This window comes from Siphateles boraxobius, unplaced genomic scaffold, assembly GCF_051911475.1.
Source record: "Siphateles boraxobius isolate OS27281-9 unplaced genomic scaffold, OSU_SipBor_1 66, whole genome shotgun sequence".
NCBI classification, from domain to species: Eukaryota; Metazoa; Chordata; class Actinopteri; order Cypriniformes; family Leuciscidae; genus Siphateles; species Siphateles boraxobius.
The window spans coordinates 20,268,260-20,844,975 of NW_027509193.1; the positions used below are offsets into that span (position 1 = coordinate 20,268,260).

At 40.5% G+C, this 576,716-nt stretch overlaps 14 protein-coding genes and 4 long non-coding RNA genes across 41 annotated transcripts; 7 read left to right on the plus strand and 11 right to left on the minus strand.

The window, feature by feature from the left end:
• Positions 1 to 259: 259 nt before the first annotated feature.
• On the minus strand, positions 260 to 3,350 carry rpl23 (ribosomal protein L23). The gene is made up of 5 exons (XM_077212902.1): positions 3,228 to 3,350; positions 2,021 to 2,104; positions 1,565 to 1,693; positions 642 to 755; positions 260 to 385 (listed from the first exon to the last, which is right to left on the minus strand). The coding sequence occupies exons 1-5, from the start codon at positions 3,238 to 3,240 to the stop codon at positions 303 to 305; spliced, it is 423 nt and encodes a 140-aa protein (XP_077069017.1). The 5' UTR covers positions 3,241 to 3,350; the 3' UTR covers positions 260 to 302.
• A 4,950-nt stretch (positions 3,351 to 8,300) lies between these two features.
• Positions 8,301 to 10,689, plus strand: LOC143722426 (uncharacterized). Its single transcript, XM_077213833.1, has 5 exons — positions 8,301 to 8,463; positions 8,764 to 8,849; positions 9,051 to 9,248; positions 9,382 to 9,478; positions 9,670 to 10,689. Exons 1-5 carry the CDS (start codon positions 8,301 to 8,303, stop codon positions 10,611 to 10,613), a joined length of 1,488 nt encoding a protein of 495 aa, XP_077069948.1. The 3' UTR covers positions 10,614 to 10,689.
• Positions 10,690 to 10,849: 160 nt separating this feature from the next.
• On the minus strand, positions 10,850 to 15,963 carry LOC143721946 (uncharacterized). The gene is made up of 2 exons (XM_077212903.1): positions 12,775 to 15,963; positions 10,850 to 12,018 (listed from the first exon to the last, which is right to left on the minus strand). Exons 1-2 carry the CDS (start codon positions 13,196 to 13,198, stop codon positions 11,033 to 11,035), a joined length of 1,410 nt encoding a protein of 469 aa, XP_077069018.1. The 5' UTR covers positions 13,199 to 15,963; the 3' UTR covers positions 10,850 to 11,032.
• Positions 12,497 to 20,866, minus strand: LOC143721947 (brorin). 2 transcript variants are annotated; one of them, XR_013196796.1, is made up of 4 exons: positions 20,142 to 20,866; positions 19,475 to 19,604; positions 15,433 to 18,616; positions 12,497 to 14,270 (listed from the first exon to the last, which is right to left on the minus strand). XR_013196796.1 is itself a non-coding variant. In XM_077212905.1 (3 exons), exons 1-3 carry the CDS (start codon positions 20,493 to 20,495, stop codon positions 18,378 to 18,380), a joined length of 723 nt encoding a protein of 240 aa, XP_077069020.1. In that variant the 5' UTR covers positions 20,496 to 20,866; the 3' UTR covers positions 12,497 to 18,377. The 2 variants fall into 2 exon arrangements, 1 of the variants encoding a protein (XP_077069020.1); XM_077212905.1 differs by having other exon boundaries at positions 12,497 to 18,616.
• Positions 20,867 to 28,899: 8,033 nt separating this feature from the next.
• gtpbp1 (GTP binding protein 1) lies at positions 28,900 to 40,144 on the plus strand. Of its 2 annotated transcripts, XM_077212910.1 has the most exons (13): positions 28,928 to 29,432; positions 31,390 to 31,501; positions 31,582 to 31,762; positions 33,381 to 33,729; positions 34,630 to 34,753; positions 34,859 to 34,973; positions 35,059 to 35,203; positions 35,278 to 35,460; positions 36,492 to 36,627; positions 36,713 to 36,891; positions 37,077 to 37,241; positions 37,508 to 37,546; positions 38,978 to 40,144. In XM_077212910.1, the coding sequence occupies exons 1-13, from the start codon at positions 29,244 to 29,246 to the stop codon at positions 39,074 to 39,076; spliced, it is 2,016 nt and encodes a 671-aa protein (XP_077069025.1). In that variant the 5' UTR covers positions 28,928 to 29,243; the 3' UTR covers positions 39,077 to 40,144. The 2 variants fall into 2 exon arrangements, with proteins under 2 accessions (XP_077069026.1, XP_077069025.1); XM_077212911.1 differs by lacking the exon at positions 37,508 to 37,546 and having other exon boundaries at positions 28,900 to 29,432.
• Positions 40,145 to 40,647: 503 nt separating this feature from the next.
• Positions 40,648 to 70,421, minus strand: sgsm3 (small G protein signaling modulator 3). Of its 4 annotated transcripts, none has more exons than XM_077212909.1 (22): positions 69,896 to 70,421; positions 54,463 to 54,536; positions 54,275 to 54,360; positions 54,052 to 54,115; positions 52,946 to 53,157; positions 52,488 to 52,595; positions 51,432 to 51,575; positions 51,150 to 51,345; positions 48,594 to 48,739; positions 48,208 to 48,441; positions 47,908 to 48,090; positions 47,283 to 47,438; positions 47,140 to 47,194; positions 45,765 to 45,814; positions 45,526 to 45,678; positions 44,916 to 44,986; positions 44,776 to 44,824; positions 44,599 to 44,684; positions 44,385 to 44,507; positions 43,872 to 43,932; positions 43,036 to 43,107; positions 40,648 to 41,529 (listed from the first exon to the last, which is right to left on the minus strand). In XM_077212909.1, the coding sequence occupies exons 2-21, from the start codon at positions 54,467 to 54,469 to the stop codon at positions 43,036 to 43,038; spliced, it is 2,256 nt and encodes a 751-aa protein (XP_077069024.1). In that variant the 5' UTR covers positions 54,470 to 54,536; positions 69,896 to 70,421; the 3' UTR covers positions 40,648 to 41,529. The 4 variants fall into 4 exon arrangements, with proteins under 4 accessions (XP_077069024.1, XP_077069023.1, XP_077069021.1 ...); XM_077212908.1 differs by having other exon boundaries at positions 54,275 to 54,363; positions 69,896 to 70,091; XM_077212906.1 differs by lacking the exon at positions 43,036 to 43,107 and having other exon boundaries at positions 54,275 to 54,363; positions 69,896 to 70,387.
• Positions 70,422 to 121,330: 50,909 nt separating this feature from the next.
• Positions 121,331 to 252,103, minus strand: elfn2b (extracellular leucine-rich repeat and fibronectin type III domain containing 2b). 4 transcript variants are annotated; one of them, XM_077212913.1, is made up of 4 exons: positions 251,957 to 252,103; positions 219,653 to 219,857; positions 157,639 to 157,720; positions 121,331 to 132,050 (listed from the first exon to the last, which is right to left on the minus strand). In XM_077212913.1, exon 4 carries the CDS (start codon positions 131,782 to 131,784, stop codon positions 129,079 to 129,081), a length of 2,706 nt encoding a protein of 901 aa, XP_077069028.1. In that variant the 5' UTR covers positions 131,785 to 132,050; positions 157,639 to 157,720; positions 219,653 to 219,857; positions 251,957 to 252,103; the 3' UTR covers positions 121,331 to 129,078. The 4 variants fall into 4 exon arrangements, with proteins under 4 accessions (XP_077069028.1, XP_077069027.1, XP_077069029.1 ...); XM_077212912.1 differs by lacking the exon at positions 157,639 to 157,720; XM_077212914.1 differs by lacking the exons at positions 157,639 to 157,720; positions 251,957 to 252,103 and adding an exon at positions 244,156 to 244,202.
• Positions 252,104 to 258,459: 6,356 nt separating this feature from the next.
• On the plus strand, positions 258,460 to 275,516 carry nacc1a (nucleus accumbens associated 1, BEN and BTB (POZ) domain containing a). Of its 7 annotated transcripts, none has more exons than XM_077212919.1 (6): positions 258,460 to 258,663; positions 262,775 to 263,791; positions 266,281 to 266,451; positions 268,389 to 268,494; positions 268,579 to 268,676; positions 270,794 to 275,516. In XM_077212919.1, the coding sequence occupies exons 2-6, from the start codon at positions 262,804 to 262,806 to the stop codon at positions 271,099 to 271,101; spliced, it is 1,671 nt and encodes a 556-aa protein (XP_077069034.1). In that variant the 5' UTR covers positions 258,460 to 258,663; positions 262,775 to 262,803; the 3' UTR covers positions 271,102 to 275,516. The 7 variants fall into 7 exon arrangements, with proteins under 7 accessions (XP_077069034.1, XP_077069038.1, XP_077069033.1 ...); XM_077212923.1 differs by having other exon boundaries at positions 258,488 to 258,663; positions 266,284 to 266,451; XM_077212918.1 differs by lacking the exon at positions 258,460 to 258,663 and adding an exon at positions 258,789 to 260,433.
• A 1,463-nt stretch (positions 275,517 to 276,979) lies between these two features.
• Positions 276,980 to 278,267, plus strand: ier2a (immediate early response 2a). Its single transcript, XM_077212924.1, has one exon. The coding sequence runs from the start codon at positions 277,105 to 277,107 to the stop codon at positions 277,663 to 277,665; it is 561 nt and encodes a 186-aa protein (XP_077069039.1). The 5' UTR covers positions 276,980 to 277,104; the 3' UTR covers positions 277,666 to 278,267.
• A 7,468-nt stretch (positions 278,268 to 285,735) lies between these two features.
• On the minus strand, positions 285,736 to 403,583 carry cacna1aa (calcium channel, voltage-dependent, P/Q type, alpha 1A subunit, a). Of its 6 annotated transcripts, none has more exons than XM_077212926.1 (48): positions 401,759 to 403,583; positions 376,158 to 376,263; positions 375,827 to 375,966; positions 362,869 to 362,960; positions 361,134 to 361,286; positions 360,826 to 361,013; positions 355,487 to 355,590; positions 353,997 to 354,112; positions 353,705 to 353,761; positions 353,201 to 353,275; positions 352,591 to 352,797; positions 351,818 to 351,930; positions 350,863 to 350,975; positions 350,615 to 350,746; positions 350,401 to 350,473; positions 350,200 to 350,317; positions 350,035 to 350,102; positions 349,423 to 349,529; positions 340,520 to 340,570; positions 339,818 to 339,950; positions 338,559 to 339,058; positions 337,259 to 337,602; positions 337,019 to 337,166; positions 336,449 to 336,578; positions 336,146 to 336,205; positions 334,070 to 334,176; positions 324,114 to 324,213; positions 320,988 to 321,148; positions 320,772 to 320,912; positions 320,333 to 320,534; positions 320,015 to 320,179; positions 319,735 to 319,845; positions 318,367 to 318,450; positions 315,286 to 315,402; positions 314,612 to 314,677; positions 314,406 to 314,503; positions 314,164 to 314,314; positions 313,407 to 313,534; positions 310,169 to 310,265; positions 306,856 to 306,970; positions 306,345 to 306,452; positions 304,680 to 304,783; positions 301,525 to 301,634; positions 300,705 to 300,840; positions 298,658 to 298,771; positions 287,960 to 288,161; positions 287,623 to 287,867; positions 285,736 to 287,060 (listed from the first exon to the last, which is right to left on the minus strand). In XM_077212926.1, exons 1-48 carry the CDS (start codon positions 402,022 to 402,024, stop codon positions 286,446 to 286,448), a joined length of 7,071 nt encoding a protein of 2,356 aa, XP_077069041.1. In that variant the 5' UTR covers positions 402,025 to 403,583; the 3' UTR covers positions 285,736 to 286,445. The 6 variants fall into 6 exon arrangements, with proteins under 6 accessions (XP_077069041.1, XP_077069040.1, XP_077069045.1 ...); XM_077212925.1 differs by lacking the exon at positions 310,169 to 310,265 and adding an exon at positions 311,005 to 311,101; XM_077212930.1 differs by lacking the exons at positions 310,169 to 310,265; positions 340,520 to 340,570 and adding an exon at positions 311,005 to 311,101 and having other exon boundaries at positions 287,960 to 288,158; positions 304,680 to 304,780; positions 360,826 to 360,872; positions 360,949 to 361,013; positions 401,759 to 403,249.
• Positions 403,584 to 410,347: 6,764 nt separating this feature from the next.
• Positions 410,348 to 412,547, plus strand: alkbh7 (alkB homolog 7). 2 transcript variants are annotated; one of them, XM_077212935.1, is made up of 4 exons: positions 410,348 to 410,725; positions 411,694 to 411,867; positions 411,961 to 412,085; positions 412,223 to 412,547. In XM_077212935.1, the coding sequence occupies exons 1-4, from the start codon at positions 410,444 to 410,446 to the stop codon at positions 412,341 to 412,343; spliced, it is 702 nt and encodes a 233-aa protein (XP_077069050.1). In that variant the 5' UTR covers positions 410,348 to 410,443; the 3' UTR covers positions 412,344 to 412,547. The 2 variants fall into 2 exon arrangements, with proteins under 2 accessions (XP_077069050.1, XP_077069049.1); XM_077212934.1 differs by having other exon boundaries at positions 411,694 to 412,085; positions 412,223 to 412,420.
• Positions 412,548 to 412,619: 72 nt separating this feature from the next.
• gtf2f1 (general transcription factor IIF, polypeptide 1) lies at positions 412,620 to 423,709 on the minus strand. Of its 2 annotated transcripts, XM_077212933.1 has the most exons (15): positions 423,669 to 423,692; positions 423,491 to 423,580; positions 422,817 to 422,857; positions 422,577 to 422,623; positions 422,391 to 422,463; positions 422,087 to 422,280; positions 419,079 to 419,249; positions 418,748 to 418,953; positions 418,516 to 418,672; positions 418,343 to 418,401; positions 418,103 to 418,234; positions 416,910 to 416,980; positions 416,620 to 416,761; positions 415,601 to 415,733; positions 412,620 to 413,384 (listed from the first exon to the last, which is right to left on the minus strand). In XM_077212933.1, exons 3-15 carry the CDS (start codon positions 422,826 to 422,828, stop codon positions 413,180 to 413,182), a joined length of 1,602 nt encoding a protein of 533 aa, XP_077069048.1. In that variant the 5' UTR covers positions 422,829 to 422,857; positions 423,491 to 423,580; positions 423,669 to 423,692; the 3' UTR covers positions 412,620 to 413,179. The 2 variants fall into 2 exon arrangements, with proteins under 2 accessions (XP_077069048.1, XP_077069046.1); XM_077212931.1 differs by having other exon boundaries at positions 416,907 to 416,980; positions 423,491 to 423,709.
• A 4,893-nt stretch (positions 423,710 to 428,602) lies between these two features.
• LOC143721971 (uncharacterized) lies at positions 428,603 to 440,689 on the minus strand. The gene is made up of 13 exons (XM_077212969.1): positions 440,434 to 440,689; positions 438,238 to 438,540; positions 433,698 to 433,994; positions 433,302 to 433,589; positions 432,906 to 433,214; positions 432,167 to 432,460; positions 431,557 to 431,844; positions 431,159 to 431,467; positions 430,329 to 430,622; positions 429,891 to 430,214; positions 429,507 to 429,818; positions 429,063 to 429,350; positions 428,603 to 428,937 (listed from the first exon to the last, which is right to left on the minus strand). The coding sequence occupies exons 1-13, from the start codon at positions 440,450 to 440,452 to the stop codon at positions 428,774 to 428,776; spliced, it is 3,489 nt and encodes a 1,162-aa protein (XP_077069084.1). The 5' UTR covers positions 440,453 to 440,689; the 3' UTR covers positions 428,603 to 428,773.
• Positions 440,690 to 443,803: 3,114 nt separating this feature from the next.
• On the plus strand, positions 443,804 to 444,378 carry LOC143721992 (uncharacterized). The gene is made up of 2 exons (XR_013196817.1): positions 443,804 to 443,925; positions 444,139 to 444,378. It is a non-coding gene; the product is annotated as an uncharacterized LOC143721992 (long non-coding RNA).
• A 21,276-nt stretch (positions 444,379 to 465,654) lies between these two features.
• Positions 465,655 to 467,394, minus strand: LOC143721994 (uncharacterized). Of its 2 annotated transcripts, none has more exons than XR_013196819.1 (3): positions 467,303 to 467,394; positions 467,047 to 467,146; positions 465,655 to 466,103 (listed from the first exon to the last, which is right to left on the minus strand). It is a non-coding gene; the product is annotated as an uncharacterized LOC143721994 (long non-coding RNA). The 2 variants fall into 2 exon arrangements; XR_013196820.1 differs by having other exon boundaries at positions 467,047 to 467,143; positions 467,303 to 467,391.
• A 74,091-nt stretch (positions 467,395 to 541,485) lies between these two features.
• On the plus strand, positions 541,486 to 542,313 carry LOC143721993 (uncharacterized). Its single transcript, XR_013196818.1, has 4 exons — positions 541,486 to 541,700; positions 541,888 to 541,917; positions 542,022 to 542,041; positions 542,189 to 542,313. It is a non-coding gene; the product is annotated as an uncharacterized LOC143721993 (long non-coding RNA).
• Positions 542,314 to 555,109: 12,796 nt separating this feature from the next.
• Positions 555,110 to 555,943, minus strand: LOC143721983 (uncharacterized). 2 transcript variants are annotated; one of them, XR_013196809.1, is made up of 4 exons: positions 555,766 to 555,943; positions 555,525 to 555,614; positions 555,279 to 555,364; positions 555,110 to 555,170 (listed from the first exon to the last, which is right to left on the minus strand). XR_013196809.1 is itself a non-coding variant. In XM_077212994.1 (4 exons), the coding sequence occupies exons 1-4, from the start codon at positions 555,890 to 555,892 to the stop codon at positions 555,158 to 555,160; spliced, it is 303 nt and encodes a 100-aa protein (XP_077069109.1). In that variant the 5' UTR covers positions 555,893 to 555,943; the 3' UTR covers positions 555,110 to 555,157. The 2 variants fall into 2 exon arrangements, 1 of the variants encoding a protein (XP_077069109.1); XM_077212994.1 differs by having other exon boundaries at positions 555,292 to 555,364.
• Positions 555,944 to 556,225: 282 nt separating this feature from the next.
• LOC143721985 (uncharacterized) lies at positions 556,226 to 569,237 on the minus strand. The gene is made up of 5 exons (XR_013196810.1): positions 569,036 to 569,237; positions 557,157 to 557,288; positions 556,768 to 556,938; positions 556,534 to 556,670; positions 556,226 to 556,407 (listed from the first exon to the last, which is right to left on the minus strand). It is a non-coding gene; the product is annotated as an uncharacterized LOC143721985 (long non-coding RNA).
• Between the last annotated feature and the right edge of the window lie 7,479 nt (positions 569,238 to 576,716).

Genomic DNA, 576,716 nt, shown 5'->3' on the forward strand with positions numbered 1-576,716 from the left:
TTAGGACTGGATTCAAGCCTTGTCTGTGAAACAAGCTATTAATGTACTTGGATGTCAATCCTCAAGATTCAATATTTCCCATGCAACTGCATGTACCACATGTAGTGGTCAAAACTTAATATGCCCAACAAAGTCTGTAAAACCTTAAATTTTGTATTAAAAGGCATATAATTTTTTTTATCACAAATTCAATCAAAACATTGCAGTTTTAATTGTATAGTCTCAATGCAATTTCCTGCAATCAACAGTGACACGTGTGTAAACTTTGAGTATTTATTGAAAACGACAAGCCACATTTGAGCTCAGGCAATGCTACCGGCATTGGAAGCAATTCTGGGCCACAGGTCTGCACATTCCTTGGCTACGGGTCCTGTGATAGCTGAGCCTAAAAAAAGATAAAGAAACAATTTAGCACTGCATCTGAGCTAAATTCAGAAATTGAAAGCTAAAAATGACATGCATCAAGAAGAGAAGTGAAATGTTCCATCACGGATTGAGATTTAACAGCACATGGCGACTGCCATCTCACCCATTAGCAATGGGATTTACTATTTCCTTCTACGACGACTCACCCAGCCACTGATCAGACAAAGCAAGTGCTTTAAGAAGGATACTGAAATGATCTGAAATTCATCACTTACCTTTCATTTCTCCTTTGTTATTCACTATGACCCCTGCATTGTCTTCAAAGTATAGAAACACGCCATCTTTTCGCCGATACGACTTCCGCTGTCGTATCACCACCGCAGGATGCACTAGATTAAAAGGGGACATCTGTATAAGAATAATATGCTTCTTTAAGGCCCCATCCACACTGCTACATTTTAGTTTAGAAACGGAGACCTTTTGCTACGTTTCCACCTCCCATCCAGACTAAAACAGCAAAAACGAAGAAGTTTAGAAACACTGCCAACCCCCTTTTGCATTTTGAATCTCCAGAGGGCGTTTTAGTGAAGACAGGTCAAAACAGAGGACTTTAGAAACGATGACGCAGAGGCTCATGCTCGGCTATCTGATTGGGTGTCATACAACGGAAGAAAACATAGAGCAGCCTGGACTACCAGTTACGTTAGTGCAAGAAAATTGTTTTTTTTACAATGCTATAACTGCCTACATGCACCAGAGGCAAGCTATTATTTGAGCGATCTGTGACAATTCCCGGCTGCACCGGCGGTTATCAACCGTACATGTAGCGTCGGTTTTGGGTTAAGCCGGGAAGAACCAGGATAATTTTATCAATTAAGTTGTAGTTCCTGAGGAATGGTGCATAAAAAAACTTTCAAATGTCCAGATTGGCAATTATCAACCTCAGCGAAATCTGAGGAATAGTCAATCTGTTTCCTGTTTACACCGGCACGCGCATGCCTGGTGTAGGTGAATGGTCACGTGATCCGCGTTTTCAGCCGTTTTAATCTGGACGGAGATCAATTCTAATACGCAGCTAAACCGCTGGTGTGGACGGAGATCGTATTCGTTTTAATTCTCCGTTTCTAAACTAAAACGCAGCAGTGTGGATGGGGCCAAAGCCAGCAGAGTGCAGTTGCAACAGTCTCTGAAAACTCACCCTTTTTCCTGAGCTCTGGCTTGCCTTTCTTCACTGTGGCCATAACCATGTCTCCCACACCAGCAGCAGGGAGCCTGTTCAGACGACCCTTGATGCCTTTGACGGATATGATGTACAGGTTCTTGGCACCTAAACAAGAGAAAAGCCACAGATCAGTGGGGTTAAAAAATAGTAAAGACCAACAGCTGTAAAGACCAACAAGTTATATTTTCATGCTGCAAGTTAGTTTAATAGACACAAGTCTGCTAACCTTCAGCTAAGAAAAAGCCTGCAACAAACCGCAAACATTTGTTCCATCACGGATTGAGACTGAACAGCACATAGCAACTGCCATCTCACCCAACAGCAATGGGATTTAATATTTCCTTCTACGACAACTCACCCAGCCACTGATCAGTCAAAGCAAGTGCTTTAAGAAGGACACACACATATAACCAATGTAGAACAATCTCATACCTGTGTTGTCAGCGCAGTTGATGACCGCTCCCACCGGGAGACCCAGTGAAATACGGAACTTGGCTCCCGATGACCCACCACGTCCTGAAGAAAAAAACATTATAATTTTACAACTGCCAAAATAAACCAAATCACATTTGGTTTACAAACAAAAACAACTTTGACCAAGAACATTTTAGTGATTTAAATTAAAACTATCCCGACCTCATAAGGGAAGGAAGGATCTGGGGCCAGTTGCACAAACATAGCCATTATATTAGTATGACCAACTAGCAGTTAGTCAAGGGGCAATCAGTCTTACTTTTTAGTCTATGTTTTTATGTAATTTACTTAACACAGTTATTGACAGGATTAAAGAAAAAACAAAAAAAACAATGTGATGACTAACCTTTAAAACTAGTCTAAGCAGTTTATGCAACCGGCCCATGGTGCAATTTTTTTTTGAAGTGATAAAGGCTTCAGTCACCATTCACTTTTGGTGCATAAAAAAACTAATGAAAATGAATGGTGACAGGATGTTCATTCCACCTAAAATCCAGTGTTTTCGACAAAAGAAATTAAGTTATACAGTTTTGTAACAGTGTAAAAAATTAAAGAAGTTTGTTTAAAGGTTAACTATTTAAGTCTGCAAAATGTCTAGGTTGTTACCGACACTCCAGCAGGTTTATAGTAGTGAACTAATGTTTGCTGCCTGATACCAGTCTGATTTCATTCAAATACGAAGACAATATCTAAGAACGAAATAAATTAGCAATTCGGTTGCCCTGTCCTGTAAATCTCCAAATATGCATTTCTCAAACACGCTAACGTGCTATTCAACTCGCCACCATTCAGTCGAGTGTCTACCCGTTTCGCTGCATGTTTAAAGTATTGCACATTTAGTGTCTTTACAGTCAGTTAATTTTACATGGTAGTTATCATGGAGCAATGTTCCAGAACTTGCTTTAACACCACAAAGTTTGCGTAAGAAGTGTTCAATCAACACACTATTGGCTCCACGAGCTTGGGTCTACGTACTTAGCAAACATGGCTCCTACCGCTAGCGGAAAAGGTACATCATTATTTTATCAAAGATATGATTGAGCATTTACATCAATATATCGAAAATATAATTCCTATATGACCAGTTAAACCCATGTATTGAGTTAGGGAGCTTTAGCGTACCTCATTTCAAGGATGATTTTAGATTTCCATGTGTGTTTCTTACCTCTCTTAGACATTGTCGCCGAAAGGGAAAGAGGAAGAGAGAGAAAGGAATGATGGGATATATGCGTGCGCGCATCACAGATTTCACAGCATCCGGCGCAAACTTCATCGTCATTCTCTGTGCATCGCCACCTAGCGTGGCGTATGTCTCCTACTGTATATCGCGCCATAATGCATTTCAGTAATCGAATTATAGTTTAAGAGATCCAAATTGACCAAATACATTATTATTAACGTGAAAATATAAAGTGACGTGTAAGATATTGATCATGAAACTTCAGTGCGGCTCACATCAGGCTACTAACACATTCTGAAATCCACATTAGTTTTTCAATTAAACTTTTTACTCATATTTTTAAGTTATATGCATAATATAATATGTTAATAAACACACACACACACACACACACACACACACACACACACACACACACACACACACACACACACACACACACACACACACACACACACACACACACACACACACACACACACACGTCACACAATAGGCTATATATTAAGGCTAACTATTAAGGCTAATTTATTAAGGCTAACTTTTGGACCTCACTGTATATTAGCTGAAAAAATTACTTTTACAAACTTTTTAAAAATGACAAATTTCACTCAGATATTGCTAGTAAATTTCACCAGGAATTGCAAAGAAATGGCAAGAAACACATTGAATTAAACGTGAAATTTGAAAGCTGAAAGACTAAAATTGTATTTTCTTGTAAAATGTACTCCAATAATCTTTTTTTATTTACAACTTTTAAAAATATTTTTACAGTAGCCTATATATGAATTATTTGGGATGGAAATTATGGCCTATAAGAAACCTGACTCACAGTTGGAATTACACTGTCACAATTTAAAAAGAAAGAAATCTATTAGGCCTATGTCTAGGCTACATGCATTAAGTTAGCTTCGTTTTATAAAGTATCAAATGAAATGGGTAAAATCAACAAAACATCTTAGATGCAATGAGATGTTCCAACAAGGAGAAAATCCTCAAACCTGAGGTTTTTTAATACATAAAGTTTCCATTTGACCAGCCCTTTGAAAATGGGTGTTTTCGTTGCATGCTCCACTTCTCATCTAAACAAATACATTTATCGTCTTTATGGAGAACAAAATTTTACTGGTTAATCTAATACAGTATTACATTTTTAAAAATCTTTTGGAATTAACATTGAAATTATTATTTAAATGCATCATATTGGCCATAGAATAAAACATTTAAAATTCAACAACATGCTAAAAGAATGAGATGGAAAAATGGGAGATAATGGTTTACAATGCTCCATATTTAAATATGATGTACAACTGCATCTTAATAAGTAGACAAAATGATATACAATATACACACATTTACACTAGCGTTCAAAAGATTGGGGTCGATTGCCCTTCTTAATATTTTTGAACGTCTCCTTAGTTATTGCAATTTATAATTAGTTTTCTATTCTGATGGCTCCCGTCTTCAGTGTTACATGATTGATTTCCTTCAGAAAGCCGCGTTTCCACTGTCGGGCCAGTGCGAGCCAGGGCTTAAAACGGGCCGTGCCGGGCTAAAAGCAGTAGCAACGAGCCCAAAACCACGCTGCGTTTCCACTGTCTAGCCAGAAGCTTCTCAGCGCTTCACTAAAACACGACCGTACCACGCCTCTCTGGAACAACGCCACACAAACCCATCATTTCATCAACAAATGGAAGTATTATCAGAATAACTAATCAGAAAGAAAGCACTGGAAACAGCCAGATCGCACAACGATCATGATAAAAGCGACAGATTGCTGGCATTTTTGTTGTTTAGGCTACTTGAAGATTTAAAACCCAAGCATCGATGTTTTATGCCTGCCACAGGTTTACAATAAAAATACATTGATCATAATGAATTAATTTGTGTCAAAATTGCACATTAGTCACACAGAAATAAAAAGGGAGTAGGCTACCGTTATTTCACAAAAGCAGGACTTTTTCAGTCGCGTCTGTTTCTGTTTATTTGTAAAACCCCTTGCCTGTGGCGTTACGATCGGCTCTTTAACATGACTTTGTTTGCAACATGCAGTCATCTCAATGGACGTCTCACTCAACGTGTTATTTTTTCCCCTTTTTTCGGCTATTTATTTAATTAAATTTAAGGCGCAGACGAGGTGTAATCATTCACGTGTGGCAGTGCAATTATTAAAGGGGTGATATAATGCCCTTTTCACAAGATGTAAAATAAATCTCCGATGTCCCCAGAATGTGTATGTGAAGTTTTAGTTCAAAATTCCCCACAGATATCTTTATATAACATGTTAAAGTTGTCACTTTTTTGAGGGTGAGCACAAATGCACCGTTTTTGTGTCTGTCCCTTTAAATATAAAATGAGCTGCTGCTCTCCGCACAGAGGGCGGGGCTTCAAGAGCTTGTGTCCTTTCATAGATATATACACTAGGGCAGGGATGGGCAACTCCGGTCTTCGAGGGCCACTGTCCTGCAGAGTTTAGCTCCAACCCTAATTAAACACACCTGAACAAGCTAATCAATGTTTTCAGGATTACTAAAAAATAATTTTTGTCAGGGTTGGAGCTAAACTCAGCAGGAGAGTGGCCCTCGTGGCCCTCGAGGACCGGAGTTGCCCATCCCTGCACTAGGGGGTGCTTCTCATTTCTTACAGGTCCTTCTAAAAAAATTAGCATATTGTGATAAAGTTCATTATTTTCCATAATGTAATGATAAAAATTTAACTTTCATCTATTTTAGATTCATTGCACACCAACTGAAATATTTCATGTCTTTTATTGTTTTAATACTGATGATTTTGGCATACAGCTCATGAAAACCCAAAATTCCTATCTCAAAAAATTTGCATATTTCATCCGACCAATAAAAGAAGTGTTTTTAATACAAAAAAGTCAACCTTCAAATAATTATGTTCAGTTATGCACTCAATACTTGGTCAGGACTCCTTTTGCAGAAATGACTGATTCAATGCGGCTTGGCATGGAGGCAATCAGCCTGTGGCACTGCTGAGGTGTTATGGAGGCCCAGGATGCTACAATAGTGGCCTTAAGCTCATCCAGAGTGTTGGGTCTTGCGTCTCTCAACTTTCTCTTCACAATATCCCACAGATTCTCTATGGGGTTCAGGTCAGGAGAGTTGGCAGGCCAATTGAGCACAGTAATACCATGGTCAGTAAACCATTTACCAGTGGTTTTGGCACTGTGAGCAGGTGCCAGGTCGTGCTGAAAAATGAAATCTTCATCTCCATAAAGCTTTTCAGCAGATGGAAGCATGAAGTGCTCCAAAATCTCCTGATAGCTAGCTGCATTGACCCTGCCCTTGATAAAACACAGTGGACCAACACCAGCAGCTGACATGGCACCCCAGACCATCACTGACTGTAGGTACTTGACACTGGACTTCAGGCATTTTGGCATTTCCTTCTCCCCAGTCTTCCTCCAGACTCTGGCACCTTGATTTCCGAATGACATGCAAAATTTGCTTTCATCCGAAAAAAGTACTTTGGACCACTGAGCAACAGTCCAGTGCTGCTTCTCTGTAGCCCAGGTCAGGCGCTTCTGCCGCTGTTTCTGGTTCAAAAGTGGCTTGACCTGGGGAATGCGGCACCTGTAGCCCATTTCCTGCACACGCCTGTGCACGGTGGCTCTGGATGTTTCTACTCCAGACTCAGTCCACTGCTTCCGCAGGTCCCCAAGGTCTGGAATCGGTCCTTCTCCACAATCTTCCTCAGGGTCCGGTCACCTCTTCTCGTTGTGCAGCGTTTTTTGCCACACTTTTTCCTTCCCACAGACTTCCCACCGAGGTGCCTTGATACAACACTCTGGGAACAGCCTATTTGTTTAGAAATTTCTTTCTGTGTCTTTCCCTCTTGCTTGAGGGTGTCAATGATGGCCTTCTGGACAGCAGTCAGGTCGGCAGTCTTACCCATGATTGCGGTTTTGAGTAATGAAACAGGCTGGGAGTTTTTAAAAGCCTCAGGAATCTTTTGCAGGTGTTTAGAGTTAATTAAACACCTGCATTAGAGTTAATTAAACACCTTTACTGCATCAAGTTAGTTGATTCAGATGATTAGGTTAATAGCTCGTTTAGAGACCCTTTAAATGATATGCTAATTTTTGAGATAGGAATTTTGGGTTTTCATGAGCTGTATGCCAAAATCATCAGTATTAAAACAATAAAAGTTGGTGTGCAATGAATCTAAAATATATGAAAGTTTAATTTTTATCATTACATTATGGAAAATAATGAACTTTATCACAATATGCTAATTTTTTGAGAAGGACCTGTATTTGTGCATCCTCGTTTCCTTTCCTCGCTTCCTTTCCTTGCGTCTTAGCTCCTCCCCCAGTAGGATGCGAGGGAAGGCTGCAAGGAAAGAAAATGAGGATGGAGGAATCGAATGACAGCTTTTTTATACATTGGAATACTTGATCACTCAAGCGTCACTTAACAGCGTTATCAGCAGCGCTCAAATGATCTGCCCTTATGTTGTTAAAGTTTGGTTATTTAAGAAATTCATAATAAATAATAATAAAGCAAGATACCCTGTTGAAATATGTGTGATTTATATAAACTGCAAAGGTAAAGTATAAATTAAAGTAACAGTATGTAGTTTTTCAACCTTCATTATATATTTCCAAGACCCTTGTGATGGTACATCGACTTACAATAGGTTGAATGACACGTCTGCCACAGCCTGACAGTGTCTGTATCGCTTTTACTGGCACTATGTAACTTCGGGTTTCGGGTAGGAAGTTGGAACCCGAGCACAAAAAAACTACAAAATTCGACTGCTTTACGGCATACGTCACTTCCCCCACTTCCTCAGATTCTGACGTGAGAGCCCAACTAGCGTTTGATACCCGTCTGTATGTTGTTGTCATGACCGAAGCAACAACTAAAAGGAAGAAGGCAAAGGTTTTGTCAGAGGAGACTAAAAGAAGAAAAAGGGAGAGTGACACATTAAAAGATCGGACGAGGATTACTATAGACCTTTTACGCAAAAACCGGAAATACGTCAAGGAAGCGTAAACCCATTTCCGGTGTAAGCTTTGTTGACGGAGAAATGGCAGCTAACGTTAGAGTGTTTTCGACTAGCCTGACTAGTCTTCCGAAGTTCACCAGCGCCGATGTGGTGAAGAGTGTGGAGATACATTCGTCCACTAAAGGGAACAAGTTGGACAAGGGATATAAATTCTTCCATGAAGAGTTTATCCACAATTACCAAGGTAAGAAACGAAGAAATTGCTGTTGCTAGCTTTAACCATATCACCGGTTATATCTCTGTTAACGTTAACTGTAAAGTAAGTAATGGTGTTGTGAATTTGTAATATAAGGTATAACACATCGCAGTGAATATGTTGTGTGTATGTTTAAGTGAGATGGCATGAGATAACATAACAAGAAGTAATTTGGTGAAGTTGTAACTTACTAGGTAAATGTGAAATGTTACTGACTTAACGTTAAGAAGTAAAGTTGTGTATTTCTATGTGAGATAACATGTAATATTTTCTTGTTGCATGCGGTAGTATCAAATATACTCCAGGGACAGGTTATAGTGAGAGGTAGATGCTTCAGGTCAATGAGGAAGAGCGAGGAGCCTCACAAACTGGAGGTTTGACTATAGACAGAATGCCGGTTGGCAAAAGTTCAGAAAGTTGCCCGTTCTTGCGTTCACTCTTCTTGCTGCGGTTGCGGCACTTTCTTCACTTACTATTTCTTTACTGAAAGTTATAGTGTCATGTTATTGTGAACATTGATGTGACTGCGTAAGTATGACTTCAGTGTAACCTATTTCATTTGTTATTGTGTCTAGATCTCACTGGAGGCAGAAAGTGCTACTGCCAACCTGAAAGCTTTCTCCTGCAGTTGTGCGGCTGGTAAAGGATTCTGCAATCACGTAGTTGCTATCCTGTACCAGACCGCACATTATTCACAGCTGGGTCTGCAGGCTGTTCCACCCCCCTTGGCCTGCACTAGTGGCTTGCAGAGATGGCACAGACCAAGAACACAGGTGGGTTTGTGATAAACATGTCATATGATTTAAGAACTGATGCGTATCTATAACAACTGGAAATTATTATAAAAACACCACCAGAAGTGACTACAGTACAGACTGTAACTGTTTTTTGTCTTTTACTTTTAAGGGAATCCATCCTGAACCTGTTAGTGAGCTGGTGGTGCAAAAGCCCAAAACAGTGGGTCAGAACGGTCTGAGGTCCACATTGTACAAGGCATATACAGGTGATTTAACTTGTTAACTGGTTGATTGTTGCTTTGTGAGAGTAAGTTATTTTTTTTTTAAATGTTATGACTAACATCATTATGGTTACCGCAGATACAATAAATAAAATGTAAATGTAGTTAAGCACTCATGTCTAAATTTTCTTTTGTGTGACCAATAATCTTGTGTATCTCTTTGCTCTTTTGTCTAGGACCACTGCCAGATCCATATATGATGGCATCTGGAAGTAAATTAAGCCAGGTGCAGCCCCAGTCTCTCATGGCTGTTGTATTGGATGGGGTTTCTGAGATGGAGCTGACGCCATCTAGATTTGGGTCTGTCCCTCGTGGATCTCCCATGTCCTATCACTGTCCACCCAAGAAGTCCAGTGACCTCATCCTACACCACATGGCTCCAGAATTTCCGTCCCTTCCTCTGATGCAGCACACTTTTCCCAGGTTGCATTTCGTCCCGACCTTACATCAGTTGATGCATCTCCAGTCTCTAGAAGTGTCACCGCAGCTGTCCAGCGAGATAGCCAAAGAAACTCAGCAGCAGTCCAAATGTCCTGCGTGGACACAGCTACGGCGACCAAGGCTGACTGCCAGTCGTTTTTGGGAAGCTTGTTGTAGTAGGGCGTGTCGTGCAGAGGAGGAGTCTGCAGCTATTCAAATGATCAGAGGCTCCACAAAGCAAACAGCTGCAATGAAGCGTGGTCTACTGGTGGAGCATGAAGTGCTGGCAAACTACGCTGAAACTATGCGAGTTAATGTGCTACCAGCAGGATTTGTCATTCACCCTGACGCACCACATCTCGGGGCCAGTCCAGACGGTCGGGTGTATGACCCTTCAGAGTCGCCTCCTTTTGGCCTGGTTGAGGTGAAGAGCAGCACAAAAAATGATCCATCTCAGGTTGCTCACCTCAAGGTGCAGGAAGGCCACGCCACTTTGAGGCGTTCACATAAATACTACTGGCAGGTTCAGGGCCAACTGGCAATCACAGGACTGACATGGTGTGACTTTGTTACCGATACCCTATCAAATTTAACTGTGGAAAGAATTTGGCGTGATGACTCCTTCATAGCGGAAATGAAAGAGAAATTAGATGTATATTATTATGGCACATACATGAATGCATACCTTGAATTCCACTAATCTTGTCTTTACCAATCAGTTTTGCCTTCTGTCTTACTGTTGATGAACTGTTATTTTTTTTATTGTAAATATTTGATGTTATTTCCACTAATCTTGTTCTTTACCAATCAGTTTTGCCTTCTGTCTTACTGTTGATGAACTAATGTCTTTTTTTATTGTAAATGTTTGATGTTATTTATTAAATAAGTTATTAATCAGTTGATGTTACACATACCAAAAAATTAAAGGATGCATCATTTTGACCAAAATTGTTTTAATTGTTCATCTAATGTTTTAGTGAAATCAGTCACATTTCAACAGAAAAATATTACGAATATAACAATTATATTTAATTTGATGTTTAAGAATGTGGGAACACTAAATTATTTACACATTATACATTTACATATAAAACATTAATTCATTCACTCTTCAAAACATTAAGGTCCTTGATAGTTTGCTAAAACACAGCAGTTAAGCCAGATCTGATTCACACTGCCAATCAGTGTGAGCGGCACAGGAGAGTCCCAGATGTGAAAGGACTTTACCCTACCGATCACTCTCTCCACTATAATTCTGAGGCGGGCAATGGCTTGGGTTTGTTCTGTTTCCTCTTTGCTGAATTGAGCTGAACGCTTAAAAGGTGGAATGATGAGCTTAGCTCCAACGTCAGCAAGGAGGTCTTGAATGAGGAACCCTTTGTCTGCCATGATGTCGTCTCCTGGCTCCAGCAAGGGAAGGACTCCACTGATCCTGGTGATCTCCTTATCAGAGATGCACCCGGTGTACAGGGGTGAGACAAATGTCACCAAGCCATTGGGAGCAACTCCAATCAGGCCTTTCAATGTCGTCCTGTTTTTGTAGCTCGAAAAGGTTTCTGACTGTAAGGTCAGGGATGAGGCTGTCTCCAGGGCAATTTCTGTGCAGTCCAGTATCACTCTGACATTAGGACAGTACCTCTGGAATTTAAGGGGCATAGTGGACTTAACCTTTTCCCTGCTTATCCAGATGGGAAGTGAGCTCAGCATCATAAAAAGATAATTGGCCCAGGTGATGGTAACCCTGCTGACCCTGGCAATGCTCACATTAAACATGTCAGCAATGAGCTGCTCCTTCATGCCAACAGCAACCCGCATGGAATACATCAAGAACTCATCTATTAATGGCATGATGCGTGGTGGGCTGGGATCTTGGCAGCCTTCCTCCCCTGCCCTCTTTGCTTTGGTCCAGTACACCAGTCTATGGGCAGATGGTGCAATCGACTCCCAAAAAATTGTAAAAACCCTCTCGGATGGAAATTTGGTGTAGAAACGAATTTGGTCGTCTGATGAACAGTATCGGCTGAAGAGAGTAGGAGGTGGTAGGTCAATGTTTTGCAACATGGCTTCTAAGTCATGGATGTAATCCAAAGCCTCGTCCAGAGCACCTATAAAGATAAATAAATTAAAAAACAGTCTTAACATATTTATGCTACCTTTCAACACAACACAGAACAGTAATTATGTCATGTCAACTCTTAAATGACATCACTGCAGAAATAATGTCATTCAGAGCATGCCCCCTACAGCTAGACAGCATGAGACTATGTTACAGTTACAGATGTAGACTAACATTAGTTAAATAAAAATACGTGTTTGTAATGTTAAGAGAGAAAAACTCAACTGCAAATAACAAATCCAATTACTGTGTGCACCAGTGGAGTTTTGCTGGCATCCAATGGGGAAAATCTGTTACTGCACCCAAACAAAATACTACCACTCATTTTTTGAGATACCAATCTCACATTTGGAACACAACTTATTTAGATTTATGGCTTTGATTTTCTAGCCGTTTTAGGGTTATACTCGTTTCATTAAATATATATTTTATATAAAATAATGTGCATAAACTTAAACCTATATAACTTTTTTTTTTAATTTACTTATTTTTTTTTTTTACTTTAGCAATAATCTGCCACGGGTCTTCTTTAAAATGAGACCAAACATAAGTCTGTGCTCCCAAGTAGTTTTTTGACACGGACATTTTTGTCCTCTATGTACCCATGTGTAACTTTTTTTAAATTGATACACAAGGGTTAAGTTGTTCAGTTAGAAAGGCATTTATCACACGAATGCATTTATCCATTAACGGTATACATAGTTGACTAGCGTTAACTTACTAAACACATTATGAACAATCTTACCTGCAGGTGGGTGTGTCACGTAGTCGTGATCCATCCTTACTGCCTTAGCCACCATGGTGCTATCTTCACCTTCACAGCATAGCTGGACAGACTGACGTTTGAAGGTTCTGTCATATACTGACTCCCTTCTCAAAGGAGCAGTAAAATTGTTCCAAGGGAATAGGCTCGGGACAACACCACTCTTCAGGCGACGAACGACGCAGCCACCAACGTAATCATCCGGAGCGAAGTGCCGGCTGCAGACATAGGTGCTACCTCTTTTTATATCAAAACTGTTCCCTTCCTCTCTTCGGATCGCCTGTATCCATTTGGGTTTCAGGTTTGGATCCACGGGAAAAGAATGAAATGAAAGGTAGGGCTGTTTTTGGGTGGAAGACGAACAGCCTGGAACACAACAGAAACTGCGACTCTTCGACTCTGCCATTTTTCGTATCTGCCGCTACGATAACAGGAAGTTCTAATACACTTCATTGACGTATTTCCGGTCAAAAAATGCGGAAGTGCGTAAAAGGTCTATTGGAGGGATAGCAAGACAGTTTGAAGACGGTTAGAGTGTCCGCGCGCGACCGGCTCTCTCTCTCTCTCTGCTCGTTCTTTCAGTAACATGCACCCTGTCACAAGCGCAGCAGTAAGTCATCTATAAAGTGTTTATACATTAATAAATAAATCAGGGAGTCAGGGAGCTGACTATCGCGCGAAATGTAAAAGGCTGAATAACATGGCCTGGCCACGTTACGGAATCTATCTGGTCCTCCATTTATCTTCATGAATCAAGTAATGCTAGTAGAGTAGCGAATTATCTGGTAGCTACACTAACATGCTAGTTTACGATGGTTATAATAAATAATCTTTCAGGATAACTATCCTAATGTCTGCAGGCTGATATGTTTGTGTATTTATTTTTCTGGTGAAAGTGTCTTGCCTCAGGCTATAATGCAAATCGATTTTCAAATTTGCAGATTCATCTATGGTAGCTTGATATTATAATATTTACGATATATGGCTATTACTTACCACACAAACATTGAATTGAATTAGCATATCCGTTATGTAAAACAGTAGACAAAAGGCTACTATATTGACGCTGTCTTGTAAACGTGAGCTATGCGATCTTTTGATGTTTGAAAAAAATAAAACCCATGAAATTATATTCATATGACATGCTGAAATATATGCCAATGTACCTGGGATGAAGACATTTCACACGCAACACTGGCGGTCTGCCCGCGAGAACTCAAGACAGTATCGATGCACACGTGTATCGCCTTGTGTAACCATGACAGATTTTACAGCAGTAGAAGACAATACTGTTTCCCAACTGTAGGGGGACCCCGAGAGCAAAAACCGCAAAAACGACATAGTGTTGCTTTAAAACGATTGTGATCGATGTGAAGGGGGAGGAGAATTGATACGTGCGTCACGTTTTGTCGATAAAACACTTCCGCATAGGATGCACCTGTGTATCCTCGCTCATGACTCCTCTGGAAGCCTCCTCACTCCTCGATCCTCACCTCCTCGCGGTGCAATTAGAGAATTGAGATGTCCTTCAAGATGGCTGAGCTAGATCGATTTCCGGGTCATAGGATGGAGGACGGAGGAGTGAGGAGACGAGGAGGGATATTGAGAAGCACCCTAGATGTCGCCTTGGGGTTCTAAGCATGGACAAAACCTCCGCCATCTTGGAACAGGGGTCTTGTCATAGTAAGTAGCTAGGTAACGCAGCTATCTCCGCCTGTACTCTGAATTCATGGATGATGCCGGACTTTTGTGCTACGTATGGATGTTCACACGAACGGAATCTAAAAACCAGACAGCAAGGGATTACATTTCACAAGAATGTGAAATTTTGGAAATTTTTAGAAATTTCTCTGGACTCAATGATAAATACATGTCTGACCGTTGGAACGAACCAAAAAAAAAAAAACTAGAAAATCGCATTCATGACAATTTATGGTGATTTTATTTCCGTTAGACCTTTTCCTGACACTGATGCTTAAAGAGGAGGAGCTCCCCTGTTCCATGATGGCGGCTCTATTGACGCATTCGTTCCAATGAACTGCCGTAGCCAAGGCGACTAGTGTATATATCTATGGTGTCCTTTTACCTCACAGACATGCACTGGAAATTTCAAAAAACTTTAGCCTTTTATGTTCAAACTGGAGTCAGAAAGATGGAGAGACTCAAGAAGAAGTAACAACATGTAGACAACATTTCTGAATGGTCAGTTGATTAATTTATGTAGCTTATGTGTAGTTATTTTCTAGTCATTGATTAGCATTCTGTCATGATAATCTATAAATTGTGTTCCCGGGGGAGGGGTTTATGTAAATTTTAGGGTTAGTGATGTCACCAACCCGGGAGGAAAGTCGTTGTGTTCCCTACAAGCCGTTTGTTGTAGTCCTCAAAAAGCAATTTCTGTAAAAGAAAATATCTCCCTTTGCTTTGAACTTTGAGCGTCATGACTTTGCACATGTTGTTTATGCTCAAACAGCAACATTACACACTAAGTAAGAAACGTGAAATCATAATCAACCACCAAATTTCTTTCACTTTAAGTATTTTTTCCTCTACCACGTATTGCAACACGTTACTCAACACGGCTCAGTGCAGTGTGTCAGTTCTAGCACATTTAACTTTCCCTTCACTCATTCCTCTCACTGAACGTGACATCTGCATCTGTTATATTTACGTGTGTGTTCTTGTTTAACACACATTTTGAGGGCCAAATGCCCCCACAAATATCGAAGACACTTGATATAGGTTATTGCATTTGTATAGCTTATTGTTGGGTTTGTTATGTTTTTATCTTTTATAATATTAATAGTCCTATAGGCTACAGCACTTTGGTATAGGCTACTATCAGTGGTTGCTAACTCCATCTCTACAATCTGCAAACACAATAACTATTAGGCTATAAACACAAAACAGTTGATGTCCTATATAGGTCTACTTTACTGTAGTTCATCGTTTGTTTATTTATTTGTTTCATTTTTGTGACAGCAGCATAATAAACCAATTTATTATTTCAGGCTTTTCTGTGTTGATTTAAAGCTATTCTATGACTCTCTTTATTAATCAGCTAACAAGAAAGTCGCTAAAACCGCTCTTTTGTAAAAAAAAAAAAGTTTCATTAGCCTATATTACCTCCTGATTTCCTGAAGATGACAACAAATATTTTTTCATTGTTTCATGTTATTTATTTCTATTTATTTTTAATCATGTATTATATGTTTAATTTCTATTGCTTTAAATGTTTTATGAATTCTTTTTTTTAGTAGACTGTCTCTTACTGTATCTTGTTTGAAAATGTACTTTATTGCCTTGCTCTACCTCGAGTTCCTTATCCTATTTTTGTATGTGTGATACATGTGATGTGTCCCCTGTGATCTTTCTTCAATTTAAAAATAATAATGATAATAAAACAAAGTTTATTGGCAGATGTAGACGTCATGTTCATTGAGACGAGTGCATGTTGCAAAGTCATATTAAATATTTTCTAACTTTAGCTAGTGTGTAATGTTGCTGTTTGAGTATAAACAACATCTGCAAAGTTACAGCGCTCAAAGTTCAAAGCAAATGGAGATATTTGCTTTTAAAGAAATCAATTTCTAAGGAATACAGCAAACAGCCGGTAGGGACTATACGACATTCCTCCAGGGTTGCTGACGTCAGTAACCCCAATATTTACATAACCCCTCCTCCGAGAATACTAAATAAGGGGGGCGAGGCCATTTTATATTGCGTTGGAGAAGAGTTATTGTGGTATAGGAGTGTTGTTGCTGCCGCAATGTCGTCGAAACGCTGTTATTTTCATCAGTGCCGAGATTGCAGGTCCACTTTGTTCAGCCTTCCTAGGGACGGGGAGTTAGGGATCAATGGTTAATGATTACCCAAATCTCGCTCTCTGTGCTGCACATTTTACGGAGGAAAGCTTCCACAATCTTGGCGATCGAGTTCAATGCAGGATTCGCACAGCGGCTTGTGCTGAAAGATGGAGCAGTTCCAATTTTAAGAACAGAAGCTGTTGTTTACGGGCCACAATCTTTAAGTATGATTTATTTTTTGTCTATGTGTTTTCCTGTAATAGTTCGTATTGTTAATTGTACGTTGTAGCAAGGAAGTAAACAAACGACAACGCTGTTTGGCTCTGCAAACCAGCTTGTTAAAAGCTCATTCATACTTAACGTTATCCGACAAACACCTAACGTTACAAACTTTTTTAAAATCTCAACAGCGAACTTGGAATTAGAGTAAATTATTCTTTGATTAGAGTTTTTATGTATTGTTTATCGCTTGTTTATCTACAGGCATGCTAAACATGGTTCTGTGTTTGATTTGGCAGCCGATGTTTAGTGTTAGTATTGGGTTAATAGTTCTGGCGACAGATATTTGTCTACAATCATTCTAAAAATACAACAGTAACCGTGCCATAAAGTCAGTAGCGATCACTATAGATCCGCCGTCTTTAATCAAAAAAATCCCTTTGAGGACTGTAGTATAATTTGTTAGAACGGTTATATGAAATTCTTGTTTATGAAGCTTATTTTTTTGTAATACTATAATAATCAGTACAATTAAATAACACCGTATCTAGAAGGTAATGAGACATCAAAAAACAAACCTTTCTGAAACGTTGTTTAACAGCCGTTCTTGAACAGGTTCTGCTCGATCATCTTCACTAATATTCTCTGGGTCTGATTCTGGCTCAAATTGTTATGGTTTTATTGACACCATCGTTTATAATACACCAAAGCACAAACTCGCTACCGGTAAAGGTACGGGGCGTGACGTTTCCGGAAAACGTGCACTAGTCGGTAAGCAAATCACAACACACTGGGCCAGCTAACCAATCTGAGCCCATTGCTTATTTCTGAGGGACAGGCTTCATAGAACCCGGAAACAATCAGACCGTTTTTACAAGGAGGGACAGAGCAGTGTAGAATAAAGGTAAAATATATGAAAAATAATGAATTTTTTTTTAAAAGAAGCATGAACACATGTTAGAGTGCACCCCACAAACACAATCAAGCCTTTGAAAAAATGTGTTTTACCACCCCTTTAAAGAGCTGATCGGAACGCCAAACCTCTTTCTGTAACCACTCCTCAAGCCCGAGTTGGCCCGCTTTGGACCAAGGTTGCGGTGGGCCAGAAAACCCTGGCCGCTGGCCCCGAGGAAGCCTTCACGAGGCCCGATCAAGCCCCGGAACTGACAGTGGAAACGCGACTGGCCCTGGCGTGCACTAGCACGCCCGCTTTTGGCCCGACAGTGGAAACGTGGCTATTCTAACATCCTGATTTGGTGCTCATGAAACATTTCTTATTATCATCAGAGTTGAAAACTGCCTAAAATATTTGTGTGGAAACCCAAACTTCGGAATGTTATTGTGCATAGAGTAATGAAACATTGTGATACTGCTATTGCATGTTGCTTCTCAGAGGGTTGCTGATCTGGGTCAGGGTGGGCGGGGGTGGTGAGGCTGGCTAAAGAGGTCAGCATTGGCAGATATCCCAGCACAGGTTGTGTTCACCCTGGGCACAGACACTGCATGTGCTCTGCATCTCCTCCTGCCTGTCAGGAGAGTTGGTGCCAGGCACACTTCCCTTCATGGGATGGCATCCAGCCTGGGTGAGAACACTCTCTCTCTCTCCTTCTCCTCCTCCATCTGTTTGGATGTGTTGTCGGAGTCAGTGGCTTCATTGTCTCGCTGGCGCTCCTCACAGGTTGCGTGAGGGTGCGCCTGCCACGTTCCATCCTGGTATGTGCAGAAACACACCGTCTGCTCATCAATATCGACACGCTCTCCAGCTGAGATCACGCGATTTCCAGCAAAGCAGTTTGGCCCTTTGAAGAGGAGACAGGAGCATCAAGCTCAGTATTTGGGGGGAATTATAGCTAGTTCACCCTAAAAATTAAAATTCCGTCAGCATTTACTCATGTCGTTCCAAACCTGGATGACTTTCTTCTGGAACAAAAAATTAACTGTTTCTGTCCATTTAACCACTTTTGACTGAAACATTTTACGTTTCGAAATTGTCAAAGTTTATTGGAATGGTACGCAACTTGGTGACTTTTGTAGCACTTCTTAAGTGAACAGAATTTTTTTTCCCTAAATTTATTTTGTATGTTCCACAGAAGAAAGAAAGTCATGCAGGTTTGGAACGACATGATGGTGAGTAAATGATGACAGAGTTTTCATTATTGGGTGAACTATCCCACTATTGCCCTCAAACTGAAATTACCAGGTAGACGCCCACAAATGCATTACGTTTATACAGAATGTCTATTATACGTTTTAAAATTGATACACATTACATACTCATTTCTACATAAACATTACACACACACAATCTGTCCATCTCTTGCCTTCTGTTGTCAGGGATGGCCTAATGCCCCATAGTGCCTGTGCCATCCCAGCATGCAGTGAACTAGTTTCTATTTATAGAAGGCATGTTGGTAGTAAGCAATCTATCGAACAATTCCATTGCATCATTCTTTTTCCATGACATCACTGCGAACAATGGAGTAACAAATCAATAAAAAAAAGAGGTGTGGAGTCCACATCACCAATGAAACTTCCTCATTGATCCTTGTGTTGCACAACCCAACCTACATGCCTCTCAAAACACTAGATGCATGTAAAGGAGTTTGTGAAAAAATTATTGGATGCACGTGTATTGTTGCATGTGTAAGGACTCTCACCGCTTTTGCACACAGGACAGCAATGGTTGGGTTCGTATACAGGATTTACACAATGTAAAGCAGGACAGCCGGATATGGTGCAGTAAACTTCTCTGTTGACTTCACACCGGCAACGCTCACAGGGTGACAACTATTTTACACGGGATCAAATGCCAAATGCATTAATGTAAATATAAGTAAATTATGAGTAATTAAAAGAGTAAACAAGCCATTAAAAGAGTATTGAATCAGTCTTATATACTGTTTAATCATTTACCCTTATTTTTCTTTATCCCACACAAAAATAATAGAACATTGACTAGAGTCAAACAAAACGCAGATATTATACAATTATCATGCAATTAATATTATGTCCCAACTTGAAACTCTTAGTTAATAGGTTAGCACATATCCTGAAAAGTGTGTGTGTGTGTGTGTGTGTGTGTGTGTGTGTGTGTGTGTGTGTGTGTGTGTGGGTGGTGTGGTGTGGTGTGGTGTGTGTGTGTGTGGGGGGGGGGGGATGTTTAAATATCTACGCTGTATTACTTTTTACATTGTTGTGATAAACATCAGTAAAGAAAAACAAAAAAAGGTAATTTATTATAATAACTGGTCATTATTATAAAATCCGGTTAGACCAATATAGTGAAATGTATTTTCCAGCCTAAGAACTTATACACTGACTCACCCTAAATTCCTCCAGCATTCTGTAAGTTTTGCCTCCATACACACAAACTTTACTGACAGCTTCACACACGGGACAGCACGACTTGTATTTGATGCGCGTGCATCTCGGGTGTATACGCGGGCACTTGGGTCTGACACACACGGGTCCATCCTCTGTGCAGGTGCAGGGACACGCTGTGGAGCTCGGATAATAAACCTCTCCAATGCCATACACAAAACCTTGATCGTCGATACAGAACTTGCCACGATAGTCGCCAAATTCGTATTCCAGCTCGGATTTGGAAGAGTATTCTGATGCGCTTTGGAGAACGAAGCACTGGAGTGCAAACGAGAAGCACAGGACGAGAGATCGCATCGTTACTGGCAGTAAGTTGTGGACTGGGTTGTCTTCATGCGCGTGGGTCAGTGCATGAACATTTGCCCAATGACATACACAAGAGAAATGACCCACCTCTAAATGCCACTATCGCTACTGTACAGGCTTGCAGGCAACTGCATTTTTTAATGTTCGATGACTATCAGTAAAAAACAAACTTTTACGTTACTTTTTACAATAATAATAGCAAGACTTTGTTATAAATTTTGAATCATTCTAATATTTTTACTTAAAGACTTTTGCCTTAAAATAATATTGAACCGATGGATGGATAGACAACTTAGGATACAAATATCTCACGTGAAGAGCTTCACAGAAACGTACCGATCCAAGTGGTGCTCACTCGCTGCAGAGCTAAAAATGACATCCAGCTCTCCCTCTCTGGACGTCTGGCTCCACCTCTGGATCTGATGGGTGGAGAGATAGAGTTATGGGTAGGTTTAGGGTGTGGTTAGACCTTCTAGCTCCTCCCATTACGGCCAAATAAGATGCCCATACTCATAAGTTTATATAGGCTACTTCAAATTCATTTTATGATGTATTTAAGTAAAGTTCAAGTATATTTTTAAGTATAGGCTACTTTATGTAGTAAGTATACTATATCCATGTAGTAGTAAAGTTGTAAGTGTACTGTTTCAATACTGCTTGGGACTAAATTGAGTGGTGCAGGTATGATGTAACTTTGTAGGCCAAAACGCGGAAGAATCTTAGCACTTCCGGTTCCATCATCCTGAAGTCAATTGTTTTTTATTAATGGGGTTTTGGTTAAATGTCTGAAAGGTCTGTGGTGAACACAATTTTTCACGTTTTATTCTACGACATAAAATACATCAATATTATCGCTCTCGTGAATTTTTTAAGCTGTTGTGTCTTGAAAAAGGCGGTTGGTTACAGGTCTTCAGAGGCTGTTGGGGAGATTAAACATTATCATGCTGGACAGGTAAACCCAGTCACTTTTACAGCCTCATTATGTTTATAATTGAGCTCTTTCAAACTATTCTGACTCAAACGATTTGGGAAAATGTTTTTTAAGATAAGAACTGAAAGAGTTGTCGGAAGTTTAGTGTGGTGGTGACGTTGAATTCGTGGGACCGTGGTGTAGTTCGTTTATAGCCTACACTGTAAAAATAAAGATGCCTGGAGAAACCTTTTTTGGGTTCTTCACTTTGCCACACTGGCGGAACCATCTGTAGATCCTCTAGGCACCCTTTAAAAAGGGGCGGTTCTCTGAGGAACCACCCAGGTTTCCTGAGGAATTCTTATAAAAGGCACTGTGTGGAACCATTTTGGGTGCCTCCAGGAACCAAATTTCAATTTTTTTAAATTTAATTTCATGTTGTTTCTATGGTTACCATTAACATCTATTATAATAAACAAACTGAACCAAATACAAAATAAGAATTGTTTATTACATATTTTAGATCCATTTTAATACATACACTTCCATGCACTTGGGGAAAAAAAGCTAGTAATAGATTAATTTCAATGAATACACAAAAACACAGTATAATACATAAGCAACATGAATAATCAACCCTGTATATACAATAGGCTATACAAGAAAAGACATCTCAAGAAAATGCATGGAAACACATATGTTCCATGTAATAAATCAATGTAAAACATTAACATTTTAACTAATTAAAAATGTCCATCTTCACTTTACTTTAAAACATTTGTGTTTCAGTCTGCTTGTTAAGTCTGAAGACACTGTTTCAAAGTCCAAAAGTTCTATCAGATACCAAAAACAAACAACAAACGGTGCTAATCGGGCCATCTCAAGTGATAAATACAGTTACAGCTGTCAACGAGCCGCCGTTCCCGATAAACCTCCGGTTCAGTTTCCCGAGACCGCAAAGTGCGGCGATCGGAACCCGTAGTCCATTTTGCCCCTAGCTGTACATGTCGAAGCATGGAAGGCTATTCCTGGTGTGTCAGAATGGGTGCTGAGCACAATAAGACAGGGCTATTCGCTTCAGTTCGCTCGCTGTCCCCCTCGCTTTCGAGCACGGACCGAGACGAAAGTGAAAGCGGATGTAGCGCCAAACTGCTGTGCAAAGGGGCCATAGAACCAGTGCGTCCTTCTCTGAGCGAGTCAGGTTTTTACAGTCGTTATTTTCTCGTACCCAAGAAGGACGGAGCTCTAAGAACTATCTTAGATCTGAAGTATTTGAACAAAGCTCTCATGAGACGGCCGTCCAACATGCTCACAACCAGACAAATCCTCGCGCAAATTCGCCCGAGGGACTGGTTTATCTCTCTCGATGTGAAAGATGCATACTTTCAGATCCCGATAGTCCCCCGTCACAGGCCATTCTTGAGATTCGCCTTCGACGGTCGGGCATATCAATACACCGTCCTCCCGTTCGGGCTGTCCTTGGCACCCCGTACATTTACGAAGTGCATGGATGTGGCTCTCACCCCCTTGAGAGTGAAGGGGCTGCGAATTCTGAACTATTTGGACGATTGGCTGATTTTAGCACAGTCAGAGATGGAACTGTTATCTCACAGAGCTGTGCTTCTCAGCCATCTGGAAAGCTTGGGTCTCACGGTCAACTGGACCAAGAGCTCATTACTGCCCAGTCAGTCAGTTTCCTTCCTAGGAATAGAACTGGACTCTGTGGCTATTACGGCCCGCTTATCAACACAGTGCGCAACTAGCCAAATGTTAGACAACTAGCCGCGTCTTTCCAGGAGGGCAGCATTACACCTCTGAAGACATTCCAGAGGATGCTAGGCTGTATGGCATCAGCTGCGGCTGTGCTTCAGCTGGGCCTGCTGTGCATGCGCCCGCTACAACGCTGGCTGAATACCCAAGTGCCTCACCGGGCTTGGGTTTGGGTTTCAGGCCACAGACGAATCAGAGTGAATCAGAGCTGCGTTTCAGCTCTGCAGCCCTGGTTAGCGGCCGACTGGTACCAGCGGGGAGTGAAAATGGGGGCTGTTTCACACCAATTGGTCATCTCGACGGATGCCTCCAACCTGGGTTGGGGCGCCGTTTTCGAGGGCAGACCGGCCTTTGGGCTGTGGTCAGACCAAGAGAAACACTTCCATATAAACTGTCTGGAAATGATAGCGGTCGAGAACGCGCTCAAACGCTTCCTCCCGTTCATACAGGATCACCATGTACTGGTCCGCTCTGACAACATGTGTCCTACATAAACCGTCAGGGCGGCGTCAGATCTAGAAACCTCTGCCATCTGACGGAACGCCTTCTTATATGGTCTCAGGGTCGCCTACACTCGCTGAGAGCCGCGCATGTGCCAGGCCACTTGAACGACGGTCCAGACAAACTGTCAAGGAACTACGTTCCCCCATGGGAATGGTCCCTACACCCCCAAACAGTCCAGTTACTGTGGCGCCTCTTCGGCAAAGCAAAAGTCGACCTGTTTGCGTCAAAAGACAATGCTCATTGCCCGCTGTTCTTTTCAAAGAAAGAGGATGCACTGGCCAAATCTAATTTGGGACCTTCTTGGCCGATAAAAGGCAGAAAATGACTTTTTAGTGCTTGTGGATTGTAGACAACAATCCCCATAGTGCATTGCAATGCTCAGCTCCGCAGACCACTCCCACTACAGTAGCTAGTTTAACTGCAAGATATTTGTGCAATGAACCTGCCACGTTAGCGTGTTAACAAAATGAAAATAAACTTACTTTACAGAAAGATGACCATTTGACCCTGTAGGCTTTGGCTGACGTTGCCAGTTGAACTTAGGTATTCTAAAGTAGGTCTCCAGGACGCCGCTATCCATATGGGGTGTGAAACTCGGGTGAGCAACAACACACACGTCCGTGTCATCCTCCGATTCCGTAGCACCGCTGGAATTTTCGGCAGCACACAGACTCTTGTTCTGTGTCCATTGGCGCACAGTGAGAGCACAGGCACCACCAATCTGCCCCAGCTCGAGCCTTTGCGGGCTCCTCGTCCGCGGCAGGCAGATTGTCTGCATCGGCTGTGGTGGCAGCAGCTTCAGCCGCCTCCGGTTCCTCCATAGCCCTCAGCTGCTCGTCGCTATACTGTGGCTCATAAAGGTAGCCACGAACATCCGTTTCTACCAAAACTTCGTCAAAATCCAGATCCTCCATAATGCATCCGCCTGTGTATTCAGTACCTTCGTCCATATTTTCAAAAAGTTTATCCCGGTGAAATCAAACGCACTGGCACTGATCTGATAGGTCTGTTAGCGCATTAGGTCCAACCCCCCCCCCCCCCCCCCTATGGGCGGGTTAGAAAGGGTGGGAACTAGTGCTTGTACTCTTCACAGAAATCCCCCCATTTTACACTTCCTCCTACAATGACTTAAAATGACGATTTTTGCGTCATTGTAGGAGGAAGTGAAAAAGGTAAATAGAGGGTTTCTCTCGTCTCAGGGGGAAATGAAAGAGTGTTGCACGACCATTCAATAGTATGAATGGATTCCTAACAATGGAAATCTTAATGCAAATGGGTGGAGTGACACAAAGGTCCCTCTACGAGGCGGCTTTACGCGTCTAAATGGTCGGTGTTCTCCAAATGGTGTGCTGATAGAGATCTAGACCCACGAATGTGTGGGGTCCCGGGGTTGCTTAGCTTCCTTCAAGAGCTGTTGAATATGGGCAGGTCCCCATCCACGCTTAAAGTCTATGTGGCGGCCGTCGCAGCGTTCGCTCAGTCAATAGGAAGGAACAAGCTTGTCATTCGCTTCCTTAGAGGAGCTAGACGGTTGAATCCCCCGCGACCCCCTCGGTTCCCATGTGGGATCTTTCACTGGTCCTAGAGGCCCTGAAAGCTTTCCCCTTTGAACCATTAGACTCCGTGGACCTAAAGTACCTCTCGCTCAAAACCGTTTTTCTGACAGCTCTGTCATCAGTTAAACGTGTGGGGGATTTACACGCGCTATCTGTTAGCACAGCGTGTCTTGAGTTCGGGCCAAATGACTCTAAAGTCATCCTCAAGCCAAGACATGGTTATGTCCCTAAAGTGTTGGGCACCCCCTTCAGAGCGCAGGTCATTCCTCTTTCGGCTCTGGCAGCATCCGAGAGTGAGGGGGATGTGAATCTCCTCTGCCCCGTCAGGGCGCTGAGGGTTTACATTACGCGCTCTGTCTCTTTCAGGCGTTCGGAACAGCTCTTTGTCTCGTTCGGTGGGCGCACCAAGGGTCTCGCCGCCGCTGAACAGAGCCTGTCCAGATGGATAGTGGAAGCTATCACATCTGCTTATAAGTCGAAAGGTCTGCAATGCCCCTTGGGCATCAGGGAGCATTCCACCAGAGGCGTGGCCTCGGGGTTGAGCTGCACTATATGGTGAATAGTTATATGGACCGGCGACGCCGCTCTGTATAACCTGTATGTGCTAATAACATGTGCTGGCCCGCTTTGCCGGCCACCTGTTCCCACTTATCTATGTTCCCCGGGAATCCCTGGGACTCATAAAGTGGAGGCTAGGCGCGCACGGCGTTGACAATGGGTTCCCGTAGCGTAAGCTAGCTTACGCAATACGAGAGAACCTCTCGTAAGAGAACGATACTCGGTTACTAACGTAACCTCGGTTCTCTCTAGAAGAGGGAACGAGTATTGCGTAACCTGACCGTGCAGACGCCACGTTTTTCGCTTCAGCTGATGAAACCAGTGACGCAGGCTACAAGCCTGGCTTTTATATGCTAAGCCACCCCCATTTTGGCCGGCTATGACGCGTAAGGGCGCGAAGTGCCCTCATTGGACGTGACGTCACGCACGAGGCTGCAGCAGTTGCCGCATGGCAGCCAATGAGCACGCAAGATGGCCTGCTCTACGTCTGCTGGCTGCTGCACTGCGTTGACAATAAAGGATAATTTTTGGCTTCAATATCTCGAGCAAAGATGACTTTACCCTGTAGCGTAAGCTAGCTTACGCAATACTTGTTCCCTCTTCTAGAGAGAACCGAGGTTACGTTAGTAACCGAGTATCGTTTTTCCGTTTTTCTCAAGATAGCCAGTGTGATGTTAACTGCTGTTTGGCCTACAAAGTGACGTCAAAACTGCACCACCTTATTGGCCCACTTTTTAGTGTATAAAAGTATATGTTTAAGTGTACTATAAGTGTAACAGTAGTAAACTTTTAAGTGCAAAGCTAGTTTATCATTTGTACTGCATCTGTACTACAAGTGAACTTAAGTATACTAGTAGTTTACTATTTGAATATTTGTAGTACATTTTTTAGTTTATGAAAGTAAACTTTGAAATATAGGCCTACTCTCAGTAAAATACTAGTTTAGTAGTTTTATTGGATGTATACTGTAAGTTTTTTTAAGTGAACATAACATTTTACTTATAGTTTGCTATATTATTTTTGCACTTAGAGTATACTACTATGTTCCTATTTAGTATTTTTTATATATATTGAAGGCCTACTCCTTCCATTTTAAAAATATTTTATTCTAGCTTCATGCATTCTTTTTCTATTTTTTTTTCAACACTTGAATGTGAGAAAGTTTCATTAAAAAAAAAAAACTACATTTTAAACAAAAAGCTGAGAAAATGCATTTTTGTCAAAGACTACGTCCGGATCAGATTCAGAGCGATTATTAAAACTCAGATGGAGTAGATCAAGTCCCCAAAGCTTCACAATCATTTCCTCTTCATGGGTTCGACATTTCATTTAGTAACAAGCAGTTTTGATTTATATGCTGTTTAATGTTTGATGATCGCTTTGTTTTACATTTCTAAGCAATCTTCTTCACCTGTGTTTTGATACGGAGAGTCTCCTCTTTCAGAAGAGGCGTAATTCCCTTCGGTGTAAGATTGAAAAAATGAATAGCAGGAAAATTCAGTCAGTGGCGGGGAAAGAGTTAAGCAGATTTGAAGTAGCCTAAATCCCTATACACTACAAGTGGACTAGGATACTCGGAATTAGCATCATATCTGTTTTCTTTATAAATCAATATGTTCAAACAATGTATAAGTAAACAACAGTATAAGTCAAGTATACTTAAGTGCAATTTTAATTTAATTTAATCTTAAGTAGCCTACATAAAAAGTAGACTGAAAGTTTAAAAAAGTATACTAATAGCACACTTGAATAAACTTTTTTTTTCGTAAGGATGTGTTCGTCTTAAAGCAGCACTGCGCATAGCGACCGGTGTATGAAATCAAACGGCTCCATATACCTTCAAATTTCTCTTGCGGTACTTAGATGTTATAATGGTTGGTCTGCGCAGCACCGCTTCAAGTCGAACACACCCAGAGAAGCCAGGGTCTGGACATCCAGAGAGGGGGAGCTGGACTTCACACTCCACCCATGGCTCTGCAGTGAGCAGCCTCTACCAATCTACCATTTTAGATTGAATCAGCCCAATTAGACTACTTTTACTCCTTTTCTGCCATCTGCTGGTCAATTTCAAATAGCAGTGGCATGCTTATTGTGTGAAATAAACAAACTGTCTCAGACTTGGAACTACAAAATTTAGTGATCTCTACCTGACACTGCATTGATTCTGGTCTATGGACTTCGTAAATTTAAATAAATCGTTTAAATTTAGTTTAAGAACTATCTAACAAACATTTCTTGCTTGGTTGATCACAGTCCTTTTAAGAACCATCTCACACATTTCACATGTTCTAAAACGTTTCCTTTTACACGACATAACAGGGAAAAGCTAAATAAGTTCAGGACAGGCCACACTCTAACAATATGCTTACAGAGCACTTTTTACTATCTGTGTCAGACATATTGTTCTGTCCATTGTTCCAGGTGGTTGGTTGCTTTTTTTAATTTTTATTTATTTATAAATAAGCCCATTAACTCTGATGGGAGGAATACGGAACAGCCAGTGTCTGTTTGCTTCTGGTTGATATCGAGAGCTGGATACCTATTAAAGACACTGACAGTTATTTAAAAAGCTAATTTTTTTTATTACATTTTATTTTACGGTATCCTTATTACAGTGTAATTATACATTTAAGTACTTCGTAATATCCATTAACTATGTACTTACTATAGGGTTAGGATTAGGTTTGGTTTAGGGTTAGTTGCATAGTTATGCAAATTGACAGTTATTACTAACAAGTCTAACAGTGACGTGAGCATGTGAATGTGTTGTTAAATTATTGAAATGTTAACATTAAAATCTCAGGGTGTAGGCCTACTTCAAGTTTTAAATACGATTACACATAACACGATAATTTGGTGACACTTTTTATTTTTGATATTCTCGATACACGTTTTGTTGGAGCACGTGGTTTGATTAGTCTCTTCTTTTTTGTAATTGGTTGTTTTTTTCTGTCAACCTAAGCTTGTACCGAAACAAACCTTGCTACTTTATAAATAAATGTTGCATCATATCATTTGCAGTATAATTAGTGTATTAGTAAAGATATGCACCGCCCACGAATTTTCATTGGATAATACCACACGTGATGTAGGTTCTAAAGAAAGCGATTGGCCTCAACTCTGTTGAATAAATCATGAGGATGAGAAAAACACACATGACTAATTTTCTTAACATTTTAAACGAACACCTAACGTGCACAGTGACTGAATTGTAAAATTTGAGTGTGCTCTATTATCAGTTTAGCATGTTATTGTGATACCAGTAATATGTAGCGACACTTGTGTATCCCGACGCAGCAGGTTTTAGCCTAGTGGCAAGAGTAGTGGTGAGCGGCGTTACAGGCTGAATGTGTTTGTGCTGCATCAGCTTACAATTGTTCCCCCAAAAGCCTTATCGTTTTAAAGTTTTTTAGCTTGATTTTAAAAACTGCTGCCAGAGAGATGGCATCGTTAACGACGACGGATCCGGTTTTTAATCCCGGGGTCATAGGGTTGTCAGAGTCTGTAGTCCCCGCTAGCATGTTTGCTCCTGGCCTTGGATGTGGCGATGATGACGGGGCAGAGTGCTTCGAGGACGAGGAGATGTTCAACGGCGAGGCCGTGGATCTCGGCATAGACTTCTCTAGCAAGGTAACGTTAGGCCTCAAACAGAGTTACCTGAGTGAATTAGCGCGTTTGCAAAAAAACGCATCAGTAATAACATGACTACATGTTGAAATTTTAAAGTGACTTTTAATTACGCGATTTGATTTGCATCACTTTTTTTATATTTTCACGGTTTTTCTAGCTGACCGCTGTGTGCTTGTAACTGCAAACCTAAGTTAAGCTAACCCGGCGTCTGGTTAACGATGTTTTTTTTAAACATATCTCGTCTGTATCATATGCACCCATCGTAGTGCAGTATTAGAATATAGCTTTCTGATTTATCCATCTTTGTGGGGGTTTCGGTGTAAAGCAAGCTGATTATGTGCTGTAAATCATTATTAAACCAAATGAATGAAGAGATGACAACCTGACAACACAAAACCTGATGAAATACCAACGCAACACAGAGGGTTTTCCCTTTAGTAGGAGTCACTGAGGAGATAAACTGATCACATAATGAGGAAGTGCATTTTACACCAATTGATAACTTTTATTTATGGTCCTAAAGTTTTAACACGATTGTAGAAACAGAGCTATGATCAGGGTTATTGTAGTCAACTTATACCATTGAAAAGATCTTCTTACTTGAAATAAAATACGTCAGCAGAAATGCAATTCAATCTTATTTAATTTCAGCTAGTTACCAAGGTATAATTTCTCATTTTCACCTGGTTTTACTGGATGTAATAAAATTTATAACATCCATGCAAACGATATTGTTACATTAAGTGAACCTAATACAAATAACAAAATATACAACAAAAATACTACATGTTTAAGTACAATGGAAAATATAAACATGAAAAACCCTTAATAAAATAACCAACCTCTTGAATATGAACAATCTGTAATAATTTGCAGCCAGTGCCTAATTTAATGTTTCCAGTTAGTAAGTAATCCAACAGTGACTAGCCATCATTTGATACAAATAGTTACTATTTTGTTACAGGTAGTACATGCATTTTTGCCATTAAGTTCTATAACTTAAGCACATAACCTATCAACCATTTATTCCAAATAGTATTTGATTGTTTTTAACCTCATTCCAGTTTTACTAGTAACTATTCAATAGTTTTAGTAGTTGTTTATTAGTTTCTAGCAGATATATATATATATATATATATATATATATATATATATATATATATATATATATATATATATATATTACAGTTCCCCCTGTTTTAGACACTAGTGTACATTCCAGTTGATACTAGTAAAAATTTTAATCTTTATAGCAATATCTTTAATTTAACTATTATGTACCTGTTCTGACTAATGATGTCACATGGCAAATGACTAATGAGCATGAACTGGAATAGATATATTAATGTCTCATAAATGGGTAAAAGTAGAAACACACACATGCCAACTAGAACTAGTACCTAATGAGAAGTACAAATAGTTCATGCACTCTCTCAATTACTTTGATGTATTAAAATGACATGCATTATAATCATCCAAGAATTTGACAAATGTTGTCTAAGATAGTTTTAGACGATGAAAATCATGTCACAACACGGCACAGCTCGACACGTCAGTTTCTAATTTAGGTCTACATAGCCACCAGTGCTTAACCTTGATGTATGTGGGAACCAGTGCAGATGAGAGTTTGTGTTTTCTGCTGTGACAGCGGCCTCCTTAACATTCATCAGACCATTTCAGGGAGGATCTGTTTTCATATGGCTGGAGCCAAGCTCAGTTTCTGCTAAACAGTGTTTTGCATGGAGCTTCGTCACTCCCCCTTCTGCAACATTACTCCTCATGACATCTGATATAACAAGCAGTAAAGTCAGACAACTGTTCTCAAAGTCCATTGATGACTTTGGTGTTACTTTTTTACACTGACGTTGAGTCAGATGGTGATAACAAAACAAAGAGGAGAAATTTCTTTTCCACAACCATTCTGTTTAATAAGACTCTTTTCCTTTATGCATCATAGCTAGCCCTGGTCAGTCCCAATGGAGAACAGTATGACTTGTTACTACGGCAGCTGCGTGAGAGGATGGACGAGGGCTGCGGGGAGACCATCTATGTCTTGGGTGTGGGTTCAGGTGAGACACTGAAATGAACCCAACGAGACTCAATTTAGATTTTTCATGAATACTCACATGCTTGTGTCTCGCTATTTAAGATGGTGGAGACTATGGTTTGGATGAGAGTGATATGCAGGCGTCTGTGGCCACAGTAAGGTCCATGTGTGAGCAGATCGAGGCAGACCTCATCCTGTTGAGGGAACGTACTGAGGCTGGTGGCCAGGTCAGAGATTACCTTATTCGCCGCCAGGTGGGCGAAGCCGACTTCTTGGAGGTTAGGTGAGTGATGGCAATGGAGTGGCCTTTTCTAGCAATTTAAGGGACAGTTCAACTCAACCAAAAATAAATACTTGGACTCATCTACTCATTGTTGTTCGAACATCTTTTTTTTTTTTTTTGTGGAACACAAAATGAGATGTTTATTAGAATGTAGAGGCTGCTATTTTCCAAACAACAAACATTGACCATGAACAAATGCAAAGAGCGAGAAAAGTTAATCCAAAAGATCAAGAATGTACACTACCATTCAAAAGTTTGCAGGTTGGTATGACTTTTTTGTTGTTGAAAGAAATTAATACTTTTATTCACATTAAATTGATCAAAAGTGACCGTAAAGGCATTTATAATGTTAGAAGATATTTATATTTCAAATATATGCTATCCTTTTGAACTTTCTATTAATCAAAGAATCCTAAAAAACACTGCATCAGAGTACACACAAATATGTTAAGCAACTGTTTTCAACATTGATGATACAAATATTTCATGATTATTGGGGTGGGTGCTATGAAAAGATATCACATCACAAGTCACCATTTTATCATGATTCTTTTATCACTATTCTTTTTCGTAATGGTTTTATTATAAGTCACTGAGCAGTACAGCAAAATTAATTTGCTTATTTACTTTTTTTAGCCTTACAAGGTAATAAAATATAAAAGAAAAATAATGACTTCACTGTATAAATTATACATTGGTTCTTATTAAAGCTACTTAAGTTATTCAGCAAAGAGCAGTAAGTGTTTTTTTTTTGGATTAACAATAATACAGTAATTACAAATAGCAGCAGGTATATTAGGATGCTGTCACCTTTAGATCTCATGCACTGATCTAATAAACAGACACGCAGCCGATTTTCTCCCAACTTTTACTTAAGACATAACTGACTGTTTATGTAAACCTTGTGTGTATTTGACAGAGAACTTAGTTCAGTACACACACGCTGTGTTAGCGCTCAGAAAAGCATATGTCAGAACAGCGTGCAAATAAAATCTTTAACTGGTAAGGCAAACAATAAACTTTCATTATTGCAAAGAACTGCAATTACACATGAGCATAACCCTACGGCTGTTGCTAAACATATGATGTGAATGTACGTCACGTACAGTATGTTGGGACGGGGCGCCGCGCCAGAACCACAATAGATAGAATGTGCATTAATATATTTCTCCGAAAGCAGATCGTGGAGATATTTTAATCGTTGATGATCTAAAATCGTGATATCGCAAACCCCTACTTTAGCATCAAATCATCATATTAGATTGATTTCTAAAGGATCATGTGACACTGAAGACTGGAATAATGATGCTGAATATTCACCTTTGCCTTCAGAGGAATGCATTACATTTTAATATTTCACAATATTACAGTTTGTAGTGTACTTTTTTTATCAAATAAATGCATTCTTGTTTACCATAAGAGACTTCTTTCAAAAACATGAAAAAATTGTACTGACCCAAAACTTTTTATTGGTAATGTATCATATCAATGACCCATATGACTTGTGCTCTGTTAAAAGGGCATCTTTAATGTGTCTTCCAAGATCTATAAGACACTTTTACTTTGAGTGTAGCCATTTCGGATTACTAACTCAAAGTCATGATGGTGTTTACCTCAGGGTGGCTGTAGTGGGGAATGTGGATGCCGGTAAAAGCACTCTGCTAGGTGTGCTGACTCATGGAGAGTTGGATAATGGTCGTGGCTTTGCGCGACAGAAGCTCTTCAGGCACAAGCACGAAATGGAGAGTGGGCGCACCAGCAGCGTGGGCAACGACATCCTGGGATTTGATCAAGAGGGCCAGGTAGTCAACAAACCCGACAGTCACGGAGGCAGCCTGGATTGGACCAAGATCTGTGAGAAGTCTTCTAAAGTTATTACCTTTATTGACCTTGCTGGCCATGAGAAGTACCTGAAGACGACTGTGTTTGGAATGACAGGTCATCTGCCTGATTTCTGCATGCTTATGGTAAGGAGGGAAGACAAAGCTCTGTTTCAAAACCTATTGAGCCTTGATGTTTTGATAGGCAGCTATAATTTCTCCAATGGCAGCATCCTATTTGAAATGTTCTTCATGGGCAGCAACACTGTCAACAGTCACTCATGTGGATTACATAAATAATATGAGTGAGCCACATAAGAACTGGCTCAACTCACTATTGCTCACAATTGATTTTGTAGTAGTCTGATATTGGCACGTTTCTAAGCTAAGGACTTGATACTACCTCAAGCACTGCAAATACATGGTGAAAACAAATATAGGTACACATCATTTTAATTTGTTCTTCTATTATCTTTTTTCAATTATAAAACATTTTAGTGCTGATTGAAATATATTTATATAAGACAATTTTCTTAACTGTGTAGGCTATCTTGAATTTTGGCTAAAATGAAATATAAAGGCGTGGTCGCATTAACAAAAAGGTCCATTTGTTTATTTTCAATAGTGTAGCAATGTATTAATCACAGATCACACAGAATTCATTCTCAAATCGAGCAGCTGTTTGTTGGTCAATGCGGCAAATTGTGTGACCAGTTTGAACCTGTTGCAAAATCTGTGTGGGGAAATCTTTCACCCTAATTTTAGCGGTCGAAATCCAGTCATTGCAATAGGAATATACACGACTAGTTATATTCCTATTTCAATGCCTGGATTTCGACCACTAAAATTAGCTGAATAATGGTAAGTGTGACTGCACCTTAAGGCAACATGATTTAGTAAGGAACTATTTAGATCAAACTTCATGTTGGAAGTACAATTGCTAGGCCTAAAAGTGCTGCCAAATTGGGCAGCTCATATTGTTTGGGACAAAGTGAACTGATGACCGTTGACATATTTAAATTGACCCCTTTTCACTCTCTTTCACAGATTGGAAGTAATGCAGGAATTGTTGGCATGACCAAAGAGCACCTGGGTTTAGCATTAGCTCTCAATGTTCCTGTTTTTGTGGTGGTTACTAAGATTGACATGTGTCCAGCTAATATTCTTCAAGGTGAACCATTAGTCCACAAATAATGCCGTTGTTTCATTGATTGTAAATTATGGATAGCTGTGGGTATTGCCATACTAGTGAATTTAACACTGTCTGTCTTTTCAGAGACCTTGAAGCTCCTGCAGAAGATATTAAAGTCTCCAGGCTGCAGAAAGATCCCTGTCCTAGTCCAGAACAAAGATGATGTCATCGTCACAGCATCCAACTTTAGTTCTGAGAGGTAGGTCCCCGCAATACACATTGCTTACCTGCCAACTTTTAACCCAGATATTCTCCAGACTTATCTATATTTGTGTGTTTTGTAGAATATGTCCCATCTTCCAGATCTCTAACGTCACAGGAGAGAACATGGACCTACTGAAGATGTTCCTGAACCTGCTCTCCTCCAGAAGCTCATTCAAAGACCACGAGCCTGCCGAGTTCCAGATAGATGACACCTATTCAGTACCAGTAAGCATGCTTTCTGTCTTTGTTTATATATTTATGTTTCCCCTCTCTCAACGGTCTGATTTTTTGGGGGGAAGGGTGTAGGAACGGTAGTGTCTGGGACCACTTTACGAGGGCTGATTCGACTCAATGACACTTTGCTTCTTGGACCAGACCCTTTGGGCGCTTTCCTTTCCATCACCGTCAAATCCATTCACCGCAAGAGGATGCCTGTGAAAGAAGTCCGTGGTGGACAGACGGCCTCTTTTGCTCTGAAAAAGGTATGTGGCGTGGGTTCCAGACTAAATAAATTGCTAAAATAAAACATTTTGTCCAAATTATTTTAGTTGGCAAATTACAGAATCACTCAAAGATGGTTGCTCAGAAGCGGTTTAGTTCCTAATTTTCGCTGTCTCTCTAGTGACGCTGATAGACCCTTTTCACACACTGCAATGAAGCATTTCCACAGTTATCACAATTCTAGTAAAGTTTTTTCAAATTTATATAAAAAGAAATACATTTACAACACTAGACTTTGTTTTATTACCTTGGTAGTAAATTACAAAACACAAATTAATGCTTCTGTGAGGGAGTTTCTAATACAACAGCTGAGGGAGCAAATTTCCCATTATTCTCTCTTCTGACTGCTGTAATCAATCTCTTGATATTTTCCCCTCTTTTGGAAAGTTGTGGAAATGCTGTAATGTTTTTTTCTTTTGCTGTTGGAGCAAATAGGAATACAAAAATTATATTTGCCGACATCTCCCATTCACCGCTATAGAAGTTTACCCAACTATGTCGACTTCCGTTTCTGTAAATGTGAAAAGGTTTTTTCGTAGTATTTGTGACATGGCAGTTTTGTGAGTATTTCTGCCTTTTTGGAAAAAAAAAATTCAAATACTGTTGTGATTTATGGTTCCATCATGTCACCCACCTTACCGTTTTAGATTCAGCATTACAATTTGACCTCACTGCTAAAAGTTGACCAATAATTTCCGAATATGTTTTTGTATACTATTCATTACACAAAAATTATGTTGAGAATATGTATTATTGATTACAAATAATGATTCCCGGTTCATTTTGAATTAGATATAAATCAGTTCAGTAAGAGAATCCGTTGCAAATGTTTTACTCTGAATAGGACTCGCTCACAATCCTTAAACCTCTAATTCACAAGTGAGTTTGAGACCGTTTTGTGAATCTTTTTGACTGATGTATTAAAAGAACTTGTTCATAAGAGTAATTTGTTCATGAACCTCATATCATAACTATCCCCTCCTTATTTCCTTGTCATTTCTGTCTCCTTCAGATCAAGCGCTCCTCAATAAGGAAGGGGATGGTCATGGTGTCACCAAGATTAAACCCACAGGCATACTGGGAGTTTGAAGCCGAGATACTAGTTTTACATCACCCGACGACCATCTCGCCTAGATATCAAGCCATGGGTGAGATACATGCACTTTTACGCTCTTGAATGCAAGTATGTGAGATTTTCCTCTTACCATTTTTCTCGTACTTCCCTTCCCACAGTGCACTGTGGTAGCATCAGGCAGACAGCTACTATCCTGTCTATGACCAGTGACTGTTTGCGCACAGGAGACAAAGCTACCGTCCACTTCCGCTTCATTAAAACCCCAGAGTACCTGCACATAGACCAGAGGCTTGTCTTCAGAGAAGGAAGAACCAAAGCTGTGGGCACCATCACCAAGGTCAGCTTCATGGGGCATTATAAGATTGTGTAGGTCAGAACCGAATACATGCAAGTTTTTCAGTATTTTTAAAGACACCGCTAGTAGATGAGGATAAATTGGAAGTTGGCATTATTATCGTTCAGAATTATATTATAAACTTCATGTTTATGAGTGTTCATTTTTCAAATTCTCTTGACTTGTAGTTGCTCCTGTCAACAAATAATCAGCCGTCAAACTCCAAACCTCCGCAAATCAAGATGCAGTCAACGAAGAAAGCCCCGGCTAGAAGAGAGGATGGAGCGGCTCCACCCTGTGAGGAGACTGCTTGCACAGGATCGCCAGCCGCTCAGCAAAACATACCACAACAGGTAATAACACAAATGGTGTTTTGCCCAGATTTAGAAGTATTGTCAGTTTCTCTTCCTGCTCTGGTTTGTCAGATCTGTCCAGCTTTCTAATAGTTTTCTATCACTCTTTCACTTTTTTTCATTTCCCTTTTGATAATTATTTACCTTTCTTTACCTACATCATGCTGTTGCTTTTCTTCACCTGTTATTCTATTTCATCCCTTCCTATTTCCCATAAACTGCTTTGTTTCCTTTACCTTATTGTTTCACACTTATTACTGCTTCAGACAGAAATGGAGGAAGACCCTCAAAACAAAGAGAACAAGGTAAAACGAGGGAACCAAGTGACTCACTCATTCCCGAGACTGCTAATTATCCCCTCACAGGAACTGTGCTGTTTATAGGTTCTCGATGTACTGAAAAGGACATTGCATTATGCATCTTTTAAGCCGGGCTCAGACTACAAGAGTTTCATGCTGATTTATGTCCGATTTACCCCTCCCGACATTTGAGGAAAAATCACATCCAGGGCATCGGACGGTTCCGATGTTCGGCCCAGATTATCTGCTAATGTGAGGTGTTTACAGATCAAATCTTAAACCTCCCGATCTGCTCACGGACACATCAGGGCCGCCCAGACAATATCAAACATGCTTGATGTTTAGTATTTTAAATCGGGATGATTACATTAGTACTTCCACTGTAGCCAGTGAGTGACAAGTCTACAAGGAGACAGAAGTGATGAAACTTTTGAAATGGTGACCGTGAAACAACAAGCTGCTGTACGAGTCAGGTAAACGCAGAGATGGGGGAACAGCTGGTCGAAATGTGGCAACAACACGACTGCCTTTTTATAATGTCTCACCTTATATAACATCTACAGCAAGTTGCTGTGACACAGTGTCCATTTAGTTTACATCCGCTTCCCCGTGAGACCATGTGAGGTGCTAAATCTGGCATAATAATCTTAATATTTTATAGTGTGTGATGCACCAAGATTTTTAAAATCTTGTAGTGTGTGCAGGTTTGAGATTTGAAAGAAGAAAATCTGAAGATTTTCCTTATTGGTGTGATGCAATGCAACCAGATTTCACGATCGGTTATGATTTAACTCCTGGAGTCTGATCCCGGCTTTACCCAAATTATACTGTGGCATGGAAATGAGTGAGGCTTGTGACCACCTGATTTCATTTTGAAAAGATGTTTTTTAATACTTGCTGGTTTGTGAGTCCATAGTGTTCCTGTTACTGTATATTTAGGAACAACTTGCTAGTATTTTGGGTGAATGTTATTTTATATATATATATATATATATATATATATTTTTTTTTTTTTTTTTTTTTTTAGTATGATCTGTTTGGCTGACAAAGAAATTACGAAATTAAATATTCCAATCATAATTTTTTTTATCTGAATGATTTTAAATGTATTTCTAAATTCCATCTTTAAATGATGTCTAGAATTCATATTGACAATTTTTTTTTTATTTTATTTTTAGTTTCATAGAAAATGGAAACGTTTTCAGTTGCGTTTGCAAATCAAATACTGATTAATACTAATGAACCACATGTACTTATTGTGTAATCATTTTTGGAGTTGTGTATTATTATATGCTTCATACTTTTAGGTATTATACCAAGTATAAAACAAGTGATACAAAGTGTTACCAAAAATGTTCGTTACCATATCAGGATCAAGTGTAAAGTTTAGAAGTCAACAATCATCTTACAACTTCCTTCCTCTTTTTTTTCTTGAAGCCAAAGTCTGGAGGCAGAAGACGAGGAGGTCAGCGGCATAAAGGCAAACCTCAAAACAACTCCACAGTGACCCTCGCTGGTGCAGTCGGGGGCTGTTAAACTCGCCCCTTTCCAAGTGTCCAGTACAGCCTCCATGTTTTACTCATGCCTTTTACCTTCCCACATGGGCCATACAACTTTGATGACAAAGCTTAAGGAGTTCACAGAACCAACATGCACATTGTTTTGTGAATTTTAACTTATTATAAGACGTGCGTGTTTGTAGACTGTATATACCGTAGATATTGAGACTATAGGACAGGCATACTGCATGGTGGTTCTGTTTTGGCTGTAAATGTCAACTTTAGAAGGATAAACTTTAGTCCGTTTCTTCTTGCTGAACATGACATCATGTACTTTCTCAATGACTCATTTCTATCCCATTTTTAAGATAATCCCATTGGAAATGGACTCTTCATTATGTAGCAAACTGTTTTAATGGGACTATTAACAAGCCTCGTCACAAAACCGCATTTAATTTGAATTAGCATTATTGTTATTGTGGACCATAATGATAAGAGATGCTTTTGGAAAGTGTTTTGAGCTGAATTCACTGGTGGCTTTAAGGCCGTGACTTGCAAAGTTTTTTGGCAGCTAGTTAAGTGTGAAATGCAAATTGGCATTTAAACAGACTTCAAAATCCAATAACATTCATTGTTAATTATTACCTCATATTTTAGTCTATTCAGTTTCCCACATCCTTGGTCAAACTAGTGTTATCAGGCCTAATAGACTGTGCTCAGGTTCTAGGAGCATATTCAAATTGTCAAATAAGATATTTTTTAGGCTACCCAGTGAAATGTATGCAGAGTAAGGGATGAAGAACAGATTGTAGATCTTAAGTTTTAAAGATTTGTGTAATAGTTCCTCATGGGGAAACTTTACAAAACAGTGCCAGTTCTTGGATAAGAAAAAAATGATTTTTTATTAATTAACCTGTGTTTTTTTTCTGCTGTGTGTTGACAGGCCTCCTGAACACTTGCTGTAAATTCTTTCAGATTGCTATACTGTTTACTGAGCTTTAGTATTCACACCCTTGAGGCAATATGACACCTGGACCATTCTCTGCGTTTACATGTTGTGAAACTTTCCACAACCAATATACAAATAAACTGATGTTGACCAAAAGCAGGGTGTGATTTTTTGCTACTTCGTCTCAGAGTTTATCTATCTAGTCCAGGGACCCCTCTCATGTATCATTATTGATTTTATTTTTTTGGTAAAAAATATAAACTTTTATTGATGTGTAGCCTTTTTATTTGAAACATTTTAATGTATTTATCATTATTGATGTGTAGCATTTTAACAAAACATTTGAATTTAACTCGAGACAATGAAACATTTAGCTGAACTTTAAATTAAACTTTTTTTTAAAGTCAGCATTACTCTTTTCTAAATGCATTACTTTTATTTCTAAAAGCTTAACCTAGTAACGGTGTGCGGAACTTCTATCATTTAATCCGCTTAAACATCGTCCCTTTTCACAATCACCTGCAAGCTCATGTTCAGATTTGCCTCCATCCAATGGCTTGAACCAAGTCTCTGCCCTGCATCTTTTCTTTTCAAGACAAAGCAAATGATTGAAGACCATTAAAGCAAGTAGATGCTGCACAAATAAAAGACAAGAATTCTAACAGATATAGATTTTTATTAACGTACACCTTTTCGGTTATCGTGGATATGATCTACAGCCCTGCGAATTGGTCATGCTAAACCAATACAGATCTAGACTAATGCAGCACTGGACTTCACCAATTCTATATCTCAAAAAAAGCTAAATACCACTTTCTCTGAGAGCGAGAGAGAGAGAGAGAGAGAGAGAGAGAGAGAGAGAGAGAGAACCGTATCTGACCACAGTAAACGAGTCTCCATCACCGGCCATCATTAGTTTGCTGTAGATGTAATTTGATTTTACAGATGTGGGGTGGTAACCAAAGTTCTTTTGGAAACAATCTTTCTTGATTTGACAATCCTCTGAAGATCGTTTGACATTGCAAAGCGTAATCATGAAAATGTGTTTGGCTAAATGTGGTTTAATTTCTGCTTGTACATTCCCAATATACACAAATGTGAAACGTGATCATTCAGACACTGATTTAGCTCTTCAAAACAATCCTTCAGGAGCCAAAATTCATTTATGAGTCATAACCAATATAATTGTGTAAGTGCTTGCAGGCAGACCCCACTGGCCCTTTCTGTAGTTTGATTCTGTGTGAACTCTTGGCAAAGGATGACTCCTTTGTACAGACAGACTCTAAAAAGAGTCACAAAAAGTGAAACTATTGTGCCAAGACACACAAACACTCACCATTTCAGCCATGTGACATAAAGCTGTACATGAAATGAACATGAATATCACGTGACCCGTTTTTCTGCATATCGAGAGTGATTTGGCCTATGTTTGCAGCTCACGGGATGTGTGTGATGTTTTAGCCATCGATGTCCCAGCTGAAGAGGTGATGTTTCACCAACATGTCCTGAACTCCCTCCTTCAAAGGCCTCTGCTCCTTCTCCTGGAAAAAGAGTGGGGTAAAGTGAACCGTTTGGTAATGTGTCTTCACAATTGCACTGCACTGATTAAACAGCTCTCCATTGTCTTAAATGGCTGAATTAATTAAAAACAAATGGCTTCGCTCAGCACTCCCGCTGATTTTCCCGACTATCTTGCTGTAATTAAAGATGGCACTCTATCAGTGCTTGAGAGCTTGAGTCAAGAAGGTCACTGGTGACATAAGAACCACGGTGCACTAACAACAACTCAGCTTGTAGAGAATTTCCGCTCTGTCCTTTAGCTAACAAGCTTTTAAGTGAATTCTGAACTCCAGGAAATGCCTCTCACTGCTACTTACTGACAACAGCGAAGACAGACAACCATTAGCATCAAACCTAAATCTAGACTGAAGAGAGGATTTTCACGAGCATGCATGTTTAATAATAACAATGCCTTTGCAACACCAGCCAATTCCGACAATGAATTCTGTCAGAACACCAAGACAATCCTCCCTTAAAGCCTGTTCACACAAAGTTGAATGTCTGCATGAAGTTTTAAATATTTCAAATGGATTTTTCAGTTGTTCAGATGCAAACATAAATAAATATATTCATCCAATGAGTTTGCATTAATCATGTTATAATATGATATATTAAACATTAGTACCATTCAAAATTTTGGGATCAGTACAATTTTTTAAAAAGAAATTACATTTTTTCAGCAAGCACATTAAATTGATCAAATGTGACAGTAAAGACATTTATAATGTAAGAAAAGGTTTATATTTCAAATAAATACTGTTCTTTTGAACTTTTTATTCACAAATTTGTCACAAAAATTTGTCACAAAAACTTTTAATCACATTTTCCACTGATTATAATCAGACATGTTTCTTGAGCATCAAATCATCATATTATAATGATTTATGAAGGATCATGTGACACTGAAGACTGGAGTAATGATGCTGAAAATTTAGCTTTGTCATCACAGGAATAAATTACATTTAAAAAAAAGACTTAAATAGAAAATAGTTATTTTAACTGTAATAGTTCCATAATTTTACTATTTTTTGATCAAATAAATGCAGCCTTGGTGAGAGACTAAAGAAAAAAGCTTTAATTTCCCTTTCATTTAGATGGAGCACTGGCAAAACTGATCAAATAAACCAGCATTAGATTAATTGTGAATAGTTCTGGTGCTAAATGTTTGCCGTTTAGCTGCATATGACTTGGTGTGAGCAGGGCAGGCTTTATCTTTACAAGCACACTGGGATACAGGGGTCAGTCTGAAATGAAATGTAGTGGAGAGTAATATTTGCTTTAGAGTTTAATTAGCATTCAACACAAAAGCGGCTAAACTGGTTTTCAGAGGTTTAGTTCACATTATCTGGAGCCTCTATGTAAACAGCATTGAACAAGAGAGCAGGACACACCAAGCGCTACAGCGACTAAGCTACGGTATTACCACCACTTCTTGCTCTGGCACCTAGTTATCAAGCAGCAGGCTAGTAACTAGTTGCCAGCATTACCTAGATGTCCCAACTAAAGAGGTGATGTTGGACCAAGACATCCACCACTTCTGATTTGAGAACGGGAGTCTTCTGGAATGGCAGACAATCACGTTACCCTGGGTGTCTTTTAGGGGTGTTGAAATTAATCGTTACTAAGATGTATCGCGATGCTGACGTGGACGATTCAGTAATAGACCATAATCGATTATAACCGTTATAGCCTTCTGACATTTCTCTGACGTCATTCGGCGCATATGCACTTGCAAAATGCAAAAAGAGTAAAATGGCGGAGCGGGAGGGAGGTGAAACACACCCTCACCCTCAAGTTGTTTCAAATCTGTATGAATTTCTATGTTATGTGGAACACAAAAGACGATATTTTGAGGAATGTTTGTAACCAAGCAGTTGTGGGACACCATTGACTTCCATAGTATTTTTTTTCCCATACTATGGCCCCACAACTGTTTGGTTACCGACATTCTACAAAATATCTTCCTTTGTGTTCAACAGAAGGAACTCATACAGGTTTTTGGAACAACATGAAGGTGAGTAAATTATGAAAGAATTAAAATTTTTGGGTGAACCTTTAAATTTTGTTTGACTACAGGAAGCGTACTTTTAAAAAGGGAGTTCATATATCTTACTGCTTGTATTCATTGACGAAAATGTAGCTATGTGCTGTAATTCATTGCAATGCATCATGATAGCGAATCAATTTGAACCGTTGATATTATAATCAGAATCGGACTGAATCATGAGACCAGTGACGATTCACACCCCTAGTGTCCTTGTGCGTACGGGAGGACATGTGAGACGTTGAGTGAATGTGAGTGAAAGAAGTGTTGATCTCGCACCTCTTTTTTGGTAGGCAGCTCACAGTCTTGGGAGAGACTGAAGGCAAACTTTGAGAGAACTCTGAAAGCAGCACATACAAACTCATGTCAGTAATATACTCAAAATAACAGTTATGGCAGTCATTTCTAATACACAGACAAGCTTAAACACTTCTTGACCAATGAATTTTAATGACCCTTCCAGTTATGATTACAGATCATTCAGCAATGAATCTTTCAGACCAATCTGTGAAAGATTTCCTAAAAAATTAAACAAATTAATTACTATGGCTTATGATAAAATGTAATGTTTAATTAAAACAATAATTATTTAGAGCCAAAATAAAAATGTAGAGTAACAAGATAATACATTAACACATTTTAAAATGTTATTTCTATTACTTGTCTTGAGAATTAAATAAAAACTACATTAACACATTTTTAAATTTCTAATTTAAATTGTATGTTTCAGTTTCCTTTGTTTGAATGGTTTGTAACCTCAATTTCAGCCCATCAACAGAGGCTCAGTCTTACCTGAGTTCACACTTTATCTGAACCCAGCCAGGACTACGCAGGAAAGACCAGGGATGGTACCATTTCTCCACGGCACTCATACTGGAACATAACACCTCCAGCCACAGGTGCAGCACCTGCTCACTGACACAACACACACCGATGAAGAGAGTATATGCTGCACGCTTGCATTATGGGAAAAGTAAAGAGATACTAAAACAGCAGGGGGACTTACTTTAAGCCCACACAGATGAGCGAGCGGAACTTGACGTCCATCTGAACATGTGCAGTGTCGTGGCTCATGTTGACAGACTGCACTGCCTAAGATGACAGGCAGAGAGCGCTTAATACACAAGCAAATAAACAGTACTCAACTGCTGATCACTGACAAGATTTCTATTGTAAAACTCACCCTGTACAGTAGCTCTTCAGGAGTGAGCACCTTCCCATCTTCATCTAACCTAAAGAGACAAGAATCCGACCGGCCATCACATCAACAAAGTACTTTTATGAGAATTTAAAGAAGGTTAGATATGTTATTACATGTCTCACCTGTAGGTCTTGCACAGCACCAGTCTGGAGTAGACAGAGTTGAAATCTCTCTCCACTTCTCTGCTGGCTGCCTGTGATCAACACACACACACACACACACACACACACACACACACACACACACACACAACCAAAACTCTTTCACTCACTACTGGCATATATACTGTATATTTATATAGGTAGCACAACCTGTTATAAAAGCACTATAAAAAAGGAGAGTAACAGGGCGGTCACACTACACTTTTCGTTGCATTGACTTCCATTCATATGCATGCGAATGCATCAGACCACAGACACATGCTCATGTTGGTGAATGCCTGTCACCAACATTTGGTGTTTGGTGAACTCTGACCTGCGAATTCATCACGTGAAGACATGTGACCAGCAGAAAATAGATGTGTCACGGCGTGAGATATTTCTGTAGTTAAGTCAATGAGATTGTATATTTTTTACATCTTTTACATGTATTACTATTTGTTATATGTTGAATTCATGTTTATAAAAAAAGACTGCAGAGCGTAACGTTATATCAAGACGGTTGCAGTGTCCAAGGAAATTTTGCATGCTCAAAGACTAGTGTGACCGCGGCTTAAGACAACATTTCATGTACCTCCTCAATGAAGAGCCATGGGTGACAGGGTCCCCCAAGTATGGAGGGCTTCTTCAGGCCGTGCTGAAAGATGGCCTTGAGAGCAGGACACAACGAGCCTCTGACCAAGTCATTGACTGCCTCAGTTACGGTGTCATCTCCAGCCAGAGAGTACTGAACAACACCACAGATGTGCATGAGAAAATAAACCTCTTAACAACCCATTATCTGAAGCAAAGACATTCATTATTAATAATCACCTCTTTACTTCGTTCATCCAAGACTTCCACAAATTTTGCAGGAAACCAGCCTAAAAAGACAAAATGGTTATGGGAAATACTAATTGACTTCTAAGTGTAGTTGGGATCATATCAGAAAATCAGATTTAAAGTAGGGATGCAGCGATACCATTTTTTTACAACTTCATTATAAAGAAAAACAACAAATCAAAAAAATATATGATCATAATCTATGACAAAAATGCTATTATAAACTATATTAGTGGATAATACAGCAGTAAAAGTGCACAATAATTGTATAAAATCCGAACATTTAGTGAAAAAAAAAAACATTATTTAGTGGGAAACAAATAAGAGACAATAAGTATAGCACTAAATCTGGTAAAACGTTACACATTGGTAAACAACTAACATATATATATACATATATATATATATATATATATATATATATATATAAATTAAGACATCTTTTAAATGTATAGTGGAGCAGTATAATGAGGGAGCAACATATGATAGATAGGACAGAACAAAAAAGGCTATTAATAATCTTTCATTGCGCAAATATGAAAGGCTCCAATACAGTGCGGCACAAAGTGCTTTATGCACATCCCGAGCGCAGAATGATGCTCTTTAAGCAACATGGAGTCTCAGCGCGCAGCGTTTCGAGTCTGCCATGTTTATTTCCTCGCCAGAGCATTTCACAACAGCATTCAAGATAGATATGTATTCTTAAATTTCCTTTTGTTTTTCGATTCATATTAACAGCATATATAGCAGTAGGTACTGTATATTACACTGCTTTCACTTTAATACACAGATCTAATATACACACGTGATTTCTTTTCTTGCTGTTCACGATAACAGACATAAACGACAGTGTTTATGTGAACTTTGTCAAATTACGTAAAAGGTTATGTCAAAAACACAGAGTTTAAGCGCAATATCACATGAAAGAGAACTTAGTTACTCATGGGACGTGCCGCCCGACAGCCAGCTTTCTATGAGTAGTGTACTTTTTACGAGCTCAGAAAACCATATATCAGAAGTTTAGACTGGTATGGCTTTAAAACGCATGCAGATAATACACTTTCATGATGATGAAGAACTGCAATGTCACGTAAGCGTGACCGCGATAGAGATGATAATCAAAACCAAACAAATGTTCTCGTTTTTGGCAGAGTATCCGAGGCACGAGATATACAGGCTCCGCCCTCTTCTGGGAAGTAGGGAGGGGAGCAGCAGCTCATTTTCATTTAAAGATATGAAAACAGGCATGAAAACAGCATGTTATTCCTTCCACTATAAAAATGGGGACACATACTGGGGACATCTGAGACTTGTAGAACATTGGTAGAAAGGGGCATAAGCTTATTGTAAGGTCATCTCAGCTCACCTCTCAGACCGTTCAGCTCTCCCACCCAGCAGTGCTCGTCTTTCTGTGAGATGATCTAAGAATAAACACAGAAATACACAGTTAAGGATGAAAGGCAAAGCATCAGTTAAAATTTTTAGATGACAGAAACAGTAGTTTCTCACTGTGATGATGTCATTCTTCCGAAAACCCAGTTCATCATCGTCGTGCCGTTCAAAGTCCAGTAAGGCTTTGGCTCGTCTCCGACGATTCCGAGACACGACCAGGAAGTTCTCGTGATCCCTTTGATGACTCTCCATAGAATAGTCTGGAGTCAAATCCTAGAGAGAAAGAGGGAGGAATGAACACAAGGAATGTACAAAATTACAATACTGTAAATATCATTATTACAATTGTTACCATTAGTATAATTATTAATAAACAATGATATAATCATAATAATAAATTATTAATGGCTACAAGTAAGATGGACAGAAAGAGAGGAATTCCGTAATATCAAATGAAATATCTGGCTTGATATCTGACTAAATAATTATAATTGATTAATAACTCGAGACTCTCCATGACTCACAGTGGTCTGTTTACAGGGAATGCAAGTGTGCTGCTAATTTCTTGTTGCATAGGCCTAATTTATGCAATTCAACAAAAAAACTCAGTGAGTCATCCGGTCAGCTCAGTGCAATGATACATGAGTCACAGTGTGGCTGTTTCAGTGCAAATCTTCTGTTTCTAATTGAATTCTTCCTGGCAGATTTATAAATGTGATGCATTTGATTGAGTGGCTCTTACAGTGCTGCAGTTGCGGGGGTCCAGGCAGTGAAAGTGTTCTGCTGTGCGACTGATGGCTTCTCTCAGCGCTGCCACCAGCTCTGTCTGTTTAATGTTTTTGGCCTTTAGCGCCTCCACCTCGTCCTCGCCCCAAAGCAGCGAGCTCAGGGTGGATTTCCTGTGCAGGCTTTGTCTGCGGACCACCTGCACAATGACGACAATTATGAGCGAGCCTTTGATCACATTTTGTATATTGTTAATGGAGGGTGTTAAAATGTGTGCATCACAGATGATGGTTAAAGATGCTTTTCATGATCTCACCTTGTTGAGGTTGGTGTGGAGAGCATGGGAGTTGTTGGAGTTATGCTGGGCCTGCTCTGCCAGGATGTAGGCCAAATGCTTGTGTCTTTGTGTATCTAGGTTATCCTGAGACAGAGATCCTGCCAGACGCACAGCCTCTCCCAGCACTGCGGCCCCGTCCTCTAGTTGACTGGGCAGATCTGACAGCGTGTTGAAGATAGATGCCGAGTTCTCAGACGATACCAGCTCTTCCTCCTTTAAAACACAGGAAGAAACGATTATTATTGACTGAGTGCCAAATCAAACACTCATGATTGCCCTGTTTAACATATGAAGTCTTAGTAAATATAATGTTTTTTAGTTTGTTTTCCATACAATAAAGCAAAACAACCAAAAACATGTGCTACCTTGATCTTCAGCATGCCCAGTGTAACCTGGAAGAGCACCACTGAGCTCTCGTAGAAGAGCAGGTCCCAGATTCGCAGCAGGATGCGTATGTCCACCACACTGGCAAATGCAGTGAGGAACCAGTGTAGAGTGATTAAAGACAGTTCTGAGAGGGAAAACAAACAATAGACGTTTATTTTTATTCAGTGTAATGTTAAGGAGAAATACATCTTTGGAGCTCTTGCAAAACGTATTTAATAAATGTTGCTGTTTTTTTTTTAAAATCAATTTTGCAAAGTAAATCAGGGTATCTGCAGTTTTTTTAAAAACAAAATTAAGGCTTTTTAAGACAAATACAATTAATACCATATGTCCCTGCAGAAAAAATCCATACAATTTTATTATGCATCTCAGATTATTTTACTTAATTAAACAAGCAGTTGTACATTCAATTGCAAAACAGGGTAACTGCAAGTTTAAAATACTTAAACAATTTTTAATACGTCAGTGTATATTAAATAAAACTAGTCGTATGTACTAATATATCAATACATACAAATTATAGGATGAAATTGGATTTTGTTGATATGATAATATGTGTAAAGAAAGGTAATAAAAAGATTATTGTGCCGATGCTCATAAAAATGTATAAACTGAATGTGTTAAATAATGTGCTTAGGCTGCGGCTTTCTTTAGGGTGCGATAGCAAACATTTGAGTATATTTGCGATGTACTTTGCACTCGACTATCGCAAAACCACACAGCTACGTGCAGCAATTCCTGGAGAGAGGAGGGGGAATAATGACAGTGGGCAGGGTTTTGTGTGACGTCCACCAGTGAATGCAGACACGTTGGCTGGATTGCGTTTACATTACACAGAGTCCTCGACTACCTCCGAACCTGGACACGCTGATCGGATAACATTCCAATCAGAAGCGCATTTACACTTGTCTTACAGCTTGAATCAGTCGGCCCATTATCCTCTGACCTCTAGCGTCAACAAGACATTTTCGCCCACAGGACTGCCGCTTACTGGATGTTTTTCCCTTTTCACAACATTCTTTGTAAACCCTAGAAATGGTTGTGCGTGAAAATCCCAGTAACTGAGCAGATTGTGAAATACTCAGACCGGCCCGTCTGGCACCAACAACAATGCCACGCTCAAAATTGCTTAAATCACCTTTCTTTCCCATTCTGACATTCAGTTTGGAGTTCAGGACATTGTCTTGACCAGGACCACACCCCTAAATGCATTGAAGCAACTGCCATGTGATTGGTTGATTAGATAATTGCATTAATGAGAAATTGAACAGGTGTTCCTAATAATCCTTTAGGTGAGTGTAAATGCTAAATACAGCTTATCTGTAATTGGACTAGAACTAATATCCAGAAAAAAAATCTTTTATGCATAATACTTTATGCGTTAAATACTTTTAATTATAGACAAGCCCAAAATGCACTGGGACTCTTATTTTAAAATGTCTCTGCTGCTCATTCAAAAAGTGACAAGGAGGCTGATAAATATGCACTTCTACAAACATCTACAAGATAAAAACAAAGTAAACATTGCCATATTTCATCAACCGTAAATCATAGGCAGTCACTTGGAATAAATGCACAGGATTCATTGATTGCGAACCGCTGAAACAGATTCCTGTAGAGCATGCAGCGTTTTGACTTTGAACGTGCAGCTCTCGCATTAACTACATTTAAATAATCGCCTTATGAAGTTTAATAATCAATCAATGGCTGTATCGCAATTCCTGCTTTTTCTGTTCTCAAATTTAAGATCTCTTAAATGTGCAGTAAATGATTTCTGAGAAACGCTGTTGAAAAATGAAAAAATATTTTATATTTGCTAGATTGTCTTTTCTGGGTGTGTGCTGAAAAAAATGTGTTTGTACATAGCCCAGACTGTGTAAATAGTTGAAAAAACAAAGTGGATCGGACCGATCCACTGAACACCTGAACACCAGCAGCAACACTCATGACAGGGGAGGAGAGAGAAGAGAGATTTGTAGAAAGACTGTAAAAAGAAAGATGGCTGAGATATTACCAAAGAGAAAATTTAAACGCATAGGTTGCTTTGTTCTGATGTTTCACAAAACCAAGATATGCTGCTGTTGCTGTTGAATCACAGCTGCTACTGTTTGTGGTTGCATTGTGTGAAGGGAGGGGTGTGTTTGTTTGGGTGTCGATTTCAAATATCAACTGTATTTCTCAGAAATCACTTACTACACCTTTAAAATGATAATTAACACTTTTGTAATACCAATTAAGATATATAATACTTGTTGGCCTGGTTTCACAGACAGGGCTTAGATTAAGCCAGGACTAGGCCTTAGTTCAATTAGGACATTTAAATAGCTTTTATAAATATGCCCTAGGAAAAAAACATACATAAAAAACACTGATATATTTCAGTGCAAGTTGCTTTCAGTTAAAAACATGCATTTTAGTCTAGGACTAGGCTTAAGCCTTGTCTGTGAAACCAGGGGGTTAGAACCATAAATTTGATAAAACTGAATTAAAGACGTTTAAAGGGCCCTGTAAAACAAAGGTTGTGTCTCTCTCACCGATGTCATGCTCCAGTAGCAGCTGATCCAGGCGAGGCAGATACTGCACTATGAGCTGTCTGAGCACACGCTGGTCAGTTTGAACACCCAACAGAGTGGAAGAGAAGTATGAGGGAGGCAGAATGTCTTCTATCAGAGCACACATCATCCACAGAGCATCTTCCTCCTCCAGAAACAACAAAAGGCAGGACACTACCTGCATCAAAGACAAAAGAAAAATGCCACAGAGTCTGAAGCCCGATGACCCAAACGTTAGACAGCAGAGAGACAATGAGTCCTCACCATGCCTGTGCCCTGACAGTAGCCGATGTCGGGATACAACCACGCAAGCCCTCTCAGGACCCGCCTGAGCTTGGGCACCCCCACACTCAACAAAGTGTTGAAGCATGCATTAGTGGGCATGGTCCGCAAAAGATCCTTTTCTATCTGCAGCAGAGACAGAGAGAGAACCGTAATACAGGATATATTGGAAGATGGCAATAAATTAAGATGGAACATATTTCAAGACTTTTATTTTGAGATATTCAGATATTATTTCTAGCCATAGTGAATTTAAATAATAGAACAATGTAAGCTTGCTAACATCTTCTTTATTAGGCATGTTTCATTACTCATCAAGCTGGAAGAAAACATAGAACATGTTTTTCCAATAAGTTTTTTACATAACTTCTAAGTGCTAATGTTACAGGCTCCTGTTTTAGTCGTTTGATTGCATCAGCAAAATCAATTAATGTTTACACTGTTTTCTTTTAGAGCTGCAGTACAGCCGAAAATTAACTCCGTTTGCATAATTGAATCATTTTCCTGTTATCACTGTAAAGCTCCTTTGAAACCATCTGTATCATATAAAGCGCTATAAAAAATAAATGTGACTTGACTTGAAATGTAAATGACATACACTACCATTCGAAAGTTTGGGGTGTGTATGATTTTTTGTTTCTAAAGTCTCTCATGCTCATCAATTTCTGCATTTATTTTATCAAAAATCAGTAAAAACACAATTTAAAATAAATGCTTCTATTGTAATATACTATTTAGTTTTTTTTTTTACTTTATTCCTGTGATGACAAAGCTGAATTTTCAGCATCTTTATTCCAATCTTCAGTGTCACATGATCCTTCAGTAATCATTCTAATATGATGATTTGGTGCTCAAGAAACATTTCTTATTATGATCAACTTAGAAAACAGCTGTGCTGCTTAATATTATTGTTGAAACCGTGATACATTTTTTTGGGGATTCTTTGATAAATAGAAAGCTCAAAAGAACAACCCTTTATTTGAAATAGACATCTCAACTTCAAATAAATCTCAGTTCTATGGCAGAGATGACATGTACCTGTTTGGCTGCTGTAGTGTCATCATTAGAGCTGTTTTTGACGATTTCCCTGTAGGAAATTTCTGATGTTCGCTTTTTCTGCAGGGCCCCTGATAAACGCATCCACAACTAAAGAAATGCATAAAAGAGACAATGGAGTACGAGACCGATAATCACACAAAGATCCAGCAGAGATCATAGATTCGAGACGCACCGCTGTTCTCATGGGTATCTCTAAAAATAGCAATACAGCATAAACAAGATATTACTCAAGTCATCATGTCCTATTTCAGTGGGATTACGTGAGATTCAGTGAGAATCCCTCAAGCATGAACATGGTTGCCATGGGAACATTACATCAGGAGATAAGCCGCCTGATGTTGTGTAACAATACAAAGACAGCTTTAAATATTTTGTTAGGTTCAAACACACACAGAAACACATTCAGAGGTCGATGAACAAAGGCTCTCAGTGTTGACCTGTGGTCTCATGCTGTGTGGTATGCCCCCCAGCACAAGGGACCGAAGGCGGTCGGAGCGGGCCAGTGTGGGGGAGATCTTGTCCCATGTCAGGTCTCCTACGGTGTTATTGTGGGTGAACTCCAGATGGGCTTGCCAGCGAAGTCTTTGCTGAGGGTCTTCTCTCTGAGGAGCTCCCTCACCACGCAGCCATTTTCGTGTCTCAACACCATCTGAAACACACAAAAAACCACTTTCAAACTCGTCAAAGAAGAGAAAAGACAGTACCAGATGAGACATGATCTTTAAGAGGGCTTGATATTAAGCTTTTCCTTTTTACTCATCTTTTTAAACCTAATCAATTACTTTTCCAAGTCACCTATCCCAAAAACACTTTACAACAAAGCTTTAACATTAAATTATTGGCAATAATTATAATGTTATTTAATACATATTATATGCTTGACCATTCAAATGTTTGAGGCTGAGTCATGAGACGTCTCTTATGCTCACCAAAGCATTTATAAGATAAAAATACAGTAAAAAACTAATATTGTCAAATATTACTACAATTTAAAAGAACCGTTTTCTATTTGAATATTTTAAAATGTCAATTATCCCTGTGATGTCAAAGCTGAATTTCCAGCATAAATATTCCAGTCTTCAGTGTCACATGATCCTTCAGTAATCATTCTAATATGATGATTTGCTGCTCAAGAAACATTTCTTATTATGATCAAGGTTGAAAACAGTTGTGCTGCTTAATATTTTTGAGAAGATTATGATAAATATTTTATAGGAATCTTTGATGAAAAGAAAATTAAAAAGAATAGTGTTTATTTGAAATATAAATCTTTTGTAACATTATAAATGTAACTTGATTTTTAAGTAAAAGTAATAATTTATTTAAAAAAATAAAGAAAAAACACTTACTGACCCCAACCTTTTGAATGGTGATATATATACACAGTAGTATTAAAAACCTCTGAGGCGGTCCAGAATAATGGATTATGCAAACGTAATACAATACAAAGACAGATTTAGCTGTTTTTCTGTGGTTGTCCTAGACAAGAGTTGAAGTTGAGCCCTATTTAACTTTTTATTAGTGCTGATGTTCTCACACCAACCTTCACTATCAATCCGGAACCCAAATTCATCATAATGCAGTTCTGCTTCCATACTGGGGTCTTTCTGCAATAATCAGAACAATGTCTGTGAGAAATGAATCATCTCCCATGACAATGAAGATGTTACAATAACAAAACAGCATTTATCTGGCACTTAAGCATCAATGCAAAATTATAAAACATGCCCTATAAAAATAAAAATAAAGAAATGCAAGTAAACTACCTGACAGTACTTTGCCAGGATGTCCTGGGGCCACATGCTGGGCGTGAGGGCCGCAAAAGGCCCCCCTGGGGCTGGAGTGTAACTACCTACTAAACAGAAAACTTTATGAGGAGATTTACTGTGTTTGACAATACACAAATATAACCATGCTCACAATTTAAATTTTGTGTATTCATGCATTAGCTTACTTGACATGGTGTTTTTTTTTAGTGTCTAAAGAGAAGAGTCTGATGATAGCAGGTCAGGTTGAGGTTCACAGGCCCTAGATAAGGAAGACCAACACATGATACCAAATGCGAAAAAACCTCCCCATAAGACAAAGTAAAGGCATTAACACACACAGAGAGCGTCATTACTCAAGTGATCAATGCAATTCACAGCCTGTGGAAATAATCACCTCAAAATAATGTGCTTGAAGGAGCCAACAAAGCAGAATATCATATAACATCACTTTAGTGCAATTCAATAAGGAAAATAGTAGTAGTACACTATGAGGAAGAGAAGTGTCTGAAAGCTTTTTTAAAGCTAAACATGAGCTGCAGGTATACAGTGTCCTCCTTTATGCTCCACTTCTCTAAATCAGCGCAGACCCACGGGACAGCGAGCTAAATCTTCAGCAGCACAGCATGTTCAGATAAAGTAATCATGCCAGTGAGAAGCCCATAGACAACACAATACCTTACATGACTTTTCTCTCCGTAACACTGATATCAACCGGGTGTACAACCTAGTGTGATCGAAATGGTTTATGTAATGGCCTCAGAAGTGGTCAAAAGGGGATTTCAACATGGAATGTGCAGAAAATGCAGACTAAGGATGCTCAGGTCAAAGACCATATAGACTTACCCAAAAAAGTGCTTAACACAGTAGAACTAACAATCATATATTTAGCTTAGATAATTACAAACCAATCACAGTGAAGAAGACTTGAGTAACATTGATTTTTTGTCAACTGTAAGAAATGTACATATCTTTCTATTCAGGGAATCTCTCTAGGTTTGTAGTAACCAGTGAGCTCCAACTTTTATTCCTGCAAAGAGCAACTTGAGAGTCATGTCTGGTAATACTATGCGATACTAAACAGAGTTCTCTTCCACGTCTTTTTGCACTTGAACGGACAAATACACACAAAAACATGTAAAAATTAATGTAAACAGTTGACAAAGAAAGCACATAACAGTACATTTGATCTGTGCAGCTCCTAAAGTGACAGCAGGATACGATTCCTGCTGCCATCTCTAACAAATCACACAACAAACGGCTGTCGCTGACTGAATAACTTTTGGAACTATATTTGTAATGTATATTTTATTTATAGAGTGCAGTGTTATTTTACACTTGATTAGTTTCTGAACCCCAAAATCATTTTTCAATCGTATCTTTGTTCAGTTGTGTTTATTTATGTGATTACTAATTTGTTTATTTGTTCTTTTTTTAATTATTGAGTGTTTGTGCAAAACTTCTTTTTAAAACAGTCAACCACACAGCAGACATTTCATGATTCCACCCTGTAAAAAATGACTTTCTGGGAGATGGCATCTTAATATCAGGCACTCTTAATTTCTGGGATATTTTATGTAATTTGCGGGCTTCAGGGAGCCGCTATCAAATTATGCAGGAGACTCCCGGACCTTCCAGGAGAGCTGGGATGTCTGGGTATTGTTATTTCTGTGTTACAAATATTCATATCATCACAGAAGAACTGTGATAAAAGTTAATAGTTCGGATATAAACACTGATGTCTATGGAAGTGATCAAAATACAGTAAATCACCTTTTGAAAGTAAATTTGCACTTCAGATAACGATTTTTATATCACATCGGGTGGCGACAAGTGAATAAAAAAAAAATATTTGTCACTGAATCCTTCACTCAAGAGTTGTTCAACACTGATTTATCCTGTAATGAAACAAGGTACGTAGCCTATTTAAGAGCGAGTCATTGAATCAATCACTTCTTTCAATCATTCACACCGTCACCGTACTTCGGGAGGGGTATTTCCTTGAAGTATTGTATTGTATGTATTCGGGATGAGAATTACCCCGATATACCGTAGTATTATATTCGGGACGGGAACTACCCAGAAGATACTGTAGTATTGTATTGGTGCTGTATTATTATATTATATTGACAACTGGAGGTTGTTCAAATTGTTTGTTGTGAAGAAGTTAGATTAATTAGGTTGTATTCATATTAAGAATTTCCACAGCATTGTTTCTTCTCTAAACTCATAACAAACCTGTTAAGGAAATGCGTGAGAGAGAGGAGATATGAGCTTATAGGCTCACCCGCATAAAAGGAAAACTGAATGCCAGGATTCTCACTTATAAGCTCTCAGCCCTTTTGGTCTACGAGGCAGTGTTTTAATAAATGTGATGGTTTATGGTTGCTGTACCAGCCAGAGGCTTTTAAGCTGGTATGCAGATGCACCATTCAATTTCCTCATTTGTTTAAAATAAATCACTTCCTTGTTGAATAAAAGCCAAAGTGTCTTTGTAAATAGAGTGAAGGACTGGTCTATAAACGCACCAGAGCTTATCTTTCTGCTCTGCCTACGTGTGTTCAATGTGACGTATGAAAGAGAGCAATGGAAAACTTAGATGTTTTCTGGATATGCATAATGCAACCTCATGGAAGCTTCATTTCACTAATGGATATAATACAGAGACCCAGACAGACAGACAGACAGACAGATTTTGTCAGATTTCATTGGCTATTTCAAATATGAAATTTAATCGTAAGCTTGACAAACTGTTTTGGAGAATTTGATGTTTCCCTATTCAAAGAGATAGGAGCTGCACTTGCATGCCCGAGAGGCGTTTCAAAGATAGCCACCAAGTGAAATGACTTGTCTTAAAGGGACTTTGGTATAGATTTATGAAGCCCTGCATAAAAAAAAGTGCAAAATATAGCCCTGAAAAGGGCTCAACTATAAGGATGGTTTTCTGCTGAAAATTTTACATATTGATCACCATCATCCATTTTTTTGCTTTACAAACCTGAATATTTGTTTTTTTGTGATTCTGTGTGGTTCTAAACTGTTTTGACTCCCAAGCCCACAAAAATATTCAACTGTTTCCATGATGTTTCCAATTGTTCATGATGTACTGAATAAGGATTAAGGATAAGGATTTTTAAAAATATTTCTGACTCACAGTTATGACCCTATTTTGGTGCTTTGGATAAGTTTGGTGAAGTCCCCTGGTTGAGAACAATGTTCGACATTGTCACAAAGATAACTATCTAAATGGCTAACATATATTAGGTTTTGTAAATCCTGGAACCCTGTTTTGTGATTGTGCAGTGTACTCAAATGTAATGGAGTTACATTATATCTGTATAATGTGCAGCTTGCTATGAATAGCAAATAGGGTTGGGAATCAAAAATAGGAATCGGATACTTGTTATAAAATTAAAATTTCGATTCCTTTGGGAGCGTTTCAATATGACTTTAAGCGCTGTTTTTTTGTGCTGCGCAGTGCTCACACATCCAAAGCTCGCTCACAGAATAGGTGATTTTAAACCATTCAAGCGTGGGACGACTCGCGTGCTGTTTAACTGCTGCACACACATTTGAAACGTGAGTAGGCCTACAGAAAAAGTGATTTTAATGTAATTTTATACCATTCAAGCGCAAGACGACTCACACGCTGTTTTCAGTGCTGCAGGCATGTAACTATATTGGGCAACTCTGGAGACTCCCCCTGGAGTCGGCTATCGCGCGGGCCAACGCCAAACATGCCAACGCCCACCAGCTGGATTATAAAACACATCGTGTTTAGTAAGTATCTTACTACAGCTGTGTACACAGCGTATCCTTTCACTGTGAGGAATAATACTATCTAATAACCCTGGAAAATGTATAAAAAGTGCTGGTAGTTTCATTTCGAGGAGCAACGGATCCAGCTGATGTAGTAGCCTAAGTCATTTATTCTTAAGTGCTTTGTTCTAATCGCGATATTGAATAGTGTCTGACTGTAAACCACAAAAAGACTTTAAATATGAATTGCGTATCTGTGTGTAGGCTAAATGATGAATGAACGGCACAGGCGCGTACGCGCTTTGTTTACTACAGTTATACAGCCTTGTCTGTGCCGTTCATTCACTCTCGCACCTACATTAGTAAACGTTATGTTTACATGAACACATCCAAACTATATTGCAATAGCCTACTAAGATGAGTAAAAATAGACTGAACTATGTTGAAATAAAATGTCTGTATAAGCAACAAACTGCAAATTCACATGTATATGCTAATATATCATACACAATATGTTACAGACTAAATATGAATGTTTAGAAAAGATTTTGTGATTAGTTTTGGATGGATTATAAAGTTTTGACTGTAAAAAAAGACTACTGTCACATTAAATAGGTAAGCTTTTGTTCACCAATTTCTGCTCATAGTTAAATATACTATAGTATGTTGTTTTGTCAAAAATAAAGTAGGTATATAGAATTATCAACTAAGATGTTATTATAGTGTTTGTTCCAATATTCAAACTAATGAATCCTTACCTTTTTTAATACGTATGATAAAATGTATACTTTTTACAAAGAAATACACTTGAAATATTGTTAAAATTGTAATTGTAACCTATTTGTAATTGGTTACAATTTCTAATTGTAGAATATGTATATATATAGACAATTTCTTTTGTCCTTGCATTCTTTGGGATCCTGTGACAAGCCTGTGTGAAAGGGCTTATTAATATGCAGCTCATTATGCGGCACATTATCCGGCCTTTGTCCTCTCAGGTGTGAACACGCCTCTACGCATATTGCCTTTCCAAACAAAAGGTGTCTTATAAAATTTAAATCAATGTATTGTTTTGTGTAAATGATTAGGCAGGATGATTTTCAGATCATTTTGAAGCAAAAATTCTAGGCAACAACACTCATTAGTCAAAAGTCTTGTGGACACATATTTAGTATGTGTTTTGTGGCCTTATTTCAGACACTTTAAGTTTTAGTTTTTTCCATAACCACGCATAAACATTATTCTCTCAAAAATACAAACATGTACATACATGTTGCTCACATATTACGGTAGCCCTGTTTGTGCTATATAGAGTGAATTTACACCTTTGCCATTAATATGTTTATAAATAACTGAAAAAAGCACAAATGTCAGAGCATGTCAGAACACCTCAAGGACCCCAAAAATCCCTTAGACCTCAGAGGGTTAAAGTGACAGCAGCTGCTGTCTCTAGAACACTAATCAAACAATAAAAGACAAAGAAAATTCAATCGTTCTTGACTGAATAACATTTGTAACTAACGTTAGACCTATATTTGTAATGTATATTTTATTCATAGATTTTACATTTCACACTTGATTACATTTTCTGTACATGAATACCTGAAAATCTTTATTTCAATCATATCTTTGTGCAGTTGTATCTATTTGTTGAGATTGCTAATTTTTTTTATTACTGAGTGTTTACTTGTCTTTAATAATGCTTGAAATTTGTATTAGTTAGGCTAGTTTTTCTATGGTATTTTTAAACCACAGACAAAAGTTCCTTGAGTCAGTGTTCTTAAGTCTGTTTATTTTTGTTCATGATATTCAGCTACAATTAAATGTTTTGCAGTAAGGCTAAATGTGAATGATATCCAAGTTTTTTTTTTTTACCTTATTGGAATCGAAATTAGGAATGAATTAGAATTGGGATCAATAAGTAGAATCAAAATCGTTAAAATTCAAACGAGACACAACTCCCAGAAGACACTAAGGGCGTTTTCACACCTGAAAGTCCGCACCAAGGTCCGAACCAAAGTTCACATTTTGATACATTTTATACTTTCAGAAAGTTTTGGTTTGGTTTCACACTGCAATTATGCGAGCGCACTAAAGAACTTTACGTGACATACTTGCGTCCTGTCGTCATCATCTATGTGGGCTGCATCTCGACATTGATTGGTTTGAAAATGGACGTGCGTCTGACGTCAGCGTGTTGTCAATGCGGCGGGTAACTTTGACATTATGAATGAACAGACGCATATCGTTGCAACTGTATTGTTATTTTTATGGCATAACTACCTGCAGCACCAACTATACACAAGGCTAGTTCAAATTCGCCAAATGAACGTCCTCGTCGTGCGAACATTTTATCGTCGCCGGCAGGAAAGGAGGAGAAGACTGGAAGCAATCATGCGAGCTCTTTTTTTTGTGTGAATTTTTTCCAGTTGACTTCTAATTATGTCATCATACCATACTTCAATTAAAAACCTCGTCTCCTCCTCTCCCCATGTGCGTACGGCTCATTTTTCCTGCCATCTTCTGTTTTTTCGGCTATGCGGGAACCACCGGAACTTCCTGTAAAAGGTCTGAAAGTCCGAACCATACAGAAATGCTTTCACACTAGAAACGAACCAAACCTTTGTTCAGTTTGATCCGGACCGAGACTACCTATTTTCGTCGGACCAAATTTAATCTGTTTGGTCCGGACCGTGGTCCGGGGAGGTTTCACACCTGCAATTTTGATTCGGACCAAACTGAAAAGTCCGAAAGTCCGGACCAAACAAGGTAGGTGTGAAAGGGCCCATAGAAACACTGAAACCTTACAATTTCCTATAACAGTAGGTTGCAAATCCCAGGACTCTCAATACAATAGAGTCTGTGGGCTGCAAGCTGCTAATGAAAGTAGATTGGATCCAGGCAAGTTATAGGTAGATAGATCATGTAGCGTATAGAAGATGTACCATTTTCATTACACCGACACAAGGATTATTGTGATTTTGGGGTGAATATAAAATGAACAAGATGCTGGTGTGCAGTGTTGCCAACTATTTTCAAAGGAAAGTAGCTAACGGCTTCCCTAAAAGTCGCTAAATGTCGCTAGATGACGTCATACGTCAATTAGCATATTCGTGACGTCATCGCGTTGTACTTGCGTTCTGCTTGTCTAATGTGTTTTCTCTATAAATTAATGCTCAGCTCACATACTGTATTTAATATATTATAATATAATATAGCCGAATGTTAAATAAAGCTGTTCTCATTTCCTACATGTTTTGTCAGACAATAGAACGAGTAGCTATGATATAGGCCTAGTGAATGACAAAAAAAATTTTATAGGCCAATGTGGAAAATGATCTGAATTGAGAGAGTTCGGGAGCCGGATGAACAAAAGCTCTGTGATAGTGAGTATTACAAGTAATACCGTAAGCACAAGAAAAGGAAGGAAACTAAATTATTTAAATAAAATAAAAAAGAAAAGCAGATAAGTGATAAATCCGTGGAAAAACACTGCTCATTTACGTCTCTCAGCGGCCGTGCGCTCAACAGATGAATGTGCTGCTGCTCCTCTCAGCCATTTACTGAACAGGGTAGACGTAGCTAGAGTGAGTGACGTTTGAAAAGTCGCTAAAAATAGCGACTCATTTGCGCGATTCTTTTGCAGTCTGTACGCGGAGGGGTGAACATCTCCTGCTCTGACTGCAGCTGGGAGGGGCTGCTGCGCGAGGACTGGGCCGCCTGTGAGTGCTTTGGGAAGGGGGTGGGACCCACTGTAGCACCCGCTGCTCGTTGAGAAGAGTAAGAACGATATGTGCTTTCACGTCAGAGAGCCTCCAAAAGTCTCCAATAACACCAGAAAAAGTCGTTAGATTTGTCGCTAGTCGCTTTTTTCAAAATGTGTCGCTAGAGGGGTCTAAATACTCGCTAAATATAGCGACAAAGTCGCTAAGTTGGCAACACTGCTGGTGTGGCTGAGGAATAACAAGTGTATTTGTGTGTACCAGGGTTATTACATTTATTAGACCATGAAAAGATAATTACTTGAAATAAAATAACCATTAACTGAAATAAAACAAAATATAAAAAAAAACACTTATTTTAGCTAGTCGATGAGGCAACATTTTTGTAATAAAGGTAACTTGATGTACTAACATAATAATAATAAAAACTTAAATATAAAAACAGCAAATTTACTAAAACATTAAATAAAAATGAAAATAAAAACATGTAAAATAAAAATTCAGAATATTAATAAAAACTACTCCCAATGACACAAAAATAACATTGGTGTATGTGAGACCGTGATTTTGAGAGGGTCCTGCCAACCGAAGGCCATTCATGCCATGAGGCACGTGGCAGCTCTCTGACGACAGCAAGGAGGGGAGAACAGAGGGAGGGACGGGGGCAGTCAGTTTGTTACATGACTCACGGCGTGTTGTGACTAGAAGAAGCTTGAGGAAGGAAAGATGGAGGTGGGGCTGTTGAGAGACAGGGGATCTTTCTCATTGAGGCTCATATTGGGGTACTTTTTTCCTACACAGCTGGACACATAATGCACTCAGAGGCCATCAGACATCTCAGCTCCTGGGTGTCACAAGCTCTGGCAGGATATCCTAACCTTCCCTGTGCTTAAGGAGGGCGTGAACCACAGTAGACAAACAGAGCCAAACCTTACAGCCACACTATACGTATGTCAAGGGAGTGTTGGTTTTAAAGAAGATTCCAAAACTTCAAGGTGACAAAATAATCTTTGTTAGCACTGACCAAACAATGGGTCTCATTCACTAAACAGGCATACACACAAATTTGTGCGTGAAATCTGCGCACGAACGTTTTTACAAACAAATCATGATTCATCAATAACTTTATTTCTAAAATGTAAATTCCGAAAAAATATAGGAACACCTGAAACTACTCGTACGCAGAAATTACATACTCTTGGTGGCCTAATAAACATGTTAAGATGAAATTTTAAACATAGAAATAGATCTTAAAAGAGTAAGACAAGGTGCGTTATAGCTCAAGCTGCGAAGTAGCTCTGCATAAAGACGCAGATACGCATGTGTAGAGCTGTCTAATCAGAGGTCTAACCTTTGTTTAAAAGGTGTTTATTGCAATTGAACTTGTTCTGAGGACGGACATGGTCGCTCATTTAGAATACTCTGATTTCATCAACATTAGAAAGAGGCTTAGAACAAATTCATGTGCGTACGCACGCATTGTGAATCAGGCGGAAAGTTTTTGTGAGAAGTTCAAATGTGCATATAAATACCAATAGAGTGCACAATTATTAGTGAATGAGACCCATGACTACATTACAAGCACATTAAATCTGAATCTTTCAAACCTTGCGAATTGCAAGAGTGCCCGTCCACTGTTTCAGCGGCCTTAGTTCCGGAAGTATTTTTTTTTTCATTTTGCATATGGATTTTTTATTTTAACCAAAAAGTATTTGAAAAAATCAGACGAAAAGACTAAGTTACACGACTGTGGAGATAACATACACCTAATATATAGTAGAGCCCGACCGATATGGATTTTTGGGGGCCGATGCCGATATTAGGGAGTAAAAAAAGCCCGATACCGATATATCGGCCGATATTATTTATGTGTATATTATAATACAGTAGCAATATTATTTATGTGTATTATTGTACAGTATACCAGTCAAAAGTTTGGACACTTTCCTATTGGTGTGTACAAATTTTTGATGGGTACTTTACACAGTAGCTATAAACAGAATAAATATATTTTATAAACACGTTTTGCAATGATCACTCAAATGTGGTAATCAAACACTTGTGTGACACAGATATGTAATGGAGGCAGGGGGGATGATAGAATGAGAATTATACATTTGAGCTGTAACCAAACTAGTTTGCATTGCATGTGATATATTATATTATATTCTAAATACTGTTGCATAATCTTCACTAACGACGACTTTGTCTTTTAATTTAGTCATAACTTGTATCAATAAATATATAAAAAGTGTCACTGACAAAACCTTATTATCTTCTATTTTTACTCTTAATTCCTCTAATCTCTACCAGTGGAGGAAGAACTCAGATCTTTTTACTAAAGTAAAATGAATAATATCATAATGAAAACGTTTTTAATTACATATGTACAGTACTTTTATACTGTATATATATATATTTTTTTTAAATAATTAGTAAGCAAAATGTACTAAACGTGAAACTAGGCTACTCTTAATGCAAAATGGCCCTATATAAAGTGTTATAATTATATACATTTTTGGAATATTGCTTGATGTTGTAACGTAGCGTTATCAGGCAGAATGAGCTTTAACACTGTGTCTACACCGGACGCGGCCGTTACTGCTCGCGTCGCAACAGCTGTTTACCCTAGATAAAGCAGAATCAGTTTACTGTCGGAGATCGCTCGCGCCACGCATTTTAATCAATGTTTCATCAACCAATTGCCTTAATAAATCAGAAGAAGGCCTAAATATAGCAGCCAATATAATCAGGACTTCTCAGCTGCGCGCTTGCAATAGTCACAAGCTCACACAATACGTGACAGAGGCTTGTAGCAGAGAAATCAATTCTGTGAATTACACTGCGCAAATCACAAGTAGGCTACTACCCACCGGATGAAGAAGGGTTGGCTCTCAGTCTCCGCAGGCTACATAAAATATTCATTTTATTTTATTTTTCGTGTTTGCATTTATGAGGAAAAAACAATGTTACAGACGCGACAGTTCAGCACTACGGACGTGAGCGCTCTGAAAGCGGCACTAATGCTTTGAAACTTTCACATAGACATCAAACAGAAAGCACAAAACCTTTCGTTTCAAAGTGAATTTCGTTTTGTATTAATTGTATCTTAATTTTAATCAATGTTTCATCAGCCATTTGCCTGGATTTAATTTATAAGAAGTAAATTTAGCAGACGATAGATAATCTCGACACGGAGGCGCCTGCGGGTGAACTGGAGCTCGTCTCATGAACCGAAACTCAGCGTATAGACCTGAGAATTGAAATATATCTATATTGAAATGTCTACTTTTAAACAGAACAATTCAAAACGAAAGACAGACAGACTCATGTAATCGTATGAAATGTGCATTTCTCTCTGGCGCGCGCAAACTGAAGATCGCGAGTCAGCATCGTCAACTTCATCTTTGGCTGACACTGACTGAAAACACTTGTTTATTAATAAACAATTAAAATGTCTCCTTGCTATATTTGTTGTATTCATAATCATTATTTTTGCCAGTTCTTGTGACAGCTTTTAGGTGCTTTATTGGCAGCGCCACCCTTACATGAATCACCGTACCCGCATTTTTTAAAATATTCATTTATCGGCCATTATAAATGCCGATACCGATAGTTAGGAAAATGCCTAAAATCGGCCGATAATATCGGCCCGCCGATATATCGGTCGGGCTCTAATATATAGTTTTTCTTTTGGTTGCCCTTTTAGTGATTGCTATAACCCCTTAATCTTGTCACAATTGTAATTCAGAGAATTCAAATTTAGCTTGATCTTTTGACAGTTAAGAGGTTGTTATTCAATAAAAATATCCTGTACGTTTCAAAACTCAAAACTATCCAAAAGCTTTTATTGAGATCAAGGCCTGAAAACGTCAGGATCTGAAAAGTGTGGAATTATGAAATAATAATGCAGTGAAAGACCGCCATTGCAGAAGATGATCAACACCTAGTCTAAGTCACGGAGTCTTTGGCGCCGCCTACTGGCACGTTAGTGAATAGTGACATGAAAACCAGAAAAAGATCGACATAGGATCAATAACATTATCTTCCAAAGGATTCTAATGCAACTTATGCAAGGAAAGTGTTTTTTTTTTCCAACTGTGTAAGTCTTAGCAGTGCATTATTTGTTTGTATTAGGTACATTTCACAATGGATTATTTGGTAATTAAAGGGGCATACGGCAACTATTTCAACTTAATAAAACCGTTTAGAAATCATTTGGATGGTTTAATAACCTGTTCTGGTGAGAATGGTGACTTTCCCCGCTCACACCAGCGTTCCCAGGCGGAAAAACCAACCATGCAACATGGGGACTAACGTTCCGGTAAGTTGGAAAAAGGAAGTCTCGTGAGAAGCAAGAACGAGCGAGAAACACGAACTGCTTTACGGCAATTCGTCAAACACACACGCCGCCCTCAATGTGTATGATGTATTGTCCACCTCGGTAGACATAGCTCCACAAAATAAAGTTGGCTGGCTCCGATAATAACAAATGCACATGAGCAGCGGTAGAAAGGGGGAGGAGGGTGCCACAAGTGAGTTTTTTTTACGACATTGTTGTGAAATATACGCCTCCAGCTGTAGGGGGAGCTTGCTGAGAAAACATGCGACAACTAAAGTGAAAATCAGCGAAGAAATAGCGTTTTCGAGAAATAGCGTTTTTTAGAGTTGCCGAGTTCCCCTTTAAGTCACAATTTCGCCCAGGCTTTGCAAGCACATAACGATATGGATTCGTCAGCAACGCCACAAACATGCAAGTAATCATGTTTATTCTAATGCCTGATCTGTGATCAGTGATTTCTGATGTGCGTTTATTCAAGTTCTGACAGATTTTCTTTGTCTCAAAATCGTTCAATACTGTTTATGCATCAGTAAATCGAACCAATGACAAAATGATCAACTTCACAGTTTCTCTTAGTACCATGAAAATAAGCTGTTATTTAAATTATGATTAAATTATATGCAAAATGCGATCAAAGAATGCTTCCTTTACGATCACACAATCACACAGTTTATCTGGACACTTGCCAAAACTCCCATTATCAATGACACTGTTACACGGCACAATGAAGCTCTTATTGTATTTACATGGTGTTTGCATTGTTATTTATGGTGAAAGCATTTGTGAGAGTGCAGAAATCGCGTTGCATTGATGAGATCCATTATGCCAATCACAGTAGTGGGCGTTTACACTGAAGTCTCAAAGCAGACACGGCCCTTCAAACAGAGCGTTCAAATCAGAGGGCTAAAATCAGGTTAATAGCCATTTATTTCTAAATTGTGACAATTGTTTATGTAAAAATAATATTATTATAAGTGGACCTCAGAAAACATGTGTATGTATATATATATATTAGTGCTGTCAAACGATTAAAATATTTAATCGCGATTAATCGCATTAATGCCATAGTTAACTCGCGATTAATCACACATTTTTATCTATTCTAAATGTCCCTTGATTTCTATTTGTCTCATTATTTTTTCTAATTTTAATGCTCTTATCAACATGGAAAAGTGGATCAGCAGTAAGTTTGTTCTTAGCTGTGGTATCCATGTGCTTCTGTCTGAAGTCATCCATTGTAGAGCTTAGATCGGGCCCAAAAAATCAAGCCCGACCCGAGCCTGTGCGGATTGTGTCCGAGCCCGGCCCAACACATAAACTGTAATTATGAGCCCGAGCCCGATTTAAACCCGTCCATTTTTTTAAATACGTGGGTCGTTTTGTCCCGCTCCCGGCCGCAAATAGACTCTTTTTTTGTAGGCTACCTCCAAATACTTTCGCCTACGTGTCGCCACCATACACATCAGCATAAATGCTCCTGATAAATTATTTTTTATTAAAGCATTAACAAACAAACCACTGTTATAACATAAAAGCATGCAGGCTACTGAGTGCATGGTTTGGCGTGACTGAATGCGCGCAAAGTGCGCTCCCTTAATAATTCCTAAAAAGCTGACATCAGTTCATCGCAATCTCACACATCTGTTATTATCAATGAAGCTGACTGCACAATGCATCTTTCATAATATGTACACTTTGTTTGTTATAATTTGAGGATTTGCCAGCATACAGAATTCAGCACTGAACAAAAAGTCTGTTTTGAGCGGTGAGGGGAGTCTATTTTAAATGCTTCTGATTGGCCATTGCTTTCGAGAAATCAACACATATGTCTGTGATTGGCTACATCCCTCAACGCTGCAAACATGTTATAAAAAGAAACTCTGGCCTGTAAATCGTTTCTATTTAGTTTTAGTTGTTCTTGTTGCTTTTCTGCAACATATGAATAAAAATGTATTAGTTTTTATGTTTTATTCATAGATATTTCTAGTTTGCGGGAGTCCCGCGAATCGTTTTATTCTCCCGTATCCGCACACAGAGTGAGTGCATTACCACTCGAGCCCGCCCTCGCACTCGGCCATCAAATCTAGTCCCGCGCCGCACTCTATTGCGTTGAGAGTGCACGTCTCTAGATCGGCGTCTCGCGCTCGCGCCATCCACTCAAAACGTAACGTTAGCCTACTACTCTTTGGCCGGCGCGCAAGCCCAAACAAGTAGGCTACGTGCGGCGTGCCTGTTGTTTTGTTTCCGGTCTAGCTATCCGGTGTGATGTTGTAGTTTTTCTAACATTACTAGTTGTTGCAACAGCATGTGAAAAAAATACAAAGTTTGCTAGGCCAAAAAGACCGTTAATCTCGCGATAAAAAATTTGACGCCGTTAAAATGTGTTTGCGTTAACGCCTTTAATAACGCGTTTAACGCACAGCACTAATATATATATATATATATATATATATATATATATATATATATACATATATATATATATATAAAATACAGTTCATGACCCCTTTAAATTACAATTAGACATTAAACCTGAATTATCATAGTAACACAAATTGCTTTCACTTATTGATGGCATCATACCCTCGAGCGGCAGGCACAGCAGATTTCCCGATTGCCTGTGTTGCACAGGCTAGTGAACATGGGGCATCAAGATAGGGGTGTGATCTTTTGGGGTATAGGGGCTTGTTTGTATTGTTGATTTTAAATATTATCAGCGTTTACCAGAAATTGCTTACTGCACCTTTAACAGCTTCAATGATATAAAGAACTACAATCCTATGAAGCACTGTGGAAGAGAATCAAATAAAAATAAAAAAGGAGAAATATTAAACTATTTTATTAGTAGCTGAAATATTTTAAAAAATATATATATATGTTAAATTATTATTCTAATATAATGAAAGAAAAATGTATTTTATAAATAATTTAATGTAGGGATAGTTTATCAAAAGTAAATTAGTCATCACCTATTTTTGTGGAACAAAAAAAGAGATGCAAGGCAGAATAAGAGTCTCAGTCACCTTTTACTTTATGGAAAAATGTGCAATGAAAGTGTATGGTGACTAAAGCTGTCAGTGTGTAGGTTCATATTTTATGTCCCAGAGAATAAATGATGTCACCAGCATGACCGTATTCTTCATTTATAGTCTAAGAAGACTAAAAAAGGAATAATCAATGGCAGGACGATTCATTTTACCATATGGCACCTGAAACAGGTTAGCGAACTAGCGCACGAGTGCAGTTCACAATTAGCCTAATCATTCAAAATAACGGACCTGCAGTACTAATAAGGGTTCGGGGAAACCGAAAGTCGATCATCTGCAATCGTACAAGAGTGCGTTTCAACTAAGTTGCGCACTGTTAAAACACTGCTGCTGTCAGACCAGCACACTTCACGAGTTGAACACCTTATAACAAGAAGAAGCGTTGGTGTTCGTTGCTTAATATAATATTTTGTATTCAGTATTATTACATAAACAGGGCAAATTATAGCAACCAAGCCCTCCAAATTTGAACATACTGCTGTCAATACGTGCAAACTAACAGTTACTTCTGAGAGGACATTCAAAACTGTGTGCCGCTTACATAAGTTAGTCGATACCGTTACTGAAAAAATAGATCTAAATAACACGTAAACAGTACACTAAAATGTATGATAGCACGCTTTATCTCCGAGACACTAACTGGTCGCTGTCTGGTAGAAGCCATCCAAGCATCAGTAACGTTAATCAATGCACTTGCCGCTACGATTAGCCACCGAGCTAGCGAACCAACAAATGTTATTTATCTTCTTACCTTACGTCATGCTGAATCTCCTTTCTGAAGAGATGTAACTGCTTCGTTATACAATTAAGCATATATTTTGCGGATACGGTGCAAGTATGGGATGTGTACTTGTAACTCGGGTTTGGTGATGATGGACACTGACTGTTTTGCGTCATACACCTGTTCGTGTCTCGCACTGAAGGATTGTATCCTTCCGCCAAAAGAGATTTCATAAAGAAATAGTTCCCATCCTACTAACAGATTTTGTCTTCTAGAAAGCAAAAAAAGAAAACCTTTCTATAGCAGAAACGGTAACTGTGATTTAAAATGGAGGAAAGTAATCTGTATTTTTTCGTATTTTACCAATCTTTCAACATTTGCTTTACATCCTATCTGGAAACTTCACATATGAGCTTTCAAGCGAAACACCGAGTCAACATAGAGAGTTGAATAAGACTCGTTTGGCAACGAACTGCTCACGTTAGCCACGTTGTGTAGTAGCCAATGATCATCTCAATGCTCAGAAGACATGTAGCAGAGCAGGAACTATTATAGCAAACTGCCAAGACAACATCATCTCCATCCGCCGTTTTGATTAAACGTCATGACGTATACTTACAACGTTGATTAATCAGTTTTTTTTTATTATTTTTTTTTATTTTTTATTAATCAGTTTATTCATTCGTACGGTCTCTCTTTACCACCTATGTTTAAACGGTTTAAACTTTAAAGCGTATTATTTGCTCTCCATGTAGGTAATTTAGCAATTCTATCTGATCACAGGGCAGATTTGTACTGATTTGCTTAATTATTTATTCGCGTTATTTTTAGTTACATTTTAATTCTGGGATACAAAAAGAAACAGACTTAATGTGGCCGTCAATGACAATAAACATACATGATATATATATATATATATATATATATAGGCCTACACACACACACACACACACACACACACACACACACACATATATATATATATATATATGACAACGATTTATGTGGTATTATTATATATGTGTATGTGTATATATTCTCTGTGTGACTGAATAACATAAACAGACACACACACACACACACACACACACACACACACACACACACACACACACACACACACACACACACACACACACACACACACACACACACACACACACACACACACACACACACACACACACACACACACACACACACACACACACACGAAATGTTCACGTAGAAATTTTAAGTTGAAAAGTGCCAATGCCAATCTTCACCACAAGGTGTCAGGGTATTAAAAACTGTTTTAATTAGAGCAGTGAAGTAGCCCACAAGATATTACTGGAAGATGATTTTATCTATGGAATACTTCAACAAAACACAGAGTGGAAAAATAAAAGGGGTCACTTAATGGCAGAGGAGGGAAAATAAGTTTACATGCTGAGAAATTGTTCATGTAAGACAATATGTAGCCTACAGGTTTTGGGCACATGAAGTTGGTTAACTGCATTTCCCAGAGAACACAATCTGTCTCTCTCAAGGTGTGAATATTTTAACAGTGAGAAAAATCTACTGTTAGATATACACACATTGGACTGCTTCTGAAAAAGTTCTCATGTGAAGTATATATACAAGCACTTGTTAAATTGCAATAAATATATAACAGACAGGTAGGCTATATGTTAATGGAGAAAATATACATTTATACACGTTTGGCAATCCTTGGAACTTGGAAGAGCTAGTGAAGACAACCCAACAACTGTATTTGGGCAGAGAAATACCCAAGAGAAAGCTACAACATTTCGCTGCAAAGCACATTGACTGAAATATGAGAAACTGTTAGACATAACCAATCTCTTTAGCACTTATTCTGCCTCTTTGGGTGACTGGCTTGAGGGAATCCACTTTATGAGCCAACATAAGTCATGTCTGGAGTTAGAAGCCATGTGAAAATTGAGTAAAGTTGCAGACCGAGAAGATGAAAGTTGAGCTTTGTTGATGTTGTTGATGTCTGTCATACCAGTAGCCTAAAATAGTTATTAGTAACACTTTAAATAAGATCCCATAGTTAACATTAATGCATCAACTACAACAATAAGCAATACATAGGCTATGTTTGTCGGCAAGGGGTTGCAAAAAGGCAAAAATAAAAATGCTGGATCTATTTGCAAGCAGTCTTCTTTAATGAAAACTACACTTCTACAGGCTGGAATCTAAAACAAAAAAATTGAAACAAACAGGGCTCTTTAGTGAAAACTAGGGCTGTATCCGAAATTGCATACTTCCCTAGTAGGCAAAAAACATAGGCCTATGTGACGAAAGAAGTATGTCCGAATTGCAGCACTAGTAAAAGAGTAGGCAAAAAGTACCTAGATGACTTATTTCTTCCGGCGAGATTGTTAAGTGTGCATACGATGGACAGTTTATTATCAGATGAGCCCACTTATGAATGGCAGGGAAGCGACGTAACTGACGCTGGTACATGGGTCACATGATAATGACAACATGGTGAATGTAGTACATCCAGATTACATTAATGTAGGCCTACACACATTCAAACTATGTATAGAACATACTTTTTAGCGCTTGTGAAGTATTGCTTAGGCCTACTTAAAATAAGTATACCTACCTACTCGAGAGATTGTGTGATTTCAGACGCTTACTTCCTCGAACCCGGAATTGCGTTTCTAAGGCAAAAAGTTGAAATTTTACAAGTTTCTCAAATTATGAGTGCTGCAACTTGTTTATTTTTTTACACATCAGAATCGTAATTACGGTTATTCTGCATGGCGTGAACGCACCTGTAGCCTACATAGGCCTAGGCTATTTATCATGGCTTCCTATAAATAGTGCATTTCTACAATGGCATTAGTAGGCTAATTGACAGATTTTAGATGACATTAGGTGCCATTGTAAGTCCAAGGTGATAGCCATAGCCTACTGGTAAAAAAAAAGAAAAAAATATGGTGACCTAGTAAGACCCTAAATTGAGGGAAATTTCCATTCACAAATTCTATTTTGGAAGTTCCATATTAAATATAATTTTCAGAAATTATTACGAGAACACTGTACTAGTCATCACAGTAAATTTACATATAGGCTACATAAATCTGCAGTGTGAAAGGACTTCGAAAGACGTAATTCAATAGCACTCATTTTCAGATTATAGTGTGTCCGAGTTGCAGGTCAGAGACTAGTCGTAAGTAGATTTTTGTGTAATGTCCTCATGTGTATGTGTATTGTTCCTATTTGTATTCCCAAGATTAAACCCCTTTCAGATGTAGCTATTCATCAAGAGGGCAGCTGTATTACACATTCCTCTGAGTCAGCAGCAGTAGCGTTTCTGTATAATACAGACACACAAACAGTGCAGACAAATGGTAAATTGATCAGGATTCTATAAGAGCATGATTGAAGTACTGTAGTGTTTTGAACAAATCGATTGCCTCAGTGATTCACTCATCAAAACAGTTATTTTCTAGTTCCTGAATGAATTGGTGTTTTTGAATTAATCGTGTGGAGCGAATGATTTAGTGATTTACTCATCAAGACAGTGGCTGCGTCCGAAGTTGCATACTTTCTGAGTAGGTATTTCTTTCAAAAAGTAGGCTATGTTTTATATATCCAGCTCAATTTTATATAAGAGCAAGCATGGCCATTTGTAACTTGTACATATTGCAAACTGCTATTTGTTATAATATTATGTTAATTTGTTATAATCTACACTGTCATCTGACCCACCATTATCAGTTGCGTCACTTCCCTGCTATTCATGACTCATCTCCCATGGCCTCATGGGATAGTAAAGTGTCCATAAGATAAGCACTTCAGAATCTCAGCAGGGGCCAGTTGCACAATCATAGCCATCATGTTAAGACTGTGTCTTTAGAACTAGTATGACCAACTACCAGTTAGTTCGGGGTAATCAGTATTATTTTTTGTTATTAAATTAGACTTTTTATGACTTCAAAAAGTTATGAACAGTCTTAAAGAAAAAAATTGCAAACTTATAAGACTTAGCAGGCCCTTGTACGTTTCACCCACTGTTTTATGAAGACTGTGAATTCAGACATACTCTTTTCACACACTGTTTTAGTAGGGAAGTATGTGATTTTGGATGCAGCCAATGTAACCTGCAGAAGACTAACTAAACCAGTGAAAGGGTGCAGTTGACTGGAACTTGTTTTATGGGCTTATAGACAATTAACTGATTATTTAGTCAGGCTTTTATTTTGCATTTGGTATTTTGGTATTTAGGTATTTTTTGTCTTTCTGTGTTTCATGGTCAAAGCCCAATCCATCTCTCTCTCTTTTCTTCATCTGTGTGCCCTTTGCATTCTTATCCTTCTCATGTTCCTCCATATGCCCTGTTGCTTGAACAGTATTGGTGTTACCTTATCCTTCTGCAGGTACCTATAAGATACCTTACCCTACCTTATCCATCAGTCTTAAATCATATTTGTCTTTTCCCTGCATGATCCTAACAGCTCCTGGCTCATCAGTGTGTTGAATATGCACTAGTGACTGAGACAGCTGCATTCCCTCTGACGTCAGTGGAAGACTTAGAGAGAGAGAGAGAGAGAGAGAGAGAGAGAGAGAGATGGCAGTGGTTCTAAAGAGAGACTCCACACATTTTCTTTTTTTCGTGTGCCTGTTGAATCCTTGATATCAGACCATGTGGACGTGAGATGGCTACAGGATCACTAGCAGGTCTCGTACAGGAAGACAAAGGAGAGGAAGAAAGGGCTGGTGGGTAAAAGAGGGTTTTTTGATCCTCAATAAATCCTGTTCCTCATTCGTACACTCAGTGCACCGTTGTACTGTAGCTCTTAATGCAGCTCGACAGATGGCGCTGTTGCATTCCACAATGAGTCTGCATCTGACATGCACGTCTACACTCTTGACACTATGCAAATTTAATCTATAGTGTGTGTATTCTACCCACCAACTCGCCAAGTTTCATTATTCATACAGTTGTATATGCCTGGCAATCACATAGGCTAATATGGATTTCTTGTTACATTGTAAGATCTCTAAATCATTAAAGGGCAGGCTATGTTTTGAGGATAAACACTTTTGTGTGGAAGTTTCACGGATGTGAGCAAATGTTCATGCCAGGCAAAGTGCTGTCAAAAAGCTTTTCTTTTTTTGCTGAAGATGTATGCTCTTGGGGCTCTTAAACATCATAAACTAGTCAACCTGAGTCTGTCAGGAGCTAAGTTATCACCTGTGATATGTGACTGCTACTATATTGCATCATCTGTCTTGTGAGTTTGCAGTCTCTAGGGCTGAATGTGAGTCTTTCAGCAGATTCACAGATGCAGTGCTTAGAATCTCACATGGTTATTTTCAGAGTGTCATACCATACTACTCATGATGTCTGTAGTTTGCAGTGAGTAGGCCTATACTAAATACCTTGAGTACCAGGGCCAGCTGATGGTCCTCTGAGGCCACTGGGCACACAGCCCGAGCAGTATTGAAAGCATATCTGCCCTAGTTTTTTGTTTGTTTGTTTGTTTGTTTGTTTGTTTCTAGATTTCCTTCATGCAAAACCGTGAACTTATTCTAATATTTAAATATGTACAAAATTAATTAGCTATTATAATTTTTTTTATGGAGTAAACAATACATACTGAATAATAACCAAACCAAGTCAGTAAGATTTTATTCAGTAAGGACACCTTAAATTGATCAAAAGTGTCAGTTAAGACATTTATAATGTTGCATAATATTTCTATTTCAAATATACGCTGTTCTTTTGAACGGTCTATTCATCATATATATATATATATATTTTTTTTTTTACTGTTTTTAACACTGATAATAAAAATAAATGTTTCTTAAGCAACAAATCATCATATTATAATGATTTCTGAAGGATCATGTGACACTGAAGACTGTAATGATGCTGAAAATTCAGCTTTGTCATCACAGGGATACATTTTAAAATAGATAAAAATACAATTTTTAGTTTATGGTTTTTAAATTGTTTCTCTAACTTTTAAATTGTAATAATATTTCACAACATTACTGTTTTTACACAAATTTTGATCAAATAGATGCAGCCTTGGTGAGCATAAGAGACTTCATAAAAAATCTTTTGAACAGTAGATTTTGCCATTTGACTCCTATCAAATGACTAAAATGTACATTGATCTGATAGGATTTATTATATTATTTCATAATTTTTTATTTATTATATTATTTTATTTTGCTCTCAGGTGTATATTAAAGTGAACATGAAATCAAAATCGACCCTATTTACTAATCTGAACTATTCTTTGATGCACATGTAATGAGGCAATAGGGGTGCTTTTTAACTGCTCTTGACTACACCACTCCAATTTTGGTTGGGTAGGAGATCCCAAGTCACTAGAGGGTTTCCTGCTCGGCTATCCAATTAAATGAATAAACTTAAGGCAAAATTTCTATGAAATCAAAGCATCAATTTTATTGAATACAGGAATTCTGGTTTCATTTGTTTTCACTCAAAAGCTGGCCAAATGTATGCATGAGAGATGGCAGTACAAGCAACTATGGAGGGTAATATAACACTTCAAAAGAAAATGCACACAGCAAATGAATAAATACAATAAACCCCAAAAGAAATTACAAATTTCTACACACCACAGTAAATATACACACATAAAAACTTTTTCCACACCACACTTGTATGAATCAAGAGCGAATATCTTCCCCGCCCTTATTTACGATGCATACTCAAAGCTATAGATCATAATGTAGCTATAGTTCACAAAATAAACCATATAAAAAATACAACTGATTAGTCATGGGCCAAACAAACAAAAGCAATATTAACGACAAAGAAAACAAAACCATAAAACATGAAAAACAAAAATAAGGTAGGGAAAACAGTGCTCAGTTGCACGGGACAGATCAAATTCTTAGTTGCCTTTTAGCTACCTTCAGAAGGCACAGGAAGTACAACAGCAGTTAGCATCCATCGCTCATCCAGCTCAACACAGCCAATGTGAATGCCTTTAAAGCAACTTCTGTGCTGTAATGGTAATTCTGTGTCCACCACTCTTCCAGACAAACCTTATCAGCATTAGGGCATGTAAACCTCACATCTAAAACAACTCAACAGAGCTTGTTCTTCCAGCGACCATGCCAAACAATTCAGGTACTGCAATCATTCCACTCATAGGAAGTGGCATATTTAAAGGGAAATTACACCCTCTACAGATACCCTCAGCAGCGCCCCCTATTGACTAGGCTACACACATTTTCTGAAGAAAAAAGCTTTTGATCTTGATAAAATAATATCCTGGCTTTTTTTTTTGCCTAATAAAACAAGTTATGAATGCTGTACATTGTCATTACAGTCAACAATTAGCCAAACAGTTACACAGTGTGCACAAGTGAATGTGCTGTAAAAAGTACCAGAATCTGCAAAAGTAGACTTTAGATGGCTTGCTTCAAAGTCTGTTATTTTTTAATAAAATAACCACCTCTTGCTAAATTGTACATTGATCATTTTGTATTATAATATTTGAAAATCCATTGTTCCAGAAGCATTGTATACAAGAAAGATGCGATTACTCCAGCGGCTGAGATGAGGGGACGTGTGACATCCTCATAACTTGGCAACTAAAGGGGCTCAGCTGCACATGCTGACGGGGCCAGTGACCCTGGTGTTAAGCTTGCGCTGAGTGCGGATGGGCCTCAAGGCCCTCGTGTTCAGCTCGTGGTGTGTATTCTGGTGGGCGTAGTGGCCTTAGTGGCCAGCTTGAACTGTATGTGCCGACAGCCACAGAGACACTAGCTGACAGCTCATTCTGCATGATCTGAGGAGTCCGGTGGCCCTAGCAATCACCTCATAGTGTATGTGCCAGGAGCCCAGAGGCTTTGGAGGACCCTGGCAGTCCGAGGCCCGAGGCACTGGCCTGGTCCCCTTAATTCAGTTCTGCGGATGACCTAAATGTGCAGCCTGTGCCTGCTGCATGGAATATTGTACCTCACAATGCCAAGCAAGCAATGTTAAGCATGCAAGCATTGTGTGATGGATAATAATAATAATAATAATAATAATAATAATAATAATAATAATAATAATAATATTTATTATTATTATTATTATTATTATTATTATTATCCACAAGAAATATGAAATGCGGGATGTGGAGGGCCCACAGCAACAACATGCACCAGTGCTCAGGACTCCATATGGTCCTCACCAAGGCTGTATTAATTTGTTAAATATTTAATATGTTGTTAAATATTTTAATATGTTAAATATTAAATATGGTAAAACAGGAATGCTGTGACGTATACAATTTAAAACATCACCTTTCTATTTTAATATTTTCTAAAATGTATTTTATTCATGTGATGATAAAACTGAATTTTCCAGATACTCCAGAAATCATTCTAATATGCTGAATATAAATGTAATCATTAACGAAAAACATAAATATTATTAATATTAATATTAATATTATATATATTTTGAACATAGCCTGTCTCTGTCTCTTGCACAGGTCAGATCACATGGATGCTAGTAACATGGAGCTACAGTACGCTGATGTGCTCAGTGGTCTGTGTATGTCTCTGCACAATCATCACTATTCACTCTGACAGTCAGGCTCAGGCATTTAAAAGGCTTAATAGAAAAAATGCCATAGAATTTAAAGCATCCACAGTTCATGCTGTGAACTCCTTTATTATGTTGTACCTGAAAATAACCATATTGTGTCTATGCGTGTACGTGCTTGAGTGAGCATTTAATACTTCTGTTGAAACATGCTGATTGCATTACATTACAGATTTAACAATTATAATAATAACCCCATGCTGCCTTTGTGTATGTGTTTATTTGTGTGTTTAAGGATATGAGAACTATAGGGTGCTGGTCGTACTCTCTAGGTACAGTGTGTGATTACATTAGAATATAACAAATCCCAGAGGCTGTGGGTGTTCTTTTTACTTGACCATCACATGAAGAAATATGACAGGCTTTTACAAGCCTTAATCCGTCATCCTTCTACAGATTACGTTCGTCCCAACTCCATCTGTTCGATTGCGACATGCAAAGAATTTAAATAACATTTATTCGCTTGGGGTTCTGCAGGCAAATCTGGATTTCTAGTCCTTAAGGACCAGGTCAAGAGTTCAGCCTCTGTGCCGCCTTCATACTATACAAATAACACGGAGGCTGATGTCACCATTTCATACTCTATGAATCAGCCTGGGAATGACAATGGTTATTCTTCGCTGGGTCAAATATGACAGCAGAGATCTGACAATGAGAAAGAAGCAGGCCGTTTGTAGATGCACCCTTGAGTTTTTTTAAAATTCCGGTAAGCAAGCATGAATCATTTTAACTGAAGCCCTGTTTCTGCATGGAAGGAAAGAAATATTTCACCAAAAATAAAGAGAGAAATGTTTTGTTCAATTACTCACCCTTAAATCAGTATGACTTTCTTTCTTCTGTGGAACAGAAAATAAGAAGATATTTGAAGAATCTTTCAGCTGTTTTTGTCCATAAAATGAAAGTCATTGTAGTTTCAAAATCCAAAAAGGACATGTGGTTGCATAGAATTAATCCAAACAATTCTAGTTGTTTAATCAAGTTTTCTAGAGTGATATTTACTCTGAAGTCAAATCATATCACTAATTAGCTCATCTATACAAAAAGCCCCAATCAATTATTGCAAAAACGTCAAACCTCATTGGTAACATGATGCAAGAACCTTCAGAAGACTTCACTCAAAAAATTTACTTTTGCCTCTTGTTAAATTTAATTAATTAAAATAAGCAAGAATAACACAATTGTTTAATATTTTGTCACAACTTAATTTAATTGTGTTCAATCAACCTACTATATTTAAAACTGAAGTTTACTTAATTAATTTGTGATAGAACTACATGAATCATTTTTCGTTGACAACTAACTGGGCAGTGGATCTGTAGTTCCCAGCATGCTTTGCAAGGGACTGCATTAGGAGGGTAAATTTAGGGATTAAAGTGGTATTTATGTGTTTTTCTGTAAATGGAAAGATGTTTTAGTTAATGTTAATGTTTAATATTCAGTAATGTTAGAAACTTAGAAGACTTTCTGTAATGTTTTTGAATTTTGTGGTTACCATTATGCAGAATAGTGGTGACTGTGTTTAGTTTAGGGCTGTGGGCGCTCATTATACTCTAAACATGCATTAAATCTCATTTGCAGACCTGCATAAGTAATATTCAATATTACCCTGTAAAAAAGTGGTTTTAATTAAACTGAACACTAGTAGCTCCTATCATTGGAAATAACTGTAGAGTCAATTTAGCCAAAATTATAATGTTGGCGATTTTAGGCGGGGCTAAAAATTTAATATAGTCAACCTGACAAAACTTTATCTAGCAGGAATGACTAAATTAATTTAAGTTCATACAACAAGATTACAACAAATAATTTCAAACAAATTAGATTTTGTTGGAAAAATATAATTCATTTTCGTGGAAAAGCTTTCCTTAGTTTAATTAAGTTCGTTCAACAGCTTATTTTTTTGAGTGTTGGATTAAACCTGGGTTATATGAATCACGGATATGCAACCCCAAATAATACTAATACAGGACCTGTTTGAGACAAGTTAGTGATAGCAGAGACAAGCGAGCAGGAAGGGTCAGAGCAGCAAATCAATAGCTACTGACAAATGAAGTATGATGGTGAATGATTTGACATTTGAACATGTCTCCAGGTAGAGATGATGCATGTATTTTCTGTGAATGAAAGATATTGAAACATTAAGTTGTAAATAGCTTTATAATAAGGTAGGAGACAGACATTTTCTACTCTGCTGCAAGGTAATGTTGGGCTCATGCCAACAGTAGAGTGATTGACTGATATGGATATAAAGTAATTGAATGAATGGATCGCTGGGTAGCTATAGTTATCTGGAAAAAGATAGACCTTGAGTGAACAGATAAATCCACTTACTGTACAGTACTAGTCTAATGGAATGAAAAGGAAAGCGAACAATCTGCCAGTAAGCGCTTGCAAGAGACTGTGTTTTCAGCGTTGAACATGTGACATAGTTACAGCACCACTCCAACGGCACAGTCCAGTAAGACTTTGTCACGTCCAATGAGGATTTATATGCACAATGCTTCACCTATACCAACAGCAACAAACAAAGAGACAGGGTAGAAAAGAAACATTATGCTTTAATTCAATGGCACTACAAGTAATTTGATGAAACAGGAATGTCACTGATAAGGGCCTTTAATGAAAATGTCAAGCAATACATAAAAATACAAGAAATAACAAGCAATAAAAATAAAATTACCACAATTTAAAAAGTGAAATGATCAAATACCAAATTAAGTAAAAACATTTTTAAGATTCACTGATATGTAAAGTCGTTTACACAATATTAGTTCTGTACCGATTTATCGAAAAACTGGATACAATAAACAACTCTTTGCGTTCAGGCCCAACACCACCTTGCATAGGGGTAGCAATATTCAATTTGAAATGTAATATGCAAAATGACAATGCAATATGTACGCACGCACGCACGCACGCACGCACGCACGCACGCACGCACGCACGCACGCACGCACGCACGCACGCACGCACGCACGCACACACACACACACACACACACACACACACACACACACACACACACACACACACACACACACACACACACACACACACACACACACACACACACACACACACACACACACACACACACACACACACACACACACAGCCTAGAAATGTAGACGCACCCTAGCGGCAGCAAATATAATTTGCAGCCAGGGTCGTCTAGCAAATCTCCATTGGCTTGCGAGCTGGATAAAACAAACTCTAGTCAGGCGAATCACATTGTGTTTAGAGTCAGTGGGCGGGCTTAACATAATGACGGCAGAGTTGCGACGGTTCCGCGTGAATTCCCTGCTACTTGAAAACAAAGAAAATGGCCGCTGCTGGCGAACAGCGGTCTTTCAAATCGGCTTTGGTCAGATTTGGATTTAACCTTTTCTTTGAGAAAAGAACAAAGAACGACACTGAAGTCCATCGCTCTGACTATGTCACCTTCTTCGTTGCTCTGGTTGGTTGTAGCGCTATCCTATTGCGTGCAGAGAGAATTTGAAAGACAACCTTTTATCCCGCCCCTCAGATTGAGCCCTGCCAATGGTGTGTTCCCAGACCCAAAATCTTGATGTGGGTCTGGCTTGTCAGGCTAGCAATGTTCAGTAAAGCAGACTAAAGTTGCTCAGACCAGATGTCACAGGAAGTCATAGAAACTCTTTGAAGTGGCACAGCTGAGCACCAAAAACCATCAACTCTTTCTGTCCCTCCTTACCTGAAGCTGAGAGGATCTTAACATTAAGTGTGCAGACAACTGAGAAGAAAAACTAGCTACATTTATTCAAGGAGATATTCACTGCATTTTGATAAATCTTTCATTGACCACAAGACTCCACTATGCTGCTTTGTCAGTCTCTGTCTTGTCTAAAAGCGGGCATTAATTAAGCAGGCTTGTCTTGACATTTTCTTCCATTTTTATGTAAATGTCGCTGTCAAAACTGAAACAAACATGTAGGGCACACACACCCGCATACGCATGGTTACAACTCTTTTTGCTTGTAGATTTTGTCACATCCTGCAGACACATGCGTCTTGATGAATTGTCTATTTAAGACCAGTTGCTTGGCGGGTGATATTCTGCAGGGAGTTTTTCAGGCTGTGAAACTGTGAAAGATGAGTCTGGGACGTCATTAAAGTTTCCTCTCTGTCTTCCAGACACCAACACCATTCAAAAGATAATCTGGGAATTATAAATTATTCACGCCCCTCAATTATGTAATTTTAGAAAAAAGAAAGGAAGCGGAAAGAAAGCGGATTTTCGTCAGTCTGCAGTATGCGTGATGTTTGATGTGGTTGACGGGTAGGATTCACTTCAGCCTGCAAATATAAAAATTCAGCTCTAGGGTCCCCATGAGGTATTGTTTAACATCAGCTCTATTTTTATGTAAAACCACATTTTTATCAAGTCAGATTCAATTGTATTAGATACATGATTAGATTAATAAGATGTACCATACATGGAAAATATAATAGATAGAATGCATATAATTCTCTTTTGCTTTTGGTAGTTAAACCTGAGGAAATATGAGTTCTGATTAACCACATTCTGGTCAGAGTGGGATGTTATATATATATTTTTTACTCTTTGTCTGCTTCTAGCATGGCCTGGCTAGAGCCTTTGCAAAATACATGAGCAATATTTTATCCAGGCCATGACTCTCAGATGTGATTCTGCATTCAATTTTATAATCATAATTCTCCAAAAGGCCATAAAGACATAAAGTTTTCCAGGGTTTCCCAGAAACCTTTATTCAAAGCATTGTTAGAACTTTTCAGGTGGGAAGCTATCACAGAAGGGATGTGCACAACTTATATCATAATTCTTAGTTGCTTCCCTAAAAATCTCTTAACAAATCTTATAATATCACTGCCCTCACTTGCTTCTTGAACCTGGTAGATCCATTATTTTATACAGAGATAAACATTTAAATAGTCCATCTTAATGCTTGGGAGAAAGCTTAATGCTTGTCAGCTGTTCTCTCTCTTCAGCCATGTTTTGGTCCAGTTTCTCCCTTTTTTGTAATCAGTCCTCAAAAGGATAGTTTACTCAAAAAAGAAGAAGAAATTGGTCATCATTTACTCATGTACCATGTTTTTCAAAATATCGTTTTTCATTTAGTACTTTTGAAAACCCAGTAATTTTCTGAATTTGGCCATTTCCTTTTATCAGCATACCCAAAGGTACACCATTGCTAGCTGATACAATGAAATATACTCAGGAGGCTTTTCATCATGAATGGCTGGCTGCCTCGTTCTTCACACTTTATGTGCAGCATCTGAAGCTTTCACCATCATCACATGCATTTTTAATTCCTTATAGTAATGTGCAACATATATTTTTTTGAAGAATATACACATTAAAGTGTCTACATCTACCCAGTCTTAGTCATTTCCATATTTGTAAACATATATCTATAAAACACATCAGGTTTGGTAGAACAGACATCAAGCAAACCGGTCCCATTACTTTTTCCAGCAGCATAATGCCATTTCTGGATAGTATAACTTAATATTCATTGTTCCTGTTGAAATGGAATGTCCAAATCAACATCGTCCCAATCATCATCCCTCATCACTATAGCTTTAAAGGGGTAATTTACTCAAAAATGAAAATTCTGTCATCATTTACTCACCCTCAAGTTGTGTTGAATACAAAAGAAGATATTTTGAAGAATTTTACCAGTAGTAACCAGACAGTTGATGTTAGTCATTGACCTACATGGTATTTTTTTTCCTACTATGGAAGTCAATGGCTGACATCAAGTCTGGTTACCAATATTCTTCAAAATATCTTCCTTTGTGTTCAACAGAAGAAAGAAACTCGGTAACACTTTATTTCGATAGTCCACTTTAGACATTCTACTAACTATAAGTAACTTTGCAGCTACATGTCAACTAACTGTCATTAGAGTATTAATAGACTGTCTGCTTAATATCTGCTAACACTTTATTTTGTTGGCTACTGACTATAAGTAACTTAGCAACTACAAGTCAACTTGTTCTCCTAACCCGAACCCTAACACCTAACCATAAGCTAACAGTCTACTGACAGTCTACTGCAGTCTACCAATAGTCTAATGACAGTTAGTTGACATGTAGTTGAAAAGTTACTTATAGTTAGTAGAATGTCTAAAGTGACTATCGAAATAAAATGTAACCAGAAACTCATACAGGTTTGGGATAACTTGAGGGTGAGTAAATGATGATAGAATGTTTATATTTGGGTGAACTACCCTTTAATTATGTTTTTATTATCTTCATTAAAATGGTCACCATGAAATCAAAATGGACAACTCTTGTTTTTTATGGAATATTGCTTTATTTATTATAAATGATTTATCTGTGCACATCTTGTTTTGCAATTCTTGTGCCCTCATAATTCATCCATCTTCTTCCGCTTATCCGGGGCTGGGTCGCGAGCGCAGCAGTCTAAGCAGAGATGCTCAGACTTGTATATATTATTAGTATGCATTATCAAGTAATTTATTAATTCATTTTTGTTTATTTTATTTTTCCTCATATGTGTATATATCCATATATTTACGCAGTCAGTCACATTCTCATTTAGTTCTTGGAGTACAATATGTATGATTTGTACTTGGACAAATGACGAGGACAGGCGGGAGGTTTCGCAGTTTACAGTTTACCTTTATTGTCATTGCATGGTATACAACGAAATTTGACATCCCTCATAGAAAAGAAAACAAACTGTATTCGTTTCTGACACTTATTGTAGAACATATTAAGATTGTTATTAATGTTTCCCTGTTTACGAAAAGCTAAATAAATTAAAAAATAAATTAAAAAAAGAGAGCCCAGACTTCCCTCTCCCCAGACACTTCCTCCAGCTCTTCCAGAGGGACACCGAGGCATTCCTAGGCCAGCCGGGAGACATAATCCCTCCAACGTGTCATATGGCTTTCCCGGGGTCTCCTCCCGGTGTGACGCACCCGGAACACCTTCCTGGGAAGGCGTCCAGGAGGCATCCGGAACAGATGCCGGAGCCACCTCAGCTGGCCCCTCTCGATGTGGAGAAGCAGCGGCTCTTCACGAGTGACCGATCTCCTCAAACCTATCTCTAAGGGATTGCCCATCCACCCTGCGGAGAAAGCTCATTTTGGCCACCTGTATCCGGGATCTTGTCCTTTCGGTCAGGACCCACAGCTCATGACCATAGGTAAGAGTAGGAACGTAGATTGACTGTTAAATCGAGAGCTTCGCCTTGCAGCTCAGCTCCTTCTTCACCATGACAGACTGGTACATCGACCGCATTACTGCAGAAGCTGCACCGATCCATCTGTAAATCTCCTGTTCCATCCTTACCTCACTCGTGAACAAGACCCCAAGATACTTGAACTCCTCCACTTGAGGCAGGAACTCTCCACCAACCTGAAGTGGGCAAGCCAGCCTTTTCCGAATGAGAACCATGGCCTCGGATTTGGAGGTGCTGATTCTCATCCCAGCCACTTCACACTCGGCTGCAAACTGTCCCAGCGCATGCTGAAGGTCCTGGTCTGATGGGGCCAGCAAGACAACATCATCCGCAAAAAGCAGAGATGAAATCGTGTGGTCCCCAAACCTGACACCCTTCGGCCACTGGCTGCTTCTAGAAATTCTGTCCACAAAAATTAGGAACAGAACCGATGACAAAGGGCAGCCCTGCCGGAGTCCAAGATGCACCTGGAACAAGTCTGACTTACTGCCGGGATTGTGAACCAAGCTCCTGCTCCAGTTCCCCTCGTACAGGGACCAGACAGCCCTTAGCAAAGGGCTCCGGACCCCATACTCCCAGAGCACCCTCCACAGGACATCACGAGGGATACAGTCGAATGCCTGCTCCAAACCCACAAAGCACATGTGAATTGGTTGGGCAAACTCCCATGAACCCTCCAGCACCCTGGAGAGTGTATAGAGCTGGTCCAGTGTTCCACGACCGGGACGAAAACTGCACTGTTCCTCCTGAATCAGAGGTTCTACTATCGTCCAAATTCTCCCCTCCAGTAACCTGGCTTAGACTTTCCTGGGGAGGCAGAGAAGTGTGATACCCCTGTAGTTGGAACACAACCGCCGGTCCCCCTTCTTAAAAGAGGGACCACCACCCTGGTCTGCCAGCCCAAAGGTACTGTCCCCGACCGCCACGCGATGTGGTAGTCCTTCTCCATGGCCTCACCGAACTCCTCCCAGGCCAGATTTTTTGCCTCCACAACCACCCGGCTGCAGTCCGCTTGGCCTGCTGGTACCTGTCAGCTGCTTCAGGAGTCCCACAAGCCAGCCAGGCCCGATAGGACTCCATCTTCAGCTTGATGGCATCCCTTACTTCCGGTGTCCACCAGCGGGTTCGGGGATTGCTGCCTCGACATGGTCCACTCAGACTCAATATCTCCAGACTCCCTCGGAATCCAGTCGTAGCTCTGCCGGTTGGTGGAAGATGAAGATCTCTCTGACAGGGGACTCGACCAAACGTTCCCACAGACCCTCACAGTACGTTTGGGTCTGCCGAGTCTGCCGAGTAGGCACAAATGACAGTGAGAGACCTCTCCCGACCCGAAGGCGCAGGGACCTCTCTTTCACTGGGGTGAACTCCAACACATGGCGGCTGAGCTGGGGAGCTATAAGCAAACCCACACCAGCCCACCGCCTCTCACCATGGGGAACTCCAGAGTGGTAAAGAGTCCATCCTCTCTCAAGGAGTGTGGTTCCAGAGCCCAAGCCGTTCTTGGAGGTGATCCCGACTATCTCTAGTCGGTACCTCTCAAACTCACGCACAATCTCAGGCTCCTTCCCCACCAGCGAGGTGACATTCCACGTCCCTAAAGCTAGTTTCCGTGTCCAGGGATCGGATTGTCAAGGCCCCCGTCTTCAACTGCCGCCTGATCCACTTTGCACTGGCCCCTTACGGCCCCTCCTGCAGATGGTGAGCTCACGGGAGGGCGGCCCAACGTTGCTCCTTTGGGCTGAGCCCGACCGGGCCCCAGGCACTCGCATACGAGCCCGAACCCCTGGCCTGGCTCCAGGGTAGGGCCCCGGCTGCGCCATGCCGGGCGACATCACTGTCCTCATTTTTATTTCTAGCATAAATGGTTTATGAATCTTTCATAATCTTTCATAACCCTCATAATCTTTCATCAAAATAACTTCCCCTCCCTCTTGCTGCCACATCTCTTTTCTAATGATGTGTTTACTGGTGTGAGGGTGGGGCAACCATTCAATGATCCAATAAATTACCAATGGACAACAACATTTCTGAAACTGCTTACTCACCTTTTGAAACAGCTGTATTATTTTAAAAAGTTGAAAAAATGTTCTAACAAGTTGGTATATAGGGGTTACAGAATCCTCTATAAAAAATGTAAAAAAAAACACCAGATATATCATGATATTTCACTTTTATAATAATGTCTTCTAAATGTATCATGTCATGTCTACGTCTACTGCCTGCAAGAAGTGTTAATGATTGACAGCAATGGCTCTAGCACTCCTTTCCTTCTTGTTCTAATCTTTGTAATGATCATCCCGATGCCTGGCTCAGTCATAAAGGATGGTGACCTCTCTTTCCTCAAGACATTGCAGTGAATTATACCCATAATGAGCACTTTTTCTGATCCACAAGTGATTAAGGGGCTTTTCTTCCCAGGCAGCATTTAACAACCATATACTGCATCAGTTCCTTCATAAATTCATGTTTGTCTGAAAATTGCTGTAAAACTGTAAATGCATTTCTAGTGATCTATATTCATCTCAATCTGTCTGTTAGAGCAACACGTTCACCTGCTGTCTCTGACAGAGGACTAAACAACACAAAGAATACAAAGAACAAATTCAAGACCTCTACGAGCTGCAGACATCTGAGGGTACCTCCTTATTTAAGCTGCATGTGGTGAATGTTATGCTGTAAGCACTTCAGTTCTAGACCAGGGCTTCTATTTAATTCAGAAATATTTAAAGGATAAAGGAGGGAAGCATCCTGTCTGTTTGAAAGATTGATATATCAAGTATCAAAAGCAGTGTCAGCTGGACTGATTCAAGGTCAAAGAGGAAAACAAAGTAGATTTATAACATTTATCAGGAAAATCTGTGTGCAAAACCCACCACCACAATGCTGGGGTGTTGCTAATGTAAGACCAAAATTCCTGATTAGACTGAACACAAGAGCTTTCACAAAAACAGACACCATACAAATCTCGAGAAGAGATCATGAAGCAGGGACACATAGAGCCATTTGACTAATCCTCTCTGCTCACTCATCCTACCACATCCCTCCCCCCCCCCCACTTCCTCCCTCAGCTGCCCTGGAAGAATGTCTATATACCACCAAAATGTATCTTGTGAATCTATAGTTTTTTTTCCCTTTTATGTTTGGTATAATTTTAAATATCTCAGTGCGATTGTTAAAATGGTCTTAATTTCACAGACGTAACATACATAATAACAACGGTCCAAGACTATGGTGGTTCCCCTTCAGGATTTATATAACCATTGGTCCTCATCCCCAAAACCAGGTGTAATCCTTTGGGGGACAGAGACCCAATCAAATTCAACAAATGTGACGTGAAAGCTAAGTATGGTAACCCATACTCTGAATTTGTTCTCTTCATTTAACCCATCCAAGTTAGTGCACACATAACTGACATAGGAACGTAGGAGCTGTGCGTGTAAACCTTACTCCCCTGATCTCAAGAGGCGCTCTAGGGACTGACGCTAGAGGCTATGGTCTTTGGCTTCCTTGTCAGAGCGCCCGCCTCCCATGCCGGCGACCACGGTTTAAAGTCCCGCTCAGACCGGTTACACACACACATTAGGAGCAGTGAGTAGTGAACACACACACACTGCAAACCGTGAACAGACAGCCAATTTTGCTGTGGCTCCAGGCCCAGGGAGCGATAAGGCATCTCAGTCATGAGTATTGAGGGTTCAAAAGAGTTCTGTTCATTCACCTACATTTTCCTGCCGGTATTGAGAATCAAACCCGCAAACTTCGGGTTACGAGTTTGACTCTCTTGCCATAAGGCCATGACTACCCAAGTTTGGATAGTAAAAATTTATAGTTTTTTTGTTCTGGTCTGGGTATTTAAGAGAAAGTGGCAAAAACAGAACATTGGGATTCTGTAACCAGAAAAGTCTTTGGAGCTCTGCATCCAAAACACTCATACACTGCTGTGTGTATCTCTACTATCAGGTATATATCTCTCACTCTTAGATTAATCTTTGAGCAATTGATGTTATGTACAGAAAGCACATGGGATTGAGCAACACCGATGGTTCTGGAGACCAAGGCGGAGTAGCAGCGACGAGCGTCTGAGGTGGAGCCAGAGTACCAGAGGACTGAGGAGGGGCCGTTGCGACTGAGGACCAAGGCGGAGCCGGAAGAAAGGTGGAGCCGGGTGTAGCCAAATGGGTGGATAGATGGAGCATAACGGACGGCTTTTAAATCTGTGGTACAGGCAGGGTGACGATTGACCAAGGTGGAGCTGGAGGGATGAGGGAGCCCGTTGGAGCCCAGGGGATCCGTAAGGACGATGGTATCTGGTGAAGCTAAGGGACGAAGGAGCCAAGGTGGTGCCAACAGGGTGACAGACCGAGGTGGAGTGACAGCATCAGTGGCTAGAAGCGGTGCTCGGGATCCACTTGTTTGGGTGAAGCTGGAGACCGGAAGACCCGAAGCTTATCCACACAGCATTGCGTTCAGGAAGAGGATGAGGGGCTGACGGACTAGCTAAATGAGGCTGAGGAGGTGGGAGAGGGAGGTTGGGTAGAAACAGCGATGACAGCGTAGACTCTGTATAGGGTGACAATACTGGCTTTATGCTGGGCAAGTCCAGGGGAAATGATGAAGGCACAGAAGATACAGGGCGGGGCAGGTTGGGAAGGACTACCTCCGCTTCCCAGTCAATCAACTACTCCTCAGTGTCTATCTCGAATAATATTCCCTCTGTCATGGATGTTGCTTGCTCACATGCCTGGTCAGACTCACATCGGGGCTCAGGCTTCGTGGTGATGGTTGGTGCTTTCCTCCTCTCAGGCTCTGGCTCATACATTGTGGCAGGTGTGAGTTCACCATCTGCGGTGGGCTCTGGCTTATCGTCCATGTGTTGGGGTGATGGCTGGCTGGGCTTGGCTGCGTAAGGCGGGGCTGGACGATGGCAATGTTATCTTCTTCCGCTTCACCCACGGTGACAGTAAAACAATCCACCCACAATGCAAAGTTGATGTACTCCTTTAATGTCTAGAAGTTATTCCTCTGGGGCATCAGGAAGTGCATTTCATTGTCCAGCCCACACCTGAGGCCCACAATGAGGGTGATGTCATCACACCTCACTCTGTGGCAAATGTTAACAAACTCCTCCACATATTCCCCGAGATTTGTGGCCGTGTTAATATAACAACCCATTCATAGCAGCCTCGCAGAGGGGCAAAATATCTCCATATTTTTTACAGGTCTGGTATTCTGTCGTGTTTTGAAGTCCAATGATGATCAAGAAGATTCCGAAGATCAAATAGTAACGTATTTATTAAACATACTAGTAAACTCAGATCAAGCACTAGGAAATAAACAGTGGGTATTACACAACACTCGACAATGAGTGAGACAAACTGAGGAACATAAATTCACAATGATAATGAACTAAATGCAGACAGCTGTGCTCGTTAAATGGATCTCCATGACAACTGATTAGTGGTGAGAAACTAGAACAAAGGAAACAGGAAACTGAAGAGAAACCAACTGAAAGTCCATGAAAATGTAACTAAACAGAGCATAACTAACCACGATCCGTCTAGGCTAAATCATAACAAAGGTAAATAGACATGACTCCCACGCCCAGTCGTCAGACTAAAGATACCAATGAGTCCCAAAAAAACAACAACGATAAACGTTTTTATTAAGATGAAGAAAATAAACATATGTAAAATTGAGTATTTCAAAAGTAACATAAACCAGTGGGTGTATAATCTTCAGGAAGACCCAAGGCACAAAATAACAACAACAACAACAACAACAAAAAAAACAAAAACAGATACACAAAATATCAAACTAACTTCCCTTGAAGTATCCAAATCAAAATCCAGCAAATTACACTAAATACACTAACAAAACAGAACCAACGTGATTTCAAAGAAAAGGGCAGGTCAACCCTACAAAACACCATCACTAAAAATAAAAGACATAACAGAATCTAAATCAGGTACAATAATAAAAGCTTTAGCGTAAGTTCTGCCAGAAACACTTACGTCACTTATTGCCTTCACATCTAACCAATCATGTTCTAATACTTGCAGTATAAAATATCGTACTTACGTATGTCTAAGTTCGCAGATGCTGACACAAATCAATTACCTCCATTCTCCCCACCACCACCAGGATTGTCCCTTCCCCTTCATCTTCCCCACCACCACCAGGATGGTCCCTTTCCCATACCTCCCGGGGGGTCGGCTGCACCCCTGCCTTAGTCTTCAGGCAGATAATGCAGATTCCGCTACCCTAGGATTGCGCAATACGGACAGGGCCTACGCCAAAGAACTTTATAAATACTTGCTTGCTGGGCTGTTACACACACACACGCACACACACGCACACACGCACACACGCACACACACACACACACACACACACACACACACACACACATTTGATTATTTTATTTGGAATGACCAATACTGATTAAAACAACACAGCATCCAAATATTCACAAAGAGCCTGTTATGTTTCACCTGACAATACACACATCGACAATAGTCACAACCACATGACTATATAGATAAATAGACTATGGATAGAGGTGACATCTCCTTTTCTAAACATGCAGACTGCCTATGATTGCTGACACAGAACAGTATTTCGCTCACACACACACACACACACACAGACACAGAAATAACAATAAACACACTTTACAATCAAAGTATGGGGTTAGAGGTTTGGACAAACTCTATGAGCAACTGTAAGCGTGTCTCATCATGCACTGCAAATTAAATAGTGACTTGGAAATTCATAGTACTGTTTCATTCTAATTTTGTTTACCAACAATCCACATTCATATTCAGTTGTCCCAGGGAAACAGTAATTAGATCATTAAATAATTCAAAACAATATTATGATTACTGTTGGGACAGTATTATTATTCTCATTACAGGGAGCAGCATGTTGTTTGATTTAAGTATGCTACACACACAAACACATCCTGTCAACTGCAATAATGTGGGGTAGGGGTAGGAATATTCGTGCTATCCTTTCTCCGTCAGCTTTGACTGCTGAACACTTAGCAGGTTGAGCACAATCCTGTTGGCCCTAAGGCAACACAAAAAGAGCAATTTATACAATCTCTAACAAAAGGATGGAAAGTAAGATCTCAGAAGCATTATGATTTGAGGATCCTTTTTGCTGGGCTAACGAGCTAGTACAATAACAAAGGAGAAGTTATTAAACAACCCAACCACCTGAAAGTCTGAGCGCATAACAAGTTTGTTACGTCTGACATTAACTTGTCCAATTGTTAAGGACCACATCTAAAACACAACCTACAACCTACACTCCCTACTTGGGGCATCAGATTAGTCCCATGTTCAAACAAAGCCATGCAGAAGGATAATGAAGGGTTTATGTGAATGTTTCTGTCTAACAACTAGCACAAAGAGTAAGATAATGAGTCATGTTAGAACCCACATGTTTATTAAAAACTTAATGCACCTACTGCACGTTTCCTTTTCAATGTCAGACGTGGAATAAGATAGTGTCTTTCCATTACGATGTTCCCTTATTAATTTGTTGCTTTGAATGCTTCAGGATCATTGTTGTAAGCCATTTACTTATAAAAGTAGTATTCAATTTCTTTACATACTGAAAATAGTTCCTATCACCTAAAATTATAAGTACTGCACAGGGAGCCATACTTCAAATAAAGTCAAACAATCAAATCACTATTGCTATTGTCATATCAATATCAGGTAAAATAATGATTGATATTCAATTAGTGCTTTTATGCAAAAGTTAAATAAACAAGTAGGTAATAATGAGTAACTTCTCTAAGCAACACGCATAGTATTTCCCTTTCGAATGACGCTTTGGGGAATGCCTCAGGCGTTACAGGTGTCTGAAACTGCTATCGAATCAAGGCAATCCTATTGACAGGCTTTGTGCGACCTGGAAGTATAAAAGGGGCACCTTGCAAACATGACATTCTCCTTTTTCGTCTTCAGGGACTGTTCTGTTGGTAAACGCTGAAGGATTACGGTAAGAGAAATTTACAATGAAACGCACGGGGAAGGCTGATTGTTTTCAGAAGTGTGCTGACCCGTGCCCAAGATATTTGACGCCGGGTGACAGACATGAACTGTGCGTTTTCTGTCTGGGTGAAGAGCACGCACAGGCGGTTCTCGAGGAAGGCGCCCGTGCAAACTGTGAGCGTTTTTCTCTGAGAAAGCTCCGCCCTTGTCTGGGGCAGAGTTGGTGCTGGTGGATGTTATGGAACGCGCTGCTGGCAGGCTGCAGCTGCAGTAGCGGTGCGTTAGGGGAGAGACCGCTCGCTGTCAGGCTTGACGATCGGTTTCTCCCCGGCCATAGACCACCAGCTCAGACGAGCCTTCCATTCCTTCCTGTTTGTCACACAGAGATCGAGAGGGCATGGAAGAACCCATACTCTGCCCGGATCCACCGACAACTGCAGGGTAGTTTTGCTGCTGTTGAGGGGATCTGAGAGCATGGGTATATGTCGATGCTGCCTATTGACGAGACGTTTTCAAACTATTTCGTGTCTGGGTGGGCGTCAACACTGAGAGCTCCAACCCTGCCATCCAAACCGCTGAAGACCACAGCACATTTGAATGGCAGAGCATACACGGCAGCGGGTCAGGCCAGTGCTGCCCTGCACACCATGGTTAAACCTGGCTGACATCGGGGAGAAAGAGAAGTCCTTTCTCTTGACTCGCCGGTTTCATCCTCTGAACTTTTTGGCACCATCGTGGAGGCGGTGGTTGGAAAGTTAAGGGAGGCGAAGGCGCGCCCACATGCTTTCAGGACTTGTATACCGCTGAGATCCGGAGCCAGTGTTGCCTCTCATGCGCCCCCTCTATTGGAGGAGCAGGTCGTAGAAGAGGCGTGACTCCCACAAGAAGAGGGACCTGAGGGAGGTGATCCTCACACAGCACAGCGTCTGTGATGGATCACTCCCCGGAGGGCGTGTTACATCTCAGCCCTCTCCTCTCTTCCAGACTCCCCAGGCATTTCTAACATCAGGCCTGGGGCTGGGTCTATGATGAGAACGATGTTCTGATGGCCCGCCTTGGCTTGGTTAGTGAGAGCGCCTCATTCAGGCATGTAAAGTGGTAGACCCCATGTTCATAGAGAACCATCTGGTGAGTCTTCACTCCGCACTGCGCAGGTGAGCTGAGTGGTCTTTTTTAAGAAAAAATTTTTTGTGTGCAACAAACACTAAAATGTATTTCTCTACAGACCTTTTGTTCTCTGTGTAGAGTTATTGGGTCATGTTATTGTACATTAAGGTAAGGTAAAGTAAACTTGTATATTAGGGCCCTGAAGTTCCCCTATTAGGTGGCTAGAAGGAAATAAAAAAAGCACCAATTATATGGGCCTCTTTTGTGAATATGTGATGGCTTCCTTTTTGTGTATTCACGGGGTGTGCCACCGCTCATTCTAGTTTTAAGGAACTATGTTAATAGCTTAGGTTTCCTCTCATGATGAGAGCTTTTTTGAGGCCGCCGCTCATTCTTATAGATGTAATGTTAGCGGAGTGCTAAGTGGCAGGACGTCATTCAAGAAAGAATGGAAGTGTTTTATGCTGCCGCTTGTTTTATTTCTGAGTCACATCTGTATTAGCCCTTGGGCTATTAGCCACCTCGGGGTAGAGTAGTTCATCTCTCCCCCCCCCCAAAAAAAGACTGATGCTGGAATTTCAGATAGAACTTATGTCTAGCCCACGCGCCATCTGACATTGTTTGTTCCTGAGTACACGCTCCACTGAGCTCTGTTTAGATTTTCATACAGGCTGAGCGTTTTTTGCAGCCCTCATATGAGACATCTGTGTCTTGAGGCGGTGGCTCCTCCGAGCCCTCAGGCAGATCTATGCTTACAGGCTGGCCCTCACCAGGGCCGCCGTAGTTGCTGGCCTAGGCCATACTAGGGATACTGGAGGCGTTCTGCTAAAGCATTTCTGCCTCTGGCCCTTCACTATGGGAATGTAGGCTTTTTAAGCATTCCTATATGACAGCCTCCTTCCATGGTGGGAGTCGTTCGGCCAAGGCCAGCCCTTAGGTATTTTTTGAGCAGGGTTTAAGCCGTCTTTCGCCTCACAAAGAGATTGGTTTGTTGTTTACCCGACCCCGCCGTGCAGAACTAGTATATGGACCCAGGCCGCCAGAATAGGCTCCACTCAGCTCGCTGAGCTACCTGCTCGAGCGATATCTTGTAGGTGGGTGGCTTGCAATCAAGCCCCACTTCCCTAGGCTGGGAGCAGATAAGGTTCTGTTACCCCTAGAGCCACTGGTAGGCCCGAATCCTGTTGAATCTCAGGGTTAGGTGGTGGTACTCCCCTGTTGATACAGGGTAGGTAGTGAATACCCCACTCTCAGTTCTGTATTATTCTACCTCACACCACTATGGCTCGGGTCAAGCGGGAAGTTCTAACCTTCACTTCCGTTTTTGGTTTCAAATACACTCCCGTGAAGCCAGAGCATTGCCATGAGCTGACGCCCATGCGTACAGATGGTACGACTCTGGGGTCTCTATCGAGGCAGAGTGGTGTATGTTGTACTCCCCTTGCTTAAAGGGTGTTGCTTTGTTGCTGAGTACACTGCCTTTGGCAATGTGATTAGGTACCAGGATGCTGTAGGCACTGTATAAACAGCTTATCTGCCAATGAAGGCTGCACGGTTACGTGGCAGGCCTCCTTGACCAGGCAGCCCGCAAGAGGGCTCTTGAGGCCAGTTTACTTCTGGTGGTTGGCCTTAGTAGTTTGGGCAGTAGACTCACTGATGGGTAGCAGGCCTCCTCGGAGGTGAATCCCAACATTATGGGACATACATTATAGCCGCGACCAGGTAGCTAGCCGTATTAGGCCTCCTGTGGGTGGGCCCAATAGTTATATTGGTGTAGTATGGTTCCCAACAGTGTATTTTTGTAGCAGAATAGACTTGCTATCAGCTAGTAGGCCCGACCAGGCCTCTCTGATAGGCGAGTCCCCAGCAGTGTGAAGATGGCTGACAGCACTGACTTGCTATAGGCCTAGTAGGCGTCTTTAATCCTCTAAGTGAGTCTTCGAGAGACATGTATACAAACAGCAGTCTTGATGGTTAAGCTCTGACCTTAGCAGGCCTTCCTGACCCTGAGACCCATCATGGGGTGCTCGACTGTTATTTCACTGGCCAATCAGACAATTGGCCTCAGTGGGCCTCTCTGGAGGCCTCTGGAGGACTCCCTGATTACGTTCAGCCAAATAGGTTTGACCACTGTCAGGCGGTTGGCCTTATCAGGCCACCATGTAGCTCAGTTCCCAACCTCTCTGGTCCGTGGCAGTTAGTTTCTTACATAAAAAGACTTTCAGGAGGCCGGCTTTAACAGGCCACTCCGAGACTGAGCCCCAGGCCTCAGCAGGCCACCCTGGGACTGACACCCGGATTCAGGGTTCAGGGTTCATAGCCACCACTTGAATAGCTTGCTATAAGGTAGTAAGCCTCCTCAGGCCTCCCTGAAGGCGAGTTTCCACATAGGGTGGTTATCAGGTAGTAGGCCTCACCTGGCCTCCCTGAAGGTGAGTCCCCACATATGGTGGTTATCAGGTAGTAGGCCTCACCAGGCCTCCCCTTAAGTGGTTTCCCAGCGATGTTGAGTTTGGGCAGCTAGTGGGCGCCTGCTATCAGTTCAGCTGGCCTTAGCAGGCAGATACTGAAGGCAAGCTTGCGATCTGGCTCGACTAAAGTATTCCCCTCATTGAGGGTCACTATGAGTACGCGGACTCCTGAGTCTGGTCAGATGGTCGTAGGCCTCTCGTGAGGCCTCCCAGTTAGATCAGCCCTTAGGCCTTCTCAGGACTCCTTAGTGCTTTGAAACATAAGTGCTGGGTAAATCTGTGGATTGAGCAAAGAAACTCCCCTCACTGGCAAGGGTTGTAAGCCCTATGCTGAGTCATGCTCTCCTGGATACCCCGTCTCTGAGATCCGGGCTGAGTGATTCACTGTCAGCTTTGCAGTCCCTCGGGTTGCATGCCTTATATAAAGGTAAGTGTCCAGAGGCTCTGTCTTCGGACAGACAGGAATTTGGCCAGACTGAAATTTCCAATGTAAGTGACCCCAGGTCAGGAATTCCTGGCATTTTGGGTGAGTATATTCCCCTGAATAGTAATTGGCTGGGGCTCCTAAAGGTTCCCTAGCCACATTCAACTAGAAGGGACCCCTTCTAATTGAAGCTTTGGTCCTAGGCCCTTGAGCGTAACTGTAGGTTACCAGAGGTTACCAGAACCCAGAGGTTACAGTCGTAACCTGAGACATTCTGTTTCCTTCCTGAATAAATCTGTTAGTGAACAAATTGGTTGAGTGAATAATTTCATGACTCCTACAACCATTCCTTGAATGTATCAGTGTGTTTGATTGAATCAGTTGAGTGAATGATTCATTGACTCACTCACTCAAGACATGAATATTGAACTAGTCATGTAACTGACATCAATAATCATTAGATTTATCTTAAGTACTTCCCCATCTAAACGGGCTCTTACACAAGTAATCTCTATGTTTCACTTGCATCTGGTTTTCAGCCAGTGATATTAAAGATGTCATCATCTGGTTTCAGTGGCACCTAAGAGGTCTTGACGCTGTCAGATCGGTTCTGCCTGTCCTTGTAGTGAGTGCAAAAAATTAAGTGCATAAAGCAACGGAGGGAATGGTAAAGTAACATTGTAAGTCTCTCTGGAAAATGTAATTATGAGTAATTATGAATAATGAATTAAGTTCATAGTGTTGTTATTGGTTCTGAGAGAGGGTGACAGAGTGAGGAGATCTCATTGCTGAAATGCTTTCATCACTCTTTCTCCTCCAGAGTCTCTGCTGTCATAATCCATTGTCACATCTTTCATCAGTTTTTTTTTTACCACGGCTTTTGTTTTTCACTCTCTGCCCTAAAGAGCTCTTATCAATATTAACAATACTTCTGAGGTTCTTGGGACTGTGTGCGATCTTGAGGTGTCAATGAGTGTTGTCAAGACACCATGCATCCCCACAGTGAGTAGTCACATGACATTTTCAAGATAGTATCGTAGTATTCTTTCAAGTACCATGAATTCCTGAATCTGGCTCCATGGTATCCATTCATGGTATCAAAATGTGTATTTCTCGATTCTTTGCATTCTTATATGTAACCAGTGGGACAGAGTTCTTTAAAAAAAAAAAAAAAAAAAAAAAAAAAAATCTGAATACATGCTATAAAGTGGTGCATGCTTAAAATATTACAAATAAATATTTAAATAAATATACATATCCAGATTTTATTATTTTGTCTGTTTTTTTTCATACAATGCCATGTTCTTTCAAAAACATTTTTACCAATCCCAAACTTTTGAACGGTAGTGTATATAAATTCTACTAGCTCTTAGTTGCCCTTAGTCTCTTTTTCTTCCCTCTCTTTCTTTTTGTCACCAATCTTATAGTTACACAAACGGACTGCATGTCTTACTGCACAACAAGGCTTCTTTCAAGGAAAGGTCTTTTCACCAAAATTGTAACTCATTTGAAGCAGGGCCCTGCGAGTCTTCCTTACTTTTTAGCGAGTCTACTCTTACTTTTGCTCATCTCCTCTCCAGTCACTCTGTGTAAACACTCTGTTTACTCCAAGGAACTAACAGCTTTAGACATGACCTATGCTTTCAGTTTTCAGGTGAGGTGGAAAGAACCTACTTTTCCTCACCACTCTGGACTCTGGACTCCGGCATGAGATGAATACAAACATCCTCAGCTCTGGGTCTATTAGAAAGTATTGTTTGTATTTTCTTTCAGTTTTTTTCTGAACTTCTCATTGTGAAAGTGAATAATTTTCACAATGATTCATAGCTCAGTTTGTAATTGGTTGGGCTCAAAATGGCATGATGTGTCATCAAATTAATGATACCCTTTGGTTATAATTATAAGTTATAATTATGTTGGATGTAATTACTTTAAATGGCATACTAGGGTTATTCTGAGAGTAGAACCGTGGCAACATGTAAACCAATAAAATTATCAATGCTGGTTCTTTTTTAAGTCATTTGAGAAAAACATGTTTTCTCAGTTAAATTAGTAGATCATAGAGTCTGATCTCCAATACTGTAGTACTTGGAGTTTATATCTTGAGGTGCATTGACATAGACACTTGTGAACTTGATCTCAGCGGCTCTGTTTTCATGTTTCATTTAACAACTGAGAGCTAGTTTGTTTAAATGTTTATTAGATTAACCTCGTTCAACTGCCAAGGATTCATTCGGCATGTTTCCACTTCAAACAGATTAATCTAGAACCACCAGCAAGAGCACAACCAATTTAATGCAAAGAACACAGAGATTTCATTTGATCATTGATCCCAAATGAATCAAACAGCTTTGTTAGTCATCTGTTTGATCTCTTTGAATCAAATCAAATTTTATTATTAACTCTATATCCCCAACCTCTGTTTTCTCCTGGGGATCTGGACATGAGCCTGGCTGTGGAAGAAACGGGCCTCCTGCTGGAATTCATTGTTAGAGAACATTGATGAGTACAGGGAGATAGAAAGATGCCGTTAATTGAGTACTGCAGGAGCCTTGGGTCAGGGAGAGAGAGTTGAAGAGGTAGTATCTGACTGAATATTGTTCTGTGCCTGTTTCTTTCTGTGGCATCATGAATAATCCACATACAAATCCTACTCAAGTCAACATAGCAAAATGTAATATTTTCTCAGTATATCTGTTTTCACAGTTCTCGTGTATTCCTTTCTCTCTTAATGTTTATCTTATGTCTATTATTTCAATTCACTATTCTGTTCTAATATTTAATCACATTTTTTATGGCTTATTTCTGTTATGGGGGGACTGCACTGTGGTTGCAGCCGTTGTGTGTGCTGATGCGCAATACACTGCAGCAATTAACACCAGACAGAAGGAGATTCACGTCACCAGATGGAAAGAAGCGTAAATGGATGGAGAAGCATAGGTTATTGTAAAGCTACGTCTTAGTTGGTGATTATCTTGGCGAAAGCCGAGTACAAATCAGCATGAAGTTTTAACACCTACTCTCGTGTAATGGAAATCACTCTTAACTCTTTTTCAGCTGAATTCCAGTATGTTCTAAAATTGCTGTAGTACATTTAGTGTAAGTTTCAGCAATGCTATTGGCATGGTAAATTTTGACCGGATTTTGAGGAATTTGTATAGATGAGCTGTTGATATAAAGTGTAATTCATTTTTTAATTGTTTTTATTTTGTGTATTTGTGCATGAAAATGGAATTTTATCAGAATTTTCAAGTCTTTTCACATGAAACTGTTCAAAAGTTTGGGGTCGGTAAGATTTTCAAATGTTTTTGAAAAAGTCTCTTATGCTAAACTCAAGGCTGCATTTGTTTGATCAAAACAAAACAAACAGTAAAATTGTGAAATATTACTACAATTTAGAATTGCTTTCTAGTTTAATATATTTTAACATGTGATATATTCCTGTGATAGCAAAGTTAAATTTTCAGCATCATTAGTCAAGTCTCCAGTCATCATTTCCACATGATCCTGTCATTCTATGCTGATTTGCTGCGCTAGAAACATTACTTATTATTCTTGATGTTTAAAACATTTGTACTGCTTAATATTTTTGTGGAAACTGTATACATGTTTGAATAATATTTGAAAAAAAATGTTTATTTGAAATGGATGGCTACATGACCCAGGTCTGATTCAATCTCTCATTAGCACCAGGCTGAATATGTGATCGGAGAATATACAGGAAAATATACAGTGTTGTCTGCTTGGTCCTGTTTTACTATAAAACAGGTAACAGTGTTCAAGGCCATCTCTTTGTCCAGTCACGGTATGAAGTCATACAGTTTTACAACCAATGTGTGTTCGAATGTGAGAGAGAGTAGGATTATTATTACATATGTTACAGTCAGAGCTGAGTGCACTCTTCTTTTCTATCTTCCTTCCTCGACAGTCTGCAGTGAACTGTAAAAATGAAATATTTACACTGCTATTCCAACAGGTTAGTTACCTCTGAAACATTAATATCCCCTTAACGTGGGGCCCGGGAGAAGATAAAGGAGAGAAAGATGGAGGGGAAACAGGGCATAGGGTCATATTTAAACTATTTAACTCATCTTTATTCCTTTGCAGATTACTCCCCATCAACCCAACCTCAAACAGCATTAATCTACTATGTGACAATGGAAAATAACTTGTGTGCCTGACTAAATGAATAAGATCTACAGACTGATAATACATACACAAGATTGTATACATCCATAGAACAAGCAAAGTTGGCTGGCTGTTTTTGACCTTTCTTCCAGTTACTATACTAGTTATAGGAATGAGTCACCAAAATGTAAAATTGTGAAGCTGAAGTCTACCATTGGTAATATGATGAACTTCTACTAGACAAATTCTTATGTGTCGTTGGTTGGATTGTGATTATAGTAATATATAATTAAATGCCATCTAGCTTATAAACCTCCTCTCATGACAAACACAAACAACACTGAAATCAACTCCTCATTAGCAGGATGAAAGGAGCTCACTGCATAGCTTTGTTCTGTTTTAACACACATTATAATATTTTGAGAAAGACTTCCTCCATAATTGTATAATTGCAGTCTTCCAAATTTTTACGTGCTCTGAAACACAGGTTAAAGACCTGTGCCAAAACCACAGGAGAAACAATCTAGATAGCAACGGAGTGCAAGACACATGCAAACAGGCAGAATATCAAGACAATAACATAAGAACCAGGATAAAGCACTCAGAATTGCAGAGTAACACAAACACAACTTTACAATGAGTGAGTGAAAACACAGAGCTTATAAATGCAAACACAAACGAGTTAATCACACACAGGTGGGCATTAATCAGACCATAATGAGTCCGGCAATGGGTTAGGAAATGTAGTTGGTATCATGGGCACTCCTGCTGGTGGATGTAATCGAACCTATGTGGAACTAATATAAATCAAATGAAGAGCAGGAGTGGAATGAGTTTAGCAGCATTAAGGCATTTGAGCTCTTGTTTTCGTGAGTATGTGCATAAGAAATATTAAATTATTACATGTAACCATTTTCTACCACCTTCATTTACACCACATCATTTCAGATCAAGTGGAAATAATATATTTGTGATACATAATGAAGTGATACATAATATTGACATGACATGATATCAATGTGCTCAAACTTTTGAAACCTTGTTGAATATTTGTATGAATAATAATAATAAAACAAAACTTTTTGTTTTTCTTTAATTGCAGGGATCTGACACCTTCCTCCCATTATAAGCACTCTAGCGCTCGAGCCCCTAACATCTCAATCCCGAGAGAACAGAGGTGAAGACATCCATGAGAGAGCAGGTCCGTTTGCCCAGATCTTCATAACATTCACACTCATACAACCGCACTGATTTATGTCCTGAATTTCCGAGATGGTTCTCACTGCGGAACATTAAATCCACGGGGAGGAGTCGGATCCAGATCCAACTCCTCCCACCTTACATACACCTAAACCTAGCCAACTCACAAACAATTTGAATACATGATGAATACATGAACATTTCCAGAGCTGCTCTGAGAGAACACCTAATGAGCATTTTCATCATTTTATTTGAGAAAAACCATTGAAACAGGTCTTCACTACAACCCGTCAAAATATAAGTTTGGTTTAACTAGGAGAAATTATGACAGAAATATATTACTATTGTAGGCATACAATAGAACATACTTCTCAAAACAATAATAATAACAACAACAATAATAATAAAATGTATTTAAACATTAATTAAGGCATATATTTTTTGTCCATGGTTTAATTTAGTAAATCTGTTTTTTGCAGCTCTTCCCCAAAAAATAAAAAAATAAAATTTTCATTTGATTGCCACCGTTTTTGATAATATATTTGGAGTAAATCATAAAAAGAAACAATAATTTTATGAATAAAATACATTCCCTTTCAAGGGACCTCGAGCTGCGTCAAGCTGTGGGAACGCCTCTGCGTGTGTGCGTCATGAAGATTTAAGGGGGGAGGGTGTAACCCAGATGGGTTTTGCCTTATTCTCCTTATATTCTCCTTATTCGCGGCTCCCTTTTTGTGTTCACGTTGTCGCGAGACTTCGTGAAGTATCGCGAGACTTGAGATGGAGTGTTGCGTCATTTCCTTTAAATACGGCCGCGCGCTGTTGTTTTGGTATGTGTGTGCGCGAGCTGTGTGTTGAGCTGCTGCAGATTGCCTCTACCGTTGCAAATGACTGCTGTTGAGTGACTTAATGATGTGGGAACTGGCCAGGTTCTGTGCATTGATGGCGAGCCACTAGGCCCAACCCTGATGCATCGGAGTGCATGCATCTCCCGGTGTGGTAGGAGGTGCTGCAGCTGCTGACTTTGCTACACCTGCTCACACACCCTCAGAGACATTTTCACACACCTTTGGACACTTTAGACATCTATATATTGTTACTGATCTTATGAACTGTTCCATCCTGGACTCTTTGGACTCTGTCCGTCTTGCGGTTGTGTGTTGTGAACCTCAGCGGCTTCAAGCACCTTTTTATGATTGAGTGAATTCTGAAATTGTTGTATGCTCATCATTAATAACTTTGAACTGAATACCTCCTATGTGCACGTGTAAATATTGTAAATACTTGTTGTCTTATATGTAATACAATTCACTATTGCACTGCAGTCCTGACTCTTGTGTATCATTGAACTCTACCATTTCCTCCCTGAGCCAAACTAAGATCTTCTGATACTGGTCCACTAATTTATTTATATTTGCAGCACTTATATATGCTACATAACTTTGGCGAGCCAGCCAGGAGGAATTGGTGAGTTTAATGTACATTTGAGGTATTGATTTGGGTTTATTGCAGTTCAGTAACAATAATGGATGTGTTTTTGAAACGTGGTATCAAATTACCAAATGCTGTGCTGTTGGAGGGCATAACAGAACCAGAAAGTGATGAAGTCATTGAGTTTTTGAGTCAATATGGTTCAGTCAATGAGATTGAGAAAATCTCCGAGACTGAATCTGAGTATGATGGTGTGCTTGTTGTTGAATTTACTAGTGGTGCAGCTTTGGAAGCGCTACGTCCCATTTTGCCGTACACATGGGTCTCGGCTAAAAAGACACATAGATGTTGCATTTTGGAGCTATCTTCTGTTTGTACAGATCACTTTGCTAAAGCTAAAACTATGTTGTATTTGTCTGATTTACAGAATTTAGCCAAATTAACTGGGGTGGATTACACAGAAGTGCTCAAAACAATGATGTCTCAGATTGGACTTTCGGTCTCCAAGCTCCGCTCTGAGCCTCATGTGGAAGACCCACCAAGTATTGAGTTGCCCACGCTGCCAGAGCCATCAGTGAAGCCATTAACTCGGGCTCCATCAGTCATTCCTGTTCCCCTTGTGGATACTGCTGCTCCCAGGTCAGTCACTGAGCCCCGCACTGATCCTTCTGCTCCTACGCAGCCGGGGATGAGACATTCAACTGCCAGCATTGACGTCCATCCACCTGAGGTCCAGCGCTACGTAGTAGAGCACATTGTAAAAAATGAGGAGAGTGCAGCACATCACCAGAGGATCAGGGTTTTCTCAGGTCGGCTTCCCAGACCTACTCATGAGGCTGACTACGACACCTGGCGGTCAGGGGTAGAACTGCTGTTGAAGGATTCATCTGTGTCCGACCTCCATCGCTCAAGGAGGATAGTGGAGAGCCTCCTTCCTCCAGCAGCAGATATGGTCAAGCAATTGAGTTCCAGCACACTGCCTATAGTGTATCTAGACACTCTTGACTCTGCATATGCTACTGTTCAAGATGGGGATGAACTGTTTGCTAGATTCATGGACACATTTCAGGATACCGGTGAGAAACCATCTGCCTATCTCCAACGGCTCCAGGTTGTCCTGAACTCCGCCATGAAGAGGGGAGGAGTCATAGGGTCTGAACTAAATCGACATTTGTTGAACCAGTTCTGTCGTGGATGCTGGGACAATTCTTTGATCGCTGAGCTTCAGCTAAAACAAAAGAAGACTTGTCCACCCACTTTTGCTGAGCTGCTGCTCCTCTTGCGCACTGAAGAGGACCGAGAGGCAGCAAAAGCACATCGAATGAAGCAATATTTGGGGTCAACACGGCAGAAAGCTGCATCTCATGCCCAGTTTGCTCGTGTTAACCCTGTAGATGGGGCTACAGTTACCGCTTTGGTTAACATCACCCAGCAACTGACTCAACAACTAGCTGACGTCCAGCGACAGTTAGCCATGCTAACGACCAGCCAGTCAAAGACCAGTGCTATTCCCAAGACTTCCACCTATAGTAAGCCACATGCCAGGGCCACCAATCAGCAGCTTCGTCGATCCACACCTACTCAGGCCAAACCTGGTTATTGTTTTCGGTGTGGTGAGGATGGTCACATCCGTCCCCAGTGTGAGAATGAACCCAATTCTACCCTGGTTGCTCGTAAAAGGAAACAGTTCACTAGCAACCAACAAAACACTTCCAACTCCGTCCATTTAAACTGAGTCCGGTTCCTGTTGTGGGACAGACAGGGGCCAGAGGGGACCAAATCCGTCCCAGGGAAAGAAAGAAGATCGTCAAGTGTGTAGAAGTGTCACAGCCCCAGATAAAGAATGCAAACATACAGCTTCCAAAGGGCCTGGTAGGCTCAAAATGTTCTGCAGTCGTCCAGATTGCTGGACAGAACTACCATTGTCTTTTGGATACTGGCTCGCAGGTCACTACGATTCCAGTCTCTTTTTACAACCAGAGTCTCAGCGATCACTCTGTGAAGCCACTTTACGACTTACTCCAGGTAGAGGGTGCCGCCGGTCAGTCAGTGCCATACTTGGGGTATGTAGAGGTGACCATAGGGTTTCACAAAGAGTTCGTAGGAGAAGAACTTGAGATACCGACTCTTGCCTTGGTTGTACCCGATGGTCATCCTGAGGGTTCTTCAATTGTGCTTATTGGTATGAATACTCTGGAGCCTTTATATGAGCGATACACCAGTAGTGACATCTCTAATTTTCAACCCACGGCCCAAGGGTACTGTGCAGTCCTAAAGCTCCTACAACTGAAGCACCAACAAAGCCAGGTGGGGCGAGCAGGCACCGTGAATTTGTTGAGTCAGACACCAGTCATGATTCCTTCTGGTCAGACCATTGTTCTAGAAGGCTCTGCCAGAGTAGACAGTCCAACTAAAGTTCAATGGGCTGTGATTGAACACCCCATATCACCTCTTCCTGGTGGGCTATGCGTCCAGAGTTGTCTCATCACACTTCCAACTCATGCTCCCTACAAGGTTCCTGTTTTCGTTATGAACGAGTCTGTACAAGATGTTCTCATTCCACCAATGACAGTAATTGCTGATATTGGTACATCACCTACCATCCTGGCCCAGCACACCGTAAATGCTTCTCCAGTCCAAGGAGGTTCCCAAAGAAGTACTTTGGAGTTAAATTTTGGAGAATCACCTATCCCACCTGAGTGGAAGGAGCGAGTAACATCGAAGCTCAACCAAATGCCCGAAGTGTTTTCTTACCACGACCTTGATTTCGGCTGTACGAACCAAGTAAAACACCATATCAAGCTCCACGATGAAACCTCTTTTAAGCTTCGAGCCAGGCCTATCCATCCCCGCGATATTGAAGCTGTTCGAAGCCATTTGCGGGATCTGCTTGAAGCTGACATTATCCGGGAGTCAGAGTCACCATTTGCTTCTCCAATTGTGGTGGTCCGAAAACGGAATGGCGATGTTAGGTTGTGCATTGATTATCGTAAATTAAATTTACAAACAGTGAAAGACGCCTATGCCCTGCCGAACCTTGAAGAGTCGTTTTCAGCATTAACGGGTTCCAGATGGTTCACGGTTCTGGATCTAAAGTCTGGATATTATCAGATTCAAATGAGTGAAGCCGATAAGGCTAAAACCGCATTTGTCACACCGCTGGGTTTCTGGGAATGGAATCGGATGCCGCAAGGCGTTACGAATGCTCCAAGTACATTCCAGAGACTTATGGAGAAATGTATGGGGGATTTAAATCTCAAGGAAGCTCTTGTATTTCTAGACGACATCATTATCTTCTCTGACACTTTAGAGGAACATGAGAAACGCTTACTCAGAGTACTTACTCGCTTGAAGGAATTCGGCTTGAAGTTGTCGCCTGAAAAATGCAAATTTTTCCAGTCCAGTGTACGTTATCTTGGACATATTGTGTCTGACAAGGGTGTTGAAACAGACCCTGAAAAAATATCAGCTCTCAAATCCTGGCCAGTCCCCCGAAATCTTAAAGAGCTACGGTCATTCCTAGGGTTTGCAGGATACTATCGGAGGTTTATCAAGGATTATGCCACCATAGTAAAACCTCTCAATGGCCTTACTAGAGGCTATGCACCCATCTGTCGGTCTATCAAAGTTAAAAGTCCTGCTGGAAAGTTCCTGGACCCGAAGCAGTCTTTTGGGGAGAGATGGACAGTAGATTGTCAAACTGCTTTTGACACAGTGATTTCTAAACTAACATCTGCTCCTGTCCTTGGGTTCGCAAATCCAAAGTTACCCTACATCCTTCACACAGATGCCAGCATAATCGGGTTGGGAGCTGTTCTATACCAAGAACAGGATGATCAACTCCGGGTTATCGCCTATGCCAGCCGAGGCCTATCTCAGAGTGAATCTCGATATCCGGCACACAAACTTGAGTTTCTGGCCTTAAAATGGAGTGTCACAGAGAAATTCCATGATTATCTTTATGGTGCTAACTTCACAGTTGTTACAGACAACAATCCTCTTACATACGTTTTGACCTCAGCAAAATTGGACGCCACAAGCCACCGGTGGCTAGCTGCGCTGTCAACGTATTCCTTTAAGATGCAGTACCGTGCTGGTAAACACAACTTTGATGCAGACGCTCTGTCCAGACGTTATCATGAAATGCCAGATAAGGCTGCAAGCTGTGAAGAATGGGAATTTGTGAACCGACTAGTTGAGCAACTGTGTGACCCCGGTGAAGCTGCAGAAATCTCCCCCGACATTGTGGTTGCTATTTGTCAGAGCAGTCTTGTCAGATCATGCTGTCCTGCTGACTACACTCAACTTGATGTGACCTTAGTTGAGTCTCTTTCTGTCCATACTAATATTATTCCTGACTGTTTTGCCGAGGAAGAGTCGCATGGCCTTCCTGTCATTTCCCCGCTGACCCACGCTGACCTGAAAGAGGAGCAGCGGGCCGACCCAGCAATTCGAGAAGTCCTCTACCAGCTTGAGACAGGAGAAAAGGTTTGTTCCGCTGTTCGAGAGGAACTTCCTGAGCTTCCCTTGTTGTTACGGGAGTGGAATCGGTTGGAGCTGGAAGATGGAGTTTTATACCGGAGAAGACAGGACGAAGATAAATTTGTCCTTCAGCTTGTTCTGCCCCCAGTGTTGCGTTCTACCGTCCTGAAGAGTCTCCATAGTGACATGGGGCACATGGGCATAGAGCGAACCCTGGACTTGGTGCGGCAGCGGTTCTTCTGGCCAAAAATGGCCGCTAATGTTGAGAACTTCATCAAAACCTGTGGTCGGTGTATAAGACGTAAGACTCTTCCCGAAAGGGCAGCTCCTTTAGTAAATATTCAAACCAGTCGTCCTTTGGAACTAGTATGTATGGATTTTTTAACCCTTGAGCCGGACAGCAGCAACACCAAGAACATCTTGGTACTTACTGATCACTTCACCAAATTTGCAGTCGCTATTCCAACTGCGAACCAGAAAGCCAAAACTGTGGCGAAGTGTCTGTGGAACGACTTCATGGTTTGCTATGGCATTCCAGAACGCCTACATTCTGACCAAGGGCCAGACTTTGAGTCTAAGCTGATTAAAGAGCTCTGCGATGTAGCCGGCATCAAGAAAACTCGGACTACGCCATACCATCCCAGGGGTAACCCTGTCGAGCGCTTTAACCGGACGTTGTTAAACATGCTGGGAACTCTTGAGAGCAAGCAGAAGGCTAAGTGGAGGGAGTACGTTAAACCTCTTGTCCATGCGTATAATTGCACACGGAATGAAGTAACGGGGTTCACACCTTATGAACTCCTGTTTGGTCGATCACCACGGCTTCCGGTTGACTTAGCTTTTGGGTTGCCAGTCCGTGGCTCTTCCTCTCCTTCGCACTCTCAGTATGTGAAGGACTTAAGATCACGTCTCGAGGAGAGCTATAAACTTACGTGCCAGAACGCTCAGAAGTCAGCTAAAAGGAACAAAAGACGGTTTGATCAACGTGTAAAACCTGCAAGCTTGGATGTTGGTGACCGAGTACTGGTTCGGAATGTCAGAATCCGAGGGAAACACAAGCTCGAAGACAAGTGGGAACAAGAGGTGTACGTGGTTGTGAAACGTGCCGGGGATCTTCCAGTTTACGTTGTGAGACCAGAGACCAGGGGGGGCCCTAATCGCACACTCCACCGTGATCTGCTCTTACCCTGTGGCTTCTTATCGGCTTCTGCTACAGAGGATTTTCCAGAAGATTTTCCTGCTCAAAAACCCCATACTCGCAGCCAGAGTCACAACTGCACTGACCAAGTTGATGTTTTTGAGGATGAGGATACAGAGGATGCTGTCCTTGGGAGTTTTCCTCAGTTCCCAATGAAGTTCAGTGTGGAAAGAGCGAGTGGATGTGAACATGAACCAACGATCGGTGACATTGAGGGGTCGACATTGCCGACAGCCCCAAGTGACGCTGATTCTGTTCCATCTTTTCCACAAAGCCCTGCACTAAGACCTTCAATTGCAACTTCATTTGAAGACCACTTACCTCAAGTTGAAGAGTCCTGGCCAACCACTGGTGAAGATTCATCCATGTCCAGATGCGAGATAGAAACTCAAAGAATCAAAGAACCTAGAAACCCTCTACCAGAACCGATAACCGAACATGTTACGGGAGAGATGGAGCTACCTGTGGGAGGAGAATTGGAATTTCCTGTGGAAGAAATAACTATCAATGTGCCTGAAGCTGAAGTGCTTCTGGAGCCTGAGGTTGAAGCTTGTGAGCCGGTCCAATCTGAGTCATCTGTGGGTCCTATTGTTCATAGTTCTGTTACTGTCCCCAGTGATACATTGGGATCTGATGTAGTACCCAGACGTTCAGGGCGGCAGCGTCAACCCCTTCAACGCCTTCAATATGCAGTATTGGGCAACCCATTAATTTCAGTCGTTCAAACTCTTTTTCATAGCTTGTCTAATGTTTATACAGAGGCCCTTAGTCACGCTGCTGCAGCAGACTCTGTCCCTAAACTGTAATAGTTGCTTCTATAGTTTTATGCAACGGGACGTGCATGATTTAAGGGGGGAGGGTGTAACCCAGATGGGTTTTGCCTTATTCTCCTTATATTCTCCTTATTCGCGGCTCCCTTTTTGTGTTCACGTTGTCGCGAGACTTCGTGAAGTATCGCGAGACTTGAGATGGAGTGTTGCGTCATTTCCTTTAAATACGGCCGCGCGCTGTTGTTTTGGTATGTGTGTGCGCGAGCTGTGTGTTGAGCTGCTGCAGATTGCCTCTACCGTTGCAAATGACTGCTGTTGAGTGACTTAATGATGTGGGAACTGGCCAGGTTCTGTGCATTGATGGCGAGCCACTAGGCCCAACCCTGATGCATCGGAGTGCATGCATCTCCCGGTGTGGTAGGAGGTGCTGCAGCTGCTGACTTTGCTACACCTGCTCACACACCCTCAGAGACATTTTCACACACCTTTGGACACTTTAGACATCTATATATTGTTACTGATCTTATGAACTGTTCCATCCTGGACTCTTTGGACTCTGTCCGTCTTGCGGTTGTGTGTTGTGAACCTCAGCGGCTTCAAGCACCTTTTTATGATTGAGTGAATTCTGAAATTGTTGTATGCTCATCATTAATAACTTTGAACTGAATACCTCCTATGTGCACGTGTAAATATTGTAAATACTTGTTGTCTTATATGTAATACAATTCACTATTGCACTGCAGTCCTGACTCTTGTGTATCATTGAACTCTACCATTTCCTCCCTGAGCCAAACTAAGATCTTCTGATACTGGTCCACTAATTTATTTATATTTGCAGCACTTATATATGCTACAAAATCATAAAAAGAAACAATAATTTTATGAATAAAATACATTCCCTTTCAAGGGACCTCGAGCTGCGTCAAGCTGTAGGAACGCCTCTGCGTGTGTGCGTCATGAAGCACGTATGGAATCAGTCCAATGGAGAGATGGAACGTCATAGGCGGGTGACGTTATCGACCAGGAAACTATAAAGCACCCCCAAAACACAAGCGCGACAGCTTCTTTGCCTTCAGTAAGCGCTATATGTTGATCTGTCTCAAGTGTTTTTGTCTGTCACTAAGCAGGAGTTTCACTATTTCAAAAAACTATATATATATATATATATATTATATTGAGAGACAATGGCGAGCGAACAACAATTTAAAAAGTGTGTTCCTCCCTGCTCGCGCTATTTAACGAGCGGGGATACACACAGCTTATGTGTTGTTTGTTTGGGAGTGCAGCATGCCCAGTCAGCTCTCGAGGGGGCTGATTGTGAGCATTGCAAGCGTTTGCCTCTTAGAACGCTCCGCTCCCGCCGATCACTCTTTGAGGAGAGTGGTTCGGTTCGCGATCCCCGGGAATCGGGTCCCGCTTATGACGAGGCTGAGCGGCGACGTCATTCGTGGGGATCGCAGATGGATCTAACAGCGGGGCTTGAGACGGGCTCTGCCCTATCTCAGCCCTTACCTGTTAGATCCAGTGCCTCAGTCTCGGGTTCGGAAGCACGCTCTGCGGTTTCTTCCCCCCGAACTGAGGCCCCAGTACTGCAACTATCCAGTTCTGAGGATCTGGATGTTGTTAGTCTGGATGCGGGAGATGTCGATGATTCGCCATCTCGCTCTCCCGAAAGTGAGAGGCTTATGGAGGTGCTCACTCGTGCTGTTTCTAAATTAAGCATCGAGTGGCCAGCTGTTAGGCAGGAGTCTAGAGAAAAATCTAAATTAGATGAAAGATTTTTGCCTTCCCGTTCTCAACCTCCACGCCGGTGCTTGCCCTTCTTCCCTGAAACTCCACAGGTTTCAAGATCGTGGAAAAAGTCGGTCTCTTATCGTGTAAAAGCACCACTTTTACCCTCTCAGCCTCTTAGAAGTACGTCAGCTTTAGTGGGTAAGGCGTATTCGGCGGCCGGTCAAGCCTCGGCGTGCCTGCACACGATGTCCATCTTGCAGGCATACCAGGCTGACTTATTAAAGGATGTGAGTGACACTCAAGAGGTCAGCACTGACGTAGTTCGCAAACTGCGTCAGGCTGCAGATTTATCTCTGCGCGCCACCAAGGAGTCGGCCAAGCTAATGGGCCGTAGTATGGCAGCCCTGGTGGCCGCAGAGAAGGAATCTATGGTTAAATCTCTCTGGTATGAAAGAAAAAGACAAAGCTTTTCTTTTGGACGCTCCGCTCTCTCCTCATGGTCTTTTTGGTGATTCTGTAAATACTGTCATAGATAGATTTCAGGAAGAGAAGAAACAGTCGGCAGCGTTTCAGAAATTTATGCCTCTTAACATTCATTTCCCCGGTACTGCTGGGCGGGAGCAGTCCAGGCCGTCAGTCAGCTCCTCACATAGGGCGCAACAGAAGCAGAGTGTCGCGTCTCGCGCTCCCCCTTCCAAACAGTGGGACCAGACACGACACTCTCAGCCGAAGTCTTCTGGCAAAACTGATCTGAGGACAGTTATTATGGCTAAGAAGGCTTCGGCAAAGAGGAAGTCCTGACGCCACTGGCGTCAGGATGCTGAGGGTGGTCCCTGCCGTGGGAGAGAGGTGTTCACCGCATTACACGGTGCCCGCTCTTCTTCGGTGACGTAGAGAGCTACGTCGTCTACGTCACCGAAGAACTTCACGTAACGCTAACGACGTCGTCACGACGCTAACAACGTCGTCTTTGTCGTCACGTAACGCTAACGACGGATGCTTCCCTCACAGGATGGGGGGCGGTCATGAGTGGTCGTCCAGCCCAAGGTCTGTGGCAGGACCATCATCTATCATGGCATATAAATTGTCTAGAGATGTTGGCGGTATTCCAAGCCGTGACACACTTCCTAGCAGTCCTCAGAGGTCATCATGTGTTAGTTCAGTCAGACAACATGTCGGTGGTCTCGTATATAAATCATCAGGGGGGCCTGCGGTCGCGTCCACTTTACAAGTTGGCCCGTTAGATCCTCCTGTGGTCCCAAGGGAAGTTACGGTCTCTGAGAGCTATGTATCTTCCTGGTTATTTGAATGTGGTAGCAGACTCCCTGTCGAGGCAGGGGCCGAGGCCGGGGGAATGGAGGCTCCACCCCGAGGTGGTGGAGCTCCTTTGGTTGAGTTTCGGTCGCGCCGAGGTGGACCTATTCGCTTCCAAGGAGACAACGCACTGTCATCTGTGGTTCTCCATCAGTCAGCCAGCCCCTCTTGGGTTGGACGCTCTGGTACAGCCGTGGCCGAGGTCACGTCTGTATGCCTTTCCCCCGGTTGCTCTGCTACCAGGAGTTCTGGAGAGGGTTCGCCGGGACGGGGTCAGCCTACTTCTAGTAGCCCCGTTCTGGCCGGCCCGAGTATGGTTCGCGGACCTAATATCTCTTCTGGACGGCTCTCCCTTGGAGATTCCGATCAGGAGGGATCTACTCTCTCAGGAGGGCGGTACGATATTTCACCCCTGCCCAGAGTTGTGGAAACTGTGGGCTTGGCCTCTGAGGGGGCCCAGCTCATAGAATCTGGTCTCTCAACTGAGGTTGTTGAGACCATCCTTCACTCCAGAGCTCCGTCCACGAGGAAGTTATATGCCCTGAAGTGGAAACTTTTCACTTCTTGGTGTGCAGAACACCGGCAGGACCCAGTTAACAGCCCAGTGGGTGCAGTCCTGGAGTTTCTGCAGGAGCGTTTCTCTGCAGGGTTATCCCCCTCCACACTAAAGGTATATGTGGCGGCACTAGTTACTTACCATGTCCCTTTCAGTGGAGTTTCTCTTGGGAGACACCCACTTATAACTCGCTTCCTTCGTGGCACTTTGAGGCTGAGGCCTGCAGTTCGTACGAGGGTGCCGACTTGGGATTTGGCCATTGTACTAGAGGGCCTTTCTTTGGCCCCCTTTGAACCTATTGAGGAAGTTTCTGAGAAATTTCTCACGTATAAAACTATTTTTCTGCTTGCAATCTCCTCACTTAAGAGAATCGGAGATTTGCAGGCCCTGTCGGTTGCACCCTCGTGCCTGGAGTTTTCGCTTGGTATGGTTAAGGCTTTTCTATACCCTAGACCAGGTTATGTCCCTAAGGTCCCTACTAATGCTGTCAGACCTACAGTGCTGCAGGCTTTCTATCCTCCTCCTTTTGTGTCATCAGATCAGGAGAAACTTAACCTTCTCTGCCCGGTCAGGGCGTTAGACGCTTACGTCCACAGAGCTGCCCTGTGGAGGAAATCAGAACAGTTATTTGTGTGCTTTGGACCACCCAGGAAAGGGTGTCCCGCGTCTAAACAGAGAATGAGCAAGTGGGTGGTTGAGGCCATCTCACTTGCTTATGAGTCGGCTGGTCAGCCTTCATCTTTGGCTGTACGAGCCCACTCTACTAGGAGTATGGCTGCTTCTAAAGCATTGTTGTCAGGAGTATCGCTAAGTGATGTTTGTGATGCGGCTGGGTGGTCCTCACCGCATACATTTGTTAAGTTCTATGAATTGGACTTAAGTTCCACTCCTGGGGCGCAGGTGCTCTCGTCTTCTGTGCACTAGTTCCCACATGACGGTCATTTGCTCCTATGGCGACGTGGGTATTGGCGTTCCCCCAGCTTGACGCAGCTCGAGTTCCCTTGAAAGGGAACGTCTCGGTTACGTATGTAACCCTAGTTCCCTGTTAGGGAACGAGACGCTGCGTCGTTTTGCCATACTCCCAGCATGCCCGTTAGCGCTTCCTTCAGGCCTATCAGAAGCTGTCGCGCTTGTGTTTTGGGGGTGCTTTATAGTTTCCTGGTCGATGACGTCACCCGCCTATGACGTTCCGTCTCTCCATTGGACTGATTCCATACGTGCTTCATGACGCACACACGCAGAGGCGTTCCCACAGCTTGACGCAGCGTCTCGTTCCCTATCAGGGAACTAGGGTTAAATACGTAACCGAGACGTTTCATAGGACTATATTATTCTTAAATAAATTATTAATGTTAAAAATTAGTTGTTAATCTAATTCATTATCAATTACTGAATTTAATTGATTAGACATGTTCTATTGAAATTTTAATAAACAAAACAAACAAATGGTTTCAAGTTTGTTATGAAAAATCATTTGTTCATTTTAACTGATGATAATAATAATAACCATAATTTAATAATACCATTTATTTAATAATTGATTAATACTGTAAACAGTGATATTTTCTGAGACGTTATCATACTGTAAAAATCTCATACCATTACAACCCTACACGGGAGAGTCCCACCACCCCACCCACTGTTCACCCACCCCAGGCTGTTAAAAAAGTAACTCAGTAACTTTTACTTGAGTAAAATTTTAAATGATCTACTTTTTACTTTTACTTGAGTAGATTTTTAGACCGGTAATTTTACTTGTACTTAAGTAAAATTTCATTGAAGTAGTAGTACTTTTACTTGAGTAGAATATTTTATTACTCTTTCCATGAAAATACATCTAGAGCCAAAGGGAAGTTTACTTTCTCTTACTGTTTCATTGCTTTACTTCATTCTGTAGACATCTATGAGTGTGAATATTGCATGAAAGCCTCCAAACTGAGCTAAAAAAGTCCCTCCATTCAAGATAAAAACAGCTGTTTAATTTATTATACGTAGGCCTATGTATTTGCTCAACCGCATGAGTTGCTCATATCATTGTCAGACTTTTTATGTACAATTTAGACTTCTGAAAACTACACTTTATGAGATCCGTGTGATATAAACAATTGAGCACACATCCTTTACACGAGGCAGTGTAAATTTTTTTGTTGTGTACTTTGAATGTTTGTGTCTGTGCACTGAACCAAATAATGAAAAAAAAATAATATGACCCAAAGAAATAGGCCGAACATATCAACATTTTTGATATGATTCCGCTTTATTCAGCTGATTTCATTGGCCATGTGCAACGTGAATATTTCATTTTTCAACCAACCCAGTTACATTTAGCCAAACAAATACAAGATAGGGAACCCAGTGGACGTGTGGCCTAGTGGTTTAGTCCATGTACATTAAGATAAATGTAAGTTTGAATCCGGCTTGCAACATTTTCCAAATATGAAAAGGGAATAAAATGTATTTTTAAAATAAGCCAAACTGACAAAAATATAAATATAATTTAATATTTGATTAAATAATATTTAATATATATGGAAAACTATATATAGCTAATCATACATTTAGCATTTATTAAATATATTATTATTTTTAAGTGAATATAAATGAGGCAAATTATTGACTAATACTGTCAGATGCGATGAAAGTGGATAAAAACAGCAACAGTGTATAAGAACATGGGAGGGGAAAAGGGAGATGGACTGAAAGAACAACCCCAAAGACAAACCTAAATGAGCGATAATCTTTTCATAATATGAACCTGAATTCGTCCATGTCTCTTAAACCGTTTGCACAATGACACCCTATACTCAGAGTAATTGCATGGTGTCACGGGGGCGTTTTCCACCAGTCAGGAATGAAAAGAGACACCGACTGCATTGCAAGCTGTACAAATGCAGATCATTCCTCACGGCTGCTGTACCTCTGGACTATAAGTGAAAAACACTAATCATACAAGAACTTTAAATAAATGAATGAATAATATTTGAAAAGCTGAATATGTAATTGTTGCTAAAAATCTCTTTGGGCAGTAGTCACATTAAGGTTAAAGATGTGCGTTGCATTATTCATACAGCCGGTTCTCTGTATTTTGCCATGGGCAAATCTGTTGACCTCATCCTGTCCACAAGCAGTTATTGTGGAGCTGAGTACAGCACTTAGCCTTTGAGACCCAGCGCTCTGACCGCTCTCTGTGCCTGGATGTACAGTAGCCCTATAATATTTGGACTCTAAAAAATAGAAGTGTACTTTTTTATTCTGCTATGACTTTTAGCTATAGCTGGTTTCAAAGTGATTTTAGTGTACTTACAAAGTCAAATGTCCTCAGGTGTCAGAGAAGAATCACCGGTTCATCACATTAATCTGCTTCACTAACATTTGACAACCAGATAGTATCACAATACCTTTTGTTTTCATTTTCAGCATTTATTGTTTTTTTTAAACCTAACAAATGTCTTTTGTATAGCGTTTTACTTACAAAGTGTGCTTTTTATCCTTAAAATAAATGTCACTGTGTTTGACATTTTGTTATGCAATAGCAAGTGTGCAGATGTATCTAAATACTTTTTCATGACTATTATTCTTTATAACAAATGACACTAGCTGAATATTCACGGTTCAGAGAAAGACAATGCAGGAAATATACTGTATATATATATTTTATATTTTATATATATATATATATATATATATATATATATTGTCTTCGTAAATGCAACAAAAATTAAGGAAAATAATGAAAAACGTTCATAAATACTGAACACGTCTTTCCCAAAATCCCTTTTTTTTTCACTTGCTGTATGAAATATTGAGGGGCCTGATAAAGTATTACAGGGTCATTCTCAGCTGAGGAGAACATTCTCCACCTCACCTTACCTCACCGTCCTCCAGGGATTTCCTCCATCTGTTTCAAAAGTTAATGCTTGAACTAGTCAACCATGAATGAACTCTGCTCTGACTATGTTCATGTTCTGCCATTGTACAACACCTGTGATTCAAAGCATCTTGCATGACTGATTACTGTTCAGTCACTTATTATCTGACTATCTTACTTTGCACTGATGGATTTGACTCTTACACACGTGGCAGATTCTTTTATCCAAGAAATTTACGCTGCATTTTGATCAGTGCATTCTTTGGAAACTGAACCCATGACCTTGACATAGCATGATTTCCTGCGCTGGTTGAGTTTTAATTAATCATACCATTTAAAAACAGTTTTAAGTCATTTTCTTTCTTTTTTTTTAATGTCATTACTCCAATCTTCAGTGTCACATGATTCTTCATACATCTTTCTTATATGCTGATTTGGTGCTCAAGAAACATTTACTATCAATGTTTAAAACAGTTGCTTAATATTTTAATGGAAACCTTGATACATTTTTGCATGGATTGTTTTATGAAAAAGAACTTGATTGGTAACAGAAATTTGTAACACGGTGAAAGTATTTACTGTCACTTTGGATCAGTTTAATGCATCCTTGCTGAATAACAGTACATTATCTGGTAGATTAGAGGTAATAATGTCACTGTAGAGAAAAATACTGAAATAACAAGATATTTTTATGCACTTATTCAAAATAACCACTTCACTAAACGGTTCACCAATTTTCTGTTTATTTTACAATTTTGTAGCATTTCATAATCCATTTCTACTTTTCACAAATGAATCTCCACTGTGATTGTAGCAGTTAATATGAACCCACTCTGCACATCCATTACAAATAATCCATTTCTGGCCAATTATATAAAACGGCTTATTGCACTGAAGCATTCTGCATCATCTTTCAACAGGGTAACAGTGCTGTGAGTGGCCTTTTGACTACAGTAGGTCTTTTCAGTTTAAAAAAAAATATTGTCAAATATAAGTGTATAAGTGGTGAAATTCTCATTGGGTACATACTTCTACAACATCATCACATTTTCGACTGACCACAAATCAAAACTGCCTTTTAATCAAGAGGGGCCTTTGGCCCTTTGTGCCCTTCATAGTTTCAAAATTCACCTCTTTTTGAAGACTTTTCCACTTTCTTTGTCTTTCTTTTAGCAGCTTTGAGGAGGGATTGTTCACATCTCGAGTCTTTATTAGCAGCATGACTGAAACTGACTGAATCTCTCCTACAGGCCTGAATGATTTATCCTGGTCAGGACATTCATATCCACCCTGGTGTATCACCCCCTCATCAATCATGCACTCCCACACAAAATTTTTAATTGCTTCATAATTTAGTGGGCTTTGTTTGTTGATGACTTAATGTACGTTTGAAGGGAAAAGAGTGCAGTTTCTCAGCACAGAGAACAGAAGGGGATGCATTGACTCTGACTGGAGCTCTTTTCTGCTAATTGCTTCTTTCTGGTTGTTAAATTAGGTGCAATTTTCTGACTTGAACACAAATAACTTGCATTTTCTTCTATAAACCTATAGGAAAATGGATGGAGTCATTTGTGCAGGCTTATTTGATCAAAAACCTCAAGAAAATGTAATACTGCAAAACAATACTGCAAGGAAACGAAAGATGAAATTAAAAGAATAAACGATGAGAGGACAGAGGGGGAAATTAAATAAAATACATTGTTAAGAAAAATAAGAAAATCCATTAATAAGATTCATCATGTGCATTCTATTAGCTCAGCAAATCAGTCACCCAATCTGTCTCTGCAGATGTAACACCACGATGGGGTTGTAGTGTTTTTTTTGTTTTGATCTCCTGCTCCCTTCTCTGCTTCTTCTTCAGGCCAAATATTAGGAGATCAGGAGAGTGAAACTGACTGTTAGTAGTGCTTACTTTGTGGAGTGGAGAGGATTAAGAGACGTTCCTGTGGTGAAGGAATGTGCAGAGAGATATCTCAACTTTCACTTTCAATTTACAGTTGATAGCACTGGACTAACTTACAGGTCTATGTTCAGTTAGCACGAGTCTCAAGGGAATCGTTTATGTTTTTGGAATTTCATAACAGTTTGAACTCACAAATTCACAAACCATCTGAGAGAAAATGGCAAGAGCTTTCCTTAATTTTGTGTAATTTAGGGTGCAAAGGCTTTCAACGGTCCTCTGGGAAACAGCCACGTTTACAAGGTACAAGCTACAGTATATGAGTGAAGCGTTTGTGTGTTGATTTACATTTACATTTATTCATTTAGCTGACGCTTTTATCCAAAGCGACTTACAATTGCTATACATGTCAGAGGTCGCACGCCTCTGGAGCAACTAGGGGTTAAGTGTCTTGCTCAGGGACACATTGGTGTCTCACAGTGGATTCGAACCCAGGTCTCTCACACCAACGGCATGTGTCTTATCCATTGCGCCATCACCACCATTTTGTTGATCACAAAAGGAGATATTCATCAAATAATGATAAAATGATAGAGAAGAGCATTATAACCTGGGGTATGTCCAAACCATGACCACAAAGTTCACATATTTTCCAATCATTTCTTTAGTGCCATCTGCATGATGAAGATCAGTCCTCCATTATTTGAAAGTGCTACCAATTTTATTTGCGGTTTCACTGAATTTAGATTAGGCTGCCTTTAGAACATCACATAAAAAACTAACCGAGATGTTGTACATGTTTGTCAGATAGTCTCTCCTGTTCAGCTTTGGCAAAGGTGTGAGATGCTCTGTTTGAATTAGGCAGTTCTCGCTTTTTTAATATATCTGTAAATCAAGGACAGATTTGAAACTGATCAAAAGAGTCACTTAGCAGCTTTCTTTGACAACACTCATAGTTCTGGCCAAACACAAATGACAAGAGACAAGACTTACCAATGCATTTCAATGATGTTTGGCAAGCTTCCACAGTCTTTCGTGTGAATAAAAAATGACACATATGCTGCTTTTTTTTTTAATTACAAATTTATTGCAAATATATAAATAGATCTTTTGTACAGAATTTGTGGTGGAGAAGATGTAGGATATAATTACCAGCTAAATAAATGTAAGTAAATTATTTCAGAGGCTTTTTTCTCCATCACATGAAAGAAATGGTGTCCTTTTTGAGATCCAATCCGTAGATGGAAAGAGAGGCAAAGAAATATACAACCGATCTGAAGGGAACATTGTTAATGAGGCTCTTTAAAATCGCTGAAATTCATTTACAATTCTGTCAAATGCTGCGATTGAAAAACTAAGCTACTTATGATGTCCAATATCAAAATTATATAGCTCACAGTTGGAGCTCTTTTGTGTGTCGCCATGGAAAAGCTTTGGTTTCCACTTGCAAAAAAATTATAAAATAAATCCTTTTGGTTCAGACCAGAAACTTACACTCAATAAAATGCTGTGTGACTGTATATTGTGTATGTATAGAATGAACAGAAGAGCCATTGATTACAGAAGATAATGAGCTTGGTGTTGTGGTTTGGCCGTTGTGGCCTCTCAGCCTTAAATAATCAATTCAGGCCTCTTCATTCAGTCGGTTAAAATAGAGAACGACATCCTCCATAGCCTCCAGAGTCAACAGCCTCCCAAACGGACCATCTCTCTAAGTACCTCAGTTTCACTGCCCATAGACTATTTCATTGGCTTCTCAGAAACATAGAAACATTCATTGATTCAATGAGCAGCCGTGCACAGGAGAATGTTTTTCTCCAGCAGAGGCAAGGGGCTATAGACTGCGGGACACCTGCAAGGTTAATGTAGTGGATGTGCCGTATTCTCTTATTGATCTGGAGTCTGCATTGAGTTCTGCAGAGCATGAATTGACACAGCTAGGATCTCACTTTTCTTTTTCATTCCAGAGAAATAACCATAAGGGATAAAGGTCTTATTTTGGCACTAAACAAGACTGACCAATATATCCATTTTATTTGTTGGCAATTGTAAAGCAGAATACAAAGCTTTCCCATGGCATTGTTTCCGGCAATTTTTTTCTTGGTTCAAAACTGTAATAAGAATTCCAGTGACAGCAATGGAAGTAGTTCAGCATCCTTGAGGTGTTAATAAACCTCAGTATCATCCCTCAAAAAGGTCTGACAGTATTTCAATGCCTAATGTTTGCTTTGTTTGAATATATCCACTCAATGTACACAACAATATAATTCATTTCCTTGAAAAATACAGAAAATCATGCAAACATAACACTTTGTTTCTTTTCCTGACACTTTCTATGGTCTCAGATTTAATCAGATCTGGAAAACAGGGATCAACGCATTAACCCAGTCCAAAGCTATACAGCATGTTACCCCAAAATCACTCGCAACCTCCCATCCGGAAACATAATTATAACAATTACAACTAGAAATTCAGTGAAAAACAAAACAAAAACATCTTTGATATTTTTTACAAAGTTTGAAATTCACAAATATAGCTATTTTTCTACTATTTACCCTCCTGCTTTTTTTTTAAGAACAGGAAATCATTTCGTGAAAGAAGGGCTAATAAAGCAATTTAGAAGAAATGAAGATGCAAGCTAACAATTGTCATAAAGGTTCCTGAGCCGCATTTTGTGACAGGTGAAGGCTCAAAGATGCTCTTCCGCTCAGAAGACAGACCCGCCAACCGCATGCCAACATCATGTGAGAGGATTATTATACTGGAGGATTAAAACAAAACAAAATGAAACACAAAAGGCCCTAGTCAACCTTTTGTACATTTTACCCTCAGATTCAGCAAAACACATTATTGGAGTGTTTTAATTGAAAAATAATCAAATGAATGACAGTAGACCCGAACACCACCCCCACAAACTCCTTCTGTGTGAATTCTACCCACTTTACAATGTGCCAAACCAGGCTGTAAAAGTCACATTCAGTGAAACCTCAGCAATGATTTATACACAATAACAAATTAAGATCTGCATATGTTTCCACAAAATAAGGAAATTATCTTCATTAGTGCTCACACTATGGTGAAACATTTTGGGCTTCACCCCTGTATTTAAAAAAAGATATGTCATTTTTGAATAATAAAACATAGTCCAACACTACTGTTGCGTCATCTGGAAAAACAAACAAAGTCTTAGTATACCTTTAAAGATGTGGTTTCATTAAACTTTTGCATTTGCAATTGCATTTTAAACTGCTGTCTGAATATGGGAGTGATGCTCCAGTGATATCTTTAAATGTTGGCCTGTAGACGGAAAAACGAAGACTACAGAGGGAATGAATGGAAGATTACAGGGAAATCAGGCTGATGGAGTCTGAAGTTAATTGAGAAGTGAGTGATGGAGGGGGATGAAACAGTACCCAGGATTAACTGGTGTGATCCCCTCATACCAACAGCTGGGAAAATCCTATAGCTCCTTTGACATGACCACTTATCTATTAAATGTTTCCCACGATTACTGAGCGACAGTGCTGTTAATCTGAGTCTAAAACTCTAAAACTTCTAAAACTTACAATTCTGTCTAGAATTGAAAACAATGTGTTCAAAACATATTAAAGGCAACTTACTTTTTTCTGTGAAACGAAAATAAAAAAATAAATAAAAAATAAATAAACAGCATGAGGGTGAGTATTTTCATTTTGGGATTGAACCATCCCTTTGTACTGAACTAATGAACCAAACACAAACATTTGGATCCGATTCAGTCATGATCTCATAAGCAATTCAGATGATCTAATCGTCTAGGGTTGTTTCATTGCGCATGCATTAGCCTGTCTTCTTTCACAACATTACAGATTGTGTGTGTCATTTATTCATTCAAAGCTTCAGCCATTATCAGGTTGACGCAGCTTGGGTATACTCTCTGTTCCTCTCTCTCCTCTCAAAGTACTCCTACACACTTGCTGCATCATCTCCTTCCCTGATTTACGGTCTCCTCCTGATCCTGAGTGTTAAATGTGTGTTCCATAATCATAACGACATTCTTCGACTCACTTTGATGAGCTGATTCAGAGTTAACCCCTCTCTCCTGCACTTGTTTCTTAGAATCTTCTTCAAATCAATGCATTCTTATGTTTCTCCATCACAGTCTAATATAAAATATGTCTTTAATTGGGTTATTAAAACTCATGGGTTGCGTTTCGGAGAAGCACAGCAACTGGCCCTTTAGTGTCTCTTCTAGTTCTAAACAATCAAATGTATCCATCCTGCAGCCTGTTTCTCACAATCCTGCCATGTTTTGCTCCTTGCAGTCAAACCATCGGAATTCAGAGAACATATGAGAGACAAGAACAAGCGGAATATATTAGAGGGAAAACGAGGCAGTGTGGTTCTCTTCTGCATAAAGAGGGAGAAAAGGAGGTACAATTATCCTGACCCCAGAGACCTCGGAGTGATTTTCTCTGTGCTTCTTTTGAGCATGAACAAGACAGACAAAGTCAACGAGGAGGACCTTCAAAGACACAGAATACGTGTATGTCGTCGTTTGGACTAGATTTAGTGGCATGAGGGGCAATGATAAGCTTGTTGAACAATATTTGGTCTTTAGTAATTATTAAGTCAATTAAATATGGATTCTGTTCTTGTAAAAATAAGTAATTGCTTTTAATTATGTTCGTTACAAATTAAGAACTGCAATACAAATAAGTAATTCAAAGTTACCTTATTGTCTTTATTGGATTTATGGTATTACAGAGCTAGTTAATTACCTACAAAAATTTCTCGCCCGTCACTTTCTTGCCATTCCAAGGCCGTAAAAAAGGAGGGAGGCTGGAATGAAAATCTTGTTTCAAAGCATTAATCCATATCTTTGTTGCTCACTTCAAGCCAATCTCCTTCCACAGTGTCTACAACTAAAAGGAGGCTAAAGAGCTTAGAAAAAGTAAAAACTGCTGTGGAAGAGTAATCCACTTTGCACTCTGTGTAATATTGCTGAAAGCTGACAGTGATTAATGTTTAAGTATTTTCTGCCCTTAGTACAATCAACTTCTTTAACACAACTATAGTGAAAGGGCCTTCAGAAATAACTATTAGTGTAAAAAAAGGCAATTTAAGTATGACACTTTGACACCAAACATCATAAATTATGCAACAGCATCATATATCCCACGTCTTGTGATACTGAATGGTTACAGTGAGTGGAATACAAACAACTGCGTACGTACAGCCCATTAGTATATCACCATTTCATTCATGAAGACAACAAAAAGGGCTGGTATCAATAGTCAACATGACACATGTTCTTCCGGAAACTTCTGAATGACGAATTGATAACACTATCAATACTAGCGCAGATTAGAAATATAATGACACTTTAGCAAAGGATCCAGAAGAAGAGACAGATACATGCATTATTCAATCCTTCAAAAAACATCAGTATCCTGAGAGATGAAACTCTGACTCCAACCATCCACTGATTAATTCGGTGTATGAAGAAAGTGGCTGTAGGAAGAATCTGAGCCTATTAGCTCTGTAGAAGGATAGTAAACAAACACAAATTTGGCAGAACTGGGTAATTAGCTGTGATATGTCAAGCAAAGATTTAAAGGCCAATTAAATCAAAGAAAGAAAGAATGTATTATAATCATAGTGTGTGAATAAAGGTCTGATTTAAAAATACATTAACTTGAAATGATTGATGTGCTTGTTTGTCCAGAATGAATGGGAAAACATTCATTCTTCAACAGGGAATGTTGAAGGAGAATGACCTTGAGCAAGATAACAGCATGAAGAATCTTCAAGTCTTACTCCCCAAACAAAAAATAAGAAAAAAACAAAACAGTATTTACACATTTTCTTAAACAATTAATAAATAACAAATCTTACAGATGCCATGCCAATTGTATTATTACTCCCTCTTTTGTTATTCAACCTTGATTTCATAGCAAAAATGGTTGAAAGCATTTGTACAGGAGTGCAAGTCTTATTTTCTTTCTATTTTTTTTTGTCAATAAGGGGAGGCACAATTAAAAAACATGTCTAAAACATAAAGCTGGGCATCAGATTTTACTGTTATAAAAAATGAACAGTCATTTTTGATTGAGTGTTGATGGTTAGTTCCTTAAGACCAGTCCAAGAGGTTTTAAAATCATGTTCATAAAGTAAGGAAAATGTCACAGTAAGCCTCCGGTACCAGTCCTTTGAGAGTCCATTTCAGTTGCCCAAGAATGATTTGTCCAGTTAGGGTCCATTCTCTCTAAATGAGCTGTGTGCAATGTCTTCCTTAAGTACACACAGAGCCCTAATAATCCACATATGTTATAGCTGCTGCTGTTCCTATTTCTGTAAACCATAAAGCATCCTATAAACAACTTTTGTCATATACCTTGGTCTGGATTTTTTTTAAAGCCCTCGGAAAAGAGAGAACCAAAGAGAAATTGTGCCTGAGTGTATGTCCAATGTTGGCAGGTATCTATCACATATTTACAATGAAAAACCTTAATCAAGAGATATGGAAAGAAAGATGGTATATTATGAACATGTATTTACAATGAAATCCCTTTAAATAAGGGATAATATATAATGTAAAGAATATGAACCAAACAAACAAAAATTACACTTTTGTGATACTAACAAACAATGGACCCTTTTACTGAAGGCACAACAACACCTGATGCAGAATAAAGAGGGTTGAATGAAGAGGTTTGCTAATGCTAACACTCACCCATTTGAGCTGTTTACATTCCATTTAAATCTAATTTATCTCATTATTTCCAAAATAGATATCTCCACAAATGGGTTTCATCAATAGTGATGTCAAATTAAGTGCCTGTTACAAAGTGCTAAGATCTCAGGTCAGAGTTAGAGGAATAGTTTTCCTTTGGAAAAAATTTCTCACGCTCATGTTGTCACAAACCCATGTGACATTCATTCTTTCTGAATTGTTAAGTTTCTTCTGCGCTTTTCCATTATAATGAATAAGAATTGCTGATTTTGTTACATCCTGTGCTCTGCAGAAGACAGAAAGTCATATAGTTTTGGAATGACACAAGGGTGAGTAAATGATGACAGAATTTGGGTGAACTAACCCTTTAAGCCATGCATTGGGACGGTTATAGTCATGCTTCATTGATTAAACACCATTAATTTTATTTCAATTGCCTGTTAGATGTCTCACCTGCCATTTCATAGTAAACGCATGTATATTTTACCACAGTGCCACTAATCAATTTTTTTTGGTTTATTGGTCCCTGAAACTGTAGGCTGACTGTGGTTTCTGAGAGAGAGAGAGAGAGAGAGAGAGAGAGAGAGAGAGAGAGAGAGAGAGAGAGAGAGAGAGAGAGAGAGAGAGAGAGAGAGAGAGAGAGAGAGAGAGAGAGAGAGAGAGAGAGAGAGAGAAATTATCTTTTAATCAAATTGGAGGTCTTGGCTGCTTACCCTCGCACACTTAAGGATATAGCCTTGGTTAATTGCTAATTAGTTCGTGTAATCCAAATGGGAATTAATAAAATAATCGCTGACAGAGGTGTTGAAGTTAATATTATTTTTCATTTTTTCAATAAAAACCATTAATAATGTATTATTCTATGAGATCTATATTTGAGATTAAGTGCTTTTGGGAGAGGAGTTTTATTATCAATGTTGAAACCCAAAGACAATAAATGATAACAAGAACATAAAACATCTATTAATTTAAAAGATTTTTTAAAATTTAATTAAATCCTTCTCCTTTTTTCAGTCTTCCTTTCAAAGTCAGCATAATGGATAATAATTTCCCCCATTAAACAAATTAATAAATAAACAAAAAAGAGCCTGGAGAAACATGCCATATAAAGTGTCAGTTTAAAAGTGCCATACCAGGTATAGGTCACTTTGCCTGTTGAAGGACTCAGCTGTCAGCAACAGGCTTCCAAAAGCCAATTAATGGACTAAACAAATTGACCTCAGGGCAGAAGAACAGAATACATAAACCTATGCTGCCAACAGACACTTTATGCTCTTGCTTTGATACAAGAGACAAGGTAACCTCTGATAAGGAAATGCTATTAATAATGCATCAGAGATGAGAGAAGTACATAACTATGTCTCTTTAATCTCCAACACAGATCTATGCATTTTCCACAAACCCTGGTAAATCTATTTTCTCTAGCACCTCTTGCACTATTTATGCCATCCTGCTCAGCACAGCAGTACAGCTCATCAGCTGTCATACACGGCTGACTATTCCAAGGTTCCCCTGGGAGATTCTTCTGTTTCATTTTTATCTTTTCCTTTCCTCTATTCCTTTATTTTTCACATATGGAGTGCTATTGAAATGTAAATGTGGTTGTCCTGTGCACAGAGGGAAACTGCTTTTGACAGGTTTGTAGAAAATCAGCACATAATTTTATCCTCCTAAAACCCACATTCCCACCTAACAAATGAATGCGATGACGAATGATTTGATGATTTGGGAGTACAAACAGAGATTCTCTCTCAGGCTTAATAAGGACTCTAGTTAAGGTTACACTATTGATATGAACGATGAATACACAGATTTATTGACAAATGATAGCGCCCACTGCACCTTTTTCACGGAGAACAACAATGCTCAAATGATATCTCTGAATGTTATCTTATGTATGTAGTGTATTCTCATGCTCTTTTTACTCTTTCTGGCTCACTGTACAAAAACATTTAAACAACTTGTTCTCAAATCCTGACAAACTTGACTCTGTTTTGCAAACTGCAACCATAACCCAACTTGCTCACTAGAGTTGCTTCTGGTTTATCAGGCAGTAAAAGAGACCTGCTCTGTGTATCCACACAATCCACACATAGATTACAGCTTTTGCTGTGCTGACACACCCTTCCAGTAGTCAAGGATGTCATGCAAGTCCTCCCCCTTGGCAAACTGGACCTTTTTGCGCAAGGCGTTTCCAGCTGTTACGTAACATGACTCCTCACGTGGACCCTTTCTGTGGGGACGGAAGCGCTCCCAGATGCGCAAGGTGTTCTCGGTGGAGTACTCTGGACTTGAGGAGTAGCCAGAGTAATTGTGGTGACGTGGAGAGAGCTGAGAGTAGGAAGCAGCGTCTCTCTTGGTGCGTGACAGAGGCTTGAGAAAAGAGACCCTTTGGGCCGGGGAGTCATGAGAGCCCTCATAGTATAGGGCAGGGACTGAATGACGATGCTCTGCACAGTGGTAGTCTGGGTGCACCTCCAGGTGTTGCTGAAGGCCCATCCCATCTACAGTACCACCGTCAATGCTACAGCCACCTCCTCCACCACTACCTACTAAAGGGAGTCTCTCCAGGGGCTCACCACACCCCAAAGGGCTGCTCTTGTCTGAATAATGGCAGGGATCTGGGCTGTGGGGTTCCGGAACATCTAGGCTGTAAACGCGACCCCCTTTCCCACTGGAAGGGCGGCAGTGCCTCTTGGAAGAGGAGACAATGACAGCAGCATCTGCGCTCATCTGTCTTTGAATAGGCCTCACTGCAGTAGCTGGGGGTGGTGGACGATATGGTGGGGACACAAAGCCACCACCTGTGATCCCAGGCCTCTCAGACAGAGGAGCAGAGAAGGGAAGAGGAGGTGGGGGAGGGATTTTTGGAGAAGGCAGGACTTGGCATGTATCACTGATACTAGAAGAGATGGGAATCAGTCCTCTGGTCAGGGAGGAGGTAGAGGTAGGTGGGGGTGAGGTGGGACCACTTGCTGTGGTGGAAACAGAAGAAGCTGCAATAGAGTCCAGCTTGAGGGCATCAATACAGTTGTTAATTATCTGGTTGACCTTGTCAACTTCCATTGCAATGGTTGAAATCTCGGACGCTGATCCTCGGCCATCATCATCTGAATCATCACCCAAGTCACTTCCATCATCCCCCCTGAGGTCTTCCTCCCGAACACCATGCATCACAGCTCCATCTCTCCCCCTTTCATCTCCTCCAACAGAGGTCCTAATATCCATATAGTTGCCCTTACAGGCCATGGCCTCAGAGAAAGCAGTTGCCATCTTCTCTACTTGAGGGATGGAGGACAGACGTGAGGAACTAGTGTTGGCAGACCCATGGCCAAGCATGGCAGAGCTGGATGAGGAGGACATGGGTAATTTTCCATGGTGATGCTGATGGTGGCTCTGCTCGTGCAGTTTCTGGACAGCTGTGGGGTCATTTGCAACTGCTGCTGCCACCTCTGGTCCATATCGCATTTCCAGAATGGTTTTCTTCACACAGATGGATTTTTCTTTCTCTTCATTTCTGCGACGTCTTCGTAAGCAGTAATAGACAAACCCAAGGACAATGAGCATTCCAAAGAGACAGCCCACAATGGTCATGATGTAGTGGGTGGTTGTGGAGGGTGGAGGCATCAAGTCATCTGGATTTGGCGCTCGGGTAGAAAAGTATAAACAAGTGTGGTTGTAGCGCTGAGAGTTGCGTATAGAGGCCACACAGAAGGTATAGTTGGTGTTTGCTTTGAGCTTGTTAAGGGTGATCATTTCCTTTTTTTTCTTCAAGTTCATCACATCTGACACAAAGCTCTGATTGTACTGCACCAGGATGTACATTTTGCTGTATGGCTTTGGAATCTGGATCAGAATGGATGCAGAGGAAAGAGAGACATGTTGCAGTTTGATGCTGGGACTAAATGCATTGTCAGATGAGGAGGAAGTTGTGGGCTGATGGTATGGTCCAATGTGCTCAAACATTTCAGGTCCCACGCCTGAAGAATCAGGATCAGGTGGCAGAGATGTCATCCCAGGAATCAGCACCCCATCCCGGCATACAGAGGAAAGGATGTTGCGAGCACTCCGTCCATGCCCAGCAACAGGACTCAGCAACGGATAGCCAAACAACTCCCGTGGGGTCTCGCACTGAAGTCGATCATAGGTGTGTGTGACATTGTTGAAGGCCTCTAACCAGCTGAGGAAACTGTAGAGCTCACATCCGCAGTGGAAAGGGTTTCCTGCAAGCTCACATCCCATGAGCCTGCCCAACACAGTGAAAGTGGATGGGTCCAGCCGGGCAAGCTTGTTCGATGACAGATCCAGGTTGCTGAGGCTGGGGCACTCCCAGAATGCATTAGTGGCAATGACTTCTATGAGATTATGCTGCAAGAAAAGACATTGCATACGTCCCAAACCTCGTAACATGCCTTCTGTCAGGTTGGTTAACTTGTTATATCCAAGTTGCAGGACCTGTAAATTTGCTTGGCTTGCAAAAGCACCATCTTCGATGTACGATATCTCATTCTTGGTGAGGTTGAGGTCGGTCAGGTTGGTAAAGCGACTCAAGGAAGTGAAAAAAATAGCTTTGATTTTGTTCTCATTAAGCCGCAAGTCATGTACTGTATTGTTGATGTGCTGTGGGATTGTCTCGTATGGTGGCTGGTTCTGGCTGCAGATGGCCAACCACACATAACCTTTATCCCCCTCGATTAGCCAGCAGTCACCTCTGACCAATGCTGGTGGGCATACGAGAAGGAAAAAGGGAAGGAAGAGGAGAGTGGTGCAGGAAGGAGAGAAGGCAGTCAACAAACTCTTCATGATTGGAGTGGAGAGGAAGGGATGTTTTAAAATAAAGGGAAACAAGGTTGAATTCTTCTATAAGTTTGTTATTGAGAGTACAGAAAATATCTTTCACATATGCAAAAAAAGGATCTCCTTTTGGGCTGTCAAAGCTGTTGGTTTGTCATGGTTTCTAACAAAGTCCCCATATTTGCTCATATCCAGTATAGCTGAGTTAGTGCCTGATACATTTTCAAAACTGATCTTGATTTGAAGGACAGCTGCTGGAGTCTTCTCTGATGAATCTGTCAAATGAAATAAAGACAATACATATGAGCTTAATTTAACAGGAAAATAAGCAATTTATAAAATATAACTCAAATTTTAAAAGAATACATTTGGTTATTAATCACTATAAAACTGAATATGTAGCCACTACAAACATATGAGTCATAAAACACGACACAATAACATCCCCTAATGGATTCTACATAATAATGGAAGCCAAATCTATGTATGTCTTAAATCAAACATTTAATTGGTCCATATTTTTATTGCTGCCAATGATGAGATGGCACAAGAGCTGGTACAAGCTGGCATAAGTGCATGAATTTGTGTATATGTTGCTGTAAACTCCTGTATAAAATAAAAAGGGGGGGGGGGCTAAATTAAACAAGGAAAACCCACTGCAATTTGGACTATTTCCAAACAAATCATTCATTAGCCATAAGAACAAATAGTGCCCTACCCTTGGATTTCATTGTCTTAATCATTAAAATGGTGGCGAATGAGCCATATACTGGCTTTCCAGAATAGGGATCATTTATCTCACTCTGCCACCTGTCTTTCAGGCCTCCATATAGACAGCGAGGGGGGATTTTGATATGAAAAACATCATTAATCAACAAGCCATACAAGGTTTCTGAACAGCATTCCAGGGCCACTGTATGCCAGAGAGGAAAATATCTATAGAAATGGGGGATTAAAAGGCTTTTGCATTGTGCGAGGCGCCATCCTCCTCTGAACGCAATGGGAAATGGAACACATTTATAGCTGCACAGACTCAAATCTGCTACTCAATCCAGATGAGTATTAGCTTTTGTTCTTATGTTCTAGCCTTGAGCACCATCAGTAAACACTCAAGGGACAGATACAAGAATATGTGATTTAATCCCGGGATTTATAACAAAACAACAATCTGACAAAACAACAATCTACAGTGAAATCTAGGTTGTAAAAAAGTTTGCAGCAGCCCTGTAACCATGCTATCACCACCGTGGTGACCACTGTTTAAGACCAAGGTTGTTAAACCAGTCTTTGACACAGATAGAATTCCCTAATTTTTCTCCGACTTCTTGCTCTCTCAGTATTTCCTCTTTGTCTTTGCGCACTATTTCCCATCATTCTGTTGTATTTCTTTTGAGTCTCTCAATTAATAATACAAAAGCTTATTTTGAATGAAAATATCTAGAATTAAACGTTCCCTGAGAGTAATTAGAGATCATCTGCTACCGTTTTTAGATCATTATCATTTCCCACACTGCAAAATATTTATGACAATTTTAATGAAACCTGCCATCAAAAAAAGTCCTATCAAAGGCTCCCAGGCAGCATTTGCAGTCTGATCATGTCTCTATATCTCGATACCCCTCCACCTTTTCTCACTGGAATACCTCTCTTTCTCACCCTCTATTTCTTCCTCAGCCCACCAGAGATGTGATCTGGTTTGGTGCTCCACATAGTGAGGCCCAGAGGAAGCTTTAATTAGGGCTGGGGCTAAGGCAAGGAGGTGCATCACAATGAGAGCGCAGTCTGTGAAAGAGAGGCTAAAACACATGAAGAATTATAATACAACCCCATTGGATAGAAATTCCTTGCTTATTTTGCGACACAATACCTTTACACCATGAGATATTGATTGATTGCACAAAAAAAGTGTTTGCTCTCCTGCTTTCATTAATTTTGTACAGTCGTCAGAGCAACAGACAGATTGCCACATGATCTAAACTTGGAAAGTGCTCTCGTTAGAAGTGCCAATTACTGATTAATGTCTCTCCAAAACAATTACCTATTAGTTATGATGATATCTAAATGACGTTTGTGTACACTAAATTTAAGCACAGGTAAGTACATTTTATATTGACAGCGTTTAAGTAAGTTTATTTTTTACCCTTAGTCTTTCCATCTGCCAGCCTATTCTTTAAGTAATCCAAACAGGGCCTGAGTGGGAGGTTGGCTACATGGAAGTGTAAAAAGTCTCATTTCAGATTGGTGTGTGGTATGTGCCATGGTTTCATGTGATACTGTGAGATATACTAACACACAAGAGCCTTTGATAATATATGCACTGTGTAGGCGCAAAACAACACACACTTTGCCGTGGTTTCGCTTTGTGTGGTGGTGAGGGCTAAATCTGAAATCCCCAGAGCATACATAAAGCAAGCATACATTGCAGACTTGACTGGAGACAAACTAGCAGTCACACTATATGTTTCAGCTGTGTTGATACCAAGGATCAGGTGCAAATATCTTCTTTTTGGTAAATGAGAAATGTAGGATAAGAAATATGAGGAGGAGGAGGAGGAGGAGGAGGAGAGAAGTAAAGAAAACAAGAGCATATTAAAAAAAATTGACAATGGTTTGTAGTGTTGGTGGGAGAATATTTCTAGATGACTTCTGAAGGTTAGAGAAGGGCTTTGACACTGTAACTCTGCTTGAGCCACGTCCTCGTTGCTGCTGACAAGAACAGCACTGAGACCAGCTGTTATACGGACCAGGACATCACCATGGTCTCGTTGTCTCTATTGACAGGTAACTGTGACAGTGTTGACACTGATGCAAAGGAGCAGGCTGGCAATGCTTTCCCTTCCCTCTATTTAGGAGGAAATGTCAGGCAATGTGAGGTGATGTGAGCCAGTTTGAGGCAATGTGAGGTTTTGAGAAGTGTTATGAGTCGAATTTGGAGCAGCGTGAGGCGAGTGACATGGTGTGAGGCGGTCTGAAGCAATGTGAGGTGATACGGGTAGTTTCAAACAGTGTGAGATGAAGTAACTGTACAAGAATATTTACATGCACTTTCAAGAGTTAGTTTTTGGTCATGTAAAACTTTTAAAAACATTAAAAAAATGTCATGTAAACGTTTAAACAGTCAAACAGACAAACAGTCCTAGGTAATACATTTGTAGCTCAGAATCATACAGAAAGTATCCACCTTATTGATTATGGGTGGCACTTCCGTTTGGGGAATTTCCATTCAAAAAGACTGAAACAAATCATTTCAAATCATAAGGTTGCCCTACAAAAAAAAAAAGAAAAAAAAGCTTATCCGTCAGTTTGACTCAATGAGAAGTCAGTTAACATGAGAATAACATAACACTTGGTATTTTACCGTGACATTATAACAATAAAATCTATGGCAAAAGCTCATATCAGTTACTGCATTATTTTCCTCATGATTATTTTCTTTTTTTCCTTTTCATTCCACTGTAATAATATGAAAAACGTCAACATACACTGCACATTTGTGGTCTGTTCTCCCGATTTAATTGACAATATATGCCATTAAAGGACAATTCCGGCCAAAATTAACCTAGGGCTGTCACGTATTTAGTTCTGTGTTTTGTCTTTGGGTTCATGTTTAGTGGTCATGTGTTAGTCTTGTGGGTTTGTTATGTTTCTTGGTTAATTGTTCCCTGAGTGTTAATAGTCTTTCCAGGTGTTTCCCATTGACCACACCCTCTCGTTATCATGTTAGCTTATTTAAGCCTGTGTGTCTTGTGTAGTCTTTGTGAGTGCTTAATGTTTGTTAGCTGGTTGTTCTGTCCTGACTTTGTTTCTTGTACCTGAATTTACGTTTCTGTAGTTTGAGTTGTATGTTTAATAAATGCTGCAAATGGATCCTATTCTCTTGTTCACTTCAACCGGCCGTGACAAGGGCTAAATAACACTTGGGTACCGAGTCGACCGTTCTCTGGGATGCGTTTTCATGATAATCGAATGTACCCAGTTTTAACGTTAGCTTTAGTTTAACCACAGATTAGCTTATAACGCTAGTGTATGGGGCATCGAATAAGTAAAAATAAAAATTAATACCACTAACAAAGCTCAAAATAGCCCCACACTAACACGGTAGCATAATTATGGTTTCTACCTGCAAACCGAAGCATTGAGAACTTTGTAAGTGTACAGACAGTTTAATAAGAAGATGCTTTATAAAGACAGTACACTTCGCATACATAGGCAGGAGCCATCTTCGGAAAACAGTCTTGACCAGTCGAACCACGAACGCCATGCTACGTCCTGGTCGATAGTCACATGATCATATACTGCAGTAATGATGCTGAATAAATTACTAAATTTTAAGATTACAATAGTACCGTTTTCATTGTATTTTGATCAACTTATGCAGCCGTGATGATTATAAGAGAGTCTTTACAAAAATATTTACATTTTTGACAACACTTTATTTTACAGTGTCATTGTTACATGTTACAGGTTAATATAGTAATAACAATACATTATGCATAATTACATTAAACTAACCCTAAACCAAACCCTTATCCTATATTTAGTTACGTAGTATTACTCAGTACTTAAATGTATAATTACAGTGTAATAAAAACCCTTTAAAATAAAGTGTAACCCATTTTTTTAAAAGTTTGAACTGAATTGTATGTTCATGAAAATATAATATTAAAAATAGAATCTAAAAAAAATCTATATCTGTATTTTTGTACAACATATGTTGTGAAACTAATAAAAGGATGTTTGAAGCAATGTGAAGCAGTGTGGTCTGATACAAGCCTGTTTGATACAATGTGAGGTGATATGAAGCAGTTTTAGCAGTAGTATGAGGCAGTATGAAGCAATGTGAGGCAGTGTAAGGTGATGTAAAAAGGTCTGAAGCAACGTGAGACAGAGTAACATGATGTGAGACAGTCTAAATCAATCAATGTGAAGCATGTAAGGTGATCTGAGACTGTGTGAGGTCGGTGGCTTGATTCATCAGGTTTGCTTGCCTGTGATGAGGCAGAGCTCAGCCAATATAGCTTAACATCTGCAGCAGGAGCAATGCCAAGCCTCTAACAAACCCACAGGGATCATATGTTTGTGTACCACACACCTGCTGCCGCAGCCTCACACAACATAACTGTACTTATTGCAGGGCTTTAGAGATGTGTCTATAGACATGCACAGACTGTTTAGTAAGTGGGGATGATTAGAAGTCATTATGTTATTGGCACCTGTATGAGAGAGTAACAATATGTATGAAAAAAGTGACTAATCATGAGGATTAAGTTCATGAAAAGCTATAGGCTATGTGTGTTTGTGTGTAGGCTACTGTGGCGTGGGACAAGATTTGATGGGCGATGCCGGTGTGGGTGGTAAGATACTCATGTGTGTGCAGGTTGCAAGAGGATAAAATTATTTGCTGGACTCACTTAAAATAGAAATATCTAAAAATAAAATATCTAAAAACAAACAAATTGTTATTCATCTTTTCACAAAAGCAACAAGAACAACTAAAAAAAATAAAAGAAAAAAGATTTACGGGGCAAGCATAGTCCGAGCGTGTGTAAGCCTGCCTTCTGCTGCTACCGATTGCTTTTAGAGGAAAAAGCTGCCCATAATTGCTGGTCTAGGGTCAGTTTTCTCCATAATAATAGCATATTGGGATTGTGAATATAGATTCTTTAATAACAAATCGTTATTATCGTTGTTTCGTATTGTTACATAGTAAGTAGTGTTTGTTACCAGTTTCAACTGTGTATTTACAGGGTAAGTGTAACTCCTGTGGGCTGTAAATTAAAGTGGCGCCTGTTACCCCCTTGTTCTGTGTAGTTACAGGGTAAATACTTTGAAATTTTGTTTTGAATTTTTTTTGTAAAATAAAAGTCAGAAATTAAATGGGATCATTTATTGTATATTTACTGCACTTACCCTGTAACTACACAGAACAAGGGGGTAACAAGCGCCACTTTAATTTACAGCCCGCAGGAGTTACAATAAAATACAGTAAATACAGTTGAAATGGGTAACAAACACTACTTACTATGTAACAATACGAAACAACACTATTTGCACAGTAATTACAGAGAAAGGTACTCTACTAAAACAAAACAAAAAAACGTTTTAGTTACACAGTATATTTGCCCTGACATTTAAGTGTCATTGCAATACAATGTGATAAGGTAAGTACTAAGTACTACATGGTGCAGCTATATATATATATATATATATATATATATATATATATATATATATATATATATGTTTAATTTACAACCCACAGATGTCAAAATTACCCTCTAACTACATTGCTTAAGAATATTTTGCCAGAAATGTGATAAAAACTATATACAACACACATACACATGTATGTCTGTTGTATTACATACAACAGACATACAATTTTTGCCTGGAATATATTAACAGAATAGGTACCTGTTAGTTTTAATTATATATTAATAATTATATATAATATATATATATATATATATATATATATATATATATATATATATAATAATTAATAATATATTTAATAATTTGCTTGTATATCTGGTTGTACCCCTTTATTACCCAAAACTTAACATATTGTTCCCTAATCCCTACACAGAAGTACACTATATTACAGAAACGTACACCGTAATTTCGGTTTACTTACGCAGTTGTTTGCGGGTCGTAATATAAAGTGTTACCACAAATCATTTATCGGGAGTGTTTATGCTGGGGATGTTTAGTTTGTGGCTAACTTGAAATATTTCATGGAAATGTGATATATGTACTGAATACAATCTATGTATACTTTTACCTGCTGTCACGTTTTGTGTTTGTTTGTTTTTGCTCTGTGACACTCAGTTTGTACCTCTGTTTCATTGATTTGATCCCTGTCACTTGTTGTCTTGTTAATTAGTCATTATGAGTTAATTTGTCCCAGCTGTGTCTCATTTCCCTGATCTGTTCTGTGTATTTAAGCCCTGTGTTTCAGTCTGTTCCTTGTCTGTCGTTATCATACTAGGTTGTTCCGTTCATGTTTCCTTTGTATCCCTTCTGTGAGTATTTTGTTAGTTTAAATAAACACTGCTGCAAGTAGATCCTGCTGCCTTTCCTGCTTCAAACAGCCCGTGAAAACTGCTGGCTTTTGCGGGCCGGAGCGGGAAAAAACATTTAGGAGAAGGTTTTATTTATTTTTGTGGGAGCTGGAAAGAATTCCGGTGAAGGGGAAAATCCATCTAGTGGGTACATTTTAAAATTTATTTGCCAGATGTAAAAATATACAATATGAGATACATTTTTATCAGTTCCCAATGTATAAAACCATGTAAATTATTTAATATATATATTTACAAAAAAAAAACTACAAAACCCATGAACATTGTGAATGACAAGATTTAAAATGATTTGTCAAAAGACTCGCTGTGCAGTATTAAATAAAATATTAAAATAAATAAAAACATTTTCCCCAATATATTAGCTGTGGAGTAGTGTGCTAGATGCTTTGGGAAAGGCTTTGCCAGTGGCTCAAATAATGGTAATAATGAGCTTTGCCTTTTAATACAGGAAAAACAATTATTACAAATACTATCAAAAAAGAAAAAGAAAATAAAACTAATCAGCAGCACTGTAATGAGATTATGCGTGTGTTTTTTGTGTAAAGGGTTCACGTAGTCACCCCTTGATATGGGGCAAGTTGTGTCACTGGACCACTTACAAATTTTCCTATGACTCTTTGTTATAGACCGCTTTCAACTGAAATGAGAGGCAACATCTTGAAACATAAATAGGTGTATTAGTTTTACATCTAATTTCTTCTTACCTAGAGCACAACTTGAGTAAAGGTTTACCCACACTCCCCTAATCTGAGAAAGAGAAGATTAGAAGACCTTGAGGCTGGCTGCCACCCAGTGTCTACAAGTCTTTCAATTCATGCTCATACTTTTCCCAGAGACAAAATGAAGGACAGATTGAGAAACAGCTGAAGAAAGTGAGACAGAGTGAGAAAAGCTGGCCAACCTCTGATCTGTAAGTGTGGTTCAGACTGTGTGAATGAACTTCATCCTTCCCGTGGGGAGTCTTTTCCGTTCAAGACTTAAAGTGCTAACAGGGTACACTCTGGTAAACAAGACACGACCCTTTTCTTTGGCTTTGTCAATGGCACATCTACAACTGGAAATGCTCTGTATCTCTTACACACAGACACAGACACACACACATAGTATACACAAGGCCCCCCTGCAGTAAGAAGTGAGGCGCAGTGCTGTTCTCCCCAGCAGGGAGGTCTATTCTCCCTTCTCTAATTAGAGCAGATTGATCACTATGCATTGTGATTTCATTCGGTCCACTGCACAATGTTTAATGCTTGGCCACTAGGTTTTGGTGCGTGTGTGCGTAATGCGTATACATGTGTGTTTATGAAAGCATGAATAGTTTCTTTTTGAAATCGTGGCCCACATACAGTAGTTTGTCTACTCTGAGCAAGTGTTCAATTGTGAAAGGTTTTACCATTTAAATTGAAGTTGAGGGGGCTCTGTCTGATTCTTTCATTTGAACTTTGATCAAAAGGAAACTAGCTCAAATAGCATAGCATGGTGTTAGCCACATTGAGGCCATGGGTTTGATTCACAGGTATTAACTGATAAAATGTATACTTTAAACACAACATGAGTTCCCTTTCAGTCAGTCACTATGAGTTACGCCAGTGACTGACGAAATGGGGGTTTCGCTAGAGAGCCCTATCACCTTCGAGTTATTAGAAAACGAGCCAATGGAAAATACCATGGGTCTGCGGAATTTGCATCGCGAACTCCACCCCACTGCATGGGTATAAAAGGAGCCGCGAGTGCAATCTAGCATTATGTTTTTGTATCGGAGCCGAAGTGTTTATGTGCTTCTCTTCACCTTCTTAAGAGCTACGAGGGTCTCTCGTAGTCGGTGTTGGTGTGATGGAGCGTTTAAGAGGATTTGCGGTCCTGCGGTTCGTCTGTGCAGTGATTTACACATGGCTCGTGTTCTCCCCTGGGCGCTACATCACTGCTAAGAGAGATTTCTCTTCTAAAAGAGCTGCACGGGCACGTCTTTTTCAAGATGTCTCGCCCATGTGTTTCTGGATGTGGGCGCATGATCCATCCACCTGACGGTCACGAGTGCTGTCTAGCGCGTTTGAGTTTTAATCACGCTCAGACAGCGCTTGTGGATGAGTCATGTTCTCATTGTGGGAACATGGCCAACGCGATGTTAAGATCGAGACTCAATTACCTCCGTGGGGGTAGAGTCCCCTTTGCCACACCCTATTCTATCTCTTCCTCAAGAGGGGATACTTTGGCTGGTGGCCAGGGTGATTTGAGGGTTATGGTGTGGAATAACCCGACGAGTCTTCCTCGGGCCACCCCCCCTGCACATCGCAAGCCGTGGAGCTTCCGGGTGAACCTGGTTCCTCTCTGGGAACATGTGTTTAATTCGGGGCTCCGGCGGATGACGCCATGTCGCTCACAGCATCACATGACAGGCTTGATTCCTCTGGAGATGAGGATTCGGCCTCCCTTGGGAATGCCAGTGTTTGCCAAGTTTGATCCAGAGCTGACGGCCATGCTTGCCTGCGCAGCTGAGAGCATCGGGTTGGAGTGGCGCCCTGCCGTCGGTGCAGCCCCCTCAGTCTGATTCCCGCTGAGGCCGCCCTCCTGTGGCTCCCGCCACTCGGCCCAAGCATCAGCCTTCAGCCGGGCCGAAGCAAGGAAGTGGTCGCAGGAAGCTCGGAGCCAGGGCACAGATCTTTCCAGGAGCTGGTAGCAGGATCACTCCTTCCACCGGTGGACGGCTGGGGGAGAATCTTTTGTTCTCCTTGCCCCGCCGCTGGCCTCACAGTTGGTGGCACCCTAAAACTGTCAAAGAAAGAACTGAATCCCCTTGCTCCGAGCCCCAAGAGGCCGTGGATAGCAGTGTGCGACGCTATGCCTCGTCACTCTCATCCCCCTCTGTCGCCAGACCCCTGTCCGAGCAAGCCGCCATGGAATGCTTGTCCTTCCCTGGCCTCCTCCGTCAGGACACGGAACTTGACCACGCCCCCACACCGGGACGCTACGCCTCCCATGTCTGTGCCGGTCGCCTGTAGTTCCAATGACCCCGCTGGTTCAGTTTTTGGGACCCTGGCTAGAGCTTCACAATCTGTCCCGCTGGCTCGCGCGAACGATCAGGCTCAGCTATGCGATTCAGTTTGCGGGGAGTCTGCTATACCTTGGTGGGTGGCAAAGCCCGTCATGCATGCGGAGGTCACCGCCCTACTGGCGAAGGGTGCGATCGAGACTGTCCCTCCAGCCGAGATGAGGTCTGGCTTCTACAGCCCCTACTTCATTGTACCCAAGAAGAGCCTTGGGTTATGATAAACCCTGGACCTGCGCATCTTGACCCTTCACAGGCTTTCATTCAAGATGTTGACAGCCAAACGCATTTTCGAATGTGTTCATCCGTTGGATTGGTTTGCTGCGATCGACCTGAAGGATGCGTACATTCATATCTCCATTCTTTCTTGACACAGACCGTTTTTACATACATATCAGTACACGGTACTACCATTCGGGTTAGCCCTGTCTCCTCTACATGAAGGTCGTCGAGGCAGCCATTGTGCCACTCAGGCAACACGGGGTTCGCATCCTGAACTATCTCGACGACTGGCTATCTCGACGACGACTAGTCTGAACACTCTCGAGAGCAGGTTTGCGAACACAGGGACCTGGTGCTCCGTAACCTCGACCGTCTGGGCCTTCGGGTCAACTGAGAAAAGAGTAAACTCTCCCCCGTGCAGAGGATCTCTTTTCTCGGTATGGAAATCGAATCGGTCGCCATGTACGCGCAGCCCGGTTGGTCAGCCCTCGTGATTGGTTAGGTGCCTCCGTGTGCATGGTTCCCCGGTTGGGTAACACTCACATGTGTATTCCCACGTTAAGTCTCTTCCGAGCACGCGTCTTTCCCTCGGCAAGACCCCTCTTGCCATCTCGAGGTTGAAACATTCCACCCTTCAGGCTTGATACCTCTGAGTTCTCCATATGCATTCCGTACTCAGGTCATATGTGTATTTTAATTCCTCCCTGCAGGTAGGCACTGTAACATATTCCATCTGGGATTATGCTACCCAGTGTACCTTGGTATTCTTGTCTTAGCCTGGCCCTTCACTCGTGCTAGCCTCACGACAAGGAGCTGGGGCTTGTGCAGGACACTGGAAGACAGCCGCAGTGGCGAGATTAGATTGAGACCCCAATGTGTCAGTCACTGATGTAACTCGTAGTGACTGACTGAAAGGGAACGTCTGCATGCAACTTTCAAATGGCCGAGGCGCACAGTCTCGGCTCCTCAGCAGTTAACATAATGTGAGATTGTACTCGTGACTCCTTTTATACCCACGCGGTGGGGCATAGTTTGCAATGCAAATTCCGCAGACCCATGGTATTTTCACACCATTGGCTCGTTTTCTAATAACTCAAAGGTGATAGGGCTCTCTGAACCCCCCATTTCATATGTAAATTTGATGCCAAACAATAGTGTTGTCAAAAAAACCCTGCTTTATCTCTCCAGGCTAATCTGCACTCAAATGAGAGGCTTTTGAATGCAACTTCAAAAAAAAAAAAAAAAAAAAAAAAAAAAAAAAAATATATATATATATATATATATATATATATATATATATATATATATATATATATATATATATTTATCTTCTACAATTAAAGTGCAACAGTAACCGGCCACTTTTTCAGCAGTCTTTGTTCTAAGAGTATTTTCCCCTTTCATTTTTCTTCTCCATAGGGATTTAAAAAAAATCTTCAATATAAAGTTTCAAGCTATAATCCAACAGGTCCATAAATCACTTACAATACGTCTTATATGAGGAAATGAATAACAAGCCCATGAAGGTTTGTGATTTTTTTTGTTGAAATACTATCATTTTCAAAAAAACATTCTATAATGCTATATAATTATACTATATAATTAGTATAGAAGGTATAGAAATACTAGTATATAAGTGTAGAAATACTATACAATTTTCAAACACTAATGATCAAAAATAGTACCACTATAAATAAGCAATAAACGACACCATTTCTTTGGCCATGTCTCATCTTGCCTAGGGCACCACGTGAGGCCTCTTTGCCACTGGTGCTTCCTCAAGAAATAAATAATAATAATTCACACCCCTTGCTGAAATGAGGTAACACATTCTGCATTTGATCATCTGTGACTGCAGTCGACAACCATGGCCAACCAAGCAGACTGATGCCTAACACACACACAAAAACAGTGCATACAGGCAGCACTTACGCAGCTGAGCAACAAATTATGCCTATCTTCTGCAGAGAGGGGCTGTTCATGGGACGACCTTCAATTCTATTGAGACAGCCCCTTCTGTAGAGAGGTCGGGTCTAGCAGGGGAATTCAGACGCCAGGGATCAGACCGGGCCATCACTCACTGCCCCACGGGAGAGAAGGAACTGAGCAGATAAGGGAAAGAAATTAAGTCTACACGTCCCATCATGCCAAACTAAAGGATGGAGCTGTGTGACCCAGTTCCCAGCGTCTCAGGTGTCCACAGAGAGAGACGAGGAATGTCCCAAATCCACATTTAACCACACCACAGAGTATTTAACATACATTCCTGCCCTTCACATACACTTGATGACACATATGCTGTTCACTTCTGCCCTGTAACTTCACTGTCTAACACAGAGCAAACTGCACTTCACACACTAACTCATGACTGTCAGCTCTTAAACTTTGCATTTTCTGTCTGCAGGGCAGTATTTAACTCTTTTCATGAACTGATATAATCCAGAAACACTGTACTCATACTGAAGTAGTTTGTCTTACATAATTCATCCCACAGGGTGAGACTGACAGCAATTCTTTTTACGTTTCAAAATTCACAAACCCTTTTCCACTGTGTTCTACTACTGAATAGCAGCACACTTTTAATGGAGATTTCACTAAAAATCCCTGTCTTGAAAGTTGTGGCCTGGGAGTCCGGTGATAATATGGGTGCTGCGGGTTCAACACACATCATTTTCAGATACAGTTGACCCCATCATTTCTCTGTTGTATCTATCCATAAAAGTGGAAGAAGACCAAAAATAACATTAAAAGCAAGTGTTGTTTAGAGCCTGTGCCTGTGGTCTGCCTCAGCAGTCTAACATCGCTCGTCAACGCCAAAGTATTGCAGATTGGTCAATCAAATCAAAGAAGGCAGAGATACAGTGGATGAACACCAGTGCTCCAGTGCAAACTTCAGTTTTAACGGTGAAAGAGCGCAAGGTAAGAAGTAGGTAAACTTTAAATTTTTGACAACTGTTTAACAACAAAATTGTTAAATGAACAACAATAGTTCCCTTTCGTTGTCACTCCGAGTTACGTCGGATGACGACGAATGGGGTTTCGCTTAGAAAGCCTATCAACTTCGAGTATTACAAAACGAGCCAATGGCAAAGAAATGCCATGGGTCTGCGGAATTTGCATAGCGTATCTCCGCCCTACCTCATGGGTATAAAAGGAAGAAGCTGGCAACATGCAGATATGTTTTTCGCTTCGGAGCCAAGTTAACTTTTCACTCCACAAGCCATCTCTGAACATTCAGCTTCTTACAGACGAGCGAGATTCTCTGGTGTTGGTGTGACGGCGATCTCCCAGCGAGTGCACACTTCCTGCTTATCTGTGCTGTTGTTTGCCAGTGAGTGTGTTTCTCCCCGGGCGCTTCAACACTCTCAGAGTTTCTTTTCTCTCACAAAAGAGCTTGCACGCGGCACGTCTTTTTAAAGTTGCATCGCCTGTGCACTTCTGGTTGCGGTAGACTCGTTGCAGACTCTGATGGGCACGAGCGTTGCATAGTGTGTTTCGGCATTGATCAAGCTAGAGCAGCGCTCGTGGATGACTCATGTTCTCACTGCGGGAACATGACCATCGCGACACTATGATCGAGACTCAGGGATCTCGCAAAAGTGAGAGTCCCCTCATCCAGTCCCCTCTTGAGAGTCTCCTCAAGAGGCTCTACTTCGGCTGGTGGCCAGGGTGATCTGAGGGTGATGGTTTGCAACAAAGCGCCGACTATCCGTCCGTGCCCCGCCGCACCCTTTCCAGTGTTGCAACCCGTGAGTGTTCAGGGGATTTCCGCGGGACCATCTTCGGATGCCCCGCAGATTTCCTTTGGCGCTCCAGAGGAGGACGCGATGTATATTGCAGCATCACAAGGTGGGTCTGATTCTTCTGGAAGTGACGAGTCATCACAGCTGCCACCTTCCGGTGTGCATACGGCTGTGCCCGAGTCTGATCCGGAGATGACGGCCATGCTTTCCCGGGCCGCCGCAAGCATCGGTTTAGAGTGGACCCCTCCACCCTGTCCCGAGCGCTCGCGGTTCGATGATTGGTACTTGGGTAAGGCTGCGGACCCCCGTCCGCGTCAAACCCCAATACCTTTCTTCCCGGACGTGCATGATGAGATCTCAAAGTCCTGGAAGACCCACATGTCTTCCTGTGACCGCTCGTTGATCTCATCCGCCTTTCTTCCCCTCGATGAGGCGGCTGCCCGTGGGTACACTGGACTCCCCCTGGTTGAACGCTCTGTTGCGATGCAACTGTGTCCTCAGAAGGCTTCTTCTCGTGGTGAGCCTAAGCACCCATCCAAAGCCTGTAGATATTCGTCTACGCTAGTGGCGAAGTCTTACAGAGCGGCGGGACAGGCAGCCGCCTCTTTGCATGCCATGGCCAGTCGGCAGGTCTACCAGGCCCAGATGCTCAGGGACATGCACAAGGGCAGGACAGACCCAGGGCTATTCAATGAGCTGTGTGTCGCCACTGACCTTGCTCTCAGAGCGATGAAGGTGACCACACGCTCCCTGGGTTTGGTGATGTCCACAGCCGTGGTCCAGGAGAGACATCTCTGGCTGAATCTCGCTGATATGCGGGATGCCGAGCGGTCCCGGCTGCCCATATCACAGGCCGGCCTTTTCGGCGGTGCAGTCGAAGACTTTGCCCAACAGTTCTCCACTGCTCAGAAACAGACTGAGGCTTTCAAGCACATTCTGCCCCGACGGCCCGCTGCTGCCTCCACCCAGCCGACCGGGCACAATACTCAGTCTGTTCACCGCCGAGGGCGCCCTCCTACGGTTCAAAGGCCCAAGCAGCAGCCTCCACCCGGGCCCGGTCGCGGAGGAAGCCGTAAGAAGGCGCCCCAGCCCTCTCCTGCCCCGCTAAACGCTGGGCAAGCGGCGCTCCTGAGATGGGCTGCTCAGGGATGACTGTCACTTCTCAGGAGATGGTAGCAGGACCACTCCTTCCCCCGGTGGAGGGCCGGGGGAGAATCTTTTGTTTTCCACTCCCCGCTGCTCACCCTCGGGTGGGCAGCACCCTAATGTGGTTAAAGAAAGAAGTGACACGTTCATTCCTGAGCACACAGAGTTCTTGGAGGACACGGTGCGCCGCTCCCGAGCCATGCACCCCTCGTCCTCCTCTATCCCAGAGCCGGATGACAGTATGCGCCGTCCCCGGACCGTGCTGCTCTCATCCTCCTCTGTCGCCAGACCCCTGGCAGAGCAGACCCCCGTGGAATGTTCGTCCTTCCCTGGTCTCCTCTGTCAGGTCGCGGTCTATGACTGTGCCTCCACACCGGGCCGCTATGCCGTACACTTCCGGGCCAGTCATACCGCCTCGCTGCCCCACCGACGGGAAGTCTGTGGTTCGCATGACCCCGCTGGCACAGTTCTTGGGAGCCATGCTAGAGCTTCCCAACCTGTCTCGCTGGTTCGCACGAACGATCAGGCTCGGCTACGCGATTTAGTTCACACGGTCTCCTCCCCGCTTCAGGGGAGTCCGCTCCACTATGATCGGTGGCAATGCCCCTATCATGAGAGCGGAGGTTGCTACCCTGCTGGCGAAGGGTGCGATCGAGATTGTCCCTACAGCCGAAATGAGGTCCGGCTTCTATATCCCGTACTTCATTGTCTGAGCTTACGAGCGAGCGCGCATAGTCACTTGACTTGTCTGAGACAGTTCGAGGGCAAGAGTGCGGTTCCACTGAAACTTTTTCAGAGGCTCCTGGGGCATATGGCATCTGCAGCCGCGGCAACGCCGCTCGGATTGCTTCATATGAGACCGCTTCAGCTTTGGCTTCGCGACCGAGTCCCGAGGTGGGCATGGCAACAAGGCACCTTCCGAGTACCAGTTACTCCGACCTGCCGTCAGTCCTTCACCCCATGGTCGAACCTCAGTTTTCTACGGGGCAGAGTGCCCCTGGAACAGATGCCTCCACCACGGGCTGGGGCGCCATGTGCAATGGACGTGCTGCCGCGGGCTCCTGGATAGGGCCCTTGCACCTATGGCACATCAGTTGCCTCGAGTTGCTGGCTGTACGTTTTGTTCTGCACCGCTTCCAGGCCATGCTCAAGGGTCAACACGTACTAGTCCGGTCAGACAATAGCGCCACTGTATCGTACATCAACCGTCAAGGTGGTCTGCGCTCCCGCCGTATGTCGCAACTCGCCCGGCACCTCCTCGTATGGGGTCAGAAGCATCTGAGGTCGCTTCGTGCCATTTATATCCCCGGAGCTCTGAACTGTGCAACCGACGAGCTCTCACAGCTTCAGCTCCTCCCGGGAGAGTGGCGACTTCATCCCCAGTCGGTTCAGCTGATTTGGGACCAGTTCGGGGACGCACAGATGGATCTGTTTGCCTCTCACGACTCGACCCATTGCGCCCAGTATTATTCCCTGACTGAGGGCACCCTCGGCACGGATGCTCTGGCGCACACAGCTGGCCGCAGGGCCGCAAATATGCATATCCCCCAGTGAGCCTTTTTGCGCAGACCTTGTGCAAGGTCAGAGAGGATGAGGAGCAGGTCATTCTGGTTGCGCCATACTGGCCCACCCGGACCTGGTTCTCCGAACTAGTACTCCTCGCGACAGCACCTCCCTGGCTGATCCCTCTGAGGAAGGACCTCCTTTCTCAGGGACGGGGCACCCTATGGCACCCTCGTCCCGATCTTTGGAACCTCCACGTGTGGCTCCTGGACGGGTCCAGGCAGGTTTGAGTACCCTAACACCACCGGTGGTGGCTACCATCACTTCCGCTAGAGCATCGTCCACGAGACATGTCTAAGCGTTGAAGTGGAACCTCTTCGTCAACTGGTGTTCTTCTCACCGAGAAGACCCCCGGAGATGTTCGATAAGTTTCGTGCTTTCCTTCCTACAAGATGGGTTGGAGCGAAGGCTGTCTCCCTCCACCCTAAAAGTCTATGTCGCCGCCATTGCGCACAGCATGACTTTGTTGAAGGTAAGTCCTTGGGAGGGCACGACCTGATCGTCAGGTTCCTGAGAGGAGCGAGGAGGGTGAATCCTCCTCGCCCTCCTCTCGTTCCCTCTTCGGAACTCTCAGTGGTGTTAACTGCCCTGCAGAGTGCTCCCTTTGAGCCTCTGCAAGCAGTGGAGCTTAAGTTCCTGTCAATGAAGACAGCGCTCCTGGTTGCACTAGACTCCATCAAGAGGGTAGGGGACATACACACATTCTCCGTTGACGAAGCGTGCCTGGAATTCGGGCCAGCTTACTCTCATGTGATCCTGAGACCCCTGCCTGGATATGTGCCCAAGGTTCCTACCACTCTCTTCCGGGCCAGGTGGTGAAGTTGCAAGCGCTGCCCCTGGAGAAGGGAGAGCCAGCCTTGGCACTGCTCTGTCCAGTCAGAGCATGTGAGCGAAGCGGAGCGGTGTGACGCTCAGCTCAATATTCCGCTCTATGTGCGTGTGCTCCACTCAGTCGCTCGCGTCCCAAGCGAACGCTCCACTGATGAATCGCTCACGCTCACCGGTAAAACAAATCCCGCTCAGACATAAAATGTCTCTGTAGGCTACTTGCTTTCTGTTTGTACTTTGTAATGAATATCTGGAATAAATGTATCATTTACAGTAGCTAGGATTGTAAATAGAAATTATTTCGGGGTGATTCTGAATAAAAGTCTGTTCTTTTTATTAATTTAAATGCATTAAATTAACTTAATTAAAAAACATGTCTAGCCCTTTGGCAAACTTGCTTATTAAATGAAATAACTGAAAAGGTATATTTGATTTTCGTTATTTTATTTCCGTGAACATAACTGCAGTTGCAAAACGTCTCAGGTTACTATTGTAACCATAGTTCCCTGAGAACAGGGAACGAGACGATGCGTCCATCGACGCCATGGGAACGCCCCCAGCGTGACTGCGTCTGAAGCATCTATGTCAACTAGTCCAATGGAAAGAATGAGCGTCACGGGCGGGTGACGTCATGACCAGGATATGATAAAAGCACATCCGGTGCAAACCGGCATTAGCTTCGAAAATTGCCGAAGCAAGCCGATCACAGGGATGCAGGAAGTATGGCAGGGTGACGCATCGTCTCGTTCCCTGTTCTCAGCGAACTATGGTTACAATAGTAACCTGAGACGTTCCCTTACGAAGGGAACTCAACGATGCGTCCATCGACGCCATGGGAACGAGAATACCCAAAGCGCCAGACTTTCAAATGCCTGAGTGTCAGCCTGTTGTCACACTGCACCAAGCACCTGGGATCCTGGGGCAGCATCCAGGTCCAAGCTGTAAAACCTCATGAATGTGAGCGGTGAGGACCAGCCCGCCGCATCACAAACGTCTTGGAGAGAACTCCAGATAATACGCTTAGAAGCCATACTCCTAGTGGAATGAGCCCTGACCACCAAATGGTTGGCCAGAAGACTCACAAGCAAGAAGAATAGTCTCGACTATCTATATGCTCAATAGGTTGGATTTTCTCGACAGAGAAGTCCGATGAACATAAGTGTCCAGTGCTCGCACTGGCACAAGAGGTTCAGCTTTTCCTGGTCCGAAAAATGGGGGAGGACAGAAACCTGCAGCACAATAGGCCTCGGAATAATGGTAGGCACCTTTGGAACATATCCATGTTTCGGGTAAGATTGCCTTGGCCATCCCGGTGCACTCAAGGCAGGTGGGGACCGAAAGGGCCTGAAGGTCTGACTCTTATAGGGACGAAATAGCTAGCAGAAAAAAGTCTTAAAAGAAAGGAACTTCTCTGAGACCAAATCTAAGGGCTCGAAGGGAGCCCCAGATAGGCCTTCTAGAACTATTGCAAGGTCCCAAGCCAGCACCTTAGTGCAAGTTGCATGCCTCAGCCTCAAAGTGCCACGAAGGAAACGAGTGATCAGGGGGTCTCGACCCAAAAATGTACTACCCACCAGGGCGTGGAAAGCCGCAATGGCCGCCACACATATTATACCTTAAGCGTGGAAGGACATAGACCTGATACAAAGCGTTCTTGCAGAAACTCGAATACTGTGTTTACTGAACAGTTAACCGGATCCCACTGACGCTGGTAACACCAAGAAGTGAAAAACTCTCGAAATAGTGAATATAGTTTCCTCGTAGCGGGAGCTCTGGAGCTTAGAATGGTCTAAACAACCTCGGTTGAGAGACCACTCTCTATGAGTTGGGCCCCCTCAGAGGCCAAACCCACAGTTCCCAAATCCCCTGCCGGGGGTGCAATATTGCATCCCCTGCCTGAGACAGAAGGTCTCTCCTGATCGGGACCTCCAAGGGAGGTCCGTCGAGGAGAAAAATTAGGTCCGCAAACCAAATTCAGCTCGGCCAGGGTGGTGCTACTAAATAGGCTTATTCCATCCTGGCGGATTCACTCCAGAACTCCTGGGAGCAGAGCAACGGAGGTAAATGCGTACAGACGTAGCCTTGGCCACGTCTGCACCATAGCATCCAGCCCCGAGGGGACTGGTTGAGTGAGGGATAACCAGAGTGGACAGTGCGTCGTATGCTGAGACGAGAACAAATCCACTTCTGCCTGGCCGTAAAACTCCCATATTTGCTCCACCGCCTCGGGGTGGAGTCCCCTGGCCTCAGCCCCTGCCTCGACAGGGTGTCTGCTCCAATATTCTGGCCCCCCCCGGAATATACACTGCCCTCAGACAGCGTAATTTCTTGAGGGACCAAAATAAGAGGCCACCAACGTGTTGTCTGTGGGTCAAGAACCAGAGTTTCCTCCATATAACCAAGGCGCGGGGATACTGCCGCGTGATCTTGATCGTAAGGAGTGGGTTTCCCCTCAGGGAGAACCCTCTGGTCCTGAGCCACCTCTGTAAAGGTCTCACGTACAGCAGGTCAAAGGGTATCACATTGGACGCTGCTGCCCTGAGGCCTAACAGTCACTGTTCCAGAACAACACATGATGGCCCCTCAGGTCTGGGAGGAGATGTCTCAACGCATTGAAGACGACCATCATCTCTAGGCAATTCATGTGCCAAGAGAGATGATGACTCCTCCACAAGCCCTGAGCTGAGCGGCCTTCCAATACCGCTCCCCAGCCGGTGAGGGAAGCATCTGTCGAGATCACAACTCGATGGCAAAGAGCTCCCAACACCGGACCCTGGGTTAAGAACCAGTGTTTCCTCCATATAACCAAGGTGCGGAGACACCGCCGCGTGATCTTGATCATACGAAGTGGGTTTCCCCTCGGGGAGAACCCTCTGGTCCTGAGCCACCACTGTAAAGGTCTCATGTACAGCAGGCCAAAAGTTATCCCGTTGAACGCTGCTGTCACAAGACCCAACAGTCTCTCTAACTGTTTTACAGTGCGTGACTGGCCTAGCCTCAGCTCTTTTGTGGCTGTTAGGATAGCAGCTACACGAACGGGCGACAGAGTGGCCCGCATCGTCACTGAATCCAATACCACACCAAGGAAAGTGGTTCTCTGTACTGGAGAAAGCACACTCTTCTTGGCATTGAGCCTCAACCCCAACATCTGCATAGGAGCGAGAACGACACCTCGGTGCCGAACCGCTAACTGTTCTGATTCCGCTAGAATCAGCCAGTCATCTATGCAATTCAGAATGCATATGCACTGCAGCCTGGCGGGGCCAGAGCTGCGTCTACACGCTTCGTGAATGTGCGGGGTGATAGAGCTAGACCGAAAGGAAGTGCCTGATACTGGTGTTCTTTGCCCCAAAGAAAACCTCAGGAACCTCCTGTGCTGAGGGAGGATGGAGATATGGAAGTATCCGTCTTTTAGATCTATCGTGACAAACCAGTCCTCGGATCTGATTGAGTGTCAGCATTTTGGACTTGAGTTCCAGCACCAAACACTCCAACAGACGAAGATCTAGTATGTGACGCAGCTCTCCATCCTTTTTTGGAACAATGAGATAACGACTGTAAAGACCCGACGCAATGTCGGGTGAGTACACCTGCTCTATAGCTTTCTTTGCTAACAGGGCCTTTACCTCTTGCTCCATTACCAGAGCCTGCTCGGAATGCACTAACGTGAGCAACACCCCATTGTAGCCTGGAGGACGAGAACCAAATCTGCCTCTTACTACTAACTGCAGGACCTATAGAGATATATTTGGCAGTAGCTTCCGCGCTGCCAGAAAATCTACCAAGGGAACCAGCCCCTCGAGGCTGGCCTCTGGTGTAATAAAGACAGCCAGTTCGGGGACCTGAAGCATACTGGCAGGAACCACCCGAACTGACTGTTTTCGAACCCCCCTCAGAGGGCGCATTCCGACGCAATGTCGAGTTGACGCTGCGCCAGAAGCTCGCTGGAGACCGCTGCGCCCCGAAGCACCAAGGGTGGCGGGGTTGGCAGAACGGTCCCCTGAGGGCACCGAGATGGAAAGGGCACCGTATAATGAGGTGTACACCATTCCACCCCGGTTGGGGCTGCCCTCACCGGTCTGACGCCGGTGGCGCCAGACCTTTTCTTTTGAGCCGCAGCCTTCTCAGCGTGAAGAACGGTCCTCGGATCCGGCTTCTGCTTTGAAGGCTTTGGCTGCTGTGTTGTGTATGAGAAACTAGACGGCTGGAGCTGCTCACGCCCAGCAGCCCCAGGGGGTTGGACATAGCGAGGGAGAGATTATCTTGTATCTTTCTCTATGATTCCCATCAAATTGAGCCAGAGGTGTCTCTCAGTGACCACAAGGGCTGCCATCCCTGAGAGATAAATCTGTGGCCCGACGGAGTTCTCAAACCCCATCGGGCCAAACTCCCTCACTTCTGTCCAAATACCGCAGCAGGTCAGCCTGATATGCTTGTAGCACTGCTATGGTGTGCAAGCAGGCCCATGCTAGACCCACTGCCATATATGCTTTTCCCACTAGATTAAAAAATAGTTTTCTTTAATGGTTTAGTGAGAGAAGCCGACGCCTTCAGGTACGATACTGAACCGGGAGACAGATAGCTCGCAAGCGTCTGTTCTACCCGGGGTATTGCCCCATAGCCATACCCTCTTAACCCCCAAATATCTGAATATACATGAATGTGGGGGCTAAAAGACAAGAGGAGTAAGGCTTTTTCCATGATCTAGACAGCTCGCTGCAGATCGGGAAAAATGGAAGGCCCCGTGATGGAGGTGGAAAAATAGAGGGAAGGAAACTCGTTTAATCTATTTTATTTTTAGGACGAGTGCCCCCTTATTTCTGCTGGCCATAAATATTTAATTTATCTACAGCCTTAGTAAACACTTCCACCAGCTTATTATTTTTTATATATATTTTTTATATATATTCACTTTATTTTATATATAATATATAAACTATCATATATATATATATATATAGGCTATATATATTTCTCATACGCTGGGGAAAGAGATGGCAAATTCACTTCCCCCATGATTGTGTCACTTTCAATGCCCAGCACATCTACCTCCTCGGAGGTAGAGCACTGAAGCATTGATTTCTCTCTCTCCCCGGGCGGAAGAGACCGCAGCGCGGGCTTCCGAGACCGGCGAGAGAGCACTGGATCCCTCGTGGAAAGGGAGGAGATAAGATCCGCGGACCCGTCTCCAACCCCGTAAAGAGATCCTATCCGCGATCCACAGGAATGCATTCTCCGCGCTGCCTCGGCAGACGCGGGACCTGTCACCCTGAGAATTGCGAGCCCGGCCACTTTCCTCGAAAAGTGACAGGCGGGAGCGGAGCATGCGAAGCGAAAGCTTCTCACAATGTTGGCAATCAGCCCCCTCGGAGGCTGATACCGCATGCTCTACTCCCAAACCCATCACACAAAGCTCGTGTGTGTCCCTACTCGTTAAATAGCGCGAGCAGGGAGAACACAGAGTTTGTGCAATTGTTTAGTTTCCATAAATATATATATCAGACAGACAACAGTAAATATAACAGACAGTTTGACACAGATCGCTTGCTGAGGCAACAGAAGCTAATGCCGGTTTGCACCGGATGTGCTTTTATCATATCCTGGTCATGACGTCACCCACCCGTGACGCTCATTCTTTCCATTGGACTAGTTGACATAGATGCTTCAGACGCAGTCACGCTGGGGACGTTCCCATGGCGTCGATGGACGCATCGTTGAGTTCCCTTCGTAAGGGAACAGGCATATTAAAACGCGCGCGCGCACGCACGCACACACAAACAAGATGCATGTTATGCATAAGGCTTGCAACTTCCTTAAAACAATATTTGAACTCCATAACCAACCCACTATTGCTTTAGCTAATTCACCGATTCTCGAACTACCAAATCACAATAGGGCATTCTGAGTAGAGCGAGCGGCGCTGAGCAGACGGAGTGAGCGGAGCGGAATCTTCAGAAAGGCGCTCTCCGCTCAGGAGGAAGTATTACCGCTCTGCTCCCCGCTCCGCTCACGCTCCGTTCCGCTCACATGCTCTGTGTCCAGTACGCGTTCTCCGCGCCTATGTAGACAGGACGCAGTGTTTCAGGACCTCAGACCAACTCTTTGTTTGTTATGGTGGGAAGCTGAAGGGAAAGGCTCTCTCCAAGCAAAGGTTGTCTCACTGGATAGTGAACGCCATTGCTTTGGCATACCAGCAGCAAGGTTGACCGTGCCCCCTTGGTGTGACTGCTCTCTCCACCCGGAGTGTGGCGTCCTCTTGGGCTCTAGCGCATGGCGCCTCGGTAACAGACATCGCCAGAGCTGCAGGCTGGGCGACACCGAACACATTCGCCAGATTCTATAATCTCCGAGTGGAGCCTGTGTCCTCTCATGTACTCGCTTCAACCAGCTAGTACTGGACCCGCTCAGGTGTCTTCGCTTGCTCGCCATTCCACTCCACGGCCTGGATACGTGCGATATTCCCCTCAGGTGAGCTTCCCCGAAAGCCCTGAGTTCCTCCAGCACTCCAGACGTCGGCGCCAGTGTCTATTGCCTGCGCGTCGGCTAGGTGCCTCCCATGTGCATACCCACGAGGTAGGGCGTAGATACGCTATGGAAATTCCACAGACCCATGGCATTTCTTTGCCATTGGCTCGTTTTGTAATAATTGAAGTTGATAGGCTTTCTAAGCCAAACCCAATTCGTCGTCCTCACTCCGTTCCCTACTCAGGGAACGAGGGTTACATACGTAACCGAGACGATTTCAGTCATGGTTAGGAGTGAAAGGGTGCATGTTTTAAATAAAAATATAATTTGCAAATAGTTTAAATGTATTACAATAAATTCTACTTATTTTACTACTACCTATCCTTTTTTTACTCCACCCTCAAAAAAAAAGGGTAGTTATTTTATCTTTTAGCTATTTACTGTAAGTGGATTTTTTCAGTAAGCTTTTACTGAAGTTATGATTAGGTATACAAAATGAGGAAGGCATTGCTATAACTTGCAATATATCTAGCTATTGTATCGCAACTGCATTACTTCACGGCCTGATTATCAGTAATGAGACCTATTTTCATAAATAAAGAATAAGTTCATGTTTGCACAACAGTTAATTTACTCTTCATAAACACTATACTATTGCTGATGTCTGGCATGGAAATCACAGTCTTCAGTAAACTGACTCAATACTGATCGCTCTACTGCGTCAAACTGTGCTGATTCCAGAGAATTCTTCCTGTTAATAACAAAAATAACAGATTATTCTGGCTACATAACACAGCCTTTTCTGTATAAATAAAAGAAGCACATGGAGGGGCTGCTCATGCTGGCAAACTCATCTTCTCACTCTCTCTAATTTAATGTTCCAGCTTTTGTCAGTGTTATGGCAACACTGCAGTGATATCTCAAAACTCTGACTGAATGTTCGTAAATGAGAAGCTGAACAAATGAAAGAGAGAAAGGCAGAGATCATTCCCTCGGCGGTGATGATAATAAGGTATTCTTAATAAGCAGCCCTTTACTTCATAAATTGTTTAAATAATAATTAGGAGAAACAGATAGTAAAACCTTTCAGCAATGAAAAGTAGTTTAAGAAACATTTGCAGAAAAAAAATCATATAGAATAAGGACTTTTATTACAACCAATACGTTTAGATACATTATAGTGTGCTGTTTAATCTGTTAAAGGGATAGTTCATGCAAAATATATATATATATATATATATATATATATATATATATATATATATATATATATATATATATATATTTTTTTTTTTTTTTTTTTTTTTTTCCCTTAATCTCGTGTGGTTCCAAAAATGACTTTCTTTCTTCCATGGAACACAACATAAGAAATTTAGTCAGATGTTTAAGCTGCTCTTTTCCATACAATGAAAATGGAGAAAGATCAGGGACAAGAGTGGTTCCAATTCACTTTCATTTGATGGACAAGAGCAGCTTGGCCAGTCTTTCCACAAAATAAATCAAATCATATGGGTTTGGAACAAGTAAATTATGGCATTTAGGGTCAATCTCTTTAACTTCAGTAGTTAGCAGAAAACCCATGTGTAAAGTCGACACAGTGAGAAGAACAAGAATATTTCCAGGTATAACCGCTGAGAGCAGCTGCCTGTGTGCATAATGTACATTCCATAAGAGTGTTTGTGGCGTTTTCTCAAGCTTGTGTTTTTCTGGGGGTGCCTACTATCACGATTTTCTATGTGTGTGTGCTGTTATCTATAACTGTGTGTACCTGCGTGGTCGTATTGGCTTGTCTTGTTAGCCATGGAGAGGTATGACAGGGTTTGTACGCAACTGCCTGGCTGCATGAAGCTCTGCAACAGGAAAGGAGACTATATGTCACTGTCAGAGAACAGGACAGCCTGGTTGCTCTTCATACGGCACTGCCAGCCAAACAACCTATCGATACCATTACAAACCTCACGTTAGAGGCTCTTTATCAGATTAAAAGATCATTGGATGCATGTTAATGTATTGTACCTTAATGCACCGGCGCACAATGCTGATGCTTTTAAATAGTTCCACATACATGGCACTACATGGATAATTACATATAACATTGCCTTTAAAGGGAGGCTTGTCTTGTAAGTGAAAATCCTGTAATTAGAAGAAACTATGTAAAATGTTTCACATAAATGAGCACTTGCATTGATATTAGAACCATGAATTATAAAGCACAGAGGCTTTGTTCTTTCTCCAAGGCTTATATTTATAATTTTCTCAGAAGTCTCAGATGTAGCACCATCTATTTATCCTACTATTAAATGTATTGTATATTACTACAATTAGTCAAATTCAATACTGTAACAATGTCAAAACTCAATCCATTATTAATTTGCATAGTGTTATTTTAATATTATGTATGTAGGCTACTATTATAGTATTTATTAATATTTTAAATTTGCTTTAATTTGTGTATTTTCAGTTCCCTTTCAAGGGAACTCGAGCTGCGTTTGAGACGCGGAGGGAACGCTCTGCGTGATTACGTCGTGAAGCACATGTAAAATCAGTCCAATGGAAGCCCGCTACGACATAGGTGACGTCATAGACCAGGAAACTATAAAGCAACCCTGAAATCTGACCGCGATAGCTTCTGTACCAACAGCAAGCGCTCTCTGTATATCTGTCCTTGTCTATTTATTGTTGTCTGTCAAGCCCCTTATATATATATATATATATATATATATATATATATATATATATATATATATATCACTATGGCGAGCAAGCAAAGTTATAAGCGTTGTGTTGTTCCCTGCCCTCGTTATATCACGGGTGGGGACACACATCGTATTGTATTGCTTGTTTGGGAGTGGAGCATGCCCAGTCAGTCCTCGAGGGGGCTGACTGTGAGCAGTGCATGAGTTTGTCTATGAAAACTCTCCGCTCTCTCCGGGCGTTCTTTGAGGAGGACGGTTCGGTTCGCGCTCCCCGAGGTGCGGGTCCCGCTGCTGCCGAGGCACAGCGTTGGCTTTCATCTTGGGGTTCGCAGATGGATCTAGTAGCGGGGTTAGAGACGGGCCCCGCCCTTTCTCAGCCCTTACCTGCTGGATCCGGTATCTTTGCCCAGGAAGGGGGCCGCTCTGCGGCTTCTCCTTCCCAGGCTGAGGCACCAATATTACGGCTATCCAGTTCTGAGGATCTGGATGTCGTTGATATGGGGGATATTGAGTGTTCGCCAGCTCATACCCCTGCTGATGAGGAGCTTTTGGAGGTTTTATCTCGTGCTGTTACTAAATTAAATTTTGAGTGTCCAGCCGATGATGTTGATGTTGAATCTAGAAAGAGTCTTTTAGATGAACGGTATCTACCATCTAGATCACGACCTCTTCGTCGGGAACTCCCATTTTTTCCCGATCTCCACACAGAGGTGTCGAGATCGTGGATTAAACCGGCGTCTTTCAGAGTGCATAATTCGCAGACTAGTAATTATAGTAAAATTCAAGGGATTGATCACTATGGTTATTTGACTATGCCTCGTGCTGAAGTCACGCTAGCGAGCTATCTCTCCCCCGAGTCATCTTCTTCTCTGAAAGCCCCGACGTTACCCACCAGACCTTTAAAAAATACATCTTTGTTGGTGGGTAAAGCGTATTCGGCAGCAGGTCAGGCTGCGGCATGCTTACATACTATGTCGATTCTCCAAGCATACCAGGCTGACCTGCTGAGGGACATGAACAATTGTGAGGAAGTTAGTGCTGATGCAATTCAAGAATTGCGTCGCACGACAGATTTATCTCTCCGGGACGTCATTTGTGGTTAAATCTATCAGAGATTAAGAATAAAGATAGGTCTGTTCTTCTGGACGCACCACTTTCACCTACAAGTCTGTTCGGCGACGATATAAATTGTGTTGTCAATAGGTTTCACGAAAACAAAAAACAAGCGGCTGCGTTTCAGAGGTTTCTTCCTCGTCGGTCCAGTGTCCCCAAGGCTGCTCGCAACATAAAGCCTGAGCATTCTCGTCCGTCTACGAGCTCCACATATAGAAGTCAGCAAAAACAGAGCGTAGCCGCTTGGGCTCCTCCTGAATCTGGGGTTCCTGAGTGGCGGTCACAGTCCAAGCCTGTTAGAGGTAGACAGGATCTGAGGACTGTCATCACTAAGAGAGCTTGGTCTAAGAAGAAGTCCTGACGCCAAGGCTATCAGGCTTCTGAGGGTGGTCCCCTCCAGGGAGGAACGATTCCGAGGAACTGTCCCTCCTTGGCACCCTCCGGGGGGCGATTCTCCGAGGAGAGTCGCAGCGTTGCCACTTTGGTTGCCAGAACGGTCAGTTCGGTTGTTCCCTGCCGGTTCGCCGCTTCAGGGCGCCGAAATGATTGTTCAATCAAATCCAGAGGCCAGTCTCGAGAGACTAGTTCCCTTATCGGAATTTCTGGCAGCGTGGGAACTTCTGCCAAATATTTCTCTATGGGTCCTGCACATAATAGAAAAGGGTTACAGAATTCAGTTCAGTTCTCGTCCGCCCAGATTTCAAGGGGTCCTCCACACGGTGGGGGACACACAGCAGGCTCTGGTTATGTAGCAAGAAGTACTGACACTTCTTCGAAAAGGAGCTATAGAAAGGTTTTCTCCTCCCAGCAGAGAGTCAGGGTTTTACAGCCGTTACTTCATTGTTCCAAAGAAGGATGGAGGGTTGCGTCCTATTCTAGATCTGCGCCAGTTAAACAGCAGAGTTCAGAAACTCAAGTTCAGAATGCTTACACTCAAACAGATTGTATCACAGATTCAGTCCGAGGACTGGTTTGTCACAATAGACTTGAAGGACGCTTACTTCCATGTATCTATCCATCCTCATCACAGGAGGTTCCTGAGGTTCCCTTTCGGGGGCGAAGCATACCAATATCGGGTTCTTCCATTTGGCCTAGGTTTATCTCCCCGCACTTTTACAAAATGCGTGGATGCAGCTCTGGCTCCGTTGAGACCCTAGGGCATCCGCGTATTAAATTACATCGACGATTGGTTGATTTTAGCTCAGTCAGAGCAGGTGGCAATTCAGCATCGAGATGCTGTTCTGTCCCACTTAAAGAGTTTGGGGTTGCGGCTCAACACCAAAAAGAGTGTGCTCCTTCCTGCTCAGAGGACCACTTTTCTAGGTGTAATTTGGGATTCGACCACAATGCAGGCACACCTGTCTCCTGCTCGTATTTCTGCGATTCTCATAGCCGCAAAGAATGTGAAACTAGGCCAGTCACTAACTGTGAAACAGTTTCAGAGACTGTTGGGTCTCATGGCAGCTGCGTCCAACGTTATTACTTTTGGCCTTCTGTACATGAGACCCCTGCAGTGGTGGCTCAGGACCAAGGGGTTTTCTCCGAGGGGAAATCCGTTCCATAAGATCAAGGTCACGCGGCTATGCATTCGTGCCTTGGTCATTTGGAAGAAACCTTGGTTCCTCGCCCAGGGCCCAGTGTTGGGGGCTCCTTGTCGACGCGTCACGCTTTTGACGGATGCTTCCCTCACGGGATGGGGGGCGGTCATGAGTGGCCGCTCGGAGCAAGGTCTTTGGCAGGACCATCAAAAGTGGAGTTGATGGCGGTATTTCGAGCACTCAAATATTTCCTGCCAGACCTGAGATGCCATCATGTGTTGGTCCGCACAGACAACACTTCCGTGGTCTCCTATATCAACCATCAGGGGGGTCTGAGGTCGCGTCATCTTTGCAAATTGGCCCATCAGATCCTCCTATGGGCCCAGGGGAAGTTACTGTCGCTCAAGGCGGTATATATTCCGGGGCGTCAGAATGTGTGAGCAGATATTCTGTCGAGACAAGGGCTGAGCTCCTGTGGGAAGAGTTCGGTCGTGCTCAGGTAGACCTTTTCGCATCATCAGATTCAACCATTGTTCTCTCTAACGCACCCAGCTCCTCTCGGTCTGGATGCGATGGTTCAGGTGTGGCCGAGGCTGCACCTGTACGCCTTTCCCCCGATATCTATGCTTCCGGGGGTTCAGGAGAGGGTTCGCCGGGAAGGGGCTCGTCTGCTACTAGTAGCTCCTTATTGGCCGATCCGAGTTTGGTTCTCAGACTTGGTGTCTCTCTTGGACGGCGCCCCCTTGGAGATCCCACTCAGGGTGGACCTCCTGTCCCAGGCCGGGGTCACGATATTTCACCCTCGGCCGGAGTTATGGAAACTGTGGGCTTGGCCTCTGAGGGGGCCGGGCTCAGGGAAACCGGTCTTTCGGTCGATGTTGTAGAAACCATTCTTCAATCCAGAGCTCCTTCCACGAGAAGGCTGTATGCGCTAAAATGGAAACTTTTCACCACGTGGTGTGTTGAACGTCAGTTAGATCCTGTTAACTGCCCTGTTGGTTCAGTTCTTGATTTTCTGCAAGACCGTTTCTCGGCCAGGTTATCTCATTCCACCCTAAAGGTTTACGTGGCGGCTATATCTGCCTACCACACCCCTCTGGTGGGTACTTCTATCGGGAGAAACCCTTTAATTACTCGATTTCTCCGTGGTACATTGAGGTTGAGACCTGCACTGCACTCTAGAGCACCGGCTTGGGACTTGGCCATTGTACTCGAGGGTCTGGCTTTAGCTCCCTTCGAGCCCATCGAGGAGGTTTCAGAAAAATTCCTCACTCTAAAGACTTTATTTCTCCTTGCTATCTCATCTATCAAGAGAATTGGTGATTTACATGCTCTGTCGGTTGCTCCTTCATGTCTGGAATTTGCACCTGGTATGGTGAAGGCATTTCTCTACCCCAGGCCGGGTTATATTCCTAAGGTCCCACTGAATGTTGGGGACCCAATAGTGCTGAAGGCCTTTTTTCCTCCACCCTTTAATACCCCTCACCAGGAACAGCTTAACCTGTTATGTCCAGTCCGGGCTTTAGATGCCTATGTTCGCAGAGCTGCCCTGTGGCGTAAATCTGAGCAACTATTTGTTTGTTTTGGTTCACTCAAGAGAGGATGCCCTGCATCTAAGCAGGGTATGAGTAAATGGATAAGTCGAGGCTGTTTCATTGGCTTATGAAGCGGCCGGACAGCCTTCACCTATGGCTGTGCGGGCCCATTCTACTCGGAGTATGGCGGCCTCTATGGCCTTAATTTCGGGAGTTTCCTTTCTTGACGTGTGTAATGCGGCATGATGGTCCTCTCCGCATACATTTGTCAGGTTTTATGACCTTGACCTGTCCACTCCTGGGGCGAGGTTGCTTGCTTCTTAGTGTGCGCAGGACTTCACACAGAACGGGCATTTGTCACTATGGCGTAGTGGGTATGGGGTTCTCACCGCGTCTCAAACGCAGCTCGAGTTCCCTTGAAAGGGAACGTCTCAGGTTACGTATGTAACCCTGGTTCCCTGATAGGGAACGAGACGCTGCATTTGCCTGCCATACTTCCTGCTTGCCCTGATCGACTTGCTTCAGGTTTTTCAGAAGCTATCGCGGTCTGATTTCAGGGTTGCTTTATAGTTTCCTGGTCTATGACGTCACCTATGTCGTAGCGGGCTTCCATTGGACTGATTTTACATGTGCTTCAAGACGTAATCACGCAGAGCGTTCCCTCCGCGTCTCAAACGCAGCGTCTTGTTCCCTATCAGGGAACGTCCTGGTTGCGTATGCAACCCACCGTTCCCTGAAGGAGGGAACGGAGGACGTAGTCGACGGTCGACTGAATTGGGATCTCGCTAGAGAGCCTGTCTTCTTCGAGTACTATTGAACGAGCCAATGTAATTGGCGTGCGTGATTCGCATCGCACACTCCGCCCCCGCGGCGCGGGTATAAATACAGAAGTGGATGCACGCACTAGTTGCTTTTCGCTGAGGAGCCGAGAGTAACCCGGGGTCAGCGGTGGTCCAGCGGTAGTGGCAAGGGGACTACGTCCTCCGTTCCCTCCTTCAGGGAACGGTGGGTTGCATACGCAACCAGGACGTTCCCTTTCAGTCGATAACGTCAGACGTAGTCGACGGTCGACTGAATTGGGATCACCCTTTGAACACGCCACTAACGCTGCCACCTTCCAGTGCCTAAACCAAAGCCTCCTGATGCCCCCGCAAATTTAAGGCGGGGAAGGACAGGGCTTAGGCCAGGGAAGTCACTGCTGTTCCTACAGGACCACTGGGAAAGCGTTCCCCGTACATTGGAAGGAAGGGACGCTGCGGAAGCCACATCCAACCCAGAGGGAGGTAACGTGGAGAATACACATATGAACTGGGCGGAAAACCGGGCAATCTAACATATGGAATGTCACTGAGGTGGCTCCAGCCTAAGACGGGGGAGACACACCGGACAGTTCTATATGTCCCTGCGGGCTCGCCGCAGGGAGCCGTATCGTGGAAGAATACACATATGGGGTCGCCGTAGGGACCGCAACATATGGACCCAGCCTAACACAGGTTCCACACTGCTTACGAGTGGTAGGCCTAACACCAGACGTTCCGCACGTCCGATGTCGGAGGGGTGTGGAGGAACTCAACAGGGTTCAATTTTAAGGGAACTCAACTGGAGTAGAAAGGCACACGTATCCAGTCCATAGGAGGGGAATGGCGCAGCAAGCCGACACTTGAACCGGGCTCACGGTGAAACTGGCTTCATGAGAAGGGAGTCCACGGGAAGCAGCGGTTCAACTAGGTGTCGTCCAGCCCCCAACTCTAGAATCTGTTTAGCAAAGCATATCGTCAACGCCCAGGCGGAGCACTTTACACTCATCATAGAGGAGCTCAACACCTAAGTGGACATGTTGCATCTCGGATTTTTACCGAAATGAAGGCAAGCACTAAGCGCAACTTTGCATGGAAACAGCCTTCCCTCTCTGCTGAATTCCAACAGATATTTGTAGAGCTGGTCTGAGGTCTATGGCTTGCGTTCTGTACACGTCCAAGCGAACGGACAGAGAAGCCAGGGCTGGATCTGCCTCCTCCAGGGCAGCGCTTGCAGGCTCACCACCTGCTCCTATTACGGGAGAGGTAGGAACCTTGGGCACAATCTGAGCCGGGGTCTCAGCTTGTGAGAGTTAGCCGGCCCAGACTCCAGGCACAATACGTTGACCGAAAGCGAGCAAGTCCCTACCCTCTAGTAGAGACAACAAGAGCAGGAGAACTGATATAACAGAATTTTTAACTCACTGCCTGCAGTGGCTCAGGGGCGGTCTCTGCAGTGCAGTCGCACCAGGCCAAGGCCCAAGAGGATAAAGAGTGACGCAAGGATTTACAAGACCTTGCTGCTCAGGAACCTGACGATCAGAACGTGCTTCTGCAACACGATGAGCGTCGTTTAAACACCAAGGCAACATCATTTTGAGGGTGAAGGAAAACAGCCTACTCCAACCCATTTTGCAGGAAAGAGAGCACTGAAGTGATCGAAAGCTTTCAGGATCTCCTCTGGAGAGAAGACGCACTCAACGACTAGGTTCCACTTCTAAAGGCGTAAGCACGCTACCCTTTTCTAGGGGGTGCTCGCAGAAGTGATGGTAACTATCACATACCCTGTGATAGCCACCTGAACCTCCGCGTTCAGATGTAAGACCGCCCGGAATCTCCGGGGAAAGAACGCGGGTGCCCTCGTGCCCCGTCCCTGAAAGAGTTTTCAGGGGAAGTCAGGAAGGCTGTCGATGGGAACTGGGTCTAGTTGGGCCAATAAGGGGCAACTATGAAGACCTGTTCCTCCTGACTTAGCACGTAGGTGCAAGCGACGGGCGCAAAAAGACAGGAGCGTTGCTCAACACAACATGTGAAGATCACTGGGCTTCAGGAGCATCTTCTGCTCAGCACTTGAGTGTGACAAGTTCACTGAGCTTCAGGAGCATTCCTGCTCAACACCTGAGTGTGATAAACTCACTGAGCTTCAGGAGCATTTCTGCTCAACACTTGAGTGCGAATAACTTCACTGAGCACCAGGAGCATTTCTGCTCAGCACTTGAGTGTGACAAGTTCACTGAGCTTCAGGAGCATTCCTGCTCAACACCTGAGTGTGATAAACTCACTGAGCTTCAGGAGCATTTCTGCTCAACACTTGAGTGCGAAGAACTTCACTGAGCACCAGGAGCATTTCTGCTCAGCACTGCGTGTGACGAATTCACTGAGCTACAGGAGCATTTCTGCTCAACACCTGAGTGTGATGAACTCACTGAGCTACAGGAGCATTGCTGCTCAACACCTGAGTGCGATGAACTTCACTGAGTTTCAGGAGCAGTTCTGCTCAACATGAAGTGTGATGATTTCACTGACTTGAGCAGGCGCAAGGCGACCATGAGTCGCAGTCACTTTTAGAAGGCTCACTGGGGTTAAACGCATTCCTGCGGGCCCCTGGGGCAGCTGAGACCCAGTGTTTGTCCAAGGGTAGTCCGCTCGGTTTACACAAACACTGGCGGGAAGATGAAACCGGGGGGGCAACTGAGCGGCCCCGGAGTGGTCATGACCCAGCTGGACCTAGGGGATGGAGTCTCCACCTGCCCTGGCTATAACTGTCGTGAGGCTCGATGGCGGCACGATTGAGTAAAGCGGGAAGAGAGGAACAAAGCGTCCTCAGATCCTTCTGACTCCAAGGAGGAGGTGACGGGTGAGTTGTGACATGCAAGGGAAGCTTGAACAATGGTCGCAATGTCCAACAACTCGAGGCACGAATGCCCGTGTAGTCGAGGGTCGCCCAGGGCCCCGTTAAAACACGCCCTTTGTACATGGCCCCTCTGTTGAAGAGGGTTTGGCAGCAGACCGGGATGAACTATAGTCACACAGGGTGAGCTGCTCTGCCACGGTCACCTCGGGATTCGATCATGAAGCTAGCGCTGAAGCGGTCACATATGGAGGAAGCCAATGGCTCTAACTACCATATACCCCAGGAGCCTCTGAAAGTTCTTCCAGTGGGACCCTTTCTCACTTCAACACCAGCTGAACACATTCTCATTGGAGAAACGTGTTAGACCGAGTCCATCTCCAAAACTGAAAAAGAGATACTAAGCCCGTGGGCGAGATTACTCTCTTCCAGTTGACCTGAAGACCCAACAGGCTCTGGAGCACTCGAAGGGAAGGACACTGTACTGATACTCCACCCTTACACGCAACCCACAGGATGGCCTGCGGTGCGGAAGGTAGAGATCTGTTTTTAAGCACATGTCTTTCAGGTCGGAGCTGCAGACCAATCTTGGGCCAAGATGGTCACGACCCATCACCTAGTAGCACGAAGAACGAGTTTACAACTGGCCTTCGTACCGGCTGGAGGAGCGGCTATATCAAATCCTTCGCCAGCAGGATAAGATAAGCACGCACAAGTCAGGAGCACTGCTCAACACTCGGTGTGATGAATATCACTGAATTTTCAGGAGCACGTCTGCTCAACACCTAATGTGATGACTATCACTGACTTGAGCGGGGTAGCCGAGCCTGAGGTGGGGGAAGAAAAGTAGAGAGAGAGGTGTTAGTGTGCTGTGCAACACTTACCTGTCTCCACAAGCGGCAGGGGGCGCGTGAGAAGGCGGATGACCGGGTCCTCGAACGCACCAAGCTGCCTGCTGGGGACCAAGGGGGAGCTGAGGGGTGTTAGGCTATACAGGGTCACACCCGCCAGACTGGCCCTCTTGGGACCCAGGAACAGATGAAATTGCTCTCTCTTTGAAGTGTGGGTACCGCTTGCTCCGTTTTTTTTTTTTTTTTTAGGGAGCCAGCGGCGGAACAGACACACACACAAACAAAGGCTCCACCCGGCCCTCACCCGGGGGGAGGGAGTGATCGTGCCACTCCCAGAGCATCTCATCCATTCCTGGGCGGCCCGCTCCGGAATGCTTTCGCTGTCGCTTGCCACCTGGCTCGGCAGCGCCTGGAGCGGGCTGGGCGTCTCTACTGCGGCCGGCTCCATGCTGAGGCCTGGTTGGAGGCTGCTGCGGAGGGCCAACAGGAGCGGCGGCCGGGGAACGCCCACGGCGACGAGCAGGCGGAGGAGCTGCCACCGGCGGCGGGTGGAGGCAGCAGCTGGCCACCGGGGCAGGATGTGCCGGATGACCTCCGTCTGCGCTTGAGCGGCAGAGAACTGTTGGATGCAGTTCTCCACCACGTCGCCGACCAGCCCAACCTGGGAAATTGGGGAGACCAGGAACCGAACCTTGTCTGCATCCGCCATACCAACCAGGCTGAGCCAACGAAGGCGCTACTGGACCACCAAGGTGGACATCGCCAGACCGATCACGCACGCTACGACACCAGTACCCCGGAGGGTGAGGTCGGATGCAGTGCGGTGCTCACCTATGAGCGCACGGTCTGGATTACCCTCGTGCATGCCATGGGTGCCCTAGCCTGCAGCAACGCCATGGCACGCAAGAGGAAGTGGCTTGCCCAGAGGCTTTGTAAGCTCTGCCCGTCGGAACAGACGAAAACTCACAGGCCTTAGGGGGGAGACGAGGATCCCCCCAAAAGGCAGCGGCCTTCGGACACAGGTGCACCTGTGTCGACAGACCGCTCCAATGGAGGGACACCTCGCAACCCTTCACCGTTCCTCCATCAAGGGTAATGAGGGGGAAAAGCTATTCAGGCCGTTTCTGGCAGAGAAAGATGCTGTTCACCACCTGATAAGCTCTCCATGCATTTCGGGAAAGAAAGGCACTGGGGCAGCGAGCTGAGAACCAGCACGGCCCGCCCCAAGATACCAAACTCCAGATTCCAACCGAGACTGAACGGGACACGGTGGAGGTTCCACTCGAGCCCGGCAGCCTCGGCGGCCCGTTTCAGCATAGCTGATAATTCTGGATCCGGCTCGGGCAACATTGAACTCCCGGAGGGAGACAATGCAGCCGAGTCATCATCTCTAGAAGTCAGCTCACCCTCCGATGCTGCAATCGGCGTCCTGTCCTCCAGGGGAGCCCCAAGTGAAACCGCTGGCCCACCCATTACAGATGGACCAGCAGACAACACAGGAGGCTCCAGTGGTTGCAGTGGAAGGGAGGAGTGAGGAGCCCACAGGGAATGGTTACCGGGGGGGACATCCAACACTATCCTCCGGTCACCCATCCCGCACAGCACCCGAGGGTGGGGCATGGTAATGGGGACTCGCTCTCCGCGAACGAAGGTGAGTCTCGCCCTCAACACTGCGACAGTCATGTTCCCACAGTGAAAACATGAGCTGTCCACAAAAGCTGTCTCAGCGTGCTGTAAGCCCAAACACGTGACACAACAGTTGTGACCATCAGAGAGAGACAGGGAACGACCGCACCCAGAAACGCACGGGTGGAATGACATCTTGAAAAAGACGCAAACGCACCCGTGTTGCTCTTTCAGAAAATAGGACCGTCACCAGTGCCGGAGCTCACAGGGGAATGACCGCGGCAACACTGAACAGAGAACTGAAACAGTGAAGCACTCACTTTTCCGCCCTCTAACCAGCCATCAACACACACAAACATTTAGAAATTTGTTGCTGTTAAAACAGCAGTTGAGAGCTCAAAGCTCGCGATCACCGCTGCACTCGCGCTGTAGAACACCAGCACTGGGAGAGTCTTCCTGAAGAACACCGACACACTCGCTCGTTGTAGACAACAGCACTCTCAGAGACATCAAACGATCGGCTCCGAAGCGAAAGGCAACTAGTGCGTGCATCCACTTCCGTATTTATACCCACGCCGCGGGGGCGGAGTGTGCGATGCGAATCACGCACGCCAATTACATTGGCTCATTCAATAGTACTCGAAGAAGACAGGCTCTCTAGCGAGATCCCAATTCAGTCGACCGTCGACTACGTCTGACGTTATCGACTGAAAGAGAACCAGGGTTACATACGTAACCTGAGGCGTTTTCATTTTGGTATGAGTCATTTTTTTGTCATTTCTATTTTTGTGATTTGTTTCTTTTTCTATTTAGTTTTAATTTTATTTCAGTTTCATTTAAATTTAAACTTAAATGTATTTCATTTAGCTGCCAAGGCAACATTTCTAATTTTCAAGTTTTTCTATCTAATATTATTTATTTTATTTCAACATTATCAAAAATGTTTATATATTTGGTTTTAGTAAATAAAACACTGTTTGCATATAAATCATTTTTAAAGTGTCATCAGAGCTCAGTTGGTGATACTATTTGAACAGAGGAGATCGTTTACAGATTGAGAAATAATAAAAAGGCACTGATGATAAGGATTTCTGTGTGGCTTCATCCATTTGGGTCATATTGATTCCTAAAAGAGCCCAAAGGCTCATAGCTGATTAAATTCACAGAAAATTGCTGTGAAAATCTATTATTTTAATAACAGCTCTCTCTCTCCTGGTGCACTGTTACACATGCTCAAAGTGGACTTATAGTCCCTGCAGAAAGGGCCATTTAGACAGACAGGTTAAAAAAGCAATATCTTTTAAAAGTCATAATGTTCAAGAGAATTAATGGAAAGAAGCTGAGAAGTTGCAGGAGGGAGGGAGAGAGGGAGGCAGGGAGGGAGAGGGAGAGAGAGAGAGAGAGAGAGAGAGAGAGAGAGAGAGAGAGAGAGAGAGAGAGAGAGAGAGAGAGAGAGAGAGAGAGAGAGAGAGAGAGAGAGAGAGAGAGACTTTGAATGATAGAGAAAGAAGATAGAATCCCCCCCCCCATCACCCTTTGCTTCACTAAGTGATTACTGACCAAGAATGCTAATGAGGAATGAAGTGGTGAGTCACCGCACTTGTCTACTGAAGCACACAAATATGAGACCGCATGCACACTCACTAATACACTCACACACTGGGATTGCTGACAGGTCCCCCTACACTGCTGAAACATTGGGAAAACAATGAGGAAGTACAGTCATTTGTCACGATTCGAGTCTGTTTGGTCGCTTGTACTGCAGTGCGGCCAAACATACCAATATATACAGTATGTGATTTGCGATTAGAGTAATATTACCATTCAAAGGTTCGGGGGGTTATTTTAAATTGTAATAATATTTCACAATATTACTATTTTCAATTTAAAAAAATATATATATTTATGTGATGGCAAAGCTGAATTTTCAGCATCATTTCTCCAGTTTTAGTGTCACATGATCCTTCAAAAATCATTCTGATAAGATGATTTGCTGCTCAAGTAACATTTATTATTATCAAGGTTGAAAACAGTTGTGCTGCTTAATATTTTTCTCAGCATTCTTTGATGAATATAAAGTTTAAAAGAACTGCATTTATTTGATAAATGTTTTGTAACAATGTAAACCTCCTCATTGTCATTTTTTATTAATGTAAAATATCCTTGCTGAATAAAAGTAATGATTTCTTTCAGGGCTGCTAGATTATGGCAAAAATCATAATCTTGATTATTTTGGTCAATATTGTACACAATTATTTAACATAATTAGGAGTGGGCGATATGAATATTTTTGTTTTTGTTTTAAAATTCCACAATAGCGCTATGGGCCTATATATAAATTACATTTTGCTGGAAATAAGTTTGCTATAATATTACAATTTTAAATACCAGTGAAATTTACAGTTCTTGATTACAATTTCAACACCACAGCTAATACTAATGTAAGTAAAAAAAAAGTCCTCCAACAATTATTGAAGAAAACAAAAGACTAAAAAATTCAATAAAACAAATCAAATAGAACAAATATAGAAAAAAGTTACAATGCTTTAAGTTTTTCATGAAAGTCTATAACAGTGAAGTATTCAGGCACACACCTCAAGACCAAAGTATACCTTGCTTGTTCGTATTTGTGTCCCAAAAGCATTATGCACTAATACTATACTATGTCCACCGTATTTTATGCATTTTATAAGTTTATTTTGAACTTGAATTTATTGTTTATCATTAATCTGCCATAGAAATGAAGCATAATCAAATTATTTGTCTCTGGAACATAATCTAGGTGTAAAACCCAATTTTTAACACCCCCATTTCTTTCTCTCTGCGTCGGTATCTTAAAACCCCCCTTTCTATTCTTCCCATGTCTTCATCCATTTCCCCTCTTCCATTCTTTCTCTCCTCCTTACCCCTTGAGGCACACGGCATTCTCTTATAATGATGCCTCTTCTTAATTCTCTGTTCCGTGGTGCATCAGAAAGGCACTGTTCCAGAGGGAGAGCTGAGAGATGTCCTCTGACTTTGATAGATTGTCGGCTATTAGTGGGTGGGTCCCAGCATGCTATCCGCCTCCATGACTGACACACACACACACACACACACACACACACACACACACACACACACACACACACACACACACACACACACACACACACACACACACACACACACACACACACACACACACACACACACACACACACACACACACACACACACACACACACACACACACACACACACACACACACACACACACACACACACACACACACACACACACAGCTACCTGCCATGGAGGACCAAGCCAACAGCACACAAGCACAGTGGGGGAATACCTCACTAATCTGTCTGCCACGCATCCATCCAACTGAGTGTGCACTGAGTGAATATACTGAGGGTTTGCACAGACTGATAGCAAAGCACAATGACTAACGGCCTATTGAAAATGTATGATGACATTCACTGATGGAAAAAGAGCATGCCATAACTGGAACCAAACACTCACTTTGCTATGCCAAGTGAACAATAATGTTTTTACTGATTTATTATTTTGGTCCTTTAAATTAAATATTTAAGGGATTATACACAGACAACATTACTGCAAAAAAATTAATAAATAATAATAATAATTATCTGGACCCTTACGTGAACTTTATTAACTTCCAAATGGATATGAGTTGAAATTATTATCTTATGATGTATTATTATCTTATGACATTTTATCATGAGAAGAAACACAGAGTGACAGGAGAGACAAGAAACACAGGAAATCAATTACTTGGGATGACGGTCAGCAATACAGTCATTATGCAAGAGATAATGTACAGTCTGTTGGTCACTACTGATGCAGAATACTCACCAAATGTATGATTTTTCAGACAGGAAATATTGATTTGAGTTGAAATTATTTTATAATGTTACCTTTATTTGATTTTAAATTACACCACAATGAATAAAAAACAGTCAGCTTAGCAACAAGAAGAACACTCCATTAATATTACAGTCCTCTGAGGTAAATTTTACTACAGCCAATAACTGAGACAGAAGAGGATGGCAATTGCATTTTTATGAAACAAGGGGGTCTGCGGAAAGACATGAAAGTATAGTGGCAGTACATCATTGCTAGGAATGGCAATGAATTTTAGAAAATATCTGAAGGCCAAAATTGTGAAACAAGTATTACAAAGAGTACACAAAATAAAATAAAATAAAATAAAACAAAACAAAACAAAATCTCAACCATTTGTCATAACGTGTCCCATAGAGATCAAGGGGAGGTGGTAGATAGGCTCAGGACTCAGATATCATCCCAAAGAGGATTTTTATTAATGGCCAGTGGAGTAGTAGGGGTATACAAACAATTTAGACCAATTGTTTAGGCTTTCCAGAATACTTGATTCTGTTTGATCAATCTGATTTGACAGGGTTTATTTCAGTCTGTACATTTTCCCCTATACATACCATTAAAATGTTTGGGGTCAGTGAATTTTTTTTTTTTTATTCAGTAAAAACCCATTAAATAGATCTAACATGACTGCAAAGACACTTGCAATTTTACAAAAAACAAATAAAACAAAAAAATATATTTATAATAATAGAATATATTCTATTCAATCAAAGAATCCTGAAAAAAATCCAATGTTAATTACTGTACATTAACAGTAATGCACACACATTAGGCAGCCATTTTTTTGTGGCACCCAGGGAGCGCTTGAGGGTTTGGTGCCTTGCTCAAGGGTAACTCAGTCATTTCCTGCCGGTATTGAGAATCAAACCCACAACCTCTGGGTTACCAGTCTGATTCTCAAACCATTAGGCCACATCTGCCCCAAAAACTGACAACAAAATGATGTGATTGACCTAAGTAAAATTAAAGTAAAAGACAGAACGAAGATAAGATTTAAAGAAGAAATAAATCTTTTTGGGGTCGATTGGCCTCTGAAGAGAATGAGAGAGAATGAGGGAGGTTGATTAAAACAGACAGAGTGAGTGAGAACGAGGAAAAGAATGATTAAAAGAGAGAGAGGTTGAGATTTGTGAACGTGTGTGGGTGGGAGATGAGAAGTCTGTAAACTGTATTTTCTGTCTGACTGGAGATGACAGAAAGGGAAATGCTCCTCACTACCCTGAGGCCACACTCACCAACCAGAGCGACACAGCCGAGGTCAAACTTATTGCCAGCTATATCGGATTAATGCACAGTGGGAAACCTGAACATTGATATAGGAAAGAGAACAACTTCAGCAGAAGACAGCAACAAATATATAGGGTTTGTGACTGACTCAGACTTAAGTTTGTCAGGCCAGGTACCCCCATGGACCATAACAGGGACCCTCTGATCAGAATAGTTTGTGTATTTTAAATATGTGTATTTAAAAGAAAAAAAAGAAAAGAAAACAATGCATTTAATAAAAAATAATTATATCGATCTGCGTTATTTTGGGATAGATAATAATTTGCCAAAATATCTTCATGGAACATGATCTTCACTCAATATCCTAATGATTTTTGGCATAAAAGAAAAATCGATAATTTTGACCCATACAATGCATTGTTAGCTATTGCCACAAAAATACCCGTGCTACTTGTGACTGGTTTTGTGATCCAGGGTCACAAAGGTGTTATTACAAATATATTTAAATACATAATGAACAAGTTTCAATAGAACTGACATTAAAATATATTTTAGTTTACCATAAATGCATGTCAGTACATTTTGCAGTTCACTTTAACCATATTTTAAAAACAATAGAATTATGAAATTACATATCAAGTCAAATTACAAGTCCAACTTAAATGGGTCAAAAAGGCAGACTTTAGTTCAAATAAGTGCATTTAAAATTGCATAAGGTTGTAAGATGTATATTAGTGATCTTATAGTGCCATACTGTCCTGCTAGGGCACTTAGATCTTCCAATCACTTGCTCTTAAATGTGTCACAGCGTCGCTACAAATCAAAGGCTGATAGGGCCTTTTCTGTGGCTGGGCCCAAGCTTTGGAATGGTCTCCCTTATCATGTGAGGTCTGCTCCTTCATTGGACATTTTTAAATCTACTCTTGAAACACATTTTTATTCTTTAGCTTTTGGAAACCTGTAATTGTAGGTTTTTTATAGTGTAGACCTGCCTTGTACTATGTACAGCACTTTGGATCAATCTACATTTTGTTTAAAGGAGTAGTTCACTTTTGAAAAACTTTTGCTGATAATTTACTCACCCCCATGTCTTCCAAGATGTCTATGTCTTTCTTTCTTCAGTCGAAAAGAAATTAAGGTTTTTGATGAAAACATTCTAGGATTTGTTTCCATATAATGGACTTCACTGGGTACCAAACGGTGTGCACGTTCGTGACTCTCCTGTTCGAAATCGTTCATCAAAATGAACAAACCTTTTTTCGAGTCATTTCGTTCATTCAACGAACAAAATGAACGAAATGACTCGAAAAAAGATTTGTTCATTTTGATGAACGAGCTCGAACAGGAGAGTCACAAACGTGCATCACAGAACAGAGCAAGGCGAGCATTTGTGCTTATACAACTTAAACTTTTTTATTTATTTTTGAAATGACCGATCGTTTCACAAGATAAGACCCTTATGCATCGTCTGGTGTGGTTTAAAGCCATTTGAAGCTGCACTGAAACTGTTATTTGGACCTCGGACCGTTTGGTACCCAATGAAGTCCATTATATGGAGAAAAATCCTAGAATGTTTTCATCAGAAACCTTAATTTCTTTTCGACTGAAGAAAGAAAGACATGGACATCTTGGATGACATGGGGGTGAGTAAATTATCAGGAAAATTTTTTTTAAAAAGTGAACTAATCCTTTAAATGTGCTTTATAAATAAATGTTGTTGTTGTATATCTTGTGACTTCATGATTGACACACTTTTGGGCGTTTTACATCAAAATTGGTGTCATGTTTGTATGCAATCCTTATTGACATGCGAACCTGAAATGGTACCAGCAAACCCAAGCAAGCCCCTGTGCTAATGATAACAAGTGGCCCAGATCAGACCAGATCAGTGTAGCGATTATGGGCCATACTTTGTGTACTAAATTATAAGTATTTAGGCCGCTACTATATATTCAAGGATTGTCCCCCCACCACCACAATTTTTCACGGGAGGAATAAAAGAGTTTAAAGTGTTGTCCATGGATGGTGCAGTTCCCTTTCGTTGTCACTCCGAGTTACGTCGGATGACGACGAATGGGGTTTCGCTTAGAAAGCCTATCAACTTCGAGTATTACAAAACGAGCCAATGGCAAAGAAATGCAATGGGTCTGCAGAATTTGCATGGCGTAACTCCGCCCCACCTCGTGGGTATAAAAGGAGGACGCCGGCAACAGGCAGATATGTTTTCGCTTCGGAGCCAAGTGTAATTCTTCACTCCTTAAGCTATCTCTGATTGTCAGCTTCTTACGAGACGAGCAACTCTCCAGTGTTGGTGTGACGGCGATCTCCCGGCGAGTGCACACTTCCTGCTTATCTGAGCGTGGTTTGCCAGCGAGTGTGTTCTCCGCGGGCGCTTCAGCACTGAGTTTCTCTCACAAAAAGAGCTTGCACGCGGCACGTCTTTTTAAAGATGCCTCGGCCGTGCACTTCTGGTTGCGGTCGACTGGTGTCTGACTCTGATGGGCACGAGCGCTGCTTGGTGTGTTTGGGCTTTGATCACGCTAAAGCAGCGCTCGTGGATGAGTCATGTTCTTTCTGTGGGAACATGACCATCGCAACACTTAGATCGAGACTCAAGGATCTCGCAAGAGTGAGAGTCCCCTCATCCACACCCCGATCTAGCGCCTCCTCGAGAGGCTCTACTTCGGCTGGTGGCCAGGGTGATCTGAGGGTGACTGTGTGGAACAAAGCGCCGACTATGTGTCCGTGCCCCGCAGCACCTTCTCCAGTGTTGCAACCCGCGAGCGTTCAGGGGATCATCGCGGGACCGTCCTTTGAGGTCCCGCGGGTGTCCTTTGGCGCTCCAGAGGAAGATGCGATGTCGATCGCAGCATCACTAGGCGGGTCTGATTCGTCTGGAAGTGACGACTCGTCACAGCTGCCACCCTCGGGTGTGAATACGGCTGTGGCTCAGTCCGATCCAGAGATGACGGCCATGCTTTCCCGGGCGGCCGCGAGCATTGGTTTGGAGTGGAACCCTCCACCCTGTCCTGAGCGCTCGCGGCTGGACGATTGGTTTTTGGGTGCAGCTGCGGCTTCCCGTCCTCAGCCTGCCCCAATACCTTTCTTCCCGGACGTGCATGATGAAATCTCGAAGTCCTGGAAGACTCCCATGTCTTCCCGCGACCGCTCGTTGATTTCATCCGCCTTTCCTCCCCTCGATGGGGCAGCCGCCCGTGGGTACACTGGGCTCCCCCCGGTTGAGCGCTCTGTTGCGATGCAGTTGTGTCCTCAGAGTGCCTCTTCTCGCGGCGAGCCTAAGCACCCATCCAAGGCCTGTAGGTTCTCGTCTACCCTAGTGGCGAAGTCCTACAGAGCGGCGGGACAGGCGGCTGCCTCTTTGCATGCCATGGCCACTCTGCAGGTCTATCAGGCGCAGATGCTAAGGGACATGCACGAGGGTAGGACGGACCCAGGGCTCTTCGATGAGCTGCGCGCCGCCACCGACCTCGCCCTCCGGGCGACGAAGGTGACCGCACGCTCCCTGGGTCTGGTGATGTCCACAGCTGTGGTCCAGGAGAGACACTTGTGGCTGAACCTGGCTGACATGCGGGACGCTGAGCGCTCTCGCCTGCTCGACTCCCCCATGTCCCAGGCCGGCCTATTCGGTGGTGCGGTGGAGGACTTCGCCCAACAGTTCTCCACCGCCCAGAAACAGACTGAGGCCATTAGGCACATTCTGCCCCGACGGCCCGCTGCTGCCTCCACCCAGCCGACCGGGCAGATCCCTCAGTCTGTTCGCCGCCGAGGGCGCCCTCCTGCGGCTCCCGCCCCTCCCGCCCGGCCCAAGCAGCAGCCTCCACCCAGGCCCGGTCGCGGAGGAAGCCGTAAGAAGGCGCCCCAGCCCTCTCCAGCCCCGCCCCCCGCTAAACGCCGGGCCAAGCGGCGCTCCTGAGACGGGCTGCTCAGGGATGCTGAAAATTACTTCTCAGGAGATGGTAGCAGGACCACTCCTTCCCCCGGTGGAGGGCCGGGGGAGAATCTTTTGTTCTCCACTCCCCGCTGCTCACCCACGGGTGGGCAGCACCCTAATGTGGTTAAAGAAAGAAGTAACATTCCCATCCCTGAGCACACAGAGTTCTCGGACGACACGGTGCGCCGCCTCCGAGCCGTGCACCCCTCGTCCCCCTCTGTCCCAGAGCCGGTTGGCAGTGCGCGCCATCCCCGGACCGTGCCGCTCCCTTCCGCCTCTGTCGCCAGCCCCCTGGCAGAGCAGACCCCCGTGGAACGTTCTTCCTTCCCTGGTCTCCTCTGTCAGGGCGCGGTTAATGACTGTGTCCCCACACCGGGCCGCTATGCCGTCCACGTCCGGGCCAGTCATTCCGCCCTGCTGCACCATCGGTGGGAAGTCTGTGGTCCGTATGACCCCGCTGGTACAGTTTTTGGGAGCCTGGCTAGAGCTCCCCCTCCTGTCCCGCTGGGTCGCACGGACGATCAGGCTCGGCTACGCGATTCAGTTCGCGCGGTCTCCTCCCAGCTTCAGGGGAGTCCGCTCCACTTTGGTCGGTGGCAACGCCCCTATCATGAGAGCAGAGATCGCCACCCTGCTGGCGAAGGGTGCGATCGAGACCGTCCCTCCGGCCGAGATGAGGACCAGCTTCTACAGCCCGTACTTCATTGTCCCCAAGAAAACCGGTGGGTTACGGCCAATCCTGGACCTGCGTGTGCTGAACCGTTCCCTTCACAGGCTGCCGTTCAAGATGCTCACTGCCAAACACATTCTCGGATGTGTGCGGTCTCCTCGCGTCTTCACGAAGGTCGTCGAGGCAGCCCTTGTTCCCCTTCGGGAACACGGCGTTCGCATCCTGAACTACATCGACGACTGGCTGATCCTAGCTCACTCTCGAGACCAGGTATGCGAACACAGGGACCTAGTGCTCCGGCACCTAGCTCGTCTGGGCCTTCGGGTCAACTGGGAAAAGAGCAAACTTTGCCCCGTGCAGAGGATCTCTTTTCTCGGTATGGACATCGACTCGGTCGCCATGTCCGCGCAGCTTACGAGCGAGCGCGCGCAGTCACTGCTGACTTGCCTGAGACAGTTAGAGGGCAAGAGTACGGTTCCACTGAAACTCTTTCAGAGGCTCCTGGGGCATATGGCATCTGCAGCCGTGGCAACACCGCTCGGATTGCTTCATATGAGACCGCTTCAGCTTTGGCTTCGCGACCGAGTCCCGAGGTGGGCATGGCAACACGGCACCTTCCGAGTAACTGTTACTCCGTCTTGCCGTCAGACCTTCACCCCGTGGTCGGACCTCAGTTTTCTACGGGCCGGAGTGCCCCTGGAACGAGCTTCGCGGCATGTTGTTGTAACGACAGATGCCTCCTCCACGGGCTGGGGTGCCATGTGCAATGGACGTGCTGCCGCGGGCTCCTGGACAGGACCCCGCCGCCTCTGGCACATCAATTGCCTCGAGTTGCTGGCCGTACGTCTTGCTCTGCGCCGCTTCCGGGCCGTGCTCAAGAACCAACACGTACTAGTCCGTTCAGACAATACCGCCACTGTAGCGTACATCAACCATCAAGGTGGTCTACGCTCCTGCCGTATGTCGCAACTCGCCCGCCACCTCCTCATATGGAGTCAGAAGCATCTGAGGTCGCTTCATGCCATTTACATCCCCGGAGCCCTGAACTGTGCAGCCGACGAGCTCTCACGGCTTCAGCCCCTCCCGGGAGATTGGCGACTCCATCCCCAGTCGGTTCAGCTGATTTGGGACCAGTTCGGGGACGCACAGATAGATCTGTTTGCCTCTCACGACTCGACCCATTGCGCCCTGTATTATTCCCTGACCGAGGGCACGCTCGGCACGGATGCACTGGCGCACAGCTGGCCACGGGGCCGCAAATATGCGTTTCCCCCAGTGAGCCTTCTTGCGCAGACCCTGCGCAAGGTCAGGGAGGACGAGGAGCAGGTCATTCTTGTCGCGCCATACTGGCCCACCCGGACCTGGTTCTCCGAACTAGTACTCCTCGCGACAGCACCTCCCTGGCCGATTCCCCTGAGGAAGGACCTCCTTTCTCAGGGACGGGGCACCCTATGGCACCCTCGTCCCGATCTTTGGAACCTCCACGTGTGGCTCCTGGACGGGACGAAGCAGGTTTGAGTACCCTTCCACCTACGGTGGCGGCTACCATCACTTCCGCTAGAGCGTCGTCCACGAGACACGTCTACGCGTTGAAGTGGAACCTCTTCGTCAACTGGTGCTCTTCTCTTCAAGAAGACCCCCGGAGATGTTCGATTAGTGTCGTGCTTTCCTTCCTTCAAGATAGGCTGGAGCGAAGGCTGTCTCCCTCCACCCTGAAAGTCTATGTTGCCGCTATTGCCGCACACCATGACCCAGTCGAAGGTAAGTCTGTTGGAAGGCACGACCTGATCATCAGGTTCCTGAGAGGAGCGAGGAGACTGAATCCTCCTCGCCCTCCTCTCGTTCCCTCTTGGGACCTCTCAGTGGTTCTAACTGCCCTGCGGAGTGCTCCCTTTGAGCCTTTGCAATCAGTGGAGCTTAAGTTCCTGTCTATGAAGACAGCGCTCCTGGCTGCATTGGCCTCCATCAAGAGGGTGGGGGACTTGCATGCATTCTCCGTTGACGAAGCGTGCCTGGAATTTGGGCCGGCTTACTCTCTCGTGATCCTGAGACCCCGGCCTGGATATGTGCCCAAGGTTCCTACCACTCCCTTCCGGGACCAGGTGGTGAACCTGCAAGCGCTGCCCCCGGAGGAGGCAGACCCAGCCTTGGCACTGCTCTGTCCAGTACGCGCCCTCCGCGCCTATGTAGACAGGACGCAGTGTTTCAGGACCTCAGACCAGCTCTTTGTCTGTTATGGTGGGAAGCTGAAGGGAAAGGCTCTCTCCAAGCAAAGGTTGTCTCACTGGATAGTGGACGCCATTGCCTTGGCATACCAGCAGCAAGGTCGACCGTGCCCCCTTGGTGTGACTGCCCACTCCACCCGGAGTGTGGCATCCTCTTGGGCTCTAGCGCATGGCGCCTCGCTAACAGACATCTGCAGAGCTGCAGGCTGGGCGACACCTAACACATTCGCCAGATTCTACAATCTCCGAGTGGAGCCAGTGTCCTCTCATGTACTCGCTTCAACCAGCTAGTACTGGACCCGCTCAGGTGTCTTCGCTTGCTCGCCATTCCACTCCACGGACTGGATACGTGCGATATTCTCCTCAGGTGAGCTTCCCCGAAAAGCCCTGAGTTCCTCCAGCACTCCTGACGTTGGCGCCAGTGTCTATTGCCTGTGCGTCGGCTAGGTGCCTCCCGTGTGCATGGTCCCTCCCCTGAGCGACCCCCACATGTGTATTTCCACTGTAAGCCTCCCGAGCATGTGTCTTTCCCTTGGCAAGCCACCTTGCCACCCCTGGGGTTGAAATATTCCACCTGCGGCTGGACACCCCAGTGTTCTCCATGTCTCCTTCGGGTCACATGTGTATTCTCTAAGTCCCCCCCTCTGGGTTGGCAGTAATTGCATATTTTCCCTGAACTTGGGATATGCTCCCCAGTGTACCTTGGTATTCCTGTGCTAAATAGGAGTCCTTCGTCCGTGCCAGTCTCACGACAGGGATCTCAGATTTACGCAGGGCACTGGAAGACAGCTGAGAAGGTGGCGTGATTAGACTGGTAACCCCATTCGTCGTCATCCGACGTAACTCGGAGTGACAACGAAAGGGAACGTCTCGGTTACGTATGTAACCCTCGTTCCCTGAGTAGGGAACGGAGACGTTACGTCTGCCTGCCACTTTCCGCTGTACCGCGGGGATCGCCTGAGCTCAGTCTTGAAACATATCTGCCTGTTGCCGGCGTCCTCCTTTTATACCCACGAGGTGACGCGGAGTTACGCCATGCAAATTCTGCAGACCCATGGCATTTCTTTGCCATTGAGTCGTTTTGTAATACTCGAAGTTGATAGGCTTTCTAAGCGAAACCCCATTCGTCGTCATCCGACGTAACGTCTCCGTTCCCTACTCAGGGAACGAGGGTTACATATGTAACCGAGACGTTATCAAAACTACGAAAGAGATGAAATGATTTTAATAATTAATAACAATAATAATATGAATTGACTTATGAGTCAGTGAAAAAAGCCAGAAAAAATGATAAATAATTAATAAATATAGCATTTAGTTTTCAGCAGTGTTCACAAAATTCAATAATAATTTAAATAATCCAAAATCCATTTGACCTGAACAAAATATAAATTTTCCTAACATGACAATTGTTAAAACTTACTATATATATATACTAAATAACAGTTTATAAATATGTGCAATTAACTGTGCAGTGAACTATTGTTTATTTTGGTGCGATCGCCACGGTAACAGCAGCTTTCTGGTTGGTGGATGAGGTTCACGTGATGCGTCATTTGAAATTTCTCCCGCTGAAGGGTTCAGTGTTGCCAACTTAGCAATTTTGTTGCTAGATTTAGCAACTTTTTTGACTACCCTTGCAACTTTTTTTCCAAAAAGCACCTAGCAACAGATTTAGCAAATTTTTACATTTATTTGGCAACTTTATCAACTTTTGGAAAATGACTCTATTCCAAACCACATTTGTACAAGCTAGCTACATAGACTGAGCGGTTCATTCATAATTCCTTAAGATCACTGTGGAAATCGCTGTGAAAACCGAAAGACAAAATACAACAAGCACAGGGACGGGGCCATAGACATAATAAGACGCCCTATTGGCCACTGGAGCGTATGTCAACGGCGCCGCCATATTGCAGAGGGCAACTTTCCAAAACCTCTCATTACGGGAATTGAGAAAAATGCCTGCTTCGTGTGCTGCTTGGGGCTGTACAAATCACCACACAATTGAAAACAGGTCTTGGGGATTTTACAAGCAAATCTAAATTAGCATTTCAAATAACATAATGGCATAGTTTTGCGTTGCGATTATGTAATTACGTCATAGCGCAATGACGTCACAACGTCATTTAGAAACTTTTAGCAACAAATCGATCTGCCTTTAGCAACTTCCCCTGAAAATTAGTTGGCAACAGTGGAAGGGTGTAGAAGACGTCTGTCAGACAACCCAACCGCTGCTCAGGTAAGTGAAGCTATTTTGTGCACGACCCTATTCTTTTTTACAGTCTATATTCTGTACGACCTAACATTAGATGTAATGCATACAGCAGATATGCATCCACATGGGTTCTCTTTTGCACTCATGCCGAAACAGATCAAGCGATGTGTTTACAGCTCTCTTATTTTTTTTTGTAGCCTATTTTTATTTAACCTTAACATTTATGCATTTAGCTGACACTTTTATCCAAAGCGACTTACAAATGCTATATTTCAGCGGTCGCACGCCTCTGGAGCAACTAGGGGTTAAGTGTCTAGCTCAGGGACACATTGGTGTCTCACAGTGGATTCGAACCCGGGTCTCTCACACCAAAGGCATGTGTCTTATCCACTGCGCCATCACCACCCATATACAAGATTTATCTGACGCTTTTATCCAAAGCGACTTACAATTGCTATATTTCGCACGCCTCTGGAGCAACTAGGGGTTAAGTGTCTTGCTCAGGGACACATTGGTGTCTCGCAGTGGATTCGAACCCCGGTCTCTCACACCAAAGGCATGTGTATTATCCACTGCGACATCACCACCCCTTAACCTCGATTAAAAATCGACCGTGGCGGTTACGAAGGTTATTTTGGCAAGTTATGTAATGGCAATCTTTAAAAAATAGTAGAACATCTATTTTTTTGGAGCTTTTTTAAATACCTGAATTCAAACTCGGATGTCACCTTGTTCTTTATTGAAGTGAACTTTTGCCTATATGGTAACGTTAGCTGATTCACTGCCCTGAACTTGAGAACGCGAGTACAGACTGAAGACCCGACCGTGATGCGGGTCATTCAATAGTGCCACATTATAAGCAATCATTTCCTGTATAAAAATTAACCGAAGCAACCTTATTTTATTTTGTTACCTAAATTTATTTACAGTAGGTGGATGAATATTTGTATATGTATTTGTTAATTTAGTATTTTGTCTTTTAGCTGCTGTGAGGAAAAATCGTCTGACACATGCCACTGATCAGGAGATAGAAGCAAAAATAGAAAGATGGCTTCAGCTTGCTCCCGATAGAGATGGAGGAAGGAGATAGAGCGCTTGAGGAGAAAAGAGGGGCTGCAGAGCTGTACTTCACTACCTGAGGACAGTCCTAAATAGCATCACTTTCTCCCTCACACATACAAACATTCTTATGTGCAAATTTGTTTTAAGTATTTTTTTTAAAACTAGCTCTGTTTTTGTTGAGAGTAAAATTACATTATAATATGTTTAAATGTCAGTGCTAGATTCATTGATAGATTCATTTAGTTAGAATTAAAAAATGTTGTACATAGTTGGCTGTTCAGGCAACTAAAATAGTGTTCACAAATTCTAGCTTCTTTTTTTTTTTTGGCTTGTGTATTACTACAATAAGTAAACTACTGTTTAACAGTAGTTAAAGACCAGAACATTTTGAAATTAAATCCACTTTGAGGTGGTAATAACTAAGATGTTAAGCTTTGAATGTACTAAAAGAATAGGAAATAATATTAATGTATTATTGTCTTGTGCCTATTGTTAAATAAACTATTTTTGAGAATTGAATTTTCTTGTGCCTTATTTGTTCACATAGTTTGGGTAAGATTAGGCTTGCTTATGGCTCAGTTTTGAGGTTTCTGGTTAAAGGGTGGTGTCGATATGGTTAACTTATGGCTGAGAATGGGTACCAATGATAAAACCTGTTTTGGCCCAGTTCAGGGCCAGTTAAAGGTGATTAACTGGCTGAGATTCGGGCCGGTTATGGCCCATGTGTGACCTTTGTCTTTAATCCAGTTCTGGGCCACTTCAGGGCCGTCATTCTTTGAGGTACTTGGGCCGAGGGAAAAGTGATTGTGTGGCCCGGAGCTGGGCCAGAAAAAAATTGCTATGTGGGAAGTTTTCAGAATGTCTGGAGTCTGTGGCTAGATGGAAAGAGGCAAGTAAGATCAAAACATGAAGTGAGCGCTAACAACCAACAAGATATTTATGTTTCAAATCAAACACACATGAACAGTTTAACTTAACATCATACACACACACGAAGCTGTACTCTTATTAATTATTTAGTAGTCCTTTAAGGGTACATTAAGGTAGAAAAGCAATAGATAAGATACACAGGTGTACCTTTGAGAGCTACAATTTTTTCAGGTGTTACACCCCTAAAGGTAAAATTTTTGCATATATATCTTTTTTTTTAAATTTTTTCCCCTTTTTTTCTGATAGTGTGCAGGACTGTGAACCAAAATGCCTGACACTGTCCAAACTTCAGTGGCCAGTTGCATAAACGACTAAGACTAGCCTTACAAGTTAGTTATCCATTTTTTTCTTTAAGACTGTTCATAACATTTTAAAGCCACATATTGCTCTAATTAAATACAAAAAAGTAAGACAGATTATTACCCTTAACTAACTGCTAGTAGGTCATATTACTAGTTCTCAAGACAGAGTCTTAACAAAATGGCTATGTTTATGCATTTTCATTTCATGCATTACCAGGTCAGGTACAGTACACAAAAAGTTTGAATTTTGGTCTCTCATCAAAGTAGGCCAGTGAAGAATGTGTCAGGAAGAGGACAGGAAAGGAGGACAGTGTAAAAAGGGAACATAAAAAGGGAAAGAAGGGAGACTGTAAGAGTAGGAGAGTAGGAGCTATAAGAAGAAAAGAGAGCAGATGAGCAATGAGTAACACGACTGATCCCATTCAGCAGAAGCAATGACAGGCCGCTCTGATCAGGATGTTGGCATTGTGCACATACAGTCATGAGCAGAATTACAGAAGATCATGCCTAGACTGGACTAGAAAAAAAATCATTCTCTGAGGTAATGATGACTACTGTAAAGCAAACAGCAATTTTTCTGTTGTCCTGATTTGGCCTGATGAGAGCTATTAGTATTAGATGACGACACACACGCACACACACCTACCTCTGGACAGGCAACACATGCTTCATGGTGACGTGCCTATACACTAAAAGTGTGCAGAGCTGTCATTTATCACGAGACATAAATATGACAGATGTGGACTGAAAGACCAGCAGATGCTGAATCATAATCATCTTACAATATCTCTTGTTCCCTCTAAAAGGAAACATCCAAAGTGAGTCTCCATCCCAACAAGACCAAACTTCAGAATGAAAACTTGTCAAGCTCCGAATGAGAATAAAAATTGAGAAAAATAACTTTGAGAAATGCAACACTGTACATTAAGCCGAATAAGAATGATACTATTGTCACTTTTGTAACAAATTCTAGAAGTCACTCTGGTGCCTTAATCAAGTTGTTTCAAGGGATTCCATCACTATTCACCACATTCCCCCAAGGCTAAACTTTAAAATTGTAAAATGAATTAATCTTCTGTCATCATTTAATCATAAATCATTTAATTTTTTTGTTTGCCGTGGGACACTAAATATTTTCTTAATATTTAAGCTGCTGCTAAAAGACAGAAGCACTATCTATTCTATTTGTGTTCTATATTCCAAGTTTTTAGAAGTCATACAATAATTCTTTGTGAAAAAACAGCCTTATCTAATGAAATGCGTCTTTAAAGCACGCTTTGTATTTATCGTGCAATTTATTCTTGAAAATTAGTTTTTAACGTGCATATGATACACACTTTATGGCGTGTAATGCACTCGCACCCCACTCCACTAATCCTACCCAAACGTATAATTCGCTCATAGCACACATCACTAATCCTAACCAAGAGGTTTACAGTGTGTATCATATGCATGTAAAAACTAATTTTCGTGTATTAATTGCACGATAAATACTATGCGTGCTGTAAAGACACATTTCATGAGATCGGGTTGGAGAAAAAGATCCCCATCCTGCATCAATAATCATTATTATGACAAGTTTGATATCAGTTACTTAAAGCTCCAGTCCGTAACTTTTTGGGGTTGATAATTATCCAAAATTAATTTTTGAGCAAGTACTTAACCAGCCATCTGTACACATAAAGAAGGTGTCTCGGCTAGTAGGCTATATTGTGTGTGAGGATGTTGGAGGTGGAGATTTATATATGAAGAGTTCAGATGCAAAAGCCTCTAAGTGCCATTTGAAATTTTCTTGTATTCTAGAAATTTTCTATCATTCTAGAAGAAAATTTCAAATGGCACTTAGAAGCTTTTGCATCTGAACTCTTCATATATTACAGCAATTGATATAATTAAACATATTAATTTGATGGTGGATCCAGAAAGGTTCAAACGACAATCACCAGTGACAACGAGAGATTCACCCGTTGTAAAACTTTGGAGTGGCTACAGAAAAAAAGAGACTTCAACCGGGCCCATGCGAAAACAAGGATAAATATCTGAAGGGCATTAAATGTAGTCCCGCAATGCTAATGTTGTTAATATTAACAATTTGAGAACAACGTATAAATTGCATGGTTTGACGTGATATGATAAGCGATCGCTAGATTTAATCAGCGCGATTTACTGCAATGCTTTTTTCCCCTTAGTTGGTCAGAACCAAAGTGGATGTTACTAACTTGTTCAGATGAAATGTTTCAGTGAAATCTCTTATGTTGGTCATACTTCCAAAAAGTAGAATCTGTGATTTCGAATGACAGGATCCACATTCCACACCGGCACGGTAACTGACAGCCCGCACAGTCTCCTCAAAACATTGGATTCATCCACGCAGTGCTGTGCCGAGGCACAACCCACGTAAAGTTGATAACTCCGTGAATAACTGCAATTGCAGATTTCAAACAGAGATGGTACATAACAAGTGTATGTTTACAAAAATTGAAATCCTCCTAAATGACATAGAACCATGTGATGGTACAGTTCTATTTCTCCAAATAAGACTGCATGAGTGAGCAAATACCCTACTTAACTTCCTGTTCATTGGCTGGGATTTTTACTTTTGTCATTCATGGACATTTTACACGTTGAGTGAAAAGGTCAAGGCGGCTTTGTCTTCTGCTGAGACAGGCAGCTGCAAAATAATAGCAGGGTCATGTTAGACATCAGGGTCAGCTTAGCAAATGTGCCTTTCCTGAGAGACAGCCAAACCCCACTCATCTACTCTGTCTGCCCTGATCGTGAGCTGCCACATGAGCCACACACCCCCATAATCAACAATATCTGCAATAAAACCTGCAGAGCTACTGCTACACACACCCTGACATTAAAGTTTACAGTCCCCAGGAATCGGTTTAATGCCCAACATGAGAGTTTAAATGACTTTGTGAGAAGACCGTGGCTGGTCATGTGCATTGAGTTTGTCGTGATTGAGGTGAGGGATGAAGCGAGACCTTTTCATAGAGTGCGAACGGCTCCATGCTTTTAGTCTTGGATCAGGTCGCGAAACATATTGCCTTAGAGGTAATGTATTATACTGAGATTGCTTTGCTACAGGGTCTGACACTGCGGGTGCAGTTACTCATAAACAAACAAATTGAGCAAACAGACATGCACATGCATTTCATGCTGACTCTCACTCGGTCACAAACATCTTTATTCCACTAGTAATACAGAGTCTCTTATTCTTCCAATAACACAGACTTTTTGATCTGATGTAAGCACTGATGAACCTATAGCACAGTTAATCACTTCTGACCTCTGGATATACCTGTGAAAGCAATTCCGCGCAAATAGCGTGAAATGTCAAGAACAGACATTTGAAGTATACCATTTGTAATGCTCATAAATCTAATTTCTAATGTCAATATGTTTCTGTGAAAGTTAGATGGTGTTAAATGAGGATCATGATTTAGTTTACTTGTGCTGCTTTTCAAATGTATAGATTTTATTGCTCTTTTTATTGCTCTTCCATTGTTTCTTTGGTTACCAAAGAAACAACGGTGTAAATGAAAAGCATGCTTGACATGAAATATGAGACGTGATTCGTGATGAAAATAAAGAAAAAATAAATACATTTAAATACCACTCGAACAGAATATTTTATTTCCAGCAAGCTGATATTTTATTAAATTCTACAAAAAGTATGAAAATCATTGCATATGAGAGGTCCTCACTAATACATATTAAACTGTCTGTGTGTGGGTCAGATGAAAAAGCAAAAATGTTTCATTGGGTAGTTCATACAAAATAGAATTAAATCAGTAAAAACAATCCAAGTCCATGAAAAGTCCCCATCATGTTATAAAAGAATATCAAATGTGTATGTGTGTGCATTTATATGTGACAAGGGAATATACCACCCACATGCTACATCTTCAGTCATTAGATAATCTCTCTCCAGTAACAGCAGAGACAAACTGCTCACTAAAAAAAACCCTCCTACTTCTGCTTTTTAACCTCGTAGTCTCCTCCACATTAACAAACAAACAATAAAAATATTGCTTCCAATGTACCATGAGCACAGTTGATGTGAAATCGACAGCCAGAACAGCATGTTCTTACCAACCAGCTTAATAAACAGTCTTGAGCACGATGCCAGACCGTGAAAATCCTTCCTGCAAACACCTCCTACACAACTGCCCATCAAACCCATCCAGTGCCAGTTAACCGCTGGAGCAGTACCACCAACAGCAGGAATTCACCATCATTTAAACAGTGAATTAGGGACCAAGTGCATCTGCTAGATTGCATAAGATATAGCCATTCAAAGTCCTTCATGCCTTTATGTTTTACATGTCGCACAAACATAAGCAGCAATATGGCTATGTAAACACATTGCCTATGTTTTGTAAGCTCCTGTCATTGGAGGAGGAGGATTTTTAAGGTTGGAGGCAGATCTAGGGAGGGAGGGAGGAGCCAGTGGTGACTGTGTGAACATGATTGGAAACTTAATTGTAGCATTGAAATGTTCTATAGACCTTATGCGCCAGAGAAACGAGGGCGCCGCCATCTTTAGAATATTGTCTTTGAACTTCCTTTTTTGCGGCCGCTCTGTATAATTCTATGGCAACGCTTTCCAGGAGTAATTAGCTGGTGAAGTTGATTTACTTATTGTAGAGTTAACGAAAGTTATCATGAGAAAGTTATCTAAAGTTATCTTATGATAAACTGTAATGTTTATCATAAGCATTGTAAAGCATATGTCTTAACAAATGGACCTTGGACATTTTTTTAACGAGCCGTTCATTCATAACTACGCAAGATCGCTGTGAAAATACAGAACGGAAGTCAAAAGACAACGAGCTCAGCGCTGAAAAGGGGCGTGGCTACATAAGGTCTATAAGTGAAAATTTGAAAATCTTTTTGAAAATTTTCACAAAAATGTCATGGCCCCCAGAATATTTTGTTGTATGAATATCTGAACAGAAAGAAATAACAGATCCTCTGCTTTTAAATAAAAATTTTGATAAAATGTTTTATTCTAGCTTCATGCATTCTTTTTTTAATCAACACTTAAATATGGGTAAGCAACATTTTGAGCAAAAAGCTGAGAAAATCGTGTATTTGTCAAAGACTACTGTATGTCTGGATTGGATTCAGTACAATGATCAAAACAGATGGAGTTGATTGAGTCCATCAACACCCCCAAAGCTTGTACAGTCCTAACCGCTTCCTGTGTCGACGTTTCACTCGGTAACAATAGGCTGTTTTGATTTTTCTGCAGTTTCACTAGTTCACACTTACATACAATTAGAGGGAGTAAGTTTAATGCATATTTGGCGTGCTGTCCGGGGGGAGGGCTTCGAACTCGGAATTCGGCCCGAACCCAGAGTACAGAATGGATTGTTCTATTGATGGGGAGTGGGGGGGGGGGGTTGTATGGTGGATTTTTCCGTTTTGTTGGGGGTGGGAGGGGTGGGGTCTTATCCGTGAGACTTGGGAATGTGTAGTGTTGACGTGCGGGCCGGGCGACACCGTGTGGTGCCTGTGTGTGTATACGTCCTTGCGTGCAGGCAAGCCTGCGAAATGATTCGGGGTCAGAGAGAGAAGCGGTAGGATGTGTGTTTGGATGAACGACTGAAAACTATCGTACATTATGGGATTTTTTTCATTATTGATCGTACATCGTACAGAGGTCAAAATTATCGTACAAATACGATAATTATCGTATATCTGACAACACTGGTTGGAACTAAATTCTACAGGACAGTGGCTCTCTAGGACCAAACTTGCCTACTCCTGGGTTAGGACAAGTAGTGTGGAGAAGGGGTGGTGGAGGGTTGCTAAACTGTCAATGAATTGGGGTGAGACTGCCGAGTATATATACCTCTTATCGTTGATTGCTGAGTGCTCTCCACTCGTGTTAATTATCTGCGCGTGCTCCTCCCGAACTTTTTGAATAAAACATCATTTATTGTTAATGATTGCATTATTTTTCAAATACATCTTCTTACATTTGAGATTGCTCGTTTCTGCTTCTTTTTTGCATGTGTTTTGATCTGAACTGTACTCGTTCAGGAGATTCGTAATAGCGCCCCTACCTTATAACAGTGATAACAAAACCGTAAAATCTCGTCAATGGCAGGAAAGTGTTTTCTCTTAAAAGACGAGATAACTTGTCAATGGTGGGGAAAGAGTTAATCTCTCCTTTTCTCTTTCTCTCACTTAGTAGCAAAACCAATGCCTTCTGGTGCATCATCTGAAGTGTAATAAAAAAAATACTTGGGGGTGGCATCTGATTCCCACGCTGCTTGAGGAGAAGAGCAGCAGACTGTGGTGATCCAAATGCTTCAAGAAATACGCACAATATGAGGCAGTCAGAATCTTCCAAATCATAGCATGAAAAAAAATAGCCTGAGGTGGTATACTGGTCTTTTCTGGTTTTCACAGGTCTCTCTGCCAAGCCCAATTTTGCTTGTTTAGCTGGTTTGCCAGCTGGTCTCTGTCCTTATTTCCTGGATTTTTATCATCTGTCAGCCAAAAACTGTTGCGTAGGAAATAATGCTCTCGCCTGATCACCCACTGAAGCTAAACAGTGTTGAACCTGGTAAGAACCTGATGGGAAAACTCCTGGGAAAACAAGGTTGCTGCTGGAGGAAGTGTTAGGGAATCCAGCAGGGGGGTTCACAATGTGGTCTGTGTGGGTCCTAATGCCCCAGTATAATGATGGGTACACTATACTGTCAAAAAGCTCCATCTTTCGGATGAGATGTCCATTTTCCTTCGAAAAGAGCAGGGGTGTAACCCCATTATTCTGGCCAAACTTGCCCATTAGCCTCTGTCCATCATCATGGCCACCCAATCATCCTACTCATTAGCTATGTTTACCTAGACAGCTATTGTTTCAATCTGAACAAAATCATTTTGATTGATGTATCCAAACATGATCAGGTTGATGTGTTTATATTCCACAAGATTCAAACTGGATTTGATCTTTTCACATGCAGAATTTTTCATACAGCCTACAGAGTTCCCCGCTGTTTCAAGATGTGCACACACTGGCCATCCTCCTACCATTGCTTCTTTAATAATGAGCAACAATTTTAGACACAATATTACCATTTTGACATACCACTAATACACACTTACAGTCTGCCAGGAACACCGCTCAGCCAATCAAATTGGGGGACTAGAACTAACTGGTATATAATGCTAAATGACATCCTGTCACTCACATGACCTCACAGCAATCGCAAACCACAACCATCCAATGATCCAAATTATTTCCAATAGACAAAATCAAGTCCCGCCCTACATTTACGTTTCACTCGTATATATGTCACAATAGGGAAGAAAAGACTATTGTAATTTCCCTTTCGTGCCGACTTTAAAAAAACACATTTCAGATTTGACGTTCACGAACAGGAACTTAAGCCTACTGATGGTGGCGGTGGGGGTACGATAGACAAATTAAGGCATTTTGAATTCAGAGACAACAGTGCTAACAGAGGCTCTTGACTACAAGACTACAGAGCCAAACAGAGCAAGAGAGACCAAGGAGGCAGGAAAGAGGGAGAACAGTAAGGAAGGCAAAAGTTTCCTGTGGATGAGGGTGAAGGAGAGATTGCTGTTTGCTGCTGCGTGATAAAACATACACCTCAGAGGGATAAGTCTCGCTTAATCTCCTCGCCTGCCATTTTTCAATTACAGGAGGTTGCAGCCAGGGAGGTTGGGGAGAGGAGAAGGGAGGATTACAAGGATATCTGGGCTTTTATATTGAAAAAAACAACAACTAAGGCCTCCTGCATGGGGAGAGGGGGGACTCGGTGGAGAAGTGAATGAGGAAAAGAGATTTGTTGGTCCTGCACATAGACATAGTTGTTTAATTCACCCTGGAGTTAAGTTGAGTCTAGTGTCTCCATCATAGTGCCAGTACTCTGGGGAACGTGCCAGCAGGAGCGAAGACAGGGATAACAAATAATACACACACACACACACACACACACACACACACACACACACACACACACACACACACACACACACACACACACACACACACACACACACACACACACACACACACACACACACACACAGAATGCAATTAAGAACGTCCTACCGAGGATTGTTTGATAGCGATCTCCTGTGGAGTAAATTTTTGTACAAGGATATGTGTTTATAGTGGTCATGAATTAAACATTTTATTCCACATTCAAATTGTCCTGCAGAGAGCTGTGTGTGTGGATTTATTCTAACTGGCTATTTCCACTGGATACAGTCCAACAGCAGAACACACTGTGGATTTGAGCATGCAAGTTTCTGAAAAGTTTCAATGTGGTGCGTGGACACGATTTGCATCCCCCCAAAATAGAAAGGCCTGAGTTAAATAAAGCTGCGAGCTTAAGAGATGATTTTGTGTAAGTGAACTTTTGTGCTTGTATTCAATATTTCATATTCATTAATGTAGATTTTGGTACAGATGGTATAGGAACAGTAGGAATTACAGTTATAACTAAATGTAATTTATTGCAGCTACTGAATGCAATATACAATACAGTTTCCAACGCCAATATCCTAAAGAGCATGGTGGTCCGAAAACTAATATATGCTATATCACTGTGGCGAGCAGGACGAGGCCGAGGGCCGTGAGAGAATGGCGCGAGGCCAGGGGCGTGATTACTGATGAGCCACACCTGCGCGACGCACCGGTCTCGTATCTCTCATGGAGGTGCGGAAGCATAAAAGTAGGAGCGACGATCGTGAAGATCGAGAGAGGCCAGGCCTGGATTGAGGGACTGCTGCCTTTACTTTCGTTTTGTATTTGTTTATTTATTTATTTATTTATTTCATGCTTCCTTCTCATAACATCGGACATTGCTACAATCACACTTTTTTAATGTTTATTAGATATTTGAAGACTTGTTTAATTGATATAAATGCTACTGAACTACGCCTTTCAATTATGAATGAGTGATAATTTAAAAAATGCCAAATGTTGGTTGATTGAAAAAAAGGGAAAAAATGTGTTTGAAAAAAAGAAAAGAAAAGACAACACTGAGACATTTCTCAAAATGTCTTCTTTTATGATCCACAGAAAAAGAAATTCATACAGGTTTGAAATAACATAAGGTTGAGAAAATGGCAGGATTTTAATTTGTCAGAGAACTCTCCATTTAAAATGCAAAAGGTGATTGGCTCAACAATAATTATACCTCAATCTAGATTTTACAATGCATATTCCAGGAAGTCTTGCACAAACTGAGCAACTGCCATTAAGATTAATGGAAATGTTAACGGATAGCTTTCTCCAAGTATTACTGGCCTAATGTGACTGGTTCTAAGTTGCTTTTTTATACAGATGACATTTTAGAGCAGAGGTCTTCAATCCTGCTCCTGGAGGGCCGCTGTCCTGCAGAGTTTAGTTCCAACCCTAATCAAACACACCTGAATCAGCTCATCAAGCTCTTCAGGATCGCTTGAATATACAAAGGCAGGTGTGCTGAAGCAGGTTGGAACTAAACTCTGCAGGACAGTGGCCCTCCAGGAGCAGGATTGAAGACCTCTGTTTTAGAGCATCAAAAGGATGACTTTTACATTTAAATTCATTTTATCTAATCAAATTAATTTATGAAATAAATAATTTATGATTATATTTGCCTCATGACATTATAGGGTAGCCAATACCTCTTATTAGAATGACATTGTGCCTGTAGCTAAAAGAGACCGTGACAACCCACATACTGTACAGTATGTACCAAATGGCGAGGAAAAACCTTTCATAAATAAAGATTGCAGGATTTGTACCTATGCATCTGCACAGGTTGACTGACGTTAACCAAACCTACACCCTTGCTCATACGGTGGCTGAGTCAGACAGCGCTGTGCACACCTCTGCGGATACATGTGTGTTCATGAGGCACTGCTCAGTGTGAGAGGGCACAGAGCACCTATCTGGAGGGCTTCCATAAGCAGGGTTGGATATTAAAGAGTACTCAATCCTCTGGTCACATTCACAAGAGCATCTATTTGATTTATCACTGAGAATAACTCCCCATATCTCACTCTAGTGCTCTTTCTCTCTTATTCTATCTCTCCCTTTCAGTCAGCTCCAGGACCTCATATTCCCTCTACTTGTTGACTACTCTGACTGCTCTTTTTTTTGTTTAGCACGGATTTCTCTCTACATTCTCTCTCTCTCTCTCTCTCTCTCTCTCTCTCTCTCTCTCTCTCTCTCTCTCTCTCTCTCTCTCTCTCTAGCATGCACGAACGCGCGCACACACACACACACACACACACACACACGCGCACACGCACACGCACACACACACACACACACACACACACACACACACACACACACACACACACACACACACACACACACACACACACACACACACACACACACACACACACACACACAATCCCTGTGTTTCCCCCATTGAGTTCTATTGTTTTATAATAAGCTAATGATATTTCTTAAAGAGACAGTTCACCCAAAAATTAAAATTCTGTCATTATTTACTCACCCTCATGTTGTTCCAAACCTGTATGAATTTCTTTCTTCCGTGGAACACAAAAGAAGATATTGTGAAGAATACTTGTAACCAAACAGTATTGGTGCGCATTGGATTTCATAATATGAAAAAAATTAATTAAAATAATTTAATAAAAAAAATATTTAATTAATTAATTAAAATAAAATAATAAAAAAAGACATTTTTCAACACATATTTGTTTCCCACAGTTCTGAAACACGAGGATTAGTGCTGCTATTGTTCCCTAAAACTAAATTAAGAATCAGTAATTAAAATAAAGCTAAAATAAAATAAACATTCATATTATTAAATGAAAACTTATATTAAAATGTTGCTTTGGCAACTAACTGAAATAAATAAGTTTAAGTAAAATCAGGTACAAAAACTTGATAGAACTAAATAGAAATATTAAAAAAATAAAAGTTACACAAACAATTATTATTAAATTAAAATTAAAACTAAAAATATAAAATAAAAGTTTATTCATAATATTGGTAAAAAATAATTAATTAATAAATAATATATAAATACATAGTGAATAATACTAAAATAACACTTATGAGGATGAGTAAATTATGACATCTTAACTTCACATCACCTCATTTCCATTAATACATTATTTTGAATGTTTTTAAGTTGTTGTCTTTGTGACCATTGTACCTATAGTAGAATTAAACTGAATTGTCTGTTGCGGACTGAACTAAACTAATTTCACCTAACAAGCGGTTGACAATGCTAACAAGGATAAGAGAATATTGCTGTTCATCTCCAATACATGTATGGTTAAGGATAGTGAATGACAAACTGGGGACCAAAGAGTAGACCTCAAACAGAGAATAAATGCAGAGTTGTGTAAGAATAATTATTCGTATCATTGGGACAGAGGCTTCTCTGCTTCCCCAAAAGGGCCAGATGGTGTGGTGACCTGGGTGCTTTAAATGGATATTATTCTCTGTCTACTACCAAGCTGCAACCATTATGGGTGAGTGGGGCGCCTCAGGGGACAGGGTCATCAGGCTCACCTGGGACTGATTGTCCCAAGTACATCCTCCATAACACCTCAGCTGACAGGAAAAAAAGAGCTAATGTCCACTAGAGCAGCACATCTCCTTCACAAATCTAACATATACAGTTGAACATATTGTAGGAAGGGAGCTATATGCTATATTGAGCTAAAAGGTGGGTATTTTTCAGTGAGTCTTTTTGCAGATAACACCATTATGCCAATAGGTGATGACAATTGCATTTATGTCAACGCTAATTCATTCAGTCACTAAACACGTTGAGCGAATCAATAAATCATTCAGCCATTCGATCAAAACACCGATTCATTCAGGAACGAATAATGAAACAGCACTACTGTGAGCTGTTCTGCAATGCGCGATGGTTCATTCCGTGTTGGCTGTGATTGTAACCTTTTAATTAGCAATATTTTCTAACATGCAAGATACTCAATATTAATTATTCTACAGTCATTATTATTACTATTTGAGATATGAAAATACATTGAATTGCCACCATTCTGAGTTTAAATCAGTACCTGGTGTGGCACCAGCTGTTTTACTGTAGGTCCTACAGTGCATCTCATCTTCATGGACTGAGCCAGATTTCCCGGTTCTTGCTGTGAGATGTTACCTCACACTTCCACCACTTTCTGTTCTAAGTTCTCACACACGTCTGGGGGGAAACATGTTTACACATGGTTTGGCACTGCAAGGACAATTAACTGTCCTTCCTGTGTCCCTGTAGCATTGTCTTAGGCGTCTTACATTACAGACATTGCAGTTTATTGCTCTGTTCACATCTGTAGTCCTCAAGCCTCCCTACAGCAGGACCTTGGCATGTTCACAGCAGTGATCTGGGACCCTGCATGAGCACCTTTCTCCTGGTGTTTTTCAGAGTCTGTATCTCTTTAGGGTAGTTATTGGAACTGGCTCCTTAATTTCTTACTGCCAATTAACTGTTAGGGCCCTATCTTACATCCGGTGCAATGCGGCCCTAGGCGCGACGCAAGTGTTTTTTGCTAATTTCAGCCTGACCCAGTTATTTTCACATCTTGCGCCATGTTGTTTAAATAGCAAATGCATTTACGCCCATTTGTGCGCCCCTGGGCATGCTGGTCTGAAAACGAGGTGTGTTCAGGCGCAATGTTGGCGCGTTACTATTTTACTAACTGAAATAGACTGCTCCATTGACCAACTGAAAACAGGTTTAAAGTCAATGGTCACTCCTTCTTTTTACCAAATTTCTATATAACCCTGTCGTTCAGTCTCAGTAGTTTTCAGATTCTTGATTAATTTGCATTTCACTGTTTTACTAAAGTTTCTCTACCACACGATTGCATTTCTAAACAGGCACCCGAACACAAGATAACATGACAGCATTTATTGCGTTTTGTCTGCACGTCCTGAGACTCAAGTCATTTATGATGTAGGAAAAAAGAGCCACAGTGACATCCCTGATTGCAGCAACTTCCATTTTTATTTCAGATATTTTCTGCCAATTTCTCAGGAAGTGGCGATTTTGTTCTCTTGAACACAAGGGATGGAAATGCTGGTTTATTCGCAAACTTTTTATTTGATATTTCAATTTCGTGCATTAGTTTTAAACTTTGGATGGAAACATTTCTATTGACTGGTTATATGCGGAAAGAAGCTTAGTCCATAGATATAGCTCAGGTCCCTCCTTCAATGTCTGATGGTCTGGCAGACATCCATAACAACATACAATATTAATGTCAATTCAAATCCCTAACCCTAATAATGAGAAATGCTGCCTTAGCAAACATCACTAATAAGATTTCCACAGAACAAGGTCCGCAAAATATAAACATGTAAGGAGAATAAGAACAAGAGGGAGGAGACTGAAAGATTGTGACTTGCTGAAATAATGATCATAAACCATTCATGTTCCTAAGATGTTTCAGGAGCTGAGTAAAGGCGTTGCTTTGGAAATAAATTATAGATCAAAATGTTTTGCTTTTTACTCTTCTCTGTGACTCGGTCTCTTTCTTTCTCTTACTCCCGATCCTCACTGCTGACCAAGAGCGCTGTGGCAGTAATGAGGCCAGAGACAGCAGATGAAAAGATGATCATCATCTTCGGAGTTTGTTTCTGACGTGTGAGGAATCATTAAAGTGTCGGCGAGGGAGACTTTGACAAGCTGCCTATGATCACAGGACAAGAGACTCTTTCTTTCTGGCTTCCCCCTCCCTTCCCCTTTCTTCTCCTCTGTTCTTTCTCCCTCATTTCTTTCTTCTGCACAGTTTTATGTGTACTCCATGTGTAAGGGGTGCAGATTTCATAACACCATATTAACTAATTGTAGTCCGTTTACAGTTTTTTTCGATTGCTAAACGACAGTGAGCACAACTGGAGCTACATGTGCAAAACTCTAACTACAGTCTGTACAGCAGCAGTTCATGTGGACCAAACTCTAGTTCGTTTTTCATTGCTTGAACACAGTTTTCAAAACTCTACACACTTATCCCATGACTTTAACCACAACCTGCACAACACTGTGGATTTACAGCACTTTGTTCAAATGCTAACACACTGCTGTCAAAACTGTGAACCACACATTCAAAACAGAATAGATTTCAGCCTTGTGCCTTTCAAACACTGCTAATTGCAATTTCAGCTGAAAGGCTAAGCAGGTGTCTTGTTTGTTATTTGTTCGAATTACAGTATGTACTTTTAGTGTCTATCTTTTTTTTCTTATTACTGTAATTCCGTAAATTACTACAGACTATTGAAGCAAACTGCTAATTTTCATTTACCTTACAGTAAAGAATTGTTATGTTCTAAAAATTTAAATAAATCATGTGAAAGAATGTCACTCTTTTATTCTAGGAAATATTACTTTGTATGAAGTCCCTGAAATTGTTCAAACTGTAAAGAAGAAAAGTTAGCATTTTCTATATTGGTGTTTGATGCTAGTGTTTTTACTCTCTGTGTGTTCTGAGTGACAGTGTGTGTTATCTCAGTGAGGGTTGTGTAGTGTTTGGCTGCACTGAGCCTGTTTTGAGCCATGTGTTAAGAGTTGTGTTGCTTGGAATGAGTATTGCAGGTGATGTGAACTGTTTAGCTCAGGTGACTGTTGGTAATGCAGACTGTAGTTAGAGTTTTGCACTTGTGGCTCCAGTTGTGCTCACTGTCGTTTAGCAATCGAAAAAAACTGTAATAATACAAAGCAATTTGTAATACAAAGCAAAATGACAAACTTGTGAAACTGTAAACTTACACCTGAACATTAATGTAAATGCATCAAATATCAATTTTTTTTCAAATCAACCAAAACAATATATAATAATATAAATAATATCTTTTGTGTGTGTGTGTGTGTGTGGGGGGGGGGGGGGGGGGGGGGGGGGGGATGAAATGATGACTACAAACATAATTTGTTAACAGTTACTACAGACTCAAATTATTCTGTACATGTAACTGCAAACCCAAGCTTATCGAAAAAACTGTCTGTATGAACAAGTAACCCCCTATCCAATTCTTGAGATAGCCAAGAATAGCATCAGTAACCATAGTGATGGTCACTAAAGTAAATATTAAATATGGCAACCTCCGTAACACCAGAAAGTCTTATCAATATTCCGCACACAGCAGTTTTTAATAAACGAGCCCAATCAAGTTAAGAGTTCATGCGTCAAATCTTAATTAACTGACAGTGGCTATGAATGCTCAGATAACAAATCTGGTGGGGATAGACAGCAACAGGATCTAAAACCTTCATACACACAGTTCATATCTCCCTCTCTGAGTTTCCAGATGTGGGCTTTTTGGGGGTCAGAAGAGCTGCGGAGGGGGAGGGGGAGGGGGAACGCGATTTCTACCGAGGGGGCCTTTAGACAGATCCGTCCAAAATCCGTCTCTGAAATTAGCCCTCCAAAAAGGACTGACTAGTAATTTAAAGCCGAAAGAAAATAGAGACACTTATAAATAGGAAGAAATGATAATACAGATACAAAAAAAAAAAAAGATAATATGATTTGAGAGAGAAAACATAGTTCCACTTAAGACTTGAGAAAAGAATGAGAAAACAGCTGGGATAGCAGGCCCTCTGTTTGTGATTTTGCCATCTGTTTAATTTTCTGCCTCAGAAATCTCTCGAAGCTCTCGCTACATTTCAAACAGTCCCAGCCGCAGCCTCTCAAGTGCGTCTCTGTGAACTGATGTTTTAGTATGCGGCTGAAGATGCGGCCGTCCTCCGCCCTCCAGAAGTGGAGCGTGTTGAGCACTCCTCTTTAAATAATGGTGCTGAGACCCTGCTGGGTTCTGCACCGCATGAGGCACAAGATCAGAGCAAAGAGAAGTCATATTAGACGTTTGTGCTGCCTAAACCCTTATGCATTTCTCTATCTATACCTCTCACAATATATTTCTTTGCTTACCTCTTTTGACCTTTTAATTGTCGCATGTCTCTTTCTCCCCCTCTCCCCATTCCCTCATTCCTCTGCTCTTTGATATGTTAATTCTGTCATCAGGTCTCTTGCCTAATTGGTTGCCTTTTTGTTTTAATTAGGTATGTATAACTTGAACTAAGAAGTCCCCAGACTGCTGCATGTTGTTGGTGTGTGTGTGTGAGAGAGAGAGAGAGAGAGAGAGAGAGAGAGAGAGAGAGAGAGAGAGAGAGAGAGAGAGAGAGAGAGAGAGAGAGAGAGAGAGAGAGAGAGAGAGAGAGAGAGAGAGAGAGAGAGAGAATCAGTGTGTGGCGAGCTCAAACGGGTCAGAGTGACATAATGAATTTCCTGCTTTCAGGTCTCTGTGTGTCAGGCCCTAGCTTGCGTAAGGTACATCTCTCGTGTTGTCGTAGAGACGGCATGAGCTCCCTGCAGCTGTGCTGTTGTTCCCAGAGAAGCTAATCTGACTGTATGACTGAGCTGACGGTCATGAGGTCATGTTTGTCCAATTACGGCTGCATTTGGCCTCCACCTCTGTAAAAAGCTGGACTGAGGAGGACCGGGATGGTGTTTTACTCCCTGTTGTACAAAAAAATGAGGACCAAGCTAAATTTGAGTCTATACCATTGTGAAAAAGATGTACACTTTAGCCTACTTTAAAAAACTTATTGCAGAATAGTGTAGTTTAAAAGCATATACTTAAGTGAAAACTGTTATGATTTAATTGCATTTTAACAGCTATTAAATAAAATTTAGATCAATGCAATTAGCTGAACTTGAGAGTACTTTTTGAAACTCTTAAGTAGGACTTAAATACATCCTATATATGTCATTTCAAAATTACTATTGTCTTTGAAATATGGTTAAAGTGTACTGTTGAATGAACTGACAAGAATTTATTCGTTAACTAAAATTTGCTTTAATGTAATTTCTATTAAAACTTGTGTCATGTATTTAAATATACTTGTAATTATAAGTCTATACAGATAAGTGTACTTCTTTAGCACAACAAAAGTTTATTTAAACATTATTTCAATTTAACTTTAATGTAAGACTTTAAATTTGACCATTTACCATTTATAAAACTTTCAGTCATGAAAATGTCTATTAAAGTACACTTAAGTGGCCTTTTATTTCATTAATGTTATATTATTTGTAAGTACAGTTTTTCAAAAGAAAATATTTTACTTCTTTTACACAAGGGTAAATAGAAGATGCTTTTATGTTTCAAAATCTGCATGCATATAGTTTTATGTTTTTGTTAAAATGTAATTCAAATGACAGCGTAACATGGTGACATTTAATATTTCTATGGTATTTACAAAGACTGCAAATGACTTTTTGTTAAATGTCCCATCTGGATTAGATGTACAAATAAATTCGCCTTTAGGTCTTTCTCAGAGAAATGTTTTGTGCATGGTTGCCCCTTAAGAAATGTCAAAACTTGAACGTTCAGACAAATAAGATCTGGTGTCTCATTAAACAGAGACAAATATTCACCTAAAATATAGATAGTTTGAAAGCAAAATAATAACCACTATTAATGAAAATGCTAAATGATATATAGTATATTATTTGTTTAAAGCATGGACCTCACTGATGGGGCTTACAGGAGTACATAATTTAAAAAAAGAGAGGAAATACTGCGTTGGATGAAAAAAAGCTTGAAAAACATTGTAAGAAAAAGTAAAAGACATGAAGATGTATAAAACAATACAAAACCAAAAGTGAGCCAATATCAGCCTTGTTTCCATTATTGACATGGCAGGATAGAGACACGGAGTTATTTCTTCTGAAGCTACGACGACAGATCGAGTGAATAGTTGTGGATAACAGGAATTGAGTGATCTGGAGGGTGTGAGCGAGAGATCAGCAGGGGGTCTCTCGCATACATCTGTCTGCAAGAACATGGCACAGATATGCCAGAGAAAAGTCAGATCTGAGAGAGTGGGGGAGTGAGAGATCTGTCAGAAAGACTGTCAGCTTTACGACTTCTAATGCATTAAGTGGTTCTGAATCTGGAGTGACCATATACATCTAGTTTTCAAAGGAGATTTTTGAAGATCATACATTAGTGGATTATTCCCATCAAATGCCATATTTGCTGTCTGTCACATCAGACTGGAAATACTAACAGTCTTTATTATGGACGTGTATGGTGTAAGCTGTTATGTGTGTGTGTGATACGTGGAGGAGAGGTTTTTTTATGTAGCGAACTGTGAGATTATGTAAGCTGACCTATCTTTGCTATAATCAGATCAGAGCGCGTACAAAATAATCCAGAAACAACTGAAAAACAATGCCGAATTCACTCAGCCAAAAAGAAGGAGGAAAAAAGCAGGAAAATCACCAAACCCGCTCGTGGAAATGTGCTGAAGATGAGAGGGTACTAAAGTTCATGCCTTAGGATGTCTATGTTCATCTGGGATGAATATTTCATGCTTTGTCAAGCTGTTTATGGCTGCTTGTGGCTCACTTTTCTTTCCATCTCTGTCTTTATCTCTCTCTCTCTCCGCACTCTCGATTCTCATGATTCTCCTTATTCTTCTTTAATGAAAGCATGAGGGACAAATGTACATTTAAATATCTTAGCTTTGGTTGTATCGCAGTTTACAGAAACATATCAACCACAAAACACAAAAATATGTAAGCAGTACTACAAAACTGTGAAGTTCTGTGACAAACAAATTACATTAGTTGACTATTAAATTGTTCTGAATAAAGCACTGAAAATGAGCTGACAGCTGAGAAAATTTGCAGATACGTAGGAAAGACAGAGGATGTGGAGGTGTACCATGACCAGAAAAAAGCTGTGTGTGTGTGTGTGTGTGTGCGTGTGTGCGTGTGTGCGCGCGTGTGTGTGTGTGTGTGTGTGTGTGTGTGTGTGTGTGTGTGTGTGTGTGTGTGTGTGTGTGTGTGTGTGTGTGTGTGTGTGTATGAATCAGAGGGTGCAGAGTAATGAGATCCCTATTTAAATCCTATGAAATGTATGACTTGGCAAACCTGTTTACATTTTGTAGGATTCATCAGGGTTCTTTTAGGTTATCTTTCTCTTGCTCAAGGTCAGCCTGTGGGCCACTAGGTGAGATTGTGAAAATGGACTCCTTTGGTGTAGAATGAATCATAATCACAATTAGAATTAAAAAACATTCACGATTCATTTCTGAATGCAGCACAACCCTGATTTTCAAAACTATGCGTATAAATAATTTTTTATTGCAAAGAAAAGGGCAAATTATGTTTTCACTCTGCTAGTCAGTGTACATTTAAATGTGTGGCGTTGATTTATTATAGTGTTATAGATCTAGTCACGGCACAACACTTCTGGTGTTCAGTGGGTGCTAAGTGACTTTACATTGAATGTTGTGACCTACTTATTTGTCATAGACCATCTCACAGGATTCAGCTATGCAACCCTTGCCTTCCATTTAACAAAAATGACTGGCATAATGATTATACTATCCAAATAATAACGTCACAGCCTGAGGTTGTCACAGTAGGCAGGGTTTCGTACTGTATGATGTCATACATCATTGTAAAAGTGAGTGTGAAAAGGGCAGAGGTCAAATTATGAGTCTTAGCCACAAATCTTTTTAAGTGATAGTCATTGGTGTACATTATGGTCAACAACAGAAACATTTCATGTGAATTAGAGTGATTGAATGATCTGTGAATTAATGACAATTGATATTTTTAGTATCCTAAAATTCTCTCTCATTTACCAATTCTCTTATTCACAGCATGCTTGGTAAAGTCAGTTTCACATTTATTGACTCATCAGTGCACTTGTGTTTTGACTCAAGGGTTCACAGGTCCACCGAAGCCATTAGTCAGCACAGTCATTTGTCTAGCGTCGAGGTCATGCAAAAGAACCTGTTTCACGAGAGCTATAGGGAGCACAGAAACGGTCTCATGTGTAGTGCAGTCCTCTCGGAAACAACAGCTCAACACAGCCACCAACCTCAAGCCCCAGATCCTCTCCATTAATAAGCAGAAAAGCTCACTGCTCCTTCACTTTATAAAGAGACCTTAAGTCAGAGAGGGCAGCCAGAAATCATGACAGAGTTTGGAGCTCTTAATGAAACACCAGAACACACTTCCCAGATCCTGATATTAATTACCACCTCAGCTATGGGAAGACAATCTGTGTTTCTCCATCTCACAAGTGCTCTCACCTCAATATCAGTCTCAGTGTGCAGCTACAGCTCTGCCAACTCAGAATGCTCACTACGATTTCAGCTCACCTGACTCACTCTGGCTTCATCATGAGAGATTATATTCTCATCCAGAGACCAGAGTCTGTCAAATTTCACTTTTAAAGTAGTTTCTTTTGACATGTAGGACATGCTGTAGATTATATTGTAATGTATGCTGATAGACATCATATTATTTACAGATCAAGTTGACATTAGATCCCATTAAGAGCAATCAAATGTTGGCTAGTGAACGTAAGAAATTACTATTTTATTCAGTAAGGGTATATTAAATTAAATTCAAGTGACAGATTTTTTTTGTAATGTAAAAAAGTTTAGTATTAATAAATGCTGTTCTTTTGAAAATCAAAGAATAATAAAACAAACTTGGTTTCCACAAAAATATTAAGCAGCACAACTGTTTTCAACATTGAAAATAATCAGAAATGTCTTTTGAGCAGCAAATCATCATATCAGAATGATTTCTGAAGGATCATGTGACACTGAAGACTTGAGTAATGATGCTGGAAATTCAGCTTTACCATCACAGGAATAAATTACATTTTTAAAAAAATGCAACTTTTGAATGGTATTTTATGTTTTTAGCAGATATATGCATTTACAGTTTTTTTCGATTGCTAAACGACAGTGAGCACAACTTGAGCTACATGTGCAAAACTCTAACTACAGTCTGTACAGCAGCAGTTTATGTGGACCAAACTCTAGTTCGTTTTTCATTGCTTGAACACAGTTTTCAAAACTCTACACACTTATCCCATGACTTTAACCACAACCTGCACAACACTGTGGATTTACAGCACTTTGTTCAAATGCTAACACACTGCTGTCAAATGTTGAACCACACATTCAAAACATAATAGATTTCAGCCTTGTGCCTTTCAAACACTGCTAATTGCAATTTCAGCTGAAAGGCTAAGCAGGTGTCTTGTTTGTTATTTGTTCGAATTACAGTATGTACTTTTAGTTTCTACCATTTTTTTTTCTCTTTACTGTAATCCCGTAAATTACTACAGACTATTGACGCAAACTGCTAATTTTCATTTACCTTAAAGAATTGAAAAATCGAAAGAAAAAAAACTGTAATACATTCATTTTGTCCCTGGAAAACAGAACATGATTATTGATTATGTTGATCTCACATTTTAGTTCAATGAATGTATTTTAATTTATTTAGTAGGTGAAAGGGTCCGGTGACAAGAGGGTTACAGAGAAAGAAAGAAAAAACTACTGAGTGCACCTTTAAAACCCTTTATTGCCTAAAATATAATTTTAGGCCTTTAATGTGGAACCAAGTAGTTAAAATGGCTGGCTCCCACTCTGCTTATCTAGCTTGGGGTGCTGTACTCATTCAATATGTCTGGAGAGAATAAGCTGTGTGTGTGTGTGTGTGTGTGTGTGTGTGTGTGTGTGTGTGTGTGTGTGTGTGTGTGTGAAAATGTCCCCATAAGGATGGCAATATCTGAAATCCTTGTTCGTGTGGGGACATTTTTTGGTCCCCATGAGGAAAACAGCTTATAAATCATACTAAGTGATGTTTTTTGAAAATGTAAAAATGCAGAAAGTTTTCTGTGATGGGTAGGTTTAGGGGAAAGGTTAGTGTAAGGGAATAGAATATACAGTTTGTACAGTATAAAAATCATTATGTCTATGGAAAGTCCCCATAAAACATGGAAACACTACATGTGTGCGTGCGTGTTTGTGTGTGTGTGTGTGTGTGTGTGTGTGTGTGTGTGTGTGTGTGTGTGTGTGTGTGTGTGTGTGTGTGTGTGTGTGTGTGTGTGTGTGTAAATCAGCCGCTGTAAAATGAGCTATACAGCACTGATGGAGAATGTTAGACTGTAGGGCTTATTAAACATGCCTATTTTTAAAACACAGGCTCTGGATCAGCAACTATCCAGCAGACAACTCCTCATAACGCTGCATAAAATACACATTGTTCATTATGTGCTCTGTTACAAGAAAGCGCAGTAGCTATAAAATATGGTTGTTAGTTCAATTTGAAATATAAACATACACAGTTGAGTTAAGTAAAAATGACAAACACATTCTATAACAGAAGTTACTTACCTTGTGATCAATCAAAACAGCATTTTAAGAGTGAATTTAGTTAAATGTGTGCCGTACGAATATAACAACTATGTACAAATGACAAAAGCCCAACAATTTTCATACATTCACACTATCATTATATACCATTTACAACATGGCAGAAAAAAAATGAGTTTTTTTTTTTTTACCACAAACTGTTCATGAGTGGTTCAAATGCTAGACAGTTTAGAAAAGAAAGAAAAAAACCTTAAAGACGCAATTCGGAGTCTTGATATTTACTATCATTACCTGTGACTATGGTTACAACCATTACTGGAGGCTATCGAGAGATGAAAATTGACTTTGGTTACTCACTCATACAGACTGCGTTCGATCTGCGCCAGTGCTATTGTATATGTGCAGGGCAATTCCAGAGACACACCTGTTAGTAAATACAACCGTCAATCTCAAACACTGACACATCCTTTCAAAACTCTTCTCTCACAATCATTTACTCCAGAACCTTATACAGGCCTTTGGGTCCTTTCGACCTTCTCTTTTTCAGCAATCTGTCATTTCGATTCAATTACAAAACCCTCCCTCTTTGGCAGCCTGTCACCTACCATGAGGAACAGCTGAGAGTGTGAACAGCTCAGTTTAGATGCGCCTCAAAAGGTATGTGTGTGTTAGCACATTTTATTTGTCATACAGTCTCTAAGGACTTGTTGATTTACAAAATAAGTGTCTATAAGCACATGTTCAGTGGCTTTTGGCCCTACAATCTACAACATGTGTATCAGTGTGTCTAACATCTTTCACAACAGCGTCAATCACAGTGGAAACTGCTGTTTATTGGTCTGTCACACAGATTCGTGATCTATTCCCTACTCTCGGCCTGGGAGAGCTTTTACACTAGTATTTCCGTCACTGAGCTATGTGTATAATAACGTCCTCCCCCCACCATCAAAATCTTTCTTAAATGTAAGGCCATCTGCTTGTGGATTCAATATAGGAACACGGGTACACATGTGAAGGATAAAGAATTAATGTTATTCTTCTGACAGTTCTTTGTAGCTCAAACCATAGCCTTGGATTAATCTTATGAGTCTCGACACAGAGAGACAGCACATGTTGCAACACTTCACAGCAGTGGATGGAGATGAACACACATCAAAGCAACACACATGCACACACATCAGAATTTAACAAAATTATTTTTTAGTACTTTTAATAAATATATGCACTACTAATCAAAAGTTTGGGGAAGGTTAGATTAAAAAAAAAAGTAATTTATACAAGCTGCATATTTTTGATAAAATACAGTAAAAACAGTAATGTTGTGAAATATTATTCCAATTAAAAGTAACTATTTCCTATTTTAATACATTTTGAAATGTAATTTATTCCTGTGATCAAAGCTGAATATTCAGGATCATTACTCCAGTCTCCAGTGTCACATGATCCTTGAAAAATCATTCTGATATGATGATTTTCTGCTCAAGAAACATTTCTTATTAAAATCAACGTTGAAAACAGTTGTGCTGCTTGATATTCTTGTTGAAACTGTGATACATTTCTTTGATAAATGCAAATTTCAAAAGAAGGGCATTTATTTAAAATATAAATCTTTTTTAATGTTATAAATGAGGTAGCGTACCCTGGGGTTTCAGTCAGGGCCTTCAGTAACGCGTCACCCCCCCCCCCCCCCCCCCCCCCCCAACATATTTTATGAAACGATGATGTCATCACCCCACGTGTCGACTAGTCAGACACGCTAAATCAGTAGCCTAACATCAACAACAACTGCGACTACATGCTTGTGTTCCTGCTTCAGAAGCTACTGAGCCTCTTTTATTTCTTTATTTATTATTTAGGCCTACTTTAATGTATTTTTAATTTACTTCTTTATTTACATTTCTTTCTTATGCTATGATGCTTGTATTTTGTCTGATTAAGACATTTCGTTTTTTGTAAGGATGGGCATTTCAAGCAAAAATAATATTCGACGATCGCTGGCAATAATTTGATTATTATTCAAAACCCCGCCCCCCTTAACATTTCATTTCATTTCTCTGTTCTGTAGGCCTACGTGTTGTAGCCATTAAAGTAAAGTTAGTTTCATATTTATGTTTAAATAATATGTTATTTTTTCCATTTCATCTATGTTGATTATATGAAAAGTGATCAGCCTATATCGAGAGACATCATTTTGACCGCTTTATTAAGTTTTGTTTTGTATAAAGCCTTTCTTTAAAGTGAATTTCGTTTTTGTATAAATTGTATCTTAATTTTAATCAATGTTTTAACCAATTGCCTGGATTTAATAGGCTAAATAAGAAGCAAATATAGCAGCCTATAATCAGGACATGGAGGCGCCGACGCGATATAACTTGCATCGCACGTGAACTGGAGCTTGTCTCATAAATGAACAGAAACTCAGAAATATATCTAAGCTTGAAATGTCTACTTTTAAACAAAACAATTCAAAACAAAAAGAAACAGACAACTCTCTTATAATCCGTATGAAGTGTGCATTTATCTCTATAAGCACCTTCACAATACTGCGAAGGTGGCGAGTCAGCATCGTCACAGAAAACACTATTTATTAATAAACAATTAAAATGTCTCCTTGTTATATTTGACACATTCATAATGATTAGGCTACATTTGCCTGGTTCTTTGTGGCAAGCTTTATGCGTCTTCTAACTGATCGAATATCGTGACTCATCCCTATTTTGTACCAGGCCATTTATGGTCTGAAAATGCTTGCATAGTGACAAAACTTACTCTTACTCTTTTACAAAACATTTACAAAAACTTGGTCCCAACAGGGCCTTTAACGTCAACATGTTGAACAAGTCTGCTGGCTCCAGCTATGTGGTTCCTCACTGCACTTTGGTTCCTCATCCCGTTCCTCACTGCACTTCCTGTGTGAATGATACTGTGTGTGTGTGTGTCTGTGTGCGTGCGTGCATGCATGGGAGGGAGAGAGAACAGGGGGCAGCTGACAGCACTGCGAGGGTAACAAGCTTACTAACACCCCTCACAGTGTTGTCACTTGCACCCATAGACAGTAAAAGAAAGGCTGCACCCCGTTCCTCGCTGCACTTCCTGTGTGAATGATAAATAACCTGTTCCGCTCAGTGCTAGCTGTTAGCCAGTCATAGCGGTCATAGTTACCCTCAGTGAAGTGCCGCACAAAACCTTTTCCGGCCTTGGTCAGCCCATCCAGCTTAGGTGTAGATCTTCCTTTTTAAATGATCTCTTTCTTCTCTCCAAACATACGCCTTGAAAAAGGCACAGGAAGGAGATCGTCAACTGGACCGGTAAGAGGTGTGAAGGCAGCGGCCATAGCTTAGTTCACTGACATTGCTCAAATGCTCACAACCCGCCAACATTTCAAACGGTTGATGACATCAGCGGGGCTAGCGCCGACACATCGCTGGGCCCTGAGGGCGTTTTTGTCACTGCGCATCGAAATTTGATTGGCTAATGATACACGTCAGTCAAAGTTATGATCAAATGGGAAATGGCAGCTTCAACGGAAGGGTAGCTATACTTCTAGTGCTGGTCCCCGGAGATGTGATGCGTTTAGATGACCATATGGAAAATCCAGCTCAGCCTCACAAAAAATAACCATATTCTTTATGGAAAATAATCGTAAAAATGAAAAATATATATTTTACATATATTATATTATATTATATTATATTATATTATATTATATTATATTATATTATATTATATTATATTATATTATATTATATTATATTATATCATATCATATTATATTATATTTATATTTTAGATTCTGACAGGGCCAGCAGAGAAGGCCCTGATGGCCCTGACAGCCCACCTCTGTATAAATGTTATTTTTGATCAATTGAATGTATCCTTGGTGAATAAAAGTATTAATTTCTTTCTAAACAAATCTGCCCCTCAACTGTAATGTATTAACAAACATAAAAAAAATGTTTTGCCAAATCAGGAGATGATTTAAAAAAGTAATTTTTTTTAACAAATAACAATTAGCCTATTACATAATGTGTTTACACAGTCTTGTTATAGGCAACAAAATGCAATCAATAATTGTCCTTAAATGTGTCATCACCCCAACAGCAACACCAGCTAAAACCACCCCTCACTCACACTTCTATATGAATGGCAGTATCACACATATACGTTGGCAGTCACCCTGGGCTATTACCACACTAAACGGCTGCAAGAGGTTAAGCTAACCAAAAAATGTGATAAGATATTTTATTCATTAACATTTCTAAAATACTGCTAACAAAATGAATAATGTGTATTTTTAATTACACTAATGCCATATGAACAGCCAGTGAATTGTACACAACTACACTGATTGGCTTCATCACTCTGTCTCCTCTCCACCAGTAAGCCGGTGTGTGGTGGGCGTTCTGGTGCACTATGGCTGCTGTCGTATCATCCAGGTGGATGCTGGACATTGGTGGTGGTTGAGGAAATTCCCACCTTCCATATGTAAAGCGCTTTGAGTGCAGAAAAAAGAGCTATGTAAATGTAATGAATTATTATTATTATTATTAGTTGTGTCTAATAAGAGCTTATTAGATTCATTCAGGAACTGAACTACACTTGTCCGGCTGTATGTTACGTGCTGTAAATTCAGTTGCATTATTCTAAGGGCTGTTGAATGCTTGAATTTGATTGGTTGACGAACGTTCTGAGATGTTTAATTGTTTTCAGGGAAACGCACGGCTAAAGTAGTTCCAGGCAGGTCTTTACCGCATTTCAGTTCCATATCACTTCACCAAATGATTTCAGTTATTTCCAAGTCTCCTCTGAGGAGACACTTAACAGAGTGACTCAAGTCTTGCTTTCAGTACTCACGGCTCGTGTGACCGGTTGGCCATTATGGCACCAGGAAAAGATTCTCTGTGTATGAGCTATCTCATTCACACATGTCGAATAGCCACAGACGGCCACACATCGACAGTCTGACTGTGACTGATTCTGTGACAGAGTGTAAGAAAGCTATATTCTCACACATCCAACTGCCTCCTGCTAGCTAGCAAAATGGTCTGTATCTTCTTTATTACATAAATTGCTTTCATTCGACTGGTGACCCAAATTAAATTTTTTGTTTGTATGCAACATAAACCTGAATATATTTGAGCAGTGTAAACACAAAAATCCAATTATTTTCAAATCCAATTTCCAGTCCACTTTCATATATGTCCACTTTCCAGACAAGCACAAAGTAAAAACTATTTTATATATTTTTTATAAAAAATATATTTTTTAGCTAAATGGGTAACACTTTAGTTTAACGTCCAATTCTCAAGATTAAAGTTGCTTGTGATTAGCATGCATAGGATATTGGCTGTTTATTAGTACTTATAAAGCACATATTAATGCCTTATTCTGCATGATCATATTAGACATCCCTTAATCCTAGCCAATTCCTAAACTTAACAACTACCTTTTGCCCGTAGAAAAAAAACAACAACAGAAATTAGGAATTTATTTAGCCAAAAGTCGTAGTTAATAGTCATAGTCAATAGTGAGAATTGGACCTTAATACACAATTTTAAAGCAACATTTGTGCTTTAAAGCACAATGCTGTCCCAACAAATCTAACAGAGCAGTCTGAATTTTGTTTACGTTTGCCTCGTTTTATTTCTCACCAATAATTTTTTTTTTACAGTTAATTAACAGCAGGCAAGGGAAATGAACAGAAAGATTGAAAGTAGATTAATATGAACTAGCCTGAAATTAACTGACAGCAGACAGATGCATAGACTGATGTAACTTGAAAGTTGCCAGATATAGACCGAGTACCGATATCAGCCGAGAACAATGGGTCTGTTTTGAACATGACTACAGAATGTGGAGCCATTAAGACAGTCTGAAACAAAAAACCAAGAGCTGCAACTACCAAACAAACTCCATCTACCTCAATGGCTTGAGATGGGCCTCTGATCAATTATTTCATTAGAACTCTCTATTTCTGTCTTTTGTCTTTTAAAAGAGAACACAGAATGGCTCAGATTGGTTCATCCTTCCTCTAGAAATCTTTAATTACATCTTATAAAAACAGAACGCAATTTGACTAAAAACCAATACAATACAAGTTGCACTTGCATTTCATTTATTTTATTGTCAGGCATCTTCCAACCAAAGCAACTTACCAGAATGAGGTTAAATGTTGTTTCTAAAGCATTGTGTAATTAAAGAATTAACTGTCAATCGTGAACGAGAAAGATTAATTGAAAATGTGTCTTTGAGTCAACCATGACTCAGCCATGTCTGTAATTATTAAAGTAAAAATTCCACCGCAAATGACCTACCATTTTTCGCCGAACACCGAGGTCCTGTAATAATATTAGTCCTGTGCAAATTGGCATCTCTGTGATTTGGCGGGATTGTATATAATTTTTTCAAGATTTTTGTTTCCTTTCCTTTTTATCCATCTTTCGAGAATGGAGGCTGGAGTGTTTTGATAGTATTTTGGGTGCTGGGTCATATCTCTATACTTACACCATACAACTATACAATTTGCAGAATGAGAAAGCTGAAAATCATCAGAAGAGCAAAAACAAAAAGAATGATTAGATGGAGATGGATGACATGTATAGCAGCATGCGGTAAATAACTTTATTCTGTTTAAGATATATCATACAGCTAGACCTAAACTACAAGACATTTCCAAGCAATAGCCTATTGACATCATATCCGGGAGATAAGTCAGTAAGTTTGAGTAAAATCACAGGCTTCGCTTATCCAGTGCGAATGCGCCACATGAAATTCAGATGTGGGTGGGTAGTTTCTAAATCACACGAGGTTCCAAGATAATACTAATACAGTGCAAATAGGGAGAGTCGTGCAACACAATAGATTGTTCTGTTTCGTTGTGATAGAGCTGATTGACTTCTCAATTATTTTAGAGCAGGTTGGACATACACAAACAAACACAAACACACACACACACACACACACACACACACACACACACACACACACACACACACACACACACACACACACACACACACACACACACACACACACACACACACACACACACACACACACACACACACGCACGCACGCATGGTGAACGTGATTTCACCAAGTACCACATGTTCCTGGATCAACATCTTTGTTGATCATGGAACAACTTTCAGATCAACCAATCAGATTTGAGGGACAAGTTTACAGTTTATGTCAAGTTTAGGCTTAGAACCAGGGTAAGGTGCTTCAACATCAGTGCTATTCACCTATCATTTCCCTCTGATTTTAGGGAAAAGTTATGGGTAGGGTTAGGTTTAGGGGTAGGGATAGAGTAAGGACTACATTTTGGGACAGGAATGTTGTTCCAGGATCAACAAAATATGTTGATCCAGGAACATGTCTTACTTAGCAAAATCACGGTGACCCGCACGTACGCGCAAGCACGCACGCACGTACACTTTACAGAGAACATCATGTAGAGAAGGATCAAACAAATATTTGAGATGGTCAAAGTGCACCATAATGTTCCGTTCTGCTATAATAGAGCCTACCAGATCAGGTCGCAGGTAGAGACATAATATGATTTAGCAGACATAATTTCACCACACGCAGTGTTACTCATTAACCCCCACTGAGAGACAATATCTCAAATGTTGCTCATGTCCACATCAAAATGACTCATCTACACACATGCATAAAGCCTCTTGGATAAATAAAAAGTCATGCTGTCAGACATCAAAATCCTCTTAAAGACTCATTGTGCTCAGGCGACCGATTTGAAGTCCATAGAGAAACAAAAGACAAAGAGAAACACAGAGATAGAGTCATTCAACAGCTGCCTCACTGATTCAGTTCAGTGCAAATAACCTGTTTTTTTCACTAACCAACCATTAACCAGTTTATTAGGGTGCTACTTGTTCTGAAATAGTGCTGCCCTCTGAGTATTTAAATTAAATAATTATTATTTTCAACACAAACAGGCCTCCTTATCTCTATACAAATTATTATGATGTATTTTATACAACTGTCAGTTCTGATCCAAAAAGCACTGGGACTCTTCTGCAGGTTACATCATTATGCAAATGACTCTTATGTCACGGAATTACTGAGTCAGTGAATCATTAAATCAATTCATTCAAAAACACTGATTCATTCAGGAACAAATCAAGTGATCTAGTGAATCATTTTTTCAAACAATTCATTCAAAAACACTGATTCATTCAGGAATGAAATTCACCACTTTTAATCCGTTTCTTTTGTCCACTTTCAACCACTTCTGTCCTTATTTCTTTGAGGAGATGGTCTATGGGCAAGTAAATGTATGGGCTTTTTTGATCTAATGGACAAAATAAGCTCGTGCAATTTACATATGAACGCAACAGGAGACAACGGAAAAACGCCTTTCTGCTCTGATAGCCTCAAGACGACGCCGAAAGTGGCATGTGTGTGTTGAAAATCAGAAATGGCGAGAGAACATTGTGCTTGGTAGGTTTTTGTCTCCAAACCAAACTTGGGTCTCCAGCCGACAAAGTTTAAATCCCGTCTGGCTAGTGCGCTTCCCATAATGTAGGCAGAGAGTATGTGATCTTTTGTGGCTGTTCAAACACATTCGACCACATGAAAGCAATCCGGTGAAATGAATTTTGACTACCTCTGAAAGTGGTCTAAAGTGGACAAGTTAAAACGTTTTAGACCCTGTTTAAACCCGTATTTAGCGTCGTCCACTTGTGATCGGATAAATCAAAACGCATCTTAATAACGTGTAAACAGGTTAGTCTCTAAAACATTGTGTCTAAAAAGTAACATACAAGATTTTGTTTATTAAGCTGTTGAATAAAAGAAATATCCATTCACAGATAGAATTCTATTTTACAATTTTATTAAAAATAAAGAGAGGTTTGTGTAAAACAGCACTAATACTTTAAATGATGATGAAAGATACAGTATACACACACTACTGTTTAAATATTTGGGGTCAGAAAGTTTTTTGTTATTTGTATTAATCATTTTATTCAGCAAGCATTACATTAATGCAAAGTGACAAAAAGACATTTATAACGTCACAACAGATATCTATCTAAATAAATGCGGTTCTTCCGAACTTTCTATTCACCAACGAATCTTGAAAAAAAGTTATAGAAGTGTTATAGTTTTCACAAAAATCTAAAGGAGCTGTCTTCAACATTGATAATAATAATAAACAATTCTTGAGCAGCAAATCAGCAAATTAGAGTGATCAGTTGACACTGAAGGCTGGAGAAACGATGCTGAAATTTCAGTTTTGTCACAGTTATTCTAAATTGTAATAATATTTCACAACGTTACTGTTTTACTGTATTTTTGATCAAATGCAGCCTATTTGAGCATAAGAGACTTCTGTAGGAATTGAGGGCCAACCAAACACAAATGAATCCTCCAGCCTCCAGGTTATTCGTTCAAACATAATTCCACACAAAACTCAACATTCCAGACCCCCAAAACACCAGTCTAATCTCGGGCCATAAATGGAGTGGGCTCAAGCCAGTTCTAAAGCTTCTTAGAGATGTGCTCAACTAAAGGAGAACGTTGTCAATGTTAGATAGTTTGGAAAAGACTGATTGGTTCAGAGATGGCACGGCTCAGAAACCACCAAGATAACGGCAGAGGTTGTTTGATCCCAAGACAAAACAGACCTCCTCCTCTTAATGACCCCATGGTTGAAATCTCTTAAAACCACAGAGACTGAGACTTTAAAAATACACAAAATCATCCCAAAACAACTAGTGACGGACTTCTAATCAAACATTGTTCAACTACATTATCCTATACTTGTTTCATAAACACCTTACTGACTCTAAATGGTATATGCAAATAAAGCTTGCCGTCTGAATTCCCTCCTGACGGGAACCTGTCTCCAGCTGTGTTCCAGTAGGGAGGGATGGATAGAGGGATGTAATGGTAACTCTTGTCCTTGTGAGAAGAGTGAGGCAGGGCAGGGGTGGAAACAGCACACTTAAGCACTGTTGTCAGGCAGTAATAACAGAGTTCCTGTTAATCGCTATGGTTGGAGAGGCAGCCATTATGTTCTTCTCAACAGTACAGTCGCTACTCACATGACACACAGAACCACACACACACTCCTTCTCACTCACTGTGTGTTTCTGTGCCTTTCCTAAAGGTCCTGGCTTAATGTGCTCTACATGACCGACCTTTACTGTCAACAGAGTGCCACAGCAGCTATTACAGAATAGCCATTTTACACATACATACACACATTCACCTCTCATGTGCCAAGCAAGGAGAGACACATCACACAATATGAGTTTTCCCCCTGCAGTGATCCAGCTAGAGGGAAGATCAGCAGATGAGCCCTCACAGCCCCTTAAAAAACATAAAAAGGTCACCTGTGTCTCTAAACATACACCATCTACACACTAACCACACAACCCCTCTCTCTGTCTCTCTTTCATTGATTGCCTTGTGCTCTCTGTAGGGATGCACTGAAATGAAAATTCTGGGCTGAAATTCAGGATGCACTTGACATAAAACCAAAACTAAATAGTAAATTAATAATCAATTAATTATCCAAACTTATTTAATAATCAACATTCAAATAACTAAAACTGAGTTGTACAAACAAATTAAAGTGCACACAAGGCAGTTTTTATATAAACTTTTTAATAACAGAATGGTTTCTACTAATCTTTCAACATTTCTTCTCTAGTAAAGAGTGCTGTAGTAAAGAGGAGATGAGAAGATCTGTTGACGTGCTTGATAGCTTGAACTGTCAATCACGCCATAATAAAGTGCACCAAAACAACATCTATTGTTTGAATTTTGTAATAAAATCGACAACATTTTGAAGTTGAGACCCCCTGTGATCTAAAATCTCATTTTTAATGTTGTTTATGTCAATGCGGTGTTTGTTAAATTCTTTAAGACAAATCATGAGCAAATTTATGTCAACTCCATTGCTGAGATTTTTTCCTTAAAACTGCAGTGAAAAAAAATCACAGTTTTTTCTTACGTCACAAACTACCTTGTAACCAATCACATCAACCTGCGGGCGGGCTTTAGCATATCATTAACTATTCTCTGAAGCAGTGGAGTGTCAAGAGAAGCCGGGTTATCAATGCATCATCTTTTATTTTCAGTCTCTCTGAAAAGCCTGCGTCAAACTGTGTCTTGTTTAAAAACTAATCTGCCGTATTAAAAAAAAAGTGAACAAGTGAACAGTTTAACTTATGCGATCCGACTGGAACTTTGTTAAAAATAAAGTTCATCCAAGCTTTCCTGTTAGTATCATTAGGCAATCATATGGCAATTTAAAGACTGTTTTTTTCCACAACTTGGCACTTCAAAACTTCTTGTAATCCAGAGGCATCTCTATTGTTTTGTTGCTGGAGAAATCCTGTGTTTGCGTCTCTCTCGTATTTACTACTACATGACATGAACGAATCGGTGGGTGGGAGCTAAAGAGGTAATGATGTAGAAGTAGACGTTGATCTTCTTCTGCAGAGGCGATCTTTCATCACACTATGACGTAATAATGTAACAAAATCCAAAATTTTTTGTTTTCTGAGCTTGGTTTCAATAAAAGCTGTTTTTGGACTAACAAGTTTGAAGTTATGAAACTTACAGGATATTTTTATAGTACCATAACTTATTATATGTCAAATGATCAAGGGAAATTTAATTTCTCAATTCATAACCCCTTTAAAGAGAGCAGAAATCATATGTGGGACTCTTAAAGCAACTGTATACTTACTCGACCAAGTCAAATGAAAATACTTATCTTTCTTGTGTGCCTGTATTTTAAAACAGAAGAGGGCAGATATCTTTCTAAATACTGAGTGTGCATAGTGTGTATGTGTGTAAGAGAGTGGAAATGACATGACAGGTCCATCATCATTTACAAAAACACAAACCACAGTGCTTGCCAGCCTGGGGCAGGTCTGATGCTTGTTGAAAAAAAACGCAAACGGATGGAACAAATGCTTTTGCAGGGAATTTGTACATAGATAGTCATATGCACCATTTCACAAGGTTATCTGGAGCCTGTTAAACAATCAATACACAAAAAGTGCCTTAAACAGTACCAATATAGTGTCATTATGCCAGTTAGCACTCACCTGCTTTCTCTGCTACACAGTTTATCTTTTGTAAAATGAGACTGTGGCAGTGTCTTCCTCTTGTGCAGCAGATCAGGTGTGATCGCCGTACCAGGTCTGTGGCTGCAGACGTCAAGTATAAGCGGTCTTGATGCTGCAGTATTTAAGCCTTGGTTGAAATCCACTTGTCGTAGGGAACAGGGGCTGGGAAACGATGAGCTCTGAGCTGTAGATAAAAGATGATGGGAGAAAGGGAGACAGTTAAAGAGCTGGCACAACTTCTGAATAATGTTGTTTGTAGTGCTGCAAAACCCACTTGGTTTTCTTAATTAGCCTGAATCTAAATAAGGTGGCAGACTTGGCATTAAGGAGCTGCTGACAGGCAAAGCCAGAATGATGAAAGAGTGTAGGGAGTATGAAGTTAAAGGGAGAAACTGAACACAGACTTTATCACTCGTTTATTTTGTGCTTTGAACTAGACTAAGGGTCTTCAACAGGGGGTCCAACAATTGTTTGATCGCAAACAAATTTCTGTTAAAAATAATAAATTAATGAAGTTAACTTTAAAGCAACACCAAGTGATTTTTCCTCCGTGGTCGCCCTACAGGTTGGAAGCGGAATTGTCCATTACCGCTGTCTTAAATAATTTAGCCTACCACAGCCTACTATCACATGCGCACGCACATGCTCTCTGTTTATCCAGCACCGGCTTTGGAATCAACAATGGCCACAGACAAGGTAGAGTATGATGCATGATTTTTTGAAAGTACGATGTATTGCGACATCACAAACGAGCAATTGTAGCAATTGTAGCGCTTGCCGTAAAGCAAGTCAAATTAGTAGTTTTCTTATGTCTCATTAGAACTACAGAAACGCGACAGAAACGCGGGAATGGGGTCGTGTATAGTGGATTGTTTGGTTTTGTGTCGGATGTGTCGGATGGCCTCCGTCTGCTGCTGGGCGACCGAGAACTGCTAGTCAAAGCTCTCAACCACATCGCCGAATAGCCCAACCTGGGAAAGAGGGGCATCCAGGAACCGATATTTATCGGTGTCCCTCATATCTGCCAGGTTGAGCCAAAGGTGGCGTTCCTGGACCACCAAGGTGGACATCGCCTGACCGACAGAACGTGTGGTTTCTTTCGTCGCCTAGAGGATGAGGTCAGTTGCTGCACAGAGCTCCCGGAGGAGCACCCGGAGGAGCTCTGGGTCAGAACCACCCTCGTGCATGTCCATTAGCTCCTGGGCCTGGTGGACCTGCAGGACAGGAACGGAGGGCGGAAGCAGCCTGTCCACAGGCCCTTTAAGCCGTCGCCGTAAGAGCGGCCAAAAACTTGCATGCCTTGGATGGGAGGCGTGGATTGCCCTGCCAGGAGGAAGCAGACGCTGGACACAGTTGCATCGCAACGGCACACTCCACCAGTGGGACATCTACATATCCCTTAGCCGCTCCGCCATCGAGGGCGGTCAGGAGGAAGGAGCCACTAGGACGGCTTCTGGCACTATACAGTGCCGACCACGTCCTAGTGAGCTCCTCGTGCACCTCCAGAAAGAATGGCACCAGGGCGGCACGCTGAGAACCAGCATGGTCCCAGAATGGAGAAACCAATCATCAAACTGAGAATGTTCGGGACGTGGTGGAGGATTCCATACAAGCCCGACCTTCTCGGCGGCCCGGGAAAGCGTAACCGCCCATTCTGGATCAGACTCAGGTAACGCTAGACTGCCCAAAGGGGGCAACGCAGCCGAATCCTCATCTCCAGAGGATTGAAGCTCCACCTCCGATGCTGCAACCGACATCTGGTCATCAGGAGGAGCTCCAAAAGACATGACTGGTTGTCCATGAGAAGGACCAGCACGCTCTTTTGGAGGCTCCGTCGGCGGTAGAGTTAGTGAGGCGTGAGGGGCCCACGGAGATGCCTTGACGAGGAAGCCCTCACGGTAACTCTTAGATCACCCTGGCTAAGCACCGAAGTAGGCCTATTCTGAGGTCCAGAATAAGCACTAGATCGGGGTATAGGCGAGGGGACAGCACCTTCCTTAGAGGTAAGCGGGTCTCGATCTCAACGCTGCCATAGTCATATTCCCGCAATGGGAACAATTAACAAAAGCTGCCAAACCGTGCTGAATGCCCAAACACGAGAGGCAACTATTGTGGCCGTCTGCTGGCACCAGGGAATGACCGCATCCAGAAATGCACAAGTGGAATGACATCCTGAAAAGGATGCAGTGTTATGCTTGTGTTTCTCTTTTTTGTGAAAAAACAAAAAACTAAAAATGCTCTCTTAGTACCCTCTCACAGTGCTGAGGCACCCAGGGAATGGCCGCTGTGTAATAGTACACTTGAGGGAAACGCCTACCGAACCGGCACAACACTTTTAGTGCTGTTATAACAGCAGTTTGTTTGAGATTTGAGCTCGTGGCCACTCGCTGTTCGCACCGTCACACCAACACTGGAACAGAAGAGGAGAAGAGAGATTTCTTCAATGCAACTGGACTCTGTATCTCAGAAAACCTACAGGAAACTCAGCTCCGAAGTGAAAGACAATGTGTGCATGCGCCGGCTTCCTGTTTATATTCGCGCTGTGGGTCGGGGCGCGTGACGCAATTCACGCATGGCAATGTTCATTGGCTCGTTCTGTAGACACTCGAAGATGATAGCGTTCACTGAATTGATCCTAATTACGTCGTCACGTTGATGTTACGTCGAACATGAGTGATAGGGAAGCCTGGTTTTCACATTCATTCCCTGCAAAGTCTTGTTTAGTGTTTATACTGCAATTCTGAGCGTGTTTGTATCATGTTTCTCCAGTGTCCTGGTTACCTTGATTCTCTGCCTGTTCCCTCGGATTTCTCTCCCTGCCTCAGCCCTTTTCTGTTATTGTTTGGATTGCTTGTTTGTGTAAGACCCTTGCCTGGATTTGGATTTCGTCTTTGGATTACCCTTTCCAATAAATACTGCATTTGGATCCTCAACCTTTGTGTCTTAGAGCAGATACAAAAAGATACACCCGAACATTAGAATGACACAATAGGTCACGAGACAACACGAGAGCCAATGCTATTTCTCAAACTTCTCACTTCTCGCTTCTTCGGGCAGCAATTTTTTAATGTTATGACGGATGGAGACGTGATCACTTTTGGGTCTTTTCCTCACACAAATCAATCGTTTTGCCTTGGAACACAGAATATTTGTATTTTTTGAATAAATTGTGACTGTAGTGATATTTGCCTATCTTGTGTTTATTTTATTTTATAGACAAATGGGTTTAGGGGTAGAGGTTGGGTTATATGCTCAAACATGGCAAATTGGTGGCAAAATGGCAAATGGTCATAATGGCAATAATTTCACCGCAATATATCTTATTTCATTTTGAAAATAAAATTCCCTTGCCCGTCGTATGTACGATGTGTGATGTACCCTGCACGTCGAAAAATGACAATAAAGTAGTACCCTGGGCTTTAAAAAGCGCCAACATATGACGAGTTGAGATTTAGAATGTGTTGACAAAACAGAACCAAGTAACACAATCAACATCATCAGTTACAAATCAGATCTCCAGACTCATTCCAGAAAGGCGAGAGCGATAAGAGACAGAGGAGCATCTGAATATTTTGTAGAGACAGAATGAGGGATAAGTGTGGTGGAATGAGCCTGAGGAGATCAGTTTATTGGCTGACTGGTAGATGCTGTAATTTAACAAGCAAAGGTTCTGGTATTGGTATTGGAGAGGGAAGGTGGGAGAGAGAGGAATAATGGGGCAGATCTTTCCATCAATCACACACCCAAATCAATGAGTCAGGCAACCGTGAGCAGAGTCAGAGGAGATGTAAAGATTCAGAGGAGAGAGACAGGAGATGGAGGTGTAATGAGAAAGGAAAGAAAGACAGATATTTATCCATGTACATATATTACTACTTCTTTATGTTCATTGACTTCATTTTGTGAACAAATTCAAAACATACATCACTTTTCCAAAAAATGGTTTCCAGATTTACCCACACTGACAGATAATTATTCAAATAAATACATTAGACATAAATACGTCAGAGTATTGAAGGAGATTCAATGCTCTGATAAGCCATTTAATTTTGTTCTATATGCTATATTTTGTTTTTAAATTAATTCCTCATATATAATTTTGTTTACGTTGTCCTTTTATTTTCCCCATAATTAATTTACTTGAGCTCATGCATTTCCTATGGTCTCTTGGGTTGGCTATCATTTGAATTTCAACGATTCCGATTCTGCTTATCAATTTTGATTCTTATCGATTCCTAAATTCGATTCCAATAAGGTAATAAAAATAAAAAAACTTAGAGGTCCACATTTATTCTTAGTAATAATACTTAGTATTATTCCATACTAAGTCGTATTGTAAAACATCTAATTGTAGCTGAAAAACATGAATAAAAATCAAAAATACCACATAGAAAAACAACTAGCCTAACTAATATAAATTTCAAGCATTATTATAGACAAGTAAATAGTCAGTAATCCACCGACCAGGTTGGAGCTGCAGGCTGGCACCCACGGCAACTCCACCTTTTTGTTTACACAAACCCATGTATATATGCCATTAAGAGCATGCCAAACCTGTAGCTAGCAGTGTAACAAGAAGCTCAAGCCCTCGTTAGCCAATCAGAATCCCGAAAATCAACAAATCACTTCCTCTTTCTCTTTTGAACGAAGAGGTTGCACTTTTGACGCAGGTGCAAGTTCTGTCGCATACTGTGATGTTGGCTGCCTAAAACTCAGTTTTTTCTTTACATGCAAACTTCCAAACAAAGTTTTCCAAAATCTCCACTCTGGCCGGAGTTTTTAGAAAGAATCGTTTTCAGAGGCGAATTCTCCGTTTTTGTGTAAACGAAAGGCACAAACGAAGGGAAATGTCTCAGTGTTTCAAATTAACCATGTACGTGTAAATGGGGCCTAAATACAAACACAGATGAACATAGATTGACAGAACACAGGTGAAACAGATGGTGATGGTTATGGTTAACTAAACACAGGTGATTCAGATGAACTGATAATGATAGAAATAAATGATAGAGATAATTAATAGAAATTTAAACTAATGCATTTTCATGTATTTGCAATTAACATGCATTTAAGTGTCATTACATTGTCCACACTTAAGCATGTTCATTTAAAGTATATTATTGCTGTGATAAGTACTCTTTCTAAAAGTATGCTAAAGTGTACATCTTTTTCACAAGGTCTCTTAGTTTTGTTTGAACAGCTCTCAAATCTCATCACATTTGTACATATTCAAATATGGTAAATCAATACACAACAATGCCAAGAATGGAGGAATAAATTTCTTTTATAATACTTTACAGTGCTTTTTTATGGAACGTGTCTGTCACTGGTCACCATTACTTAAATTCATGTTTTGTGTTTAACAAAAGAGAGAACATCATGTCTACAACAACAAGATTATGATGAGTAATTGACAGAGTTATATTTTAGGTGAACTGTCCCTTTAACAATGACGCCAATAAAGCATTGTTGACTCTGACAAGGTCCACGGCAGACATGACTTGAGGCAGGTAAACGGAGGGAGAGAGAATCAATCCACAGTGGAGGAGGAGTAAAATAAGGCAGAGGTTGTGTAGGAGGATTGCTCTCTATTATGCTGTTGTCCCTGGCAACAGCCACTTTCTCTGTCTCTCTCGCTCCTTTCTTCATTCTTCTCTTCCACACCTCCTCTTCCTCCAGCCTCTGCTGTTCACCGTTAGCCTTTTCTGTTTTTGCCCTCAACCTCCCTCACTCTTTCTGCCTCTATCGCTCACGGCCTTGCTGCTAATATGGCATATTTGCTTTTTCTATTTCTACGCCATCATGTTCATTTTTGTCTCAATTCACACTCACATCCTCTCTCTCTCTCTCTCTCTCTCTCTCTCTCTCTCTCTCTCTCTCTCTCTCTCTCTCTCTCTCTCTCTCTCTCTCTCTCTCTCTCTCTCTCTTGGTCTGTGAGTGCAGTGAGTTAATGAATTCTCAGTTGTCTCACAGTGGCACTGAAGGGAGGAGAGATTGTCAGTCAGTCTGTGCATCTCTAACACACTAATCCCAGAATTTATCAGCGCAGACATGTGCACTGGCACAGCATACCATACCATCTCTCTCTCTCTCTCTCTCTCTCTCTCTCTCTCTCTCTCTCTCTCTCTCTCTCTCTCTCTCTCTCTCATACACACGCGTATTCCACCTGCACACCCACTATACTGCCGCTGACACTGTATCACGGTAAATAAACCGTGCAAGATGCCTCTCAGCCAAGGTCTCAGTGATAAACAATAATATACTTGGTAAAATGTTGAAAATAACAGCCAGCAAGAGCTCTAGGAAAGCTAAAGGTGTCTGTTATTACAGGGATTTGACTTCTTGTCTGAGTCCTAATCTGTATTTTGGCCCTCTGCTTGCCACAAGCAAAATAACTTCAGTCGCACTGTGATTTCCAGACAAATCAAATCTCGGACCGCTGCATATTATTTCCAATGTTGTGAACTTTGTTTTGGCTTCTGACTTCTGTCTGGTACCCTGCGGCCCCCTTCAGTCTCTGTTGCGTTCTTTATTTTGTTCTCTCTGTCCTCTTTGAGAGTGAATTGTTGAATTTTTAGCAACATTGCATATTTCAACCACACCTCACTGTGCTTTAAAGGGTCTTGGTGTTAAAATGACCACAGGAAGTTCATTTGCAGTTCATTTGCATTACAAACATTGTAATGTATTTAAATATGTAGGGTGATTATCATATAAAACAGAAATTTGTAGTGAAAATTCTATTGAGAACGATTTTAGCAGGATGCAAATTGCTGATGGCCAACAGCAGCATCAACTGAAGGTTTGTTAAATCTGAAATAATTACAAGCTGCTTCAATTTCTGAATGCAAATGTTTCTTAAAACACATTGGCATCTTAAATCATCTCAGATTAGACCAGGTTCTTGCTGTTTACCTCCTCTCAACTTTCACTGTTTAATCAAGGGGTATCACATTGGCAATATTAAGCTTAGTGCTTAGGGTTTTTTCTTTTTTTACATTTGAACTTTTACATTTATTTTATTATTCATCATTGTACATTTAACACTTATTTCATGACCACTATAATAAATTGAAAAATATTTTTAAAAGGATTTACTGTAAAATGTGCAAACAACAACTGAAGCACAGAGGTTTAAATAGACATCTTAACAAGGGGCTGACGAGGTTCAGGTGTTAGTGATTAGATGTCATGAGAACTAATGAGGGTGACTATATGGCAACAAACAAGGAACAAGGCAACAAACAAGGAACCAAACACAGGAAATAAACACAGAAGCAATGGAAAATAAGAATACACTTCAACATAAACGTCCAACAAAACACAAGACACAGTAGGGATTGTGACAGATATAAGATACATGGAAATTGCGCCTATATGTTTCCATGGACAACGGTCAATTATTCAGTTTAATATCATTGTATTTGACTGCTCAGTCCAGACCAATGTGAATCAAGTGTAATAAAACAACAGTTTAATTTGAAAATATTTTTGTTTATGCCTGTTTGATTATTATAGTCATTATGGGCCTCATGGCTGTTTCGCAGTAGGTGAGGATAGACTGCAGTTAAAAGAAAGAGAGAGAAAGTGAAAGTGCTGAAATGCTTATGGGAAAGCAGCAGGGCGGTTTTTAGCAGCAGTCAAACTGAGGCCTGCAGAGAAAAGCAGTATTTTTCCATCTGCTAGGTGAGCGCATGGAGCACCCGAGTCATCAGGTGTCTTAAAAACACACACATAGGCTACGATCCCTCACTAAATACACATATCACATTTGAAACTGTTCCAATATACAGGCCGATGTGCCAAATGTTTATAGTCATTGTTTATTCATCCAGTTTCGCACCCCGGACTCAAGCCTTCTGCTCTGAGGGTGACTCATTACCTACCTGCAGAATTAACCCTGCATTTGCCCTGCACATTACAAGGTGCAGGGGGAGACGTACGCGAAAACAATGAGAACAGAGTAAGTGAGAGAAAAAGTGAACGACAGAGTGACTCCCAAATGTACTCCTTTTTGACCACAAGGAAGTACATCACACTGGACAATATAAACCACAAAGAAGGTGTGCACATCCCACACGCACTCTAACTGGGCAACATTTCGACGAGAGATGTGAACACCTGATGGTCAAAACATTGCGCTTTCAATAATTTTTGTTTTTAGAGTTGTTATTTATGTTGTGATGTTCTCTATAAATTTGCAGTTGCATTGACAATTGGACATTTAAGATGACTTTGGGAAATCGGTAGATGCAAACAGAGAAAAATAACTGCAGAAGTGGAGGAAAGGAGTAAAAAGTCGATTAAGAATTGCCCCGCTTCAATTTATTTATTTTTTTTCTTGGCAAAATTGTACTCAAACCAATCGATTAATCTTAACTTTGGTTTTCTAAGTAAAAATAGCATAGTATGTGATCTGGCCAACTGAACATTTAACTGGCCATGATAATTTCGTTTCGTTCCCTCATGTCGTGGCCACATAAAAATATGTAGTTCTCTCAGCATAGGATTTCGAGGCCACGACTTTACATCGCGTGGCCACAACATAAGGATGTTGGGTAACGTTATAGATTACAGCCCGGAAAGTACTGCATAATTAAAGTGATTTTACAGTGTAACTTTCGGGATTTATAGTGTACCAATTAGGGATGCACCGATACCACTTTTTAAGGGTCGAGTACGAGTACCGATATTTTTTTCCTGGTACTCGCCGATACCGATACCGATGCCTGTTGTACATCGGGGTTTTCTCGTTTTATGTGGCAATTTTCTAAGAACAACACAATGAGACTAATGAACAAATCAGCATCTTTATTTTCAACAACTTAAATAAACTTAAAAAAATAAATCATTCTTATTGTGCTTATCACAAATTTTCAAAGCCCAAATTTCACAGTGTCCAATAACCTCCAAAGGGCAAAACCAAGGACATAATGAATGTAATTTTTACCTGCCTGTCACAAAGTTGTCAAAGTTCTAAAGAAATCACAGACAACAAGACAATCAAATTTGTCATAAAGTGCCAAAGAAATCACAGAACAAATGTTTAACATAACACTGAGTAACAATGTAATCACAGCCGAAAGTGTAAAGTGAAATATTAGAGTGTACTATTAAATCTATCAACACTATAACTGCAGGAAGAGTGCTCATAAGAATTAAGAAATATAAGCTAAGGATATACGTGAGGTATCGGTCTTTGGTATCGGGGTATTTTTACGAGTACGAGTACAAGTACATGAGCTTGGTATCGGGCCCGATACCGATACTGGTATCGGTATCGGTGCATCCCTAGTACCAATATAGGCTAGTACTTGGACATGTAAGTATAAGGGAACAATATGTAAAGTTTGGGGAATTAAGGGGTAATAACCAAGATAATAAAAAATTATTTATGCTGTAAGTATTATAGAACTAAGGGGTACTTATTCTACTATTATGACACAACAATCTGACAAACTGTAAAGGCTTTTTTAAAATTACAGGGTACATACCCTGCAAATCATTGCAGTGGATTACACTGAGAAGATGACTCAACATTCTGGCCAGTGAATAAATAGAAGCACATGGCACGCAAATGAAAATTGGCACTTAGATATTCTCAATACTTTGACGGGGACCTCATGATCCCATACATCCCCTTTGGCATTGAAAAAATGCACAGGAATCCATCAGTTTGACCCCATTCAAATTACTCAGTGGGCATAGGCAGCTTTCAGGATTCCCTGCCAAGGAGGTTTGGGAACAATAATCATCTCCCCGCCACTCCATCATGTAAACCACAAGGAAACAGATTAGTTTGATCATGCACCATATGCTGGAAGTCCAGCATCTGAGTTTCACCCTGACTGCCGAGTATTTATAATGCATTTTTTACAGTATTTGTGTCAAAGTCTACATTTCTGGCTTTCTTCATAGTCTTTGGCCTGTGCAGTGAAGGGCTCATGACAAAGCTTGAAGATGGGTCCACCATCCCCATCGGCTGGAGAAATGTGTAGCAGCAATTCCAACTTGTTTTTTAAAGTGGATAAAGCCAGAATCCCAACTCTGTTGAGGATTCATGACACCACGAAGATGTGTGACCAACTAGTGTCAAGACTCTTCAACACTCTAAAACAGACCATAATACAAATGTACATAACTGTTTATTGGTAGATGTCCTCATTCCCTCATTCAAAGTGCAGACAGAGCATCAAAAGACTTCCCCCAACGGATGAGTCAAACTTGTGATTGAATGCTGGTTGTTCTTAAATTTTCAATGACAAGGAGTGTCCTATGGTTTTAATCAAGCAAGAACTCTCGGTTTCACTTTATTTTGATGGTCCCTTTAACACGTCCTGTTGACTATAAGTAACTTTGCACCTGCATATCAACTAACTCTCATTAGTGTTAGTAGAGTGTTAGTAGACTGGTAGGGTTAGGGTTAGAATAACTTGACATGTACATGCAAAGTTACTTATAGTCAGTAGAATGTCTGTTGGAGGAGCATCACAGCAGAGAGTCTACTAATACTCTAATGAGAGTTAGTTGACATGTTTGCACAGTTACTTCTAGTCAACAGAATGTTCAAAAGGGACCATCAAAATAAAGTGTTACCAAACTCTCATCTTTTAAACTAAAAAGTGTCACTGCATAGACCAATTTTTTTTAAATGTTTTACGAGGAAAGTCACCTGAAGTTTTATTACCTGGGTCTTTCCTGCAATTCCGTGCCGTTGGGGCTGTGGAACTTAATGCTCTATCATTAAAGGGCATTTAAAAGTTTTCAGAAGTCTTACAACTTGATGACAAATTGTTCTATTTACATAAATATTTTAAATATATCACATACATAAAATGTACTCCCTAAAGAGCAAAGTAGCCTAGCAGATATCTGGTATAAAGTGTAACTTGTTTAAAATACACAATCGTTCATAAGTTTAAAGTTAGTAAGATGTTTTAGGAACAAGATTTTTATGTTCACCAAGGCTGCATTTATTTTCATAAAAAAATACAGGGAAAAAAGTAAGATTGTAAAATAATTATTAAAATTAAAAATAATCTAAATAGTTTAATTTTATTTAAAATTATTCTGCGATGTCGAAGCTTAATTTTTTAGCAGCATTACTCCAGTCTTCAGAGTCACATGATCCTTCAGAAATCATTCTAATGTGATGATTTGCTGCTCAGGAAACATTTCTTCTTATTATCAATATTGAAAACAGTGCATCATATTTTTGTGGAAAGTGTGATACATTTTTAGGATTATTTCATACATATAAAGTTCCAAAAAAATAGCATTTATTTGTTTTGGTATTAATCAATCACACCTTTATAACAGCGAGACTACTGAAAAATAAGTGTAGTTCTGATAATGTATAATTCTAAACAAAAACCACAACCAAAATACTATATATATATATATATATATATATTTCCTCCCGGTATTGAGAATCGAACCCACAACCTTCAGGTTACCAGTCTGTCTCTGTAACCATTAGGCCACGACTAGAAAAAAAAAACCCAACAAATATTTCCTAAATATAACCTAAAAAAAAATTCTAGTCGTGGCCTAATGGTTACAGAGACAGACTGGTAAGAGACATTTGTTGTGAAGGTTGTGGGTTTGATTCTCAATACCGGGAGGAAATGAGACACCGAACCCCCATTCGCTCCCCGAGCGCCACAGCAAAAATGTCTGTCGACTGCTCCAGGTGTGTGTGTTCACTACTCACTACTCCTAATGTGTGTGCACTGACTTGGATGCATTAATTCCGAGTATGGAGTAACATATTGGCCTTCACATGTCACTTTCAAAATATCTGCACAGATCTTCAAACAAAGGTGAGGCGAGTCACTCCCTGTGCTGGTTTTGCTGCACCACATGTCTCATGGGCAGAGTGGGGAAACTGCCATCCTGTTTTCAAACTCATGTCGACAGCAGTGGAGTGACGTGCAAGTTTTAGTCGGTTAAAATCAACAGGTCAAGGTGGCAGTCGCTTTAGAGATGAATGGGAATGCTAATGGATAGATTTCTTCAATAAACATATACCTTGGTCCATTTTTTAAAGTGATTGGTTGGATTCCCTGCTGGTTTTCATGCTGATTTGTTCATTTTAATATGCAAAGGAAACTAAACTTCATTCTTTTCTTGTCCTATCTCTACTCTGTCTTTCCCTCACTTTCATTGTCCCCAGGCGCTCTGACGCCTCCATGCATGTGGTCATGTGGCACTCTGGAGTGTTAGTGAGTCAGTAGGGCGTGAACTGCTTTGAACAGGCTGCATCTCTCCCTCCCGCCCTTCATCCCTCTTTCCTGATGATTTCACTCAACTCTGAAACTGTGCGCATCTCCCTCCATCTCAGTTAATCTCTTTCTCTCCCTTCCTTGTCCATTTCTGCCATCTGTTTTAAAGCCTCACGCTAACCATCCATTAGGAATTAATGAGCTTTACATAACCAGGCCATACTTGCTAATTAGACTACTGTACACCAGTTGTAACATTTACAAACCATCATTTCAATCCAAAGCTTCTTGACTTACCAGCTTTGTATGCTAGCCTTTCAGAAAATACTTTCAATCTAGAAACATTACTAAAAACCATGCTGTATTTGCATGCTTCATAAACCTCAAAAAAGGTAAGCCAGATCGATGTATCATAGGGTGCACATTGAACAGCAGCACCGAGCATATCAGTGCACTGCCTCCTCCTACTCCCTCCTTCTGCATTTGTATTGTTTAGGACCACAGTGTGTTACAATCTCAACACTGCAATAATTTCATTTTGCACAGTCATCACAACTGTTGCCATTCTAACCCCCGTGAGCAGCAGAGCATGACAGCATGCGCTTATAAACACCGTTCAACACTCAATCTCCCTCTACCGGCCTGAATGCGGGCCAAGAGCCGACTCGCCTGCCCTAATCAAGCGGTGCAGGGAGGTCATGTGGGAGGGAGGAAGAATGACCAGACTGTGAACGGGGTGAGAAGAGAGTGAGGTGTGTGGCTCTATGTAGCTATTAAAAAGGAAATCAGTCTTTTCCTTGAAAATTTAATTTACAGCTTGGCAATAGCCAACATAAAGTTTGGTGTTTTGGCAAATGTTTTTGGTAGTGAAAAAAAATATATAAACAAACTGGTCCAATTTAGTTTGGGCAAAGTTATTTAATATTAATTATGCATTGTCCCACACAGACTCACAACATTTGCACTGCTTGTTTCGCTTGTCAGTCTGTTTGTAACTAGTAGGAATTTTTCAGTGACTCTTTCTGCAGTTGCATTGTTACGCCAGTAGGAGGCAAAAAGTGAGTGTCTTCATGAGTGAATCAATAAATGATTCATTCAGCTGATACGTTCAAATGCACTGATTCATTTTTGGAACTCAACAAGTGGCTCTCTTTAAGAGTGAGTCATTGAATCACACAAGCAATTCGTACAGAAACACTTAGGCCTTAGCCGCACTGTATTCAAAAGAAAAACTACTGATACTGCTTTATAATAGTCATTGGGACTGGAGTTTTAGTCATGAGCATTTGTGTTGGACCTTCAGCATCAAAAGGATGAAGGTTAAACATTACTGATGTGTGCATGGAAACATACACAAAAAAAGCAGTAATTCAAGTCAACAAACGTGTCAGGGTGACATGACTCACTCAGAACACATTAGGCATGCATGTTGCACAAGTAGCATAAAGCATTATGATTGGTTGTCAGGCAGAGATATGAAATGTGTGTGTGTGAGAGAGGGAATCAAGTCCCCCTGCTTTGGCATGGAAATCAACATTTACCCTGAAATACAAACGCTGTTGAGATTTGTGGGAAATGCTTAAGTAAAGAAAACAGACACGAGTTGACCTGATTCCTTATCCTCTGACCCAATCACATGCGAGAGGGAATCCCATTGGGCAATGCATCATTACTAATCCACTAATGCTGAATCATGGAATAGATCAGATTTAGAGATCGCTCAAAGAGCAGCTTATTGAGGGGCTGGCTACTGACAGAGAAACTGTGCAAAATCAGTAAAACACTTAAGGTTTGTGCTAATCCTGGTTAACAGTTTTGCATGGAGTGCACAGTAAAGCGATATGGAAAGCGAATCATAACGAAATCACATTGATCACCCCTTACTGTGACTAAAAAATCTTCAATAGGATTCTAATTAATCCGGCCCTTTCCATTACCAAGATTATTTAATAAAAATGTAAAGGGAACATTAGGGTTCGAAAGGAAATAAAGTCTGCTACTTCATTATAGGCTATATCTTGTAAGATATTTGGCTCAACGGGAAGCCTAAATGCTACATTCTGCAGTAAAATAGTAAGTAAAGTGAACTCTTCTGGCACTAGAATACATGTTCACCTCTATATTTTAAAATGCATGTCTTTGGTTTTCTAGTTACCTAGATTTTATTTAAAATAAGAACTCAAGCACAAAGCATCAATGAATTTTAGTCAATTTGTTTTTCAACATTTGAATCAGCAATATGAAATGCAATAGAGTATATTCATCCAACCATATCAGCCCTGTCCTGTTATAAATTTTGATTTGAATTATGTATCATATCAAAGATGTGGAAACAGAGCAAATTCAATGGTTAGTGAAATCTGTACAATTCCACTCCAGTAAACAATGTAACAGTAATCTAACACAAACATATTGTTAACCCCTTCTCTTGCACCTCTCCCCCCATTCTGACAATATATGTGTACTTGAATGATATTTAATGATATATCTGTATGTTTAATGATATACACTGTATCAAATGTAAGTATGGTAATTTATGTTATATTTATTCACTCATAGTATGTCATCATACTCAAAGCCCGTAATCTGCACAATTCAAGTGTGAAGTGAATGAATTCTGCAAGGTGAAGTGAACGTCTACATGTATGCCCTGCTCATTGTGAGCAGTGAAAGCTGCACTAGGAACCCTGTGAATGTGAATGCAGCTAATATCTGCGTGATGGGAGAGTGTCTGAAGCATGTGATGTTTTCAAAATTGGGCACAGAAGCAACTGAGCTGTCCATGGTTCTGAAAATAGAAGTCAGTCATGACTCACATACAGAGAAATAGTGACAGAGAATTAATAGGAGTTAATAGATGAGCATAGATTTTGCAGTTTAGAAAACGACCAAACGTGTGACCCAAATGTCAGATTTGTATCATTATACTATTTACAGCCATTTACAATCTCTAGCTCAATCTGTGAGAGCATTGCACCAATTTATAAACAACTAAGAATTAAATATTAATACAATTTAAAATAAAATAAAATAATATTTTTTGTGGAAACTGTGAGCATTGAAAATGTCTTTACTATCATTTTTTATATACAAATTTAATGCATCCATTCTGAATAAAATGTTTTTTTTTTTTTTTTTTTTTTTTAAAGAATCATACTGACCCCAAACTTTTGAACGGTATAATATAACAAGTATATAATACTGCCAAAAGAGAAGAGTCCTGTTAAGTCTCAGCGGACACATTTAGCCCTGGTCTAGCGGCTGTGTCTTGGTTTATGTGCCTCAGTAGCTGTATAATACTAGTGTGGGTCCACAGGGAGAAAGAGTTAGAAATGGAAGTCCCATTGGTGACTGCTGACCTTGCAAACATGTTGTGCTTGAGTGGACATGTCAGTCTGATGAAGGCCTGAGTACAGACCCGTAAAGTGACCTCTTGTATACACACATTCACACACTCAGTGTTGTGTGCTGCTGCATCTGCCCATTAAACACCATCACTCATGAAGTCACACTTCAAAATAAAGCTTTTATAGATATATAAGGGTACTTGTAAAAAAACAACAACACATTTTTCAATCAACTAGTACAAAATGTATAACTAGCTAACTAACTAGAAAATGTATAAGTTATATTCACAAAACAACATTAATTAAGATTACGATACATTATATAAATAAATAAAAAATATTTATTGAGCATCACATCAGGTAAATGCACATTTACACACTGTAATTGTTCTTGAAAATATTGGCGCAATTTAACTTTCATAAGAAGTGTCCCAAAATAGGAATGAAGGTTTTATAAATCACTACGTAATTTAACTAATATAGTTGTATTCAGTTTATTATAATTACTGTACACAATCAACTTCTTAATTTAAAAAAACTGAATTTGCTGAGCAACAGTGGGAATAACAAATCGAACAGTTATTCACTCTTAAGTGAAGCCAAATGAATGAGTCCTTGAGTAGACTTCTCAGTGTACTGTAGCTCAACTTGTGGTCACATGTTCGAAACATGATTACATGAACTTGAAATTGAGTGTTTGAATAAAAGCACATCCTTTTATCCAAAGCAACTTGGATTGCATTCAAGACATACACCTTTTCAGTTCATGCATTCCATGGAATCAAACGCTTGACCGTGGCGTTGCTTGCACCATGTTCACCTCTGTCACTGCTGAAGTGTATTAATTTAGAGAAGATTATAATAAAAAGCCAGTTTGATCCAACTAGTCTAAGCCAGACTCGTAACACAGAATCTGATCTTTTTTTGCAGCACACATGTCAATTGTCTTTTACTGGCTTCAGCTCTGAACAGGACTATGAAGAGAGTCTGGATCTGGTTTGTCTCAACTTTTCAAACCCTGACATACCCCTTTTCCACCAAAGCATTTTGAGAGCCGGTTCGGAGCCGGTGCCTACTCGCGAACCGGTTCTTTGTGTTTCGACAGCCAAAGAACCGGTTCTCGGCCAGGAAAACTGGTTCCAAAGCGGCACCAACTCTTTGCTGGACTAGAACCAGAGAACCGTTCTTTTACCACCGTGTCATGCTTACGGCGGGGCTGGAGGCGGGTTTAGATGTGTCCTAAACATATTTTATGACCGCAAAGCCAGGAGAAACATTTGCAGAAACACGATGTAGTCCACCATTGTAATTATTATGCTTGAAGTTGGCGCAAGCGTTTCTAGCTTTTTTTAAATTTTATTTTTTTATTGAAAACATTATGTAAGCAAAGAAGAAAACAGTCAAAATATAGAACAAATAAACGGAAAGAAAAAAAGACACAAGACAGAGGTACATAACTAATCAGAAATGATTACATATCAAAGGAAAAGATTAAAAGACTTACTTATTTCAATTGTTTTTAAAGCCTTCATGGAACACAAGTTAGAGATAATCCCAAAATAATGTACTTGCTAGCGTTTCTGTATGGCGACGTACACAGTGACGTAACGACGTCGTTCGCTGGGCGCTCTAGTCAGTGGGAAAACAAACCGGTTCTGAGAAGGTTCGCAAGTTGAACCAACTCCGAACTAACTTTGAACCAGCACCAGTTCCGAACCCGTTCTTTTTTGGTGGAAAAGGGGTATCAGAGGAATTCTGTGGAAAAAGTACACACATAGCGAAAACCATTCATGTAGAGTTGTTGCGCTAACGAAAGGCTGAAAAGAAGCAACAAATCCAGTGGGAGTTGTGCAATCCTCACAGTTTCACGGATTATGTGCTTTAGAAGGTTATCAAGTTTGAAGTTGCTCTCTGGAGGACTATTCTAAAAATGAGACCTTTCCTAGGTGTGTTTTCAGTTATTGTTCACATTATTAAAAAATAAAGGACATGAATCTCATTACCATTTTCAACAACAGTCAAATTCAATCAAAACCAGTTACTCCAACACTAAACACGTTACTCCAGCACGCCTTGACATGTACAAACAGTATGTATGGGGGAGAATCACATCAAAACAGAAAGCACAAAACAAGCTCAATGATTCCTCAGCCAAAAAAGGGCAGTGAATTGGGTGGCGAATTAATTCTCACTTCACGATTCTCGGCTTATTAAAGGGTCCATTACCAATTCAGGGCCATCCTGTCCACAAATCCAGGGCTGGGCTGGGAAATTCATTGTGGTAATGAAAACACTACTGGGCAGATCAGGAAGCTGCATATCCTATTTTTTTGTCTGTTTCTTGCTTCTACCTTATTAAAGCATTATTACATTTTTAAGACAGAAAATGTCCAGTTAGTTCAATGAAAGTGCCCCTTGTCAGAGAATGAATTCAAATGACCTGGGAAGGGTTGCATGAGCCATATGTAAGGTCTTAGCGAGACAGAATTCACACTAGGGGGCTACAATCTAAAAATGAATCTGTCACTAACTCAATTAATTGAATTGGATTCCCCAGGGAAAAATAAATATATTTGAAATATAAGTAATATAAGTATACTACAAATACATTTACATATTTGTGTACTTAATAAAAATACCCTGCAACTTGGTACACTAAATTGATATGCTTAAAGTCTGCTAAATTGGAACTAATTTTGCACTTAAAGGTGCAATAGGTGAATTTCTACAGAAACATTTTTTGTTATGCTGGTTGGAAGTCTTCTCATATCCTGATAGCAATCACTATGTTAAGTGGTCTAAATGTATTCTTAAATATATATATATATAATCTGTGGAAGGCACAGGACCATAAAATGTTTGTTCGGTCCGAATGAAATGATAGAATGTGTTCCCAGCGTGTGTTTGCATACTACTGTTCACGCAGACATCGTACGTCATGAGCGTGTTCACATACTGTGTGCAGACAGAGCAAGAATGGCAGGCAAACAACATAACTTTCCTTCTGAACCGAGTGGTTCAACAAGTGGCAAGTATCTACATTTCAAGTTCGACAGTACAGTTCTATGTACCGTTGACTTTGCCCTATGCATATAATTCAGTGAGATTCGACTGTGTTGCCGCTATGTTCTGAATTCGTATAAAGCGGAAATACAGTGCATTCTTTAAAGAAGTTAGTATTGTGCAATAAAGAACTACTCCAAATTAAGTTTAATTATAATGTTTATATCAGAAAGTCTGTCAATAAATATGTCAATGGGTTTGTACTAAGCTTGAAATTAATGTATTTTAAATAGATTTTGTTATAGGTTTTTTCACTAGGGTTTTCCACTAATTTGTTCTTAAAGAAATAGTTACCCTGTAAATTTGAAAATCCTGCTTCCCCCTATTATTGTTGAATCACGGAAGCTACACCAGTTACTTTTGCCAAGAGATTTCTATTTATTATGTATCATGTGTCAGACAGAGAGAAACAAGCATTTGAGAATAAGGCTATATGAGAGGAGGTCTTCATTCCAGATTTCTCTATTCCCCATTTCTCTATCTTCCTATCCCATCATGCTAGCTGTAAATGGTTTCTCTGGGTTTCTCCTTCCTTCCCCCGTCATCTCTATGTTTCTCCTTCCTCTCACCCCATCATGCCTTAATGTTTCTCTGAGGTTGTACAGAATGAAATGTATACCTAATGCACATGGTAAAATCCACTTTCCACATTAAGAAACTATTTCTCAGTGTATACATTAGTGGTATACAAATGGTACATTTGCATCAGTTGAAACATTCCTTTTCTATTAAAGAGCATACCAACTGAACACATTTGAAGTATCATCATCATTGGAACATCTCTGCTAAGTGAACATTACCTCTAAGCAAAATGTAACTCTACCAGCTCTCTGCTCAGCACACATGCACAAACATAGTCCGACTTCACAAAATATATTCTGAAATTATTTTGAAAATGAATAAAGAAAAATAAAACAAAAAAATAACATTAAACAGTAAATTTTTAGTCTTCAAACCCAAAAAAATGTAAATCAAAAGAAAGTCATAAAAGCTAGGATTTACATAAGGGTGTGTAAATGATGACAGAATTTTCATTTCTGGATTAACTATCCCTTTAAGGCAGAACTTAGCTAGTAGGTCATAAAGTAATATGTAATAGCAGAATATGACGTATTGTAACCTATAGTGCATTGCAAATGATTCACATGACACATGTTATTGTTATCTATTGCATTTTGTTTAAAGAAATGCTCAAACCACAACAGAGTGGCTCAGCACATATTTGCCTCCATCATTCTCCCAACGAATGCAAGGTCTTAAAGTAACAAACACTCAGACCATTACAATATCAGCTGTACACATTAGTTTGTCTTTTGTCTCACATAACTAACAAAAGTAATAAATTCATTTTTCATCAAAATATGATACATAAATAATCATGAAATTTGTTATAGTTATGTAATTTATAAATAATTTATTGTTTTATACATAGCCTAATAAAAAGTGACTAATACACCGAAAGGTGACACACATGGAAAATGTTTAGTTTAGTGAAGAGCCACTTAGAAAGAATTAATTTATTAATTTAATGTTTAATCACTTCAAAAGATAAACGAGTGTAAATGTTGTTGTATATGTCTAAAGGATTTAAGTCTGTCACACAGAATGTGATCTCATTCATGTAATCCAATCGCCTTGCCATTTTGTTCCAGCCATCACTCAAGGTAGGAGGCTTCTGTATTTAAATTATGTAGTGTTGCGATTTAATCGAGTTTAATAGTGCAACGCTTAGATATTTACGACTGCACAAGCTGTAGCTTAGCGCTCATTTAATTTCCAACCAGGCAAAGTTGCAACTTATGCACAGCTGATGGTATCGTCCCCTGGAAGACTGGGTTTTCTGCTGAAACCTGTTCTTTCAGATTCTGTCCTGCTCTTACCTCGAACACCATTAAATGAAAATAAGAGTACAACTATATATCAGATTAACCAGCAAAACACAGAGAGCTTGGCATTCACAATACTGAGAGAGAGAGAGAGAGAGAGAGAGAGAGAGAGAGAGAGAGAGAGAGAGAGAGAGGAGGGGGGGAGGGGGGGAGATGGTGGGAGTAGAGAAGTGGGCAGAGAGTCAGAAGAATGTTATTGCCAAAACACTGAATTGGGACAGGCAGAAGAAAACACTAGTATCTGTGATACGGAGCTCCTCTCTGAATAGCGGTTCTTCTATCTAAAGCAGGGAAGAGAGAAAAAAGGATCATCAAGATATTCTTGGTTACTTATTGCTACAAATCCTCCTTTTTCTCAGCTTCTCTGTCTCTTTCTCTGTCTCCCAGGTTTGTATGCTCCACTCTCACTAGTAGTGGATGATAGGGGGTAACGGGTCTGGAGTGCTGCAGATGGCAGATGGTACCACACACACACACACACACACACACACACACACACACACACACACACACACACACACACACACACACACACACACACACACACACACATACAAGTCTCTAACCATGTATGCCTTCTCTTGCTCATATATGAACATACGTGAATGCTAACCCCTTCTGTGTGCCTGTCTCTCACAAATATGGACGTGATCAAGGTCTCTGCACACACTGAGTCATTCAGCTGAACAGCTGAACCTATCCAGGCACCGATAAACAGATCTGTCATATTGCAAATGCAATGCAAAAAGCAAACTTAGCTTAGGTGATTAAAGATCAGTAAGCATGATGAAAATGCTGTGGCAGATGTTAATTGGGATATTGGTTTCCACGGAAATCTTTCCTTTATTGCAAATGCACTGCATCACTAAAGCTAAAAAGGTACATAATTATCTCTTTCAGAAGTATACAAAAGCAGAAATGATATTCTGGTCTTACACAATAAAACAATTCAGCTAGTTTCAGGTCAAATTACTAAAACAAATTCTAGTGCTCATAAACAAAGCATAAAATACAAGTTTGCTACGGCAAGAGGATTTAAAAAATAGCCAGCAACATCACAAAATATTTCGACCAAATGCTTAAATAGGGGCAAACAGTGACCTTAAATTGAATGTGCATTTGACACATGCATATTTGACACATTGGAATATCTATGGTAATTCCCATAATCTCTTTCTCTCCCTCTCTGTCCCTGGTTTTCTTATCAGGGTTGTGTGGTAATGTTGCTGCCTGTGTAGAACAACTGTTCTTCGGACATTATCTCAACAATGATCGTCAATTTGAGGCTGAGAGAGTGATGGACCATTTTTTTTCTCTCTCTCTTTTCTTTCTTGAGATGGAACACTCATAAAATAAAATCCTGATCTTAGACAAACATGTGTACTGTATTATGTAAGGGATAATGTACAGTAAAACTGCCATTATCACAAAATAACCCCCTTTGGGTGATACAACGTGACTATAAAGACTACTATATTTGCTTCCACACTGGACGATATCGTTCTATTCTAAATGTGGCAGAGTGGTGCGGGAGCGGCAGCTCTATTCTATATGACATTGGGCGTAACAATTTATACCCACGCTCACTTCAGTTTATTATTTCCGACTACGCCACTTGGGTAATTTCGCCCCAAGAATTTAATATAACATCTAAGCTAAGGCACGCACAGATCCTAACCACAGTTGGAGTCTGAGACATAGGTGATTGAAAACATATATTTTATTAATTGTTAAAAGACAGTTATTTTTCTGTAAAAGGTGTTGACCAGCAATCACTCTTCAATTTACTAGGTTCTAGAGTGGGCGGCAGGGAAACCTGGGCATACCCAAGGGCAGTTTCGAGGTATCACCTCTATGAAGAGTACTCTATTCAGTGCACACACTCCACAACTCATGTCAGAGAAGACCACGACACACAGTGAGGACCCTACCACCTTATTGCCCTCTCATCTGCCCCCGGATGCCCAGGCCCTGCCAACAAACAACAACAAAAAGGACATTAAAAAGCAATGTTATGCAAAAAACAACAACAACAACTCACATAAATTCAGCAATACAATTCAACTACAAAAAAATATCTAAATTCACTAGTACAATAAATTGGTTCAGAACAAAACATAACTTCAAAAATACTCGCTCTCGAATAGTTAAGGAAATAACCCAAAAAAAAAAGGAAACACAAACTCAAAACATATCACAGACACAGAGTCATCCTTCGCTGAAAACCGCTCACTTGAAATGGCTCACTTAGAACGGTTCGCTTGAACGGTCCCCTCGAGACGACTCACTCGCAACAAAACAGCACACACAAGACGGAACCCAAACAGAACAGCAGTTGATGAGGCACAGCGCAAACAAAGTCGTATAGCGAAACACAGGGCAAATAATACTCATTCAGAAGGTAGGTATCGTCCTTGTCGCATGCAACCAAGCACGCTGTCCCAGAATCACCATCCCCAGACTATGCGATAGATGGAGGCGAATGTCTCCGACATGCTCGTTGGCATGAAGCACCGATAAATCGTACACTGTCTCAAATGTCCACATTCAACCCTCCAACCAAGCCCATAGATCCGCCAACAGCACCGCCAGTGGATAAACAGCTTCGGCAAATTTTTCGAGCAACACGTTACGCTGAACCCAGCAGAAAGCAGCAGGGCGCATAGATGACGTCACGACCCCGGATAATGACGCATGCCAAGGAACTGGTAGCTCATGCTCTTATACGCACCGGAACTCTGGCCATTGGTCAAACCTAAAACAAGTGGGAGGGGTGCTAACCCATCCTGCCACATAAAAAAGTGCTTGTCTGCCGCTTTAAATGCTCAAGGTCATTACAGCAGGATGGATTCTGATTCTGCTGTCAATGTTTTTATTGTTCGTCAGCTGGATAAAATCGTTCTGAAAGTTATTCCAATGATATCGTTTCTCTGTGCCATTATCGCTATAGTCGTGGTGGCGACTGCTATTCTTTTACAATTAGAACGATTTTAGCGTTATCGGTATCTTAAAAGCCCACCCACAACAGGGACGATAATTATAATGATAACGATAAAGATGTCGATAACGATAAAAAAAATCATTCTAATTGTAAAACATTGGCAGAGTCGCCACCACACCTACAGATAACGGCACAGAGGAATGATACTATCATTCAAAACTATTCAGAACTATTCTTTTTTTTTAGCTGATGAATGATGAAAACCTTGACAGCCGATCAGAATCCTCAGATACCATAGTCGTGGTCGACCAATCACAATTGACCAATCAGAATCAAGTATTCCAGAGCGCTCTGTAATAAAATAATGTCAAATCTTTGCTAAATGTCTGCTTTTAAGTGTCGTTCTGGCTGAAAGAAATGTCATTTTCTCGGAGATGGTAAAGTACAAAGATGGACATTGTAAACATCACTCTTTTAATGTGATGTGCTAATGTATTGGTGAAGGAATAAGACAGAGAAAGAAAATGACAGGTCTGGTCTGAGGATATGAGTTTACTTAAATGCAGAGAGAATGTTAATCATTTTTTTTCTCCACACTCTAACTCACACTGTTTGTGGTTTGAACATGAAACACATGATAAAAGAGAGGTGTGCTATTACTTTTAAAAGTACTTATTTTCCCACCAAACAGACTTACATTTCACATGTTGCAGACTTACACTGAAAAGAGGACTCACACATATCACGGAGGCTTGAGGTTGGGCTCTTTTTTTGTCTTGGTCTTGTAAACAACAATCTAACAACCACTCACAACACCCTAGTAACCACACAGCAACAAACAAACAACCAACTGCATAGCAAAAACCTGGCAACCAACCATCATACTGGAGAGTTTTACACAGGTTAGCGCCACACTTGAAAATATAAAAAATGAATGCTATCACTTTCACATGACAACTTTAGGCAACATTTCATATGTAGTAGGCCTACTGTTTGTATTAATTTGAATAAATGAACTTACACAACAAACATGTACGCAGACTGTAAGCATACACGGTCTAACAAATCCACATTGTAATAGCAGTGCTTAAGGTAATTTAGGGCCCCCCTCCCATAGTACTGGGAGTGTAATTAGCCTCCTGAGCCAGCCAATAGGAAGTGACAGTAAGGTAAACAGGCAAGCCTCATTAACCCATCATCATGAGACTCGTAATGAGGAGACACACACCACAATTACAATCAGCACATCATCATAACACACACTGGCAGGAAGTTGTATATCATCTGGAGAGACGAGATTGCTGTTTGCTGGGCAAATGTGACATGATGAGCATGTTTAGGTAGGCAACACATTCACTAGAAAAATATCTGCTTTCACACACTCAAGTGCAAATTCATACACATGAATGCATACTATGTGTGAATCTGTGTGAGTCTAATGTCTAGATTGACACATAGACAATACCTGTGAGACAGCTCCATGTGTTTCAGTGTATCAGTGTAGTGTGCCCAAAAAGCATTTAAGCATTTCTGTCTCTTAACATCTAACTACATTTACTGCATGAGGAGTGATGTCACATGATTTGAGTTGTAACACAGCAGTTAAGCCCATTACAAATGAACGACAGGAATGAAATGATGAGGCACATCCTCCTGAGGTGTCAGTAGAAGTTGTATTACATTTAATATATCAAGGATTTACATCTTCATGTCTGGTTTATACTTTGATTTGGTCATGTTAAATGACAAAACTTTAATCATTCAAATTAAAATTCTTATTGTAAAAGTATACAAATAACATCCATATAAGCATTTTATGTTAAAAGCAGTAGCAATATCATGACAAAATTAAGTCCCAAACCACGCTCACACTGTCCATTATGTTTTAAGGATTTTATTTTATAATTTGTATACACTATTATTCAAAAGTTCGAGGTCAATAAGTTTCCTTTTAAGATATTATTTTATTGCAAGATGCATTATATTGATCAAAAGTGACAGTAAAGACTATTACGTTGTTACAAACAAATATATTTCAAATATTCTATTTCAATTCTACTTCAAATGCTGTTATTTTGAACTATGTATTTATCAAAAAATCCTAGAAAAAAAGTTTAACAAAAATATTAAGCAGCACAACTGGTTTTCAACATTGATAATAATAATTGTTTCTTGAGCATTAAATAAGCATAATGATTTCTGAAGGATCATGTGACTCTGAAGACTGGAGTAATGATGCTGAAAATTCAAATTCAAATTACATTTTAAAATACTGAAATAGAAAAGAGTTATTTTTAATCTTAATATTTCCCAAACCCAACAAATGGATAATGTAATTTTCCATTAAATTTACATACATTTACTTCAACCCTAAAACACATAGCAATGCGATGTGTAATTCAAAATTATATATTTGTTACAGACAATTATAGAGTCTAAAATACTATTTAAAGATGTAAGAATATGTGAAGTATCTGCTAAGCTAAAATGATGACAGAATGTTGTGCAGTCACCATAGACATAAGCATGGTCACTCATTCAGTTTAATCTAAAAATAAAAAAATAAAAAAAAATAAAAAGAGTCTAGTATTTGTGGTAGATTTTTTGTCTATCTGGGTCTCGTCTACAGTAGACATTTAGTATTTCCGGGTCTCGTCTACAATCGACCTCCCCTATCTCTCACTTGTTCCCCTAACTAACTTGCTCTGCGCAGCAATAATAAACAGACAGACTTCAGCAAATGTCCTTTAAGTACTTTAATCACGGCCGGGAGATCATCCCGAGCAGTTCTCCAGAGAATCAAGAAGAAGCTTTAAGCACGGCCGGCGGATCTGAGACAAATTTCAGAGAGAATCCCACCAGTTAACACGAATACAACAGTTTTTATAGAAAAGGAGCATGGCAAAAATGACTCGATACATTACATGATTTCCCTACAATTTGTTCTTCATAGACAAACCCTTCTGTTAGGCTACTAGATAGGAGCAAATTCTGTTTTTGTGATTACTTCATAATAACCACAAGTTTTCAAGTTTAGACATCTGTCTAGTTTCATTTCCCATATTTGTTATTTGTACACTCACACATAAGCGTAATTTGCGGGTCGGAAATGTCCCTACCACCTTTTGCCAGGGTGGATATTGTCCCCACCACTTTTTAAAACATCTCGCGGCACGGATGTACCAATACAAATAAATAAAACATCTTTAGTTAAAGGGTAACTAAACCCCTGGTCAGAGCCTGACTCTGCCCACTGGCAATATTTGAAAAATGCTGGAAAAGAGGGCAGAGCCCAGCGGAGGGGGGCACGCACCTGAGATGCATGTCTTTGTAAGGGAACCTGCCTACGTCACCAACAACCGCTACGTCACGAACCACCGCAACCACCAATAGGAAAATTCAACTGCAATTGCCACCGTTCAACCTGAAGAGGGCAGCACTCAGACGTTTTTAAACCATATATTGTAGAATCAAAACACTTTAAACCCAAATGTCAAAACATTTACTGGAATCAATGAACAGCATTTATGAAGCTCCACTCTTACAGATCATTAACTAAAAAAAGTTGTTTTAGTGTTTAGTTACCCTTTAACTAGCAGAGCATTAATTTAATTCATTTTTTAAACAAGAGGCGTTCTAGCGCAGAAATGTGTTGTTTTTTAATCGAGCTCAGTGCTCCTTGCAGCTGCTATCAGTGTTTTCTTGTGGCTCGCGCGCTTCAATCTATCGCTCACGGTGCTGATCCAGTTGTCCGACACGACTGTCGCGACACCTCCCCCACATTTGTACGTTGATGGGCGTTCCTCTGTTTACCGCTATGGGCGTGGTTTTGACCGAGCGGGAAATGTTGCGTATCAGAACAGAGGATCTGCGAGAAACCTCCCCCCGTCTCTTTATGCTCTACTTGTATTGGATAGTCGCGTCGCGTTCAACGGAATTCATTTGCATAAAGATGGGCATCGGCCAGCTTTTTGGCGCGCGACAATTTTCAAAATGAAGCGGCGCCTTCCCAGAATGCTTTGCGGGCGCGACAAAGTCGTTTGACTTCATCCATTGGAATTAAGTGAAGTGCGGCGCGACAGAAGTATCGCACAGACAAGTGGATCGGCACCGTTATACGTTCACTCCGCCTCCGACTTGAGCTTCCAAAGCTACAGGAAGTCATTCATTTTCAATGGAAGCCGGCTTCTCTTAGCTGCAAGGAGCGTCAAATCCCTCGGCGTCGCGTTTTGGGCGTTTTGAGCGTTTTGAGTGTCAATCAGAAAGTTGAAAGTAGGTCAACTTTATGGTAATGAGCTATGACGCGGTTCAGTGGCAAGCAGCGGCAAAACGCCAGCAACCAATCGGAATATACGTCCTTCGTGCTGGCTGATTCCGGAGAAACATACGATGTAAACTTTCGTTCCTACCAAAACGTCTTCCGACGTCTTCTCCGCAAATACAATAAAGCAGCACCAATCACAACAACTTTGCGATTATCCATAATGATCCAGTGATACACATTTGTGAATGAGCGCAACTTTTATTTGAAATATTTACGAACGCTTGTTTTACGCGGGAATGCAATTCATTTGCTCACGGTAACACAGATTGCAAATAATAATAATAATAATAGCTGCTAATTCTTTTTTACCCCCGACCAAATGTGACCAAAACGGTTATAAAAATGCTGTCATTATAAAAGGTTTCTTCAATGTATTGCTCGTTTTTTCTTTTTATTACATTTCATGCTGTGACACTTCTCTTCTCCCTGCTACGTCAGAGCGACCAAAGCGTCAACAAGCTTCCCCGTACTTTTTGACAAGGGTCTTTGACAGGGCGGCCAGAGCTTCTTTGCCGCTTAAGTCGGCGGCGGTGTGAACATACGTACGTTGACGTAGCAGGGAGAAGAGAAGTGTCACAACATGAAATGTCACATGAGATTGGTGTTTTTGCATTCCACTTCGCTGCTTTTCTATTTAACTATGTAAACACGCTAGACTGTGTGCTTGAGCTTCGTGTCTTTTGCCGCGTCTTGCGCATGTCACAGCGTTTTAAAAAACATGTCATTCAAGTTAAAATAAGTTCAACTTTAAGAACAAAAATTTAAAATATCACAGCTATTTTATCCCATGCCTCGTTCTTTTGGAACTGGTCCCTATAAGCAAACAACGTAATATCATAAATGATAGGAAACCCAGCAACTGCGATTATTAGCTTCTCCTTTATTTTCTCGGAACTAATGTTTTGGTAGGAACGAAAGTTTACATCGTATGTTTCTCCGGAATCAGCCAGCGCGAAGGACGTATATTCCGATTGGTTGCTGCCATCTTGCCTCTGCTTGCCGCTGAACCGCGTCAGACCTCATTACCATAAAGTTGAGCAACTTTCAACTTTCTGATTGACGCTCAAAATGCTCAAAACGCCCAAAACGCGACGCCGATGGATTTGATGCTCCTTGCAGCTGAGAGAAGCCGGCTTCCATTGAAAATGAATTACTTCTGGTAGCTTTGGAAGCTCAAGTCGGCGGCGGTGTGAACGTACAGTAACGTCGTTGCGAAGACAATTCGTTCCAGTGAAATCACAAAACAAAATGCACATAAACGTGTCCCTGCTTAATATACAACCACTGATGAACATATTCGCATTTGATGAGAAAGAAAAAAACTATACGTGTGCGGATTAGATCCCGGAACCTCTGAAACGCTTAGCGAAAGTACTAGGCTACCACGTGACTGTGAAAGTGCATAAGCAAAACTTTGCGGATCTATGGATCTATGGATTTATTCACGTCAAAATTCTCGGCACTAACGATATTAGTAGCTCTCATTTAACAACAGATTAAACCCATTATTTAAATTGAATGGACATTGTAATGTTATTTTACACTACGATGCCCACACACACACCCACACACCTACACACCCACACACCCACACACACACACACACACACACACAACACACACACAACACACACACACACACACACACACACACACACACACACACACACACACACACACACACACACACACACACACACACACACACACACACACACACACACACACACACACACACACACACACATACCACCCACTTTTTAAAACATAATTACACCACTGCACTCACAAGTCATGAGTTTTCACCAGTTTCGAACAGTACATTTTGTTCAAATGTTAGAATGTTACACCTAGAAGGGGAAGTCAGTCAGATTTGGTGTTACCAACATGTTTAGTTTTTAAAAGATAGTTTACTATCTTATCTTATAAAAATCCATCACATATTACATGAACCAAATTACTTATTAATTACCCAGAGCCTCATTACTACAACAACATTTGCTTAAATGCAAGACAGACTGACTAGATGAAACAGGTTCCTCATTTCCCAAAGGGCAAACACACTTCTTTCTTTCCGAGGAGTTACAATATAACCAAAACAATTTCAAAAATGTTTAGACGCAGAGTTGCACTGATTATTATCTCTCATCGATTCTTTTACCGTAATAATAAGTGATCACATCTCAACTCTTATGTTTTATTGATTATGTGGCTTGCTTAGGCAGCATGACATATGATTACTTATTAGCACAGATCAGCACTTCTCTACTTTCACACTAACAACATGATGAAAAATGTGTGATAGATGTGATTAAAATTATCTATTACAAAACAGGCACAGTTCTGACTTCACACACACCATTCCTGTGGTCCAATAGCCACAGTCTTCATTACTAAATCAAAGTGATTGTCATTAATGGGAAGCAGAATATAAAACACCCCTCCCCCTTAACACACATACTTTCTCCCTCAGTCTCTGTCTCTCTTATATCATTATAAGGCTCTAATTAAAAGGCACATTGAAAGCCTGCAGGGATTCGATCTTTAGGGACGTATTTGGAACAAAGGGACAGTTGAGCTTGGCATCATAATTACTGCCTTTCCCGTGCAGTGAGGAGAAAGATGCATTAAGTGTAGAAGAACAACATCATCTAGTGCCTATTTCCTTCCTTTCGCTGGTTTCACCACACAACAAGCAGCATCAACCCCATTTAAACATTTAAAGACCAGATCATCATGAAGCTTGCAGGGTGATGTTGAAAATGTCCTCCACTTCACTACGCTGGTGGCTTGACCTTTGTAGCCATAGCTGTTGGACAGTCTGTGAAAACATAGCGCTCCTGTGACTGAGGAACTGAGTTAATTACTCAGAGAATCTATGATTGATAGAGTGAGATCGAACACTGTGGCACCCACCTGTGCAAACCAATGGGATTGTAATCCTGCTAAACTCTGCTATAAACACTTCCACAAGCCATTTATTGCCATTGATTAGCAATTTTAAAACTTTTTTCACTATTGAGACGGAAGACACTGTGATATGAACTGACTGATACACTGTAAAAATTATTACACCTGCTGCTCCAGACCGGATGACAATTCGAGCTGATTGCTTAGTGACCCGTATCTTTATTGCACAAATATGGTTTGTATCTAATGCACGCGCAAGCACGCACACGCACACACACACATACACACACACACACACACACACACACTTTGTGTTTTCATGATTTATGGGGACTTTCCAGAGACATAATAATTTTATACTGTAGTGTACAAACTGTATATTCTATCCCATCCTAAACCTATCCATCACAAAAAACTTTCTGCATTTTTACATTTTCAAAAATCATCACTTATTATGATGTATAAGCTGTTTTCCTCACGGGGACCAAAAAAAAAAAATCCCCAAAAGGACAAGGATTTCGGATTTTGCCATCTTAGTGTCTTTACCAGGCCACACACACATAAGTGCGCGAGCGCGCGCGCATTATAAAAACGCACTGCATGACTATATAAAATGTAAGTGCATTTATGTTGAATGTTATGTAGCCTGTATTTATAATATAATACATTTATAAAACGAAACAATAGGGAAAAAATATAAACGTGAAAAAAATGTCCAACAGGTTTTTTCAGGGAATTTAGGCTACTGAAACTTCATAGAGACAAATCAAAGGCAGTGCCACACCGTTACTTGTCGATGCATATTAAAATAAACCTTAATCATTGTTCAATAGCTATTTTTCAATCTCTCAACCTTACAAACACGCACATCCTCTGTGAATGTAATTCCACAACACACAGTTCATTGAGATGCAAAGCTTTCTGACATTCTTTCATACATACTAATGAATAATACATGAGATGAAAATAATCATGCCAAAGTTATGAAATACTAAAGGAGCATGCCCTTCCATCGTCTTAATGCTGCTGTGAACAGAAACCGTGTCACCCGCGTCGCCAACAAAACCCCGCCATGGTAGCCTATGTTAATACCAAATCCCCTCCGCACATCTGTTAGTGGCGATCTAACGGTGCGCCCTAAGTGCACCTCCTGCAGTAGCTCTCCATGTTTTTTACATGGCTGTATATTAAGACCAGCTCCCAGTGAACTACATTCTATGTGAGGAGACGCAGGATCATTCATATGGCACCACACGATTTACACTCACGAGAAAAATCTTCTCAAACCTACATATTTGCGCTTCAACGACTGCCTTGAAATACACGCTTTGAGGCGCATAAATTCTGACAGAAAACGCGCTGCGCCAGAAACGCGTGAATGCGTTGACGGGTTCTACATGGTTTCTAAATAAAGCGTGTGAGTCGCGGCAGGTGCAGGTGGCTTCTCTTCAGAGCAATGCGCAGTCTGGGCAACTACGATGCCTGCTCTCCGATACAGTGTGAAGAGGTGGTCCATATTTTCCGCCCAGGCATGTCTGACATCGACTATTGCAAATCTGGGTGATATAAATACAGAAAAGTTTCTTACCTCTGTCAGTGTCTTCTTCTCTGAAAATATTTCGCTGTTTGTTTAGCTGCCTATCCGCTTTACTACACTGTGGGATCAGTGAGAGATACAGAATGAGGATGGGAGGGGGAGTGAGAGAGTGAAGATCGGGGTAGACCTCTCTACACTGGGATGATGCCACTCCTGCGTGATCCCAACCGCAATATGCAGCCACCTGTTATGTTAGACGAAGATTCCAGCACTTTTTAATTTAAAGATCATCTGCCCTCACCTCCCAACTAGCCACCCTCTCACCTAATGTGTTGCATGTATACAGTACTATCATCTGGTAGAAGCTGCTCTAAATTATTTTCCGTTTTAAATTCTTGTCTGTTGATATGTGCTAATATTGTTTGTTTGTTTTTTTAATAGCTTGAGGCACCATTTGAGGATCCTCAAATTCCACGAATGGTCAGTTCTCGCAGGAAACTACAAAATGGATCGCTTAAAGGGTTAGTTCATCCAAAAAAGAAAAAAAAACTGTTTTCAAATAGGCTAGGCCTACTCACCATCACGTCGTTCCAAACCGTAAGACTTTCGTTTATCTTGAAAACTCAAATAAAGATCTTTTAGATGAAATCTGACAGATTTCTGTCCCTCAATTGACAGTCCAAGCAACTACCAATTTGTTGCTTCAAGTTCACAAAGAGATCCATATGAATCGAGCGGTTTAGTCAAAATGTTCTGAAGAAATTTGATAGCTTTTTACAATGATTAACAGTTTAAATTTAGCCTCTTATTCAAATATAAAAAGCTGAACCATATGCTTGATGCAAAATAACAAATCTCATTGGTTTTTGCGGAAGCTCAAACATGCTGCGTAACAAGAGAATGAACCTCATTGATTCTTGCATGTCAAGTGAACATGCTCAAGCTTCCGTTTATATATATATATATATATATATATATGTTGACAAAATATTCTGGTTTAAAAATAGGCATTATGCCATGTGCAATGTGTAACAGGTCTGCTGAGGGCTGGACTCTGGACTCTTAATCAAAGCATGAAGGATACGGAGAAGATCACAGTTGTTGTAGTATAGTTCACCCACACCCTCAAAAAAAGGTACCATGTTTTTTTGTTTTGTTTTTTGTTTTTGCCATAGAATAACTATTTCGGGTTCCCTAAAGAACCTTTTAGTGAACACAGATAACCATTTTATAACCATTTTAGATAACCAGAGTTTTGCCCCAATTTACAGTCTGGACAAGGTGACGCTATAGTTGCCAAAAGTCAGAGCCAGTCTGCAGATTTGAGTATACAGATTTCACAGAAAATTGTGTTGTGTGTAATGGTCACAGAATCCAATTATTTAGCTTCAAAGTTTAATTCCATCCATTCTGAGGATATCAAACATGTTTGACATTTTAAGCCGATTTTAGAACATATTGTTTTTATTTGTCATGAGTCTCCTAGCAACAAGGCAATTGTTTCTAGGTGAGTTTGTTATGTCCGTAATAACTTTCAAACTCTGGCAGTGTTAGTTCCTCAGTCATTTAGTGTATTATGCCCTGGTTTTCCTCTGTAAATTTAAAAGGTCGCCAAGTGTATGATACCTAGTGTTTTAAAATCTTTTCCGATTTTAAAAGTTGTGTAGTGTGTTCCAGCCTTAAAAAAAACATTTTAAAAACCTCAAGGACCTCTTTTTCACTTTAAAGAACCTTTTGCTGCAATGCAGGATGGAAGGGTTTCATGGATGTTAAATGTTTTTCTGTGAACCAACAATAAACAACCTTTATTTTTAAATAAGGAAAATTCTGTGATCACTTCTTATTCCCAACCTGTATGAGTTACTTTCTTTTGTGAAACACAACATATATTCTGAAGAATAAATAACCTGATTATGTCCAAACAATAAAACAAAACAAACCAAAAAAACACACAAAAAAACACTGATCACAAAAAAAAAAACTCTTACAGGTTTTAACCGACGTAAGGGGGAGGAAATGATTTTTGGGTGAACTATCCCTTTAAAAACTGTGCCTTGAGTCTGTGTAAGAAATCTTAAAGGTAGTAGGGCTGGGCGATATGGCCAAAAAATCACATCTCTGTATTTTTTGGTTAAATGGCGATATATGATATATATATCTCAGTACTTTCTAAGTTTTTCTATTTGGATAAAGAAAATCTTTATTTATTTAAAAAAAAAATTATTTCACATCCTGCTCAATGATATCCAAACAATGTTGATATTGAAGGATATGGAAACAAATATAGGGAATGTAATGTAGGCTAAGCAATATATTATGTGCAAAAAGGTGGTTAAAATCACATTACATTCTAACATTGTAACATTACAATCTAAAAACAAAAATATAGTTTTTAAAATGACAAAAGGCTAAACTAAAAATGAAAATAAAAACAAAAGCACAAACTAATTATATTAGCCTGCATTTGATTACCCCATTCTAATGGTCACTTTCATAATAATATACTTGTCGGTTTAAAATTCCACATATGGCACATTTATTGTCTCCAACAACAAATATTTTAGCAATATGTATATTTCAGGATTATAGAGAGCCTAAGTCCCTCCCCTCCGCTTCTGGCTCATGGGACCTTATTTCGGAAAAAATAGGCTTGTTCGACTTGAACCGGTGCTGCACAGACCGATCGGTTGATGACATCAAAGTTTGTGTTACTTATGTTTAGGACAAATTGTACTATGCACTTTCACTGCAGCAGCTCACACTGCGTCATCTGCTATTTTTCAGATGTGCACCTATCAAACTACTGTATGGATATAAACGGTATTACCTCATTCCATATCGTTTAAAAAAATATCAATATATTGTACAAACTCGATATACCGCCCAGCCCTAAAAGGTAGGATAAGAGTGGCTAGCAATATCGAGCTAGCTTTGAAAGCATGAGATCCCACCCTCCCTTCAGAGTGTCTTCAAAGCCACGTCTCCTTCAAACACATGAACGTGCGCAGCAGGGAGCAATCCGAATCACCACGAGAGACAGCTTTAAACTACCTCATTTCTCAAAGCACATATTCGGACCGAATGCAATGATTGGACAAACATTTTATGGTCCTACACCTTCCATTGACATATACATATAAATGCATTTAGACCACTTAACTTAGTGATTGCTATCAAGACGTGAAGAGACTTTTAACCAGCATAACAACAACAACAACAACAAAAAAGTGGAACAAACCGCCCACCCTGCCAATAACATGTTGGTGGATAAGATGAATAGAAAAAGATACAGAGAGTTGGATGACTATAAAGTGACCCTTGTGAGAGCTGACTTGTAAAACCATCCAAGATGAGAACATTTCAAGCTTCTAAGTATAAAATAACACATTTGCTTAAACCGTTGGCAGAGTTATGACTTTAGGTTCTGTATAAGCCACATTTTTTCTTATCCAACTCGCTAAATCCAATGAAGAAATGTGAACGTGTTTACTAAATAGCAACCCCCAGCCTCCCCAACTCATGACTCAAGTGCTGCAGCTGTGTTCCCATGGCAACGTGCCGCAGAAGTGAGACAAGCAATGAGCCAAGGTAGAGCAAAAAGATACATTGTGTGACACTGCTTAAAAAAGGCAGATCTTTCTTATCTCACGCTCCCGTTCCATCCCTCCATTACTGTCACTCTCTAGTCTCTCACGTCCATCAGTCGGAGCAACGGAGGCTCAGACACAGTGTTTTCGTAACTGGCGGTCAAACTATGTGTAAAACGGGCCCACAAAGTAGCTACTAAAAAACGTACGATACTGATGTTATGTATGGAGGTTTTATTTGTGTTGAGCGAGAAGTGATGAGAAGACTCTCTTGGAGAAAGAACATCATGTTTCTGTCTCTCACAGAGGAACTTTGAAATTCACTTTGAAAATAGAGACCATGGTAGAGGAGAAAAGATGAATAAATTATGGCGTGAATAAATGAACACATGCTGGGATGAGTAGCAGAGGCTGTAGACTACATGCTTCAGCTGTGGTCAAAAACTCACTCGATCACTTGTTCATTCTGTTATCATCCATTCAACAAGCATGTCCTTCTCAGATTCAGTACACTTGCAAATTTTAAGTATCAAGTCCATTTCACACCACTCGCTCCCCATCTGTCTGAATTTGCGCTGAGTGCTTGTTTTTCTCTTTAAGAAACATGGTACTGAGGACCGGTTCTGGTGTACAGAAAACCTGACAACTACATAAGTAGACAAGAAACTCACATCCATTACCCAAGACGAGAGTCATAGGAGGGGATGAAAAGGATTTAGCTAGCTCTACTTGCTCATTGCTTATTGCAGGATGATCAGTAGCACATTCCATCTGGCACTGTTAAATTCACACCAATGTTTCATCATAAAACTTAATAGCTATGCTAAGTTTGGTCTTTAATGAATGCTGTTAGTTGTCAGAAGAATGGGAAGACATAATTAGCAATGAGCAAAGACACACAAGACAAGCTAGTGCATCTGAAAAATTAAGGGAACAAGCTAAGACGTCTGATGTGTGAATATCATCATCTGAGAACGGGAGAATCAGAAAAATTGGTTCAGATGTTTTTGATTATATTAAAAAGTAAGCAGAAGCTGAATGCGTTTGTTTCTAGAGGACCACATGGGAGTGTGCAGGGTCTGTGTAAAAGAGAAAAATGGTAAAGAAAACAAACAAAACACTTTTGATTTTAAGGTCGAGGGCCCTCGCATCAGGGTGATCATATTTGGAGGTCCGTGGCATCATGGATTGAAACCCGTTCTAGAGAACGTATATCACAGTGTAATTGTTGAAATAGGCTACCATGTCAAAACAGCATTCATTCTACAAATGGATATATAGTTAGCAGATGTCTGGAGGTTATCAGGGTCTTTACGTAACGTGTGTGACCCTGACCCATAAGGTTAATTTGTTCCTCATTCCACTTCATGCTTCTTCAAGCAGCTTTAGCATCACCAAGTTTCAATGTACAAGTGCTGCCATCAAGTGGTGAGCAGAAGTAATCAATCAATCAGTCTTACAGTATGATATGGTTTCCCTAAACTGAAACGATTTCCATCTTTGCCCCTGCCATCTGTCAGTTGACGACTCTTTTCTCCAGACAATCCGTGTTCAAGCTGTGAATTAACTATGGATGTAATTTTCAGCAGGCAAACACAGCCACGCGGCACCTGCCGTCAGTGGTGACACATTTCCTGTAGGCCTAAGTGTTTTCTGCAGATGCTGAACACATCGAAATGTTGTAGGTTGCTTGCTTCTCATATGCAAATGTAGCAGACGCATAACATATGACCAAACTACTTAAGTAATTAATTGGTGAAATATTAATAGTAACATAAATACACAAAACTAAAATAGTGAGTAGCAGAATCAGGTGTGCTATCATACATTAACACATGTTATGCAACAAAAACGCCTATGTTGCTCAGCAAGTATTTATTGTAGTACATAACGTGCAACAGTTCTATGATGTGCAGGATGCAGTCTGAAATAAAGAACAACTTGAGTTAGACACATATGGCCTATGATGCTCAATGTAACTAACTCTGTAACAGGCTTTAGATAGCCTACACAATATCTAGTAAATGAAGAGTAAACATTAGACACTTAAATGGTCAAATATTTGGAATGCAGAAGATTCAGAGACTAATATAAAAGTGGTTACATGAGCTTCTCAAAGAAGAAAATAAAAAGTTCTGCACCCTGAGATACTGTAATAATGCCACTAGAGGGCATTACTCCTTTTTGTTTGAATATTCCAATGCATACGTTTCACAACGGTACTTTCCACAAAAGGTAGCCTACAACATGGGGCCTGAAACTCTTAAAAAAAAAAAAAAAAAAAAAAAAAAAAAAAAAATATATATATATATATATATATATATATATATATATATATATATATATATATATATATATATTTGTCAGATACATTTTGGACATGGCTATGTCCAAAAAAAGGCCAGGCCAGTTTAGTTAAATAGAACGACAGTACATAGGCCTATAAATAATAAAATGTTTACAAATTGTTGTTTTAATCTAAATTAAGATGAGCTAGCTATTTGCGACCAAATGTTGATACATTCAACAACTCATAAAAAATTAACATTATTATGTATTTAATTGGCAATAAAAATGTGTTCATATTTTAAATTAGTTCTTAATACAATGAATTTAATATCAATTCTGTTTATGTGCCAGCCAGTAAAGTTTTTTTTATTTTATTTTTTTATGTAGGCTACCAGTAATGTGAAATTTAGACTATGGATAATGCGTAAATATTTGAAATATAAATCACACACACACAAAAATTAACGTAGCCTAATAAAAATACATAGGAAAAATTACATAAGTTCAAGTTCTCTCTCTCTCTCTCTCTCTCTCTATATATATATATATATATATATATATATATATATACACACACACACATCATTCTGGGTCTGGTTTAGTGCTCCTGTTTACAGCGTAATAATAATAAACATACACCAATCTGGCAACCCAGTGTTTTCACTTTCAATAATTCGTGACTACGGAAGCCCGTGCGCACGTTTCCAGACACAAAAATGCAATTGGAAATGTAGCTCACCGGGGTAATGTAAGGACATCTATAGGGTCACCATGTGACGTCACGCGTTCGTATAGTTTTCCCTGTAGTTTACAACACATAGATGTTGGCTATATGACCTGCAGATGGTGCGGGCAATTTTACATGGACTATTCGAGACAACAGTGAGTATGTCATGCTTCCCATATACAATTTCTTGATGAGCATTTGCAATCAAGAATCGCCCACAAGCCTCATTTGAATATTTGTAGGGATTATTTTATATCGAGCTGTTAAAATGAAACATAGAGGATTTTCGGATCTTATTATAATTAAGAAATATGCGAAGAAATATTAAAAGCAAATGAACCGAACTTAAAGGCTAAGTTACCCATTTCAGGACGCAGTCAAACACCCCAACACTAAACGTTGCTTCAATATAAGCACACTTTATTTGATGTTAACGTTTCCTCGCAGTGTGCTGTTCTCAGTTCATGGCGTTCTCCGCGAGCTCTACATTGGAGATCTGTGTGGCGAGACGTAGAGGCATGGCCTACTTTTTGCGCACACGTATGGAAACGAGGCGGTGGCTCTTTTCGCTGTTGCTGTGCCCAGCCTATGCGCAAATACATCTCGACGCTGGATAGGTCTCCTGGCATTGAGGCTGCGCCTGTGATGATCATGCGATTGAGTGACGATGGGGAGTCATGTCTAGTCTATGCATGATCAGTGGCTCTGCGCTCCGGATCCCGCTGGAAAAAGAGTTCGGGCTCGATGGCTCTGCGATCGACTTCGCGCCTATGCCCACAATGAATGGCTGTTTCCAGCGCGAGACAGACGAGGCGAGAGAGTGAAGGAGAGCGAGCGCGTCGGACTCCATTGAAACACTTTGAAACGGCCTCCAGCTAGGGGTGAGTATCCTGCCTTCAAATCCCCGCAGCAGGTCATGTGAGGTTGCGTGACACGCGAGGACGGCGCGCGAGCGGCTGTCCTGGCATTTTGGTTGAAATAGGATGGCGCTGAGATGTTTGGGGGGCATTGTTTTGGGGAAGGTGTGCGGTGGGGGATGGGCGCAGACTATTGGTACCAACAAAAAGTTTAACCACTTCACCGACCTCACTGACATGGCTGAACGCGCGTGCTGGCAGATGTTCCGGAGTCAGATCTGGCTAATTTAAAAACCCGATTTCCGGGATCTCTTTAATCTGTTAACCGAAAGGCTCCTATTTGTGAATTTAGTTTGAAGATACCACTTTGAGCGTGATTGATGTTGTTGTGGCGACGACGAGTTGTTCAATCATTTTCTTATTGGCGGAGTCTAGCTGACCCCCTCTGCTGTCAGCGCTGGTTCAGTCTGGCTCGCCCCCAGTTCGTGCATTTGTCCCGGGATGACCTGTTGATGTCTGTGAAATAAGATATAAGGTGGGGTATCCGAACTAGCGCGCAAATCGCCATGGAACATTAACTTTGAAATGCTATGGACTGAAAAGTATGCACTTGGGTATTAAGGATGCTAAAAACCGGCTGCTCATTCAGTCGTTCGAGATTGTTGAATGTTGCCGTCGTAATTGAGTGGGGTGGAGAACGGGGCGAACACTCATTTCAGCGGTGCCGCGCACGAGACGGACCCGTCTAGGCCCGAGAATGTAGGCACGCTCGCTCTCGGTGCGGTACATTGGCAAAGACGGGACAAGAGCGGCAAACTTGCTCGTTTCGCGCGGCCCTCTGTGCGTCGTTGCGTTTCCCTCCCCTGCGTTATTGCTCGCTCGCAAGTAGGTGCTGCATTTCTCACAGAGTGGCTCATAGTGGGCGCTTTTGCCATCGTTCTTCACCCCCCTTCACGGCCCGTGCCAGTGGAGAACTGCGGACGGACGGGCAGATTGACTGACACACGGTTAGCCTGCCGCCGACACAGCCTCATAACACTGCTGTACTGGCAGGGCTGGCGGCCAAAGGTTTGCTCATTATTTACTTATATTCTACTGAACTGTTCAGCATTGCTGAATTAGTGTTAGTTTATGCACCGTCGTATGTTCAGTGGCTGCGTCTGCACTTCCATCACACAAGCTTGACATCACAGTATTAGATAGGATTCTAAAGCTGTGCTGTTTTCTTCGTAGTGTATCAGTGGTTCTCGACTGGGGTCCCAAGTCCCACTAGGGCACTTGGTAAACTTGCTAAGGGGCCCACAATCATATTAAATTTGAGTGTTATTTTAACAATAAAAATGCCAAATCTACTAATAACATGTAATCTAATATACATCTAAATGTATAAATAGTGTAACATGCATCAAATTACTGTAATGGAAAATCAGGGACTTCACATTTTGCTGAGCTTTCACTCAGTCATGTTTTGTGTGTGTGCAGCATACAACCTTGAACAACAAAATATACTTTCATTATTTGGCCCTTTTCAACAATTGTATTTAAAATGTCTGTGGTGGCATTTGTTTAATTCTTTGGTGATGTTTGTCTGCTATGTTTCATTTCAAAAAGTTGTAGGCTAGTTGAGCAGAGAAATTCTTCAGCACCAAAGAAACAAATATTTGCTTAAAGAAGGTACAATGTGTTAAAACATGTTATCTCCAAAATCTTTTTTGTAGATCAAGTTTTTTTTTTTTTACTGGTTAAGTAAATATAATAATAATAATAATGACAGTTAATTATTTTAATATATTTACAGCCACAGTTTCTGTTAACAAAAAGGTTACAAGCACCTTTGATTTTAAGAGATCTTGAAGTTACAAGGGTTGAGAACCACTGACATTCAGTTCGAAATCACTTTTTCCAAAAAAAAACAAAAACTGCCTAAAAGGGTCCCAGTTGACCTGGATGTACATACTAGTTAAGGTATAGAATCTGTCATTGAGAATACGTTTATGAAATTTGAATTTCATGAGTATACTTCATTATTCATTACTAAATTAAGATTGAAGTTCTAAGATTATTTTATTTAGGCCTAGGAGTTTTTAGACTCCAAAACTCAATTGGTTGCATGTTGAAAGTTTCATTCAGGCAGTTTGAGTTGTGAGGACAGTCTTTAAAATGTTGTGCCCCCCTCTCTCACACACCATGATAACTATACCTAAGGTGTCCCTCTCCTCCCCCACCCCAAGGGAAAGCTTCTTAAATAAACCCTGGGCCTCTCAGTGTGTATGTGTGCCACAGCTCTCTGGCCAACTGTAAACAAGCCGTTTTGTCTGATGTCTATGGCTTGTGTGTGTGCATGCAAGGGAGGGGGGAGCAAGCCTGAAGTCAGACAAAGAGGGTACTTCTTTTACCACGAACGTCCTGTTAGTTCTGTGTGATCAGATCAGATTCAGTGATTTTTAATGGGATGGCTTGTGTGGGAAACATGTGCCCAGATGTTTTGCCTACCACTGTTTAATCTTAATGTGTGAAGTATATCACATCACAGTGTTATTCTGCCGTGTTTGTTTAGCTGACATTATTTGAGGGCTGTTTTTTACTTCACCAAATGATTGCTGAACAATAAGCCACCATTTTTCTTTTGATGGAAAAATGTCAATCTGTACCTTAGCAGAAAGTTCTGCTTCTCTTTCTGCTGACTCGCAAAAAGTATCAAAAAGTAACACCCCCCCCCCCCCCCCAAACACACACAAACAAATATAAGTGTATTTGTTGCTTCAAAATGTAACAGACCACAGTTTATAATTTTAAAGTAGAAAGTTCAGGATATATTGAATTTCCCCAGCAGCACGGCTGTGAGCTGTAATGATGGCTTTGCTCATGGTGTCACATTTAGCAGTAATAAGACTGACTGCAGTGTCAGTCAAAGCCCATTGTTTTCCACCCTCTTCCTCAACTATGACCTCAATCACTGGTTTAGTATCTCTCTCGCACTCTCTCCCTCCCCTGATGTAGTACTGTAAAGAGTGCCATTTTATCTCTGTCTCAGCTGAATCACCATCTCATTCAGATTAGCAGTCACATCCTGCTCACTGGATTTTAGAGGCGGCTCGCCAACCCCCATATTATTTTTCAGAGTTCGCATGTTTTAGGCCAGTCTGCTAAACGTGCCTACAGGCTCATCCCTGGGGTCTTATACATTTCACCACCTTTTTAATGTATCAGTCTTTTGCCAATAACCATTTGTTTCTCTGCAATAAATTATGTTAGATTTAGTGGATTTTACTGCTTCAAAAGCAAATGACGGTTGCAATTAGTCTTAAGGGATGAACTACTGTGCTGCTGAGAGAATGCTGCTGACAAAGATCTCTTTCTTTCTCTTCCATCTGTCTTTCCCTCCTTCTGTTCCTCTGGTGCCGCTCAGATTTCTCTGGTGGAGCTGGCCATAGCGCCATGGCTCAGACCCTTCAGATGGCGATCCCAAACTTCGGCAACAATGTCCTGGAGTGTTTAAACGAGCAGCGGCTACAGGGCCTGTACTGCGACGTGTCTGTGGTGGTGAAAGGACACACCTTTAAAGCTCACCGCGCCGTGCTGGCAGCCAGCAGCTCCTACTTCCGTGACCTTTTCAACAGCAGCGCGGGCAGCAAAACCCCTACGGTGGTGGAGTTGCCCCCGGCCGTACAGCCGCAGAGCTTTCAGCAGATCCTGGCTTTCTGCTACACCGGCCGCCTCAGCATGAACGTCGGAGACCAGTTTCTGCTCATGTACACGGCTGGCTTTCTCCAGATCCAGCAGATCATGGAGAAGGGCACAGAGTTCTTCTTGAAGGTCAGCTCGCCCAGCTGCGACTCACAGGGCCTCCATACCGAAGAAACTCCTCCATCGGAGCCTCAGAGTCCCGTCACCCAGACGGCGGCAGGGGCCTCGGCAAATGGAGGCGGCGCAGCCAGTCGGCCCACTTCCTGCTTGACTCCGTTGCCCCTGGTGTCTCGGGTGAAGACAGAGCAACCGGAGGCTTCGCCCTATTCTGTGGTGTGTGCGCCGGTGGCCAAGCGGCTCTGGGAAGGAAGCAATCGGGAAGGCGGCGGAAGCTCGGGCACAGCCGGAGGAGGAGGGATGAGGAAGGCGGCCCGCTTTTCCCAAGAGATGGCACGTGGTAGCGCCATCCAGCAGCAAAGTAGCATGGGACTTGGTATGGGTCTAGGAATGGGCCAGGGGGGTCACAGTGGCGGCGGCAGCACCAATGGCAACGGCACGAGCAGTGCCACTCCTGAAGGCACCAGCCCCGGTACATTGAGTGCCTATGCCAGCGATTCCCCCATCTCTTACCATGATGATGAGGAAGAGGAAGAGGCAGTGGACGATGGCACTGAAGAGCAGTACAGGCAGATCTGCAACATGTACACCATGTACAGCATGTTAAACGTGGGAGCTACAGGTGAGTCCACAGCTCTGCTGCATGAAATTAAACTCTTAAAATTATTTATATAATTGACTCAGTCATTATTTATAATCATTTGCTCTACCTCATGTTGTTCCAAACCTGTATGATGACTTTTTCTTCCATGGAAAAGAACAGGTGAAATTTTAATAATGTACTCGTAGTCTTTTCCATGCAATTACAATGAATGTGAAATGGAGCTTTCAGAATTAAAAATTAGAGCCCGACCGATTTATCGGTCTGCCGATTTTATCGGCCGGTATGAGCCTGTCGCAGGTATATCGATATCGGCGTATATGCTGCGATATGATTTTTTTTTACAGAACATTTAACGCGGATAAAATGCTTGTAAATTGTGTAACTACGTAGTTTGTCCAGCTCCATTGTTTGCTAATGGTGATCCATGTCAATGTAGTGACACCAGTCACTTCAGTAAAAGGGGGTCTCTACTTCAGACATGGTGTAAGATACGCGCACACATTAGCTTCCACTCCACTGGTAAGGTATGAAACATGGCTAGCTATATAATGTAGCAATCAAGTATGATAAGCTCGTTGTGAGAGTAGACGGGGACATTGTTTATTTACTTTATAGCATTGCGTCTCACCAGGTGAGAACGTAGCGTTAGATCACCATTAAACAGACTCATGCCACCACCGAACTGGTACTAGTAAGCAACTTATCGTTAAGACACCTTAACGAACATCGTCTGCTGCTGCCTGAACAAGACACCGGACGCGACAAAATGCAGTTGAACCCATTATAATCAGTGATGTGGTCTACACTGGATGGGGCGTAAAAAAAAATCTCAGACAGTAAACCGATGCCTCGTTCTGCTTTGTAACGGGCGCTTTTTCGTGTGAAACAGCGGCCACGTCCGGTGTAGAGACAGTGTTAAAGCTCATAACATATAATGCTACGTTATAGGGAAATTTTGCATAAAGAGTAGCCTTGTTTCACATTTAGTACATTTTGCTGACTACTTATGTACAAGTACTTTTATACTATTTTAAATATGTAATTAAACACAGTTTCATTATGGTAATATTACTTGTACTTTAATAAAAATATCTGAGTTCTTCCTCCACTGGTAGAGACTAGAGGAAGTAAGACTAATAATAGAAGATGATAAGGTTTTGCCAGTGACACTTTTTATATATTTATTGATAGAAGTTATTTTATTTAACGTGACTAAATTAAAAGACAAGTCATTAGTGAAGATTATGAAAAGTGAAGAGTATGCAACAGTATTTAGAATATAATATAGAATAGAACATGCAATGCAAACTAGTTTGGTTACAGCTCAAATGTATCATTCTCATTCTATCATTCACCCTCCCTCAATTACATATCTTTGTCACACAAGTGTTTGATCACCACATTTGAGTGATCATTGCAAAACATGTGATTATATATATTCTATTTATGTATACTGTGTAGTCTATATACTGTACTACTCAAAAGTTATCTGGTGACATATGTAGTTGATTGCAAATCCCACATCTGAGTTCAATTCAATCAACAACCAATGGATAGAATCAAGTTCTTGCCATACATTTCCTTTTTTCGCTAATCTGTTACATTCCGATGTACATCACAATAAGTTGTTTTTTCCGCAACTATTATTTATTCAGACTTTCCCTCTCGTGAGCTGTTTACAGTTGAGCTCATTGGGTCAGTCGGATTCATGAATGAATACTAACTTGGATTGGTTAAATGCAGACAAATTCTAAGAATGGGTTACCATATTTGGCCTTCCCATGTCACTTTCACTTTTGTTCACTTTAATTTTAAGCCAGTTTTGTGAACTGTATCAACTGATTCTTTGAAAAGATGTGACTAACATCACTACTTCTCTCATCAACTCATTTTCACTGAATAATGACACAAAAAGCCAGCTCCAGTCCCTGTTCATGATTGCATGGAAAGAAAACGACCAGAACATGGTTAAAATGTTGTTTTCTGTGTTCCACTGAAGAAAAAAAGAAGTCATGGAGGTTTGATGATGACAGAATTTTCATTTAAGTTTTAAAATAGCACTTCCCACACCAGCACTTGCTTTGATCCTGTATGTGTTGTAATGTATACAGGCTCCTGCTTTTTTTGGCTTCCATTTTAACAAGTTAACTATTGTCTACTCTCTATTGTGTTTCTTAAGTAGGAATATCATCATAGCTAAATTCACACTTTTTGTTAAAATGCTTCAACTGTTTGGAGCTCATGAATATTTTATCAGAAAGTCTTATCTTCTCTCAGACGGCATGAACACTGAATGTGTTCTGATGCCTTTGGATTTCACAGGTCTTTTATTAGTCTCAGTCCCAAGAGGTCTGTATTATCTGTCTGTTTTTCAGTCAAAAGACATGAGTGCTGCTTTAATCTTCACAACTGTCTAGACAGCGTGTGTTGAGATCACGTTTTTGTCTTCACACTTTCTCTACTCTCCATAAACTTCCTTTCTCTTCTTCTTTTTTTCTCGTCTTCAGCAGGTGAGCGTGTGGAGGCCCTCCCGGACCACTCAGAGACGCGGCCTAGGATGCGCGGCCGACAGGATCTCGCCTCTCTCCCTGCAGAGCTCATCGCTCAGATCGGCAACCGCTGTCATCCCAAACTTTACGAGGAAGGTGACCCTGCAGAGAAACTGGAGCTAGTTTCAGGTCTGAGTCTGATTATTGTACCTGTTCCTTAAGAAAACGCAACCGATGAACCAAAACATCTTGAGTGAGAGGTGTATTATAGTGGGATAAATCATTCTTTTGTTGCTCAAGCAGTCGTCATATCACCCTGTATGCACTGTAAGAAAACATCTGCTGAGAAAATAATATTAATCTATAGAAGAGACAAATAGGGAGTAAAACCAGCATCATACAACTTGAGTCATGTTCAATAGCCAATGAAAAGCAAATGATCTCTGGTGGTGATTGATAGGTCAATCCGTGTTTGGAGAAGCCATGTTTTGGTATTGTGGTGTAGAACTGGTTTTGTTGAGTGACTAAGGTAATGGAGGCTTTTATGAGCTGTAAAGCGTGGCCTTAAGTGACTCTGAGCTGTCCGACTGGAACTGTTCAGTACACATAATAGAGGAATTCCACTAATCACTGAAACATTATTTAAACAGCAATCGCATTTATAAACATGCAGCTCAAAGTGCTTTACAAATACGATAAAAGAAAGCGTTCGAACAAGACCAGACATGAAGCAACATAAAGTGGAAAATGAAATGAGGAATTGAAACAAGACGAGAGGACAAACTCTAAAAAGGTCTTTGGGAAAAATGTCATCAGAAAGTCATTAAATGATGAACAAATACGGAGCGCTGGAGGAGTGAACAGGAAAAATGGAAATGAGACAAATGTTTAATTAAGAGCATGATGGAAAATGAGCTTTTGAATGATTTTCAAATGTTGTTTTAGTAACCCCGCCCCCGCCCATCCAATGGAGGCAGGTTTTGTTTTTTGAATTATAATGATTGACGACTGTTTTGACTTTTCATCTATAGTCCTGTACAACTTGAAGATCAGACACAAACAGCCAGTCAATCTTATAAGTGGTGTATATACAGTGTAACATCTAGAAAACATGATTCAGTATAATGTAAATGCATTTACTCTAATGAACTCAATTCCAGGTTTTAAATGTGAATGGTATTTATTAGACCTTTAGAACCCACCGTGTGTGTATGTATATATATATAACCATTCAAAAGTTTGGGTCAATGAGATTTTTTTTATGTAAGAAATGAATTCTTATTTTCAGCAAGGACACTTTGAATTGACCAAAAGTGACGAAAGACAGAAATTACACAATAAATTAGAAAAACATTAAATAATAAATTACATTTAAAAATATATTTAAATAGATAAGTTATTTAAAAAATAAAATAAATTATATTTTACAATTGTAGTTTTGATCAAATTAATGCAGCCTTGGTGAGCATTTTGTTTCAAAAACAAAAATTCTCCAAAACAGCAGCATGTGTATATTATAGTATGAAAGAAATTCTTTCATACACGTTTGATATTGCCAATTTACTCTTTATTTAGAGCCAATCGATTTAGTTCTTGAGTTATTTGTGTTAAAGTGCTGCTATTGTTTGACAGTCACTGTAGAATCTATATATAAAAAAAAATGCTGTTCAATCCATGATAGATTGAAAACTAGTAGCTGGTGACTGGCTGAGTCAATTTGAGTAAAATGAGTAAATTCTTATTTTAAATAAGAATTAAAAAAATGAAGAGATTAATAAATCAAATGCAGCTAGATATGATTTATTTATATAGTATTCTGTGTTTGAAAAGTTATTGCATTAGAAACTGCAGTAAAGTCAGAGCTTAAACTTCACAAGTCACAGTCAGTACTAACGCATGAATGATCTTTAGCGCTATAAGGAGAGCTGAATTTCTTTCTGAGCTTTGTGTGATTTAGTATTCATTCGTTTAGTATTCATTTTTGGGATTTGAATGCATTCATGCAAATCGATGAGTCATAAAGCATTTGTCAGTCTTTCAATATGTATCTGCTTGTATATCTTGAGTACATTCATATGAATTAAGTTTCCCACCTTTTAAGCGAGATTCATGTATGTGGTCCACAGGCACCAGCGTGTACATTTCACGAGCTCAGCTGATGAACTGTCACGTCAGTGCAGGGACCAGGCACAAAGTCCTTCTAAGGAGGCTTCTGGCTGCTTTCTTCGATAGGTAAGTCTGAGAAACATTAAAGATGTCTTCCATAATAGTGAAAGTGTAAGGCCTCTAACTTTCCTGTTTCTGTTTGACACATAGGAGCACTCTGGCCAACAGTTGTGGAACTGGCATCCGTTCCTCCACCAATGACCCCAGCCGTAAGCCGCTGGACAGCCGCGTGTTGCACGCTGTTAAGTGTGAGTTCTTGAACTTGTACACCTCAGATACTCAGAGCACCTCATTTGGGTACCTATGAAGGCCTGTTACACAAAGTACGATAACTATAACGTTCACAACAGATTAATTTAAATATGAACACATTTTGAAACCTGATGAACAAAAATTACTTGATCAATCACAAACTTGCTTATTTGATAAGTAACAGAAATAGTACAGAACTTTAAATATATATGAAGCAATTTTCCATAAAATTTTTCAAAATCCAACAAGTTTGTTTTCAGGTTTGGATTAGACTTTGAATAACAGATTTTCAATGTGACCCTACTAAACCCCACTACGTGTGAACAGAGTTTGCACATCACCGTCATTGTGGAATGCTTATCAGGATGTGATGCGAAGCGGTCACGCTAGTGATTTGTCAGAGTTGTGGACTTTCGCTGATTTGTGCAGTTTAATTCTCACACTTTGTTAGTATTTTAGCTCCTAAAACAAGCTATGTTAAAATGAAAAATTACCTCACAATGTAGATCAGAAATGCAGGTGTGAGGTGCTTTATCTCTTTCTCATGTGCCAGAGGTTACCCCATAGGTTGCCGACCCCTGAACTATTCTGACCTACTAGCAGTTAGGGCTAATCAGTCTTACTTTTTGGATTCAAATGAGACCAATCTACCTTTTTATGTAACTGACTTAAAAAAAAGTTTTCTTGAAGAAACAAAATTAAAATGACTAAGTTGTAAGACTAGTTTTAGCAGTTTATGTAACCAGCCACAGTACTTTTTGTTTACTGTACATCATGTCTTAGAAGTAAACTTAAAAAAAAACAAAAAAACATGTAAACTTTATTTTGGCTTTGTTTAAAATATTGTGAGATCAGTATTGTGTATTGAACCGAATCACGATACCACTAGAACATTATCATCTATGGGTGTGGATGCTGATGTAATTGTCGTTTTAGTTATTCTTGGTGTGAACGTGCCTTTAGAAATGACTCTAGGGCTGAAACGATTCCTCGAGTTACTCGATTACAAAAATTCCTCGAGGCCAAATATCTGCCTTGAAGCCTCGTTAAATTCCTATACGTGTGGCGCAGGGATTTGTTGTTTCACACAGACCGTTTATTCACACGGACCTGTTCAGGAAGCATATATTTTGAATTTAGTTGGCGCGATGGAGGAGAATAAATATTTAAATAAACGGCAGAAATTGTCTAAAGTGATGGATCATTACACACTTAATACACTTAACTCGCTGAAACAAGGTAACATAGTCTAAGCCTATTGATGTTCGCTGATTTTAATCCCATACTGTATTTGTAGCGATGTCGTGATGCGGTTTGACTAGATATGATTTTTAGCTTTGATGACATTTTTAAGTAGTAAACGTAACTATCACGTTCAATTGCAAGAGAGTATAGCCTAAAAAAAGAACCCCTTCACACACACACACACACACACACACACACACACACACACACACACACACACACACACACATACACACACACACACACACACACCAGTCAGACCAATTGCAGCAATGCATCACATATGCTTAAAGTTTTATGTAGCCACGCAACAATAATTTCAGCATGCATTCACTGTACACACCGGGACGTGATGGAGGAACAAATATTGTATTGCAGTCTTTGCGAGACCTTGTTTGTATTTCACGTCTCCCAAATAGTTACAGACAACAACAAAAAAATTAAAGTCCCCAGCCTGTTGGTTTTTAATAAAGATTCGCAGTACTCATTTTTCAGTTAAAACGCACGGAACAAAAAGTGCGTCAGCTTTTACTGCGTGTTCAACAACAAGTCACGTTACAGCTCTTCTTCAGCGTTAAACTACCAGAATACACAAATATGCTTAGATGCTTAGAGTGGTTATATTATAACATCTTAAAGGAAAATTCACATATGAGATAGCTTTATAACTTGCATTCTATATAACTTATAGTATATAACTTATAACAGATTTAACTGAAATAGACACAAGTTTAATATAACTATTCTGTTAATAAAACACACACACAAAAAAATATCCGATTACTCGATGGATTAAGTGCTAGATTAATCGATTACAAAAAGAATCGATAGCTGCAGCCCTAAATGACTCTCTCCCGTATGTCAACAGTTTACTGCCAGAACTTCGCCACCAGCTTTAAAGAGAGCGAGATGAACGCCATTGCGGCAGACATGTGCACTAACGCTCGGCGCGTGGTGAGGAAGAGCTGGATCCCCAAGCTGAAGCTACTGATGGCAGAGGGCGACGCCTATGCCAATTTCCTTCCTGACAGCATCAAAATGGAAGCGGACGGCCTCAGCGGCGAGCCTACCTTTGAGACTGCAAGCCTGGAGGGTGGCGCTTCGGTGGAGACCGGAGGATCCTCGAGCGAGTCTCTGCAGGGTGTGGGCGGAGACAACGGCACTTTGTTTCAGTGAGCGACCTGGCGAGGAAAGCCCTGCCCCATCCTCTCTGCCGCCCCACCTCCTTCCTGCCTCCCACCCCGCTGCGTGACTCTGGGCTCTGCTGCTTTTGCCTGGGATGGGAAAGGGAGAGTCGGGTAGGAGATTGGAGGAGATAGCACGGTCTAGTGTCGGGAGGAACACGGGGGGTTTATACCAGGGGCGCTATTTTCTTTTCAATCATTTTTGTTTTTGCTGAATAACCCTCTTTTGCACAGAAGATCCCCTTTGCCTCCATGCTCGGCAAGTAAATCTAGTCACCGATGCTATAGGAATACATAATTAGGACCAGGAAAAGTTATTGCGACGGGAGGCCCGATGTTCCCTGATCTCACTCTACTGAATTTGAATGTATTAGTTTGTAGCTACCTGGCTATGTCAGACTAGCCGATTGTATTTGGCCCAGGAGAGAGACAGGAAAAATGCTTGTCATAAGATCTAAAGGAACAGCAGATGGAGAAAGTAGTGAGGGAGGAGAGGAGAAGAAGGTGGCATATTCTGTCTCTCGTTCTGTCTAAAATGGAAAGAATCTGATATCCTCCTCTCCTTCCATTCCTCCCAAAATATATGTGGGATCTTAGTCTGCCACGTTCTTTGTTTTTTATGTCACCATTTTCTCCTTTCCCCTTCTACTTGTTCCACTGTTCGTGATTTTATATGAATTCAGAGTTGATGAAAGAAGATTAAGGACTGTAAAGGATAAAAATATATTTATCTGCTCACACCTTTTGAGCTTGAGAGAGAGGGATTGTTTTAAAATCTCTATTTTTGTTTTTTATTTTCCCCTCAAGAGACACCTTGTTATTGGGCTTTAAATGGAAATAGTGAGAATAATGAGGAATATTTTTGCATAAGGATTATCTTACATTTCAAAGAATGGTGCTTGGCTTGTATCTGGATTACCATCGTTCCCGTAGCAGAATTCGATTGGCCGTTTTGACCAGTGACGCAATTAATACGATAATTTCAACCCCACTGACTTTCAGTTTGCACAACAACAGTTGAAGCATTCTTTAAAATATCTTCTTTTGTGTTCCATACAGTTTAAGAACAACATGAGGGTGAGTAAATTATGACAGAATTGGATAAACTATCCCCTGAAAAGAAAAATTGTGTAGGACATAAAAACGAAATGTTTTTAGCGTGTAAACCTTTTAGCTTTCTTCCCCCATTATCGCACACAAACAGACTTTTACAGCCCAGGGGGAAAGGAGGTTGTGCTTCTTATTGTTAGTCACTTTACTGTCTTAAGGTTTGGGCCTGATTTTGTGTGTGTTTGGGAGTGGAGGAGGGTTTACATTGCCTGTGTCCCAGGAGAGGAGGAGCAGAATGATTAAGTCTCTCCATGTTGCTCATGTCCCTGTTTGGGCAGCTGTGTGTGCATGTGTGCGTGCGTGTGTGTCTGTGCTCGCTTAGGCAAGCATGTGTGTGTCCGCACAAGTCACCATCTGTATACATTCCTTGCACATAGTTGGCACTGTGTATTTGCATGTGGGTGATGTGTTGATTCTGGGATTTAGGGTGTTTGTTTCTGTGTTTATTCATCGGAGGCTTCTCATACGGATGCTTCTTCGGCTGTCTAAAGGTTTGCCATAACCGAGAACTTTTGCATAATCCAGATTTCCATCAGAATTTGAATGGGATTGCATGTGATGTCTTAATGTGCACTCAGGCATGGGTTTTATATGCACATGCCTCACAAAAACAGAAATACGATACTTAAGGCGATTTTAATATTTCATGCCCAAATTGGTAGGCCGCGCGTGTTTGTATAAGTGATGTTTTTTTTTGCATCTGATCTCCTGGGACACATACAGTAGCCGCCCCCTTTCTGAAGAAATGGAACTCTTTGCACCTTTTCGTAGACTGAACTAGAGCCTTTTGCACCTTTTTGTAGAGGAGAGTGGTGGATTGTGCACCTTTTTTTGTAGAGCGTAATCGATGGTTTTTGGACTAAACTTCGTGGATGTGTATGTGTCGGTATCTGGCCCATAACAGGATGCACCCCTGTGTCTGCGGCCAACCATGTTGAATACTGATGTAAATATCGAAGAGACTGTTGAACAGATTTTGACCACGTTTTTAACAGGTCGTTCGTCTTTTTAATTAATGGCTTACATTAGGTCTTTCACCCCTCTTGTTTTAGCTCAATTTGTTTTTCTTTTATTTTCATAACCAAGTCTGGCTTACCTGCTGTTTGTATATCTGAAAATTGTAGTTTTCTTTTGTTTTGTTTTCAGGCTTTAGAGTTGTAGCAAATAAAGTGAACTCCTGGCAAGTTTACGTCTTAAATGCAGTCTGGTTCTGGTCTGACCGGTGACCTATTCCTTTTTTTTTTTTTTTTTTTTGGACCAGAATACAATAATGCCTCTAGTGTAGAAATGTATAACATCCTACGAAATCAACATCTGGGAATTTTGCATGCGTTCATTTCATTCTCTGTTTCATTTCTCCATTCTTTTAGCAGACCACGTGTACTGTATTTACTTTTCAACTACTACTAATTCAAGGTGAAGAGTTGACTTGCCAAGTTTTTTAAGGATACAAAATAGAGTTGTTTGACTGATGATAGAGTACTGAGTATTTTTTAATTTCTTTTTATCGACTAAAGTGCTGGGAGGGTAGGGGCACGGTGAGGGATGAACTGGTGCTATGTGTGCTATTCTTTAGATGTTAAAGGCCTGCTGGGTCACTGGTGCCTTTTCAGGAGGACTGCGGGAGACGGACTCCGTGTGTATCTGGGCATGGAGTGGCTGCGCTCCTCTCTCTGGCTATGACTGTGCCAGTGTTTATGTGTCCTCCATTTTGATGGCACAGATCACATATGCTGCATGCGTCGCTGGAGAGGAACCGCTGTGTCCATGCGCCACCTGCTGTCTGTGTGTTGTTACTGCGGTTTAAATGTACTACTTATTCAACACCAGGGGGTGTCATAACTGAGAAAGATGACTTTTAGTGGCCAAAAAAGATGGCTTTTCTCCTTCTGGGAAGTTGAAGGTGACGTGTGTAATTTTTTTCAATGTTAAAATGCTAAAAGTAAGCCATTTGATGGTTGATTTTTCCCGAAAGGTGTAACACTGTGGCGCTATCAAAAGGTTGCTCTGTTTGTTTGAGCATCACAACCAGCCCGAAAGACGCTGCAATCATTGTTTTTGTGAATTAGTTTCAAGTTACACACTTCACCTTTAAAGGATTATTTTTATTTAGGAAAAAACGTATGTCTCGCCTGGTATGATAGGTTTATTAAGGCAAGTATATAGTGGGAATGAAGGGACCAGTGTTAATCAAAAAAGGCCAGGATGTCCATATCACGTTGCTTATCTGTCTGCTCTCTGTGCCCGAGTAAAGCACCTTTTTCTGGGGTTCGCGTTCATAGACGTGCTCCTCGGCACCTTGCAATTCAGTCTGACTGTGTCACGGAGCACAGAGCAGTTAGAAGGCAGACGCCTGTGAGGGTCTAGAAAGAGCGTGAGAGTTTAACTGCCCATAAGTCTTGTCATTCTTCCTTGTAACAGTTTGTTGGGGGTACTGTGCATTGTAGATCATTGTGAATTAGTAACCTGGTGGATTGCTGACAGCTTGCAAGAGAGAGTATGGAGCTGTGTATTAAAAATGTAACTCTTTTATAAATAGTGACTGTCTCTCCTCTCTGCAAAGGCAGAAACCGGACCCGTCTGTTTTGAAGCAACGGACTCGCTGCATTTTACAGGTTTTCCTTTAGCTTGCAGGTTTTTTTTTTTTTTTTGTCAGTCTAAGCCTCTTTACCCAGAATGCAGCATTGCTATTCCACTCTAAATAGCATAAAAAGATACTCTCACCTCTTCTCTGCGTGTAGCGTTCTCTTCCAGCACACCCCAACACTTTGCTTTCAGTCTTTTCCCTGAAATGAGATGGATTATAACCCAACATTGCAAATGTTTTGGTAAAGTAACGAGTGACAGCTCGACAAATTGAAGTCCGGATATGGTATCACGAATTACAGAGAAATACAGACAGGATGGGTGATGACATCAGCTCGCTTGAACACTCAAAACAACAAACAGGTTGTGAACTTTTTTTTTTTTTACAATGCAGTGTCTCACTTTCTATGACTACATCCCTATACAAATCTATATACTGTATATTACATAGAAGCACTAATGAAGTTTGATTGTTAGTCGTGCACTCTCAGCATGAGTTGTAACCCATACCCAGCTGTGCTCATGCACTGACCCTGTAACGCCAGTGCTCATCCACTCCATTCTGTCTGTGTTCAAAGTGCCAATAACTTTGTGAATCCCTAACTGTGACCCAATATTATCAAAAGTAATTGCACATTAACTACTGTAAAAAAAGAGTAAGAGAAAAGTCAAAGGATACAGCTGAATATCTTAATAAAAGTTTGTAACAAAGATTTTTGTGTTTTTGGCACCTTATTTGATTTATTATTCAAAAGAGAAAAATATGAAATATATGTAAAAAAAATACCCATTGGCAGATCTCTTTTCCAGTTTTAAAGAAGACCTCTTATTTTTCTTTTCTTTTTAAAAAGTGATATTAGGTCTTATTTTCTTATCTTAATATATTGCTTCACAAATAAATGTAATTTGATTTAAGAATTATAGATATTTATATTGGAAAAAGATAAATGTACTGAGCTAGAAAGTGTTTTAATTATTTGCAAAAAGGAATCTTGCAGCCCCTCTGGAAGTCAGGTGAGGACGGACTATGGATGTATAGATTTCAGCGCCTATAAGGATGTATAGATATCAATTAAGTCTTACTTCGAACTAACTCAATGTACTATTTTCCTCTATCAGGCTATACAAGAGTGTCATGTAGACCTTGGGAGGTTATTGAGAGTTTATTAATCCGTAAACTGTAGCTTTACCTGATCACAGAGAAACACTTTGACTTTGTGCAACTCCTTAACAACCTGATCATGTCTGCAATCCAGAGATTGATGTTTGATAGTGCACTTTAACATTTCATTATTATTATTAGTATATCCCATTGAATAGATCAACTGCCTTTTTGATAACCAAAAAAGTATTTTAGCAGATTTTACCATGTATGAACAAAGGAAGTCTGATAGCATATCTCGTCTCACGTGTGTCACCTCTGTAATTTTACAGTTCTTTCGTCCAAAAACTAAATTGAATGTGGACTGAATTTAGAAACTTAATATTTGGCTAAACGACATCAAACAAACATCATAACGTTTGATAAAATGGTGCTGTTATACGTTTTACGCGAAAACAGCTGGATCCACCCGTAAATGGGCAGAGGAAGCTTGACGCGCTCGTGTCGTGTGAGGTTATTGGCTATGACGAATTCTCTTGAAGCAAATAAGGCAATAGGAAGTAGCCGGAACGAGCCCACGCATCATGGGTTTTCCATAGAGCGGACCGACAAGCGGATGTTCCTTTTATGGGCATAAGAGAATGCGGAAGCTAACCATATATCCATGGAAATAAAAGTAGCACATCTATCCCAGGCTAGAAAAATTGCATGGACTTCTTATGCGTTTGTCATTATGTAGTATTTTCCAGTAATTATATAATATATCATTTTAGTTAAAAATGCAATAATTTAAAATAAAATACAGGCTACAATAAAACAATCTCATATATATATATATATATATATATATATATATATATATATATATATATATATATATATAAAGGTCATTGATAGTCTAGAGGTATTGATCATTAATTTTTTAATCAAAAAAAATTTCTGACTGATTACATCAGAAGCAGAATGATACACGTTCTGACTTATTTCCTCGAACAGAGCTGCAATTCATGGGAGGAGCCCGAGTGTCAATCACAAACGAACACGTCACTAAAACTATATAAAGCCCGCTGTCTTAACGCTGAGGTTTACTTCGGTGAATGAAACGACCGTAAAAGTAAACTGAGCTCAGAGGAAATTGCCTAAATATTGTTTGTATAATTAAAAAGAGGATATAAGTTAATTGAATAACTAAGAACGATGGATGTCACAGCAGAGGCCAAGCAGATTATGGTCCACGCGTTAAGCAAAATCTACAGCTCTCGCACCCAGCGTGGTGGACTCCGACTCCACCGGAGCCTGTTGCTGACGCTCGTCATGAAATCTGCAAGGGACATTTACCACTCTGCTCGACTGACAAGCGAGAAAATGGAGCAATCCGACACACTCAGTGTCACAGAGAACACATCGCAAACAGAAGAGCCCATGGACACAACGAGCTCAACGACAACACCTCTGCGCGCGATAGCGACACAGTCCACCGAGGATGAGCAAAGGTCCGGACTCGAGGGTCATGCACATCTACACAACCCCGCAGGACTCACGGTGGACAAAGAAAACTGCAACCCAACCAGACCGGACCGTCACTCCAGAAAGCGACGGAGCAAAACAGCCACAGATCCTGACTTCCTACCGTGCAAAAAAGCCAAACTGGAGTTTGTAGAGGCCAGAGGAATTCTTCTGAATAATTCCACCAACTGCGGTAGAGCGCTAGACTCACTGTCACTTCTACCTATGCCAAGAACAATTGTGACATTTTGAAAAGACAAACAGCAATGGCACAACAACACAGTGATAGTGAAGTGAACTTTGCGCACTACAGACGGAAGCGTATTATGTGACGCATAACTGCTGATTACTCACAGTGGAACAAGTGACAGCACATCGGAGAGCGGGTTGATTTGGGAAAAAGGTGTGATGGTTCTTGTTCAAACTGTCGCGTTTCTCTGATTCAGGAATCAAGACATGTCGCGGCGGTGTCATTACTTCAGCGAGAAGTGTTAGAGAACTTCCACGGACATTCACATGAACTTTATCTGTTTATTTATTTATTTATTGGCCATCTGGTTATACCATGTGGTGTTCAGACTGTATTTGTCTATGGTGCTCATGCCGTCGGGATTGTCCAGTTATGACACTGACTGGGATTTTTGTGGTCTCCTTGCTGGAAAACCCATATTAAGCTGTTTCGGAACATTGTAGCTGGTTTCTTCCTGGTCCAATCAGTACCTAAACCAGTTGAAACATTGTAGCCAGGGATTTTCCAGCTGGTCAACATGACATAATGCTACTACAAACAGACATTGTGATGATATGAACTATCTACCTCAGTTTTGTACAATAAAATATTCTCTGACATCTAATTTTTGTGTGTGACGCATTATCTTGAGACCGATTAATCCAGGAAATGATCTGACGGAGTCAGCTAGGCTTGTATGTAGTTGTATGCGCTATGCTGAAAGTATTCCGCGGTCACGTGACCGGAGGTGCGGATGGCTAGGGGGCAGGATCTGTATGTTCGCGGAAGGCAGGAAGCGGTGAGGCCGTGAGCACATCAGGCCGGATAATCGCTGCTGTCGTCTCTTTTCACACTCCCACTTCTTTTAAACCCCCATAACCGGCTCAGGATATGGGTAACAAAAGACGAAGCTGTAAAACGTTTAAGTCGTTTGACTGATAATTAATGGCCCATTACTATTATTGTGTTTAAGTGTTGTTAAACACAAACTTAACCCATTTTTATTAGTCATTTCCCTTATTCTGAATTCTATATTTAAAAGTCTACGTTAAAGCTATACTAGTTGTTTGAGCACATACATTCACACATACCTTATTGGATCACAAGGCTACTATCCAAACTCTAATGTGTGAACAAGACTTCAAGGAATATTTTTCGGCGGCAATCTGTTGACGGTCTAGTTTGCGCGCACCTAAATTTGTTCTTTGGTGCCTTTAGTAGTACTACAGTCTGCCAACTCATAAATCGCCTATTATTTATATGTTAGAGTAATAATGACAATTTTTGCTACAGCTCTCGAGCGACATTGTTTCTATGGTTACCTTCGCAAACACACGATTTCTATTGTTTTTTTAGCACTCGCCGACTTGATGAAACGTTATAGGCTACCTATACACTTATTTGAATCAATATAATAGTAGTTTATAACAGATCGTCAACACTACAATCTTGTATTTGTTTCAAAACCTGATTCACTTTGTGGCCACGTTATATTAACAAACACTGAATTAAATAGGCTTATTTGTGTAATAGATTATGATAGGCTAAATAGGTGTATATAGGTGTACAAGATAGATAAATCTGCATGTGAGCCATGTGTAGGCTATATTTGTTGACCCAGCAAAATCATACCCCATGTTGGATCAGGAAGTAGCCTAAGGGAGCAGGAAGTGGGGCAGGCGCGAGAGAGGAATGTGCTAGTGAACGGAAGGAGGTATTAATAGACTAGAGGAAGGACAGCACCCTTCACACATCCGCACATCTGGCCGACATACAGCAGACAGCCGTGGGAGGGGGAGCTGCTGAATGCCTGTATGGCCCATCAATTGTCCTGCTAATGGAACGAGCCTCCCCTCTCCTCTCGAGTCTGAAACCTGATCCTCCAGTATCTGAAATCTAACAGGAATGCACTGTTAGCTCCCACAATCTCCTGACCAAACGAATTTACAACACTCGGATCAGCAGAACTATAGTCTACACAAAGACACACGTAGGATCAGAAAAGGATAGAGCAAGGGTAAAAACGAAAGGAACAAACTAATAATGTAGCCACATGCCACCCAAATGAGATACGCAGCCTTAATTAAGGCGGAGGACCAACTGTAGTGTAAGACTAGATGTGAAAAACACATTCTAATAAATATATTACACCCATCCTGTCATATAATAAATATAATCTCATGAAATAGTTAGGCTACGTGTTGCCTATCAACAACCTACACATCACAAACACTCTTGTCAAACCACTATAATTTGAACAGGCAAACCTGATAGCACACATAGCTACACCACAGAGACGTAGGCTACAATTTGATGTGCGTGTTTACATCGGGAAGATGCATTTTTAAGAGTGTTTGCTAATCTGTAATAAAGGACGTTCCCTGTCAGATGTCAAATAGACGTTAAGAAAATGTCTTTAAGATGTTTATGATTTAGAATGTAGGCCTATGTAAAACTGATATGTTAAAGACGTCTGAGATGTTAGTAAACAGCAGATTCCTTTAAGATTAAGTGATATTTAACAGACATCTTGCAGACATAGCCTACGTGTGCTATCTGGCGTGGTTTGGCATGGCAGCCAGTTTCGAAAATAGCCTACTGCTTTACCTAATGCAGCATTACATGCGTTTTCTTCAAATTCCGAATGGATCATCGCCCAGAAAGCATGCATAAAAGCGCTCCCTTTAGCCTATAATCGCCATGTTACTCATCTTAATTCATCGCAATTTCAAAAAGTTCTGCTAATCAATTAAGCTAACTGTACAATACATATCTTATTTAGCCTACATATTGTCTACATGTTTTGTTACAAGTTAAATTATAACAAGTGGATTTGAGTGTGCAGATCTCAGCACCGAACAAAAACTATGGCGTTTTGAGTGGCGAGGCGATTCCAACTTAAACATACCTGATTGTCCATTGCATTCAAGAAATCATCAGATATGTTTGTGATTGGCCACATTGCTCAAAGCTACGAATATACTCTGTAAATAGATTTTAAATAAAAATTTTATCCTGTAAAACGCGTTCAAAGTATGATGCAACATGAGCAGATCTACATTTAAAGGTGCACTTTGTAATTTTTAGCGGCATCTAGTGGTGAGGTTGCGAATTGGAACCAGAAGTTGTGGTGGCCGACAGGAAAATATGTCATCATCTGAGACAGCAGAGAGTAACCAGTTAAGCAATGAGGTTTCTTTACAAAGATAAATTAAGAAATTAGGTTTAGTCAATTTAGTAAACCGATATGTTATTGAGAATATAATTGTTACTTGTTCATCATTGTGTCAGTGTTTTATTAGCTGACTTAAGCTAGCTTCTTTGCACAAAGAACAACATAGTGCTGAAACACGTTTGTCCGTTTAGGGCTGATGTAGAAACATGTCAGCGCATTTCAATGTAAGGGGACCCGCAATATTTAGATAGAAATGCCTCATTCTAAGGTAATAAAAAAATAACGGTTCATTATGTAAGGTCTTTTTACACCACTGAAAACAGTTATTTATATGATACTGCATTTCTGTAAATAGATCCTCCTAAATATTACACAATGCACTTTCTAATGCCGCAATCGATATTTTTAATAAAATTTTAACTTTATTATTATAGATTTAGTTTAAATGTGCAGGTGCATTTTTGGCCAAAGCCCAAGTTAATTTTGACCCATGGCCAACATGCTCTGTCTATGTGCGGCCTCATGATTTATATGTGGGATATACAGTCGGCGATCACATTAAAAATCTATGATTTTTAATATTATTATTTAGCCTTGGAAATACACTAACCCCCAGTTTCACAGATTAAAATGCATGTTTGAGCTGTTTTAATGGAAAGCAACCTGCACTGGCATATCTTAAAATATATCAGTGCCATTGTTTTGTCTCAAGACGCACAACAGTTATGTTTTTTTTATAAGGCACATATAAAAGCTACTTTTAAAAAAAGCTACTTTGGCTATCTAAGCCCCGTCTGTGAAACCAGACCTAAAATTGTAAGAATTTATCTACATTTAAAAGAAAAAAATATTTAACTCAGCTATTTAACTTGTTAACATTGACCATTTAAAAGGGATAGTTCTCCCTCATGCCGTTCCAATTAAAAAGATTTTAAACTGTTAGTAATCAAACAGTTTTGGTTGCCATTGAAATACAGTGAAAAAAACCTGACTGAAACATTTCTCAAATTATCTTCTTTTATATTCCACAGAAGAAAGTCATACAGGTTTGAAATGACATGAGGGTGAGTTTTTTCCCCCTTTAACTCTTTGATTTTCATATTACCACTGAAGCTCACAAGATGCCTTTAAAAACATGCTGGATAACATGATCATCATGCTTGTTGCTCAAACGGCGCTGCCATTAAAGCACAAGTGGGACAAAATAAGGACCATAATTTGTAATAAAAAATGGGAAACGGAGAGAAAAAATAAGAAAAGAAAGAAAGAAATGTGTAAGATACTTTTGAAACATTTGTCAGCAGCGTGGGTACTCCATAGCAGCACCAAGAATGTAAAGTGTTAAATTCTGCTCAGAGCACTTTCTCCTGACCATACTCAATTTAAGCAAGGCACTTAACCTTCTGAAGCTCTGGAGGTGTCTTATGACTACGTCTGTGGTCTGATCCCTCTATGTGTCAGATCAGGCTAAACCAGAGAACAAGAATTTTCTATACCACAGTCAATTGTGTGAATAAGAATGCATTCAGCTCTGTGTAACCGCACTCATGCACTCACAATCATGACCCGGTTTGCCAAATGCACATTCCTTTGGAATTGTGTAAGAGTCAGAAACTCAAAACAGTAGTGAAAGCAGAGGAAGATGAACATGGGGGATTTCAGAACTAAAAGAGTTTTGCGCACAACAGCAAGGATTTTCTTCTTGACTCTTTTATTTCATTTTTTTTTTGTGACAGTAGTCATATTGACGTGCCCTGGACATAGTGTTGAAGTGTCTCTCCTTCTAGTTGGCGGGGGGTGGGAGGGGGGTGGGGGGGGGGGGGTGGGGGGGGGGACAGAAAAACAGAAAGAAATAAACAACTTGAAGTTGCATCAACGTAATTTCCCTCCCCAGAATATGCAATTTTTTTTTTGTTTTAAAAAATAGAGCATAAAGGAATATATTACTTTTAAAAAGATTTATCTGTACTCATGTTTTTTTCTACAAAACATTTCATTTTTTAAAGTCCTGCAGATTACTTTTTATCAAACGCTGTGGCATGCACATTGCACATGCAGTTCTCGAGGTAAATGCTTTTCTACATTTTTTTTTCTGACAAAAACTTGCGTTTTTAGTTTCTTCTTTTTACAGTGTGACTCTCACATCGGCATTGTGTTTTTAAGTGTCACTTGTTTTGCCAAACATGAGGTTGTTAGTAACAATGAATTATGACAGACAATGAGAAATGTCAATGTCCTATCCAGACAATCGCTTGTCTATTACCCCACAGCCACACACACAGCAAGACGCTGAGAGAACATCATGCATGCAAATTAGGATGACTGAAAATCATTCACGTGTTGATTTTTGTCCAACACATCCTCATGGACCTGATCACAAACGTATACAAACACACATTGCTCACAAACATAGACCCATCATTTCCTTATACGCTTGTTGCAACTCAAAACGGGTTTGTATTGCATATAGATGCTCTCCATATAAAAACTCAAGTCACTCGAGCTAAATGCCTTTTGTGGATAGAATAAATCAAGAGACTGTTTTTCACTGCAAACCAACACACTGCAGCTGTATAAATGTGTAAAGAGACGTGCAGTCTAAATAATGCTGAATAAGGCACTGATTAATCTCAGCAATAAGAATGCAGTTTTCAAAGAAACAATGATCACAGAATCTAGTAATGCTCAACTAGCAAGGGGAGACATGAAACTTGGATTCTGTATCTTGTGTTTACATCCTCAAAGACAATACTCACCAGTTGTGGACACACTTATACATAGAGTCTTAAAGGAGAGCCACAATTTCATCAGTAGTGCTACATACAGGACTCACTCAAGTGGGACTGTGCGTGAAAATATGTTAGTTAATGCTACACACATCGTCTAATTTGCACATGCTGCAAAGTTGGCCTCGATCGGCAGCGTGTCTGTGTATCCGGAGTCATTCCACAGAGGATTCTGCCTCGTAAAGAATACTGAGATGGCAATGGTAATGTGGGCCGAAGAGACACAAAGATCAGTGGGACACAAGAGACAAGTTTTGGCAGAAAAGGCCCGGTCATTGTTTCACCCATGCAATTTGATTGGCTGTGTTACATGTTCCTGTGCAGTTTGACTGGCTGTGTTACATTTCCTGAACACAGAACGGTGCACCATCGGTGACAGACACATATTACGACTCTCAATGTACAGGTCATTGACAAACATGGAACAGAAAAAGGTGAGACTGACAGAGCCAGAACCACTGGCTGCCAAACAATGTGGATCACAGCGCCATCTGCTGATTGAGTAGAGGTAGTGGAGCTCAGTTACCTTCTCACATTTACCTACACATTGAAATGTCTTAGGGATTTTTTTTAGGTCAGTTTAAAGCAATGGTTCTCACGCTTTTTGATTTGAAGGCCCCCTATTTCTGGTATGTCTTCTATAATTATGACAAAGCTGCTTGTTTTGTATCCTTTTTGGGGTTCAGTTTGAATTAACTACAATTTATTATGCGATTAGATTATTTTAATATATTAAAACTAATTTATTTAATAATTGAAGTCATTGTTGACTTCTGGTCCCCTGGTTGAAAACCACTGGTTTAAAGGTATAAAATAAATAACTAATTATAAAAAATAAATAAAAATCAGCATTTAAAAAGGAAGATTATGACAGTAAAGAGTTTTATAAAATATAAGATTTTTACGCCAACCTAATTAATTCTTGTTAACTAACATCTAAACGCTCTTTTTAATATCGAAACGTCTTCGAAGACGTTTATATCATGTTTATATCAATATGGTTGATAACTAGTCAGCTCTTCCTCTACTTTCTTTTTCATTTTTTTTTCCTTGTTGATGAAAAGTGTTCACAGTTACAGAGACTTGAGATCAGATGCATGCTTCAAACTGTCATTAACGCTCACTGATATGGCTGAGAAAGTGTTTCCATAGAAACAGTCGGAGTCGTCGAGCTACTGAGGACGTCGGCTGAAGGTCAGATGGGTTTCTGTCATGGCCCATAATTGATCACTATCACAGAGCTCCACACACCATCTACACAAAACTCACATGAAAACAAGTATGGCAATACAAAGAGCAGCAGTCAAATACAAAAACAGGTAGAAAATGAAATTAAAAGCATCATCATCATTATCACCATCTTCATCATCACCATCATCACTTATCATTACTTATGTGATCATCTTTATACACACATTGTCATTATCAACATGAAATCATATGTAAAGATGGAGAGGTTCTCTCTCTCTCTCTTCTCCCCCATTTCTCTTTCTCTGCATGTACCCTGGAAGACTGGAAGAGCATGTTTATTCATCCTTTGCCTGTTATATGGTTGTGTATTTTATGTGCTACTATATCTGCATTTTTGTGCAAGTGAGCAAATTATCTATACAGTGATAGAGGAATGTAAATAAAATGTTATCAAATGTTTCCAGCTTAAAAAGTAATTGTGCTATCTGTTTATTTTTTATTCACAATCTTTATTGTATGTGGTATTTGGCACCAAATCTGGTACAACAAAAATAAACATCTCTGGTCGCCCATTTACTAGTAGTTTGAACGTTAGCAATGGCTTCATCTCCCCTATCCTTCAGGAGAGAGGGATCTCAGAGAGTCGTGAGAGAGAAAGAGAGACGGGTGACGACACTGAGAGAGACGACACTGACCCAGGGTGTCGAAGGGAGAGAGAAAGAACGTCACGGACATGACAAAGGAGCCAACATTTTTTCCCCCCCATCCCCCTTTTATCCAAAGTTTCTGTGTATTTTTTAACTTTTTTTTCTTTTCTTTTTTCTCAATCATGCAGGATTTCCAAAGGATTTTTTTTAGGAGTTCAAACAAAGGTGGGCAGTGCAACAGAAGATTCAAACTCCAGTGTTTCCAATGAGAAGCAGAAGACGAAGCCGAAGAAGAAGAAATAGTGAGGAGCTTTTCGTTTTTCTCTCCTGTTTTGTCTGTTTGTTTGTGATTCCTCTTTCTTGCGTTTGGGGGGCTGAAGTGCAGGGTGGGCTTTCCTATTTTAGTTCAGGTGAGTTCACCTCCATCTCCCACCCACAACTTACCCACACGGGCAAATGCCTCCCCCTCAACTGGGATAATTATTAACAGTAAACAGATGATAAAACTCATCGATATTTCCCAGCATCTGGACTGATTTTTGCAATAAATGAATCTCCAGTCAAGTTTGTGAAATAAAAAGTGATCCAACTTTTTTTAAACGAGTGCTAAAGAGTTTGTAGCGTCTCATTTCCGGAGGGACTGCATGAAATGTCCTGGGGGAAAAAGTTCAGACATTCCTCCTCCTTATCAAAACATTTTTTGTATTCTTCAGAAAAAGGCTAAGAACAGGATTCCATATTCGTTAGTCTTCATATTCACTGTCAGCGGTCCATCGCTTTCAGGGAAACACTTAGCAGCAGATGAAATGGAAAAGAAACAAGAAATAGAAAGAAACAAATCATGCCTTGATTTCCCCTGTGGACATTCAGCGCACTGCTTAGTGTTTCCCCGGACAGATCTGCCAATCCAGTGAGAGTATTGTTTTACTGTGAGCCTACGCTCTGCGTGGTGGCAGTCCAATCCAGAAAAGTGCGGAAGGACTCGCCCCTCCCCGTCCCAGAGGCTAGCACCAGTCATCCTCATCAGTCTCACTGTAGGGTTCATGAAGCCCCTTCCTGGGCCCTCTGGGATGAGGAGGCTTATGTGCTCCCGGGTGGGTGGGGGCGTGGTGGTGTGGAGAGGGCGAGGACGAACGGTAGCCGTTCGGCATGCGCCGCGGGTGGCCCTGAGAGGGGGTGCTGTGGCGGGAAGTCCTGGGGGAATGTGGGTGAGGGTTGCCCTGCACAGGGCTTTGCTCGTAAGATGGAGGCTCGTTGTGATTGAACTCGTAGTCTTGGTCGTCGTAGAAACCGTCGCCCTCCACACTCTCCGTAGGACCAGGGCCCCAGTGCGCATGACGGGAGGAGCGGGGAGAGCCGTGGTGGGGAGGCGAAGGGTGGTGGTGAGGGGGAAGCGGGGGCTCGGGGCCAGGCGGACTGAACCGACGGGAGGTCGGGGTAGGGAGTCGGTTCTGCTGGCCGGGAGGGGGGGTGCCACCGATGGGCTTACGGACCACGGGAGAATAGGTGACGTGGGGCCGGGGCGTAGCAGGGGTTTGGGGTAGTTGACGCCGGCCGCGGCGGGGAGTGCTGGTCCCGGAGGTGGAGGGGACTGGACTGCCGCTTACTGAACTACTGCCCTACATGAAAATGGAACAAGGCAAATAAAACAGAACCACAAAATTAACCACACAACAAGAAGAAAGACAGTAGGAGGTGACACACACACACACACAAACACACACCGCAGTAAGAGAGGAAAGAGCGCAGTCATAAAAGAGAGAGAGAGAGAGAAATGCAAGAATGAGAGACATTGCAAAGCAGTAGAGCAGAGCGACCAATGCAAACAGCCATGAAACGACCAAAATCAAGCAACATATCACAGGGAAAGAGAGGACACAAGGAAGAAAAAACAAACAAAAAACAAAAAGAATTGAATTCTGTTGCAGCTGTGAAATTAACTTCAGGTTTGTTCTTTACAAACTTTTCAATTCAAATGAAACTGACCCCCCCCCCCCCTCCCCCCTCCCCCCTCCCCTTAAAAAAAAAGAAAAAAGGATGCTTAGATCATTTTACTGGAAAACAGTGAAGGCAAAATTACTGATTAAGATACTTTTTTTATTTTTTCTTCAGTGCTGCAGAAATGCTCAACTGTGATAAGATGCATTATGAGCACATGTTCATTATGAATGAATCACCCACCTGTCTGTGAGTCAGGCACTCTCTGCCCTCACTCGGTGAGCGGGACCAGCGGCGGTCTCCCTCTCTAGACTGTCTGTGGCTGTAGTCGGCTCGTTCTCTCTCCTGTCCGTAGTGCTCCTTATCTACAGAACTGTGGTGGTGATGGTGATGATGGTGGTGCTTGCGGTCTTTGGCCCGGCCCCGGTCCCTCTCCTTGGGTGGCAGATCTCCTGACTGTGTGGTGGTGCTGAGATCAGTACCAAGACCTGCTAGGCCACAGCCAAAGAGAGAAAACCGGTACTACTGTTAGCTCTCCTATTCTCTTATACACAGAAATATATATGCTTTCGTCTCTGACCTGTGTCAGCATCAGTGTAGCGGCTTAGGGACCGCTCTGATGCGCGGTGACTGCGGTCTCGGTGGCGATGCCCATGTCTATGACCCTCTTCTGGGATGACCCTCTCCATGGCGTAGTCCTCACCCCGCATTGAGTGGCCTGGACGCCCATGTCCCAGAGATGAAGCTGAGCGCTTCATAGGACTGTTATCGGTGATGGTCTGCTGAAAGAGTCGACACAGGCCAGAGAAAGAGGTAGGGAGAGAAAAGAAAAGGGAGCGAAGGAAGAGAGAATTTCTGTTTATTGGAAATAGATGGGTCTGGAAGATTTGAGAGGGGAGCTTCATTTCTGTAGTATTTAGTAACGGCAGGCAGATGGTCGTGCGAATGTACGGCCTTGTTTACACCTGGTATTAACATCCGTCTCGGGTGATCCCGACACAAGCAGTCAGCTGAGACATGTGAGTCTCCTGTGGCCAATTTTGATAATATAATATATTGATAATATAAGGGAAACAGTATACAATTTTGTGTATATATACATGACTTGAATCATCATCAAATATATATATATATATACACACTTTTATTCAGCAAGGATACAATAAATCAAAAGACTTTTACTTCAAATAAATGCTGTTCTTTTGAACTTCCTATACATCAAAGAATCCTGAAAAAACATCTCTCAGTATTAAGGAGCACAGTTGTTTTGAACATTGATAAGATTTTTTTTCTTGAGCAACAATTCAGGATATTAGAATGATTTGTGAAGGATCATGTGACACTGAAGACTGTATAATGGATATATCTCCAAAACAAGAAGACATATTATTTTACATACTTTAGCTTCTCAAGTAAATTGATCTTGTTTTAAGGATATTTTTAGATATTTTTACTGGAAAACAAGACAAACACCCTGCTTACATCTGTAGATAGTGCAGACCATTTGTGATCGTATCTACCCAAACATATCTTAATACCAGGTGTAAATGGGCAATATGATGACTTCAAACTTGTGTTTAATTCTGCAGGTCTGGGAGTTGGTGAGATTTTATTGTGAATGACCTGACGAACACACTCAGCCGATACCAGCGAACAAATAAACAAAATCACCATTCACCATGCAGAGACCGAGAAGAAGAGAAAGATAGAAAAAATATGAAGTAAAGAGAGAGAAACGAAAAGATAGCTGCAAAAGGTCGTGCCTCGCATGCATCCAGGACTGAATCTATGAAGTCAAAATACTCATTGGTTACAAAAACATTCTACTACAACATTTGAGGGAAGCACATTTCCTCCAACATACCCCTCTATCCATCACTCACAGTCATGCACAACGCAAAGAGCGAAGAGAGGGGGCTGTCCAGGCTTTAGAGAGAATGTGAGGGGCAACACCAAACATATGGTCCATGAAGAGGGACGTGCAGAGTGGGGTGGTTTGCAGTGGCTCAAGCCCTGGACCCTTTGCCCTAGTCTGATTAGAGCCTTTCCATCTCAAAAAAGCATGAATTTGACTGTTTTGGTGCAGCTTCACAATCAAACACCATCAACACTGACACCTAGAGTCGTGGATGGAACATTACATACCATCAAGAGTTTTCAGATACTGATGCATTTGTAGAAATCTGATACAAATAGAAATCTGATAGAAATCATACACCCATTTTGATGTGTAACCTGGAGCAAATACAGACTAGGAGAGTGCAGCAAGTCAATTTTCATATCTCTTTCTTTGAAAACAAACAGTGTAGAGGAATGTTACCTTACAGTTTTCCATTTTATAGAAAGCAACAATATGTATTATTTTTTTCTCACCTACTTCCATCACAGTAGCATTATATTTGCATTTTTTTTATCTAAAATGATATGTTTTCATTTATATTGTTTATTTGCTGAGGACAAGTGGTTGTTCCTTCATCATGTGTTGCATTCAACAATTATAGTCCAGTATAGATGTAAGTGTTACTCAATAACGCATCCAAACTTTCCTAAAAATAATAAAATGACAAATAAAATTAAAAAAACGCCCTCTTTTCTCCCAGTGACACATTGAAAACCAACACGTCTCTGCTCAGCAACACAATCACACCTTCACAGTCATAGCACAGATAATTGCAGACTGACGCACAAAGACTGCGGATGCATATGCATGTAACATGTAACATGCATATGAGCACAGCACATAATGAGTGTTGCAAAGCACAAAGATAGCAGATATAATTAGGAGGAGGCAGACAAGGAGTCTTGTGTGGTTTTATCTGCACACAAATCTAAAAATATGTCTGTGCTGTACAAATAATAATGCTATTACACATTCATTATTCAACCCTCATTGCAAATCAGGTTTATTGTCAAAAAATAAATTCTCTAAATTATTCAACCCTCTGAATAGAATCCCTCACAATAGCACAAATCTGCAAAACAGGTTTTGTCTCAAGCACACCTGATGCAATCAAGAGCTTCATTAGTCGCACCAGGTGTGCTTGAGCTAGAACACATGAAATATCTGAACTGGAATGTTAGAAACATGGCAAACGAATTGTCCAAAAAGAAGATATCATCACCCTTCACAAACAAGGAACAGGATACAAAAAGATATCGAAGGTACTAAATGTTCCAAAAGACACCGTTGGAAGCATAGTTTGCAAGTTCAAAGTTAAACAGGACAGGACAGGGCAGAAAATGGAAGCTATCAACAGCTGCAACCATATTCCTGAGTGACTGCAAAAGACCTGCAGCAAGACTTGGTGGCAACAGGCACTCAGGTTTCACATTAAACGCATGCAGTTTCCATGCCAGAACTCCAAGATGTACATCACTACTGACCCAAAAGCACAAGAAAAGTGCTCAAAATCATTTAAATAAGCCACAGAAGGGATTTTGTTCTGTGGAGCGATGAAACAAAACTGGATCTTTTTGGCCCTACGGATCAGTGATATGTCTGGAGGAAGAAGAATGAAGCATATGCTGAAAAGAACAATCTTTCTACAGTTAAGCATGATGGCGCTCTGTGATGCTCTGGGGCTGCTTTGCATTCTCTGGCACTGGAAACCTGCAGCGTGTGGAAGGCAAGATGGATTCATTGAAGTATCAGGAAAGCCTAGGAGAAAACGTCATGCCGTCAGTGAGGAAGCTGAAGCTTGGGCGTCATTGGAACTTTCAAAAGGACAATGATCACCAAGGCTTGGTTGCAGAACAAGTCCTGGAAGATTCTACAGTGGCCATCAGTCGCCTGACTTGAACCCCATAAGGGCTTTTCACGCTTGAAATAGATAACCCTGGGTAAACGGAATACTGGGTTGTCTTTATCATTGCTCATACTATACAAGGGGTTAACAGTTAATCCTGGGTATTCATAAACTGCAGTGTCACACTGCACATTCCTAAACCCTGGGTAAATGTCCTTATTTGCATATTTGCGGTGTCAGTGTTACTGACTGGACAAACACAGCACGTGACCTGCTTACATGAAAGGCTATAGCATTGTGCATCCTCATGTTACACATTGCTTACTGTAATATCAAGTTTTTTTTCTGAGTGAACTTTTCAAACTTTAAAGGTAAGAATGAAGGTTCTTCACTCCAATTGTCTTTTTTACATTTGTACGCAGAAACGACTGTTTATATACATTTATATGACTGCCCAAAGCACATGAATATAAGGCACGCGATTGGTTGTTGGTAGCTAAATATCTAGTTGAAACATTCTAACACCACATCGTTTCGCACTGAACAAGTTTGCCACTGCAATGTGGAGATAACACAGCAAAAGAGGTGCTTGCACTGCTCCAGAGCAGGATTTCATGACCCCGGGGAAAAGCAGTGCTAACCCCGCATCTAAATTACAAGTGTGAAATGCTCCTTTACCCGGGGTTAAAAGCGGTGTTTAGAACGACGGTAACCCAGGGTTAAGCGCAGTGTGAAAAGCCCTATAAAAAATATCTGATGGGATTTGAAGACGGCGGTTACTGAATATTACTGAACTGGAGGCCATTGCTCATGAGGAATTGGCTAAGACACTTTAGAAATGCTGCCAGAACCTGGTGTCTAGTAATACATCTCATTTACAGCAAGTCATAAAGTCTGTAAATTTTGCCTGTAAAAGATTTGCAATGGGGGTTGAATAATTTTGATTACAACTGTGTGTGTATATATATTTTCTTTTAAGTACATATGTTAAATATTACATACACTGAACACAATTATAAACGCAACACTTTTGTTTTTGCCCCCATTTTTCATGAGCTGAACTCAAAGATCTAAGACTTTTTCTGTGTACACAAAAGGCCTATTTCTCTCAAATATTGTTCACAAATCTGTCTAAATCTGTGTTAGTGAGCACTTCTCCTTTGCCGAGATAATCCATCCACCTCACAGGTGTGGCATATCAAGATGCTGATTAGACAGCATGATTATTGTAAAGGTGTGTCTTGGGCTGGCCACAATAAAAAGGCCTCTAAAATGTACAGTTTTATCACACAGAACAATGCCACAGATGTCGCAGGTTTTGAAGGAGCGTGCAATTGGCATGCTGACTGTAGGAATGTCCACCAGAGCTGTTGCCAATAATTTGAATGTTAATTTCTCTACCATTAGCCATCTCCAAAAGCGTTTCTGAGAATTTGGCAGTACATCCAACTGGCCTCACAACCGCAGACCACGTTTAACCACACCAGCCCAGGACCTCCACATCCAGCATCTTCACCTCCAAGATCATCTGAGACCAGCCACCCGGACAGCTGCTGCAAAAATCAGTTTGCATAACCAAATAATTACTGCACAAACCGTCAGAAACCGTCTCAGGGAAGCTCATCTGCATCCTAGTCGTCCTCATCGAGTTCTCGACCTGACTGCAGTTTGTCGTCGTAACCGACTTGAGTGGGCAAATGCTCACATTCAATGGCGTCTGGCACTTTGGAGAGGTGTTCTCTTCACGGATGAATCCCAGTTTTAACTGTACAGCAAGGGTTTCCAATCCTGCTCCTGCCGATCGACTGTCCTGCACAGTTCATCTCCAACCCTAATCAAACACAACTGAAGCAACCAATTAAGGTCTTCAGGATCACTTGAAATTAAAGGCATGTGTGTTTGATTAGGGTTGGAGATGAACTGTGGAGGACAGTCGATCGGCAGGAGCAGGATTGGGCACCCCTGCTGACAGCAGCCTGCTGTACAGGGCAAATGGCAGACAGCGTGTATGGCGTCATATGGGTGAGCGGTTTGCTGATGTCAATGTTGTGGATCGAGTGGCCCATGGTGGTGGTGGGGTTATGGTATGGGTAAGCGTATGTTATGGACAACAAACATAGGTCCATTTTATTGATGGCATTTTAAATGCACAAAGATACCGTGACGAGATCCTGAGGCCCATTGTTGTGCCATTCATCCACGACCATCACCTCTTGTTGCAGCATGATAATGCACGGCCCCATGTTGCAAGGATCTGTACACAATTCCTGGAAGCTGAAAACATCCCAGTTCTTGCATGGCCAGAATACTCACCAGACATGTCACCCATTGAGCATGTTTGGGATGCTCTGGATCGGCGTATACGACAGCGTGTTCCAGGTCATGCCAATATCCAGCAACTTTGCACAGCCATTGAAGAGGAGTGGACCAACATTCCACAGGCCACAATCAACAACCTATCAACTCTATGCAAAGGAGATGTGTTGCACTGTGTGAGGCAAATGGTGGTCACACCAGATACTGACTGGTTTGCGGACCCCCCGGACCCCCAAATACAGTAAAACATTTTAGAGTGGCCTTATTGTGGCCAGCCTAAGGCACACCTGTGCAATAATCATGCTTTCTAATTAACATTTTGATATGCCACACCTGTAAGGTGGATGGATTATCTCGGCAAAGGAGAAGTGCTCACTAACACTGATTTGTGAACAATATTTGAGAGAAATAGGCCTTTTGTGTACATAGAAAAAGTCTTAGATCTTTGAGTTCAGCTCATGAAAAATGGGGACAAAAACAAAATTGTTGCGTTTATAATTTTGTTCAGTATACGTATGAATCTTCCTTAATTGCCTTATTTTTTTCAGTTAATTGACTATTATTTCATTGAACATTTTGAATTAAGCTTGTTACAATGACTGAAATAATGGGTCTTTTAATAAATAAAAATTTAAATAAATGTAAAACAACAACAACAACGTTACAGTATTGAAAGTTTTTTTCTAGTATTTTCTCATGAAATTTTCAGGCACAAATTGTGTGATTTCCAGAGAACTGGCCAGAGAGACAGAAAGACAGATGTTAGAGTCAGACAGGGTCAAACAGAGTGATGATGGAGAAAAAAGTAATAATGAACTAGAGAGGTTGCACATACAGTGAGATTATCTCCCCGGTGCCGTCCTTTCCTCCTTGGCTGCTATACAGCCATTTCCATACAAGCAGAAGACACACCAAAAATATGTCCATACAAATACACACATATGAAGCACATAGGGCCACATTTACACAAACCAAAGCACATTAACAGTGGGCAACCCCAGGCATGAAAGAGAAGGAGAGAGAAACAGAGATTTCACTCAAAAGAAGAAAAAGGTGGAGATGGGGTTCATGCAGTAAATTAGGATGGGGAGGCCAAAAACAGAGCGAAAGAGGGGGGGGGGGGAATAAGGAGGGAGAGAGAGAGAGAGAGAGAGAGAGAGAGAGAGAGAGAGAGAGAGAGAGAGAGAGAGAGAGAGAGAGAGAGAGAGAGAGAGAGAGAGAGAGAGAGAGAGAGAGAGAGAGAGAGAGAGAGAGAGAGAGAGAGAGAAAAGAAAGACAGAGAACCTGGTTAGACACAGATGCAGTGGAGACAGAAAAAGACACTTACCACAGCAGCACACAAACTGAGGGCCAGAGGCAGTGTTAGAGACACGTCACAGTACACCACACAGAATGATACGGTGAGGAACGGTACAGTGATCGTCACAAGAAACAGTGGCCATAGAGAGGTATTCTACTACAACACTGCACACATATACGGTACGTGTAGCATGAGACCACCAACAAAACTCTCTTGTACTTGGTTTCTTTAATGTATGTAAATTACTCTCACACTGTACTGTTCAAAAGTTTGGGGTCCATAAGATTTTATTTTATTGTTTTTTTATGAAGTCTCTTATGCTCCAAGCCTGCATTTATTTGAAATAAAATTACAGCAAAACAGTAATATTGTGAAATATTATTACAATTTAAAAGAACTGTTTTCTTTTTGAATATATTGTAAAAATGTCATTAATTCCTGTGAATCTGTATTTTCAGCTGAATTTTCAGCATCATTATTTCAGTCTTCAGTGTCACATGATCCTTCAGAAATCATTCTAATATGATGACTGACATTTGTGCTGCTAAATATTATTTTGCGGTTTAACATTATTAACAAATCTTAGTGACCCCTACCTATTGAACGGCAGTGTACATACATAAACTTGGGAGATATAAACACACACACATACACATGCTCAGACAAATCCACATCTCAGTACCAACTCCCAAGTCACTGTTTGCTTCAGCATCAAATTCCACAGAGCTTTATGACCCTGAATGAAATGCAGTTCCAACTTGGGCAAAACAGAAATATATATATATAACACTTTTGCACTTATATAAAGTAATACAGCACTGTAAATACAGTCAAATACAAAGCTTAATTTACAATAGTAAAATACTGTAAAGATACAGTACGAACACTGAGTAACTTCTAAACTGAGGGAGGAAGTCAGAGCTAGCTAAACCCAAAAAAGAAAATAAGAATTTAAAGAGAAAATAAAACGAGAAAGAGAGAAGAAGAGACATATACACAGAAAACGCAATGATACAGCATAAGAAGTTGATTAATTTAGGGGAAAAAACAGAGGTGTCAAGTCCAGGTTCAGAAAGTAAAATTCCTCCTCAGTATTTTGTTCCAATCACCTGGATTTCCTAGTTAGCACAGTTTTTCAGCCAGGAGATAGAACTAAGTAGTGAAATCAGCTGGCTGAGTTAATGGGTAGAATAAACATATGGCAGGACTTTTACTTTCTGACCCCTGGAATTGACACCTCTGGGGAAAAATAACTACTTTTCAAATCTCTCAGCTTCTCAGTTCCAACAGCAACATGGGATAGCAAAGTGTGCATTTGCTACAAAATCCCAGAGAATGTAGAATGTCGTCTGGGTATTGTGTTTTATGAACACAGGGCATTCAGATGCCCTATTTGTGAGACATAATGCTTTTTGTATAAAACTGCTTTTTGTGGCAAGGACATGTGTATATTTGGGTCTGTATGAACGAGGAGGCGGCCACTCAAAGGCCAGTGGTAAGAAATATGAGACTGAAAAAAAGAAAAGAAAAACACATACACACAAATTCTACCTGTTCTAGACCTAGATCAAATATGCATCATAAGTAATGAGGGTGCATATTGTAATATGCTAGATATCATATATCTAGACAATTATAATAAGAGAGTGTTTGAATGCAAAAAAATATGTATCCTTGAATACATCACATCAAACACATATTCTGATAATTACAAATACTTAAAAAGCATATTTATGACAGGTATGCAGATGAAGATCATGGATCTGTTCTGGGCCCAACATGTTTTCCTATTAATTAACAGCATTAAAAGGCAAGTTTCTTTAGAATTTTATCTGTAATGAAGATTGATACACAACATGACAGAAATAATTTGGACAGCTAAACATATGTCTCTAATGAAAAAGTAATATATGCTGCTATCACAGACGTGCGGTCCATAAAAGCTGCGAATACTCTGCATACCCAAGCCCTTCGTGGACTTGCTACTTAACATTATAAATTACTATAAATTTCCTTTTTTGAGGTGTATCATAAAACTTACATGATGAAATGTTGGCAATACATATGTAACTCATTTATTTATTTGTTACGAAGGGTTTCGGTTAGCGGATCTAGAACAGCTTTGGCGCTTCCGCTCTGTTGTTATTTATCGTCATCATTGTCCCGCATTCTCATCGGTTTACCACTCGAATTTAGAGCCACCAAGCGGAATTACAAAAATACAGCATATTTTGCAAACGGCCTTTTTCGCAAGTCGCACTGGACTCAACTCAAACACAACTCGACAGCTTTAACGGGTGCATGTGAAAGCATTAACAGGTAAATGTAGGCTAGTTTCAATAACAGGTCAAACATATAAGGAATACTTTTGCTGTGTTGCTATGTGTTATGAGAGCAAGCAACTGAGCAGCTAACCCTCTGTCTAGAGCAGCGGTTCTCAAAGTGTGGGGCGCGCCCCACTAGTGGGGAATAGAGGCGTGACAGGTGGGGCGCGCCAAACGGGAGGAAATTTTCCTTTTTATGCCTTTATATCTTTATTCGTTGATGGTGAGTCCGCATCGTCAACTTCATCTTTGCAGTGACACAGAAAACACCAGTTTAGTAATAAACAATTAAATGTCTCCTTGCTATTTTTGACACATTCATAATCATTACTTGTGCCGGTTCTTTGTGGCAAGCTTTATGCGTGCGCTCGTGCGCTTGAGTGCGGCAATATAACGCTCATTATCCTGTATAGCCTATTTAAGTAATTAAATCAATATAAAAGGGCGATTTGTCCACTAATGGCTTAAATGAACAACTACTAGTCGACTAGAAAAAAACTTTAGTCGGAGACAGCCCTTATTCCATATATTTTCGAACTAGCAGGGCATTCTGTGTTGAGCGACCCTGAGCAGAATGTGCGAGCGGAGGAATATTTAGAAATGCGTTCTCCACTCACATGCTGTGATCGGAACAAAGGAATATTACAATAATTAATCATTAGTTTTATCTTATACACTGCCCATCATTTAATCCCATATCAAACACAGTATGTTATATCTATTTTAATATGTGTAATATATATATATATATATTTTTTTTTTTTTTCACGTTTTTAAGTAGGCTACAATATTATGTTAGTCCACAGCCCCCAAGCAGGGGGTGCTGATGCTATGACGAGTGGCACTTTTATTTCTTTTCTATTTTTGAACTTGATACAAATTTTGACACAACTGCACTTTTATGTTATCTATTTTTGAATTTCATGCAAGTTATGACACAGCTGCACTTTTATTTTCTTTATTTTTGAACTTGCTGTTATTTGATGTAGATAGTTAGTTTGTATTTAGATACAACTTATTACTTATAACTATACTGATACTACTTGTTACATTTTAAGCTTGTTGCGTATTTCATTAGCGTTGGGGTGATGGGGGCAGGTGGGGCTTGAAAATTCCCCCTTGTCCAAAGTGGGGAATGACCGAAAAAGTTTGAGAACCACTGGTCGAGCGAACGCGAACGTCTCACTTATAAGCCCATCCAAAGTTTCTGCACTAGGTGCATTTTTGACAAAACGCGCCACCCAGCATACCCGGTTAAAAAATGTCACTGGCTGCTATATCAACTTCCAGTCTTCCCCTCAAGAGACTGCATGGCTGTATACTTGATTTGATGCATCTTTCAGACATTTAGAGTGGTTAGGAATTAGTGACTTAACATAATTCACACTTGCTTGTACAGGACATCAATCCATTGCAGATGCTATAATGGGTTCTCTTTGCTTTATCTGGTCAATGGACACATTTATTTAATGCAAAGGCAGCAATGGAAAGTGGGTTGTTTGGAGGGCCAGGAAAGGAAAGACAGATGTGAAAAGGGGGTAGAAGAAAAGGAAGGGGGGAAACACAAAGGAATGACAGGATGAGGCGCTCACTTGGTTGTCTGCTGGGAGTCGAGGCATGGAAGCAGCCCTACCATGGCCTTCCATCGGCAGATAGTGCTCAGTGTCCGAGTAACCGTCCTGCCCCATCTCTCTCATCTCTACTGTCTGCAGAAACAGAGGGAGACCATGCATGACTTCCCAGGGACAGCAGGCAAGAGCGGAATGCCAGGAGTCTGAGAGACAGGCCTAAGCACAGTGGATGGAAGGAGGACATCTCCACCTTCATCTCTCCCTTCACCCTGTGGGGAGATGCAAGAGAGCAGGACAGTCCTGCCCCAGCCTCTGTTCTACACGCCACTGCTGTTGGGTTTGCATAAAGTGATCTGATGCTGTTATCCAGTTAAGTACACGCAGGGATTCAATGACAAGATTATCCGGAGAAGATCAGGAGATGTTTGGTAATACAAACAACTCTCTCACAAACAGTTTTAAAACAGGATATAGGGGGTCAACTTCAAATATATGGACACGCATCTCTTTTGTTGACTCACATATACATATGCACTTTTGTTAAAGGGTTAGTCATAATTTTGCTCAAATTGTTGCTCCAAACTATATAAATTTAAATCTTCTGTGGAACACAAAAGAACGATTTTGAAGAATTTGCTGGTGGCTCCTTTCAATGGAATTACAATAAATGGGGACTGAAGTTTTCAAGCTTCAAAAGAAAAGAAAAAAAACCCTAAAACTATCATAATAATGATCTATATGATGTGTGCGCTATAATTCAAAATTATCTGAAAAAATATTTATAAAAATATATTGTTATTTACCGAATTTTCTTATTCTTTACTGAGCGAACAGAACTCATTTACAAGAACTAACTAAAACGATTCAAATACAAATCAGACACTGCTGCTTCTCTCATGAACATAGATTTTTTTTTTAGTAAATAGGGACTTAAATTTCGGTCACTAAACTACCATATGGCTTCAGAAGATTACAGTGCACTAGTTTTATGGACCATGTGTAAATCCTCTTTTTTGTCATTTTGAGGATTGGCGATTGAATGTCCTCATTCTCTGTCATCAAGCTCAAGATATTCTTCAAAAACTCACTCTTTATGTTCCATAGAAAACAAAGTCATATGGGTTTCGATCAAAATGAGGGCGATTGAAGAAGGATATTTTTAATTGTTCAGTTTTCATTTTTGGGTGAATTATACATTTAAGGTTTTGCTAGTTCCAAGCAATTTGGGGACTTTTTTCTGTAGCTTTTGTTACTTCCTTCTTATGAATCACTTATGTAAAAACACCTGCTTTTCCAGTCATACATTTAATAAATAGTTTAGCTGGGCAGGAGTGTCTCAACTCCTGACAGTACAATGGCACTCAGAACTGCAGAAGGGTTTAAACATCCTTCCCAGACAGCTGAATATTAATGCATATATTCCATGACATGAGCTTCACCATACAAAGCTGACATGTGAGAGTAATAAAAGAAAATAAACGATAACAGATGGACACACAGACTGAGGGGAAATATAAAAGAGAATAAGAATGTGTAAGAAAGTCTGCTGAATTCAGTTTTTACTCAGCAACAGAGAAGGTGCTTTGTTGCTCTCTGCCAATGAGATGCACATGGATGAGGGATAGACAGACCAGCCATTCATGGTTATGAAAAAAACACTCAAATAAATACCCTCCACAAAAGACTGAATATCTGATATGCTATCTTATAAAGGCATATACAATTTTATCAATCCACAGAGACGTCCAATGGAGTGACACTACATGAACGTCCTGAGCTCTAACAAATAATTATCATGATGTGAGTGAGTTAGCATGCTGCTGTAGAATCCATAACTGATGAAATAGTGGCTCTCACATTTAGAAAACTATTGTTTTATCTCATACAGTAGTGTGTGGGGACAATTTTACTTGTATTTATTGTTGTACCACCATATTAATCTGGTAATGCTTGAAGTTAAGAATGCAGTGATGCACTAACCTAAACTATTTTTTATATCATAATTTCAAGCATTTATATGAATATCCTAATAGTAAATTGTAAATGAGATGGGGCAGGCTCTGTGTACCTGAGATTGTCTGTGGTTATCTGCTATGTCGTCTGGGTGTTGGCCTTCAGGACTCCAGCTGCCTGCTTTCTGAGACATCTCTTGAGCTCGTGCCGTCACCCATGATTGGCTCTCCGGTATCCTTTCATCAACAGGCCTGACAACACACATATTTAGTCAGTTTGCAAGCTCTCTACACTTCTTGAAGGGCTCAAGGCTCTGGTTTAATACTTATTGTGGTTTAGATGATTTTTCTCATTAGATGTCCATTAGACTCAAGGAGAGGGAAGATGATCTTCATTAACATTTGTTGTTTTTGTTTTATTGGTCATGGATTATAAAAAAGAAGAGAATGAAAATTGGCCAGCATAGGTTTTTTTTAAGAGTTTTTTGTTTTAATCATAGTTTTTATCTTTTGGTGAAAAGAACCTTTGAATTCAATATGTCATCATATCATATTTATCAATTTAAATAAATGTTACTCTAACTAGAATGAATACTTGTCATTACTGACTGGGATTAGGTTAACTGAAACTCTTCCATTTATATTCTTTCTGGATTTTTCCTCTACAAAAATGGTTGATATTTTGCAATAATTCCCGCCCATCCCCCGTCCTCTTCCCTCATATTTCAGCTAACAGTGTGTTCATTAAAGTAATTTAATTATTCTCATGATGTACACATTCATGTAATTCTTTTTTTTCTCTGCGTCGTCATCATTAACAAAATAATAAAAGAAAAACCCTTTGTTAATATTTATGTCAGTAATTTGTTAACACTGAAATTGACTTTAATACTTGGGGAGAGAGACTGGGAAGGAAACGGAGTGGGTGCTACTCACAGATGATTTGCTGGGTGCGGTTGAGTTTCAGGAAGGCCGGTGAGTCCCTGCCCCACATCCTGGCTTGGAGACGGCGGCTCCACACGCTGAAACATTAATGGCGTTCGATTCTGTGTAAGATACAACATGGCCTACAGCTGGTATCAGGCAAGCTGATGGGAAAATGGGGTTGGGGAAAAACATGGGATGCAAAGCATCCCATGTGCGAATGGGGAGGGGATCCAGCAGCGGTCAGTCAGGAGGCATTCCAGGAGCATTATGGGTAAATGGATTTATCCTGTGAGTTGTACTGCCTGAAAGCTGTCAATGGTACCATGCTGAGAAATCATTTACTTTCATTGTCCCAGTAAATGAATGGGTCTGTAACCAACTGGCTGCTAAACAGTGGTGATAAATCTTGGTGTCATTCAGCAGACCCCATAATATCAAGATTGGGTTGTTTGTTAGCTATGAATTAACTTGTATACAAGTGTACACATATAACTTAGACAGGAATTCCCTTTTAGCAGATATGCAATACCATTTAAAAGTTTAGGCTCAGTAAAAAAATAAAATAAAAAAATAAAATAATAATAATAATAATAATAATAATAATTGGAGGACTGGAGGACCATGTGACACTGAAGAGTGAAGTAATGATGCGGAGTAAATGCAATCACTGGAATAAATTTAATTTGAATATATATTAAAATTAAAAAAAAGTTATTCTAAAATTTAATAATATTTCATAATAAACTGTTTGACTATATTTTGTCAATGCAGCCCTTTAAAAAAAAAAAAATCCCACAGACCCCAAACTTTTGTAATGGTAGTGTACACATTTAAAACAGATAATATTGATGACTATTCCTGTAAAACACAGATTTATGTCCTATAAAATGTTTTCTAGAAAGAGAATGTCCCTGAATACCACCTCCAGAATGAGTAAAAAAGTAGCCACATAGATGTGATGTAACTAAACCCTATAGACTATTTGCCCGTTGATATGTCTTGCCCTGTTTCAATAGAAACTGCATCAATCAAGAAAACTGAAAGTAAACATACTGTATTGTGTATGACTACTGATGAACTGTTGCATAATCTTTAAAGGCACTTTTATACTTGTGTGTATTTGACCCATAAAGCAAATAATTGGTACCACCAGCCAAAAATGACACCTTGAGATTTGGAAAATGAAGGGGGGAAAAAAATTTATCCAGCAAGAAACAAAAAATGCATGTAGAATGTAAAGGCAGGTTTCATATTAAAATCTCATGAGTGGAAGTAAAAGTTGAATGAGAGCTGATAAAAGAAATATAAATCATCTGTGAACAACATGCACATTTTACATAACTCTCTAATGGATGAGTTAGGAGATAGGCTGTATGAGGAAAAGCTTAGCAAGCTCAATGGTATCTGCAAAAACTGCTACATCCACAAGAAACATCATGGGTTACCACCGAGATTGTATACAGGCCACCGCCGTGTTTATGAAACTGTGGTCAACTTTCATGTGGATGTAGAGTTGTAGATCACACAAGAACAAAACAGTATAAACTGTAGATCAGGCCCATGTTGCATTAAACTTTAATGTCTAATTCAGTCTAATATTCATAATCAATGAAAGCACAAAACCATCTTCGCATAAAACAATGAGGAAATCAAAGTGTTGTGTTTGACTGCTAAAATAAAAAATAACTTAAACAATGATTTTGTACACTCCTTCAGCAAACAAAATCATGGTAACTGCTAATAATCAATAGTCATTAAACTGCTGAATGGACATAATTAAAACAACCCATTAGATATATTGAAATAATAAACCACCCACTGCAAGTGACTTCATAAAATGAGTAATTATCTATGTCAGCCAGTAAGTTTGTCTGGAAGTTTATGTGGAAGAGAGCAATCATGCAATGCAATACTTTCCAAATTATAACACCTTTTAAGGGTCATCATTACAAGAATTCCCAGGTTTATTCCATTTCTTTTCACTTCTTGGATAGATGCCAAAAATGGCACAGATGTGATTTAAATCACGTCACAAATGTGATTAAAATCTGTAGATTACGATTGCAAGTCTAGTTTTCAAAGGAAGATGATTTGTGAGATTAAATTTCTTCATGAAATTCCCTCAGTCCTTACAGTTGTTTTCACCAATTAAAGAGATCAGCTAAAATGTTTCTAAATCCACAATTCAGTTAAGAAGCACTGCTGGACAAAGACGACATAACATATCTTACTCTGTTTCTTCTGTTTACTTTGAATGCACAACAAATTCATTGTGCATTCAACCGAGTACAGAAGGCCTGATTTTTCAACCCACACAGAGCTTAAAGGTGATGTGTGTAATTTTATCAAATGTAAAAATACATTTTTTGTCCCAACTTGAAGTCGAAATAAAACAGAAATTGCGTTTGACTTTTCTCCCCATATATGACATATCTAAGTGCATCTCGAATGAGAGGGGGACAAAAGTGGGGCGGGACTGGATTTTGTCAATGTGGAATTGATTGGATTGTTGAAATTTGCTAATTGCTGTGATCTCATGCGAGTGACAGGTTTCTTTAGGGGAGGGATGATTTTGATTAAAGACTAGTAAATTGTGTTTGAGGCAGGTCTACAGGTTTTTGTCCATTGTTCCATTTGGTGACACTAGTGGTGCAGAAATTAGACACTTCACCTTTTGTTCCATATATATCTTATTTTGTGGCAGAGATACATTTTTTTAATGTAGTGCTTTAATGTAAAATGGTTGTTAACAGTAAAATGTTGAGCTGACATCACGATTAATAGTCATGATGAAGGTCCAAGCAAATAAACCAGGTAAATCTATTGACCAACTAAGTATCAAGAAAGTTATCACTCGCATTCACGAAATTAGAAAGAGAGAGTGAGTACATTGTCAAATTTGATAGAAAAGAACCGTTTATTCTCAGATTCCACATGAACTGAGGCAAGCGGCAATAATCCAGCACATGTTCACTGGTTCTCCAACTGAAGGTGAGAGTTTTGGCTGCAGATCTCAATTGGTACAAACTAAGAATGTTTTTTTAAAAATATAGGCACATCGACAGAGTTTGGTGAAAATGACTAATTAGCATAGTTGAGGATTGCTTGTCACAGCTCATCGTGGATTGAGGTTTTGACTGCAGGGTGAGAGGAAGATGTCATACCTGTTCATCGTGGAGAGCTTGTGTCCGTTTGGCTTTACTTTGCCGATAGTACTCCATGATCATCATGGCAGCATAGATTTTTCCCACTGTCAGGTCTGTCGCTGCTGAGAAATGGACAAGTTACCCTGTACGATTAGACAAGGTGAGATGGACCCTGAGCAAGGTGGATGGGAGTGAGGACGGGACATGCACACGACAAACGCAGATGCACAAACTCACATGCACAAACAAAGAGTGTCAAATCGACACACACACAGAGCCAATGGTCTTTTCACAAGCAGACTGATTAAAATGGCTAAACTGGGCTTTTTATGCACTTAATTTTTATGATCAGTATTTTAAATACTCTTACTGTTTCTACTGTTTTAAGTGTCAAAGTATTGCAAGAACTGACACCAAACTACAGCATAACATCCTAGATACAGTAAACAAGGTAAAACGGTCTCCCAATAAATGGTCTTTACAACTTTATGGAACCGAGTCGACAAGGAGAAGTTACTAAGAGTAACTTCAGACTAGGTTTACATGCCATGCTTAGTGGTGTTTAAAGCCATGGTCACCACCTCTGAATAGGATCTGCATAGAACAATGAAGATAAAATTAGCATCAAACAAAATCGTTCTAAATTATTACATGCTGGCTGCAAACTCATCTGAAACTTACTTTTATATTACTAGTATTATGATTTGGCCAAAAGCTTTATTGTGTGACAGCAATGCCACCTCAGTATTTCATGCTTTTCAGGAGCATCTAGCAAGCATTAGGCTACCTAATTTTAAGAGAGTTTCATAAGATAGTAAGCATTTAGCATGTCTTACCGGCAAGCTTGCACATACATCTTATTGGTTGCATATTAGTGGTGCAATACATTTTTTTTAATAGTATTTTATGTACATCTTGTCAGGAATCTCATAACCCCTGTAGTGAAAAGACATCTATAGAGGGTTGATCTATAGTAAGGCACCCCCTGATCTCAGGCATAGTGAGCTAGAACGTACAAGTAAGGCTATCACTGTTTTTTTGAAGTACTTGAATATACAGTACACTCAATATGTTTTGTGTTAAGTTGCAGTTTCTCTACATAGCGGAAGATAAACATGCTAAAGTTTTTTTTGTACTGCTCTAAAGTATATTTAGTGTTTCACGTGTAAAAGGTACAAGGTGGACCAACAACAAAATACTGGTGACGACCACAACAATATACATTCCCAGATAACCAAAACTAAATGAGTGCAAAAGAATTTGTATCGCTCATAAGTTAACTTCTGTAGAGAAATAGTACAGACACTGTATAAAGGACAAAACTTTCTAGTCAGTGTTTGCGCACGTTATCACATGGAGTACACTTTAAAAGGCTATGAGTTTGGCTGTTCGCAAAAAAAAAGTATGTTTATGCAAATATTGCCTTGGTTCATTGCATCTATTTATATGTTTGCGCCGTTGTCCGATTTGCGTACTACATATTTTCTGCGATTCATTCTGTGAACAGTCTGCCATCTAAAATGATGTGGTCTATATCTATAAGGTCCTAAAATGAATCTAAACTAAGGGTGCAGGCCTGGACCATCAGGGGGTGCAGAGCAGTGAGTGGGCTGACTGAGAGAAGCTGTCCTCAGGTGGTAAAAGAGAAACGCTGTGGACACACCAACCTCCTGGGTAACTTACACTTGTGTGGCGTCACCAGAAGGTCCAGAGTCTTCTGAGAGAGATTAGGCCATATCGCCATCATCTCCTTCCTTAGTTCAGCATCCATCTGGTGTTTATCTACACCTCCTATTTACACAGCAACAGGTACACAACACAACACGTACAAACACATATGCAAACAAATTTCCACAATTTTTGATATGGTTTGAACAATTTGTATCCAATCTTATGTAAAAGTACTGTGCAAAAAATCTTACAAATTATATTTTATGAGTCAATGGGGTTCCTAAATTCTCTTACAAGGCCTCTTTTTGGGATTTTTTTTCACAAGAAATTTTTAAGGTTTAAATTAAATTTGAATCTCAGACTTTTGAACCCCACTGTAATTAAACCGCTATAGGCAAAAATATTAACCATTCATTAACCAGACAGATTTAGGCACAAACAGAGGAAAAGTCTACAACTACTTAACATAGGAAAGATATAAAGAGGAATGAATGAGGGAAGAAAGAAGAAAGGGGTGGCAAACCTTCCCCACCCTTGGCGATCTTGATGTCCAGAGCAGTTCGGATTAAGGCCATAAGGGTAGAATTAAAGTGCACTGTGTTGTCATCTGCAACCGGCAGATCCATCCGCAACAGTCTCTGTGGAGAGCCAGTCAGGGGCAGTTAAAAGAACAGGACCACTGAAATGTGTGTGTTTTGTACCTCCGGGTAGGGTGTGCTTTTTGTGTGCGAGAGGTAATGGGAGGAGACAGGAGGAGGGATTTTCAGGGCTAGCTCTGTGACCTTTGACACTCAGTTTATAATTAATTTAGAGCCGTCTTAGTGTGGTAATCATGACAAAAGAGGACAATTTTATTACAAAGTATTATTCTGTGGTCTAGATCAGTGGTGCTCAACTGGTTGACCAGGACCCTAAATTGGGCCACAGACACTTAAAACATAATACAAATAAAACTTTTTATCAGCTTTTAAAAGTGAGGAGGTAATAATTATCCTATCTTTTGTTGTTGACATCAAAGTTTGTTTAATCCAACTGTATTTTATTTTTCTGCAAATTTATTTGTAATTTGGTGGAATTCTATTTCTATATTGCCAACATTGACAGATTGTGTGACAGGACCTCACTGTCAAAAATCATGAACATAAGGTAAGGTGTCACTAAGGTAAAACAAATCATACTAAATCAATGTGTCAACACTGATGTTTGATTTTAAGGACATGTTTTGTTCGTTTTATAGCTGAGTTTGATGTAAAATCTGGGTCCTGAAGTAAGACCAGTCAAAAACCTTTGATCTAGATGTCAATGAAACTGGGGCTGCATATGCTACAAATCGAATTTGTATCTGTGCAATGGTATATCTTGTTTTCATATCAGCATCTGAGCTGTCAGTCAAAGAGATTTTTCGGGAGGAGGTTCACATATTAAACTCACACCAGAGGATGAAGTAATAAATGAAAACAGCATTACGTAAATGTCAGTGTTTTAATGTATATTTCATCCCCTACTGGTCTGGGGAAAGATTATACTCAAACACATAAAGTCATAATTGCATTGCACAGGGTTAAATGTTACCTCAATCCTTCCGATACCATGACACCCTATGCTATGCAATCACCCATTTTACCCAATGTCTCCCCGTCCCACTCCATCCCAGAAGAAACACTCACCCTCCACCCCCACCACCCTCTTTCCCAGCATGCATCATGCAGTCACATGCATCACAGGACAAGCAACAGAGCAGCCAACACTGAAAGCATCATCTAGTTGGTTCATTTCAGCTCATTCATTTAGGTTTACTAGTGGTTGCTGTCATTGAGACTCAATTATAGATGGGCTACTGGATAAAACAATAGCTTGATCCAGATTCTCTGGTCTCTCAATGCAAAAACGATGGGTGCAGGCTATTGGTTTAGGTTAGAGCAGCATTCTCCAGTAAAAAAAAGAAAAAAAAAGAAAAGGAAAAAAGAGGGATTGGCTTTGTGAGTTGTTGTTGTGAAAAGGATGAGCTAAGAGTGAGGATTCAGCTACCTGCTGCGTCAAGGTAATACTTTAATGCTACAGATGATAAAGAGAAAAGCAGAGTGCTGCCAGAGAGGAGTGCCGGAGCAGGAAGTTGGTTTGGGACTGACAGCTTTTACAGGAGGAGTTTGGATGGTGGATATGGTAGTGATGAAATAGACAGGACAGAGACAGTGACAGTGACACCAAATTTAAAGAGAGCTCGAAAACTACATGAAAATCCAAGGGCGAAAGAGAATGAAGTGTAAGATAAAGCTACAGGAAACATGAGAAAAGAAAGCTCTACCACAGGCTGGTCACATTCTCTACAGGCGATTCTCTATTATGGGCCCTAATGTTTGACACAGAGAAAGAGGGTGAATGCAATGTTTTTGGTCACTGTTCCTCATTCCACTGAGATTAGGCGGCGACAGAGATCTCATTAGACAGGAAGTGACCTGTCTGATTGAATACACAGAGATTGTTGGTCTGCCACCACAAGTCTATGTTGGTGGAGATCATTGAACACTCTGTGGAACATAATATTTTACCCGACAACGAAATGGGGGTTCAAAAGGGGCAGAGAAAAAGGAAGGGTGGGCAGAGCAAAAGTAAGAGAAAGGAGATCCCAGTCTTGTTGAGGGCTCACTTAGGGCGCAAATCTCCTTTCCTGCACTTTTTAGCTGTCGTTCACTGACCAAGGGTGAAATGTCAGTGTACGTTTGCGGACAGACAGAGAAAGAGAAGAAGAAAGAGAGAAAAAGCTCACAGAGTATCTTGTGGGAGGGGCCAATGGCCTGGGAGGCGGGGCATGCAGATGATTGGCAGAATGTAAAGAGGAGGGGCTGGAAACAGATTAGAACTGCATTGACAGAAGAAAGAGCAGTGGGAAAAGGATTTGTTTTCTGCAAAAGAGTTACATTGTATGAAAATGACTTAGACCATCATAGTGCCTTAACACTACCCAAGGATTACATGTGCGTGGTTGTGCATATGTGAGTGTTTGCTTATCTGTGTGTAATCGAAAAGAGAGACAGAGAGCTGGTCCCAAGAGGAAAGGGTCCCTAAGAGAGCGGCATCCACAGAGCTGAGGGACTCGGAGGACTAAAGCCCTTCAGGCCTTCCAACCACTGCTGCACACGCACATTTGGGTGTGTATTTGAGCATGTGTGTGTGTGCATGATGATGTGAAAATACAGTATGTATGTGTATGTGTTTAGCTGCGGCCCAATTCGTGTACTTATGCACTATTCTATGCCATTTTGTACATTAAATAGTGTGAGTGGTGTGTTCACACTGAAAATCCCAACTAGAAAAAGTGCACTTCAAATAACCAACTGTCGCAGCTTTCCTTAAGTACTGGAGGGGCTATCAGACTATGATGCTAAATGACAAAATAACCATATAAAATTAATACACTAGACGGAAGAGTACATAGTGTATGTGCATAAGTGTATTCTGCATCATTTGGGACACAGCTTTTGTGTGTTCACTTATTGATCACTGCTGTACATTAAAGCATATGCATTTAGCTTTAATGTATCAATAATGATGTACACTGTAAAAACCTTTACATTTCATTCTTTAAATCTTTAAAACCTGCATGAGAGTGCGCTAGTGTATGTCTTTATACGGTGCAAAAGTGCTGAGAAGGTTTATCCGTTCCCACTTCCCTGTGGATCGGCCCGTCTGAGCCTAACACCCTCGAACCCGGCCCTGCCACCAGAATCACAATAGCGGCCTCCGTCAGACAACGAAGGAGGAAAAGAAGGAGAGAAAATAAAAAGAGAAAACACCAACAGTACAGACACAGCGCTGGCCACTCGGAGGCCCTCTACCTTGTAGGCAACCCGTGCAGGGCACTTCTTCCCCAGGCCTAATGGAGGAGACATGTGCCTGAGCATCTCATACATATCCCTGTAACTGATTCTGCCACTGGGCAACCGAAACAAAACAAAAAAACAAAGGAAATGTGCATGGGGAGAGAGAGAAAGAGAAGAAGAAAAGGAGTAAATCAAAAAAGAAGGGATCAGGAAGGAGACGGGAAAGTGGGAAGGGAGGAGAACAGAACAGAACAAAAAGAAGGTTATTGGCCTGGGCGAAAGGAGCGGTTTGGTAAACTAGGCTGCCGTACTACTGATGATCGGTTTATTTGTAGGGAAGGGGAAGGGGGAGGTGGGAGGGGGGTGCTCAACATTTTGAGTGTTAAAACGGCGTTCTATGCAATGGGGCAAGTTGCATAGAAGAGCAGGGGGGCTTCAGAACAGGCATAAAGTCCCGCTGCTGTCAGGGCATCGTAGTGAAGATTTATGTCAATGCAGTTTCTGTCCCCCTCCAACCAGAACAATGCACGCTACCATATCAGCTAGGCCTAGCCGTGCCTCAACAGCAAGCAAAACAAAAATCAAAGATGGCTGATTAGTTTCTTTTTTGTTTGTTTATCTTTCACTTTAGTGTTTTTCTCGTTTGCTTGTTTCATACACACTAGTGCACTTCATGCTCCTGTAAGTGTCGGCATTGTCCTGCACATTCTCATTGTCATATCAAGTAGAATGCACGTAGAAATGGTGAGAGTACAAAAACATTGTTGAAAAGAAAAAGAAGAGGAGGTAAGCGACATTCATTGCATTCTGGATGCTAGCAGGTAATATTAGTTTTTAAGTGGAAGTCAAACCTTGCAGGCCACCCTATGAGGACATTTCTTGCCTAAGCCCAGAGGGGGGTCGATAACTCGTAATAAACTGTACATATCCTTATAATGAATGCGCCCGCTGTAAGAAGAATACAGGGAAGTTAGAGAACACAACTCAGAACAGAGACATTGGCAGGAAGAATAGCACAAGAACAGAAAAAGAAGCACAGAATCACACAAACATTTTCTTATTTGCTCATCACCTGTTTGTGCCTAAAGTTTGTGCTTTAAGTCTTTTCGCACACGGTTCCTCACCCGTCTCTACTTCATTTCTTTTTTTTTCACTTTTTCATTCCTTTCAGTTTTCAGTTTGTTCTATGTTTTTCTTTTGTTACTATCTTCCTCATTTTTCATTTCCTTTCCTTTCGTCCTCCCCTTTTCCTTGCCCTCTATTTTTCATCCTCCCCTTTTCATTCCCCTCTATTTTTCATCCTCCTTTCCTTTCACCTTTTGTTTTCATTCCTTCCTTTCTCTTTTCTCCTTCATTTATTCCTTTCTCTTCTCCCTCCTTTTCCTTCCTCCCTATTTCCATTCCTTTCTCTTTTCCTTTCCTCCTCCTTTTTTCTTCTTAATTGTTCCCTTTCTTGTTACTTTCCTTCTTTCACCCATTTCACTCTTTCTTCCTCTTTCCATTCTTTCTACTTCCTTCTATTATCTTCGCCATCATTTATTTGTTTCACTTCCTTTCTTTCTCTTTCCATTTCTTTCTTCTTTCAACTTTTTTCTTTCTCTTTCCATTCCTTCCTTCTTTCCACTTTTCCTTTCTTTCTCTTTTTATTCCTTCCTCCTACTTCCTTCCCTCTTTCAATTCATTCCTTCCTTCCACTCCTTCCTTCCTTTTCCTTAGCGTTTCTTCCTTTTACTTCCTTTTATTTAGCCTTCATTCCTTCCTTTTTTCTTTGCCTTCTTTCCTTCCTTCCTGATCTACTTCCTATCTCTTCTCTTTCTTTAATTCTTCCTTTCTTACTTGTCAGATTGATCCTGCAGTTCAGGATAAGAATCACTGGAAGACTCACTCTCCTCAATCTTTTGAGTATAATTTCCCCAACAAGGCTTTAATCCTGTTTGTATGTTAAGATTCAGACCATCCTTTTCTTCTCTGAATATCTGATTAACGCTCAGTTGCCCGTCTACATTATTGTCTAACACACAACATTAGGGTGATAGGCACTGGAATGCAGATACCGGGAAACTTAGCGTGTTCAGTAGAAGGGATGGGGGCTGGCACAGTAAGTTTGGCTTGCAGTATGCAGTATTCCAGAGTGGGAGGACTGGGACTCACAGAAGGGCACGTAGGAGGGTTTGGGGGGGGATTGATGGATTTTAACAGAGCTGAGAAGCTCAAATCCATGATCCCTTTCTCTCAGCTGGTGCTGTGGTATTCTCCCCTCTGTTTGGTCCAAGGTAGGATACAATGAAGCCAGGCTCTGTACATTAAAGACTGTGCCAGAAGCCACGGCTCTATACCAATGTCAAAAACGAAGCGTTCCAGTCGAACACATACAAGAGGGCCAATGTGTTCTGCATTATATAGGACAGAGGCTTTATTCACATGCATGACAATGTATAGTTAGACACATTTAAATCAGACTGGGCTTTCACACAAGATCTAAAACTGTTTCTTAAAATAGCCTCTTAAAGGGTAACTAAACCCTAAACCAACTTTTTTTAGTTAATGATCTGTAAGAATGGGGCTTTATTAGTACTGTTTATTGATTCAAGTAACTTTTTTGACATTTGTGTATAAAGTGTTTTAATTCTACAATATGGTGTAAAAACGTCTGAGTGCTGCCCTCTTCAGGTTGAACGGTGGCTACTGCAGTTTAATTTTCCTATTGGATGTTAGGGGTGGTTCGTGATGTAAGGGGTTGTTGGTGAGGCAGGCAAGTTCCATACAGACAGATGCATCTCAGGTGCGCGCCCCCCTCCGCTGGGCTCTGCCCACTTTTCCAGCATTTTTCAAATATTGCCAGTGGGTGGAGTCAGGCTCTGACCAGGGGTTTAGTTACCCTTTAAAAATGGTCTGTCCAGACATTCAGGGGCCAAAGAATTTCAAAAAGTTGTAGAAAGAGTATGTCAAGTCTGCATTTTAAACAGCATGTATTTTAAAAGACCGTATGGTCTTTCACAAGGATTATCTATTAATTATCAAGAAACCTGTTATTGACAAACTAATGTTAGTTGTATATCTACAGTATGTAAAACTACCAAGAGTGCATTGATGAGTTTAGTTTGATACATTTATAAAATAACTTCAATAATTTATAACTTCACTTCAAGTTAACAAGTAATTAGTACTTTCTTAGAATTAGTATGCTATTTACAAAATATACAAGAGTTGTATATAATATTGTGTTCATGTATGTAAGTGCACATTGGCTCACCAAGCAGCTGGATCATACTCTGCCCAGATCCTCACATACTCGTCCAGATGATGGGGTCCCAGGATAGAGGAGTCACGTGTCAGGTACTCAAAATTATCCATGATCACAGCCACGAAAAGATTGAGCATCTACACACATGTAAATCAAAGGTCTGATGAGTTGAGTTGTAAATTACACACCAAATGTACAAAGGACTATTTTTTTCTGTTTTTAAGCAATAATAATACAATACAGTCATGGGAGTCACTCACATTGTAAATAAAGGGGAATGAATAGGTTTTTTTATAGATATAAAACTAGCCCTCACTACAGTAATTATGCTGCCTCTCAGTTTGAGAAGTCAATGGATTAGCAGTGTAATAGCAAATATTTGTTTAAATTAACCCATATTCATATTTTGTGTGCATTTAGTTTTGTTTATTTTACTGGAACAGATGGACAAACACACTAGAGAAGTATGTCACATGTCTAAGTCACTGTTCACCACTGTCACTGTTCACCACTGATGACAAACATAGTGACCACTCAGCAAAACATCAAAATTATAAATTCCAGTTTCAGATTACATCTCACTATAATAAAATATTAACTAAAGAATGAAAACTGCTGCTCAATAATTGGAGATCCTTCCCTCTTTTACAAGCTATTAGCAGGGACAAAATCTGACATTGCAACCAGCTGTGGTGACATGTTCCACAGTATAGTATGCCTATGAGTACAATGGTAGTTATGACAACAACAGTGCTTTCATTCTCACCAGAAAGGAACAGAGAAAGATGAAGGAGACAAAGTAGAGGTAGGCAAACTCGCTCCCACATTCTGCTTCCGTGTTACCAGAGAACACATCACATTTCTTCTTTCCTAGACATGACAACATGATGTCATGCCATGCCTCCCCTGTAGCACTCCTACAAATGCACAGTTGAACTACGGTTAGAAAGTGTATGTAACACACGCACACAAAATTTAACAGAGCCAGTCTGTAATGCATACACAAACCTGAAGAGCAGCATTAGGGCCTGGAAAAAAGTCCTGAAGTTGTTGTGCTGGTTAATGGCACCCTCACTTTCCTCCTCAATACTAATGTTCCCAAACAGCTGTTAAATACAAACACAACTCTCATTGCCCACTGCCTTCAAATATAGCCATTTACTTATTCTCAGTGTGTACTGTGCAGCCTCCCACACACTCTCTCACATACTCACCTGCATGCCAATGATGGCGTAGATGAAGAACAGCATAGCGATGAGTAGGCACACATACGGCAGAGCCTAAACACAGCATATCATTTTAAATTAATCAACATTTAAATGCGTGTGTTACCGGTTACTGGAAGTTTGAGGAGAAATGTGCACTATATTGTTAATATTTTGTCTACAAGAGAGGCATGCATTGTTTATCTTTACACAATTTGTTACATTTTCGTCTTTCGATAATCAAAACATACTACCATTTTAGTTGACAAAAATATGCTTTAGTTATTCATTCTCTGTGATTTATTGCGTAAGTCTCATTGTCAATATGCTCGCTTGGCATTAACATCCTGACTAAAGCGTAACAAATCTCAAGTTTACTTAAGTGCATTCACACCATTTTGTTCAGATTGAAATTAATCATCCAGTTTATGTTGTGTGATTAATCCTATGTACAATGATCTGATTAGGTGAGTTAATTTACACACTTTCCATGTTCCAACAGCGCAAGCAGGGCAATTAATGACTATAATTGGATTATTTGAAACGAATTAAACAAAACCAACCTATGTTAACCAACATTTTCTCCATTCATTTCATTGATGAGATTAACACTGTGTGTATGCTGACCTACAAAGTCTCAGAAAACAGTGGTTGCATACTTCTTTGTATGTGTATAATTTTACCTTGAAAGACTGGACGAAGGTCCAGAGCAGGATGCGTATGGTCTCACCCTGCCTGAGCAACTTAATGAGACGAGCAGCTCTGAAGAGCCTTAGAAAACTCAGATTTATGAAGTTGTTCTACACAGAGAGAAAGGAAGCAGCAGACAGATGTAGAGAAAGAGGAGGAGATAGATATAGGCAGGCAGAGAGAAAAGAAATTATGTCAGTCTGAAATATTTGATTACAAATTGTAAACAAATTTAAAAAAAAAAAAGGAAGGAAGGAGCAAAATCAAACAAGGAGAAACCAGAAAACAAATATCAAACTGGCAAGACTGAACAGGCTCATCATATCCAATGGATAAAAACGGGAAAGACAGAAGAGGGAGGAGGCAGCAACTCAAACAAAAATATATAATAATAATAATAATAATATTAAAACAAAATATTGTAAGAGTCTAATCATCCTCATTAGGGAAGGGAGTGCACAGACCCTAACTTCTTGCTTCAGTCAACCAAATGCACTGATCTGTAGATTCACGTGGAATCATGCCAACCACATTAATAGCTTACAATGACCAACAGAGGGCACTAGCAAAGAGAAGGGACACACATGCTGGGTTAAAAGGACACATTTCAGTCAAATGTGGTAATTTTTTTTTACTTTTTGTCATTTTTGGCACATGAAATCATCAGGAATTGAGGGGAAGAAATGACTGTTTTATGTCTTTTAAGCAGCAAAGAAATACAGGGAAACAAATATAGAGCATGAGCTCAAGGTGGATTTAACTCCATCTCTACCTTCATAACTGACATATTTAGATGCCTTCAGTATATTTACATCTGTGTGTGTTATGTATTTGGGTGTCTATATGACTGTATGAAGATGCAGTGTCAGAAACATAATAATTACTAGCGTTCCCTATCAACAAAAAAGTTGAGCGCAACATGCATTCAGGAAACCTGCAGAGAAACACCAAATGTTTACCAAACTGGGCTACGGATCAATTACACCTCAGCTGAGAGGGGTTTTGTCATATCATCAGACAAGCAGGGGTGAAAGGTCATCATGACTCGAGCACATGCATCATTATCATCATCACCATCAGCCACAGGGAAGACAGATGCATTAGTTACTCAAAAAAAAAAAAATTACAAACCATCTACATGTAGATGTTGCAGAAGCATGGTTTATAGCAGTATTTTTGGAGGTTGATTAAACAACCATTGTGATTGGTCAGGTCAGGTCATGGATATACACATGAGTTTCATAGTGCATTTTGATTGGATGGAGTCATCAGAGGGCAAAGCCGCCATAAAGAAGAGTTTAAAGAAAGCATGTAAGAAAAGATAAAACAAGAAATGAATTATATTTATGCATATCTTACAACAAACTTTTTGATCCAGCTAAAGGTTGATTATAACCAAAACCATCTAATTTTTAAAATGATGATGCACATTTTATATGCTTTCAATGCAGCTTGAATTGCGGTTAAGAGTTTATCAGAACATATATTATTTGTTAGTTGAATTACTGGAGATCTGACTTCCTTCAGACTTTAATTGCAATTTTAACGAATCACACCAGGTCCAGATGGTTCACTGAAGGCTACTGGAAGGTGTGCTTGAGCAGTGATGTAAAATCTCCAGGTAAATCTCCAGATACATGACTGGGCCTTAGACTAAGGAAGCACTGTGCAATTAATATCATGACAAGTTATTTCACATCACATTTCTGTTAAAAGACCCCATGAATTTAAAACAAAAGCCCATGTGTGTTTGCATTGAGGTAATCAATATGCTTGTGTAATCCTAAAAGATAGAAAAAAAATGTAAATAAAATTAAATATTCACATTTCTTTAATGGGAAAGAAATTCTTGATGAACATCTGAAATGTATGTCCAATAAAATGCTCTCTAGAATGCCAAATGTCCCCCTAATGTAACCTGCCATTGTTGTGCAATAGCAAGTAGTAAATCATGGTTTTGTCAGACTGTGAAATAAACTAAAGCCTACTGGCTATTAAAAAAATTAAACAATAAATCATACAATTACTAACTAAATTAACAACTCTTTTTTATTACATAGGCCCTGTCCCAAATGGCACACTTCATATGCACTTTCGGTCTTGTGAACTTACAATGGCAGCCATTAGTGCGTGTCCGTTAAGTCCCATTTGTCATTTTAGGTGTCAGAAGGCTGCTTTGCGGCCGATATGCGCAACCGATGCACACTTTTGCAGAGTCCACACTGATGCGAGCTCCGCAGCAGACTTCTTCCGACAGTCAAAGAGGAATTACGTTACGAAAGTGCGGACTCGTAGGAAGACCGCAAGTGTTTAGGGTGCTTTTTCGGACAGGGCCATATGATAGGCAACAGACTTTAGTTACATTACAGCCATGAACTATGATTTGCTTGTCGCATTTGGGGGTGGGACATTCTCAGTTTAGATAGCATTTGATAGGACAAAAATTTGTGTAATGCAGGATGAGTCATTAATATCTTTGGTCTGTTTTCCTAGAAAAGAAAGACAGTACATTTTGAATATGTAGATTTGTATGTATATGTGAAGGTTAATTTGGCTAAATTTAGGTGCAAACTAGCATATAAATAACCTCACAGTTAACAGAAAACTCAAAACTTAGATTTCGTGAGGTCTTTAAAGTGTCTTTACAATAGTTAACTGCTAGGTATTGATGGTCGAAACCAAGAAAAAAACCCACAAACTTATGTTGCACTCATTTTTAGAGATGGCCATCATCATTTGCTGGATCATAAATATATGTTAATAGTTGATAGTTTATTGTTAACTATAGTTTTTTTTATTTTTTTTACTGATAGGTCAGTTTGATTTGACTCGGGGATAAATGACGAATCTGGAAAAGTCACCGATGAGCACTGCTGGCTCACTGATCTGCCTCACACACCAACTGGGACGATTATATAAGACTTTTAGGAGTTCCTTACACCTCAGTGAGCAAGAGAAGATCCTGCTGAGAGTCTCTCAATCACATACGGAAATACACACCAACGTACAGACACGATACAAAAACAAACACACATACACACGCACAGATGGCAGCCCTTCTGCTACACACTTACCCCTAGCTCTGTGACTAAAATATCAGTGATGCTGCCAAGTACAGTCACACAGTCGAAGATGTTCCAGGCATCTTTGAAGTAGTTCTGTGGTAAAAAGACACAGATGCGTTTGTCAGTTGGGCTAAAAGAGGATTACATTTGGCACACACACACAAACACTCAGTGACCCGCAGACAGAAAAGGGAGCAAATTATTTATTTGAACTCTCTGGTGCTAATAAAACAGCTCCCTTCCCAATTTCTGCCCTTATTCCTTCACTGTGTTTTCCTCTCCCTCACACAGAGTACAAAAAAGGGTGGATGCCTAGAAGACTAGTGGCCCAGATGCTGAACATAACAGCCTTTTTGTGAGCTGCCAAGTGAGTGCCTGCAGGAAAACACTGCATTAGAGCCATTCAGTACACCAGCTGCATGTTAACAGAGGCACAAGTGCAAAGATCGTGTGTAACTCTTTCCATCCAAACATGCGTCATACCGGTCATCTTCATTTCGCTCTAAAAATCTTTCTTTTTCCATTTTCCACTCCTAATCACTTCAATGTGCCCTCCAGCTCTTTATCTTCATGAGTGTCTCTTACTTGCATGACTTTTTGCTGACTACAACCATTTCCTTTGTGTCTTGTACTTCCATGTCCCAAACCTTGTCCCATCTACTTCAGAATGCTAACTCATTGCGCTCGCTCTATCTCTATATCTATCTCTAACTCTCTATATATATTTTCATCCTTAAGACTGTGATTATTTATCTTTTTTTGTGACAAACAGCAAAGGTCCTTGTGCCACTCAAGTCAAATTGCACTTCTCACACAAATGAAGCACATTGTGATTTTGTTCTTCATATTTTCATTTTGTTGGCCTGATGCGGGGTATATTCAGTGTGTGCCAATACATTGAGTTCTGTAGGGGTGGTGTATATATATATATATATATATGCACACACATACACAAACTTATGATTGTAGGTTTTAAACGTGTGTCTTACAATTTGAGTCATGTAAAATTGAAATTGTGTATTATGTTGCAGTTTCTATAAAAGTCAACATATACTTTTACATGCATTTGGTCAATTACACACACAGACACAGACACAGACACAGACACGTTTACTTGGGGACATTGAAATGGGGACATTGCATAGACTTCTAACTATATACCCTAACCTTAAACCTATACTTAAACACAACTCTCTCAGAAAACCTTCTGCATATTTACATTTAAAAAAAAGAAATTATGTTTTCCTCATGGGGACCAAAAAAATGTCGCACAAGGTCAACAATTTCTGGTATTGCCATCTGTGTCGGGAAATTTGGTCCCCATAACATAGGGTTTACCAGGACCCCTCACACATACTTACAGAAAACTATACTCACCAGCGCTCCAAAGGCAATGATCTTCAGTATGCACTCCATGGAGAAAAGTGAGGTGAACACTATGTTCAGGTTGCCTAACACAGCTTCATAGGCAAGTGATGCTCCATCATACTAAACACACACAACATATTTTATCTGTATTAAACTGTTGCCACATTTGGTAACTGGGTATATCCCAGGCCATTTGTTTTACAAAATGTAGGGTTACTATACATTGGAAGTCTAGTTCAGTGCTCTAAATATATACAGCAATATGTACTAAAGAGAAACACTGCCACACCTTCATCATAAGGACTATGGTATTGAGGGCAATCAAGGCCATGATGGTATATTCAAATGGAGGAGACACCACAAACTCCCACATGCGGTACTGGAACGTTTGCTTGTTCTGAGGCATGTGACGTGTGAGCGGTCTAGCATTGATGGCGAAGTCTATACAAGCTCTCTGTAAATAGAACAGATTCGGTAAGGTTAATCAAGCTGAAAACCTGCCTAATATGATGCTCCATAAAAATGAGATCAATGCCAGCAGCGCTATGCATAAAGAATGTGCTAGACAGATTTTTTAGCTTTTAAAACCTTCCATCTGATCCTTCACCTCATTCTTTTCCAGGCTATAGTCCTCCATCATTTTGTCTCCTTGCTCCTGGAAAGTGATGATGATGAGAGCCACGAAGATGTTGACGAAGAAGAAGGGGAAGACCACAAAGTACACCACGTAAAAGATGGACATTTCCATCCGGTAACCTGGGCTCGGGCCCTGATTCTCGTAAGTCGCATCCACTGAATGTTTCAGCACCCTGGAGAGTTGCAACATGGGAGGCATTGGTGTGATTTTCTGCATGTGATACTGTGAAATCTTGAAAGTAATCGTAACGAGTCCTCAGATATGCCATGTAAAACTTATAGATTCCCTCAGATTGTAATTTGTGATGAAAATATTTGAATTACAAAACAGAAGCAATTTCTTCACTAATTGATTCAGACTTTGGGTGCATACACTGAAAATTAGGTTAGGAAATGAGATGTGTACATACTGCGGCCACCCCTCTCCCGTAGATACCGTGAAGAGGGTGAGAAGGGCCCAGAGCACGTTGTCGTAGTGGAAATCGTATTTCTTCCATTCCCGCTTCTGCGCCCGCACTTCGTTATCTCTTTCATAGACAAGATACTCGCCCCTAACAACAAAATGCTTTTAGAGTAACACACCAATGTGTCTGTTCGTCATTGTGTTTGTGTGTGTTTTCTCTCACCTGCAATCTCGCTCAAACTCCTTTGATTCATCAGTACAGTAGAAGAAACGTCCCTTAAAGAGCTGCACAGCCACCACAGCAAAGATGAACATGAACAGCATGTAGACAATGAGGATGTTCAACACATTCTTCAGAGAGTTCACCACACAGTCAAAAACAGCCTGAAAATAGATAAAACAGAGAAGAGACAAAGCAAATTGTAAGCAGAACACAAACTCAGCCTTCCGTGAGACAAAACACAAACCAACACAGCATTAGCAAAGCTAATAAATAATCCATAAAATCAAAAACATAATTACAGTCAACTGAAATAATAATAATAATAACAATAATAATAATAATCGAGCATATTAAAATATACCCTAATAGCAGAACATAACTCTTATGAGATATGACAAAACATAATCAAAATGTACAAATACAATACAATAAAGGTAATAAATGACCATAAAACCAGAAGCAGAATTACAGTAACCTGAAAACAAAACAAAAAACAGATACATTTCTAAAATGCAGCAACATTAGTACTCAATTCAAAGGTGGGGTAAGCGATATTTCAAAAACGCTGTTGGACATTGTTGATATTTGAAATCAACCCAAACAAACACATCCCTCTCTTCATTGCTCCGCCTCCATAACTCACCCTCCAATCCTAACTGCCCTGCGAGGCGAGAGCACTAACAATGACACTAAACACCGCATTCTCTAACAGTCGTCAGCGCGACTCTCACTAGCTGGCCTCCGTTACGCACGCAATCCAAGAGTGGATGTCTGTGTATCATAGCATAAGCGGAAACAAAATTATGCTTCACGAACAATAAAGCGCAGATGATGAACGAATGAACAAAAAAGTGTGGAGCGTTTCTAATGTCTAATTTTTAATAGCTTTTCTAATATTAAAGCAGGTCCTAAAGCTCTTGCCCAGTAATATCCCTTCATTTTACAGTGATTTCTTCTGAGCTTTTCTCTTTTGTGTTGTGTCTCATCTCAACTTCTGCACTGCAGTCTTTCTTTAAATCTCCCTCTTGCTTGTTCTCTCTCCTCCACCGTTATATGCCCCTAATGCTGATTGGCTACACACGTTTGCTGTTGTTTGTTCATGTGTCGGTCCGACTAACTTCCAAACAGCTTGTTTCAAATGTCCCTGTCCCCACCTTTAAGCTTGTAGAAATGAAAGCGTATATGTCAACGTTATATAATTAAGTAAAACCTACTCAACTTTCTGGTACTGGTGTTTCCATCATGCACTGGGGCATGAATAACATTGCATTTTTCAATGTTTTCCAGTTGTATTTACACTGTTTTATCACTGCTTTTGTTGTTAGGTTATGTAACTTTCTGTTTTGTGAGACCTGGAGTTTTCTACTCAAAATGACACATTCAGACTCAACAATGATTAAATGAATGTTACCGTTATTGTGTACCAAGTATTGAGGTCTCTGTGTTCGGTGGGTATTACATTACTTCTATTATGTAGATTTGGTGTCTGCACAATATCTACTGTATTATTTACTGAGATGTTCTAAGTAAAGAATACACTTTAAAAGCATGGCTTAATTCATTGTTATACTGTTTGAGTAAATGTACCTGAAATGGAGTATTGCAAAGTAAACTTCAACTAAATAGAAATTACTCTGGCCAAGTTAAAATCACTTATTTTAAAGTCAAGTAGATTTTACTTTGTTTTGTCACATACATACATACATACATACATATATATGTATATATATATGGAATCACATTATAAAATAAATGTTTTTCGCCAAAACACGTAGGGAACAATTATTTGCCCCCTCTTATTAAATACTTTTTGCAACCTCCTTTTTCCGAGATAACAGCTCTGAGTCTTCTACTATAATGCCTGATGAGTTTGGAGAACACCTGACAAGAGATCAGAGACCATTCCTCCATACAGAATCTCTCCAGATTCTTCAGATTCACAATTTCACGTTGGTGCTTCTTCTCTTCAGTTCAGCCCACTCATTTTCTATAGGGTTCAGTTTAGGGGACTGGGACAGTGACGGCAGAAGCTTCATTTTGTGCTCAGTAACCCATTTGTGTGTTGATTTTGATGTTTGTTTTGGATCGTTGTCCAGATGGAAGATCAAACCATGGCCCATTCTAAGATTTTCTAGCAAAGGCAGTCAGGTTTTGCTCTGTTGGTATTTGCTAGAATACATAATACCATGTATCTGAACACGATGTGCAGGTCCTCCAGCAACATATAATATAATAGGTGCACAATTATAGATCCAGCAGTATGTTTAACCGTAGACATGGGGTATTTTTTATCCCTCTTTCCACCAAACACATCTGGTGGGTTTGCTGCCAAAAAGCCCTTTTTGTTTCATCTGACCAGAGAATCCGGTCCCTTTTGAAGTTCCAGTCATGTCTGACAACTGAATATGCTGGAGTTTATTTTTGGAGGAGCGAGGAGGATTTTTCTTGAATCATGTGATGTGGTGATGTAGGGGTTGTTTGATATATTTTTTATAGGCTTTCTGACCCCCAAGACTCAAGTAATCTTTGCAATTCTCCGTCCGTGATGCTTGGAGGGTCTTTGGACACTCAAACTTTCCTCCTCACCGTGCATTAAGACAATATAGACACACGTCCTCTTCCTGGCAGATTCGTAACATCTTTAGTTGATTGGAATTTCTTAATTATTGCCTGATGGTCAAAATAGGGAATTTCAATTCTTTAGCTATTTTCTTACAGGTACTTTCTATTTAGTGATGTTCAACAATCTTTTAATGCACATCAGAACTATATTCTTTGGTTTTACTCATTGGGATGGATGATTAAGGGAATTTGGCCTTTGTGTTTCCTCATATTTAAACTCTTATGAAACAAGAAGTCGTAGCTAGACAATTTCATGTTCCTATGAAAAAAGGTACCTAAAAAAAGGTAAATATTAATGGGAATATACTTCAGAGATATTTTACTCGTAAAAAAATCTAGGGGTGTTTATTTATTTCATAATGTGATTCCCATATATACTGTATATATATATATATATATATATATATATATATATATATATACACACACACACACACACACATACATACATACACATATACATCTAGACACAACACAGGGAAAAAAAGCCAAACACAGAGGTACCTTCAGCTTGGGCAGACGCTTGATGGTTTTCAGAGGCCGCAGAACTCGGAGCACACGCAGGGACTTGATAGTACTGATGTCTTTCCCTTTGCTGCTTCCTCTGCAAATTAACACACACACCCACACAAACACAGTTAGAAAGTGAAATGGCAGAAGGCGTTAGGCTACATGGGTATTTGGTCTTGCACACAAAATTTAGGGCTGAGTTAGTAACTCAGGCTGTTAAAACAATGAAACATGCCTGCTACATCCAGACATTTACTCTAAGCCAATCAGGAATCTCGTCTGTGTCTCCTCACTGAGAATGTAGCCTGTTGTAGCCAGACAATCAAGCCCATTTCACAGTACTTAGGAAAGACAAATACTAAAACACATACACTCAGTCAATCTGTCATCACATACTCAAAGACACGCTCGCTGATGTTGCTCATGCTGTACTGGATACTAGCTCAGTAGATGTAATATCCACTGTACCATCCATGAACCACCACTGTACCTCTTTTCCCAAGGAACAATGGCTGGTTTCATTACATTGCCATGATGACAGCATGAAACATACGGAGCAGACTCAGGCATCACCACTGTGGAATGCCCAGCCAAACCTCTTTCTTTCTTGTTTTTGGGGATGTCCATTGGCAAACACAAAAAAATAAACATATAAAAGGACCTAGAAACACACATCCAGTCCCTCCAGCTTCTACAGTGAGCTGGTCCGTTATATATCAGTCCTGGCTCTGTAGTGTGAAGAACCGTGTCACCCTGAAGATAGTCGATATGAAGACTTTCTGGCGTATATTATCACAGTTTGCAAGTCGCTATTGTGGTACCCGAGCACAGCAATCCACCAGATGTGTAAACAGCTGTTGGATGGCAGATGTGCGGCTAGTGACCAGCAAGCTAAATGCCAAAATTGTACACTGAAGACTAAACTATGGAAATGAGTGGTTGCAAACTAATTTATAATCACAGAAAAGCTTTTGATAACTTGCATCACATACAATAGGGTCCAAAAGTGAAACTTTTTTAAAATTAATATAATACTATAGTCTTCAGTATCAAATGATCTTTCAGAAATCATTCTAATATGTGCTGCTTAATATTTCTGTGGAAACCGTGGAACTTTTTTTCAGGATTTTTTGATGTATAGAAAGTAAAAAAAACTATTATAAATACATATAATGAATATTTATAACAATGTAAAGGTCTTTACTGTCACTTTTGAGCAATTTAAAGGATCCTTTCTGAATAATAGTATTTTTTTTTTAAATAAAAAACTATTCAACAGTAGTACTATATATAAGCGCATGAACATAGTTTAGTAAATGATGTAAAAGAATAGTTAATTGTTAGTTTATGATACGTTTGTGCTAAAAATAATCAAAAAGATCAACACACCAAATAGTTTACCAAATAGACAGCACGGTGTAAACAACTTTGTTTATGATATCAAATTATCTAATGCATTAACTAATATTAACAAATATAATATAACATAACTTAAATTTGGCTTATTCTTCATACAAAGCAAACAAAAATATTTTAAGTTACTTTTCTTTGTTTATAACTTGTCTAAATCCTCTAACTTTGTTACTTCCAAGTTTAAATGCTTTGCTCTAACACTTTTGGACCTCACTGTATAAAATGTGTATTTTTTTGTCTCTATATATATTTTGTATCTTTATTGTCTTCCCTGTCCTCTTTCTCTTCTTCTGTCTCAGTGTCAAGTATAGAGGGCAGTGCTCTAGATTTCCAGTGCCGTGCTGAATCCTGCTCTCTCAGCAGATGTGGTTACACACTGTCAAACGTAAACAAGCGTCCATCAGAGAATTGCTGTTAGAGTGACGGGTGTAGAGGTGAGGGACCTCTCAAACCCCCTTATCAGGACTGTGTGGACTGAATGATAGCCCACGGGTGGTTAACACAGGAACAGTGACAGAGCGATAGAAGGAGATGGGTGACTTTCAGACAGACATAGAGACAAATCCAAAAAAAGAAAGAGAGGAAAGCTATGTAATTGCCAGGACAAGCATTAAGAGCAAAAGGAGGAAGAGAGAGAGAGAGAGAGAGAGAGAGAGAGAGAGAGAGAGAGAGAGAGAGAGAGAGAGAGAGAGAGAGAGAGAGAGAGAGAGAGAGAGAGAGAGAGAGAGAGAGAGAGAGAGAGAGAGAGAGAGAGAAAGAGAGAGAGAGAGAGAGAGAGATTACCCGCTGCCTCCGCTGTAGGTGTGAGCAGTTGAAGAGATGAGAGAGGAATCACACACACATACGCACAAAGACACAGGGGAGAAAGGGAGTTTGAAGGAAGAAATACATTAATATGAGACACATACAGTAAAAAGAGAGAAATAAGGATGCAAGCTTGTGAATTATTATACTAGTGCAAATCCACACACCCATAAATCTGTGTTCACTTACCATTTATGTAACATACAAATCTCTTAACTATATGCTACACCAGAAGGACATTTAGTCTTATATAGCCAGACTTTTGACTTGCAGCAAAACGTCTGGTCCTCTTTGCAGCTTATTCTGGCCAAGAACCGCTCACAGGCAGGAAGTGACTGCATGCCTGACATGTAAGCCGACCAACCACAGTCTGTTTTGTTTTGTTTTTTAAAATAAATTTGGTCCCACTTTATATTAAGTGGATTTAAGTAATATGTACTTACATCGAAAATTAAGGACAATGTACTTATTGTGTTTATGTTGTATTGTAAAACACTTTTGCTGCTATTGAGGTGTGATACGGGTAAGGTTAAGGACAGGTGTGGTGGTATGGGTAGCTTTAAGAGTGGATTAAGGTGTAAGGGAAGGGTCAACAGTGTAATTACAAATGTAATTACATAAATTTATTACAGCTGTGATTAAATGCAGGTATTTTCAAAATATGTAAGTACAATGTAAAAACATGTATGTACACAATAAGTCCATTGTATCAAATTATTAATTTCAATGTAAGTACATAGTACTTAAAGCCACTTAACATAAAAGTGGGAGCATAAATTTGACCACAATGCTGTGCAGCAGTCAGGTTCCAGATGTAAAAATGCAATTTATTTTTTCCAAGGGGAATTGATTTTAAACAATAACTTATAAACTTTTAGTGGCCGCCTACTCCCATGAAGCACTTTCATACTCTCTCAAACTACTTAAATAATAACTACACATATAGTTTCTATATACACAATAAACATCTTTAAATCACTAGGTTTATATTTATCTGTCGTTTCCAGTTTGATTATTTCATTTGTAAACACTTTATGGAATAGTAGCCTTTAAGAACACAGTCTCGTATCTTTTTTTGCATAATTTCACTTTTTTTTTTTGTTCAACAGTTCCTGTTGTGATTCACCTTGTAGCTGGTTGGTTTGGCTCATGACTTTTTTGTATTCCTATGAGAAAAATGAATGGGAAAGATACTGTTGCACCATAATAGTCTGCCACTTAAAAAAATTAATTCATATTTTCGCATGGAGCAAAAAATCCAAGGAAAATGCTTGTAATACTAGGTATTATTTATTTCACAGACAAAATCGAGAAAACAAAGCGGAAAATGTGCTTCTGGTTCAAAGTCAAACAAATCTCAAACAGAAGATTTAATATCACTAACCTGCTAAACTTTTGCAAATCTACTCATTATTTCTTCCTTAAAAGTGCTTAACTTGGTACCATTTAAACAGTTTTTTTCCCAGTGAACTGATAAGAATACTGTGCGGAATGACTCCTGAAAGTATCATAAATCAAGCCAACCAGATTTGAACTGCTGATTTCAGCCTGGTATTGCAATTGTTTTGTGTATATTATGGATCAGACAGTCAGTGAACAAACTGTGGGTGGTCTGTGGGCATGCCCTCTGAGGCTGAGACTAGCAAACATACACAAATCTAAATCTATTTGAAGGGAAGAGTTGTAAACATGCAGTGCCATTCTGCATGTGACTTCATCGCATGTAGTTGCCATGCCTCCTTGTTCATCATGATCTCACGATCAAGTACCGGTACTTTAAAGCTCATACTGTCACATACAACAGTATGTCACATGGCACAGTCAAATGACCATAAGCGCTTCACCTGCAGGGCAATGGAGACCCAAAGCTCTGCTGGAGTCTGCATGTGATTCAAAGAGATTTACTCAACATGCACAAACTATCATAGACTGCTACTTGTATGTGCAAAACTGTGGCAAAAACTGTTTAGAAATAACAAAGGAGAAATTGTCTTACACAGCATTACACTGCATTTGCAAAACAAAAAACAGACTCCCAGCAAGCTCATGTCAGCTTAAGCCGTTCACAAGGCTAATAAAGTTTAGTCAAAACAGGCTTAAAGCTGCACATGTGTGCAACTGTGTGGCATAAACAAACACTGACCTTCTCAACAAACATCTCTCCATATGGCAGGAGAGACGTTGTCCCACTCATCTCTTTCATTCTCTAGAGATGATCTGGATCAATCTCATCACTAAAGAGGACTTAGGCCGTGTGTCCACCAAAGCGTTTTTTCACGCTCCTGGCGTAAAATTCTAATTGTTTTCAATGGGAGCGCCGCGTTTTTTAAACGCCATGAGCGTAGCGAGGCGCTGAGCGAGTATTTAACGCTCAAGCGCTGAGCGTTCGGCGTTTTTTTCACGCTGAAGCGCTGAGCGCCCGGCGTTTTTACTGGTCGCCGAGAGTTGAAAAATGTTCAACTTTGGGTAAAACGCTGCGCTCATCACTGTCACTTTTTACCCAGACGTCCAATCACAGTGGAGGAGGGGCGGGACAAATACCACACGACCAACTGTCACAACATCCTTTCTGTACAACGACGTCAACCAGCAGAGCTAACCGAACAAAATGGATGAAAAATACATTTTTAGTATGAAACAAAATTATCTGCGAAATCAGTTACAAGTAAACTGTGCTGCTGATATTCTGTATCATAGCAACGAATCGTCTCAACTGAAAAAACGCAGCGCTGCCAAAACGCTCTCAAGCGCCCACAGCTAGGCGTTTTCAGCAGAGCGTCCAGCGTTTTCAGCCGACTAAAAACGCTTTGGTGGACACACGGCCTTAGTTAGAACTGTCTGTCCCACTAACTTACTCAAACATGCTATATTTGACCATGCAGTGCATCTGTCCTATTCCAATGTGTCTTTTTGCCAATCAACCCTGAAACTAAAACTAGAGTACACCTGTTGAAAGGTGTGTAGTAAGTAGGAATGATAAATTTATGCAGAGACCTTTATAATGTATACTAAGTGGTCCACCAAGAAAAACGTCAACACCAATATAATAAGATAGTTACGACTCTCACTTCTGATTGAATGAGCTGCATTCAAAGCCATTGTAATATGCAAAAACAAACCAGTGATCACACATTCTATATATTATTGCCATGTTGCATGGCAAACACGAACAGCGTAATGTAAAAATTAAAACTTGGCATAAGAATTATTCTGATTATTCTTTTTAATAATAATACAAATATTTACAAAAATAATTTGAGTAAAAAAAATGCAAACACAAATATATATAATTTAACTTCGGTATTTAAAAATTGGTGTCTTTTATTTCTGTTGCTAATAAAAGCAAATGGTCAATTGTTTCCCTGTTTTACCATTTTTTTCAGTTCTGCCTGTAGTTCAGCAGTGTCTCTCTCTCAGCTGACTTTTTGCCACAATAAATAGACTGCCTAATTGGATCTTGCATTCATCAAAATGTTGATACACATCTCAATTGGACAGTGCCCTTCTAGGAGGTGAGCAGTTTGATTGTCTGTGATCCCATTATGGTATTATCTTTCTGGGCAAAGAAGATCCACCATAAGAGGTCCTAATGCATTCTGTGTTGTCTTGTTTCACTGCTTTACACGGGCGTGACAATTTTACTGTGCATCGGTAAAGTGCATCGGTCTAATCTGCTGATTTTTATCATGTCCAGATCTAGTTGTATTAGTCTGTAAGTGAGTCATTCCATGAAAGGACCACCTGTGTCCAGTCATCTGATGGAGTCTACGAACTACAAAATCTTTAAATATAAAAAAGTATAAATAACATAAAAAGTTAAATATATTACAATTGAAATAAATTAATAAAAAAAGATTTAAATTACTACATGTAAAAGTAATATAATGTAATATAAAAGTAATAATAAAATAATCACAATGACATTTATTCGCACTTAAAAACAAAATAATCACAATGACATTTATTCGCACTTAAAAACATTCTATAAATCTATAAAAATACATAAATTTTAAAGTCTCATTTGCACAATCAAAAAGGCACTTATTTCATTGAACGAGTCAAGTTTCCATGACTATTTTACTTGCTGTAAATCAGTCATACACACTTGTTTGACATTTCAGACGACGTCTTCGAACGTCCGACCCAGAAATAAAGAGACACACACGTACACATAGACACAAACACGTATGTTAACACGTTTAGGTGTCCACATACTGTATATTGTACCAAGAGTTAATTAGCTGTAAGATTGAGTTACTGCAGCTGGCTAAAGAATGACATGACCTTGCCCTTGGCATATGTCCTATGTGTGAGGGACGTGGTGAGAGGACGTTTGGACGGACAATCAGACAGACAGATCAGTCTATAGAAGAAGAGGACAGGCGTGTAATGAGAAGGACAGGCAATTAGAGCAAACAGGGGGGAAAGGGAGAAAGAAAGAGACATTACCCCTCTCCTTCCCCACCGCCTCCTCCACTGTAGGTGTTGAGAGATGATCAGAGACAGGAAGACAGAGACAGACAGAGCCAAAGACACAAACAAAGACACAGAACACACACACAGAAACAGAGGCACAGGGAAAGAATGGGGTTTTTGAAGCAGGAAGAACATCTATATGAGATAGAGAATACAGAGAATCACAAAATAGTGACAGACCTCTTAGTTTGGTTATATGTGGACACCTAATCTAGTGTAAACACTTAAAACAATTGAAATACAAATACAAAAATACATATATACAAACAGGGTCCAAAATTAACTTATACCAGCCTGGGTTGGTTAATCGTAAATACAATGTTAATATTTGAATTCACTCCAGTTGAGGAGCAAAACACGAGATTAATTCTTCATTGTTATTTTCAATCCTTGGCAATTTCAACCATGCACTGATTTCCCGTTTCTAGGAAAGTTACATGTAATTTCATTTACTCGCAAAAGGCTCTTTTTATTTGAAATTTGGCGTTCTCTACAGGTGTTAATCTTGGATCCTGTACACAAAATACTAAATAAACATGCACAGAAATACAGTATACACACACATATGAGTCACTCCCTGAAATTGAGTAAAATGTTAAAAACAGACTCTGTGAGAGATAGCAGAGATATGGGAACTGTTCCCACTCTCTCAGCCAGGGAGCGCCAGTCACCCCAGAGCGCCTGCCGTTCCGAGCGCTCTACGCTGTGTGGAGAGAGAGAAAGAGAGAGAGGGAGGGAGAGAAAGAGAACCGGGAGAATCTAGCAATGATAGGAAGGAGTACAGTATTTTTCTAAGGGAAATGCAGGCACAGCCAAATGCCTCTATATGAATAACCTAATAAGACACTTATTTCATGCTGGAGCTAAAGATGTGAGTGCAAATGGAAGTGGGGTCGGGTGGAATTGGTAGTCAAAGGGAAAGGGAACCATGATGCTTAAGGATTTCAGGGGATTTCTTTAAGAAAGTCATGCTGGGAAACACAATCAATGCAGATTGCAAGCTCAATTTGTCCTCACAAACAATGTTATTTTTATTTTATCCTAAAATGTTACAACTCAAATTTGAGTTCTAGAAAGGCCATATGGTATACTGTATAACATTTTGGCCACACCAAGTATTAATATGTGGGATAAAAACATTTAAAAAACCAATGCATCTCTATAAACTACTTCACAAGTCTGAAACTGAATTGAATTGAAATACATTCAATGAGCATGGGAAATTCGGCATCAGACAACACATCTGTTGTGCAAAATGACTTCCGAATATTTTACACTTTTACACATAGTGGCGTCAGACTTCTGTGAACAGGTCTTTATAAATAAAATATTTTTCAAGAACCACTATAAAACCAAACCAATCTCTGTTACGTTAAATTATATGTTTATCTCTGTAAAGCTGCTTTGAAACAATCTACATTGTTAAAAGCGCTATATAAATGAGGATGACTTGACTTCTACCTCACAGCCATTCACATGTCATGTGTCATGTCGTGTGTATATCCACCTAAAGGCCCGAGTCAGTCTATAACTGCACTGCATATGGACTATTGTTGTGGGAAAGAACATCAGTTGTTCAGGGACAGGAGGATGTACACAAACACATACACAGGACCATATAATATTACCATTTCAAGCGTTGGTAAGATTCTGGTATTTTAGGAAGAAAAAACAATTGATCTAGGTTCATAATATTTCTTCCATTCATGCTTGCATTTCAGATTACCTGACTATGTCGATTCCCAGAATCCAGTCACATGCTCTTTACTAAGCCTGGAAAAGAGCCATTCACATGCTTTTTTTTTTTCCAGTTTCATAGTAAAAGATGCACCTTTCTGACCTTTCCATCATTTTAAGAACTCTCTCAGACCTGTAGCCGAGCTGAATGTTTCCAATGAGATCAGATACAACAGTCATTCACAATCATTCCTATTTTCTCTTGTCGGCTTTCCTGACCGCTAAACATAAATCCCTCCCTCTTTTTTCATGGCTTTATTCATAGTAGTTTGTTTAACAAGATCCCTGATAATTTCAGTCTGATCTTAATCGTTTGAGCAGCTCATTTTAGCATGGATTGTTAAACCCTCCAACTGCAAACCCTCAACCCAAGGAAAAGCATTACAACTAATTTCACATGTAAACAGATCAGCCAATCATAAGTGGGGTCACTTACATATATGTCTTATTTAAAGAGGTACACAAGCATGTTTATTCTGCTTTATGGTCTGTTCACACAAATAATGAAAACAATACAAACTACTATTATATTAGCATCCAAACCTAGGGACAATCATTTTATGTTTATTATAAGTGAGCTCTGAAGTTTTGTCACCTGTCGCTTTAAATGCTCGCAGTCTATAAAGTCAGATGAATTCTTATTGGCTGTTAATGTTTTTATCATTCATCACCTGGAAAAATGTCTTTCTTAAAGGGGTTTCAATATCGTTACACTGTGCTATTGTTATAGCTGTGGTGTGAACTTTAATATTCTCATAGAATTAGAATGCTTATTAAAACTATATAGTTACAGTTATAGTAATCGTTCATTGGAGTGAAAGGCCATTTAGAGTGAGAAATGGTCATGAAAAAGTATATTAAATATTTTTAACTAATTATAATTAATTGAAAATGGACTTATAAATGATACAAAAGTGTAGCATATGGTCCCTTGAATGTTTTCCACTTGCTCTCGTCTCTTCCTTCTTTTCTGTTTTCCGCATGCTTGGTTCCAGCAAGGTATGTGGCACAGAAGGTGGGGAGTAGAAATACCTGAGGTGAGTGTGGCTGGGTGCTCCAAAGAGAGTCCTGGGCACTAAAGGGTTACAGGTGCCCAGGCAGGGTCAACACCCTCATGGAAATGGGCCCAAGTGCCACCACTGGGTAGGCACTGCGCAAATGTGGTGCATGGTGGGGCAGGGTGGGGAGATGCAGTGAGAAATCTCCAAAAGGAGAACTGGGGCTAAATGTGGGGAGGGATAAGGGGAGGGAAAGAGAGGGTCAAGATATGCCAAATGCACAGAACTGAGTTGGGAAAGGAGAGAAAGGCAGAGAAATGGTGAGAAAGAAAATAAGGAGAGAGAGAGAGAGAGAGCTGGGCTGTATGGGGAGCAGGCTGGCGCTCCAGGGTGGCAGAGACCTGTGTCAACTGCACAGGTGTTAGACCTGTAGGGAGCAAGACGGGGAAGGACGAGGCGAGGCAGCAAGCAGGGAAGGAGAGCAGAGTGAGGCATGAGCGCTGGAGCCTTGATGACACTTACGTGAAGGCGAACGCCACCAGGGCACCACTAACCACTATAAAGTCCAGGATGTTCCACAGGTCACGGAAATATGAGCCTTGATGCAGGACAAGACCTAAATCCACCATCTGAAACACAGAGAGCAAATGTTTTCTAAATACATGACCATTCAAATTTTTGGCGTCGGTTAGATTTTTCGATGCCTTCGAAAGAAGTCTCTCGTGCTCACCGAGGCTGCATGTATTAGATCGAAAATACAATAAAAATAGTGATGTTGTGAAATATTATTATTATTTAAAATGACTGTTTTCTATTTTAATGTATTTTAAAATGTACGCTTAACTTGTCACATGATCCTTCAGGAATCATTCTAATATGCTGATTTGCTGCTCAATAATCATTTATTATTATTATTATTATTATTATTATTATCATCATCATCATCTTCAATGTTGAAAACAGCTGTACAGCTTAATATTTTAGAGAAAACCATGATAAATTTTTTCAGAATTATTTGATTAATAGAAACTTCAGAACAACATTTTTTTTAAAAAAATAAATATTTTGCAACATTTTAAATGTGTTTATTTTTTCACTTTTGATAAATTCAATGCATCTTGGCTGAATAAAAGTATTAATTTCTTTAAAAAAAATCTTACTGACTGCAAACTCTGGAATGGTATTGTATATTTAGGATATTTTCAAATTCCATTACATTCAGGATTCACAGACCATTTGGCCAATGAATTTCCAAGATTTTCCAGATATTCGTGATTTAGGATTTAACAATTATTCTATAGAGTGATGTAATTGAGAGCAAAATGTGTTCAATGTGTATTTCATTTTAAAACAAAAAAATATTTAAGTATTGTATTAAATTTCCACGATATAATAATTATTTTAAAATTTCTTGACATTTCAAGGTTTAATCATCGGTACTCTATGCAACTCTATGGACTTGAAATAATTTTGAAGCCTATAATACTTCAAGTAATGATAACGTGGAGACCAATAAACACACCATTAAATTTGTAATAAGCCATTTTTGCGAAACTGTTGAAAGTGGATCAGACCGAGCAGCACAACACATAGTCTCAGCCTCAGACAGGGTCCCTTGGCTAAACCTCGGAAGCATATGGCACACTTAGGAGTTTTGAAGTCGTTATCTGATTGGTTGAATTCTACAGGATGTCCGGGAGACTTGTGTGTTTCATTCTTTGTTCGGGAGAAGTGCGTGTTGCATTCTTTGACGGTCCGCCAGGAAACAAATGCCGTGACGTCAAAAACCCCTCGTGGAAGAAGCAAGCCGTTGTGTTTACAACTGTGACAATGAGTGCTTACCAGGATCAACTAATCGCTGGATTTTCAAAAGTATGTGAAGTTCGCGGCTTCATTGTTTCAGTAAACTTGCACAACGTTCTTGGATGAATCATTTATTAGATGCACGCCAGTCTGTTATTGTAGGGACAATGACATTATATTTTCACGCCCCTAAACATGAACAAAACGAACTGATTGGATGAGAGATTGAACTGAAAAGAGAAAAGCTCAGAGGAATATCACTGGAAAAGGAAGGGTTATGATCAGGCAAGAGCTTTAGGACCCGCGGGAACATTAGAAAAGCTTTCCAGCACCGGAAGGCATTAAAATGAACTCAGAGGTTGTGTTTATTTCTGCTATGTTTTACAGAACCAAGATATGCTGTTTGTAATGTTAGCTTGTAATGTTAGCTATAGCAGGACAGTTCTGGGTGTCATTGTTTGTCTGGAGCGGTTTTGCTGCTGGCGACTAACAACAGATTCTTACTTGTATATCCTCTTGTGTACTCCATGTTCATTTTTTGGTTCTTCCTTGTCATTCATTCATCATCTTTATTTTGCTTTGCTTCAGCTATGATGAAGAGACATGCCCTCTTGCATTGCGTGTTTGTGCATTTTGGGGACTAAGCAGTGAAGGGAGTGGTGTGTTTGTTTGGGATGATTTTAACAGTGTTTCTCAGAAATCGCTTGCTACACCTTTAAGTATAATATAGATAAGTATAGTGTATATAAGAGAGACATAGAACATCATAGCCCAGACAGTAGGACAGATGTGTACCTTAATGAGCATCTCAAAGGTGAACACACCCGTGAACACATAGTCAAAGTACCGCAGGACCTGCAAGCACAAAAGAGAAATACAATGTCAGCAGGAAAAGCAAACTCTTTTATGAGAATTATGCAAAGATGGATGTAAAGAATGATAAATAAACAGATGAAAGGGTGGAGGTATGAACGGATAGTATTGGTAATGATTAGAAGCATGGACGGATAGATAGATGAGATGGCTACTACTCTAGACAAAAGTGGACTGAACTACATAGACATAAATAGAGGATGTTGAGATGTGGGACTGTCTCACATTATTGCGGGGAGATTCGGGCCAGACTGGGTCTTCAGCGGCCAGGGCAATACTGCTCATCGCAATGACCAGCAGAATACACATCTCAAAATATCTGAGCGTGACGATATAGTGGCACAACCTCCGAAATCTAAAACACATGTTCATAAAAGAGACCAGGTAGTAGCAAAAACAACAACTACATCAACATGGAGAATGTTTTCAATAGAAAGCTTATTTAATTTCATTAAAACATTTTTTTTTTTAAACAGTACAAGGTGAAACCAGGTGACTCTAACCAGTTTTGTTTAAAGACATCAAAACAGTGTTTGCAACCCATTGTACCTCCATATTTGGATGAATTTAAAAAAGAAACCGTACATTCAACTATGGAAAAAGGGGACAGGATTTATTTTTATCCATTGGAATTGATTGAACTTTGAAAAGTGGTCATTAAATAGCAGATTAGAGACAGGTAGTACAATTGTTAATGTATTAGGAATTTAAATTTGAATTCACATTGACTTTAACTGCAGTCACAGTGCCAACTAAAAGTTAACTGGTAAGTTTTGCCAAATTGACTGCACTCACGGGTTGGTGGTAGACAGAATGAACATTGAGGAGAAGGGTGGCATGGGTTTAGGCCCCCCATCATCTTTCTTATCATCATCATCATCATCATCATCACCCTTTGTGTGTTCCTTCTTGGGCAGGGGCTCAGTGTTGGCATTTTTATTGACTGTGGAGATGTGACAAAAGGAAGTAACACTGTAAGACAGATGACTCAACAAATGAAAAAGATAAATTATCCTCTTGAGCTCTTTCTCTAACCCTGTAGGATGGCATTACTGGAGGGGAACATCGGGGGGATGTCCACGGAAGTGTAGTCAGGTTTAATGGCTAGGTGTCCAGTGCTAGCAACATTAGCAGTAGTAGAGGAAGGATTGGTTAGAATGAGGCTGCTCTCTGTGCCAGTATATGCCAGGCCGGCACTGTGGGCATTGTTGGCCAGATTGAGGAGACTATCATGTGGGGTGGAGTTACTAGGGGGCTGGGTGGCAAGTTTGTTGTTCATGGCATTGTCCAGGTCCTCACTGTACTGACTGTCCTGCCTGGACAGAGTCTTCTGAATGGGACGGGTCGTGGAGAGAGTCGGGCCACTTCCATGGCCATCCCTGATGAAAGAAGACAGAAAGATTAGTACAAGTTTAAGATATGCTCTTCAGGAACCTGAGGGAGGAATTCGCTAAGAATGAACAATTATCAAATTATAAATAAAATAATAATAAAATGTACTCTACTGTTCAAAAGACATTTTTAATTATTTTTTAAGAATGTAGTTAAATGTAAAATTAAAATTCCATGACTGTGATCCAAACACCTGTATGAGCTCTTTAAAATGCCGAAAACTGCTACAGGCAAATAAAAAAAGAGTTTTGTGAATAAGTCGTAATCCATAATGATAAACTGATTTGCTAGTGGTTACTGGAGTTTTTTCAGAGATGTAAAGTCCAGGTTAAGAAAGTAAAACTCCTCCTCAGTATTTTGTTTTGTATTTTATAACAAAACAAATACAACACAAGTCCAGGCCTGGCCTCTCTCTCACGGTTGTCGCTCCTCCTTTTAGGCTTCCGCTCCTCCGTGAGAGATACGAGACCGCTGTGTCGTGCCGATCTCTCACCGCCCTCGGCTTCGTCCTGCTCGCCACACCCACCTTTCAAATTTGGTAATTTTTGACGAAATCTAAACAATTAATACCGTTTTGTGGCTCTTTAATGTGTCTGACAGATCGCTGTAGAGCCTCAGTTAAAGCTGCTCGTGAACCGATCATCTCTTCCTTTTAGTTAATTTATAGCATCAAATAAACACGAACGAACATAAGAATGAATGTTGTTTTAACCGCGGAAAAACGTCAGTACACACAGTTTTTCAAGTTTAAATCCTCCAACGTTAATCTACTAACTCTCCTGACTGCTTTGTCAGACAAAAATGGCGGATTCGGCGGAAGGCGGATTATGATTGTTCAGATCGCCTGTCAATCAAACTTCCTGCGAAGGGTCGATTGTCAAACACGTCCAACTAGTGCATAGTACAATTTTTTTTACCAGAGATTAATTTCTATGGAACTCACTTCCTGGTTCGGTGTCGCACCCCTCTCTCTTTCCTTCCCTCGCCCTCATGGCGATGACGTCTGTGTTTACGCTCTCCTCCATCTATATGCTCACACTCAGGTCCTCTTTCCCTGCCCTTATTCCTGTGTCTCCTCCCTCCACCCTCTCCATCCTCCTCTGGGGCTTTACGATGTTGACGGGCTTGGCTGCAGCGCTCGCCGTGCTGATGTCTGCGGTGAGACTCTCTACCCTCCCCATGGTTCTCTGAGCCCAATAGACTCCGACGAGATCCTGTAGAGTCCCCTCTTTCCAATGCTGGCCAGGGCCCAGATCCTCCACCTCCACTCTCCCCCTCGTTGAAGTTGGGCTGTTTGTGCAGGAGCTGATGAGTACGCTGGGGCTGGCCATCACCCGGGCGGCTTTTGTTGGTATTGTTATTGCGGTTCTCCTGAGGGTCCACGACCAATGGCCGGTCCATGTGAGTCTTCATATCGGGACGAATGTGACGGGAGTACGAGACCTGAAGGCATGATTAAAAACACAGCAACCACATTTGCCAGAAGAATAAGAAAAATATTCTTAATTCAAGACATTTTTCCCTGAAAACAAATATGAATAATTATTTATGTATTTATTTAACATATTTTAAACAAATATTAAAATAAAAAATATCAAAAAACGTATGATATATTTTGTATTTATTTGTATCTATAAGCAAAATATTTTGCTTATCGATTGCTTAAAGGTTTTTAGATATTTTTACTGGAAATCAAGACAAAAATACTGAATAAGAAAATTATTTTTGTGGTGAACTGGTAAATTGTATATACTATGATTAGGGATCATATTAAAAAGCACCAACATCAATAATCCTGCCAATATGCTAATCTGATAATTATTTTCATGTTATGCTCAATAACCGATAAATGGCCGATATTAGAATTTTATATAATTTCTTTCTAATAAATAAAACAATAAAAAGTCAAATCAATAATTTTAAATACTAAAGTGAATTTAGGCACCACAACATTAGAATATACAATATTAAAAATGGATATTCATTAAGAGATTACATGTAACAGTGTTAAATTATTTGTGTTATTCACATATACACTTCAAGTACGCGTTAGATGATGAGAAAGGTAATCTAAAATTAAAAATAGAGGATATGAGCAAAGTACAGTTAAGTATTCAATATCGACCGATACGATAAATATGTTGATAAATCAGCTGTTAACTGATATTTATATCAATCTCTTTCTTTATCATTTCTTCTCACCTTCCAACGTTCTTCAGGTTCCAACTCATTGTAAAGAGCCTCTCTGCTGTTCACCAGGTTCTGTCGCCTCAACTCACTAGTGCGCTGCTCCCATACTGACTTACAACCTTTGTTGTTCTTCTGTTGCTCCTTGCTGCAGAAAAGAGAGAGAGAGAGAGACACACTTATAGTAGATCTGAGATTAGAAATCATCAAGAGGGAAAAGTGAGGTTGCTGCAGTTACCACAGGCTGAAATGCCCACCTACAAGCTACAATTTGTTAAAGAGGATGATTGCACCGCCTGGGTCAAACTCACTAGCAGAACACACACACACACACACACACACACACACACGCACGCACGCACGCACGCACGCACGTGCACACACACACGCACACAAAATAAGAGAACAATAATAATTCTGGGAGTGAAGACATCACAGGCGCCCAACCCTTGGAGCAAAGCATGTGAAATAGAAAATGAAAAAGAGATAAGAGGAGAACAGCCGATGATGAGTAGCAGGATGAAGAGAGAAGAAGAGACGATGAGTGACAAACCCGTCCCATCCCACCCAGCGGTCTGTAGAACAGAGCGGGGAGCAGCACAGAGAACCGAGGAGGAAATGCACATGTCGAAAAGGCTGATGGGAGAAGTTTGGGAGGTGTGGAGCGAATAGAGAGGCGTTTAAAAAAAAACAGAAAGAGTATAAATGAATAAATACCAGTCCAGAAAGTGTTCTGTTGCATCAAGACGCTCAGAGTTTACTGTCACGCTGAGGAGGAAAACAGCATGTGTGAAACACAAAACATCTCTTTGCTCGTCTTCCTCATTCACACACTTGTCCTCACTAATACACATATGTTCTCCTGATTATCTCTTCTTTTCCTTACAAATACTTGGGTAAATTCACACATGGACAAACCTGAATCATATTCAATCGGTCTGTGCCTTTGGATGTAAGTTGTGTGTATAAAACTGTGAGAGGATCACAGATGATCTTGTAGGACAAAGGATTACATTATAGATGTATGACATCAAATATTACAGGGAAAAAAAAAAAGTATGTTTCCTTAAAGTTGCAACATAGACCAACTAATAATAAAAATAGCTAGAGTCCAGCTACTATGTTCCAAAATGCAGTTACAAAGTTAAACTGAATTTGTAGCATGGTTTCACAATGTCATTTTTTTTCTTTTTTTTGTACAAATAATTTGGCCTGGGGGGGGGGGGGGGGGGGGGGGGGACACGTGTGTCTTTGTGACTTATGGTTTAAGTTTGGGGTCTGCAAAAGAAATTAATGTTACAAATGATTTCCATTTAAAATAAATGCTGTTCTTTTGAACTTTCTATTTATCAAAGAGTCCTGTAAAAATCTATCATGGTTTCCACCAAAATATTGCACAACTGTTTCCAATATTGATAATATAAAGAAATGTTTCTTGAACAGCAAATCATCATATCAGAATGAGTTCTGAAGGATCATGTGAAACTGAACACTGGAGTAATGATGCTGAAAATTCAGGTTTGCATCACAGGAATAAAATTACATTTTAAAATGTATTAAAATAGAAAACAGTTAATTTGTAATGATACTTCACAATATTACAATATATTTGTTTTTACAATATTTTACAATATCAAAAAAAATGCAGCCTTGGGGAGTATAAGAGACTATAATTATTATTATTTTTTTTTTAATCTTACCGACCCCAATATTTTGAACGGTAATGTTGATATGTTTGTATCCTATATGATTTCAGTTTCGGATTAGAACAATATAAATGAAAAGAATGGAAAACAAAACAAGTAAAAATTCTTAGATTGAAGTGGGTTTTTTTTGGGTCTATGATTGACATCTCAGGTTACGTATGTAACCCTGGTTCCCTGATAGGTAACGAGACACTGCGTTTGAGACGCGGTAGGGCGGAACGCTCTGCGTGATTACGTCGTGAAGCACGTGTAAAATCAGTCCAATGGAAGCCCGCTACGACATAGGTGACGTCATAGACCAGGAAACTATAAAGCAACCCTGAAATCAGACCGCGACAGCTTCTGAAAGGCCTGAAGCAAGTCGATCAGGGCATGCAGGAAGTATGGCAGGCAAACGCAGCGTCTCGTTCCCTATCAGGGAACCAGGGTTGCATACGTAACCTGAGACGTTCCCTTTCAAGGGAACTCGAGCTGCGTTTGAGACGCGGTGGGAACCCCATACCCACAACGCCACAAATGCCCGTTCTGTGTGAAAGTCCTGCACACTAAGAAGCAAGCAACCTCGTCCCAGGAGTGGAGAGGTCAAGGTCATAAAACCTGACAAATGTATGCGGAGAGGACCATCCAGCCGCATTGCAAATGTCAAGAAGGGAAACACCCGAAATAAGGCCATAGAGGCCACCATACTCCGAGTAGAATGGGCCCGCACAGCCATAGGTGAAGGCTGTCCGGCCGCTTCATAAGCCAAGCAGTTCCTGATCTGGGGTATTAAAGGGTGGAGGACAAAAGGCCTGCAGCACTATTGGGCCCCCAAAATTTAGTGGGACCTTAGGAATATATCCCGGTCTGGGGTAGAGAAATGCCTTCACCATACCCGGTGCAAATTCCAGACATGAAGGAGCAACCGACAGAGCATGTAAATCACCAATTCTCTTGATAGATGAAATAGCAAGGAGAAATAAAGCTTTTAGAGTGAGGAATTTTTCTGAAACCTCCTCGATTGGCTCGAAGGGAGCCAAAGCCAGACCCTCAAGTACAATGGCCAAGTCCCAAGCCGGTGCTCTAGAGTGCACTGCAGGTCTCAACCTCAGTGTACCACGGAGAAAGTGAGTAATTAAAGGATCTCTCCCAATAGAATTACCTCCCAGAGGGGTGTGGTAGGCCGATATAGCCGCCACGTAAACCTTTAAGGTAGAAGGAGATAACCTGGCAGAGAAACGGTCTTGCAGAAAATCAAGAACTGAACCAACAGGGCAGCTAACAGGATCTAACTGACGTTCACCACACCAAGTGGTGAAAAGTTTCCATTTTAATGCATACAGCCTTCTCGTGGAAGGAGCTCTGGATTGAAGAATGGTTTCTACAACATCGGTCGAGAGACCGGTTTCCCTGAGCTGGGCCCCCTCAGAGGCCAGGCCCACAGTTTCCACAACTCCGGCCGAGGGTGAAATATCGTGCCCCCGGCCTGGGACAGGAGGTCCGCCCTGAGAGGAATCTCCATGGGGGAGCAGTCCAGAAGAGACACCAAGTCCGAGAACCAAACTCGGGTCGGCCAATAAGGGGCTACTAGTAGCAGACGAGCCCCTTCCTGGCGAACCCTCTCCAGAACCCTCGGAAGCATGGATATCGGGGGAAAGGCGTACAGGTGCAGCCTCGGCCACACCTGCACCATCGCATCCAGACGGAGAGGAGCTGGGTGCGTTAGAGAGAACCACATGGGACAATGGGTTGAATCTGATGATGCGAAAAGGTCTACCTGAGCACGACCGAACTTTCCCCACAGGAGCTCCACCACTTCGGGGTGAAGTCTCCACTCCCCGGGCCTCAGCCCCTGTCTCGACAGAATATCTGCTCCCACATTCTGACGCCCCGGAATATATACCGCCTTGAGCGACAATAACTTCCCCTGGGCCCATAGGAGGATCTGATGGCAAGGCAAGGCAAGGCAAGGCAAGGCAAGTTTATTTATATAGCACATTTCATACACAATGGTAATTCAAAGTGCTTTACATAGAAGAAATTAAAATAATCAAAAGAAATCAGAATAATTAAAACAGTTTAGAATAAAAGATAAAATACAGAAATCAGAATAATTAAAACATAAAATAAAATACAGTGCAAAAAGTCGGACAAACAGTGGCACTGTGCTCATTCAGTAAATGCACAGCTAAACAGATGTGTTTTGAGTCTGGATTTGAATGTGACTACTGTAGGAGCACATCTGATCTCTTCTGGAAGCTGGTTCCAGCTGCGGCTAGCATAGTAGCTAAAAGCAGACTCGCCATGCTTAGAGTGAACCCTTGGTATTTCTAGCCGATGTGATCCTAATGATCTGAGTGATCTGTTGGGTTTATATTCACTGAGCATATCTGCAATGTATTGAGGTCCTAGGCCATTGAATGATTTATATACCAGTAATAATACTTTAAAATCAATCCTAAATGTAACTGGCAGCCAGTGTAAAGACCTGAGGACTGGTGTGATGTGTTCATATTTTCTGGTTCTGCTCAGAATCCTAGCAGCAGCGTTCTGTATGAGCTGCAACTGTCTTATGGTCTTTTTGGGAAGGCCAGTGAGAAGTCCATTACAATAATCCACCCTACTGGTGATGAAAGCATGCACAAGTTTTTCTAAGTCTTGACTGGAAACAAAGCATCTAATTCTTGCAATATTTTTCAGGTGATAATATGCTGATTTAGTTATTGCTTTGACATGACTACTGAAACTAAGGTCTGACTCTAGAGACACACCCAGATTCCTGACTTGATTTTTAGTCTAGACCCCTAGACTGAAGGTATGCGTTCACCTTGAGAACTTCATCTTTGTTTCCAAACGCAATGACTTCAGTTTTGTCTTTGTTTAACTGAAGAAAGTTTTGGCACATCCAATTGTTTACTTCATCAATGAATTGGCAAAGGGAGTCAATGGGGCTGTAATCGTTAGGCGATAGGGATAAGTAGAGCTGTGTGTCGTCTGCATAGCTATGGTAAGCGATTTGGTTCTTTCTCATTATTTGGCTCATTGGGAGCATGTATAGGTTGAATAGGAGTGGCGCAAGAATTGAGCCTTGAGGGACTCCGCATGTCATGGATGTCCACTCAGACTTATGGTCTCCTATACTCACATAATAACCTCTGCCTCCTAAGTATGACCTGAACCATTTTAGGACTATCCCTGAAAGCCCGACCCAGTTTTCCAGCCTGTCAATAAGTATTTTGTGATCGACAGTGTCAAATGCAGCACTGAGGTCGAGTAGTACCAGCACTGATAATTTGCCTGTATCAGTATTTAAGCGAATATCATTTATTATCTTTATGAGCGCGGTCTCTGTACTGTGGTGCGGTCGGAAACCAGATTGAAAATGGTCAAAGTATCCATTCGAGCTTAAGAATTTGTTCAGCTGATTGAAGACAACTTTTTCAATGATCTTGCCTATGAAAGGAAGATTTGAGATCGGTCTATAGTTGTTTAATATGGTCTTTTCCAGATTGCTCTTTTTCAGGAGGGGCTTGACAACAGCAGTTTTCAGGGAGGTCGGAAAACTCCCAGAGAGAAGTGAGGCATTTACCACTTCTAGGAGATCTACTTCTAAGCTGTGTAACACTTTTTTGAAAAAAGATGTGGGAAGTGCATCAAGGGCGCAGGTTGATGTTTTTAGTTGCTGTACGGTTTCTTCCAAAATTTTGCCATCAATTTCTTCGAAATCAGACATAGTGGCTACTTTCTCGTGCTGTTGTCTGATCTGCCTGACACCAGCGCAACTCAAGGATGAGCTGATCACCTTTCTGATATTATTGATTTTCTCAGAGAAGAAAGAAGCAAACTCACTGCACTTTCTCACTGAGAGCATTTCACTGGGAATCTGGCTTGGGGGGTTTGTCAGTCTCTCTACAGTAGCAAAAAGAGTGCGCGTGTTATTTATATTGCTGTTTATAATATTCGAGAAAAAAGTCTGTCTAGCTTTGCTTAGTTCCTTATTGAAAGCATGGATGCTGTCTTTGTAGATGTTATAATGGACTACAAGTTTTGTCTTCCGCCACATGCGCTCTGCTTTTCTGCATTGTCTTTTCATATTTTGCACTGCTGTTGAGTTTCTCCAAGGTGCTTTTTGTCTGCCACTCTTCTTCCTGACTTTCACAGGAGCAATATCATCAATTACACTCTTAACTTTTGAGTTAAAAGAATCAAGGAGAAAATCAACAGAGTCAGCAGATATGCTTGGTGTTAAAGATATAGCCTTCATAAATAGTTCACTAGTGTTCTCATTTAAGCATCTCTTCTTGACAGACACAGATCTAGCTTCAATGGCAGGAGAGATCAATATATCAAAGAAAATACAAAAATGATCAGACAGTGCTACATCCTTAATAACAATTGATGAAATGTTTAGACCCTTACTGATAAGTAAATCTAGAGTGTGTCCACGATTATGTGTGGCTCCATGTACATGCTGAGTCAGATCAAAAGTTTTTAAAACAGTTTTGATTTCTTTTGCCATATTGTTTTCTGCATTATCTATGTGAATGTTAAAATCTCCAGCAATGGCAAAGCAGTCAAACTCTGAGGAAATTGTTGATAACAGTTCTGTTAAGTTCTCAGCAAAAGCTGGAGAGTATTTTGGAGGCCTGTAAACAATGATAAGTAAAATGCGTGGAGCACCTTTTAACACAATACCCAGATATTCGAAAGACGGGTAATTCCCAAATTATATTTGCTTACATTGATAGACATCTTTCTTTATAAAGAGCAGCTAAACCTCCGCCTCTTCTGACAGCTCTGCAGACACTCATAAAAGTAAAGTTAGGAGGGGCTGTTTCATTGAGGACTGTTGCACTGCAACTTTCTTCTAGCCAAGTTTCATTTAGCAACATAAAATCCAGGTTGTATGTGGTTATTAAGTCGTTGACTACAAGTGATTTATTTTTAAGTGAGCGGATGTTTAAAAGTGCTAACTTAACAGTCTTACTTTTTGTCCCCACAGCAATCTTGGTATGTCGTGTAATAGGCACCAGATTAGATGGGTTTGCTGTACGGCTTTTGAAGGCCTTAGACTTTCTATCATGTAATGGAACAGCAATAGAAAAAGATACAGGCACACTGGGTTCCCGCTTGTTCTGTAAACATTTGAGAAAGTTATTGTTATCATAGCGGGGACCCGACACATATCACAAATTGATGGGCCAATTTGCAAAGGTGACGTGACCTCAGACCCCCCTGATGGTTGATATAGGAGACCACCGAAGTGTTTTCTGTGTGGACCAACACATAATGGCCTCTCAGGTCTGGCAGGAAATATTTGAGAGCTCAAAATACCGCCATCATCTCCAGACGATTTATGTGCCAGGAACATTGATGGTCCTGCCAAAGACCTTGCGCCGAGCGACCACTCATGACCGCCCCCCCATCCCGTGAGGGAAGCATCCGTCGAAAGCGTGACACGTCGCAAGGCATAGCTGCCTTGATCTTGCGGAACGGATTTCCCCTCGGAGAAAACCCCTTGGTCCTGAGCCACCACTGCAGGGTCTCAAGTACAGAAGGCCAAAAGTAATTACGTTGGACGCAGCTGCCATGAGACCCAACAGTCTCTGAAACTGTTTTACAGTGAGTGACTGGCCTAATTTCACATTCTTTGTGGCTGTGAGATTGCAGAAATACGAGCAGGAGACAAACGTGCCTGCATTGTGGTCGAATCTCAAATTACACCTAGAAAAGTGGACCTCTGAGCAGGGAGGAGCACACTCTTTTTGGTGTTGAGCCGCAACCCCAAACTCTTTATGTGGGACAGAACAACATCTCGATGCTGAACTGCCAACTGCTCTGACTGAGCTAAAATCAACCAATCGTCGATGTAATTTAATACGCGGATGCCCTGGATTCTCAACGGAGCCAGAGCTGCATCCACGCATTGTAAAGGTGCGGGGTGATAAACCTAGGCCAAATGGAAGAACGCAATATTGGTAAGCTTAGTCCTGCTCCATAACCAGAGCCTGCTGTGAGTCCACTATGGTAGGGAGGACCCCTTGAAATCTGGGCGGACGAGAACCGAACTGAATTCTGTAACCCTTTTCTATTATGTGCAGGACCCATAGAGATATATTTGGCAGAAGTTTCCATGCTGCAAGAAATTCCGATAAGGGAACCAGTCTCTCGAGACTGGCCTCTGGATTTGATTGAACAATCATTTCGGCGCTGAAGCGGCGAACCGGCAGGGAACAACCGAAAGTGGCAACGCTGTGGCTCTCTTCGGAGAGTCGCCCCCCGGAGGGTGCCAAGGAGTGACTGTTCCTCGGAATCGTTCCTCCCTGGAGGGGACCACCCTCAGAAGCCTGACAGCCTCGGCGTCAGGACTTCTTCTTAGACCATGCTCTCTTAGAGATAACAGTCCTCAGATCTTGTCTACCTCTAACAGGCTTGGATTGCGACCGCCACTCAGGAACCCCAGATTGAGGAGGTGCCCGAGCGGCGACGCTCTTTTTTTGCTGGGATCGGTGTGCGGAGCTCGTAGATGGACGAGGCTGCTCAGGCTTTATAATACCAGGTCAGCCTGGTATGCTTGGAGAATTGACATAGTGTGTAAGCATGCCGCGGCCTGACCTGCTGCCGAATATGCTTTACCCACCAATAACGATGTATTTTTTAAAGGTTTGGTGGGTAACGTCGGAGAAGAAGGTGACTCGGGGGAAAGATAACTCGCTAGTGTGTCTTCCGCGCGAGGCATAGATAGATAACCGTAGTGCTCAATACCTTGAATTTTGCTATAATTACTGGTCTGAGGGTTATGTACTCTGAAAGATGCCGGTTTGGTCCACGATCTCGACACCTGAGTGTGGAGATCAGGAAAGAACGGGAGTTCCCGACGTGGAGGTTGTGATCTAGATGGTAGATAACGTTCATCTAACAGACTTTTTCTAGATACAACATCAACATCATCGGCTGACCACTCAATATTTAATTTAGCTACAGCACGAGATAAAACCTCCATAAGCTCCTCATCAGCAGTGGTATGAGCTGGCGAACACTCAAAATCCCCCATACCCACGACATCCAGTTCCTCAGAACTGGATAGCCGCAATATTGTTGCCCCAGCCTGGGAAGGAGAAACGCAGGGCGGGCTCCTTCCTGGGCAGAGACACCGAATCCAGCAGGTAAGGGATGGGAAAGGGCAGGGCCCGTCTCAAACCCCGCTACTAGATCCATCTCCGAACCCCAAGATGAAAGTCGACGCTGTGCCTCAGCAACAGCGGGACCCGCACCCCGGGGAGCGCAAACCGAACCGTCCTCCTCGAAGAACGAAAGGCGAGAGCGGAGCGTCTTTATAGATAGACTCATACAATGCTCACAATCAGCCCCCTCTAGGACAGACTGGGCATGCTCCACTCCCAAACAAGCAACACAAAGCTGATGTGTGTCCCCACCCGTAATATAACAATGGCAGGGAACAGCACACCATCTATAATCTTGCTTGCTCGCCATAATAATTATAGATATATGTATATATATTGGGCTTGACAGAGAACAATAAATAGACAAGGACAGATATCACAGAGATCGCTTGCTGAAGGTGCAGAAGCTGTCGCGGTCTGATTTCAAGGTTGCTTTATAGTTTCCTAGTCTATGACGTCACCTATGACGTAGCGGTCTTCCATTGGACTGATTTTACATGTGCTTCACGACGTTATCATGCAGAACGTTCCCCCCCCCACCGCTTCTCAAACGCAGCTTGAGTTCCCTTAAAAGGGAACCTCTGTGTTAATGTGGCTGATACGAGAGAGAGAGAGAGAGAGAGAGAGAGAGAGAGAGAGAGAGAGAGAGAGAGAGAGAGAGAGAGAGAGAGAGAGAGAGAGAGAGAGAGAGAGAGAGAGAGAGAGAGAGAGAGAGAGAGAGAGAGAGAGAGAGAGAGAGAGAGATACTCACGCAGCAATGGAGAGGTTGGCTGCAGACAGTGGGCTGACCTCAGCTACTTCCTTTGCCGTCTGAAGAGCCATTTTCTGATTGGCTGCCTGCTCTTCCTCCTGTTCATCCTAAACATAGAGAGAAACATGAAGCATATTGATTAAAATGTGATGCGAAGTGTGAAGGATAAACAGTCTGAGAGAAAGACAAGAGAGGGAAATGTGGTCATCAAAAGTGCTCATACTGAATGCTATAGCGCTGAAAGAGGTGAGAGCAGTAATTTTTGCAGCTGATATTATTGCATTTGTAGGAGTTTCCCTTTCAGACGTAAAATGTATGGGAGGAGAGTATTTAAATGAATCACGCAATGCGATTTACTAAGGTTTGCACACGCTAGTTTACTGGTATTTACGCCATTATTTAAGGCCCTAAAAAGCACATCTTAAACCAGACGCTAATTTGCACTACACTTGGTAGATTGCGTTGGTCATTATGGAAATGATATGGCTGCGGTTGTGCACATTGTCAGTAGATCACGAGAAGAACTTTCGTCTTCTATCAGCACTTTTATGGGATTGTGCTCTCACGCTAATTTGCCCTGTTTAGTAAATCTGGCCCTATGTGTGGTTTTACCTTGGTCAGCTCTTGTGCATTGGCCAGATTGTCCACAGCGATAGCCAAGAACACATTGAGCAAAGTATCTGTTCACAGAGGTGTTAAGCAACATTAATACTTCATTGGTATATGAGAAAGCTGTGCAAACAGTATGTCAGCATGCTATATTATGCGTTTGGATACAGTTGCCGAAGAGTGTAAGAACAATGAAGAAGACTGAGAAGACCATGCCCGTTCTGACTCCACCCTGAGACTCAATCCCATCATACATGACCATGTTCCAGTCTTCACCCGTCAGGATCTGAGGTACACAGAAAGGTTCATCATCAAAAAGTCATGGAAAGCAAACCGAATTATTGCAGTTTGATGAACACATTTACTCACCTGAAACACTGTCATTATTGCTGCAGGAAAAGTATCAAAGTTTGTTGGTGGTGTGCCGGATTCAAAATTAAACCTGAAAAGACAACATTTTTGCTATATTATTGTTACACAGCGTATTTTCTATAGTCTTATTTATGGCACCAAGTCAGCCTGATTTTTTTTTGAAAATAATAATAAAATATAATAAATGCCATTATTTTAGTGTTATACTGACTGTCCTCCAAACAGCTGCATGCCCAGCAATGCAAAAACCACAATGAAGAGGAAAAGGAGGAAGAGTAAACTGATGATGGACTTCATGGAGTTCAACAAAGACACCACCAGGTTCCTCAGAGATGCCCAATATCTGAGAAAAGAAAAAAAGACTTTTAAGTCCTTGAGACAGCTTGAAGGGTAAATAGGAAACTCGACAAAGAGAGGGACGGAGAGACAGACATAGGACTCGAGACGTGAGAGACTCACTTGGTCACTTTGAAGATCCTCAGTAACCTGAGAGCTCGTAACACACTGATCCCAAACGAGGTTCCTGGCTGGATCATAGCCCAGAGCACTTCGAAAATGCTGCCACAAATGACCTGTCACACACACAAAACACACACACACACACACACACACACACACACACACACACACACACACACACACACACACACACACACACACACACACACACACACACACACACACACACACACACACACACACACACACACACACACACACACACACACACACACACACACACACACACACACACACACACACAGCTCATTCAATAACATTAAGCACAAAACAAAACCCACTGAACCATCCATATACTATCACATATTTGCTTCTTGCACTGCAAAAAAAAAAAAAAAATTATATATATATATATTTTTTTTGCAGTGTAAGAAGCAAATATAGTACGTTTACTATATATATGTATATAATTTTCTTATTCAGTATTTTTTTGTTGTTGTAAAAATAACATGATAAAATCATATTTTAATAATTATTATTATTATTTTATTAACATGATAAAATAATCTTGGATTAAGTTTTAACATCTTAATATCTTGGAGAAACAAAAATACATATTTATGGAAATTGTTTTTATGTCCATGTCAAATTTAAACAAACAAACAAATTGTACTTAATTCAACATATCCTTGTATTATTTTACAGTTTTGCTTGAAAGTCATCAATCTTCAACACTAAAATACTGATTAGGAAACCAATTTATTTTACAGCGTAGTGACAGTGAATTATGAATTATTAAGAATCTTTAAAAATACAAACTAATTTCAGTAACTATATAAACATCAAGACCTGTGAGAGGAATGATTGGAAAGCTGGTATAATGCTTTTGGTTTCCTCCAAAAATGATCTGATTTACTTAAAGAAAACAATAGAACAAAAGACAAGAGAAACTCACAATGCAGTCAAAACAGTTGAAGGAGGAGTGAAAATAAGGTCTAGTCCCCAGCCCATACATCTTAATACACATCTCTGCCATAAAGATCCCCAGGAAGATGAACTCAGCAAAGTCTGGATTGAGCAGAGAGACGAAAACAGACAGAGAATGTTTGCAAATGATAAAGATATGAAGAAAAGAAAGAATACTACACAGGAATCACCAAGGCTTTTAGTGACCCAAAATGCAGCCACATTTAAAAAAAAATTATCAGGCATTATATGAGGATTTTTTTTTTTTTTTTTTTTTTTTTTTCATAGGGCACAACTTTTTGTCAGCAAAAAAGAGAAATTGTTGTTTTTGGTTTCAAATTATAAAACGTATTGACATATTGCACAAAACTACGATTAGGACACTTTATAGTTGTCAAACTAGTAGAACATGTCTATTATTAATGTGATGAAATTGGCATTTAGACATTAAGTGTCCAAAATGTAATACTTTTGGGGTCCATTACACTTTCTAACAACTATTGAATAAATTCAGATAAAAGAAGAGAAACAGAGTAACATCTTTAGAAAATAAAACATACAGTAAAGGAAAATAAAGAAAAGGAATTTTCTCTTTCTTTATCTACAGACAATGAAAGAAACTTCACAGATTCAAAACTGCTGACAAGCACATCTGAACAGATTATACAGCCACAGATTTTCCCCACACAATATGCAGAGAAAATACAGAAAAGTTTGCAGATTTTGTTACAGATTAGTGAATGGACACGTGAACAGACTTACAGAGGAAATCGGAGAGCAGGTCAGGCTGGTCATAGTGCACGGCAGCCACACACAGTGTGTTGAGTCCCACCAGACATAGCACAGTCCAGTAGAATGTTTGCGTCTTCACTATGTGCCTAATGAAGAATCTCAGTCGACGCTCCTTTTTATGGAAGGAAGATCCCTCAAGCTTCGAGCTCTTCAGACTGCCCCGTGCAAATGGAGAACCTGACGGACCATAAAGAAACAGAGAAGCCAAGCGGCAGGGAAACAGGACATGATAAAATTCAATGATAATCTAAAGGGAAAAAAAACACATACGATTTCTAAAAAAAAAAGATACTGTACTAATTCTGAAATTCAGGTTAATTTATCAAATCAGCTTTTCACTCAAATTGTTATGCTAACAATATATTTTGTAATTAAAAATAATATGCAATACTACTATGGTACTATGACATATATTTCAAAACTTGATATTAATACACCATGGTTTTTCTTTCAAAGAATACCAAACACAAGCATGTATTTTTATTTTAGTATTTTTATGGTAATATCACATTGATCACCTCTTTAGCCTACATCCTACATTATATAGATGTATGAGTTTATGTTTAATTCTCAAACACACCTATATCTCCATCTCCATCCTCTGCATCGAGCAGCTCTGTTTTACTCTTCTTAATTGTGGGCCTCCTCTTTGAGCCTGTGTAACAAACCATAATCACTCATTTCTATATGATTATACTCACAGCATACACTCAGATTCAGACAGCCTAAAATACTCAATGGCACAGAATTATAGAAATACAGAATTTAACAAAGAAGAAAAAAGGAGACAACTAGGAAGTGTAGTGTGTCTGTTATATGGATCACAGACAAATATGAAGTTGAGAAATCACATCTCTGCTGTGAGCTACAGATGGACGGACCATGTAAATGTTCTAATGTACACTGCATTAACTGTGCTTATGGACATGAAATATACAATATCACCCCCTCAGCAAAGCCAACATGCAATTGATATCTCTCTTCCTTTACAATGGGAAATCAACACCTAGTCCCAGTGAGGGAGCAAAGAGAGGAGGAGAGGGGGATGAAAAGGAAGGAAGGATAGAGGAGTTCATATAAATACCGTCAAAGGGCATCCGGTCATCTGGGTCATTGTCATCATCAGCCAGAATCACCTCTTCTGTACACAATAAACAAAGAGATTCAAATCAAACCACTGCAAAAAGCCATGAAAAATGGGTCAATTTCTAGTGCGTAAATGATGCCTGATGAAACATTTTGTACGTTATCAGCACGTTCCAAGACTGAGATGTACACGTGTAAAGACATCCGTATCAAAAGAGACAAGCTTCTATCTGTATTCTTGGCTTTAGCTTCTCTCTGGAGTGTTTAATGGCTATTTTTATGGCATTTACCTGCTTTGCAGATCCACTCCAGATATCCGTTCAGCTCTCTCTCTATCTGCTGCTGACGCTTCAGCTTAAGAAACTCGCTCCTGTTCTCCACACGCTCCCTTTCTTTCGCAAACTCACTGTATCACATACACACATGCATGCAAAAAAATTCTCATCAACAGATGTACACAAAATGCAAATATACACTAGTCAATTCCAGATACACTGGACATTTTTTGGACATTTTGAGATCATCAGAATCACTGGATAACTGCCTTCTTGTCTTGGTTGCTTAATGGTCATTAATTAAGAACTTGATCTCATGACTTAATTAATGCCCTCATTTAAGTTAAAATGTGGCCATGTTGTACTAATTTGTGGCCACGATTTAACTAAATTAGAAACGAGGGAACAAATGAATAAATTGTGGGAACAAATTCTCCGTAATTAACATCTTTAGACATAACTTTAAGCATTTTAAGCTTGTGATGTCCTTCTGGTGTTTTTATATATTTTTGAGTGAACATCATCTATAGGTACATCTGATGAAATAAACTGTATTATACCATGGTCTGTCTGAATACTCGGTTCTGATTGGCTGGAAGGTGATCAACAAAACCGTTCAATGCACAGGAAGTTCCAAGTCAGTTTAATCACTGTTCTATATAAATGCGCTGTTTTCATTGAAGCACACACATACAGTACACACACACACTCGTCACTCACACACAGAGCGGAGAGACACAGAAACATTCAGGACCACATAAACTTGTTATCAATGCTGCCCCGCGACATTTAGTAATACAACAGATTTGCTTCTAAATCACTACATTATATTTCTCACTAGCAACGAGGGGGTAACATTGCTATTTTTAAGTGATTAAACTCACAGCTTCGTTGTTAATAGAGAGAGAGACGCTGAACAGACGCAGGTACACATCTCTCATCTCTCTCTAGATAATTAATTTAAATAAATGCTATAATTCATTCATTCAAATAAATGTAATATTACGCATTACTTTATCACTTTGTAGAACGCTAGATCTAACGGCGTAACTGATGAAAATAACCGTACATTTTATCCTTCCGGTCAAATATTGCGCCCAAACATCAATAACAGCTTTAAATTGTTAATGATGGCAAATGACCATGGTATAAGCTGGATAATCCATGGCTAGCTGTGCATTAGCTTCTTTGCCTCCATGTCATGCATTAAAATCATTTAATGCACAGCTAGCTGTGGATGATCCCTCACTTGAACAATGCTTACTGTAAGACTAAAATCTGGGATTAAAAATGTAATTTAAAACATAGAATAAACTTGAATTTTTTAATAATGAATTTAACACAAAATATCCACACCCTGCATATTTTATATACAATCCACACAAAAACCATAAACACAGAAATTAATTAGCAAATTAGACATTGAACCAAAAGTGTAGACATGAAAAAAAAACGATACAGCTTATTTTGAGAAGAGCTCACACTCCTTGAGAGAGGTTTCTTACCCTGACAACACGCCCAGCACAAGATTGAGCATGAAGAAGGAGCCGATGATGATGAGGGGGATGAAGTACATCCAGTTCCATGCACTTCCTGAAGCATCATTGCTCTGTAACGGCATAAAACAGCCCAGTCAGTACAACGAGGCACACATTCAAACATTTTTTCTCTCTCCAGCTGAGAGTACAGTTTGTTCATCTGGTTTTCTTTGCATTTGCCTTTCCAAGACTCTCAACAGCTTTCCTCCAATGGTGTCAATTAGGAAGACATATGAATGTTAAGCGTTTTTTTTTTTTTTTTTTTTTTTTTGTATTTTTATAGGGAGAGGGCAAGTTGAAATCTGACCCTGGTTACAGATGATGAGAACATCTGTGACAGTATCGTGTCAGATACTAGGACACCACGTACCATGCAATGTGCAACCTGAGAGTGGCAACCATCTGGCTGGGGCTGCTTCATCTGTGGTACACACAGCTGGGTGCTCGGCACCGCTGCACCCTGCCACTGAAGAGAGGAACAAATGGGCAGCCATCTTGTATGGCATTGCTCCACTGACTTCCTCTAGGGAAGGAACCAAGGCTACAAAAGCCCAGATTGAAACAGCCCACAAGTGCTGCTTTAGGAAAAACGCAGATGATCTCACAATGTCAGCACAATTTGGTTTTGGAGCATTTCAGGAGCACACTTTTTTTTTAAAGGGATAGTTCACCCAAAAATGAAAATAGTGTCATCATTCACCTAGTCTCGCCAGACCTTTAGACTAACGGCGGAAAGGTAGAAGTCACAGAGGCCATATGACTTTGTATTTAAAGTCTTCCAAAGCCTATAATAGCTGTTTATGAGGGACAGACTAAAAATATAAGACAAAAATAGTACTTTTAAGGTCAACATTTGCTTTCATTAAATAAAAAATAAAAAAGCAGCTTGGGCATTCTGCTAAATATCTCCATTTGCACTCCAAAAAAAAAAAAATCGAAATAAGTCAGGAGTTTGAAACGGGATGAGTAAATAAAGTAAACTACAGTAGCTCTTCCTTTAAAGATATTTTAAAATGGCTCATTCATTAACCAGCTGAAGCTGCTGAGATCTTCCTATTTTATTTTCATTTAGATTACATTGTTGCATTTAGCAGACATTTTTATCCAAAGCAACTTACAAAAGATAAACAAAAGCAATTTGTTAAAATGGCATTGTATATTACAAATATAGATTTTTTTTGTCATAGCTATGAACCATAGTCTTCCTCCCTTCTACTTTTTCTGTCTCCCTTAATCTGCCCCACTTCTTTTTCATCTGCTCCTTCATGTCTGAGAGCTCTGAAAGCCCCAGTATGTACTGCAGCTTTTTTGCAATTAAATTTTCATAGGTTTCTTTCTCAGCAGCTGTAAGAATAACTTCAGTTGAGCAGGGTGTGTTATATATAGAGCCTCGTTGACCAGAGAGAGGAGGAAACAGGAGGAAGAAAAAAGCTGGGGCAAGTAGAAATAGGGGTTTAGAGGCTGCGAGACGCAGAGTAATGAAAAAAGAAAACGAGTATAAAAATACAGTAAGACCAAATTATAAGAGATGTTGACATCTTATTGGGCTGTGGAGAACTGCAAGCTTTAGGCATGTGGAATCAACACCCTCAGACTTATTTCTCATTGCCAAGATGAGATTTTAAAAATAAACCTTTAGTTCTTCAGGTAAATCTGCTGTTAATTTGTGGGAAGTATTGACGTGGCATTGAGAATAAACTGGTCCCTGAGGTAACAACATTAGTGTGTGGAAATCTTGAACATGGCATTGACATCACTGCCCTATTTTGTCATAGAGGGCGGCTGAACTCACCTTACCGGAAACAGCTCTGTCTGTTCAGAGTGGACAGGCTGGCCACAAGCGATAAGACTAAAAATGCACAGCACTGACTCTATAGGCAAGATTTTGCTTACTGTATGTCTGCGAGTAAAAGGTAACCGGGATGTGGATTAGGTGGGGCTATTCAGTCCCTAAGATTGGCTATTTTTTGATAATCTTGAAGTAGAAGAAATAAGTAATCCTCTACACTAAGGATTAATCAAAACCAAAATAATACACAATGCCCAGGTGAAAAGATGAGGCTCTCCAATTTTAAGCCCATCTGAGACAAAAGTACAGTGTTCATGCACCAAGAATATAGTATATAGAACACACACACACACACATATACACTCACATATACACATATATATATATATATATATATAATAAATGTTCAGATAATAAGAAATGTTTCTTGTACATCAAATCATCATATTAGAATGATTTCTAAAGGATCATGTGACACTGGCTACGTTTACATTGTAAGACTGGAAAAACTGGAAGAGAGGGACACTCTCGGAGAAAACAAAGGAACTTAATATCTGAACTCTCTTGCTATATTAACATCCCCATACGAGACATGATCACACTGGAGTTGATCACATCCCAATTTACATATCATTCCCTTCACCCATCTCTCCCTGAATTCACCCAAAAATCTATATGGTTTAATGTGAACAATTATCATTTCAGTATTATACATTGTAACGTAGTTCGTTGTTATGGGAAGGAGGAGGTGGGAACAAGCGAACATTTAAAGGGCACCTATTATGGAATTTTGAAAATTACCTTTCATGTAGTGTGTAACAGATCTAAGTGAACGAAAACATCCTGCAAAGTTTTAAATATGAAAGTTCACCGTATACAAAGTTATTGTCCTTCAAAAGTAAGAGTTACCTAGAAGTAAGTTCTATGTCTCCAATTGTCCATTTTTTTTTATATAAGTGAAATGTTTGTCGTTGTTATTGGAGTTGTCATAAAGAATAGAGCAATACCTTGTAGTACAGCAGTGCTTTATCAATATGTTTATGCGTTGGGCTAACGCAAACAATAACTGATTGGGTCATCTGACCAATCACCGCAGATTAGCGTCACGCATAGGAGGGGTTTGGAAAAATGAGAAATCATTTGGAAGTCGGTGAGCAAATCCGGTAAAAATAAATGCGTATTATAAGACAACAAAAGTGTTTTTTTGTGATTGCATGCATGTAAAACTGTTGTTGGGGACTCCCAAAACAATATTAAGAACATTTTACATGCCATAATAGGTGCCCTTTAAAGACTTTAATAAATAAATAAGCACAAAATGAAAGTAAAGACAGCAGCCCATCACGGACGACTGCCGCCACACATAATAAATCAAAACATCAAATAAAACCGTCCAGGTCTGGTCCTCTCTCGTCCATCACCATCGTCGCTCCTCCTTTTATGCTTCCACTCCTCTGTGAGAGATACGAGACCGGTGCGTCACGCAGATGGCACTCTACAGCAATCACGCCACCGGCCTAGCGCCGTTCTCTCACAGTCCTTGGCCTCGTCCTGCTCGCCACAGACATGTTTGGTATCATTTGAAATGTCTCAGTGCGACTGGTACAAAGGTCTCATTCCCACAGAAGTAAACCAAAAAGGTAATAAGGTGTGGCGAGTTTAGAGATATCTTGTTAACTGCTGTGGGTGTGCCCCCATGTAAATCAACTTAAGTCCCCATTAAGTCTGGGATGTTGATTAATGCAAATTCCCATTGTGAACTGAGAGGTTTTGCTGAAGGGAGATGCTGAAAAGGGTTCAGGGCGCGATTTGTAGTTCAAATCAGCCCGTGATGTTGAATATTCCCAATTTCCGTTTAGGACAGCAAAATGTTGCTCGACCAAACTATATAGGGTGAATCTTACCTCTGTTCAATGTAATGTTACTCTAGTTGTACGTGGGAAACCATGACATGACCAAACCAAAGCTAGTATCAGAGAAGTAATATTGGTCGGCAAATATATGTAGTAGTGGCCATGACTTCTGTCTAAAGTAAACGTTACTTTAATTCAAGTGTACACTGACCACGAGAGGCGTAAGATTGAGTAAGCGTGAATGCGACCGTCTAAGATATTAGCCAATTACTAGTGACCAAAACTAACGAGTTTGTGATCGTGAGACCTGCGTTAAACGGCCGGCGTGAGGACCTCAAAGCGACATAGATTCCTAATGAATGGATAAAATATAAAGTAAAGAGTCCAATAGAATAATCAAATGTGCTGCTAAACTATATGACCAATAACCAATTGGCATTCCAACCTAAATTCGGGGTCATGATAAAATGGAGTCAGATAAAAGTTTAATTGGAAATAAATTACTTTGCCACACTGAAAAGACAATAACACACAGTAAACCCTAACCGCTTATTGGAAACTGTCGTTGGACCGATTGGGCAGGCCTTACAACATGCAACCAAATAATATGTTAGTAATCGGATTGACGGCTCAATCGCCCTGAAAAAGCACTCGTGTAATCACCTTAATCGATCCGATGGATTAAAAGGGGTGATTTTTTCCTTTTCTAATCTGATCAAGAGGACATGTAAACACTTGATCAGATTGAAAACAAAAACTGAAAGGACTGCGCATGTGCAATGACATAGAAATAGCATAATGACGTGCGGAACGAGCTGTTCTCCCTGTCATATAAATTAGTGTCCCGTCAGTCATTCTAAAATTCTCCTTTCACTCTGCGTCTGTGAAGTGGAACAGGACAACGTCCCAGCAGTCCTTGTTCTTTCGGATTCTCATCCACCGAAGGTTTTGGGCATGGGGAGTGGCATTTACTGTGTGATAAATATAAGCAGCATGGCACAACGGTTCATATGTCATTATCTCCAAATTATGACCAGAAATGAATAAACATTAAGTCTGCTGTTTAACATAAATAAAGAACCAATGTAGGAGAATGGTTATTTTGTGCAAACAGTGGGAAACTCTGTATACTTGGTCAGTGTGCTCATGTCAAAAAATATATTCCAATTTGAAGCTTGTGACATATACAGTAAACGCCCACATCAACCCGATCACTAATTAATGCCATAGCGTTCATGTAAACGCTACATTCAGATTCATCAATCGGAAGGAATTCAGTCTGGTTGAAACAAAAGTTGTGCATGTAAACATAGCCACTGAAGACTAGAGTAATGATGCTGAAAATTCAGCTGACATCACAGGAATAAATCACATTTTAAAAAATATATTAAAATAGAAAACAGTGTCCATGAAGTGTATAAAAAAAATCATATTTTTCAGTATTCATGTCATGTCAGTCATTTAAAAACATACCTTTATCCTTATTAAAAATGACATATTCCTAAAATAAGATTATGATAACCTCCAATATGAACAGATATTAAAAGCGCAAATAAAAATAAATAATTGCTTATTTCTGCTCCTGGTCTGTTATTTCTGTCAAAAATCCAAAAATGTAATGAGGAAGCTCTGTGGCATTAGTCAAGTGCTGCAATGCGACTTACATAGTATAGCAGGTCAGTCCAGCCCTCCATGGTGATGCACTGGAAGACTGTGAGCACGGCAAACAGGATGTTGTCAAACTGGGTAATACCATAGTTAGGTCCAAGCCAGTACTTTTTACATACTGTTCCCTTAGGACACCTCCGAGCGCCAGTTTCATTCCCGCAAGGAAACTCCTCTCGGATTTCATCTAACAGAAAGAATAGGGTGTAAGAAAGACAAAATTGTGAATTCTTTCATAATTAATTAAATTGTGCTACTTGTGATTGTGACATTCCATGATCTCCAAAACTGGCACCAAGTGACCTACCAGTGACATTGTCAAAGCATGTGGTATGAAATTTGCCCATATAGAACTCTAGACCAATGATGGCGAACATGAGAATGGCAAAGAAGAGCAGCAGACCGATCTGCAGCAGTGGGATCATGGCTTTCATAATGGATTTGAGAACAACCTGCAAGCCTAGAGGAAACAGAAGCATATTGACATTGTCAGAGTTTTTAGTGTTTGTTTTTGCAGCATAACATTGGATTACAAAACTTGACAGCTTGTAAAATGGCACAAAATGTAAAATGTAAACTGTGCATCATCATAGTTCAAATATACTAAATCAGCATATAAAAGCAGTTCTTATGAACTGTACTTTAAAGTCTTCTCAGATCATGAGATAGTTTTGAATGATTAATATTATATATAATCTTCCCCTACACCAAGCCTTTAGATTACAGTTACGGTTGCATTTTTAAACCGATCAAATTGTCACGTGACATGCAAGAATTAATCCCATTTGTCTTCAGCAGGGTTTATGCAGGTTTTATGAAGATTCATTTAAGACTTTTTAAGGCCTTTTTAAAACCAAGTAAAGAAATTTTAAGGAATTGATTGAAGGGAACACAATATGTCAATATGTTCTCTAAATGTAAATGTCTAGGAAGAAACACAATGAATTGGATTAACAACACTTCACAGTTTAAAAATACTAGTTTCAACAGATATTGATAACTTTAATTCATTTTACAAAAAAAAGCTTGACTTGTTCTGCTTCCACCCACTAGAAAATGGAATATATTTTAATGTACTTTCTGATCACACTGCACAAAAGTGGCATTATTACTCTGTGTTTGTCTTGTTTTCCAGTGCAAATGTCTAAAGAATCTTAAATCAAGATGCATTTACTGAGATACAAAATGACAAAATATGAAGTCTTGTTTTCTGTAAAACTGATTATGAAAAGATTTTTGATTAAAAAAAAAGAACAAATGTCTGCCAATGTGCTCAGAAAAAAACCCCCACCTAATTCAAGGGGAAGTTTGATAACTCTTTGATAGATATAGTATGTTTTTGTCCTAAGCATAAACTCACTTAATTTTGTATAATTTTTCAAGACTTTTCAAGAATTTTTCAAGACATTTGCATTTCAAGTAAATGCATCTAAATTTAAATATTTTTAGATATTTGTATTGGAAAACAGGACAAAAATAGTTAGGAGGAGGATATATATATATAATTATTATTATTATTTTTTTTTTTTTTTTTTGCAATGCATGCAACATTTAATGCCATGACTATAAATATAAAACTTTCTCCTCTGATTTAAATTAATACATTTTTGATACTTTTTTAAGACCCACAGAAAGCCTGCTTCAAACCTAGTGCGAAGCATTTTGCTTTTTGTTCTTTATGGAGCTTATTAGCAGTACAAATCACATCCACTTTCATTGTACAGAAAGCATATAATTAGGGATGCACTGAAATGAGAATTCTGTGCCCGAAAAAAATTCTGAATTTAAAAAAATACAAGCCACTTTTAAAGTAACACAAAAATTTGACAAAGAATAGGCCTATAAAAAATGGAGCAGTGGCTTCGAAGTTGTGCACCTTCGGAAGTGGAGCTGCACGCAAAGTTACAAAACATGCTGTGCGAGAGTGAAACCTGAGCGTCGAACATGGAGGGACGGGATGGCATATTTTTGGCTTATATTTTTGATATATCCCTACATATAATACATCAAATTGAATGAATTGGAACAAATATGTTACTCACTTGGAATCCCAGACACAAGTTTGAGAGGTCTCAACACTCGAACAGCACGCAGGGTCCTCAGGTCAAAGTCTGAGCCCACTGTTGACAGTATTCTGGAGAGAAATAACGTTACAGAATGAATCATAGAGGACCAAGACAAAACAAAGTCAGTCGAGGTTTAAACTGGGATATTGGGGTAAACAGCAGCCCTTGTACTAGTAGAGGATTTAGTGACAGTTTAGAATTTTTTTTTTAATTCAGAAAAACATGTATAAAGGGAGACAGAGGTGCATGAACAGAGCTTATGTAAATCTTTACATCGATATTGAGCCCAATCTGCAAAAATTTAAATCATAAGTTACTGTATTAAGGCTTCACCTGGTCAGACATCTATGCTACAGTGTGTGAATCATGGACTCAGATACGATAAGCAGTGGGCATTCATGGTTTAGGAGAGGATGGCACACACTGCCCGTCCCCCCGCAGAGTGAATGTCAGAGGTCCATGCGCAGAGAATAGAGATAAATGTGGGTACCGCTGCTTTGTATTCATATGACCTTTATTTGTGCAGGAAAGTCACTGGATACTGATTCTCTTTAGTGATAACATGCAGAGAAGAACAAAGACGCGAATCCAACTGAATCAATACAGCACGGATAGTGAAAAGTATATATGACCCAGGAATTTTAATCAACATTCAAACCCACAGATGTAGCAACAAAATATCAGTTTTATCGCCACATGAAGCCTGTTTTTGAAGACAGCTGACAGGTGACAACCTAAACTTGCTTCATTGTGCATGACATATAGAAAAATGTCCATTGAGATATATTTTAACCCATCTAAAACTGCTTTGATATGAGTGTGAACTGTTAAAGATAGCTGCTGCTATAATCTGTCTTTAGTAGAACAAACAAAAAGCAACTAAGGGCATAGAAAAAAAGCAAAGGACATGCAGAGAGGCAACAATCATGGAGGTTGAAGGAAGACTAGTCATTCCGTTAATAGTATTAATGTAAATAACTGGGAATGGACAGAAAGCCATTTGAGAGAGAGAGAGAGAGAGAGAGAGAGAGAGAGAGAGAGAGAGAGAGAGAGAGAGAGAGAGAGAGAGAGAGAGAGAGAGAGAGAGAGAGAGAGAGAGAGAGAGAGAGAGAGAGAGAGAGAGAGAGAGAGAGAGAGAAAAGGAACAGAAAAATGGCGAAGAAAGAGAGCCAAAGGGGGTTGGAGGAGGAAGAGGGAACAGAGAGAGGGGAGGAGCTGGATGAGAGTGAGAGGAAGATGCTGACTGGCTGATTTATTCCCAGCTCTCCTCGTCTATTTATAGAGCTGCAGTCTGAGAGCCACCACTGTTAGCTGTACCTGACTAATTATACAACACTTTCTCTCCCATTCTCTAACACACTAACGCACTTATTTCTCTATGAGGGTGGGGACTTTTCATTGACTTCTATTGTTTTATAATGAGCTAATGATATTTTTGATTTGTAACCCTAAACCTAACCCTCATGGAAACCCTTATATTTTCCTTAAGAATAAAATAAAAATAAAAATAAATCCTTATGGAGACTGTTGGCAGGTCATTTCAGGTTAGGGGGGACATTTGGTGCACACAATGTGGGGAAATCCTGACTCACAGCTCATACACATTAACATCATGTATACACATTAACAAACATACATACGCAAATAAAATTACCTAATGCTTGAGTGAAAATTTAAAAAATGACCCTAAAAAAACAGAAACAAAAGTCAAACCACTCAAATCACAGATTATTTGTCTTGTTGTTTAAAATTTTTGTTCACGTTTTGAAACAAAACAAAACTCTGTTGCAACGCACTGTAAACATGTTGGTGCCGTGGCCTACCTGCATGTGAACAAAACTAAACAAGACAAGAAAAGACGAAACAAAAAACAAAAATCTGTTGTAACGCTGTGAACATGTTGGTGCCGTGGCCTACATGCATGTAAACAAAACAAAATTAAATTAAATATTAAAATAAAATAAGTTGCCCTTACTGGAGAACCCCACCTAGCTCAAGGCCCTTTAAGAATAAGATAATTTAAGAATGAAACCCCTGTTATAAAAGGTATACATAAAGTGTTTCTTCCACTAAACTGGCGTACTAAAAGAGAGGCTTTGCTGTTTGAGGAGGTTCAGGAAGGTGAACCGTGGGTGTGTGTGCTCCAGAGGAGCCCCCAAAGAATCTGACAGATTGAGATTATGGGATACAGAGGTGAATTCACAGGTGTTTACACTGCACTGACATGGGGCAGCCCACAGGGAGGCATCTGCCAATCCATCTCACCACAATCCCAGGCACACACTGTGAGTGTGGGAGAATGTGTGTACGGCTAGGAGTGAGAGAAAGTGGCAGTGTGTTTTGTAGCAGTGGAGGTAAATGTAGCTCAGTGCTGCTACGAGTCAAAACACTACCGTTTAGTTACCAACACTGTATGAACGCTGTAGCAGCAGTGAAGTCAAAAACAAATTCAAGTTCTTTTTGTTTGTTTAGAGAGTCGATGAGGATGACAACTCCCACCACAGACTTCCTCACAATACACCATATCCCCATAGCAACCGGCAATTCCTCATTCAGGCAGTTTCTACGGTTACTGGGCCCTTCTCATTCATAACTGTTTCCATGGGAACAAGAGCCATTTCTCATTGATAGAATTTTAGCATCACTGTGCTAACAAGGCAAAAGGGGGGAGGGGGGGGGGGGGTCTAAAAACATACAGCATCTACATACCATGCGATCTGTCCAATACACAGTAAGATATTGTTTTTACAAAATTAAATAGCCATAGGATAATCATTATTACTGTCTTAATGTAATACTTCTGCTAATCAGATGTGGGCCACTACTACCTTAAACTGTCTATTAATGCAGATTGTCTGTCGTTCTTACTACTTTGAGGAAAGATTAAGCATGGAGCAAGATTTGTTTTACCAACGTTTACGTTTCATCAGTCAGTCACGCTAGACCTCGGCTAATGTATGCATCGTTATTGATACAGTTTCCACATGTTCACCACATTAAATTAGAAAAATACTTGGTAAATAAATAATTTCAAGTAAAATAATCGGTTTGTTAATGGAAATGCACTAGTTATTAAAAAAAAGTATAGGACACGAGCGAGCACAGCTTGATAAACTGTATTTGCTGGCATTACACAGAAGAGTAAGAAAGGTTGTATTTGACTCCACACACCCACTTAACCCTGCGTTTGTAACACTTCCATCTGAAAGTATAAGGTCCAAAAATTCCCTAAAAAAGTATATAACATTATATACCAGTGGCAGTTAGAATATTAAATGAAGGGACTGGGGAAATTAACTATTTTTGAGAATAACTTTTACACTGTATATTGTGTAGGCTGTGTATAACTTTGTGTATAAAGTTCAAACTATCTAACTTACTAACCAACTAACTATATACACAAGATCCACATAAGGTAACACACACACACACACACACATATTTACATTTATACATTTAGCACACGCTTTTATCCGATGCGACTTACACAGCTGACTGAGAAGGGTGAACTTGACACTAATAAATTCCTCAGGTAATACAAGTACAATCAATGACCCTAACTGGAGGCATATATGTGATAAATTGCATAATAAATAGCATAATTTGTTTTGAAAAGTTAATTTAATGTTAAAACAAAAGCATATGTTACACCTAAATGTGAAGTACATATATATATATATATATATATATATATATATATATATATATATATATATATATATATATATATATAATATATAAATAAATTATTAGAATTAATTTCACATTACTATTGGATACAACCTCAATCAAATATTTCATAAGTTAAGTATTGATATTTCTGGAACAGATAATCCATTGGTGTACAGAAAGGTCTTATTGCAATGTGTTGGCTATTTTCATCATTTAACCATGACCTCTGTGTGCATGAATGGTGCTTTTGTGCACTCTCTGCTTCATGTTGCAGCTGTTTTACATCAAATTTCAATGGGTTGCCCAGTGTATTTCTATCGGAAAATAAAGAGAAAAAGGGAAAGGGCTATTAATGTGTGTTATATCAAAGGACCAGAGCTTAGGTGTTGTGAGGGGACATATCTTTTCATCTTCAAAGTGCTCCTCAACTGAAAGACACAGCCGCCATTTACCTTCCACAGCAAAGGGAGAACAGCTGTGAGAAGAGAGAGAATATCAGCATGTGAGTGTGTGAGGAGAGAAAGTTCTTGTGTCTCAAGGTTTTGCTGGATGATTGATCATCTGCAGTAGTGTAAAACAGGTTACTGCAGCAGCTCCTGCATAGACTGCTCTCATTGGCTTGCTCTGCTTCTCCTCTCTCTCAGTTTCTCTCTCTCATACACATACAAGCCACTGCTTGTTTCCAAACTACTGCTTCTCCAGTTGCATCTTTCCCTTCCTCTTCTCTTTCTCCTCTCTCTTTCTCTTCGCTAAACCCTAGGAAACATGGAAAGACAAACCCAAGATCTTACCCGGTTCCCTTTTCTCCTTTACCCTTGTTTATCATGTATTTATTTGTCCATCTTATTAAATTTTGAATTCTGAAAATATGCACATACATCTGTTAAACAGGACAATTGCTCAGCCTACTTTAAACGTTCACTGTGCACATGATGAAGACTCAGAATAGAGTGAGTAGAGAGAAAATGGCTGCAGCAAACAGGGCTATAGCTCTCCTCCCAACTGCAGCCAACTGCAGCTCTGACCCATTTACACACACACACACACACACACACACACACACACACACACACACACACACACACACACACACACACACACACACACACACACACACACACACACACACACACACACACACACACACACACACACACACACACACACACACACACACACACACACACACACACACACACACACACACACACACACAGTCTCTGAAAGATCAAACAGGAGAATCTCATTATGTACGTACACATATAAACACACACACACACACACAGTCTCTGAAAGATCAAACAGGAGAATCTCATTATGTACGTACACATATAAACACACAGAGAAGACAACAAACACCTATGCGTGTAACCTTAAAAAAATACACAATGATATTGTGTAATACAGACAATTTCGACATTTTTTTATTTTGAATATTTATTATCGGTCTGACAACTTCTCTTTGCTATATCAAATATGCAAATAATAATGAATAAAAATTTACAATTAACATAATAATAAATTATAATAATAGCATTTTGTAATAAAGTAGCATTTTATTTTTATATATTTCAAGATTTTAGTTGACAATGTACTAATAAGACTTGTGTCTTTAGGTTTCTCATCTATCCTGTTACCATCATATTGTCCCTTTTAAAATAATTATGACACTTACTATACATATTTTCACTTCATATTTCATTTTGTTAGGCATTACATAATTGGACGAGCTTAATATGCCAAAACTACAACAATGACATTGTACAGTAAAATTTGGTAATTCAAAAGTAGAAGTAATTTCACCTTGAACACAAGGCTTATAATGTCAATCCTGTTAGAATCAACCCTGTTTTCTCGTAATTATATGCCCTTGTTAACTTATTTATATTAAATGTACCTAAAGTAGCTATTCATCACATTTATTTGTCTAACAAAACATTTAAAATCTTACAAAAGTTTACTGAAAAAGGCACCAGGTTCTTAGAATAACACAACCACACGAAAACTCACTAAACACACCTACATGCACTTCTACCCCTCTTCAGTACAACTCAGAATATGACAGAGCTGATAATCAGTTCACTGCTGATGTGATAGAGCACATCACATGATAAATGTTTTTGCCACACATCTACCTCCTGCACATTTTTCAATTTTCACAACACCCACCATGCGTTAAACTACCAAAAACAACGCATGAGATCCAGCAGTTCTGTGTTAGTAATCATGCTAACTGAGCTACAATGGTTGATCAATCAAGCTAAATGGATTGTAGGTAAAGTTGCAATATCTGCCTGAGCCAATCTTTTAGCACCTCTCCTTTCAGTCCTAGTTCTCTAAATTACAAACTAAATTGGATATTTGAGCGAATTTGATGTACGCAGAGAGGGATGGAAAGGCTATAACATGCATGCTGGAGAAGCAATGTACTGCAAGATGATAGGCAGTGCAGACATTATAACATACATTCAATTTCACAGTATTTTTTTTCCAGAAACATAAAATACCATTCAATAGTTTCAGGTAAGACAGTAAAGATATTTTTGACCGTAAAGATATTTTTCATAAAAAAAAAAACTTTCTATTTCAAAATAATCCTGTTCTTTTATACTTTCTATTTCTTTAATTTCAGTATTTATAAATGTTTCTTCAGCACCAAATCAGCATATTATAATCGATCACGTGACACTGAAGACTGGAGTAATGAAAATTCTGCTTTGCCATCACAGGTTGAAATTACATTTTAAAATATATTAAAATAGAAAAGAGTTCAAATGGAAATAATATATTTTACAACAGTACTGTTTTTCCTGTATGTTTCGTAAAAAAAAATGCAGCCTTTGTGAGCATAATTGACATCTTTAAAAAATCATTAAATAACCTTAACTGCCCTAAACTTTTGAACGATTATCATTATCATCAGATGCAGAACAGGAAACTCATACGATCTAAAATAAATCTAAAATTTATCTGGTGCACATGAACTATTTTAGAATCTGAGCCTCAGTATTGGCATCCACCGTTCTGAATATCTTGAAAGTGCAACATCAACTTCGTTCACGCCAAATTCAGGGCTAAACAATAAGTAAATACATTTTCAAACAAAACTCTTTACATGGGGGGTTTGGTTCTCATCCGCCCAGATTTCTAGGGGTTCTCGCTATGGTGGTGGACCCCGTGCAGGCTCTGGTTATGGAGCAAGAAGTACAGACTCTTCTACGAAAGGAGGCTATAGAAATGGGTTGCTCCTCCCAGCAGGGAGTCAGGGTTTTATAGTCGTTACTTTATTGTTCCAAAAAAGGATGGGGGGTTGCGTTCTATTCTAGACCTGTGCCAACTAAACCGCAGGGTTCAGAAACTCAAGTTTAAGATGCTTACACTCAAACAGACCATGTCACAGATTCAGTCCGAGGACTGGTTTGTCACGATAAACTTGAAGGACGCGTACTTCCATGTACCCATCCATCCTCATCACAGGAAGTTCCTCAGGTTTGCTTTCAGGGGCGAAGCGTACCACTATCGGGTTCTTCCCTTCGGCCTAGGTTTATCACCCCACACTTTCATGAAATGCGTGGATGCAGCTCTGGCTCCACTGAGACTCCAGGGCATTCGCGTATTGAATTACATCAACGATTTGGTTGAGTTTAGCTCAATCCGAGCAGATGGCAGTTTGGCATCGAGATGTCATTCTGTCTCACATTCTGTTGGGGTTGAGGCTCAACGTCAAGAAGAGTATGCACCTTCCATCTCAGAGGACAACTTATTTTTCCCTTGCAATAACCAGTGCAAGTTGCTTGATCTATTTGAATTCAACATGAGCACAACATGATATGTGAACAGTAAAGGCTCTGTGGTGAACCTAGCTGAAACCAGATTGAATACCTCCGACCATGTAGTGTGTCGAGGTAAACTGTACAGAATGGTAATTACGAAATTCAATCCACACAGCACATGTTCCATTCTAATAAACTTTAATTGAAGTAAAATATTAAATAAAGCATGCAATATAATGCAATATTAAAGTTGATAAACACATTTGAAGTATTTTCAAAAATATCTATTATTATTTGGTTCTGTCATTTATTTATTCATTGATTAATTAATTTATTCCAATTTAAAGGCCTTACCCCCTGTTATGGCTATATTGCATGTCCCTAATCAATTGTCGTTGTAGCTTACATAACTTTACAAATGGAGACGCTCCCTCAACCTAGGGGTTCGTGTGACGCACGTTTCCATATATGGACATAACCTGTTGTAGTAGGCGTGGTTCATTGGAGTTTCTTAGGATAAAGGAACTATGATGTGGAACACGTGCAGGGCACAGAGAGACTCCATACTGCAATGATTCCCATTCCCCTTTCCCAACGCAACTTAGAGTTGTAAAATAATAGAAAATAAAGTAAATTCAAGCATCAAGAACTCTTCTGGTCGAAATCTTTCCTTGTACCCAACAACTGGTACCGAAACCCGGGATTACAAGGATTTATGAAGAAAAAGGGGGAAAAGACTGAACGGGAGTAAAGAATTGTTTGAAAGAAGCTGCGTGGGGAATTCAAACTTAAGTCATGGATCCAGCGGATTTAAAGCGATTGAAGATAAAGCGGGGAGAGATGCGAACTGCAACGACAAAACTCAATCAGAAAATTGATGGTGAGTTGGATAAAGAAGAACCATGTTTTGCGAAACTAGAGGAATTAATTGATCAGTTGAAAGATAAAGAAAAGATTCTCATAGAACATGACAAAAATGTTGAAGCAGTAACTGAAGAAGGGGATTTGGAAGATGAGATATTTATAGCAATGGAGTATATGGATGCAATAAGTGTGAGGAGAACAAGTCACTGCCCTACAAAGGCTAAGTGCAGTAACTACGCAAACAAAGAAACGGAGAAAAGGGCCTTTAAAGTTTTTATACCAGCCAGTCAAACATGTTATGGGTAGATTAGTGGTAATGCATCTCCGAAACGGAACATAATTTAACCCAGATATTTTTTCACAAGACAGAACACATGTCATAAAGCCCATTAGAAGTCTTAGCTCAAATGTGTAGTTACTGCGCTTAGCCTTTGTAGGGCAGAAGAGTGAAACGCGCGTTGCGCATGGAAGAAGTAGAAAGCCAGTCTGGACAGAGTGAACGTGGATCTGGATCTGGACCATATAGAAGAGACACAGTCAAACTTCCCACGTTAGTCATTCCGAAATTTTCTGGGGAGATATGTGAGTGGCAAGGATTCTGGAGTCAGTACGAAACAACCATCCGTGATAATGAACGTTTGAGCTAGACTGACAAATTCAGTTATTTGAAATCATTTTTGACCGGCACTGCAGCGAGTGCAGTAACAGGCCTCGCTTTGTCTAATATTAATTATGACACTGCCATTGATCTGCTTAAAATCCGATTTGGCCGTAAAGATCTAGTGATTAATGCTCATATGAATAAGTTACTGAACATGACTCCCGTAAATCGAGCAACTGATGTGAGCGCTTTGCGCAAATTGTATGATGACTGTGAGATAGAGGTGCGTAGCCTTGACGCACTAGGTGTAGTAGCGGACACCTATGGAAGTTTATTATGTCCTATCTTGTTGAAAATTATTCCAGAAGACATTGCTCTCGAATTTACTAAATCAGAAGCTGACAATGTTCTTAAAGCAAAGGAGTTGATGGACTTTCTGAAAAAAGAAGTGGAAAGCAGAGAAAGAACTGAGAATCTCATTCAGAAGAAAGAAGTGTTTCAAAAGGAAAGGAGGAATGCTGCAAGTGACAAGGAGTGCGCGCCAGAGCGCAGAACGAAAAGGTACATTGCCGGAAACATAGCCTCCTCTGCCGCAGCATTCCATATGTCGAGTCTGAATGATAGTGACTGTTTGTTTTGTGGTAAGCCTAATCATAGCTCTACTGATTGTACTGAATCCACGGTGGATATTAGAAGAGAAAAATTTAGACGATTAGGCAGGTGTTTTGTATGTCTAGGGCCCAGACACATTGCGCGCAATTGCAGGGCGTACGGTATTGCATGTGCACAGTGCGGCAAAAGACATTATAAAACAATTTGTAACCAACAGTCAACCCAGACACGAGAAACAACGATAAACCCAGAGGTAGATACTGCTCAAGCTCAATGTTCAGTTTCGCCAGGTGATTGTAATGATAGAGCAGTGCTGTTACAAACTGCAACCGTTTGGGTAGATACGCCACGACAAAGCCAAATTACTAGATGTTTGTTAGATGGGGGGAGTCAACGTAGCTTTATCCGTGAAGATATTTCTAAAGCTTTGAACCTACCAGTAGTGGGAACAGAAATAATTAAGCTACACGTATTTGGTTCAGTAAATGGCAAAATAATGACAGTAAAAAAGGTTAAGGCTAGTTTGAGAAACCTAAAAACAAATGTGTCTGTTAAAGTTGAATTATTAGAAACCCCAAGTGTATGTTCATCTAACATTAAAATGGCAAACGAAGAAATCAGAAACTCTCTTGAAGCAAAAGGACTCCAAGTTGCGGATCACCCTGTGAGAGGCATGGAACAGAAAGGTCTTGGAATTGTCATCGGAGGAGATTACTATTGGAACATTGTGTCAGGAAACACAGAAAGACTGGATAATGGACTTGTGGCTGTAGAGAGCAAATTCGGATGGTTAATTCAAGGAACTGTTTCCATCTCTGTAATGAATGTGACAACTGAAACAGTGGAGGAACAAGCACTGACTGAACAGTTGCGTAGTTTCTGGGAGACTGAGTCGTTGGGGATCACGGACATCAAACAGAACTCAGAGACAGATGCACTGTGGAAGTTTGAGCAGTCCGTAAAGTACCTTTCAAAACATCAGTCTAAGTCCATTACCACCCCGTCTCAAAAGGTGTTCCCCAGGGTTCTGTTCTTCGGCCTTTACTCTTCATCATCTACATGCTTCCATTGGGTCACATTATCAACCAACATGGCTTTAGTTTTCATTGCTAAGCAGATGACACCCAACTTTTCATTAATTCCCAAATCCCAAAGCAATGCTCCTTTTCCCACCAAATCCATATTGGTTTGTGTTGATGACATACAGTAAATGCTTGGATGAGTAATTTTCTCAAACTCATCACTGAAAAAACTGATATACTTCTCGATGGTTCACATCCTGTCTCTGTGCTGACAATGTAATTTGTACGGTACATTACTAATGTCCTGATTCGACCTTCCACCACTGTTGAAAACCTGGGTATATTTTTTATCCTTCTCTCTCCTTACTCCCTCACATTTCCTCACTTACCAGATCTGCCTTCTTTCACCTCCAGAATATTACAGGTCTACGTTTAAATATCAATGATGCTGAGACCCTAGTCAATGCTTTAATTACCTTTCGGCTAGACTACTGCAATTCTCTTTTCTATGACTTACCCAACACAACAATACATAAGCTCCAATATATTCAGAACTCTGCAGCCAGGGTCCTCACATATGCCAAGAAATCTTCCCACATTACCCCTTTTTGAAGCAGACTACATTGACTATTAAAAACAATTTAAAGTAAACTCCTTACGGTAGACGAATGTGCAAAAGTCGCTGCTGTTTTTGTAAATCTGTTTGCTTTGACCTCATATCTAGTGAAAATGCATTTATGTTTTTAATGTGTTAAAGCCTGGAATGTGTGCTTACTCGCTCTGTGTTGGAGATTTTTTGTATTTTATTTTTTTTATACAAATTAGTCCTGTAGTAGAAAACATTGTGGCACCAAGAAAGGCTACCATGAAGGGGGCTCTTAGGTTTGCTACAGCCCCAGGTCCCTATATGTTTTTAATCCAGGCTTGGATGGGAATACAACTTATTAAAATAAAAAAAACGTGTGTTTTGTGCATTACATTGTTCTGTTTATTATATTGTTCATGTTTTTAAATAAGTATACTGCAAGCTCGACATGCTAAAGCAAATCTAAGTGTCTAACCATCATTTTCTTGTTATACTCTTCCTTCCTCCTTTGCAAAAATCATAATTGTCTACAGCCCTGTGCTGTCCAATCATTCTTTCTTCTGTATGGTTCTCTTTTTTCTGTCAAACTCTCTCTCTCTCTGGTGACATTTGTAGTGTGTCCTCACTGCTTGTATCCACAGAGCTGCTCTGATCTTAGCTCACCATGAGCTCATTAGGTCAAGAAAAAAACATCACTTGCCATGCGGTTAAACCTCACATACACTCACGTCTACACAAACACATGCAGAATTCACGTAAAATATTCCAAATTTAAAAAAGCATTTACCCATCAACCCTTTTAAAAACAGACCATAACAGTAGGCAATATTTCAAATGGCTTATTTGTATATTTAAAATACCAACACAGACATTTAAAAGAGCTTGCTGGGTAAATTCACTAAACAGTTGCACCACTTTTGCACCTGTGTTTTATTCACTAACCACCCTTAATCCAGTTTAACCAGGCATTATCTAAGCTTTCCTGTAGCTCAAACAGTAGAGCATTGGTGCTTGCAACACAAAGGGTTTGATTCCCAGGGAAAGCAAGAACTGATAAGAATGTAATGTTTACCTTAAAATACAATGTAAGTCACTTTGGATAAAACCGTCTGCCAAATGCATAAATGTAAATGTAAAATCTGCATCAGGTGTATCAAAATTAAGTCTTTGTCATTCTTTTCAGCACAAACACACCTTGTTCTAAGCTAAATAGGATCATTATAGAGTGCCTAAGTAAGTTCTATCTGCCTGGTGCAATTATTGCTATTACTACTCTCAAAAAGCATGTGGCAGGGACAGCAAAATTACTTCACAGTAAAACAGTAATAACAATAAACGCTTTTCACACACTGTGATGATGCATTTCCACAGTTATCATATTCCACATTAACATCGCAAATGTAGTAAAGTTTTTATTATTTTTTATTATTATAACGCTGTACTTTGTGTTATATTACCTTGGCATTAAAGTAGAAAACACAATCCCTGGAAATGTGGAAAGGATCTATACCAACTTTTCTGCAGTATCAGTACCAACACAATGCTTTCAAATACTGTCATATTTGACAGAAGATCTCCAAATATTGATACAGAACTTATTTCTTAAAAAAATGAGTGTGCTTACTAGCCTACAGGTTTTTGCTGTGACATTGAAATTGGTGTGGAGAATTTAGAAATGTCCCTTAGTATTGGATTTGCATAATTCCTAATGAATCGGGTGCTAAAACTATGCAGTGTGACAAACAACTGTATCAGTAGGTGCAATTTATTCTTAGTGAATGCAGATGTGTTTGTTCTGACTTACCCAGTAAGCACCACTACAAAGTCCATGACATTCCAGCCATTACGTAGGTAAGAGCCCTTGTGGAAGGCAAAGCCCAGGGCCAAGATCTTAATGCCTGACTCGAAACAGAAAATGCCAATGAAGTAAGGTTCTGTATCCTCCTGTGAGAGAGAAGACAAAGGAATGGACAAAGAGAAACAAGAGTGTGTAAACAGGAATCAACCACTGTATTTCTTAAAAAATAATGATTTCAGAGACCAATTAGTTATTGTGTTTTCTGTTGAATTATGTAGATTCTGGTATTACAGTATACTGAAACAAAGAAACACTGATAAACACAACTGCAACTCACCAAACGCTCTGACATAGGTGTCTTGTCCCCATCTGGAAGGTGTTGTTCCAGGGCTAAGACAATACAGTTAGCGATGATGGTAGCCAGGATCATGTACTCAAATGGAGTGAGAATCACAGGTCAAGGAAAACTCTTAAAACAACATGAATGTTACTACAGTTAAATACCCCTTTCAGAATATATGGGTTTGTACAAATTGCTTTTAGTTTATGAATGATATAGACATAAGACAAAATATAAATATTTATAATACACGCATATTTATAATTTCACATTTAAAACTTTAATATAATATAATAAGATATAATAATAATAATAATAACAATAATATAAAAGGAAGCAACACACAATATAACAATAATATATACAAATTGGAAAAGGATAATTCTCGTACATTTTGTTATAATTTTGTATTCTGGAATAAGCTATGTAAATATGTTTTGAGGCTTCTTGAGCGCAGCACTAAGTTAAAAAAAGTGTTATGAACTAATTAAGATTTTATTCTATTTTTCGAAAATTCAATCTTACATGCACTTCAACGGGTATGTAAACTTATGAGCAAAAGACTCTCTGAACATCAGTGAAGAATCAATACATCTGATTCTGAGAGGGCAGACATTCAAACAGTCGCCCTAAATGGATTACTTAGCAAAATCACATTAAGCCTCTTGTGCTAAATACAGGTCAAGTCAAATACAGAAGTGATTTTGCCGAGTTCAACTGAGAATCAAGTCCCACCTCACTTTGAAACAGCTTCAAATAGTAAATGTAGCATCATGCTCACCCAGCATGGGCCAAACAACATCTCACATCATCTCCTTGAGCAGCTGGCTGAGCCTGTGGCAAATAAGCTGCTATTCATGCTGAAGTAACACACGCAGTGGAGGAGTATGAGTCAGGCAGATTCTGTATGCTTTAAATGACCTCATCACTCGCCGCTTGTATTTACTGCAGGCCAATTTGTGTATGTGCATGTGTGTAGAGAGTCAGTATGAGCCTAGAACGTTAGAGCCGCCTTTGTGATTTAAAGTGACATGCCTCTTTGGCTCACTAAACACAGAACTTAAGGGTGGGTAGGATACGACTATCAGGACTGTCACACACACAAGCTCGGTTTCAAAACCTAGTGAGCTGCCAATGCAGGCGGCAATTTAAAGTCGACAAATTATTTATTCTCTATTGTGACATACATCTGTGTGAAACGGAAAAAAAAAAAAAATACAGGCTTTCTATCCACTGGTTGTTGATTGGATGGAGGCTGATCTAATTGTTGCCGTTTTTTGTGCTAAACATATGCACTGATGATTTATTTACAATAAGATCAATACTATGCATTTAGAGAATAAATAGAGTGAATTTTAATTCATCGTAGACTCACTTCCAATACAAATGCTCCACTCGTTTTGGGCTAATTCTAAAGCAGAATAGCATGCATCCTTCATGACTACATAACATAATCCCAGAAGACTTTGCTATGAGCTCAGTGCAAAAATATTTAGATAAATATCAATAAAAATGATAATTCAATGCCAAAAACTACCTAATTAAAAACTGACTATTTTTATTTGTGAGTTGTGTATTTTTATGCTTATATGCAATCATGGCAAATTCCATAAAGGTGACTTGCTTTGTATCTTATACAGTAGGTTGACTGTCAGCAAAGCAACAAGCTAATGGAACTTTAAAGGGATATTTCACCACCAGTGTTGGGAGTAACTATGTAACAAAATAAATTGTAACTGTAATCCGTTACAGTTCCTAAGAAAACAAATTTGTAATTAAATTAGTTGCTTTTGAAAATGTTAAAGATTACAAAAGGGGTTACATCTGAATATTTTCTGTAAAAGCTAGGGTATGTTAAATAATATAAACTTGTTGCTTTGCCTGTTTTTGATGTGCACGATGCCTCCTGGCACTTTAAGTCTGTTTAGTAAAGCAATGCTATTCTGATGCTTTTGATTGGCTCTTTTGTTTGAATTTGTAGCACACCACGTCTGCAGGTTATATCAATCCACATTGCCGCTGAAACCTATAGGCTACAACCTGACTGAAAGTTGCCACCATGGCGAGTGATAAAAATGCGTTCCGGTGCTGGAAATTTAAAGACCGTTTAATCCAGAAATCTGTATTTTACCTCAGAACAATCTCAAAGTAAAAAGAGGTGCTAAAGTCTGATTTTGTGGTGGCCGATTCAAGTGATGAAGGATTTTGAAAGTCCAACAGTAATCAGTCTTGAGTACTAACTGTAAGGTTAACCCTGCCTGGTTTAAATGCTTGAAAATGATTAACAGTTGAAAACAGTCATTGGAAATTTAGAAAAGTAATCAAATGTAATCAGTTACATTACTTCAATAAAGTAATTGAAATAGTTACACTACTAATACATTTTAAATGGGGTAAATTGTAATCTGTAACCTAATACATTTCCAAAGTAACCTTCCCAACACTGTTCACCACTGGCCAAATGAACTTTCAATAAAACTTGGCTGTAAATGCAGTTGAAATCATTGCTACCCGACAAGAGAAAAAGAAAAAAGACTCTTGTCTTCAAGGCTCCTGCCTGCTGCTGCTGCTGAGTTGGTTTGCGTCTTTAAGCTTTTGTTTATATCTTTCTGTTTTGAATCATTATTTACTATCATTTTTCTGTTGTTTATACTGCTAGATATAACTTACTCAACATCACATATTAACCTTACATCTAAATCGTTGCTAGCACAACACGCTAGTAATTCGCTAGCAATTCGCTAGTCTGTTGGTGTGCCATCAGTGCGCTCTTATTTATTTAGCTCGCTCCTTTTACAAATCCATCCAACAACTGTGGTGAGTGTCAGTCAGTCAAACAAACTCGGTGAGTCATGTCATCTTCTCCTCTTTTTGTCACTTGCACTTCAAGTAACATGTATAGCATAGCCTTCTCTGTCAGCACAGGATTGACATGTGATAAATGCAGGGAGATAGTCAGGCTGACGGAGAAGATTTCAGAACTAGAGACACGCATCCAAACTTTAATTGAGGTTAATTGTAAGAGTGCAAGGGCTTTAGATACTACTTTGGATGCGATTAGCTAAGAGAACACTGTGCATTGTTCGGTTCAGGTTAAAGTAGAGCCGGTGCAGCAGGGCAATTGGGTGTCAGTGAGACGCTGTAGTCGCGGGGCAAAACACTGCTCTTCCAATCCGATTACAACATCAAATAGATTCTCCCCACTCAGTGTAACACCCACTGAATCCTGTTGAATGTGCCCTAGTTATTAGCGATTCTCATACACGGAGCGTGAAAATAGAGACACCAGCCACCATAGTCACGTGTTTGCCAGGAGCCAAAGCGCCTGACATCAAAGCAAATTTAAAAGTGCTGGCTAATGCTAATGATGTTCACCTTCGCCAGTCGGAGATCAGTAAAATTAACGTTACAGAGGTGTGTGAACTCGCAAGTACAATGTCAGGCACTGTAATTTGCTCTGGCCCCCCTCCTGTTCGTGTCACGGTTGAGTAATTCATTGACGCCCCCTTGCGCTTTGTGTGTGTATTTGTGAATGAATGTATGTGTGTGTGGGCGCTGATTATCCTCTGGGGTTATCAGCGACAGGTGTTGTGCATTACCACTGCCTATTTATACTCACCTTGTGCGTCTTGTGTTTGTCAGATCGTTGTTTTGTGGATGTTACCTGTTGTGTTCCTGTTTCTTCGGCTCCCTGTGGTTCCTGCCTTGTCTTCGTCTGGAGGTTTGCCGTTGCAGTTTATGTCTTCACTCTTCACCAACACTGGGTTCATCACTTCACGCCTGACCATCGGATCGAGTTGTCCACGCAAGCCTGAGCTGCCTTGTCATCACCACCATCATCGGAGACTACCGCCGCACTGAGAAGGATCTTGTGATCTTCACACCTCTCTTGTGAACTGCATCTACGATTCTCCTTTACCACTGAGAACTTCGTCTGCTTCACTATTCACTCTGGGACTGGTGCTATTTATTCTAATAAAGATCTGTTTTACTTGCTATTGTCCCCTCTATCCATTCGTTACAGAACGATCTGACCATGCAGGGGGCAGCAGGTGAATCTGAAGTCACAGATTACTTCGCACACAACACAGCCCGTATGGAGCAGCAGGAAGAGAATCTCGCTGCAACTGGAAGAGCGGTGCAGGCATTGGTAGCGCAGGTGTCTGGGCTCACCCAACAGGTTCAACAACTGAGACAGCCCATTCCGCCCAACCCACGGCCGATTTCCCCCGCACCGCCTGCACCCGTACGTCAACATGAGCTGCGTCTGCCGACGCCGGAGAGTGATTCTTGTGAGCCAAGTTATTGTAGAGCTTTCTTGACCAAGTGCTCTATGTTTTTTGCTATCCAACCCCAGACATTTTGCACTGAAGATTCGAAGAAGGCCTTTGTGCTTACACTGCTGTCAGGGCGGGCGGCGCTATGGGGGACGGTGGTGTGGGAAAATCATCGATTCTGTTGTGACTCGTTCGCGGCACTCTCGGAAGAGATGAAGAGGGTGTTTGGCCGGGCAGTCGCAGGCAGAGAGGTGGCTTGCCACCTCGCAGACATCCGCCAGGGAGAAAGATCCGTCGCCAACTATTCAATTGAGTTTCGCACCCTCTCCACAGAGTGCCGCTGGAACGTGGAGGCACAATGGGACATCTTCCTGCATGGGCTGGCTGACTGCATCCAAAACGAGATTTATACCCTGGACCTGCCAGAGAAGCTCGATAAACTGATCGAACTGGCCTTAAGAGTGGATGCACGCCTGCATCGGTTGGAACTACACACTCGTACGGCACCTACACAGAGGAGCTTTGGGGTCGCCCCACTCAACGTTCGTGAAGCGGTCAGCCCCGTCGACGATCACAAGCCCATGCAGGTGGGTCGAGCTTGGCTCTCCTGGGAGGAGAGAGAGAGGAGGAGGTCCCGAGGATTGTGTCTCTACTGTGGCGGGGCTGGACATTTTCTCAATAATTGCCCAGTAAAAGAGCGTGCCCGGAAATGAGGAAGAGGATCCTTTTGGGCGGGGTCTCCATCCAGAAACCTCTTCCACCCTCCTCCCGGTGAGATTAGAGTGGGCAACTCAGTCACATAACTGCCAAGCTCTTCTCGACTCCGGCGCAGAAGGTAACTTTATGGACTGGTCACTTGCACAACAGCTTCAGATACCCACCATACCACTCACTAACAAGATCGCAGTCAATGCACTCAATGGTCAACAGTTACCCACAGTATCTCACACCACCAGTCAGATAACACTCATCACATCCGGCAATCATTCTGAAGAACTGTCATTTCTCCTCATGGACTCCCCTCAGGTTCATATTGTCCTCGGTCACCCCCGGCTGGTGCAGCATAATCCCAGGGTGGACTGGGGACATAACTCTGTTTCTGCCTGGAGCACGGAGTGTTTTGCATCTTGTTCAGTGTCTGCTGGTTCGTCTCTGTCTTGTTCTGTCTTGCAGGAGGAGTCGGTGAATTTATCAAACGTGCCCGCTGAGTACCTCGACCTGAAGGAAGTGTTCAGTAAGTCCAGAGCTGCTTCTCTTGCTTCTCTTCCTCCGCATCGTCCCTATGACTGTGCTATAGATCTACTGCCAGGTACGTCTCCGCCCAAAGGCAAACTTTACTCTCTGTCTGTTCCCGAGAGGGAGGCCATGGAGAAATATATTTCTGATTCTCTGGCATCCAAATTCATCCGACCTTCCTCTTCTCCAGTGGGGGTGGGATTCTTTTTTGTGGGGAAGAAGGACGGTTCTCTGCGACCTTGCATTGATTACGGAGGACTGAACAACATCACGGTAAAGAATACTTATCCTTTGCCGTTGATGTCTTCAGCCTTCGAGAGGTTGCAGGGAGCGTCGGTCTTCACAAAACTGGACTTACGTAATGCTTATTTGGTCCGCATCAGGAAGGGAGATGAATGAAAGACCGCTTTTAACACCCCCAGGGGGCACTTTGAATACGTGGTTATGCCTTTCGGACTTTCCAATAGCCCAGCGGTCTTCCAGGCATTCGTCAATGATGTGCTGGGAGACATGGTCGATCAGTTCATTTATGTCTACCTGGATGACATATAGATTTTTTCTTCGTCTCTCCAGGAACACGTTCAGCACATCAGACGAGTGCTTCAGAGGTTGCTAGAGAATGGGCTTTTTGTCAAGGCGGAGAAATGCGCTTTTCATGCACGATCTGTCCCTTTCCTAGGTTACGTCATTTCGTCTGAGGGAGTACGTATGGATCCTGACAAGGTTAAGGCTGTGGTGGATTGGCCAAGTCCAGATTCCCGTAAGGCCCTACAGAGGTTTCTGGGGTTTGCCAATTTTTACCGACGTTTCATTCGTAATTACAGCCAACTAGCCGCGCCTCTGACTGCCTTGACCTCCCCCAGAACGACGTTCAGGTGGTCCGAAACAGCCGAAGCTGTATTCGCCAACCTGAAGAGCCGCTTCGTTTCGGCTCCCATTCTTACTACCCCTGATCCGTCACGTCAGTTCGTGGTGGAGGTCGATGCGTCAGAGGTGGGGGTAGGCGCAGTGCTCTCGCAGCGCTCTTCTTCAGACGACAAGATGCGTCCTTGCGCGTTCTTTTCTCATCGCTAATCGCCTACCGAACGTAACTATGACATTGGTAACAGAGAATTGTTGGCAGTCAAGTTAGCTTTGGAAGAATGGCGACATTGGTTAGAAGGGTCAGGGGTACCTTTTATCGTCTGGACTGATCACAAGAACTTAGAATACATTCAATCTGCCAAAAGACTCAACTCCAGGCAGGCTCGGTGGGCTCTTTTTTTCGGTCGTTTTGATTTTACTCTTCCGTACCGCCCGGGTTCTAAAAACATCAAACCCGATTCTTTATCTCGTATTTTTGATCCATCCGAACGCCTGTCTACTCCCGAGTGCATTTTACCAGAGACTTGATTCATCTCCACACTCTGATGGGAGGTCGAATCGAAGGTCAAGACGGCCTTAGAAGGGGTAATACCTCCGTCCCGGTGCCCACCGAACCGATTGTTTGTCTGGGAGGAATTACGGACCGACGTTATTCAGTGGGGTCATTGTTCCAATTTAGCCTATCACTCAGGAGTAAACCGAACTAGATTTCTAGTTAAGCAACGATTCTGGTGGCCATCTATGGCTTGCGACATTCGAGATTTTGTTTTGGCCTGCTCGATCTGTGCGATTGGTAAGACTTCCAATCGACCCCCAGATGGGCTTCTTCAACCGCTGTCTGTCCCTTCGAGACCCTGGTCCCATATAGCGCTAGATTTTGTTACCGCCCTCCCGCCCTCCCAAGGCAATACGGTTGTTTTAACCGTAGTGGACTGGTTCTCGAAGGAGACTCATTTTATTCCCTTGCCCAAATTGCCTTCAGCCAAGGAAACAGTGGTGACTGTCATCGATCACGTCTTTCGGATACATGGCCTCCCGATGTATGTGGTCTCTGACAGGGGATCTCAATTTGTCTCCAAATTTTGGCAAGAATTTTGTAAATTACTGGGAGCCACTGTCAGTCTATCTTCGGGTTACCACCCCCAGAGCAACGGGCAGACCGAGAGAGCCAACCAAGATTTGGAGAGAATGTTGCGATGTGTTGCCGCCAAGAATCCCTCCTCTTGCTGTCAACAACTCTCAATGGTGGAGTACGCACACAACTCGTTACCGGTGTCATCCACGGGCCTATCTCCGTTTGAGGGTAGCTTAGGGGACCAGCCACCTATTTTTCCTAGTCTGGAATCCGGTCCCCTCCGCTCACGCTTTTGTCCAAAGGTGTCACCGTACATGGACCAGAGCCCTTGAGACTCTGCTCCAAGTAAGGGCGCGCACCAAGGTTAAGGCCGATCGCCACCGGTCAAGACCTCCTGTGTATGTCGTCGGTTCCAAAGTGTGGCTTTCAACTAAGAACATTCCACTCCGCTCCGTTTCTAATAAGCTAGCTCCCAAATTTATTGGCCCATTTCCTGTCACCAAGATAATTAGTCGGGTGACAGTTCGCCTCAAACTCCATCCTGCGTACAGAAGAATGCATCCCGTGTTCCATGTTTCCAAATTGAAACCCGTATTTTATTTACCCATTAATCCACCAGCCCCGGTTCCCCCACCGCCGCGACTCGTAGATGGGGAACCCACGTATTCGGTAAATCGAATTCTAGACTTGAGACGGAGGGGACGCGGATTTCAGTATCTGGTGGACTGGGAGGGTTACGGTCCGGAGGAGAGAAGTTGGGTTCCTGCTAGGGACATTCTGGATCAGTCCCTTATTGAAGATTACTGTCAACAGGTAAGTTCCTCTGGGAGCTCCAGGAGACGCTCCTAGGGGGAGGGGTACTGTCACGGTTGAGGAATTCATTGACGCCCCCTTGCGCTGTGTGTGTGTGTATTTGTGAATGAATGTGTGTGTGTGTGTGTGTGTGTGGGCGTGGTCGCTGATTATCCTCCGGGGTTATCAGCGACAGGTGTTGTGCATTACCACTGCCTATTTATACTCACCCCGTGCGTCTTGTGTTTGTCAGATCGTTGTTTTGTGGATGTTACCTGTTGTGTTCCTGTTCTTCGGCTCCCTGTGGTTCCTGCCTTGTCTTCGTCTGGAGGTTCGCCGTTGCAGTTTATGTCTTCACTCTTCACCAACACTGGGTTCATCACTTCACGCCTGACCATCGAATCGAGTTGTCCACGCAAGCCTGCGCTGCCTTGTCATCACCACCATCATCGGAGACTACCACCGCACTGAGAAGGATCTTGTGATCTTCACACCACTCTTGTGTACTGCATCTGCGATTCTCCTTTACCACTGAGAACTTCGTCTGCTTCACTATTCACTCTGGGACTAGTGCTATTTATTCTAATAAAGATCTGTTTTACTTGCTATTGTCCCCTCTATCCATTTGTTACAGTTTGAAGGAGTGATGAGATAGTTAGTAGACTATCCTCACAAAATGGCTGGCTGTCTAAGTGGTTTCCGCAAAATAATATAGAATTCATAGAAAATTGGAAAAGTTTTTGGGGCAGACCTGACCTGTTCAAAAGAGATGGTATTTATCCCTCCAGGGATGGTACTGCTCTTCTCTCTAGTAATATGGTTAGGGCTGGGTATTGACACAAATTTCACAATTCTATTCGATTTCGATTCACAAGCTTGCAATTCGATTCGATTCAATTCGATTCAATATTAATTATTTTGGATAGGTACAATACATGGCAAATTCTCAAGGAAAACAAATCTCTTGACTAATGCTATAAACTGTGGGAGTCAGTTAGCCTACTATAATATTGAAGGTAAAAATTTACTGATTTTTAACGGACAAACACTTAAATTACACTTTTATTTATTTTCATAATAATGAAAGTTGTTTGAAAAGTAAACATTTAAATGGTGGCAAATGGTGGCAGAATTACTTAGAAGTCTAGTTTCAAATATAATTCTTTTGAAGTGATGAAGTGTTAGTGCTTAATGTAACAATATCTAGTGTAAATGATAAATCACATTTGAGATTTGTGCTGGCTACTGTATACAGGCCACCAGGGCACCATATAGACTTTATCAAAGAATTTGCTGACTTTCAATCAGAGTTAGTACTGGCCGCAGATAAACTCCTAATTGTTGGTGATTTAAATATACATGTAGATAACGAAAAAGATGCATTGGGATTGGCATTTAAAGACATTCTTAACTCGAGTAGGTCAGGACCTATTCATTGTCGTAATCAAACTCTAGATCTAATATTATCACATGGAATCAATGTTGTTGCCGTTGAAATTCTGCAGCTGAGCAATGATATCTCAGATCATTATCTAGTCTTGTGTAAACTTCATTTAGCCAAGGCTGCAAAGCCGAGTCCGTGTTACAAATATGTTAGACCTATCACTTCTGCCACTAAAGATTGCTTTATAAATAATCTTTCTGATCAGTTTCATCGTCTCAGCATCCCAGATAGCTTAGAAGAACTCGATATTCGACCGAAACTTTTAACTCTCTCTTTTCCAGCACTTTAGACACAGTTGCTCCTTTGCGCTTAAAGAAGATTAAAGAAAATAGTACAACGCCATGGTACAACGAGCACACTCAGGCCCTTAAGAGAGCAGCCAGAAAAATGTAGCGCAACCGGATGAAAACAAAACTAGAGGTATTTCGCATTTCATGGAATGAGAGGACGATTGCATACAGAGAGGCCTTAAAAACTGCTAGATCTGCTTATTTTTCAACCCTATTAGAAGAAAATAAACAAAACCCTAGGTATTTATTTGAAACAGTGGCTAAACTAACTAAAAATAAAGCTTCAAGCCCACACGTTTCCAAGCAGCACAGCAGAAATGACTTTATGAACTTCTTTACTTACAAGAGTGATAATATCAGGGAGAAAATTATAACTATGCAACCGTCTACTACAGTATCGCATCAGACAGTGCAGTGTAGTCTCCCTGACGAAAAATTCGATTCATTCATTCCATTTCAGATAAATGCTGTTCTTTTGAACTTTCTATTCATCAAAGAATCCTGAAATAAAAATGTAAATAACCGTTTTCAACATTGATAATAATGAGAAATGTTTCTTGAGCATTAAATCATCATATTAGAATGATTTCTGAAGGATCATGTGACACTGAAGACTGGAGTAATGATGCTGAAAATTCAGCTTTGATCACAGGAATAAATTGCAGTTTACTATACATTTACATACAAAACAGCTGTTTTATATAGAAATAATATTTCACAATATTACTGGATTTGTTTTAGTATTTTTAATCAAATAAATACAGCCTTGGTGAGCAGAAGAGACTTCTTTTAAAAACCTTACCTACCCCAAACTTTTGAATGGGAGTGTATATATAACTTAGTTATAGTGGTGTAGACTTGTATCCGGGTGCAAGAATTCAAAGAGCGTTTTGAAAGTTACTTTTTTGCTTCCAGTGAAGGATTCAGCACATTGTAGACAGTGGCTAAAGAATCGTAAATATGGAGAGAACACAGAGATGGAAAAAAACTCTTTGTTTATAGTCAACATTTCCATTTCCAACTGGATTACCAAAAACAGTGTTTTGGGCCAAACTGAGGAGAAAAACTGAAAGATACGGCCATTCCGTCAGTTCTGCCCAAACCCCCGATGCAAAATGCTATCGCTTACTGATACAAAACCTGTTGCCATAATGTTCCATTTTTTCCATAATGCTGTTTAATGAGTAGACAAGGTATGATACGATTTTCAGTGATAAACCTACCCATATAATAGATTTTTGTTAACAACCCTCTATCGATTCGACTGTCCATGGGCGGGGATGCAAAAATGCGGAAGTATCTACAGTTAGCCCATATGAATTTGAAATTGAATGTTAATTCGTTTGCTACCTCAATTAAAATTCAGGAATTTATAAGACATTCTAAATTTATCTTTGAATGACACACAACACTTATTACAGCCCACATCCCAGTAGCCTGGTGACCTCCAGAGACAAAAATCACCATCAGAATGAACAGGTTGTAGTGTGTAAAACAGCATGAGCCGTTGCTGAAAAAAAGAGGGAATGATTTATTTCAGTGTGGCATAAGCTGAAATATCTATCAAAGCAGAGAGAGAAGGAGAGATCTGGCAGGCTTTCACAGGATCTGTACAGTAAAGACTCCAGCTCCTGTAATACCCGGCAGTCCGTCCAGCATTACAACACATTAACAAACTCTGTGCCTTTTAATTAGCCTGCCTGGCCTCTGCTCCGAGTGTGTGTGTATGTTCTTCCACATGCATGCATAATGATATCAGTGTTGCTGTGTGATCATTCTAGTGTCTAATTTAAATACTACTGTTTGTGTGTGGGGGTGTGTCCGTTCACACACCCATCGGGATGGTATGCTGAAAGGGAAAGTGGCGCACTCTTCCTCTCTAGCAGGGTGGATGAATGGACATCCTGTTCCTGCTCTAGAGGCCAGTGTTTGTAATATGGCCGCAGATTGTGATGTGGCCGCAGCGTGCGTTTTGATGCTTTGAAGACCCTTCGCGCTCACTCACCTGCATTGTGAAAAAGGCGGCCATTTAAAGATAGGATGAATATGAGACAATGCTATGATGTGCCCCGCCAGAAAACTGTTATGAATTATGAACCCACCTTCCCCCCTCTGAACAAAACTATGTATAGCAATGCCATTGAGATAAAAGAAAGTGGTAGACAAAAGAAAGTGAGAAACTGTTCTTTCTCTGCCTGTGTGAGTGTGTTTAAAGGGGCCTCAGCGGCACTGGCCTTGTGAATGCTATCTGGACGCTCTGAGAGGTCATTCCTGTTAGGAATGAGGTTACACAGCTGGTACAGGAGGTCATGACTAAAAATCTCATAATGCAGGAGTCTTAACATGGTAGGTTATTCTGCTGCCTCTTAAGATACCTAATTTTCACCAAATTCTAAGACATCAGTGCATGTATCTGTTGTGGAAAATACAATTCTAAAATAAACTGCATAGAGCTTAGTGGAAAAAAAAGATACTTCCAAAACCGCTTAAAAGTTTAGGTTCAGATTTAGTTGAAGAAAATTTATTTTATTTAGCAAGGAAGCATTAAAATGTATTACTGTATGTAACAAAAGTAACAGTAAATACATTTATAATGTCACGAAAGTCAAATATCAAATGTCAAATAAATGTTGATCTTTTAAACTTTCTATTTATCAAAGAATCCTGAAAAAAATCATATAGCATAGTTTCCACTAAAATATCAAGCAGCACAACTGTTTTCAAAATTGATAATAATGAGAAATGTTTCTTGAGCAGCATATTAGAATAATTTCTGAAGGATCGGGTGACACTGAAGACTGGGGTAATGATGCTGAAAATGTATGTGTGGGTGTGTCAAGTGCCCTTCAAAAGTCCTGCACTCATCTTTTCCCTCTGAATCTGTTCTTCTCACACTCTCCCAGCACCTCATGCATCTCGTCAATCTCTCATTCACCATCCCTCAATCTTGTGTGCATTGTCCCCTCAGTCGGCTGCTCCCTCGCTCTACCTCTACCACTGAACCTGTGAATTAATCATCTCCCTCCATCAGCCAATCTTTATTCAGCCGAAGTCTGCACCGTCAGCACGGCCGCCTGACACACAGCTCCACAGAGAGATGGATGGAGAGAGATGGAGAGACAAGTTGAGACAAGAAGACTGAGTGAAGGAAAAGAATATAATCTGCAATGGGACCAAAAGACAGACAGATGCAGATGAAGGTGTGGGACAGACACAGGGAGGCATTAAAGAAGAGAGACACAGATTTTAAGATATTAACTGTTTTAAAAGTGTTGCTAGAGTGAAGTTTTAAGAGACTTCTCTCTGGTGACATCTACCAGAATTCTCCAATCATTTAGTCCTCGTAAACCTCACCAATTTCTCATGTTCGACCTTAAGCTCACATTCAGAACTGCCTCTATCCAATCAAGCTGATGGATATAACCAAGTTTTTAAAAGTGCTATCCGAAAATTCCATTTATGCTGAAGTAAACAATGACTGCGATTACAATCTAACTAACTGTGGAAATATGTATTAATCTACATACTAACTGATGTAAACAAGTTAGATTAGCAGTCATTTGGCAACATCATTTAAAGTTGATCAACAAGACTTTATCTTTAGGTTTTATACATAGGAGCAAGGATGTACATTATCCACACATTCTCACAAAGCTAATCGAGATAAAATTGTTACAATCACCTATCATCTCTGCACTTCATTTCCCAGAATCCTTTCTGCTTCCCACCTGCACACGCTCCACCATCACCCACGCCTGCCATCGAGTACCCTCATCAGCCACACACCATAAAAGCCTGCACCACACTCTTCATGATGGTCTGGTCTATGACTAGGACTGTGATACTTACACCTCTATGACTCTCTCCACATCTCTATCTCCTTGGATTACCTCTCCAGTCTCCTTCGTGTTTGCCTTCTACACCCGTAAGAGACAGATACCCATCCTTAATCTTTTGAATACAGCTACATACGTGTGTGTGTGTGTGTGTGTGTGTGTTCCAAAACAGAAGACCAGACCGTAACAGACAGCACCAACGCTGATTCATCACAACCATGAGCATTCTACTCCACCCTATCCACATGCTGTATTCCCTCTCCCAAAATGGCCATCAAATGAAAATATATGCAGAGACATTCTTAGAACTGTCCTCCACAGTGTATCTTGATGATGAATTGCTAATGACACTTTTTAATGGAGGCTTAGATAAGCCATTGCACTCTAAGATGTCTTAGGATGCTAAATACTGCACATTGGAGCAATATATTCTCTATGCTCTCCTGCGAAGTTAAACCACCTCCAAAACAACACTTATCCTTCCTGTAATTCCCAAGTCTGTTCCTTAAAGTATTATCCCAGAGTCATTTCCAAGGAGTGACTGCTCGGAGTCCATTCCTGATATAATCTCCAAGTCTTTTCCAAGGAGTAATTTTCCCAAGTGTTATCCTGAGAATGTAATCCCCGAATCTGTTCCAGAGAATGAAGTCCCTGAGTCTTTTCCAGAGAGGGAAATCCCCAAGTCAGTTCCAGAGATTGAAATCCCTGAATCTATTCCAGTAAATGAGATTCTCAAGTTGATTCATTCCAGTAAGTGGAATCCCAGAGTCCGTTCCGGTGGGTGGAATCCCTGTTCATGTGAGTGAAAGTGAGAGCCTGTTCTTCCTGTCTGTTCAGGCGTGATAGAGATGGTGGTCCTTTCCCTATACGCTGCTGCTGATGTGTGTGTCAGGGCCACACACACATCACTCCTGCCCCAGAGCTCAGTCATGAGCCTGGAGGCCAGGAGGCAACGCATAACCCTGCAGCTCCTCCCAAAGAAATTTTGGTGAGGGGACCCCCGTCACAGCTGTGGAGACCATTCTTAGCCCCAGTGATTTAAGCTTCAGCATCCATAGTTCCCTCATCAAGGCCACTGAGACCGCTCCTTCCTGGCTTTCTGCACTCCCGGCACCTCCCTGGCTACCTGTATCGCCAGAGCGGACCTGGAGGCTGCCCATCCTGTCAGCACCGGCCTTTTTAGCGTGAGGTCAAGCCTTCTGGGGGAGGGAGGTGGAGTACTGTCACGATCAGCTGTCACCTTTGCACTTCATTTCCCAGAATCCTTTCAGCTTCCCACCAGCACACACTCCACCAGCACCCACGCCTGCCATCAATTACCCTCATCAGCCACACACCATAAAAACCTACACCACACTCTTCATGATGGTCTGGTCTATGACTAGGACTACCCGATGTACTGGATGATTACCTTACCTGTGATACTTACCTCTATGACTCTCTCTGCGTCTCCAGTTTCCCTCGTATTTGCCTACTTGACCCATAAGAGAAAGATACACATCCTTAATCCTTTGAATACTGCAACATACGTGTGTGTGTGTGTGTGTGTGTGTGTGTGTGTGTGTGTGTGTGTGTGTGTGTGCTTGTTGTGCAACTCACCAGGCCTTGGACTGTTCTTCGCCTTCTTTGTTGATTTTTGCTGATATACTCACCTTGTGCACTAAACTTCTTAATAAACTATTTGATTGTGTACAATTTTTTTTTAAATCTAAATTTTTACCTTGTAGATTTAGCAGTAAAAAAAGTATAAAAAAAACAATAAATTGCCTTTTCCCAAGATCAGTTTCAAAACAAACCACATGGACACACAAACCAGGATTACATGATTTTAAACAGCAAAAGTTATTTAACGTTTGTCCAAACACTTCACTTACAGATCTGTAGAAAGGATGTGAATAAATTGATGTAATTTCTTACAGTACTTTTATTTGGAACAATACAAAGGCACAAAACTTGCTCAATATTTAGGCTAATTTAAAGTCTAATTAAAAGCTGTGGTGGCAAATATTTTCTTCTGTATGCTGACATACATCAGAGTATAACGGATTATCAAAAAAGCTAAAATGTAGGCCAAAGGTCAAAATGTTGGTTCTTAGCATCAGCTGTTGTTTGGATTTTGAGGTCTGGGCATTACACTAAAAAAAAAAAGAAAGGCAGGTAAACGTGAGCCTGCAGGGGTGGGGTTTGAGCAGACTAAATGATTGGAGAAGTTCAGCATAAGTCTACAGAGAAAAGTCCCCAGATGACCGTGTTATGACATATTGATTAAAAATTACAAGATCTTTTTTTTTTTTTAAAGAAACATGCACAGATAAATCGTTTACAATAAGATCAATAACATGCATTTCAAATAATAAATTGGGTGAAATTTCCATTTGTAAAATTTGTCGTCTCATTTCGTAATAGTTACAGCAACTAAAAATTGCAGAATTTTAGATGTTCCCTTGCAATTAAAAGTCAAATTTGGCTCATCAAGCATTCCCCACCACTACTTGCTTTTATTGAAGAGTTGCAAACTACAAAATCCTATACAAGCAGCGGTATCAAAATGGCTGACTAGACACATCAGAACTTTTTACACATAGAAGCCGAATGAGTTGAAGCAATAAGACAGACAGTTATACTGCAAGCTAATCCACTAATAAAGTACATTCAGTGGGCATGTCAGTCAGTCAGTGAGTGTATGTGTGTGAGAATCACTAGTGTGGTAATTAGCAGTAATAGATGGCATAGCACTCTTCAGAGCGACCAGAGAAGCCCAGCAAGTGAAATGTAAATATGTATTGATTTCCTCATCTGGCTGTAAGGTCCCAGGCTGTTTGCTTTTCTAATTCTATCTCTTGCAATCTGGAGCTGCAGCCTGAATAATTTATTAACTAGAAACAGCAGCGTTTTTCCTTCTCTTTATGCAGCTATGAAAGATAGTCATGTAGTTACAAGCGCTAACACTCGTCCCCTCACTTTAATCGCTCATTTACCCCTTATATACCCCTAGTGCTCAGAAATCAGTCCATTAGGACAGGATTAGCAAAATACCATTTATGTGCGTGTGTGTTTAAGCAGTATAAATGTATGACTGAAAAGTCCAGTAGGCTATTATATTTATAGGAATTACTATGCAACACGTTTCCCTTAATGCCTGTATCAGCCTTCTTATTATAATCACTCAAACATGTTAATTTATGTATTGGGAGGTTATTCAAAGCAAATATTTCCCCTTTGGCCTCAACGGCTAGTACAGCAAGTACATGAAAAACAGCTTGTCATTGTCCGACTGTGGTGGGAAACTAAATATATAAAACAACATATATTGTAAATACACATTTAAATGTTATTTAAAGGATGGATTAAATTCAAGAAGTGACATTTGTAAATGAGTAAAGACTTTTGTATTTCAAATCAATGTTTTCTTTAAGTTTCTTTTTAAAATATTCGGAAAAAATTTCAGTTCCCCCCAAAAATAAGCAGCCCAACAGTCTTTAACTTTAAAAGAGCCGTATGTAATAAATGTTTTTCAATTAATCATAAAATGGCCCTGATATGTCACTAGACATTAAGAAATCATGTTCATTTCAAATACTTAAATCACTGACAACAGTAGTCCAGCCAGGATATTGTCATTTAAAAAGTGAAGTTGCAGCCCGCAACTGATGTTGATGTTGTCATGGTGTGTTTTGGTCTGATGCGCCACCCTCCACCTATCTACCAATCACGAAGTCAGTAGTGTTGCGGCATCCGGGTTGCCAGCTCTGCTCTAGTTACCACAGCTGCAGCTACAAACGTGTCGGAATCGGATAAAAAAAATGTCTAACGTTGAGAAACCAAAAAAAAAAACTTGTAATGAATCCGAAATACTCAGGGACAAAGTCCGAAATAAAACAAGGATCTGTATAGGAGATGCCTTTGAAAGATGGAGACAGCTGAAAACGGAGAAGAATTTGAAGACAGACGCCAACGCTGCTAATTTTCTCCTGGACAGGTCTCCTGTTTGGCTAACTTGTACTTGATGTAAATGGACATTTCAAATATTCATGACAGTCGAACAAAGTTATGCATGTTTGTGCAAAGTAACGTTACGTTAGCTCATATGGAGGAGGTGGGTCATCGACTTGAAAAGGTAAGGAATTGTTTGGGTAATAAAAACGGCGAGTCGTCATTGCTAACATTAGGAATGCATTATCAGAGCCCGTTTCTCTGTCATTATGCTGAGACGCTGAGGAAAACAACATTAGCACGCCCATTATGGCAATGTGAAACGTAATTGAGACAGTAGCCTAACGTTACCGTGTCTTTGATATCGTTACACACAGTGACAGAGGCTTGTGCTTGTGCTTGTATTTACGTTAATGACAGATACCTACCGTTACAAGTTAGACTAACAGCTACTGTTCTATCAATGTACTGTCACATACGAGCTTAAATTTTTACGATTATATTTGGCTAATCGCCATTAGTAAATTTTTGCGATATATAATTATTTTGCAAAACATCGCTCATTTGAAGCATAAACATAATTAACAGAAAAAAAAACGTACTGTGTAGGACTCGTTACTTGCCATTGGAAGCTTCTTGTAGCAGCCTATCTGGCAACCTCAAGTCAGGGAGGAGGGGGAGGGGATACACAAGTGATTGCAGTACCAGTTTTGGCCACAATCTTACATACGCTCCTTTAACTTGTCTTTGATAATAATAAGAAATGTTTCTTGAGCAGCAAATCAGCATATTATAATGATTTTTGAAGGATCATGACTAAAGACTGGAGTAATGATGCTGAAAAATCAGCTTTGACATCACAGTGAAAATTTTTATTTTAAAATATATGAAAATATAAAACATTTATATGTTTTGTGTGTGTGTCAGTGGCAACAGCATTAGCAGTAGCAACATGTGACACAAGCACCAACAAGAAAATTCAAGCCACCACATTTTTTTCCCCTGACTCTGCACCCAAAATAAATTTCTCCCAAGTCAGCATCACACACACACACACACACACACATACGCACACATTACACCCAGCCACAGAACTGAATAATTCACTACTAGAGCACAACATACAGAACCAGAGAGAAAGAGCAAAAACATGAGCGGGTAGTGAAGTGCAATTTTAGCCTGAGACGCAAGCAATGCCAATAAAACAACTGACTAATACACACCTGCTACATTGTACAATGACATACTGTACAAATCAACACATAGCGAAATGTCATTTTGAAAAATTCATTAAAGGTAAAGTCAATGTCATTCCAGATCTGTATGACTGACTTTCTTCTGTGGAAAAAATAATTTTTAAGATTTTTACTGGTTGCTCTTTTTCCATGCAATTACAGTGAATTGACTAGAACTTAAGGCTCAAAAAGGACACAAAAGCACAATAAAAGTATTATAAAAAATGGTTTAAAATGTCTGTTCCTTACACAAAGGCATCATATGATTTCAGACGGCTTCAGAAATCGTATGGACCACTTTCATGATATATATTTCATGCTTTTCCATCCTTTTCACTGAAACGCTTCAGTCCTTACATAGCATGAGGGTAGGTAAGTAAATGCAGACAGGTAAAGAGTTCTGGATTACAGCCTTATGTACGTGGAGGAGTCAAAGCGTTTTAACTACTGGGTTTTGTAGCCTCGTCTGCCAGTCTGCGGCAGCAGCTGAGCAGTGTGAGGCTGCAACACTACGGGTGACTACACTCATTTAGACCCAGACATTAGGAGGTATGAAACCACCAGATTAGACCTGGAAGGCAAACACAAACATGCACATATACAGACATTGCTTAGCTGAAACAACAAGACTGGTGCTCTTATAATTTGAAAACAAAAGGTCTCATGCCAAAATGTGACTTGAATGCCATTTCAAATTTCACGTGTAGACATTAATTTGCAGAAATGTTGTTGCACACCTTCTCAGACATTTCCACCTTCGTGTGAAGCACAGTAGAAATCAAAATGTGAGCCGTTTAAAACAACAGTGGTAACACAAAGTTTTTTTTAAACAAGTCTCTCTGCTCAACAAGGCTGCATTTGTTAAAAAATATAGTACAAACAGCAATATTGTGAAATATCACTACAATTTAAAGTAACCGTTTTAGATTTTCATATATTTTGTCAAGCTGAATTTTCATCATCATTACACCAGTCTTCAGTGTCACATGATCCTTCAGAAATTAATTCTAATGTGATGATTTTCTGTTCAAGAGACATTTCTGAATAGTAGTGGTGTGACGAGACACGAGATTGGATTCACGAGAATGGGTTCACGAGAATGGGTTCACGAGAATGAGACAAGACAAGATTTTTGCACAATTTTTCAGAAATCCTCAATGACAAAAGTCATGACTGAAAATGTTTTAACTAATAATCTTCTAATGCATGTCATTTCAGGTCTACTTTATGAGTATGAATTATCAAATGCATTGAAAGAAAACAAGCATTTCTCCTGTGTGATTTCACATGAGTCTCCTTCAGACCTTACTGTACATTTATTAGCTTCCAGAACTTCTGATTGAGGCTGTGTGTGACCTCCTGACTGCACTCCTTCACACAAATTGAACATAGAAATAAAAACAGTATACATAACAGTTTTCTTTTAGTCTTATTAAGTGCAAACAATAAGTGCAAGTGCAACCATAATAAAAGTACTGTAGCGCACAGACTCTTTATAATTGTGAAATTGCGTTTTATTTTGCACCGGCAGTTATAGGGTTAATGCGGTGAGTTCGATTGTCAAATATGTGCAAGTGGAAGGGTTTTGTTGTTTAAACACCTTTATAACGATCGGATTAGTTGAGCTATATGCGCAATGGGCGCATATAGCTGAATAGAATAGAACGTTCAAAAGAACAGCATTTATTTTATAACAGAAATATTTTATAACACTATATTTACTGTCACTTTTAATCAATTTAATGCATCTTTGCTGAATGTATTAATTTCTTAAAAAAATAAATAAAAAAGACTGATCTCAAACTTTTAATATAGCTACTTTTAAAACATACATTTTATTTTGGCATCACAAGGATTAAAACACCCTAGTCTAGCAATCTGTAGAATAGATTTAATCAATTCCTAAACATTAGAGTTAGTTCACAAAAAAAAGAAAATTCTGTCCAATTATTCACCTTCATGCACGTTGTTCCAAACACATAAATCTTGTGTACTAAAAGTAATTCAAGTAATACTTATAACAAAATTCTTATGGGTTTGAAACGACATGAAGGTGAGTAAATGATGACAGAGTTTTCATTTTTGGGTGAACAAAAAAATAAACTTTAAAAAAAAAAGTGTTCATATTGAACATTCACTAGCAGTTCACTGTGCATCGAAGTGTCAGAATCTATGTATTATTACTATTACTTTTAACCAAATGGTCCCATGGATGTATGAGATTAATTCCCTTCAAACATATTATAAATTACTGAATCCTTACCCAATCCAATATTTCTATATTTTACAATCATGCCTATAAACACAGAGAGAGAGGGAGTGACTGGCAGAGACAGAGACAGTGGTGGTTGTGTGAATGAATGTAGGATGACATATTTAACTCCCTGCTGCCCAAATGGAAGAGAGGATCTAAAATGAAGGGACAATCTTATCCCATATCTCATCCAGTGTTAAGACACACAGGGACATGTTGTGATGCTATGAACCAGGGGAGAAGAAGAGCTGAAGCGTCCAATGAAGCCTGTGTTAATTATCTAATTATGTGATGTGTATTATTTATAAAATTACTGTAAATTAAAGGGTTTGTCACAATTTTAAGTGAAAACCATAAGCTTTACTTTAGCCTTGTGGTATGTTTGCATTTAGGTGTGTGCAACTATGCCTGCATCCTAAATAATTTAAAGTCAGGCAGGCAGGCAGTCTCTCTCCCTGTCACTCTGTTATTCCATTTTTAAAGCCTTTCTCCTTTTTTTCTTCAGTTCTCTGAATATCTCTTTCATATTAGATCACACATGTATGTCCAGATAAGACAACATAAAACTGCAAATAACAATTACTGTAACCAAAATTGTTTGTGTTTCACAACTGTAGAATGTTGGTAACTAAGCCATTGTATTGTATTGTACACATTTGTACAAATACACAAATATAATAAAAACAGAGACACGAGTTATTAGAAAGAGTTAGAATTAATAAACATAAACTGCCAGGAAATATAAATACTATAATCCAGCAATAGCACATAATACATAACTACTTTAAATAAGTTGCTTATAATTCTCCAGATTCTGCCGAAAAGACATAAGAAAAGATGTGAGCAAATGTGACATGCTTGCACTAAAAACTGTATATTCAGTGGTCTAAGCGGCCCGTTCTTTTTTCCACCACAGTTTTACTTTAAAGACACTATGTAGCCCTCTTACAAAACTAGTCCCCATTTCTCCTCAGTGATGCCTGTCTGTGGCCCATCTGTATATGCATACAACAGAGGACTGACTCCAAGGAGGCAGAAAAGCAGGAGGGAAGTAGAACATGCCATTGAGAACTTCTCTTTCAGCCCACCGCTGACGAGAACCTCAGAAAAGGATAGAGCAAGAGACATGCTTGTGATAAAGAAAAAAGAGGTTTGATATGTTAGAAAATATATATGTGTGTGTGTGTGTGTGTGTGTGTGTGTGTGTGTGTGTGTGTGTGTGTGTGTGTGTGTGTGTGTGTGTGTGTGTGTGTGTGTGTGTGTGTGTGTGTGTGTGTGTGTGTGTGTGTGTGTGGTCCTGGTAAACCCAAGTTATTGGGACAAAATGTCCCCACAAAAATGGAGATATCTGGAGTCCTTGTCGTTGTGGGGTCTTTTTTTTATCCCCATGATGAAAACAGCATATAAATCATCCTAAAGCGATGTTTTTTGAAAATGTGAAAATGCAAAATCCTTTTCTGTGATGGGTTAGGGGTCGGGTTAGTGGAAAGAATCTACAGTTTGTACAGTATAAGAATCTATGGAAAGTCCTGATAAATCATGAAAACGCGTGCGTTTTACCAGATGCAAAGTAGTGTGTGTGCACATAACCTCAGCAGGTGCTTGATCAAAAATAATCTGTATCAAAAAATGTACAAAAAGAGAAGAAAACAGCCAAATTGTACCATGATTCTATGAAACAAACGTGGTAGATCTGGATTTGTCAGCACTTTCTAACACACAAGGTATGCCAGTCAAGCAAACAGTAGTTCACTTGAATAAATGAGGGAGAACGAGGAACTGAGGAAGAGAAAGAAAGGGGGAATAAATAATTGAAATTCTGCAGACTGAATGTAGATCACTGCTTCTACACATGGAAGAAAACTGCAAGGCCTCACGACTCACGACAACTTCTTTCTATCAGTCTGTCTCCCTCTGGTGTCCACACAACCACTCTTTCTGCCTTATACAAAAATCATCTATTTATAGTTTCTTTTATATAATTAATTTCTCATTGTTTCTTCGTTATCATTTCTTGGTGGTAAATTACATCTAACGGTTTAATTGAGTTCAGAACATTCAGACAACTTATTTGTGATTGAAAACATTCATGAACTTCTATTAATAAAATGAAACCACAGGTACAAAAATGTTTCATAACACAACCAACTAAGCACATATTAAAGGTATCTTCGGATAGATAAGCATATCTGCACTCCAGATAGGCTGTAGTTTCATATTTGTCAATGAAACTAAAATTAGAAAATACAGCTATAAGGTTACATTCCATTTACAGCGCAGAGAGGCGGCCCATAAACGGAAAGAGGCTGAGACAATGTCTTTCTGTTCCATTATCTCTACCGAGAGGGGTGAAAGAAAGGATGCAATGCTTGGTAACCATAAATTGATCTTCTCATCTAATCTACATTCACATGCGGCACACTCTTCAACTTGTAATTCTAAAATACGTACAATTTTTATCAGCAACTTCTGTAAGATACAAATCACGGCCGATTGTAACTATTAAAAAGGTTGATATACTGTGGGCATCTGAAAAACACTTCTGAAAAAGCAGAGAAGTTAAGGACTTTGGATCACAAGGCCTCATTAGATGTTTCCGTGAGTTAAATTAGAAGAATGAGGCTTATAGAAAGAGTGGCTTTCAGGTCGAGAGCAATGTTAAAGGTCACTGAAAGCTCTGGAAGTTTAAAATACAGTGTCAAAAGAGAAATGTGTGTGGGTGCAGTTCTGTACAGTGCACATATAATGATTTTAAATCCTAAGAGGCCTATTAGAAAAGGCAGGGAGTGAACAACTTCTGCGTTTTCCGGTAACTAAAGATTTATATAAACAAAACTCTAGTGTTTATTTGGGTTGTTCTGCCATTATACTGGGGCATCCAATCTAATGTAACAATGAAGTGGAACCTCTTCGATGGAACTATCAGAGGTGAAACATGGCCTTCTCAGGACATACCAAGTGAAAAATGCATATATGATTCAATGCATCTGCTCACTGCATCTTACATGCCCTGCTTTTGAACAAGCCGGCCATATCCCTTCCAAAAGGGTGTCATGAGGACATGATGACAATAGACTTAGGTACAGGGCATAGTTTTTCATTTTCAACAATAAATAGCCTACACAGTATAAAACTATAAAACTGGTCTACTAATAAACCTATATCTTTTTACAATATGAATGGGGCTGTCACTAAAGAAACCAAGCGCATGTTTCAGGAAAACTTACATAGTGCAGGTTTTATGTAACAGTGTCCTAGTATACGAAAACAAGTATGTCCTAATTTGCATTGTTAATAAAACACTAGGTGAAAAACATATAATTTGATAGACACTTTACTTGTCTCTTAGAGCCATGGGAGAAAAGTTGCATAATTGTAAATGTGGTTGATGTCATGACACATGTATAGACTACTTAATCATAATCATACTTTGTACTGCATTTAATGAAGAACTTTTTTTGTTGATATACTCAAACAGTAGCCTATGGGATTTTGGGAGTAGTCATGTCACTCTGCTTCACTCACATACCTAATTCCAGACCAGCTTTCAGTCTTCTGTGCTGCTTGGATGACACAAAGCTTTATTTTTATTATTTATTTTTTTGGAACTATTTGTGTTGGCATAAACTAATAATGAGATAACTAGCATATTTTTGTCTGAAACACTAGTTCCTCAGTATAAAGTAGCCTATGCTTCATGTTTCCTAGCTGTTGTATAAAAACAATGTCACGCTCACAGTCATGCTGTATTGAACATCAACACAGCTTTGATTACCTGCGGCCTTGTATAACTGCTTGAGTGATATCGCTTAAACAACTCCTATTTCTCTGCAGACCAAAGCTTTGCTTTTTGTCTTTGAAAATTAGGCTATGAAAAATGCAAGTAAATATCCCGTATTCTCCTGGAGCTCTTAGAATATGGGAAATGGTGGCTTTCCCCCTCCCCTCACCTCTCCCTTTTCACCATCGCTTTCTCTCGAACGAGACCGAGCTGAGAGACTGCACATGCTGACATCAGCAAGCCTCCGCGAGCCATAGCGCCGCCCGCTATCGTCACACAGCAAAGCTCACCTCACACCCGTGCGTAACTCAGCGAGCACACACCAGATTCAAACCATCTCATACACCGAAATAGCTTGACAAATAAATAGCTGAAAACACTCAAATAAAAAGTCCCAATAAAACCATGACCTCCCGCGCATTTTTTCTTCTTCAACACAGCCATCATTAAACCTGCAGTAATGTGATTCATCGTTATCGTGTTTTGGCATGTTCAAGTGACCTTACATATGCCATACTCAAGTGCACTATACCTGCAACTGGAGGCCCCAAGGTACTCACTTTCTGGGTTTAAAAGGATATGGCCATTCGGTGATCTTTTTGGCGTATTTTCTCACAAAGTTGTCCTCGCTGAAGATGAACAGAGATCGGTTGAGAGTGAAGCAGTTTTGCCGCACCGGTATAGGGTTGTACAGGGCCATAGTTCTGGCTCGCTGGGCCATTGACTGCTTGTACATTCTCTGACCCGGCGGGCCACCCTGCCTGCTGCCGCCGCGGCCGGGTCCCCCTTGAGCGTGTCCCGGTCCTCCGCCATACCTTGACGGCACCTCATCTCCGAACCGAGCCATTCTATAGACTCCAAATGCCAGTCTTCACGAAGCAGGAAAAAAGGGGTCGAATATTCAACGCGACAACACCACATTACATCCCATCTGCTTCAAAACTTAATACGTGTATAACTGGAGTACACATTTGTCTTCCTGGCGTGTATATTTGACGCGGTAGATAATGCCAGCATCTGATGTTTAAATTTTAGGCAAAAAATAAAAATAAAAAGAACAAAAAACAATCCAACAAAATGAAGCAAATTAGCGTGCCTTATATTTCGCAGTTCAGGTTCGTTTCCCACTTCAGCACACAAAATGGTCCATCATCACCTCATTGTATGTCCTAAATCAACAGATTTCCACGGCCATGTCATTCTTGAGTACATTTCTCGTTTTCTGTGGCTCCATCCTCATTTTCCAGAGCGGACTCTCTCCCGTGCTTTTCCTTGAAAATTCAGGTTGTAATTATCATGGCTACAATCATTTAGGCTATACGATCTAGATGTGATAACCAAGTGAACAGAAATGAAACCATTTAAAACAATCGTTTTAGTTTAGTTTTAACTGTTCATTCTGATTATCACAGTATGAATATCTATTTAAAACAGAGGGAAATAGGATTAAAAAAAGATTATTTATTTATTTCGCAACATCCGCAATATTTGGCACAGTAGCTATAATCTGCCTTCGGTCACCTCGCGCTCACGTTTACTCGCATGGATTTGCATCTCTGCTACAGATAGATACACGAGATCCGATATTAATTATGTTTTCCTTTTCTTTACGACACATTGTTCGGATGCAAAAATAGATCATCACAAGTATCGATTGATTTTTTCCCCCCCTGTGCTCACTAGTAAGGTGTCATCCTTTTCGCCAGAGCCATTACTGGCATTTTAAGTGCAAAAGAACCAATCCAACCATCGTAAAATCCATTGAAGGGGCACATTGACAGAAAGTAGAAGCATCAATCGCGAGGGGACAACGGCGACATCTTCGGGTCCCCATAGCCGCTCTTGTTTCTCTGCACTGGGCTCTGGGCCGCGTAGGATCTGCTCATCTTCCCCGAGGGCAATCCGTTCGTGAGAAGACTGGGATCGCTCTATTCCTTATTTCTGCGAATGTTGAGCTGTCTGTTAGCCTCGTTACTCTCCGTCAAGCGCCCCTGAGGACAAAAAAGAGGGGGAGGAGGCAGCTGAGAACGAATGTGGTGTGGGGGCTCGCAGGATATCAGCTTGTGAAATACAAGCCGAACGAAACAGTTAGCGCCGATCAGCTGACAAGCTAAAGCTATAATGTGCCACTGATCAATTTAGCGCTCTGGCCAGTTCTTCTTGCAGCGCATGACGCACGCACGCGCACGCACCCCACTGACTAATTTATCCTCCCAACTCCAGTCTGTACCTGTACCTTCAGCCACTACTGAATGTGTTCTCAGCCTCGGCTCACCTGCCTTTACCACATGAAAAGAGTGGTTGTGCAGCTTTGATAACGGAACGGAACAAAACTGACAGCGCGTTGTCAGGCTATGCACTGTTTGTGCAAGTGGTCGGGATGTGAGCGACGGGAGACAGCTGCGCATTCAAACGTGCGTCTCTCGGGAACGAATGCGCTTTGCGAGGACACGCAGGGCGAGGACCGACAGGCTAATCTTGGACGCAGACATTTCGGAATTAATAGAAGGAGATTTCCCATCAGTATAGCTGACAACTCTCCCTCCTCAACTCGCCCCCACCCATCATTTTTTACAGTAATAAAAAATGTGTTTTATTTAAATAGATATAATATTGCCATTAAAATGGCAGCTGTGAATTTTACATCAGTAGGCTACTTTAAACAAAATTAGCTCAACATAATACAGTAAAGATGTTACAAGCATAGGCTACGGGATGACATACTATATTTGACAGCTTCAGAGTGTAGCCTATGTGTCACTAATTGTATAATGTTATTATACCATCTTATTTGATATATACAATATTTTTACTGTAAATACTAAAAACATGCAGTATATTGGAAGTAGTACATGCATATAACTATTTACTTGCAAAAAGGCTAGACTAAATGTATAGTACAGTAAATTTATGCATATACAGCCTATATAGTCTTAATAAATTAAATCTTTAAAAAACATTTACCATATATAGGGCCAATGGCAAGGAAACTAACAGTTTTGTTTTTACTTAAACATTTTATTCGTGTTACGTTAAATTGTTAACAGTAGACTTTGTAAACAAATAATTTTTCGTCAAATTACGATGATACATTATGCACGCGTTTTAAAAAGCGGGGTTGAGAGTGAGGGAGTATAACTCAAGTGCAATACGGTTTAGGGCGCGGTTGTTTTGCGAGTGACAAAAATCAATAGACCCGCGCGACTTTAACAGTGCCCATGCACCTATTAGATATCACACGAAGAGCTAAGCAGAGTAGCTCACTGTATTTACATCACTGGTCCTCCTAAATGCCCCATCCCATCCCAATGTTGGGCACACTTGTCAACCTTAAAGCGTTAAAACGCTCCAGAAATAAAGCAAGAAATACCACAATATCACACAGCCTGCTACTGCTGCGAGAAACAAAAATGAACTTCATGGGAGAGACTCTCCTCTGGTCAGGATCTCTGCTCATCCCATGATCTTGTGCAGTAGCCTTTTCGTTGTCTGAGTTTAGCGTCAGTCCAGAATCAGAAGAGCCCGGGGGGTCAAGAGCTCCAGCAGGCACCAGCCTCCAGTCAACAGCGCCTGACATACCATTTTCTCATGTATCTCTGAACAGTCAGACTAAGCGGCAGTAAAGTGACTGTACAGGGCTTACACAGTGTGTGCGTGATATTAATCTAACTTTTGTTGTTATTGAAAAACTATTTGAAAACAACTGAAACGTAAATAAGGTGTATTTTTTCTGCTGTTTTATTGAAAGAAATTGTGAAATTTGCAGTCTCTGCTGTTTTCAGACCGCAGGGGTGTGATGAAATACCAAACAAAGTGTTTATCTTTCACTAAACTCACAGAGCACCGATGTAATGACAGAAGCGCCTCGCAGTCGACCGCCAAGGTAGCTGTCCATGGTGCTGAAACATTGCACACAGCCAGGGCTCAAACCGATCATTTCAAAATATGGATCACTAAATTGAATATAAATAAAATAAATTATGATAAGACAAAATTATTATAAAACAAAATATAAACATTAATATTGGTCATGTAATAAACGTAGGCCTATATTAAAAATGAATAAAACAAAAGGATTTTCAACAAATTCCTACTCAAATTTAAATTTCTAGTAATTAACACTACCAGCCAAGTGTTGGCTTGGCAACAATTGATGCAGATCAATGTGTGGACAGATTATAATTTATACCTTTATTTTGTGCAACATGATAATTTAATGATTTGTAAAATCACCCTTAAACTATTCCAAATGAACAACCTTGAGAATTGGTGAGTCAGAGCTCCAAACTCTGGCCTAAATTCATTAATCAATCTGGACAGAGAAAAATAAAACATGCAAATGAAATGCTATATAAAGACATTGCTACATCTCTATAAAGGAATCAATCACAAAACAACAAACCAGGACTAATTATCTTTCTAAATCAAAGCTGCCAATTTAGTGACTGTAAACAGTCTAGCAGCTTCTAACTCTGATCAAGTCAAATCCTGCTCATCCGTCTTAGAACTGACAGCTGCCTTTACAGGAATTTTGCACATCGCTAAAACATTTAAAACAACTGTATGTTTTAGTGGGCCCTTTTTTGCCATTTAGAGGATAAAGATAATAGAAGTAAAAGGAGTGTATATGTACATCTAATTAATTTAATCTTGCATTAACACTAATCTTCCTAATGAACTCTCTCAGACAGGGTTTAGATTAAGCCAGGACTAGGTCTTAGTTCAATTAGGAGATCAAAGTAACTTTTATAAACATGCCTTAGGAAAAAACATTACTGGTGTGCATCTTGAGACAAAACAATGGCACTGACATATTTGAATATTACGTCAATCCAAGTTCCTCTCGGTTAAAACAGCTCAAACGTGCATTTTAGTCTGGGAATAACTTAAGCCTTGTCGTCTGTGAAACCAGGGGATAATGTATTGATTATAAATGGGGTTGATTGTATGGCGGTGATGTATGCTGTGATGTGTCCTGTAGTCCTGTTGTGTCAGCCTTGTCACACAGTTAGGGTTCACAAGGCGACTGTTTCTGAATGTCAGAGCCTCTCTCCTGCTGCCACACAGATACACCCCTCCCTTAGTGCATTATTAAAGCATGCAACACTAATCTAACACAGCAGCACACACAAAGCACACAGTCAACCAAAGAGAGACAGAAAGAGAGAGGAGAAGTCAATAAGATATCTCACTACACTGCTCGACAAAGACAAAATACGTATATATTTTAGCTAACTCTAATTAGATTAATGCAACTTTAATGCAACTAAATTGCAACTAAATCTTGCATTTAGTTAATGCAAGATTAGATTAGTGATTAGTTGAGTTATGAATGAATTTGGATCTCTTGGACTATGATTCGTTCTTTGACAGATTACTTTGGTCAACTATGCTCAGATTCAGAGAAAATGTGTTGTAAAAATTGTCATTAAATCAATCACAATTCAGGTGTTCAGTGCACCCATAAAACTGTCACATGTAAATCTCACAACAAAGTGTAAATGTGTGACTGCATATACTGGTGACAAAGAGATGTTGAAAATGAGCACACACAAACACAGGGCCGATCAAGAATTCTGAAGTAATGCTGCTGTGTGTTTGCAGCAGAAGCTAAACTCAGTGACTCATAAAGTTGAATAATTCATAAACCGCATGTATACCAGGTTCTCTGCTCCTTAACCTTTATCTTCCAGATATATATCCTGCTGGTCAGTGGAACAAGCCACACCATAATATATCAGCCTTCTGTACGTTACGGTGTCAGATGCAATAAACATGTAGTCCTACACGAGAAAATTAGAATGTTGCAGACATGATTGCTAAGTAAGTTTATAAACAGACAAGACCACCAGAGAAGCTCATAAACACAATTTTATACTACCAAAATGAAAACACAAATAGATACTTTTTGCTACCGGTAAGAGACAAAGATGAATATGTTGCCATAGCTGTGATACTGAGACTGTGTGAGTTTAAAGTGGGCCATCGTGCTTTAAGCAGCGTGTTTTATTTGGGGAAGCGTCTGATGCAGGTATAATACATTTTTAAACAGCGTAGAATTATTAAAAGCCCCAAAGCCCCTGACAAAAATTCCATCCATCTCTCTTTTCTTTGTGTTTACCCCCTTCTGCTAACACATAGACAGTCCCATTAACAGCACAGGAGATAAGCAAATAGACACGCTTCTGGATTAACATGTTATCATGACATTTGACAATCTGTAAGGAACTATTGTGCAGTTAAAATAAATAGTAAAACCACCAAAAAAGTGTATCTTCCAGTGTTAAGTAGGCCAGCATCTTCACTAAAGGACAGAACTGAAGTCATCACAATATATGTTTTCACTCAACTGTCACACCTTTCCTCTCACTCGATTCCCAAGCTCAGTGTCTCTTTTCCACTCAAAGCCAATAATGTCTGATACATCATGATTCCCATCCATTTAAAGAGTTAGATCACCTAGAAATGAATATCAATAATATATTTTTCTCACCCTCATGTCACTTTAAAAAAAAATCTTCTTCTGTGGAACATAACGTGTGCCCGTTTTGAGAAATGTCTGTGTTTTTTGTCCACACAATGGACTATTTGGTTATCAACATTCTTCAAAAAAAAAAAAAATCTTATTTTGTGTTAGTATGCATTTGTTTGAGCAAGGCCTCTCTCTGAATCCTCTCTTGTACCTCTCCAGCAGGAAATCAAACTAAATTTACATTACAATAATTTGAGCAATATCATTTGACAGGCTCTCTGAATCTTGGAGGCTTAAATTGTTTCCTGTGTGTGACATCAGCTGCTGTCAGTCATGAAGCCCATTGAGAGAACAGGCTTGGAGGGCAGCCAGACAGACCTCTCAGGAAGTGAGATAAATATGTTGCAGTGTTTGTCTGCATGTGTGTGTACAGTATGTGAATGTTCTGAGTTGATTTCTTCTTGAGAATTGACCCTTCTCTAAGCCCCATGCACCTTAAAAATGTTACTGACCAATTCTACCTTAGAATTGTTGCCATCCACCATTTTCTCAGACAAGCTTCTGCTTTTTCCTAATGTAAATCTATGGACGATCTGTTTTGGAGGATCTACCAAAAATATGGTAAAACATTGTTTCCATCATAGAAACATTATGAACAGTTGTGTTCCCTAATGTATAACTTATAGTCACTTTCAAATGAGGTTTTTCCTCTTTTCAGTAGACTGAGAAGTGGTTGTCTCAATTATGATTTAGCAGCAAGGTGATTTAAAACAGCAGAGACTGCACATTTCACAATGTATTTTACAACAAATTTCCAGTTTCTATAGGATGTTCTGTAAAGCTAGAGCAATGATCACTAAAGGGGGTGGAGCTTAGCAAATGGGTCAATTATGTTTTCAGTGTGTTGACATGTAAAACTGCTTGTAAACGTAGAAAATGTCACAACTTAGCTAATTTGTAATGTAAACCAGTCCATACCTGCTACAGAAACACGCACTATTCTATGAGGTTATATGTTCGGAGTTATTCCTGGCTTTGCAATCTTCTAATCTTAGTGGATACAGCTTGAATTTACTGCACTTTCCAGAGAGCCATGTATCAGCACTCAACATCTTACTGCCTGTAAATCTCACTTACCTACAGACTGTTTAATGCCCTCTCACTGCCACAAACAGCACTGCCTGACCATTACAATTACAAATAATTACCATCATTACAGTCTTGCAGGCTAATTGATGAGAGAAACCAGTCAATGTGGTGTGTGTGTGTGTGTGTGTGTGTGTGTGTGTGTGTGTGTGTGTGTGTGTGTGTGTGTGTGTGTGTGTGTGTGTGTGTGTGTGTGTGTGTGTGTGTGTGTGTGTGTGAGGGAGAGAGAGATAATCAAAAATGCTAAACGTCTAAAAGAACAGTGACATACCAACCCGTTCTCATCAATCTGCGTATAAATAACACGACTTTACACTTTCAAAAAACGTTAGAAATTGGTTGGGATTGTATTGTGACACTTTTGGACAACAATATATTCCACAGAAATACTGAATAGCCAGCAGGGGGAGGCCAGAAAGATTTTAGGGTGAGATATTAGCAGAGATGGGAGAAAATATACAATACAGGTTTTTCTCTTAATCACGAAACTTTAGAATTAGGTACTTTTCCAAAAAGGAGCTTGTAACAATTCCATAATGTGGTGTCATTTTGGGAGAACTTTCTTGACCATATTAATTGGGAAAAAGTATGGACTGTGCCTTTGAAATACATAATAGCTAACAAGGTTAAAGAAATCACATTAAAATTATTAATTACCCGGCTAAAGCATATACTTGAAAATGTTTAGGTCACAAGCTGCTTATTTTGTGGTGTCCATAAAAAAAACTGCTCTTCACATCTTCTGGGACTGTCCTCACACAACTATTTTGGATGGAAGTTTATTAACTGCAATGTGCTTTTTTGGCTTCTCACTGTTCTTTAAGGATGTGCTGTTTGGATTCTTTAACATTGAAAAATGTAAAAAATAAAGAGTGCTTTATTATTAGTCTGTTATAGCTCCTTGCAAAATTTCATATTCACCACAGCAAATTAACTCGTCAAAGTCAACAGTACATCCAAACTTTTTCATTTTCTAAAGCTCGTTTAAGACTGTAACTTTGTTCAACCTCTTTAATGTATTTTGCTAATGTTTGTGTATTTACTTATAATTGATGCTTTGCTTACATTGCTATTTAATTATGTACGTTTTATATTTTGCTCCGTACTTATATTTTTGATACCTTGGCATCAATTTACAGATTTTTCCTCTGTATTTATTACAGCTAGCAACGGTCATATAGTGCCCCCTAGTGTTCAAAAGCGGCATTGCAATTAGAAATTAGATCTAGTATCATGTTGTCTTGACGAATGAAAACTGCATTGCGCAAATGAAACTCGTTTAGGCATGTAGCTGCAACCAGCTCCATTTGCAGAATAAATAACACGGTTCTAAAACTAACGAAATAATGTTTTGTAAAAAAAAAATAATAATAATTAGTTGTGTAACTTAACTTGTTTAAATTAGCATTTTTACTGGATTATAATAGCTGCTTGCATTTACAATTTCCCATAAAATCTTTTTTTTTTTTCCTTGAGCACAATATAATTCTATACGACTGCAAGAATGATGAGGATTGAGTGAAATACTTCAAGTCCCATAATTCTTAGCGAATTTAAAATGGCGACTTGTCATTGACAGTAGAGACACCGGTACGCTGAATATGCTGACATTGTCTGTTTTAAGGCGTCATCATATGTCCTCGACAGTATGTCACTGCTAGTTAGAGTAGTGAAACAAGTACAGAGGAAATATCTCCAATGCCCCGTATTGTATAGGGTTTCAACGGATAACTCAGCACTACGAAAAGGGCCCGAGTGCAAAGAGGAGTGTAAATGGTTGTGTGGATCGTCTGAGGAAATGCTGTCCGCAGTGCGTGGACAAGTTGAAGTTAGGCTGAACTTCATCAGCGAGGAAGAGGAGAATGCCATTTTTAGAGAAGTAGAACCAGGACTTAGAAAAAAGCGATATGAATTTGACCACTGGGACGATGTAAGTAACACGTATACGTGTTTCTAGCTATACTGTGTACATATATGATACTGCCATGATGTGCCATCCAACTTCATTTCATAACAAAAAATAGGCTACTCCTATTGTAACAGTTGTTTATGATTGCTACTCAACGTTAGTACCTACTGGTAGCAGGCAATGGGTAATGCTTCTTGAGTTTAGTTACGACTTACCTGTACTTTTCAAGTGAACTCAAAACCTGCTTCTTGAAAACGTTGAAATTATGTGTAGTAAAAGCCCTGAAAGCTGCCAATATATAATTTGAGGGCGAACCGCGCGTTGGCCAATAAGAAAGACCAATCAGTCGGCTCTCCTCCAATGCCGTGAGTTTTAGGCGGGGCTACTTCTGAAGAACGGAACAGAGGGAAGTGTTTGGGAAACCTGTTTGGAAACAATCGTTTCTGTCACTGGTAGTGCAAATGACTTCACCCACCCCCACCTAAAAAAAATAATAATAATAAAAATATATATATATATATTGTCAAAGAAAAACTAAGGAGGGACTTTATTTCTTTATTCGTGTATTAAGGGTATTTCATGTGGACTAGTTCAATTTGTTGAAAAAATTAAGTAATTCAAATAATTTCAATTAAAATCGTAAACAATTTGCATACATTAAACAACACAAATTAATTTACATGTCTGGAATGAAAATGTTCTTACACTTTAAAAAAAATATACCTATTTATTAAATGAAACTCTGTGTTGCTAATACCAAATAATGTTGTAAACATATTTCTAGTATTTTGTATTTGTAACATTTCTGCTGTTTGACTATTAACTACTTTCACCCCATCTTCCAATTCCTTGGTACTTTTCAAATGCTCTCACTCATCAGAGACATTATAAATTATGCATGTTTGAAAGAAAGTCAGGAACGTGGCCCTCCGGGATTTGGACACGCATCAGGCTGTTATTTTCATCACCTTAATCTCTTTCCCACTCAGGCTATCCACGGCTATAGAGAAACAGAACGGCTGCAGTGGGGAGTTATGTGTGAAAGCATCTTGAGGCGGGTGAGAGTAGTTGCATTTCCTGAAGGCAGTCCACTGCTTGGGCCAATTCATGTTCTGGACCTGGACAAAGAGGGCTATATCAAACCCCACATTGACAGTGTGAAGGTCTGCCTCGGAGTTATTTGTACAGTATCATTCCCCACCGTTGTTATTTGTACATTATTTCTGTTTTCCATGAACATTGCTTTCTCTTGTCAGTTCTGCGGAAGCACTATTGCAGGGCTGAGCCTGTTGTCTGATAGTATTATGCGTCTGGTCCCAGAAAATAATTCCACAGATTGGGTGGACTTGCTTCTGAGCCGGCGCTCACTTTATATATTAAGGTAGTTACCCAACATATTTAATTTTATTTCTTGTTATACACATAATTTGCAGCCACAGAACAACTAAATAGCATTTTGCTTACCACAAAATGTGAACATTTCAAAAATTGTACAACACTTTTTGTTTATATCAACAGGGATGATGCTCGTTTTAAATTCACCCATGAAATCCTGAAAGATGAAGATTCCTTTTTCTCAGGACACAAGATTCCACGTCATCGCCGCATCTCTGTGATCTGTCGAAACCTGCCTGTGTAAAGCAATTAAGACTTGACTGACCACAGCACCTGTCTTGGGAACACTGTGGCTCACTGGTCTAGAAGTCGACACATTGTTCACCTCTGGAGGATTGTGAAGGGGAGGGATATGATTTATGAAATTTATAATGTAAAATGAAAAAAGGAAAATCAATGGAACTGCTTCTTTTTATAATGTCTATGAATAAATATTTTCTGCTACCCACTATGGTCTCTTTCATCAAATAAAAAATGATAATTGCATAGAATTTAAAACAAATGAGCACAAACACTGGTATTCATTCTAAACAAATTTAATGTACTACCAAGGAGAAAAACTCCTTCAAAAGTTTTAACATTTACAGCTTTTAAACAGTGCAGTAAAAAAAAAAAAACAGACAAATGAAATAAGAAATAAATGTGTAATAAAAGCCACAAATGCAGCTGCATTCTCTGGATAAAGTCCCTCTCAAAATTCATCAGTTTTCTTGAAAAGAATCTTGAAAGAAGGATGTTACTCAGTGTCTCTCTGATACTAAACTTGTCATTAAGAGGCATGTGAAATTTACAAACACATCTTTTCAATATCTGTTATAATATACAAAAACATACTCCTATCTTTCTTCTCACCATTTTCTTTGTCGTTTTACTCTTTAGACCTCCAGCGCTCTTATCTGCAACTCGAATAACAGTATTCAAGAACTACCGATAATAAATGCTGGATGATTAAAAGCAAAATAACAGCAAGAAAATCAGGAAGTTTCGGACCAAATAGGTCTTGAACTAAATGAGCTGTATTCTAAAAGGAGAGTCTGCTGGTGATGGGCGCTCAGTGTTTCACTCTCTCCTCGGTTGGGCTCACTCAGTGAGGTAGAAGTGCATCTTCTCATTGATGTTCTTCCTCTCTGGGTTAAGCCTCTTCAAGATCTGGGCAAGCACGTTGACTGTCTGCTCGCTGCTGAGGCCTGTGCGCTTAGTCTGGAACTTCTTCAGCAGGTCTTTAGTGGTCATGGGCTTCCTGATGAGATACCTGCGCACGGCATCCTCGGTCAGCTGCACATCACTAAAGGGGACATGGAAGAATGGATTTTATTTATGCATGTTGAAATAAGCAAGACATCATATGGTTTGTGACTATGGCAGAACTTGACTGCAATTTAGAGGGAAAACTAGGTTGCAATATGTTGGAGATGTGTGATGTGTTAAGATTCAGCAAAAACTCTGAATTATGGGTGTAATACACACACAGTGGCATACTGATACTACAGCACTGCATGGTTTAATGTAAGTGTAACTGGGTCCAAGTTTCATTGAATAAAGGAAATGGAATGCACAGCTGGATAATGGAGAAAAGATGGGACCCATAGCTGGGGAGAAAAGTGAGCTGAAGATTGTCTGAATCTGGGGAGTCTCTAGGGAATGTTTAAATTCCCCATGAAATCAAATGCATGTGCCCTCAGAATCTTTCATCAAAATAAGTTCCCCTCCCTCTTCCAGCGACATCTTTTCTCTGATGACCCGTTTACTGGTGCAATGGTGAAACAACCCGTCACTCACATGACGTCACAGCAGTAGCAAACCACAACCACCAGCGATCCAATCAATTTCCAGTGGACAAAATCATGCCCCACCCTAAATTTTTTTCTTGTTCAAGAAGCCGTTTAACTTGGATATACATAACAATAGGTAAGAAAATACTATATATCAACCTATGTTTCATGCTGACATAAGGGGCTTTCTAGGAACTAATGGTTCCCTTAGGAATATTTTCCTGATTGCAATCGCACCGCCAGTAAGAATTCTGAATTGACGCAAGTCGCGCTTATTGGTGTGACTTATTTTGATGGTGCGACAGACTCTTATTTTTATGGTGCTGGAGGCTGAGCACAGTGCTAACATTGTCAGTGTTCATTAATTTACGATCTGTCAAACAGTCCTGTCTAATACGTTATTAGATATAACTGTTATACATAGAAAATAGACCGTATATGAAAAGATATTAGCGTATGCCATGTGGTTGCAGTCCAGTGTTGCTGGCTGAGCACAAATACATAACCATGTTTGGCCTGGTCCCTGTTACGTCAAGAGCCGTAAGGTTTTGTTTGTGGGTGCCCAAGCTGTGCTGTTTCTCTCTCTTTCTCTCTCTCCCTGTCTTTCTTCGTAGGAGAATGGCTTCCACCTGATGCCAATAATGAATGCCCTGCTGTGATTGGATGCTGGGAGGGGAAGGAGGGTATTTAAACTGCAACCATCCTCAGAGCAGTGTTGGGGGTAGCTTGATGGCGTGCAACGGCTGTGAGGTCTCATCTTCAACCCCAGACCTGATGCTCTGTGAATCAAGTAGTGGATAGTATCTCTATCTTATTTTTGGTGTGCTGCTACTTGTAGTAGTTTCTTTCTTTAGTCTCTTTCTGATCACTTGATGATTAAGCTTTACCAAGGTAGAAGTGAGTGTTAATTTTCATGATTTATGGTATGGTTTAATTAATCTGTTTTGCCTCTTACTTGCAATTTGTTTTGGGGTTAGTAGGGAGGTGGGTGCCATTTATTTTTACTAACTTTTTCTCCTGTTTATGTTAGCAAGGGAGCTAGCTTATTTTGCTGTACTCTTGTTTTTCTTTTCTTTTAGTTTAAGTAGTTTTGTTAATTAGGAGTTAGATTGATTATGTTTATTGTTTTGGAAATACCCCCTTCCGAATCTGAGACCCCCTTTTTCTGTTGTTTGATTTGTGAATAAAAATTACTTTCTTTAATGAGAGAATTGTGTTTATTGTGAAACAATTCCGGGTCTGGAGACGGGGTGGCTTCATGCTGTTGCACATTCATTTCACCGCCATCCACTTTTTTTTGCTGTTGCTCCTAGACCAATCAGGGAAACGTAACAGTCCCCTCAAAGTTGAGTTGGATTTTCTCCTCAGCATTAAGGTTAAGAGACCCATCTATCACGGTTTTCCATGTTCGTAGAGTTAGTTTGTGGAGTAAATATAAAGCCTATATATGTGTTTACACAGCTTTTTTTTTTTTTTTAAAGTGTTTGCTGGTGTTTCGCGTGCATTCGGCCACTCAGCGTGCACTAACGTCACTGGTAGTTCCTATAGTACTGGTTTGGACCCTACTCTGAAGTAGGAGCTCAATTAGTTCCTCCAAAAGGAATTCCTAAAACTAAAATCATTCTTGCGGTGCGAACTAGCCAAAATCTGTAAACTTCCACCAATATTTCTTGGAACTATGAAAAGGTTCCTCCGGTACGAAAGCCCCTCTTGAGAAAAAAACAAGTACCTGGAACTGGGGGTGGATTTCCCTGATACTGGTTGGGGTGTGCTCTTCCCTGAAGAGCTCTGAGGGCTGGGCTCCATCTTTAATCTCTTTGCAGCCGGAGTCTCTGAACTTGGTACTGTCGTCTGCCGCTTTCCTGAGACAGAAGAGCGTAAACATGAAGTTGAAACTTTGCCTAAACCTTAGCAGTGCAGAGACACAGACAAGATGAAATAAGATACTAGGCAGATAATGTAACGTAATGGCTTATTAATGCGTTAAGGGAATAGTCCACCGAAAATTAAATTCTCTCATCATTTACTCTCCCTCATGCAGTCCCAGATGTATATGACTTTCTCTCTTCATATAGACAGAAACGATAGGTTTTTAGAAAAATAAAAATAAAAGTTAATTGTGAAACCTGCTCAACACTGACGGTCCTGTGCTTCCGCGCCACTTCTCGTGTGAGATTCACAACATGCTGACATTTATGTCAAGCGTGAACTTAGTATTTTTCTCACATACACCTATCGTTCCACTTCAGAACACACTGATTGATTACCGTCACATTCACTTTGGAGGTTCTGTGCACTTGCGTTATAGGGAGAAAAATCTCTGTTTGTGTTTATCGGAAGAAAGAAAGTCATATATATCTGGGACAGAGGCTAAAACTGAGAGAAAAATATCCGTGTTCAAACGAAAACGTATTAGTGTGTACAAGGAAAAATTTAAATTTTGGGGTTGAGTATCCCTTTAACTGCAAAGTGTGATAAAAACAATAATAACCGCATTAAACCATATACATAAATACAAAAATACAATTATAAATTAACAATTATATAGAAAAACAACATGTAGGCTTCTAAAACTCTTTTGTAATATCTTTGCAATGATTTGCCACAATAATATAAAGTAACTGAATTATTATTATTTTTACTTTTCTCCACAATTATATACATGTGAATAAATCAATTAACTAATCATCATATCATGTAATTAATTTAATTGACATTATTAAATCAATTGAGTTTCTTTGAATGTACCTTGTTCCAGTTTAGTGGCAGCGGCACGCAGAGTGTTTGAAGTGGCAGCGTTGTCGATAGATGGTGTGCCAGGTCGACTTCCTGTTCTTGAACTACCTGCTGATCCTCGCCCACCCCCTCGCTTAGGAGGTGTGCGCTTCTTCTGTGAGAGGGGAGACAACAAGAGAGCACTGTACCATATACACATGAAAACCCATCAGAAAAACAACAACAGCTTCTCTCACTCTCTCCCTCTCATTCGATTGTCTTTCCCAAACACGCACATACACGCAAATGTAGGCCATTACCACCATGAACAGTGCTGAAGCTGCCTCTCCTTCAATATCACTGGACTCTGAGCTGTCTGACTCGCCACTGCTGTCTGAAACAACATACACTATGATTTTTACTGCATGAAAAAAAACAACAACAATACTAATAGTAATACTAATACTAATACCAAGAACAATACCTACCAAGGTACCAATAACGATAACTATTTGAACATCCACACAAGCAAACGGTAACATGGTTTATTTTAAGTGCACACTGCAGTTTAACGTCTGCTGTTTAAATGCCGCTTTTTAAAACAGGATGGATTCTGATTTGTTGTCAATGTTTTTATCATTTATCATATAGAAAAAAAATCATTCTGGAACAATATCATTCCACTGTCATTATTGTTATAGTTGTGGTTTGTACTCTGCTATTCTTTTACATTTAGAAAAAAATGTTAAACTGTGTCTTTATTGTTATCATTATAGTTATTGTCATTCATGTGAAAGGGCCTTAAAGGGATAGTTCACCCAAAAATGAAAATTCTATCATCGTTTACTCATCCTTACTTCTTTCTTCGGCAGTTTCTTTTTACTGCTGAACACAAAGGAAGTTATTTGGAAGAATGTTTGTAACCAAACAGACCTTGGGCCCCATTGGCTACCATAGTATTTTTTTTCTACTATGGAAGTCAATGGGGCCCTGAGATCTGTTTGATTACAAATATTCTTCAAAATATCTTCTTCTGTGTTCAGCATAACAAAGAAACTTATACAGGTTTGGAACAACTTGAGGGTGGGTAAACTATGACAGAATTAAAATGTTTGGGTGAACTATCCCTTTAAAAGTAACCCTTAAAAAAATATTTATCAAAATATTCATTCAAAAACAGAAAGGAAAAGCTATTTGGTAATGCTTTTTTAAACTCATTTTATAAGTTGCATTTGAAATTACTTCATGCATATCTAAACTTTAAACATTACTTAACAGTTATGAATGTCTATTTTTTTGGTCAGCTTTAAGGTTTTATTATTTTACTGTTACACATTTTTAAACATTAAATCAAACATTTTAAATGAGTTTGTCATATAAAAAAATACTTTATATAATTTTTAATGGTTGATAAATGAGTCCATTTTATTTTTACGTGGCACAACTAGACTTGAATAAATGTAATCATCATCACTGTGAAATACAATGAATAAATTGTCAAATTAAGTGATTTTACCTTTCTTTTTCTTTTTTTCCACCTGCACTGGTGTCTTCTTTCCATCTTCCTCCTCTTCTTCCTCCTTGGCATCTTCCTCATTCTTGTTTTCTTCCTCACTCTCTTCCTCACTTTCAGACATTTCATCAATTCCTGAAAGAAAGCCGTTAGATCTTCACAGAGTTGCCTCAAATCAAATATCTGCATTAGATGAAAGTACATTCCTGCAAACAAAGGGGGAAAACCCCTTTAGTCGCCAACCTTTAGGGACACCCTCTCCCTTATTGGGCTTGGTCTTCTCTTGCTCCTCTTCTTCAGAACTTGAGCAAAGAAAGGAAGATGATAATGATTAGCCTGCAGTAACCATGAAAAGAGGGCTGTTTGCATGTGGCAACAGTAACTGTGCATAAAGATTTGTGCATCATTGGAGTCACCTGCTCTCATCAGACATGTAGTCCACCTCCAACCCCTCAAAGTCGCCATCATCACTATCCTCGAATCCTTCAAAGTCGCTGCCCTTTTTCTTCTTCTTCTTCTTTCCCTTCCCTTTGGGGCCTTTGTCCTTTTTACCTTTCGACTTGGCTTCATCATCTGCATTGAAAGAAGAAATTTAGTTCAGAAAGTCCTACATGTGACACTCCCCTTTCTCTCAGATCCTTTGCTCACCTTCTCCATTGCTGCCGTCGCTCTCATCGCTGCTCATTTCCAAGTCATCCTCGAGGTCATGTATGCGCAGGTCTCCACCCCTGCCTCCCTTCTTCTTCTTTTTCTTCCCTCCTTTTTCGCCTTCCTCCTCATCCTCGTCTCCTCGCTCCTGTTCTCGGAAACGTCGCTGGAGCATGATACTGAAATGGTTCACCACTTTGTTCCTCCTATATCCAAAAATAAGCAGATGTGATGTTTGAGCTTTAGACACATTTACAATTATCACAAACTTGGTGTCTAGGAGTGCCATCAGGGTTATTCCCATGAATGCAACCACTCAACCTGCCCTCACCTGCCCCACTCTTCCTCTGCCTCCTCGGCTGTGAGCGTGCGGTGTTTGGCCTGCGGTGTGAAGTTATACCAGGCGTGCACAGGAAACGCCTCAAAGGCACCATCGGCACACTGCGTGAAGATGTAGTAGGACGCATTCTCTGTGACTCCGCCTTTTTTAAGACCCTTGAATCTGAGTGGTAGAGGCGAACATGAGCCATGCAACACAAACAATTTCACGCTATGAATAAACACACTTGGCCGTATGGATTCTGTTTTGTTTCCTCCCAAATTTCATGTTATCTGTTCAAATCTTTCTGCATTCCATTTTAATGAAACTGTAATAATCAAAATGGATATCTAATCAACTAAATTCATAAAACTTTAATAATTTCTAAATTAACAATAACAGTGCATATAAAATGCGTATGATTTTTTCCTGAAATTCTGTGTTGTCATTTGTCTGGATTCTATGTTTTACTACTTTATAAAAATATATTATCAAAAATTGTGGTAATCAAATAAATGCATAACACTTTAAAATTTTAATCTTTTAAAATGTAATCAAGTGAAACTTAAACAATTCCGTTCAAACAAAATGCTACTCAACAGAGGTTTATTGTTTAAATTAAAGTATAGATGAATAATGGTGTGGTATTCCTTTAAAGGTACACAATGTACAATACATCAACACATCATCACTCCTTTCAAAACGTGTTTTTGTCTTATGCTGATTCACTATGGTAAGCCTGTTATAAGTGTTTATATATTAGATGTGAGTCATGCAGGATGGTTTTCATGGGAAATGGCGTACATATGGGAACCACCTGTTTTAAAAAAAACACTGAGCAGAGTAGAGTCTGCCGGCAAAAAAAGAGAACGCGACAGAGTTTGTAATAAAATGAGAATCACTACTGGCTTGGCTTTTTGAAGATGGCTAGAACTGAGGGATTTGTAATGTTGTAAAAGCAACAGACACAAATTGCCACGTTGCTCTCTAGAGTTCATTGTAAAGCATTATCTATTGTGAAGGGTCATTCATTATGGTTGATGTTCTAGTGTTGTGCTTAAACTTATTTTCGAGGAAGTACCATCCGTGTCTATTAATGGTTATAGTTACAGTAATGTCTTCAGCTAGTCAGCTTGAGATCCCTTTAACTGCTAGAGGGCCAAAAGTTACAACAACTTCAAGTTAATTGAAACTTATTTTGTTGGGTTGAAGTGAAAACCTTCGAGCTTCTGTGTATATCTGATGACAGTTTTATCAAACAAAATGGTGAAATATTGGTCAAGTGAGTGACTCTCTGAGCAGCAGTGGAAATGACGTTTGTGTGTTCATGTCCTCATATAGTGACTGCGTCCGAAAACTTAGGCAGCTGACTAGTTGCCCTTTGCCTAATCAGGCAATACCTCTGCAGGCAGCATTTGCACACGAAGGCACCTCACAAAACATATTTCAAAGAGACTGCAGTGTAACGTTAAATGATCTACAACAACATTTTTCCAAATCTAGTGAAATTATGTAATCGTCAACTATGCAAATGTGAAAATAATTATGCATAACTGGTGCCCTCTACGTTCCCAAATGCATGCTAAACTTAACACATGCACATATAGAGTTCACTGCATTCATTCTCACACAGTGAACTGAAACGCAGAGCTGATCACGTGCTGATTGCGTCAGCCAAGTGCGAACTTCTCTTTGCACAGCACAAACAGACCAGATGCATCCGAAATCGCATACTTCCCTGCTATATAGTAGGTGAAAAACAGTACATGACAAACAAAGTATGTCCAAATTAGGGCTGGGACAACGCGTCGACGTCATCGATTACGTCGATGCAAAAAATTAGGCAGCCTAATAATCATGAATGCACTCCGCTATCTTTTAACACATCTCCGGCGAACTGCTTCTTCGCGCAAAAGGAAAAAATGTCACGAAGCGCAGTGAAATGCAGCAACCTATGTGGCGTTTCCTGATGGATCGAGGTTGTTCATTTTATACGTGCAATTCACACAAGCTCTAAGCGCGTGCGAGACTGCTGCAAGTATGCGCTTATAGCTATTAATGTCGTGGAAAATACATAGAGGACACTGACAACGCGCTGACAGACAGGACCAAGAAGGTAACATTTAATAAAGTCTCAACTTTCAAATTTGGTCAGTCAAAGAAAATTAAACCATAAATAGGCCTACTATTTTGTGGTTCTTTAATGTGTCGTGACAGATTGCACTTTTTTTCAGTAAGCTAGGCCTATGTGTTTTCAAGGCTTCAAGGTTTTATTGAATGCTACCGCTGACTAAGAATGCATTACTTTGCACTTGTATAGTCTTTTATTTTGGAATTTTAAGAGCAATAAACATTATATTGCAATGTTAAGGAATTCATGTTTTTTTTCATTCAGATATGTAAATCAACGTGTATAAATTGCTATTAGTCAGTTAATGGGGAGATAATCGAATCGAAATCGAATCGGACTAGAAAAATGAATCGTTAGATTAATCGATGCACCGAAAAAATAATCGCTAGATTAATCGTTTAAAAAATAATTGTTTATCCCAGCCCTAGTCCAAATTCACAGTACTAATAAAAGACTAGGTTTTTTATGTTATTATGAGAAGTTTAATTATATTCTCAGGCACCACAGTCCAGTTAATGAATGGGAAGCATAAAATCTATTTGTGGCAGTCAATGTTGATATTGTGGCAAGCCGCCACAGATAAATCAATGTATGGTAAACACTGCAGTCTTTTTTATATTCATAGAAACTAGTGCATAATTGTAATTGTATTAAGTGTACAGCCCTACTTTTGATTTAGACTTCCACAAAATTCAATTTAAATTATATTTTTATAACTGGATACCACGATTCCGTCCATGTTTATAGGACCCTAACATCAAATAAGGTGACAGAACAGCAATTATTTGCTTATTAAGCATAATCATTCTAAGAATCTGCAGCTAAACAACTCAAGAATTATTCAAGAAAGTGACAACTAGACAAAAATATTAAAAGCAGAGACGTGTACCTTCTTCCTGCCTTGCCATTAACTTTAAGGATCCAGGGCTGGTCCTCCACCTTGAACTCCTTCGTAACGATGCCATACTTCTTTCTCCGTGATTCCTCTCTCAGTTTCTTTCCAAACTCACTGCCTGCCGCCCCCTCCTGAGTCTCCTCCTCACCATATATACGCCTATTGCTCATGTCCCGCTCCATACGAGCCTAAACATGATGGATGGATAGATATATAATTTAAAAAAAGAGAAAACAAAAGGAAAAAGACAGGAAAGAAAACATGGCATAGAATAAAGTAGTGGCCAAAGCCAGTTTACCTGAGTCCATGCAGAACAACTGACTTTATCACCAGCATTGAAAGCCATTAAGTTGTATTTCTTACTGGTGTTTCTGTTGGGCAAAGTAAAAAGACCTGAGATCAGATATCAATCACTTTTTTTGTAATACAAGGATCACTCTAGTTGAAATTATATAATATATAATATAAATAATTATAATCTTACTTAGGAACTCTTACTACATACTCCGTTGTTGAGGAACTGCTGCTCCCCTGCGAACAAGAACAATCTCTTAGGGCTGAGAGAGAGCTATACTTCTAAGAGTTTGTACTGCTGAACTGTACAGTTTGATGATATTATAGATAAAAATGTATACCTCACTTCTAAAATGACAATTTGTATTCTGCCCAATCTGACTGGTGTTGGACAATCTGAATAATTATAACTAGATGCTGAGGCACTTACCAGTGACGTCATCACTGCAGAGCAAGAAGTACCTTAATAACCTGCAAGAACATATAATAAGTTCTTAGAAACGGGCCTCCGAATTCTGGTCATATGATCAACATGTTGGGCCACATGAGCCGACTCGTTCAATGTAAAATAAAACGTTAAATAAAAGAAACATAGCTTTTATTTGGCTGCTGATATGACTGGATACTTTGTATTGTGAGTGTTCTTTATTAGTAGTATTTTGTTTGTTTTTTTCAAGGTAACTTACACAGCATATGTTACAGAATATGTTACTTACCTAGTCAATACAAAACGCAACTTGGATTTCAGATATTTCAATGGTTCTACGTTGGTATGATTTATTTAAGTAACGTTAATAAAGATGGAAATGAACAGTCAGCAGTTCAAGGGGAAATTAACCCATTAATGACAGGCTGACTCCCTTACGTTGTTATTGTTAGATAAGTTACGCACTTTTAATAAGTCTTGATTTAAAAGACAATGGCAGTGGACAGCACATGTTCTCAATATCCTTATTACACTTGATTAATTCACCGACATTGGTTTTATTCATTTAACATCCAGAGTATCCATTTAAGGTAGCCAACGCGCTAAACTCACCGTAAAATCTTTAACTTAGTTGTGCTATGTTGATGTATGTATGAACGGATGTATGTGTAAGTTACCTTTAACCGGACAAATAGAGAAGGTCCGATGATCCCCTTCACTTAACAATAATTGTAGCACCTCGTCTGGTCGCGGATATCGTTTCTTATCTGGGTATTCGATAAATAGATATAGTAAACTCTCTTTAAAAAGGTAACTTACACTAACAAAATTAGGAATAAGATGGAAGCAGCTCACACTCCCCACAACGAATAATCTTCTTCTCTGAGCTTTTCGTTAGATTTATTAAGAGTTACTGCCACCTGCTGTACCGAATAATTACTGCTAGTGATGGGCAAGCTTCGAAACCTTCACAAATCTTTTGTTTCGAACATAGGCGGCCTTACCTATGTTTCACCCGTTTCAATTGAAACGGGCCCCGCCCTCCAAGGGGGCCCCCAAAACAACGGCAAAAATCCCATTCATTTTCTCCATAGGATATTGATTTTCAGCCATAATGTCTAAACCATCCGAGGTAGACTGACTACAAGCTACGAGATTGTGAAACGAAAGTTTCTGCTCCTATTAAAAGCACAAGTCAGTGTGAAATCAACATTGTTTTAAGAAAAACGTGTTTTATTTGCGATCTTCTGGAGAAATAGGCTTTTACTGTCTATGGAAATACTACACTACCCACAATCCTAAGCATAACACTGAGGTCTCTGATTGGTCGAACTCGCGGTTACCATGGCAACGTTTACCTCCCCGAGAACGGCTTAAGTGATCTGAAGCATAATACCGGTAGTTTATAAATTGGCCTGTTTTGCCGTTAAGTTAAAATGTTATTTTGAGCAGGAAAATAATTTAAGAGGAAAATGAAACGTAGCCTACATATGCCAGTGGTGCTGAAAAACGAAAAAGATATTGGACAACAAAAGAAACGCTTTATTCAGTCTACCAAAAGTGACCTCTTTCTTTGGTCCAGGCGAGACCGGGGACGGTTGTAACACTTTTTTCTTCAGCACCTAAAACTACCTCTTTTTTTAGCTACACGTCTGAAACTTTTAGGCAAAGTACACATACTTGTCTACTACAAATGGCAAAAATTTAAATTTCTTCAAATATATCACAGACTTTGTGAGATTATCATGAATACAAGGTGGTCCTTTGTTACAACCTACCCCACTACTGGGGTAGGTTGTAACACATACTGGGGTAAGTTGTAACAGGTAGACAAAATGCACAATAAATAAGGGTACTCCAAGTCATATGCCACAACAACATTTTTATTTTAAATGAATGGCTGCAACAATAAAATATGTGTGAATATGGAGAGTGTATGTGCATATTTTGTGTGTTTGTGCATGCACATGTGTGCGTTTGTGTGTGCATGTCTGTATGTGCACATTCATATGTATGGATGTATGTATGTGTGTGTGTGTGTGTGTGTGTGTGTGTGTGTGTGTGTGTGTGTGTGTGTGTGTGTGTGTGTGTGTGTGTGTGTGTGTGTGTGTGAAAGCAAATTACATAAACACTTACTCCCATTCCACAGAATGAACAAATGAAATGCATTCTTTATCAGTCACAATGGTGACAAGAACAAGCAAATTAAATGCATTTTAAGTCACAAACGGTGACAAGAACAAACTTCCTCTGCTGCTCTTTTTAAAAGACTGGCATCGACTCCACGATCTGTCTTTCTCACCCGAGTTCTAGGCATTCTGTATAATTATTAAAATCACAAAAAAATCTCATAGTTGCATGTGGGGATGGTTGTAACACTTTCAAAACACGTGTTACAACCTACCCCACCACTGTCACCATTGTTTAAATAGCTGTATTAGCATGGTGCTTTGAAACACTGAAAATGAATGGGGTTCAATGCTGGAACTATCAGTGTTTGGAACGATTGGCTGCTCCACGACACGCGTTACTTCCGCGTTCCAAAGTTCCTATGGCGGTCTATGGGAGTGTCGCAACTCTTTCTCTCTATGGCTCTGGGTTTTACCTTATCTCTCTGATCAGTTTTATACATTTGTAGATGTTTTAATGGTACATTAATAAAATAAAAAATAAAAAATAGTAGTCTCTTATTGACCTGTTTAGCTGAGCCATGGAACAAACAAAACATGCCCTGAAAATTGATTACACCTGCACTTGATATTTAATCTTATTGGATGATATAGTTACTGCATAGATTTAAAAATCTGAATTATTACATTACTTAATCATTACAAAGAGTGAAATTAAAAGAAATCATTTTTATTTATTGTGCATAGCCCAATACTCAAGCTGCAATGTTTCAAATTACTCAAATAGTGTATAAATATAGATACATTTTTTAATAGGGTGAAACCTAAAATTCTGCCTGTGAAATTAGCCTTAGCAAAACAATAGTTCGACAATTTTATTTCAAAAATATTATTTCGTTACAGAATTTTCTCACAATGCACAATTGGACAGTTACAGTTGGACAGAAATCTCTTGTGATAGGGTGAATTGCCCTAATGTGGGACATTTTTTGCACTTCAGACTTCTGTGACATTATGCGATGTGTAACCAAAACATTATATCCACACCCAATACCTTTTTAAAAACCCCAGTATGTGTCTTAATCAAATCAAAAGAGAAAATTCAGATAACCCATTCATAAGAGAAATTATAGACATATTAGTGCTCTTATTGCAAGTTGTCTTAAAAAATCTGCAGCTTCCTAATGTGGGACAGTTGTGTTCCCAATATGGGACACTGAAAAATCTATGATAAAAGACCAAAAATCACTTTGATAAATGTAGAATAGTATAATCTTATTTTATTTTAGATTATTTTTTAAATCTTAGTTAGTAATTGTCTTGGTTATGAATGGATGAAACGTAAAATAACAACATTTCTAGTTATATTATCCATTTCCAGTAAACTAGTATCACAATCCATAAACAAGACCATTATATCAGTTATAGTGATGAATTTCTAAAACACCTAACCAATAAACAGAGAAACTTTGGACCAAAATAATTTGGTATAATTACAACTAAAAAATAAATGTACAATTGTTTCTGTTTCCTCTTTACAAAAACAGCATAATGGAGAAACCCCTTCTTTAAACTTACTGATAAAATCATTACATGGATAATATCTATTTATTATTTGAAAGTGAGTTTCTTTGACTTATTTATTAGGAATTACATATTTATTCATATCTGACCACAGAATCTGAAAAAAGGTATGAAAATCCTGTTTCCATTTCATCAATGCCTTAGGTGATTTTTTTTTTCTTTAGTTAATAATTGTCTAATATAAACATTATTAATATAAGTATTAAAATTTAAAAAACAAAGAATAATAATTAAACCATGCCCCACCACACATTTTTGACTCATTGAAGTACTGTCCCACATTAGGCTGATCATGCTGTCCCGGATTTGGAAACCACATTTCCTAATGTGGGACACTAGGAAATTTGATAAAAAATATAAAATATATAGTTTATACACATAAAGTTACACTATTTTTTGATGGACAAACATTTCATAAGCATATTAGGCTAAAAGGTAGCAGGATTGCTGTGTTTAAAATCAATTTAACTCCTTAACATCAAATTTGTTAAAGGGGTCATATAATGCCATTTTCATACAAGTTAATTTGATTCTTTAGGGTCTAAATGAAAAGTTTGTAATATACTTTAATTAAAAATTTTAGTTAATATTGTAAGAAAACACAAATTTTACCTGGTCAAAAACAGCTCTGTTTTCAGCACGCCATTTCAGTGCATATGCCTTTAAATGATAATGAGCTTCGCTAATTCCGCCCCTCTGTTCTGCGGGCGTTCATAACAGCGTTATGACCACTCCGCACGTGGAGTGTTTCCTTGACAACAGTTGAGGGTATAGGAAAAAAATGGCAGCGGGAGTCTCTGAGGAGGACACATCTGTGCAACCGTATCAGTTTGAACTGGAGTCGGAACAAGATGACGGCCCGAAGAAATTCGACAATTTAGGCTCGAACATGACGTTTCTGAATGGTTGGTTATTATATTGTCACTTTGATCTATCTTTGTGTACTGGCAGGGTAGAGTAACTTAGTGAGATGTACGAACGCTATGTGTTTACTGATGTAAGTTATACGTACTCAGTTTGTAATAACACAATAAGCATAACGCGTTGTTCATTATAAATGTGGGATTATGAATTATATTGAGAACGTCGTACATAGAAAACATGCCGTATGTAGGCTACCCTGAGTGTAAACCTTAGCCGCATTCATCGTGAAGCGATTTGCAAAGATTAATATAAAGGTTAATACAATTTTACACTTAATTTTTCTGGAGGTTCAGCAGGGAGACATGAATAGTTGGTAACAATTCTTTTTTCAGGAGCAGCTTCTTATCAAAATCAGCTTTATAAGTTACTTCGTTCGTTAATAAAGCAGTCTGGTGAGAAAAGATTTGCGAATCGCGCAAACATGAAAGCATTGACGTTGCTCGTGGGGAATATTCCCTTCGAAAACAAAACTCAGCCACTGTGTCTTCAGCGGTTCGGATTTAGGAACATCAAAATTACTGCTGTGTTCGTTATTACACCCAAGAACAGAACACCACAATCGCTTAGACGCCATTCTGCTCCAGCGTATCAACAATGACGGACTATGATGACTGACAGCTCGCTCAGGGCAGGGATCTGTTGAAACGCCGCTGTCAATGAACAATCGTGGGAGGGGCGTTCGATATAGTGACGTCACAAAATCGAACGGCTCAATTTGAGGCAGGGGAAAACATATAAGGAGATTAAAACAAAAACACTGGATAGATTTTTATCATTATATGATGGTTGTGTACAGGCACTGCCAACACACATTTCAGTACAATCAACTTGAAAAAGTGCATGTACCATTATATGACCCCTTTAAAACTCTATGTCATTAACCTTCATATGATTTTCACACAAGGTGTCTCTTGTTTGATGATTGCTCCACCCTCAAATATGATTGGACATTTGAGAGGTCATGTGATTTTGATGACATGACACCACAGCTTTGACTAACCCATAGTTTCACTGTCATTCATGTATTTATGGGGGACCTACAAACACTAGACCTTAGGTGTCCCACATTAGGCAATGTCCCACATTAGGGCAATTCACCCTATGTTTATACACTGCTAGATATTGTTAGTAGACAGATTAAATCAATTAGTAAAAAGTGTTAAAATATGTATTTAATTATATTTAAATGTCCACAGGGCCAAAAGTTGCACCATATCACTTTTGCACAGCTAAGAAAAGTAAAAGAAAATGCATTAACTAAAAAAACTAAAAGCAAAAGAAACCAGAAGCCAGGAAAACACACATACACACACCAAATGTTGCTCATTTCGGCTTCACTTTGCACAATGTCACTGTGCACCCATAGATAAGAGAGAGGAGGAAGAGGGCGAGAAAGGCACAGGCCATATTCCAGGTCTCTTCAATGGTATCCTGCACAATAGATTCGGGTTTGTTCTCATTCATAAATATAGCCTCTTCAAATAATGCTGTAAAATGCAAACAGAGGAAACAATAAGATCACATTTGAAAATTATGACATTTCTAAAGTTTATTGACTCAATTATTTCCTTGATGAATTTGTATTTCAGTGCATGAAATATTGCATAGATACCTGATTTTTTGGAGATGTTAAACAGCTGGGTACCAGTTACATGAGAGACCCTGCATGTGTACACTTCACCAGGTGCCCAATCTGAAGGCAGGAGTTGCAGGTGACTTTGGATTCTAAATTTTCCATCAGGGCCTTTTGCGGCGTTGGTTTCATTGTGGACAGTCACTACATTCATTCCAAGCAGCCAGGTGATGTTGATGGCAGGAGGACTGAAACCATACACCAGACACACCAGCTCACTAGCACCCTGCAGCAGCTTTGCAGATGGAGCAGAGTGGATCAAAGAGGCTAAATAAATCAAAAACAGTGAGTGAAACAGATCAGATAATAGAGTATACAGAGAGGTTTATGTATTGCAAATGTGTTCTGTTGTATTTGCTATCTTAGTATTTTCTGTCTTCTATATAGATAGATAGAAAGATAGATAGATCTGATGGCACCCACCGTACAAGTTCACCAAATTTGCAATAAATGGACTTTGGGATGACTCATGAGAAACAATGCAAGAGTACATGGCTTCTCTCCACTGTGATGCAGGCAATATTAGGGCACTATGCATTGAAAAAGTTCCTGAAGTGTGAGCAACCACAGGACTGTTAGTAAAGTGAGACTCGTTGAATTGCATCCCATTTAGTTCCCAATACACGGAGATCTCAGATGGGAAGAAACCGGTGATGAAGCAAAGAAGGCTGGTATTTTGTCCAGAGAGATCGCTGTCTGAGGGTCTGAGGATCCTCACAGTGGGTTGTTTGGGGTCTGTGAACATTTGGCAACAATTAAGTAAAGATAAAAATCTTTAACAGAAGTTTGAGAACTGTAAGTGCTCACCTCTGATTTTTGAGATGTTCTGCTGCTGTGTGACATCAGAGCACACATGCTTTACCTCACAGGTAAAGACAGTATATGTCTTCCATTTTTCAAATGAAACCTTCAAAATACTTTCCTTGCTTTGAGTGCCATTGGCATGATCTGTAGTGTTTTGGTCGGGGCTATTTGGATTATGAACGATTCCATTCTCTTTCCATTGGATGGAGAAATGCTTGATATTCTGACCAACAACCAAACAGATCAAATACAGATCTGTGCCAGATCTCACATGATTTAAAGGACCTTGCAGGTAGACCGCTGTCTTCTGATTGGAAGGTGCAGTCACTGTTGGACGGTAAACGTATTTGTTAAGATATTGCATTCACTGAATTACAGGTAAGGAAGAAACTACAACATTCTTTCATGAATGAGAGAGAGAGTCACATATGGTGTGTTTACCTGCACAAATATTGGTGTTTTTCTCAGCTGTTTTCCCACTGCGTTCATCAACAATTTGACAAGTGTAAGTGACCCCTTTATCCCACTCTTGCTGTGGCACCAATATCTCACTGTACACTTTCACATAGCCATTTTCCATCATTGAGACGTCTAAAGCTGTGCCAGATTTTTTTTTAGATTCTGAAAACCAATTGATCTTCGGGTCGAATCCTTTTCCAGAACACAGCAGCTTTTGTGGCTCTGAACTAGATTGACCCACACTGGGAACAACAACAAGCTCTATGGTAGGATCATCTAAGGGGGAAAAAAAGTTGTCCAGTGAAGACAACATAATACATCCATATATTAGTAAAATTCATTTCAATCCATGAATTAATGTCTCCAATATAATTAATGATAACACATTACAAGAAGGTTACAATTTTCATTAGTTAACATGAACTAACAATAAATAATAAGTATACAGCATTTGCTAATATTAGTTTATGCTAATCTCAACATTTACTTATAAATTTTTTTAAGATCAAAACTTGTATCTGTTAGCATTATGCACAGTGAACTATCATGAACATGTTATTAACTAAAATAAACAAAGGTGAATAAGTTTTGTAAGTAAAGGCCAACTCTAGGTGACTCATACTCGCAATTTGTCCTCTGAATTTAACCCATCCAAGTTAGTGCACACACATTAGGAGCAGTGAGAGAACACACACACACACACACACACACACACACACGGACCAGTGTTATATTGATGTACTTTGTTAATTGTTAGTTCATTTAAGATATTGCATCTTTTTTGAGTTACCGATTAAATGTTCATTCCCTACCAAAAAAGTTTCCAGCAGGTTCTGATGCCAAGCTTTTGAAAGGAGTGTGGACTTTACAGGTAAAGCTGTTTTCTTTCTTCTGGTGCTCACTAGGGATTGTAAAATGTGTGGTCAGGGACCAATTGTTTTCAGAAGGGACCCAGTCCACACAAGTGAAATCTGAGATATCAGCACTGTTGGCCTGGAAGTTGATGCAGACCTCACCAGAGGGGAGATCATTTACAACACACTCCAGTAAAGCAGTGCCCGACTGAGCTGATTTCTTGAAAGACCTCCTGATCACCACTACAGGATTCTTCTTCATATCATCTGAAGATCAAACATACATTTTAATACACAATATGTGGTTTTCAAAACCTAAATTCTCACACTTGATCAGTGCAAAATATACAACTTACCAGCTTGAATTTTATCATTCTCTTCTGGGAAACATGGATGTTTAGCAGTACAAACAACGCTCTTTAGTTTCAACCACTTGTCTCTGGACAAAGTCAAGTTGCTAACAATTTTATTGTCAAGGTCTTTGGAAGTGCTGGTGCCTTTTTCACTGGTGCCGTCTGCCGACCATGACACTTCAGTGTTGTGTGGTGCTTCAACAATACAAGAAATTGTGACTTCGTTCTCCTTCAAAATGTCTCTGAGATGGCCTCTCTTTACTTGGACTGAAGGTTTGAACACAGACTTTGCTGTAAATATGAAATTAATAAAGTTAGCTTCATGGAATGATGATGCTAGCACTAATTATACTGTCATATATGATTCATCTTCAATGCAAATGCATCACTTTGATGTATTATTATTTTAACTGTTTCATGTTTTCATTTTTTTAATTTCAATTTATTTTGAGTGAAGTTATGATGTCTTTGTGACCTTATATGCTCACATATACACTGGGACAGACACATGTAAAACTGGCATGATAACATGAGAGAGAGAGAGAGAGAGAGAGAGAGAGAGAGAGAGAGAGAGAGAGAGAGAGAGAGAGAGAGTCATACATTGTGTATTTACCTGCACAAATATTGGTGTTTTTCTCAGCAGTTTTCCCACTGCGTTCATCGACAATTTGACAAGTGTAAGTGACCCCTTTATCCCACTCTTGCTGTGGCACCAATATCTCACTGTACACTTTCACATAGCCATTTTCCATCATTGAGACGTCTAAAGCTGTGCCAGATTTTTTTTTAGATTCTGAAAACCAATTGATCTTCGGGTCGAATCCTTTTCCAGAACACAGCAGCTTTTGTGGCTCTGAACTAGATTGACCCACACTGGGAACAACAACAAGCTCTATGGTAGGATCATCTAAGGGGGAAAAAAAGTTGTCCAGGTTACAATTTTCATTAGTTAACATGAACTAACAATAAATAATAAGTATACAGCATTTGCTAATATTAGTTTATGCTAATCTCAACATTTACTTATACATTTTTTTAAGATCAAAACTTGTATCTGTTAGCATTATGCACAGTGAACTATCATGAACATGTTATTAACTAAAATAAACAAAGGTGAATAAGTTTTGTAAGTAAAGGCCAACTCTAGGTGACTCATACTCGCAATTTGTCCTCTGAATTTAACCCATCCAAGTTAGTGCACACACATTAGGAGCAGTGAGAGAACACACACACACACACACACACACACACACACACACGGACCAGTGTTATATTGATGTACTTTGTTAATTGTTAGTTCATTTAAGATATTGCATCTTTTTTGAGTTACCGATTAAATGTTCATTCCCTACCAAAAAAGTTTCCAGCAGGTTCTGATGCCAAGCTTTTGAAAGGAGTGTGGACTTTACAGGTAAAGCTGTTTTCTTTCTTCTGGTGCTCACTAGGGATTGTAAAATGTGTGGTCAGGGACCAATTGTTTTCAGAAGGGACCCAGTCCACACAAGTGAAATCTGAGATATCAGCACTGTTGGCCTGGAAGTTGATGCAGACCTCACCAGAGGGGAGATCATTTACAACACACTCCAGTAAAGCAGTGCCCGACTGAGCTGATTTCTTGAAAGACCTCCTGATCACCACTACAGGATTCTTCTTCATATCATCTGAAGATCAAACATACATTAATACACAATATGTGGTTTTCAAAACCTAAATTCTCACACTTGATCAGTGCAAAATAAACAACTTACCAGCTTGAATTTTATCATTCTCTTCTGGGAAACATGGATGTTTAGCAGTACAAACAACGGTCTTCAGTTTCAACCACTTGTCTCTGGACAAAGTCAAGTTGCTCACAATTTTATTGTGAAGGTCTTTGGAAGCGCTGGTGCCTTTTTCACTGGTGCCGTCTGCCGACCATGACACTTCAGTGTTGTGTGGCGCTTCAACAATACAAGAAATTGTGACTTCGTTCTCCTTCAAAATGTCTCTGAGATGGGATGTCTTTACTTGGACTGAAGGTTTGAACACAGACTTTGCTGTAAATGTGAAACGAATAAAGTTAGCTTCATGGAATGATGAAGCTTGCACTAATTATACTTTCATATATGGTAGGATATGGTCACATTTAGTTTTTATTTACTTACCCATGCACATGTTATATTCTTGCTTGAACTCTTCAGAGTTATGGCTGGCTTTACAAGTGTAGTTTTTGTCTTCATATTGGGCACGGATAGATATTTGGCTTATGTAAGTAAAGGTTTTCTCCACTTTATCAGTGGTCTGCAAGGTTTTATTTTTAGCAGCACTGACAAGCTGATCCCCACTAAGCCATTGTACAGTAAGTTTGTCTGGGTAATAATCCTTCAACTGGCACTGCAACATGATGCTATCACCTTCCTCTCTACTCAGCAGATCAATAGTGGGTGCAGTGACACGTTTTACTATTAAAACAAGGAAAGAATCAATGAACCTGCAATGTGGTTTAAACAGAAAATATAAGAGATACAACATTTATGAAAATCTTAATCAAGAATACTAGTCTTCTTCAATAAATTCAGATAGACATACAAAATAATGATATTTTTTTATAATATGAAATAATTATAAATTATAACACCCCCACCCCCCCCCCCCCCCCCGCCCCCTTTAAAAAAAACTGTTAAAAACACCTGTTAATGCTAAAAAAAAAAACCTAACAAAAAAACCTGTTAATGCTTCAGTGGGTGGTTATTTACATCATGAGAGTTTTTAAAGTTGAAGATTCTGGAATAGAAAAAAAAAGATGGACAGAAAAGGAAATAAAAGACATGCTTCAGAAAACATAGCAAATAGCAGATGGAAGCGTTAAGTAACAGTCAAGCTGAAATAGCAACCAAAAGCAGAACTGAAACCCATCTGCATCTTTGAGACAGGGTTTAGCACATCTGCACAGGAAATACACCTTTCCATTTACATACAATTACTCTCCTGTTATGCAATTTATGTTTTATTACCCTTTGCAGCATGAAATATTCACACTTACAAATATTCACACAAAGATGCCGTGCTTCAGTCACCCAATGAACAAAGTCTTGCAGATTTGGAAAAAATTAAGGATTGGATTTAAGAAATGTGTGTGCAGTTTATTATATTCAGAAATTAGGAAAATAATTCAAAACCTAATGGCCTTTAAATATTTCTGTATTAATAAGTGTTACTCCTTATGCAGTGTATATACATTTTTTAAGAGCAACATTAGTTTATCATGCAAATTAGTGTTTTTCCTTAAGATGTCAACACAGAATTGTGAATTTGAGATTATAAAAAAAATACAAGAGAAGTCAAATCGTTTCTTTCTTTTATTAAAGTAAAATCTAAAAACCAACAAACTGCACAATCACATATTTACAAAAAAATTATAACTGTCATAGTCTTAAATCTCTTCTGAAAGGCCTTGCATCATGTCCTTAAAGGGATCTTTCATTTCACCTGAAAGCATAATTTGACACCAATTACAGCAAGGAAACTTATGTTTAACATGCATATATTAATTAAAAAAATGTCAATAAAAATACAAAGCCAATTTTTTGCATCATCTCTTGCATCATCTCTTGCATCATCTCTTTCTCCAAATGATAACTAACTCAAGTGCTCCTATAAAGTCTAGTCTCATGTTTATCCTAAATTGAAAATTACCTATAAAAAGTCTAAAAGTGTATACCTTAACAAAAGTAGCACCTATGCTGTAGAACAAGGTGATGAGGAACAGGAAAACAAAGGTTACAGCAGTGTTTGAAATGCCGCTGTCATCTGTTTCAATGGGTTCAAACAGGGGATGCTCTATCCACACGATCCACGCTGCGGAAACCAACAAGAACACATTCGCAATTAAGACACTGTCCAACATAAGCTGAGTATAAGAGTCTGGCATATTCCTTGTGTCTATGATGATTTTAACCAATTTGCCTGTCCATCCGTATTAAAAATAATAGACAGGTGAACTAAAGGCAGGATTATGATTATTTTAATCAATTCACCTGTCCATCTTTATTTAAAATTAGACAGGTGGACTAAAGGCATGAATATGCAGTAAAAGGAAACCAATTAGAATATTTTAGGGACAAAGAACCTTTAATGAACCATATTGTTTCTAAAATTTGATGATTTTTATTTATATTAACTGCTTACTACATAATTAAATCATATACTTAAAGGTGACCATGAACATATCAATTAAAACAGCAAAAAAGTTGTGAATGTGTCTTGGCATGCTGTAGATGAACCAATGTGACTATCCTTCTCTATGACCTGAACTATATAAAATGGAGAGCATTATGTGTCTGAGTGATCATATCAAACAGTTCACATGACATACAATATGCGCACACACACACACACACACAGATAAGCATTTACTCTCATTATTTAGAATTGTATGTGGATGCTAATGGTACTTTGTCTTCTGAATAATATTATTTAAAAAAAATAATTGTATGCATTTATTTCAAAGTACTCTTAAATGCATCACTTTGATGTATTATTATTATTTTAACTGTTTCATGTTTTCAATTTTTCCATTTTAATTTATTTGGAGTGAAGTTATGATGTCTTTGTGACCTTATATGCTCACATATACACAGGGACAGACACATGTAAAACTGGCAATGATAACATCAATTAAGTGCACAGGAAATATGCTTAGTTTCTTTTTTTATTAGTCTTTTCCTAAATGTGATGTGCATGAAAATATCTCAAAAAGCAAGAAGCCACAAACATTAAAGACAAACACACTTACAATTATGGACATGTTACACAAAAACAAAAAGAAACACGAGATGAACAAGATAAACACTTAAAAAGCAGAACAATCACATGCATAACGATCTATTCCTTGCAGCACGCAGGGGTATTCATACTTAGATTAATTACACCTGGCTTATCAATGTTATCAGCAATAGATCTTGTCAGTACGCGCATTTTTTCATCAATGGTTTCATGGTACACTACACAACTGTACACTGAACCAGTCTTCCATTCGGAAGAATCCACTGTGATCTGACTGTAGACCGAGAAGTATTTATCATTCTGCATCGGCAGGCTAGTTTTGTGCTTGTACCCACTCTCAGGTTCATCATCATCAACAAGCCAAGACACAAACACCTCCTTGGGGTAGAAATCCTTCACATAACATGTCAGGGTCATCGTTTCACCCTCTTTGTACTCTGGGGGTGCTAACAGGTAAACAGAGGGTCTCTTTCTTTCTTTACCTAGTAAGACAAGATCACAATTAAGACCAGATTGCTGAGTCATTCTCTTTTTCTTATTTTTTGAAAGACTTCAATGTCAATTGTAACAAAGACTGTATATATCAAGAGATCTTGTGGAAGCAAGGACAGTGTAAGGTTTTACAAAAAGAAAAAAACATACCATTTTCTCTGGTGAACTTAGTATCCTTGGGCTGTGGTAGGTCTGAGTGTTCAACTGTGCACGTAAATACGGTGCCGTTGCTCCATTCTTCATAGCCTATAGGGGCTTTAAGTTCCACTGTTATTTTGTTCTCTAAATGTTCCTCTGAGGCCTCAGCGATGATGAAATCATTTGCTTTAATCTCTATTTTTTTGAATCCTGAACTTTCTCCAGAAGCTCTGCACTTCAGCTCTCCTTGTCTATTTTTCAGCATGTCTTCAAGGGAGGGGGGGACTATAACAACCTCAATATTGCTGCAGCCTTGCATAGAAGCTATAAACAAAAATCAGACATGCAACAGATTTAGAGAGAGGCAAACATTATGAATAAAGAAACATTCACAGTCCTCAAACATACCTGTATATTGGGCCTCTTTGACTTCACTTCCCGTCTTGTGCTCGAACTCACACTTAACTTTGGTGTCTGATTCCGTCCATGTCTTGGCACTGATTTGAAAAATGCTTGTGGCACTATACAAGGTTACTGAGCCATTCTTCTCACTTGTGTCATAGGTGTCTATCGCATGCGTCACCTTCTGATCGTTCTGAAACCACTTAAACGAGTATGCTTTAGGCGAAAACTGCCGGGCTAAACACAAGAAGGTTGCTGTCCCATTCTCTAACTCCTTTTTTGTAGGTACTGTTAAGACGACAGTTGCAGGCTGATCTGGCGGTGGAGCTGGCAACATACAGGAGAAAGCAGAGAGGACATGAAAAGCAAGGAAATAGTGCAACATGCTTTATTAAGCAAAGCACATAGATGCTCTTAGTCGAGTTTGAACGTCAATGTTAAATGTTGTAGCCTATATTTATATTTAAATTATTTTTATTTTGTTTATAAAACAAGAAATCTCATATGCCATTGTATTCCCTGGCATGAGGTCAGAGAAAAAGCATTTCTGAAAGCCTAAGCATATGTGCTTTTCTGTTGTAAGTCTTTTAGACCTATAGTCTTGTTGTTCTCAGCTACTGCAAACATTCACTGTCATTAGACTTTGATAAAGGACAACTGCTTGACTTGCAGAAAAATATAACAGCAGGTTCATTGGCATTAAATAATTAAATCAATGATTTGACAAAACTATAAGAGTGTGCTAAAATGTCTATTCAAACATGAGCCTCCTCAAAGAAACAATATCCCAACAGCAATATACAAAACACTGACCCAACAGCAATAAAAGAGAGACAATTGAAGTAGCTAAAATGTCCAAATGTTAGATATTTTAGAGATGTAACTTACCTGGTGGAGTTAAAGTAGCTTTTACAGTACCAATAGAATTTGAAGCTTCACATATGTATGGGTTTTGAGGACTCCAGTCGCTTTTCTTCACACGCACATGGCTGATTTTGGTATAGTCTCCTTCTCTCCCGAACGCTGGATACTGAATGAAAGTATCCAGATCTTTATCACCAGGACCCTTCCACTTGAAAGTGAGTGAGTCCACAGGTGAGAAACCTCTGGTCAAGCAGCCGACGGTGATCTCATCAGAACCAGGAGAACACTGAGACAGGGCGAAGATGGACTTCGGCGCAGATGGTTGAGCTGTAGAGACATTACATCTTTCTCAGACAATATATAAACGGCATCCTAAAACGTAACATATATGCAACACTATACGGCCTTGTCAAATTAACGAAACAACCAACGAATGAACAAATAAAGAAAATAAATAATAAATTGATTGAGATTAAATTATTATACGTGAGAAGAAATACACCGCTATCTTCGACTTGCATCAGAGTCATTTGTCATCAGAGATTTGCATTTAAACTGCTTAGTAACTATAGTCTTGCAAGTTAGTCATCTTTTCTTCTTTAAGACTGGTCATACCTGTTTTTTTAAGTAAGTTAAATTAAAAAAGTAAATTGGTCTAATTAGAATTTTTTTAAAGTCAGACTCAATACCCCTTGGTTAACGGTCTCAGTCTAAAATCGGTCGCAAAACATAAAATCTCGCGAATCACGGGAAACATTTTTTTCTTACACTCTTAAAAAATAAAGGTTCCAAAAGGGAGTTTTCACAGCGATTCCATAAAGAGACATTTTGGGTTCCTAAAAGAACCTTTCAGTGAACAGTTCTTAAAATAAACATTTTTTTTCTTAGTGTGAAGAACATTATAATCTAAACAACATTGTGCAATTGAAAGGGTCCATGATGGTAAAGGTTCTTCATTGAACCATCAATGTCATTTAGCAACCTTTTTTTACAGTGTAGATAAACGGGTATAAACTCATTTAAATGTATTAGGCTATTTGATAATGACTGCATAATGACTTCAATTTGTTTCAAATGAAAGTTATTTTAACTTATGAACTATACATTTAAAAAAAATAATGAAATCAAATATACATTTAATGAAAATTACAACCTTTTGAGAATTTTAAATAAAAGCGTTGTATAGCAGTTTGTAACTTTGAACTATGAAATCATATTAAAAAAACTAAAAATGTATCATTAAAAAATAAATAGCCAAAAAATACTGCAAACAAACGTCTAAAGGGGGATTCTTTCATTTTCATTGTGCTTGAAATAATTTCTTGAATCGCGGTTGTTCCACAAAAAATAAATTCTTTTAAATCTCTAATTGTCATCTTCATGCATTAGTAGAAACCTTTCTAAATCAAGCTATACCAGTTTATTAGTAATATTTAATATCGGGATACAATCAACAATTTAAAAAAAATAACACATTAAGAATATAACACATTATATTAGTGGATATCAGTGGATAAAGTTAAAACGCACCAGAGACGTTACAGTTTAGCAAATTTTTTTAGTCTTATATTTCTGTCTGTTTTCAGCGTCTAATATTTGAGCAGTTTAAGGCAACACGTGAGAATAGCCTAATGTACAACAAAATTAGTCGTTTAAGAATAACTACTGTTATTGATTTTTGTTCGTTTTTAACAGATGAATAATATAAAATAATGTAGTCTTTTAAATCTAGTGAAAAATGAACAATCGCTAAATGAAGAATGTTATAGGCTAATAGAAAACTCGAACTATGTTATAGTAAAAATAAAACACACGTGCAATTTCTTCCTTTACGATACAAATGTCCATGCAATTAATCATAAAAACTTACTGTTTGTTACGGTGACTTTGGTGCCGCTTCCCCAGTAGTCGAAAGCCCAGTTACACAATATTCTTTTAATGTTACAGTGCAGTATAAAAATACAACGCTCAGAGTCCTGCAGCCAATTCTTTGTTTTTTTATACAAATATTTAGAATTGAATTTAAATATTCATAATCTGAATATTTTCAAGTAAATTACTTTAGACTAATATCCTAACTTTAATTGTTCTAATCGCAGAACAAGAAACTTGTCACTGAAATGTTGCTTTTATGTAAAAAATTGTATCGACGAAATAACTGCACACACATTTATCGTACTTAAATCAGATTTTAAATTAGTAGGTGAGAATTTTTCTTACCTGACGAAACAGTGACCATGGTTCCTTTTCCCCAGTAGTCAAAACCATAGTCACACTGACAATTTACCCGTGGATATTGTACAATAATAGCAGCTATATCATATGTAACCTCCTAACAAGCTTTCATTTATTATTATATAACCCACAGATTGGATTTAGCCTTTTTATTCAATCTAATGTTTACTCTCGCAAAGAAAGGTAAAACGGAAATTCACCTTTAGCCTACTAGCCTATTATATTTAAACCAAGCCATAGTTATTGAGAGGATTAGCCTGATATCTTACCAGATGTCACTGTGACAGACGTGCCTTTCCCCCAGTAGTCAAAGGCAGCATCACAGTGATACTTTTAATTTCTTCAGTGCACAAAAACACAAACGATCTTTTTCATATTAGCCAATTAACCTTATAACCTGATTTATGTCGTAATTAATTGTCAAATTTTTCATGATATGAACACTTTTATCAGGAAAAAAAGTTAATAATCGGCTTTAGAAATATTTTTATAGCCTACATAACGATTCATATTTTGCTGTTTGGTTCGTAGTCTAGAAATCAAAATTTGACTTCTTACCTGATGTTACAGTCACCGCTGTTCCCTTTCCCCAGTAGTCAAAGGCACCGTCACAACGGGAAGGTTCATGATAAGAGCCATACCATAACTACAATAATACATTTTCATAGGAAACATTTTTTTCTAAGCCGACGTTCTTAAAACGATTTAGTTTGATATGTTGTTCGCACTTTCTATAATCGGAGAGTTTTACGCGTTACCGACGCATTTCCACTGTTAACCAATGTAAACATTTTAAATACGTCTGCATGTTAGTTTTGTGACAAAAAGACTACCTGTTCTACCATAATAAATAAAACAAGCAAAAAAAAAAAAAAATGTACAGAAAATATCGGCAATAACTTACCTGAAGAAACGGTGACTTTGGTTCCTTTTCCCCAGTAGTCGAAGTAGTCGACACAGTGACTAGTGCCTTTGAGTTACTGACCAAAAAACCCACAAGAAGCAACAGTGTCCATGTGATCAAAAGAACTTAAACCTATCATTAGTTATTCTACCTTTTGGTCAGGATAATGGATGTAGTGAAAACTTCTCTCGCCATATTGTTCTCAGCGTGTCAGAAATATGATTTGCAGCACTTATGTTGCATTAGCTTTAAAACATGATGACCCTGAAATTAAAAAGCAATTTTTAGTATAGGCTAATAACCTGAACCAAACTCTTCCTGCATCTCCCCTCAGTTCAGATGTGTCCTATTTACTAATATGCCTAATTAAATAAAACATATTTTGAACGAAAAATCACTATATATTGTATTGTTCCCTTATAGCTCCATATTGTGTGGAGTCATATAATATAAATCCAATAAATGTTACAAAAGAAAGCATTAACGATTGTAAAACGGGCTGATTATTATGAAACAACAAATGGGTGGGAGACATATAAGACTGAAAAAAGTTTTTATTTTTTACTTCAAATATTAGGCATAAAAGTATTGAGTTGTGTTGTACTGACTCTTGCATTTCCCAAAATATATGTGGTCTTATAGATTTTGTATTTGAAATTGGATTTATTCACCAATTTGTTGCATTCGTGCCTAAAATTGTCATATGGTGTGACATAAAAGTTATTTTATATAAAATGAAAATGGGATATACTCTCCCTAAGTAACTAACTTCAACATAAATCGTTATTATTACTATCTTAAGATTTAACATTTATTTTGTGCAGATTCATTAGATTTTGTATTGTTTTTCTAAATCATCATGCAAAGTAAGTCATCTCTCCTCAGCCTTTCCAAATATTTTAGATTAATTATGTTAAACCCGGTTTTAAATCTATGAAAATGCTTGTGACTCTTGCTGATACTATTTCTCTTGTGTTCCGTTGACTTTTTTATGATTTATAAATAAGAAAGTATTTTTACTGGCACAATTCTCAATGTCACACCAAATTATATAATGTCACGCTATATGATGAACTGCACCACTCCACAATTTGTTAATGCAAAAAACTGTATTCATCAGCATTATCTTCATTCAGTGATGCTTTAAGAGATGGAGGGGTCAGGTTCACTTCACTTCATTCACTTCTTTTTTCCTTTTTCTGTATTTCTTTCGTGCATCTCTCCACATCTCTATCATTTTTGTACACTGTACACTGAATGCCTTGAGTTTTCTTTTTTGTTTCTTCTCTTTAAACCTGGTAATGAAAAATATGTAATTAAGATATTTCCGTTCCTTTCAGTTTCACCATCTTGATAATAGTATCATGTGTTGAAGTTACATATATGTTGTGGTCTAGACCAGTGGTTCTCAACTCCAGTCCTCGGGACCCGGTGCTCTGCACATTTTGTATGTCTCTCTTATCTGACACACTCAGTTCAGATCATATGCTGCGTCCAAATTCGCATACTCTCTTGAGTAGGTACTTATTTTGAATTTGAGTAATTGCTTCAGGGCCGCTAAAAAAGTATTTTCTATATAGAATCATATGCACACCATATCTCGCTGGTAGTAATAGGTCATCCAGGTACTTTTTTGCCTGCTCTTTTATCAGTACTGTGATTTTGGACGTATGGCTTTTGTCACTGCTTTTTGTCTACTATATAGTAGGGAGGTATGCGATTTCGGACACAGCTATAGAGTCTCTCCTAACGAGCTGATGATCTGAATCAGGTGTGTTAAATAAGGAGACATACAAAATGTGCAGAGCACATTTAGGACTCAGTGCTCAATTTAGCAGTGGGTCCCGAGGACTGGAGTTGAGAACCACTGATGTAGACTATATTTTACAGACAGGTTATTATCAGCTCAATTGTATATCAATACTTAAAGGGATACTTCAGGATTTAGCATTAAGCTTTGTATCAGTAGAAAACCAGTAGTATTTTCAAAAATCGTCATTTTGCGTCATCGGAGGATTTTTGGGCCAGAGGCTTAAAACTACAGCCAGTATTAGTAGCTAGTTCCGCATGTTTTCACCACGCCCATATGGGGCGGGATCTCAGTCACAGAGTGTAAAGATGTGTCAGCCATCTTTCTGTAGAAGCTAAGCTAACAGACTCTTGCCTCTTGCTCTGTGTATAAAGTTTGTATAGTAGGCTAATCACGATGGCGGAAGGTATCGTTAGTTTTGAAGTTGAAATGGCAGAAGGGGATTTCGAAGATCTGTTGCGCGAATCTGATGCTCGCGGCTACCTGTACAAGCCGCAATACAGCGATGAACAGTTGCGGGAGATGGAGGAACAAGAGGCGGCCGGAGCAGCTGCTGCAGCAGGGGAGCAAGACCTGACTCGAGCCCGGCAAGACTCCAGTTGGGGCGGACCGGTCGTGTCAGTACTCTCGCTGTGCGCATATGGAAACAGATAGAGAGTCCTATTGCTGTCGCGAATTTTGAGCGATCCCATTTTCTTCTGGACGAGATAAACTGGAAACGCCAGCCAAAGCCCGCAGGGACAAACGGACGGCTTAGTGTAACGTAACGTTATACGTTATTTGGTTTGTAACGTTATTTGGTTTGTTTTTCTTTTTTTTACCAAGACGCAATGTACAGAGTTTGGACACCCGGCATTATCACAATGTTCTTTCCGTGTAGTCAGCTGAGCTATTGTTGTTATATTTACATATATGATAGTATATACTGTATGTGCAAATAGTTTGCATTGCTAACGTTGTGCTTACTGTTTTGTAGACAATATCGCCTAACAGCCTACCATCACTTTATGGAATGGGTCCTGCAAGGCGAGAGACATAGTAAAGGCTATCGTCTCATTTTGCCCACCTGTGTTGTCCAGGATATCAGACGGAGATATCCAGCTCCTGACGGGCAATACTGTGAATGAATATAAGGAAACAGCTGAAGCTCTGGAAGAGCTTTGAGTGTAAAAGTGTTAATATTAATTATTTTTTTAATTAAAAGTTATAACTCACATTGGTTGTGGTTCTTTTTATAAACCTTTACTGTTACTAGAGTATGTATTAGCCTAGAGAATGTGTGGAGACATTTTTCGGATACTGCCGCCTGTAACCGGTAGGCGTGGTTAGCCTGGGCAGCAAAGCAAGTGCATTCTGGGAGTTGTAGTCTTTCAGCCACATGAGTAAAAAATACATTTTCTGCCTTTTCTCAGTCTAGAATGCTTGAATTTCAAAAATAATTTCACATTTCTACTATATAAATGACCACTATTAAATACACATTCATCTTCCCAGAGCTGAAGTATCCCTTTAATCAAAATGGATTATAATTAAATATTTAATATATCAATTATGTCTATCATAGATCGATCGTCAGGATAATCTTTAAGGGGATTCATTTATGATCGAATCATCTGCTTGTCCAGCAAACCTGATCATTCGATCTCATCAAACCTCACAAAATTATCCTACTTTATAGACTTTCAAGAGAAGCTAGCCCTCTGGCCACAAGGAATAACTTTCCTGTTCTATAACGATACCTCTTTATGTATCAATAACTTTGTAAAGCACGTAGCTTTGGATCTTACATTAAAGGGACTTGTATATGAGCAAGAGACAGAGTCAATAAATGAATATAATGAATTTAATAAAGGAAGACTATGTATACGGTTACTAACGTTACAAGGAATAAAATGTATTTACAACAAAATACAACGACAATGAAAGAGAATGCATAAATAAAGAGAGAGGGAGACTGAGAGAGAGAGAGAGAATCTGGAAGGATCAGTGGCAAATTACGACCTTAAAACCTTTGAGAGACAACACGGAAAAACACATCATAATGCTCTGAAAGCTCGAAAAACGAATATACTTGCATTATGGTTCTCTTACGTTGCTGGAAACGGCTGCGTGGGTGAGCGGCCTCGTTTCGTGTGTGTGTGTGTGTCGTCGGAGCGTCACATGGTCTTCAGATGGTCTGGAGCGCGCACTTTCAAACAAAGGTTTAAAGATCTTTGACGTAAATTACCAAAGGAACAATTCAGGCTAAGTTAATTTACTCGTCTGAGGAAATGAACAAAGTAGAAAGAAAAACATAAAACTGAAACAAACAAAGGAAAAGATCCCCGGAGGGGGACACGAAGCAGTTACATGGTGATGCGAGGAAGAGAACGAAGTAAGAGAGAGAAGGCAGGGGGGTCAGTTCTCTTAAAGAAACTGAAGTCCACACCTTTGTGGGGAGCCCTGGCCAATGACATTCAACGAAACTTTTGGCGGGCAGAATTTATTTTGTCTTGTCAGAACGGTCATTTAGATGTTTTATGGCCGTGGCCTAATTCTTCGATCAGAATCATTCCAAATGCTGGTGCACCTAGAATCATACATTTTACGACATGTTCAATTACATATATGGCTCGGTCAGATCAAGAGGTTTCTGAAGGTAGGAAGAAAGACATGTAAGGAGGATGATATTGCAATGATGATAAGTTACATTAAAAACGTAAGTAAAATCACTTGTAGTTTGTTTAGAACTACTATACACTCACAGATACCTTCAGGACCTGGGCAATCGGACAAACATAACAACATCTCAAATATATCTCAGTGAAGTCTTTTAAATGAGAAAATTAGTAAAGGTCCATGTATGTGTGTGTGTATGTTTGTGTGTGTGTGTGTGCTTGGAGCTTTCTTTCAGCCGCCTGGCATTCCTTTCTCGCAGAAAGGAGATGTTAGGTGATAAGGTCTTTTTGAGGTTCTGCGAGTTCTAGTTTATTGGTGTTTGGGTAAACACTCTTATGCCGTAAAGGTGTCAGAACGCGATCTCCTCGTAGACTTTCTGGCGCTCGCTGGTGAATTACTAGACGCGAGTCAAATGTTTAAAGCTTTTTCACATGTTGGACTGCATGAGTCATGCTGAAATAGCCCAGATACCCTACAGCATCCTGATTTGGCTAGGAAGAGTCAGAAACAACAACAAAAGCAAAAAGCACATCATGATAAGAAGGCCCACGAACGCAATTTTGGTGTAGGAGATCCAGTACTGGTTCGCAACTTTAGCTATGGACCGAAATGGATTCCGGGGAACATAGAGACTGTGACTGGACCACTTTCTTATAAAGTGATGCTGGGCGATGGGAGAGTGGTCCGAAAGACATGTGGATCAAATTCATGGCCGACAGAAATTACTTGTGGTACTTTCAGGGGAGGAAATGGACGGTAAATCTCCTGATTTATGACTTTTTTGACAACTCTGCTTCTGTAGGTGCTAAAAAGACGGAGGCAACAGTGGCTGAGGACATTCCTGGGGAAGTCAATCCCTTTGAAGCAGCTGGGGATTCTTTCAAAGCTGCTGAGATAATAACTGAAATTAACAAATCTGTTAACCCTGTTGTGATGAGAAGGTCACAAAGAACCCGGAAATTGCCTGGTCATTTGAGAGATTATGAAATTAAGTAAAAAGAAAAAAATATATATTTTTTTTATGCAACTGTATTGTGGTTACATGATTGTGGAATGAAGTTAATAGTATGGTAATTATGGTGTGCCCAACCCTGCTCCTGCCGATTGACTGTCCTGCACAGTTCATCTCCAACCCTAATCAAACACACCTGAAGCAAACAATTAAGGTCTTCAGGATCTGAAGCAACCAATTAAGGTCTTCAGGATCACTTGAAAATTAAAGGCAAGTGTGTTTAATTAGGGTTGGAGATAAACTGTGCAGGACAGTCGATCGGCAGGAGCAGGGTTGGGCACACCTGTTGTAGAGTGAGCTTTTGTAGATTGACCTATAGGGGGCAATCTAATGCCTTTTGACTTTGGCTTAAGAGTAGCAAAGAAGAAACTGTTAGACAGAGATGGATTCCACCTGGGGTGCTCAAAGGGGTAATCCATGAGCCGGAAGTTGAAGCCTCGCAGGAGCCGCCATTGTAGCAGAACTTCACCTGCTGTTAGCATTCCATTGACTCCCATTCATTTTGGCGTCACTTTGACAGCAAATAACTTTACATCTGAGGCGTCCAAAGACTTCATTTGTCCATTTTTTATTTCTAAATAAACACGACAATGTCTAAAAGGCTCCATTACTTTGTATCTTACCCCGTAGAAGCCGTTTTTGTTAAAAACAGGCTAGCGATTGCGTCATAACCACATGACTTTATGTCGCACAATAGAGACAATACCGTATAGACAGGAGGAGAAGCTCGCAGGCAATCGGGGGGACGTCCCGTCAAGGGAGAAGCCCATAGATAATGAGTCTAATAATTAATCAGAATACTTACTCCTGCTCACTCACGCCAAAGAACTCTTTGCTCAAGTTCCCCGTCTCTGCAAGATTAACGTTGGCAATTTTCACGCACAGCTACCAGAAGATTTACGTCTGTCAGACAGGTTGCTCACGTCATCAAGCTTAGTTTGAGTCGGTTTGAGTCTGCGCGTCACGAAGGGAAGTGCTCAAAAATCGCTAAAAATGGGCTTCAACTGTCTCAACTGAGTTCCAATGAGATGGCTCTGTCCACTACTTATATTGTCTATGGGGGTGCTTCTCAATATCCCTCCTCGTCTCCTCACTCCTCTGTCCTCCATCCTATGACCCGGAAACCAATCAAGCACAGCCATCTTGAAGGACATCTCAATTCTTTAATTGCACCGCGAGGAGTCTAGGATCGAGGAGTGAGGAGGCTTCCAGAGGAGGCTTCCAGAGGAGTCATGAGCGAGGATACACAGGTGTATCCTATGCGAAGTGTTTTATTGACTAAACGCGATGCACGTATAAACTCTCCTCCCCCTTCATATCGGTCACAATCTGTTTTAATTTATACTTTACCCTTGCAGTTTATATAAACCACACATCTCACATATTTCAACAGGGTATCTTGCTTTATTATTATTTATTATGAATTTCTTAAATAACCAAACGTCAACAGCATAAGGGTAGATCCTTTGAGCGCTGCTGATGACGCTGTGGAGTGACGCTCGAGTGATCAAGTATTCCAATGTATAAAAAAAGCTTTCATTCAATTCCTCCATCCTCATTTTCTTTCCTTGCTCCTTCCCTTGTATCCTACAGGGGGTGGAGCTGAGACGCTAGGAAAGGAAGCAAGGAAAGGAAACGAAGATGCACAAATAAGAAATGAGAAGCACCCCTGGACTGTGATCAAGTGTACTGCTGGCTAGGATGTTCCTTAGCTGTGTCCCAATGTGAAGGCTGCGTCCTTCGAAGGACCCAGCCTACCCAGCCTTCGAAGGACGCTCCGCATGTAGCCTTCGTAGGATTCACGAATTGCACATCCAGGTGTTCCCGATTACCGCTCCTGGCGCCAAGCAACGGTGCGAGAGTAGCCTACGGCTGCCATCCTGATAAATTATTTTATATAATTGAATAAACAGTATTTTGTTTATATTTTACTGGAGGACATGGTGAGGATGTTTCAGTCATGTATTTTCGGCTTTAATAGCCGGATCATGGCCAGAGGTTTTCTGCGTCCCAATTCAGAAGATGCTTCCTGAATTGCCAGATTACACTTTAAACTGTTCAAGTATTGGGTGTTAACTTACGTAAATAGTGTAATGAAAAGAAAAGAAAACTTACATGGGCATATGGTTCCAATGCCCTGCTGAAAAATCCAGCTAAAACCAGCCTAAGATGGTCATGCTGGTTTTGGCTGGTCTCCCAGCCTGGTCATAGTTGGTTTATCAGGCTGGTTTTAGAGGGGTTTTGAACACTTTTTTAGCTGGTCAGGCTGGTCTTAGGTGGCCAGGCTGGTTTTAGCTGGACAGCCTGGCTGGTTTTAGCTGGCCAGGCTGGTTTTAGCTGGTCAGCCTGGCTGGTCTTAACTGGTCTTAGCTGGTCAGGCTGGTCTTAGCTGGTCAGTGTTGGTCTTAGCTGGTCAGGCTGGTCTTAGCTTGTCAGTGTTGGTCTTAGCTGGTCAGTGTTGGTCTTAGCTGGTCAGTGTTGGTCTTAACTGGTCAGGCTGGCTGACTCTATGTCTTCTCTATTTTTCCTGCCACTGGTTGTTGTGACAAAGAAAGTAAACAATTCCAAATACACTTTAAATAATCTTCAGGAGCACAGGCAACCATTCAAACAAATTGCTTTTTTATTTGATAGTTCAGCCCCTTAAAACAAACCAGTGATATGGTAACAGTTATGTACAAAATTATTAATTGAAATGATTAAAATGCTAAAAACTGTCCTAAAAACTAAAACTAAAAACTGACTTAACAGTAAAGGCACAGCAAAATCAGTGGGAATTATATAAACTCTGAGCAGAGTGTTAAATGAACACTGAAGCAGTGTTTAAGTTAATGAGATAATTTTGTGATTGAGTGATGATTAAGTATTATTGAAAAGACACCTGATGGTAACAAGCAGAATCTCTGAAGGAGAACCCCCCCCCCCCCCCCCCCCCTTTCATTTTTTGAAAGAAATCTCTTCTGCTCATCAATGCTGTATTTATTTGATCAAAAATACAGAAAAAAACTGTAATATTGTGAAATATAATTACAATTTAAAATAATGGTTTTCTATTTTAATATACTTTAAAATATAATTTAATCCTGTGATGCAAAACTGAATTTTCAGCATCATTAATCCAGTCGTCAGTGTCACATGATATATTATAAACAGGAATTAATTACACTTTACTGTACATTCACATAGAAAACAGCTGTTTTACATTATAATAATATTTCACAATATTACTGTTTTTTTTGTCGTCAAATAAATGCTAGCTTGATGAGCAGAAGAGGCTTCTTTCAAAAAATATTAAAAATAGTAATGTTTCCAAACTTTTGACCGGTACTGTGTATTAATTTTATACAAAATGAATTATAGTTAATAAGATTGATGTGGTTTGGCATTGATAAATTGTGCTTGAAAAAACATGATCAGAATATCGACTCAAATTATGTATTATATCGAGTATTATTGAAGCAAAACAGAGTAGATGTCAAGTCTTTGAGAAAATGTTTTAGGAGTTGCAAACATGTAGTTTTTTTCCTATCTCTCTCACAGACACAACACATCAGTTACACCTTTTTAAATTCTTCATTGCAGGTGCACAAATCCTATTCTACAAATTACCAAACTCACAGGGTCATATTGTTGTTGAGAACAGTACAATTTTGGCCAATCATGCACATTTCTTTGTGTATAATTTTGTGAATCATCTATACTGTTTGGCTATTCTCATGTGGTCACACTTCACTTTTCATTCCATTGACTTCCTTTTATTTACATGTGAATGTGGGAGATTGGAAATGCTAGCTCTCGCAAAGTTTCATATTTTACTGCATTCCAGTTCAAGTCTGGTGAACTCCGACCTGTGAATTTGCTCTACATGATAACGTGTGACCAGTAGAAGATCAATACATGAAGGTGTGACCTCTTGGCTGACTTAAAAGAATGATATTTTTGTTGTAAAGTCATATGCTCAAACCCCTTGTGTGATCCCGGCTTAAATGTGAGCATATACATTTCTTAATTTGTGATTTGTAAAATAGTATTTGTGCACCTCCAATGAAGAATTTGAAAAGCTGTAACTTCTGTTTGTGAGAGAGAAAAAAGTTTGAAACTTCTATGATTAAAAAAAAAAAAAAAAACTTTCTCGGTGACTTTAAATTTACTGATGTGTGACTTTACACCTACAGACTCCACTGCCACAGGTGCTCAGTTTTGCTATAATAATACCCTCACAGAACATGATAGTAATCAGCCATCCATGCAAAAGCAGAGGTCTTGTGGTGTACAGGTACATCTGTCCAGGCCAACATCTGATGCCTTCCGCTGGGATCCCAGAAAACCTGCAATACAAACATAGTACAGTTAAAAAACTATCATACATACATCTCATCTGGTATCACAAATTATCATTCCAGGTTCAATTTAAGATATGCCCACTGCACGATATTGAAAAACTTAAATACATATTTTGTTTTTCTGCTATATATATTGCGATATAAAAACAATTTCATCAGAATATTTATTTAGGTCTATTTGAAGAGAATTAATTATTATAGAATAATTGGGGAGATTTTGTAGAGAAGTGAATCTGCATTAGGGCTGGACCCGAATATTCAAATATTCGTTCGGTGGGTTGGTATTCGATTTGAAAATGTGACATTCGAATATTCGGGGTTTTTTTGTTGCACACCTGGCATCCCCCTCGAAAAGGTTCTCATTCGCGCTTGAATATGTTTTACACTATAAAATCTGGTGAAATATAATACTTAACAAATAACTTTTTTATAACTACTTAATAAATATATTTGCTTCTTCTTGGACTACTAAAAGTGTTCCTGCAACAGGAGTATTCTCTGCCTAGAGCGTAGAACAGCGGAGTTTGTATGGACAGAAGTGCATACCTGAGCTTGTATTTTGGGCTAGGCTGCGTTGCTTTGACATTGTTGAAAATAGAATAATAGAAACAAAATGAATTATCCTATTTACCCCTTATTATCAATCTAAATGAATCTACTGCGAAATATAGGAGAAATCTCGTTTTTCTATATTTAAATTTCGTTTTTATTGATTTAAATTTCGTTTTTATTTATTAAAATCTACCCTACTTTGTCAGTGAGAAAAATATTATAAGACTACCTTATTAAAAATATCGCTTAAGTTAACAGACCTGTGTGTGTGTGTGTGTGTGTGTGTGTGTGTGTGTGTGTGTGTGTGTGTGTGTGTGTGTGTGTGTGTGTGTGTTATATCACTAGTGCAGTGTCCGTTCTCAGAGCATATAAGCTCTGGTCGCGTGAGGCGCGCAGCTTCCCGCTCGCGCTGTTCTGTAGTTTTTTAAAAGTTTATTCATCCTGGCAAGTAGGGGTGGTGGCAACCCAGGCTCATTGGCAATACGTTACTCTGCCTACATTTTTGCAAAACCTAAAATACGTACCTCCAGGTACGTTTCCCTGCACTTTTCGAGTGAAAAGTCCACTAGAGGCGCTAAGTGGTATCATTTTTTCTCCGTTCACGATGGTTAAATAAAGGTTATAAAAACAATAATATGAGTAATGTACAGACTTCTCAGTAGGCCTATACACTCATTTGTATATTAATTAGGTGTTCAAGCACGAAGTGCTGAAAACCTATTGTAATTGCTATTTGAAAAAAAAAAATCCCCTAAAACGCATCGTGCAGCCCAAACCGTAAGGACTAGAGACTTGAAACTCGGCCAGATGGTAGGCCACACTTTTGGGGAGAACCCATCAGAGTATGACCCCAATTGGCCCATAGGTGGCGCTACAGCAACCAAAAGTACTAAATTGCTCATAACTCACAGACCTTTGGTCCTAGCCCAACGCTTTTTACACCACTGTAACCCTTGGCTCAAGACGGACAGGATGTATCTCCGAATTCGATTTAAGCAAAAAAACCTACTTTTGCAAACTAGTCCCTGGTTTTTCGCCCGATCGGAACCAAACCAGTGCAGAAATGTTCTCTGGAGTCTGAATATCAATAATTATCAACAAAAAGTTTAAATTTTGATTCAAGGTCGCTAGGGGGTGCAAAATGATTGTTGTGGGCAGAGCCTATTTTACTAAAATGGCTATAACTCGAGAAGTAAATGAGATAGCTTCACCAAACTCAGTACACATGTGTATGAGTTCAATTTGAGGCCACAGTAAAAAAATCGCGACGATTGAACACTAGGTGGCGCTGTAATGGGAAAAAAAACACAAAAACGGCTCTGACCACCTGACCGTTAGTCCGATTGACTTGAAAATTGGTATGCAGTGTTTTGGTCCAAGGTGCCATGTATGTCTATGAGGAAATTGGCGTATCTCAAAAAACATGGCCGCCATCGACCAATGAATTTGAGCATCTATTAGACAAGGTTAACGGAGGTCGATCAGCATGAAACTCTTTGGGCATGTTCAACTCATGGCTCAAGAGGTCTGTAAGAGTTTTGAAAGAAATCGGCTACTAGTTGGCGCTAACGAGTTTTACGGCTCTGTAATCACGTGGTGTTGCACACATCCCCACAATATGCATATCATTTGATAGATCTCTTCATGCTGAACAACTTTGCCTCTAGAACCATTGCTGTCAATTCAATCGTTCATTAAATATTCATGAATATGTTAAAAACCTACTTTTGCGAACTAGTCCTAGGTTTTTCGCCCGATCGGAACCAGACCAGTCTAGGACAATTCTCTGGACTCTCTAGATAAATAGTTATCAAAAAAAGTTGAACTTTTGCATTTGGGTGGCTGTAACAGAGCCATTTAGAAAATTTGCGTTTCAAAATACACTCAAAAGCCTATAAATCATTAAAAAAAAATCAGAACTTCACAAAAATTGATGAGCATATGTGTCAGAACAATGTGAAGAAGCATGCAAAGTTTCATGGAGATCGGACCATAGGTGGCGCTATAACTGTTAAAAAGCTTTAAAACCATATATTTCCTATGGTAAATTGCCTGTATTGGCTGTAAATGGTATTTTCCATCTATGATCATATAATTTTCAAATCATAATGTTTAAAACCAGTGCAGTACAATTCTCTGGACTCTCTGGATCAATAATTATCAAAAAAGGTATAACTTCTTCATTTGGATGGCTATAATAGGGTGTATAACAGCCAATAAGTGGTATTTTACTGCCCCCTGCTGTCATTTCATCATACTAATCCCTAATATTTTTATATATAATTCATATTTAGACTTTATAAAATCATTATTTGAACATTTACAATCACATTTTGTCAAAATGTATCTATTTGAGTATTACTATAATGTCAATTGTGAAAATGAAAGTAAAACTTTAACCGCCATTTCAGATATGCAATTTTCAGCATTGGCTTACAAACAAATGCTTAAAGCAATAATGTGTGTGTGTGTGTGTGTGTGTGTGTGTGTGTGTGTGTGTGTGTGTGTGTGTGTGTGTGTGTGTGTGTGTGTGTGTGTGTGTGTGTGTGTGTGTGTGTGTGTGTGTAAGCATGCATTATTGAGTAAACATGAAAATGTGAGACATTTTTTTCAATACAATTATATGATTAAAATGAAAACCTGTAATAAGCATTTTTTTTTGCCTACCATTTATTTCAAATATCTATAGCTATAACAAAATGTGTTTAAGCATTTTTATTAGAGTTAATATGAAAAATGTGCCATTAAAAAATACATGGAATCAAACCAAGTCATAGAAAACAAAACTATTTTATTGCCGGAATAATACAATGTTTTTTTTTAAACAATGCATATGGAAATAAGTAACATGAAATAGTAAGAGAAAATCAATCAATTAATTTATTCAAGTTCAATTGTTTGCATATTGAAGAATGTATCTGTGGTATCATTTCATTCATTTCAATGTTTTGCACATATGAAATAAGAAAAGTATTTGCATTAATATATGATCAAAACTATATTGCATATTAAATAAGAATAATTTTGAACTAATATGTGAAATTACAGAATATAAAAATTAAACTAAAAATATCAACAATTCACAATAACATATCCCAAAAATGTGTGTGTGTGTGTGTGTGTGTGTGTGTGTGTGTGTGTGTGTGTGTTTATGTGTGTGTGTAAGCATATGTCTAAATAAGAGTGTAAAATCACCTGTGAAAACAGTTTATTAATAAGTATAATGGCCAGCAGAGGCCAGTAGAAGACCACTTATTGGCTCACTTTCATTTTGACAGACTTGATTTTCACCACTATTTCTGCACTAAAGCAAACCTGTTTTTCCATGTTAACTATTATAAGATAATCATTTTTTGTCAGTCTATCACTTCATTGCTATTGACACTTCACATTAAAGTTAGCAATGTGGTAAATCATGGTAAATCACGATAGAAACATGGTAAATCATAGTAAATAATACTATTACATGGTGTATCATGGCAAATCATGCTAGCAATGTGATGAATCATGGTAAACCATGCTACAATCCTGGTAAATCATTCTAGAATGTGGTATATCATGGTAAATCATCCTATAACACATGGTAAATTATGGTAAACTGGTAAATCATGCTAGAATCATATTAAATCATAATACAATGTGTTATATTGTGGTGAACCATGCTAGAAGAGGGTAAATCATAGTGAATCACACTAAAATGTGGTATATCATGGTAAATCATGCTAAAACATGGTCTATTCCATCTATGATGTCAGTGGTTAAATGCTTGCTACATAAAACTTAATGTCTTTTGATGCTTGTGTGGTTAAAAATCTTAAATGCCTTAACTGCTTGAGCACCGCTAAATGCTGCTTGCAGCTTTAATTAGGATTGTTTTCCACGCTTTTGAGGTGCCACACAGCCTAGTCTCATGGCAGTTCGTGATATGGTCACGTCATTTAATCTACTTGTTCGTGATACGGACACGTTTATTTCGTTATTTTCGTGATATCAGCATTTTTATTTATCTATTTATTTAATTTATTTGTTTACTAATGTAATGCACGATTCTTTCTGCCAGTCGGGCAGCTGTTTAATCGACATTTATTCACGATATCTTATCATGTTAATGTATTTATTTTAATGTTATTATTTCGGTCTTGCCAGGGAAGCTGGACTACTTTGCCGTTTATTGATTTAAAAAAAAAAGTATAAACGACTACACGAATTTTATCAGTAGGAAATCGCGTTGAAGAAGTCTTCTTCCGAACACATCGCGATATTTGGCATCAGTTCATGTGTGCCAGATGTTGGTAAGTAGCAAAATACACTGTCCTAATAATGTTTGATATAATGTCTTTTCTGATGGTCGAAATGAATCAGATTAGCTCATGTTCAGTCTCTGCATTATCTGTCATCTCCACGGAGGCTTTGCGTTTCATTGCTTTCTAATTCAAAACAAGGTGATTAAACCTAATATGAATATTATTAACTGATAGAAGGTCTAGGCCTATAGTACGTCACGTGACAGATAGTGTTTAAAGTAAGTTAGTACAATTAGTTCCAAAGTGGTATTTGTAGTAGAATCACAGTAAAAACAACACTTACCTTGCTTTTACTACAGTAACCTTAGTATTACTGATAGGTGTGGTAAAAGGACAGTAACCACAAAACTTACCACACTTTTACCACATTATTTGTAGTTTTAATGTGATATTTGTTGTAAATGCATATTAACAACAAAATTTACCATGCTTTCACCACATTATTTGTAGTTTTAATGTGATATTTGTTCAAATGCATATTAACCACAACGCTTACCATGCTTTTACCACATTATTTGTAGTTTTAATGTGATATTTGTTGTAAATGCACAGTAACCACAACACTTACCATGCTTTTACCACAGTAACCTTTGTTTTACTGTGATAGGTGTGGTATAAGGACAGTAACAAAACTGTCCATGCTTTTACCTCAGTATTGGTAGTTTTAAAGTGATATTTGTTGTAAATGCATATTAATCACAACACTTACCATGCTTTTAATGCCAAATAATGTAATTATGTAATGTAATAATGTAATTTTTCCATTAAATAATCCGATATATTTTACATAATGATATTTTCTTTTCTCTTTTTTTCAGCTGAAAAGACCAAAAGGGCCTTTCGGACTCAGTCAGCTCATTATTGTTTGAGGAGAAGTAAACGGGAGACGAAAAGCTACAAAGGCAAATATTCGCAATGGTATGTGTGTGTTGGTTTTAAGCCAAAATCAAACATTTTATCAAACATTTGTTGTTTCTTAAACCCTTTCTTACAAAACCCATAGCCCAATCAGTACAAACATAGTCTCAAAGTCTTAATAATTCACAAGATTTAACAAGTTGTCAAATTCGTACAATACTTGTACAATACGGATGTCCCATACACTATCAGAAAAGTTTATATTAATTGCATTGTATTCATTAAAATTATTACAATTTGGTCCCTGTCTGTTGATGTTCCAATGATACATGATGTCTCTCCACAACTCATAACCTTCCTCTGTTTGCAAGAGTGGAAAAGCTAATTTGACTTGTCACATGACATCAGATACTCGATTATTTTGTCGTAATCAGATCAGTTACACTGCTGATAACTGTCCCGCTTGCATGTAAATCGTGTTATTTTTATACAAGTTTATAGGATTATTGCTTGCTATTAAAGACATGCTTGTTTTCATAGAAATGACCACATATCAGTGAGCTTATTACATAAATGCATTTAACATTTAATTATGCAATACTCCTTAGAGAAAAATATCCCACAGTTATGGATAAACTCACAACATCCTCAAGTCCTGTGCTGGGCACATTGGGCAACAAGTTTCCTCCAACGTATTCGATCCGTGGCCAAGTTCTCCACATCTTCCCATGGGACACTGACATTCTTCTGGTCTTCGTGAAACATCTGTCTCCGTGTCTTCCTTGGTCTTGCTTGTCTCCTGCATCCTCCTAGTGGTGTCCACTTCACAACTGTCTTTGGGTTGTGTAGTTTGGGCATGTGTAGGATGTGTCCAGCGAGGTGCTCCCTTTGCTCTGTCACAGTTTCTGAAAGTCTTCATGTGGAGTCCCACTCTTATGATCTCTGATATATGCAGAACCATTATTTAAAATAGTCATTTATCTTTTTCCATATTGTTAAGAATTTTGTTTTCTCGTTTCATCTTCATAAACTGTACTTGAGGTCTGCCTAATGCCTTTATCGAATAAGCGTCAGTGCTCATCAGGGGTTTTGATAAAGGACATATTCATTGACATCCATTAGTTCTAGTCATGCAGCGACTTCATGACAATAGTCAAATGTATATTTCTTCAAGTGTATGTAGCAGGTGTTTGTCCGAACAATTGAAGATTGTGAGAGTGTTCAGAAAAACCTTTTGAAACAAGCAATATTTATGGAGTTCTGTTTGGTGGTGAAAGAGTATTACAAAAAATGACACACTTGACATACTGGACATTATTCTGAGTTTGTTACCTTTACATTTAGATGGACTTAATGTCTTACATTTAGCTTCATTAAACCTTCAATTACAGTGGTCACTATTTATCCACCATAACTACATCTATGTTATCATTATATGACTACCTGGTTAATGTAAATGTAATACAGGCCTACCTGTGAATGTATTTTATAGAAGCATTTTCTTGCTGACATTTATAATAATTAACTATTTTAGGTTTCCTTTCATTTAGTTACAATAAAAGTGACCAATAATCACAACGATATAGAATTAAAGATGAGAATGTAAAGTGTTGTGCTTAAGTTTTCACCTATTTGTTCTTTGAAGGGAAGAAACAAATATATTTTCACATAACAAAGTTGAATCTCAACTCGTGGTTTGTAAAAATATAACTTCATCAGCGATTTTTTAAAAACAACTGTATGTGTCACTATAATAGATTGCCCCTGTATCTGGAATTTATGTTTTGTTTACAATGAACTGATTTTTATTCTGTTGTGCAGTAGTTTTGGCACTACATTTGTCTTTAAACAGTTTGACATTAAATATTGGAATTTGCTTTAAAAATGTTGTGCATTCATTATGCTTTTGTTACATTTTGTTATATAATATACTTGATATACTATACATACACTGTAAATGTTAGAAGCACTTTAGTACATGCAATTATCTTTAATTAAAAAAAACTGCAAACTACCCTGCCCCCAGATAGCAAAAAATATCGGCACGGCTTCTTTTTGCCGCCGGCCACAAACTGTCGGCTATAGGTGCGCCCCGCTGGCGGAGATGAAACGTTTGCCGCCGAATACGTCACTCCCATTTCTTGCGAGATGCCGCCGGCGAACAGCCGCCGGGCCGCCGACTTCATTCTCTCTGGCGGTTGCCGCCGTCTAAATGAACCGCGGCCGGCTGGCGGCAAGCCGCTTTGAAATCGACCAGCCATGTCATTGGCATGAGTGGAACTGACAGCATTTTAACTTTCACATTTAAAGCGATTATAATTATTATGTGAATTATATCAAATTTTGTTGTTGTTGTTGCTCCAAAGTCATTAGGGTTTATAACAGATTTGACTCAGTCTGATTCAATGATAAGGTTTAGGAAAATACATTTAAATTACGTTGAAACTCTGAAGCGATTCAGTGATATGCCTATGTCAAATATATAGAATTATTTTAGTCACTTAAGGTGACAATTCTTTACATTTCTTTGATTTATGCACAATTGAGATGCACAAATAGTCCAAAAAGAATTCCTTTTGTAAAACTTACTTGGCAATAAATATCTTTCTGATTAGGTTTTAAAATAAATATTTCATTCATGGTATGAACAATTTAGCAGAATAAATGGATGAAGTTAGACTTTTCACCAATGCCTGAAATCAGTGAACAGTGAAAGACATCTGCAACTTGGCCAAAAGCTTGGGTATGCTTTAGATTTTTTTTATTAATTTGCAACCATGGTAATATTTATAATAAACATGAAAATCCCTGTTTTGACCTGAAAGATAAAGTGAAATATTTAGAAATATTTTGTCTCTCTGTCACCCCAGGAAATTTCGTTTATGTCTTTCATTTTTTTACAAGCTCGATTTTTTTATTTATTTGACCTTTTAAAGGTATAAGGGATTAATTTGCAATTGCGAGTTTTGCAATCTGTACAAATGTTTAAGAAAGTATTAAAGCACAAACAGAGAAGTACCTCCACCGGCCGAGAGGGGCAGTACCTAAAAAACGGAAGCAGATTTACCAACACAACAGTGGCCACTCGTCACACGATTTCAGTATTTGGAGAGGATATCCTATCTAGTCATTGACTACGATCTTTAAAGTAAGTACATTTTTCCTTTTTGTGTAACGCAATATTATGTTCATTTTTTACATTTTTAGTTCATCTTTTTCAAATATGTTCTTGCCTTACTAGTCAAGCTAGTAAGTTAGCCTTGTTTACAAAGTTTCCGTCATGTTTCTGACATAGCTAACGTTAGTTAGGCTAACGTTACTTAGTTTCTTCCTGGCGTTAGTTTTTTCTTTTCTTCTTTTAACTATATTTACGTATGTTTATGCCAGTGTGAGTACTACAGTATGTGGTTTAAGATAGTATTGGTCAGTCGAATAATTAAATAACTTACGTAACCAAATCCTGAAGGACAATTCTCCCGCCCATGTGGGAATGGTAACGTTAGCAAAATCTTTTTGACAAGAAAGACTGATCAGTATAACTTGTGTTGTTTTCTAACTAAACATAATGATGTTTTGTTTAGGGCTGCAACTAACGATTATTTTGATAATCGATTAATCGGACGATTATTTTTTCGATTAATCGATTAATCGGATAGAAATTAAATTAGATTTTTTTTTAATTATAACTAAATAAAACCGTAAATCAGGGTATTTATGTGTAAAAGTGTACTTTAAAAAGTGCAAAAGCCACACATTGAGTTTTACTAATATCAATATTTGCATTGTTTTTAATGATAATTGCTGATGGCAAGTTGACAAACATGATTATTGTTAAAAAAAATGATATCCAACATATTATGTTTTAACACAATTTTTGTTAAAACAAATTTACACAGACATGTTGTTCAGATGTGAATATCTGAACTAAAAACAAACTAAAAACATCTAAAATATATAATTCATTTAATTTTTATTTAAAATTAATTATATATAAGGAATATAAGGATAAAGAATATAATATATATTATATATAATATATAAAAGAATAATATAAGGATAAATTGATTAAATAAATATAGAAAGACTGAAAACAATCGTGTGAATGTAGAGCCGCAGTAGATCGCGTTTGAAAAACAATTAAAACTTAGTAGACAAATGCTATAAAAAGAGAACGGAATGGAGGTAACGTTACCCAGCAAGCTAACAGGCTTGAGTAAAGGACAGGAGAAATTATGCATTAGTGCACAAGCATTCGCTGAAAACCACTGAGTACAGTGACTAAAAAACAATATTTTACTGCTGCTGTTATTAACTGCCTTTATATTTAATGCTTCGCTTTGTAAAGACCGTTTTAATTTAACCTATTTCTGCGGTAGCGCTATTTTAATCCATCACTTAAGTTGCGAGCGAACTGATTGCACAACCTGATGCTCGAGACAAAATACAGACATCCCAAGATCCCGGAAGTCCCGGGAGTCTCCCGCATATTGATTGCGGCTCCCTGATGCCCGCGAATTAGTTCAAACTCCCGTAATCTAGTGCGCGCAAGCAAGAGCGCGCATGCGAGACCGAAGAGACTGCTCCAAACCGTGTAGCGCGCGCGCTCGGCAGAGCGCCTGAGGGAGAGAGACCTTGCGTGTGTGTGCGTACCAGTAAACGCTCCCCGTGACGTAAGCAGACCAACTAATCGATAATGACATTCGTTAACAACGATTTTCATAATCGATTATAATCGATTTTATCGATTAGTTGTTGCAGCCCTAGTTTTGTTTGATTCGACAACCATGCTGCTAGTCTAGTTTAACTTACAGTGTTAGCTAACACATGCTGCTTCGCCTTTTTTACTCACTGAATTCAAGCATGTTCGACATGTTGAAATGTATCTAGCTACAGTAAATCGCCAATGCTTTACATCTAGAAAGAAAGCTTTACATCTAGAAAGTTTAACTTTTGGTGTTTATATATATATATATATAATGTGTATATATGTGTTTATATGTATATATGTATATATGTGTGTGTATATGTATATGATTGTGTTTGTCTGAACATGGTTTTCTGTTGATCCACTTGTGAAAATGACTCGTTTTTTTGAAGGGGTGAGCATTTTAATGTTATTGATTTTGCCTGGAAATTAATCAAAAAGTATACTTTATGCAAAATGTTCTTCTATTTTAGATGGTTCACATTGTTCAGTTTATCAACGAGGAGGATCTGCCATTTGCAGTGGTTCCGCAAGAGTGGCTCAGCGAGAGCATGTGCCATTGGCCCCCATTTAACCTCAGCAAAAAGACGAAGGCAACAATTTAGCCATCCTCTGCACACCTCCACACAGCACTTGGGAGAAACATCATTTTAAGTTCATGAAGGGAGCAGGTAAATGGGTCTGACTTGTGTATTTGATTTTCCTGTATTTCATCGGTGTAATTTATTTTCTGTTTATTGTGGATAACTGACTCTTTCATTCATTATTCCCTACTCTAGAATCTTGGAAGTCTCAAGAAAAAAAAAAAACTCTAGAAAGATGCATCGATTCCAGAAAACCAGAAAAATGCTGAACTGGTATGTAAAATCTATTGCTGTCATGCTGGATTTGTGATCCTGCCACTAAACTATACCATTTGTTAGATTTTCAAATTTCTGTTTCCTCTTTCTCGCAACCAGGTTTCTCCCCAGTAATCCAGACTCCACTTCACAGAGCCAAGAGTTTGAGTACAAGTAAGTGATGTTATTTGTGAAGTTTTTTTGTCTTGGAAACTATTGCTTCTATTTGATGTCGGCATGAACCGGAAGTGGGTTCACGTGGGAAAGGTAACGTATTTGATTAAAGATTATAAGGCTACATGAATTTTAAAAGAATAATGAAGTGCACAGATAAATCATTTATAATAAACACTACAATATTACATATAAAAATACGAATTGTAAAATCTTACTTCAAGAGCAGGTGAAACAAGTTCAACAAACAATGTTGAAGACGTTTGCTTGCACTGAGCAATTAGGCACAACTTGCAAACAGCACCTGTGGTTGTCGGTTTAATTCCCACTGGGGCTACCTGTACATGTAGTAGACCTAGATATAAAGTAAAATTTAAGGTTGTATACTGCATATATTACAGTCGGAATCCTTAGCCTTTCACATTTTTTATTTATTTATGAGAAGCTTCAGAGAAATGTAATTTGTAACACTTTTTTGGATTTTCAGCTTGGTGTAGGGGATAAAGCATGTTTTAGAGACATGTTCCTGAAGACCATTGTTCAAAGTAAGTTGGATATTTTTTTTAGATTTAAGTAGATGTGTATGTCCTATTGTCCTCATGCAATTCAAATTAAATGACAGATCTGTATTTTCTATATTAGCCATCCGGAAGGACCCGGCAACCCAGGATGCACTGATGAGGCGGTCCAGGTTAACGTTACGCGTTACCTGAAAGGAGCATCTGACCGTGAAGGCAGAAAAAGGCGCCGCACAGCTGAGAGGGACCCACAGCCGACCACTTAAAACTAGACTGACTACTGACACCCCAGAATCACTGACAACTGGAATCCTTTCTTTATCTTGCAGTCAGTAGAATCAAGACCCCTAAATAAGTCAGAAGTGTCAGACTACACTCACTCACTGTGGAAATTACTTTCTTTTTTTCTTTTTCAAATAAAGCTTGTAAATCCTTGTGCCACAGGTCAGCATTGCCGTTATAATGGCCTATTCTACTCCAGAGCTTTACTATAAATTACTACCACTTATCATATTGTTAGAAATGGCTTGTAAATGTAGTTATACTTTTATTTATTTGGTATCTTGCACATTATTTGGTATCAAATATCCTCTTTACTTGTCATAATGTTTACTGGTAATTTTTTACCCTAGAGCTGTCCTTTTTATATGAACACTTATTGTAAGTGTTGTAATTTGCTTGTAAGGCTGTTTAACCAAAATTGAATTGGAAACCTGCATGTTAGTATATTGATTTATTTATTTTTCTGTTATGTTTCAGTGATCTGAAATATCTTGTTTAAATGACAGTTACTGTACTTTGAAATGTGGAATAAAAATGCCAATTGTAAATTTGTCTGGTTTGAGCAATCATTATTCTTGCTAAACTGCATGCTATAAATAAAAAAATATATATATAGCCAGAATAAGCGGCGGCAGAGCGCTCGAAAATAGCGTTTGCCTCCGGCGGGCCGCGGAAGGACGGCCTTCAATATAAAGGCGGCGGAATGGCGGTTGGCCCGCGGGCCGGCCGCTTAACGAAGGCGGTATGAAGGCGGCTGCCGCTTTTAAAAAGCGGCTGCCGCCGGCGGTGCGCCGTCCAACGTGTTTGCGATGTCGCCATTCTGACGCTTCTACTGCCGCCGGAGAACCGACGGTGGTCCGCCGACTCATTGCTATCTGGGCCATTGCTTAGAAAAAAAGTTTCTCTTTCAAATGTATGCATCAGTCTAATCAAATGAGCAAATTTGTGTCATCATCAACGTTTTTGGATGGTAACCACACAAAGGAGTCTTTTTGTTTTTAAATGTGAGTTTTATAATTTAATTAGAAGCAATACATATTTAACAGCCCAAATATTAAATATTTAAGGAATCTATCCCTGCAGCCGGAACCGGAAGAGATCTGTCATCATTTACCATAATTGGGCAAGTAAGTGTGACGCATCTGTTCAGCTGGGTTGTTATTGGCTGTGACTTTATCGCAGAACTCGCTGTGATTGGACTATCATTTAACCCATATAAAACGGCGCTTCATGCTACAAAGTATGTTTTGGTGTTATTATTACGTTAGTTATACATTAAAGTAACTAGAAAGTGTCTCTATGTTGTGAGAAATTTCTCCTTTACCGAGATCCCAACCCTAACCCTAAGCATGTCTGCACATTTCAATGAACTACAGCACAATGTTACCTGTTCCATTGATATAATGACAGAGATATGTGGGTAATGTAGTTTAAAACGTTTAGTAATGAAACAGTAAATGTTAAATAAATAATATCTTTACTGGGCAACTGGATATCTAAATTTGTTAATTGTGCAAACCTTTATGATATATATGAGGGATAGGTTGCAATTTGATATTTTACTGTGAGTACTTTTAAAATAACCTTTATGCCAGCTTGCCATATATGTCTGAAAACTGTGCCCAACATTATTAAGTAAACATAGCATAAGCAGTTGTCCTTCATATTGTCTCTTTGATACACGAACCGGACTTTGAGTTACAGCCATTTGAAATGTGCTTTCTTTTGCTCTTCTGGGGGCCGTTGCTGGGCCCCTGAGGGTGGACGGGCAGTGCAATCTACACAGATTTTAGATTTTGAACTATTACTATATCACAAGTATAATGCACCATTCAGTAAAACAACAAAACAGTGCCAAAATATCCTTTTCACCCCATCTGACTGCTGATTATTTGCCTGACATCAGTAATGTCTATGCTTTCATTTTAAATGCAGTAGTAGATGTACTAGAATGATCAACATGGGTCATCTTCAATTATACTTAAAGTATTTGTAGCAAGATAGCCCACTGCAGCCTCTTGTTATTCACACACCTTCTCTTTATTTCACTGAAAACTGGCATCCATGCAAGTATGTGCAACTTTTGCTGCATTGTTGTCCCAAATATCATTAACCACAACATAATGTTTATGTCCTAAGTAAAATAATTATGGTAATTAATTATATTTAGTTGTTTTTAAATTATGAACTAAACTAAATAAATGAGAAATTCAAATTTCTCAAATAAAATTCTGTCCCAAACACCACTTTCAATACACAATATTCACCATACTTTATTACACAACACTTTATTTGAGGACACAACATAAAGTTGATAAAGTAGCATAAAGACAAATGAGATTCAAGATAAATAACAATGAGCCTTCAAAAATACATTAACATCAAATTAATCCATTCACTACTGCTGAAGCCACACAAATGAGTACCAGAGAATCATATTCAGTCACCTATGATACAGAAAACAGATTTTATATTGTGTTGGAAAAAAATAATTCATTATCACAGCTAAACTGGTTTCTTGCTCTTCCCTGTACGTCTCTATCGTGTTTGTGTTCTTCTTCCTCATCTAAACAGTTTGTTCAGTTGTGCACTACAGTATAACTGATGAACAGAAGATGTGATCACTGATGTGGTGTAGCTTTTTCTCAGAGAAAGAAGTCTCAACATCCCATCGTCAGACGTTCTCCAGTCCTGGTCTGAAAGTAAAACAAAAAACACAAACAATTCAAATGAAACTGTTTAATGGACAGTCAGGTCAGCTTATGTTCTGCATTATTTAAAGCTACATTGTGTAAGATTTTCTCCCATATAGCGGTGAAATTGTATAAGACTACCAACTGAATATTACTTTCTAGCCCCTCCCATTCCGAGGGCGTTTTAACTCCTACTGTGGCCGTATTATTATGAGTAATCTCCCCCTCGCATTCGTCACGGTGCCACTAAGTAAAGGCGCGAAAGGCGACTCTTGAATTTCCAGGTATGTCCCTATTTGGCTAATGTATTTTCAAGATGGAGGCGCAACATGGCTGCCACCATTCGAGCGACTTGCTCATATGTATTCTAAATGGCAGATTGTACACTTACGAGAGTACTTGATTAGTTGGTAGAAGTAATTACACATGAATGAGCACATATAATTTTGAAAGAACAAAGTGTTTTTTTTTGCAAAGAATCAACATAAAAAAATTACACAGTGTAGCTTTATTTATAGCAGTGATGGGCTACTCTGGCCCTCAGCGTCCACTGTCCAGCAGATTTAGCTCCAACCTCAAACCCTCCTGCCTATTGTCTACAAGTAAACCTGAAGACTTTGGTTAAAATGTTCAGATGTGCTCAATTAGGGTTTGATGTAAACTCTCCACCTCAAAAAGGAGAACGCAAAAGGGCCAGAGTTGCCTGTTCCTTATTTAAATTTACAAAAAGCAGCAGTCAGTACATTATATAATATACACATTGAAGTATTATATATATATATATATATATAATATTGCAGCACATAATATAAGCTAAGTACTGAAGAAAAACAGTTTTACCCATATAAAAATCGAGTGATAATCTGTACAATGTAAAATTGTCAAGATCAAATTATGTAATACACAGCATTGTTTAAATACAAGACATACCAATGGACTTACGCACCTTTCTGTCTTCTTTGGGCACCAGATGTTTCTTCCTCACCCGAAACAAAGCACTTATTCGATTAGCTTGCGTTGATATAAGGACTGGTCTTCCTTCTCTGCTGTAAAACAAGAAAGTCTCCACTTACTCTATGTGCAATTACTATTGTTCTTGAAACATACCAATTAACACAGTTATAATTGAGGTAATTTACCATACGATTCAGGGGAGAACATTTGATGAGTAAATACTGATTGAAATATTGTAGAAACTTTACCTGGGAAGGGCTGATCACGGCAAGATTTGCTGCGACTCACTAGTAGATCTTGTGAGGGTTGGTTCCTAAAAGAGCTGTTGAGTTTGATATTGAAAAGCTTTAAAAAAGATAATCCTGCAAAACAGAAAGGAAGGTAATTTTAATACATTACTTGCAAGTAGTCAGTTTATATATAACAGTAGGATTTATTTATGTAAGGAGTGTTGCATAATTATATATTAAAAGCATTTTTATGTAATAAGTTCACTGATATGTGAGCATTTCTATGAATAAAAGTATGTCTTTAATAGCATGCAATAATCATATGAACTCAAAAAAGTGATTATGATTACATGATATAATATGTTACATGATAACATGTAAAAAAACAACAACATGATTTACATGCAAATGGCACAGTTATCAGCAGTGTAACTGATCTGATTACGACAAAATAATCGAGTATCTGATGTCATGTGACAAGTCAAATTAGCTTTTCCACTCTTGCAAACAGAGGAAGGTTATGAGTTGTGGAGAGACATCATGTATCATTGGAACATCAACAGACAGGGTCCAATTTGTAATAATTTTAATGAATACAATGCAAATAACATAAACTTTTCTGACAGTGTATGGGACATCCGACTACTTTCCAAGAAGGTACGCAACTGATTTACAAATATGGAGATAAATATATACAGGAATTGAGTGTGAGGAAATAAACAGCAGGATGCAGTATGCAAGTAAAACTCAGTTTAATGGATTATGCAGACTGAAACAATGAAGCAGGCTGTTACGTGGATCTATATATATTGAACTACTGAGTGTATTAATTTTGTTATTTGAGTTCGTAGGTGGAGTTAGGGGTTTTCCCCTGATTTACGGAATGAGTGACGTCATGGGAATTCCTGCACTTAAGCCGGCCTGGTGTTGAGGGCGCGGTCTCTCTCCGCTTCTCTTGCTCCTCATTCTTCGCCGCCGTTCCTGATTGTTGTCAGCTGGGGTGGTTCGCCTGATGGCGAGAACGCTCATCGTCTCGTGTCGCACCTCCATGCTGAAGACTTCGATGATAGTGAACTGAGTTTTTTTATTATTTAAAGCCAGGTAGAGGTTATTTCCTTAGTTCACTTTTGTTATTTATTTAGATTGTAGCGTAGCGAAGCAGTGGCCCGGAAGACTCACCTGTTTGTTGTTTCTGTCGGGAGTTAGTTAAGATCTTTCCTGCTACGATAGGCTTAGTTAAGGGATTATGTTTTTTTTCTGTTGCCCTACCTGTGTTGTTTATTTGTTTGTTGTTTATTATGGGGTGCTCTGTCCTTTGTCTGTTGTGGACTGGATTAAAAATTATGGCGTGATTAACGTCTGAATACCACTCAATCGTCTGTGATTATTAAATATGTTCGGTCCTTGTCTTATATGTGATTTAACGAGCCAAGCTAGATAAAGGGCCGTAACATATTTGGGGGCTCGTCCGGGATTGAATTGTGTGTGGCTTTGTCTGATCTTTCTTTGATCTGCTCACACTTTGTGTTACTTGAGTAACTTGGAGTAACTTTGTTTAATCACGGTCGATTGGTGGGTTTTGCCCGAGTAGTGCTCGTTGTTGTTTTTGTTTCCCCCCCCCCCTAATAATTAAACGTTGAATCTGATCATGTTTGAATTAGCAAGCTTTATTGAGAAGCCGACGCAAGTTGAGCTATTGAATATCAACAGAGCAGATCTGATGAAAATTGCTGCTTACTTTAAGGTCAGTTTTCGTAAGACTTCAACTAAACGTGAACTTCAGATGTTGCTTGTTGATTCATTGCATGAACAGGGCGTTTTTGGTGAGGAGGAAAAGATGACGGATTATCCTGAATTAGTTGAGGGTAGTTCCGAGGATCTTGCGATGCAGATTAGGAAATTGGAACTGCAAGCTATAGAGCACGAAAGAGTTTCGTTGAAGGAGAGAGAAGAATGGGAGCGTGAGAAAGAGAGACGAAGTGATCGTGAGAGACATGAACTTGAACTGAAAAGGCTCGAAATGGAACAAGCGTGTCGCCTAAAAGAAATGGAGTTGAAATCTCGCGAAAGGGGTGTGTTTGATGCTTCTGATTTCGACGTGAGTCGTAATATTCGCATGGTTCCTCCTTTCCGAGAGCAGGAGGTAGATAAGTTTTTTGCTCTTTTTGAACGCGTTGCTGTCAATATGAAATGGCCGCAAACATTTTGGCCCATGTTGTTGCAGTGTGTTTTTGTGGGTAAAGCCCAGGAAGCTTTTTCCTCTTTATCAATCGAGGAGTCTCTTGATTACGATCGAGTGAAGGCATCTGTTCTCAGAGTGTATGAATTGGTTCCCGAGGCTTATCGTCAAAAATTTCGTAATCTAAGGAAAAGTGATGAGGCTTACGTGGAGTTCGCTCGGGGGAAGGAGTCCCTGTTTGATCGTTGGTGTGCTTCCATGAAAGTGGAAACGTTTGAAGAGCTCCGAGAATTGATTATTTTAGAGGAGTTTAAAAACTGCCTACCAGAACGCGTTGTAACTTATCTAAATGAGCAAAAAGTTTCAAAATGTTCTGCTGCTGCTATATTGGCTGATGAATATGTGCTTACACACAAGAACGTGTTTAGCGTTGTGCCGAAGTTCTCATCCGGTAACAACAGTAATCGGTCTTTTCAGCGTAATTCTGAACGCCCCCTACCCGTTGACAGAGTGGCGGTGAGTTCTGATAAGTCTGTGTTCTCACCCATTTGTTTCTATTGTAAGAAACGTGGACACATTATTTCTGAGTGCAATGTGCTTAAAAAGAAGAACCGTGTTCCTAAACCTGTAGGCTTATTGATGACGTCCTCGCCACAAGTGGAAGGACTGGAGTCGTTGGCTTTGGAAGCTGACATGTGTGAAGATGAGGGGTATGTGCCGTTTATGATGGACGGATTTGTATCTTTGGCAGGTAATGCTTTACGAAAACCAATCAAGATACTTCGTGATACCGGCGCTGCTCAGAGTTTTATTCTGGAAGGAATATTGCCGTTGTCTGATGAGAGCTTTACTGGTTCAAGCGTCTTGGTGCAGGGTTTCGAAATGGGCTTCGTGAAGGTACCTTTACATGAGGTTGAAATTGAGTCTTCCCTTGTTGTTGGCCGCGTTGTGGTTGGAGTGCGACCGTGTCTTCCCGTTCGAGATGTTACATTTATTTTAGGGAATGACTTAGCGGGAGGAAAAGTTTTTGCTAGCCCCGAGGTAACTGATGTTCCTCTTTGTCCTATAGCTGATGTATTAGCTCAGAAATATCCTGAGATTTTTCCCTCATGTGCTGTTACTCGCGCTATGACTCAGAGGACAAAAGATAAAAGCCTTAGTGAATTGGAAAATGAGTTTAAGTTTGATCTGAGTGATACGTTCTTTTCTAATTCTGACCCTTGGGAAGTTAAGTGTTCAGACCTTGTTGACGGTTCAGATCCTGCCGTTAATAAATTTGATGAACATTTCATGCCTAATAAATTGTCCCTGTCTCGCGAGCAGCTTATTGTTGAACAGAGGAAAGATGAGAAATTGTCGTCCCTCTTTAAAGCTGTTGTTCCTGTCGAGCAACTCGAGCATGCATCGCAAGGATACTTTGTGGACGATGGGGTGTTGATGAGGAGGTGGAGACCACCTACTGCATCTGCTGATGATGAGTGGCAAATCGTTAGGCAGATAATAGTTCCCTCCTCGTATCGCTCCGAAATTTTGAGTCTTGCGCATGATAGTTCCTTTGCTGGTCACTTAGGAGTGAACAAAACGTACGATCGCATACTTCGAAATTTTTTTTGGCCAGGCTTGAAAACTGATGTTGCGAATTATTGCCGAAGTTGTCACGTGTGTCAAAGGACGGGAAAACCGAACCAGAACATTTCACCTGCTCCGCTACATCCAATTCCAGCTATTGGTGAACCATTTGAACGTGTGATGATTGATTGTGTCGGTCCCTTGCCTCGCACGAAGTCGGGAAATCAATACTTACTCACCATAATGTGTACGTCAACGCGTTTTCCGGAGGCAATTCCTCTGCGTAAAATTACTGCACCAGTGATTGTGAGATCACTTATCAAATTTTTTTCATTGTTTGGTCTTCCGCGTACTATTCAGTCCGACCAAGGTACGAATTTTATGTCCCGTGTGTTCAAGCAAGCTCTGAATCAATTGCATATCCAACACTGCACGTCCAGCTGTTACCATCCAGAAAGCCAGGGTGCACTCGAAAGGTTCCACCAGACTTTAAAGTCGATGCTGCGTGCGTTTTGTCTTGAGTTTCAAAAGGATTGGGACGAAGGGGTGCCTATGGTCATGTTCGCAGTGCGGGAGGTAGTGCAGGAGTCGTTGGGCTTTAGTCCGGCTGAGTTAGTGTTTGGGCATACTGTACGTGGCCCACTAAAATTGATTAAAGATCATTGGACTAATGATTCGACTTCAAACAACATTCTTGACCATGTCTCAGAGTTTCGTTTCAAGTTGCGCCGCGCATGTGAGTTGGCTAAAGCGAACTTGGAGATGTCACAACAACGAATGAAAAAACGTTTTGATCGTAAGGCTAGACTTCGTAGCTTCGCTCCTGGTGACAAGGTGTTAGTGCTGATGCCAGTGCCTGGGTCTGCATTGCAGGCTCGTTATTATGGTCCCTATCAAGTGAAAGAAAAGGTGAGTGAGCTTGACTATGTTGTTTTGACAACAGACAGAAGAAAAAAAACTCGTCTATGTCACATTAACATGCTTAAGCCGTACTTTGAGAGACCGCCAGATTCGTCTGGAAGGAAGTCGACTGTGTTAACTGTTTCACCCACAGACTTTCCGGTGACAGGAGAACAGGCGCTGTCCAGTGCTGATGTACCTGAAGTTGAAGTGCTGTCTGGACCTGAAGTTATCCGCACATTGAGTTCGGCTGTGTCAGACAGCAGTGATGATTCCACTGTTGAGGAGGATGTAGAGTTTCCTTCGACGGAATTGGTTGCGGGGAGATTGAAAAATTCTGAGATGATCCGAACCATAGACTCGCATCTTTCCCATTTGACCGTTGCTGAACGAGCTGACATAATTAACATTATTCGGACGTACAGTAATTTGTTCTCTGATGTTCCATCTCGTACTTCGTTAATAGAGCATGACATCGATATTGGTGACTCGTTGCCTATTAAGCAGCACGCATATCGGGTAAGTCCTGAAAAAAAAATTCTGTTGCAAAATGAGGTGACTTTTATGCTTGAAAATGACATCGCAGAGCAAAGTTTTAGTCCTTGGAGTTCACCTTGTTTATTGGTTAAAAAGACTGACAGTACGTTTCGTTTTTGTACAGATTTTAGACGCGTTAATGCTGTGACCAAACCAGATAGTTATCCATTGCCTCGTATGGAAGATTGCGTGGATCATGTTGGAAATGCTGTGTTTGTTACGAAAATCGATCTGCTTAAGGGATACTGGCAGGTGCCCTTGACCGATCGCGCAAAGGAAATCAGTGCGTTCGTGACACCGGATCATTTCCTCCATTATAACGTAATGGCTTTCGGTTTACGAAACGCCCCGGCAACCTTTCAGAGGTTGGTGAATCGTGTCATCGAAGGCATGCATAACGTTGAAGCGTATTTGGATGATTTGGTCATTTATAGCGCATCTTGGTCAGAACATGTGGAACAACTCGATGCGCTGTTTAGTCGTTTGTCTCGAGCTAACCTTACGGTTAATTTAGCGAAGTGCGAATTCGGTCGAGCTACGGTCACTTATTTGGGAAAGATTGTTGGTGGCGGTCAGGTTAGACCTGTTGAGTCTAAAGTCGAGTCTATCACTTATTTTCCCGTGCCCAAGACACGCCGTGAGCTCCGTCGATTTTTGGGTATGGTAGGGTACTACAGAAATTTCTGTAAGAATTTTTCTGTTGTTGCTTCGCCCTTAACCGATCTTCTTAGTCCTAAGGTTCATTTTAAATGGTCTGAGGTTTGCCAATCGAGTTTCGAGAAAATCAAAGCACTTCTAGTTAATTCTCCTGTTTTATCTGCACCTGATTTTTCTACTCCGTTTTTTCTCGCTGTTGATGCAAGTGACACTGGTGCAGGAGCTGTTCTCCTCCAATTAGACCAGATCGGGGTGGAGCATCCTGTTTGCTATTTTTCACGAAAATTCAATAAACACCAGCGAGGTTACTCCACCATTGAGAAGGAGGCACTCGCCCTTGTCCTTGCTATTCAACATTTTGATGTGTATATTGGGTCTGTTTCACATCCACTGATCATCTATACGGACCACAATCCCTTGATCTTCATTAACCGAATGAAAAATAACAATCAACGCCTGATGCGTTGGAGTTTGTTTTTACAGACTTTTGAGCTTGACATTCGTCATATACGGGGTAAGGATAATGTGGTTGCTGATGCCTTATCCCGTGTCTGAATTAATTGTAGTTTTGAGGTAAGATTTCTCTTTCTTTCTCCCTCCAATTAATCATTTAAGGGTGAGGGTGTTACGTGGATCTATATATATTGAACTACTGAGTGTATTAATTTTGTTATTTGAGTTCGTAGGTGGAGTTAGGGGTTTTCCCCTGATTTACGGAATGAGTGACGTCATGGGAATTCCTGCACTTAAGCCGGCCTGGTGTTGAGGGCGCGGTCTCTCTCCGCTTCTCTTGCTCCTCATTCTTCGCCGCCGTTCCTGATTGTTGTCAGCTGGGGTGGTTCGCCTGATGGCGAGAACGCTCATCGTCTCGTGTCGCACCTCCATGCTGAAGACTTCGATGATAGTGAACTGAGTTTTTTTATTATTTAAAGCCAGGTAGAGGTTATTTCCTTAGTTCACTTTTGTTATTTATTTAGATTGTAGCGTAGCGAAGCAGTGGCCCGGAAGACTCACCTGTTTGTTGTTTCTGTCGGGAGTTAGTTAAGATCTTTCCTGCTACGATAGGCTTAGTTAAGGGATTATGTTTTTTTTCTGTTGCCCTACCTGTGTTGTTTATTTGTTTGTTGTTTATTATGGGGTGCTCTGTCCTTTGTCTGTTGTGGACTGGATTAAAAATTATGGCGTGATTAACGTCTGAATACCACTCAATCGTCTGTGATTATTAAATATGTTCGGTCCTTGTCTTATATGTGATTTAACGAGCCAAGCTAGATAAAGGGCCGTAACACAGGCACAAGTCGGGGACAACACTTAGATGGACAGTGAAGCAGGGACGAGATGGCAATCCGGTGGTAAACAGGTGATGACATGCTCGAGTGAATCCCAGGGAAAGTGAACATCCAGATGACACGACGAACTGACGAACATCCAGACGACACGACGAACGAAACTCCAGACGGGGAACAGCAGACGAGGAACAGCAGGCGAGGAACAGCAGACGAGGCACGAGCACAGGAAACACACCGGGGAACAACCACAACGATCTGACAACAAGGGAGAGAATGCTGGGTATATAAAGGGAACTGGAATGGAAGACAGCTGGTGACACTTAATCAGCACAATGAGTAACCACACCCACACAATACACTCACGCAGACACATCAGCGTGAGAGAGCCGATTCAAAAACCGTGACAGTACCCCTCCTCCTAAGAACGCCTCCTGGCGTTCTCAGACTCCCTTACCTGTCGATTGTAATCATCGATAAGGGAGTGATCCAGGATGTCTCTAGCCGGTACCCAACTTCTCTCCTCCGGACCGTAACCCTCCCAGTCCACCAAGTACTGAAATCCTCGTCCCCTCCGTCTCAAGTCCAGAATGCGGTTAACCGAATATGTGGGTTCCCCATCTACGAGTCGCGGCGGGGGGGGGGACCGGGGCAGGCGGATTAATGTGAGAATGAAACACGGGTTTGATTTTAGACACATGGAAAGCGGGGTGAATTCTCCTGTACGCAGGAGGGAGTTTGAGTCGGACTGTCACCGGACTAATAATCTTGGTGACAGGAAACGGGCCAATAAATTTAGGAGCTAACTTGTTAGACACGGAGCGGAGAGGAATATTCTTGGTAGAAAGCCACACTTTTTGACCCACGACGTAAACGGGAGGCTTTGACCGGTGGCGATCGGCCTTGGCCTTCATGCGCCTCCCTGCTTGGAGTAGAGTCTCACGGGCTCTAGTCCAAGTACGGTGGCACCTCTGGACGAATGCGTGAGCGGAGGGGACCGCGACCTCGGATTCCAGACTCGGAAAAATTGGTGGCTGGTAACCTAAACTACACTTAAATGGCGAGAGGCCCGTGGATGACACTGGTAATGAATTGTGGGCGTACTCCACCATAGAAAGCTGTTGGCTCCAGGACGACGGATTCTTGGCAACCAAACATCGCAACATTCTCTCGAGGTCCTGATTGGCTCGCTCAGACTGGCCATTACTCTGGGGATGATAGCCCGAGGACAGACTGACCGTGGCCCCCAGCAATTTACAAAATTCCTGCCAAAATCTGGATACGAATTGGGAACCCCTGTCCGAGACCACGTCCATCGGGAGGCCATGTAACCGAAAAACGTGATCTATGACAGTGACCGCTGTCTCCTTGGCTGAAGGTAATTTGGGCAAGGGAATGAAATGTGCCGCCTTCGAGAACCGGTCCACTACGGTTAAAACAACCGTCATGCCATTGGAAGGCGGGAGGGCGGTGACAAAATCTAGAGCGATGTGGGACCAGGGTCTCGAAGGGACAGACAGCGGTCGAAGTAACCCGTCTGGGGGTTGGTTAGATGTCTTACTAGTGGCACAGACTGAGCAAGCCAAAACAAAATCGTGAATGTCGCGAGCCATCAATGGCCACCAAAATCGTTGTTTAACTAGAAACCTGGTGCGAGTCACTCCTGGATGACAAGCCACGTTGGAGCAATGACCCCATCTAATAACGTCGGACCGTAACCCCTCCGGAACAAATAATCGGCTCGGTGGACAACCAGGCGGAGGCGTTACCCCTTCTAAGGCTGTCTTGACCTTCGACTCGACCTCCCATACCAGAGTGGAGATGACAACTTTCTCAGGTAAAATACACTCGGGAGTCACCGGGCGTTTGGATGGATCAAAAATACGAGATAAAGAGTCGGGTTTGATGTTCTTGGACCCGGGGCGGTACAAGAGAACAAAATCAAAACGACCGAAAAAAAGAGCCCACCGAGCCTGCCTGGAGCTGAGTCTTTTAGCAGATCTGATATATTCAAGATTCTTATGGTCGGTCCAAACGATAAAGGGAACCCACGAACCCTCTAACCAATGACGCCACTCCTCCAACGCTAGTTTGACTGCCAACAACTCTCTATTACCAATGTCATAATTACGTTCGGCAGACGATAGTCGATGAGAAAGAAACGCGCAGGGATGCATCTTGTCGTCTGAGGAAGCGCGTTGTGAAAGCACTGCTCCTACTCCCACCTCTGACGCGTCGACCTCCACCACGAACTGACGTGTGGGATCAGGGGTGACAAGAATGGGAGCCGAAACGAAGCGACTTTTGAGGTTGTTGAACACTGCCTCGGTAGTGTTCGACCACCTGAACGTCGTTCGGGGGGAGGTCAAGGCAGTCAGAGGTGCGACTAGTTGGCTGAAATTACGAATGAAACGTCGGTAAAAATTGGCGAATCCCAGAAACCGCTGTAGGGCCTTACGGGAATCTGGACTTGGCCAATCTACCACAGCCTTAACCTTGTCAGGATCCATGCGCACTCCCTCAGAAGAGATGATGTACCCTAAGAAGCGAACAGACTGTGCATGAAACGAGCATTTCTCCGCCTTGACAAAAAGCCCATTCTCTAACAACCTCTGGAGCACTCGCCTGACGTGTTGAACGTGTTCCTGGAGAGACGAAGAAAAAATCAATATGTCATCCAGGTAAACATATATGAACTGATCTACCATGTCTCTCAACACGTCATTCACGAGTGCTTAAAAAACCGCTGGGGAGTTGGAAAGCCCGAACGGCATAACCAAATATTCAAAGTGCCCCCTAGGGGTATTAAAAGCGGTTTTCCATTCATCCCCCTTCCTGATGCGAACCAAATGATATGCATTACGTAAGTCCAGTTTCGTGAAAATGGATGCTCCCTGCAACCTCTCGAAAGCTGAAGACATCAACGGCAAAGGGTAAGAGTTCTTTACCGTGATGTTATTCAGCTCTCGGTAATCAATGCAAGGTCGCAGAGAACCATCCTTCTTCCCAACGAAAAAGAACCCCGCCCCCGCAGGAGAAGAGGAAGGTTGGATGAACCCAGAGGCCAGAGAATCAGAAATATATTTCTCCATGGCCTCCCTCTCGGGAACAGAAAGAGAGTAAAGTTTGCCCTTAGGCGGAGATTTACCTGGCAGTAGATCTATCGCACAGTCATAGGAACGATGCGGAGGAAGAGAAGCAGCGCGAGACTTACTGAACACCTCCTTCAGGTCTTGGTACTCCGCGGGCACGTTAGACAAATCCGCTGCCTCACTCTGAAACATAGAACCAGACACAGAAGGACAGGCAGACACTAAACAAGACTCATGACAGTGGTTACTCCATGTGGAAACAGTGTTAGTGCACCAATCGATCCGGGGGTTGTGCCTGGAAAGCCACGGGTGTCCCAAAACCACTGGTGCAAGTGGTGAGTCCATGAGAAAAAATGAAATGAGTTCTGTGTGATTTCCAGAAGTGATTAGGGTAATGTCTTCAGTAGCATGTGTAATAAGGGGAAGTTCTTGACCATTGAGTGCGTTGACTGTAATCTGGTGCGAAAGAGGAGTGACGGGAATCTGAAGCTTAAGTGCAAGTTTGAAGTCCATGAAATTACCCTCCGCTCCCGAATCCAGTAGTGCGTTGGTGCAGTGCGTCGACTGTCGCCATCTCAGTCTTACCGGGAGGAGGGTTGATGATGGTGATGAGGTCTTCTCGGCGGAGATCCCACCCGATAGTAGCCTCATACTTACTACCGGGCTTGCTCTTTTACCGGGCAGGAGTGGATGAAGTGACCTGCCCGACCACAGTAGAGACAGAGTCCCTGGGATCTCCGCCTCTCCCTCTCCTCCCGGGAAAGCCGAGCTCTCCCCACCTGCATGGGTTCGTGGTCGAATGCGGGGCTGACCGCGCTCGCGCCACCGGGCTGGTGGTCTTCCGGGCTGGACTGGGAACGGCTGGGGCGCGTCAGTCTGGTCACACGATTCAGGCGCGAGTCCACTCTCAGCGCAAGTTCCACCAGTCCGTTCAGTGTCTCGGGTAAGTCCATCGCGTATATCTCCCTCTGAACGCGGTCAGCCAACCCATGCAGGAACATATCCCACTGCGCCTCCTCGTTCCAACGGCACTCTGCGGCCAGGGTGCGGAACCGAATGGAGTAGTCCGCCACCGAGCCTTCTCCCTGTCGCAGTTCGGCGAGTAATCTGGCCGCCTCCTTACCCGCCACTGCACGGTCGAAAACCCTCTTCATCTCCTCGGAGAGTGCCTGGAACGAGGTGCAGCAGTCGTCTCCGTTCTCCCACACCGCCGTTCCCCAAAGTGCTGCTCTCCCTGACAGCAGGGTTAGCACGAAGGCTACTTTGGTCTGTTCGCTCTGGAAAGTGCGTGGCTGTAAGGCAAAATGCATAGAACATCTTGTGAGGAATGCTCTGCAATACTCCGGTTCACCGGAATATCCCTCTGGTGTGGGTAGGCGTGGCTCTGGTCTCTCAACTGCTGCAGGCATCGGTGGTGGGGGGACGGACGGTGTGGGGGGCGCAGTGGGAGTCTGTAAAAGTTGTACCTGTTGGGTGAGCTCGGACACCTGCTTCACGAGTGCTTGCACCGCACGACCTGTGCCCGAGATACTCTCTGCTTGTTGGTCCATACGTGAGATACTGTGAGCGATGAAATCGTTGAGCTGTGATGAACTTGCTGCATCCATGGTTGGTCAGATCGTTCTGTGAGGAAATAAACAGCAGGATGCAGTATGCAAGTAAAACTCAGTTTAATGGATTATGCAGACTGAAACAATGAAGCAGGCACAAGTCGGGGACAACACTTAGATGGACAGTGAAGCAGGGACGAGATGGCGATCCGGTGGTAAACAGGTGATGACGTGCTCGAGTGAATCCCAGGGAAAGTGAACATCCAGATGACACGACGAACTGACGAACATCCAGACAACACGACGAACGAAACTCCAGACGGGGAACAGCAGACGAGGAACAGCAGGCGAGGAACAGCAGACGAGGCACGAGCACAGGAAACACACCGGGGAACAACCACAACGATCTGACAACAAGGGAGAGAATGCTGGGTATATAAAGGGAACTGGAATGGAAGACAGCTGGTGACACTTAATCAGCACAATGAGTAACCACACCCACACAATACACTCACGCAGACACATCAGCGTGAGAGAGCCGATTCAAAAACCGTGACATTGAGGCACTAGCCATTGACAGAACTAGGAGTAAAAGCTGCAGGATTATGTACAAGTATTGTACGAATTTGACAACTTGTTAAATCTTGTGAATTATTAAGACTTTGAGACTATGTTTGTACTGATTGGGCTATAGGTTTTGTAAGAAAAGGTTTAAGAAAAGACAAATGATTGATAAAATGTTTGATTTTGGGTTAAAACCAACACACACATACCATTGCGAATATTTGCCTTTGTAGCTTTTCGTCTCCCATTTACTTCTCCTCAAACAATAATGAGCTGACTGAGTCCGAAAGGCCCTTTTGGTCTTTTCAGCTGAAAAAAAAGAGAAAAGAAAATATCATTATATATAATATATCGGATTATTTAATGGAAAAATTACTGATTTAACTTACAAATATTTGTTGTTACATTATTAGACATTGAAAGCATAAGTGTTGTGATTAATATGCATTTACAACAAATATCACTATAAAACTACCAATACTGAGGTAAAAGCACGGACAGTTTTGTGGTTACTGTCCTTTTACCACACCTATCACAGTAAAACTAAGGTTACGGTGGTAAACGCATGGTAAGTGTTGTAGATACTGTGCATTTACAACAAATATCATATTAAAACTACAAATAATGTGGTAAAAGCATGGTAAGTGTTGTGCTTAATATGCATTTACAACAAATATCACATTAAAACTACAAATAATGTGGTAAAGGTATGGCAAGTGTTGTGGTTAATATGCATTTATAACAATTATCACATTAAAACTACAAATAATGTGGTAAAAGCATGTAAGTTTTGTGGTTAATATGCATTTACAACAAATATCACATTAAAACTACAAATAATGTGGTAAAAGCATGGTAAGTGTTGTGGTTAATATGCATTTACAACAAATATCACATTAAAACTACAAATAATGTGGTAAAAGTATGGTAAGTGTTGTGGTTAATATGGATTTACAACAAATATCACATTAAAACTACAAATAATGTGATAAAAGCATGTAAGTGTTGTGGTTAATATGCATTTACAAGAAATATCACATTAAAACTACAAATAATGTGGTAAAAGCATGGTAAGTGTTGTGTTTAATATGCATTTACAACAAATATCACATTAAAACTACAAATAATGTGGTAAAAGCATGGTAAGTGTTGTGTTTAATATGCATTTACAACAAATATCACATTAAAACTACAAATAATGTGGGAAAAGCATGGTAAGTGTTGTGTTTAATATGCATTTACAACAAACATCACATTAAAACTACAAATAATGTGGTAAAAGCATGGTAAGTTCTGTGGTTCATGTCCTTTTACCACACCTATCACAGTAAAACTAAGGCTACTATGGTAAAAGCAAGGTAAGTGTTGTTTTTACTGTGATTCTACTACAAATACCACTTGGAACTAATTGTACACTATCTGTCACGTGACGTGCTATAGGCCTAGAACTTCTATCAGTTAATAATATTCATATTAGGTTTAATCACCTTGTTTTGAAGTAGAAAGCAATGAATCGCAAAGCCTCCATTATTAGACATTAAAAGCATGATAAGTGCTGTGATTAATATGCATTTACAACAAATATCACTTTAAAACTACCAATACTGAGGTAAAAGCACGGACAGTTTTGTGGTTACTGTCCTTTTACCACACCTATCACAGTAAAACTAAGGTTACGTGGTAAAAGCATGGTAAGTGTTGTGGTTACTGTGCACAAATATCACATTAAAACTACAAATAATGTGGTAAAAGCATGGTAAGTTCTGTGGTTACTGTCCTTTTACCACACCTATCACAGTAAAACTAAGGCTACTGTGGTAAAACTTTGTAGATTTATAAGTAAATAAAAATATTTTTTAAATCACAGAAGATTTGTTTGAAATGTTTTCAACAAGAGTTATTATCATTATAGGTACACTGTTAACTAACAGAAAAGTAAAATTTCTATTTGCTGTAGGTATATTGCCTAAATTCATCTGTTTTATTTTTACTGTAGGAAACCATAAATTAACAGAAATGTTTGATCTTTTAATTAACAAAGTCTGGGTAATGAGCTGCCAGTACATTTTCTGTTATTTTATGGATTTATTTAATATTTGTTTTGTTTTTACTGTAGTTATATCATTAAATAACAGAAAGTGTCCTGTTTTTTTTTACTATAGATACACCATTAAATTACAAAGTGTCCTGTTTTTTTTACTATAGCCTAGATACACCATTAAATGACAGAAAGTGTCCGGGTTCCCTTTCGAGAGGTCTCTCCTATTGCGTAAGCTTACGCTATGGGAAAACTCCTTTTCTCGAGAAATATTGAAGTCTTTATGTAAAACGCATTGCAGCTGCACAGCATACAGCAATGAGCGAGGCAGCTCGGCCATTGGCTGTGCTGCGGCAACTTGCACGAACCAATGACGGGGCGACTCTGAACCCGCTTCCAATGAGCGTGCTTCGCGCCCACGCGCGTCAGAGCCCGCCAAGATGGGCGTGGCCAAGGCTATATATTGGGCGCCCCGTCGTCTGAGTTCTTTAGATTTAATCTCCTTCAGCAAAGAACCTTCTCTTCGCTGATCCTCCGGATTTGTTGGAGTCTTTTCGCCGCCGCCGCCGTCGACAAGCCTACAGCAGGACTGCTTCGAGGACGCCGGCGCCTTCAGCCGCCTTCGATCGCCCTTCTGCTAAGCCATCCGGCGCGCATCATCTCATATCCTTTTCAAAAGCTTTCAGTGTTCGCCCCCGCGACACTTTTTCTAAAAGAGCAATTTAACAAGGCGTCAAATGCCTTCCTGCGCCTCGTGTCGAGGCCCTCTTCAGGACGGGGATCGTCACATCATTTGCGCCCGCTGCCTGGGACCGGACCACGCAGAGGCTGCCCTTACTCGAGGCGGATGTCCCGAGTGTGACGCCCTGGGCCTCACCGAGCTGCGCGCTCGCTTCGCCGTTTTCACCGCGAAAGAGCCCACCTCTTCCGTGCTGCCATCTCCTCTGGTCGAGCCGCGAAAGAAAAAACGCCGCTCACAGAGGCTACCGGAGCACGCGGTTTGCAGTGATGTCACCCCGGGCCAATCCCCGCGTGCTTCACCATCACCCGAAGACTCCCCGCCGCCAGTCCAGTTCACACAGGCGGACCAGCACCCCTCCTGCGGAGCGATGGGGCTCGTCTCGTTTGGCGCGTCAGGGGATGACGAAGATAAGGATGACAGTTTTTCCTGTGATGCTGCATCCGACGACTGGCCGGGCTGGTCCTTCGACCCCGCGCCATCGACATTAGCGGGCACGAGCGCGGGCTCCAGCATGGACTCAGAGATCGTCCGCATTCTCTCTAAGGCCGTGGAAGACCTCGGGCTCGATTGGTCTTCCCCGGAAGAACCCGCCCGCAGCCGACTGGACGAGTGGTTCCTGCAGGGGCGCCGACAGGCCCCTCGACAAAGACCCTCCCCCTTCTTCCCGGAAGTTCACGACGAACTCACGAAGTCGTGGAAAGCCCCGCACTCCGCTCGCCTGAAGCCTTCTTTTTCTTTGTCGCTCTCCTCTGTGGACGGCGCGAAGGAAAGAGGCTATGAGGGGACTCCACCCCTCGAGGAGGCTGTGGCCAATCATCTGTGTCCACCCTCCAACGCTGGATGGAAAGCTAAAGCTTCTCATCCCTCGAAGCCTTGCCGGTCCACTTCAGCTCTCGCCGGTCGCGCATACGCCACCGCCGGCCAAGCTGCATCAGCGCTTCACTCTATGGCTGTCCTCCAGGTGTTTCAAGCCAAACTTCTCCGCAGTATGGACGAGTCTGGACCCGATCCTGAGGCATTTAAGGACCTATGCAGCGACACTGAAATAGCGCTGCGAGCTACAAAAGCCACCGCCCAATCCATCGGCCGTGCTATGGCTAACCTGACTGTCCTTGAGCGCCATCTGTGGCTGACGCAAACAGAGATGAAGGATGCAGATAAGGCGTCTTTTCTCGACGCACCTATCTCCCAAGACGGCCTGTTTGGACCAGCGGTGAAGGAGTTCGCCGAGCGCTTCACCGAAGCCCGTAATGACTCACAGGCTATGCGTCACTTCCTGCCCAAGCGATCTAGCTCATCGCAGAGCCGCCAACGGCCGCCTCAGCAGCAGCAGCGAGCTAAGATGGCGCCCCCCGTTTCTCAGCCCAAACCTGAAACGGATTTTCGACGCCGCTCGCGCTCTGCCAACAGGAAGCAACCGCCCGAGCGACGGGGACCTCGGCCCAAGATTGTGCTGAACCCAGAGCCTCATAAGTCCTCCTAGCTACAGGGAGGAAAAGGGAGAGCGCTTGTCTCGCAAGAGCCGGACCGTTCTCTCCAAAACGTCTAAAGCATTACCCAGTCCCCTTACAGGCGGCTGGAAATGTCTATACAGCAGCCAATGTGCCAGCCACACAGCTCGCCCACCTGCAAACAAACGCCGTTTTTACGGCGACACACATAAATCACATAAAGAGCTATTTTCTGCCTGTGTGATTAAAGGGTCACGTGTCCACACCAAAGTGCGCATTCCCACATATCAAAACTGTCAACGCAGTGCCAAATGTTTTCCCAGCTCAGGCTGGACGCCCCATAAATGTAGATTGTGTGCCAACTGTCACGTATGTACCACTACACACAAGCACTGTTCCCACAGTTATAAACTCTTCCCCAGTAAAAGTGGGAAGCTGTATAAGAGTAGCGCGTGTGCCCGCTGTTATGCATGCACCCCAACTCACAAACACTGCAGATGGCCCCCGGCCAGCATTCAGCCCATATCTGTGCGAGCGAAAGCTTGGGAAAATATCCCAGACATGCCGAAATGGGTTTTGAACATAATAAAACACGGTTACTCGCTTCAATTCGCTCGCAGACCACCCCGCTTCACAGCAGTGGTAGAGACGAAATTGAGAAAAGATGTTTCACATGTTCTACGCACCGAGATGCTCAAACTGATAGAGAAAGGCGCTATAGAAACAGTCCCCCCCTCTATGAGCGAGGCAGGTTTTTACAGACGCTATTTTCTCGTCCCGAAAAAGGATGGCGGTCTCCGCCCCATTCTAGATCTCAGACATCTGAACAAAGCTTTAATGATTCGCTCGTTCAGAATGATAACAACCAAGCATATCCTCGCACAAGTTCGCCCGGGGGATTAGTTTCTGTCAGTGGATCTGAAAGACGCTTACTTTCACATTCCAATAGCGCCTCATCACAGGCCATTTCTGAGATTCGCTTTCGAGGGACAGTCATACCAGTACACAGTACTACCATTCGGCCTGTCACTGGCACCCCGTACATTTACGAAATGTATGGATGCAGCACTTTCCCCCCTGAGACAGCGGGGAGTGCGAATACTAAATTATCTCGACGATTGGCTAATACTAGCACAATCAGAGAGCCAGTTAGTGACATACAGGTCTTGGATTATCAGTCATCTAGAGTGCCTAGGTCTAAAAATCTATTTTGCAAAGAGCATGCTATCCCCCAGCCAGAATATTTCTTTTCTGGGAATAGTGCTAGACTCAGTGCAGATGACGGCGCGCCTCTCATCCGGCACGCGTTCACTATCCGGCGCCTTGCAACATCGTTCAGAGCGGGTGCGCGCGCCCCCGTCAAGTGATTTCAGAGGATGCTCGGTCTCATGGCCTCAGCATCAGCTGTACTCCAGCTAGGATTGTTGCACATGCGTCCTCTCCAACGCTGGCTCAAAAGCCGTGTCCCCACTCACGCGTGGCGCTCGGGCCACTTTTTAATCAGAGCAAATCACGGCTGCATAAAAGCCCTGACGCCCTGGAAAGCTTTCGACTGGTATCAGTCCGGCGTGAGTTTGGGTGTGCACACAAGGAGAAAAATGATCACGACAGATGCCTCCAAAATAGGTTGGGGGGCCCTTTACGAGGGTAGGCCTGTCTCCGGTTTGTGGTCAAACCCGGAGAAGCGCCTACATATAAACTGTCTGGAATTGAAAGCGGTCGCTTTGGCTCTCAGAGCCCTGCTCCCGTACCTGAAGGACGAGCACGTCCTAGTCCGAACGGACAACATGAAGGTAGTCTCGCATATAAATCGTCAGGGTGGACTCAGATCGAGCTCCCTGCACTCGATGGCCAGAGAGCTCCTCCTATGGTTCCAGCACAACCTGCGCTCGCTGAGAGCAGCGCATGTGCCAGGTGTTCTGAACCAGGGAGCGGACATGCTGTCCAGAGACAAAGTTCTCCCAGGAGAATGGTCTCTCCACCCCCTGACGATTCAGTGGTTATGGCAAACCTTTGGCAGAGCAGAGGTCGACCTCTTTGCCTCCAAGGAAAATGCGCACTGCCCTCTCTTCTTTTCAAAGAGCACAGACGCGCTCGCCCAAGTCTGGCCGAGCCGCCCACTGTATGCCTTCCCTCCGGTTGCGATGCTACCTCAGGTCATCAGACGTGGTTTCCAGAGCTGATGCAGATGATACAATCTGCCCCATGGCCGATTCCACTGAGGCTAGATCTCCTCAGGCAGGCCAACGGGATGATCCTCCATCCCCGCCCCGATCTGTGGGCCCTCCATGCGTGGCCCCTCAACGGATTCCCGGGAACCTCCCCAGTGGAGTGTTGAGAACCATCGCTGAGGCGCGAGCGCCCTCTACGAGGCGCTTATATGCCCAGAAATGGAAGGTGTTCAGTGACTGGTGCAAGTCCAGGAACCTGAATCCTGAGACATGCGAAGTACCGAGTGTGCTCGTTTTCTTACAAGAGCTGTTGGAGGCAGGCCGCACCCCCTCCATGCTCAAAGTATATGTGGCTGCCATAGCGGCATCACATGAACCGGTCGAAGGACGCACACTGGGGAAAAACTACCTAGTTGTTCGTTTCCTGAGGGGCGCCAGGAGGATAAATCCCCCACGCCCCCTCTCGGTGCCGATTTGGGACTTGGCCACGGTCCTGGACGCACTTAAGCGTGCCCCGTTCGAACCCCTCCGAACTGTGCACCTTAAACAGCTCTCGCTCAAAACTGCTCTCTTGCTGGCTCTCGCCTCGGTCAAGAGAGTGGGCGACCTGCACGCGCTGTCATCAAGCGCTACCTGCCTGGAGTTTGGACCTAACGACAACAGGGTTGTCCTCAGGCCAAAACACGGGTATATTCCTAAGGTGCTCTCTACTCTTTCAGAGCACAGGTGATATCTTTGGCAGCGCTATCGTCCCCAGCAGACGAAAGTGACGCTAATTTACTCTGCCCGGTCAGGGCACTCAGAGTATATTTGGAACGTTCTGCCCTGTTCAGACAGACAGAGCAGTTGTTCGTATGCTTTGGCGGCCGCACTAAGGGTCTGGCTGTGTCAAAGCAAAGAATATCGCGCTGGATAGTTGATGCTATAGCGCTGGCTTATGAAGCCAAGGGCCTTCAGTGCCCCTTGGGCATCAGAGCTCACTCTACGAGAGGCATGGCCTCTTCGTGGGCGTGGTCGAGTGGGATACCCATTCAAGATATTTGTGCGGCTGCAGGCTGGGCCTCACCGTCCACATTTATCAGGTTTTATAACCTACAGGTCCCCTCATTGCACTCTAACATACTGTCGGTCTAACTATGCATAGGCTGGGGTGTGTACATGCTGAGCATTGTCTCCTCCCTCATGGAATCACATCTTTGAAACTGATGTGGAGGATTTTTCATACATGACAGTACGTAAAAATGTGCTTGTGTGTGTCTCTGAACGCCCATCGGGCCGTTCCACGTTGTCCTTTTATAAAGCCCGCCTTTGGCTGGCTCGTTGGATAATTACTTCGCTCAAAGGCTCAGGCACCGGCCTCCGGCTTAATAGAAGCGAAGTCAGCACTCACGGCGTTTTACATGGCGTTCCCATAGCGTAAGCTTACGCAATAGGAGAGACCTCTCGAAAGGGAACGACTCGGTTACTAACGTAACCTCGGTTCCCTGAGAGGAGGGAACGAGTATTGCGTAATCTGCCGTGCTTGTGCTTGGTCAGTTTGCTTCAGTCGATTGAACCTAAAGAACTCAGACGACGGGGCGCCCAATATATAGCCTTGGCCACGCCCATCTTGGCGGGCTCTGATGCGCGTGGGCGCGAAGCACGCTCATTGGAAGCGGGTTCAGAGTCGCCCCGTCATTGGTTCGTGCAAGTTGCCGCAGCACAGCCAATGACCGAGCTGCCTCGCTCATTGCTGTATGCTGTGCAGCTGCAATGCGTTTTACATAAAGACTTCAATATTTCTCGAGAAAAGGAGTTTTCCCATAGCGTAAGCTTACGCAATACTCGTTCCCTCCTCTCAGGGAACCGAGGTTACGTTAGTAACCGAGTCGTTTTTTACTATAGATAAACCATTAAATAACAGACAATTTCTGTTTTCTTGTTGGGCACACTGTGAATTAACAGAAAATTTCCGTTTTTTTAATACACTGATTTCACACAGCCGCCATTTTGAAATCGAAAGCGAGGCTCCGGTGGGAAGAACCCTGGAAGTAAAGATAGACAACAATGCCTTGGACTACCAACCTGAAGCTGCTGCCGCGATTTACACTATGGGATGTTAATATCCAATATAGGATATGTAAATAGTTCGTTCCTGCTTCTTTTTTAACTTTCTGAAAAACATTTTTTTTTAAATGAATTTCACTGTATATAGTCTAAAGTATGAAAGAAATGTATGTACATTTTTAGAATAACTAATTTCTACATTAAACACAACAATACGCCATCGCATTCGCGACTCTCCTATGATTAAGGCAACACTTCCGGTTTTTCTTCCCACCGGAGCCTCACTTTCGATTTCAAAATAACGGCTGCGTGAAATCAGCGTATTACGGGACAAAGTCCGGGTAATGAGCTGCCAGTAGGCTACTTTTTCTGTTATTTTACGGATTTATTTCTTAGAGTGCGGTTGCTAAATAAACCGTCAGCCGTAACCAGGGAAGTTATCGTTTGTAAAAACTTTAGATTTCGATTGTAAAACGAATTAAAATATAAACTAATGTTTTAAAAATGTGTTTTTTAGCAAGTGACCGGTATAAGCGGGTTAATGCCCTTCGAGGTGTCCATTGTCTAGGTATTAATGGACTTCGGCGGAGGCAACCGTTCACGCCTCGCCGTCGTCCATTAATAGCCTACCTGACAATGGACACCTCGTCGGGCATTAACCCTTACTTATATGAAGTCCTTCAGTCAGTTACAAGGATAACAAATCAGGGAGTACATACATTGCTAAAAGTGCAGGTATACAATTTATGTAGGTTCCAGCACATGTAGGGGTGAAAGGGAATGAGTAGGTGGATGAATTGGAAAAGAGGGCTTTAAAGAAGGGAAATGTAGAAATGCACATTAAAATAAGTAAAGTAGAGGTCAAAAGTATCATCTAGGGCACAAGGATGTACCTTTCCAGAGGGGGCGTACTGTGACATGTATGCTCTGTTCTGGTTCTGTTTGCCTGCATGTGTGCCCTGTCATTTGACCTAGTTTGGGTGTGCCAGTTTGTTCTCTTGATTATTCTTCCATTAAACTGTTGTTCATTTAGCATGTGTATACTCCCTGTTTTGTTCAGTTCTTTGTCGAGTCTCGTCTTAGGTATAATGGTGGATGACTTTCTGTGATTCTTCTATGTATTCTGTGGATTACTGGATATTAAAGACTTTTGATTGAGGGTGCACTTACTTACACAGCGACTCGTGACTGTTCAATAAAGTTCAAGTACAAGTCCACATTTGCTTGCAGAGCATGTGGTTTAAACAAAGTTTTGCTTGATGCAAAAATATACAAAATCAAAAAGGCTATTGTTAAACATCAAATGTCAGTGAGCATCTAGAGAAGTAAAGCATACGATTATTCTAACAGTTCAGTAAGGATCTCAGAGGTTTCATTTTTACACCAGGAAACACCTGCATACTTGTGGGTAGAATCTATCCGATCTCTAAATATATTACATAAACAGTCACAGTTAGTCATTTCAGTTTAAATTTTAGTTCTGATATTTAGTTCAGCAAATACAACATTGTTGTGGCAAAAATTCTGTTAAACATCATTACTGCGTAAGAGACACTCAGAGTCAAATTAATAAAAAGATAAGTATTTATTCTTGCAAGAATAGGTTCAGTCTAGTACACAGAAGTTACGCTGTGCAAGAGTGACACACAACAGGAAGATATGAGACAGCCTTTATACTGTTTTCAAGGTTCCTCCTCACCCGCTGTACCTTTCACCCACCCAAATAAAGCCCTTACTGCTGTTCAATTTCTACTTAAAGACACAAACTGGTACTGAAATAAACTGGACAAAACTGACCGTCCCTAAGGTCAGAGGTCCTGTCCCATATGTTCCTGAAACGTCACGCACAAGCACGTACACACATATACTTTTATATATTGACTAGGTTCTTTCATCTTATGATACCTGTTTGGGATCAATGACTATTAAAATTTCCACTACAATTATAAATATTGGATTTTAAATACCAACAGCTCTCAGATTATCACCAGAACAATCTCATTTACTCCAACTAAACTTTGTGTGTCTGTCTCATATTTTGTTTCTTTTTTGCATGGGCTTTTTTGAGTTACTTACTCTCAAAAGTTTTGTCAATGTAAATACAATTAAGTACAGTAATTAAGTTACTAAATAAACCAAACAAAATTATTACAGTCTAATAGTGTAATTGTGAATGGAGATGTGAAGGTTTTAGTGAAACTGAAAAGGTTGTATAGCAGGTAAATAATGATGGCATGTTGGGGAAAGAGGCATCAAATACACATAGCACACTCAATACAATAATATTCATGAGTCATGACATGCTGTAAATTAAACAGAGATGCTGCAGTGTTGTACAAAAAGGTGCATCTCCATACATACGTCATATCATATTGAGGTTTGCTCCTTAACATTGTTGTACAAGATGTAAAACATTTGGACTCAAACTCTATTATAAAGCCCTACTTCATTAATTAATTAATTTTTATTTAATTAAAAACAATTTTTAAGAACAGTAAAATGATTACAGATCTCATTATTTATTTCTGTTCTATTTTCGAATTTATATATCATTTAGGATCTATAATGAATTGAACTGTGATGCCACTTGGTGTACATGGTCAAGTAATACAGATTTCTCAAAAATGAAAAACAAAACAAAAAAACACTTTTTAATTTTCTTGTAGATTCTCTGTATGAAACCTTAAGGTGAAAAATGATGATGGAAAAGAGAAACACATCATGGGTAAAGTGATCATTAATTTACAGATGTTTCTGACATTTTTGTAGTGAACTGAAATACTGTGCCCCACCCCATATGCACAGAGTGACAGTCCATAACAAAAACAGACCTCTCACAAGAAAGCTTTTCATGTGTCAGATCCTGGTGTTTAAGTTCAAGTCTACATTTCAAGTCTGCTTGCAGTGTGGTTTAAACGAAGTAACTATTATTTGTTTGATGCTAAATATATAAAATAAAAAGGCTATTGTTGGCAAGGGCGCTGTAAAGGGGTGGAAGGTTAGGACGATTCTAAGGGCCCAGGCTGATTTAGGGCCCAGAAGAGCAGACCCCCTTTTTCTTTTCTTATTTATTTTCTCTTTTTTATACATACGTGAAATGTGCTAGGGCTCCTCTTGCACTAAATGTGTATTTGTCCGTTTTGACCATAGATTTAATATTTAAAAAACAAATAATGTATTTACTGTTTCAGTGACACCCCTCCCCCTCACAATGGTTCATTCCACCTGCGCTGTCTGAGCTACGATCGCTAGTGTAGCGTCTCTAGCTTATTATTGCACTCGCTATGATGCAGTGCAGACAGTGACACACGCAGGCATGTCACATCAAAAGTCAGGGCATCAAAAACGGAAAGAAAAGAAGGAAAGAGAAGACAGAGAACGCCGAAGTCGACAGTATGTCACACAGTTTTTCAAAAAGAAAGGTAGCTTGCCCTATTCCTGTATTCCAAAACTTTCAGAGTTACTTATTTTTGTTGCTACATGACCTGCTTTTATCTAGCTAGCTTCGTAAAATAATTACTGAATTATGATTTACATCCAACAATAATAACATCTCTGCTGTCTGAGGGGTTATCATGTCTGGTAGACACAGATTCAGCGGCTGCTGCACACCCAAGTCCTCCTTCCTCCACGTCCCCCGTCCGCGTCTCAGCCGAACAGGGTGAGCGCGAAACTTCACGAAGATTGAAGCCTCTAAACACGTCTTATATACTGTGTTCGCCACATGATGATAACTTTACAAAACAAAAAGTAATCTACACGCTTCAAAAATTACAAAATCAGTTTGCCGTGTGTGTGTGTCGTGTGTTCTGTGAAGTGACAGTGCTGCTGAATGCGGAGATGACGTCACGCCGTGTTGCATTATGGGTCCGCGGCCATATTTACAGGATCGCGCCCTATTCCGCTCATTCCGCTGTAGTGAAATTCATGTGTTGGAGGCTGCTTTTGGATTTTCTATCACTATTTTAGATATGGTTGGTCAGTTCTGCTCGATAAGGGATTGCCATAGCAGGTCACACGACCGTTCAGGGAGGAAACTGGTCAACGGGGTACGTTTTTTCAGCGTTCCTTCTTGGAAGAAACAACAAGGGAAGCAGGTCGAGGAGCTAACGAGAAGACGCCGGATCAGGTGGGTTGCCGCACTCAGGAGGAAAAACTACACTTTTCACAACATCCCACCCCTTATGTATTCAATTTTTCATTTTAATTATTAAAATTTGATTAAAATCTAATCAAAAATAGATCTGCCCACCACAAGCAAAATAAAATGAATTTTTCTACAATGTTGATGATTATAATAACTCATCTTTTTTATTGAAAATGCAACTGCTCAAACCCACTGCTTATGACTCTTTCAAATAACATAACTGTAGCTGAATATTTAGCACTTTTGTTTGTTTTAATAACTTGGCAAAGAACATAAGTACCGTCTTACCTTTGCAAGTATGACTGTGCTCTCGCAGTTAACCGGCCTGTGAATGAGGAGGTCTTGTACCCAGCCGCTGCAAAACTGTGCATGAGCTTCAATGGATTTATAGCTCTTAAACTCCTGCAAAGTATACGCACTCAATCCAAAAACAAGGTAATTGACGATGTCCGGATATGTGAGAGGAGGTAGTGCGTCTGGATCCGTAATCCAGTCTTGGGCTGCCAAATCATATGGATCGACGTTGTTTATGGCGGAAAGTTTGTCCAAATAACGTTTTTTAGCAGCGGCATTCAATTTTTCCCGGTAGGGTCCCTTCTCTTTTTGTTTCAACTTCTCCATTTAGTCCGTTCTTCTTCAATTTTACGTTGTCTCACCCAAACACACCCACTTTTAAATGCCATAGGAACGGCCGGCGAAAAGGTAAACAGAGAGACCGTGCCTGTAAAGATGGCGCCCACGTCCCATAGTGCCACACGGCGTGACGTAACTCCGCATTCCCTATACGATCGATGCTGTCAAACTTGACGTTCTAATGTGAATAAAATTCCCCAGAAAAAATAATATAAAATTGAATAAAACATGTGTCTGTAGTAACCATTGGCTATAAGGAGTTTACAAAATAGCTATTTTAATATTTTATATTAAGAACACTAAATAGGCCAATACAAATAATATTGTTATTATTACGTGTGTGTGTTACTTATATGCAGAGTCAGCTTTTTTGTCTGCACCTCGTTCTCCTACTAATGACCAAGTCCTCTCAGTGTCAGGGAGGTGAACATGGTCAGCTAAGGCAGTAAAAAACTTTAGTTTTGGATTGTCTAATTTTTTTCTTGTTTTTGTAGGCTTTGTACTCATCTTTAGACATTTTAACTATGCAATGTGCTAAGTATCTTTTTTAAAGTAGGCCTTTACTGTTTATTGGGTTAAATTTTATCTGTAAAAAATGTAGGGGGCCCCGAAATTTTGGTTTCCATAGGGCTCAGAATTTCTGGCGGTACCCCTGATTGGTGGACACCAAATGCCAGTGAGCCTAGAGAAAAAAAGCATCATGTTATTTTAACAAATTGATAATTCATTTACAGATGCTTCTGACCTTTTTGTATTTGACTGAAATACTGTGCCCCCGTCATACACAGAGAGACAGCCCGTAACAAAAACAGACCTCTCACAAGAGAGCTATTCAGTCATATCAGAAAACAAACATTTATCTTTAAGATTAGCGATCGTTAAATTTTCATGTGCCAATGCCACTATTTATTAATATGCCAGAAAGAGCTAGTTTGAGTGTTGGTGTACATGGTCAAGTAATACAGATTTTTCAAAAATGAAAAACAATTTTTTAATTTTCTTGTAGATTCTCTGTTTGAAAAATGATGATGGAAAAGAGAAACACATCATGGGTAAAGTGATCATTAATTTACAGATGTTTCTGACATTTTTGTAGTGAACTGAAATACTGTGCCCCACCCCACTGTATACACAGAGTGACAGTCCATAACAAAAACAGACCTCTCACAAGAAAGCTTTTCATGTGTCAGATCCTGGTGAGCTATTCAGTCATATAAGAAAACAAAAATGTATCTTTAAGATTAGCGATCGGCACATTTTCATGTGCCAATGCCACTATTTATTAATATGCCAGAAAGAGCTAGTTTGAGTGTTTATGAAATGATCCCATAGTATAGCTTAAAAATTAAAACTTTTTAAAATAATATTCTAAAATGATGCCATAAAAAATATACAAAGTTTGATGAGGACTGTTTTAAGAGGTCATTGTTAATTGTAAGGGGTTTATGAAATGAAATGTTTCACTGTGGCCACTCCATGCACAGTGATACATGCCACCTCAAATTCTCCTCATGCAACAGGCTTTACAACAACCTCTTGATGGACACAGCACATTTTAAATAAAGCTATAAGCATTTAAAATGTTAAAGGCATATTTGAGATGTGCAATGCCATTATTATGCCATGAATTTATTTAAACTAATGTAGCCAATAGACTATATTAAGCTGTGGACCATGACAGATGAAAAGGTCAACCTTCTTACGGTTAACCAATTTTTTGTGTCTTGGACTGAGGTTTTTGTCATAACTTTTATCACTGTGTCCACTGTATTGCACAATGATCCAAACCATTTCATATACTTATGTTTATTCATGGGCCGTTTAAGATTTTTAACATTCCTTCAAATACTTGAAATGTTAATAAGCACAGTCAAATATATAGTAAGCCTAGACTGTATTAACTAGGGATGGGAATCGAGAACCGGTTCTTCTTCAGAACCGGTGCCCAGTGAACCAATTCCTTGGAACCGTTAGTATGCCTGCTTAACGATTCCGCTTATCGGTTCTGCTCGTTGCAAATGTGTCATGACGTCACCCACGCGCTGCCTTGTTTTGGTTAAGAACGCAGCAAACATGGCATCGAGGCAGAAGCGCTCTAAAGTCTGGTTATATTTTACGCGAAAAGACGACAATATGAGGCGCCGTCTAGGGCTTAAATCAAACTTCATTCACGCACACATATATGAAACACTTGCATACACATTTAAGTAGTCAAACATATGTACACTGCCAGTGTTGTGCAAGTTACTTCCAAACTGTAATACATTATATATTACTTGTTACTGTTATTTAAAAGTAATTAATTACCTTACAATATTACTGTCTCAGAATTGTAATGCGTTACATTACTCCTGTATTACTTTTGAGTTACTTTCACCAAAATAACTATACAGAAGTAAAACTTAACATTAATGCAGAAAATGCATTAATACCAAAATATTGAAACGTCTGTTTATCCATAGGCTCCTCCCAGAAAGGAGTCCAGACATTAGAAAAATATCAGTCTACACATGCGTTTTATATTTAATATTAGGGAAATCGTGTGACAAAAAATCATGTGTGACAAAAAAAAATCTTTAACTTTTAGGAGGCAACGATTTTTTTTGTTGTAATTCTGTGAATTACACTGCGGAAATCTAATGAAGAAGGGTTGGCTCTCCACAGAACAATGAAACAATGTTACATTTGTTGCATTACAAAATTACAGACTTGGACACCACACGCGGCTATTTACTGACCACGAACAGGTAATTTAGCCTACTTGCATCTTTCATTCGTTAATGTCTGGCGGTTTTGCTGTTTTTTTTTTGTTTGCTTGTTTGTTTTACAATTAAAACTAAAAGTCTGTTGTAACGCAAGCCTTACTGAACATTTACTGAGTAAAATATTACTGAAAATTGATTAGTAATGCCTTACACTACTGCGTTACCTACTGCGTTACAGCAAAACGTAATATGTTACTGTAGCCTAATGCATTACTTTTGTAACGCGTTACTCCCAACACTGTCTGCTGAATGCTCAAACAAATACGAAATGCACAACGACACGCCTAAAGTCGCTCACGCACATACACGCAAACTCTACACACACGAGATGCGCGGAACTCTCCACGCATATACTCATATGAGACGCGCGCGCACACTCAAACTCTCCACGCACATACTCATATGGGACGCGCGCGCACACACAAACTCTCCACGCACATACTCATATGAGACGCGCGCGCACACACAAACTCTCCACGCACATACTGCTCAATGAGAGTATGACGGCGCCTCATAACAATATTGTCACTTGCAACACTTAAAATTTCCATTTTGTCAAAGGGGGGGGACTACCTCCAATATGCAGAAACATTTGGCCAAACACACAGAGCATGCCATGAACAGACTTTAGTCCCATGAAACTTAAACTGGAATGTCACTGTTTCTGCCACTGCGACTTCACGAACAGGCGAACACCCACACGCGCACGCACGCACACATCACTTTTGAAGTATAATTGAAAATTGAGGATGCAGTGCATGTAATGCATCGAGATATCGAATTGAACTGAATTGATGACATGATAATCGTAATCGAACCGTGAGACCAGTGTAGGTTCACACCCCTAATACTCTGTGCTGTGTCAGCGAGTTAATAATAATTAACAAACAAATAAGTTAAGTTATAAGTTCAATAAGTTAATACAAACAAACAAATTTGTACTTATTCCCTCACCCAATGAGAATCGATAAGAGAATCGATAAGGAATCGAATTGATAAGCAATATCGATAATGGAATCGGAATCGTTAAATTCTTATCAATTCCCATCCCTAGTATTAACCAGACAAAGAATAAACAACATATAATTAGGCCCAATGAATTCTATTTAACTTTTCACCAATGACCTGAAAACATTTAGGCCTAAATTATGAGGCAAATTAATGCTCCCTAAAAGCCAGACTGCTAACAAAAGCTAGTAAGAGTCATAATAGGTCCATAAAATATTTTAATAATAAAAAATCCTTTTAAATTTTGTAAAACTAAAAAGTAAAAACACTTTAATTCGTCTTGCTCAGTGAATGTTTCTATAGCTTTCGTTTGATGTTACGTCCTACTTTGATTTCCTCTTTGTTTTGTGGACAAGAAAGGCTCATAAATGCCCTGTCCAAATACCCACACTTGCGGTCAGACGGAACTCACACTATCTCAAATAGCCTACTACCGCTCCGAAGCGTGGGCCTATAGCATCATCATTATGCATTATGTTCGGCAACTCGCGTTCCCCCGAAATCGCGAGATGTCGAGAAAAACATTCCAGTCCACTGTAAGTTAAATTAATTAGATATTACAATTTGGTAGTAAAACATGAAGTGTTGCATATGTTATTGGTGCAAAGATGAGTAGGCTGTGTATTTTGTAGCCTACAACATTTGCAACTACTTTTTATCACATAGGCTATGCACCACGTAGCGACTTCAAACTGAACAGGCATTTAGAAGTTTATTTTAAAAAACATAGCATTGAAATATTATCCGTAAACACTCCTCATTTTTCCCAACACTAGGCTATGTGTCGATTAATCAAAGTTCTACACTTGCACTAACACTTGGGCCAAATAAAGGAAATAGGCTACGTCATGTAAGACAAGTGGTCAAGTGCAAAGACCGCAAGTGTGGGTATTTGGACAGGGCATTAGTCTCGGGTCTCCTAGAGTTTATGTACACGTGCAAATCGTTGTGGTAGTTGTTATCACAGTGGCGTAAAGCCAGACAATAACTAATGTTCCAGTTCTAGTGTTTATAACGCAGCCTAAGAGAGAATTCACAGACTTTTCAGGAAATTACCCTAAAAGTCATTCAAACAAGAAATAATCCAGCATACAAAAAAGTAGCTATAATTATTATGGAGCAATATTTATCTTTTTTTTTTTAAATCACAGCTTTTAAACGCTTTAATTTAATGCAGGCTATGTGTGTAGGCTATAGCAATATAGGCTAGGCTATATGTTTTTGCCTTTCAAGAGATTTTAACTCTACTGCCAAGATATTGTTGAAAATAAGAACTTGTTCTTTAGTGACTTGGATAAAGGCTATATCTCAATAAAATTATCAAACGCTAAACTTACAACTTCTTCCTAACTTTTCCATTAAACTTTAATATTTTATTAATTTTGATTAATCGTCCTGAAAATTACCCAGCATTTTTAAAAATTTGATTAATATTCCTGAAAATTAGCCTACATTTTAAAACTGTCTGATATTTATGTCCATGATGGGGCCTGTTCACAAAAATGTGCATTTTTGAAGATAAACGTTTTCTTAACCGCACAATTCTCAACAATAAGAACAATCACTGCTAAGAAAAGCATTTCAGAAAGTGCCATAATCCAACAATGAATTATTAAAATCGCATCAAAAGTTAATTAGACTATTGGTGAAGACGGAAGCTGCTTTAAGTTTAACCCTGGTGATTCCTCTGACTTTCAGCTCCGCCTACTGGCGCGTCACAGTACTGGACTATTTAGCATTGAAATGTTTGTTGCCTCAACTTCTTAGCTATGAAGACTTTCTTACACAGAAAACTTTCCCTGTAAAATTTAAAGAATTTAGCTCAGTAATTAACTCTATTCTCAGTGGAATATTAGAATTAATGAAAAGCTATGTAGAGCAAAATGTACAACGCATTACTCCTAACATTCTTTACATAAATGGTATTGACATTCTAAGCAAAAAATGTACTAATAAACATATTAGAGAATGTTTCTACAATGCCAAAAAAATAATACCTAGAGGGGAATTTTTCTGGGATGCTATTTTTATGAATGTTAATTGGCAAAAGGCATGGCTTATTCCTTTTAAATTTTGTGTCACAAATAAAATTAGAGAATTACATCTAAAACTATTACATAACATATACCCATCTAAGATGTACATTTCAAGATTTCTTGATATTGATAACAAATGTACTTTTTGTAAAAATGAACTTGAAAATGTAACCCACTTGTTTTATGGTTTTTCATACAGTAATGCATTTTGGAAAGAACTTGAGAACTATATATTATGTAAAACAAAACACAAAATCAACATTGAGGGGAAGAACATTATCACTTATTTTGAATACAAAGAAAAGAAACTGTGTACTATAATAAACCTTTACATTTTGTTAGGCAAGTTTCATATCCATAAATGTAAATTCCAGAATTCTTCACCATCATTTAAGTTGTTTTTGATAGAGGTGGATTTTTATTTTAAGTCTCTTAATTTAATTACAAACAAGAAATGCATATCAGTAATGAATATTCATTTAGAAAATTTTAATGGATAATATGTCACTAGAACTATTTTTGTCATGGGATATAAATCTGTTTATTTTATATACAGTTTATTTTTCTTATTGGTAACTTGACTGTTTTATTTATTTATTTATTTATTTTTTCTTCAACCTTAATGTATTGTATTGTTATTATTATAATGAATGTGAAAAAATAAAAAAATAAAAAATAATTGTTTGTTGCCTCCAGATAATGGCAGTTGTCCTTTTGTCTATACATCAAATTGAAAGTAGCCTAATTAATGTTGTGATTTCATAGTTTGCTTATATTTGAATCCAGCCATGCTGTTTAATGCTGTTTAGCTTTGGATGATTATCTATCCATATTTTCTTTTCGGAGCTTCCAGCATCTCGGGCCAATATCTGATATCTGACCCATCTGATATTGAGCTCTATTCAATGTTTGACATGTTTGGTCATGTTATAGTAGCCTATATACTACTAAAAATGAACTTGATCAAAGGTTAAATGTAATCACAATAACTTATTTTTAATTCATGAGAATTAAAAGAGATGAAATAAATTGACTCTATACTTAACAATTGTTGTGGGACTGCGGTCAGCATATCACTGGGGAGTAAAAGCCACAAACTGATAAACACAATGGATTTCACATTATGCTGGACTGATTATGCACACCATAGTTGATAATAGAAGTCTATGATGGGCGTAGACAAGGGGTGTAGCCCTGATGTAATAACAATAATCCTCAATATGAAATTTTTACATCACTTTGTTTCTCTCCTAAATGGTGCCTTCTAGTTCGCTCACTATAGCTGTTGTCACATAGGCCTACTGGTCACAGGACATAATATTTTGTTTTAGAAGGCCAAGTCGAGTGGATTAGTAATTTTTACATTTTTATTCAGTAACACATACAATAATAATAATAAAAAAACATAAATTATACAAGAATGGGATGCAAAATCTGTTGTTTATTTAAAATAAAGCAGCCAGAAGTATTTGTAAGAAGCTCTGTCAGATGAAGCAACCACAACACACTCCATATTTTCAATGTTATGTGTAGAAAATAAAAGCCTTACACGTTTGTTTGATTTGTCCATTACATAAATCCGTTTACCCATTAAAGTGTGACAAAATACACAGACACACACACACACGCACGCAAGCACGCACGCACGCACGCACGCACGCACACACACACACACATACGTAGTGAATAAGGTCATTGTTTGATAGGATCATCTGTTATTAAATGTGCTTATGACACTTCGCAGTGATAGTGATTATGTAACTAGGAATGACAGAAAGGTCATAAAGTTTTAAATCCTTTTTATTAAGAAATAAAAGCTGTTTCACAGTGTTGGGGCTGAGTCTATTTCTCCTCTTGCCAATGTATATAGATGGGGGTAGTTTCTGCATTCGCCAGTATTCAAGTGGATCTTCAGCTCTTTATGTTTATCTCTGTAAGGTATTTATCCACTTCTACGATCGCATCAGAAGTGGCATTTTAGTGTGTTTGTGCTGGTCTACAGCACTGTCCAACAGAAGACTGTAGATGTACATTGACTGAATTTAAGAAACATCAACGGGTCAACAATTATAAAATACAACAATAAAATAAGTACAATTTTAAATAATAAATAAATTTAAAAAAAAATTTTTTTTTAGAAATGCATACATTGGAAGCTATAAGCCCTAAGCCAAAAGTGCAAAGATTTTACAAAAATAAAAAGACACAACAACAACAACAAAAATAATAAGTAGTTTTGGTTATTTAAATATAACTTTCAAAGTACAGCACTCTCCCCACAAACCCATCAACCAGACTGAGCCAACAAGGTCTCCTTAGGTAAGAACTGGAAATCGAGCCTTCTGACACCCAAAGCGAAACGCGCACGTGATTGGACAGAAAGTGAGGCTTTATTTGTCATCGATCACGTGACTCTGGGAAACCAATACCAGAGCCCGTCTACGGAGAGCCTGGTCACTTCCTATTAAGTCATATTGTGCTGAATTTTGGTTGTAGTTCCACCAGAGTTCCACTGGGGGCGATCGCCAATGAGTGCAAAATGAAAGGGAGTCTATGGAGCTAAATTAGTCTCTTTCAGCCGATTACCGTTGAGAAATCTCAGATTTGATTGTTGGTTTTGCAAGTTCAACATGGTTTATATTTCGAAAGTTGAATATGTCCTTTCGATTTCTTACAGGTTGAGTTGTTGTTGCCCATTATATGCTAGCATTCTGCTAATGAACGCTGATTGGTCAGTGAAGGACTGATTACGACCAGAGATACCGCTTGATGTCATCGTGGCATCCGAAGCGGGACCAGAACATTTACACGGAAAATAAATTGAATTTGAGTACTTGTTGTGTTATTCTTTTGTTAGGAAATACAGGATACATATGGTATAGTATTGCCACCTTTAAAAAACAACAACAACAACAACCAATGTCCCGCTCAATAGTGCTAAATTTCAATAAAAATTTAAAAAGGATTGTTCTAATAGTGGGCAAGGGTTTTCCTATTTCTCATTTCCCAAGGACGAAAAAAGGTAATGTATGTGCTCATGTGTTAATTGTCAAATATATATATATATATATATATATATGTGAGTGTGTGTGTGTGTATTTTCGGCGTGGTCTTTTAAAACAACCAAACAAAAACTCTTCTAGGACGTGTATTTACCTGTGTCAGCTGTGTTGTCGATGCCTCGAGAGAAAAGAAAATAAATGCAGAGCGCGAAAGCACCAAAGTGACTGAAGGATTGCCATAAAGCAATTAGCCTTTTTCACACGCAACCGTAAATTACGTCATGTCGGGTAAACGGATTTCCGCCACAGCTGAAACTACGGTGTTTTCATATAGAGTGAACATGGAGCGTTATTTCACAACTTCTCTCTCGGCACTTCCACGACTCAGATTTGAGGATGTTGACAGAATTGTTGGACTGCACTCAACAGTTAAAGAAGCGAGGCTGAGCAAGGGCTATAAATTCTTCGTTGAGGAATTTATTCACAATTATCAAGGTAAGCATTGCAACATTATGAATGCTAATTGCTAACCATTTTTATATGTTCAGTCTCCAATGTTGTTGATCGCAAGGTGGTAATAAGAGCTAGGTGTTATCGGTCTATGAGGAAAAATGAGGAGCCCCACACTCTTGAGGTTATATTTAAGGCCTGTTGGCTTATATGAGTTAGTCAGATGGTTCTGATATCAAGTTACTGCGGTTGCAGAATTTATTTCCCTTTATTTTAGTTTCACCTGTCTTAACGTTTTCTATGTTGGTTATTAGTTATGTCTTTTTTATTGATTCTGCGGTTGAAGACTACAGCTGTATTTCTTGCTTTTGCTGCTGTTTGCAGCTTTCAATTAACAGCTCTTAAAGGAATAGTTCACTTCAAAATGAAAAGTCTGTCATCATATACTCACCCTCAAGTTGTTTCAAACCTGTATGAATTTCTTTCTTCTGCTGAACACAAAGGAAGATATTTTGAAGAATGTCAGTAACCAAACAGTTTACTGGTCCCATTGACTCTCATAGTATTTTTTTTTCTACTATGGAAGTCAATGGGATTTGAGGCATCTTTCTCAGGGTAAATGATATCAAGACAGGAGCCTTAGTGGGTGTTGACAAATATGTCAACAAATACTATGAGGACAACTTAAACTTTTTCGGTATGAATTTACAATTTTGAAGTGAACTATCCCTTTAATGTAGCTCACAGCATAAAATTACAATTCATTAGCTAAACTATTGTCTTCTCAAACAGGTGTCATTGGAGACAGAAGGCGTCGTTTGTATTTCTGCCTATATGTGCAGCTGTGCAGCTGGTAAAGGGTTGTACAATCATCTGACAGCACTTGTGTATCAGACGGCCCACTATGTGCAGCTGAATTTGCAGTCTGTCCCACCACCACTGGCCTGCACGAGTGAGCCACAGAGATGGCATCGTCCAAGAACACAGGCATGTATTTTTTCTTTTCTGCAATTGGTAAGAACACTATTGTATCAACTCAAACAAACAAGTAAGTACATGTTAACATCAAAGCATTATGGACTAATAATGCACAAGAGTGCAGATTAAGTAACAAAGGTATAAATGAACATCACACAAGATTAATACAATCTGTTAACTGTTATTACTCATTATTATTTCATATTGACTAAATGCATAAACTAATGTCAATGTATATAACCTTATTATAAAGTGTTTCCAGAATACTATAACACTGCATTTGTTTGTTTTATGATAAGGGAGTCCATCCAGAGTGTTATGAATTGGCAGACTCAGTAGGATCCATTTGCAGATTTTAATGAAGAAACGTCAAACAGGCAGGGGTCAGGAACAGCAAAACAGGGAATTCAGAGAGCAAGCACAGAGAGTAATCAGGTAACAGGCAGAAGATCAGGGCAGGCAGCAGTAAACAATAATCCAGGGCAATCCAAGTCAAGACAGGCAGCAAACAGGCAGTAGTGAGATAATCCAAGGTCAGCAAATAGATCAGCAAGATAGGGAAAAACGCTCAGAGATTACAGGCCGTGGCAATGCAATACTTCGCACTGAACTTCTGTTTGAGTGTGGCTTATATGGAGAGTCTGAATGAGGTGCAGGGGTGTGTGCAATCAGTCCCAGGAATGAAGCATTATGGGAATTGTAGTTTTGTGAAGTGATCAGTCTGGTGTGGAGTGCCCTCTGGTGACTCTCAGGGGCACCCCAGCTGGTGATCGTTACACAGAGGCAGTGAGTGAACTTGTTGTCCTGAAGCCAAAGTCAGTTGGGAAGACTGGAATCAAGTCTACCCTATACAGGGCGTACACAAGTAATACACAACACTGTATGTGTACACGTATACTAAGCTACAACTTAATGTGTTCAAAACTAATAGTTTGTATTAATTTCTTTAGGTCCCCTTCCAGATCCTGATGTCTTGGCTTCTGGTACTAAACTGAATCAGATCCATCCCCGGCCTTTGCTGGCACACATACTAGAGGGCATGTCAAAAATAGAGTTGGTCCCCTCACAGTTTGGTCCTGTACCTCGTGGTAGTCCACTTTCATACCAATGTCCCCCTATAGCTGCAGATGTTCCTGTTGTTAATTTCCCCCCACTACCTGTGGTTGGCTATCAGTTTGGCTGTAATTTTAAATATGTGCCCACACACCATCAATCACTTCATCTGGAGTCTATAATGGTTACCAATTGTTCCGCTTGTCAGATTGAAGAGGCCACAAGACTACAGTCAAAATGTACTGCTTGGGGACAAATGCGGCAATCAAGGGTTACTGCAAGCAGGTTCCGGGAGGTTTGTCATGTAGTTGGGGATTCAGCTGGTCAGTCATTAGCGGTAAGAATCATCAAGGGCACGAGGCAGACAAGTGCTATGAAACGTGGCCTCGAACTTGAGCCAGATATTTTGAGAAAATATTCTGAGACAGCCAGTGTTAGTGTCCTACCATGTGGTTTTATTATCAACCCAGAAGCACCACATCTAGGAGCCAGTCCAGATGGACGAGTGCATGATCCATCTGAAACCTTCCAATTTGGACTAGTGGAGGTAAAAAGCACATCTGCTGATAACATTGCCCAGGTTCCATTTATGAAACTACAAAGAGGACAAGCCAAACTCAAAGAGACCCACAAGTACTACTGGCAGGTTCAAGGCCAGCTTGCAGTGACTGGTCTACAGTGGTGTGACTTTGTGACTGACACAAAATCAGATTTCACAATACAAAGGATCTGACGAGATGATGGCTTCATAGCATCAATGAAAGACAAGCTAGACATGTACTATTATAATGTTTACATGGCTGTGTATCTTTCAGTGGTACAAATGGACCGTTTCTGTTCATATAGTACATGACCTTTTGGATTCATTCTTATGCTTGTACATACAGTATACCCACATTTATGTAGATAATGGTGAATGCATGCTTATATTTTGAATTTGATCTTGTGTAATATATATGATTATATGTATGCATACACATTTACTAATTGTATATGTGTTTATAAATAACAATGAACAGCAGAACTGAGTTGACATTTGTTTTTTTAATAAGAATTCATAAAAAGGCATTTTGTTGTCAACTATTTCAATGTGTCTGTCAAATTACTTTCAGGAAACTTAGTATAAATGATGAGAATACATTTGATCAAATGTTACAATCCAAAGTAAAAAGCAAAAAAGTAAAAACAAGATATTTGATGTTAAATATTAAAAGTCTATCACTACTATTGTAAAAATCAATCACACTGTCAGTCTAAATATCTAATATATACATGTATACATTCACTGCTCAAGAAACATTGGTCCCTGGTAATTAACCATAAAACAGCAATTATGCCAGATCTGATTGATGCTTCCTGACAAGGTAAGTGGCACAACAGAATCCCAAATGTGATTTTCCTTAATCCTTCGAATTACCCTTTCCACCAGAATTCTGAGGCGTGCAATGGCCTGTGTTTTTTCACAGTCCTGTTTGCTGAACTGCTTAGCACGTTTGAAAGGTGGAATAATCAGTCTAGCACCAACACTGGAGAGCATATCCTCGATTGTGAACCCCTTGTCTGCCATGACCTCATCTCCAGGTTCAAGCAGGCCCAAAATGCCGGACTTCTTTGTGATCTCTTTGTCGGAGATTGAACCTGTGTAAAGCTGTGAGATGAAAGTCATTGCACCACATGGAGCTACTCCAACCAGACCTTTAAATGTTGTAGTGCTCTTGTAGCTAGAGAAGATCTCTGAGTGGAGTGTCAGAGATGTGGGGGTCTCACATCGGATTTCTGTGCAAACCAGAATGACTCGCAGGTTTGGACAGAACAAACTGTACTTCTTTGGCATGGAGAAGCATATTTGTTGCCTGGACATCCAAATGGGTACTGAACCCAACACAAAGAACAGGAAGTTAGCCCAGGTGATAATGGCCCTACTCACCGTGGCCACGCTTACCCCGAAAATGTCAGCGATGACTTGTTCCCTCAGTACAGCAGCTACCCGACAGGAATACATGAACAGTTCATCAATGAGCTGGATCTTCCGTGCAGGGCTAGGGGTTGGGGATGCTTCCCGTCCCATCCTCTGTGCCTTAGTCCAGTACACAAGATTGCTGGCAGATGGACAAACAGACTCCCAGAACACCTGGAAAACTTCCTGTGAGGGAAACTTTGTATAGTACTTGATTGTGTGATCAGAAACACAAAATCTGCTCATTATTGTTTGTTTCTCTAGTGACATTTTCTGCAGCCTAGCCTCCAGCTCTTCAATGTACTGCAGAGCCTCATCTAATGCACCTATAAAAATGTAAATAATATAGTAAGGAACTAATTATGCGGGTTTTTTTTTCACGTCACAGAACAGTCTACACTGTTATCACCGAAATACACAAGCAAAAGTCAACATAAGTGCTTACCGGCAGGTGGGTGTGTCGCGTAGTCATGTTCCTCAATATGACTGGATTCATTGGGTGCATCTTCTGAGACCACTGGCTGCTGCAGAACACGTACATCCACGCCAAGTCGAACGGCAGATCTCTCAAAAGCTGACAGCCTTTGAGGGGGTACATAGAAATTGTTCCAAGGGAAACGACTGGGAATGGCACCAACCTTCAGCCGCGAACTTCCTGGAATGTAGTCGACAGCGGTAAAATGCTGACTGCAGACGTACGTGCTGCCTCTCCGAATGACGAACGTAGACCCTTCGTCCCGTCTAATAGCAATGAGCCATTTCTTTTTTTGGTCTTCGTTCAAAGGATACCCGTGAAAACTTAAATAAGGTTGTTTTTGCTTAGAATTGCTGCAATGAGGGACGCTACAGCAACACTTATTCTTGGACTCGGCCATTGTTGTTGTCACCGGAAGTAAGTTTACACGGCGTTGGTCAGCACCGGAAACACAAAACCCGGAAGTGTGAAAAAGGCTTATATCTCTGGTGGTACGATGTGTATGACGTCATTGACATTTTAAAAGACTTTTTAAAGAAAATAAGTGACTCTAAAAAATCTACCACCCAGCAATGAGTAATTTCTTTGCATCTCTTTAGAATACAACATTCAAATTACTAGACAAAAAATTATATCCTGAGAAAAGTGGATTTTGAGGGGTGTAGCTCCATAGACCTCCACTCACATCGAAGCTTCAGTGTCATACGTAACATCACTAATGGTATTAGCTCTGTGGTTTGTTTGCGTTGAATGACTGCGCCTTGATAGCACAATTCCATCCTTATGTGATCATTTCTTATTTTAGGCTGATTTATTAAGAGGTTTTAATTCTCTGTCTGGGAAGCGGGGTCTGTCTGGGTACCGCAGAAATAGACAAATGTCTATTTCTGCGGTACCTTTAATGGGCTGACGGCCGTGTGTAAATGCAGACACTTTGTTGAGGCCGATTGCTTGAGTTTGATGCAATTATACACAAAATTGTATTTGATGTTGTTAATATCTGTAGGCTACTCTTGTTTTATAGTAGCCTAGCTACCTTTATCTATCATGCTTTGGGATTGAGATCTGAGATTGGGTAACTGCTGCAGTTGTACTTTCGCTAAAGTATGTAGTAGTTTGTTCACTTTAGTAGTAGTTTGTTTGCTTTAGGCTATATTGCGGGCTGTATTGATGTTTATTAACGTGCATGTTTTCTTTATTACTAAAACTAACTAATGTATTATTTTCACCGCTAGGGGGTGCTAACCTCTCACAATAACAAAGGCGTAAGTTGATAAGTGGAATTACTGAACTTTTCGTCATGCTGATGGATCTTATGTTTATGGATGAGTGAAAACATTCATGTTTTTTAACACTATCACACTAAACTGCATTTGAGTATGTTGAAAGTTGTAATGTTATTCTGTGTTTGTTTGTCTGTATGAGACTAGCAGTAAACTAGATCAACCTTAGAATAACATACTGATCATATTCGAACATTTCATCGTGTTAAGCTTGAGCTATATAACATTGATTAGTTTTATGGTCACCTGTCTGATAAAGTTACGTTACATGCAAGAGCGGCGTGAAGCTCTTGGCATCTCAAAAACACCACGCCGACATTGATACTCGTTTTAGTTCTCCTTTTGTCACAAAGTCTGCTTACCATGGCATGGTCCATAATGTTTGAATGAAACAACAACAGCGTTAGCTTGCCGCTAGAGGTAACTACTCACTTAAAAAAGTTGGGTTAAAAACGACCCAACAGCTAACCCAATGGTGGGTTGATATAGCACCGACCTATTGTTGGGTTATTTTAACCCAATAAATTAGGTAACTAGTTTTACCCAATAAATTGGGTTACAAATAACTAATCTGTTGGGTTATTTGGCCAAAATGCTTTAATCAACCTATTATTAATATTAATTATAATTACTATTATTGCCATGTAAATAAATAACTCACAACTTAAGTATATTAACAATGCTTTATTTACATTCAATTAGACATTGCATTCAAAAGTAATTGTTGCAATTGTTTTGATGTACTTACCTAAAGGTAAGAAATTGTTTCAATTAATAAAATAAAAAAAGTAATGCAATTATAAACTGCCTCATAAGGCGACGTGTTGAGGGAACACCTCCAGGCACAGAATATTAATGTTAAAATTAATTTAGAGTTATGTTTTAAGTTCTAAGAAACATGGAACACAAAAACACAAATAAACAGTTGTAGTCAAGTCAAGTGACCTTTATTTATATAGCGCTTTTTACAATACAAATTGTTTCAAAGCAGCTTTACAGAGATAACTGGAATTTAAAGTTGTAATAGTATTGTTAAATTCAAAATTAAATGTTAAATGTCCCCAACTAAGCAAGCCAAAAGCCAATGGCGAATAAAGGCAAAAAAAGGCGACAGTGGCAAGGAACCAAAACTCCATCAGGTGAACGAGTGGAGAAAAAAACCTTGGGAGAACCCAGGCTCAGTCAGGGGGGCCAGTCCTCCTTTGGCCAACAAACGAACAGTGTAGGATTATGATTTAGGCGGCATAATAGGTCAGAAGTCAGATTGGATCAGAACTTTCACAGTATTTATTCAGTTCATCTGATTAGTGGTCGGAGTCATCACGCCGGTATGGAGATGAGTTTGTTGAGGTGTCCATGAGGCCTTCACAGTGTTGATGAGGCTGGCACTTCAGGGATGCGTTGTCATCGTGTCCATGTGATGGTCCTTCCTCAGATCTGGATACGGCCTGGATCTGGCAGTTTGCGGTAAACCTTGGGATAAACAGAGAGACTAATATTAGCCTAGACGCCATCCTTCTTATGATGTACAAAGTACATCAGGATTTATGGGAAGTGTTCCTGGTTCCAGCTGATCTAAACTATGCAGCCTAACATTGAATTATAGCAATCTATAATGTGTTATGTGAATGCTAAGCCAAAGAGATGTGTTTTTAGTCTAGATTTGAACTGACAGACTGTGTCTACTTCCCGGAACATGTTAGGAAGATTGTTCCAAAGTTTTGGTGCCAAGTAGTAAAAGGATCTACCGCCAGCAGTTGATTTTGATATTCTAGGTATTATCAACTGGCCAGAATTTTGAGATCGCAATAGACGTGAAGGACTATAATGGGTTAAGAGCTCGCTCAAGTACAGGGGAGCAAAGCCATTTAGTGCTTTGTAAGTAATCAGCAATATTTTAAAATGTATATGATGTTTAATAGGGAGCCAATGCAGTGTTGACAGAACCGGGCTAATATGGTCATGCTTCCTGGTTCTGGTAAGAACTCTGGTGGCTGCGTTTTGGACCAGCTGTAGTTTGTTTATTAAGCGTGCAGGGCAACCACCCAGTAGAGCATTACAATAATCTAGCCTTGAGGTCATGAATGCATTAACTAATTGTTCCGCATTTGTCAATGAGAGCATATGTAATTTGCTCTCATTGTAATTTAGATATATTTTTAAGATGGAAAAATGCGCTTTTACAGATACTAGACACGTGACTTTCAAATGAGAGATTGGTATCATAGCGCACCCAGGTTCCTAACTGACGACGAAGACTTAACAGAGCAGCCATCAAGTGTTAAACAGTATTATTGGATATTGCGTATGGAAGTTTTTTGTCCAATAATTAGAATCTGTGTTTTTTTCAGAATTTAGTAGTAGGAAATTACTAGTCATCCAATTTTTTATATCAGCCATGCATTCGGTTAATTTTGTGAATTGGTAAATTTCGTTAGGTTTTGAGGAAATATAGAGCTGAGTATCATCAGCATAACAGTAAAAACTAATTCCATGTTTCCTAATGATATCTACTAATGGTAGCAAGTACAGAGTGAACAGCAGCGGTCCTAATACTGAGCCTTGTGGTACGACATACTGAACTTTTGACCGATAGAGTGCCGATAGTTATGACGTCCATTTGTAGGACAACTCGGAAGTTAGCGGTGCATGGGTTCCCTCGATCGAAAAGCTATCCATTTTCCCCATAGACTTTTGGAAAATCGCAAAAAATAAGATCTGTGTTCAACAAAGAGTTGTGACCCTTACACGTTTTGTCTATCAAGATAATCTTTACAAGTTAATCCAAAATTTATACATTCTGAAGCCTATATAAAGTTTTAAAAACCACAAGCAAACACAATAAAGTTTAAAAAACCACAAGCAGGCTATAACTGGGGGGTTTTATGTCATAGATCAAAACGTGAAAATATTTAGAGGCTTTGTTAACCACAGACCTTATTTCAGGCGATTTAGCAAAAACCCATTCAAAAACCCATAGACTTTAGGGCGAGAGAACCGGAAGTGCTAAAATGCTAACTCACTTGCGCGTTTTGGCCTACAAAGTGACGTCATAACTTTGGCACTCTATGGAGGAAAGATAGCTGGCAGGGTTTTTAAAGCAACATCTCCAAGAGTGTCTTTACATAAAACAGAAAGAACAATGGATTAATCTTTAAACAAGTGCATTATATTATAGACAAAATATTATAACTTGACATGAAAGTACAGAGCTGTTGTGCAGGATTTTCTCACCAGAAGAAATGTTAGTCTGAACAGGAAGAAGATTCAAGGCTCTCTTCTCAGTCCTGCAATATGAAAGGATTCGCTGAGATGCATGTCCCCAAATTTCAAAAAGTTTATCTTTGGCATGTGGGTATAAAATACCTGAGCAATCTAAAAATTAATAAAGAAAAAGAAAAGTTAAAATCACACCCACACCTCATATGTAAGGGATAATGTAGAGCGAGGTGGTTGTTATAGTGAATACAACCCCGACAGGCTGATTATGACCCCAACGTGAAGCGGAGCTTGAATCAGCCTGAAGGGGTTGTATTCGCTATAACAATCGCCTCGCAATATCCTGCTTATTACATGGCTACCTACCAAATAAATCAATAATTTGACACAAAATATTGATTTAAAAAGGAGTTTATTGATTTAAAAACGATTGTATTGCTTCCGCTAAAGAAAATAGTCTGTTCCGTATCTATGGTTAGAATCTTTCTTTTACTGTCTATGGTTAGAATCCTGCGTCCATAGCAACGCTCTGTTTTTCATGGCAACGGTGTGTTATACTTAGCAGCGGTCTGTAATCAAGAAATAACAGACCGCATTCTACATTAGAATTCAACCAAGCCATGCAGTAACAATGAAAGTATGGACATCTGTTTATCAATATAAATATATATTATTATATTTTTTATTATTTATATTATTATTATTATTATAATATAGAGCTTCTGCAATTGCCATGTATTGTGGTAACTGACCTCCATTTAAAATGTCCTTTTACTACTATGTGTCATTTAAAAAGCAATAAGTTAAAAGTTTATTATAAAGGAATAAAGTCTTAACCAACCGTCATTTTATTTAATGGGCATGTGGCGATCTGAAAAGTGTTATGTAACTCAACTGACTATTGTAATAACTTACTATCTTATTGAGTAGTTATCTTTTTTAACTTTTAATCTTTATAGAGTTGTCTAGATAAAACGTTTTTTTTAAGGAGGGATCTAAAGCAATGAAAAAAAAAGCACACAATGAGTGGCGTCCCGTCCGGTCGCATTTTCTTTAGGTCCGAAAAAAAGGACATGTCCGGGAAAAAGAGGACGTACGGTCACCCTAGTTTAACACTTTGTAGTATTTTAAATTCACACTGTAGTTGGGATAGCCCCATACCCAGCCAACATGTATATGTGGGCCCCACATGGTTTATTCTTGGGCTACATGGGTATCAAGTGGGCATGGTCCCAAAATGGGCATCTTATCTGGGGCCCACTTGGGTCAGCTAAGAAGGTCCCACATGGGCAAAAACAGGTGGGCTCCCTATATGGGTCCTAGTTGGGTCACTAATGGGAAATGAGTGCATGGGCTCAAAATGGGCAACACAGGTGGGGCCCATCTGGGTTCATCAAATGGGTTAGACATTGGCAAACACAATCAGTCCCATATATGGCGCTTTTCCACTGCATGGAACGGTACGGTTCGGTTCGGTACGGTTCTACTCTGCGCGGAATGGTTCGGCTCACTTCGCTTTTCCACTGCGTGGTACGACTCGACTCGGTACGGCACGGTACGGTTCGCTTTAGCTCGGTTGCTTTTCCACCGCAGTTAGTACCCCTTCAAAGTGGGTGGGACTGATCGTTATTTGCGCCGCCTCTATTGCCATGACATCATCGTAAATGCGCCACATTTCAAACGCAAAACACAGGAACAATGGAGCCTATCGAGGGGATGGTGTTCCTGATTCTCGTCATGTGGATGTTTTTAACTGCAAGACGGAGAAATGTGTTTAAAATGAGGCTGATGGCAGCAAAACAAAATACTGCAAAAAAAAACAAAAGAGTCTGGGAACTCTTACAACGAAGCGCAGATGACGACATCACTCAGTTTGCCCGACGGCGCACTAGGGTGAGCTAATCTTGTTTAGGGTCTCAATCGCTATATCGTCACAAAGCATGTAATGAATTGAACTGGCAATATTATGTATTAAGAAGTGTAATCTGTGTATTTCAGATGTATCATATTTCGCAAAGTCGCCGCCACAGACCATCTGTTTGGACGTTTAACAGAGCTTCTGAGTGGTGGGATGTGATTGTTCCTGGTTTTACAAACACGCAGTGGTTGGAGAACTTTAGAATGTCGGAAGAAACGTTTATCCATTTGTGCAACAAACTGCGTCCTGCGATGGAGTGACGGGACACAAACTTCCGCGTGTGTGTACCTCTAAAGAAGAGAGTAGCCATTGCACTTTGGAAGCTTGCAACCGGCTCTGAGTACAGAAGTGTTGGACATCTTTTTGGAGCAAGCATTTCAACTGCGTGTCGGTGTGTTCAGGAGTTCTGTGCTGCAGCAGAGACGTTGTTGGTACCTGAACAAATTCGTTTTCCAGATCAGGAGAGGTTTAAAGAAATGGCTGCCTACGTTGAGAACAGATGGGGACTCCCACAGTGTATTGGTGCTATTGATGGATCACACATACCCATAATAGCACCACAACACTATCACTGTGACTATTTCAACCGTAAAGGCCGGCACTCCATCATCCTTCAAGGTGTTGTGGATGGGAAGGGACTTTTCTGGAATGTTTTCACAGGACTGCCTGGAAGCCTGCATGATGCTCGGGTTTTGAGACTGTCCACGCTGTGGGAGGTGGCAAGCCGTGGAAACCACATACCAGCTAGCACCAAAAACATTGATGGGGTGAATGTTGGCTACTACATCCTTGGAGACTCTGCCTATCCCTTGCAGAACTGGCTCTTAAAACCATTCATTGACACTGGACGGCTGACAGCGGAACAGCGGGTCTACAACACGAAAATATCCAGAGCACGTGTAGTGGTTGAAAATGCTTTTGGAAGATCAAAAGGAAGATGGCGTTGCCTTATGAAAAGAAATGACTGTTCGGTCGACCTTGTGAAATCTATGGGGCTGACATGCTGTGCTCTACATAACCTCTGTGAGAGTCATGGAGAGGCCTATGAGAGTTCATGGGATCCATCTTCAGCAGCAGAACCTGTGCTGGCACTGCCACAGCCTGTAGAGGAGGAGGGCAGGGATGTCCGTGAGGCTCTGATGCGTTACTTGAACAGTTGACTATGTCTGTTCTGTAAAGTGTGTGGTCAATAAACTTTTGTGCAGTATTTGAAAATGTTTCCCTTGCATATTTCTTAACCCCTTTCACGGAAAAGATCACAGATTATTTTAGTAAAACATTTCACCACTCGTTAAAACATCACACTCCTACTTGATCTGGAAAAACTTTCCCTCATTATAAAGATTTAAGACTCCAGCTTTGATATTTGACCACTTTTATGATAAATCTGCTTTGCAGTGACATTAAATTCTTAATTTATTCCAGGAGTGCGAAATAATTAATTTGTAACATTTGATATTTTGAATAGGAATCATCACTCATAATGCAGTCAATCATGTTTTCTCAGGTTTATTTGTGTTCACTTACATGCAATATACAGCATCTGGAGAAATAATTATCACATGCTTTTTAAATATTTTATCATACAGAATAATATTTCTATTAATTGTATGTCATAACACTATTTTAATCCGTGACCGGAATCTGATACAAATACTCGATGGTGGTTTAAAGTGAGTTTTAAGTAAAAGTGTATTATTAATATTTTATATTGTGTAAATGTAGCTTGCTGATACCTGTTGCTTTAATCCACCTGCTGGAAAAGCTATTCTATTACATAATTCAATTTGTTAAAAGAATTCACGTAAGGTCCCAAAAATATGTATAAGGTCCCAAAAATATGTATATATTTTGTTTTTAAACAAGACTTAAAATAATAGGTGGATTTTGCATGTATAGTAGGATGACATGGGTGTCGATGGCTAAGCATAATGCCAGAATAAAGGCTATAATGGCTGAATTCAAACAAAAGAATAACGATAAAAGAATAATGAAGATTAAGTCTCATACCGGCAGAGGAGTGAAAGGTATGTCTATTGACTACAATAAAGCATGAATGGGACAGTTCTCCTCACCCGACATTAGTCAATGGACTGTAAATGGGTGTCTACAGGGCAATAAAATATTTGATAAGAATCTAATCAGCCTTCTCTTAAAAAAACTCCCCATATATACTCTACAGCATGGATATTTTTAAGAAATCTTCAGATTTAAAATGGAGCAGGAACCCAGGTTCCTGCTCCATGCTTCCTTGAGCTTATATATCTCAATATTAATAACAGTCTGATTAATTCTGAGTCTTGAACTGTAAACTCTTACTTCTAGACTTGGCTTTCTTAATATATGTTGGTTATGTCTCCATTCAGAATAGATTATATTCAAGTGGGGCATACATGACACCCAGAATAAAAAGGTTGCTGCTCATAAGTCACAGCAACCCCTTTTTATTTTGGGTGTCATGTATGCCCCACTTGAATATAGTCTATTTTGAATTTCAAAGGTATAATTAGCTATATTACATGCTAATGAAATATTAAAGCATTAAAAAGGAAAGTACACGTTTAACAAGTACATTTTATTGAAGAAAAATGTAAACAGATCAAACTATAAACAAAGTGCAAATATATTTACTGAAAAAATAAAATATATAAAGACATATTTAAACAAAAATTTAAAAGTAAAAAATGTACACCAAGCGAACTTGACATTTTGTGCAAATGTATGTAGTGCAAAAAAATAAATATATATATAAAATATAAAGACGACTGTAGGGTCTGGACCAATCAGACACACACTAATTATTCATATTCACTATATTTAATGAATATAAAGGTCTATGAAACTCTCCCCCAAAACTAACCTCACAAATGAAGTTACTTTGTCAGCCGGGTGTCCGGTTACAGAACACTTTAAGACTGATAACAGACTTTACGACCTCAAAGGAATGTGGCCACATGCGCCACATGCTTAAGAGAGAGAGACCATCTTTAATTAAATAAACTTTGCGGTGTTACTCTGATCTATGAAGGAACATGCCTCACAGAAACTGTGATGATTTACTGTCTCGTGTACTATTAGGTATAACAACATGGTATGTTTGATTGGGGTGTATGTGGTTGAACGACCACCCAACGGTCAATATAACCTCACCTGTATCATGCTTCCTAGCAAATTAATCCTCATTTAATGACACACACTTTGATGTACATCACCTTCTCTTAGAATGCAATGTGAATTTGTTATGTCTATTTGAGCTTGAATGAGGAGTCTAAGCATGCTGGGGACAAAGATCCGTAAATCAACTAAGAGCCACTTTCCCTCTCAGACATGTCCCCTTTCTGATTGGTCGAGTTCAACCCTTAGGGGAGGATCTTCTCCAGGCCTTATTAGAGACAGTCCACATGTGACCTCCCTCTCTTAGTTCTTTCATCCAGCCGGAACACTGTTCTGGTGTTACTGGGGAACCCCCTTCCCCCTCCACGGGGGCCCCAGGGCCCAGCAGGCCTCAATCCAACCAGATATGGGCTCAGGCAGGAGAGAGGTGACTCTCTCACAAAGAACCAAGGACAATCTCAAGAGTTTTGGAACAAAGACTCCAACCAACAACGACTCCAATCACCCATCCTTCTGACTTCCTCACTTCTCCTGGGTGCTCGGCGTGGCCTCAACAGAGTCCCAGGCCTTGCCCAAACCAATCATGCGGTCCTGGAGAAAGAGAACGCTCAACCAACTTCCACTTGACACTGCCGGAACCATCAACGACTTCAATTTTCAACAACTTCAAGAATTGTTCCCATTACAAATGCAAGTATTCAATTCAATGAAATGTGAAAATGAAATTCTGATGGTTCTTCTCATAGACCCTCTTCCGGTTTCCAATTTCATCCTATCACTAACCTATTTATGTATTCATGTGTGTATGTTGTTTAGTTTATTTATATTCATATAAATATCTATATTTAGTTAATAAAACTTGTACATAATATGTATTTGGTTCTGTTTTGTTTGCAATACAAGTCACTTTACGATCACGGTTTTTGCTACTGGCTCAAAGTACTGTACAGGCGAAGAAATAATTATTCTTCGGTGGCCATGGAAGATACCCTTTTCTTAGAATAAATCAATAATCAAAAGAGTTCGTTGGAAGAACTGATTAATTGATTGTAATATTAATTCAGCCACATCAAGTTAATCCAATTAACTGACCCAAATATTTATAATTAATAATAACAAGATATTATTGATTATTAATATTTCCAAAAAGCTGAGTTCCTTACATAATGGTGGAGAATTTTAAGGCACCGTATTAAACATTTTATGCAAGCAGACAGTAATCAATCATATGTTGTCCCATAAGTTTTATTAACATCTCATACATGCACGTACAAGTTTCTGAGTAAATCAGCAAAACTATAGCTTGAATATTCCTTCCTACGAATGGCAGAAAGTTCACAAATGCTATAATGCATATTTAAATCGTACGATAAGAAACTCCTGATATTAGCGAAGAAAGCCTAATTTCAGATATAAATCGAGCATAAGCCTTCTCTGACGAAGAAATCTCAGATTAGCCGCGCGCATAAATGGTACCAGAACTAATTAACCTGATATGGACGAAGAAATCTCCATTTTCAGCATTTTTGAATGTGATCTGAGCGATGTTCCTCAATCACCGATTAAGGCCTTATTATGCGTTACGTCATTGTATTCATATTAAACCGCTGAAGCGCTCATATGAAACAATCGCGTCGAATTAGTGGTATAAATTCTAGCTTAGCTAACTAGTAATTTGCCATTGTCTGTGAAAGAACGGTGCTGTTTTGATTTGTTAAAAAGAGTCACTCACACGCAACGTCGTGTCTAAGCGAGAGACTCAGTGCAAACTGTCAGCACAGCTCGATCGCTGCTCCGAACGATCTGTGTTGTTGGTTGGCATTGCGTCCGGAACGCGAGCAGGCGTTCCTATCTAGTTTTTCTGACAACAGCACCAATCTCACAGACCCTCGTGTAAACAAGCGACGGTTGTAGCCAATAGCTCCCTCAATCCTAACTTACACGCATGACTTACAAGTAAAACCCTCTACCTCGAGTGATAGTTTTAGCACCGCCTAAAAACTTAGACACGTTAGAGCGTAAAGTGTAACCTTAAACCAAAGACTATAGATTTTGCGTGATTTGAACTGAGTGATTTGAACACGAGTAATGAGAGTCAAAGCTCTTCGAGGCTTTGAATCAAAGGAGTCAACTGAGTCACAAATGACTCTTTGTTTGAAGCGCCCTCGCTGGCGACCCCTGCTGGTCAAAACAGTGGAAGTGTAGCGGAAACTCAAATCAACGGAACACCTTTTACAAACAAATCGCAAAGGTTTTATCAAAAGGTGTAATCAGGTAATGGCAATCCGCGAGCTACCTAATATCGTTTAATATGAGGTGTCTTTCAAGGCATAATATCTTAGTAAACCGTAGGGCTCGTTTTATGAAAGCTTGACTTGAAAGTCAATCAGACCCTTTATCAAATGCGTCATTAAATGTGTACGAATCTATAAAGTGATACGAGATCACATAGAGACCAGATACACAATGGTTCACGAACCGTTGAAATTTAAAACAATTTCGAAACAGCTATGACGCGTAACGAAGCCCAGTTTAATAAAATCACGTGACCTTAGCAGTGATGCACTCCGAATGATTTGAGACGAATGATTCACCCTGGTGTCAGAGCTTCACGAAGCACGTCTCATAAGAGGGTTAAACCACCCTCTTCTCTCTCTCTTTCTCTCTCTCGACCCCTTCCTCTTGGTTTCACTTTCAGATTGAAACCCAGATACTTTGGGTTTTTATTTGTGTTTCTTTTATTTTTACTTAAATCTACCCCTATTTTATTTTGTGTATTTACACCTGTTGAGCCTGAATAGTCCTATTCAGTTAAATTGAATTTAATTAAATTGGGAATTTAATTAAATCAATTTGCTTAGTCAAGTTCCCCTCTAGTTACCAGAGCTATGAGAACACACAATGTTTACATACATTTTTTTATTTTTATTTTTTATTTTATTTCAATTTAGTTATTTACGTTTGTTTCAGCCTGAATTCTTATATTCAGCTAAAGGAAAAAAAGAAGGGCTTAACTAAATTTGAAATTTAATTAAATTACTTGATACGCTTCCCTTTCCTTTTAGTTTTCTTAGAGCTATAAGGACGTTCTAACTTTACCTTTACCTTATTTTAGATCACTAGTCACTATCCTCATCTTCTCTCTCTCTATAGGATTACAATATCTAGCGACTGTTGTTTCCATAGCGAGTTACACAGGTCATTAATATCCTACTTCCTGTCTGTGTTTTACCCATCCTCACTCCTTAGCACCAAGCTAAGTACATGAAGTACGGCTAAACACAAACGCACAGTAGGCCCCAGACAGAACTGGAAACACTTCCCATTGTTTCTTCTTCTTCTTTTGGACCTTGAGATGTCTGATGTGTCCCTGGTAGCTTAGTCTAACAGCAGCATAACCCATAAGTGACTCCTGTTTACCTATGTCTCCTAGCTAAACCTAAATAGGTAAAACACTCCTTTCTTCCTCTTCTTTTCTGGTTTCATCCCATTGTTTTATTTTGGTTTTGCTCTATCTGTTACTCTCGTAGCACAACATGTGAGAAGAACCATCAGCATTTTTGAGTAATAGGTTATGACATGTAAGAGCCCAGTCATCAGTCGATGCTGCTTAAAGCACGTCAACTAAGATACTCAAAACTTTTTTTTTTTTGTTGTGTGTGCTCACCAACACTAAATTTTAGCTGCTCCACATAGCCATTCTCCCACACAGATAGCTCACCACCTCTGTAGAAACCTGCATTTGCCTTTGCCATTTCTCTCTCGTGTTCCCACAAGTGTTCCAGTAGGCCTCAGACACCCAGCCCTGCCACCAGGACCACCTGAAGACCCGGCAGAGCAGTGTCATGGACATCCTTCAGCCTGAAGCAGGCAACGACCTGCCACGGCAGAGGAAGGAACAGTTAGGCAACAATGAAAGCAGACGTCTGACACCCAGCCTGAGCCACCAAGAGCTGACCAGCATTATCTTCTCCTTGGCCATGCTCCCGCAGGCCTCAAACAGGAGGTAAATGAACTAACGCTGCCAGCCACAGGACTCCACAGAGAACGAACCCTGCTCAACGGGAGAAGGCACAGGACAGATGCAAGGACCCTGACAGAGCAGAGCAACTGAAAGAGATCATCAGTTTTCAGGCGGACGACAGCTCTGAGCACCTGCAAACCGACGGGTAAAGAACTGTTTCACTCAAAGAACTTAAAGAAATGGTTGAACTCAAAGAGAGCTAAAGCCATCAATGTGCAGCGGAAGTCCGAACACTGACTTAGCGATGCTGTAACATTATTGACGCACTCCATGTGGTCCAAAGAGAGCTGTAACAGTCCAACCCACTGCAAATGGACCACACAAGAAAGATGGACCCTGCTGACCTTCACATTAGCAGCGTAAGCTTCCCCAGCCCTGCACAAAGGGGGGGAGGAGCCAAAGCCCTCGGCTTAACACTTCACCAGACAGTGTCCTGAGAGCCCCTGCAGCTGCAGGAGGAAAAGGTAACTCAGACAATCCCTGAAATGGCACATGAAGTGACACTCAACAATCTCAAGTGAAAGGTCAGAGACATCCCTGCCAATCCACGAGACATTGATTTTCACCTGCAGTCTGCACCTGCAGCCGGTGTGGCACACCGAGACAGACTCCATCTGATCTAGACACATCTAGCCCAGCTGGGCCCTGCCCAAACACCAAGCAGGACAGACCTAGAAGGGCCTGTGCTACCACCACCGACTCCGAACGAGTTTTCTGTGGAACTTACAACGAACCTGTGACGGAGGAGGACACCAGCTTCAAGAAACTTTTCCTCCAAAACCAGTTAGTCACCATATTTTCACCTGCCCCCACGCAATGCCCACTCAACGATGCGTGACCTGATGCAGAAGGCCTCTAACACAGAAGGCCTCCCCAGAAAAGGTTCCTAAGACCCCATTGATTCTGAACTGCAAAGCCAGAAGGCACACAGCATGAAAACAATGCAAGACTCTGCTAAAAAGTCCCTGGTCAACATAGGACATAAAACTTTTAAAGTAGATGAAAATGTGTGCTCAAAGAGCAGCAAGACTCTGCATTAGTAAAAGTAGAATTTTACTGATATAAAGAAAATCTTGAATGGACGTGTAAGCCTCACCTGCCAACAGACTATGCACGACTCTTTTGAAACAAACATTTGCTACATGCTGGTTGAATTGGCACTGCTACACATTAGTTTCCATGACAATGAAGGGTTACAGGAAAACTAGCATGACCTAGAGCCCCTTCGTAACTACTGTTATCCTAAAAAAGTGCTTATTTGATCATTCCGATCCAAACGGGACATGATATGCGATACACATTTTGATCACTAGCTGCTGGCTTGTCTAAATGCAGATAAAACGATAGCTGGAATTGACATCTCTACTTAAAATAATAATAATAAAAAATAAAAAAAAGGGGTCTTAACTGGTATCGGTAATTTCAGCATTAAAGCGTAAGTCTGTTTGACAAAGGAATCTCATCTCAGCGGCATGCAAACTGTACCGGTATTTATTAGTCTGCTTTGGTTGAAGGAATCCAAATTGCAGTATTGCTTAATCTGTTTCTGACGAAGGAATCTCAGTACAGGGTTATATACACGTAGACTTGGGTGATGCTCCCCTTTCTACAAAGTAAAGACCTTACAAATTATTGTTAGGTTGATGTAAATTCACCTAAATTTTGGCTGCATCTACAAGCAGAGAGCTACCTAGCGATCAAAACTGTTTACTCGCTGAAAAGTCAGTATTTATGCACGAGATGGACGTAACTATATAGGCTTAGACAAGCTTTGACTTACAGCAAATCTATTTCCTTACTCTGTAAACAAATAGAATAAGTTGCGCACAGTAAAGAGAAGAGTTCCATGAGTAAAATTTGCAAATGCCAAACCACATTTGCATTTTACTGAATGTAACATCAAGTTCTTGAAAGATTTAAAGTATAGGCGCCCCCTTTTAACCCGTTTAAACATGCATAACTCATTTAAAATGTACGGACATTCTTCATGGACTGTTGAATTGTTCTGACATGCACTGGTTCCCATGACAACGACTTGTCACAGGAAGTGCTAACTCGTGACGTCATCTTGTAAACAAACCAGCCTAGGTGGCTAAGCTAACTTAACCTAGCGTCCATCCAGCTTAGGCTAAGCTAAGCTAACCTAGCATCCATCCAGCTTAGGCTAAGCTACATAATAACTTCTACAGTTAGCGGTTAGCATCATTTACTTGAAGCCTTAATTACAGCTTTTATGTATACAGCGCAAAGTATTCTAAAATACTTTCTTTAACCCCATTTAGGGTTTCTAATTTTTTTCTTTCCTTACTTTCAATTCTTCTCAGCTGAATTTCACCTTCACTAGTTTAGGCATAGTCCTTGCTGAGCGCTGTAGGCTAAATTTGCAGATGCCCTGTCAATTAAACCCAAGTTTAATTACATGTAAGCTGTGTAGCTAGGGAAGAATTCTTATAGTTATGAGAGTTTTCATCAGCATGTTGACTAAACCTTTGGAGGGACACACACGGTGTGGTCTTAAACACGCAACAGCTGTGACCCACTATGGAGTGTTGGTCCAGGCAAATCTAAAGGTTAGTCACTAGTGCTATTGATTACTCTCAATTTCAGATCATTCCGGCTGTTTTGATCACTTACTTAAGTCCTTTTTTTATTTTTATTTTACTTCGATAATAATAGCAGTCAGCTATTCACTTGTCTATACTGTCATGTATATGATTTATTTCCATTTCTTCTCTTGTTCAAATGTGGTTCCATTTCCCATAGGGCCCAGAAAGGAACCAGAGACACCTTTATTTGTGATTTTGTTTATTTTCAACAAGTGCACTAATTTTTATGACCCTGCAACACAAGTAACTTCAACGATTACTAGGGCATAACTATAGTCCTGAGGATTGATAATAAGCATAATTTGAATAGGAAAGCTGTCCTTTTTCCTCCTATTCTTCACTTCGTCAAGCCGTAGTGAACCACCAGTTAAGTCCAGAGAAATATTTTAGTCATAAGAACCATCTTAAGTCATTTATTTCATCTCGGCTATGCCCTTTCCAGGAAATACTCTCGGAACCACACAAGTCTTAGCCTCCTAACATTCACAGCTAAGATGATAAGGATACAATACACACTTCACTAGCTAGCTACACATGAAATACCTAGCTATATGCTACATATCTAGCGAACCCATTAAACCGTGGCTCTGAACTTTCTAGGGTCATGCATTAGTCTCTCACCACAGGTGTGCCAAAATGTTGCAGATCCTCTGCTTAACCTGACCTTAACCGGTTAGGAGAACGAAAAGACTGACAAGCCATCGCGAGGAACACTGTTCCACCCATGGCTGCTGACATCCGACGGCACCGGAGCCAACGGAACTGCACCATGAGAGAAGAGGACAAACGACCCATGACCCAAGCCAGAGTTACAGCCACACCGGGGTGATCAAGATTCTCATCTCCTTACCCCACCTTATGGGTATAAAACAGAAGGTAAACAACCTCACATAATAGATCACAGCGTCCCACAAGGAGCGGACCTGTGCCCAAAGCCTTACAGACCAGCTAGACACTGAGGTTCGAACCAGATTCAATGCAGCTGGACTGAGCATGCCCAGGACCAGCACAGAACTGTCACCATGGCAACAACCCAGGTACCAGCCAAGCCCCTTGGAGAAGCCATGGAGGACAGCACCCTCAACCTGCAAACACCACAGGAAGACCACGGCTGTCAACGACAGCATCCTCTTCCATACCCTTCACACAGGTGTCAATCTGAGGCTCCGCAAGGACAGCTGGACGCACCTGCCTCAGAGTTACTGGAGCCGCTGACACACGCAAAATAGCTCCCTGCACAGGACTCACCCGAGGAGTCCTGTAAGGTACAAGCTTCCGACTCCTTGCCCACCCCAGCTTAGGCAAGCTTGCGTCGGCACCACCATAAGGACAGAACAACACTTCAATCCTTCAGACCTCTCGTGACTGAGAGGCTAACAACCACCTTCTGACCTCCGGCCACCAGCACCATGTCAGCTTGAAAACCTCTCTATGCTACATAGAGGCCTAACCACTTCCTGCAACCACAAGGAAACACCTGCCCCAAAACTAATGAACTTCAGAATGTCCCAACACCTGCTGCCTCAACACCTGCTGCAGAGACCTGGACTTGGCTACTGTCCACATCAACCGCCGTGGAACGACCACCACTCCAGAAGACGCGAGCAACCAGAGGCCACCATGGCCTTCCAGCCTTCTATGACAAAGGTGTGTCTGATCTGTCGGCACTTTCAACTTCGATCATGGTTGTCCTTGAGGGGGACAACAACGGTCGAAAGGGGGGGGTGTAGGGTCTGGACCAATCAGACACACACTAATTATTCATATTCACTATATTTAATGAATATAAAGGTCTATGAAACTCTCCCCCAAAACTAACCTCACAAATGAAGTTACTTTGTCAGCCGGGTGTCCGGTTACAGAACACTTTAAGACTGATAACAGACTTTACGACCTCAAAGGAATGTGGCCACATGCGCCACATGCTTAAGAGAGAGAGACCATCTTTAATTAAATAAACTTTGCGGTGTTACTCTGATCTATGAAGGAACATGCCTCACAGAAACTGTGATGATTTACTGTCTCGTGTACTATTAGGTATAACAACATGGTATGTTTGATTGGGGTGTATGTGGTTGAACGACCACCCAACGGTCAATATAACCTCACCTGTATCATGCTTCCTAGCAAATTAATCCTCATTTAATGACACACACTTTGATGTACATCACCTTCTCTTAGAATGCAATGTGAATTTGTTATGTCTATTTGAGCTTGAATGAACAGTCTAAGCATGCTGGGGACAAAGATCCGTAAATCAACTAAGAGCCACTTTCCCTCTCAGACATGTCCCCTTTCTGATTGGTCGAGTTCAACCCTTAGGGGAGGATCTTCTCCAGGCCTTATTAGAGACAGTCCACATGTGACCTCCCTCTCTTAGTTCTTTCATCCAGCCGGAACACTGTTCTGGTGTTACTGGGGAACCCCCTTCCCCCTCCACGGGGGCCCCAGGGCCCAGCAGGCCTCAATCCAACCAGATATGGGCTCAGGCAGGAGAGAGGTGACTCTCTCACAAAGAACCAAGGACAATCTCAAGAGTTTTGGAACAAAGACTCCAACCAACAACGACTCCAATCACCCATCCTTCTGACTTCCTCACTTCTCCTGGGTGCTCGGCGTGGCCTCAACAGAGTCCCAGGCCTTGCCCAAACCAACCATGCGGTCCTGGAGAAAGAGAACGCTCAACCAACTTCCACTTGACACTGCCGGAACCATCAACGACTTCAATTTTCAACAACTTCAAGAATTGTTCCCATTACAAATGCAAGTATTCAATTCAATGAAATGTGAAAATGAAATTCTGATGGTTCTTCTCATAGACCCTCTTCCGGTTTCCAAATTCATCCTATCACTAACCTATTTATGTATTCATGTGTGTATGTTGTTTAGTTTATTTATATTCATATAAATATCTATATTTAGTTAATAAAACTTGTACATAATATGTATTTGGTTCTGTTTTGTTTGCAATACAAGTCACTTTACGATCACGGTTTTTGCTACTGGCTCAAAGTACTGTACAGGCGAAGAAATAATTATTCTTCGGTGGCCATGGAAGATACCCTTTTCTTAGAATAAATCAATAATCAAAAGAGTACGTTGGAAGAACTGATTAATTGATTGTAATATTAATTCAGCCACATCAAGTTAATCCAATTAACTGACCCAAATATTTATAATTAATAATAACAAGATATTATTGATTATTAATATTTCCAAAAAGCTGAGTTCCTTACACGACATATATAAACACAAATTTAAAAGAAAAAATTGTACACTAAGTAAACTTTAAACGTCGTGCGCAAACGTATTATACAAAAAAATTCAGAGAAAACAAGTTAAAAAATAACTATTTCTATGAATTATGGACTAGAGAGGTTTTAGTCGGGCAGAGAGGTCTGTTGTTGCAGGCCACTCATTGCCTGTACAAGCATCCCCATGACGTTGAGAAAGGCTTGATTGAATGCAGCCGTTTGTGCATTTTCCTCCGTCCTTAAGGCCGCTTCCTGCTCCCTCGCTTGCCGGGCCTCATCGATTGCCATCTGCAAATGGAGCTCCCTCTGTGCCCGGTTCAGTTCCTGCTGTTGAATATCAGCCACCTGCATCTCTCTTAAAACAGCTAGATGCTCCTGATGGTGCATGCTCCTTTTCCTCTTGCCTAGATACAAAGGAAGAACAGTTATAATTGTGATTTTTTTTCTAAAGGTAAAAAAAAAAAGGAGAGTAAAAATAAAGCTAACAGAATCACATATCAATTAATTTATGAAATAACTGTTTATTAACAACCCTTACATGATCTACAGTGTGAACTAATCACAAAGTTACAGTAGCTAGCAATAATGTATTTATGGTGAGCAACAGGATTTCATGATATATCCAATTTTATTGCAGGCATTCAAATCGACATAAGAAAAGGATTAGGTAAGCTTAGTCTAGATATATGATTTGTAACAGAAAGTGTTTTAGTCGTATTTCATACCTGGTACCACACGGTCTAGTGTCCTGCTGGTGCTAGAGGTTGCTGGTGTAGGCGGTCGTGCTGGTGGCGAAGCTGCTATCACCATTTGGGACGTTGAGGCATCACTGCACGGAGAAAGTGCTAACGAGTCAATCGTAGACAATGCATCTGAAACAAAAAGTTACACAAATTATTGCAACACAAATCAAACTAGCAACAATAACAAGTCCAGAACATTTAAATAATTAAATAGTCATAGATGTATAAAAAAATCAAAATAAAGCTTTACAGTAGATGGTCAATAAAGTGAAGCTTTCAAACTTAATATATTGTTAACTTAACACAACGTACCATCATCGAATGTGTTGTCTAACAACGAGGTGGCCGAGTCCAGGGCACCCTCTCTCCCATTGCTCGCAGGTCGTCTTCCGTAGATAGCGTCCATTTGGTCGAACCACTTCCACGTTCTCCTGTTCGCACCACTCCGGCCGTTGTGATCCTTTATGGTTCTATTGTCACTCTTAAGTTTTTTTAATTTGTCCCTACACTGTTTGTAGGTCCGGTAATAGCCGTGTGCGGCTAAGAGCTGAGCTACTTCTTGGAACACTTTTTCATTCCGTTTTGCCCCATCCAGCTCTCGCTGGATCCGCTCCTCGGCAACCAACGAGAGGAACGTCTGCACCTCGTCCACTGACCACGATTCAGCCATTTCTTTTTTAAAGTTTTGATCTCTTTTTTTTCAAGAAAGTAAAAAACAGATGCTAACGCGTTGGCTGTTGTCTACTGGTTATTTAAATCTAGCGGGTTTAGTGTCTCGTGTCGCAAATCCAATGACGCTGGTAGTGACGATTCTATCTGACCAATCAGTGATCTGCAGTGTTTTTACGTCACATTTTAGTACCGGTACGGTACGCTTGGAACCTCAACAGACCAGGTACCATTTAAAGCGAGCCGAAGCGAGCCGTACCGTACCGTACCATGCAGTGGAAAAGCACCACAAGTGAGCCGTACCGAACCGAACCGTACCGTACCATGCAGTGGAAAAGCGCCAAAGCGTGCCGTACCGAACCGAACCGTACCGTACCATGCAGTGGAAAAGCGCCAATAGGCTACCTACATGGGCCCAAGCTAGTACCCAGATAGGTAATCTCTATATGGGTTATGAATGGGGAAAACATATGTGGCCCGCTTGACCAAACCATATGGGTCAGACATGGGCAAACACTATCAGTCCCATATAGGCTGCCTACATGGGCCCAAGGTAGAACCCACATATGTAATCTCTATGGGTTATGAATGGGAATAATACATGGGGCCCACTTTGATAAACCGTATGGGTCAGACATGGGCAAACACATTCAGTCCTATAGGCTGCCTACATGAGCCCAAGGTGGTAGCCACATAGGTAATCTATATATAGGTTCTGAATGGGGAAATACATACGGGGCCCGCTTGGCCAAACCATATGGGTCATACATGGGCAAACACATTCAGTTCCATATAGGCTGCCTACGTGGGCCCAAGGTAGTTCCACATAGGTAATCTATATATGGGTTATGAATGGGGGAAACATATGGTGCCCACTTTGATAAACCATATGGGTCAGACATGGGCAAACACAATCAGTCCCATATAGGCTGCATACTATGGGCCCAAGGTAGTACCCACAGATAATCTCTATATGGGTTATGACTTGGAAAAACATATGGAGCCCACTTTGATAAACCATATGGGTCAGACATGGGCAAACACAATTAGTCCCAAATAGGCTGCCTACATGGGCCCAAGGTGGTACCCATATAGGTAATCTCTATATAGGTAATCTCTATATAGGTTATGATTTGGAAAAAAATATGGGGCCCACTTTGATAAACCATATGGGTCAGACATGGGCAAACACAATTAGTCCCAAATAGGCTGCTTACATGGGCCCAAGGTAGTAACCACACATGTAATCTCTATATGGGTTATGAATGGGAATAACATATGGGGCCCACTTTGATAAACCGTATGGATCAGACATGGGCAAGCACAATCAGTCCTATATAGGCTGTCTACATGAGGCCAAGGTGGTAGCCACATAGGTAATCTATTTATGGGTTCTGAATGGGGAAATACATATGGGGCCCGGTTGGCCAAACCATATGGGTCATACATGGGCAAACACATTCAGTTCCATATAGGCTGCCTACATGGGCCCAAGGTTGTTCCCACATAGGTAATCTCTATAAGGACAATCTCTTCGCTTGTCTGGTTTATGCTACTCTGAGCAATGTTTGAACTTTGTATTCTGAGCACTTCTTGCGTTGTTTTTGGCTCTCCACGATGACTCGCTTGGTTTAATCCTCAAATGTAAGTTGCTTTGGATAAAAGCGTCTGCTAAATGACTAAATGTAAATGTAAATGTAAGGGTTATGAATGGGGAAATAAATATGGGGCCCGCTTTGCCAAATCATGTGGGTCATACATGGGCAAACACAATCAGTCCTATATAGGCTGCCTACAAGGGCCCAAGCTAGGACCCAGATAGGTAATCTCTATATGGATTATGAATGGGAAAAACATATGGGGCCCGCTTGAACAAACCATATGGGTCATACATGGACAAACTAAATCAGTCCTATATAGGCTGCCTACATGGGCCCATGCTAAGACCCACATAGGTAATCTCTATATGGGTTATGAATGGGAAAAACATATGGGGCCCGCTTGAACAAACCATATGGGTCAGACATGGGCAAACACAATCAGTCCCATATAGGCTGCCTACATTGGCCCAAAGTAGTAACCACATAGGTAATCTCTATATGGGTCCGGAATGGGGAAATACATACAAGTATAATTGTGAATATAATAATGAATTATGTAATAAATATAAATTGTGCATCTGTAAATTACATCATAAACTATACACTTGTAAATAACATATCTGTACAATCATTAAAACAAGTAGTGAGGAAATTTCACAAATGGACTTAATTACACAGGTGGAAACCTGGTACCATGCTTGAATTCACTGAGCTCCTGAAAGCAACCTATTCTTTCACAAATGTTTGTAGAAGCGTCTGCATGCCTAGGTGCTTGATTTTATACAACTGTGGCCATGGAAGTGATTGAAACACCAGAATTCAATGTTTTGGACGGGTGTCCCAATACTTTTGGCAATATAGTGTATGTGGGTACAGTATAGGCCAAGGCTCTTCAAATCCAGTCCTGGAGTGTTGGTGTTCAGCAGACATTAGTTCCAACATTGACATTAAATATTCAAAGTGTCAACTTTTAGTTGTGTGATTTTGTCAGTTACTGCAAAATGCTTATCTCCATATAGTTATTTTAAAATCTATACAAATGGTTCAAAATATCCAGAAAATGGTCACTGTACAATATGAAGAACAGGTTACAGAAGCTAATTATCAAAATAATGGAATTATAATGGCTTAGAGATGGGTAGAAGAAATCAAACCCCGCAACAGCCATATGCCCTTATTCAATGGAGATACTCCAGAGTTTTCTGGTCAGTCGGTTAGTGACAATGTAATTCTAGAGATTTTGAATATTGGAGTTAGGGTTAGGGTTAGGGTTTGATTATTAAAAGGGGCACATCAGTTCAGATGATGAAATAGCAAAAGTAAAGAAAGAAATAATGAAAATTCATGATTTGAAGGAAAAATCCAATGTCAGAAATAATATTTGCAGCATATACAGGAATAGAGAATAAACTGCAGTTTCATTCATTTAGCATATTGTGTTTTGTGTTCAGTTTTCTTTTGAGGTCAACAGTACAGACTTTTCTTTTCAGTCGTAGTTGGCACGACTGACCCTCAAGGTTAAAATATGGTTGAAATAATGTCAGTTTTTTTTTAACGTTGTGTAACGTTTAATATAACGTTTAATGCTAAACAGTTGAAAAAGTTTTTTGTCATGTCTTCAAGAAATAGATAACCTCTGAATTATTATTATTTCTAATTATTATTTTGTTATTATTTTAGCATTGTACAATATTTTGATCAAAACACCACTTCAAAAATCTAAATTTATGTGAAAATATAATCATATTATTAACAATAATAATAATAATGTATAATTTCAAGAGAGAAGTGCAGCAGAAACTTTTTTTCCCTGTGTGATTTTGTTTGAATTTACAATTTTGTGTGTGCCTAAAGCGCAGGATTGCATTTTTATTCACACACTGTCATCAAAACACTATTTGACCAACTAATCAAATAATATAGTTTACATATAAAACTAAACACACATTTCTTTAAAAAAAAAAAAAAAATAGAAAGAAAGAAAAGAAGAAAAGTACACTTTTCCATTACCACGCTGAAACAATTGATATTGGTTGTTTCACCTTCTTTCGTCATGATTGGTTAATCTGACTGTCATCTACGTAACTGGCCAATGACAACTGTGCGCGCCTTTTTACTGGTCATTTTTGAAAATACGTCGTCAGTTTGAGTTGATGACGACGTGTGTGTGCTACTGCTCGGCAAGATTACCCAGTCTTTCCTTAATCCTTATGCCTGTTAAATTCTTATGTTGAACTAATTTGCGTTGTGAAATGTAAACGGAGGAGAACAGAAGCTGATGTGAACACAGAGGAAGGTCGGACTGGATGTGTGAGGTCCTGCAAACATATTGGCATATCAGGTAAGATAAACATTTTTTATCTTTTTAAACATTAAAACATTTTAAACATTAGGTATTACAATAAGTGGATGAGAGTGTTAATATAGTTCAAGATAGAATATATAATACAGATAAACAAATTTTTTGTTAAAGGGATACTCCACTTTTTTTGGAAATAGGCTCATTTTATAACTCCCCCAGAGTTAAACTGTTGAGTTTTTACCGTTTTTGAATCCATTCAGCCGATCTCCGGTTCTGGGGGTACCACTTTTAGCTTAGCTTAGCATACATCATTGGAGTTGACAAGACCATTAGCATTTCTCAAAAAAAAAATGACCAAAGAGTTTCGATATTTTTCCTATTTAAAACTTGACTCTTCTGTAGTTACATCGTGCACTAAGATTTTCTAGACTGATATGGCTAGGAACTATACTCTCATTCCTGCGTAATAATCAAGAAACTTCACTGCCGTGCCGTACCATGAGAGCAGCAGGCGTAATGATATGACGCAGCGCCTGAAAATAGGCCACCTTCCGTCAACACAACGGAACTATTTTCAGGCGCTGCGTCATATCATTACGCCTGCTGCTCTCATGGTACGGCAGTGAAGTTTCTTGATTATTACGCAGGAATGAGAGTATAGTTCCTAGCCATATCAGCCTAGAAAATCGCAACTTTACATTTTCCGTCGGTCTTAGTGCACGATGTAACTACAGAAGAGTCAAGTTTTAAATAGGAAAAATATCAAAACTCTTTGGTCATTTTTTTTTAGAAATGCTAATGGTCTTGTCCACTTCAATGATGTATGCTAAGCTATGCTAAAAGTGGTACCGCCAGAACCGGAGATCGGCTGAATGGATTCAAAAACGGTAAAACTCAACAGTTTAACTCTGAGGGAGTTGTAAAATGAGCATATTTCCAAAAAAAGTGGAGTATCCCTTTAATGGAGTTCATTTCCTAGAAATGTTCTGTGTACACACGAGAGTTTTATAACGGACATACTACAACCTGCATATGTGTGTGTGTGTGTGTGTGTGTACCATTGACAGTAAAGGTGTGCTTCATCAAAGCACACCTTTGATTATAGTAAAATGCTAATCGCGATTAGCGTATTAGCACATATTTAATGTTGTAGCCTCTGATGCCAATGTTGTCAGCTAGTTTAAAATTCAAACACAAGAAAACCCTAGTGAAAAAAATACTAAAATATATTTGAAACATTTATTTTATGACAAGTTTACTACAAAGACATTTACATATTTATGTACTTAATATAAATACGTTGCAATTGTACTTTGGTATTCTAAATTATAAACTTAAAGTCAATAAGAACAACAAATGTTGTACTTAATGCACTCTAGTTATCTGGAAGTAGTGCTGAGATTAAGTGTATTTGATTACTAAAGTGAAACTATTGCAAGTATACTTTAGGTACACTTTATTAATAGTGTTAATATCAACAGTACGTCACATTACTCGCATAAGTTGCGCTTTACCCTGAAGTGGAATCCGTATGTTTGTTTGGCCGGAAGCTAGTTATTTTACTTTATAAAGTTTTAAATATGAATATTTTTCTTACACAAACTCATGGCTTTGCTTCAGAAGGCCTTTATTAACCCCCCGGAGCCTGTGGAGTTCTTATATAATGGATGGATGCACTTTTTTGAGCTTCAATCTGATGGTTGCAATCCACTGCCATTATAAAGCTTGTAAGCGTCAGGGTGTTTATTAATATAACTCTGATTGTATTCATCTGAAAGAAGAAAGTCATATACACTTCAGATAGGCCTATTTAAAAAAAAAATATTTGTCTTAATATAAAAAAAGTGCATTGTGTACTAAAGAAATGCTCCAAATAAAGTTTAATTATAAATTCATTATAAGTCTTAGGTGATGTGTCAATAAACATGTTAATGTATTTTAAGTATAATAAGTATAAAATAAATGTGTTTTAAATATATTTTTGCCTAGGTTTGTTATTTATTTTATTTTTTACTAGGGAAGGAGCATCCGAATGAGTAAAGTGACTGATAAAACAGTCATTTACACTCTGAAACACTGGATTCTACAGAAGAGTTAAGAAATAGTATTGGTCTAAATCTCTTATGTTTTTGTAGATACCAGTTTCTGAGTGTATATATATATATATATATATATATATATATATAATCAATCACTGGAAGAAGATTTTTTGGCGAGAACAGGCACCCAACAGAGTGACAAATCCAGCACTGTTATCAACTTCAGTAAGATGTTAGTCAATTTTAACCATTGCTTCTAAACCTCACATTGGGATTAATATATTATTTAGTTAAAAGTATTATTCTCATCATCAAAAGTAATTTCCTCTACCAGTGACAAATCTGAGTAACTTTTTATCCTTTTGTCTTTCTTCCTATGAAGTGACAAAGAAAGGAGAACATGTCACCATCATCAGTACTTTATTTAGTTCACTGAAGAACATCAAGGGAAAGACCCTCAGACGTGTCATAACAGGATAAATGTGGCTACAGGTAAAATTATTAATTGTAATTGTTTGTTTGATTTTGGTGTACCAATTCGCTTTTTTAAAGCTAAAATTGTGTGATATGACGTGACGTAGCCAACTATGGGGTCCCCATACTCGGAATTTGTGCTCTTCATTTAACCCATTCAAGTGCACACACACACACACACACACAACAGTGAGTATTGAACACACACACTGTGAACACACACCGGGAGCAGTGGGCAGCTGTTTTTTCTGCAGCACCTAGGGAGCTATTGGGGACCATTTGTTCATGTTGTCTGAATGTTTTATAATGGCAAATGTTTGTAAAATTTAAAAATTTTAATTTGTTTAAAATTGTTTAAAGGAATGGTACAAATTAAATCTTTCTTTTTAAGGACTTATCAGTTTGTGTAAGAAAAATATTTAGATTTACAACTTTATAAAGTAAAATAACTAGCTTCCGGCCAAACGGCCATACTTGCCTATAAAGCGCAACTTGTGACGTCAGAAGTAGCGTAGTGCATCATGGTGTAGCATAAATATCAACAGTACGTCGCATTACTCGCATAAGTTGTGCTTTACCCTGAAGTGGAATCCGTATGTTCTTTTGGCCGAAAGCTAGTTATTTTACTTTATAAAGTTTTAAATATGAATATTTTTCTTACACAAACTCATGGCTTTGCTTCAGAAGGCCTTTATTAACCCCCCGGAGCCTGTGGAGTTCTTATATAATGGATGGATACACTTTTTTGAGCTTCAATCTGATGGTTGCAATCCACTGCCATTATAAAGCTTGTAAGCGTCAGGGTGTTTATTAATATAACTGATTGTATTCATCTGAAAGAAGAAAGTCATATACACTTAGGATGGCTTGAGGGTGAATTAATCATGGGCTAATTTTAATTTTAAAGTTTCTCTATCTCTACATATCAGAAATATACAGAGCCACATATATTATCAGAAATTAGACCTGCAATTGTTGAAAGATTTTGATCTTGATTCAAATACCCACGCAATATTTTTCTAAATGACAACAATTTGTCTTAAACCTTTGTCAAGTAAGATCACAGTGAACATTTATATCTGCGTTGGTGCTGTCAGTAGCCACTTTACATGGACATTTTTTGTTTTGTTCAGAATGAAATCATTCTGATTGATGAATCTGAACATAGTTTTTATATGAATTAGGGCTGCAACAACTAATCGATAAAATCGATTATAATCGATTATGAAAATCGTTGTCAACGAATGTCATTATCGATTAGTTGGTCTGCTTACGTCACGGGGAGCGTTTACTGGTACGCACACACACGCAAGGTCTCTCTCCCTCAGGCGCTCTGCCGAGCGCGCGCGCTACACTGTTTGGAGCAGTCTCTTCTGTCTCGCATGCGCGCTCTTGCTTGCGCGCTCTAGATTTCGGGAGTTTGAACCATAGACAGTAAAAGAAATGGACAGAGCGACCCCGTTGATTTCAACGGAGAGAGTTGAAGCCAAACATGGGTACTCACTTCCTGATAGCCAAGCGTTCTGCGCAGGCTCAAACTGAGCTTGATGACGTAGATGTCACGTGAGCAACCTGACTGGGAGTTGTAAATCTTCTAGTAGCTGTGTCGAAGTATCACGGCTCTCCAGAAAATAAGGGCTTTGACTAGCAGGTGTTGTCATAAAGCGCAATCAAGCTAATCTCGAACGGTCAATGACGCATCAGAGTAAACTCACATTGATGTGTGTGTGTGTGTGTTTTGGAAATCAAATCGTATAGTAATAATATAATACAATGTTTATTAATATATTACAATAATATTAATATAACTACTTACGCTATATAATTACAATATGACATCTTACATTAAAACATTATAGGCCTGGCAAAAGAAGTGGCTAAAATCGACTTTAAAATAGCCTACTTTTGGATTGTAATCGTTTGAGTAGCCTGCAGTTCTAGTAATTTTAGTTAGTTACTTTATTTAGCTTATTTTGAACATGTTTATATATATATATATATATATATATATATATATATATATATATACACACACACACACACATATATATAATACAATCAAAAATAACAGATAAATAAGTACATGTACATCTCAGCACAATCTTCCAAAATTATTAAAAGTGATTCAAATAGGCACATACATACATAAACGCACACATTTACAATTGTTCTTTTTCGTTTCCTTCTACATCAAACAGAATAATAACCCATCCAAAAAAGACTTATTAGTATATAAGCCCAGGAACCATACTATAAAATACTATCCCCTCGCGTCATTTTCGTATATTCAATGTGACCATATAATATTCCAAAATGTAAATCATGTAGTTTTGGCTAATAAATCATGATCAAAAACACTTGAACAAAAACGTTTTTCTTTATTTCACGTTATGTAGGCTAGGACATTTGTACATATGGCTTCCGAACGGGATCACATTCATCTTCAAGCGTAGATCTATAAATAAATAAAGGAACAACGTTAACCGCGATAGACATTGAGATGGGTTTTTTCTTCTTCCATTGCATGTATAATTTCCTGATAATTTCCCCATCCCCCGTTAATATATATAGGTGAAGTAGATAAATAATTTAAAGTTCGTGGATAAATGTTACTTCATATGTATTCACTTGCCACATATCAAATTATTTCGAATTATTTCAAATTCATCAAAAACGTTGTTGAAATATTTTGTCGCGTTGCTTTTATGGACTCTATCTATGCCATGGGCTGACTTTAGACAGTAAAAGATTGCCTGCGAGCTTCTCCTCCTGTCTATACGGTAATGTCTCTATTGTGCGACATAAAGTCGCGTGGTTATGACGCAATTTTTAGCCTATTTTTACAAGAATGGCTTCTACGGGGCCATAACGTAAGATACAAAGTAATGGAGCCTTTTATACATTGTCGTGTTTCTTTAGAAATAAATAATGGACAAATGGAGTCTTTGGACGCCTCAGATGTAAAGTTATTCGCTGTCAAATTGACGCCAAAATGAATGGGAGTCAATGGGATGCTAACAGCAGGTGATAGCCAGCTACAATGGCGGCCCCCGGAGGCAGCTTCAACTTCCGGCTGATGGATTACCCCCTTGGTTTGAACTAATTCGCGGGCATCAGGGAGCCGCAATCAATATGCGGGAGACTCCCGGGACTTCCGGGATCTTGGGATGTCTGTATTTTGTCTCGAGCATCAGGTTGCGCAATCAGTTCGCTCGCAACGTAAGTGATGGATTAAAATAGCGCTACCGCAGAAATAGGTTAAATTAAAACGGTCTTTACAAAGCGAAGCACTAAATATAAAGGCAGTTAATAACAGCAGCAGTAAAATAATCCGATTAATCGATTAATCGAAAAAATAATCGTCCGATTAATCGATTATCAAAATAATCGTTAGTTGCAGCCCTAATATGAATGCTAAGTCATCGGATTAATGTGCATTTAAAAGTCACAAGCTTAAAATCTATTTTAATCTTTTGCCGTGCACGCACTGCACAAATATGCAGTTTCCTGCTGTTGTCACAAACTAACCATCCCCCGTTGTTTAAAAAGCAGACTTAAATTTACCTATTTCAGGTCCTGGAAATTTAAGAATCATCCACACATGTGATCACCTTAATTATTTTCCAAAGACACAAAGAATAATATTTTTATATTTTTACGTTTAAAAGCAATCATAAATCTTTAGCAATCAAAATAATTAAAATACTTTATTATGCATCATTTTGTCTCCCCATTCATTCTATCATGGACTGAGAATCTGATTGTGAGAAACTAGTACCTAATATTAAAATGACAAAAGTCTTGAGACAAATAATGTATTATTATTATTTTTGTTTATACATTTTTTAATGGTTAACTTGGATCATTGAATGAATTGATGCTTTCAAACACGCATATTCATACTTTATAAACTGGTTTTGTTAATACAAAATTAAATCAGAATAATCTGAATAAATAAACAGTAATTCTCTATTGATTTCCCAAATGCCCTTCCAGTGACATTCCAATACCATAACCATTCCAATTGAAGTTTTTTGCTGTTTTTGTTTTTTATCCTGAGTAAAAGTTGTTATTCTTTCATAAGGTATTGTGACGTGTAAGTAACATGATTTCTCTAAAATAATAATCTCTAAAAACCCTCTTGTTTTGCAGAGGCTCTTAAGAAGACTGCACAGATCAACTGGCAAGAAACACAAATGACTGTCTGCAGTGTAAAGAGTACTGATAAATGTATAGTTTCTGCTTCTTCTAACTGTCCCCTTTTATTTCCTGTTCAAAGATTTCAGTAAAGACTGGGTCAAATACAGGTTCAAAATATGTATTTTAACAATTAGGTATATAACTTTAAAGAGATACTCTTTAATCTGACATAAATCTGCTTCTTTAAATATTGTCTCTGGAACTTCAGAATATAGCATAATATGATGGGTAATTTCAATAAAATTTAAATTTGAAAAGATTTAAATCTCATTGTGTGCTCTAATGCTTTAAAACTTGTTTGTGTGGTGTTGCTACTCATTTAGATGGAACCCAGATGATCCCTAGTTGGGCCAAATGCATATGATTCCTAGTTGGGCCCCACCTAAAGCCCTGTGAAATCCTGCATAAAACCTAAATGAGTAAGTTGCTGGGGCCAACATGGAACCCGTGTACAAACCCACTTACAGCCCATATTTCAGCCCATGTAGTAACCTTGTAGTACCCACAAAAAAACTAAAGCTGGGACCAAGATGGGTCTTGTGCATGTAGCCCAGTTGGGGCCCACCTGTTTATAAGTGTCATCCTATATGAAATCCATGTGGGCAGTTGGCATGGGGCCATTATGGTACCCGTGGACAATCCCATACAGAGCCCATTTTTCAGCCCATTTCAAACCCACATGGGCCCCACATACAAATATTAGCAGCTGGGTTAAAGCTGGGACCGAGATGGGTCTTGTGCATGTTGCCCACTTGGGTCCCGCCTAGTACCAAGTGCAATCCTATATGAAATTCATCTGGGCAATTAACATGGGGCCATTATGTAACCCGCGGACAATCCCATAAAGAGCCCATTTTTCAGCCCAATTTAAACCCACATGGGCCCCACATACAAATGTCAACTGGGTTAAAGTTGGGACCGAGATGGGTCTTGTGCAAGTTGCCCACTTGGGTCCCACCTAGTACCAAGTCCAATCATACATGAAATTCATCTGGGCAATTAACATGGGGCCATTATGTAACCCGCGGACAATCCTACATGGGGCCCATTTTTCAGCCCATTTCAAACCCATATGGGCCCCACATAGAAATGTTGGCTGGGTAGTGTTTATATCTATGGGATAGCCCAAGTAAACATTTGCGTTACAATGTAGGCCTTTATATAACACAGCATACCTTCTTCCTGTAAGTGACTGCGATACTGGATGGATGGACCAGGCTTCCGCTGCCTCTTGAAGCCGAGCGCGCCGGTTAATATCTGAAAATATTAATAACTTTCCCAAAAAGTATTGGAAAGAACATAGAAAGTTAGGAAGAGTATCACAACCGAGTAGGCTACTAAGAAATTGGCTGGCTATATGGCCATTGGTGTCGTTAGTCGCAGATACCAGACAAAAAGCAGTCATATAGGGGAGATATAAATATTAAAATAATTGGCCGAACATTTAGAACGAAAAACGGCAATAATACTATGTAAGAGCTTAAAGTCATGTTATAACGAAAAAAAAAATATAACATAGGCTACAATATGCATAATGTGTAGTGTAATATTAAATCACCCGTGTAACGTTATATTCTGTCAGCTGTGGTGGTCAACCGTTGAAATTTGAATTTCAACCTAACGGGCTGCGTTGTTATAGAAACAACCCAATAAATGTTCCGAATAACCCAACAGAACGACCCACTATTTTTAACCCAGCTATTGGGTACACAAAATAACCCAACGTTTTTTAGAGTGTATGGTTACTATGGCAGTACCAGGGGAAACTAGGAATAACACTGTAATTCACAGGTGACAATGACCAGGGACGAGACATTATTTAAAAATTTTAAGGAACTTTTGGGATATTGGAAGTACACAACTTTTTAGATGAATTTTGCGCGAAAACCTATTTATGTGCTTAAAAGGATAGTTCACCCAAAAATGAAAATTCTGTCAGTATTTACTCACCCTCACGTTGTTCCAACCCTGAAGATATTCGTTCGTCTTCAGAACATGAATTAAGATATTTTTGATGAAATCTGAGAGCTGGATCACTCCTCCATATAGTCTATAGGCTTCAAAGGAGGCTCCAAGCCTATGGAGGAGTGATCCATCATTCAGATTTCATCAAAAATATCTTAATTCGTGTTCTGAAGATGAACGAAGGTCTTACAGGGTTGGAACAACATGAGGGTGAGTAAATACTGACAGAATTTTCATTTCCCTTTAAGGCCCCCAACTATTAGTCTGCTTCTATTTCCTACACTACATTTGGATGCTGTGTTCTCTTTTTTATTATTCTTTTTTTGATGTAGTGTCTAAAGAACTATCTGTAGTGTTTATAATATTGACTGTCTGTGTGTAAGATCTGAAAACATTGTTTGATTTTGAGCACAGATAAAATGGTTTTGATGTGGTTAGTTTGATTCTGACGGAAGAGTCAGAAGTTCTCTGAGTGTAGTTTGAAGATTTGGTTTTGTTTAAGGTTTTGCGAAAGTAAGTGATGCTTTCAAGAAATTTGTTTTAGCAATTCAGAAAAACTGTAATACAAACTTCACAGGAAATACCGTGTTTACACAGCTATCACAATTGCATTAACTATAAAAAAAAATATTTTCAAAAGTAACGAACATTGTTAAAAAATAAAAAAGCATGAGAATGGGGAAAAGAAAGAGGCGTCAGAGTTAGAAGGTGGTGGAGAGAGTTGAGGAAGGGGTGTAACGAGAGGAAAAGTGGAACAGGTGGAAAGAGAGGGGGAGAGAGTTTAAGAAAAGGAGAGAGCATTAAAAGGAGAATGGGGAAAATGAGAGGGCGAAGAGATGGATAAAGTTGAGGGCATTGGTGTAGTGGAAAGAATAAGAGGAGACATTGTAAGAAGAAATGAACAGAAAGAAAGGGGACAGCAGGATGGAAGAGTGAAGAGATTTAAAAGGTACACAATTTTAAAAGGAATGGGAGTCACGGTCATGGCCTCTTCTTGGGAGAAGCTAAACAGATCCAAAGTGTTACTGTGGCATTACACATCTATTTTTATGAGTATTATGATTGCTGATAGTGTACATTTGAGACAGCCTCAGCATGGCAAGTTCTGTAAATGTCCAAACATTTTTCAGAATTAAAGTCAAGAACACTGAGGTGGATGACCAAGTTTGTTTTCAATGGAATAAGAGCATGTCACTTTCAACCACAATGGGAGAGACCGTATAGAGATGTTGAGACAAGAACTTGTATAACAAAACCCCTCATTGAAGACCTATATGATAAACATTTATCTTCGGTAACACTTTAGAATAATGGTCCGTCATTAATAAATAACTATATGCAGGAAGTAATGCAGGACTAATGAGTAGTATACATTAACACTTCAGCTACTATTAACTAATATAGAAAGAAGCTTTACTAATCAGTAAGTAATATCAAATTTAGGAGATAGTTCCTTATTAGGTAATCAATAATTACTTAATGAGATTAGCCTCATTAATAACGCACCCGCTTCGGATGTTATCACCCGATTGAATGGACATTATCAGTATTTATCGGCCCATTCGTATGGGCCAGTAGTGCCCTACTGTGCCTCCTAGCAGGTGCAGAAGTTGTTATCATCTATTCACATCACTGATCAGCATCATACAGGAAGACTCTCGATCCAGTCCCCCAGAAATACAGTCCGCCGCCAGACCTCAAACCTCCAGCGACTTTCAGGTAAAATGACAGAAAATTAAGACATTTTCAACTGTTCCTATTTAGTTTATGAGCTAAAAAAAAACATTTTTAAAAAACTGTTATATTAAAGCTATAATAATACACAGCTTTCTATCTTTCTGCTTTCCTGCTTATGTTTCTCTGTACTTGACTTTGTCCATCTCATTTTACAACTTTTGATTCCCAGGTTAGGAAAAACTGTTCCAAGATTGCAGTGGTATATTGCATTATTGTAAATAAGGTTTTAACCAAGCTGCATGGATTTAGTGGGCTGATTGTGAAATATTTGTAAAGGCAAGTTTATATCCATTTATATTCCAGGTTGAAGATGGCTCAGAGAGGTACTTGTATTTACTAATCTAGAAGCCTAAGTCTAGTGTGTAAAAGAAAAGTGGTATGGTGTGCAAAATCCACTCTTTCCCTCAGAATTATGTTTTTTTAAATAACTGGTTCATTACTGACTACCTTTTTTGTTGTTTCTTAACAAGAGCGTACAGAGATAAGGGACGATCAGAGAAACACTCTTAAATCCTTCTATAAGGAGGGAATGACAGGTGTTGGCTCGCCCTTGGTACTACAAGCTGTAGCAGCAACCGGTCTTGACATCTGTGTCATACAAGTAAGGGTTATTTGCTAAGAGTTGTACATAGGGGTGTGACGATAACCGCATCACTGCAATATCGCGTGAATGAGATGCCTATACCGCGGTGTGAGGTCATCACCGCACTTTTTTTTTTTCCGGCTGAAAGTTTTCTGTACCTCTTACTTCGTTACGTTGGGCGACGTTCCTCTCGTTACTTTATATTAATGCAATACATGTTGTTTATTCCAAGCGCGCTGTATCTTTTTTTATGGGCAGGAGCGATGCTCAATTCACAAACGAATCACTCTTTTGAGTCGATTCTGTTTAAAGACTTCATCAAACAAGTTGTCTGATCTGTCTAAATCGGTTCGAAAATCAGTTTGAAAGGTCTGTTCAGTTCCTGCACGCACTGAATCACTGAAGCTTTCAGTTCACACGCACTGAATCACTGAAGCTTTCAATTCACACTCGACTCGGAGTCGTAACAGGAAGATTTAAAAATATCAAGAGCGTATCTGAGCGTTGGATGAAGTGGCCGTGGACTTACAGTCTAGTGAAAGCAAATCTGCAAATGCATCATATTTTTGCCAACGATGAAGATCTTTATTAGTTGAACATCTTCGTAAGCTGTCTGTGAATGAATGATTCCACAGGACGAGACAATCGATTTCATTTCATTGATTCAGGTAATACATTTTACAACCAAACAGATTATTACGCGACGATAGCGCTACTACAAAGTATAACATTATCTGTTTTTTGGACATATACATTAATTTATAGGCTACATTAAATAAGCTTGTCCATAGTTTATGAAATGAACCCCACCCCGCGGTAGTGTGTGTAACGTTATATTGTGCAGTGGCGTGCGAACTCGACTTGAAAAATGCCTTTGCCTGCCTTAGACACTGTCACTAACCAGTTTAAACATGCTTGCAGAAATATACATTTGATTACATTTTGGAGAACAGACAGAAGAAGATCCGTCGATGTGCATTTGATCGTTGTTTGTGTTCAGATGTTCAGTAGCGGTCATGAGCGCGAGCACACGTGAAGAGTTAACTCTTTCTTCTCTGTGTCAATGGTTCCCTTTACATGCCTTTGAATTTAAAACTCTGCAAAGTCACTTTATTTCGACATTGTCTAATAATCCAAATGTAGTTGTAGTTTTCCTTGTGGTTTGTTGTGGTTCCCTTTCGTTGTCACTCCGAGTTACATCGGATGACGACGAATGGGGTTTCGCTTAGAACACCTATCGACTTCGAGTATTACAAAACGAGCCAATGGCAAAGAAATGCCATGGGTCTGCGGAATTTGCATAGCGTATCTCCGCCTTACCTCGTGGGTATAAAAGGAGGACGCCGGCAACATGCAGATATGTTTTCGCTTCGGAGCCAAGAGTATTACTTCACTCCACAGTCATCTCTGACTTCGCTCTACGAGACGAGCTTCTCTCTCCGGTGTTGGTGTGACGGCGATCTGCAGCGAGCTCACAGTGCCTGCTGATCTGTGCAGTGATCTGCCAGTGTGTGTGTGTGTCTCCCTGTGTGCTTCAACATCGCAGAGTTTTTTTCTCCTCTCATAAAAGAGCTTGCACGCGGCACGTCTTTTTAAAGACGGCTCGCCCGTTTATTTCTGGTTGCAGCGGACTGGTATCAGACTCTGATGGGCACGAGCGCTGTCTAGTGTGTTTGGGCTTTGATCATGCTTGAACAGCGCTCGTGGGTGACTCATGTTCTCGCTGGGAACGTGATCATCGCGTCATATATAGGTCGAGACTCGGTGAACTGGCAAGAGTGAGAGTCACCTCATCCACCCCCCGATCTTCGGCTGGTGGCCAGGGTGACCTGAGGGTTACGGTCTGAATCAAGGCGCCGACTATGTGTCCGCGACCCCAGCCCCCCTCTTCAATGACGGTGCCCGCTAGTGAACTGCTGATTCCTGCGAGTCTTCCCTCTGGTGGCCCACGTGTTTCAGTTGAAGCTACAGAGGAAGATGCCATGTCTGTTGCAGCATCACTAGGTGGGTTTGAGTCTTCTGGAAGTGACGGCTCGTCACAGCTGCCACCTTCCGGTGTGCATACGGCTGTGCCTGAGTCTGATCCGGAGATGACGACCATGCTTTCCTGGGACGAGGGGTTTTGGGTAAGGCCGCCGACCCTCGTCCACGGAAAACCCCAATACCTCTCTTCCCGGACGTGCATGATGAGATCTCGAAGTCCAAGAAGACCCCCTTGTCTTCTCGGGACCGCTCGCTGATCTCATCCGCCTTTCCTCCCCTCGATGGGGCCGCTGCCCATGGGTACACTGGGGTCCCCCCGGCTGAACGCTCTGTTGCGATGCTATGTGTCCTCAGAGTGCTTCTTCTCGGCGCAATCCTAAGCACCCGCCCGTGGCCTGTAGTTTTTCGTCTACGCTTCTGGCGAGATCCTATAGCGCCACGGGACTGGCAGCCGCCTCACTGCATGCCATGGTCGTTCTGCTTGTCTACCTGACCCAGATGCTCATGGACCTGCACGAGGGCGGGACTGACCCAGGGCTCTTCACTGAGCTGCGCGCCGCCACTGACCTTGCTCTCTGAGCGACGAAAGTGGCCGTACGCTCCCTGGGTCAGGTGATGCTCGCCATTCTGTGGCTGAACCTGTCTGATGTGCTGAATGTCGCGTGGACCCGTCTGTCCGACATTCCCATATCCCAGGTCGGCCTCTTCGGCGGTGCGGTTGAGGGCTTGCCCAACAGCTCTCAGCCGCCCATGAGCAGACTGACGTTGATTCTGTCCCGACGGCCCCGCCGTTCGCTCAGATCCCTCGGTCTGCCCACCGCCAAATGCGCCCTCCCGCGGCTCCCACCCCGCCCGTTCACGGGCAGGCTCTGGGGGCCGCGAGCGGACGCCACAGCCCTCTCCAGCCCCACCCCCCTCTACACGCCGGGTTAAGCGGCACTCTTGAGACGGGCTCCTCGGCGATGGAGCAGACTGAGGTTGATTCTGTCCCGACGGCCCCGCCGTCCGCTCAGATCCCTCTGTCCGCCCACCGCCGAGGGCGCCCCCCCGCGGCTCCCACCCCGCCCGTTCACCCGGGTCGGCTCTGGAGGCCACGGTCGGACGCCACAGTCCTCTCCAGCCCCGCACCCCGCTACACGCCGGGTTAAGCGGCGCTTTTGAGATGGGCTCCTCAGAGATGGGACTCAGTTCTTTCCAGGAGTTGGTAGCAGGACCACTCCTTTCCCTGGGGGAGGGCCGGGGAAGAATCCTTATTCTCCAAAGAGCTGACTCTCCCGTCTCTGAGCACAGAGAGTTCTCGGACGTCACAGAGCGCCGCCCACAAGCCGTGCTCTCCTCGTCCCCCTCTGTCCCAGAGGTGGTTGACACGGCATTTTAGAATGCATACGGCCCAAGGATTGGTTTGCAGCGATCGACCTGAAGGACGCCTACTTTCATGTCTCCATTGTCCTTGACACAGACCATTCCTTCGGTTTTCTTTCGAGGGGCAGGCATCCAGTATGCGGTTTTCCCTTTCGGGCTAGCCCTGTCTCCTCGCATCTTCACGAAGGTCGTCGAGGCTGCCCTTCTTCCCCTTCGGGAACACGGGGTTCGCATCCAGAGTTATATCGACGACTGGCTGATCATAGCTCACTCTCGAGTTCAGGTTTGCGAACACAGGGACCTAGTGCTTCGGCACCTAGCTCATCTGGGCCTTCGGGTCAACTGGGAGAAGAGCAAACTTTGCCCCGTGCAGAGGATCTCTTTTCTCGGTATGGATATCGACTCGGTCGCCATGTCCGCGCAGCTTACGAGCGAGCGCGCGCAGTCACTGCTGACTTGCCTGAGACATATGGCTTCTGCAGCTGCGGCAACGCCGCTCGGATTGCTTCATATGAGACCGCTTTAGCTTTGGCTTTGCGACCGAGTCCCGAGGTGGGCATGGCAACACGGCACCCTCCGAGTAACAGTTACTCCGACCTGCCGTCAGACCTTCACCCCATGGTCGAACCTCAGTTTTCTAAGGGCCGGAGTGCCCCTGGAACGAGCTTCGCGGCATGTTGTTGTAACGACAGATGCCTCCTCCCCGGGGTGGGGTGCCATGTGCAATGGACGTGCTGCCGCGGGCTCCTGGACAGGACCCCGTCGCCTCTGGCATGTCAATTGCCTCGAGTTGCTGGCCGTACGTCTTGCTTTGCGCCGCTTCCGGGCCGTGCTCAAGAACCAACACGTACTAGTCCGCTCAGACAATACCGCCACTGTAGCGTACATCAACCATCAAGGTGGTCTACGCTCCCGCCGTTTGTCGCAACTCGCTCGCCACCTCCTCATATGGAGTCAGAAGCATCTGAGGTTGCTTCATGCCATTTATATCCCCGGAGCCCTGAACTGTGCAGCCGACGAGCTCTCACGGCTTCAGCCACTCCCTGGAGAATGGCGACTCCATCCCCAGTCGGTCCAGCTTATTTGGGACCAGTTCGGGGACGCACAGATAAATTTGTTTGGCCTCCCACGACTCGACCCATAGCGCCCAGTTTTATTCCCTGACCAAGGGCACGCTCGGCACGGATGCTCAGGCGCACAGCTGGCCCACAGCTGGAAAGTATGCGTTTCCCCCGGTGAGCCTTCTTGCGCAGACCTTGCGCAAGGTCAGGGAGGACGAGGAGCAGGTCATTCTGGTCGCGCCGTACTGGCCCGCCCGGACCTGGTTCTCCGAACTAGTACTCCTCGCGACAGCACCTCCCTGGCCGATCCCTCTGAGGAAGAACCTTCTTCCTCAGGGATGGGGCACCCTCGTCTCGATCTCTGGAACCTCCACGTGTGGCTCCTCGATGGGACGAGGCAGGTTTGAGTACTCTTCCACCAGCGGTGGTGGCTACCATCACTTCCGCTAGGGCGTCGTCCACGTGACACGTCTATGCGTTGAAGTGGAACCTCTTCGTCAGCTGGTGCTCTTCTCACCGAGAAGACCCCCGAAGATGCTCGATCAGCGTTGTGCTTTCCTTCCTTCAACAGGGGCTGGAGCGAAGGCTGTCTCCCTCCACCCTGAAGGTCTACGTTGCCGCTATTGCCGCACACCATGACCTCATCGAAGGTAAGTCGGTGGGGAAGCACAACCTGTTTATCAGGTTCCTGAGAGGAGCGAGAAGACTAAATCCGCCTCGCCCTCCTCTCGTTCCCTCTTGGGACCTCTCAGTGGTTCTAACTGCCCTGAAGAGTGCTCCATTTGAGCCCCTGCAATCAGTCAAGCTTAAATTTCTGTCTATGAAGACAGCGCTCCTGGTTGCACTGGCCTCCATCAAGAGGGTAGGAGACCTGCACGCATTCTCCGTTGACGAAGCGTGCCTGGAGTTCGTGCCGGCTTACTCTCACGTGATCCTGAGACCCCGGCCTGGATACGTGCCCAAGGTTCCTACCACTCCCTTCCGGGACCAGGTGGTGAACCTGCAAGCGCTGCCCCTGGAGGAGGCAGACCCAGCCTTGCACTGCTCTGTCCAGTACGCGCTCTCCGCGCCTATGTAGACAGGACGCAGTGTTTCAGGACCTCAGACCAGCTCTTTGTCTGTTATGGTGGGAAGCTGAAGGGAAAGGCTCTTTCCAAGCAAAGGTTGTCTCACTGGATAGTGGACGCCATTGCCTTGGCATACCAGCAGAAAGGTCTACCGTGCCCCCTTGGTGTGACTGCCCACTCCACCCGGAGTGTGGCGTCCTCTTGGGCTCTAGCGCATGGCGCCTCGCTATCAGACATCTGAAGAGCTGCAGGCTGGGCGACACCTAACACATTCACCAGATTCTATAATCTCCGAGTGGAGCCAGTGTCCTCTCATGTACTCGCTTCAACCAGCTAGTACTGGATCCGCTCAGGTGTCTTCGCTTGCTCGCCATTCCACTCCACGGACTGGACACGTGCGATATTTCCTCAGGTGAGCTTCTCCGAAAGCCCTGAGTTCCTCCAGCACTCCTGACGTCGGCGCCAGTGTCTATTGCCTGCGCGTCGGCTAGGTGCCTCCCGTGTGCATGGTCCCTCCTCTGAGCGACCCCCACATGTGTATTTCCACTGTAAGCCTCTCTGAGCATGTGTCTTTCATTTGGCAAGCCACCTTGCCACCCCTGGGGTTGAAATATTCCACCTGCGGCTGGACACCCCAGTGTTCTCCATATGCATCCCTTTGGGTCATATGTGTATTTTCTAAGTCCCCCCCCTCTGGATTGGCAATAATTGCATATTTCCTCTAAACTATGGGATATGCTCCCCAGTGTACCTTGGTATTCCTGTGTTAGATAGGAGTCCTTCGTCCGTGCCAATCTCACGACAAGGATCTCAGATTTACGCAGTCACTGGAAGACAGCTGAGAAGGTGGCGTGATTAGACTGGTAACCCCATTTGTCGTCATCCGACGTAACTCGGAGTGACAACGAAAGGTAACGTCTCGGTTACGTATGTAACCCTCGTTCCCTGAGTAGGGAACGGAGACGTTACGTCTTCCTGCCACTTTCCGCTGTACCGCGGGGATCGCCTGAGCTCAGTCTTGGCTCCTCAGCGAAGAAACATATCTGTATGTTGCCGGCGTCCTCCTTTTATACCCACGAGGTAAGGCGGAGATACGCTATGCAAATTCCGCAGACCTATGGAATTTCTTTGCCATTGGCTCGTTTTGTAATACTCGAAGTCGATAGGTGTTCTAAGCGAAACCCCATTCGTCGTCATCCAACGTAACGTCTCCGTTCCCTACTCAGGGAACGAGGGTTACATACGTAACCGAGACGTTTTCCTGTCACGAAACCTGAAGACCGAAAAATAAAGCAGCAGGACTTGACGATTCACTTTAGCGGCCCAACAGCCAAACACTTGTTCAGACTATTGCTCTTTTATTTTGCACTTTTTAAAAAAGGTTGTTTATGTTTAGCCTAATTAATAGTTAATTATTTTATTTACAATTTAATATAAATGTTAATTTGCTGTTAATAATAAAGAAAACTGCTTTATAATGATTAAAAGGATAAGTTTAGCATAATTCATAGTTCATTATTAATATTTACAATTTAATACAAATGTTAATTTGTTTATTTGCTAATAAAGAATACTGCTTTATAATTATTCATTTCCATTGTCATTTACAAGCTACATGCGTTCTTGATCGCGTCTGCAGTGTGACACGGCGCGGGTGATTTTTTTTTGTTTTTGTTTGGGGGGGTGTCGGTTAACCGCCAAACCGTGAGATTTGTTGCTTCTTCACCGCGGTAAGAAAAAATCCCATACCGTCACATCCCTATCTCCAGCTGCTTTCTTCAACATCATAATGAGTTCACTGTCCTCCAACAACCTCCACAGTCGCCAGATCTCACCAGATGTTGTCTGGTGTCACGTGTCACGGTGTCACACTAGCATGTGAGTTAACTATGAGTGTCACTGCAAAGGGTCTGAAAACGTATGACCATGTAATATTTTAGTTATTCTTTTTTAATAAATTTAAGGTTTTTTTTTTTCTGTCAAGATGGGGTGCTGAGTGTATAATGAGAAATACAATTAACTTTTTTGATTTTAGCAAAATGAAAAAGTGAAAATTTTAAAGGGGTCTGAATACTTTCTGTACTCACTGTATATGGGTCAGAATCAAGGTTAGATTACAAGTTATAAATTGCGCTAACACAAAAGGGGAAAAAATAGTTCACTCACTTTATTTCATTAAGCTTTGATTTCTGAAATTAAATATTTGCCTGTGCATAATCAAATAATGCCCAGCTGGGGTTTTTATGCAATGCATCAGCTGAAGTCTGGTTTGATTATAAGTTTAAGTAAAGTATGGTTTAATGAACTATTAGGTCTATTAAGATCTACTCCATATTCTTGTTTTTATAGTATTGTTTTATTGTATTATTGATGAGCACAATACAGTTTTTCCAATGTCCCTGTAGATTAGTGTGTATCCAGATTTCAAGTCGCTATTGTGACATTAAAACCAGGCCAAAATATTGACTGCCTTTATTGGATATCATTTGTCAAAACCTGGGTCCTATGTTATGACAGAACAGACACGGACACCAAAGCCAATTGTAAAGAAATTATTAAAACCATAATAACAAATCTAACAAACCATGGAGTGTGAATAGTTAAATAATTAAATAATTAAATATCCTTTGCCACATATTTGCAGAAATAAACATAAAAAAAACATTACAATGCCTACAATACTCCCAATACCACTGTCTGGCTGTGCAGAGAAACAGAACAATTCATGGGTCCACCTACAAGGACCTTTTTACAATATGTACAATATTACAATATGAAAAAATTGTTTTTAGCCTCTGTGAGGCACTTTGTATTACTTATTTAGTATGAATAAAATTTGATTTGATTTGATAACAATGAACAGCGATAGAGGATCAATTACATCTGAAATGTAGATTGGCACTGAAGAAAAGACAAAAGGAAACCACAGTCAGCCTAATTGCTGTCATCATTTTCATTGTCTTCATCACAATCACTAGCACCAACATCGTCATTATACACCGGTGTCTGTGTACTTAATGTCTGGACGTCCTGAGACAGGCAGGAGTTGTCTGTGGTGATGTAACCACAAGTTGAGGGTGATTAAACTTCACAGTGGTTTCATGTAGCTTTCTTTCCAGCTCTCTGAGACGTTGGATGAGAGCAGCTTTTGCACCAGGCTGCTCTGTGTCATCGATGGCAGAGCACAGAAAGGCGTGCTACTGATGGAGGTGATCAGTTAAATTTCTCATTTCCTGGTAAACCAGGAGTTTTTCCTCAGCTGCCCGTGTCTTCATATGCAAGGCATCAATCCCTCGCCTTTTCAGACTCCTTGGGACTTCATCTTCTTCAATCTGGAAAGGGCAAGACAATAACAATCACAACTTAACAACCCAGAGAACTAGTTTGGTTATTTTCTATTAGTTTGCGGAGATGCTCAGCCCTGGCTGCTTTTTGAGCCTTTTTATAACGTGACATACTGTCTTTCCACGCGATTCTACAGACCTCTAAATTAGTTTGTTTCCATTTACGCTCTAAGTTACGAGTTTCTCTCTTGATGACAAGCGTAGCACTGTTGTACCATGGTGCTTTAGTTTTCTCTCTAACCTTTTTTAATCTAATTGGTGCAACAATTTCTAGTGTACTAGAGAAAATGGTGCTCAAACTGCTAGTCATTTCCTCTAGTTTATTTTTTTGTTTGGGTTCACTGAGCAGCTGAGATAGATCAGTTAAGCTATTTGAGAATCTATCTATAGTGGTTGGAAGGATTGTTCTGCCTGGTCGATAACGTGGCGCAACATAACAAATTTCAGCAGTATGTATTATGCAAGTTATCCTGTAATGATCAGTGACATCATCACTTTGCGGTACAATATCTATATCGGTTGGGTTGGTTCCATATGATATAATTAAATCTAGTGTATGATTTAGACGATGAGTGGGACCACTGACGTTTTGCTTGACCCCAAAGGAGTTTAATAAATCTGTAAACGCAGCCCCTAACGCATCATTTGTGTTATCTACGTGTATGTTAAAATCTCCAACAATTATTGCTTTATCGACATTGACCAATAGATCTGAGAGAAAGTCTGCAAACTCTTTCAGGCCTGATAGCGTTCCGGCGCCACGCCGGATTTCCGGCGTAACGTTACAGACGTGTCTGGAAAAAAAAAAAAGCAACAGCAAAAGAAACGGAGTTCGACCAATCATAGCGCTGGGTTCATTAGCAAGCGGGTATGATTAAAAAATGCGTAAGGATGCTATCATTAAAAAGAGACTGAAAATCGACAGCAATAAAGAAGCCCGCTCGATCCTGCTTCCACTCCCGCGGCCGCCTCTGATGGAGTTCATGAGCGAGGACAGTAGGCTACAGTAGTCACGGTATTTCTGACTCCTGAAGGTAAACGGGCTGGGGTGGATGTGGAAAGTTGAAGTATTGTATTGAGTTAACTTACTCTGGATTCTATTATCACACGGAGTGATCGGAATCGCATGGGTTATCTTAAAATACTCCGTCATTCATGTCACTCAGAAAAGATGAACACATCATACAGCCATGCACATTATAAAAAGCTTAAGTATTGATGAACAATAAATCTAAATAAAATTAAAATCGCTATGGCTTACTGATTATGAAAGGTCTGTGATTTGTGGATTAATTTACTGATAACCGCGAGTCTGCATACAGGCGTTTATTTATTCATTCTCAGTGTTGAGAAACGTAGCCTGCATGTGTTACGTTATTGTGTTACAAAAACTAAAGTACCTAATTATGTTACATTATAATTTTGTATGAAAACTAGCGTGTTACTTGTGGATAAGAAACCGTTGTATCAGTGCTGCGCTCTCTCTCTCTCCCACAAACACAGACCGCGTGCACAGAGAGAGATGATAATTGTAAAATGAAAATTGACGAACTGTTTTGTTTGCTCAGAGCCGAACGGCTCTGGTTTTGCTATTTATTGGTCCTGTGACAGGACTCCTGTCTATTCATTGTCAACTATTTTCTATAATTATGTTTGTATTGGCCAACGTTTATTCAGCTAATGCGTGGCCTGTTTACAATGTGCAATGTTAAAATGCAAAGACAGCACGGCACAAATAAAAGCCCTTTTTTCTTTTCTTTTTATCAAGTAGGCTATCATATTTGGATATAGAACTATCTTAAATTTACAAATGTGTTTTTTTTTACTGTTTTTTAGGTGTTTCTTAATTTTAGACTAGTTGACCAGCACACATTATTTTGCAATGCAATATTAATCATGAAAAAAATACATTGCAGTGCAGTGCAAGTGAAATTTAGGATTTGGGTCGAATTCAAAAAACTTTAGAAGTCAAGAATTATGAAGATAGGCATGTGTTTGTGTGTGTCTTGCATTCTCAAAAAATAATGACAAAAATATATGACAACAATATAAGAAGACTAGAAGAACAATCGCTCATCACTTTGTGTCAGAAATTAGCGGAGGATAAACTCGCCCTTACGCATCTGTCCCAGGGAAAAAAGTTCAGGCTCAGGATTTTTTTCTACTATCACCCCTGCTCTTTTAGGAAATCAGCATAGGGCCCTGGAGGTCTATATACAGTAGCCAAGGCTAGAGATAATAGGGATTTCTTTCTTGCATCTAAGAGCGTAAAATTTAGCACAAGTACTTCAAACGAATTAAACCTGTGACCTGTTTTCTGAGTAACATTTAGAATATCTCTATAGATTGTTGCAACACCGCCGCCACGACCGATCAGACGGGGCTCATGCTTATAACAGTATCCTGGTGGAGTAGACTCATTTAGACCGAAATAATCATTTGGCTTAAGCCAGGTTTCAGTAAGGCAAAATAAATCAAAACTATTATCTGTGACCATTTCATTTACAATAACCGCCTTAGGTGTGAGCGATCTAATGTTTAGAAGACCTAGCTTTAGAAATTGTTTTTGTTCACTGATATTGAGATTTTCTGGTTTAATTACAATAAGATTTTTCATAGATCCTACAGTAGATTTATTGTTTGGCCTCACTAAACGAGGAATAGACACAGTTACTATATATAATGTTCTACACTTCTTATATCAATTAAGTTGGGACAGCAAAGACTGTGTTTTGGACTTTGACTTACTAGTCATATGGTGTGTAACGTCTTGGAGATGTTGTCCGACAGAACAGCCGCTCCAATTCTGCTGGGGTGCAGGCCATCAGCACGGTAGAGCCTAGGTCGCTCCCAGAACAGATTCCAATTATTTACAAAGAGCAGTTTCTGTTCATTACACAATGACATTAACCATTCATTTAGTGCAAATAATCTACTGAACCTTTCCTGTCCTTGTCGGTACGTGGGAAGCGGTCCAGACACGATGATCGTTGCTTCAGGTGATGTGCTGCGTACCGTCTCGATCAGGCTCCTGTAGTCCTTCTTCAAAACCTCCGTCTGCCGCAGCCTGATGTCGTTCACTCCCGCGTGCAGCACAACAGCTCCGACGCGCTCGTCACCGTTCAGGATCTCGGGAACATGTGCAGCGACATCTAGAACACGAGCACCAGGAAAGCAGTGAGTGCGCACCGTACCCTTACCTGAGGTAGCACGGACATGACGGACGATGGAACTGCCGATGATCACGGCATCGTCGCGTTCCGACTTGCGAAGAGGGGAGAAGTGGTTCCGGGTGGAGATCTCGAAGACCGGGAGAGGCGGAGAAGTTCTTGGTCTGGTCCTGGCTCGTGTCTTCCGCTGAGGATCCACCCAGGGCCCATGGTGTTGTGTCGGTGCCGGAGTGAATGAAGCCAGGGAAGATCGCGTCCTGGGTGCTTGCGTCCTGTGCAGAGAAGCACATGGAGTAGACGAGGTCGGAGTCAAACAGTTACTAACCACTGACTTGTGAGCATCGGCGCGTGATGTTTCAAGCGCTGATCGCCGATCTCGCAGCTCGGCCACGGATCTGCTTCTCCACGGACTCCAGCTCCAACAACACCGAATGCAGCTCGAATGTATCCTCACCTGCACTCAGAGGTAACGTTAGACACACATCCGATATATTCGCCATTATAACAGATGAACAGTAAATTAGTAGTGATACTACCAATCAATAGGCGAGAGGCCACGCGTGCGATGCTAGCGGGCTAAAGGCTAGTAGCGGAGATTCGGAAAGTTGGATCTAAGTAGCGAAATCAAAGCAATCCGATTGTTTTTTATAAGGAAAAGTATCGAAGATAAGTTCACATGCTATAAAAATAGAAAGTGCTTGTTTATAAATGAGTGGTAAAGAAGAAAATCAAGGATTTATGAATCAATTCGACGGAACTCCAAACACAAACACAAACCGCACGCGCATGCGCAGTCGGTAGACAAGACACTGAATTCTAACTTGAGATTGTAGGACGTTATCAACTCCTTAATGTAGTCCATTTTCCATTTAGAGACAGTGTCTGGAGATCAGATGAAAATGTTACAGCTATATTTCTTTTTCTTTGTCAGGTATTTTTTTGGTAATTACTGTAGTTACATTTGCTTAAAACAATGGTTAAAACATTCACTTCAGTTGCTTACGTATTGGTTTTGGTTTCTGTTGGGACAGCTCTATCTCTCTTCCATCCCTCAATGTGTTGCTCAGACATCAACACTAAAAAACAAAACAAATAAAAACAAACAAACAAAACAACCGACTGATCAATTCTACATAATACCACTATGTGCAAAATGGTTGTAAATTAAATGGAAAATTATATGATCGTTAACACAATTTTATTTTTTACTCCTTCTGCTTCTTTTGTGCACTTTACCTGGTGCCTCTCTGATGACAGATGAAATGTCTTCTTCAGCTAGAGTTGATAGTTTCTCTGCTTTGTCCAGTTTTTGCAGGAGGTTCAACGCTGCAAAGAAATACTTGAATTTACTTGCGTAGAACAATTTGTTCAAGCTAAACTCCAGAAAATATAAAATGTGTAAAATTTAAACCAACAAGCACAGTGCGTTAAACTACTAGCACTGATTTATGACATCGCCATACAATGGTAAACTAACCAAGGTCAGTAGATTTTCTCCGTCCATAGTGCAGAAGTGCATCAGTCAGCAGGTCAAGCCGGTGAGATGGAGCCATCTCCTTTGTGACCCTGGCGAATCTTCGGAGGAAAGACCTCATTCTCTCCATTCCTTCCCCATTAGTAAGCCCAAACCCACTGAGCCATCTGGTGCTGTACTTGATATGTGATTAAAGCAAAGTCGTAAAATATCACATAGATTGACACAACCTCTCACATTGTCCGCAACAGCACGGCTGTGAAACAAGTTTAGAAAACGTCAGGAAAATGCTAGATTCAAGATTTCTTTCAGGCCTTTCTTCTTTATTTGAGGAGTGCAGTGGACAGGAGAATGTAAGATAAACAAGGAGGGAATGAAGTGTTCCCACAGATCCTGACATCTGTTTGATTATGTTGGGAGTTATACCCTCACCCGATTTCTGTTTGAACACAATATGGCAGAGCTTTTATTTGGGATTTTAAGATCTTTTAGAAAATATTGAAACTTTACACAGAAGTTTAAAAAGAACTCGCGTTCAAATGTGAGGCTACAACACAGGCAATATCATAGACCACCCGCAAGTGTATGTTCTTCTTTGTGCATCTTTGAAGAAGCTCATGAATGACATACAGGGGATAAGCTAACCTATAACAACACAAAACATGGGAATTCTGATACACTATGCTGAGCTCATTTAGTAGTATGTTGCAATATCACCCATACACATATCACAGGTTAATACACTACTATTACAGTATGTCATAGACTTGCCGTTCTCCTTGGCTCATGTTTACAAACATCAATGGGATTTCATGATGGCAGGAGGCTCCAAACACTCCTGTAACATCAAGCTTTTTCTCTTTTTTTTGTGATCTCAGCATGTTGCCAGCCTTGAAGTTACTGCAATCCTGGGGATAAGGAAATATGTAGATGGTTATGGGAAGGACTTAGGTGTTTTTCTATTAGTTTAAGTTTGTAATAAAGTATTCTACAACTGTGACTAACCTCGTGAGGTTTGGAATTATCAGGATGTGAAAGCAGATATTCCTGTACATTATTTTCAGCAACAAGCATGCGGGTCCCATGTAAGGGCTCAACTAGGCTTGTTGTCCCTGAGCTTTGTTTCCTCACAAGGCCAAAGTTGGCATCCAGAGTTACTATCATATCTCCATACACCTAGGAAACAATAACTTTTATAATTTTGGTTTTGTATCTGGTGCAACAAAAAAGATAAAAGATGCACAAGTTCCCTCATTCATACTCATACCAGGCTGGTGAACATATACTGTTACCGTTATATCAAAATGTAACACTTCACATTGATTGAATTTGATCATTTCATTGGAACTGCAATCAAGTAATCTAACATGAACTAAGCTAGGAGTAGAACCCACCTTTGGACATGCTGGGCACGTGGTCCCATCATCAAACTGAGGTCAAATATCCACCAAACTCCTTTGTCGGAAGTGGTGATGCCTAAAGTGGGATATGGATTCTCCCACCAGGGCTCTGTAGAGTGTGTTAACCTATGGTATTAACCGCGTCAGCAAAAATGTTACTGAAACATCATTAACATTAAAAGCCAAATTATTACTAAATTATAAATATATTTCTTATAAAAAATGAAAAATCAGCAATCTTCTTTCATACAACTAAGATCCTAGGTGTTTTCGTAACGATTTACTCTTCATTGTGATATATCATGATCTGAAATGTTGGCATCCAGGGACGTGCACAGGGGGGTTGCTCAGGTTGCCCGGGCAACTGCCCATATGCCCTTCTCGACTCAGGTTGCCCTTCCGAGAAAAAAATAATAAAAATCGTACAATGGCTGCATAATTTCACATAGGCCTAGATACATTTTTTATTTATTTTTTTTTAAATCGCAAAGCCTCATTCACTTCCATTCGTGCACCGAAAGTGAAAGTCAGTAAGGGAAGGGCAAACTGTTTACGTGGCTGCAGCGCTGCACGCGACCGGTGCGTAAGACCCCACAAATTACTTAAGGCCCCGCCTCCATCTCGTGTCATAGCGTGTCAATTAATGTGTACAACATCCATGACAAAATGAAGCGAAACTATCCTTCTGGTCACGAAAAGATGAAGAAGAAAAAAACCATGAGAGTGAATTGCGGGAACAACAATCAGGTAAACTTGTGTTCTCTCCTCTCTAAGTTTGATGTCAGCAAAGTTTGATGTTTTTCGGTCTTGCTAACCTAGCTGGGCAGGCAGTGCATCTCTTGCATCACTTTGTGCCTGACAAAAGTGAGAGTAAAATAAAAAAATGTATTACGTTTGTTTTTGATAAACGACAAAGTCCAACGGTGTTTGTTTACTGCAGCTCGGAAAACATAACCGCGTCGCGTGTGTTATCGTGCGTTCATATGCGCGTGCACGAAATGAAACTCGCATTTTTCAAGCAGAAATATGTGGAGACCAGACATACTGTACAATACATGCACGTGAATGATGGCACTCCCAATCAAAGTCACATTTATAAAACAAGAAACTGATTATCTAGTCTCAGTGTAGTTAAAAACTCTAAACAACTGCACTAATTATGCAAGATAGAAAGCAATGTATTGACAATTTGACATTGATTGACTATTGATTTATAGGCTATATTGAATTTAAAATGTTGATTAGCTGGACATACTGGTCAATATGGATGCACATCCCTCAGTAAATAATAACCATAAATCAAGAATTGCTTCAACATGCATAATAATAAATAAATAAAAATCATACTGATGCCGAAAATACCCAGGCTGTAGAGAGAACAAAGTTAATCCCAAAAGCCAAAGCTCAGGGTTATAATTTATTATTTTCTTCTTATTTATGTTTACGTTAATATTCACTTGTTATGTCAACATTCTATAGAAAATACTCTATTCAAAAAATATTGTTTGTTTGAACCTCATTCTGTTCTATATTGTTGTACTTATTCTTTGACTGTTTTGTTTCAAGGAGGGAGGATTGTATTGGGAGCACTGAAGTGTCAGGTGTGATTGTGTGGCAATGGCAAATGGTTTACATAGCTCACGGCGTCACAGGTCAGGTAGAGGGCCCCTTTTGCTTAGGGCCCCAGGGGGAGTTCAGGATCGGCCCTGGGTTTAGCAGTCGATTCTGTTCCCTACCGGAATTCCTGTTCCCTTTACGCAATCATACTACAAATCATGCGTAGTTGCCCGTAGCCTACCATCAGAACTGAATACGAGCAAGAAACACAACTGAATGTAGGGGAAGCCCTTTTTTCAGGTCAGAGCAACTGCCCCTCATAATTCCTGTGCACGTCCCTGTTGGCATCACAGATGCAGAGGTGTCAAGTAACGAAGTACAATTACTTCGTTACATTACTTAAGTAGAAATTTTGGGTATCTATATGTAAGGCAATGTATTTCCTTGTCCACAAGATGTCCCCATAACGCTATTATATTAAAACCGATTCAGGCGCCTTTAGCGCTATTTGTGCCTCTTGAGATACCGTAGCGTTGATACGTGAGTAGTGCATCATTTTTTCCTCAGTTCATGTTGTCAATGCTATAGGTAAGCCATGTTAATGGTAGTGGGAAAAAGCTATGTAAAATATATTTGTTATTATCACACTAAAGTTCAGTGTACTGGGATATTTTGTGTTTTAAATTGCTAAAGACCTAAATTCAGAGTAATGAAGAGAGTTAAAATGTTTTGTTTTTCCTTTTAAATGTGATCAATGCATAGTGGCTAATGCAAAGCTATGTATGATAATATAAGCAGCACAAGCCTGCAGTTGAATTGCATGTGCATTGAAAGGTACTTTGCTAGTTTAAAACTTAAACTGAGTTCATGTTGTCAACGCTATAGACACCGTGCTGTGGAATAAACTGTCAAGCCACGATCCCGAACCTCTCTGTGTCTGAGTCCCCGCCTTCTACCACCACCCACGAACATTCATAAACACAACGGAGCAGCAGCGGAGGTGCTAGAGGCCAGTGAGCGCGCAGAGAGAGAGAAAGAGGGTTACATCTTTGGTGCCGCGACCCGGATTGTGGCACTGCTAGACCGAAGAGGAAGATAATTCTACAGCCAGTGGTTTGAATGCTGAACTATATTTTATGAACAAACTGGAATTCTTTACTGAACTGGTGCTTTTGGGGATTTATATCTGCCATCACAGTTATATCCTTTAAAGTCTGCTGGGAATCTTAACTGTTATTGAACTGTTTTAATTTCAGTAACTAGCTGTGATGTAAAATATATTTGGTAGGTTTATGGAAAAAAAAAAATATATATATATATTTTTAATATATATATATTTTGAGATTTGTGAAATTTATCTAGGATTACTGCTTGATACTCAGTAAGATTTAAGTTCTAACTGACAAGCCATTTTAGTTGATGAGTTAATGAGTTAAGTTTTTGGAATAAGTGGGTTTAATTTTTCATTTGGCTGATCTCACTGAAACGCATAGCTTATTTTTGGACACTTTTATTTGTCTAGGACTGTATCATTTTACATATATTCAGCACCTCCACATAATCTAATTACACTGCGATTTAACCTGCTTGCACACAATAAATACAGTTGGATTTTAGGATGTCACAGACCTATGCAAACTCACCACAAGACATACCGTGCACCTCCACCAGTGCATCTAGTCTCCTAACGCCAGCGGGGCATGTCACCATTGGCCCGCCAGCCCCTACGAACTTGCCCTATGCTGACCAGTATGTGACGCCAGCCCATGCACGAAGGCTGCCAGGCCCTGGGGCCTCAGGGCAGGTACCACCACTTTGCTTCGACAACAGCCCCGATGCAAGACCAGGTGGCCAGATAGATAGGACGGATGATGCCTCTGTTCGCAAACGTAGTAGACATGGGCCCTCAGAAGCTATGACATGGCAAAATTCTTCACATCATGTCTTTGTTGAGATGCCAGTTATGCAGCAGTCGCTCAAACCCTAACCAGTTGCCGCGCCCCACCCAGCCCAGCCTATTAGGCCTGCCCCCCAGGGTTACCCTAGTTATCCGTATCCTCCTCCTGTGCCTGTGTCGAGTCTTCAGAGCCCACCAGTGATGAATATACAGTTAAGCACGCAGCTGCTGAGTAGGCCTTTCAAGTGCGTTCCCCCGAGGGCACATTTCTCCCCGCTCCAGGTCCAGGCTATAGTGGAGCCACTCCGTCACTCCCATCTGCTTATGCATGGGCTCCCAACATAACTCTACACAGCCCTCAGGTAGCGTTAGACCAGGCAGCCGCTGATGCTCCTACGGAGCTGTCTCCTCAACAGACGCTGATCCCAGCTTCCCATATCAACATGCATGCTGACACTCGTTTTCCAGCCCCCCCTCCGCCTGCACCTGCTAGCCAGTCCGCCCACCTACACATGACACAATTCAGGCCTCCTGATCGGGCAGTAGCCAATCAGATCCTTCCTATGACAGCCTATGGGGGTTTCATGCAAACGCATCAAGTGAAAAATGTCCAAGTCTTCACTGGAAATCCAGACTGTAAGATATTGGTGGAAGACTGGATTCGCGACATGCAATATCTCTTGGAGGCAATAGAACTCCCAATGCACCTTCGCTTTTCCACTGTTGTGCGGCACCTGGGGGGTTGAAGCCCGAAATCTCATCCTTAACCTACCTTCACATGATCAGACCCCAGAGAAAGCACTGGAGGAACTGAGGGCCGAATACAGCGACACGCGAGGCTCCTTAGTGTACACCAGAATCGCACCAATGGCACCCAGGCTCTTGAGCTTCCGAGAGCTGCAGGCAGAGCTCCGAAATCTACCTAGAGAAACTAAGAAGTTCCAGACGCCGAGTACAGCAAAGAAAACGTATGCTCAGGTGCATGTAACATCGGCAGGTGGTGGAAACACCAAGATAGATAGGCCAAAACACACATCTGAATTATCCGAGCTGACGGAAATGGTTAAGAAATTAGCCCTCGTTCAGGAAGAACAAGTGGCTAAGATGTCACAACTAGAGGTGAGAATGACCTCTCCTCCCCTTTCCTCCCCAGTAGCTGTCCAACCAGCAAAGGGAAGAACCGGCCAGAATCCAAGCTTTGTCTGTTACCGGTGTGGGGAGCCAGGCCACACGGCCAGAGTATGCCGAGCAGTGCTTCCGGATCCAAACCTAGCTGGAGCCCAGCAGCCTAAGGTTCCTGCTGACGGACACATGCACTCTGCTCAACATTTAAACGCTTAGTACCCATGGCAGCTGAGGCGTCCATGGGTACACAGCAAGGGCCCCACCCACCGTTCGAGAGGAGTTTCACTGAAGGAGGGGAAACACCCCTAGTGGGACCCAGGAACGAAGGAGATGTAGAAGTCAATGGAAAGGCATGCAGGGCTCTAATTGACTCTGGCTCACAGATCACCAGTATTACGCACAGCTACTGGCAGAGCCACCCAGCTCTACAGAAGAAAAAGCAACGGCCTTCTAAAATACCAATAGAGGGTGCAGCAGGTCAGACCGTGCCCTACCATGGTGTTCTACACATCGACCTGAAAGTACTGGGGAAAGAGCTCAAGGTCGTACCTGCCTTTGTTGTTCCTGATTCCGACTATCGCTCTTCAGTCCCTCTGTTGGTGGGAACCAATGTCATTCGAGCCTCCCGAGACCATCTCCGAACAGCCTATGACCCGCAGTTTCTGTACCAGGTCAAAGAGAAGCATTCAGGGTGGTACACAGCTTTACTGGAGTTGGGGAGTGCCGAGCAAAGTGAAATGCATAACGTTGTAGGTCCGGCGGTTTACAATGGTCGCACAATAAACATCCCTGGTGGAAAAGAGATGGATTTAATGTGTAGGATTAAAGAGGGCCCCCAAAGGAAGGTTTATACAGCCCTGATAGGAGGCCATCCCTCCTCACAGCTCCCCCGGGACATCCTGGTGGCTAAAGTGCTTGCAAATGTGAAAAGAGGTTGTGCTCCAGTTAGAGTGATGAATCTTTCCCAGCAAGTCGTTACAATCAAACGACACACAAATCTGGCCAGCACAGTTCTGGTGGACAAGGTGGTGGAGTTCCCAGACAAAAAGCATGGTGAAGCTGGGAACAGAGGTGCATGTCTCAGCCTGGACCAAGTGGTGACTAGCTGTGGGGTTGACCTAAGTAAAGCCGCGGTGGAAAGTGAGGACCAACGTGCTCTACTTAAGGATCTGCTGGACAAAAATGCAGATGTGTTCTCCCAGCATCCCCTGGACTATGGTCACACCACAACTGTACAGCATGAGATTCCCCTGGTTGACCCGAGGCGTTTCCGACTGCCATACCGCAAAATACCTCCCTCCCAGTGGCAAGATGTGAGGCGGTTATTAATGGAGATGGAGGCAGCAGGAGTCGTTCGCCCCAGTAAAAGTCCGTATGCATCCCCCGTGGTGGTTGTGACCAAGAAGGATGGTTCGGTTTGATTGTGTATCGACTACCGGAAGCTCAACGCCTGCAGCACCCGGGACGCATTCCCTCTGCCAAGGATAGAAGAGGCTCTAGAGGCGTTAGGGCAGGCAAAATACTTCTCCACCCTTGACCTTACATCGGGATACTGGCAGGTAGAGGTCGCGGAACATGACAAGTACAAGACAGCATTCAGCACTCCCATGGGTCTGTTTGAGACCAATAGAATGCCGTTTGGGCTGCAAAACGCGCCCTCTACCTTTCAAAGGCTGAACTGAAACCCTCCAAGTGCCAGCTTGTAAGGAAGGAGGTGCAGTACTTAGGTCACTGGGTGTCTGCAGAGGGCATCAGGACAGACCCAGAGAAGATCAGTAAGGTTAAGGATTGGGAGAGACCTACTAATCGTATGGAAGTGCTGCGGTTTTGGGGTTTGCGGGTTACTATAGGAGGTATGTTAAGGGCTATGCTAACTTGGCTGCTCCGTTTTACCGCCTTACCTCCGGTGACCCTAAAAAAAAGAAAAGAGGGATCCAGAAACGCCTAGGCCCTGAACTGCCATTTCTGTGGACTGCCGACTGTGAGGAGGCTTTTCAGTCTTTAAAAGATAAGCTGATAAGTGCACCAGTGCTTGGTTATCCAGACTACAGTCAACCCTTTCTGCTGCAGACTGATGCTTCAGGGATGGGGCTTGGTGCTGTGCTAGTGCAGGTACAAGATGGGGTGGAAAGGGTAATTGCGTATGCGAGCAGAGGCCTGAGCCCACCTGAAACGAGGTATCCTGCACATAAGCTTGAGTTCTTCGCTCTCAAGTGGGCCGTGACGGATAAGTTCCATGACCACCTCTATGGGCGCAAATTCTCTGTTCTAACAGACAACAACCCTCTGAAATATGTAATGACCTCAGCCAAACTCGACGCCACAGGTCAGCGATGGGTTTCTCATCTGTCCATATTTGACTTTTACATCCAGTATCGGAGGGGACAGGACAACACCAATGCGGACGCCCCCTCGCGTATGTCCAATCAGGAAGTGGCGGAGACCCTGCAGTCATGCCCGCAGCAGGTGAGGACGGGTGGACCGAGACATGAGGAGGCACTAACCATCCAGGAGCCTGGGGAGGTATCAGGCAAGGAAACAGCGGTCACAGAGGAGCCTACAAGCGGTCAGTCCCTGGAGCCCAGTGATGGATGGGGATGGGATGGAGGGATGGAGGCCCTGCCTGCTATGACCACACAGGAGCTTCGAGCGGGACAGAAGAAGGACACAGTTATCGGTCCTATCCTCCACTTTAAGAGCAGGAATCACAAGCCGAGCCACAGCGAGAGGATGAAAGTGGGCGCCACTGGGAGTCTCCTCTTAAAAGAGTGGAGGAGGTTAGTGGTAAGAAAAGGGATCCTGTATCGCAGCTTCAGAGACTGCCATAAAGGGGTGGTGGAGCAACTAATACTGCCAGAGAGGCTGCGTGAAACCGTCAAAACAGCCCTTCACAATGACTCAGGGCATCTGGGATTTGAGAGGACACTACAGATGATAAGGGAAAGATTTTACTGGCCAAGAATGTTTCAGGAGATCAAGGCGTGGTGCGAACAGTGTGAGAGATGCTGCCTTAGAAAAACTCCCACGGTCGACGTCAGGGCCCCCCTTGTCAGTATCCATACCAGTGCACCCATGGAACTGGTTTGTGTGGACTTTTTTAAGTTGGAGAAGTCCAAGGGTGGTATGGAGAATGTACTCATTGTTACAGATCACTTTTCTCGCTACGCACAGGCCTACCCCACCAGGGACCAAAAGGCAGGCACAGTGGCCAGGGTCTTGTGGAGGAATTTCTTCTGCCGTTTTGGTTTCCCTGCTAAATTACACACAGATCAAGGGCGTAACTTTGAAAGTGCAATAGTGAAGGAGCTATGCAAGTGTATTGGCACCACTAAAACCCACACCACACCCTACCATCCCAAGGGCAACGGGACTACCGAAAGATTCAACCGTACCCTGATGAACATGCTGGGAACACTAGAGCTGCACCTGAAGCCCTGGTGGCATGAGCATGTGGATTCCATGACACACGCATATAACTGCTCGCAACATGACTCCACTGGATATAGCCCGTACTACCTTATGTTTGGTAGACACCCCAGGCTCCCAGTGGACCTCATCTTTGGGTCCCCCACAACAAACCAGCCTTGTGAATACAGCGAATATGTCCAGAACCTGCATGACTCCCTGTCGCAGGCCTATGCCCTGGCTAATCAGACATCTCAGCTGGCAAAAGGACAGCAGAAAAAGTATTATGACAAGAGAGCTAAGGGTAAAGACTTTAGTTCAGGGGATTGGGTCTTAGTCAAGGTCTGTCATGTAGATGGGAGGCAGAAGTTGGGAGATCGATGGGAGAGATGGCCATATGTTGTGGTAAAGAAGCAACCTGGTTTGCCTGTGTACGTGGTGCGATGAGAGAATGGGGGAGCGGAGAGGGTGGTTCATAGGAACCTTTTGACGCAGTGTATGTTTCTCCCAGTGGAGCGAGACGAAGGAGCGATCGTAGAAGGAAGCGAGTCAGATGGTGAGATATGTGGGACAGGAATTGAATCAGAGGCAGAAGAGGGAACAAGGGGTGACGGTTCAGAGGAGGTGCTGGACAGAGTCCTAGTTGGAACACCAGATAAAGAGGAGGAGCAAATTAGCACAGAGGAGGCTGACATGTGGACAGAAGAAACAAGTAGCGGGGAGGGAGTGCTTGCGACTGGTAGTGATGCCACCCGCACTCAAGGGCCCAACCCCCCAAGAAGAAACCCGAGAAGGAGCCGGCATCCCCCAAATAAGCTCTCACTCGAGACCCAAGTGGTGAATCCAGAGAGTGACCACCAAAAGATAGAAAGAGGGAGAAAGTTGTGGCTAAAGTCCAGAAATAAGAGGAGCAACAGGGCACACGTGGAGCCATACTGCATGTACCCTGACAATAGTTAGCTACCCACGCTTATTACACACATCATGTGCTATACATTCACTTACAACACATTTATTGTTTTGATTGTCATAGATTAGACCACCTTGAGTTTTGGTTAATTAGATGGCTGGGACGCCATCAATTACAGAAGGGGCGGATGTAAGGCAGTGTATTTCCTTCTCCACAAGATGTCCCCATAACGCTATTATATTAAAACCGATTCAGGCGCCTTTAGCGCTATTTGTGCCTCTTGAGATGCCGTAGCGTTGATACGTGAGTAGTGCGTCATTTTTTCCTCAGTTCATGTTGTCAACGCTATAGGTAAGCCATGTTAATGGTAGTGGGAAAAAGCTATGTAAAATATATTTGTTATTATCACACTAAAGTTCAGTGTACTGGGATATTTTGTGTTTTAAATTGCTAAAGACCTAAATTCAGAGTAATGAAGAGAGTTAAAATGTTTTGTTTTTCCTTTTAAATGTGATCAATGCATAGTGGCTAATGCAAAGCTATGTATGATAATATACGCAGCACAAGCGTGCAGTTGAATTGCATGTGCATTGAAAGGTACTTTGCTAGTTTAAAACTTAAACTGAGTTCATGTTGTCAACGCTATAGACACCGTGCTGTGGAATTAACGGTCAAGCCACGATCCCGAACCTCTCTGTGTCTGAGTCCCCGCCTTCTACCACCACCCACGAACATTCATAAACACAACGCAGAGCAGCAGCGGAGGTGCTAGAGGCCAGTGAGCGCGTAGAGAGAGAGAGAAAGAGGGTTACATATACTTTACTTGAGTAATTATTTTTCAGCTGACTTTTTACTTCTACTCCTTACATTTTCACGCAATTATCTGTACTTTCCAATTCTTTACATTTTATAAATAGCCTTGTTACTCCTATTTCATTTCGGCTTGTTTTCGGGTTGTCATCGTTCAAAAAATGGCCAATTACACAAACGTTTAATAGATCTGAGTCCCACCTCCTGAACATCGTTAAACTGATTGGCTCTGTGTTTTCTTTCTAACTTGTGAGAGGCTGTTACATTTGGTTGTGTGAAGCGGCAAAACTCATCCGAAGGAATTAGGAAACCTAGATGCGGTAAGTGACGGAGAAATCAACAGTTTCCTGCTCAAAAATATGGGGCAAATCGCGTCAAATATTGATTTGGGGACAGCCGTTTTTAAAATATAGTACTGTAAGACAATCGCGGGATAAGTGGCAAACATAATCGAGAGTGTGTGTGTGAGACAGAAAGAGAGAGAGAGAGAGTGTGTGTGTGTGTGTGAGAGAGCGAAAGAGAGAGAGAGAGGGAAAGAGAGAGAGAGAGAGTAACCCTACATTATAGGATCAAAATATCCCCATAAAGATAGCAATATCCGAAATCCTTGTCGGGATTTTTACAATTTTTATTTGAAAACGGCTTATAAATCAGACTAAGTGATGTTTTTTGAAAATGCAGAAAGTTATCTGTGATAGGTTAGTGTAGGGGGGTAGAATACACAGTTTGTACAGTATAAAAATCATTGTCTATCGAAAGTCCCTATAAAACATGAAAAAATAACATTGCTTGGTCTGTTGAAATGAGAGGCCTGTTTGATCAAGTTGAACCCTTGTCATCCCAGTCTCATCAGCTGGACTGAAAGAAGTTTCAGTGCACTTAGGACGCTGAAAACATGTCTCAGAGCAATGGTCACAATGACACTTGACAGTATTGCTGTGTGTCGTGTCCAACAGGACAAACTTGACAGTATTGATGCAAAACATACATGCCAACAGTTAATTTCTGTTAAAGGGATAAGTTCACTTATTTAAAAATGAAAATTCTGTCATCATTTACTCACTTTCAAGTTGTTTCAAACCAGATTCTTTCTTCTGCTGAACACAAAATAAGATATTTTGAAGAATGTCGATATCCAAACAGTTGATGATAGCCATTGACTTCCATAGTATTTTTTTTTTTTCCTACAATGGAAGTCAATGGCTACAATCAACTGTTTGGTTATCGACATTCTTCAAAATATCTTCTTTCGTATTCAGCAGAAGAAAGAAACTGGTTTGAAACAACTTGAGAGTGAGTAGCCTAAATGATTTTTGTTGTTGCGTAAACTATATCCTTTTAATGAAAGATGCCGACGTGTTTGGCTTCTTTGAAAAGCAAGGAACAAGACAGTATTGCACTATTGCATTGCACTATGAAGGGAGTAAAGTTAAGTCTCTGTTAAACTGCCTCCTTGTCTTTATTAGTTACCTTTAACATTACAGAATTAATGAATTAACGTATTTGTTAAGGTCAGTATAGACTAAAAACCTTAATACATTATCCTATTAATTTCCTGATTCCTCCACTTCTGTGGATGTCCCCAGCCCTTAAAGAGAAGTATAAACATATACCATTTCGACGATAACATGCCTCTGAAGTTTGACTTTTTGCACCATTACAATACTTATAGGCAACTAGTCATCATATCTTCCTCTCCATGAAACACATGTTAATGCTCAGTAGTACACACATATGGTTCTTTAATGTATTTGCATTTTACTATAATGGAAATTGGACTGAAATTCATTTTCTATGGGCATATATGCGGCTGAAACAGGTAGTGGATCCCACATTTTTCAACATTAACATTTTAATATAACGTTATAGTCATGGCCTTTAGAAACATGTTGTTTTGAGGAGGTGGTAGTGCCACTGTGGTGCGGCCTAAGCTTTTGTCCTTAATGGTATTTTTTTCTTTGCATTACTTTTACTTTTATACTTTAAGTAGTTTTGAAACCAGTTACTTTTACACTTTTACTTTAGTAAAAAGGTTGAGTTGATACTTTAACTTCTACAGAAGTCTTTTTAAACCCTAGTATCTATACTTCTACTTGAGTAACGAATGTGAATACTTTTGACACCTCTGCACAGATGGGACTTCAAAATTACCTCTGCAATCTGACTCACCTCTGTAAGAGTCAGATTGTTTCTCCAGCGCAGAGTGTTGCAAAAACCCTCAACAGAAACCTGACACTCCAGTGACAGACAAACAAAAAGTTCCAGTAATGAAATGGAGAAGGCAGTTTGAGGCTTTTCAGCTGTTGCTGGCCAGAGCCCATACCGCAGAAGAGTGCAGGCCTTCAGGTTCACACTCGCACATATCTATAGGGATTGTAATTGCTGTTATGCATACTTTATGCATTTGTTTCATGCTATTTAATTTATAATTAAATCCTTAATTTCATGTCTTCATTTATTAGAGGTAAAATACAAAATGTGTATTTGAGGTAATGTTATGTAAATTAATTTATGTCTCTTTAAATGTAAGGTGCGAGAATGCGTCACTTTAGCGGAAATGACGAAACATTGCATCGTCAACGATGGGCTGATGATGAGCGGACGCCTAACGAGGCTCTGAGGGTTTAATTTAACTTAAAATAAGTGTTGTCTCAAGTCAAAGGGAGACAGTAAAGAAGATTTTGTTATACAAAGGACTCAAGGACCTCTTTTCATGACAAGCAGCCAACGAGGTATTTGTTTTACATGTATATTTGTTTGATGTATTGAAAGCATCATTTTTTTGTGCATCTCGTTTCTTTTAAGACTGCATTGTATAACAGACTGATGTGTTTGTACTATGTTCATTTATGAATGCAGTTCTCACGGCGTAACCAAGACGAGCCAAAGAATAAACGCCCGTTTTAAGGAACCGACCTGTGTCTGTTATTGTTGTGAAGAGAGCTACAGTGAGAACTCGTCTGCTCGACGGCGCGGGAAGAAGAGATGACGAGACCGTCGCGACCGTGGGCGTCGACCGGATGAAGAGCTAGCGTATCAGATAAGCAAAGCCCATAACCTATCGTTGTTATAACGATTGCAAGCAACGGTGAATAGACTTTGAAAGTGCAACATTTCAAGCTATAATCAAGATGTGCTCTGCTACAAGGAAGCTATAGGTGGCGTGAGAAGTGATTCAACTTGAAGATTGCATCAAGGACAGTCTATTTATCGTGCATACTGTGTTTGAGAAAATATATTATGCTGGTGTTTGATTGATATATTTTAAAGGTTTAAAAACAATATTATTAAGACTGAAACTAACAATTTTGTGCTTGTGAGATATAATCAAGCTTTAAGTGCAATTTAAGTGAAGCTTAAAGGGAAACTACACGTGTAGAGAAACCTTTCTTTTTGGAAGAATAAGTGATTTAATACATTTTGAGTACATTTTCTCTGCAGTTAAGGTTTATTCATTGTTTTATACACTGTGAAGTGCAATTTTTAATCATTTTATTTTATATTTCTTGTTCCAAATTTAAGACATTTACAAGTAGATACGTTTAAACTGATGCACTATTGAAGTGTAATTAGAAAATCCGGATTTCCATATTTCTATAGTTTAGAAACTTTTACGGTTACCAGATTATTTACTTTCAGACCCATTGTAGCTTACATTCACATATAGCACATAAGTTTTATTTTACACACACAAATTTAATTTAAGCTCAGTGATCACATACATTCTATAGTCATAACAAGATGTCTGACTCAAATGCTGAAGCCTGCCGTAAAAATGCCGAATCACCTTTTCAACTTGAAGTTACAGACCAAGCACATGCAGAAGAAGAAGAGGTGGAAAGGCTATGAAGAAGTGAAAGAACCCGAACCCTAACAGAAAAGGGAAGAGAACTTCAAGAAAAGAAGTTAAAGAGTGTACAACGACGGTACAGAATCATCCATGAGAAATGGAAGTATTATGTAAGATTAGGCAAGGAATTATTGTCTGATGAGGCCTCCCAGGATGAATTGAAAGAGCTGATTGACAACATAGAAAGCACCTGTTCTGAGGTAAAGATAATTTATGAAGAGTTGCGTCGAGTGCAAACTCCTGAACCAGATCTGCGACGCAAGGTTGACACTTGCCTATCGCTTTCAGGATTCATTGTTCAAAGGGCTCATAGGCAATTGAAGGGACATGCAGCAGATATGGAGGAAGAACCTTGGCCTGATGTTGGATCGATCCTAGATTCAACAGGCTCTTTATCAAGACCACCGTCTCATCAATCAAGATGTGGTTCAACCCATTCGAGCATCCACTCAGTCAAAAGAAATGAAGCTGCGGCTGAAGCTGCTGCATCTCAGGAAGTTTTGCCAGTGTTGGAGGAACAAGAAAAGGAAGTGGTTGAACTTCAAAGGCTAGAGATTGAAAGTAGACAATGTATGGCACAATTTGAGTCTGAGGACATGGCTAGACAACAAGCAATTCAGGAGAAGCGAAGAAAGCTTGAACGTTTAGAAGAAATTAAGAAATTGAATGCTGCAAGAGCTCGAGCAAAGGTCTATGATGAAGTAGAAGGACATTCTGAAGTAAATGATTTGCTGCATGCTGAAACAGCAGGAGAACTTCAAATACCTAGCTTCACGAGTCTCCCAGCCAATTCCCAATCTCTACCTGTCACGGCCCTAGTCCTCCATGCCTCAAGCCCTCCATTTTTTCCTCAATCTCTACCAGTCACGACCCAAACCCTCCAGGCCTCAAGTTCTCCATTTATTTATCGATCTTCCCCAAATCAAGGTCTTCATTCCCAATCTCCGCAATGGACATCTCAAGCTCCACCAGCTTTAACATATACGCCTCAAATGCAAAATAACTCGGATTTAGTGAGCACGCTTGCAGAAGCTATGAGTGCCAACCGCCTTCCAACGCCAGAACCTGTATTATTTATGGGAGATCCTCTGAAGTTCAAAGATTGGCAGCTTTCTTTCGAAACATTAATTGATAGGAAAAACATTCCAAAGAACGAAAAGCTGTATTACCTAAGAAAGTACCTGGGTGGCGCTGCAAAGAAAACAGTCGAAGGATTCTTCCTACTAGGCACAGAAGCAGCATATGACTCTGCCTGGCAGCTGTTGGAAAAGCGTTTCGGAGACCCATTCATAATTGGGAAGTCATTCAGAGACAGGCTGCATGCATGGCCGAAGATAAGCTCTAAAGATGGTTGTGAACTAAGAGAGTTTACAGACTTCCTCAAGAGCTGTGAAGCAGCAATGCCTCATCTTAAGACATTGGAAGTTCTCAATGACTGCAATGAGAATCAAAAAATCCTGCTAAAGTTGCCAGATTGGTTAGTGTCAAGATGGAACCGCAAAGTGATGGAAGCCAGAGAAGCAAATGCTGGGTACCCAAAATTCAAGGAGTTTGTAGACTTCCTATCAAAGGAAGCAGATCTCGCTTGTGATCCTATATCTTCAATACAAGCACTTAAGAGTATGGAAAGCGTGAAACCAAGATATTCTCGAAACCAACCCATTCAAGCAAAGGCATTGTACACAAATGCGGCACAGAGCAGTGTCTCATCGTGCGTTTTTTGTAAAAGAACCGGACATGTCTTGGCTAAGTGTAGAAGGTTTGGTGAGAAGACAGTTCCAGATCGTGTCAAGTTTGTGTGTGCAGATAAACTCTGTTTTGGATGTTTGCAGACTGGTCATCATTCAAGAAGATGTGAGAATAAGAGCACATGTGAAAGGTGTCAGAAGAGACATCCTACGTGTTTGCATGATGACAAGTTCAAAGAATATCAAAGGCCTTCCCCTTTGAAGGGAGAAGATTGTTCAAAGGACAAATCTGACAGCAAAGAAATATCTGCAGCAGCAATCACCAATGCAGTCAGACAATAAGGCATAAACACACAAACTTCCACAAACATACCAGTTTGGGTGTCATCCACAAAAGGCCAGATCAAGAAGTCCTTGTCTATGCACTCTTGGACACACAGAGTGACAACATTTATCCTCGACGAAGTAGCCCAAGAGCTCAATACGAACAAGGAGAATGTCAGTTTGCAGCTGTCTAAAATGTCAGCAGGGTCAACAGTCATACCTTGTCAGAAACTGACGAATCTGCAAGTGAGAGGATACAACTCTGAGAAGAGGATCTTATTGCCAGTGGTTTTCACGAGAGAGTTTATTCCGGCGAACAGGCTGCATATCCCAACTTCAGAAACAGCTCTAAAATGGCCTCATCTGGAACAATTGGCGGACAAGATTCCACCTCCATTAGATTGCAAAATAGCCCTTTTGATCGGTTATAACTGTCAACAAGCCCTTCTTCCCAAGGAGATATTGTCTGGGGAGGAAAATCAGCCATATGCACAACGAACTGACCTCGGCTGGAGTATTGTCGGCTGCTCGTACCCGGCAAGTGATTTCTGTGATGCGATAGGAATCAGTCACAGAGCCTTAGTGCGACAAGTGATGCCAGCAGTAAAGCCATCTGTTGATCTGAAGAGAGAAGTGCATTTTGTGTGCAGAACCCATGTGAAGGAAATCATTCCAACAGATGTAATCAAGGCACTTGAACTCGACTTCACCGATCACAGTGCAGATGATAAATCAGTTTCTCAGGAAGACATGCGCTTCTTATCCAAGGCAAGAGAAGGCATAAGGCAGAAGGAAGATGGCCACTATGAACTTCCACTTCCTTTCAAGACAGACAAACCCAGTCTCCCAGATAATAAACAGTCTGCAGTTCATAGACTCATCTCATTGGAGCGACGAATGAGGAGAGACAAACAGTATCACAAAGATTATGTTGATTTCATGAATGACATAATAGCCCAAAAGGATGCTGAGAAGATTCCAAGGTCCGAACTGGATAATCAACCTGCATGGTATATTCCGCACCACGGAGTCTACCACCCCCACAAACCAGGAAAGATCCGGGTGGTTTTCGATTGTTCAGCACGCTTCCATGAAACCTCTCTGAATGATCACCTCTTGACTGGTCCAGACCTGACCAACACATTAGTTGGAGTGCTGTGTCGATTTAGGAAGGGTCCAATTGCCATAATGTGCGACGTCGAAAGAATGTTCCATCAATTCCATGTCGCAAAGGAACACCAAGACTACCTGAGATTTCTCTGGTGGGATGAAGGCAATCTGGATTCCAAACCCTCTGTATATAGGATGAAGGTACACCTGTTTGGGGCAGCTTCATCCCCCGGCTGCTCCAACTTTGCATTCAAGTATCTGGCATCGCAGGGTCATGGAAAGTTCAGCGAAGAGTCCATCAAGTTTATCCAGAGAAGCTTTTATGTCGACGATGGCTTAACCAGCGTGTGGTCACTTCCCGAAGCTGTACATCTTGTGAAGGAGGCAAGAGCCTTATGCAAAACAGCAAATCTTCGGCTACACAAATTTGTGTCAAATAATAAAGAAGTGATTGCCACAATACCGCCCGAAGAATGTGCAGAAACTAAAGATCTAGACATGGCTTTTGGAGAATTTCACATTGAGCGAGCACTTGGAGTTCAGTGGTGCATCGAAGCAGATGAATTCCAATTCAGGGTTGTAGTCAAGAAAAATCCACTTACAAGGAGAGGAGTTCTCTCAACAGTAGCCTCTGTTTACGACCCACTAGGATTTGTTGCCCCTTTCCTACTAGTCGGCAAACAGATACTTCAGGCACTATGTAGAGAAAAGTCGAGTTGGGACGAAGATCTTCCCGAGCACATTCTGCCACAATGGGAGTCATGGCTTAGAGACCTGCCTGCATTGGCAGTCCTGAAGATCCCAAGAAGTTACCATCCAACGAACTTCGACAAGGTTCTTCTGCACGAACTTCACAATTTTTCAGATGCAAGTTTCAGTGGTTACGGTGCATGTTCATATCTCCGTGCAGTAAGTGAAACAGGGCAGGTCAGTTGCTCACTCGTCATGGGGAAAGCGAGAGTAGCCCCTACCAAGTTAACGACTATCCCAAGGCTTGAACTGTCGTCAGCTGTGACTTCAGTCCGTAACGGTGATGTCATCAGAAGGGAACTTGAAGTTGAAAACCTGCAAGAGTATTACTGGACCGATTCGATGGTGGTCCTTGGGTATGTGAATAACGATGCCAAGAGATTTCACACGTTTGTTGCCAACCGAATTCAACGCATAAAATCCAGTACATACCTGAGCAATGGCGCCATGTCAGCTCCGAAAACAACCCTGCTGACCACGCCTCAAGAGGGCTGAGTGCCATTCAGCTGAAAGAGTCTAACTGGCTAAAGGGACCCGACTTTCTGTGGCAGAGGAATCTCCCACACAAAGAGGAAACGGTGGGAGAAATAGAAAGGACTGACCCGGAGCTTCGGAAAACCCACGTTTGCACAGTTAAGACAAAGGAAGTGAATTCAATGGTGAACCGTTTTACTAAATTTTCCGACTGGTCCAGAGCAGTGAGAGCTGTCGCCAGGCTTAAGAGATGCATCAGAGAATTCAAGACAGTTCAGCCAAAATTGAATAATGCAACTAGTCTTGAAGAAAGAAAGGAAGCTGAAATAGCCATTATCAAGCTGGTGCAAAAGGACGCCTTCGCAGAAGATATCCAAAGGATTAAGCTACAGAAAGAAGGTACCTTGAACAAGCACAACAGTTTGCGTAAGTTAAATGCCTTCTTGGACAAGAATGGTGTCCTCAGAGTAGGAGGACGGCTATCTAAATCATCCTTGCATCATGACGTTAAGCATCCCGTAATACTTCCGAAGAAATCTCACGTGTCAGCCTTGCTCGTTAAACATCATCATGAGCTTGTACACCACCAAGGAAGAGGCATAACCATGAATGAGTTGCGTGCAAACGGAGTATGGATCTTGGGATGTGGAAACGTGGTATCTTCACACATCTACAAGTGTGTAAAATGTAGAAGATACAGAAGAGTTACTGAGGTTCAACAAATGGCCGATCTACCGGAAGAGAGAACAGAGACATCCCCTCCCTTTACATTTAGTGGTATAGATTGTTTCGGCTCCTTGATCGTAAAGGAAGGAAGAAAGGAATTAAAACGATATTGGTTGTTGTTTACCTGCTTTTGCTCTAGAGCCGTACACATAGAGACGCTTGACGATCTGACCACAGATGCTTTCATGAATGCACTTCGAGTGTTCATAGCCATCAGAGGACCTGTACGCCAATTAAGATGTGATCAGGGAACAAATTTCATTGGCGCTAGAAGAGAGTTTGCTGAGTTGATCAAAGGGATGGATCAAGAACGTCTGCGAGCAATCAGTTTTGAATTTGTAGTGAATGTTCCCTCAGCGAGTCACATGGGCGGAGTCTGGGAGCGCCAGATTCGAACGATCCGAAGTATCCTGAATGCCATGCTCGACAAGTCTGCAAGTCGACTTGATACTACAACTCTGAGAACATTTCTTTACGAGACAATGGCCATAATCAACAGCAGACCGCTGAGCATTGAACATCTTCACGATCCTACCGGTCCAGAACCCCTCACTCCTAATCACATACTAACCATGAAATCTGCAATTATCTTGCCACCTCCGGGACAGTTCGGCAAAGAAGACCTCTATCTGCGTAAAAGGTGAAGAAGAGTGCAGTTCTTGGCCAATGAATTTTGGCAAAGATGGAAACGTGAATATCTGTTGAATCACCAACAACGTCAAAAATGGCAAAAAACATCTCGAAATTCAAAGGTAGACGACATTGTGATTCTACAAGATGACAGCGCTCGAAGAAACGAATGGAAGCTTGCAAGAGTGATAGAAGCTTACCCTAGTGCAGATGGCATTGTGCGAAAGGTGAAGCTACTAGTCAGTGACACTACCTTTGTTAACGGAAACCACAATCTAGATCAGTTTACCTAGAAAGG

Excerpts from the sequence above, each read along its gene's own strand:
- alkbh7 (XM_077212934.1), top strand. The coding sequence starts at position 410,444 with ATGTCACTGCTAGTTAGAGTAGTGAAACAAGTACAGAGGAAATATCTC. Across the intron at positions 410,726-411,693 it reads AATTTGACCACTGGGACGAT|GCTATCCACGGCTATAGAGA; the intron begins GTAAGTAACACG and ends TTTCCCACTCAG. Across the intron at positions 412,086-412,222 it reads CGCTCACTTTATATATTAAG|GGATGATGCTCGTTTTAAAT; the intron begins GTAGTTACCCAA and ends TTATATCAACAG.
- elfn2b (XM_077212912.1), bottom strand. The coding sequence starts at position 131,784 with ATGAAGAGTTTGTTGACTGCCTTCTCTCCTTCCTGCACCACTCTCCTC.
- ier2a (XM_077212924.1), top strand. The coding sequence starts at position 277,105 with ATGGATGTCACAGCAGAGGCCAAGCAGATTATGGTCCACGCGTTAAGC.
- sgsm3 (XM_077212906.1), bottom strand. Across the intron at positions 48,442-48,593 it reads TGGGCATGCTGAAGATCAAG|GAGGAAGAGCTGGTATCGTC; the intron begins GTAGCACATGTT and ends TGTGTTTTAAAG. Across the intron at positions 44,825-44,915 it reads GTGCTGTGCAAGACCTACAG|GTTAGATGAAGATGGGAAGG; the intron begins GTGAGACATGTA and ends TTGTCTCTTTAG.
- gtf2f1 (XM_077212931.1), bottom strand. Across the intron at positions 418,673-418,747 it reads CGACGGCAGCAATGGAGAAG|ATGATGAAGCCAAGTCGAAA; the intron begins GTGAGCAAAGGA and ends CTTTCAATGCAG. Across the intron at positions 413,385-415,600 it reads AAATCCACCCCCAGTTCCAG|TGATGTGCAGCTGACCGAGG; the intron begins GTACTTGTTTTT and ends TGTCCCCTTTAG.
- LOC143721971 (XM_077212969.1), bottom strand. Across the intron at positions 433,215-433,301 it reads GAATGATAAAATTCAAGCTG|ATGATATGAAGAAGAATCCT; the intron begins GTAAGTTGTTTA and ends TTTGATCTTCAG. Across the intron at positions 431,468-431,556 it reads GAATGATAAAATTCAAGCTG|ATGATATGAAGAAGAATCCT; the intron begins GTAAGTTGTATA and ends TTTGATCTTCAG.
- LOC143721947 (XM_077212905.1), bottom strand. The coding sequence starts at position 20,495 with ATGCGATCTCTCGTCCTGTGCTTCTCGTTTGCACTCCAGTGCTTCGTT. Across the intron at positions 19,605-20,141 it reads GAATGCTGGAGGAATTTAGG|TTGTCACCCTGTGAGCGTTG; the intron begins GTGAGTCAGTGT and ends CGTGTAAAATAG. Across the intron at positions 18,617-19,474 it reads CTGTCCTGTGTGCAAAAGCG|GGCCAAACTGCTTTGCTGGA; the intron begins GTGAGAGTCCTT and ends TCCTCTTCAAAG.
- rpl23 (XM_077212902.1), bottom strand. Across the intron at positions 756-1,564 it reads GCCAGAGCTCAGGAAAAAGG|TGCATCCTGCGGTGGTGATA; the intron begins GTGAGTTTTCAG and ends CTTTTAATCTAG. Across the intron at positions 386-641 it reads TAACAAAGGAGAAATGAAAG|GCTCAGCTATCACAGGACCC; the intron begins GTAAGTGATGAA and ends ATCTTTTTTTAG.
- nacc1a (XM_077212919.1), top strand. The coding sequence starts at position 262,804 with ATGGCTCAGACCCTTCAGATGGCGATCCCAAACTTCGGCAACAATGTC. Across the intron at positions 263,792-266,280 it reads GTTAAACGTGGGAGCTACAG|CAGGTGAGCGTGTGGAGGCC; the intron begins GTGAGTCCACAG and ends TCTCGTCTTCAG. Across the intron at positions 268,495-268,578 it reads CTGGCTGCTTTCTTCGATAG|GAGCACTCTGGCCAACAGTT; the intron begins GTAAGTCTGAGA and ends TTTGACACATAG.
- cacna1aa (XM_077212926.1), bottom strand. The coding sequence starts at position 402,024 with ATGGCTCGGTTCGGAGATGAGGTGCCGTCAAGGTATGGCGGAGGACCG. Across the intron at positions 320,535-320,771 it reads ACGGGAGAGGGGTGGCCGCA|GGTGCTGAAACATTCAGTGG; the intron begins GTATGTACACAT and ends GCAACTCTCCAG. Across the intron at positions 300,841-301,524 it reads CCGCACCCAGCAAATCATCT|GCCTGTTGATGAAAGGATAC; the intron begins GTGAGTAGCACC and ends GTGTGTTGTCAG.
- LOC143721983 (XM_077212994.1), bottom strand. The coding sequence starts at position 555,892 with ATGGAGAGAATGAGGTCTTTCCTCCGAAGATTCGCCAGGGTCACAAAG. Across the intron at positions 555,615-555,765 it reads GAGAAAATCTACTGACCTTG|CGTTGAACCTCCTGCAAAAA; the intron begins GTTAGTTTACCA and ends ATTTCTTTGCAG. Across the intron at positions 555,365-555,524 it reads TGTCATCAGAGAGGCACCAG|TGTTGATGTCTGAGCAACAC; the intron begins GTAAAGTGCACA and ends TTTGTTTTTTAG.
- LOC143721946 (XM_077212903.1), bottom strand. The coding sequence starts at position 13,198 with ATGGCAGAGTCGAAGAGTCGCAGTTTCTGTTGTGTTCCAGGCTGTTCG. Across the intron at positions 12,019-12,774 it reads CGTGACACACCCACCTGCAG|GTGCTCTGGACGAGGCTTTG; the intron begins GTAAGATTGTTC and ends TTATCTTTATAG.
- gtpbp1 (XM_077212910.1), top strand. The coding sequence starts at position 29,244 with ATGGCATCGTTAACGACGACGGATCCGGTTTTTAATCCCGGGGTCATA. Across the intron at positions 34,754-34,858 it reads TCCAGCTAATATTCTTCAAG|AGACCTTGAAGCTCCTGCAG; the intron begins GTGAACCATTAG and ends CTGTCTTTTCAG. Across the intron at positions 35,461-36,491 it reads CCTCTTTTGCTCTGAAAAAG|ATCAAGCGCTCCTCAATAAG; the intron begins GTATGTGGCGTG and ends TGTCTCCTTCAG.
- LOC143722426 (XM_077213833.1), top strand. The coding sequence starts at position 8,301 with ATGGCAGCTAACGTTAGAGTGTTTTCGACTAGCCTGACTAGTCTTCCG. Across the intron at positions 9,249-9,381 it reads GGCACAGACCAAGAACACAG|GGAATCCATCCTGAACCTGT; the intron begins GTGGGTTTGTGA and ends TTTACTTTTAAG. Across the intron at positions 9,479-9,669 it reads ATTGTACAAGGCATATACAG|GACCACTGCCAGATCCATAT; the intron begins GTGATTTAACTT and ends TCTTTTGTCTAG.